This window comes from Polyodon spathula, chromosome 11 (assembly GCF_017654505.1).
Source record: "Polyodon spathula isolate WHYD16114869_AA chromosome 11, ASM1765450v1, whole genome shotgun sequence".
Classification (NCBI taxonomy): domain Eukaryota; kingdom Metazoa; phylum Chordata; class Actinopteri; order Acipenseriformes; family Polyodontidae; genus Polyodon; species Polyodon spathula.
This window is the reverse complement of record NC_054544.1, coordinates 42,154,341-42,641,019: the sequence shown is the minus strand read 5'-3', so window position 1 is coordinate 42,641,019 and position 486,679 is coordinate 42,154,341. Positions and strand designations below refer to the sequence as shown.

At 39.8% G+C, this 486,679-nt stretch overlaps 13 protein-coding genes across 24 annotated transcripts; 5 read left to right on the top strand and 8 right to left on the bottom strand.

Annotated features, from left to right (window-relative positions):
* Positions 1-11,978: 11,978 nt before the first annotated feature.
* hdlbpa (high density lipoprotein binding protein a) lies at positions 11,979-44,769 on the bottom strand. Its single transcript, XM_041263661.1, has 28 exons — positions 44,685-44,769; positions 41,669-41,738; positions 36,400-36,513; positions 35,301-35,461; positions 34,572-34,787; positions 34,144-34,350; positions 33,534-33,749; positions 33,055-33,261; positions 32,393-32,500; positions 32,064-32,168; positions 28,114-28,192; positions 27,659-27,798; positions 27,349-27,453; positions 26,094-26,207; positions 25,870-25,956; positions 25,556-25,687; positions 23,823-24,041; positions 23,038-23,259; positions 22,309-22,527; positions 21,123-21,261; positions 20,693-20,847; positions 20,331-20,435; positions 19,992-20,126; positions 18,524-18,667; positions 17,932-18,111; positions 15,824-15,940; positions 14,038-14,178; positions 11,979-13,503 (listed from the first exon to the last, which is right to left on the bottom strand). Exons 3-28 carry the CDS (start codon positions 36,473-36,475, stop codon positions 13,414-13,416), a joined length of 3,819 nt encoding a protein of 1,272 aa, XP_041119595.1. The 5' UTR covers positions 36,476-36,513; positions 41,669-41,738; positions 44,685-44,769; the 3' UTR covers positions 11,979-13,413.
* Positions 44,770-48,964: 4,195 nt separating this feature from the next.
* Positions 48,965-71,650, top strand: LOC121323224 (septin-2-like). Of its 2 annotated transcripts, none has more exons than XM_041264142.1 (13): positions 48,965-49,116; positions 51,379-51,425; positions 52,961-53,075; positions 53,274-53,360; positions 53,780-53,903; positions 58,234-58,368; positions 59,419-59,536; positions 60,127-60,228; positions 61,088-61,233; positions 62,935-63,057; positions 67,940-68,000; positions 68,516-68,598; positions 70,928-71,650. In XM_041264142.1, the coding sequence occupies exons 2-12, from the start codon at positions 51,402-51,404 to the stop codon at positions 68,594-68,596; spliced, it is 1,116 nt and encodes a 371-aa protein (XP_041120076.1). In that variant the 5' UTR covers positions 48,965-49,116; positions 51,379-51,401; the 3' UTR covers positions 68,597-68,598; positions 70,928-71,650. The 2 variants fall into 2 exon arrangements, with proteins under 2 accessions (XP_041120076.1, XP_041120077.1); XM_041264143.1 differs by having other exon boundaries at positions 48,966-49,116; positions 62,935-63,018.
* Positions 71,651-77,056: 5,406 nt separating this feature from the next.
* Positions 77,057-103,457, top strand: LOC121322681. Of its 2 annotated transcripts, none has more exons than XM_041262882.1 (15): positions 77,057-77,178; positions 79,558-80,071; positions 81,992-82,390; positions 84,543-84,662; positions 89,734-90,617; positions 92,208-92,368; positions 93,144-93,293; positions 93,485-93,614; positions 95,046-95,120; positions 95,751-95,840; positions 97,141-97,292; positions 99,685-99,849; positions 100,374-100,447; positions 100,926-101,030; positions 102,072-103,457. In XM_041262882.1, exons 2-15 carry the CDS (start codon positions 79,585-79,587, stop codon positions 102,263-102,265), a joined length of 3,186 nt encoding a protein of 1,061 aa, XP_041118816.1. In that variant the 5' UTR covers positions 77,057-77,178; positions 79,558-79,584; the 3' UTR covers positions 102,266-103,457. The 2 variants fall into 2 exon arrangements, with proteins under 2 accessions (XP_041118816.1, XP_041118815.1); XM_041262881.1 differs by having other exon boundaries at positions 81,989-82,390.
* A 2,823-nt stretch (positions 103,458-106,280) lies between these two features.
* farp2 (FERM, RhoGEF and pleckstrin domain protein 2) lies at positions 106,281-192,716 on the top strand. Of its 3 annotated transcripts, none has more exons than XM_041263655.1 (27): positions 106,281-106,356; positions 107,681-107,912; positions 132,162-132,266; positions 137,246-137,288; positions 137,626-137,704; positions 139,477-139,574; positions 140,809-140,923; positions 144,801-144,948; positions 145,438-145,533; positions 150,034-150,197; positions 150,896-150,964; positions 151,280-151,337; positions 152,558-152,729; positions 162,892-163,073; positions 165,306-165,395; positions 165,862-165,995; positions 166,075-166,156; positions 166,656-166,893; positions 166,966-167,096; positions 167,895-167,963; positions 173,184-173,273; positions 178,497-178,579; positions 178,766-178,884; positions 182,105-182,268; positions 187,977-188,084; positions 189,338-189,489; positions 190,668-192,716. In XM_041263655.1, the coding sequence occupies exons 2-27, from the start codon at positions 107,706-107,708 to the stop codon at positions 190,756-190,758; spliced, it is 3,087 nt and encodes a 1,028-aa protein (XP_041119589.1). In that variant the 5' UTR covers positions 106,281-106,356; positions 107,681-107,705; the 3' UTR covers positions 190,759-192,716. The 3 variants fall into 3 exon arrangements, with proteins under 3 accessions (XP_041119589.1, XP_041119590.1, XP_041119588.1); XM_041263656.1 differs by lacking the exon at positions 182,105-182,268 and adding an exon at positions 185,989-186,128 and having other exon boundaries at positions 106,295-106,467; XM_041263654.1 differs by having other exon boundaries at positions 106,295-106,467.
* Positions 192,717-198,597: 5,881 nt separating this feature from the next.
* Positions 198,598-217,017, bottom strand: stk25a (serine/threonine kinase 25a). Its single transcript, XM_041264138.1, has 11 exons — positions 216,668-217,017; positions 208,542-208,772; positions 204,759-204,815; positions 204,262-204,370; positions 203,516-203,673; positions 202,967-203,152; positions 201,590-201,735; positions 200,453-200,564; positions 200,205-200,276; positions 199,651-199,787; positions 198,598-199,015 (listed from the first exon to the last, which is right to left on the bottom strand). The coding sequence occupies exons 1-11, from the start codon at positions 216,689-216,691 to the stop codon at positions 198,976-198,978; spliced, it is 1,272 nt and encodes a 423-aa protein (XP_041120072.1). The 5' UTR covers positions 216,692-217,017; the 3' UTR covers positions 198,598-198,975.
* An 11,044-nt stretch (positions 217,018-228,061) lies between these two features.
* boka (BCL2 family apoptosis regulator BOK a) lies at positions 228,062-244,696 on the top strand. Of its 4 annotated transcripts, none has more exons than XM_041264071.1 (5): positions 228,062-228,442; positions 231,240-231,496; positions 234,335-234,463; positions 240,422-240,585; positions 242,989-244,696. In XM_041264071.1, exons 2-5 carry the CDS (start codon positions 231,274-231,276, stop codon positions 243,112-243,114), a joined length of 642 nt encoding a protein of 213 aa, XP_041120005.1. In that variant the 5' UTR covers positions 228,062-228,442; positions 231,240-231,273; the 3' UTR covers positions 243,115-244,696. The 4 variants fall into 4 exon arrangements, with proteins under 4 accessions (XP_041120005.1, XP_041120004.1, XP_041120002.1 ...); XM_041264070.1 differs by having other exon boundaries at positions 228,063-228,442; positions 231,075-231,496; XM_041264068.1 differs by having other exon boundaries at positions 228,063-228,514.
* Positions 244,697-252,169: 7,473 nt separating this feature from the next.
* LOC121323486 (peroxynitrite isomerase THAP4-like) lies at positions 252,170-263,397 on the bottom strand. The gene is made up of 5 exons (XM_041264571.1): positions 263,387-263,397; positions 263,182-263,206; positions 261,801-261,924; positions 254,206-254,309; positions 252,170-253,682 (listed from the first exon to the last, which is right to left on the bottom strand). The coding sequence occupies exons 1-5, from the start codon at positions 263,395-263,397 to the stop codon at positions 253,563-253,565; spliced, it is 384 nt and encodes a 127-aa protein (XP_041120505.1). The 3' UTR covers positions 252,170-253,562.
* Positions 263,398-263,540: 143 nt separating this feature from the next.
* On the top strand, positions 263,541-282,456 carry atg4b (autophagy related 4B, cysteine peptidase). Of its 2 annotated transcripts, XM_041264139.1 has the most exons (13): positions 263,541-263,621; positions 265,321-265,422; positions 266,697-266,768; positions 267,434-267,532; positions 267,826-267,927; positions 268,202-268,274; positions 273,759-273,838; positions 275,792-275,988; positions 276,819-276,897; positions 277,711-277,856; positions 280,856-280,912; positions 281,045-281,138; positions 282,137-282,456. In XM_041264139.1, the coding sequence occupies exons 1-13, from the start codon at positions 263,612-263,614 to the stop codon at positions 282,208-282,210; spliced, it is 1,185 nt and encodes a 394-aa protein (XP_041120073.1). In that variant the 5' UTR covers positions 263,541-263,611; the 3' UTR covers positions 282,211-282,456. The 2 variants fall into 2 exon arrangements, with proteins under 2 accessions (XP_041120073.1, XP_041120074.1); XM_041264140.1 differs by lacking the exon at positions 263,541-263,621 and having other exon boundaries at positions 265,416-265,504.
* Positions 282,457-283,263: 807 nt separating this feature from the next.
* On the bottom strand, positions 283,264-294,234 carry dtymk (deoxythymidylate kinase (thymidylate kinase)). Its single transcript, XM_041264141.1, has 5 exons — positions 293,784-294,234; positions 292,793-292,901; positions 286,924-287,014; positions 286,141-286,338; positions 283,264-285,822 (listed from the first exon to the last, which is right to left on the bottom strand). The coding sequence occupies exons 1-5, from the start codon at positions 293,911-293,913 to the stop codon at positions 285,712-285,714; spliced, it is 639 nt and encodes a 212-aa protein (XP_041120075.1). The 5' UTR covers positions 293,914-294,234; the 3' UTR covers positions 283,264-285,711.
* Positions 294,235-307,391: 13,157 nt separating this feature from the next.
* im:7152348 (uncharacterized protein LOC559250 homolog) lies at positions 307,392-311,342 on the bottom strand. Its single transcript, XM_041264867.1, has 4 exons — positions 311,253-311,342; positions 309,647-309,981; positions 308,608-308,709; positions 307,392-308,214 (listed from the first exon to the last, which is right to left on the bottom strand). Exons 2-4 carry the CDS (start codon positions 309,967-309,969, stop codon positions 308,175-308,177), a joined length of 465 nt encoding a protein of 154 aa, XP_041120801.1. The 5' UTR covers positions 309,970-309,981; positions 311,253-311,342; the 3' UTR covers positions 307,392-308,174.
* Positions 311,343-320,334: 8,992 nt separating this feature from the next.
* sned1 (sushi, nidogen and EGF-like domains 1) lies at positions 320,335-400,754 on the bottom strand. Of its 3 annotated transcripts, none has more exons than XM_041264648.1 (34): positions 400,464-400,754; positions 377,915-378,202; positions 371,422-371,562; positions 369,735-369,897; positions 368,806-368,931; positions 368,373-368,486; positions 367,779-367,892; positions 367,240-367,353; positions 366,803-366,916; positions 366,032-366,145; positions 365,325-365,441; positions 357,306-357,422; positions 355,298-355,411; positions 354,268-354,384; positions 353,203-353,319; positions 351,476-351,592; positions 350,517-350,633; positions 345,684-345,857; positions 344,872-344,985; positions 343,534-343,647; positions 342,695-342,808; positions 342,080-342,196; positions 340,575-340,862; positions 339,843-340,026; positions 337,296-337,408; positions 334,753-335,031; positions 332,139-332,280; positions 330,552-330,634; positions 327,304-327,399; positions 325,848-325,964; positions 325,379-325,466; positions 323,851-323,930; positions 322,685-322,720; positions 320,335-322,206 (listed from the first exon to the last, which is right to left on the bottom strand). In XM_041264648.1, the coding sequence occupies exons 1-33, from the start codon at positions 400,674-400,676 to the stop codon at positions 322,692-322,694; spliced, it is 4,449 nt and encodes a 1,482-aa protein (XP_041120582.1). In that variant the 5' UTR covers positions 400,677-400,754; the 3' UTR covers positions 320,335-322,206; positions 322,685-322,691. The 3 variants fall into 3 exon arrangements, with proteins under 3 accessions (XP_041120582.1, XP_041120583.1, XP_041120584.1); XM_041264649.1 differs by lacking the exon at positions 366,803-366,916 and adding an exon at positions 356,210-356,302; XM_041264650.1 differs by lacking the exon at positions 367,779-367,892 and adding an exon at positions 356,210-356,302.
* A 5,467-nt stretch (positions 400,755-406,221) lies between these two features.
* crocc2 (ciliary rootlet coiled-coil, rootletin family member 2) lies at positions 406,222-470,679 on the bottom strand. Its single transcript, XM_041264751.1, has 36 exons — positions 470,328-470,679; positions 466,635-466,785; positions 464,565-464,710; positions 450,255-450,422; positions 449,566-449,649; positions 447,304-447,410; positions 443,740-443,884; positions 443,055-443,161; positions 440,033-440,239; positions 439,307-439,403; positions 438,929-439,018; positions 437,243-437,440; positions 436,073-436,272; positions 435,459-435,641; positions 434,721-434,865; positions 434,396-434,542; positions 433,355-433,585; positions 432,492-432,685; positions 431,621-431,748; positions 430,090-430,259; positions 429,406-429,585; positions 428,726-428,860; positions 426,721-426,864; positions 419,868-420,106; positions 419,591-419,750; positions 418,232-418,399; positions 417,035-417,419; positions 416,456-416,628; positions 415,416-415,536; positions 414,684-414,847; positions 413,744-414,184; positions 413,282-413,431; positions 412,253-412,453; positions 409,394-409,525; positions 408,508-408,687; positions 406,222-408,008 (listed from the first exon to the last, which is right to left on the bottom strand). The coding sequence occupies exons 1-36, from the start codon at positions 470,388-470,390 to the stop codon at positions 407,925-407,927; spliced, it is 6,018 nt and encodes a 2,005-aa protein (XP_041120685.1). The 5' UTR covers positions 470,391-470,679; the 3' UTR covers positions 406,222-407,924.
* Positions 470,680-476,477: 5,798 nt separating this feature from the next.
* On the bottom strand, positions 476,478-485,806 carry klhl30 (kelch-like family member 30). Of its 2 annotated transcripts, none has more exons than XM_041262658.1 (8): positions 485,645-485,806; positions 482,661-483,495; positions 481,576-481,762; positions 480,450-480,536; positions 478,998-479,153; positions 478,551-478,739; positions 477,717-477,862; positions 476,478-477,157 (listed from the first exon to the last, which is right to left on the bottom strand). In XM_041262658.1, the coding sequence occupies exons 2-8, from the start codon at positions 483,432-483,434 to the stop codon at positions 476,909-476,911; spliced, it is 1,788 nt and encodes a 595-aa protein (XP_041118592.1). In that variant the 5' UTR covers positions 483,435-483,495; positions 485,645-485,806; the 3' UTR covers positions 476,478-476,908. The 2 variants fall into 2 exon arrangements, with proteins under 2 accessions (XP_041118592.1, XP_041118591.1); XM_041262657.1 differs by having other exon boundaries at positions 485,641-485,804.
* Between the last annotated feature and the right edge of the window lie 873 nt (positions 485,807-486,679).

Below are 486,679 nucleotides of genomic sequence, written 5' to 3'. Positions count from 1 at the left end.
AGATCGATTCCCCTAAAAAATGTTGAATACTAAGACCTACTTCATATCCTTAAGCTGTCAGGTTCAGTTTCTAACAAATTTGAAAGATTAAATCCAATATCTCTGGTGTTGGCATAAGAATTCACTCAAAACTGCTGCAATTTAAAAACAATTATTTTATTAATGAAAAAACCTGCTAGCATGCAGAACAGCATACAGCATAGACTTGCTTGCTCTTGGAGCTTGGCCTCTCCTTTTGGGGCATTTGGTTGATTGACATCTCTCAGAAGGGGCTGGGAAATAGACAGGGAATAGTTTGAATGCCAACCCCCCAAAAGTACACAACCTTGTTTCATCTAGGTAAAGGGATCCTGCAATCCTGAAGCATGCAGTACCACTTAAGAGATTGAACACTGATCCCAACTTGACTATTTTCTTACTTTTTATCTTGTAATAAGTTGAAGATTACATGATTGTAGTGTGTAGTAGTGATGCTCCAGTTCTTCTAAGATCAAGACCATGTCCAACACCAGGTAATAGAGACTTGAACTGCCTAACCACAAACAAGTATCTGTAACAATTATTAACAATTATTTTGTAACGATTAATACAAAAATGAAACATTAAATTGCTCCGAGCTGCTTTTCCATGCTTTTCGAGAGAGAGAGAGAGAGAGAGAGAGAGAGAGAGAGAGAGAGAGAGAGAGAGAGAGAGAGAGAGAGAGAGAGAGAGAGAGAGAGGGGGGGTTACGGACACTGGGGGTTACGGTTAGAAATGTTTTCCATAGTAAAGTGTAATAAAGCACAGTGAAATCATACTGTAGTTAACCGATGTAAATCCCAGAAAGGTAAGGTAAACCATATTAATTAACAAGGCAAACCATGGTAAATGCAGAGCATTACTGTGGAAAACTGCAAAATTGCAATGCAAAAATACTGTGGGAAACTTTTATAAGGGTAGTGTCTAGTGTTTTCGACTGTCCACAGCAAGGGAAGCTTAAGAAATAGTTGGAGGTGAGTGATACACACTGAGTAAACCCAGTATTACACTACAATTGAAGAGTGGCTTACAAAACACAAGTCCATTCCTGATAACAAATTAGATAAGGCTTGATCATGTACAGAATATACTCTATTAGAAAACGATTGATTGGGAACAGCCAATCAGCTTCCAGATCTAGCAGGCTTCTGTTTTGCATAGATGCCTGCTGGAATGTTGACGTGCTTAACTGTGAATTACATTTTAAAATCAATCCGCGTATAAATACCGGCTTTTTCCCTTAAGATTCTAATCTACAACTAATCTGATAACATAAAAATATATTTAAACACACTTTCTGACACTGGTCTAGAGACAAGGGAAATATCTGTGACAGGACACAATAATGAAGGCTCAATTCACAGCTACTGGACAGCAAATCAACACGGAAAACACTGTTGGTCCCCAACAGATCCAAACAACAACCTCCCTCAAAACCAGCCAGTCAAACTGCCAACCCTGTTTCAGTTCTTTCCGCACCAGCCAATCCACTCCCTGCCTGCTTGAATGAAGCCCCGCCTCCAACAACAAGTTTCCAGTCAGACTCAATACTACCCGGACTATTCAACAATTGCACATGTGCAGATAAATTATAATAAGAAAGAGCAAGATGTTAGCAATAATAATAATAATAATAATAATAATAATAATAATGGTTTTGTTGTTTAGTGTCATGTTACAGCAATGGTTCTGAACTGCTATCACTTTGAGAACTGTAGCAATGGATATCATAAACAGACGCGAGGGTTTTACGACAGTCATCAATGAGTGAACAGACATGTTGGTCTGAGTGTTAACAATAATAGAGTTCAGTCTTGAGTTACTTAATCTTGAACTGTGAGTATACTACAGTTTTCTCTATGTGTATGCCGTTTTTCTATTCTAATTATGTTAGGGACTATTTTCCTCAGGGGAATGTTAACTGCCAAACTATCAGAAGTTCAAGGTTTTAAAGTTTTTTTTTAAAGCACAAATAAAGAAATACATCGTTTTCTAATAGCGATAGAGCTCTCTCGGTGCAGGGTCTACCTTGTGGTAGATGACCTTGACTTTCATTAGCACCCTCACCTACTGCTCAGGACGCATAACTCCAGTTGCGTTCATCTACCACACGGTAGAGCCCACATTGACTGGCTCTATCGCTTAATTATAAAATGGGTCTTTTAGAGACTCATTTCTGATTGGTCAGAACAGGTCACATGGGGATGTGAATATTATAGAATGTTGCCATGGGTTGAACCTTTTTTTCAAAAAGTGGCGAATCACTTGCAGATATCCATATGCCACTAGAATTAAAAAAAAAAAAAAAAAAAAAAAGTAGCCATATTTAAATTTATATTACAGTTTTTCCCAATTGTTTACACACTAAAATTGGAACTTGAAACACAATCACCGAAACCTGAAACTCATGTACCAAATCCCTAAACCAAGTCTGCAAAATTGCAAGCACAATTCCTGCATTACACTCAGTTTCCAATTCTATATCACACTTTTTGCAAAACACTACACACAGTTCTCTACATTAGGCATAACATTCAAAATTAAAGTCTCTGTAGTCCCTTTGGAAAGCAACGCCAATCACAATGCCAAGCTCTATACACCAATTGGCAACACCCACTCACAGGTGTAAACACTAGTTGCTGAATTGTTCACTTAGAAATCAGAGCCCTAGCACTAGAAAAGGCCACAGATGAGCTCTCCTGTTTTGGAGGAAAATGGAAGTCAATGCTGAAGCAAGAGCTAGAGGTCAAGGAGTGAGAGGAAGAGAAGGACGAGGACGAGGAAGGACAGGTCTCAGATGAGATCAGGGCCATATTAGTTGACCATGTGCTCAACCATGGATTGATTATGAGGGAGGCTGGGCAGAGAGTTCAGCCCAACCTGAGCCGCTACATGGTTGCATCTATCATCCGTACATTCAGAAATGAGAACCGGTAAGTTACCTACCATCTACACTATGCTCTTTATGTATGTATACTGTAGTATACTGCAGTCCGACATATCAGTAGGCCTATGTTACTCAGTGATTGTTGGTCAATGTTACAGTAATATCATTTCATATTGAAAGAAAATAGATTATTTTAGCTTACTGTAACCAATCATATCATATTTGTGGATCTTCTGCAGAACTGAGAGACGGCCAGGCCATGGTGGCCAGGAGACCGCTATTGTGAACATGGTGAACATGGTGGTGGCAAACAATACCATTAGACTACGAGAAATCCAGAACCACATAATTGCAGACAACACAATATTCAATAACATTAATCAGGTGGGCTTGTCTACATTGGACCGTGTATTACAGCGCAACCAAATCCAGATGAAACAGGTCTACAGGGTGCCATTTGAGCGAAACTAAGAGAGGGTTAAAGAACAGCGCTATGAATATGTGCAAGTAAGTACTATACTGTGAATTTACTATCATTTCAGCACTGTATAGACACATTACAGTACTGTAATCCAGTGTATTGTGCCTCACCATATTGACTGCTCTAGGTCTATTTCATATATTGTCTTGTTGTCTTTCAGAGAGTCTTGGAGCTGGATGCCGCTGCAATTCAGCACGTTCATATTTACATTGATGAGGCTAGCGTCAACCTAGCCAAAAGAAGGGGACGGGGAATATTACCATGTGCGCAGCCGTTAGCCAGTAAGGCGTCCTCCATCACCATGCCAGCCTTGGTCCCTACAACACCGCCCTTCTCATCACATTCCTGGACACACTACATGGCATCTTCATTCCAGCCGAGCAGAGGGGTGGACCAGAGCAGCCCAGGTATGTTGTCATCTGGGACAACGTGAGTTTCCACCGGGCTGCTCTGGTCCGCAACTGGTTCACTGACCACCCACAATTTATTGTTCTATACCTCCCACCATATTCCCCATTCCTAAACCCAATTCAAGAGTTTTTTTCGGCAAGTGCTTCTTGTTTTTGTTGTTTATTAAAATATTTATTAAATGTTTATTAAAATAATAATTATTATATTATTATTTTTTAGACAGAAGGATATTTAATAAAATTAACTTTTTTTGTTAATTAAAATATGGTTTTACGTTTTTTAAAGCCTCGTGACTTATAACGCACCTGGGGGCGTGTGGATATTATATCCCACACCCTATCATGCCTTATTGCTTACTAATGTCACTCAAAAGGGTTCTGTGTGGTTCCAGGGAATTGTATAAAATTCATAGTGAGTAGGCCCATACAGTCCCTTAATTCTTAAGCCTGATGATCTCCTCTAACAAAAAAATAATTAAGTTATGTACTTTTGAGCAAACACTGTTTAAGTTAAAGCAATGGTAATTAATATGGAAAGATATATGTGTTTCAGGGCACCAAGCCTGTGTAGATATTTGAATGGAATTATACTTGTCAGATTGTTATATTGCACAAGTTCATATACACTGTCTGGTTTGCCTGTAATAGCAATAAAGCCAGCATGAAAAAAATGGCACTTTTCATTCAATTAATCTTATGATACATGAAATCTAAATAAAATTCTATTCAGAGATGTTGCTGCTTTGCCTTGTAACGTTGTTCATCACTGACTTGCAGTTCACCCCACACCTGAAATGATACCCGGCAACACCATCAGAAGGTTATAGATTTGGATGGCTAGTGGCTGGAGAAATACAACGTTGACCCTGAAACAGAATAAGGGCCCCCATAATTGTTCAAAATGCAGGCCAGTTTCTTGATGCAGTGCGATAGCAAGATTCTTTTTTTTTTTTTTTAAAGGGTGTGAAACAGGTACAATAGCCAAGGTGCACTGCATGCTGTGAGTCTCGCAAGCCCCAGGACTGCAGCAGCCCGGATCACTACTGCCCCAAGCAAGCCTCAAGCAACTGGGAGTACCCCCCACAGTTTTCAGCACATGCTCTCTGAATAAAAATATGCTTGATATTCACTCCTTTTTAAATATTAGCTTGCAGAATTATGTTCCCCCTGACATTATGTTCCCTAACCACATCAATTCCCCACACAGCTCAGGAGAATTGAAGGTTCAATGGGCATTCTCCAATCCAAAGACCTTTTATACTCAGGAACGCAAGAGCAGATGTTAGTGAGCTAGTGGACCGTGGAGGATAAAGGCCAGCCCTGCAGGTGTCTGCTTAAACTCACCAGTCACCTGGCCAGTAACGTCTGCTGTTGAACTGTGAGCAATGCACCATTGTGATTAATTGCATTAGTCACAATGCAATCAGCTCACTATTTAAATATGCTCTGTGCAACACATGGAAATAGAGGTATGAAAATAAGGATGAGTTTTTATCTCCATCTCACAGCTGTTAGTAAATCATTCGATCTTCAAATGATAGTTTAAATTTCCCTACATATTTAAATGCCTTTATACAGGTACAGTATATAAAGAAGCTCTTCTCTCACTCCACTCCAGACAGCGTTGGAAACAGGGACCATGGAGAGACTCTGGGGTTTTTTCTGGGCGAATCGCCGAGATCATTTTTAAATGTCAGTTATTAACATAACAAGCAATACTAGGGATCTTCAAGCAGCAAAAATATAGCTTCAAGGATAAATTGCCCTACACAATCTTTAAGTACTATCAAACTTTATTCAATAAACCACAACATTCTTAATTTTTTAAAAAGCAAACTTTATTAATTCCTGATTTAAAGAAATAATACAAAACAGCTTGCAAAGTGTCCCACAGAGAAAGGAAATATATTTGTAACATGTAAAACATTCAGTATAAGGACCATTAATAAATGAGCTGGCCATATATTGCCGTATAACTTATATAATAAAATAAACATTTTAAAATGTTTATTTTGAAAGCATTACTGGTGTATTTCATTTAAATTACTTTCTTAAAATGTACTTCCCTTATATCAATTTTGTAGAAGATGCATCAGCAAGCATATGTAACTATTGCTGCAACTTTCAAATAGTAAAATAATCTATCAATTAATACTTAATTCAAAATTAAGAACCTTACCAATACAATAATTCCAGTAATTTTGAGGTGCATTTCTTTCTTTTTATATTTTATTTTTAATGAAGAGTGTGCCAATAAGACTGAAAACTTGAATGAAAACTTGAAAGGTTGAAAAGAAGTCAGGCTGTAAAGGTATGTGAATGTGATTGAGATGCCATACAGTGGACAAAGAAGGTATTAAGAGGTGGAATTGTTACATATAATAATAATAATAATAATAATGTGTTGTTTTATGTTTTTTCTATTTTATATGTTGCTATGCTTTGTCTGTATTTCCATAATTGCAATGTTATAGCAAGCAGGTGGAACGTTACTGATAAAGACACATCAATTATTCAGGTATGGAGGTTGCTGATGTCTGGTACTCTTCTGTTGTAATCTGATGTAGTGAAATATCTTATTGCAGTGTGTGTGTGTGTGTCAAACACATGCATTGTGAATGTGTTGACATAAATGTGACTGATTGTAGTAAAATCCCAAAAGGAATTGGAGGGGTTGAATGTTGAGTTGTCTTGATGGTTATCTTAAGGAAGGATTGAAGTAGGAAACTAATATACACAAGGTTTTTCAGTTTTTGATCAATCTGTTTCCTAAAATAATTCAAATGGACCCATTTAACTTAATTCTACATATCATGACGTTATGATTCAAATATATGTCTAAATAGAGACACTGTTACCCTAAAATGGTGGAGATGTGCACCACTAAATTCTGCTATTAGATAAATATGCTTGACTTGTTTTTACTTCTTTGCCATAACTGGAAATACTAAAAACTGAATGTTTTCCAGACAGTAGGAAACAGCTTGAAGCTTCCCTATTGCCCCATTGATGAGACCAGTGGCAATGTCAATGTTCTTGCGAAGCACCAGTTTGCAGCCTATTTTGACTCGTATGTTAGTTTCCAGTCCAGCTGCAGTCAACCTTGTAGGCGTTCATTTTTTTCAGCACATTTCTCTGGAAGTTACAAGGGCAGTCCACAGCCCATAAGATGAATGTCCTCTCCAGGCATACGATCAAGCACGACAATTTGGATCTGGTTACAGGCATCTACAGTAGGCATGATGCAGGTTGAGCCCTCAGGATAAAATAGCTTTTTTTTTTTTTTTAAGCAGACACACTTAAAAAAACTCACAACCCTCCAGTCAGGAGCACAGAGCACTAACCACTACTCTACAGATGGTGCAAGCAAAGGATCACTAGTGTCTCATTGTATGTATGTAAAGCATGAGAAACTACAGTCTCTCTCTCGCTCTCTCTCTCTCTCTCTCATAGAAATGTCAAGAAGGAGACAAAACAAAGCTTCTTGAAGTACAACACCTGGCTTTATTTCATACTCAAAACACTCACTAAAATAACAAGTTTAATCAATTTCCAGGTCTCAGTCCCTTTTCTCCAGGCTAACCCTGATGTCCAGCTCCCAGCTCCTTTTCTAGGGGAAACTCCCCAGCCCAGGGATCCGGGAAAGTCCCTGCCTGGCAGCTGTGGGGAAACTCTCCAGCCCAGGGATCTGGGAAAGTCCCTGCCTGGCAGCTGTAGGGGGGAATTGCCCCAGTCAAGGGATCCGGGGAAAGCCTGGCAGCTGTGGCACCCACGTTATACCCTCGTCCTGAGAGGTTCTTCTATCCAGGAAACGGCAGGGCCTTAGTGCAACAGCTCCTTGCGGGATGGCTGTTGAGCTGGGAGGGTCCGCTGGTGTGGTGGTTCTGGCAGGGGGTCCACCAGGCTGTCCAGCAGGTGCATTCACAGTTCTCTGCATGTTGCCGACTAGTCTGCTGTAGGGAGCGAGCTGGTCACGATGGTGCACCACCCTTCAGCCATTGTGGAGAATCTGGACCCGGTACATCACCTCTCCCAGAGGCTCCAACACCCGACAGGGCCCCATCCAGGCACTGTCCGGTTTCACTCAATGGCCCCGCTTTCATTGAGGCTGGAACACCCAAACTAGCTTCCCTGCCCAAAATGGCCTCCTCTTCTCCCCAGTGTCATAGTTCCGCTTCTGGCAGCAGCCTACCACCTGGAGTTGCACCCGGGCAAAGTTGTGGGCAGTGTCCATCTGGTCCTGGAGCCTCCGGGCATACTCAAGTCCAGAAGGAAGTACCTCAGCGTCGGGTGGCCGAATGAACACCAGCGTAGCCGGGATCCACAGCTCCCTACCCATCAGCAAGGCCAGGGTGCAGTTGGTGGACTCCTGCACCACGGAGCGGCACACCAGAAGGACCAGGGGTAGCTGCGAGTCTCAATCCAGCTGGTGCTTGGCAGTGATGATGGCCAACTGGGTCACCAACTGCTCCACCAATCCATTGCTTTGGGGGTGTAGTGGAGTGGTCCAGATTTTGTGGCTTCCCAGCCATAGGCACAGCTCTGCCATGACCTGGGTCTCAAAGTTCCGCCCCTGGTCCGAAGAACCCCAAACTGGCAGATGAACCCCTCCAGTAGTGCCTCTGCTACCATCACTGCCTCCTGGTTCGGCAGGGCGTACGCCCAGAACCTGCCTGGTGGAAAAGGCAGTCTTCGGCCGGGCTTCAAGAGCAAGAGATACCTGCCGGTAACCATTTCACGATCCAGCCACCAGGTCCAGGGATTCGTCAATGTGCGGAAGGGGGTAAGAGTCCTTCCTAGCGACCCAGTCAGCCGCCGGTAGTCAACATAGAACCTCCACTCGCCGTTCTTTTTACTACCGGGCCATCCAAGGGCTTTCAGAAGGCTCCATCAAGTCAGTGACCACCAATCCCCGCAGAATCTTTTCTGCCTCTGGCTGGACAGCTAGTGGCACACGGCGAGGTCGCAGTTTTCTCAGCATGGCGTCCCCCGTGTCGATTTTGTGCTGGACCAGGTGTGTCCGCTCTGCTTGCTCAGCTTTTGTGGCGAAAGTGCATCAACAACTCCCTCAGCTCGCTTCATTGCTTCAGGCATAGCCCCTCACAATTTTGCTGCCATACTGCGGTTGCTGTCTTGTGCGCCACTTCCTCCATACTTCAGAGCCGATTACCAGATGGCGTCTGCCAGCTGGACCCAGTGGTGGTGACGACCGGTGGCAGGAGTTCGGCAAGAGGCTGCTCCTGGCGAGGTGGGGAAATTGGAGAACCCTTCCCCCGGGATGATCGCAGGGACGGCCGCTTTGTCTTATTGTGTGCCGCCGGAGCTGGAACAGGGACCAGCCGCAGTTGACAAGTTGGTGAGGGGCGTTTTGGTGGCTGCACTCCGTTGGCCGATGGGCCTGATGTTCTGGGTCCAGCCAGGGTAAGGGCTGGCACTCCAGGAAGATGCAACACCCTCTCGCAGGTCCCTGCTGCTCCTTGGCCCAGACCACCTCCTTCTCCTATGACAATTCCAGCGCTTCTTGAAGGCTTTGGGGTTAGCAGAGTCTCACTTGCACCCGTAGTTCTCCGGTCCTGATTGCCTCCACAAATTAGTCCCTGGCCAGCTCTTCCTGCACCGCAGGGAGTATGTGTGCAAAGGCGCGATGCATCAAGACCTCTATCACTGCGGCTAGCTCACAGAGGGTCTCCCCCCTGCTTCCGAGTCCATCCCCGGAGCTTGTTACACAGCAGCCCTGGCTGTTGTCTGCTGCCAAACCGGTTCCGGAGTGCTTCACTCAGTGCCCCAAAGTCCGCCTGTTGCTCCAGGGCCATCCTCCACCAAACACCTGGCGAGTTGGAGAGCCTTCTTGTCCTCGGTACATCTTTCCAGGTGGGCCACCAGATTGAACTGGGCATGGAACGCGTCCCAGTCCACCTTTCCATTGAACTGGGAGGTCTTTATATCACTCTGCCAGTGTTGGGATCACTGGCGCCAGTCCTCCTTTGGATGTGCTCCCGGGGTCTGATGGCTCACATCCCTCTGGCCGTTCAACCAGTGATCCCCATCTTTCCAGTGGGGTCAGCTACAACTCCAGGTTCCTCTTGACTGGTCGCCACATCCCACTGCTAACACCGATGTTAAGAAGGAGACAAAACAGAGCTTTTCAAACTACAACACTTGGCTTTATTTCACACACAAAACACTGACCAAAATAACAAGTTTAAACAATTTCCAAGTCTAAGTCCCTTTTCTCCAGGCTAGCCCCAATGTCCAGCTCCCAGCCCCTTTTATAGGGGAGCCGGAGAGAGGCAATGTCCGCTTCAGCCAATCCAGAGCGGACACTTCACCAGCCGGAAAAGTTGTGGCACTTGCTGTTACTCTCTCTCTCATATATATATATATATATATATATATATATATATATATATATATATATATATATATACATGAAACTTGTACTTTTTATATATGTATATAAATGTCAATTGCTGTAGATAAACACATCAGCAAAATCAATTAATGACATGTATTTTTCTAGCTTGCTATTTATTTAGAGATTTAAGCTATTAAGCATGTATTAATTTCTACATTTAAAAAAATATTTCTAAATGTAGTTATTCCTCCATGCATTTGTTTAAATCATTTATTTCTACCAAATAAATTATTTCTTTCTTTATTTTTAATTAAACGAACAACTGCATTCTACCAAACAGGAAACCAGACATTTTAAAATATTTTCAAAAAGAGCGTTTCTAGAATCGAGCAGAACCTTCAGAGTTTCAGCAAAAGCTGATCAGGCATGGATGTAAGCTTAAAAAATTAAAGCATTTCAACAACAGCCCAGTGATGCAGCAGGCTATGGCTGTGTGCTCTTCATGTTGCAACAATGGTATTTTTTATTATTATTTTTTGTGCGATATGTGCTGTTTTAAAACAAATACATTGTTTAATATAAATGGTGTGGATATCAAACTGCTTGGGATCTCTGGTTTATTTTGACGTTGACCAACATGTAGAATCACATGACTGGTAAATGTCCAGATCTTTAGCTTTTCTGTTTGAAAAGTTGCTACACTCTTAAAAGTAAACTGAAGACTAAAAAAAAAAAATCATCTTAGTTTGACGACTTATATCTCATTGTGTATAAGAGGTATTTATGCTTTTTTTTCTACATTTGATGCAAGAAAGTTTCAGACTTTTGGTACTGGTACAGATTGTAATTCTAAGTGATTTAGTTTTGCCGCTACAACATGGTGAAAACGGCAAACTCTTGGAGCTGTATAGGGACTCGGTAATTTCAAACAAGTTTTTCTAACTTGTACAAGGAATTACCGTTCTTCTCAATTATATATTTATTTTTATCTAAAAAGCCAACCATTGACACCTGGCAAAGTATGTTTATGTTGGGTATGAATAAAAATGTGCTAATTATGTAAATGGGAAGAAATATGCATCTGTAAAGGGTAACCTTGAGAAGGCCTCAGTGTGTCAACCAGAGGTTGAAGCCTGAGAAGGGATCAGTGTGTCAGAGGCTGAGCAGTGTAACTTCAACAGCAATCTGTGGATTTGTTTCCTGTTCCAGTTTGTTGTGCAGCTTCAAGATCATAAATAAAATAATCTTGTTCCTCCAAATTAAAGAACCAGACTAATCCCAAAAGCACTTGGATCCATTAAGACAAAGTTTGAGATTAGTGAGCTAGTAGGAACTAGACTAGTTTAGAGAAGGGGGGAGGGGGGCTCCACTTATCCACTCATTTTATATCCCGATTTTATATTAATATATATAATATATTCTATATATACCTTATAATAGATGATATATATTATTTTTTATATATATATATATATATATATATATATATATATATATATATATATATATATATATATATACACACACACACATATACATATACATAATACACACACACACACTTGTCCCTTAAGATACAGCAATATTGCCCTCTGAATATTGCAGTATGACTGCAAAAGTGTGTTACTAGTTATTACGAATAAGGTGCCAAATTCTGTACAGGGGGTGTGTTGTCAGCTGCCCGGTTCATTGTTAGACTATTCCAAAGATGACAAAAAAAAAAAACACCAAACAACTCAGCTTGGAGCAGGTGCAACACATCTAAATTGTTAATGACAATTCATTAGACAACACATCCACCAAAACAATAACAATAAGAGACAAGACTACTTTACATTTTTGCTTTATTTTTGGACATTTCAATTCCAGTGTTATCCATATGTTTTGCGCTTTTGTTTTTTTTTTTGCATAATATTCATTTCTGAAATCAAAGCCAATAAAAAAAAAAAGAAAAAGGGTTGTTGCCATGGGAACAGATTACTTTGTTTGGCAACTGGAAGACAAGATAGTGACTGGACGCCGACCCGCTGGCCAAGACAAAACTAGACTGAACTTCCCAGTTCAATACTGGAATATAACCCAGGAAGAGCAAGTATGATTTTTAAACATTAAAACAAAAACAAAGACCATTTTGTACAGGAAAACAAGTAGTGTTTTAACCCTTTATTATGATTGACAGTTTCTCTCTTCTATTATGGTCACTGTCCCAAAGATGCCTTAAAAGGCTAGGACCACCCCAAAAAAGGGCAAACTGTTCCTGGCAGCTAAATAGTGAAGTATGGTTCTAGAATTTTTTTGGTTCAGTTTGTTCTAAATATAAAACACAGCACATTAGGTAGCAGCTTTGTTCCCTTCCATGTGGTATGGAATGGATTTACTGGATGCCAGAGAATTTTAAAACACTAAAAATCAGAAAAGAACTGGTTAAACCTCATTTGCAGTAGAAACCTTTTTATACTTCACCTTTAGTGGGGGCGGGAGGGGTAAACTCAGGTGATCATCAAATATGAAGAAGCACATGTAGAGTTTCATGAATTTACTTCACTAAATCTCTTAAATGGCACCATTCCACTTAGCAAAGCAGCTGCAGAATTTGATCCCTATTCTAAAAACTAGGCAAGTCTCTGCCTTGACTCATGAACCTTTAGCGGGGCAAATTTAAAACCAGGTTGCTAGCAATAGCCAGATCTTCTGTGGGTCATTAAAAATGAAGTAGCTTTGAGCTGCTTTTGAATATTTATCATAATCTAGGCTGCTGCAAATCATTCAGAAGGTTCTGTTTATCCAATAGGGATCATTTCTCTTTAAAAATCTGCTTTACCAGGATGACAACTAGTAGCTACACAGGACATATTGTCACATGACATTTCAATGGAATGAGTAGGTCTATGCATTATCCAGTGTAGCTCGAAGACGACTCAATGCAGTGTAAAGATGGTTTAAATAAAATAAAAATAAAAAAAAACAGCCACACCTCTTAACTCAAACAAATAGAAACAGGGTAAGAATGGATATAGCAAGGGGTTGCCAGTTAACAGATCCTGGTTAAGACAAGTTAACCAAATTAAAAAAAAAAAAAAAATTCTACTTTGGGCTTCTGATCAAGAGGTAAGGCAGTCCATTTATGAGGGGGTTTATGGCCTAGTTGCCCAGTCTCTTCAGAAGCGCTGCCCACAGTTCAGGGGCAGGGGCAGTGTCCAGGAGGTCAGCAGTTTGGGAAAGGGGGCGGGGGAGGCGGGGACGGCGAGCTTTCACTTCCAGGTCAGAAACGTTTGGGTCCCCAGGGAGAGGACTTGGGAGCAACAGGAGTGCCAAAGCTGGGGAACTCCTCCGAACTGCTCATGTCTGGGGCCTGAAAAAAAAAAAAAAGATGGTCACAAAGATTTTATACTGTCGAACTACTAAGCAACATGAAGGAAGCCATGATTCTCAGAACAGTTAATTATGTAAAACTAGACAGAGCATATGTACAAGGAAAGCTGAAATTTAATAGGCTACATACCAAACACTAGTAGTTGTGGAACAATAGAACTCTATGACAAGCTTTCCACTTGACAGCAGAATACTGGTTTAATTATGGCCTTAGTTCTAGTAGCATGACAGTTCAGGAAAGTGTAGCCCATATTGTATTGTACTGCTGCACAAAAACAAATAGAAAAGGCCATTTTTATGCAAGAACTGTTTTCAAACTCATTAACTCGTTAAGGCATCTGTTCAAAATGACAGATTAAGATTGTGATAGGTGATTTGATGAATAAATACAGAAAGTTACTTTTCAAATGACATCTCTACAGTACATGTTAGAGGGTAGTATACGATTACAGTAGATGAGTTTAAGCAGGACTCCTGCTTTTTCGTTTAAACCGTATGTAGGTTAAACACTTACCTGGTCGCTGGGTCCAGCGGTCCATGGAGCATCCCTCACCACAAACCCTTTGGATGGACCCCTGGGCTCATCAGCAGCAGAAGCTCCACCTAGGGGCTTCATGTATGTCTGCATAGACTCGCTGTCACCCACATCTCCCATCTGGGGAACAAAAACAATTATCTATTGTGTGTAGATGGCAATCTTAGTCAAAAGTTCACATACCCCCAGTGAAAACACTTTTTTTTTTTTTGTTCCTGGGTAGTAAGTTGTTATTTCCCAATTGCTTATGCCTCAAAAGTATAGAAAATGGCTATTATTCCCCACAAACTTTGCTTTTGTGACCAGGACAGTGATTTCAAAATATCACTATTTCCAAAGAGAAAAAGTCAGAAAAAAACAATATGAATCCAAATTAACATGTATTTATACTAAAGTAATACAAAAATGACTACAAAAGATTTAGAAGCAAGTAGTTTTTCGCAATTTATTATACTGTAAATTTACAGTATAACTAAATCTCAAAAAACTACTGCGGCATAAGCAATTAGGAAATAACACTTCGTGAAATACATAACTTCTAGTAATCTCAAAAACAAAGAATTTAATAAACAATTTTTTTGTATTCAAAAAGTAAACAGACATACTCTTTGAAGCTATGACAGTATTGTCTACAAAGTGTTAGAAATTTCAATATAAAGCAGAGCCTAATTCTAGAAAATGCTGGTGAACATTCAGAGTATAAAAAGGGTTAGGCATAAGATAATTGCTGTCATTACCAGTAAGTCAATATGGGAAAGTAAAAGAACTATTGAAATACCTCAGGCAAAAAATTATTCATGGTCAAAAGCTGGAGAAGGATACAAAGATTCCCAAGCATACGAGTATTCCAATTTCAAATGTTGTTTCTATTAAGTACAAGACTCCTGGTACTCAACACCCCCTCAGAATGGAAGGAAGGTTTTCACCAACAAGTAAAAGAATTGTGAGGAAGGGTAATAACAATCCGAGACTGACTGGCAAAGATATTCAAAGCGATCTGGCTGCAAGTGGGACCGGGGTTTCCATTTCAACCATAGGTTGAGTATTGCATTGTGAGGGTCTCAGTGGTCACAGGCCAAGGAAAAAAAGCCACTTAGGAAAATGGCACAAGGACAAAAATAGCTCAATTTGCAAAATGGCATTTGAATGATGGATAGGAGTTCTGGGCAAAGGTTTTGTGGAGTGACGGGGGGGAAAAAAAAAAACGCCTCTCGTCACACTGACAGTTATTCCATTTGGACAAAGTCTGGCAAGGCTTTTGTGGGGGGGGGGGGGGGAGAGAACGCACTAAAGAATCATGCCATATGAATTAAAATATCCTAATCCTCTAAAAGGGGTGGTTATTGGTAAATAACAAAACTAGCTATCAATTTAATTTTCCTTGTCAGGATAGGAATACTTTTGAATTAGCATTTAAGTTTTGCAAAAAAATAAAAAAAAATTGCAGAAATAACTTTCCTCATCCACAAAAGCAAAACATTTTTGCTACAAAAGATTTCCTACAATTAATTCTTGAGAAATTTCTATTATAAAATTTCCACTGGGGTATGTAAACTCTTGACTACAACTATTATATAAAATAAACCAGAGGTGGAACAAGATGATTGTGCTATGGGTTGCAGTGAATTTGCTACTTCATGCGATCATTGTAAAATAGTTTCCAGCCTGTCTACAACATAAAAATGTAATATGCATGCATGTTTTCTGTGGTTAAATCTTTAAAAAAGTAATTCTTGATGCCAACGCCACTTGGCCCACAACGTACATATTCTTCCTCCAGGTTGAGCAGGTGGTCAATGGCCTCGTCCACGTTTTCGGGGCGCCCGGTGACAGTCACACAGTTGGGGTCGGCCGCTCCACTTTGGGGGAACTTCAGGTCCACCTGAAAGAGTTGGTGATCCAAATGGTGAAACAATGCAAGTGCAGGTCACGGAATTACATGCTTTGAACTTAAGGTTTGTGGCCAATTACTTATTGTGAATGTCAAAATTCCAATGGCATTTTATATTCCTACTACAAAACTACAGGATGTATTTTATTGGGTTTAATTAACACTAGAACCGCCATGCGGGTCATTGTGACCCATTTTGCACTTAATGTTACTCTTCCATTGCAAGTCTTGCGTATGTCCGTTTGACATTCCTAAATATGTGAATTAAATATCCTGATGGCCTTTGAGAGAGTCAGAATTGCAAAAATGAAAAAGGTTATAAACAGTTCTACCTAGAACCGCCATGTGGGTCAATGCGACCAAAGCATTACAATACCTGTCTTCTATAAAACGCAAGATATTCTATTATTTTTGTAAATGCAGCAAACAAGACACGCCCCCTTCTCCCAGCACACTTGAAAGCCTTTGTTGTTTGTAGTCATACAATTTATGTAGTATTAGAAACAATTTTTGTTTTATAGTTGTGTGTACATACACCCATTTACAGTTACACGGGTATATGTTCATAAGTTTCTTTTGAAACATGTATATTTTTTCCCCTGTTGGTAGTCATGCTGTATATGTGCTCATCTTAAATAAAACATATTATATTATATTTAATTTTCCATTTAAATACGGTGTTTCTGCAATGCAAAATGTTAGATATGATGTTCATGAATATAAGTTTTCAGTTGTATCCAATAATATACCTTTCATTTTCATCACGAAGCAGCTTAAAAACGTATGGGTCAAAGTGACCCACGTGGCGGCTCTAGGTAGTTCGAAAATCCAGCGGTTCTAGTGTAACACACATATACCGGTCCCTTTATGAAATTATTTTGACTCTAGATGGAGAAAATTACTAACCAAGTCACCTCAAGGGCATGCAAATAAATGGTTTTAAAGCCAACAAGCAATTAGATTCTAGAAGTTGTTGTTAGAATCCAGGTTAAGCTTTAAAAGGACAGCCCTGGTTCAGCATTTCAAAAGACAAGGCTATAAAATTAAGCTACTGCTTCCTCGTATGAATCACTTAAATAGCACCGCCATAGCCGCTTTTTGAATGGCTTTTGCAATTCAAATTTAAATATCTCCGCGCATGTGAATATCTTGTGCATGTCCGTTCTTAAGTGTTACTAAATATTTGAATTAAATACCCATACAGTGTTTCAGCTGCAGAATCGTAAAGATGAATAAGTTATAAGCACTCGCTTCTTCAACCACCAGAAATCAATACAATAAAGTCAACAACTTGGTCTGGGCTTTGTAATAAAAATAAATTATATACTCCTGTCGAGTGCTTAAAACACTAATGAGAGTCATTCTACATATCCTATATTTATTTTATTAGCAGCTGTCACAAGATACACATTGAATCACAATACAGTGTGGTATAGCCAAGGTACTTCTCATCCTGAGTGTGTACAGGTGTAAAATAAAAAATAAACTAAGCTCTCTGCACAAATCAGTGCCCATCAGTTTTGTACAAGGAGTGCACCGGCAATACAATCACTGATGGACTGCAGCTAGCCCTGGAGCTACGGCAGAAACATTTTGTTAAGACATGAAAGCCGGCTGGCAAATGGCCCTCAACCTTCAGCCAGCACTGCGTCCACTGGCACATGGAATAAGACAATGCCAGGTTGTTAAATGCAATAGAAGAACTTTTGATGTCTGTGCCTGTTGTGAAACTCTGCGGCTATATTTTTATAACACGTTATTTATGTGCATACAGCTTTCTACACTGAAGTTTATTGCATAAAGTTGTGTCTGATTATTTTTCATATCGAAGCCGCACATTTTGAGGGTGCGATGGTTCTACTGTTAACGTATTGCATTTCAAAACTGAAGAAGAAGAATGCCAGGATGCATGAATGAATCTGAAATAATTAGGTGCTGCAAAGCAACAGCACTGTGTTAATGATCTAGATGAAGGGCTTCACCTTGAACTCATCCATGATCTTGCGGATGCCTTTGCCACGGCCTCCGATAACCCGGGCGTGAATGCGGTGGTCCAGGGTGATGTCCTCGGAGACCATCTCCTCCAGCTCTCCCACGATCTGCATGATGCCGTCTCGAGCAGCCTCTGCGTTGCGTTCGTACCCTGTGATGGTGATCTGGTCCTGCACAGCAAACCCACAACATGACCCTTCACACAAACCAGGTGTGTGACTAATACTGCTTTAGCTTGGGTCTATTACAGAGCAGGGAGTCATATAAAAGATAGAGAACTAGTGGTCTATCAGAAACATACAAATACATTAAAAACGGGGGGGGGGGGGCAGGCCAATGTTACTGTGGATATGTTTAGGAGGACCAAAATACTTTGGACAAGCGTTACATATTTATTTTTAACAGTGGTTCCCAAACCGGTCCTGGGGACCCACTGTACTGGTTTTTATTCCAAAGAGAAAGCTCAGCTGGAATGAAAACCAGACAGTGGGTCCCCAAGACCAAGACTGGGAACTACTGCTCTAATACATTTTGCTAGCCTCCCTTAATTTCTCCAAGTCCCCATGAGGGGGCAGTCCTTACCTGGTTGTCATCATTCTTGTCTGGGAACTGGATGTTAACATCGTGCTCTGTGCGGATTTGGGTGATGACTGCCCCCTTTCTCCCAATGATCTTGGGGTGATACTTGGGGTCCACAGAGATGGTCAGTTTGAAACTTCTCAGAGCCTGGGCAAGGGAGAAGTGAAACTGATGTCAGGGAGGGTAAGAGACACTGGTAAAGACTGCATTCTTGACTAAATGCAATATTCTAATGTAAATTGTTTTTTCTTCCTTGTTTATATCAAGTGAATGTGTGCAATCTTTTTTTTTCTTTTTTTTTTTTTTTTTTTTTTAAAGTTACCTAAAACAGCTCCCTTAAAGCTTTATAGGTATACTGTATATGTATTTATTTTTTTAATTGTCTATCGATTTTAGAATGCCTATAACTTACAGAAAAGTGTTTACTCATACAGAAAATTAATTAACCCTTTGCAGTCCATTTATTCAGCCCCTGTCAGGCGCATCAGGTCCAATTTATTTTCACACAAGCAGTTTATTTTACATGCCATTTAAAAGCAATTTTATTCACAGTAAGACAGGTTTAACCCTTTGCAGTCCTATGTCGGACCAGGTCCAACATTACAATTTCTCCAGTATTTAATTCTGTTGTCTGTGTGGCATTCTGTGGGGGTTGTGTTATCACAAATGTCTGCGATATTCTTTGAGCACTGGATGCGGAAGCAGCTATCTTGTTTGTTTGTCAGTGTGATGTATGTGGTGAAGGGACTATGTGTGTTGCTCAGATCTGCCTCTGGCGTTAAGGTGTTCATTTTTTTGTTTTTGGCTTCTATCTGTCTCATTCAGCCATTGAAAGCTTCTTTGCTTTTTCTGGAGAAAAAAACGACTAGGAACCTGTGCTTGACGTCTTTTTGATGATGTCGGACAGGGCCCAACATTGGACCGGAAAGGAAAAATTAGTAATGTCAGACATGGTTCGACACAGGCCTGGAAAGGGTTAAATCATAAAGCCAGGAATGATTGCCATCTGTGTTTGATTTCCCAAATTGATAAGACTCATGTAAGATTTTAAATGCATCTTAAGACTTGAATTGCACCAAACAATTCCACAAACCTCAAGCAATTTGCACCATCAAAAAGGGGCAAATATTCAGTTTTTAAATGACACTGTACTTTCATTTAAGAAAAACAGACACTACACTAAGTTAAAGCAGCTACGCTGTTTACTTGTCTTGCCTTCCAGGAAGTCTGTTACTCCATTTCACACCAGCAGTGTCTTCTGGGTTTATAGTCACTACTCAAAATGAATGTTTACTAAAAGCACGCATTTAAAGAACTGCACATCCGAGACCTTATGAAAAGATGTGCACGGCGGAGAAAACATTGAATGCCTTTGTTAGCTGCAATCACTTTGACAATTTTACCTCAAAACAATGCATATACATTTTAAAAAGACAATATTGACAGCTATGGTAGTGAAGCCCCTTCTTACCCGATCCTCTTGATCAGCCTGCAGCTCCTTGACCCGCTCCAGGAGGCCTGCTTTGGCACGGTCCAGGTTAGAAGCCAGCCCTGTTATGGAGATGGTGTCTGACTGCAGCTCAGGGGCAGGCACTTGGATATTTACCTGTGCAGGAAATGAATCACATTCAGTATTGCATGAACAAACCCATTTAACTGCAGTGCAGACACATTTATATCTGAGCAAGAATCACATGCGTTCATCTTTATAATTGTAGCAATAAAATCAGGATCTGAAGCACATGGGTTCATGTCAAATGAAATGCAGGTATTTAATAAAACTACAGACTGCTGCTTAAATGAAACCTACTTCATAATCATCCATCATCTTGCGGATTCCACTCCCTTTCTGGCCGATGATGTAGCGGTGAAGGTCATAGGACACATCCACTGTGATGGAGACAGGAACCAGAGCCTGTAGACAAATCCCAGTTAATACACACTGCTCTGTTTGACTGTCAAAACTGGCATTTCTGAAAGTTGCATTACAGAATAACTTTTGCGGTCTCACTTGATCCCCCATAAATAAAACACACCACACAGAATGTGTACAGTGATTAATAAACAGAAGAAACAATATCCCCCAAAATCTTAAACTGAGAAACTTGTGTAGGTAGGACTACAGTTAAATGTTTCTATATGTATATACAAATAAATAAAAATAGGATGTACCTTGAGCGCTTCCACAGCTGCCTCACACCTGTCCTTGCGCCCAGAGAGGACTATGACATCACACTTTTTGGGAGCTGCTGGGTCTGCCAAGTCTTTGGATTCCCCATTGACCTCTCCATTTTCATGCACTGCTGGCTCTGGAGAGACTGGAGTAGCTGCAGCACAATTGAGACCCAGATGTACAGATTAGCTGGTGTAGTATACAAGCATTCTGTACATTACAATAGTGATAAAGACTTCATTGTTAATGGCAAGCTTCTCTGGTCCCCCTCACTATTGTGATAAACATGCAGCTTTCTTCATCACCCAAAGGTCAGTCAGTATCTTAAAGCTACGATAAGCATAAACTAGAGAGTATCTTGACAGTTAACATAGAAGTTTTTCAAAAAAGCTTAGTTTGATTTCTATGCAGGGAGAGAATTAAATTTACCTTGGGGGTCCTCACGCTCTGGGAACTTGATCTGCACATTGTGGTCACGAGTGATCTGCTGTATGCGGGAGCCTTTCGGGCCCATGATGGAGCGATGGAACTTCTGAGGAATCACACACTCTATGGTCACCTGCGCATCCTGGGAAGGAAACCACAATACATCACTACACAGGCTACCAGACCAGAATCTCTATGAAGACACTTCACATTCTTGTTCCATTCCTTCAGCTTTTCATTGCCCAGCACGTGTCAATTATGTTTTTTCGGTTTAAAATGGGTTTGTTTAAAACACTTAACTCTGGAAAAAGTTTAAACACAGCAAGGTTCATACCCATACCAACCCTAGACTGACACTCTTTGCAGTCCTATGTCAGACCAGGTCCGACATTACAATTTTCCCTTTCCAGTCCGACGTCGGACCGTCTGACATCAAGACGACGTAAAGCACAGGTCTCTAGTCGTATTTTCTCCAGAAAAGAGAAAAAGAGAGCCTTTCAAAATGGCCAAATGAAACCAGAGAAAAAAAAAAGGGGCGTATCTCATACATACCCCATCCGCTACAGAGATAACACGGACATAAAGGTGGTAGCTGCTTCTGCATCCAGCGTTCAAAGAATAGACATTTGCAGAGCTTTTTGGAAATGTTATAGTAATAAAGTAATGACTGATCGCATTATTGAGAAGTTTGGTGATAAAACAAGTGATCAGGACAGCATTTATCAGTATGCTAGTCTAGAGAGGTACGTGAAATATAGCGAACGAAGGGTGGGCCTTGTCTGGAGATGCAGTACTGATGTAATTTTGCCATGCAATGCGTTTCTTTACTCTGAAAAAAATTAAAACCACGTGTGTAAAATACTGTACCTGATGCGCCTGACAAGCGTTGAACAAATGACTGCAAAGGGTTAATACACTGTTCAGAACTGAACTACCATTTGAGCCAAGTGCTACTGTTAAATTAGATAATTAAGACAGCAACCATCAGAATGCATTTCACGATCAACGACAGAGTCCTACTGGAGGGTGTACTGCACTAGTGACATCTTAAAATGTTCTTGTCATTAACCTTTTGGACCTTAAGTTTCAAAAAAGTTAAATAAAAATACAAGAAACATTGAATGAATGGATTTAATTCTCAAAAGGACTCTGACCAGCCATACAGACATCCCTGGGCTCTAGCACTAACCAGATCCTCGATAATCTCAGCCATGCGTTTCTTGGCTGCCTCCACACAGTCCTTAGCGCCCTTCAGGGTGACCTTGTCGCTTTGGGTGCCAGTACGTGGAAAGCTGACCATCACACCTCCGAACTCCTCAGCAATCTCTCTCAAAACCTGCCCGCGTCGAGAGACAAAGTACCGGTGATGCTTCGAGTCCACGATCATAAAATCCTCCACTATGTTCTCCTGCAAATCCAGGGGAGAAGAAAACGGACATCACAATTAAACTATACTGGATGACCAGCAACACTTTAGATCAGTATTTGTCCAAGTTTAAATGAATTCCCTGTCATTTAGTGTTGATTCGTGAAGAATAAAAAAAAAAAAAAAAAAACACATTAAAATATGCATATATTGGAGCAAAACTAGTTTGCTCCCTCTAGTTGCTCATTTGATCAGAGTCAAGACAATAATACTTAAACACATGGTGAAGAAACCACTTTTGCTTTATATTAACTAGACTCTAAATCAGGATAACTACATTTGAAGCCTGTGTAATTTTATGTACTAAAAATTGTGCTTTAAACATTGATCGGCTGCCAGCTTTCATGCTTGTATACTACACCAACTAATCATGTGATCTGCTGCCGAAAGAACAGTGCTTGCAGAATATTTATAAGAACTCCAAACCTCTGAAAACTCCCTCTACACCTCACAGGGAAATAGTGTGGCCGGGTATTCAGGTCAGATCCTTACCAAGCTCTTGATGAGGCCCTCCAGCTCCTTTTGTGCATCCCGGACAGCGTCCTCCGTCCCCACCACAGTGATGAGCTCCTGGTCCTTGTCCTCAGCTGTGGGGAAGATGATGCGGGCGCCTGTGTTGTCGCGCACCTTGCGGATGTTTGCACCTCCCTTCCCAATCAGGAACTTGTGGTACTCTGGCTTGGCATGCAACTCCACAGTGTGACTCCTCGTTTGCTAAGGGGAGAAGGAGAATTAAAACAAACATTTCAAGAAAAACAGAAGGCCTCCAGTCGGTTTTCTGTAGCATGGCCATTAAACATTTAGTGTGGTTAAGATATTACAATAAAGAAAATTGTTTTGTTACTACTAGAATACTATACAAGCTAAACAAAGGATGAAAAATGAGTTTGAAGTCCTGTTAAATCCTGCTGTAATTAGCATTTCGTTGCCATTTGTGGCTTGCACGTAGTTTGAAGTAGAAACCCATTTCAATGCAGACAGCCAAAACCTGTGTGAATGGAAACAAACCTCTGGTAAGACTGAGGCTGCTTAACTGTGTATTCGTGCTGATCTAGCACTTAAAGGAGTCATTACAGCTGCACCCAAAGTTTTCAAAGTTAATTAAAAAACACATATCATGGCTCTGAAAACTACACCAGGTAATACCAAAAACATTCACCTGGGGGCTGTACATCTTCTATAGCCAGTGGAAACGTTCAGGAAGTTGGCTTAAATTCAAACAAAGTGCATGTGGAACAAGAAACTACACTCTCTCAGGAAGAGTTCCAAGGCCATACCTTCTCCTCAGCCAAGGACAGCAGCTGCTGCTTGGCCTTGTCTACATCCTCCGCTGGCCCCCGGATAGTCACTGTGTCAATGCCAGAGCCCTCTGTAGGGAAATGGATGTGGACGCCACCACACTCCTCCATGATAGAACGCACAAAGCGCCCTTTGGAGCCAATCAGGGAGTTGTGCAGCTTGGAGGGGATGGAGACCTCCATCTCAATGATGTTTGCCTGCAAAACAAGGGAATAGGGGAACAGGTCAAGCACATACAGGCTCAGACAGGAAACAGATTGAGAATACGGCACTAAGAATCAGGTCTGAACACTGGCAATATCTGGACCAGTAATAAGAATGACAATAGAGGCAGATGTTTAACCCTTTGCTGCCGACGTGCTCCAATTTCGATACTACGATGTCTATTACAAAGTGCATCTCAGCCGTCCAACCAGCAATCTTGTTCCCCCTCCCCATCTATTCATAGCCAAGACTACGGTGAATGCCTCCATGTAATTGGTTTAGAGCAGGGGTGGGTTGGACTATTTTTTTTTTTTTTTTTTTTTTTTTAAACTACAAGAATGATTGGATGATTAACTTGCGTCCGCCACTACAGCCAAGTTCAACGAGGTACTAATTTAACACATCCGAATCTCCCCTTCTACACTCCCTAAAGTAGAAGATCCATAACATCTAAAAGCTAAGAATTGGGAATAACTAACAATTGCTTTATTTAGGTTTTATTAAAAAAAAAAAAAAAAAAAAAAAAAAAAACACCTTCCAAACAATGCTGTGTGTTTGACTGATTGCGTGAGGGGCAGGATATCGCGACAGACAATAAATAAATAAAAATGAAGTTACTTGTTTGTGTGGTTTTGAAAATGTTTCTCCAGATGGAGGCAGAACTAATGTAAACGAGTTGCACACATCCAATGCAAACTTAGGTGTAACTTCAATAGTTTATATTATTCGTGTTCTTTCCCTATGTTTTCTTCATTTCTCTGCGTGTAAAATGATGGATAATTTAGATGTAGTTACTACTTATCACTTAGCTATTTTTCATTGGAAGCATGTTGTCATTTGTTTTGTCTTTACCAGTAATGTATTTCACAAGTTTTTCTTTTTGAATAAATAGATAACATCTATTTTGCTACCTCTATACACAAATATTTCTCACAAACAAGAGATTAGGTTTTCAGTTTAATTTCACAGCTGACCTGCATTCGCCATTTCAGCTCTTTTTTGTAAAATACACGCATTACAAAACCCTGTATAGCTCTGCAACTATCCAAGCAATTTCAATTTCTGATTTGAAATCCTTGTAAAAAAATAGTACATTGAAGGTTTTACAAATATTTATTATACAATTTCATATTTTGTGAGGCGTGGCTTGTGAAAAAATATAACATCCTATAACCAAACATTATATCATTGGAAATGTCTACTTAATGCCTTTCTGTTGATTATTGGGTTTTAATTTCTGATTTATGGTTACCAAACTACAAGCGCTAACACAAAGTTCTCACATATTCACACGCCTAAATAAGGTCATTCCCCAGAGGCGGCACAGGGTATTGTTACACATTCAAGAACGCCATTTAATACATGAGGCATAAAAGAATAAAAGTATAGTTCAAGTTGCTCAAATTTGACTTCTCTAATTTCATAAGAGTCGCTGCCAGTTTTGTTTGTGGAACAGGTCTACTTCGTGACTAAATATTCCCATTCTCTAAATAGCCTGTTAACCTACCAATTCTTTCTGAATGGCCAAGATGCGGCTTCGCGCAGCCTCACAGTTTGCCTTCTTCCCAGTGATAACAATTACTTCAGAGTTGCTGTTCTCAGCTGGAAGGTCAATCTTAGTGTTGGTCTCTTCACGAATCTGGAGTGGCACAAGAAAGGCATGGTGATTAAACAAGGGACAAATAGCAGGCTAAATGACATGTGCTTCAGGCAAACTGTTCCCCTGCCAACCTCCCAAATCTTGTTTGTTTAGCAGAGTATCCTGCATGTGCTCAAAGCACAAACACCCTCCCCCTTCCTTCAAGGGTTTGTGCCTCCTACCTTTTTAATGTTGGCTCCTCCTTTCCCAATGATGTTCTTGTGGAACTGTTTGAAAATTGGAACCGAAATAGAGAAGCTGTTCTCCATCTACAAATAGAAAAATAAATAAAAGTACATTTTGGTACTAGAACCTGCATTTGCCCAAGCTCGTATGAAACGATTTAGACAAAAACAAAAGTATACATTTTCTGTATTCAAAAGGAAAAAGCAATATGTTAACTTACCATTTCAGCCACCATCTTCTGCATGAATTTGGTACATTTCTCCACTTCAGTTCTGGGTCCCCTGAATTGGACAATGTCACTTTTTTGTGTAGGGTCAGGGAAATTGATGATGACCTTTAAAAAGTGAGAAATAAAACAACTCTAAACCATGACCCACATTTAAAAAAGGGCAACTGAGCAGTTTAGGTCATCATAACATCCAAATATTCCCAGACCACAGCTCACTGTAAAATTTTTACTAAAAGCACACCTTAATGTCAAGCAGTATACATTCAATATACTGCATTGCAGGTTTTATTACCAACACATGGTGGGTGAAAGATATCCCTGTCATAATCGGAGCGGATTACCACATCCTACACCCACATACAAATTTGACAAAGACGAGGGGTGTGTCCACACTGGGTCTGTGTCTTATAGCAGAAAAATGTATTATGTTGCGATGGCATCATTCAAAACTAAAACAAATATGGATTATTTGATTACTCATTCCGATTGTGTGTTTAAATTGCAACAGCAGATCATTTTTTTTAAATCTGGCTGTAAATTTAACATGTATTGACTAGATGACAATATAAAAAAAAGGTGTTATTTACAATAAATTCACTCTGTTTAGTTTCTAAACTATTGTGTTATTATATTTTAATGGCTTAAGTTTCTACAGCATCAGTGAATTGACAAACAAAAACAACCCAGTTTTCCCCCACTGGAAATCAAAACAGTGGGAGAAACGGAAGCAGACAGAAATGTTGTCATATACCAAAAAAACAAGCCGAACTGGACAAAACTCAAATAGTAAAATATATTCAGTCTTTTCTTCAATTACTTTGTCATTCAGACAGTAGGAGAACAGTGCAAAATTGCATAAAGATTGTTCTCCTACTGTAGGTACTCAAATCATGTATTCATTAGCACAGTGCTCCCTCAGTGCTCTTCCTCAGCAATATGTACGAATCTACAACATGCTATTTTAAAAGCCAAAAGCAGCACATCAATAGCTGCCATCTTTCAATATGCCTTGCAGGATATTGTAAGCTTCCGGTTCACAGACCAAACATACCGTGTACATTTGCAAACTGCATTGTGAACACAAGGGCCTGAAAATTGAAAGAGGACAAAAAAAAAAAAAAAAAAAAAAAATGATAGCACACACAGCAAGCACATGGACACATTGTTTCAAATTAAATGAACCAGGCAGAGTCCGTTTGAAAACAAACCCAGTGTGAATGCAGACTTAGAATCACTCACAACCTACCTCGGGGAATTTATCACGGACTTCCTTGATTTTCTCTCCCTTCTGGCCGATGATGGTTCGATGCAAACGGTGTTCAATAATCATGTCCTTTGTACGCTCGTTCTCCTGTATGATTAAAACAAAAATCAGTTTTGCTCTAAACTATTCCAGATACTAACAGCTCTGATGCACATGCAGACAACTGAAAACTACAATGTTCCCAGATACACCAGGCTCAAATTTAGCAGTTGTCCAGATTCTTTAACTATTGAGGCCACTGTATAACTCTACCATAGAACAAGCAGCAGGAGAAAGGGGCCGGGAAACTCACCATGCGGGATGCCAGCTCCAGCAGCTCCTTCTTGGCCTCGATCACACCTTGGGGGTCGCCCTCGATCCGGATCAGGTTGCTCTTCTCATTGTCCGGAGGAATACGAACAGACACCTTGTACTGATCCTTGATCCGGTTGACTAGGGAGAAGAAAAAAAAAAAAAGAATTGAGCAAGAGCGTACAACTGAGACAATCCAAAAGGAGTGTGAAGTATTGCCACTCGCTTTTGTTTAACCCTTTCAGTCCTGAATTGTCAAGCTAAAGAACAAACTCCTTTATTGACTAGTCACAATAGGACTGGGAGCTAGGAGTCCCGTGAGGTTCCAACATATCCTGTCAAAAATCACATACTGCACCAAGACAATGTGGGACCCTGAGGTGCCATCAGGACTGAAAGGGTTAAATGACCTTACGAATAAATCTCCAGATCCACTAGACTGAAGGACAGACTTACTGTTAGCTCCGCTCTTCCCAATAAGGTGACGATGGAACTTTGGATCCACAGTGATTTCAGTGTAGTCCATGCGGCTCACCTGAACAGGGGAGAGGGTGGAAAATGAGGCAAGACAGATAGCGTCAATTCACATCACAATTCGATTAGAAACACTAATCATCTCAAGAATAAGAAAGGTTCTTACTGGTGTTTAAGAACGAACATGCAAGTCACGTAGTAGTTGTCACAAGAAAACCTAACTATCTGGGGAGGTGGTGGTAGATACCCAAAGTAGGGATGGGAATTTTAAATGTATAAACTAAAGTAGTGGTAAAACATTTAATATGCTAGACATAACTGGTCATGTGAAATGTCACAAATGCTTTTTTTTTTTTTTAATGCATTCATTTTAGCAATTTATCAGTAGTCCATTGCGTATGAGACTGCTCTAGTGCCACAGTAACGACGGATATTATAAAAAGGAAGGGGTTTGGCAACTGCCTACAAGCAGCTTTTCTAAATGGTGCAATAAAGATTTGACACTAGGGCAGGTTTTACTCTCGGTCGATCTCGCACTTCATTGGTGCACCGTTTATTGGTTGTACGTGTGGTATGGGTAGCTATTCCATATCGGGGTTAAGTAACACTAGAGTTGCTAGCAACTACAAAGGATTCCAAAGAAAACATGGTTTAATCATCACAAAATCACCGATACAGCTCACTGCAATTCCTAGAATTACTTAATGGGCTACTTAAGTTGTATCGTATACAGAGCATAATCTTATGCTGCACTTTCAGTGCACTGATCTGTGTTAGATAAGGCTGAGGAGCTATAGGCCAATGTATGGGTTCTGAACCTTGGCAGAGGTCAAAGGTTTTTGGTGATGAGTTTTTATAGCACACGTATGATTTCCAATACGTGTTCAATATAAACGATTGCTGTATCTGTGCTCATGAAGGTCTTTTTTTTTTTTTTTTTTTTTTTTTTTTTTAACCAGAAATGTTCATGTTTGACCCTTTGCACAGGTCAAAGGTCATGGGCAATAACTTTTTTATAGAGCACATATGACTTCCTATATGTATTCCATTATAAAACTTTGACCATATCAGCATGCCCTAGGAGAGAACACTTAAACGTTAATTCCAATATGACCACCAAACCATGTGTCACCAGCGTACTGCAATATGGATTTACACATTAGTATATGTAAATATAGCACCCGAAATTGTTGTTTTGCTCGCTGCATCCATGTTTAACGAAAAAGCAGGGTTTTTACAAAACTAAGAAAAGGACCTCGTCATAAGCAAACGTGACAATTTTGGTGCCGATCAATATTGTGGTTTCAGACAAGATCTTTGAATATTTTGTGCAAATCCAACGCAGCGGTCAAACCAACCGTCCAGTTGATTTGGTTTCAACGTTTTGTTTTTATAGGCCATTCGTGCACCATTTGCTGACACTGTCAGATCTCCATCTTAAGTCATTTTTGTCGACAAGAAAATTGTCCAATATTTTCAGGACATCTAGCCATGTGGCCAAACTGTAAACTTTTTCACCAAAGGACCACCAGTCTGGTACTCTGCCCATAGGCATCTACCTACATATGCGTTTTCATAACTCTGCGACAAACTTTTGGCAAATAATGTAATACAGCAATAACAATAGGTTTCCCCAGCCTTTGGCTTGGAAGCCTAATTAAATGCCAAGCATCCCCCCCCCCCCCCCCCCCCCCCCCCCCCCCCAACCCCCACCCCCCCACCCCCCCCCCCCCCCCTATATTTAAAATGGCATCTCTAAACAAAGGAAGCCACGTTTGGAAGTATTTTGTGGAACTGGACAAGAAACAGAGGTATGTAAATAATGGTCAAACAAAATTATCATACCACAAAAACACAATTTCAATGCTTCAGTTTGAAATGAAAACATCCAGAATAACTGTGGATGGAGTTACTGATGGCAATAAAAAGCAAACATCCATTTCACTTGATATTGTTCTGTAAGCTTTTTGACTGAACAGCCTTTTATGTTTAGTCTAGTTTTTATTTGTATGTTGGAACTATAGCACTAATGTTCAATATGTATATAGTTATATCTATCTTCACTAGCAACTTTAATTCCAACCATAAACATTCATTTCAATATATACTTTGAGTGCATGTTTATTTTTTCACTTTAAGTCTTCGCGATGTTAACATCTGCTTAGAAAATACTAGCCAGGGCTGTCGGTTTCAGAATGTAATCTAAAAAGAGTGTGTGTATGTAGATTTGGTTTAACTTTTAAAATGCTGACATTGCAAAGAGTTCATAAAAAAATGTTTGCCAAAAGCACAACCCTAATCCAAAGTCAAAAGTAGTATTGGATTGCACAGCAACAAGAATAAATTACTTTTTACAAATAGAAGAGCACGGATTTGAAAAGTTGTTTTGGTGTCAATACTGGTCAACAGAAAGGATTATAGCCAGTTTCTACAGGTAAATCCCTGGGCCTACATAAGAGCCATGGGATTGTGAGAATATTGTTTAGGTATACCATCAGGATTGCTTTCCACATAGCTACAATTGTCATCATTTGAGGAAATACCCAGTGCACAGAAAATAAACCCATCATAAAACCTCCATTTCATTATTTTCACTAAAGCTTTGAAGTTCTGTCATGCAGTGAGTGATTCCAGACTCTGGCAGACTGGTATGCAGCACAGGTTAAGTGCTGGGCAAGGGGAAGAATGTCAGAAGTCAAGAAAATGACAACGGTAGTGTGAGGAAGCCAATTTGCTTGAAAAAATTAAAAGCAGACCGAACATTTCCATCAATGGATTTAGAAACCTGGAATTTATGATTGCGATCAGGAACTCTGAGGTAGTGTAAACCGCACCTGTTACCTGTGCGACTGCTCTTATGTTAAGCAGTTGTGTCTCCCCCCACCCCCTTACAAGGGGTTAAAGTACTCTAAACAGACAAAATAGTTTATTCCAGACTTGTTAGAAAGTCTTTAACAAAAGCAAATTTGCTTTGGACCGTTATTGTCTATTCATTGTAGATGCTACTAGTAAAAAAAAATTAAAAAAAAAAAAAAATAGACACCCACCGTGCAGGTATCACAACATGTTAAAATAAATTGGTTCTGCACCGTATAAAAATAAGTTGATTTTGCCAGTGCTTGCTAGTCTATTAACTGGTTTTAAAAATGTAAAGCATTTTTGTTAATGTTTTCACGCGTGCAATACTTTCCCAGCATTACTACATGATGCTGGGATCATTCCACTGTATTGTTAGTGCACCAGAGCTACATCTTAAAACAGAGTTAAAAAATTCCTATCGTTAATGTACTGCAACTAATAATCCTTTCCAATTACTGGCATCTTAATTAAGGACTACATAACGATAACGTTGCAACTCATTTTTAGAAGGCCTTTGTTCTTATCTAAGTTGCTGCTGTGACACTTTTAGGAGACAGACTTCATTAAGTAACCTTGTGTGTGTGTGTGTGTGTGTGTGTGTGTGTATGTATATATATATATATATATATATATATATATATATATATATATATATATATATATATATAGACACACACACACATATATACACACACACACACACACACACACACACAAAAACCATGGCATTTCTTTGTGAATTTGCAAAGTGAAACACCAATTCAAAAACCGTCAAAATCTACCAAGGTAGCAAATCTGCCGAATTTAATAACAGCCAAGATTTCCTGTTATATGGTATTATATCAAAAAAGCAGTATTTTATGTGAGCACAGTATTATATCCAGTACCATTATGTAAAAGTGTACTACACACAAGAAGTCTGTTTCAACACTTTTGCTCATTCCTGCCATGCTTTTGGTGCCATACCAGACCTGCCCCACACAACCAGTTTGCACACTGGAAAAAGAAACAGGCAAGCACCACTTTATGTGCCATCAAATAGTCAGAAGGGATGTGAAGACTCAGTCACTCACCAGGTCAACCACGATTGCTTCCATCTGACTCTGGACTTGCTGCATGTCCTTGGTTGGGCCCTCCAGGGTGATCTTATCCTCGCCCTCTGTGAATTCAATGTGAACCTGGCAAAGGAGGGCAGGGTGTAGGAAACAGCTGGAGCAAGTACTATCAAAAAATACTTCCATTTCTCAGCAAGTGTACTAAACAGAATGCAACATTTGAAATGCCTATAAAAGTTAACTAGAACAGTTTTACTTTGAGGATTACAATATCAAAGCTTCTCCTTGTGTCACACCTTCTGGTCAAGCCCACTCAAAGGTCTCACTTTCTATAAAAATGAACTTACCTTTGGCATCTGCTGTGTGATTTTGGCAAGATTCTGCCCCTTCTTGCCAATGATGAAGCGGTGCAGCCAGGATGGAGCCGAGACAGAGGCCACAGTGTAGCTGTTTGCCTAAGAGAAATATGCAAGACCATGTCCCTTATCAAAACTGAAATTAGAAAGCTAGAACAGACTAGGTCCCTTCTCAAAGTCCATAAATATAGACAACCTACAAAAAAATTAAAAAAAAAAAAAAAAAAAAAGAATTTTCTGGAAAGTATAAGAACTTTAGGTGTAATCCGTATTTAAATCCTTGGACAGCAGTAGGATAAATAAAATGTTAAAATAGTTTAGTTAAAAGGAATAAGTGCCAACAATAATTCAGTCCCCTCGTGGGAGATTGGGAGCTTTGTCACATGACTTCACTATAGCCATGTTGATACCAAATTATTGGGATCTTTTAAGAACTGGTTTGGCAAAGTTTGGAGATCAACCAGTTAATAGGAGCACTAATGGCCCAAAAGGCCTAGTCTTGTTTGAAAATTATCTTATTGTGGCATTTACCGACTGCCGTTGTCAGTAAATGGTCATCTACCCAATTACAAATAAAATGTTTAAAAGGCAAGGTGTGGCCAGTTTATTGTTGTAGTCGTCGTCCCCCCCCACCCCCCCCAAAAGCCTCCTACCTTAGCATAGACCTCCGTCAAAGCCTGTCCAAGGCGGTCCGGCTCTCCTCGCAAGATGACCGTTTCAGAGCTGCTGTCGGTGGGTGGGATCTCGACCGAGACACCCGTCTTCTCCAGGATCTCATGCAGGGAGTTCCCCTTGGGTCCAATCACGTACTTGTGCTGAGACTTCTTCACCTCCACTGCAATTGTGGTCACGTTCTTTTTCTGCAATGAGGAAAAACACAAGTGAACAGCCTGGCAGCTTTTATAGGACACACTCTGGTTTCTCCTACATCTAGAACACTGCCACAAGCCTGTGGGTCAAAAAGAATATGCTTTGGCTTTGCTGCATGTAAAAGTTAACCAGAAAAAGTGTGTGTGTGTGGGGGGGGGGGGGGGGTTGTATATCAAAAATCAGATCTGGCCAGTGGTTAAAAGAATGTGGCTGCCAACCGCCCCTCCCCCTCCCCTCCCCTCCATTCCACCTTGCCAGTTACCTTCTCCTCATAGATCTTCTTTATGAGCATCACAGCCTGAGCAACCTGCTCCTTCTCCCCGGTGATGACTATCTCAGTCTTGTTGACGCTGGGTGGTGGAATGTTGATTCTCGCTCCAGTCTCCTGCATCATCTCACTCACAACCTTGTTGAATGGTCCAGTAATGAAGGGATGGTAGACCTTCTCTACAGTGACACGCTCCACTGCACGCTTGTCCTGCAAATACAAAATCTACCAGTTCAGTTGAAAAACAAGATGAATCATTTGCATGCCCGCTACATTCCCAGAGTCACCAAGAAAGACATTCAGAAGAGTTTCTGAAAAGCTGGCATTTCAAAATGTCTAAAAAGACATGGAGATACAATGCTTGCTGGTTGAAAGCACGAACGAAAAAATACATGTGGGTGCACAAAGTTCCAGCAATTAGATATTAAAATCCACCAAGAGTATGAGGGAAATAAAAAGAAAAAAAAAGAAATTAAACCCAATTAAGCCAGCAAAACTACCAAATGTCTATTATATTGGGCACAATGCAAATCAGGGTTAAAGCACCCACTCTACCAGTCAGCAACTGCCCACAGATTAGCTAGAATCCTGGTCTGCTTGTTACCTGTTCAGCAGAGATTAGGAGAATCTCATGCTTGGCCTTCTCAATGCCCTCCTTGGTGCCAGAGATCTTGATCTGGTTGCTGGTGTCGTCAGGCCGCGGGATCTGGATCTTTGTGGCAGTCTTCAGCTCCAGTTCCTGCAGCTTCTCACCGTTCTTACCAATCACAAAGCGATGATGTTCTTTCGGGATCGCCACAGTCGCAGAGGCCTACAAGTCAAAGGGATCAATTTAGTGCACCAGGGGGAGGGATAACTAGTGGTGATAAATTTAAACTTATAAAATTAAACCAATTGAAAACATTTGCATATTGGCCACGATACGACAGCCTTATTGGTTCACAACACTAAAATAGAAGGAATATGAAGCGTTACTCAACTTCTAGTAAATGTATGACCTGCTACTTGGTAGAGGAACAAATAAATGCTCACCTGAGTCTGGAGTCGGGAAACAATCTCCTTCCTAGCCCTCATGACCTCATCCAGCTTCCCAGAGACCATGATGGAGAGACCTTGGTCCTTGGCCATGGAAAGCTCCAGATGGGCCCCAGTCTTGTACATGATGTCCACACAGATCTTAGCCTGGTCACCTTCCCCAAACTGGTTCATGTCCTTGTATTTGCGCTCTTCCAGGGGAACATGGAACACCTGCAGGGCCAGGAAGGAAGAGCGTACAATCACACTGAAACCCTTTTCAGATTTTGTTTTATGGGCATTATGTAAAACACTGATGGCAACAAATTGGTCAAGGGTCCTTACACAGTGCTTGTACAATTTACAACGAGTTGACCATTATTAAACAAAGATAAACTGCGGAGTACTTTGGTGCCCAACTTTTTTTCTTTTTGCATGACAAGGGTTAAACCCAAGACTGAAAAGTTCCACAGCCATAATTGTCCATTTCATGTTCTCAATCTGGATTCGGACCAATAGCTTGGAGTATTGTCTGACTTGGACTGAATTCTGAAATAGTGAAGTCCCTGCATCACATTGGTTTTGTCAGACTTGGTGTCCTAATGTCACCAGATTTTGGCTGTTTGAATCTGGCAATGAACCTCAACCAGCAGGGATGTAGGATAACTCTACATACTTTTACTGGATTTAAAAGGACATACTTTTGTTGCAATTTCTCTCGGTCCTGCCGAGTTCTGCCTACTCTACCTGGGTAATCATGGATGATTTAATTGGTCGAATCTTAGTCCAGGCATTGGCAGGTTCCTGGGTGCCATCAGGAGAGGCAGCTTTCTCAGGTAGAGGTGGAAAGGCGTCTCTGTATGTTGGGAGGGCCCCTTCATCCTCAGAGCTGAGTGGCATGTCCTTAGCTGAAAGATAACCATTGCAGGAAGGAATGTCACATCAAGCAGGCACAAAGATGACACTGGGTGGGCCTAGATTCCTACACATCAGCTTAGTTCCATGTAGAGGATCTTGGATGCTCGCTGCATGATATCACATAAGTGTTAAAACTGTGAAGACCCTCTAAAGTAACCAGTAACAAATGCTGTTACCTTGTCAAAGTAGAAATACATCAGAGTTACTCATTTTTCCAGAAGATACTGCTAACTTCTCTGAATCATGTTAACCAACAATTATATATTCTAAAGTTGTAGCTGTTTTGTGTTCATTTATTATTTTCCTAAACTATCCAAGGAACTGTAGCGTATGTAGTTTTAATGGGAAGGGTCTTTTTACATGAATTATCGTAAATACATTTAGTTTATTCCCTTATTACAATTCTCCCCAAATGTGACCATTTGGATAAGTGTGTTGGCACTTACTGGTTGACAAAAGCAAGCAATATCACCTACTAAACCAAGCTAAAAAGCAGTACAAAAGCGCATGGATATTTCCTGGAGCAAATGTAATCGTCAATAGAGTTGTTCTTGCATCTGCAATGGTGTATCGTGTAGAAGATCAACGGAAGTAGTAAACAGCTGAACTTGACCCCAGTCTGAGATTAATCATCTCATGGTGGATCCCACCAACTGTGGATACAGGCTTGTAACAGCAGGGATGGAAAGAAGACTCCCACTGCACGGCAGTTTGACCCACTCCTGGTTTCTCTAAGAGCTTAGGACGACACACCTGAGTTTGTTACCTATACACCGACCAATCAAGCGTGTACAGTATTACAACCTGGAATGTGTGAAAGTGCTATGCAGTAAGTCTTATTTCTACCCCTGCAAATCGCTCCCCATCCAGAGGATGAAGGACACAGTATAAACAGCACAATGAATAGCAGTGGCAGGGGAGGACTTGCCTCCAAGCTGCTCTGGCAGGAGGCCGCTGCGATGCTCATTGAAGCTCTCCTGCGTAAGTACGGCGACGGAGCTCATGGTCGAAATCCCACTTCACACGGAGTCCAAGTGTGCCACTAAGAGGAAGACGTACAAAATGCATTAGGATACATACTGGAGTGCCCAACAGGGAAAATGAACCATTATCTATTAACATGAAAGCATTCCAGCTGGTTTTGTCAGTCCTGACATTGCTGCTAGCATACACTAAAAAAAAAAACAAAAAAAAAAAAAAAAAACCCAAAACATTACTAATGTTGCTGCTTCGCAATGGAGGGGTTACATCTACAACGTAACTGCAAGCAACTTTGAGAACAAAGGCAGCCTTCTAATCAGTTACAGTATTTATCGTTTTTATATGGCCTTTAAACTTAAGAACCAGTAAACTTTTATGATAAGCATTTGCCGCCTCAGTTCATTCACAACATAACAGTGGAGCAATCATAGTACTACCATTAGGGCTGGGGCGATAGTGTTTTGTTTAACTATCTATGCATTGCTTTCAAAAAGACCTGATGCATCGTTTTTTCAAAACGCAAAAGAAAACGTGTAAATAAGTACATACACCCATCTCTCGTTATATCGCCCCTTGCTATACTGTGGATTCGGATCGGACCTGGAGTTAGCTCCCCATTTTTACTGCATCTGCATATGCCTTAACTGCAATATACATAGGCACTTGCAATTACTGTTTGTTTTATTTTGTACTGCACAACACAAAAAAAAAAAATACACAATTAAATAAAGCATTGTTATCGTACCATTATCATACACACACATATTGCACAGTAAAGGCCCGCACACACCAGACACGACACAATTCTTACTGGGGCGACACAGCAAACCTGCTGCAAAAACAGGAAGTTTGCCAGATCTTTCAGAAAGTATAATTACTAACAAACGCAACAGAAAATGGCTTATAATAATTATTAGTCAGGGAAATTAGGTACTGCAAGTATGATCTTTACCTCCATTTTCAGTGAAAGTGTGTTACAGGGTGGCCACCCCTTGTGTATTTTATTATTTATGTAGGTATTCATTTGTTATTAGTAGCCATAGTAGTAGCAGTCGTAGTAGTAGTTTTGTTTATTTAAAAACTTTGTCCAGAAGGTGACCATCTCCCGAGTTAATTCATTGATTAATTGTTGCTAATTGGGAGATGTTCACCTGTATAAAAAGGGGCACTCTGGCCAAAGTGAAACAAACGCTAACAGTTCTAAACAAGTATATTTACGATACAGCAATTGTTTTTCTTAAATTTAGACTCGCGTTTCTTCTCCTAGAGCGCAGGAAGCTGCAGGTTTTTATACAGGATGACCATCTCTGGTCACCTTCTGCACAAGCTTTTTAAATGAACAAAAAGAGAAAATGGACAGCTTTTCGCCCGTCATCTTAAATAATCCATCCATCCGCACATAAACACTATACTTGCATCATAATAAATAACAAAACAAATGAATACCTACAAAAAAACACACCCAAGGGGTGGGGCACCCCATCACTAAGTGAAACAGTGCTTGATTTCAAACCACATGACATGAAGCCATTCTCTGATTGCTCAGTTGTGTAGCTATCACTCGACAAATTCGCAAAAATAGGATCAGTTCCTATCATCCCCCCGCCCCGCCCCCCCCGCCCTGAAGATGAGATGAGATGCAATTACCCTCCACTGTACGAATTAAAACTGTGTGCTGCTTTTTATAAGAAAAATGAGAAAGCAGGGTTGCATAGAGGATTTATACTGTACCCCGACAAAACGAGGGAGTGGTTGTACAGTATTTGTTGGCCTATTTGTTTTTCTATCGGTTACTCTATACTACGGCCCTCAATATATAGCAGATTTATTTTGGACCCAGACACCCGCAATATTGAATGGGTGTTGTATTTTCATCAAATCTAATCACGAAAAGTAAATGTTTCTCCAGTTAAAACTTAAAACTACACACTTCTAATTATTTATGCCTAGTCACACTGTCCACAAGGTTAATAAAACATAACAAATATTACTCTCTTGCCTCAATATATCTTGACAGCAACTGGATTAGAGAAGGGGAAAAAAAAAAAAAAAAAAAAAACACTCCACCGGGGAACACAAGAATAACTATTTGCAAGTCCAACGTAACAAAGTCTGTGCTCTCTCCAGAGCATATTTTCTGTTTTTATTCAGAAATATTATGGCATCCACATTCTCCGGTTTCAAAGAATAGGGGTTTGGGAGCGATGTTCCAGGGATACTGAATATGCTCTTTGCCAAGGCTGCTAGGTTGGGAAAACGTGTCTGGTTATTTTTCTACCAAATCAACAACTGGTCATTTTAATTCAAGGCGACGTTCAAACATATAATAAACTGTGTTCCACCTTGTTTGTATGTCCTGTATTAACTTGAGTGGTGCTTTGTCTGTGTTCAGCATTTCTGTTTGTTTCCTATTTAAAGCACTTGTTGCCATCCCACTCTTTTTAAAATGTGCAGCCAGTCTCCTTGCTGCTGCCACTAACGTATGGACGTGTCACACATCCTCAAAGCTTTTCTGAATGCAGAGATTAATACTGTGCCCTGCACAGCTCACACTTACCACGCTACCAAAAAAGTAACACAGCACGCTTGCTTGCAGAAAGCAAAGACATTGCCACGTTGTCATAAAACACAAGCAATTACTTTTGTAGCCAATTCAAACTGTGTGTATTCGACTGATCGCTTCTGCTGAATTCACAGCTGTGTGTCATGTAATAATCATGTTGCAGTACTTTTGACTCGAGTTCCCAGTTTTGCTTAATGTAATGGCAGGTGACTGTTAAAAACCCTTCTTGTGCCATGCTTGTCCATACATCGGTAGTGATGGACATTGAATTACACTCCTGACTTAAATCCTGTCAAAGATTTTCTATGTACGTTCGTGGTGCAGAGTAATGAATTTGGAGATTGTCTTTCGACAGGGCATTTCATAGCCCTGAGCAAGATTAGCAAACTGATTTTTAAACGCAACTCCCTCTACTATACTAACAGATCGGACATCTTGTGTGACAAAATCCACTGTCAGGTCTGTTATTCTTTTGCTCAGACGCTTTTTGGATCAACTTTCTTTCCAAAATAAGTTGTCACTGAAGGTGTTGCTTCCTTTAGTCCCCGTCCCCCGTCCCCCCATTTTACCTTTCCATTTAGTTATTTTGTTTAAAAAAAAAAAAAAAAAAAAAAACTTCCAAATGTCTGACGGCATTATTTAAATTAAAATCAACAATTTAACTTGCAAAATCAGATCCTGAAATGCAGCCTACCTCTAGTCTCTTCTCTAAGGTTTTATTTATTTATTTAATTTGTCACGCTTGCTCTGAAAACGTACGTGCTGCATAGTGGACGCGGAGGTTTTTATTGTTATTTAAAGGAACCAAAGGAAAGGCAAGGAATAGGACTGGCAAAATTTAAATCTACCCCCCTAAAGTCCCCCCCCCCCCCCCCCCCCCCCCCCCCCCCCCCCCCGCACCCCCCCCCCCCCCCCCCCCCCCCCACCCCCCCCCCCCCCCCCCCCCCCCCCCCCCCCCCCCCCCCCCCCCCCCCCCCCCCCCCCCCCCCCCCCCCCACTCCCCCCCCCCCCCCCCCCCCCCCCCCCCCCCCCCCCCCCCCCCCCCCCCCCCCCCCCCCCCCCCCCCCCCCCCCCCCCCCCCCCCCCCCCCCCCCCCCCCCCCCCCCCCCCCCCCCCCGCCCCCCCCCCCCCCCCCCCCCCCCCCCTCCCCACCCCCCCCCCCCCCCCCCCCCCACCCCCCCCCCCCCCCCCCCCCCCCCCCCCCCCCCCCCCCCCCCCCCCCCCCCCCCCCCCGCCCCCCCCCCCCCCTCCCCCCCCCCCCCCCCCCCCCCCCCCCCCCCCACACCCCCCCCCCCCCCCCCCCCCCCCCCCCCCCCGCCCCCACCCCCCCCCCCCCCCCCCCCCCCCCCCCTATTAATAAACCCCCCCCCCCCCCCCCCCCCCCCACAAACAACCATCGATGGTTGTTGCAACAATTCAATGCACTGTCCCAGCCCCAACTACCATACAGTAGCTGTCAGGCACATGTGAAATCTAACAATAAAGCTAAAAAGAAAATGCTTTTTAAAATGTTTTAATGTTTTGTTTCTTGACACTGCGATACCTGCATATCGTATCGACAATAAAACTATTTTGGCTGTTAAAACCTTCTAAAAGCTTAAAAAAAAAAAAAAAAAAAAAAAAAAAAAAAAAAAGCAGTCCTACTACAGCAGCAAGCAGTTTACACTGCCTCTGGGTTTCTGATCGCATCAACACCACTTTTTTTTTTTTTTTTTTTAATCCATTGATGGAAATGTCTGGTCTACTTTTAATGTTTTCAACCAAATTGGCTTTGTCACTGCCACTCTCATATCCACTTTGATACCTGACTTCTCTTGTCCAGCGTTTCTTTAATCTGTTATACCAGTCTGACAGAGGGCGGGATCGCTAGGAGTACTGTATGCAACCCTCTGATTGGTGGAATTATTATTGTCGATCCAATCAAAAAGCCTAAAAAAAGTATCCGCCCGTTATACAGTATAGTCTAGGTTAAGATGTGTGCTGCAATTAAAAAAAAAAAAAAAAAAAACACTGAACCTTCTAACGCCGCCGCGCCCCCCCCACCCCCAACTTGAGAACCACCGTCCTAATGCCAACAATATTCTAAAAGCAAATTTATGTCAGAATCGTCTGCATTTTAACAGATCAGGTTACTACAGCAGGTTTGTTCAGATAAAACTAGAAATGACAAGTACATTAAGTAAATGTAAATAAAATAACTCGTTACAGATGACAAAGCAACACTGAACAAAAACAAGAGCTGGATTCTAAAGATGACCTCAGCAGGATAACTGCCTTGGAAAGCCAAGAGGATTTCTCTGCTAACCCCAATACCTTGTGCAGCTGTTCTACTGCGTGTAGGCCTCAGCACACAGGGGACTCTACTACACAGCGGGCATGCAAACCAGGCTCCCTCACTGGGCCTCTGCGCCACCTTTCTCTCATTCAGAAACACACTGCTCCAGCAACAGACTACAACCAGGATGGCATAGGCAGCATTAGGCTTAGATTAATGGTTCTCAGGCAATATGAACAATGTATCCTCCTGACAAGATACAGGAGTGTCACCTGCTGATGGGTTTACTGGAAGAAAACACAGCCAAAAAAACAACAGACTGCATCTCAAACAGTTCAGATGGCAAACTGCTTTTAATTGCAGCGTTTCATTTCTTACCAGCTAAATGGTCAGTTACCAGATAATCCGTCCCGATAAGCTTTCCGCTTGTCAGCCTGCCAGCTTTTGCCTGCAAAATGCAATAAGAGATTGATGGATTGGAAACATTCAAACACACGGGAAAAGCCACTGTAAATCTATAGAACCAGGTACCAACATGTAATTGTACAACATTGACAATCATACAATTTAAATCCCTCCTTCCGTATTTTGCTTTGCCAGTATTTCATCACGATGCCATATTGCAAGTTGTCAGTGAAGTAACTTACAAAAAATGATTGTGATTAAGCAGATTCAATAAAATGCACAGAGTCCTTTTCTTCAATCAGTTGTTAGGTTTATTGAAATATGCAGGGAGTCTGGTCCCAGGTACAGGACAAACAGAATACTCTTCATTACAATGTTTGCATGACATTAAATGCCCTTCTGTATAGATGGTCCACCTCATCTTTCTCTGACATTAACCAATTGCAAAGTTAATTTAATTTATTGTGTGTGTGTGTCTGTGTGTGTAGTCTAGTGTGACAACCTCTGAACTCAGTGCATTCTTCACACTCCTGGAGACAAAAGGTCCATAAATCTGCCTTTTGTTATCTTGTTATCTTATCTTGTTAGCTTGCAGTCAACGTTGGGCAAGAAGCTTGTAGACGCAACGTCTATCAACTGTTAGCAGTACATGCAATTTGAACCCAACAGTCTGCTATCTGCAATATTAGTTTCCTTTCAGAAAAGAACACCAGTATAGCTCTGCCAGTCCACATGCGTAGCAAACTGCTAATCAATTCTCGATCCATGTTTTCCAACAGTCAGTATTTTAATGCTGTTCTGTATGCGTACTGGTTTTCATAGTTTTAGTTTACAATTTGAGTTTACCCAAATCACTTCACTGGTTTTGAGTGGCAATGAAATTACTCTCGCTTACCATAATTCCAGAAGGGTCATAAATTTGAAAAGTGTAAATAATGTGAAGCTATAATAGGGTGTGTCAACAGGGGTGGGCAATTGAGAAGTAATAACATAAAACAAATAAATACAAGGCTTATTCTGGTCCCACTGCAGTTGGATATGCAATGGACTACTGTAATAGCAGGATACTAAACCAGAGCCTTGGTACAAAGTGCCACATTAAGTGGGTTAATTTAGTCCTGTGAAGTTACCATATTAGCCAGTTTGCTCTGTGAAGGTTCCTCTCTCAATATGGGTTCAGTAGACTTGTACATGAAAAATATGTTCCTTCTGTTTATCACAGACAGAACATATCACACTGTAGTGTGTGTTTTAATAAGCATTTTAAACTTCTAATACAACACTGCAACCTGTAAAAAGTTTACTGTGCAATTTTGGCTTACTGGTGCTTTACCATGCTTTCACTACGCAATTATACTGGGCTATCTCACCTAGTGTAACCTATTAAACTGTTTGCTTATTCAAATATTATGAATAGAAAAACAGCCTTACCACAAACACAACATGTATTTTCTTACGCTGTAAGCCTTGGACCGAATATGCAGAGTACATACACTTTACTACTCAAGTTGATTTTAAAATGGAAAGCAATAGAGAATTCTATAGTGTATAAAACACTGGGGAAATAACCTGGTCTAATTATGTGCACTTCTGGTCACAAAATGTTTAACTATTAACAGAAAAAAAAGAATCAACGCACATACCAACAAGTGTTCTAGAAAAGTATGCAATACCTGCATGCCAACATAGAACTTTAAAAACTACACGGAGCATTTCAGACCTTTTATCGTGAAACTAGCAGTGCAACAAAACTAGCAAGAACACAAGACCAGTGTCTAAACTACAGGTTTCTCTCTTCAACCATAGCAAGTCTGCATGTCATCTTTTGCAAAACAATCGTTTCATTCATAATTCGCCAATTTCAACACACAGGCATAAACTCAGTTTGAATCCACATTTCTAACAGAAGGATTTGCTAGACAAAGAACACTTGAAGGTATTGAGGAGCCTAAAAGTTAGTTAAATGAGAAAGTGGATGACCCAGAAATTGAGTTTTTCAAACCGAGATTGATAAAGAAAGCTATCGACAGTCTGATTTTTTTTTTCTCTTTTTTTTTTTGTTTTTTTTTTTTTAATATTCCGCTTGCCGCTTTAAATATGCAGACTGCCAGCTCAGCACGTCTACGGCGTTCTTTAAATAAAACTTAAAACTTCACACGGGACTGTCGCCGACACACACACACACACACACACACAGTACAAACTTGTACAGTACCCTAAGCTTACAGTCGTGGACGTGTGTTGAATTTATATTTGAATATTAAATTATTTAAATACTGGCATTCCATCTACCACCGCTATTTGGTTACCCAACCCCACCGTTTTCTCCAAGTTACAAAACAGCACACGACATAGCTGTAATTAATTATTCAAGCTAATTTTTCCATGCAATATAGTTTTTAGCTCTTCTTGTCAAGGCTAAAGAAAACTAAAACAAGAATAATACTCTTGCACGAAAGAATTGTATAAACAAAAATATTCCCAGATAAATCATAAACCTTGTGAAAAAATGTTTTTTTTTTTTTTTTATTTAAAACCTATCAATTTGGACAACTTTTATAAAGTTAACGAAACTTGCGAAATATGCGCATGCGCAGTGGTGACACGTAACGACCTGCTTAGAAGAGACTCCATTAGGAAACTTATTTTTTTTAAAAGATACATTAAAACACAATCCTATCCGATTTAAAACGATAACCATCGATTAAAATCACCCCAGATCAAAACTGTAAACAATATTTATTTTTCAAAGAGCAAGGTTAATTACACGTATTACCCAACACAAAGTCCACGTAGGCAGTAAGGCAGATGGCTGGCTGTACAGTCTGGAGAAATTGACATGGAGTCGACATGGACATTTTACTGAAAAACAAAAACACACCTACAAACACCTCCCCCCTCGCTTTTCACATTCTCTGATATCAGCATTGAACGTTTAAGGTAGCTATGTAGTCCCCTGGATTATATTGTGCAAATATGTCTTACTTACTTTGTGTTTGTGTTCCTGTCAGACCTCTCCGGTGGAGAAGCTTTGAAACTCCAATTGAAAAGGCTGGCCGTGGAGCCTGCTTGATTTATACAGGGGCTATGCCTCCAATCACAAAGAGACACGTCAGAGCATTGCGTTGTAAACCGCATACATGTATCTTTGAAATAAGTACACACGAAACACATACAGGTAATTCGTACAGTAGGATACAATGGGAAACACAAGCACACGGTTTGTTTTGAAAACGGATCTGGGTCTTAGTCGCTTTTGTTTTTTTTTTTTTTGTTTTTTTTTTTTTTTTTTAAAGCGACATGCATTTTACAGACCAGGTGATTTTTCAGACGGAAAGACAGTATTATTTATTTATTTATTTATCTGTAGCTCTGTTCACAGGGTGCACAATCAGTGGCATCTAATAAATGCATAAATGTCAATAAAGTTGTTCATATCTGCTTCTTTATCTAGTTTACAGTTTTACCGATGGATACACTGCTGCCATGAAGGGATGCACCTGATTGGCAATAATGATCAGATATCCTGTGGCATTCAAACGTTGTTCCACTTTTATGAAAGGACCCAATATGTGCCATGAAAACACACCCCACACCATCACACCACCAGCCTGCAACGTTGACACGCAGCATGATGGTTGCATGTACTCGTGTGGTTTTCTCCATACCCTAGTCCTCCCATCAGCGTGAAACAGTAGGAACCAGGACTCATCAGACCAGGCAATGTTTTTCCAATCCAATGTCCAGTGTTTTCGTAACTTAGTCAACTGCAACCGCAGTTTCTTGTGTTTTGATGAAAGAAGTGGAACTCTGTTAGGTCGTTGGCTGCTATACCACATTTGTGTCGAGGTACAATGAGTTGTGCATTCTTTTATGGGTCTTTTGCACCAATATTGTACTGGACTGTCAGTTGACTAACTGCAGCCCGTCTGTTGCTCTGCACAATTCGTGTCAGCCTCCTTTGGCCTCTTTCATCAATGAGCTGTTTTCGACCACTGGCCTGCCATTGGCTGGATGTCCTTTGGTTGGTGGACCATCGTTGATACACATGGGAAACTGTTGAGTGTGAAAAACCAAACAGCGATTCACTTCTTGACACACTCAAACCGGCACGCCTGGCACCTACTACCATACCCCGTTCAATATTTTATCTTGCTCATTTACCCTCTGAATGGCACACATACACAAGCTATGTCTCAATTGTGTCAAGGCTTACAAATCTTTCTTTAACCGGTCTACCTGTCATCTACACTGACTGAAGCAGATTTAACAGGTTACATCAATAAAAAAGGGATCATAGCTTTCACCTGGATTCACCCTGTCAGTCTATTTCATGGAAAGAGCTGGTGCGCCTAATGTTTTGTACACTCAGTGTATATGCCTAATGACCTCCTCTCGGTCATAACTTTTATTATATAAGTGCTGGTTAAGGTGGTACAAAACATAGTAATTGTAAAAAGTCCCTTTACTGTACATTTCTAAAGTCATGATTCTTATAGCTGTAAACCTGGGCATATTTTTATATACCTGCAATAGAATAAGATGGTAATTTTGCCTACAAGTGACAGCTAAAAATGAAACATGTAATACTATGGAAATTGTTTCACCTTTAATGGAACTGGGTATATTTGCAGAATGTATCTATTGCTACATTATTATTTTATGTAGACCCACTTGTGCCATCTTGCTCATTTTAATGTTAAACAAAATACTGAAGTTGTTCAAACACAGATATATGCTTTAATTCTCTTGGTCAAGATTCTCTAGCTCGTGAGTATTGTCCAAGAAAAAAATAACCAGTTCTTGCCAGTAATTTTACACAGCTGCTGCTGCAAGTGGTTACTTCATATTTGCAGTTATATAACACAGCATGTTAAATTAGTTGGCATTGACCTCTGACCCAACATGACTGCCATATTGACACATTGCTTTTTAAGTTTCAGGGGTAGAGACAACACTCTCTGAGTTATTGTCTTAATATTTGAAACACAGCTTTATTCTATGATTGTTTTTGTTTTTTTTAGGCGAGTTCCATTACAGGAGTTGGCCAGTAAAAATGTATTGTTTCACAACCCAGATATGATACAGAACATACACTATTACATAGTGAAGTCTATTTTAATTATCTAAGCACTGGTTGATCATAATACCACTGCCCTAATAATTTTAAACCAGATATTTTGCAGACCTCTTTCCTCCTAATTTTTGTGTTAATTAATGTTAAAAAGGTCAATAAATCACCATACGTATTAATACAGAATAAAGGGGGTGGTATTGTTATTGTTATGATGATTAAAATAGACTCATCATCTAAAGATTTCTTATGTCAAGGCCCCTTTCCCAGTGTTGCCCATTAAAAATAAACTTATGGTTTCACATTGTTTTGTCATATCATTGATACAGACCATCTTTACAAACCTCTTCAGATGTTTTCTGTTTGGTCACAAAAACTCCTATTCTACTTTGTTTTCTTTTAAGACAAATGTACTGAATTTGCTTTAGCAGAAGTGACACTGTGTTATGTTTATGTTATGTCAGTTATGTTTAGTTAACATAATATGCCAATTCTTAAGCCTTGTGCCATACTTGCAGCATTGACAATGCTGTTTGTAAAAAAAAAAAAATTATAATAATAAGAAAAAAACTTAGCTTGCTCCAATCACTGCTATGGAAAATACTGGACCAGTTTATCAAGATTAATTGACAACTTGCTGTTTAGACTCCAAACCCACACATAGCCTCCATGCTCATGCATGACAGTTCAATTGCTTTATCTTTTGACCACTTGAACATAAAATTGTAGACTCAGCACACGATGGCAGTGTTACACTATTTTTAATTAGCTTGTTTTTACTGAGTATCACAAACAGGGAACTCTTCAACTAATTAGTAAACACTGCAGGCAGTGCTAATTGGGGACTGTGTGATAGCATTTGTGCATTACAGAATTATTGGTATTTGTGATAGAAAGTTCAGCTGGTTTCCTGAAGTGAAAGGTCACAGCCTGTTGAATTTGTTTATTTCTACATTGATCAATACATGTAATTATTTACATTTACAAAGGGACATTGCAGGATGCATACAACACTGAAAATATCATAGAAAGGATGAATGTTATCAAAAACATTCACACAAACTTTAAAAACCTTGATGTCCCTTTATAGTTATTCTATTTCTGATAGTATATTGATGTGAGAGAGACTATGACTTCAGTTGAGTTTCTTGGTTTATTTGTCTAGTCCTTGAAGTTGCTGTAAAAAATAACATCAGTCTAGCTGTTGCGAATGTAATTCATGAAGTTCTAGTCTGTTCTTAGCAGTTACATGCTTTTAGTACACAACTGTTTTGAATAAGTGGAAAAATAAATTAAGAAAGTGATCAAAAACACAATTAAAAAGAATAAATAGCAAAAGTGCTCGGTCTCTGTATACAACTAGGATCTGATATCTGAGCTGACGTTTTTTTTTTTTTTATTAATTTCCTTGTGACTAGGTTATTCTGCACAATCCTCTCAAATAACGTTACAAAGACAAGGTGCTGTCAAAATAATCTGGGACCACATCTCAGAATGTTTCTTTTGTTTTATACACTCATGACAAAACACGAGATCTTGCCATATCCTAGATATCATAAAATTACTGTTTGCATTTCAAAGAAATGGTCAGAAATACTGTTTATGGTGTATAACACCTTATTTTCGTATCGTCTGCACTTCTCACCCAACACGTTGGGCCTTATTACAATCAGGTTTTGCAAAAGTAAAATGCGCCATGCTTTTCATCTGCTTTACAAACAAATCGTTCTTGTTTCTTGGGTGTGTTGGAACCCTAACGACATGTAAAAAAACGTGTTTTTGACGATGGGATCTAGGTTACTTTTAAGATTTCGGTACTTAATTGGGTAATTAAATAAGTACAGTTATAATTTACAATAATTATATATTTGTAAGGTACCACGGACACTGGTACTGACATTATTATTATCTTGCTGTATATCATATTTGTGTGTATTATCAATAATATATATATATATACACACACACACACACACGTACAGGACCGTGTATTGTATTCCAAATAACTACGATTTTCTAAATACATTATTCATGCTATACAATGAACAACAAGGGTACAGATAAGCCTTGAAGACAAAAAGTAAAAAGTTGACGGCACGTAAGACCATAAATCTATGTATCCTACAGCAGCTCTCTCTCCTTAGTGGCTGGCGGTGCTGCTGCATTGTGGGCCAATGGAGGAGCTGCCCTCGGTGCATTCTGGGTTCTGGGTGAGTGAAGCTGACTACTGTTTGCTTTCCGGAATCAGAGAAATTTGGGGGTTATATTTTACAAACAGAAGACCTCTTACTCCTCTTTTTACTAGTGCACGGGGTTCCTACAGAGTTGACAGTAAGATTCTGATAAGGTGAGTTTTTTAGAGTAACTGTAATTTGTATTCACAAAGAAACACATTTTAATGTTTTAATATGGCTTTTCCTGTCACTTGCACATAGCCGTCATCGCACAGCTGGTTTTGTCGTGTCAGACTAAGAGGACCGTCTATCTTCAAACATCGTCATCATGAAGTAACGGAATTCGACAGTTTCACATATTTAAACACTTAAATAATTGTTTGATTGGTATTTTAGTAATACTTGTAGCTAAGAGAACATCCTTTTTGAACTGCAGTTAAAGTCGGATATATAGAAAGAAAGATGTATTACTTCATATTTAAATAACGGATTTTAAATTTATTGTTAGCATTATGAGCTCACTGATCAATCATACACCAGATGCCGGATATGAAATGCTACATTAAAGATATGTATTTGTTGATATTAAACATTTTTAAATAATAAAACCAATTGTGTTCATTTCTTTACAGTATTACACTACAAATATCATTGTGCATTAAAATTAGAATATGGACACGAGGCTTTGTATTTAAGGGGTTAAGTCACAGTGGGCAGATCATTTTTCTGTGGTTATTTATAGAGGGGCAGCTCCTGAACAATATTCATTTCTTTTTTCTTCAGCCCAACACTGATTTCAGGGTCAAAACAGCTGGCATACATGCCAGTGTATTTTAGTTGAGTAAGTAACATTGTATTTAAGGGGTTTAAAATCACGTTGGGCTGAATTTCTCTGTGGATATTTATAGAGGGGTTACCCCTCTGTGAGAATCAACTTTGCAGTCAGTGGCCCAGAGCGATTTAACCCAAAACACCCCAGTTACAATTTGTGTTCCATTTGCTGTATGCGAATAAGAAGCTGAAATCCGCTGTATGTGCCATGTTTGCCCACTGTTTTCATATCAAAATCGGTGTTGGGCCGGAATAAATACCCATGGATGACATAGAGAAGTTCCCCCTCTGTGAGAGTCAACATTGAAACAAGTGGCCCAAAGCAATTTCACCCTTGAACTACCGCGTGTTCAATTTGTGTTACATTTCTATGCGAATAAGAAGCTGGAATGCGCTGTCTCTGTCAAAATCAGTTTTGGGCTGGAATAAATACTGTAGCGATCCTGGTTCCCGCAGGCAGGCGCATCACACAGGGCGAGGCAATCCACACACAGGTGGAGGGCGGGCGCGAACCCGGGACCTCTCGCACTAAAGCATTGCGCCGATAGACGCTCCTTTCCAAGGAACCAGTTCTTTTGTACAGTGGTATATCGGGCTTATGTCTTTGTATGTGATTACATCACCTACCTGCTGCTGCCTTCCCCCGTGCACGCTACACTCTTCTCTGCAAGCCTCACGTCCGCCCTGGACTTGCTCACCAGGCTACAGTCTGACGAGTGCGTGCAGGGGTACGTGCATCCCAATTCTAAAACCAATATAACGATCCCGGGTTCTCGCTTGCCCTCCGCCTGTGTGTGGATTGCCTCGTCCTGTGTGAGGCACCTGCCTGCGGGAACTGAGGTTCGCCACAATACATATGTGGGACGTAGAGTGGTTCCACCTTTTGTGAGAATCAACTTTGAAACAAGTGGCCCAAAACGATTTATCGACTGAAATACCTTTTGGTGCTTGGTGAAGCCAACTGTCGTTAAACAGCCTGGCCCTGCAGATTTTGTATATTTGAACACTGTTGAGTGTTATTGCGCTAATAAATGGCACCCCCAACTATCCCAAAGTTAATTAGTTATTCCTGAGATAATTTTAAGAGTTCCTGGCTGTGCTAGTATGGTGACATATAAGCACAGGTTGGAACACGTGTTAGCCAATGAGATTGCTCCCTCTATTGTTTGCCATTTTATAATGTTACATTTTTGCACTTTTTTTTTTTTTTTTTTTTTTGCTTTATTTTCTTTCACATACTCGGAGTGGGAAGTTATTCATGTTACTGGGGAAGTCTGGGCAACCCCGTGAGGGATAGCAAGGAAACAGGAGAGCGTCACCGGATAGCAGAGGGTGTGGGATGCTGCAAGAGGCAGCACCTTTTATTTGTAGTTTGAAATACACTCTCCCACAAGTAAACGATTTTTAAATGTATACTGTAGGCTGTAGATATTGGAGAATTCATGACTCAGTGCACATCTGTTTAACAATGGGTGTAGTCTATAGCACATCTACTTTTTAAACCAGTACAAAAATAAATAGCGTACATTTCAAGCTGATGCATGTGTAATATCAAGCACTGATACTACAGTACGTTGTTGTTTTTTTTTTTTTATCATCTTTAGGTTGAAACTCTACCCGGTTTATAATGTCTCAAGCTGACAAACTGAAGGTAAGCATGATTTGTCCTGTCTAACTTTAAACCCATTCAATACAAAGGGCCAGATTTAACAAGGCATGGCATTCTTTTCAACTAGTTAAGAATATTGACACTCATTCCTGCATCTGTTTCTTTCATTTATTTATTAAGCACCTGAGACACAATTAAGTTAGTGATAACCTGAGCATGAGAGAAACTCTTAACAATGTGGTGCAGGTTTGAAATATCTTAATTTATCTTAATTATGGATTCTTCTTGTTCTTCTTTAGATTGTCTTTGTAGATCATTTTCTGCTTCAGTTATCACATCCTGGTGACTTTAAAACTCCTTTAGCCTCAAACCAGCTTTTAAACAGATCTCCAGTTTGAGCTGGTACACTAGAGTGTAACCATTAACATGTTCCCCTGCAAGTCCCCAGTGGATGAAAGAAGTGCCACATTTATTCTGTGTGATATTTCTCCCATCAAGCAGTGGCAGAGCGTTGCATGGTTACACTGGTGTTTGAGAGGCCACAAGGTGCTTTTTCAAGTTCTGAGTTTTTTTTTTTTTTTTTCTGAAACAAACTGATACAAAGTTCAAAACAAAAAGAATACATTCAGTAAGATAACTCTGATATTTCATACCAAGTTGCTCTTTAAATTAATTGTAGCTAGCACAATATTTCCACATACTTTATATGTGCAGTTTGTAAAAAAACACACATGTTGCAAATGTATTTTCATTTTAAAACAGATCTGGTACTACACAGTGAAGGGGTGGGGCCAATTTCACCCTGCAAACAGAGATCTCTTTAACCTAGTGTAATACCAGATATGCTGTTTTCTTTCAAAACAGCACATTTGCACACACATATATATATATAGTGAATGTTGTCTGCAGTCCAGTAACTTTAAGGTTTGATGTTGATTTTTTGATGGAGAATGTTTGCTGTGCTGTCAGCTGTCCAGCTGCTTGCCTTCCTGTATCAACAATCCCAGAGTGACCTGGAGCCGACCACACTCTGTCTTTCGACTTGACAGTCTGAAGTTGGATTTCCTTTATTTTGCCAGTCATTCGTATATAAAGCAAATAACTGAATATTTTAACAGTCACTCGCATTGTAATAACCAGGGCCCAGTGCACTTCTAGAACTCAGCAGGCTGCTAGCTAGCAAAATATCTTAGCTGTCTTCTCTGCTTGTTTTACAGAACAGTATATTTTGCAATAATCTGTTAGGTCTGATTGTACAATTTATATGCAGTCAATAATTATTAAGGGTCATTCTGACTAAGATCACATATAATGGCATCATGGAGAGACATTTTAAAGTGTGTTACCCCATCTGTTCCCAAGATCTCTGTAGATGAGAATGTGATTGGATCAGATATTACTAACATTTAAAAAATGTTTTACACCAATATTGCAATAAATTAATCGCTGTATTGTGGCACTGGCCTGGATTAAGGTGAAATTTGGGACTATATGATTAAAATGTACTGTATTAGTGAGGTCAGCTCCTATATATTTTGGTGTCGGTGGTTCCTTATCTCTACCCCTGTCGTATACAGCAGGGCCAGTTCACAAACCCAGAAACCCCCGGGTATGTGGGATTCGCCAACCTGCCCAACCAGGTCCACCGCAAATCTGTTAAGAAGGGCTTTGAGTTTACCCTCATGGTCGTAGGTAAGTATGTTTCTCTCCCATATATTTTCATCAAGTGGATTATACTGACCCATATGGAATTTAATGGTCAAAACTTACAAAATGCATGTTATGATTTTCTTTTCAATTAATAATGACAGCATTTTACAGAAATACAAAGGCCAATATGCTTTTGTTCGGGCAGGAGCAGATCAAGCAAATCAGTTTTGTGTCTTTCAGGGGAGTCTGGTTTGGGAAAGTCAACCCTAATAAACAGCCTGTTTCTGACAGACCTGTACCCAGAGAGAGTCATCCCAGGAGCTGCAGGTAAGGGGGATATTATGAATCCCAGTGAAGGGGGTTATACTCTATGTATCATACTGTATTTGTAAATCCACCAGAAATTCCATTACAGAAGTTAACCATTTCACTGCCATTGTTTCAACAACTATGTAAAACAGCATTCCATCTCAAATGACATTCCCCCTTTTGATTATGACCCTGGGATTCTTTGCTTTTGTTCCCAAAAACTACAATTACTACCACTTGCAAATTTCATGGTGTAATTGGTGAATTTATTTAGTGGTATTAGTTAAATAGCTAGTTACTATATTACCCTGTCACTGTAAAACAACCCTCAGTTACAACTGATTTGAAGCCATATTTTAGTGCATCTTGAAGTTCAGCAGATCTTGGTTTACCAGACTCTCTTATACTAACCTGCTGCTCTCCTCTGCTTCTGCCAGAGAAAATCGAGAGGACCGTTCAGATTGAGGCATCAACAGTGGAGATTGAGGAGCGTGGAGTGAAACTGAGGCTAACTGTTGTGGATACACCAGGATATGGAGATGCCATCAACAGTCAGGACTGGTATGTGATCCTTAAGGAGCAGGTAGACTGAGCCCTGGAGGCAGACCTGAAAGAAGAGAGTCCTCTGGGGACATTTTGTACTGGTGTTAGTCTGTTTTAATTAATTGTGGTTTGATATATACTGTGGCATTTTTTGTATACTAATAACATTATAGAAAAGTTGAGTAAATGTCAAATCTTCATGCCCATGGTATCTAGTTAATCTACTGTTGAAGCTACTTTCCCTATATGCCCGTATTGCTCATATTTCTAGGATAATTTGTTTCCACTTAGCTTTAAATAGTATGGATATAACATAGTAAAAAGAATGCCAGTACAACTAGTACCATTATCTATCGTCCAATAGATGGGAGTCAATTTACTCCAAATTGACTTGTCTCTTGGCCATCAGGTAAGTCAAAAGGAGCTACTATTCCTTTTTGCAACACAAGCTAGACAGAAAGAAAATGAAATTATACTTTTCCAACTGCTGAAGCAGGTGAAAAGCAGAATACTTTAAAGAATAAATGTGTTAAATACAGTGCTGGAAACAAATGTGTTATACACACATATTGAAACTCACTGCATAGGACTAAAAATGAATATGTAGGGCTAAGTCAATGTTTTTGAAAGCAATAAATCTTTTGTACATTTCTCACTGCTGCTCTGTGTGCTTCTGCAATCTGTTCCACTGGTATACAGAAGCTGTTCTTTAGTGATAACCTGCAGACTTGTCTTTTTTGCAACCCAGGAAAGATGGAAAAAATAAGACTGATATGTTTGAATACTGTACCATAGCAAGTAACAAAAGCAGTATACTGTAAAGAATGCAGTGAGGTGATTCCAGGGATTCAGTGTGTTTTGCACCTCATTGCTGCTGACTTAAATTGCAAAATGCAAGTAATATCGTTTTTTATAATGGTGAATTTTAAGTGATTATTTAAATTAGTATTAATGTAAAGTTAAAAAAAAAGACTATTTGTTTTAGCTCTGCATAAATGTGACTAAGAGCCCTAAACAACACTTGAACCAGCCCTACCCCTTTTTAACAAATTCTGTTGTGTTTTGTTTAACCATGTCTAAAATGTAGAACAGATTTAAGCATATCAACATGCTTTATGAATAAGAGACCAAAAATAACCTCAGGATTTAAGTGCAGCAACATGTTTTCCTCATATCTTGGAGATAAACATGCTTTATGAATATAGCCCATAATGGTTTAGTTTCTCGCGGTACTTTATGAATATTGTCTGTTTGAGACAGTGGTGTCTGTCATTCACAAAGGGCTGTTCATTATATACCTACTGGGTTCTACCAAAATTTTAAAGACAAAATCTCCTGGGTGTCCCAGCTTGAACCACGTACTCTTCCACATGGGCTCCTTGTTGTGTGAACCTCCTTTCAGCCTCTGTTCGTTGGTTATTTTGTTTTCCTTTATAGGAACAGTGTTCTGGCTTGAATATTCCCCTCTTAAGCCCTGTGAACGAGTGGTTTTCAGAGTACAGGTGATGCAGGTGCTCCAACAACAACAGACACAAAGTTCATGGTTCAAAGTAGTTATTTATTTTTGTTTCCCCGTTTGCAACTGGTTAAATAATAACACTGGCTCCACATAACAATGTGTATAGCCAGCATATAAACCACGGGGTTCAGTCCTGAAAGAACACACAACACAACACAACACAGACTCTTCTCCTGACAGTGAGTGCTCTTAGTGCAGGTGTGGTGCAGGGCAAGTATAGTGACAGTAGTGAAGTGTAGCCCAGGCTTGATGCTGGCCTGTAGCGACGGCTCCCGGGTCGTGTTAGCTGTCTGACAATGACAAACAAACAAAACACTCGCGATACACTTTTCACAATCTGTTTCCTTTCTCTGTCTTTAGCATAACCACATCAAAGGAACAGATTACATCGTCACATCCCCAATTATAACCTTAGTCACGCCCCCTGCGATAGCTAGTTCAGTCGCGTCTCCTCCAATCCATGACTGACACATTGCGTACCGCATTAGGGCGAAGACTTTGGGCATTCCTGGGTAGCTGGCTTCTGACTGACCCTGGAATGAACTGCCAGACCATCCAGTACGAGGTACTGTGTTCCTGTTATACAGCGCCCTCACAGATCGGGCGGGAGATTGTTGACTAGGATTAATTTGCTCTCTGTCACAAGCACTTTTCCTTTTTTTTTTAATACCAACCAGATCACCCATTCTTAGGCCTCTTTACACAAGTGCTTTGTTGCTGGCCTTTCACCTAAATAAAATTGGTATTAATGTTGAAGAACTGTTCTTGTTAGTTTTATAACAAGCTAACGCTGGGACCAGTTCATGGTTTCTTCATTTCATATTCTCCTTAGCTGCCTCACATATCAATATCATTGTTCTTTTGACTTCTGCAAAAAAGTTGCTGGCTTATTCCAGCATGCTATGGTTTCTTCAAGCCGTCTATAGATAGCAAACCACTTCTTGTTTAGCAGCCTCTTTTTCTGCAGTCAGGGCCTTCCTGCGTGGTCACCACAAACACAGCCATTGCAGATTGTAAGAGAGGTATTGCCTAACCGTGTCTGGGCTTGCACAGGTTTCAGTTTAACTAAGCAGTGAACTTTGAAATAAGTCTAAAATCACCAAGATGTATGGTTTGGACATTTATGTCAATATTTATACCTTTTGAGTATAACAAGATGTATTCTGCTATATGTATTTTAAAAAAGAAATACAATTATAACAAATACAGCCCTACGGTATGAGAGATGTGTTTGAGTAAGTTACTTAAATGTTTGAGTAAACCAGCTGCCCCCCCCTCATAGCCCATTTCATATGGAGACTTCATTGTTTTACTGTGGTGGAAGATCCTTGGGCAAAACTATACCTTTCATGGATGATGAAGGTGCTTTGAGACTGTTCAGTATCGTATGATTCTCTTGGTCAAGGTCAATCGTTGGTGTCATACAAGAAAGGTAAACCTTTTTTTGGCAGTAATTTGACAAAGATCTGGCCGCTGCAGTGTCAAAACTCAGAGATCTTTATGTAGTTGCTTCGTATTTGCTGAGTTTTGTATACAGTGCATACTAAGTGTGTTGTTGATCACTACAGTTCAGTAAAGGAATGACAAAGAATAAAGTGAAAATAGTTTTTCATGGCAAACACTGATGTGATCCTAGCAGTGGCAGATCTTTCTGAAGGATTTTGTTTAACTGTCTCCTACCTGAATCTCCAGTTATTGTATGTATGTACTGTGTGGGCGAGGAACAGCACAGAACTGCAGGAAGCTGGTGAGATCTGTGCAGCAATGCTTTCGTCCAGAGAGGAAGTGGGCCTTATCAGCCATCTGGGAAGCGTTTTCTTTCACCCCTAGATGTTCGGCTGCTCTCAGTCATGTGTTATGACTCTGGTATCCTGTGAAGCGTCACAGCCCCATGACAAAGGAAGCATTTCAGTTTTTGTAAACATTTAAAGTTTACTTTAAAGTTGGAGTCAGCATGGTTCATTGCAATATGTTCTCTAATGCAGACCATTAAAACATGGTTCTAGGTCGTTTCTCACAAGGGCCTTTTTAGTCATCAATGTGAGACTAAAGGTAAGAGATGGAGACTAATTTGAGTGTGTCTCACATTCTACACCTGTGTGAGCTTCACTGCTGACAGTTGTGTTGTGATGGGCTAGTTGAGTTGGTTGCTGTTGCTGCAATGAGTCTGGTGGGGATTTTTTTTATTACAGGGAAGCTATGGAAGGCGAGACTAATAGTAATCAAATTATCCTTACTCATCTTTCTAGTCTCACATTGATGGTGCAAAAAGTTTTTTGGAGAATAAACTAATAAACTAGAAGCATGTTTTAATTGTGTATAGTAGAGAAACTAGCATCTTCTTTTTTTAATCAGTTTCAAGAATGTAACAAAAAAAAGAAAAAATGTAAAAATAGCTAAAAACTTGGCTATTAAGACAAAACTGTCAGCAGTAAACATGAAATTTTATTTAAAAACCTTTTTTCTGAATAAAACAGTAAATGAGACAGTAAAATCACTAGAGACCTCAGTTACAATAGCTAGTTGAATTTAAGTTGTGTTTTATTCCTCTTTTATTACTGCATGAGGCAAAATGTAATTACTGTTTCCTGCCTGTATCACTTAAGATTGATGGAGCCCTGAAAGTCTTTCTGGAAATTCAGAAGAGCATCATCACAGCTGACGTACTAAACCATGAGTTTCAGCGTTATGTCCACCTTCTTATACATTTCTGTTTTGAAAGGATGCATGGTTGTTTGTTTAGTATGGTCTTCTACATGATGAGGCGATACTAGCACCTGCAGGTTGTTATTTATATCAGTATGAATGTTTTCTTGTTCTCTATTTCAGTTTCAGCACAATTATTGCCTACATTGATGATCAGTTTGAGCGGTACCTTCATGATGAGAGTGGACTAAATCGCAGGCACATAGTGGATAATCGAGTGCACTGCTGTTTCTACTTCATCTCTCCGCTGGGACATGGGTGGGTACCTCACTGCCTCCAGTGCAGTTTGCAGTGTCTCTGATCCAGGCTTTTAGAGTATAATGTCATAACACATAGAAAGGAAGATTGTAAAAATACATAATGGTAGGTGTAAGCAAATATGCAGGTTTATAGTATTAGCTTGACCAATAGCTGGCTGCGCTTGGGAACAAAGAAAGTTGCCAACTGCGAAATGTGTGCGTTGGAGCTGCTGTGTGGATCTGACAGGCTATATTTTAGGATTGAACCAAGATCTCCATTAGCATGGCTTTCCCCTGATTTTTCTAAGTATTTCATTCATGACAGTTATGTATATTTTACTTCTCCTTGTGCTTATTTTTTTAATTTGGTTTTTACACAACTATTAAATAATGTGATTGTCTTTTATTATTTTTAGAATTGTCTAGCTTTTAGAAGGTTTCTTTAAAGAGTAAATAGCTTCAAATATAATTTTAATGTCTGTTTTTAAATTTCCTATGTTGTGGTGTTTTCAGTTGAGTTTTTCTAGATTATGTTGCTTCAGTATTGAGTTATAATCTAAGTCTGCCTTTACCTGGCATTGGAGAGTGCTGTGGTGTATTGTCACATGATTTGAATGGACTGAGAAAGTCTGTTCAATCCTGGTACTTGGCATTTTTCAGACTAACTCCAAGCAAGTGGAAAGCAATGTAAAGGCAGATTCAGAGAATGTGAAAACAATGTTTTGAGCAACAGAACACAAAACCAATTGTAATGGCTGAAAACACTATTAAATAGAAAGGGGACTTTACATTTAAATGCTATTTGAAGCTACTTGCTCTTGGTGAATTGCAAAAAGCATGAAGTTAGTTTATTTGTTGTTTAGTTTGCATTATGGGTAGAGGGGAATGCCTTGTGTGTGTATGAGAGAGAGTGACTCCATATTTTCTATAGTCACTAGTGTTTTCCAAAAATAACATTGTTTAAGAAAGATTACAAAATGACATCAAAATGTGTCTGTCTGGAATAGCCCAGGGTTTCTGTTTTGATTGCTATATAAACCCTCAATATTCCTGCCTGTGCCCTCTTCAGAATGAAACCTCTGGATGTCCAGTTCATGAAGGCAATCCACAACAAAGTGAATGTTGTCCCTGTCATCGCCAAAGCAGACACCCTGACACTGAAGGAGAGGGAGAGACTAAAGCGCAGAGTAAGTGACCACCTGAACTCCAACTACAGCCAGCTTCTATTGATGACTACAGTACAATCAGCTTTCAAGATGGAACTTGCACATGCTAAGTCATGGCTTTTATCCCTAAGATGAATCATTAAACATAAAAAGGTTTTCTGATTAAGTGCCAGTTTTGAAGCAGGGAGTGTTACAAGTTGATTAGACAGCTATGTGTGATATAATTATAATCATCTGTCATAATTTTTCAAAAAAACTCTGGGACGATCAGGTACTCAACAACAATGAGATCCACATTCAAGTTTTAGACTTTCTACACTTACCTTTGTTCTAAGGGTTAGCTGAGGTTTACACTGATTTAACATCAGAGCTGAGGAGAAAAACATAATGTTTTCTATACATAAAAAAAAAAAAAAAAAGTTGTGTGGTACCAATCTGAAACAAATGTGGGAGCCAGACAGGATGGTGCTACTTGGCATTTCGCAATCCTGTATGGAAAACAGGGAGCCTACAGGATGAACCCTGCTAATTTTAAACTCAGCTTTTATATTATTTAAAAGAAATGTAAGCAGTTGCTGCAGTATCTGGTCTAAATGCTTTTTCTGTTTCAGATCCTAGATGAGATTGATGAGCACGGCATTAAGATCTATCACCTCCCTGATGCTGAATCTGATGAAGATGAGGATTTCAAAGAACAGACCCGTATTCTTAAGGTACAAGAGCAGGAAGTAAATGAGGCCTGAGCAGTGGAAGTTTTTGTTGTTTAGAGGTGCTGTTCCAAAACACCCAGTCTCACTGAGGGGCCCATAACACTCCGGGGCACCATTTAACAGTTATAGCAGTGCCTGTGCCTGGAAAATGTTTTGGGTATAGTGCAAACTCTTTGGGTTTATAAATCTTAAACAACATGTCCAATTGTGTTTGAATGTGCTGTAAACATCCACACCTAACTTCTCTAGAACCCAGCTAGCATTTTAAAGTTCTGGATGCATAAGGGTATGAAAAACGCTGGAGTTCTTACAATGTACTCTGTTAAAGATGTGTTTTTTTTATTTGTGAGAGAAACACATGTTGAACATGTTGCTGTCTTAGCATGGGAACATTAAAGTGATTTATCAAACGTATTTTTGTTTTAAAACATGATGTCTAATGCACCACTTTCATAGTCATTTCAGGGCCTTTTTTACTTCCCAAAGGCTGACGTGTTTTGCAGCTTGTAAGTTGCTTGATCCCAAAACGCTGCTGAGGTGAAATGATCTAAGAAGTACAAGTGTAACAAATTAAATAATAAAACAACAAACAAAACACAGGAACATAGTAACAGGTACGGAGGCCAAAACAAACAGATTAAACAAAACAATGTAAACACTTTCAATACCCTGTGTGTTTAAAGCTGAGGTGCTGCTTTCTTGTAAACACACCACACAAAACCCAATGTTCCCAAAACACATCTGTGCGCCAGGAGGGCTTTCATCCTGCCACACAAGTGTGGTTTATTTCAGTATTTTGATAGCTACAACCACTTTAAATAGAATATCTGTTCTTCTTAACTAGTAATATGTCCTGTTGCAGGCTAGTGTCCCGTTTGCGGTGGTGGGATCGAACCAGCAGATCGAGGCGAAAGGGAAGAAGGTACGAGGTCGTCTGTACCCCTGGGGTGTGGTGGAGGTGGAGAATCCCGAGCACAACGACTTCCTGAAGCTTCGCACCATGCTTATGTGAGTCCTGGAAGGGTCAGAAGAGTAGTGTTAGGAGAGGGAGTTTAAAAAGAATGACGTTCCAAAGGACAGTCCTGGTTAGATTTCCATCTAGAGTTCCAGTTTGTACAGTAATCCCTGTAATGTTGCTGCTCTATACCACATCAATTATAGCTAGGGCTTCTGATTTTCGGTTTTAACCGACAAAAACCCGATAACACCCATGACACAAAAAAACAAAAAATGGAATCGGCGGATAGCCAATAAATACCAGAAAAAATTGTGGAAATGGTTAATCAATTCACGTTGACTGTACCCTTTAACCATTAAATAAAACCTACTACAAAAATAATAATAAATACGGTTCCCAGTGCTGCTGGGCAGTGTCCCGCCTTCCTGACTTGTATCTACCATTGGTTCGTTCTGAATACTTTAAACCCTCCCCAGAGGGCTCCCAAGTGGTGCATCCAGTAAAGGCGCTCCGCGCAGATGTGCCCTATAGCCTGGAGATCGCAAGTTCAAAGCCAGGCTATGTAACAGCCGACCATGACTGGGAGTTCCTAGGGGGTGGCGCACAATTGGTCGAGCGCCTATAAGCTGCCCAGAGCTACAGCATCGGAGGACAACGCAGCAGTGGCTGCATGGCAAGTCTGCAGTGTGTAAAGTTGCGGGCGGCTGACGGCACATGCTTCGGAGGACAGTGTGTGTTCGTCTTCGCCCCTCTCGAGTCAGCGCAGGGGTGGTAGTGGTGAGCTGAGCCTAAAAATAATTGGACATGATTTAATTGGGGAGAAAATAATAAAGAATAATTGCGACGACTAAATTTGTATTTAAAAAAAAAAAAAATTAAAAAACCTGCCCCAACTACTGAGTAACCACACATTCCTACATTTCTGTGGGAGACTCCACTTGCGAGATATAAAACAAGAGTACAATCAGGATGGATGCTTGTTAGTGGGATTTAAAGCTGTATTACAGTTAAGATATAGAGGACTTAAAATAAAATTGTGGGGAAATGTACAAAAATGTCTACATACAAAAACCCCAGAAGAATGTGCCCGTGACCATAGGGATTTCGTTGTGGAAGACAGCAAAGGAAAGAAGGTACAATTTAAGTGTGCAAGTACTATTGAGTTACCACTGTACATATTTTGACAGAAAAAAAAACTCAAGCATTTTGAAAAGTAACCGAAAACACTAATTTCATACAGTATATCAAAAACGAAAACCCTGAAAAAAAAAAAATTCAAATATAGCTAAAAATAAGCACCAAAAAATTGCTAATAAAACCTGAAAAGAAGCAGCCCTAATTTTAGAATATTTGTTATTTATTTCTTTACATTCATTAGGAATCATTAAGCAACTTATAGATTGTTTTAATACTTTAATACATATATTCCCAGATTTTGATATGATACATTTTCACTAACTTTATCAAACTGTTTCAGGAATTCATGTCATGATGGAAAATATTTCAAATTGGTTGCTCAGTATTTCACAGTGAGTGATGTTAAATGCACAGGTTTTGTTAGATGTGGTTGGAGGTGTAAAGCAATGTACATGCAGTGTAAAGTATAATCTTCTGCTTGGCGGCTGAACGTTGCCTGATTGTATTCACCAAGCTGCAATGAACTTCAGCATTCCCCTGTAAGATGACATATTGATTAATGCCTGAATTGGCTTGGGTTTGGCCAGGATCTAACTTATCTGCCTCTCTTTCAGAACCCACATGCAGGACCTTCAGGAGGTGACCCAGGACCTTCACTACGAGAGCTTCCGCTCCGAGCGTCTCAAGAAAGGCGGCAGGTTGTCTTCCCGTGGTTTCGTTCTGCCTCTGTCTCCTGTGTACGTAGCTGTCTTTCTGTCTGCTTGTCTGTTTCTCTGCGTCTCCACTCCCTCTCTGAGCACCAATGTAGTATGGAACACTAGAGGGGGTAGATGAAAGCAACATGCACACCAGCAGCTGGGTTAATCACTTTGCTTGAGAACAGACAATCGATTCATTGATTAGATTTACTTCATAGATGTCATTGTATTAATTATTAAATACCTGGTCATTAAAAAAAAAAAAAAAAAAAAAAAACTATGAAACATCAACTTTGGAACTGATCAATTTATGCCACAGTCAATATCACAATCTTAAGTGCTTAACAGCCACAGAAAGAAATTAAATTGTGAGGAGTAGCCTATTGTACATATATGATGGTACATTTGCAAGGAAAAGATAATAAGGTATCCATGATGGTAAAGCATTTGCAACCAGCATACATTATTTTCTTATGCTCAAATCTTTTAAATGCAAGACTTTCTAAAGATGTTTGTCCAAAAATCCTTAGAGCTAGACCACCAACTTCTTACCATGCAAAAAAGTAATATCCATGAACCAAGTTGTAACCTGGCTGTTACACAAAAAAGCAAAGATGTGCTCCTGTTCTAGTCTAGTGTTAAGTATAACCTCAGGTTGTCAGCCTCTAGAGTTACTACTGTAAGCTCTTGCAGCCCCTCATTACACCCCACCCCCCATGCACACACAGTGGAACACATCACTCACACAGATGTGAGTTCGTTCTCATACCCAACATACTTGCACAAACAAACACTTGCACACAGTCTCCAGAAATAAACTCCATTTCCTGTCTAACTTCAACAGCTGTGGCAAAAGAACAAAAAAAGCATCAGAACTCAATTGTATTTCAGAAGAAATGGTCTGACTACCTTGCTCTGCAACCATATGTCATCCGCTCTTATGAGTGTATCATTTGCTATCAGTTATAATGGCAAACTAAACTTAAGTTATTTCTAAGTTGAATCGGAGTACATTCAATACAAAAACATATAGAAAATAATAAAAGTGGTACATTGGAAGCTGGTTTAATCAAACATTTTAATTCCATATTTATTTACAATTCCAGTACAGGAATAATCAAATTTGTGATACGGCCCCATATCTCTTCTCCTTCCCAATACATAAACACATATTGAAAGTGTAAAAGTGCAAGTTATACACTGTGAAATAGTGAATAAAACCTACTCTGTTACATAAAGTTTTTTTTTTTTTTTGTTTTTTTTTTTTTTTTTTATTTATATTCATTGTTTTTTTTATTTTTATTTTTTTTTTTTTTTTTTTATTTTTTTTTTTTTTTATTTTTTTTTATTTTTTTTTTTTTTTTTTTTATCTACGTTTTTTTTTTTTTTTTTTTTTTTTTTTTTTTTTTTTTTTTTTTTTTTTTTTTTTTTTTTTTTTGTTTTTTTATTTTTATTTTATTTTGTTTTTTTTTTTTTTTTTTTTTTTTTTTGTTTTTTTTTTTTTATTATTTTTTTTTTTATTTTTTTTAAAAAAATTTTTTTTTTTTTTTTCTGTCCAATCTAGATGCTGTATTTGTGTTTTTCAACCAGGCTTTGTTTTGGCTTCTAAGATTTAAAAAAAAAAAAAAAACCCTCCCTTACACTTCAGTACACTGGAGCTATTGCACAAAAGATAAAACCTCTCAAACTTAAACAGGATTCACAAGCACAGTCTGTGGTGCAGGCCTGCCTCTTGATACAGAAGTATCCTCCCCTCCCTTGTGATTGTCAGTTCAGAGAGGAGCTGACGCTGCTGCAGAGCGCTGTGTGCTCAACAGGGTTCCTAGTCTTTGTGATTTTCATGCTGTGAAATTTTCTACTGCCTCATCTTTTTGCTTTGTCTTTTTCGTGGCTTCCACTGTACTTTTTTCCATTTCACTCATCCCTCTTTTTTTGTGTGTTTCCTATTTTTGATAGGACCGTCATTTCAGGGTTAACAAGGGATATTAGACACCACACAAATGGGGATGTGTTTGGCAGTAAAAAAGGACCTGAAAGGAAGTGATTCTTTAAGATACTGTTGCATGTTAATCTTGGTTAAGAAAGAATAGTTGGCAGAAGCATTGTGGTGACATGTGGCATCTGTCAGAGAAGGCTGTTAAATAAATGTTTTATGTAAATGCCTCATTGTCCTGGGTACAAAACTGTACTCTCGACCCAGTCTACAGTGACATCACATTATCCCCTTCATATTAACTTGCATATGATGTATAGAAACAAGTACTTCCTGCAAGCTGCATGAATCACAAACAGTGCCTGAAGCAAAAAACATCCCTTATCGGAGTCCTGTAGTAAAAGCATAGCAAAGTGTGATAAAGCATAGGCAAGCAATGTAAAGCCCAGAGTAGTATGGTAAATCATATTAAAAAAAAAAAAAAAAAAAAACATGGCAATCTATGGCAAATGAAGACTATAACCAGGGAAAACTGCTAAATATTTATAAAGGGTAGCCTATATAGTCGGCATATAGAACTCTGTTTTTCTCAGATTTACTGGTACAGAGCTTAGTGTTGATCGTGGAGTGAGTTGATTAAATTACTAAATGCACTAATTGCTTCTACTGTATATATAATTTCCCACTGTTTCTAATAATGTGTATACTGGACAGTACATTTCAGAGCTATGTTAGCTGATTTCAAATACAATAACTACTATAAATGTAATTTCCCATATCTGTGTGTGATTCTCCCTATCATTTTATATACCATACTGTAGCACGAGTGACTTGTATAGAATACAGTAGTGATTCATTGATATATCCTGGTTTTGGGGGCTGTTATGCCCACTGCTGAATTCTGCAATTGGTGAGGTATATAAAATGTATGCTATGGGTGTGAGTTATCTGCTGAGAGACAGGGAGAGGCATGGAGGTGATGACGACAAATGTACAAAAAGCAAAATAAAACACTGAAAATAAAAGTTGATTTGAATGCTGCAGGCGTTACTCTGCTAATCAGTGGAGGCTCTGCTTGCACACATTGGTGCTATACTTTTATATAGGAGTCTCTGAACTAATCTCTGTTCCTTGCACAATTAAAAACCTGACCCCAGTTGCACGCACTCATCTGCGGTTTCGGCGTCTTCTTTTGGAGCTCCGATCCCAGTTAGACACAAGGTGGTCGAGGATTTTGTTTTTCACAATTTGTTGTGCAGGTAGCGTGGACCTTCTTAGTCCTGGGCCTTGCAGCAGCCCCGGAGTGTGTTAGTAGAATTTTCCAATCATGACACACCCATCTGATGGTTACCCTGCTGGCGACTAGCCAATCGCAAGCCGCTTTTCCCTGCAAGTAAACACAGCAGGTAGGATGTCCCAGACAGAGCGTCAAACGTTAAACCTCACAAACGAAAATAAACAAAGCAAAAACACTCTTTCTCATTTGCAGGGTATCAGCCCTGCCACAGTATGTTTGTATCGGGTTAAATCTTGCCATACTAAAGGTGGGTTGGTGCCATTGCATAATATATTGCTAGGCTGTTTTGTTTTGGGCCTATTGCAGCCAGGGACCTCATCATTGCAAACCTTGTAGAATTTACTGTGAAGTTGACCTTCCCAGGTTGTAGGAGCTAAACATGCTGTGTCAACGTTTGGTCCTTCACAGCAAGGAAAGCCTTAAAAAAATAAGATTTACATTTTCCAAACAAAATAAGAGTTTAAATGAAGTACCTGTCATTTATTTTTATTGTGAACACCCTGACAACTGTTTACACTTATAACTTTAAAATCTGTTTCAGCGCTGTTTTCAAAATGTTTGCTCTAGTGCACTGGTGTTTGAGATCTGTCCTCTAAATCAATGCAGGAAAAAAAAACAAAAAAACATGTGCTCTGGCTTTTCTTTTCCATACCACATCATGGATCGTTATTGCTGTGTTACCTGTTTGACAATGCGGGCAATGATCCTTGCACTATCGACACTAGAACGGACATTTTAAAAAGGGATTTGAAAGAAAAATTCCAGGTACGTTATTTAAACAGTTGTAACAACACGTGATGACGTGTCACGCTATATTCGAAACCCTGCTACTTACTCATTAAATGGGATGTGTTTGTTTTTATTGGTTTGCCTGTTAATGCAGTCAAAACTCCTTTTAGTTGAGGATATATTTTTGATGCTATTATTAATATGTATTCCAGCTCACCCCCCTCCTTTACTGAAGAGTATTTTTATTTGGTAATGACTGACTCATTCATTCTAATGTAGTTACAGTGTGTGCTAGGCTCCATTCCTTTGTACTACAAGTTAATTGTTATGCAGCATAATCCATTGTCTTTTAATACTTTTCCTGATGGTTAGAAAAAGCTTGAACTTGGTACCAATTAGGCTTTTATAGGTCATCTATTATCAAATTGGTTTCAACATCTATGAAAGTTTCCTGGATGATACCAAGAGGTCGCAGTTTGTGTCCGTTGTCAAGGGTAGGTTGGTTGGCTGTACGACAAGAACTGTGTGTGTCTGCTGCATGTCAGCAGTACTCTTGTCTTGTAACTGTTTAAATAAAGACGTGCGAACAGAAGGTTAATCTCTGGAGGAGAGGGTGTTTGAGGGGCAGTTACATCAGTATTGTGCAATCTCAGGACGTTTTAGGTGTTTTATTGTGATGATTTGCTATGCAAACAGAAGAGGGCACTATTGTGTTATAATCTTGTAATACCACAAAGCCTCAACCACGGAATCTGAAACAATAGTTTGCACAGTAAGAAGCTGAGTCACTGCCACAGCAGTATCAAGGGAACACCAAGTGGCTTTGAGAACACATTAAGGTTCACGGAAGATACTTGGTTTGTGGTTGCCGATCCCTATCCCTCAGATTTGGGAAGATGCTGACGTAGGTGGGTAAAACAATAGGCGTGCTTCTAACTGGCACTTTTTTTTGTGTTTTACAGGAAGGGTGCGGAGACTGTGGAAGTGGACAAGGACATGATCCTGATGGAGAAGGAAGCTGAGGTATCATTTCAGAATGGTGTTCCTCTACAGAACCATAGCTTGGAATTGAGCACAATTAAATTGAACTTTGAAGTCCAGTTAGTTTAACAAACTGATGTTCGCCAACAATGGCCCAGATTTGGCTGACCATAATCACGCATGGTAGTCTAAACACTGAATGCAAGTAGTGAGAAAGTTGTATGAACCTGTCCTTGTATTCCTATAGCAAAAAAACACTATAGCATTCAGTTATAGTGGACAAAACAATGAGTTCTTTAGTTATTTATGCAGGATGGATTTTCAACCTTTAAACTGCGTATAACAAGAAATATTAATGCTGCTTTATTTCCTGTCTGAAAATATGTTTAGTGTATTTTTCAGTGTTTTCAAAAGTTTTTCAGTTGCACTCCAATTGTGATAAGGGGGTTAAGTTTCTATGAAATTGTTGGCTTTCATGATCCCAGTGTTTCCTCGCTAGAGTTGCAGGTGCTAGCAGCGTGCCTCTTGCTGACCTCTAGTTTGTGTTTGTGTTCCAGCTGCGGCGAATGCAGCAGATGATTGCGAAGATGCAGGCCCAGATGCAGAAGCAGGGAGATGGGGACACAGACAGTTTGTAAAGGTAAAGGAAAATGTTGCTGTGTTTTATAATGTTACACACAGGGCTTTCTCATACCTTCTACCAATACCACAACAGTAAAAGAACAGAAAGAAAGAAGTCAGGAGCCAAAGGGACAGCTGGGGAATCGACGCAGAGCCAGGAAATCTGATCCAGCAGCCTTACTAACACTATACTGTATGTGACATCACAAAGGGTTGCGTGCATGGAATGGTTTATCAAGCCACACTGTTCCTGCTTAAAGAGTTGGGATATCTTAAGAACTGACTAGATAAAGTCTGCTACTAGGAACCAAGCTTTTATGAAATTTTAGAGTAGGGCTGGGACGATGCATCGAATCGTTGGAACAACCATCAATGGTTGGAAAAAAAAATGCATCTATCGGTTCATTAATAGGACCGTTTTTTATTAGGACCGACAAAATTTAAATCGACACTCTTATTCCTTGCCTTTCCTTTTGGTTCCTTTAACACTAGAAGTCCCGCGGCAGACATTTTGGCGGTTTTTGGTTTTAAAATGTAATTTTCTCCAGTCGTGTAACACGTATGGGGCTGCGCGTTCATGTACCTTTCTGTCCGTATGTATTCAATATTCTCACAAAGCATGAAACGTGGGAGTGCAGAAATAAAGGAGATATATTACATTATACCTAAAAGCCCCGGGAGCAGTCACATTGACGGCCACACAGAAAACAATTGTATTTTGATTATACAGAACGGTATTCTACTTTATTATTTTTATTTACCAGTCCGCAATGTGTTTAACTGTAATCAGATCAGTGTCTACTCTCTGCCTGAGTAAATAACTGACAGTATTGTTTTCAATCAGCCTTTTGAAGGCTGGCGCCTGCTGTTTTGGTCAGTCAATTAGCATCAGAACTAGTTAAAATAAATACCAGAGACCTTGGAGTTTTACAACGCATCAAAATATAGAGTTGATGTTTTGGATCAGATGGCACGGAAGTGTTCATGTGTTTTACAATGTATTGGACCTAGCAACCATCAACTCCTGAGTCCTTTACAAAGAATGAACGGAGAAGAATTTACCATGGAGAGAATACATTTTATAGTTAGCACAGGAACTTCGCAAGAAGCATTTGGAACAGAGGGAGACTGCCAAGCGTGTACCCACAGCTGAAGCTGGCAACCCCGCTGAGAGCCGCAAGAGACGCCAATGCCAGGTTGGCAAGTGCAATAAAAATAAAACTTTGGACAGCTGTGTCCTGTGCAGAATTAGTGGCATGGAGAAGCTCATTATCAAACATATCTGTGTTGATTGATTGTGAACAGCCTTAGACTCAATGTAAAGGAATACCCTTTTGTTGAAAAAAAAAAAAAGAAAACAGAAATAAATTTGGCTTTTTTTTTTTTATAGCTTTTTGTGCTGTGCGCTTATGTAAAATGTTTATTTCTAAGTTTATTTATCTACGTGCTTGCTTGTGAGCAAACTCTGTACTTTGAAACCAGAGATTGTGGATGCCATAATATTTCTGAATAAAAACAGAAAATAAGCTCTGGAGAGAGCGCAGACTTTCTAACGTTGGACTTGCAAATAGTTAAAAAAAACTCCCGGTGGAGTTTTTTTTTTTTTTAATATAATCCAGTTGCTGTCAAGACATCTTAAGGTAAGTCAGTAATATTTTTAAATGTTTTATTTTGTTTGGAGCCTCACCGACAGTGTGATTAGGCATAAATAATTAGAAATATGTAGTTTTAAGTTCAGCTGGAGAAAAGTTTACTTTTTGTGATTAGATTTGATGAAATATATGTACTTATTATTTACACGTTTCTTTTGCGTTATGAAAAAAAATGCATCAATAGTTTTTTTTTTTTTATTATCGTCCCAGCCCTATTTTAGAGCACTGTTAATTACTGACAAAGCAAACAGGCTAATTGATATTTATTTTCTTAATAATATGTCTCATTTAGTTATTAGAATATTACTTTGTTTGGCACTTTACGACTTTGAAATTTGGATAACATCTTTGAGGAAGCATTGCAAAAACAGCAGAGGATTTCTCTTCAGCGTGCTACAGTGGACTCTACTGGCCAGTTGCCTGGCGAGCTCGGGCAGATACTGCAGGGCTGGCCTTGTCTGCTGATCACTCTCGTGTTCCTGGGTGTAAAGAGGCAATTGGCTTGGTTGAGGGGGTCAGAGAATAGCCACAGACCTTCAGTTCTTCTGAGCAGTGTGGGGAATTGCTACGGTAAGGGAACATGATTGGAAATTCTAAATTGGAGAGATCAGGGGTAAAAAGATTGGACACTCTTAAAAATAAATAAATAAATAAATATGAATACATAAATAAGTATGTTGCATGCTTTTTCACCAGATGCAGACCAGTCCGCTCAGTACTGAGGAGAAGGTGTTTCAAGGAAGCCAAGACCCTCTTCAGACTGAGGATCTGCTATACGGTGTTGACTGTATTCAACCCACTCACTGCTTTCTTAGTGTGTTAGTGCTTTGTATTCATTTTTATAAGCAATGTCGTGTCTTGTGTTTTTGTGTTTCCACATTTTTATTTTATTATGTTTTATTATTATTATTTGCTGAACAGTATGGAGAGTTATTCAACAGAAGCCAAAACTTTTAAAAAAAGAAGTCAAATGCTGCTATATTTAAAGCTGCCTTTGCTATCTACCTGTTTTCTGGCCTCTACAGTTCAGCTAACCAGCTCATTAGGAATAGAAGATCCTGATCAAAGTGTGTGATTGGATTCCAAGTTGACCTAGTTGGTTACACTTTGCTCAGTTAAGTATTATGTCAGCTGGTCAGTGATTTGAGGTTTTCTTAAACCAAAGTTCATTTCAAGCCAGTAAGAGTTATGGTCAGTGCATTATCATTGTCAGTATGAGTTTTCATAGGGAGTACAATTAAAATAGAGGGGTGCACAAACATGGAACTAGTTACCCAACCTAAATTCCCCATTACCCCTTTTGCATAATTTCAAAATCTGGTAGCCACCTACCACATTGTACGTAAAAAAAAAAGTTTTCCTGACAATATTTAAAACTAAAGACGACTAATGATGTCACCGTGTAACAATTTATTTTTTTTTGTTCCTGGGTAGTAAGTGTTATTTCCTAATTGCTTATGCCTCAAAAGTATATAAAATGGCTATTATTCCCCACAAACTTTGCTTTTGTGACCAGGACAGTGATATTTAGAAATGTACCTATTTCCAATGAGAATAGATCTTTTCGTTCACGTAAAGTCAGAAAAAAACAACATATGAATCCAAATTAACATGTATTTATTTTTTACAGTATAATCGTAAATCTCGAAAAACTACTCGCTTCTAAATCTTGTTGTTTTTTTCTGACTTTATGTGAACGAAAAGATCTATTCTCATTGGAAATAGGTACATTGCTAAATATCACTGTCCTGGTCACAAAAGCAAAGTTTGTGGGGAATAATAGCCATTTTATATACTTTTGAGGCATAAGCAATTAGGAAATAACACTTACTACCCAGGAACAAAAATTGTGTTATATAGTGTATTCATCGCTTAGGCATATATTTAAAGGCAACAGGGTAATAGATAAACTAGCTGTTTAAAAAGCTAATGATGTCAGGGCAGGTTTGCGTACCTCGAGTTTTCATATCCATCTACACAGGAATACAGAACTCATTTTGATAGGCTTAGGAATTGAATTACTGTATATAAGGAAATACAACATTTTCTAAATAAATTGTGGTGTTCGTTAATGTTTCTAATTTAGTCCACTCCTGAGGAATTCTGTATTCGGTGCTATAAGGGATTGTGTGCTGTAAGAACAGTTCTCAGCAGCACAGGAAGTCCGGTTTGCTTGAAGAAAAGGCTGGACTTGGTTCAGTGGATGTGGCTGAGGGCCTGCCCGAGCCAGAGCACACATTTGATGGTTCAAGATGAAAATCCTGATTTGTTCCTTCTCCCACAATTGTACATTCCTTATTCGTTTTTATGATGTATTTTTCTGTCTCAACTGTTCCTCCTACTGCACCTTTAATGTGACCAAAATTGTGGCACACAAACTTTGAAAATGAAGTCAGTTTTTATAATGGTAATTAATGTCATATCAATAGTGTAACTGGGAGAACCTTAAGTCTATCCAGATCTAGAAAAAGCTCTTGATTAATGATGGATTTCATTCCTGTCCGATAAATAAACGTGGTCCCTGGAAGGAAAACTATTGTTCAATGTATTATGTTAGAAGCTAGCAGTTTGTGCAGGTGAGTTTGCCCTTACCCACATGTAGAAAATGGCCTTTGGGAGGATATTGTCTGGAGACATGCAGTATTTCTTTATTCCTTTGTGGATTCTGGATTGCCCATCTGCCCCCTAATCTAGAGCCTTCTTGCCTGTGCAGTGAACATTCCACTCTATCTTGTTTTATTAATGATGTACTCAACAAGTACTTAACGAGTACCTTTGTCTTGTAATAAAGTTTATATTAAACCTATTGCAGTCGTTGTACAGGATTTTTTATAATTCATACTAAAACATGACAAATGGTCTCAAACATAATTAAGCATTGTCTCACAGTTTATATTAAGCAGCTGCTGCAACTTTAACTGCCAATATATCCGCAGAAACCATTTGAGATGCCAGTATTTTCAGTGTTCTGGAAACTAGCTTGGGAAGGTAGGATCTAAATATAAACACTGTATGCTGAATGTGTTGGAGACCATGTTGTTGACTTCTGACCTAATACTGAGGTTGACTGACGTTCTGTGGTAAACAGACCACATACTGTTTTGTCAGGTAAGTTCCTGCCAGTGTTGTCTTGTAAACATTTCACTGCCTCATTGTTTTATCCTCTATTCATATCAATGGTGCAGACCACAGTTGACATGTATTACACCACTAGCTGATCTCTAATTGTGCATGTCTTGTTCTATTACCAGTAAACAGACTCCAGTAACCACCGTTAACTTGCATTTATTTGCTTAGAAGCTTTTGCCTTTACTGTTCTACTGTGTGCTTTTGTTTTTGTTCTCAGCAAACCCATTCCTTGTTTAACATTGATTTATAAAGGGCATCCCTTATAAGTGTACCACAGTAAATTTGCATGCTATATTTGTAGTTTTACCACACTTTTATGTCATGTATTTACCATAGTTTATGGTTTGCCATGTTTTTTAAAAAGCTTTACCATACCTTGCTGGGCTTTACAATGATTACCTATGCTTCACCATGCTTTCATTGCTTTAACACACTTTGTTGTGCTTTTACTATAGGAAGTTGTTTAAAGGATATGTCCCTCCACACCCACTGAGCTATATAAACCAGTTTTGGCAGGAATGCAGACAATGCCTCGTTCGCAGCAGGTCCAATCTCAAACCCTGTCAGAAAGGAGGATGATTTCTGTTACTGTTACTTAAAAGCTCACAGAACAGTGTGTCCCTGGAGCTTTACGTGGGTCTTAAAAACCAGCGTGTCTAGATAATTATTACCTTTTTGGTATGAATTTTGTCCTTGGATTGATTGGGAAATTGTCTTTGAATAGTGCCAACATATTAAAGATCCTCCCAATGGTTTTATATACAGTTGCCTCATTAATACAAATTCAAAGGGAACAGCAAAAAAAAAATAATCTTGATCAGTCATTCTCATTATCAGGAGTCTAAGCGAAATAGCACAGAAGTGCAGAGACGCTAATCTGAATGCAAGGTAATACATTTCCAAATCTTGTTATTTGTGTGATGTGATTTTGCATCATAAGAAGGCATTTACACTAAGCAACTGCTAAATTTAGAAGGGAGTGAAATTCTTTTAATCCAAGAGAATTTACTACAGTATTTTTAAAGATACAAATGCAAATAGCATGCAGATATTAAATTCTTCAGACCGGTTAATCTGAATTTACAATAGATATTTTTCTGTCTTGGGAAGCAGCTGTACTGTAATGTATTATTTTTATCCTCAGTAGGAGATATCTGTGGATGGACAGTTCCTATGAGCTCTCTGTGTTTCCCCGCTGTGAACTGCACAATCTGCCACGATATATAGTTCCTGGGTTATTACTGGGTTTTCAAAAACATGTCTGGAGGTGAAATCATGATTCACATAACAAACATGAGCAGTTAGAAGTCAGGCTTTTTTTATTACTACTGTAATGTTCACTATTTAGTTGGTCAAGCTATTGTACTGTAGTGAAAGTTATAGCTCCATAATATAGTCTGAGTAAACAGCAGCTGAGGTCAGGATCCAGGAGTTTAAAAGCTGGGATACTGATTCATTGTCTCTCTGGCAGGCTATCATCTTACTATAAACAAGATTGAAATCTCTATTGTGATACAGAACTGATAGAGAGTTTCAATATCTACTGAGATACAGCACTGATAAACAGTCTATCTATGCTGTGATACAGCACTGATACACAGTTTCAATCTGTATGCTGTGATACAGCACTGATTGACAAGGAACAACAGGTTACTTTTTGAGTTCAAGTTCTTTGTATCCAGCCTTCAGGTAAAAAACATTAGTGTATAAACTTAATTGTCAGGCCAGTTTAATGACACTTGGGAGCGAGATTTTGTGTTCCACTGAAGAGAGCTCAGAGTACTGTGTCCAATTCTAGTCACTGCAGCAGCAAAGGGACATTATGGCCCTGAAGGAAGTCCAAAGAAGAGTAACCAGATTAACCCTAGGTCTTAAAGGACTGACCTACAAAGATAAGATGAAAGAACTGAATCTATTTAGCCTAGAACACGGAAGAATTAAGGGGGTCATGATTGAAGTTTAAAATCTTAAAAGGAGTTGCTATAATTATTAACCCTAACCAATTCTTTAAGTGCAGCACAGAAACCTGGACTAGAGGGCACAGATGTGAGGGAGGGGGGACACTGTTGTAAATTAAGTGGAGACAGACTTGGGACAGGGAGGAGACACTGTTTTTCATGTTAAATCACTTAAATCCTTGAAGACCCAATGTGGCAGAGCAAAGCTCTGCCCTTTATAAATTGGCAGGGATGGGGTTAAATTCCCCCTACCTGCCTGGGTTTATTGTGTTCAGGTGGCTGGGGTTGATTCGTTGATTAGCATAATTAACGATCAATCAGCGCCCAGCCACCTGACATAAAAGGAGGCCTCTGCTTCCCAGTGGGAGGAGGGAGCTGAGGAAGCAGGTTGGTGTTTGTGATTTTTGAATTTTCTAAATCCAGTGAAGGCATTGCCCAGCCTGGAAATTTTTTATTTTTGTAAGTTTTGCTTTTTGTTTGGTTATTTGTGTTTTAATATCTTTATTTTGCCCTTGTGCCCTTTTATTTTGTGTTTATTTATAATTAAAGTATTATTTTTTTGAACTGCAGTCTGTCTCTGGGCCTCTATCCACTCGCCAGCCTGTCACACCCAACTTGACAAAGATTTAAGATCAATCAGCTCCTAGGAACCGGAAAAGCTCATATGGGCTGAATGAGCTGTTGTTCGTACATTTTCTTATGTTACTTACATTCAGACTTTAGAAGGTATTAAACTAAATTAGTGGGTAGTTGTTAACCCCTTTTAAATACATCAACCATCACCTGAAATCGAATCCTCCTTGGCAGCTTGAGACACAGTAAACACCTATTCCAATTATCATTGCACTCCTTCCTGCAAGTCATGGGTGGAGTTGAGAGAGACCAGTCCAGGCCTGCATCATCTATCTGGTTCAAATATAGTGTCGAGGTGTATTTAGAGGCTGTATGGCAAATGTAGCTTCTATCCCAAGGCAAAACTGTCATCCTGAAATGAAAATATCTTTATACTTGAGGGAGGAGTGACAAGGGTTGGACAAAAATGAGGAACATTATGGCTTGTGTGCATCTATTATACTGATTATTGTATTTTGTAAATGTATCCCTGACATGTGTTCTGTTATATATAAAAGCTGCATCTCCCTGTTAAATGACTGTACGTTTCAGTCTGTATGGGAGATCTCCACCTCCTAAATTCCCTGAAGGAATTAGAGGCGTAAATAACTGAGGCATAGTCCCACATCCCTCTGAATTGTTGAAGTGATTGTAGCTAATGAAATCCTAGAACTTCCGGTCAACATATCGATCTCAAATGTGCAATTTCGAACAAAACATTCGTATTTCATTTTAAAACACGATGTCTGGTATTGAATTAGGTAAAATAAACCTAGTAGTAATTTGTAGTATCAAATCTCACTTCCTGAAAAATACAGGTTTGTTAAAAAATAGATTTCTTTGAAAATTACATATTTCAGACCCATATAGTAAAAGGGTGTGCATAATGGAATTATTTTGTTATCTGGATTTACTTTAAGTCCATTTGTTTTGAACTTAGATTGAAATTCTAAATTGAAAGAGATTGCAGACAGGTGTGAAGTCTGAGGGGTGCTTTTATTGTTCTGCTTCAGTCCCAGCGGCATGCCTGTCTTTGTTAGCTGGCAGAGAGTCAGCAGTACAGGCAGGGGCAGATCTCTGTGTCTCTTTCTTATAAGGATCACTTTTCTTTGTTTCTGTATTTTTTGTGACTGATCCAGACTCACCAGGGTAGACCTCTGTGAATCTCCTCTGTACCTGTCTGAAAACGGGTTTCTTCCACAAGGTTCTAACAAAGACAGAGTTTTCAGGACTGGGAGAAAGTTTCAGGTGAGTTCAGCACCTCCACACTTGAGGAGATATCTTTCAGTATTTATATGTATCACTAGTCAGGCATATTAACAGATAAGATTGATAGTAAAACTGTTTTACATCATGCTTGCTATAGAAATGAATTTCAAGGTTATTAAACAACTACAGCTGAATTTCTGTATTGTGACCTCCCAAAGGAAGTAAGAGAAATGTATGTGTGTGTGTGTGTTTTATTTTTAAACTGAGAGACTGACAATCTGGTCTAATTGTGAGCTGGACCCAAAATATTTTATAATCCTTTTTTTTTTAAAACTTTAAACTTTTAAACTCTGTTTTTTAGAAAATGTGGTTACTAGATCAGATTTAGCAAGGTAGCATAACAAATCTGTTTTTAAAGTATGAGCTTATAATTGTATATGCATTATGTTCAGATACGATATGGGATAGACATAGATGGGTTAATTATAGATTAAATACATTGCATAATGCAAGAGAAAAATAGGGCCTTATGCAATGAATGTAAATGGTGGGAAATACACAGCAACATTAACATTGCAGTCTAAATATCAAATAGTGGTCTTTAGTCTGTGCCATTTAATGTGTTCTAACTGAGAGGTTAACTGTGGCACCTCAGCACCATTAATTATATCAAATATATATTTTTAATCACAGTGTGCATGAAGTTGTTTTCTTTGGAAATAAACAGTAATAATTACACATTCTGATGCGTACTGTACCTTCAGTACCATTACAAAATAGCACAAGTTTAGCTGAAAGTGGATGGATTGACAAGATTGAAAAAGCATTAAATTACTAAGAACTATCCATTTACAACCATTTGGGGATTTTGCTAGGTTTGAAATACTGTACCACACTGTTGGTTAAGACTTCCCACACTGGGATGTTCTGCATTGCCAGCTGTAACCATGATATTTTCTATAGCTTGAGCTAACACTTGCACACAGCATGGTTACACTGAGCCCCATCAACTACACTGCTACCCATCAACTAGACATGATTTTTGGGACATTTCTATATGCTGTAGTATACAGGGTATCCTGACCAGTAGATATTGTTGTGGGCGTATTCTGGAGCTGAAGTAGAGTTTGCATTTTATTTAATTTACTGTGTTCTGATATAATCTATGTAATTGTGACCACATGTGACCACATGTAATTTTGTGACCACCTTTTGATCATTTTCATGTTTGTAAGATATGTGGGCTTGGTGGTCACTGAATGTTTTTAGAAATTGTATGAAAAATGCCTTTTTTATGACAATAATTGACATTACACTAGGTTAAAGAAGGCTCTAGTTTTGCTTGCCTTGGTTTCCAGGAAGTCTGTTACTGTTTTACATTCTTTGGCTCAAAGCATGCTGCTGGCTGAAAGAATGTCAGTCAATAGGGTTGATTGGTTATTGACAGAAAAGAAACCAATAAGAGGTGGGGACAATATTATCCCCCTAGGTAAAAAGACCCAGAAAGTCCAAGATAGACTAAAAACATGGCTTGCAAAGAGCGATTTATTTAACCTAGTGTAGTACAGATATCATGTTCTAAAACACATGTTTCAAAACTGCACATTTGAGGCCTATATAATGAATGGATGTGCCTGGCAGAGAACATTTACGGAACTATTTTGTTAGCTACAATTACTTTAAGCTTTGATGGGGGTTGAGATCCATTGTGTGACCTAGATGGCTAAACATTAGGTCAAGTTCTGCAAACCACTGTAACAAGTTTTTCGTTGTGTTTGGGTGCATGGTCAACATAGAATGTATACACCCTGGGCAGAAACACATTATCCAGAATCCTCAGTGAGCAGAATTCACCTTCAGACTGTGATATTTACAAAGAAGGAGTGCTAAGTTCCCCACCCACATAGATTTGTTGCTTGCATACTTAGCAGAGATTATTGATTAGCATCTAACATGATGTCTCTTTTCCCCCATATTGGTTGACTACATCTTGAGATCTGCTTCTCCAAAAGGTCAGGCAGCTCCACAACATCACTGTTGCTAGGGTATGAATTACCAGTGGGGAACTGCAGTTTTTCAAACTTACAAAAACTTTCCATAAATGATTTCACAGAATCATTAAGAGTGCCTTGAAGGCAATACCTGGCAGAATATTTTTTCAGTGACATAAGTTTTCAACAAGCAGCAACTCGATGAAGACCACAGCTAAATAGTTTGTGGCTGGATTAGCTAAAGGATTCCTTCACAGGAAGGATGTATGATGGCTCTAGCTGTGCCAGTACAAAGAGTCTCTGGCTGTTTGCCTCTCCACGACCCAGAGACAGGGTCTCCCTGTCTTCACCCCCTCCACCAGGCTCTCTTATTTATTTATTTTATTTTATTATTCCAGAAAGTAAAATTAATTATGTTGTGTTCAAGGTGTCTCGACAGGTGAAGACAGGAACCATGGAGGTGAATGCTGCCACTTCTCGCTCTAGCCAGCCCCCCTCTCTGCCATCCAAACCCAAGCCTCAGCCTCCCCCCAAACCACAACTCCGAGGGACCATGGTACGCAGGATCACTGAGGTCCTCTGGAAGGGCTGCATGGTTGACCAGGAGCATCAAACACACTCTCTCCCAGGGGAGGATAGAGGTGACTCACACAGGCAGAGTGAAGTGCATAGGACCAAACATCTGTCTGTACCCACTCCATATGGGCAGCTTCTCACTGTGGCTAAGAACCGTTTTAGTACTGGAGTTACTGGGTCTCCCCACGCAGAGGATGCTGGGATTTCTGGAGGCCAGAGGAAGCGTCTCCCGGTCCCCAAACCCAGACTGAGAAAGAGACCCCAGCAATCAGAGAGCAGTGAGCCTCAAAACACTGTCAATGAGAATAGAGATTCAGCCAGAATGGCTTCTTCAAGCTACAAAACTGTGGAATCCACTTCTCCAGGTACAGATCTCAGACTTCGGCTGACTGTAGTGTTTGAATGATGGACATGTGGCTGAGTGGCTATGGCAAAGTGATAATTAGTGTGCAGGTGTAGAGCAGGTGCAGTACAGTAGTCCAACAATGAAAAGACAGACAACAAAGTACAGGTGAAATAGGTTCTGTTTATTTTAATCCAGGGGTCTGATGACCAAACAGAAAACAAGCATGAGGACTGGCAATACACAACAATGTGTATTGCACAGGAAATTATGAAGGGTTGCAGTTCTGTAAACAATAATCCAAATGAACACCAAACACAAACACGGTCACCTCTCCCAGTGAGTGCTGTCCGGGCTTAGTACTGGCCGTGGGCGACAGCTCTGGATTGTGTTAGCCATCTAGTCTAACAAAAAAGGCAAACCATTTTAGACAGACAGACAAATCAAACAAAACGATCACGGTTAGTTTCACAAGACAGGTCCTTTCAGTCTTAGCGTAACCATCGCAAGGAACAGATCACATCACTATTACGTTTATATATCGTCAACCATGACCCCTTGGTTAATAAATGCAACCGCTCCTCCAATCCGCGGATGCCACACCGTTTCCCTTCCGGGTCATTGATTTAGTGTAATGTAGCTCCGCTCCTTTCTAGATGGCCGACTTCCGCCAAACCCCGGGAATGAATTGTTGTTCCCTTTACACAGCGCTCTGGCAGGTCAGGAAGGAGATCTAACACCAAGAATCGTTTGATCTCTGTCACATAGGCATAATGGTTTAATGAGGCCTTTCACCTATGGAAGCCTGGCATTAAATCCAGTTTAGTGAAGTGACATTGATACACGTTTTCCGCTTCTACAAGTTCCTGTGGGGTACATTTGCACAGGTCTTTTTCCGAGCCTTTTCAGACAGTGAAACTTCGGCCTCAGAACATATCTGAATATGGCTGTGGCTCTGCAATAGGTTAGCCAGACTTCTCTGGTGTTGTACAAGGCCTGTTCTGTGCTACCACATCGATTGCATAATGGAAAAGTATAATAGTCTCAATTTAGCCCTCACTTGACATGAAATCACAAAGCCGTCACACATTTTTGACACAATGAGCTGCCAAAAGAGGCCCAAAATGCCTGAATGTTTGCCATTACTTTTCGATCACTCAGCCAATAATAATTCAGACCAAATCAGCATTCAATTTCTGAACTGTTTCCTTCACTCGTCTGTGTACTATGTCATTTTAGTTTTTGTGAATGTTTGTACTGTAATGCCTCATGGCTGTAAGCTGTACCCCGATGTATTGCTCTGTTGGGGGGGGTCAGAGGGTTCTGTCTATATACCAGTCAAATCCATGGCATTTCAGAGGGACCACCAATCATGCAAAATTTTGTTTTTTGTGATTTAGACACCTGTCTACTGGAGGTTATGAACACCTTCAAACCACGAACCACCAAATTAAAATCACTTTTGAGAACCCTGAATGTCTCGTGGTAAAAGCATAGCCGAGCAGGGGGGGGGGGGTGGGGGGGTGGGGGTGGGTGTATACAGTGGGGAGTCCGACCAGACACACTCAACGGCCAGTCTTTCCTGGACCCCTAAGGAAGCGTTGCACGTAACCGAGACCGCGAGGACTCAATCCCTCCGTTTGGGCTGTCCCTGACAAAGTTTCTAGTAACTCGAGTTCCAGCAAAGAGGCAATTGGCTTGGTTGTGGGATTGTAGGACGTAATTGAATATTCTAAGTTGGGGAGAAAATTGGGAGGAAAATAATTGGCATTTCACCAAATTAAAAAAAAAAAAAGGTAACCACTCTAAATAAAAAAAATATATATATAAACCTTTGATCACTGCCAACCTGGATTGGAGTTAAAAGGCTTATTCTCCCATTGCCAAGCCATTGATCCACCCAATGATTTTGTGCTGATGTGTCCTTATTGTGTGCCAGTAGCTTCAGCCAGGAACTCCAGGGATGTGAAGGACCATCGGAAAGACAGCAGACTGAAGGAGGAGGATGAAGTCCAGGCAGAGTGCCCGCCGTGCTGCCCGTGTCTGTGCCACCTTCGGAGGTGCTCGGGAGGTCATGAGGAGGCGAGTCAAACTATAAACCTCAGAGAGGGAGATGGGGACCATGCCTCCTCCAAAGAGTTAGAGACTCCAGGGTTTGGCAGCGCTACTCTGGACCCCAAAGTGAACTCCAGTGAACGCTTCTCGACTCCTCAGGCCAGCCCCTCTGAGTGGCTCTTCCACACAGATAAGAAGGCTGCAGGTGCAATGGAGTATGAGTCTGTATTGCTTCCTCACAGCCGTCCCCTTCCCAAGAAACCACTCTGGCTCCCCGCTAGCCCAAGTAAGGAAAGTTTTCTACTGCAACTACAAGGTGGTGGGGAGTAACGTATTACAAGTCATGCATCACTGTAATCTGATTACATTTTTCAATAATGTGTAACTATGGCTTCTTTTTCAGACAGGTAATGAAGTGTGGTAATGGATTATATTTTATGTGAAAAAATTGCATATTTACTGTTAGTTACATTTAATAAATTGATCTGAATCTTCAAGGAACATTTTGAGCTGCCGGCTGATCAAACCAGAAAAAATATCTCTGTAAAATGTGAACCGTGCATGACTCTAACTAGGTACATTTTTTTCAAAGTAATAAGTTACATTAACTTTGGTTCAAGTAAATATAATGGATTACATTTTAAAAGTAACTTCACCAACACTGCAACTACACTGCTCCCTTGTTTTTTCACCATTCGAGAATTCATGACTTTGGTTAATTCATGATTAGGTCATGTCTGGAATACATTTTACACAAACTTTAACAGTAAATTGTGCATGTACTGTACTTTGCTGTATAAGGGTCCTTCATTATCTCACTGTTTCATTATCTCACTATTCTTATGTGAAAGACAGATAGCCAAATACTGAGGTAGCAGTGTATAAGAAAATAGGGTTTACACATTTAGACAAACACAAAATCGAAATCATCTCAAACAAAGTGCAATTAAAATATAATTTATAAAACATCAACACATCTCAAAATAACCTAATGACAGCCTGTGTCACGGTAAGTTTCTTTTGAACTGTTATACCTAATACTGTGTTATACCACATGATCTCATTCCTAACCAGCGAGGACATGACTAGATATCATTTCCACAGCTGTTAAAAATACAGACACCCCAAAGCTTTGAAAAACTACAGACTGTGGGTTACCTAGCAACAAATAGCAGTCTGCTTAGAAAAAATTGCAGAGGTAAACTACAAAAGGCTGGGAAGCCAAACTAAAGGTATGTTTGCAAATAAATATTAAACATGTATATTCCTAAATGAATGCCTATCACACATATGGTAAGCAACAAGCAGAGAAGCAACTTTTAAAATGGCTCAGGTACTTTAAATATCATTTTGATATAATTGGCCAGAAAGCATCTCAAATACTGTAGATCCTTGAGACGCTAAAGACCCAACTTGAAATCAATCAGCAGCCAGGACAAGGACGATCTGAGAGGGGTCTTCCTCTCCTTCATAGATGTCCTTATGTTCTTATGGTACCACCGAGGGAAACAAGCTACTATATGGGCCGGTCAACTTCATTATTGCAGTTAATCCTAATCAGTGTAGCCTAACTAGCCTGGGGCTGAGTGAATTACTCTTATAACTAATATTAGCTCCCTCACATCCATCAGAATGAGCTCTGAAGGAATTCACTGCATAGCTCACTACTGTGTTCACTGACAAGCCAAAGCATGATTTCCAGACAAGACAGGAAAGACAAGCCAGTGCAGCAGCTTTCTGTGGGGCTTGTTTTGTTGCTGTGGTTTCCTATAGGGTTGGCATGACTTCTTGGGATTGGTTTGAGTGCTAACTGCTCTTTAGAATTAAGGATAAATAATAATAACCTCTAAAAAAAGTGGTGTATGTCACAATATTCAATGTTTGTTCACAACCACAGTAAAAAGAATCTAGAATCTTCAGTACAGTGCTCTGTAAGCAGTTTGTAGATATACTGTACAGCATATGGCTTAGTTTGAGATTACAAGTTTTATCACACAAGGACGGCCTTATAACACAGTTATTACTGTTACTTTATATTATCCTCATGTATGTGTTCAAAGTATCATTAAGATATGTCCCATCCACAGTCTTATGCATTATGTATTTCATTTGTACTGTATCATGTAAAACCTTCCATGGTATTGACATATTTTCTTTTAGAAATGCATTTATACATGTAGGGCATTTCCAGAACCACAAATAACGCAAGAGAAGAAAATAAATATTTTTAATATTATGGAAACTCCTCAGTCAAAATTAAACATGACTCAAGCTGGCTGCCATATTGTGGTCAGTAATGTTTGTTTTTTGTTTGTTGTGATGTGTTATGATTCTCAGCATTTCTTGCAGTGATAGTGACCTACTGGGGAGCCATTCATGTTTCTGACAGACTGTACCTTGTTGCTGCATCTCTAATATGTGTCTGTGCCGATTTGTAGGAGGAGAGAAGGAGCCCAGTAGCTCTGAGGGAGTGTACATGGAGATAGATGAGACCTCATTTGACAATGGGCTACAAACTCCAGCTACCTTGACTACGGCACAGCCAATCAATAACAAAGGTGGGAGCCTCCAATCAAATTGTGACAAAATATGGTAGGAGTGTTCTTTTACACAAGTTATTAAGACTATGGGAATATAATGATGTATACCAGAAATAATAAATGCCAAATGGTCCTTTATCAAAAATATCAATGTTGCTGTAAAAGAAGCACTCAGAAAGGATAAAATTATTATGGTGCTGACAGTTTCAGAATCTCACAGAGCTTTATTTAACGTAAATTGTAGCAAATAAAATAATTCCATGAATCTCACCTGCTTTGCACTTCTATCAGCTACATAGGTCTCACATGTGCAGAAGGTTATTACCATAACCCTGGTTCCCTGAAAAGAATGACAGCCATTACTGAATGGGAAGAGCCTCTCTGACCCATCAATCACTGAGCATATATTAAAAAGCTGCCCTATCAGGGCCCTGCTGTGAGGAGGAAGTCCCTCACACCTCCTGCTGAAGAGGGTCGTTCTCACAGTAGCATATCTCCATTTTCGAAATCGAAGGTCAGCTGGGGACATGACCTCGAAGGGTAACGGTTGTTATTCTTTTCAGGGAACCAGGGTTATGGTAACAACCTAACATTCCCTTTCGAGTGGAATGACAACCATTACCAAAGTTGTCGTGGCTCCAGATTGTTGACAGTACAGCCTCACGGCGATAGCCTCAGAGCCCACATGATGCCTAAGGACATGCTGCCTGCAATACCCTAGAGAGCCCATGAAGTCGCTTGGCCCCTGGTAGAATGGGCCGTAATGTCCCCCGGCATAGGGAAGTCCGTCTGTTCATACGTCAAGCGTATGGCATCTGACACCCAGTACGCTAGATGTTGCTTCGACAGGACTTGACTTCTAGAGCGGGACCCATAGCAGACAGACTGTCTCCAGGATGCTGTCCTATCCAGATAACAGCGCAGATCCTGGACCGGGCAAAGTGTGTGCTGTCTATGGTCCTTTTCCCTGACTCATGCGGGGGAGGTCTGAAAGCTTCCAAAACCACTGGTTGGTTGATATGAAATTAGTTCTTAATGTTGCGCTCGAGTCATTACCAGTGAAAGCCATACATGTGTCATCGATGGACAGTGCATGAAGCTCACTTACTCTTCTGGCAGACGTAATGGCTAATAAAAATGCCACTTTGAGGGAAACAAGGACTAGCTCTGCTGAGGCCATGGGCTCAAATGGGGGACCCATAAGAACCCCCAGCACCAGCTCCAGGTCCCACTTAGGGACCATGCTTTTCATTGGAGGACGGAGCCTCTGAGCCCCTTTAAGAAATTGCAGTGCCAGGAAGTGTGCCCCAGGGGAGTCAATTTTATCGTGGCACACCGATATTGCTGCCAAGTAGACCTTCAGAGTGGATGCAGATTTTCCCGCATCAAACAGGTGTTGTAAGAAGGTTAAAATTGTCTCAGTAGGGCAGGTCACAGGATCATGACCCTTAGAAATGCACCAGTCTTGGAAAACCTTCCATTTATATGAGTACTGGGCTCTAGTGCTCGGCGCTCTAGCAGACTGTAGTGTCTCTACCATTGCATCTGGCAAACTTCGTCTGGATAGACGGCTCCGTTCAACGGCCAGACCCAGAGTTGGAGCTGGGCTGGGTCTCATGCCATAATAACCCCTCCGCTTGGCTCAGGAGGTCCTTGAGGAGCGGGAGTTGCCGTGGTTGACCCGACAACATGTCAGAGAGAACAAACCAGGGGCGCCTCAGCCATCTGGGTGCAACCAACAAAACCTGTGCTCTCTCCACCCTGATCCGCTCTAGTGTCAGGGGTAATAACGGTAGTGGAGGGAACACATATAAGAGTCCTTGTGGCCAGCTTGTCTACTCCCAGGGGGGCGCCGTCTCTCTCCATAGAGAACCATAAGGGGCAATGAGTGGACTTGGCTGTGGCGAAGAGGTCGACTTGTGCAGTACGAAACCTCTCCCAAATCTGTTTCACAACCTGAGGGTGCAGTCTCCACTCCGAGCTGTCTGGAGCTCCTCTGGACAGGAGGACTGCTGCCCTTTTGTCCTTACCGGGGAGATGAACCGCCCTGATGGAACGCAAGTTTCTGTGCATCCAAGACAGGAGTCTGGAGCTGCGTGTTGAAGGCCCAGCGAGCGCAGGCTGTCTTGGTGGTTTATATAGGCTACCACTGTCGTGGAACACTGTGGACTGAGACGGTATGAAGTTGCTCTTCCATTGATGCATGGAGAGCCTTAACTTCCTAACATGATCTATGACCTGCCTGGTTTGCACCTCGTCACCTGCTTTGGAACACGCACAAACTAATCAATCGTCCAGGTAGTTCAAGATCCGAATACCCCGCAGCCTGAGTGGAGCCTGTGCTGCATCCATGCACTTGGAAAAGGTGCGGGGCGCCAGCGAGAGGCCAGACGGGAACACGTAGAATTCATACGTGTTGCCTTGAAAGGAGAAGCGTAGATATTTTCTGTGCATGGGACGGATCGGGACACCGAAGTAGGCATCTTGCAGGTTGATCGATGTGAACCAGTCGCCCGGCTGGACGGACTGGAGGATACGCTGTGCTGTCAACATGTTGAACTTCCTTTGTTTGCGGAACATGTTGAGGACCCTGAGGTCCAGAATAGGTTGGAAACCGCCGTCCCTCTTGGGCTCCAGGAATTACCTGGAGTAGAAGCCGCTGAGTGCATCGCTTGGGTTTACCAAGCGGACAGCGTACTTCTGTTGAAGATTGGCAATCTCCTGTTGAAGGAGAATCGTGCATGCCGGTTCGACAGGATAAAGAGCACACCCTTGAAGGGTGGAGGGCCTAAGTGGGATTGTAGTGTGTAACCGTGTGTCACATTCGTTAGCACTCAGGAGTCCTTACTGCAGCATTGCCATGGGTCGTGTCCAGCGGTCAGTCCGGTTGTGAGGGGGGAAGCTGGCAGCTGGAGCCCTCAGAGATGGCCTCCCTTGGGCTTGGGAGGGGGCACATCTTTTTTAGGCCCCGTCCTCGGTCTCCAGCTGGAGAACCGGTTACCCCTGGCTGATTGTTTGTTTGGACTGAGGTGGAGGGCGGCGTTCAGGCCCAGTTGCCCCAGCAGGCTGGGAAGGCCACCTAGGGTGCTGGCGATAGGCAGGAAGGCGCAAAAACTTTGAAACGACCTCCGTGGCCTTGTGGGACCTCTCAAGGTTCACATCAATGTTCGCTCTGAATGTCTACCCCGTTGTTATAGATGCATCCAGCAATGTAACCTTTTCTGTCTACGTCCTTGGCTTGGGTCAGCCAAAGATGTCGGCGAGCGGCCACCAGCGCTAGCTGTGACTTGGTAGTGCACCAATATGGACCTGGCGTTTGGTGCTCTTACTGACAACACTGCTGAAGCATATGCCTTCTTAAACATGGTGTCTGTTGTCCTACATGGCTTAGACGGGCAGGTAGGGTCTTTATCTCTCTGGTGAAGGTGGACCCTTGCACCATTACCGTGACCATGTCCCCAGTGGGAGGGAACATTCCCAGGCCAGCTTCTTGGGCTCCGGTGGTGTGCAGCAGGGACTCTGTTGTTCTGGAGCCAGAGGGAGCAAGGTGGCTCCATGAAGAGCAAACCAGCTCCAGAAAGTCCTAACAAAGAGGATGGGCATGTTGTGGGTGCCCTTTTTGTTCTCCTTTCCCTCCTGTTCCGCAGGCCAGGGAACACCAGTGGCAGCAGCTGTGCGCTGCATCAGGGCCTGGAACTCCTACCTCTGAGATGTATCCATTTGGTGTGGTATGGAGACCACCGCTGTGGCCTGCCCGACCAAAGTGGCGGGGTCGGACATGTCCGACCTCAAAGCCATAAAAGACAGCTCACCAGGGCTTGGGGGTCTATGTGGGGCCGGGGACGGAGAGCGGGAGTGGGGATGCTGGGGCTGCCCAGTAGCAAGGGGCAGTCTACCCTAAGCCTGTAACAGGGTCTCCAGCATGGTCTGCTGGGCTCTCACTGTCTGAGCCAGCTGCTCATAGTGTCACTTCGCAGAGCTTTGGCATTTCTCCGGCTACTCAGAATGGGAGCATCTGCGCCGACGAGGGGAAGGGGAGCGGTATCTCCACGGCGATCGCCTACCTCCTGGTGAGCGCCCACTTGAGCGGTGCCGCCTGGGGGTAGGGGAAGGTGAACCAGAGGTATGGAGGAGCTCTCTACTCACAGTGGTAGCAGGGTTCCATAAGCCCTTTGGGAAGGACCCTGGACCATGGATCTCATTCTTGCCTGCCCTAAGGAATGGGAATCCGCTGGGGAGAGGGCTGTCCTCCTGCGTTTGGTTCTCCTAGAGAACCGTTGACAGGGAGAGCAGTCCATGTCTCCTGCCCGTGCCCTGGCCGCGTGATCTGGCCCGAGGCACCGAACACAAATGGTGTGCCCATCCTGCTTCGGGAGCTTGGCTGCACACTGGTCACACTGGTGAAAACCAGCGGAGGACACTGCCAAGCTCGCTGACGTGGTGCAGGGTTGTCGGTGCCGAGCAATATGCTTTGGTGCCGAGCTGTCAGCATCGTTGACCGTAGTCAGGCACCGAGTAATCGGTGTTGGTGTCGGAGCCGAGGTGGACGCACTAATCAGTTGTTCTAGCCAAGTCAATTGGGTCAGAGAGGCTCTTCCCATTCGGTAATGGTTGTCATTCCACTTGAAAGGGAACACAATTTATCACAAGCAAGTATTTTTCATTTGAAACCATGATAGCTGGTTTTCAGTTGCCATGCCTTTTTATCAGTGTATCTGTTATACTTGCACTTCCTGGGTCCACAGCAGGGTCTTCTGGGTCAAAGTATGTTACTGGTTAAATGCATGTCAGTCAATAGGGAAAGCAACTGATTGGTTAATGACAGGAAAGAAACCTTTAAACGGGAGCAAATGCAACACTAACTGCAAGCATGGCTTGCAAGCAGAGATTTATTTTAACGAGTATAGTACCGTATATGTTTTAAAATAAAATGTGTTTCTTTCAAAATGTGTGAGACCTATATAATGAATGAAAAAGCACAACCCGTACAATTTATGGAACTATTTTGTTAACGATAATCAATGTAAGGAGGAGGAAAGCACAGAGCGCAGATCACTTCTAAATGTAAATGTGCTCTGGCTCTCTTCAGGGTATCAGAACTCCGTCAAGAACTCCTTGCAAACCAAAAAGCAACCACCCACAGCCAGTGGCTCTAAAAGAAAAGAGCTGAAACCTCCCTCATCAGCTCCTGAGGACCCTCTAAAATACCTGCCTCATTGGGACAAGAACAAATCACAGAGTAGAGGAAAAGGTGTCCCATCACGGTGTGCCTCTAGCAGTCAGTTGAAGGACAAAGTTGTAGCCGAACTGAGGGAGAGGTTCCCTGGGGGAGACTCGGGGGAGGTGGGGGGCGAAGTCAGGAAGATGAAAAAAAACTGGAAGCCTTCTTTGCTCTCTTATGAGGCGCTGGTGGGTTTCATTGGTTGGAAACGATCATCCACAGAGGATGGCACAAGGATATCACCCATACAGAACAGGAAAACGCAGCCTCCCGCTGACAACTTTATGGAAATCCATTTCCGGGATTCCAGAAAGCAGGAATGTGCCGAGGAAGGAAGCGTCATGGAGGGGGAGGAGGCGCCCTCAACTGATGTCATCATGACATCACCCAACAAGGTGAAGAAGACCAAGCTGCAGAACCTGAGTTCAGAGGAAAACCAGGCACAGAGTTATGACTCAAGACCTCGGGCAAATAGAGCGACGCGAGAGTGCCTCCCAGAACATGCAGGGATGACTACACAAGAGAAGAGAGAAAGGGCCTCACAGGATGAGCTTGATGAAACAGACCACTGTCCTTCAGGGAAACCCAATCCGGGCCAGAAGAATGAGGAAACAGGGTCCTCTCTTGATCAGGTCAGCAGGAGAATCCCCAACAGTCACAGGTCCTTGAAGCCGTATTGGCAGGAGCTCAGTGTGGTCCAAGAGAGTGGCATTCTGCCCCAGCTCAAGAAACAGGAGGTTCTGCTGCAAGAGGTATGGGAGAACAGACAAGACTAACCATTTATAGTTTTTTTTTCAGCAATTAACCCCTACACTTGGTGTGCCAAACCCAATTAAAGTTGGGAAGGGTGGTGAAGATTTGCTATATATTTATTTAGTTGATTTTAAGATCATCTTATATTGGTTTTGTATAAAGCATATCGTCACTGCAAACACCTAGAAATCTATAATCTTTTTTTTTTCATACCATGAGGTGCAGCATGCTTAGTTTAATATAAATCTGAGTTGCTTTGTTTTCTTCTGCTGTTTTATTCTCTGCCGGAGATAAAACCCCTGCAAAGGGGAGATAGTGGAGGCAGTCGTACGTATGTTACACTGTTCATCAAATATAGTAAAACCTGTCTAATCCAGCCCCTCTGCTTTCTGTAGAATTTGGCACAATTTTTGGGTCCTGACCAAATCCCTATTGAAATGAATGGTGATCCCCTCTAAAATCCCGAACCTATCTATTCTGGCATCGGGCATTTTGTAGGTCTTGTCTGCCTAAAATCAATGTAAATCCGACTGTGCCGTCCAGCACACGGTTATGTGATTTTTTTTATAAAGTTTAAAACCAGTGTAAAAAAAATTCAAACAAAAGGAAGACCTTGCGTATTTATACTCGCATGTCCCCCAGCGCCGTGCTAAATTACACCGTTAATGTCTAAACTTCCACACAGCAAGCTCTCTACATTGTGCTTATCAAAAAAGCTGAAAGTTTACCAAAACAAAAAGAGCCAAGTGAAAAAACCCAAATCGCAAGGCAAACCGTTTCCGACATTCTGAAAAGAAAAGATGCCGAATTGAAAGCAACATGGAGTAAATCCGAATCCCAGCAGAAAGAGCCGGAATCCTGCCTGAATTTTATCTTTGTTAGATATTAGATTTCTATAGTAACTCTGTAATCCAGCACACTGTCTAGTCCTCTCCCAATTGACGTTGGTTTTACTGTATCTGCAGAACCGCTTACCCAGTAATTATGAAACTTGGTATTACCATTATTTACTTCAAGCTATTGAGAACAGCAAATTGTAGAGATATTCAGGGATGTCTGTTTTTACATGTGTCTATCTGTATGCCACACTTACATTCTGGTAGTAACATTATTAGCTGAAGTTATTGAGAATATTGGATTTTGGGAATGTAGGGGGTGGGGGGGGGGCAATGTTAGTATCATCAATCTGTCTGTATATCACACTTACATGTTTGCGTTAATCTAGAGAATTGTGATGGAATATTGCATTGCTAATTCCTATTCTGTAATACTGTTGATGTACAACCAAGGTCTTTTTTTGTTGTTGTTTTAAATTGTAAAGAAAAATGAGCCACCTAGAGGTTCTTCATGGGATTTTTTCCAAATATAGTTGACGTGATTTTTTTAGAAAAAAGTTTCCCTGGCAATTGACCAGTAACCAGCAGTACTGTAGAAGGTTTCCATTGAAACCACTGATGTCATGGTCATCAATTCTTTCATCACAGCCATGGCGGGGGATGTATGTTATTGACATGCTTCTTTTAGTAATGTTTTCTTTAAAGCTGTGTGAGGGATGGTTCTGTTTCATGTCTGCCTGTTCTCTGCCTCAGAGTATGTACGAGGTTGTGACCACAGAGCACTCTTACCTCAGCAGCCTAACAGTGGCTGTGGTTCACTTCATGGACTCCCCAGAGCTCAGCAGCGCCCTTGGCCCTCGTGACAAGAAATCACTTTTCTCTAGCATTGGAAAGATCAAGGAAATCAGCAAAAAGTAAGACTTACAACACTCCGTATTAGATCATTAATTTGAGATTACCTGAAATAGATTACACTAAAATTAAAAATTAAGCAGAATCAAGCAGATTATAGATATATTAATTTAAGCTTACTGAAAAAGAATGGTCCCGGTACTGTGAATAACAACTTGTGATATGATTGCTTAAAACAATCTATTTGATTCAGGCTCTGGAAACTACCTACCAGGAGCATCAGTTTCATTTTCAAACTTTCTCTGTTCAAGTTCAGTTTTCCAGACCTCTTGTCAAAATCGCTGGCAGTATGTTTTAGAACTAAAGTAGATACTACACACCGAGAAGCAGCTTTGTCTGGGAATTCTCATTGCTTTACATGTGTGGATGATATTTTAGTCTCATGGTTTCAGATTTTACTGTTTCTTTATACAATGTGAAACTGAAACCTTCTATTTATCTGTAGGGCAGGTACAGCACAGTAAGGTGAGAACACAATCTTCTAAAAATATTTGAAGAACTGGAGACTGACACCTCGTCTGTATATATTGGGCACCTCTGTCATTAAGACTTTTACACTCTGAAATGAGTAAGACTTACTGTAATGGAGAATTATTATGAGGTATAATAACACAGTTCTTTAGGATACTGACAAAACACTTCTAGGATGTTTTGGTTGTGCTGCAAGCACCGAATTGCAAGTCCTCCAGTGGTCTGTAGAGAAGGTGGATATCATCGCCGCCTTCTTGTCTGGTAGTCTAGTTCAGGAGGTTAAAATATATCATCTCTTCTTTCTAGCTTCTTGGAGGACCTGAAGGAGAAGATGTATGGTAACCTCTTCTATGACATCTGTAATGTCATTTACTACCATTCCAAGAACCACTTCTCAGCCTACATAGATTACATCCGCAATATGCCATACCAGGAGCTGACCCTGCACAATCTCGGGTAGGACAACTTCACTGAAGACATGATTTGTTAGCAAAGGAGCTCTAGTTCCCAATGTCTAAAGCATGGAAAACCAACTTTCCAAACCTATGAAAAAGGGAGGGACACACAGAACATAGCATTCCTCCTGGCCCGCGAGGGACACAGAGATTGTATCTCTCACTCGCCTGTATTTGTTTCCCTCATATCAGAAAGGAGAAAGGCCAGGTTGTTGAGATACTGTCCCGGCTGCAGGAGGACCCCAGGTGTAACCGTTTGCCTCTGAAATCCTTCCTGGTCCTGCCCTTTCAGAGGATCACACGTCTCAAGATCCTGGTGGAGGTACGTCTGGACCTGACTCTTACAGAACTCCGATTTAGTTATCCTTTCAGAAGCCTGGGCCTGGCCTTTGACGAAAAATACATCTATGCTTTCACAGTTCACGTGTCACTGCTGTGTGATATGTGATACACAGGGCCTCATTCCCAGTTTCACATCACTGTCGTGTTTTTTGGTTGGATTACTCATGGGCTTCGCATCATTGTGATTCAATTAGCTGTCAGTATTCATTTCTATTCAGAAAACAGAAAAACAGATGGAATTATGTCACATTCTCCTTGCCTGTTTTTCACTTGTTTTGAGGAGCTTTTAGCAGGACTGTAGGCTAGCCTATATAGGAGCAGGTGGCTTTTTATGGATTCTGTAATTTAAAGTGTACTGTGGCAAAGTGGTTGATAGTGTGCAGGTGCAGGTGATTAAAGAACAGACAGACAATTGTAATCCAGGTGCAAAGGTTTGTTTTTATTTATTTTATGTCCAGTGCCTTACGGTGAAACAAACAGTAAATAATAATGCAGGCAAGTAATAGAGCGGCGAGTATTACTTACGTTATAATCCCCTGGTTGGTCCCAAAATAACAGTCCTGTTATTTTATCCCCACATTAAACACAAAACACATACACAGTTTGTTGTGATACAAGTGCAGTGCTGTTCCGGGTTTGTGCTGGCCTCAGCTCTGGAACATGTTAGCTGTCTAGTGAATACAAACAAACAAGTAGATAGAACAAAACACAGGTCCTTCTGGGTCACTTATTAATAACCAAAACGAAGGAACAGACAACATTGCTTCGACTTCTATTTATACCGTCACTCATGACCCCTTGGTAAACGACTGGAGCCGCTCCTCCAATTCGCGGCTGCCGCATCATTTCCCTTCTGGAAAGTGTATCGAAGTTCTATCTCTTTTTACATGACCGACTTCCTTTTAACCCTCGGAACGAAGTATCAGGCCAAGTAGTCCAGAGTACTCTGTCCCCATTACTTAGCGCCCTCACAGGTTGAGAGGGAGATTTACCTCCAGAATCATTATCTTTCTGTTACATATACCCATAAATGTTCACTGCACGTTGACTTGGCGCAGAGACGACTATACAAGCTTATCTACTTGACTTTGTAGATCAGTGTACAGCCTGATAGCCTACATCACATAGTTTTGGGAATGCACTTGACAATTCATCTCATTGTTAGGGCTGTTCCATTTCATATGAGCATACTTTTTCATTCTAAAAAAAAGGAAAGTGTATAGTGAATTAAGCGAATTAACTAATGGGAGAAACAGAATAATTATTTGTTTTATTTTATCCAAGCGAATTGAAATATACAGTAGTGTCTCCTACATCTGCTGTGTTTATTTCCTCTTAACTTCCATTTTCCTGGTTTCTGTGATTGAAATTGGAACAAATATAAATAAATAGTTATTTTCTTAAATTCCAGACCATTTTGAAAAGAACAGAGCAGGGGTCTGAAGGAGAGAAATCTGCAGAGAGAGCAATGAAGGCGATATCAAAGGTACGGTAGGGTTGGGGCTGGGGCTGGGGCTGGGCTGGGCTGGGCTGGGGTACCTAGGGCTTTAGCTCAGGATTGGTGAGCAGACACAAAACTGGGCACTACTCTCAAAGCTTTGAATCATGCATTATTTAAAGAAATTAAGTGTGACATTAATACAACTGTTGTTAAATTAACCAACAACATTCTAATGAATAAAACACTTAATTTAATCCAATAAAAATGCTTTAAATCCAGTTTAATTAATTATTCATTTAAAAATCTATATTTTTGTGGTGGATATCTAAAATTGTATTTCGAATTTCCAATTGAAAATATAATGGCACCTAGAGATATCAAAATACAATACACATGACCACAATGCCAGAAGCAGCTACACTACACCGGGGAAAAGGGTTAAGGAAAACAACGGAAGTTTTGAAATATCACAGGTGTGTTTTCTTTAATAAAGCTTTGATTAACTGGGGACAGTTCATAATTTGATCATTTACTTTTACTTTCTTTGGTTGTTTTTTTATTGATTACCTGTGTTTGATTGGTATTTATATCATGGTATAATGTCAAGCTTTAGTCTAGAATTTGATGTCCTGTATTAGGGGGGGTCTGTGCTGGCTAACAGAGGTGTTGTTGCAGGTTGTTGAAGACTGTAACAGGGAGGTGGGGAATATGAAACAGATGGAGGAACTGGTCCACATTGCAAACAAAACTGAGTTTGAGTGCAAGGTTAGTTTTTATTTTCGTTCATATTTGTGTCACGGTAAAATATATATAGATATATGCATATCTCTTTACAGAATGAACAAACTGCACAGGGGTTAATGATTATAATGGGGTATATTCATGTTATCTAAAATCTAACTGCAATATAATGTATATGTAATTTAAAACATTCAAATATTGACTAGTGTAACTGTATTCCACTCTGTGTACTGTACTTAAATGTATTCCACTCTGTGTAGAGTATTAACTGTATTCCACTCTGTGTAGAGTATTAACTGTATTCCACACTGTGTAGAGTATTAACTGTATTCCACTCTGTATAGAGTATTAACTGTATTCCACTCTGTGTGCTGTACTTAAATGTATTCCACTCTGTGTAGAGTATTAACTGTATTCCACTCTGTGTAGAGTATTAACTGTATTCCACTCTGTGTAGAGTATTAACTGTATTCCACTCTGTGTACTGTATTAACTGTATTCCACTCTGTGTACTGTATTAACTGTATTCCACTCTGTGTACTGTATTAACTGTATTCCTCTGTGTACTGTATTAACTGTATTCCACTCTGTGTACTGTACTTAAATGTATTCCACTCTGTGTAGAGTATTAATTGTATTCCACTCTGTGTAGAGTATTAACTGTATTCCTCTCTGTACTGTATTAACTGTATTCCACTCTGTGTACTGTACTTAAATGTATTCTACTCTGTGTACTGTATTAACTGTATTCCACTCTGTGTGGAGTATTAACTGTATTCCACTCTGTGTACTGTACTTAAATGTATTCCACTCTGTGTAGAGTATTAATTGTATTCCACTCTGTGTAGAGTATTAACTGTATTCCACTCTGTGTAGAGTATTAACTGTATTCCACTCTGTGTACAGTACTTAAATGTATTCTACTCTGTGTACTGTATTAACTGTATTCCACTCTGTGTAGAGTATTAACAGTATTCCTCTGTGTACTGTACTTAACTGTATTCCACTCTGTGTAGTGTATTAACTGTATTCCACTCTGTGTAGAGTATTAACTGTATTCCACTCTGTGTACTGTATTAAATGTATTCCACTCTGTGTAGAGTATTAACTGTATTCCACTCTGTGTAGAGTATTAACTGTATTCCACTCTGTGTACTGTATTAACTGTATTCCACTCTGTGTAGAGTATTAACTGTATTCCACTCTGTGTACTGTATTAACTGTATTCCACTCTGTGTAGTGTATTAACTGTATTCCACTCTGTGTACTGTATTAACTGTATTCCACTCTGTGTACTGTATTAACTGTATTCCACTCTGTGTAGAGTATTGCTCTGGTCTCATCTTCCCGCTGGCTAGTGAAACAGGGGGACCTGACCGAGCGCACTGACAAGGAGAACATCTTTGGCCAGAAGAAGAGCTCCCCTGTCTATCTGTTTCTCTTCAATGATCTGCTGCTGATCACCGCCAGGAAGGGGTCAGTGCCTTTGTTAAACTAAAGCTAGTGCAGTACTACGAGTGTGTGTGATTAGGGTTCTCAGTGCTTATTGAGAACCCTGGGCTGTGATGTGGAGGTCAGTGGGGCTGAGTAACTCATTAGAGTATTTTATCTTGTCTTCGTTTGTTTATTGCTTTTTGTAAGGACAAGCTTCTGGTTATGAGGATAAAAACAAGAAACTAAGGGCTGTATTCTGATTACAGAGCAACGCCGCTCGCCCCCGATTCTGTGGCGCAGAAATGGAGCAGAGATGTAAAAAAAAAAACAAACCCACTGCGCTTAAATGGTATTTTGAAGACATGTCCTGCGCCGTTATATAGCGCCTGCCCTATTGCCACGGGTCGGGATAAATTTCGGGGTCTGTTATCATTAACATAGTCGCCAATCAGGAACTTTAAGAACTGAACACACTATAAAAAGCAAAGCAGTCTTAACTAACAACTGCGTTCGCTTGGACTGTCTGACATAGAAAGAGGAAATCAAAGAAAGATAAAAAGAACCTACGATGAAAGAAATTAACAATATTATTTGTAAATTAGTAATAAACAAATATATGAATAAAAAAAAATACTATTTTGCAGTTCAATGGAGTACTACGTGTATTTTCACGAGGACTGTAGCAATTTATTTTCATGGCAATTATTACAAGTGAAAATATTTACGTACAGTATATGGAGAGCAGCACAACTGGAGTGTCACTTCTGTATGTGTTTGTCTGTCCTTTCTTTCCCTGTTTGTTGCTAGTGGTGTGTGTCATGTGCAACTTTAAACGAGCTAACTGCTATGTAAACTTAACACAGTGTTTTTGCTTTGTTTCTGTGATTGAAATAAGTCAGTACTATCGGCTGACGTGAAACAAGATATCGGTTTCGCTACCTGATAATGTATGAGCTTAACTAGTTTGAAACATTATACCGAATTAGAAAATGAACCGGAGATTTCCTTTAAACTGAATGGTCAAGGAACTCTAATGTTTTCAAACTATATTTAATCACTGTTCCAAATCAACCCTCGTGTATTTTACCTTTCGCCAGCTTGTTGAAAGAAAGTCTCTGTTCTTGTAGTGCACACGCCCTCTGAAATTTGACTGTCAATGGAAAATATTCTGCTTCCTTGGTGTCCTATCTATTTATTTAAATTTAGTACAGCAAATAACGATAAAAACATAATAATAATAATCGAGAAAGTGGTTTCTGTCAGTGGCAATACAATAACAACAAGTATAGCAACTAGTCTCCGTTTTGAACGTCGAGTTGAAATCAAACAGCTGCACGCAGTCCGATTAGTTTCAGCAACTTTATTTAAGCATCACAGTAACAATTTAAATACTTCGCATCTCTTGTAAAGCCAGGAGGAGGCTTTCACTTTATGAACACACACTGTGAACAAGTAACTGAACAAACAGCGCGGTCAGGATTAACACACACTGCAGATAACTAGATTATTTTTAATTACTAAAACTTTTTTATTTAATTTGTTTTGCTAATAAATGTTGGGACCTATCGGTATCTTAAATACTGAAACATACACAAAAGTACGAACATGCACTCAAATGCAAATTATAATAATACAGAAAGTTAGCTGTACTTGTATTCTTTACCGAGGGGACGGTGGCGTTTCGGCTCTGGGAAACATTCCATGAGAATTCAAGCCCTGGTTATATTGAAACTAGATGTAATGCATTACCATCTCAGAGGGAACGTGATGCGGCACTGCAGGTCTCGCTAGAAAATGAATCAGGGGCTGCTACTGGTAGACAGATCAGGGAGGGTAGTCAGTATTTTACATGTAGCAATGTCGATGGCATAACATAGTGTAGCTTGTATAATTATTACACATGATAAATGATTGCCCTACGTGCCTCTACCTCTTCTATTAATATAGCAACCTCTTGTGTCGTGAAGCATGGTTTATCTCTCGGTGAATTATCTACTTGGTATTAGCTGTTTTTTTTCTTGATCTATGCTACTGCCGCTCAACATGATCACCAATTACATTCAAAACGCATTATGTCTCTTAAAGGACTGTGGTGTGGCCCTGATTGGATAGCAGATTCCCCAACCGATTCAGCAGCATCGATTGGCTGGGCGTTGTCACTGTGCCACTAAACGCGCTTGCGCTGTGTTTTTACTTTGATCAGAATCGTACTTTTGAAGACGCCTTACTGGGAAGATGCGTTTGACTTTAACCACTGCGTCTCATGCTATTATCTGAGGTTAAGGGCATTTTTCTTGTTAATCAAGTCTTTGTAGCATTGACTTGAATTGTTTTTAAACAATGTATACTCTGAGTAACTAGAACATGCTTGTAGCAGTGAGGTGTTTCCTGTGGACTGACAGGTTTACTGTCAGTGGCCTGTTCTCCCTCTCAGATTGGATCGATTTGTGGTCCAGGACCATGCCCACCGCTCCCTCATTGAGATCAGCGACGGGGCAGAGGAAGACCTGGATACAGAGACGGAGAACACCTTCCTCTTGGTGCTACTGAAGAACCACCGCAGCACCACTTCACAGCGCCTGCTCAAGGCTGCCACAGAGTGAGCACACGAGAACATAAGAAATAGAAATGTGTGAACACCAGGGACTGCCCCCTCCTAGTGCTCTGTGATCCTCAGGGCAGGCCGCTATATAATGTCTGCAGTACGTTGCACTGATTCAATTGAACAGTACAGCGTTTGTAGATCATTGGTTTTGAATGACACAGTTATATTCTATGCATTTATTATGAGTTTCTCTACATTTAAGAATGGATCTCTTGTCTCCAATTAGGAAAGCATTATTACATATCAAAACATTCCCCCCTTTTCTGCTGGGGACAGTTGATTCCACTCAGTGCTTAACAGTGGGATGAATCCATTCAGGTGTCCTAATGGGTGTGCCTGACATGTATGAGGTTAATTAGGCTCATACAAAATCTGGAAATCTGTGGGTCTCTAGGTCACTGAGGTTCCAATGTATTACCTTGTGAAAATGTGGGTTAGCATGCAAATTGCAGTTTATAAAAGGATTATCCAAGTGCAATGCGCTCCTGGCACTAACCCTGCCTGCTTTCTTGTTTCAGAGCTGAGAAGAACAGCTGGATTGAAGCCTTGACCCCCAAGAAGGGCGATGGTGTTGAGGTTTATGAAGAATGGGGTTAGTTCATTGAGATGTCTGTTGGATTGGGGGTGGTTGGAATAATTGTTTCTGGGATGTGGGGATTAGTTAGTTGACTTTGTTTGCCCTGGACTTCACATTAAGGAAGTTCTGCTTGTTGTTTTATTACAGCCCTGTACCAGATTGAAAGTCAGATTATTTCTGTGTTCTCCATGTCAGCGCGGTTGACATCACCTAATTTAAAAAATCATACCTGAGGCCCCTCTTAGAATTCCATTCAACTGCAAAGTCTATTCAGAACTGTGACATCACAATTGGCCTCATACCTCAGAATCTCTGGTATTCTCTTCATCAGCCTTTGACAATGGTCTAAATAAAGGTTTGACTTTTGAATTGCAGATTAAGGTAACACAATGTGGCTATCTGAATGAATAAACAATAAAAAGGTAACTAACCAGCAATGCTTTTAGATACTGAAGTAGTAAGTCTGTAATAATGTGCCTGTATTCTCTCTCAGACTGTCCGCAGGTGGAGTGCACAGTTGGCTACACAGCACAGCAGCCTGGCGAGTTGAGTTTGGAACCTGATGATGTCATTAATGTGATCCAGAAAACTCCTGATGGTAAGAAGAACTACATGTGCCTTAAAGCGTTTTATTTATAGTTTGTATTTATTGTTGGCTTCCGATATAATGTTTTTCTAAACAGTATCGTTGGAGGCGACTAAAACAGGGTTTTGATTGGTTGATTACCATTACCTGACTTTATTGCTTCAGCAGTACCAGTGCCACTATGGTAAAATGGTTAGCGCTGGTTAGAACTGAGAGCCAGGGTCAAAGCTGGACTGGTACAGCACCAGAGAAGCGGTGTTAAATCTCCACTGCAGCGCCACTGACGTCATGTTTATAGATTCACACATATGTACTGGTAGCATTTTACAAACTAAAATGTCCTAGTTTATGAGAGAAACATGTCACTGTCACATAGGGTTACCACCTGCCCCTGCTTTCCCTGAATAATCCTGGTTTGAGGAAGGTGCCCCAGGATTTCAATATGCCTTCCCGGGACACTAAAACATCCTGGGTTGTAATATTACAATATTCACATCCATGTAGATTACTAGAGAAATACGACAATGCCAGTACCTTAAATTGAGTACAAGGTAGATAAATTGCAATAGATGCACAATATTGGCTGTCAATACTATAGTAGTAATATTATCAATGTTACCTATTGGATGACTGTAGAATTTCTACAGAGTTTAAACTTTTAACAACCACCATTCTGTTCAGATCTCCTGTTTTTTTTTTGTACCTCTGAGGTGGTAACCCTACTGTCATATCTTCAGCTTCTTATATGCCCAGGCCTACCAAAAAATGTAAAGTTTCTGCTGGGTTGTGGTGCAGGGGTGGGGCATTTATCTGTGTACCCCTGAATTGACAGTCACCAGTTTTCAAAATAGGCAAGCAAGTTTACTGAGCAAGATTGCCAAATGTGCAGTGATGCGCTGAATGTAATCAATTTATTATGAATCTGTAACAATGGTGTGGATATTTTCTTAATTTGTTCTTTGCTAGATTTGTAAAAAAAACATAATTTAAAGGTAACCATTATAACACCTTGTCAGAGTTTTTGTCTTACCTGTGCGTGTTGTCTACCTGTAGGCTGGCTGGAAGGGCGGAGGCTGGGGGATGGAGAGAGGGGCTGGTTTCCACGGTGCTTCGTCAAGGAGATCAGCAATGAACATGTGCAACGGAGGAACCTGCGGCAGAGACACAGAGTCCTGCAGACCGCCAATAAACTAGTGAGCCGCCGCACCTCCTCCCGGGACTGCCGAGTCTCCACCTGCTTCAGATAGAGCACTGCCCCCTTACACCTTGGGGAGGCTAAGTGTAATGAGGTCAGGATCTACAGCGCAAGGAACACAAATACTGGATGTGACTAATACATGTTTGGGATTACTCTAGGTGATGGAACTGAACTGTTTAAATACCCTTGAAATAATTTAAGATGAGTGCTGCTGAACAGTAGGTGAAAACAATATTTCCAATGCTACAATGATCTTAATTCTTAAAACGCCTAATCTATTTTCTGACCTTTTTCCAGTAATGTTAAGGTCATGGGAGGCACGATTCAGCATGGTTTAGATAATTAAAACAGACCCAGCAATTTCTAGTTTAGGACATTCCTTTTCCTAAAAAAGCTCACAAAAATGAATTTTGTAAAACTTTCCTTGCAGTGCTGCAATTAGTCTCAAATTCTAGTTTTAAAGAACCACCATTCATTTCTATCAACTGGGATTTAAAAGAAAATGTTTTAGTGCTCTGATCTGATTTAGTGTTTGAATCACAAGAATAATTTATTAGAGCCAGATCTGTGGTATGAAATAGAGCTTAATGCAAGTTTTCTTTATATAGAAACTTGTGTTTGAGTCAAGGGTATACTATTGTGTGGGTGTTCCAAAGTGTATTTGTTTTTCATATTTCAATTTGTAGCAGGGAAGTCTTGCGACTCACATAGCTTTGAATTCAGAACTTCCCACATCGACATTAATCTTTAATCTGTTAAACAACAATGAATTACTAAGTAAAACCTACATCATAAGTAAATGGTTAATTTTACAGTATCTGTATAAACATGATTGCCTTGTGCAATCTCTATAGCATAGACGGAAAAGGATGTTTGATAGGATGTTTTCTATTTTTGTATCCTTACTGAGTTGCTGGTCGTCTCAGTGTCTTAATACTACAATGCATAAGATTTCTTACTGTTTGTCATTTTTGTATTTTGACGTTTTGCTTAAAATCATGTTTTGCTGTTTATCGCCCAGCACAAAAATGACAGTGCTCCTTTACAAACCTGCAGATGGCAGGCAGAGTTAAGAGGTCATGCTTTTTGTGCTCTGCCTGCGGATACACTTCTATGCAATTTCAGTGTGATCGACTGCTTGGCGTGAACTGCAGCAGAAAAAACAACGATTCTGCAGACATCAGTGGAATTGCTCTTGCATTTACACATACACACACACACACACACACACACACACACACACACACGTATATATATATATATATATATATATATATATATATATATATATATATATATATATCTCCAATCACTGCTTCTGCTGGGTTTTGTAGGTTTTTGGAGATGTTTTTTTAATTGATTTTTTATTTTATTTTTATTGATCAATAGACACATACTGCTAAATATTTTTACATTTTCATAAACAAAAAACCTATGATACTTATCACTTGACTAATTTATCACATGAAATAAAATTTGCTTAAAGTTTCTAGGCTTTTAAGGGGCAAATCGTAGGCATTATAAGCAGACCCACATCAATAAGGGATGCCTTACAATAAAGGAGTGCTGTCATTGTTACATACATAGCTGTTCACAAATTATTGTTCAAGGATGAAATTTGGCCCTAATATTAACCTTACTGGTCAGAATTGCAGGGGTCACCCAAGATGGCAGCCAGTCTGTTTAAATAGAGAATAGAAAAATGTGATTGAACAAAATATGAGGGACAGACATAAAGAAGGGAAAGAGAGGATGTGACAGGATTTTTGTCAGTGGAGTATAAATGTAATATTTTCCAGTTTAAAGAGGCTATATCTAATTGACAAGGTGGAAATCAAAAAGCACTTCAACAGTGCAAGTTAAACCCTACATGTCACGTGCACACTTTTTTCATATAATTTTACTAGAAAACGGCATCAGAGGAGAGAGTGAATGGGTTTGATAACTGAACCTTCAAAGAATATTTCTATCTGCAGCCTGACCAAACTCTATGTGAATTGTGCCTGATAAACTATTTGTACTGTAACTAGTTCAAAAAATAGTAAGTTACTTTAATTAGCTACAATGCTGCAGAAAACAGCTGTAAGCATCATTTATCATTTTGTATCAAGTTATCATTTTGTATGAAGGGCAGTGTGAATTTACAGATTTCTGGTATTTTTAATTTTTTAGGCCACTCATTGTCACTCATCCTTTTCTCACTGAACGATAATCAGATGAGGAAAACCTTTGTGCTGGGTGGGTTCTTCATTGTCTATTAGGAAGGATTTCAGAGAGATCACTGCTGAGATTACACACTGTAAAAAGAACCTTGAATATTTTAAAATAATGTCTTTGTTCTCAGGTGCTTCTACTGTATTTCAGTATTCTGAGTGGTTCTGAGCAGTAAGGACTGCATTCCTTCTGTATTCTGTAAGTAAGATGTATGAGGACATCAATATAAAATAAACCCTTGTGAAAACCACGTAACTAATTGTCATGTTTGTTTTTGTTTTTTAGCAGAATTATCAACAGGTTTCAAAGTAATTGTAGCTAACAAAATATGTCGATGTAGATCCATTCATTTTATGCAAAGGTCTCAAATGTGAATTTTTGAAAGAAACACATGTTTTTTAAAATTTATTTTTATTTTAAGACATGATATCTGGTACTACTCTAGGTTAAATAAATATCTGTTTGTAAGCCATGCTCTTAGACTGTCTTGTACTTCCTGGGTCATTTCACCTAGAAGATTGTCTCCACCTTCTCTAGCTTCTTTCCTATCAATGTTGCTGCTTACTGTTGACAGCTATGCTTTCAGCTGTGTCTTACTTTGGCACAGAAGACATTGGGGTGGTGGAAGGAAGTTACACAGTAACAGATTTCCTGGAAGGCAAGCAAGAGTTTTGAAATGAAAATACATTTGCTGTAACACACAAAAATATATATTTATACAAATTGCAGCAAATGAAAGTGTAAAATTGTTAAGGTTTATGGCATTATGGCAAACTCTCTAATAATTATCTCTGTTTCTAGGAACTAACTTCAGCACAGTGGAATTCCATGCATTGGCTTCGATAGGCTTCTATGCAGGGAAATATTCCTGAGAACTGTTTTATTGTGCTTTGTTCTTAATCCAGGAAAGAATTTAGTATGCTGTTCTTTATCATTGTTATTTATTCTAGATGTATTAGAGGGGCAGGGTAAACCTTGTCATAACTCAGGACATATGTTACACTTCAACTTCCTGGGTCATTTTACCTCTGCAGTGTTTTCAGTGTCAAGCATCTTACTGGCTGCAAAGCGTGTCAATCATAGAGGAAGCAACTGGTTGACTAATCACTGGAAATAAGCCATTGAAGGGGTGGGGGCAGTTTTACCTCCAGGTGAAAATGACCATGAGGGCAAGACATGCAGAGACTTCTTTAGCCTGGTGTATTTTAATAATATATATACATCTTTCTACAGAAGCTGGCAGCAATCCTATATTTTAATGTTTTTATTTGTTGTGAACTTTGATGCCAGTTGCAGGTTTTCATTTTGGGCAAGACATATTTTCTCAGTTGATAGTACAAACAGTTAGCTGGTGCAATGCTATGCTACATGGGTGTTTTAAATGTATATATGCATCGAGCAGGCCTTTTAGCCCAGTGGTCGACAGGTTCCTTAGTAGCTGCTTGAACTTTGTCTAGGCGGCCCTAAATGATCCCAATGATTCAGCATCAACTGCATGTTATTGTATCCCATTCCATACGCTCACTACTCTGTGTAATAGGGTTGTAAATCATTTCGAATATCATCATGACAAAGTAAATTTTGTACGCTCACATGTAAAAACGTGAATACGTTGCAACTTTAAAGTCAGCCTGCACCAATCCAAAGAAACGCACTTGTCTGCAGTCATCATAAATCTAACAAATCGAAATTTCAGAGACTCTCAGCATCTACCAATCAGAGATAATTATTGTGCCACACAGTTACAACCAACGAAAGTCGTGTACAGGTAAAGCGATGGCCAAACCGGTTCTGTTATTTGACGAATAGGAGATGGCGAGGGTGTTAGTTCCGGCCAATGAGAGTGTGATGTGGCTTGGGGTGGGTTCGCGATGGCCGTCTGAGTATCTTGCGGAGGCGTTCCAGGCAAAAGCAACAGGAATTCAGGTAAAAAGTAATTCAAATGCATTTTAAAATTGTACATAATGCATTTCTCAACGGAGCTTTATAGTCTTTGTTCTTGGTGCTTAATGCGTTGTCTGGAGGTTTGAAGGAGAGGTTTGTAAAAAAAAAAAAAAATCCGCAACTTTGTAAAAAAAAAAAAAAAAAAAAAAAAAAAACGTTTTTTTTTTTTTTTAAATGATCAATTCTGTATTTATTTTTATTTTTTTGTCTTTGGAGGGGCACTTTTATGTTGTTTAAATCAAATGTTTTTGCTGAATTGTACGATATATTTTTGTTTTTAAAGCGTAGGATTAGATTAGCGTCTCACTGCGGTATGCTACCGCCCGGTAAGCGTTGTCCATCACGGGGCAACAAAAGTTCTAAAAACAAGTTTGTTTGTTTTTTTAAATCGTTAAGTATTGTTTTTGTAAATTACATTTTGTGTTTATCATGTTGTCGAAGTTTGAGGTCGACAATAGTAAAACGTCAATGACGGGAATAATTTTATAAAAATGTAATTATTTAGGTAAGTCTTTGGTTGTGTGTGGTGTTTTTTTTAAATATTTTCCGAACTAGTCTGTTTGTCTTGGTGTTATATAAACACAGAAGAAAGCACCTCGCCAGCTGGTTTGAAGGCGCATGCAGTTCAGGTTCTTAATCGTTTACCACTTTTGTACTAAATCATGAATCTTTATTACCCAAAGCTATGCCTTCCGTTTAACTTCTAGGATCAGAAGACCTTAGCATAGTTTTATACTACAAAATAAACCTTGTGAAGATGTGTAGTGAATTTACAGCATGCAGAATTCCCCAGGTTCAGAAGAAACCCTCGGTCTGTCCGTGCTTTTTTAATTTTGTGAAGTTCCAGGTTTCTTATATTGAGAACTCAGGCTTGAATACTAGGGTTGTGTAGACCTACTAGGCCTGTATTTAGGAATCAAGAAATGTTAGGAAAAACGCATAGCTGATAACTAACAAGAGGTGTAAAAAAAAAAAAAAAAAAAAAAAAAAAAAAAAGTTGCAACTTTACTGTCATAGGGCCATTTGTTAGGTTGTTTTATGAGAAGTTGGTTTCATTTTTTTCATACTAATATGATTTACATTTGGCCTTGTCAAACTTTCCTTTCAGCTGCCTCATACCAGCCAAGGCAGGCGTGAGGCATGTGAAAAAGCTTCTGTTTATCATGCTTGTCATATTCTGACTCTGGATAAATAGACATAATTTAACGTGAAAAATAGTGGTATTTATGACATATTTATAACATTATCAAGTTAGTATTGGATAACTATGTAGGCACTGATGATCATGTCTCTTCTTGCTTGGCAGGGTTTCTGTTACTCTTGGGTGAGTGATGGGTGAGATTGAGGGCTCCTACCGTCCCCTGCAGACCCCAGGAACACGACTTGGGGTCAATTCCAATGTGGCAGTCAGTACCCTAGAGCCTGGCCAAAGTCTGTACACTGCTATGCCCAGCTCTGCCAGGAACTCAAAACCCAGGAATATGCTACAGATCAGAGTGGAGGCGCTGGATGAAACTCAGGAGGTCTATGAGATGGAGGTGATTGCTTGTTGCTTTTGTTTGCAAGATCTACAACATTCATTCAGATGAGTCTGAGACTAGGAATAATATTTATAGAAGGAACAACTTGCTAGCAGGGGGAAAAAGTGCAATATAAAATATATAGGGTTATCTCTGCTGTTGTAACTGTCTTCTTGTAGTGTCCCAGTTACACCAACCTGACATTAAGGCATTTAAAACTAAAATGGCTTAATTCCTCTTGCTTATTCTTATGGAGTTGATTCTCAAATTAAACTTGAACTATGCAAATAATCCAGCTCATTTAAATGTAATCTTCCCCATATTCTGAACTGATGCACACATTTAGAGTATAAAGACCCTATTACACTAACTTTTGTTGGCATCTACAAGCCTGTGGCTTAAACGGTGTTGACTTACACTGGTCACAGAAGAAACAGGCCTATAATTCAAAAGCTAGCAATGTTCTGGAAACAAAATGATTTCAACTAATCCTGTTCAGTTTGTCATGTGATTACAAGTAGGTGTGTCATGATATGAACATTTTCTCATACGATTGTATGTGTTATTAGCACAATAATTGTGATAAACACGATAATTTACTAAACTACTAAAAAAAATCCTTACAGATTTATAAGGTTTACTATTTATTAAGTTATGATAGGTATGAAGTCAGTATAGCCTAAACTTTAACTAAAAAAATATGGTGTTAACTTATAATACAATAGATATTTATACAATACTCATTATTTGAAATGCAGAACAGTGGCTCTCAAAAGTATTCACCCCCCCCTTGGACTTCTCCACATTTTATTGTTACAACATGGAAAAACAATGGGTTTAATTAGGAGTTTTTGCAACTGATCAACACAAAAGTCCATAATGTCGAAGTCAAAAATAAAATCTACAAATTGTTTTAAATTAGTTACAAATGCAAAACAGAAAATAATTCATTTCATAAGTATTCACCCCCTTGAGTCAATGTTTGGTAGAGGCACCTTTGGCAGCAATTACAGCCATGAGTCTATTTGGATAAGTCGGTACCAGATTTGCACATTCTTCTTAGGAAAATTGCTCAAGCTCCGTCAAGTTGAATGGGGACCTTTTGGTGAATAGCAATTTTCATCTCTTTCCACATTTAATTGGATTGAGATCCGGGCTTTGACTGGGCCACTCCAGGACACTGACTTTTTTTTGTTTTTAAGCCACTCTAGTGTGGCTTTGACTGTATGTTTGGGGTCATTGCCCTGCTGGAAGGTGAATCTTCTCCCAAGTCCCTGGTCTCTTGCAGACGTCAGCAGGTTTTCCTCCAGGATTTCTGTATATTTTGCTGCATCCATTTTGCCCTCTATCTTCACAAGCTTTCCAGGCCCTGACGCAGAGAAGCATCCCCATAGCATGATGCTGCCACCACCATGCTTCACGGTAGGGATGGTGTTCTCGGGGATGATGTGCGGTGTTAGGCTTGCGTCAAACGTAGTGCTTAGCATTGAGGCCAAAACATTTTGGTCCCATCAGACCATAGAATCTTCTTCCACGTGGTCTCAGTCTCCCACATGCCTTCTGGCAAACTCTAGCCAAGATTTGATGCAAGTTTTTTTCAACAATGGCTTTCTTTTTACCTCTTTCCCATAAAGGCCAGTTTTGTGAAGCACCCGGGCTATTGTTGCCATATGCACAGTGTCTCCCAGCTCAGCCGTGGAAGACTGTAGCTCTTGTAGAGTTGCCATAGGCCGCTTGGTGGCCTCCCTGATTAATGCCCTTCTCGCCCGGATACTCAGATTTTGAGGACGGCCTGTTATAGACAGATTCACAGTTGTGCCATATTCTCTCCATTTCTTAATAATGGACTTTACTTTGGGGGATATTCAGTGTCTTGGAAATGTTCTTATATCCTACCCCTGATTGGTGCATTTGAAGAACCGTATTCTGTATTTGCTTTGAATGTTCCTTTGTTTTCATGATGTAGTTTGTTAGGAAATGTACTAACCAACTGTGGGACCTCCCAGAGACAGGTGTATTTAATCTGAAATCATGTGAAACATCTTCATTGCACACAGGTGGACTCCATTCAACTAATTATGTGACTTCTAAAAACAATTGGTTGCACCAGAGCTAATTTAGGTGTGTCATAGCAAAGGGGGTGAATACTTATGCAATCAATTATTTTCTGTGTTATATTTTTGTAGATTTTATTTTTCACTTAGACATTATGGACTTTTTTTGTGTTGATCAGTGGCAAAAGCTCCTAATTAAATCCATTTTGATTCCATGTTGTAACACAATAAAATGTGGAAAAGTCCAAAGGGGGTGAATACTTTTGAGAGCCAGTGTTTGTGTGTGTGTGTGTGTGTGTCTATATATATATATATATATATATATATATATATATATATATATATATAATTTAATGCTTGTTGTTCAGATGGTTGTTCACAATTTTGTGTGTAGTCAGTATAAAAAAAAAAATAATTGCATCCGACTGTTTCTCCTTTCGTTAGTGTTTTGAATACAGCAGTCAAAAAGACTACTGCAGTGCTTCTAGGTATGAGTATATTTCCGGTCCTTCTAGTGTTAAGCAATCTGAAAGTTGATGCTGCAGAATATCTTGATTTTTGATCAGCAGAAATTATTTGCTTTATTTGTTTAGTGAGAACTCTGTCCGCATCCTTCTGAGTCAGCAGGTCACTGTGGAGGTGATGTAGAACTGGTTGTAAGGCAGATATGGCAACATGGGATTCTGCAGTTGGTGCATCTGTAAATATGTGTAATGGGCTCAGGACTTGACAGTCATTTTCAAAAACCTGCGTGTTACTATCTGTTGGCTTTAAATGCCATATATTGCGGTCAGAAGGAAGTACTGCACAAACTGCTTGTTGTTGCTCAATGGACCTGGAAAGCATCAAGTATGTTGACCCCCATCTTGTGACCACGTCAAGGAGCAGTGAGTGCCAAGGAACATATAGTTGAACTTGCTTTTTAGTCAACTATCTCTTTTCTCCAGCTGCGATTGAACCCTTTAACAAGACTCCTGCAAGACCTCAAAGCTGTTTCAACTTGGGTCAATTTCAGGGCTTTACTGATAGCTGGATTGAGGTTATGGCCAAAGCAATTTAGCCATGGCACATCCATGAGGTCATTAAATGCTTCCTTTACATTTGAGCCATTGTCTGTTGTACAGCAGCCACATTTTTTTGCATGCAGCCTCCACTGTTCCAGTATGTAATTGGAAGCTTCCACAATGTTTTCTACAGTGTGCTTCTCTGGTAGGAACAATGTCTCCAAACAATGTGCATGCAGCTTCCAATCATTTGATATGTAATGGGCAGTTACTGAGATATAAGGCTCTCCAGAGCCACCCTGGCTTGTTCACATATGTTGTTGCTGCAACCCACTGTGCCTCAGTCATAAGGACTTCACAATTTCTTTTTTTTTTTTTTTTTTTTTTTACTGTACATCTTTAGGATCTAGTTAGATGAAAAATAACCTCCTTTTGGCATCTCATATTGGGGGTTTAGTTTAGCAATAAGTTGCCTGAATGCTGCTTTGTCGACTAATTGAAAAGGCATAATTTCCCTGGCTAAAAAGTTAGCTACAGCTTCATTTAACTCTTGGGCCTCTTTGGAACTGGCTTCATACTTCTTCCCTCTCAAAGGCTGCCGTAAGTGACATCTGAGTGCTTCCTGTTGCTAAGCCTTTGCTTCCTGCAATGACCCCTGGCCCTGACTTCTGCAAATGAAAGAAATTCTTACGTTCAGCCCATCTAAATATTTTCTAATTTATTTTGTTTTTACCTGATTAGTTTTGATGTTCTCATATTTGTCTGATTACATCTTATTCATAAATAAAACAGCTACTTGTTAATGTATGTATTATTATTATACCACCAGCATAGTTCAACAAATGTCATCACATTTTCTCTAAATTGCAGTTTTTAAATGTATTTTTGCTTTTACTTTTTAAATTTGAAATGTAAATTAAATAACTCATTGATGTTTTAAAATTATGAATGGTCCTCAATTCCCTTTCCTATGTAAAAAATACTTAACTACTTGTATAATATACACCTTGTATAATAATACACCAATATGATTTATTACCAGCAGGTACAACTCAGGAGGACATAATTTTCCTGTCTTGTCAGTTGACTGTCATTTAAAAAATATACTATGTAAAGCAGCTAAACATAACTTGTTAGCAAAATAAAAAGCAGGAGACCTGTTTTATTCAACAGAGCGAATTAAAAAGTAGTTAATGTGGCCAAGGTTTTATCAGTGCTTGTGTTTGCATTATTTATTTTTAAACAGGGAGTCCAAAATGCAAACTGTTCAGTAGCTACTGATCAAATACACGTTAAACTAAGATGTTTGAAAACGCTAATATTTAGTTGAAACAAAACAAAAAACTGGTTCAAGCATATACTGCAAGTAACATATTAATTTAAATATATGGTAATCGGTTATGTTCAAGTACAGTGCACAGAAAGATCATGTTGAAATAATTACAGCAGCTAAAACATAACATAATTAAACACATTTCAGCTGTTAATTCCTTTAACTTTTAACTGTTCATACTTTGTTCCTTACCAGTGTTGCTTCTTTATAAAGCGTTCGGTGGTGATCTCTTAAATGTGTGAACATATTTGCTATGTTGCTGCTCTTGCAGAGACACTAACGTTGCATACTTTACAAACTGGACCCCCTCTTCAACAATCTGATCGCTGTCATTTTTTTAAAACCGAAATCATCACATTGATTTAGTTTTTTTGGGGTGTGCAGTTGGTTTCCCTCTTCAAGACCGTGTAAGAGAAGTACTATGGTAGAGTATGTTTGAAACATACAAAATATACGCTAACACTACATTTTAATTTCAAAAAAACTGAGCACTGTCCGCCCCTCCCCTCTCCAGCTCGAGTTAACCAGAGGCAAATTTCTTCATTCGCCACCTCGAAAGCAAACGCTGTGCAGAGTAAGCTCTATTGAAAGAAATGTCTCAACCCCTCTGCTGTTTGGGATTTTTTTAGTTAAATACCCAGATGACTAGAAGAAAAGTTGAATGCACACTGTGCAAGCAACTATTGTATCATGCAACATCCAAACTCTGCGGTCACTTTACAATCGAAAGCTGCTTCTTCTTCGTAAATTGTGACTGCAACCTGCTCGGAACTGTGACTGTTAAATTAAGTTTGTTTTGCCTGAGCCTGCTGCAGTGCTAGCGTACACACATGCACCATCAATTGTGTAAATGAACAATGTGTATTCATTTTAATTTAAATTATAAAAACATGATTACTGTTCTATATAATGTATTTTTACACTACATATGAATGTGTCTTATTCAACTCTCGATTTTCTGTGGGCGGATTTTCCGGTTTGCGAATCATCCGTGCTAGCAGAAAAATATAATGCATGCTCTATAGGTACATTATAATAACTCAGTGCTGTTGTAAATGCAAAACAGGTTTTGCTTAGGATATACAGTTGGTTTATGATGGGGTCATAAAATCTAAGCGCCTTTTTAGGGGGTTCTGGACAGGGCCAGATACTTCAGGCTGATGAGAGATTTGTATAACTAACTAAGAAACTTGTTTTCTTCTGATTGGGTTAAAGGAAAAAAAAGTGATGCCATAAGGTTAAGTCTATATTAACTGCAACATTGTATTGTCTTATTGATTCTGTTATGACATGTGCTTAGGGAAAATGGAATACCCAACTGTTCGACTGTATAGAATAAAACATCTTTGTTGAACTCCATTGTAGATTTCAGAATCGCAATAATTATTTATACTGACGGATGCATGAAGAAGAAAAGAGCACAAACTCCTAACTAACCTTTTATTTTTAAAACATCAGCCTGAAGTTGACACATGACACAAATAAGATGTTTATTTTATGTTGCTATTTACAAAAATGCTGGCTGGCTATGAATTACTATTTACAATAATGAATGCACTCGCATACACATGCGGTCTCCACTAAATTCCCAATTTAAAGATGGTATGTTTCACTGTAGCCCTCGGGGTGAAATTGTTAGCTAGGTGGCTATTTTTATTTTTTAATTAGCAGTGGGAGAAAACCGCTTCAGCAAGTACTGTAGAATCTGACGAACGCTGAATCAGCTATGTTTAAATACTAATGCGAGCATAACAAATACAAAATAAAAACAAGGGAAACGCAAATCTTTAAGAAAGCTGCGAGACTTTGTATAAATAGATTTTATATTTTTAATCACTGCTTGTGAGTCATCCACACTATACTATGACAGAACAGGTGATTTATTTATGTACTGTATGGGACCTTATTTTGCCCCATTGGTGCTTGAGCCCCGCAGCGCTCGGAGTCACCGCCTGTGCACCTATTACCAGTGATTTAAAGCCTGGTTTTCAAACAAACAGATTATTGCTCACCAATACTGCATTGGTGTGAGGAAGGTGTTTTTAAAAAAGAAATTTCAGTTTCCAGTCTCTAAGATATGCTGACGATAATGTAAATAACACTGTGGCAGAGCACAGCTCTGCTCTTTAGAAATTGGCAGGGATGGGGTTAAATTCCCCTACCTGCCTTGGTTCATTGTGTTCAGGTGGCTGGGGTTGATTAGATGATTGGTTTAATTAACGATCAATCAGCGCCCAGCCACCTGACATAAAAGGAGGCCTCTGCTTTTCATTTGAGAGGAGGGAGCTGAGGAAGCAGGTTGGTGTTTTGGTGTTTGTGATTTTTGAATGTTTTGAATCCAGTGAAGGCATTGCCCAGCCTGGAAACCTTTATTTTTGTGAGTGTATTTTTGCTTTATTTTGTTTATTTTTGTGTTTAAACTGCTTTGTTTTGGCCCTTGTGCCCTTTCATTTTTGTGTTTATAATAAAATTGTTGTTTTTTTGAACTCCAGACTGTCTCTGGGCCTCTATCCACTCGCCAGCCTGCCACAAACACCAAGCTACAGACAGTCCCTAGCTTTAAACGTGTTACTGTTTATAGATAAGAACTCAACTTTATTATGAATATAGTTATGTTTTAAGCAACACACTACGATAATGTTCATTATGTTGATTGTTTATTAGCTTTGTGACCTATTGTTTTGACCTCATTAGTAATGACACCCCTTTGCTAATAACATCTTAAGTCAGGGTCGTAACACGGTATAAATCTCCATGTTTTTGTAAAATGACTTTACGCTTTCTTCAAAAGATGCGGCGTGTTTCAGTAAATTAAAACAATAATCTTCGCATTCCACTCTGAGGGAGAACACAAACGTAAGCCATTTCCAGTTGACCGTTTTCTAAGCATTATTTGTAAATGCTTATTCACACTGCTACACCCCGTTAGAAAATTGACTTCCCAGCATTTAACGCCAGACTATACGTGAGAGTATATGTGTACATTTGTTAGTACTCGCCCAGAGCACTGCTGAGACAGAGGTCAGCTACTCCAAATCCGATTTAATTTGCCGCGAGCGTGACTTTGTAACCCTAGTTTTTGCTGCTTTTTTCTGTTTCTTGTTCAAAGGCAGTTTGGTAATCGATTCCGGAGTCCTTTATGCATAACCTGAAATTGTTCTGCAGTCAGGAGATAGTGTGTTAATGTAATCCAGATGTCATGTGTAGTAACAATTTAATGTTCTTTAAGGCAGTTCCTCAATATTTGTTAAATCTAAGTACTGTACTTTATTTGTGCAGTGCTGCAAACTACTGAAGTACAGTTGCTGTTTTGTAGGGGAAAATTACAGTATGTGTGTATATATATGTATGTATATAAGATATATAAAATGGTTTATTTTGAATAGGTTTTCAACAATCTGAGAATACAAATGTACATAAAATACAGTATATTGAACAATAAAACCATGATAATAATACTTTACAACTTCAGGTGAACATGGGCATTTTTAAACTAACTAAAAACTACATTTTAAAATACTATTTTATACAAACTATTTTCAAATTCGTAGTGGTTCACTATTTCCAATTATTTGGGACTTGCTTGATTAAATCGGCTGTTTTAGACAAGATTTGGTGGTTGCACTCCATAAATGGGTGTTGGAAATTTTGCTGCTTAGGATCATTGCCATGCAGGGCTGGCAAGAAGTGCATGTGGAAACCACTTTGTCTCCTCTCAGTCTGTTCCTGCCCTGTCATTGGCTTTGTGGTGAAAAATACAGCTGACTGCACCCAGAATTCTTGAGCTGAATTTCCCTACAGCCCTTGGGTTTTATCCCTCATCGTCTAAAATAACTCCACCATAGGTCTGATGACGAAGTAGCATCTATCTGGTTTCCTCTGAATCTGTCTTTTCTGTGCACCACTAACTTATGTAACATGAAAGGTTTAAACCACCTCAATGTCTTGACAATTTAAGTTGGTCAATTTTTTTTTTTTTTTTAAATGTGTTTGTTGGCTGCAGTGTCTGTAGATGGCATATGTATAGCAGTGTTTTGCACAATGAACAGCAAGGTAATTTTTTGCAATTTTAATTTTTAAAAAATTTCCTCATGACAGTCTAGGAGATGATGCAGGGTTTGTCACACTGTGGAAAGTGCCTGTGTTCACCCATATTTTCTTATTTCGTGAATGGTGAATAGGGAACCCACCTTCTATTTAAATTTGGGGGGGGGGGGTGTTGAATATTGTTGTAGAGTTTCAGCCATTTTCTCAAGTGCAGTATACTGTTAGCACAACAGAACCCTTCAAGATGGTATGTATTGCTGGTATACTGAATACCGTTATTTCCCTAGATCGAACATGGATGTTTTTTGTTTATAGAAGTGTTTCTAAACAATGCAAATAATATTGGAGAAGGTTAAAGATGCTTCTTAGTACCGTGGCCTGTTGCACAAACATTTGATTGTGCTTAGTTTGTAGGCGGTATGTTCGTATTATATTTTTTCTCCTAAATTAATTTTGTACAATAAGTGTGCTAATAGTGATTTTCCATGCCAAATGAACAAACTTCTTGCAGTTTTGCTTCACCTTTTGAATCCCCTCTTTCCTCATAGCTATTTATATTGGTAAGGATTCGCTAATGCAGGACATTTCCTTCTTTGCCTAAAAAATATATAATTGAATTTCTAAAACACAAACTGGCTTTCACGCATAAAGCATAATACAACACAGGCTTTTCGGTTCAATCAATCTTGTTTATTAGTATTCACATCAAACATTGAAAAATGTTCTTGGTTCCACATTGCATTAAATACAGTTAAATTGCTGTAGTGCAAATAGAAGTCCAATTGCTAGTGGCCCCTATTCAAGATAAATATTACCACGGTTTTCCCTAGTAGTCTTCAGCATTAAGCATAAAATGGCATTTTTAAGAAACGCCCCAAAAGAAGAAAAATCTGTTCTAATGTGGTAGAATATCATTGACCCAGAAAAAGAATGACTTGATGAGCAGTATATCTACAGCCCTATAGGAAGTAATAAGGAAACTGCTACAGCAGCGAGGATTTCCTGCTGTTTACAATGAGTCATTGTGGCTCGGAGAGTGTGAATAATTTTTTTGGTTTAACATTTTAATATGCAAGTTAATAAATGTAATCTAGCCCCCCCATGTCATATAATTCATTAAACGTTTAAACTGTTAAATATATAGTTTAAACATTAAAATAAAGAAATTGAGTGTTATTGCTTATTTTAAAATATCTTCTGTAAATTACTGCATATGTGTATAAATCGGTCTTCAGATTTTCTGTGTTTTATTTCTGTTTTTCTACACTCATTAAATGCTGTTGATACCTGTTAAGCCATCTGTGTATCTCAATCACAACTGAAATGCGTTTCTAGTAAAATTGATTTAATTTACATTTTTTTGTGAAACAATTAAATGGGCTTTAAAATTGTAAGTCTTTTTCATTTACAATTAGAAGCGACTCCTCTATTAATCGTTATAAGTAACTGTTACATTAATGGTGTGTTCAGTTATTTTTCATTGTAGCTTTAAAGATTAGTCGCTTATTAATAACATGTTGCAGTCTTGTTTGTTTGTGAACTATTGAGAACAATGCTCCTTTTTTCTGGTTTGTTTTACACATCATTCTTGTGGGGGAAGCTTATTTCTCTTTGTAAATATGCTGCTGCACATCAGTGGCAGACAATGTTGAGTAGTTAAGTCATGGTCTTTGATCACTTGTTTGTTAAAGTTTAAACCTTTTCAGTCTTGGTCTGAAGGTTTTTTAGCATGTAACCTTGACTTTGAGCATGTAACTAGTTTGTGAGAAGGGGTGTTTGCTTTTTGTTCAGCCTTATTAGAAGCAGGTCCCTCCCTAAGTTTGAAAAAAACCCTGACTCCTGCGCTCCCTGGCAGGGAGACAGGATTGAAACACAGGATCTTTTATCAAGGATTTGCAACAGTGCTATGGCCAATCCTGCATTTTACTGTTCTGAAATTAAAAGGGAATGTGCGGGCGGGGGCTTCTGAACTCCTGGAGGTAGTGGGAGGAGCTGGGGGATAGGGTGGGAATAAGGATGTATTTTGGGTTCATAAACAAACGGCATAGCTGGTTGACTCGAGGGACCTAAAATACAGGTTTTTGTTTTAAGAGCTGGTGTATTGGGCAGTGTCAGCTGGTTGTTAAATTGTATTTTTTTGGCCTAATTTTGGTAAGCTTGCAAATAAAGCTATTTTGCATGTATTGAGGTTGCTGTACAGTGTACAAATATATAGGTTATTTTGACTAATCTGTACTATCCTAAATATCTTGCATTCAAGGTGTCATTGAATGCAGATGTGTCGTGTCCCCCCCCCAACAGCCACGTTTTAACTTTCAAATTGCAGTTATTTTGATGAACACAATCTCTCCAGAAATGTTGTGGTGTCTGCTCAAGTTTGTGCTCTGGCTCTGATGGGTTTGACAATTCTATAGCTGAAAATGCATCCTAAACTCATTCACTCTGGTTTATGTGGACTGGCTCGGTTATACATAAGTTGCCTAACTCTGTATTTTAGGCTGACCACTGTTAGATGAATGGTCATTCTTGGTATATGGTTTTTATTCACAGCATGAGGATGTTCCAGTAAACCACAATCCCTTACAGGGGAAAATAGTTTTATGTAAGGACATCCTCCTAATCCGATTTTAAGGAAACGTATAGAGTAGTCTCTGCATGTAGAAGCCTCCTAAGAGAACACTTTACCTCAGAGAATACCCTTGTGGTTAAACTGATTTTTTTCCTGTTGTAAATGCTCCGCCTAAAGGAACACCTTTTTGGCACCAATATTAATTCACAACTGATACAGTACTGTTTTGGAACCTGGTAACTCGTCAGCAAACTTAAATTGAAATGGAGTATTCAGTCTTTTGAAAAGTAACTGACTTGTCATCTTGAGGCACTCCTGATTGGTTTATTCACCCTTCCAAGAACCGCCATCATATCATTGACTCGTTTTGTGTGCTGATTTCCACGAGTGCACCTCATCGCTACAAAATGGCATGTAAACAAATGACAGTGCCGCAGTTTCTCAATACAAAATGTTTGACATTTTTCGAGCTCACCCAATTTGTTTCCTGTTCTGATGGGATGCTTCACCATTCTGATAAATGTTGTGTATGTCTGGAATATTGCTTCTGTACATGTATTCCTATTTAATCTGGAGCGGCTGCTGCATTTAACATGCGTAGGGGTGCTGTGTTAATTTAGTTTGACAGTTTACTATTATAGTTTATTAATATAACTTGCCTATTGCTTTTCTCTTATTCATTCAGTTAATTTCATATGTTGATGCATGTGCATCATGACGATAAATATTTATTTATTCATTGATTCATATTGTCTGGTTGTCGGATCGGCCTTAGAGAGGGGTGTTCTCTGAGCTGGAGACTGGACACGAATGGTCATTCAGTATTTTGTCGTTTTTTTTTTATTTTTTTGGAAATGATAGTTAGGCTGTAATGATTTTTACATGTCCTGCAGCATGTACATAACGGAGAAATATTTTCAAATACCATTATTTGTGTGAAGCACTAAGCACAATGCAGCTTAATGTACATGGAAAAAAAGGGAATCAGAAATCCTGTGAATGGGTCACGTGGTATGCCTTGCAGCGAAAGGAGCTGGTAAGATCGGCTCCGTCACTGTCTCCTTCTCCCTTTTTTTTTCTCTTCCTGCAAGTCTTTATTTTAACATTTAAACAATGGCATCGAAGGGACAATGTCGGATTTGTAACAAAAGATTCATCAAAATTCTGAGAACGACTGATACCTCAGTCCCAGGCACAGTCTCCCGAGTCTCATCTCGCGTTGATAACGAACTGAAAACGTTCTTATGAGACACTTAAACAGGAAATGCAGAGTGACATGAAAGGGTTTGTGGATGAAAGAAGAAATGGATTGAAAGAAGTACACATCCTCTCAATGAAAGATATAGAACACGAGCAACGGATGAAAGAGATTGAAAGTAAACTAGTACAGTGCACTGGTACAACTGGTAAACTCCAAAACATTGAAAAAAAGTTAAATGACTTGGAACAATGTAGCAGGAGAAATACTCATTTTTTTGGCCTTCGAGAGGGAGCTGAAGGTGACCGGCCGGTGGTTACCCGAATTTCTTTGCCTTAAATTTGACTTGCTTTTGAGATTGAGAGAGCACACCGTACCCCTAATCCCCGGCCTGCACTCGGAGACAAACCAAGAGCTGTAATGATCAAGATCCTACAGTTTCAGCAAAAGGATGGACAACTCTTTTGAGTTTGATGGAAGATTTAGCATTAACTGACATGGACAACGTTACATCCAAGCAGTAGAGAGTATACTTTCTATTCTCCTGTGCATAGCACATACTCTAGGGTCCAAGTTCTCGGTTTTTCTCTTTTAAAAAAAATTCCGGGAATTTTTCAGAGTTTATTTTTCATATTTAAATGGGGGTAAAAACGGTACATAATTAGATAAGTGAAACATGTGTAAATGGGGGGGGGGGGGGGGTGACGACACTACATGTGGAATATGATGAGGAGCAGTTCTGGTTTCTGATTAGGTTTAATGTCCCTGGCATGTGTGATGAAGCAGAATCTGTGCAAGTGGAAGCCACATTTTCCCAAGTTAGCTGGTACTTTGTGAATGTTTGGGCAATCGCTGTGCTGACGGAAATAGTATCTACAGAAAGTATGAACATGACATCAGCACAGAACAAGCCAGGTTTATTCACCTTCAAATCCATAAAAGAAAATTGACAACTACAGCATCACCATTTTGTCAGATATTTAAGATTGTCGGCGTTAGGCAGTGTTTTACTGCAGACAGTCCTGTCGCACAAAGTCACCAATACATACCTCTCTGTAATAAACAGTGGCTGTCCAGCAAAGCACAGTGCTCTGACAAACTCATTAACAGTCATTCTGCGGTCTCTCTTTATTAAAGCGTGTGTAAAAGCAGCATAAACGGATTGTTTTTCTCTCAGTTCACTTTCTTGTTTTAGTTTGTCGCTTATTTTTCAGTATGTACTTTTATCAGCGCAAACATGCACCTCCAATGCAGTAGTATTTGCAGTGCTATGCATCCTCTGCCTCACCTGACCCTCTTCTGCTATTTTTGCTTTTTGCATACTTGGAAACCATTTGTTTTCTTTTGGATATTCATAAACTGATTTACATTTTCCCTCCATTCCTCATCCACTAAAAATATAATATTTGTGTCAGTATTTCAGTTTAGTTTTTGATCAAGCTAGTAGTTACTACGGCCAGCAATTGCCACAATAATCTGACTGATTGGCCAACAAATCGGGTGATATTAATGTATTGGTGACGTGACGGAGAACCACGTTTTGAATGTTATTTGATACTCTGACATCTAAACGTCTGCTGTATCCACCTAGGATGAAGAGTAGGGCTGTTTATTACAATGTCGGAATCAAAATAAAACAGCATTTTAATCAAAATATTGTGCATTTCCTAGAAAGTAGTACCTGGAAAATATTGAATAATAGACAAAAATCAGGTATAAATCAGTAAAAGCCCGACGTCCAGTAAAAAAAAAAAAAAAAAACAATCCTGTAATTTTTTGGTAAAATTCAGAATAAACTGGAAATGCGGAACACTGCATATATTCTGGACTAGTCTACTTTTTACTATCTAAAACTGTTCTTACCAACATAATCTGTGAAATAGATGATATTATTATTTCAGACCATGCCCCAATAAAACTCCAAATAAATATAGATGTAACTACACATAGGAATCTTAGGTGGAGGATTGATCCAATGCTTTTGAATGATTTTTGATTTTAAAACCATTTCTTGACAAATAAATTAAGGAATATATGGAAATAAATAAAAAAATCAGTTGATTGATTTCTATTACATGAGAGAAGATGTTGAACTTCATGGTGATTTGAACTTTGCTCTCGCCAAGATAAGCACCAACTAAGACATAGCTTTGCAGTAAACTAATGTGATCCATTTGCATTGTTTTCCATCTGATAATGTAGATATCCTTCTGTCTGGTGTTGATTGCTGGAGTGTAGTGCTGGCTCCAGGGATCAGCTCATTTTGCCTCCCCAGCGCATCAGCACCCACAACCGGGATCAACCCAATGCGGTCTCCCCAGCGCATCAGCATGACAGCCTTCTGCATTAAGCTAAGTAGGGTACATCTCTGGGGTCTTCAAGTGGGCACCTTCCATCCTCTGTTTCAAGAGGGCTCAACTGTGATTCTGGCGTCCCTCCATCCCCCACTCAGCTCAGCCCAGTTGTATTACTTTATGGGATTCCCTTAAGGCTTTTATAAGAGGCAGAATTAATTGATATGCTGCAGGGAAAAGAAACAAAAAATGGAAAAACTATAAAGTTTTTATATATAAAAACTGATCTGAAAGAAATTAATCAAGAATTTAAAACTATTACCGACAGTGTATTCTTCGGAAACTCCTACGATACAAAATTGTAATAGTTTTTTTGAAAAGCCAAGACTGTCAATGAAAAAGACAGCTATCGGATGAACCAATAACCATAGTGGAAATGGGGGAGGCTCCTTTCCTGTTAAAGGTATATAAAATATAATAAATATATAATTCTTTGAGAAGGGGTGTTTGAGCGGAACTATGTCTGAAACATTGATAATGCTGATTCCAAAACAGGGCAAAGATGAAACACTATGTTCCATATTATCATCCTATCGCACTACTCTATGTGGACCTTTTGTTATTTGTCCTGGCTCTTGAACCCTTAGCAGAAGCAATCAGGTTACACCCTGTAATTACAGGTCTAACCTTTCAAAGTCAACATCCATAAACTTGCAATGTATGCAGATTATATGCTTTTCCTAAATAACCCTCACCAGTCAATAACCCCCCATATTGAATCTAATTAATAAATATGCTGGGCTCTCGAGTGGCGCATCCAGTAAAGGCGCTCCGTGCGGCGTGCAGGATGTGCCCTATAGCCTGGAGATTGCAAGTTCGAATCCAGGCTATGTCACGGCTGACCGTTACCGGGAGTTCCTAGGAAGCCGCGCACAATTGCACGAGCGCTGCTCTGATAGGGAGGGCTTTACTTGGGCTAGTAAGGGTTTTTAATATTTGGGATTTTTATTTTCATCTGACTTGGATTTTATGATTCACTGAAATATGTCTTGTATTATAGTCAGTCCAAAATGATTTTATTCGTAGGTCACCCCTCTCTCACATACAGGGCAAGAATAGAAGTTAGTAAAATGACAGTAGCTCCCAAAAGTAATTGTTAAGTATGTTGCCAGTTAAAATACCACTGTCTCTTTTTAAGCAACTAAGGTGGTTATTCGCTACATTTATTTGGAATTCCAAATAATCTAGAATTGCACTGCATAGATTGATGCCTAGAGATAAGGGAGGAATGGCCCTACCTAATATCTTGATATATCGTACATCTTGTATAACCAGGCAGACGATCTACTGGTTTCATACTCCCAGTATCCCTCCAGCTTGGCTTCAGATGGAGACTGAATTAGTTAAACCAATACATTTACTCCCATTTTGTGTGCTTCCATCTCACTTAACCCTTTCCAGTCCAATGTCGGACCCTGTCCGACATAATCAAAAAGACAAAGTACAGGTCTAGTCTTTTTTTCTCCGGAAAAAGCAGAGAAAACCTTTTAATGGCCGAGTGAGACCAGTAGGAGTCTAATGAAACTGAAAAAAGGGGGGCATTACAGAGATCACACGGACATAACAATGGAGGCAGCTGCTTCTGCATCCAGGGCTCAGAGAATATCACAGATATTTGCAGCGCTTTTTGAGATGTTATAGTAATAAAATAATAACTTGGATCGCATTATTGAGGAGTTTGGTAATAAAACGAGTGATCAAGAGAGGATTTATCAGTATGCACATCTATAAAGAAGCATGTGAAAAATACAGTGAACAAGGGGTGGGCTAGGCTGTAGATAATGCAGAGAAAACCTTTCAATGGCCAACTGAGACAAATAGGAGCCGAATGAAACCTGTTTTACTCAGAAAAAAATATTTTAAACCCGCGCGTGTGAAAATAAATTGGACCTGACGTGCCTGACGAGCGCTGAATAAATGGACCGCTAAGGGTTAAAGGACCACCTTACAATATCGGCTTCCTGGAGTTCATTCAAATACATTGAAAATAAATGCAAAATATCATTGTATAACTAGTTACAAGCATCTCTCTAGAATAATCCATTAGTCTTTATTAGGGGGAAAAAAAAAAAACTATTGTGGAAAGACTGGATCGAAGCAGAAATATGCAAACAACAAATATAAATTGATTTCTGTTTCCTCCAGTTTGTAAGATTTTATTAATGAGAATTAAAACAAAACATCTGGAATCCCAGATTTATAGATACTTGAGTAAAGGGCCACAACATCTAGATGTGCAGTGTCCATTTTAGGACATTCTCGGACCTCACTCCTCATGCAATCGTCAGACCGCTCCAAGCCATGCTATCCCCTCCCTTTTTTATGCTTATACTGGAATAGCTGGACATAAATTTAACAGTACAGTTACTTGCTAGAGAGACCAATGAGTACTACAATTTGAAAAAAAAAAAAAAAATAAATTTAAATAAAAATACATAAATAGGTATTAATGTGTTATGCGTTAATTTGAGAGTATGTTAAAGAAACTACGTAATATGTTTTCACTTTTGTTAATATAGGTTGCTTGTTTTGCAATGTTGAAAATTAGACTATGAAAACATACACTAATAATTCATATTTTTCTAAACATACATACTTTCTGTTATGTATTGCTTTATTTTAATTAAGTTGTTTGAGTTAATGTAAATATTTGTGAAAATAATGTATTAATAAGTAGGCTAAAGATAATTGAAGGTCTAAAGCAACAAGTTACTAGCTAGCTACCTATAAAGTAATATAATAAAATATAATAAAAACATTAGATTTGGTTGTAATTAAATTTACATTGACCTCATAAAAGGTAAAATATATTCGATTTGTTTGTTAAGGAAATCTTTCTCTATTACCGTACTTCAGATCAACTAATCCTGAAATGTAATTACTCATTTCAACATTGCAAAACACAAACAACCTATATTAAAAGTCATAAAAAAAAAAAAAAAAAAAAGTGAAAACATATTGTAACAAAAATAATAATGATCCTTCAGTTGATTTCAGGTCCAAACTCGATCTTTATTTATTACAATAATAAATGATCAAAGACAATTTAACAGGTTGCTGTGGGCCACGACTTATGCCGCTAAAACAAAACAATAAACAAATAAAATACACATTTCAAAAGAAACCGGTATGTACATATACCCTTGTACACACAGCTATAAAACTGGAATAATTGTTTCTAATACTATATCTGTATAGAAATCCTGAGCTATATTTGTTTCACCTTGTCCACAGACACTTTGTATATCGCCAAGCAGATGTGATATAGATCTTACGACATATCAAGGTCTTTATCACATCTGCGTGGTGTTTACAGCTGACTCCTCTCTAATCGCCTCCTACTTTAGTGCAGGAAATACCGATACATTTACCTTCATATACGCTGAAAGGACAGAGAACGTTTTTAGTGATTTAAAATTCAGACCTGAAATTTATTTTATTTTTGTATCCGCACCAGAACCGTGAAAAAGTTCCTCAATTAATTCTGTTCTGGGGGCAGAACTGCCCCGCAGGCAGAATAACATCTCCAATCTGATTGGTTTACTATGGAAAGGAGGCAGGGTTTTGTTTCAATGACATTTCTCCAATTGATTAGTTTACATTTGGAGGCGGGGTTATTTTTTATTTGAAATAAGCCACTGATTTGGAGAGAGTTCATTAACTTACAAACTTTTCGATTTTAGAAAGCTTTGTAAAAGGTGTCCCTTTAAAAAAAAAAAAAAAAAAAAAAAAAAAAAAAAAGGGGTATTCTGTACTTGTTTAAACTTGTAAAGTTTTACTTGCTATTTTAACCAAACGTGCATGCATACTTTTACAGTATTAAGTAATCTTATTTGTAAACTTTATTTAACATCTCAGTTTTCAGAGCTTTTCCTATATTTAATTTAAAGCATGTATATATTTCTTACCTTGTCTGAACTAACTTCCCAGTCTCCATGTCAGAAGAGCTTGGGTCAGCAGATATCTTTCTCAGAGATCCTTTTTATAATTCTCATTGGCGCTAATTGCATGCTCCTCTTCCATAAAACCCCCACCAGTAACTCTTCCCATAAAACCCCCACCTCATTGCCACATCAGGTTGTCTAAAAAAAAAAAAAATTATATATATATATATATATATATATATATATATATATATATATATATATATATATACGGGTTTATTTTCTCTTTCTGATTCTATGCCTTCCATCTGTTTTAAGTGTGGTTCCCCCCTTTCTCCTTTTGTCTAACACATTTGTTTAATGTGTCTAGACATGTCAGTTACTCCTACTCTCAAGGAAGTTCCTTCCCCTTTGGTGGCCCACCGTTCTGGTAAAGGTCGTTCTACACCCTCTACCTCTAAAAGAGCAGGGAGCCTCAGAGAACGGGGTCCTGGAGTTTCTCCTCCCAGGAAAAGAATGAGAAAATCAACTCTTTCCCGCAGCAGAGAGAGAGACGTATCTGCGAAACCAGCTACTGCCATTACAGAAGCTCCAGCAGACAAGGCTCAACCACCCCCTTCACAGCTTCCTATGCCTTTTTTAAATGGTTAAAGGAATATGAGCAGTCAAAGCAGGCCCAGCTTTTACAGCCTGTAACTCATACAGCAACTGATACTGTTGCATCTGGAAGTACACGGGAACAATACTTTCCAGGTGCCCCTACCAAGGAGAGGATGAAGTCATTGACCCCTCTCCTATATACACAAATGCCGTTGTGAGAAAAGATCTCAAGGTACAAACCCAGACCTGTGCAAATCAGGATGACTTCCTTAATCTTGAATGCAAGGGATAAAAAAGCCTTTGAAGGGTTCCCCTTCCATGAGGCAGTCATGAGGCCTGTTGAGGCTATTTGGCAAAGCCCTGATGCTTCTGCACCATGCCTACCCAGAGTCAATAAATTTCTACATTGTACCAGTGGATCATAAAAACCATCTTGTCAAACAACCTAAGTTGAATAACATCATGGCTACACCAACGGATCAACAACTGTCAGATCCATGCAGCTAAATACCGGCATACGCTGTGGAACCAGCTTTCTACAATTTTACAGTTGCCTATGCCTGAAAATCTAGAGGTTGCTATGCAGCTGGCAGAAGGTAGGAACAACGCTAAACTTCAACTGCAAGCAGCATGTGATGCCATTGATACTAGTGCCAGAGCTGTGGCTAATGTCATCTCTGCAAGGTGGTGCGTCCAAATGAAGGCATCTTCCCTGTCAGCAGACACCCAGACAAAAATATTGGAGATACACTTTCGGGGTTTTATTTGGCACCAGCCTTGAGGATTCACTGTCTGACGTGAAAGAGGCTAGACAAGTGATTAGATCTTACTCTGCTACAGGGAGAGGTGCACCATGCAGCAGGGTTTTTTTTCAGTGGGCATGGGTCATTCAGAAACCAGCCACCTCAACCAGGGTTCAACAGGCAGGGCCACTTTCAACGTGGCCAGGAAATTGGACCATGTCGAACAGGACGTGGCTATTACAAAGAGAGAGGTACAGTGGCTCTCAAGTATTCACCCCCCTTGGAATTTTCCACATTTTATTGTTACAACATGGAATCAAAATTGATTTAATTAGGAGTTTTTGCCACTGATCAACACAAAAAAAGGTCCATAATGTCAAAGTGAAAAATAATCTGCAAATTGCTCTAAAATTAATTAAATACAAAACAGAAAATAACTAATTGCATAAGTATTCTCCCCCTTGAGTCAATATTTGGTTGGCAACTTTGGCAGCAATTACAGCCATGAGTCTATTTGGATAAGTCTCTACCAGCTTTGCACACTGGACACTGCAGTTTTTGCCCATTCTTCTTTGCAAAATTTCTCAAGCTCTGTCAAGTTGAATCTTCCACTTGGTCTCAGTTTCCCACATGCCTTCTGGCAAACTCTAGCTCAGGTTTGATGTGAGTTGTTGTGTTTTTTTTTTTTTTTTAAATCATCAATGGCTTTCTTTTTGCCACTCTCCCATAAAGGCCAGTTTTGTAAAGCACCCGGGCTATTGTTGCCATATGCACAGTGTCTCGCAGCTGAGTCGTGGAAGACCAACTCCTTTTAGAGTTGCCATAGGCCTCTTGGTGGCCTCCCTGACTAGTGCCCTTCTCGTCCGGATACTCAGTTTTTGAGGACGGCCTTTTCTAAACAGATTCACAGTTGTCATATTCTCTCCATTTCTTAATAATGGACTTTTCTGTGCTCCGGGGGATATTCAATGCCTTGGAAATGTTCTTATATCCTACCCTCTTAGGTTATTCAAAAGCACCATATTCCGGATTTGCTTTGAATGTTCCTTCATCTTCATGATGTAGTTTTTGTTAGGAGATGTACTAACCAACTGTGGGACCTCCCAGAGACAGGTGTATTTAACCTGAAATCACGTGAAACATCTTCGTTGCACACAGGTGGTCTCCGTTCAACTGATTGTGACTTCTAAAGACAATTGGTTGTACCAGAGCTTATTTAGGTGTGTCATTGGAAAGAGGGTGAATACTTACGCAATCAATTATTTTTTGTTTTACACTGAACAAAAATATAAACGCAACATGCAACAATTTCAAAGATTTTACTGAGTTAGTTCATATAAGGACATCAGTCAATTGAAATAAATTGTTCCGATTATACATGGTTGTTGCACCATTAAAAGATGTAAGTTACACTTGATCACATGTGTTCTTGAAAGAATAAGTGGAAAATTCGTTTCACTGTTCCATAGTTAAGGAATATACAACATAAATGTTTTTTTTTTTTCACTTTTCACAAGAAAACCTGGACATTTACTGTGTCCCACATACAAAATATAAATACTATATGAAAATCTTTCTGTGGGAATCTGAAGTCATCCAACTTTTGAATTTTTTCTAAAGACCTTAAAATAAAAAGATTGAATATGTCAAAACTGTTTGTAATACACATTACTGTTCTTCGTCTGAACGATTTATTTATTTAACCCAGCTTGTTATACTACATTCCCGCTAGCTGCTCGCCATGTCGCCACAAGCGAAACGTTTTCCCTTGTGTCTCAAATATTTTTCCTGAAGTTGGCTGTGGTGGTGAAGGCTTTGAAAAATTTACTTGTAAGACTGCTAGGACATTCAAGTGCTGATAGATGAGTCAATACAGACTCTTTTTAGTTTGGTTTCATTTTGCAAAATGCAAGCTCTCTAGCTTGATCACATAACATATGCATGCCACAAATGTTGTTTGGCGAGAGGACAGAGGCAATCAATAGCAATAGAAACAATCAGTGGACGACGCTGCTTGTAACAAAAACACATGGCATCCAAAACAAATTTGTACAGACCAATTACCAGAATCATGTTCCAGAAGATACAGCCCATGGAATACTAGTCACCCATGCACACACAACTAAAATATGACCGTAATACTAGACACAGGGAGGTGAAGCAGTCATGGTTTCAGACAGACCCTCTGGTCCCGAAAGAACAATTTCACAGACTCGTTAGGTCTTTGTGCGTTAGAACGATCACGCAGCTACCAATCACAGCCCCCCCCCCCCCCCCCTTCAAAGGAGGAAGAATTTAATGTCAGAATTGGTGCAGTATTTTACTGTCCGTAGTCACAGGTGAAAACACATTTTTACAATCTTGGGTAACAAGAGCTGCGGTTGATCAAAGAGGCATTAATATTAACATACACCAATAGCACTGTGTCTACTGGCACAGTTTTGCTTTACTGTTCTGTAGTGGAAAGAAAACCGCTTCGCAGTCAAAATAATGTGAAGGATTATGCAGTACATGAATATCTCTGCAACCCTATTCAGAATTTTGGAAATCTAATGTTTTTTCACGTGGGACTAATTTTGGCATTTATTAAATGGGAATCGGATTTATAATGCAAATTAAATATAATATATGTGTATTGTAAGCGGTAGGATCTGGCATTATATGACACATCTACGTGTTTTCAAATAAAATACATTTTGCCTTGCTGAAACAGTATGTTTATAATTTGTTTTTAGTATTAAGTGGCTAAAGTTTTTCCAGTGTGGTTAAATGCTAAGTTGCTTTAGCCACAGTGTCTAACTAAATTAAAGTCTTAGAGGGAATGTAGTTATGGTATTATTATAATAATAATGAAGATCTGCAACAGTGTTGCTTGTTACAGAGCTGTGTATCAGGGGCGCACCCAGAATCTATCGCATCTGTCAACGGGGCAATATGCTAATAAAGTTCAGTGAAGTTCAACCTCGTCTCCGAGCGTATACATTACTCGCACCAAACTAAAGAACATGCTGTCACAACCAACCCATTGAAGAATATTGCAAGCTGAAACAAGTATTTTAAGCAAAACAGTTTCTCACATAAAGGAATAATCAACAATGTTTCACAGGATTATTATTATTTTTGGGCCGTTGCACAAACTGAAGACACAGCGTAGCGGCTTGATTACAGCGTCATTTATCCAGGTAACATTGTAACGGCCCGTTACGCTCAACAGCGCTGGCGAGAACCCTGCATTGTGAAAGTTTAGGATGACATTTGGAAACAATACTCTCTAGAAAACCCTGACATACTCTCTTCCTAGCCTAAATTGAGTAAAATATTAAAACAGTACCTTTTTTATTAATAGAATTGGGACTGCATGTTGGAAAATGTTGAGTAATTAATGATAGAAGCTTACATAAATAAATGCTTTATTAAAGAAAAGCTCTGAAAACTGATAAATAGCTTACAAACAAGAATACTTAATACATGTTTTGTTAAAATAGCAAGTAAAACAAGTTAAAGAAGCACTGAATACCCCAAAGTGTGTACTGTAAGTTGGCTTTTTTTTTTTTTAACAGAACACCTTGTAAAGCTTTCTAAATTGAAAAGTTTGTAAGTTAATATAAATGAACAACTCCCTCCAAATGAGTGGCTTTCAACAGTCAAAAATAACTCCTACGCCTTCTATTGATCTAATACAACAGGAGTATTTCTTTGTTCCTCATCACTGTCCCTCATCTTTTAAATAAAAGTAGGCATGTACTAAAAAGTTGATTGGCATTTGCTGTACAATATATCTGAGCTCTTTTTCATTCTGGTGTAACCGCTGCATAAACTATTTGTGGTTATCGTTCCAGGTGTGACCGGGGCGTATGTTTGAGTGTACTGTTTATAGCTATTTAAATATTGCATCATCAGTAAATATGGGGGGGAAAAAAAAATCTGCTGACACAGTTGAGTATCTAGTAGATGATTTCATGTTATTTATTATAAAGATTTTTAGTACTTTATTTGCTGGACTGGTTTGTGAGTGTGCTTTAAATAAGTGGAAACCAGACTTTAATCTGGAGGTTGAAGGAAATACCAGGTAGAAACAATTAAGGATACTGGCTATTTACACAAAATTTGGGGGTGGGTGAGAAAACATACAAGCATATTTACTGTGTCATTGAACTTCACTTTCGTACCCGAAAAAATGCAATTAAATTCATAGTTACAAAAATGCATGTTTTGTAAATGGCTCTGAAGTGCTTCTATTTTAGATTGTAGGACTGTGCTCTCCAACTTGTTTCCATGTTCAACTTAGTGGATATAACACACAAGAATAAACATCGTAAAAATACTAGAAACTGGTGAGCGTTGTTTGTTTTTTTTGGTTTAAAGGTGCTGTGGCTGGGAGTGCTGGCTCCAAGATTAAGCTGTGTATTTTCCTCAAGTGTTTGAAGTGTGCTGTATAAAATATCTAGGCCTAATTTGGTTCTTTTTCATTTCTTTCCCAGTCCAAGTCTGATGGCCAGGAGTTGATGACGAAGGTGTTTCAACGGTTCAATCTGATTGAAAATGATTACTTTGGCCTGGAATTCCAAAACCTGCAGATGAACTGGGTATGTGCTTTACAAAACTTCACTATTGATAAAGTAGATGGCAAAAATCATGGCTTAAATTGCAGTAAACAAGGTTGCTGTTTTACCTGTACAAGTGAATTGAAAAACTTTTTGTAAGTGCTTTTTTCTTTACAGAGTCCAAGCAGAACAATGTTCTCATCTGAGCTTTTTGGTCAAGATTATAATTCTGTAGAGCCACTACTTGTGAATTTACAGAGCAGTGTCTAAAACCAAGGAGGAAGTGGTAGCACTGGTAAAAAGGTTTTGTTTGCCCTTGAAGTTTTATGCTGTCTTTAGCTTTACCATGTTTAGAAGTTTAACTGCCTTGAATGACTTTTAAATGTTATTTCTAGTAGTTAATCTTTAATTTTCACTGCTCTTGGTGCATATTCTGTATTTTGAAGGTTTGAGAGGGAAACGCATCTTCACTTCTCCATTGCCCCGAAATCAGGGCTCTACATTTAGATTTTTTACTACTGGCCCCTTGGGCGACTGAGGTAGTGTTTTTACTGGCCCAATAAGAAGTTCAAAACTGGGTGCATTGTTTTATTCAGTGCTGCAAATGTATTGGTGAGCCTGAAGTACATCCAGTGACTGGATTAAAACAACCGTTTGGTGACGTTATGTATGGCAGCTAGTATTAGAATTGTTCAAACAACGTGTCGGCCAGGGTGTCCTCGGCTCACCACGCACCCCTGTAGTCTGGCCGGGTGCTTGCAGGCTTGCTGCCCAGAGCTGCATTGTCCTCTGACACTGTAGCTCCTGAGGTGGCTGCATGGTGGGCCTGCAGAGTGAAAAGAAGCTGATGGTTGATGGACAGCTTGTGTTCGTCTTCGTCACTACAGAGTCAGCGTGGGTAAAAATAATTGCCTAAAAATTGGTGCTTCCAAATTGGGAGAAAAAAATTGTAAAATCATTTGGCGACCACTAAATAAAATTTTAAATTAAAATAAAAAAATACTGCATCAACTTAATTTTTGCTTTATAATTTTGAATACTTAATTTAAAGGTTGAAAAGTTCCTAAATTAATGGGATTTGGTAGGACTTGTATTGCTTCACAATTTACAGTATTCTTGTCCACTATATATTTAATTTAGTCTGCCCACAGTCCACATTGACAGATTCCATGGGGGACTAAAGTTTTCTGACGTTAGAAGTTTGTCAGGAGATCGCAGAAGCTATTAACAGGGCATCGTACCCTCTCACACTTAGACTGTTTTGTCCCAGACAATCTCATTTTGCCCCAGATTAAGAAATTCGTCACAGACTCATCAGCGATCGTCAAAAATCGTGCAGTTTAAGCCTGGCATTGCTATTATAGCAACAAGAGTCTGATTGGGGAAAAAAAAAGAATTGTAATATTTATGAAATTTACTTGTTAACTAGCAACTTTATATTTGTTCAAATCCAGTATTTAATTATTAATATGTTGATAGCAAGTGGGAATAAATGGAATTGGCCATTTTTTTGAAAAAACGGAATTTGGTATTCCCAAGAATGGAACAATTAGTAGCCCTAAAGGTGGTTACAATTGAAGGCAGTGCAGATGCCAGTGTTTTATGCAATAGTATACAGCAATTTTATGCAGGCCACCAGTTAAGCATGCAGTCTGTATCTGTGATAACAACCGATAGCGCTGCATAGGATCAGAGGATGATCCAAAATCAGAGGCAGAGCCACAATAAATGTCTTGTTTAAATTTAAAGTAAATTATAAAATTGTTGAGATACTTGTGTTGGAATATGGTTTCAAAATTGTATAATGCAACAAAAATATATTTAAGGGTTAATGCATGGCCGAAGGATTCTCACTGATAATTTACCCTTTCTCAGTCAAAACGGTAAGTTTATCAGTATTTGAAAAGCTTAAACGCTGCTGTGTTTTTCAATGAATAGGATATAGCCAGAATACTGGATGCAGCATTCCACAAATAGGATTATACTATCCTATTTTGGCACAAGTATACTTGCAGTATACAACTTTATATATTATTTTTGTAAATAGTGCAACATAGTTCTCAAATACTGGACATTTCTTGGATTGTATCTTACTTTTGCATACCTGCATTGTCTCTTGCTAGATATGCACCTCCAGATTCTGACACATACTTTCATAAAACCAGGAGCAACTTCTGCTCTGGATCAAAAATCTATAATGCTCTGCGGCTGCCCGCCTATGTGGATAACTATCAAAAAACTAGTAGAAACTAACTAAAACACAAGTCTGGGCAAAACAAATGGAAGTTTGGAAAAAGTATGGAATTTTGATGTTTTAAAAAGTATATGAATCGTCAATGCACTCCCTTTTGATCAGCTTCTAGCGCATTCCTGTTTTATATGTTTTCTGTGACATTTAAATTTTTTATAAGTAATGTAATTCACTTAAACGAAAAGAATGGGAGAAACTAAAGTCAAAGTAAAGTTTAGCAAAGAGATCAAGGTGGCGATCTGAAAGATATTTCATTAAATTGGTGGCATTTCCTCCATTTTTGTTTTTCACGTCTTTAAAACACGTTCGATATTTTGACTGTCCACCTTCAACCAGATTGCTGTTGTCGTCATCCTGTCTGAAATCCAAAATAGTTCCACATCAAGCTTCTCCTGCATTCTCTGTGACTGCTGCAATAATTAAATTTTCCCAGAGCGCACAGGGTAGTTGATCACTTCCGCTAAGCGGAAATGAGTAGGTTTAGTTCATAGTGTTTATAAAGTACACAATTAGCTTGGTTTTAAAAGCAAAAAAAAAAAACCCACAGTATCGAAAAACTGCGATACTTCGATTTTTATTTTACCCCGATATTAGGCATTGTAGGATTTTGGTATCGTGATATACCATAGGTGTCGATATACCACGGAACACTACTAGTGATTTATGCAGTATTTCTACAGTAAATACAGTACCTGTGTTCAAACTTTAGCCAACTTCTCAGTTTAACTTCCGTTTCTGTTTTTCCCTTTGATACAGTATCTGATCTGTTGAAAATATGCACTGGCACTTTATAACACAGACATCTTATTCAGCATTTGTTTTATAACTGAATTAGCCATATTATATGGTTCTATTTCATAATATATTTCTTTTTTTGCTGTGAGAGCAGCTACAGCTTTTTCTGGGAGACGAGACGGTTCAGCCCCATTCCGGCAGCCGAACCCGGTTGTTGATTACATGGTGCTTTTACGCATGGTTAATTTACGGATGGTTCATTTTTGCTTCATTACATGTGTGTTTTATAGAGAGGGAGTTATTTTATTTTGTATTTGTCCGATGTGCGTTGTGTCCTGTGGCGCACCCCCACCCCTTCCCCCGTTTATTACGCTCATGTTGTGTCGTGTTGTCATCGTCATCGTATTACCCCCCCCCCCCCCCCCCCCCCCCCCCCCCCCCCCGAGACCCACGTTATAGCAAGGAAGCGCGCACACACACATACAGATGCGTGATAGTGCTCCATCTGTAGGCGGAATTCTGTGAAAATGTGCTCTTCCAGGTCCATTCCTGTGATTTGTGTAGAAATGACACAAATCTCATATCAAAATAAAATAAATTGTACCTGATGTGCCCGACAAGTGCTGAATAAATGGACTGCAAAGAGTTAACTGTTTCACAATAAAAATTCTCTTGCCTCAAGTGTTGAGTAGGTTGTGTAAATCAAAGGTAAAAAAAATCCCATTAAATGCATCAAGATGTTAGGTTGTAACACAACTGTGAAAATGTCCAAGGTGGGTGAATACTTACTATAGTGTATATTGTGTGTGTGTGTGTGTGTATATATATAATATATATATGTGTATATATACATATATCTCAAAAATATGTATTTCACTTTTACCACTTGCTTTTTACATTTCACTCTGTCCATGTACATTTCATCGACGACATTCCCTTTTCTGCTTTTGCTATTTCTTTTTACGTTTCACTGTGCCAAAACTATTTCTGTCAATCGCAGCTAGTGGGCAGTGGCAGCGACTCCATTGACTGGCAGAGATGGTTCCACCCCCCCCTAATCCGTGCATGCAAAATCAGTGTTGATCTGACAAGTTTTTGTAGTTATACTGCGAGTTAGATATTCTATGCAATATTTTATTGAGCTGGTAAGAAGACTTTTTTTAAACTTATGTCGTACATTACCAAAACACGATACACACACACACAATGCCCCCTTGCACCACTAAAATGGGGTTGAACATTATAATTATGATTTTACATGGCAAAAAATATGTATGTGTATTTTGTAGTTCCGAGAGAGAGTTTGCATCGATTTTGCTGCAAGTTATTTTAAATTTAGTACTGACACTACAAACGTGTGTGTTTCTCAACCGAAAAAATGACACAACAGGCTCTTTTGATAAACTAACAAGTCGAATTTCACTGCCAACAATCAATTATTGGGTTACCCAGTGGAGTTGTCGATACCGCCCACAGTAGTAGTTTTGGCCTTTTTTGTTTTGTGTGGTTTTGTTTAATCTTTTATTTAATAAAGAAACAAGTGCATTTGCGTCTCGCCCTGCAATACTTGCCTTTTGTGTTTTGCTACTTCTGGGTCTGACGTCACTACACAAGCTAGCCTGCCACAGTAACATGATCATCCTGTTCTGTTATGTCAAAGTTCAGAGATCTAATGCTTGCATTCAATTTATATTTTCTAGTTTTGAATTTAATTAGTACCTATTGTACCAGTATATGTATTATTAACATGAATGCCAATACATAACAGTATGCTGCCATTTGAACAATATTTAACAGGGAGCAGTAGACTGGGACAAGTTCAGTGATAAACGCAGGTGGTTAAAATATGGTATTTAGCTGTTTGTTTGAGATTTCATTATACAGTACTAAAGATTTAAAAACTAAGTAGGAAATACATTTGGGACAAACATGTGTCAAATGGGTGCACAATTTTGCAGAACAGTCATTTATAGTTTTAATTAAACTCTTTCTTCATCTTTTGTTTACCACTTTCTCTCTTTCCCCCCTGTTTTAGATGTGGCTGGAACCAATAAAACCCATTGTAAAACAAGTGCGAAGTAAGTGATTTTAAAAGTAAATAAATACAGCGGAGTAGAAACGGTGTATCTAAACTGCTTTGGAACATAAAGATCACGGAGAGGCCAGTTTGAATTAAAGTTGTTGATTCTAATGTGAGTTTTACTTGTGGCTTTTAATATTAATTTTTATATTTATTTATTTTTACTTAAACTCCTATTGCTAAGTTGTAAACTATCAAGATTTTGGTACACCACTGTTTTCCTACACATTTTTGTAGCGCAGACCGTTTCATTTAGGACAAAACTATTTTTGGTAACACTATTCCAGGAGACCAAAGTACATTTGCTGTTTGGAATAATAATCTTTTTGTTTCAGGGCCTAAGAACACACTCTTGAGGCTTTCAGTGAAGTTTTTCCCACCTGATCCTGGCCAGCTTCAGGAGGAGTACACAAGGTAACGCACAAACACATCTTCTAGTGATGTTGATTTGTACAGATCAGAAGTGTACTTTTTAAATCTATTATAAATTTGACAGTATTGACAATATTAAGTACTTTAACTATCAGTGTGTTGCACCTAGTTCATTCAATAAAAAAGGAACATTTTAATATGAGACAATCTGAGTAAAACCCCTGCAAGCATATGCAAAAGGTCCCCGTAAACAAATGTGTATAAAATAGTGTTTGTTTGGATTCAAGTCAATTGTCAAGAAAAACGAAACAAAACGACTGCACTGAAAGTTGGTAGCTACAGCCACGTTCTTGTTTCATAACCCAAGAGAAAAGGACTGATCAGGTCTGATTGCTATGTTTTTGCTGCTTTAAAAATAAAATACATTTTTGGTTGAAAATACCAATCTATTCACACAAATAGACTCCCTTGTCACATAAATGTTTGCAGTACTTACCAGAGCCATGATTTAATCCAACTTTAAGAAATAACCCACTTCAGGGTGTGCGGTAAGACAATTCTTACCGCACTCCCTGGATGCCAGTAGCCTCGTGCCTTCCACCGCCCAGGAAGTGCGATAACAATAGTCTTGCTGCACACCCTAGAGTGAGTTATTTAGCTTATAAAATGGCAAAAAAAAAAAAAAAAAAAAAAAAAATTGAAAATAATTACACAAACTGGCTTTTTTTAAGTAATATATTATGTATCCTTCCACTGAGAAAAAAATAGTCCCTTGAGGTATTTGTATATATATTGTACTTTTTTTTATTTGCCATAAACATAACATTGAACATTGCCATTTATAGTAACATTTTTCAAGATGAAATGACATTTGAATTGAAAGCAGACTGATTTCCTGCTTTTGAGGGAGGATTCAGCCAAACACCAGCATAATTTCCCAAGTTTGTAAACCTGCATTGGATGATATGTGGACTAAATGACTTCTGTGTCAGTTTGTGCAGTGCTGCAGTCCTTCCCTTCCACGGCGAGCACAAGAGAATTCTTTGCCGAACCCGACCTTGTTTAAAAGCCCAACGGTTCAGCAGAGAGCAGGAGAGATTTTAATTTAGTTTTAAATATGTTTCCGAAATCGGAGGGTAGTGGTTTAGATGTATCTGTTGTGTCGAGTTTAAGTATCGCATACTCGCTAGTCAGCTTTATAAGGCACTATTTAGTTTAGTAAGTAGATGCAGCTGCTGCATATACAGTATATTGCATGCTCAGTGATTTTGCATGGTGATTTCTCAGATGGCTTTTGAATAGTGTTACTGCTTGCCTCTGAGTTTTCTTTGTTCTGTTCTCTGTCTAAATAATCACCACAGTATATTTGCCAATTTTTCTGTAGTTCTTAGTAACAATGATGAAAAAAACAGATTGCTCAGTCATTTTAAATGCTGTTTCAGTTGTCTGTCATTTTTACCTACAGAAACCCTATTTAGATAATTGTTACTATTAAGGTGAAGTAATATTAATAGATCAGGTAAGTTGGTCTTTATCATAGCCGTGCGGAAAGAATTATTACCAAACAGTCATGTGATCTTGTTCAGCCAATCACAGCACTTAATTTATCCAAGCCATTTTATAAACAAATATACACAAACACATCTCTAGCTTTTTTGTTTATTTTTTTAATGAAAAAATACACGTTCTACTTGTCATTCCAGTTTTAGATTCTGCTTACAATTATATTAAAAATGTCAAAGTATTGTATGAAATTTGTGTGGTGTCAGTCTGAGTTCTGCCTTTTATAAACTGTAAATCTGCTTATCATTTAGATACCTGTTTGCCCTGCAGATGAAGAGAGATCTGCTGGAGGGCAAATTGACCTGCAGTGAGAACACGGCTTCCCTCCTTGCCTCCCATCTGCTGCAGTGTGAGTGTAGTACCAGGGTTTTCTTGATGCACTGCCATTTAATGAGACAGGCTTACTGGTTCTGACAACCCCAGCTGCTTTATCTGGCATGTGCTGTGCTGCTGGATAAAGATGCTTGTGGTGGTGTGACTAAGGATATAAAGCAGATTCATGCCTGCTTTAAGAATGCTGTGGAATATGTTTTGGTAGACAGTCAAGGATGGAAAATTCTTCATAATTTATATTGATTACCGGGAGGGGGGGAAGGATTGCATGGTTTGGAATGCAAAACCTGTTCTAAACACAGTGCAAGGTCCTTTTAACAGCTTTCAGTCTCAAACAACCTGTTCTATCACAACTTAACACCTGGCTGCACGAGAAGTATTCGTTATTGACCAAAAAAATTGAAACGCATCCATAAAACTTAGATAAATTTTACTTCACTAATATTGACTTTGTACTCCTCTTTTTAATATAGCAATGATCATTTTTTCATGCATAAATATGCTCCATGTAATCTAAATTACAAGCAAATTAGGCATCTTTCACAAAGCAAGATGTCAGAGCCCTGGGGAGCAGTGTATTTGCTTGCAATTATATATTCAATATTAAATCATTTCAAGCAGTCAGAGCACAGATGGCTGTTAAATTATTACCCAGCACAAATTTCGCGCAAACCACATTAGTATACTCTCAACCATGCAGTTATACTCCTAAATGTGTTATGCCCATGTAGAACATAAGAACATAAGAAAGTTTACAAACGAGAGGAGGCCATTCGGCCCATCTTGCTCGTTTGGTTGTTAGTAGCTTATTGATCCCAAAATCTCATCAAGCAGCTTCTTGAAGGATCCCAGGGTGTCAGCTTCAACAACATTACTGGGGAGTTGATTCCAGACCCTCACAATTCTCTGTGTAAAAAAGTGTCTCCTATTTTCTGTTCTGAATGCCCCTTTTTCTAAACTATAGACCCAGGTGAAACTTCAGTTATAATTGAATTAGACAGATTTCTGTGCCATGGTCTAATTTAAACCCATATCGGTTTCTTTGCTAAATCCATACAAAGATAGAAGGAACCATAACATTTTATATCCAAAGCGTGGCAGAAAATGTGCAATAAACAGAAGCAAGATCGAATTGCGGGCTAGCAACCATGAATTACATGTGGATAAGAGAACTAAAATTTTGTAAGCCCTTGAAGTCTGACCTTGTTAATTGAAATCTTTTTTTCTACATTTTGTAATTTTTCTTCCAGCTGAGATTGGAGACTTTGACGAAACTGCAGACAGAGAGCACCTAAAACGGAACAAACTGCTTCCAAACCAGGAGAGACTGCAGGAGAAGATCATGGAATTCCACCGGAGACACATGTAAGGGCCCATCTCATGCGTTTTCATTAGGTCAATCTTTTTTCCGACCTTTCCTATCTTTTACCTCCCTTTGCGTTTTAGTTTGTAAAGTGAAATGGAAATGCTGAAAAAATTAAGCCAGATCTGCTTAGATAAGCAAAAAGATATACCAGTAGATTTTTATTTACATTTTCTTTCTTAATCCAACAACATTCAGACCATTTAATATGCAGCTAATCGGTGGCAGAGAAACAAATACTGGTTTATCAGGACCTTCCTCCCTGTCAGCTGTGAGCAGTGGGGGAAGGAAAAATAAAGTCCAAGCGGAAGAATTAATCTGTATTTCTTTACAGTAGCTTGTGTAGCAAAAAAGAAGCATATTTAGGTAAACTGAGTTGTAATTTTTTATTTTATTTAAGAAATGCAATTAAAGGATCCTGGATGTATATTTGATATAGTACATTTATAAACTGTATCTCTTATGTAGTCTAGTATTGGTAACAATTGTGTGTGGTATTTATTTATTTATTTATTGTATAATCCCCCCCCCCCCCCCCCCCCCCCCCACTTCCTTCCAAAATGAGGTTTATAAAATGTCTGTTTTCGAATTTGTAGTTAGCTGGCTTGCAGTCTTTCAGTTGGGTCTTCAACGCTCTTCTATAATCTGTTGTGCAAGCTGCTTTTGTTGGCCATACGGCCTGCAGTGCTGGGGAGGGTGATAAGGAGATTGTTCTGCTTTAAAGGATGAGTAAAATTAGAACGCATCAATGCTCTTGTAAGCATCCAGAGTGCTGGGATTAGTTTTGATGAGACAAACGTTGGAAAAGTTTGTTTGTGTATGTAAATCCGCTGTAATCATTATTTGTAGTTATTTTATTGACAAAACTGTGTGGGTCATTTTTCAGTTTAGCCATATTTTACATGGTTGTTTAAATGCTCATCCAATTCCTAGTAGCTGATTGATCCATATTGCTGATATTATCGGATCCTAATAATTCAGCAGCAATAACTCTCCACTTTAGTGTAATAAATGAATGCATTTACTACCTGTAGTTCTAAGGTTGTCCATTGAAATTCTTGTCCTGTCCCTTTTTTATTTATTTTTATTTTTTTAAGGATTTGGTGAACTTCATATTTCTTTCCGTAATGCTTATTTGTGCTAGGCTTAAAAAATAAAAAAACTACGAACTATAACTACATAACTATAAACATAACTACTTTCCTGCTGCACAACATATTTGTTGTACAGTCACATTCTGCGTACCGAAGTGCTGTGTTGATGGTACTCGTTCTCGCGACATGGCAAATCTTTTACAAATCTGGTTTTCTACAACTAAGCAACCAATAAGCCAAAAGGAAAGCACTGAAATCAATAAATCATAAAGAAAGTTAATTATGGAAAAAAAAATTAAGATGAACATTGAGTGGAGACTTCATCTGGGTTCATTACGACAGTAAGATGTCCTGGTGGATACCCAGATACGTAATTGAATTGTGTTGAATTGAATTGACTTGACAACGCTCTGAGGATAGTTATGTTGTATTATGAATATTGTTTTAATAGTGTTTATTAGGATTAGGGATGGGAGTTTCAAATAGTTTCCTATTTGAATACACATGGTGCAACATTTACGCTACCAAGAATAAAAGGCAAATGTGTGTGCATGAGCAGACAGTATAACAATGTAAGTTGGGAAAGTTTAGCCGGGTCTACAAGTAATATCCAAGACGAGATTTCTTTGTTCAGTACCCTATTTCCTTAGGCACAGGTTTTTCCGTTATTTACTGAATTAAAATACATAACTCCTCAATGAACAGCAACGTCACAGCGTGGATCTCCTGCAATTAAAGCAACAGTAGCATAATATTGCGCAAACCACCAAATAATAATTTTTGCTGTAGTGTATTCAGAATAAAGTAACACATCATACAGCACCCTAAATATTCTACATCTGTTTAATTCTAACAAATATTTATAAAATAATCTTAAGTGTAAATATTGTAATCTGACCAAAACAATAGAAAATACATTGCAGCATTACAGTAGTTTTAACTGAACATTACTAATTACAACTAGCCATCAAGTACTGCCATCAGATGAATCGAAGTCAAGTTACTTTGTTTATTCAGTAACCTGTAATAATTCAAAACAAGGATACCTGTTTGTACTTTTAATGCTCAGTGCAAATGTTGCCGTTACTCCATCCATTCACAGAAAGTCAACAGTAGATGATTTACACTGAACTGCAGACCAGAGTTAAATAACTCCTTTCCTACTAGTATCTTGCTTTTTCTTAGTCGCTGCGTTGTTCTGCTTAACATTTAGTATGTCTTTTATATTCATCATAATGTTAAATTACCTTTCTATTTTCAATGTTACCCAAGTTTGGATTACTTTAGCACTTTACTGGATGCATTATTTTATTTCAGTTCACAATTTCAAAGTTTGCTGGTGCCATGCTACCAGAAGCTGTTTCACGACTGGCTAGCAACAACTGCAGAAGCTGCTATGTACAGTCATTACAGCGGAAATCGTGCAGCGATCTTAACAGCTTGGTTGCGGGTTTGCTTGTGAAAAAATGTACTGTATTCAAGATTAGAAAATGCATTTTCATTTTCCGACAAGCGCACAAATATGTGCATGTTTAGTGGCTGAAGTAACATATTGAAAGGCTTTGTTTAGCCACTTTCTTTTGAGACGTGAGCTCAATGATCAATTTTCAGTTTATTTACATGAATTAAGATTTGTGTGTTGAAGTGTCAATGTAAGGCAAATCAAAATTGTTAAATATCAAAGGTGTGAGTGTTTGAAACAGCCTGGAGGTTCACTGACTTCAGGTTTCCGAGTATGATTCAGAAGGACGTGGCTGTTTTTTTTTTTTTCTCCAAGCTACGAAAAATAAGAGCTGCACAGACGACTCCTGCACTTTGTGCAAAAAACAACAACAAACTTGCAACTTGCACCGCCCCCCCCCCCCCCCCCCACCAAGGCCCCCCCCCATGGTGGTGGTGGTACCACCACCACCAGGCCTGTGTAATTGTAAAAGATCCCCTGGTTTTACCGTACAAAAATAAACATCAGGTTCCAAACCAACCAAAACTTTGGTTGGGATCAGATACAAACGAGTGCTACATCACGTTAAATATATTAACGTGACACCTGGGCCACCCGGTTGGATAAACAACAGCGGCATCCGTAGGGTAGGGTAGGGAAATGGGGGGGGGGGGGGGGGGGGGGGGGTGTTCAGAGTTACTGATATCTGGTTAGTGGTACTGTATATCTAGGGAATCGCTAATCCAGTTGTGATTAAAACTTGCTTTTTACGTTCTTTAGCAGTAGTTATTGAGAGTGTCAGAATCTGGGGTATGTAAGGTGGAGCCTGTTAGTCTTTTTGTACTTATCCAATTAAAACTTGATTAGTACCTTCATCAGAACAAGTTATTTAAATTAATGGAGATTTGACAGGTTGAACTGAGATTGTTGGGGTTAAAGATTTGACATTTTCTTGTAGGAAAGAATAAAACACCAGTTACAAATAGAAGGGGTTGAAATGTTCTTTCACTACATGGCACTGTAGAACAATATGCAAACAGCATTTGCATTTGCTGTTTTCAACTCGCAAGGATTGCTTTAACTGCTTATTTAGACTAAATAGCATAAATTCTGTATTGTCAAAAAAGAGCACACTTATCTAGTCCTGTTTATTTGATATATAAATTATTGAATCCTACATTTGGAGCTGAGCAAAATTCATTAGCATTTTTTATATGTATTGATTATTTGTTTAAAGATAGCACTAGCTAGGAGCTGTTTAGCTTAAGTTGTGTTTTTTTTTTTTTTTGTAGTTTAGTTGGGTTTGCTCTTTTTGATTGGCCTTTTCTCGCTTTGTTCTGACAGGGGGCAGACACCAGCAGAGTCAGATTTCCAGGTGCTAGAGATATCCCGCAAGCTTGAAATGTATGGAATTCGCTTTCATTCTGCTGCAGACCGCGAAGGAACCAAAATTAACCTGGCAGTTTCCCATATGGGTCTCCAGGTCTTCCAGGTACAGTACACATGCTTGATTGTATCATAATCTTCAGGGTATATGGATGCCTATCTGTCGCATGTATCAAGAGAATTTCTTTTTCATTTAGGATGGGGGGGGGGAATGTGCATCCTAATAAGATCATCCGAATCTGGGGGTATAGGAAGACATCTGACAATTTTAGATGTGCATAAAGTGAATACAATTCACAGAGATACTTGTTTGTTGCTGAGAGGCCATTGAAGTAAAAGCTGTGGTTTGTGGTGAATGCCAGTCTTGTGTAAAAAACAATAGCCCACATTTAACATCTGTAGTTAGCCATATTTACCACCTATAGTATCCATTTATTGCTTTCTGTCTATTTTAAAATGTAATGTAATACACTTGCTGATTTTGTATTTGTTGAGGAGGTAAATTTCTTGCAGCACTAATATGATCCACAAATGTCAATTTATAGATGGAAATGGGCAGGACAGAAATCTAACCTGGGATTGTTGTGTCCAACAGGGTCACACCAAGATAAACACGTTCAACTGGTCCAAGATTCGTAAGCTGAGCTTCAAGAGGAAGAGGTTTCTGATCAAGCTGCACCCTGAGGTCCATGTAGGTTTTGTGGGGTTAATGTGCTCTTGCAAATTATTTTGCTCTTAGATCTGTTAGTAGCCAGTTGGAGGTGTTTTGAGGAATGAAAGCTGATTATAGATGACTTTTAAAAACGTATCAAGACATCACCGCGAATTCAAGACCACCCATAACAGCGCTACGACATTACAGAGAAAACCATTACAGCGACTACACAGAACAGCGCTATGTGTGTATGTTTTCTCTTTGTTTATTACCAGCCCCCCATCCCATTTCTAAGAGCCTCCATTTCTCAAGGAAGAAATTAACAGTGGTTGTTGTTACCGTTGTTCTTTTGTCTGCCGCCACCAAAATAAGTACAAATGTTCATTTGCCTGTTTGGCAGGGCACCTAAAAATGTAATCCTGTAAGCTGCTAGGGAATACATTTATGTACTCTGTTTGTGTATACAGTGGTTGTCCAACGTTTACAAACCCTAATTTTATAGAAGTGTAACACCCTAAAAATGTTAAACATGTATATAGTACATTCCTATTAATACCCCTATTTATTTATGGTAACTATATGTAATGGTACATTCCTAAAATCGTGTTGTATATCCTGGCAGTACAACACAGCATCGCCACAATGTATTCAGTACTGAGTGGGCTTCGCAAGTGTCGACCTGTAATTGAGTACTGAACTGCATCATGGGATTGACTGGCTTGTTCTTCTTTATATAGTCCTACATACAGTGCCGTGAAAAAGTATTTGCCCCCAATCTGATTTTCTGCATTTTTGCTTATTTGACACAATGTTGTCAGATCTTCAGCCAAAATCTAATAGTAGATAAAAGGGACCCTGAGTGAACAAATAACACAAACTTGATACTTATTTCATTTATTTAATAAAGTTATGCAACACCCAATGCACCTGCGTGAAAAAGTAATCTCCCCCTTAGACTCAATAACTGGTTACGCCACCTTTTAGTAGCAATAACTGCGACCAAATGTTTCCTATAGCTATTGATCAGCCTCTCACAGCGCCGTGGAGGAATTTTGGTCCACTCCTTCATGCAGAACTGCTTCAACTGACATTTGTGGGTTTTTGAGCATAAACTGCTAGTTTCAGGTCCTGCCACAACATCTCAATGGGGTTTAGGTCTGGACTTTGACTAGGCCATTCCAAAACTTATTTAAATTTTTTTGTTATTCAACCGTTCTGATGTAGACTTGCTTGTGTGTTTCGATCATTGTCTTGCTACATGACCCAGCTGTGCTTCAGCTTCTGCTCACGGACGGATGGCCTGATTTTCTCCCTTAGAATTCTCTGATAGAGAGCAGAATTCGTGATTCCTTCAATGATGGTAAGTCGTCCATGGCCTGATGCAGCAAAGCATTCCCAAATCATGACACTACCTCCACCATGCTTGACTGTTGGTATGAGGTTCTTACTGTGGAATGCAGTGTTTGGTTTTCGCTAGACATAACTGGGCCCACGTTGGCCAAAAAATTCTGATTAATCTGTCCATAAAACATTGTTCCAGAACTCTTGAGGATCATCCAGGTGCTTTTTGGCAAACTTGAGAGAAGCATTAATGTTCTTGGTGAGCAGTGGTTTCTGTTTTGCTACTCTGCCATAAAACCCATTTTTGCCCGTTGTCTTTCTGATGGTGGGGTCGTGAACACTGACCTTCGCCGAGGCGAGAGAGGCCTGCAGATCCCTGGATGTTGTTCTAGGGTTCTTTGTGACTTCATGGACGATTTTACGCCTTGCTCTTGGAGAGATTTTGGCAGGACGGCCACTCCTGGGAAGATTCACTACTGTCCCAAACTTTCTCCGTTTGGACAGTATGGCTCTAACTGTGGTATGGTGGGGCCCCGAGGCCTTAGAAATGGCTTTGTAACCCTTTCCAGACTGATAATCATCAACAACTTTTTGCAGAGATCTTCAGGAATTTCTTTTGATCGTGGTATGATGTGCTTCTAGAACCTGTGTGTTGATAACTTCACAAATTTTGTCAGATTTATATTAAGCAGAGCTGGCCCAAATCAGGCCTAATTCTTAACCAAAATATTCAAACAGCTGACCCTAATTATCCCTTTAATCGGGTTGAGTTAACTAGGGGAGGGGGTGGGGCTATAACTTTCACACCTGAAGATTGTGTGCATATATATATATATATATATATATATATATATAAATATATTGCACACACACACAGTGGCTCTCAAATGTATTCACCACCCTTGGACCTTTCCACATTTTTCCACATGGTGTTAACTTGCAATACAATAGATATTTATACAATACTCAGTATTTGAAATGCAGAACTCTGAGATACATTGGCTCTCAAAAGTATTCACCCCCCTTGGACTTTCACATTTTATTGTTACACATGGAGTCAAAATGGATTTAATTAGGAGTTTTTGCCACTGATCAACACAAAAAAAGTCCATAATGTCAAAGTGAAAAATACAAACTAAAAATTGTTCTAAATTAATTACAGATACAAAACATAAAATAATTGATTGCATAAGTATTCACCCCCATGAGTCAATATTTGGTAGGGGCACCTTTGGCAGCAATTACAGCCATGAGTCTATTTGGATAAGTCACATCTGGTCACTACAATTTTTGCCCATTCTTTGCAAAATTGCTCAAGCTCCTGTCAAGTTGGATTGGGACCTTTGGTGAACAGCAATTTTCAACTCTTTCCTCTTTCCACATATTCTCAAATGGGTTGAGGTCCGAGCTTTGACTGGGCCACTCCAGGACATTGATCTTTTTGTTTTTAAGCCACTCCTGTGGCTTTGGCTGTATGTTTGGGGTCATTGTCCAGCTGGAAGATGAATCTTCTCCCGTCCCAGGTCTCTTGCAGACTTCAGCAGGTTTTCCTCCAGAATTTCTGTGCTTTGCTGCATCCATTTTGCCCTCTCTCTTCACGAGATTTCCAGGCCCTGACACAGAGAAACATCCCCATAGCATGATTCTGCCACCATAATGCTTCACGGTATGGATGTTCTCTGGATGATGTACGGTGTTAGGTTTGCTCCAAACATAGCGCTTAGCATTGAAAACCAAAAAGCTCTATTTTGGTCTCATCAGACCATAGAATTATCTTCCACTTGGTCTCGGAGTCTCCCACATGCCTTCTGGCAAACTACCTGAAATTTGATGCGATTTCGCCCCCCACCCCAAACAATGGATTTCTCTTTGCCACTTTCCCATCAAGGCCAGTTTTGTGAAGCACCCGGGCTATTGTTCCATATGCAGTGTCTCCCAGCTCAGCCGTGGAAGACTTTAACTCCTGTAGAGTTGCCATAGGCCTCTTGGTGGCCTCCCTGACTCTGCCCTTCTCGCCCTGATGCTCGGTTTTTCAGGACGGCCTGTTCTCGACAGATTCACAGTTGTGCCCTCTTCTCTCCATGTTTTAATAATGGACTTTACTGTGCTCAGGGCGATATTCAGTGCCTTGGAAATTTTCTTATATCATACCCCTGATTGGTGCTTTTGAAGAACCTTATTCCGGATTAGCTTTGAATGTTCCTTCATCTTCATGATGTACATTTGGTTAGGAAATGTACTAACCAACTGTAGGACTGCGCAGAGACAGGTGTATTTAACCTGAAAACACCTTAATTGCTCACAGGTGGACTCCTGCATAGAGGTTTTACTTAACATAAATTTACCAATCTAGTTATGATGCAGCTCTATGAGAACAGTGGGGGGGGGAGAAGTCTTCTGCAATCAGAAAATCCTGTGGTGAACCCTGCTGTGATTTGTTACATTGGTCAGTTCCTGGTAAGTGATGTTTTTGTGAACTTCGCAGTCTTATGGGAATTGTATTTCAACGCGGTGATGTCGTAGCGCAGTTTTGGGCAGTCACTGTAGTGGTCGGCGCTAGGATGTCCTTCGCGTTGATGTTGGCGCTGTTTTGGACTCGCTGTTATGTCTTGTAACCCTTGGTGGTCCATTTATTCAGCGCCTGTCAGGTGCTTCAGGTCCAATTTTATTTTCACATGCACTGTTTATTTTACATGCACTGTTTTACAAGGTCCCCCCCCCCACAGTAAAACCGGTTTAAAAGGCACTGCATATATATAGGACTCTCAGTACTGCATGTTCAGCCAAGCCCCACCACTTGTTAGATGCATTTATCACGTACCTCTTCACAGTCGTGCATAGTAATAAATCATCTCCTGGTCACTCGTTTTATCACCGAATCTCAATTGTGATCCGTCATTATTTTATTAATGTAACATCTCAAAGCTCTGCAAACGTCCATGATATTCTTTGAGCACTGGACAGAAGAAGCTATCATCTTTGTTTATGTCCGTGTTATCTCTGTGGTGCAGGGCAATGTGGACTGATCTTACTTTAAGACTGAACATACTTTAAAGGGATTATTAAAACTTTAAACAAAACAAGAAATCTACTCATTGATAAAGAAAGTTTTCTGAAGATCTTGATAGGCAAATAGAGTAAACAAACCTTTTGGAGTACTTTTGCCTTTCTGATTTCAAGTGTTTGTGCTTCCAGGGACCTCACCAGGACACTCTAGAATTCCTCATGGCGAGTCGCGATCAGTGCAAGGTGTTCTGGAAGAATTGCGTTGAATACCACACTTTCTTCCGCCTGATGGACCAGCCAGAACCCAAGTCAAAACCCATTCTCTTCAGTAGAGGCTCATCTTTCAGATACAGGTATTCGGTTTCACTCACTGCATGCTTCTCTCCATTCTAGTTTGTCACTATAAATCTACATCATTTCACTTCAGCAGAGTCAAAACATGTTCCTGGCTGCAAAACCTGAGGAAGCAGGTGGTTGGTGAATAACAGAAAATAAGGAGTTGTAGGGATGGGGACATTTTTTTTTTTTAATATAAAGTAGTTGGATTGGTAAATTTCTAAATGGGTTACATTTTCTGTAAAATGATCTGACCTGTTTGCAAATAGTGAAGATGGCTAAAAAAAAAAACTACCTAGTGTTAAACAAAAAATTGTATCTGTCTTAGGAATAGCTTATGTACACATTTGCTTATTTCATATTCATTAGGCTTTCTGTGTTGGGTCAGAAACTAAGGGGTTGATTTTGATCTATACCCTGCTGAGAGAAGGCACAGCTAGATTTTACAGCACTGGGAAATCCCTCTGGATTGCATCAGCCCCCTATCTGTGGTTATCCATGAAGAAAATACTTCAATAAAATCCAGCTGTGGCTTATCCTGGTGTGGTATTGGTTGATAAAATTGACATTTGTGAGAGTTGGTGCCTTTTATCAGAGTATTTGTCTACTTGGCTTGTTTTTTTTTACATTTTGACGCTTTATAATGTGTTTTGCAACATTTGTTGGTACAACAAAAGCATTTTAGCCCATACCTGACTGCTCTGATTTATTGCAGCGGGAGAACACAGAAGCAGCTGGTGGACTATGTGAGAGACAGTGGTGCTCGAAGAACGCCGTACCAGAGGTAAGGCCTGCTAATGGTAATGGAAGTTTGCTTTTTACCTGTTTTGTGATGAAATGTGGGAATACGTTTTTTTTTTGCTGAGGTGAATGCTTCCTGTATAAATAGAGCGATGGTTTTGGGAGTAAATGTCGCAACATGTTGGATGTGATTTTATAATCAGAAATAAGAATTAAGAGTTGTACCTCAAACACAATTAGTTAAAAAAAAAATTCTATTAAACTATTCCAGTCCCACACTCGTATTTTGATAGAAGTCAAATTGGTCATACTGATGTGTCTCTTTTTTTTTTAATTTTTACTGTCTCTCCCTCTCTAGGAGACACAGCAGAGCTCGAATCTCTACTCGCATTTTGGGTGCAGACTTGCCAAAACAGGTTAGTGCTGCGGACTTTAACCAGCACGGTCAGTAACTGTACAGCCATCAGCAGGACCTCATATTTCACCTCCTCTCTTACTGATGTATGCCTGATGCCCTTTACCTTTTCCCACTTATTTGTATTTCCTATCTATATGTAGTAAACCCATGTGACACTTGCTTTCCATCGTCATTCTAAAATAGCAGCTTCACTTGACAGCTGTAATTCGTGCACATTTTTAATAAAGGTAACGATCTTATAGCTGCTGTCCTGTGTAGCGTAGTAATACTGAAAAATCAATAGAATCTTAAAAAAAAAAAAAAAAAAAAAAAAAAAAAAAAACTGAAGTGGGAATTTCGGCTTTTTTAAAAGCATTTTTATTTTAGTAAATATAACAAATATTCACAGAATGATGCCTCAGGACAGCTCTGAAGTATTAAGTACAATGTAATGTTGAATTTTGCATTATTTTGAGGTGTTTTCTCATTTATAAAACAAAGTTCACATTTAAAAAAATATATATTTAATAGCGTAAGTAATAACATGGATAAAATGTAATGAATCTTGGACACATGCATTTCTCAAAATAATGCAAAACGCATGGCCAGTTGTGCTTAATGCATCATGCAAATAGCATTTGGTGCCTAAACACCAGTCAGTGTAATAAAATGGTTAAATAATACTTGTGTGTAGTGTTTGCCTACAAGTCTGACAGTGATTGGTATGCATAGGATTAGTTGTTTCTTAATATAAAATAAATTTGATTATACTGCGTTTTGAGTTTTTTTTTTTCTGTGCCTTTTTTATTGTTGATGTGCATCCTGTATCTGCCAGTTTTCTGTTTCGTGCTATAATCTTCAATACAGTTGATGAGAATCAATAAAGCAGCAGCATCTTAGGTCATATCATGTTGAATGAATATTAAATGTTGCCATTGAAAATTCCCTGCAATTTTATTGTATTACTGCCTAGTGTAAACCTGGCCCGTAATTGTAACAATAAAGGGCTAGTAATTGCGGCGTTCAGTCACATACCATTTCTATTTCACTCCATTCCATCAGAGATGCCGCTTCTGTTAAATTCCTTTTGGTATGCTTTATTTGTTCTTGTTCACAAATTAAATATTGGTCTTTTTTTTTTTTTTAAAGGCAATTTTTTTTATCAAAATAAAAGGTTTGTTTAATCTTTATCTAGTTTCTCTTCCCATTTTTTCTTTTTTTCCTTCCTTTCTTTTGCAGAGTCTGTCATACGAGGGTCTGAAGGTCCCAGGTTCCCCATCTTCCGCCACTATCTCCTTCCACTCCCTGCATGCCTCCAGCACACCACCCTGCCCTGAGCCTGCCCTACCACCCACCCCCCTACAAGAGGACCCTGGGAAGGGCACCCCCCAGCCTCTGCACTCCTTCCAAGGTGCCACTTCTTACCGGGCAGCAGGACACTGCAGTCCCTCTTCTATGTGTGTAGAGAGTAGTGCTTTGAACTCAGAGCCAGGGATGGGAGGCTGTTTGATCCAACCCCATCCCCAGCACCCCCAAAATGGCAATGATGATAATGAGCAGGAGGAGGATAATGCTGCTGGGGGGATTTTCCTCACCAGTGGACAGTTTGATGCATGCAGGCTGCTTACCAGGCAGGCACCAATTTATACACTCACTAATGTACAACTTCAGGTGACAGAGGAGTTTATAGATGATGACCCCACTGAAATATCATTTTTCGGTGGGGGTTCAGAGGCTTTTGCATACGCGTATGACTGCGAGCTTCGCCGTGAATTCAGTTATGAGGATCATGAAGGGAGCCCTGGGACCACCAAGGTCCCACATGGCAAGAGGCCTTATTGTGGCATAAAGGGGCAGGGGTATGAAAGCCAGTATTACGACACGGGTTCATCAGAATGCAGATTTGAGTATAGGGATGGTCGAGACTTAAATGACAATTCAGAGCGTGACCTCTTTTCTGTGAACATGCATGGGGTCCGCAGCAGCCAATCAGAAACTAGCTCTCTGGTTAACAACCGCTCGCAGTACAGCTCACTTGATAACCTTAGGTTTAATGGCAATTCTGACTCTGTATCCCTGAACCTGCCTCTCAATGGCATGTCTGACTCGACCTCGCTGAAACTACCCAGTTCCAGTAACCAATCTGTGGCAAGCTCCATGGTGAACTTCCCAGCCTGCTCCATTCGCTCGGAATCCAGCTCAGCCTTCCAGTTCACTGACATTGTGGAGCAGTTAGGGCAGCTGAGCTGCCCTCCCACTGCCACAGAAGGCTCCAGCTCCAGCAGTGGCAGTGACTCAGACTCTGAATGGGGCTCTGAGAGTGCCCTGCCCCCCGAGCACAACCTCTTCTACAACAACCCACTGGCCAGCGAGCCTGGTGACAACTTTGTTCTCGAGTGCCACAGCCTTAAGACACTGGGGCTCAGGGATGCGGTTGGGAAGCCCCACATAAACCTGTAATTTATAACTCCTTTTGTGTTCTTTATAGACATAGATTTGGAGGATGTTCAGAATTTATTGGGGAGGTCTTAAGGGGTCATTGTAATATCTTATGGCAGTTGTAAAGATACCTATAGATTTGTATTGAGGGGCAAGTATATAAAATTGAGATAGAAAATAAGCACTTTCTATATTGACTGGAGATAGACAAGAAGCAGATTCAATACAAACCAGGAATTAACTGGGCCTTTTTTTAATCTGGGAAATGTTAAATTGTAACGAACGTGCCAATAAATACTGTGGTCTTAATCACTAACGTGCCATATTATGAATGTCAGTGCAAAATTCTGACCTTTTATTACTAAGCCATGATTAGGCAATGTGTTTTTATATAGAGCAAGGGATCTTTTTTTAATTTTTTATATTGTGACCCACAGATGTTTGTATTCCAAGAATAAAATATTTTCCAAATTCAAAGTATTTGTATAAGGTTAGAACTACTGAAGTTCTTGAAGCCATAAACATTCAGGATACAAGCTGGATTGTAGGAAAGCATGCAATTGCCTTTTGGCTTGCTGATATTGTAAATGTGCAGCGAACAAAATGTCAGAGTATCAGTAACTTTTCAGTATAGGTATCTATATTAATATATATATATATATATATATATAATATATATATAGATATATATATATATATATATATATATATATATATTAGATTTATTTATATAGTATATATAATGAATATAATAAAAATATATATATATATATATATTATATATATATATATATATATATATATATATATATATATATATATATACATAGATATCTATTTTATTTATTAAATTCAAAAATCATTTTTATTTATTAATTCAAACACAATTTCATGTCTAGGGATGTATGCTGCGTTAAATGTGAGTCACTTTTGTTAGTACAGCAGTTGTGTGGCATCGATACAGAAACATACCACACATTTTTCCAATTTTTTGATACTTTGCACTTATGCAAAAGCATTAAAACGGTACCTTGCCTCCTGATACTTCCATACCTGTATTACATTTTACCAATCCACATGTGTGTCTCTCTCTTTTTTTTTTTTTTTTTTTTTTTTTTTTTAAAAACTGATAAAAAACTTGATAAATTCTTACATGAGTACTGTGGGGGGGGGGGGGGTGGGGGGGTGTTATTTGTAATCGTTGTTGTTCGTGTCCAAGAAAGTAACTTTTAGGTCCCTGAATCGGTTCTTCTGCTTTTTGTGACCTTCCGCATGATTTATAACACGAGCAGAAATTTAGATTTAGTATCACGTACTAAGGATGTCTCGTGTGTCACCAGTGGTTAGTATTATAGAAACACAAACTTAAGTCTTTTCAGCATGATTGATAAACAGCATTGTTCATCACAATCAATTACACGTATGCATGAACTACTATAGTACTCTCTCCAAACACGTGGGCACCGTGTCCCTTATTTATAAAGTATTTGCATGTCTTTTGTATTTGTTATACCTGTGCTTCTCATCTGATTTCTGAATACAGCCTGATTGTCAGCATCCAATTCTAAAAAGAGAATAATGCAATAGCAGGTTTGTTGCGTGGGTGCTGTTTGAGTGATCATTACACTGTGTCCTGTGCTGTGGATGGTGGTATATCTGTTTATAATTAATTGCTGTGTATTATATATTTTCAAGAAATAAGTTTTATATACGTTTTGTAATTGAAAATGTAACTGTTTTGTTATGTCATTTCTGTCTAGGTGATATGAATGTGATGGGTAGAAAAGTACGATTTTAATTTTGAATGTTTTTAAAGCAAACGAAGGAAAATCACTAATCTTAACGTTTGTTTTTATGTAGTTTTTTTTCTTTAACTTTGGTGAATAAGGTGCAGTTTAGCCATTCTCATTATTGTCATTTTGCAAAAAAAAAGGGGTTTCAGGTTCCTTAGCCACTCTTCTTCGATGCACCTCTCTACCCCTAAAACCTCTCGCAGCAGTGGAATGTAAGGCACTGCAGTGTCCACTTTGTTCTGGGGGGGAAATCGGTATGAAGAAACCTATGTTCAGTTTTGCTGTCTTCTCTTATGCTTGAAGTCCAAATTAAAGCCCATGTCCAGCTTTACAAGTAAAGTCCACACCCGTATTAAAAACCCAATTGTTGCTCCTATGAATGTGCCGAATCTGAAGACTGGGACTTGTAGTACACTAGCATTTTGTAGGGTATTCCAGTCTGCTCAAAGCGAGATATTCAAATGAATATCTCTGCTTGTGTCAGATAAGGTGATCAGTTTACCAAATTAAGCTAAATTTGTTTTCACTGGCTACTCTGGAGTGTATTTAAAATAAATAAACATCTCCTTTATTAAGTAGTATCTCTTTACCCCTTGAGTAATCCCTGTGGAGCAAGTGAAAATTTAACTCCAATCCTAGAATATCAGCAATGCATTACAGTACATAATACCAGTATAGTATTGTACACCGAGATGCATCTTCTGTGTTATGCCTTGGTTTGTATAGATTTCATTGAAGATGGCTAGAGGAATGGTACAATCCTATCCAAAATGTGATTTTTAAATATGTATAATTATTTTTAACCTCGCCTGTGTAACTGGTTTCACAAGTAAGGTAGTTGAAGAATCTGGCAAAGATAAAGCAGTCCAAGTTGGTGCAAATTGTGGTCTGTGAATCTAGACAGAAGTTATTTGCTTATTGATGACCATTGAAAGTGGATACTGCAATGCTTTGAATATTCAAATTAGAAATGAAACAATTGAAAGTTATTTTGTAGATCAGAACAAAATAAGGTTGTCAATGCATGCTGAATGGAAAATGTAGGAAGTTGGAAACAAAAGATAAGCATGTTTATGTGACACTCGGATACATCAAATCCAAAAACCCTTTATTATGTTGTAAAGAGGTGTTTTTGTTTTTTTGTAGTTCAAATGTCTGCATATCTTCTGATGCCAGTGGATTATGTTATTACATGTTCTAGCTCCTGATTTAAATATTCCTTTCCATATTCGAAACATGCCTTTTTCAATTATCTTGTTTCCGTTCTTGACTTATACTCGCTGTCACTTGCTGTCCTTTCATCTTTCCATATTGTAGAAATATCCAGGTACACCTTTAAATAGTAATATGATATACAGTATAAAAAAGATTTGTTACCTAGAAAAATTATTTTGATTTCACTTTTTATATTTTGTAAAGTACTGGTGTTAAACAAATTTGTATTCATTGTAATTTTTACTATACTAAAAAAATAAAATAATCCAATTTTGTGTAACTGGAGAAACAGACTTGTTAAATTCCTTTATTAGGTTGTTAAGCTCTTGTGAATTCACAGGGTGCAATCATTTAAAATAGTAAAAGTCTGACCATTTCAAAATTTTTTGTATGTTTTGTCATTGTAGTTTCAGTGCAGTGGATATGTTATTGAGGTTCTGATTTTCAAGTTTTATTTGTACTGGTTTTTTTTAGAAAAAGATTTAATTAGGTATGATTTTAAAGTGGCGATTCTTGGCTGTATTTTTCATATTCCTAACATAACATCATGTATACTATACGTGACTGCCAAAAATGAAATATGAACTACTAATGGGTATATTTGCAGAAACTGACCTATTCAATCCTATGTAGTCCACATGTGCAACTTTGCATTAATTTAATGCCATCAACCTTCATACATACATACATACATACAGACACTAAACAATATAAAGGCAACACTTGGATATAATGGATTTAGTCAAACATTGTAAACATAGGTATCTAACATCGCAGCAAATGTGAGAAAGTTTAGTATGAAATGTGACACACTGTCAAAATGAAAACATTACAAAGTTAGTATTGGGTATGATTTCCCTGAGCATTAACACAATCCTGGCAGCGTTGATGCATAGACCTGGTCAGCGTCTGGATAGACTGCTGTGGGATGTTCCGCCACTCGTGCAGTTGGTGAAGGTTGGCTGGCCCCGGTTGTCTCCTGTGGATGGCACTGGCGATTTTGGTCCCACAGATGTTCTTTTGGACTCGGATCAGGAGAAAAAGCTTTCCATGGCAAGACCTCAACATTGTTTTCTTGAAGTCGTGCAGTTGTAATCCTAGCACTGTGTGGTCTTGCATTATCCTGCTGGAAAATCGACACTTCAGGATTGGCTTGCAGGAATGGTAAAACTGTTGCCTCAAAGACTTCGTCAATTTATCACTGAGCAATAAGGTTGCCCTCAATCTGCACCAGAGGAGTTCTTGTGTTAAAGGACATTACTCAAGTGGGACATGGTTGTATCTTTCGGTGTTCTTGCGTTAATTAAACTCATGTTTTTTCAAATGGCTATTTTAACAGATTCTTAATCAACTGATTTTGGCAATTTTAACTCGACTCAAATAACAAACACAGAGTACCTGGTGTTTTTATGAAATTGCATGTGTTGAGTTCAATATTTTGTTATCCCAAGGAATAATACTCAAACAATCAACAAACCTATCTACTCACTATTTAAAATGTAAATAACTATGTGCCCAATGAGCTATTAATGTAAAACTTAGACTCTTGCGTTTTCAGTGTGTGTATGTATATGTGTGTGTATATTAATTATACAGTAGATACCGATTATTAGCAACCTCTTTGCTCCCAGCAAAAAGATATTAAGTCTCATTTTCAAGTGTATCTATGGAAAAATGATGTATACTATAGTTGTAGAAACAGCGCACTGAAATACACGTCTTGGTTCATTAGTTTTAAAAAATAAACACTAAAAACACCAAGTATCAGAACAAACTCTTTACTAATACTACACAGATGTGTATTGTGCAGATAGTACCGAGTATACATTAAAATAAGTAGTTGTCTACTGTTTGGTTTTTTTACAATTCACCTCCTCCAGCTGTAAATCACTCAGTTTTGTGTGCAGCTCCATAGCTAATTTCAAAATGCAGGATACAACAGATTCCTAACTTTTCTGCTACCCGCAATTGTTTAGTACTGGGTTCACAATAGTGCCTCCAGAATCTGAACTATCGGCTATAGAAAGGTCTCCTCGTTTTGAAGCCATGATGACAGACAACAATCGGACTCAATAAATGTACAGCAGCGTTATGAAAACTGATATAGATGCTGCTGTGTGTGCAATGTATTTGCATGCATGTCGTAGCATAGAAATTGTAAAAGAAAAATAATAATTTTCATTAAGCGGCAAACAGTTATTAATATCTGAAATCCATTAACATTAAAGTCAATTTAAAGATTGGTTCCTGTGAAAATGGTGTTAATAACCAAAAGTTGTCTATCAGGGTTGCTAATAACTGGCATCTACTGTGTTTGGAACTTCATGCAAAATCCACGACAGTTAACATGCATTTTCAGAAAACCAACAGTATTTTTAAATAGTATGCAAGTACTTTATATAGTTGTGCAATGGGAGCAATCTGAGGAAAAACAGAACATACAATTGCCTTATTATTGATGGGCCCTTCAAACTTCACATCAGACACCAGTGAATTTTGCAGCAGGTGCTGTCTTGAATAAACGTAGCAATTAGTTCTTGACAGCACTTTCCTTTTGTCAACATGAGTCTTTAAGGCATATAGTTACAAAATGCCTGTCCTCAGAAAACTCATTCCATTTTTTTTTTATTGGATTGATCATGATGAAGCACAAGGCAGAAATGGATGAGATGTATTTTATGTTGATGGCTTCAATTGCCAAGATATTTTATACAATTAAAAATGTGTAAAATACCCTAACTATATACAGTTTAGAACTCTGCTATGTAATAGATTCTTTCATGTCATTAGCAAAAAACTTCAAATGAATACTTGGGTGAAGCCAGTTCATCTAACCACCACACTATAAACTGACACCACAATGTCTTGGGCTGAGTGAGACACTCGGGTCTCCATATATGTGCTGTACACAAAAAGAAACAATATTGTGCAAGGGTTACTGTAACTGGCTGCTTCCAAGTCCAGTGAAAATAAAGTTTAGTAACCTTGTGAGCATGTTTGATTTCATGCTAATGGAATTTTAGGAGTGTATTACCTTGATGACATTTAACTTGTGGTCACTGGCTAGTAGAGTGCAAGTCCCCTATGGGATAGCCAAGAGACTTTTCTATAAATACTTATATTCTACTACTAATTCTATAAAGTCCAAGCATATTTCACATCCCCTATCTGAAAAGTAAGTCTGCATTTTGTTTGCGTTGTATGGATCACTTTCCATCCTTTCTGAAGCCTGTATATCTTTAGTTTCCTTTTCTACTTAGCACACACTGCTCCCCTGAGTCACTTTCCTATCGCTGGATTTGGTTATTGTTTTGCTTCATTAAATATATCTTGCTAATCTAAATAGCCTTGCTATTTCACTTGAAATAAACAACTTTTTCTCTTCTGTAAATAAATATTTTACAGATACAGTACAACAGTAGTTGTACTATATCTAGACCTACAGTATGACTTTAATTCACTACCCCCTCAATTGTTAATGCTTTTATGGTATGTGTGTTTGTGTGCTGGTGCCAGGTTTCACAGGCCCCTTCTAACTAAGACTCCATGTTTATTTTGGAACATGGCCAATGCAATACAGTACTTTTCTTTACCTTTGCCCTGTCTGCTTTAGTTTTCTGCTGCAGGGTTTATTTTAAAGCACGGGGTTGTGTAAAATGCTGGCAACATTCTTGATAAACAATTGCCACAAATTAGTTCCAGGTCACAGATCATCCTCTGGAGCTCTGTTTTACTTCTGGGTAAGGAAAACTGCTCCTTATCTGTTAAGGCTGTACACTATGAAAGTGTGCTTTCAAGGACGATTTCATATATATTTAAACAGTTTGATATCTTTGATCCCACGTTTTGGAAGCGTCTGAGCTGGAAATCATGTCAAAGTAAGAAATAGATACTGTATTTTGGTCTTCTAATTTTTCCGGTCTTAGATTCTACAACTACAATGTGCAGAAAAATGTTTGCCTTTGGAAACTGGCACATCTGTTTGGAACTGTGTTGCTCAGTTACAGCCTACAGCTCAAGAATCTTGTTAACATGGTTGCCAAAGGTTGTTTGATATACAGTCAGAAATAGAAGTTTGATATATAAGGCCAAATCTTTTTTTTTTTTTTTTCATTTTTTATTTATTTTTTTTACTTTGGCTGGTTTTGTACATGTAAAATGTTTTGGTCAGATATCTGTTGTGCTTCTTGGACTAGCATACAACTCCCTCAGTAATGTACTAAATATGCTGAAGCCACTACATTATGTAGTTTTACTCATTGTGCCCGTAGTAGCCATGGGGATAATTAAACAATTAAAAAAAAAAAAAAAAGCATTTATAGTAAAAAAAAAAAAAAAATATTCGTGTGATCAATTGCATTTAGTAGCACATATCAGTGTTAAGTTTCATAAAATTTCTACTTTAAAGCTGTGCTCCCTTGTACTGCAGGCTGCAATTGCATTGCTTAAATGTGTTTTATTTGCTATTTTTTGTAAAATTTGTGGGAAATTCAGTCTGCTTAGTGAAAATGTGTGTAGAAATGTCTATATTGACTCTGGAAGAGATGTAGTTTAAGGTGGTATCAGGAGCATGTTTTGAATGGTTACTACACTGTATGTGATAGTAAGCCATGGCATTGAGTGGAAAACAGTTTTTTACAGAACACACATCAAGAGTTTCATACCCATGCTTTCTTACTATAACACATTTAAACATCTTTGGAAGAGGAATAAAAAGGTATGTATTATAACGATGGTTATGTTTTGTTTCAGGAGATGCTAAATGTGCATGTGATCATGGTAGCAATCCTTATTCCAATTTTTTAGATGAACTCGCTAATGTTACTAGAAGGAAGAGAAAGCATTTTGCCATGAAAAGGGGCTGATTTTTAATTCTTTATGATCCTCCTCTCATTAACATTATCTGCCTGGTAATTATGTGGTTTAATTTGTGCCTGTTTTTTGCTATATGTATTTTTGTCATTTCCCTCTCCCTGTGTAAGCTTATTTTTTGTTTCTTTAAAAGAAAAAAAGTGTTGTTTACTTAATTATGCATGTTGAGTCATGTGCTCTCAATGGAGGATATGTAAGAGCCTGCGCTGTTAGCTAACATGTATAGGTGTTTAAGAATAAGAAGCAGTCGCACAACTCTGTTTGACTGATGCCAGGATTTAGAATATGCAAGCAGTTACAGGAAGATCTGGTCAGGCTTCTGTCCATGATCCTACTTTTAGCAGGAAGCCCAAGCATACAAGCTCATCATATCCAATCTGGTGCATACTATAATCCATTTTACCCTGTGGGCGAGGTGTATGTCATGATGCCAGAGCGACACTTCACTGTGATTGTTTCGATCGATCTGAAGAACAGATTTGAATTGGCTCACTGCACTGATAATGATTCGATCGATTTGAAGAAGACAGTTGGAGCTCATGGCTCACTGCACTGATAATCAAATGGAATCGGCTTACTACATTGCTGTCTTATTCAAGTACAATCAGGTGAATATGGTGACAATACCCTGCAAATCGTGGTGTGAATATAGTAAATGCAGTGATTTGATTTACCATAACCTGCAGGTTTGAAATGAGTAGGATTCAAGTTATAGTGGTAGATATTCCACAGCAGTCAGGGCAGAAAAAAATGAATAGACAAAATATTAATACAATTAGCATTGATGTGTCATTTCCCACATTTTTTTGAAATTTACAAACCACTGCCTTTCAAGAGATGCCATGCTGCCAGAGCTCTGTGCTGGTGTTAAGTGGATGCTTAAAACAAACAAGTCAGTATTATGTGATTTGATATATAAGGCTTTATGCGATATGTGATACAGATAAGTTGCTGTGTATAGACTGCGTGAGTTCTCCTGGAAGCAATACTGGAATTTACACCTTTGAAGATTAGCTGCTGTTTAAAGCAGAGAGAACTGTGGAACGAGGTTACAGAACGATCAAGCATTCATTCAAGATTTTTTAATTCAAACAGAATTCCAAATACCTTGTCTACAAATGAACTAAATGTTATGCTCATTTTAATTTATCTTTTGCATTATTTTTGATTAGGTAAGAGGTTCACAAGTACAAATGTTCCAGAGGCCACATGTCTCAGTAAGTGCTGAGAGCTCTTTGTTTTTTCTCCTGGCAGGGATATCGATGGACAACCCTCAGCTCTCTCCCTTTGCCCTGAAGAGCCATTTGACCCTGTCTCCCTCCTTCCAGATGTCAACGCTCAGCCTGCCAGGCCAGGTGCCTTCACCCCTGCAGAGCCCCGTCCTGAGTGAAGTGGGCACTGCCAGGCTGGATGAGGAGGAGGAGGGCAGGAAGAAGGTACACTGTCCATATCCCAGCCTAACTGAGCCAGTTCGCCACCGCACACCCTCTGGATCTACCAAGTACCCTGTTTTTACTAAACTTCTACCACCCAGTAAACCCCTGCATTCAATTGAACTTGGCTACACTGTTCCCCATCCACTGGGCCACACATACCCCTTCTCCACTGGCACTTCTGACCCATGAGGGCTCGGTATGGTACGGGTATGGGTGGTTCTCCATTGGCTATTTGTCAAGCCGGGCGAGAATCAAACCATAAAACTTGAACCTCACAAGACAATAGAGTCCAGCTGCGAGACAAGCCAGGGGCTGGGGTTAAGGATTTGTCATTATCATTACTTTGCATTAGTCAGTACACTTCAGAAAGAAAAAAAACAAACATGGGAGGCAGCGAGTGTGATGAGAGAAGTACAGCTTTGGGATGCTGAGGAAGTGCAGGCTCTAGTTTCTCTTTGGGCAGTTAGAAGTATTCAGGAAGATCGGGAGTCGTGAATCAGAAATGAGAAAGTTTATGCCCGAATTTCTGACTGTTTGAAGCTGAATACTGTACAGCTGTACTATACATACAACTAGGGCTCCCGTTGTGCTTTTTTTTTTTTTTTTTAAGCACCCAAACAAAAAAAAAACACACTAGAAAAAGCTATGTTTAAACGGAACGTCTTCTGCAGAACTAATTGAACTTTTAGTCGATTTATAATCATTAAAATTTGCGGATTATGAAGACATTCCTAAATATACTTACAAAATATAGCAATACAACTGTACCATTGGTCTGTTAATTTTTTTTAACTTCACTTGCACATCTTTTGGCAATCCTGTTGCGTGTGACGTCAGTAGCACGGCTCGGCTCTGCAGTTGAAAAACAACCCAGGCTTCTGCAGTGTGAGGGCTGGGGGGGAGTATTTTGGCAATGGAGTTGTTAATATGAATTTTGAGAAGAAATTTATACAATAAACCCAATAGCTAGTTACTTTACACCTATTATAAATGATGTGATATGTGAGACATTCAAGCATGTTTCCCCTTTGCGCAAAGGGTGAATAGGTTGTATCCATAGATAGTGACACACCTGAAATTGTAGAATAGTACAATATAGAATAATTCATAATTACAAAATAATTGGTTGTGTTTCAGTGCCCATTCCTTCTTGTAATTGGTTAACTACTGCTGTCTGGCTATGTTGGAAAGTGAAAAACGAAGATCTTGAGAGGAGTGTGGGCAGCAGGGAAAAAGAAACCTGTGTGTAGATAGATAGATATACACACACAGAGGTAGTGGACAAAAAAATGGAAATGCCAAATGTAAAGTCACTTTTGGCCACCACGTGCAGCCAGTATGCACCGTGGCATAGTCTACCAGCCTCTGGAATTCTGCAGGAGGGATGCGGCACTATTCTTCTAACGAGAAAGTCAATCAACTCATGCTTGGCTGATGGAGGTGAAAAATGCTGTCTCAGGCGTCGTTCCAGAATATCCCATAAATGCTCGATTGGGTTCAGATCTGGTGACTGAGAAGGCCATGACATGTGGATAACATCAGTGTCATGCTCATCAAACCATTGGACGACCACACGTGCTCTGGATGGGGGCATTGTCATCCTGGAAGCCCCCCCCCCGGCAAGAAAGAAATGCTGCAACATGGGATGAAGATCACTCAGTACCATTAAGTAGCGATTAGCATTGACCTTGCCTTCTAAGGGAAGGAGTGCACCCAAACCATGCCAGGAAAATGCACCCCACAACACTACAGAACCACCAGAACCCTTCGGGGCTGTAGAGTTCTTTAGGTTGGCGCCACACGTGCACGTATCCATTTGTCGAGAAAATGGTGAAGTATGATTCATCTGACCATATCGCATTTTTCCACTGCTCGGTAGTCCATTGCCTGTGATAAGAGGTTTGTACATTGCAACCCGACTATGGTATCCCACTCTGTGGAGTTCTCGGCGCATTATTTTTGATGAAACTGGCTGCCGCGCCCCAGGTTGAAATTTGCAGTCAATTGATCTGCAGTTGCTTGCCTGTTTTGCCTTGCACTTCGAATTAATGCTGCTGATTAACGCATGAGCCACACCTGTGTGGAAGCCCTTGCCTTCAATATACTTGGTGTCCCTCATTAAACTCCCTTAACCTAATGAGTTTAAAATCCCCTTAAACTCAATTTGAAGAGAAAGGAAACATGCTGTTGGATACGAGTGGAAATTATTTTGTGTTTTGTTTTTTTTCTCAGAGGTATCCGGCAGACAAAGCCTACTTCATTGCCAAAGAGATTCTGACAACGGAGAGAACTTACCTGAAGGATTTGGAGGTTATCACAGTGGTGAGCATCTCTCTGCCTTATTCTTTCCCTATAGGTTGCATTACTTTTGTACTTTGAAGGAGGTTTAAATATACCTGTTTTGTCCTGTAGCATCTAATTTGGGTTTCATGAAAAACGAGGCAATAGATATAAAAGGGTTTAGTCTGAGTTAAGTCTATAGGATATTTATTCAGCAGTCTTGCTTGCATTGTTGCATGCAGATATAAGCTTAGGGCACTCCTGCAGAACAGAGTACCTGACATTTTTTGCCCATAGATCAGGCTATGAGGTTTAATTCAAAGCCATGTGGTTATTTCTTCTTGGAGAAGAGAAACGCCCTCATACAAGTGTTTCTTTGTAAGCATGGTTCCATGCTGGAATAACACTATACATATTGTGTGTGTCATTCAACCCTTTCTTAATGGTATCAAAGATTAGTGCTTTCAGGCTGTAGCTGATGTGTAACAGCAATGCTTTTACTCTGTAGTGGTTCCGCAGTGCAGTGATAAAGGAAAACGCCATGCCTGAAGGCCTGATGACCTTGCTGTTCTCCAACATTGACCCCATTTACGAATTTCACCGTGGATTCTTGAAAGAGATTGACCAGAGGCTGGCACTCTGGTGAGTCTGTGATCTAAAGTTGTAACGCACTTTTCCTGAACACTCAGGCATATCACTAACCGGTTTTCGATTCTTCCAGGGAGGGACGCTCCAATGCTCATGTGAAGGGGAATTACCAGAGGATTGGTGATGTGATGCTGAGGAACATGTGCTCTCTCAAGGTAGGGTTGTGCTCTGTCTCCGTACTGGTTCAATAGGTGTAGTCAAGGCAAGGCTGTGGTGGCTGCTGTTGTAGCATGTTTCAGGTACAGTAGGTTCCACAAATATTAGTCACCCAGTTTATTTGAATGTCTTTCTTATACAGGGGTGTGTCTCTCTCTCACATACATACACACACACATAATAATGTGAATTACAAAATACATATCTATATATATTTTGTGATTCACACTATTGGCAGTTAATACGTTTTAAAGAATAAAGCATCTAATGACATTGACACGGTTTACTGGCAACTTTTTACAATTTCCGTTCACATTATTAATTGTTGTTTTTCGTAAAACAAGTATATTTACAGAAATCCACAAAAATGCTCTGGCAGAAGAAGATAGAAATCCACCTTAACTGTGTTAAGAAGTGCATTATGTTACTAAGAGACTGGTTTCACTGTACATTGAACATGTGATTGTTTGCCAAGCTGTTGTGTGCATTCCCTCACAGGAGTTTACCAGCTACCTGCAGAAGCATGATGAGGTGCTGACAGAGCTAGAGAAGGCCACCAAGCGGCTGAAGAAGCTGGAGACTGTGTACAAAGACTTTGAGCTGCAGAAGGTCTGCTACCTGCCCCTCAACACCTTCCTTCTGAAGCCCATCCAGAGACTCATGCACTACAAGCTCATCCTGGAGAGACTGTGCAAGCACTACACTCCCGACCACCAGGACTACAGTGACTGCAAAGGTGAGTTTACAGAAAGCTGCAGCCATTCCAGGCTGGTTAGAGCCCTGTCCCAACACTTCCCTCTTCTTCTAGATGCCCTGAAGGAGGTGGCAGAGATGGCTGCCCAGCTGCAGAGCAGCCTGATCCGGCTGGAGAATTTCCAGAAGCTCACAGAGCTGCAGAGAGACTTGATTGGGATCGAGAGCCTCACCGCCTCTGGCAGGGTGGGTACGGCTGGGCATCTGGAAGCCCTTCTTTCAGTGGAGGAGTGCGTCTGCATTTTCCACAGGGGGAAGGGGGTGCAGACACATTACTGTGTTCTCTTATTGGAGTAATACTTCATGCAGATTTTGGCAGAAAGGACATGGGGAGTCCAACAAACTAGACTGTTCAAAATGTTGCCCTCAATCTAAATAGGGCCTTAATGAACATATGGTGATGTTGAACCTAATTCTGCGTTTGCTGACTAATAAGACAATATCTACTGTAGGCTTCATTCCTGGTACCATATTTAGATAGTAAGTGACTGCTTTAAAACTGACTAATATTAAAATGGCAACAGATCTTTAAAAACATGGTTTTTGTTCAAACACAGTATGCCTCTTAGTCCCATTAAATAAAACATTATTAATGTATGGTACAATGTTATCATTTCAAATTATTGTGTACCTGTCCCTTTTAATAGTTCTGCACACACAGATGTTATTTTAAGTGAATCCATGAAGCCTGGACCCCAAGGGACTTGACTGAAGTTTAAAAATCCTAAAAGAAAATGAGCCAGTATTTAACACAAGACACATTTTGAAATTTTAGTGGTGACACTTAGGCATAGAATAGAATGCACTCTTGAATGGGTTAAATCACTGATGCTGACTCACTGGCAAGCATGTCGTTGATGCTGAATCATTGGGATCCATGTTGGGAGAACTCCCTACCTTTTAGGCAAAACCTTAAGTGTAGATTTTTTTCTTGTTTTTATACATCACTGTTTTTCTCTTTTTTATTGTATTTCTTTTCCCCAGGAGTTTATCCGGGAGGGCTGTCTTTTTAAACTGACGAAAAAGGGGCTGCAGCAGAGAATGTTCTTCCTGGTGAGTACGTCCCTACCAAGATTTTACACATTTCAAGAATTAAGCTGTATCTTGGAAACCTGCTTCTAAATTTGAAATAAATTAATTCACTTTTGTAAAGCGAATTGTCACGTGTTGTAGTTATTTGTGCTGCTGTAATTCCACTACGTTTTCAATACAGTTGATAATGTGTGTGTGGTTGGGGGGTTGGGGGGGGGGGGTACAAAAAGTACAAGGTTTCTTTGCATTGTTTTTCTTTTTGAATTATTGGAACGTTGAGTTATTATCGTAACCCTGGTTCCCTGAAATAGAAATGTATCCATTACACAGTGGGTTAACTTATTATGCACGATTAAACTGAACACTCTACCAAAGCTCAGTGCCATAAATTTTCTTCAGCCTACTGCATAGAATGTATGCAGCGACCAAAAAATTGTAATGGATACATTTCTATTTTAGGGAACCAGGATTATGATAATGACCTAACGTTCCCTTTCAAGTACGAAATGTATTCCATTACGTAGTGGGTAAGTATACCAAAGCTGTCGCAAGACATGACTTGCAGAACAGCCAATTTAGCGAGACTGATGGCTTGCCATACTTATAAAGCATGGTGAAGTGCACAGAATGCATAATGACCTCATGCATGTACTTCTGAATCAGCTGTCAGCACTCTGGTTCCAAAGGCTGGGTTCTGAGGATCCAAAAACCTTTGTAAAACCTTGTGAAGGTGTGAAGAGTGGCCCCACACCGCTGCATCGCAAATGTCAGAGCGATGACCCCTGAAACAAAGCCCAAGAGGTAGCAAAACCCCTGGTGGAATGACTTATGACCTTCTCTGGAGGGGGCAAGTTGGCTTGCTTGTAATCTTGACACTCTCCACGATCCAATTGGATAGTTTCTGTTTTGATAGAGCTTGACCTTGGTTTTTAGCTCCAAAACATATAAACAGTTCCTCAGATTGCTTCCAACTTTTTGTCCTGTCAACGTAATACGCTAGTGGCCTAACTGGATAAAGCATATGGAGCCGACGCTCCTCATCTGACTGGAATGGTGGAGGATGAAAAGCCTCCAATTCCACAGCCTGATTGACATGGAAGGTCAATAGGCATTTGGGCACAAAGGCCAGATTCGTACAGTGTGACCTTAGTCCTAGACTCCATAAAAAACAAACAAGCTTTTGCCAGTGAAAAAGCCTGCACCTCACCTGCACGTCTAGCATAGGTGATGGCAAGTAAAAATGCTGCCTTTACAGACAGGTATGTAAGAGCTGTAAAATGCAAAGTTTCAAAGGGTGGTTTTGTGACTGCATGCAGCACCACACTTCAAAGGAGGCCAAAGCCTCCGCGTCCCTTTCAAGAACTGGCCAGCCAAAAAATGAGCCCCTGGGGGCACAGTCAGTTTTAACATGGCAAGTCAAAATGGCTGCCAAGTAAACCTTCAGAGTTGAGGGGGTTGTGCCCATATCAAAGATGTCCTGCAAAAACTGCAGAATGACTGGCATTGGACAAGTCATGTGATTAACCTGACGCGTCAGAAACCAAATTTAGAACACACCCCACTTGTATCAATACTGAGAGCGCGTTGAAGCAGCTCTCACATTCTTGAGAGTCAGAGGCAGGATACAGTACGGAAGCATGGTGCGGTGCGAAAGCACGATATCTACGGTGTGGTACGTTGCACAGTACAGTGCAAAATGTGGTATGGTGCATGGAGGCACGGTGTAGTGCGTGGGTGGTATTGGCAGGGCCTAAGCAAACTGTGCGACCAAGAGAACCTGAGAGTGCCTGCTTACTATTATATAATATATATATATATATATATATTATCTAAATATAAATATATATAAAATATATATATATATTGAACCGGTCAGTGAGTAATCAGTAAGTAAACGGGCCCCATTTAAAATGGGCCGTGTGTCTTACCTAAAAATTTTACGAATGCGATAAAATTTTTAATACACAAAAATAAACCAATGAAATAAACACCTAGCTCATTTCGAGCACTAACTAAACTTTAACCAGGTCCCTGACTAAGACACAGGACGGCTAAGCAGTTTACCTGTCAAAACAAACATTTTCACACAGCACTTACTGTTGTACTGACTGCTCGGAAGCAGAGCACACCTTCTGCCTCCTACTCAACAGTCACGAGCAGGCTGACTGTTCTCCTTAAATACCCTGCACCTAGCTCTAATTTACAATGATAGCCAAGTACAGGGGATAATTAACAATGAAATAATTAAACAAGACATTTGCATGTGTTTTCTGCAGGATATTAATCCCCTCTGCTGTGTTACACTATATATACAGCTCTGGAAAATTTCTCTGGTTTTACTATTTATAGATATGTGTTTGGGTAACATGAACATTTTTGTTTTATTCTATAAACTACTGACAACATTTCTCCCAAAGTCCAAATAAAAATATTGTCATTTAGAGCATTTATTTGCAGAAAATGACAACTGGTCAAAATAACAAAAAAGATGCAGTGTTGTCAGACCTCGAATAATGCAAAGAAAATAAGTACAATACTAATGTTTTAACTTTGGAAGAGTTCAGAAATGAATATTTGGTGGAATAACCCTGATTTTCAAGCACAGCTTTCATGCGTCTTGGCATGCTCTCCACCAGTCTTTTACATTGATGTTGGGTGACTTTATGCCACTCCTGGCGCAAAAATTCAAGCAGCTCTGCTTTGTTTGATGGCTTGTGACCATCCATCTTCCTCTTGATCACATTCCAGAGGTTTTCAATGTGGTTCAGGTCTGGAGATTGGGCTGGCAATGACAGGGTCTTGATCTGGTGGTCCTCCATCCACACCTTGATTGACCTGGCTGTGTGGCATGGAGCATTGTCCTGCTGGAAAAACCAATCCTCAGAGTTGGGGAACATTGTCAGAGCAGAAGGAAGCAAGTTTTCTTCCAGGACAACCTTATACTTGGCTTGATTCATGCGCCTTTCACAGACAAATCTGCCCGATTCCAGCCTTGCTGAAGCACCCCCAGATTAGTCCAATTTTCAGCTTTGCTGAGCACCTGTCATCTAACGGTTAGACGGAGAACTGGAGAGGACTACAAGCCACAGTGCCTCGCACCCACTGTGAAATGTGGTGGAGGATCGATGATGATCTGGGGGTGCTTCAGCGAGCCTGGAATCGGGCAGCTTTGGCATGAATCAAGCCAAGTACAAGGTTGTCCTGGAAGAAAACTTGCTTCCTTCTGCTCTGACACTGTTCCCCAACTCTGAGGATTGTTTTTTCCAGCAGGACAATGCTCCATGCCACACAGCCAGGTCAATCAAGGTGTGGATGGAGGACCACCAGATCAAGACCCTGTCATTGCCAGCCCAATCTCCAGACCTGAACCACATTGAAAACCTCTGGAATGTGATCAAGAGGAAGATGGATGGTCACAAGCCATCAAACAAAGCAGAGCTGCTTGAATTTTTGCACCAGGAGTGGCATAAAGTCACCCAACATCAATGTGAAAGACTGGTGGAGAGCATGCCAAGATGCATGAAAGCTGTGCTTGAAAATCAGGGTAATTCCACCAAATATTGATTTCTGAACTCTTCCTAAGTTAAAACATTAGTATTGTGGTGTTTAAAAATGAATCTGAACTTACTTTCTTTGCATTATTCGAGGTCTGACAACACTGCATCTTTTTTGTTATTTTGACCAGTTGTCATTTTCTGCAAATAAATGCTCTAAATGACAATATTTTTATTTGGAATTTGGGAAAAATGTTGTCAGTAGTTTCTAGAATAAAACAAAAATGTTAATTTTACCCAAACACACATCTATAAATAGTAAAACCAGAGAAACTGATAATTTTGCAGTGGTCTCTTAATTTTTTCCAGAGCTGTGTGTGTGTGTGTGTGATTATATATATATATATATATATATATATATATATATATATATATATATATAAATAAATAAATAAATAAATATATATTACACCCCCTTTCAAGTTTTTCACCTTTTTGTTGCCTTATAGCCTGTCATTAAAATAGTGTTTTTTTTTTTTTCATTTATCTACACATCCTACCCCACAACTTCCAAGTGAAAAAATATTCTAGAAATTTGTAGAAAATCTCCTTCAAAATCACAAACCAAGTTAAGTGGCCTCCATCTGTGTTTAAATTGTAGTGATTCAGATGATTTCAGGATAAATTCTGCAGTTCCTGTAGGTTCCCTCTGTGCATTTCAAAGCAAAGACTCAACCATGAGCACCAAGGTGCTTTCAAAAGAACTCTGGGACAAAGTTGTTGAAAGGCACAGATCAGGGGATGGGTATAAAAAAATTTCAAAGGTCTTGAATATACCTTGGATCACAGTCAAGACGATTATTAAGAAGTGGAAGGTGTATGGCACCACCAAGACCCTGCTTAGATCAGGCTGTCCCGCCAAACTGGATGACCGAGCATGAAGGAGACTGATGAGAATACATTATACTGTATTTACAGTATAATCGTAAATCTTGAAAAACTACTCACTTCTAAATCTTTTGTTGTCATTTTTGTATTACTTTAGCATAAATGTTAATTTGGATTCATATGTTGTTTTTTTCTGACTTTATGTGAACGAAAAGACACATTTGCCCGTTTTCCCATTGGAAATAGTGACATTTTGAAATATCACTGCCCTGGTCACAAAAGCAAAGTTTGTGGGGAATAATATCCATTTTCTATACTTTTGAGGCATAAGCAATTAGGAAATAACACTTACTACCCAGGAACAAAAAAAAAAAAAATAATTGTTACAGTGTTATGTGTTAAAGCTTATACAAAACTAAATCTTGCTTCACCTGTGATACTGATATGGATTGAGATTTTTTTCCTTTTTAGTGAAATGTTTATAATGGATAAGGATATTACTTTGCTCAGACACAGAGCAATGCTTGAACGGTGTGGTGCTGTAAGCCTACATTTAAGGTGACTGACAATGCAAATGAACCATAGAGTGTTATGGCAATCATTAAAATAGAACAGCATCTGACCAACAGAGCTTTCCTGATGACACGTTCTGTGTAATGTGTAAAGGTACATTTCTCACTGAAACTCATTTAAATGCATCGGCGGAATTATTTTACACTTGAACTTTAAAAATGTGTTTGTATTTGCTTAAACAATGTATTAATTATTACTGCAGACAGTGTGCCCTGCAAGTGCTTTGCTGCTTGGCATACAGAGATAGTTTGCAGTCTGGGTCCCATGCTGATTATGTGTGTCTTAGTTTTCAGACATGCTCCTGTACACGAGTAAGGGTGTCACAGCCAGCAACCAGTTTAAAGTGCATGGGCAGCTTCCTCTACACGGCATGATTGTGAGTATCTCTGATCTATTGAATCAGTCTTTAAGGTTCTATAAGCATTACAGGTATCCAGTAAAATGCAACCTTTTCACATTGTTTCAACCTCTGGCCATATCAGTAATTATATGTTACTTTGTATTTACGGATCACGTAATTGCAGTTACCAGTCCCCTTACTTTATGCCTCTGGGAATACTACTCGCACAAATCTCAAATGTATGTAAACTTCAACTCTAAATAGAACTAAAAGAAAATGTAGCTAGTGGTATGTGTGTCTTAAAAGCCACGTAGTTGTGTTTGAGTTTGAAGTCTGGGGCTATTGGATCCTTGGTAACCGTCCATATGCTGCAGCACCTTGCGAGTATCAAGATGTAACAAGCGACTGTATTTCACTCCCCTTCTGCAGCTCATTGTTCTGGATGCGCCGGTAAGTAACCTGAGGGGTTCAGCCCCAAACCCAGTAGCACCAACCAACCTCCGCAAGGGTCACCAATAGAGCTGTGTGTAGCTTCTCACTGTAGCAACTGTAGAACATCCATTTGCCCCTTAGAAACTGCTCTGGAACTCACCTGTAAACAATGTGTGCTGTAATTCTCCTCAGATGCTGCTGCAGTAACAGAATGGTATTTGGCAGTGTTGTGACCTTTCTGCTTATGCCTAAGGAGAGAAGAGGAAGTGCAAACTTTATTTATAATAGACATGCAAATATAGCCACAGGCTTAAATCTATTTCCCTGGACACTTTTCCCTTGTTTTATATTTAGCAAAAAAAGAAAAGGACTAGTGCTACAGAACCCCCTACAGTTTTTTCAAGAAATGCATTATTTGTTTATTTTTTTATTTACACATCATGGGAATTGCTTTTTCACGTTTTTACTCAAGAACAGTCATGTTTCCTCTAAACATAGCAGTGTAGCCACTTCATGCTCCCTACTGCATCAATGCTTTGATTTTGAAATGAGTGGCATGTGGGAACAGAAAACCATGATGTGTTTAAAAATATACGTATACACTGACATGTATGGAGCATTATAAGAGTCGGAATTAAATCTTTATAAATTAGTCAATTCATAAATCAATTTCAAAATCTATTAATTAGTTGCATAAGTCATTTATTGTTTGCCAATTGATCGTTTAGTTTAATTTGGTAAATGCTCTTTCAATTTCATTTGGCAAACGAAGACTTCTTTTAAAGGTTGTCAATCACTTGAGGGGGAGGGTTTTGTCCCCACGAAGTGACCAATCCATCGTACGAAGGGTAGGTTCAATGAACTGTGCTGCAATTGTGAAGCAGAACTCATTGTGGGGACGATTAGCCAACAGAGGAGGAGGCGGGGAGGTTCATTCGGACTAATCAATTTTTTTTCCATTTCCACTTTTCATGACGAACATTGAAAAACAATTATTTTTCAAATAATTATAAAGACCTTTGGGAGGGAAGTGTTGATTCTCATTGGGTTTATCCTTCTGGTGCTATGATGATCCAATGATATTCATGCCTGCTCAGATTCTTTTTCAAGTGTGCTTGTTATGTGGATGAGGTCTGTCTCTTCTCAAACAATATTATTTGTATGTATTTGGCAGATGCTCTTATCCAGCACGGTTTACAGGTGTTAAAGTACAATACAATACACTACCCAACCCCCAGTCACAAGACTATGTATAGACATATATATATATATATATATATATATATACACACACACACACACACACACACACACACACACACACACGTATTATAAACTTAGACCTAATATCTCAGAGTTTTCAAAAAGTGGGGGGGGGGTGGACCACTGAAAAGCGTGTAAAATACACTTACATGTGTACCTAGGTTTACTAAATTAATTGCAAAAAAACGGTGACGAAAAAAGTCCATAATATCAAAGTGAAAAATAAAATCTACAAATTTGTTCTAAATTACAAACATAAAACAGAAAATAATTGATTGCATAAGTATTCACCCCCTTTGCTATGACACACCTAAATAAGCTCTGGTGCAACCAATTGTCTTTAGAAGTCACATAATTAGTTGAGTGGAGTCCACCTGTGTGCAATTAAGGTGTTTCACATGATTTCAGGTTAAATACACCTGTCTCTTGGAGGTCCCACAGTTGGTTAGTACATTTCCTAGTAAAAACTACATCATGAAGACAAAGGAATATTCAAAGCAAATCCGGAATAAGGTTCTTCAAATGCACCAATCGGGTAGGATATAAGAACATTTCTAAGGCATTGAATATCTAAAGTCCATTATTAAGAAATGGAGAGAATATGGCACAACCGTGAATCTGTCTAGAACAGGCCGTCCTCAAAAACTGAGTATCCGGGCGAGAAGGGCACTAGTCAGGGAGGCCACCAAGAGGGTGGGAGAGTGGCAAAAAGAAAGCCATTGTTGCAAAAACTCTCATCAAATCTCGGCCAGAAGGCATGTGGGAGACTCTGAGACTGAGAGTGGAAGAAGATTCTATGGTCTGATGAGACCAAAATAGAGCTTTTTGACCTCCACGCTAAGCGCTATGTTTGGCGCAAGCCTAACACTGCACATCATCCTGAGAACACCATCCCTACCGTGAAGCATGGTGGTGGCAGCATCATGCTGTGGGGATGCTTCTCTGCGTCAGGGCGTGGAAAGCTTGTGAAGATAGAGGGCAAAATGGATGCAGCAAAGTACAGAGAAATCCTGAAGGAAAACCTGCTGAAGTCTGCAAGAGACCTGGGACTTGGGAGAAGATTCATCTTCCAGCAGGACAATGACCCCAAACATACAGCCAAAGCCACACTGGAGTGACTTAAAAACAAAAAGGTCAATGTCCTGGAGTGGCCCAGTCAAAGTCCGGACCTCAATCAAATTGAGAATATGTGGAAAGATTTGAAAATTGCTGTTCACCAAAGGTCCCCATTTAACTAGACGAGCTTGAACAATTTTGCAAAGAAGAATGGGCAAAAATTGCAGTGTCCAATGTGCAAAGCTGGTAGAGACTTATCCAAATAGACTCATGGTTGTAATTGCTGCCAAAGGTGACTCTACCAAATATTGACTCAAGGGGGTGAATACTTATGCAATCAATTATTTTCTGTTTTGTATTTGTAATTAATTTAGAACAATTTGTAGATTTTATTTTTCACCTTGACTTTTTTTTTTTGTGTTGATCAGTGGCAAAAACTCCTAATTAAATCAATTTTTTGATTCCATGTTGTAACACAATAAAATGTGGAAAAGTCCAAGGGGGGTGGGGGGGGTGAATACTTGAGAGCCACTGTATCTACCTATACAATTAGTTTGATGTAATTGATTTTATTGTAATATTATATATCCCTTATTGAGTTAGTACATTGTTTAAATACTTGATGTTGTTCATTTCCGCTAACAAGGTGGCAGCAGTTGTAGTTATTTGCATTATGATTAGCAGGTCACTCGTGATCTCTTTGATTCATAGCAGCAACCAGTTCCGCAGCAACTTCTCAAAGCTGCGCTGGTCTGTGCAGGATCTACACAGATTTCTGTGGGTGCAACTGAGTGACGTCACGCTGCAGCCCTTGAATAACGTGCATCTACGTGATTCTGTCGAACTCTGCAAATCTGTGCAGAACTGCGGAGATCTGCCCTATGTGAAAAACACCACCACTGTACTACTTCAGGACGAGAGAAGCGTGGTGTATTGAGCTGCATGTGACTTATGTTATGATCAGGGTTGTAAACTGGCTTCAGCATTTATGGACACTAAGCCAGGTCAAGTTTTTTACCTCGCCAATAAACCACAAATTAATTGATGTTAAATCAACAAGTGGGTGTGAACTGCTTGAGCGTTTTCAATAAATGTGTTCAGTTGTTTAATTGAGGTGGCATTTCTATCCAGAGAGCATCATAACATGCATTAAAATCATACTGCTTTAAATGTTATATGATAAACAATTTGTATCAAAATAGTGCAATCCCGTGGTTTATAGAGAATTCTGCACTCACCCACACTCTTTCTTGTTTAACCTTGGGGTTAAGTTTCTATTAATGAAGTACGTATTTCTGCTTCGCATAGTCCCGCCTCAATCGGACAAATACAGCAAATCAGCAAGCTGTTTTGGTCTGATTGATGGAAACGATCCTCACAATTCCTGCCCCCAGGCATTTGTGTGCTTTTAGTAATAGTTAGCAAAACAATTACATTCCTTTAGCGACAACTCATGCAATTTACACTAATGTTACATGCTCAATAAAATCAATTAATTTCTGGTTAGAGAGGCGAGTTAAAAGACCTGACCTGGCTTAATGTGTCTGTAAATTCTGGTATCAGTTTGCAACTCTGGTTGAGATGTTACAATTTGGCGACTTCTTTCTCTGAAAATCCCTGTCGTTGGCAGTTAAACTCTGTAGGTTTGTCGCTAGTCGCTTTGACAATGTTTTTGTCGCTAGGGAAACCCAAAAGTCGCTGTATCTAGTGACAAAATCGCTAAGTTGGTTACACTGCACACCCCTGGTTTCCCCAGAGTACTGATTTTAGAATGCAATAGTAATTTGGACGGAGTGAACCACCCCTTCTCCCCTATTGGCCAATTGTCCCCACAACGTCTTGCTTCACAATTACAGCACAGTCGATTGAACACGCCCCTCATATGATTGATTGGTCACTTTGTGAGGACAAAGCCAGCCCCCTCAAGTGATTGACAACCTTTAAAGTCTTTGTTTGCCAAATGAAATTGAAAGATCAATTGGCAAACAGTAAATGACTTATGCAACTAATTGATTTTGAAATTAACTGAGTAATTTAATGACAAATTAATTTATGAATTGACTAATTAATTTGTGAATTGAAAAAAAAAGATTTAATTTTGACTCAATGCTCCATAGATATGAAAAACACGGGACATAGCAACGGTAACGTGGTCTTGTAAAACTATTCTGTAGTGCTCTAATATTCCTAACATTCATTTACAGAAGGCTAGTGTTTAGTGCTTCGATTGAGAAAACATCTTTGAAAATGATTGTAAAGTTTGCTTTTTGTGGATCTGATTTTCTGTTAAATGGCTTAGCATCACTACATTAACTGGTACGGCCCGTTCATTTAGTTTCCCAGTCTTCACTTTTGGATTGGGCAAAGTCTATTTATCCTACCACAACCTCGGTTGTGCGCACCATCCCATGCTTTGTGCACTGGTCATAGTCTCCTGTGCAATGCAAGGGTCTTCATTCTGTGTAGAAGTCTGTTCTTGGCTCTAATTGGTTTTTCAATTGCTTTCAGATTGAGGAGAATGAGAACGAGTTGTCTGTCCCTCACTGTTTTACCATCTACTCTGCCCAAAGGACAATCGTTGTAGCTGCAAGGTAAGGCACAAGCCACCTGGCAGGTCAGATAAATTTAAAGTACCTTTGGAAATATTGTAGGTGCCAATTTGTTGAGATTCCTAAATTTAATCTTCTTGTAATTTTAGTTTCAAGGTGAACTCCTTCACTGTTAGTTACTGGCCAGTCGACGATTGTAACCCTGTTTTGTTTCCTTGCTCCCTACAGTTCCAAGGTGGAGATGGGGAAGTGGATTGAAGACCTGAATCTGGCAATCGAGATGGCAAAGATGTCCCAAGAGGTGTCGAATTTGTTTCTGGACAACAGTGTCTGCGATCAATCCAACAGTAAGTGTAACATCTGTGTAGACCTAGGCCAAGGTAATTCACTATGACTACTTACAACTGAAATTACGATTGTGCTGGATATGAAAGGAAGTCAATTACAAAAAAAAAATGCAAAACATTTAATCATAAAGGCAAAACTATAAGAATCCAAGTAAAGTAAACAAACATTTAGGCCAGTGCCACCTCCAGTGTGCTAAAAGCAGAAGTAAGGTTGGTATATCTAACGAGCAACACATTTTAATCTGAACGGGGGGTTTGGCTTTCTTTTTCATTGACATTTAATTAGTAGTTTTTTTGTTTTGTATGTTTTAGTGCTGGGACAAATCAGAATATTGACATGTATTTGGATACAAAAATCAGGTGTTCATATTCACTGCAAAGTACAAATGACAAAAATACCTTGCATTTATCATTCTTAGAATTTGCGCAACCATTTCAAAAATCGGCAAATGAAAGAGGTTCACCCAAACAGCATGAGACTCGTTTACTTTAATAGATTGCCCCCCAAAGAAATAGAAAGAAAGTCTCACTGGGTATATATAGATAAATCACATATATATATATATATATTATAAGTTTTTCACAAATAAAAAAATAAAAGCCCAGAATCAACACAGCAGCTGTTGAGCCGCTATTTTAAAAGTTTTAGACGGCAGAAAGTAAACAAACCAGATTATGCGCACGCATGCATAGTGATCTCTATGGAAAGCCATCTGCGATAAAAATGTGTTTTGCTGCTTTAGCGACCCAGAATCTCAGGACAGGAAAAAAGGCAAGCATGTCATTCTAAAATGCCTCGTTTACACAGTACCCAACTTCCTGAAAATGTTGTGTAGTGGTTTTTATATGGACTGTATATTATGCCTGGCGGTTGCACAGACATAATTAAGGTTTGAACGAAGGTCCTGTTTTAAAGTCAGTTTTACAACCAGCTCAAAAGGGGGGTAAAGCACCGCCAGTATGCATGAAAATGTGTATGTGTGGTCAGATTGGCAGACTCGGCAAATTCTGTGAAATGGAAAGCATTTAGACTAAGGACACTTTGTTTGAGTGGAAAGCATAAAACCTCAACTAACCACGTAATATATTATCTATATATATATATATATATAGATAATATAATATATTTTTTTTTTTTTTTTTTTTTTTAAATTAAGACACTTTTTTTTATACATCTCAAAGTATAGCAAATTAAGGAACCATGCTCAGCATATATATATAGTCCCGGGGATGTAGATGTGTAACAGAGTATTTATATATTTTGGGGGGTACTAGTTTTACAGAAATTGAACCCCAAAGATAAGTCTGACGTCACTGCTGCCTGATGTCGTTGCTAGGCAGTGACTTGCAACCATTCCATTGCACTAAATAGGGAGACATAGAATATGTAGTTCAGCGCACACTGGGCACATCTGTGTTTCTGTCCTGGATTAAAGTTGGTAATCGGCGATAAGATTTTCATTTTCCACCTCTTTTGTTATGGTACGGTCAGGAGATATACCGTTCATTTCCATAAACAAATCTATTGCTGTCCGTATTAAAACTGTTAACTTCTCTGTGCTTTTAAATAATAAAACATGAAAAATGAAAGTAACCCTGTGTATAGTGTTACTTATTATACAATTAAGACTTAAATTAAACTGTTAGGTATGAAACCTCTAGCATGTAGCTAGTACAGCAATTGCAAGCAACGACACTTACAGTACAGATTTCTTTCAGAGGGAAGTACTGAGGTCCACATTTAGCAAAGTATAATAAAATGTTGGTTGACAAGACAAATGATAACATGCTCCTGTTTAAAAGAAGATTCTGAAATGAAAAGGATTTTGTAGACAAAATAGTTTCTTCCTACCAAAAATTACTTATTTGGAATGTTACTTGTGCTGAGTTAGTGTAAAAAAATAAAAAAAATAAAAAAATTGTGCTGTATCACCAGATTTATATAGCACCATCTTAAAATTCAAACACAGAATTCTCCCCCATATTGTTTATTAAAATATGATATTGTAATTAATCCAACACTTGCCAGTTTAAAGCATGACAGAGTTGTAATTGATAGAAAAACTTTGGCAGTTGTGTTCCACAAAGGGAAAACCATCAGTCATGGTCATTATGTTGCCTGGGTGCAAAAAGATGAGCAATGATTTCAGTGTAATGATACGCAATGCAGGGATTAACATTTTTCACATTTGATTTGGCTTCAATAAATCTGGCTTTTAAAAAAAAAAAAAAAATAAATAAAAAAAATTAAATAACAAGAAAATTGCAAGTTAAGGTAGCCACGCAATGCTAATGCAGTTACTGAACATGTTACCAATCACAAGGACTATAATTCCCCAGTGTTATGTCCATATGGCCAGACTTTGGGGAGAATTTATCATGTGCTTAGTGATGTCATTGATGTCATATGTGATGTCAAGGGTGATGAGAAACACGTAAGGGTGCACAGTCAAGGTTGTGTTATATTTGTTATGTGGAATGTAATAAACGAGAACCAAAACAGTAAGTTTTTTTTTTTTTCCCCTTCACTTTACAACACCATTTCCACATTTTTGTTTTATTTGAAGTGTTAGGTCAATTTCAATTTTCTTTGATTTTTGATTTAATTTTTAATTTAAATTTACTTTATGAAAATGTGTTGATGACCACTGTTTACTGTGAAGAAATGATAATGGCAATAAATAAATTAAATACAATTTGTTGTCAACTTTTATGCACTATTTATTTCGGGAATAAACAAAACAAAGTTTAGCTTAAACTGCTATTTGGCATTCTTTCTTTTGTAGTTAGTTCACTGTGGTAAAGCAAGTCCTACACAACTTACTCTTTACTCCTGGGATATTTTTCTATTTTAATGTCTTACACATTGTAAGGGCTTGCTATAAAATAAAGGTGCACTCACAGCCCTTCTGCTGTACTCTGTCTGCCTGCGTTCAGAGCAATGCAATGGCTTTTATTACTTTTTGGAAAACAAACAAATATTTAAATTATGAGCAAATATCCTAACATGAAAATCCTGTGTTTGTCCCAGCATTGAATATCTAGATAGTTCGGGTTATGTCTTTTTGCATTTGTTCTGTCATGGTAGACTCTTTGTTTAGAGTAGCATCTTAGTAGAATAGAGTGTATGTTAAATGTGCTGCATCTGTTTCAATAGATAAATTAAAACTACCAAGTATACAAACGCTTCTGCTCCCCTCCCCCCAACCCCTCCCCGCAGGGTCCTCAGATGAGGTGTCTTTAGAGCAAGAGTCTGAAGATGACACTCACTCCTCCCACAGCTCCTTGGACAAGCAGACGCACCACCGTGCCAACACCACTATGCATGTGTGCTGGCACCGCAACACCAGTGTGTCCATGTCTGACCACAGCCTGGCCGTGGAGGTACCCCTCTCTCCCTCCCTCCCTTTCCTCTCCTCTCCTCTCCTCTCCCTGAGAACCCAGGGACACCATCAGCCAAATTTTAGGGTGTAGGGTAGAGGCTTCTGATTCCACAGGTCCACACCAGTGAGACACCTTGATAACTAAGTAGGTCCTGCTGCTGCATCTGCTGTGGCTGTAGTTCATGGTGAACTACTTTTTCATGGCTAACAATTTGCAGGGGATATTTGTTGCTGACATGCATTGTTTGAATCTCCTTTGGTAAATAAAGGGATCCTTAGACTCGTGTCATTGATAGGGGTGAAAGGATACAAAACGCATCACAATATGCAAATCCCGATACCAGTGATGGTCCTGATGAGCTACTAGTATGATGCATAATAAGATCAAATGACAAAATGGTCCATCGTTAAATGAAGACAAAAATGAAATGAGAGGGAGAATGTCTCTTCATGCCAACTATAGAACACATGTATTCTTAAAGGAACCGCTCTGTGAACTTCAGAGCGATATTGTGCTTTTAGTCTTGTGTCACAATACACATAATACAGACCCCTTGTGATACAAATTATAATGTTAATAAAGAATCACCATTCATCAATACACAGTCAGAAAGGTATTGTTTCAAAACATGAAACCAATAGGAGAAAAGGTATCCCGTCTATTGGAGTCCCACAAGGTTAGAGTAAGAGGCCCTTTTTGGACAACAGATAATCTAACCGGAGGGATTTAGCTATCAAGCTGCCTCTTTGATGGTTTAGTGTCAAAGTGGTGCTCTGTTTCCCTGGGTTACTCACTGGCCACACTCACTCACTAACACTGCTATTCGCTTTCCCACAGGTCTGTAGCCCGTTCCAGATGCTCTGTTCTCATTTTCTTTCAGCACGCTCTGGCATCAGTTTTTCTCTTGTTTCAGCACTGCTCATTCGTCTCTCTTTCCTCTTCTCTGCCTGTCTCTGTAGGGGAAACAACAAAAACCTGTTGTCTCTGGCTCTTTGTGGGATGTCAGACACAGTTCAGAGAGGTTTGCTTAGTACTTATGAGTTCTCAGTGAGAAGCTGAGGCAGGATGAAGTGAAATTCTGCTTGTCCGTGTCCTTGCCTTTCAAGAAACTGTACCAGAACACCTCAATAACCTAGCTTCTGCCATGCAGACCTTGGCAGAGACTGGTAATTGATCCAAATCATGCTGATTTAGTGATGGAGTTCAAGGCAGTTTTAATAAAACAACTCTCAAGACCTACCCCTCCATTATTGTGGAAAATAATTTGGTCAATGTAAAAGTACTGCTTATTGAAATGGTTACCTGCAGACTCATGCCGTGTCACCTTTTGATATTTTAATTTGATCATTTCTCAGGAGTCGATGCTTTTGAATCTAAAATGTCAAGTTAGAAACTTGCAATTATACAAAACAAAAGCAGTCTTATTTTAGTAGGACCTTAAAATGCCTTATGCACACGCTAGTTTCCACACTTAGGGCCTCATGTGCTAAACAGCGGTAACGTGTGTTGCATGCAGAAAGCCCCTTTTATTGCGTGCTTTGTGCACTAACCAACCAACCAGTGGCAGGCAACCTAGCGCGTGAAAAAAAGCATGTGGAAAAAGAACCACGTTCGAGTCTTTAAATATAATAAATAATGTTAATGTGTGGAAATGTATACAAATCACGCAATAAAATACCGCAAGGGAGGTATTTGATATGCAAACCGTATTCACTTAAGGGTGCTCACTTTAGTAGATGCCTCAGCATGTGTTAAAAGTACTGCTTATTGAAAGCAGGCGATGTTACAGAAGCAGCAGAAGAGCTGCACAGGAGAGCAAGAAGTCAGGGAGCGAGTATTTTGGATCAATCAGGCTTGGGCTGTGTGAAGGGGAGGTAATAACTAGATACAGACTGAGCACAGATCATACCTACTAGCCTTTTATTATGAATTTCACAAAAAAATATGCCTATCATCTAAAAGGTACTATTGATAAGCATCTTTGACCACGCAGTACACAAAAACAAGAAAATCATAGTTCAGGTTAAACAGTTACCAAACAAGCTGGTCACAATCACAAGGTTGTTTAAAAAAGCACAAAGTGGGGAAACACACAATGCCAAGGCATTTGAATTAGTGCGACTTTGTGCAACCTAAAAAAAACCCTAATTGTGCAGCTGAGCTGGGATTGTTAAAGGCAGCAAAATAGTCAATGGGAATTACACGGTCATTGTAATTAATGCGTAAACATACGTTTTTAAAGGTTTAGAAAACTCAAATGTTGCTGAATACGTCATTCAAGGTTGTTTTTAAAAAATCGATTTTGTCTGATTGTTAGCCTTTTTTTTTTTTACAACCAACACAGATCATTTTAAACTGCTGTTTCCAGCAAAAGTTTGTTTCATTTTTAAGGATTGTTTCAATAGTGGCTCAAGTTCCAGTGTTACAATGTACTCGTACACCCCCAGACAGTCCGGGATATATGAAAATTTAGGCAGGCTGTGTTAATATATTTATGGAGTCACCAAGTACTTGTGATAGGCTGTTTAAGCAGGCTATGTTTAAAATCTAACTGTCCAATAGAATCTAACTGTCCAATGAATGAATGTACACAGAATGCGAGTTGAGGCAAAGTCATAAATACAAGCAATCAAACGGCATCTAATATTAGTGATGTTTTGCCGAACACCTTTTGAAATATAAATAGTTGACTATTGACTGAGCGAGTGCTTTGCTGACTTTGGATTAATATTTCAAAATAAATCAGACGGAGATCAAGTTGAACATATGTTTTTGATGTGTATAAATGTTCCATTACCTTCTCTGCTTTGACTGGACCCCTGCCCTCCTATGGAGTCAATTTATTTTGTCCTTAATGTTTCATTTGAAGTTAATGTTCTCACTGATTCAGCGCCAAAAAGCCTTTCATAATTCCACACCACTACTTCTGCTAATACATTTAGCTCCTGGTCTGTAAACTTTAGATTCCTCACTCTGCCCTTTGTCACAATCATTGTGACAAACTCAGAACCATGCTTAAATTTTCTTTTGAGTGTATATGTGTGTGTGTGTGTGTGTGTGTATGTGTATATTATATATATATATATATATATATATATATATATATATATATATATATATATATATATATATATATATATATATATATATATATATATATACACACACACACACTATAATAGTGTGTGGTAACCTAATGCATAATTCTGTCTGTTTGAATTCTGAGTGCTGAATTCTGTGTGTTGACAGCTTGCAAATGAATCATTAGAGCGCTTTATTTGTGCATATAGTTAGCTTAGTGAATAGAGCGGTCACGCCTTCCTTTTTGCGTGCAGTATGGGTTTCCCTTGCCATGCAGTATTTCAGGTAACTTACTGCCGTTTAGTGCATGAGGCCCTTAGTCTGTCTGACACATCTAACCAAATCAATTTGGAAATCTGATTTCATGTTGGAGTTTTCCTGTAGATTCAAATCGAATGTTGAGAATTTATCCTAGTTGCAGCAGTTATTTTAGAAATAGACTGAGACACACATCAACAAAAGTCTTTCAATCCTCTCAATGACCTTCAGCATCTTTTGAATTCGTGCTTCTGACATTTCATGTAGACTTGGGTAGAGACTTCATTGCTCTCCTGTCACTAACTTCTGTGTTTGCTATTCTCACTGTACTAATCACCCTTTCCTTTGTCTTCTCTTCTCCCCGTTCACTTGGGATCTCAGTCTTCTGCTCTCCTGTTGTCTCCCCGGAGCTCCCCCCTCGCTATCTCCTGGGTCAGGGCCAGAGACCCAACACCATCACTCATGTGTGCTGGTACCGTAACCAGAACCTCTCTCTGTCTGATTACCAGCGCATGAACCAGGTACAGCTGGAGCCTGCTAGACAGATTCTAGACAGATTCTTTTAAATAATGTCACCTGTTCTGCCCAGCTCATCTAATCCACTGTTCTCTTAGCTACTCGGAGAGGGGTGTATCAGACCTTGTAGTCGGGTGTCAGTTATTTACAAGGTATAAGAACACTAAATCGGCATTGAATGTTTGCAGGATAGTTGTTGATGTAATTTCGTGTACTTTTTCTGTGGAGCAGTGCATAAGTGATTTAATCAATCAATGAATCTTTTTTATGTAGCGCCTTTCATAGTGGACCACCATCACAAAGCGCTTTACAAAATGCAGGAACAAGAAAATCCTTTAATTACAGAGAAATGCATAGTACATCATATACAGTAAAAGACAATGCATAAAACATTAAATACAATGGAAAGTGCATAATACATTATAGTAGCATAATACATTAAATAATAGCAGCAACACAACAGCTAATAGCAGATATCGGGCTTAAAGAGCATGGAAAGCAACAGAGAACAGGTGTATCTTGAGTTGATTTAAAACAAGTGATGGTGGGACCATCACGCACCAAAGCTGGGAGAGAGTTCCAAAGAGTCGGAGCCATGAAGCTAAACGAGCGTTCTCCAAGTGTGGTGCACTTTTGCTTGGGGGGATGACAACCAGACCAGAGTCAGAGGACCTCCGCTTGCGGTCAGGGACTTAGCGGGTCAGCAGGTTGAGGAGGTACTCGGGACCTGTGTGATAAAGGACATTGTAGTTTACAGTTAGCCAGTGTAGCTGGATAAGACGGGCGGGGTGGGGGAGCTTAAGGGCTGCAGGAATCAAGCCAGAGTCTAGGGACAGGTTGAGAGTGTGCATAGTGGAGGGAGCAAGATCAGAAGCAGGTTAGTTGGCCAGGGGTCCAGGGGATCGTATGGCAGTAGTTTATTAAAACAGTAAGCTGGAAACATCAGCAATGGAGAGAGGAGGGGAGGAGGAGGAGCGTCAAGGTGGTCAGTAGTAGAGTGGGTTTGTGGTGGGATAGCGTAGAATAGAAGTTGTCCGATTTTGTTCCGAAAGAAAGAGGAGAAATCATGACAGGTAAGAGAGGAGGATGAACGGGAGTTGGATCTGTCTGTGGCTGGAGATAGGATTTGGTTAATGGTCTTTAAAAAGAAAATTGGGTTTACCAAGTCCCATAGTTATGGTTTCAGAGAAATATTTCACCCTGGCCACGGCAAGCACATGCCTGTAGCTCACAAGATGATCGGACCGGATTGACGGTCTTGGCTTGGTATCGCAAGGGCAGCCTTCCGGTGGCCCTGATGCTTCCAAAGGTTTGATAGTCAAAATAGACAGAGACTCGCCTCACAGGACTAGTTTTTCTCCTCCAGGGTTTGAATCTGCTGTGGAGCTGCTAGGTGTAGGAAGCATTTGGCTTGCAGGTGGGATCCAAGGAGTGTTGCTGTGGTTTAAAAATAAAAAAAAAAAATAGTGACTTGCAGTTTGTGTGGATTTTTCAGGTAAAAATAAATTCAAAGGTGAATTTTTGTTTTGTAAATTTACATATAGGCCAAGGTGTGGTAAAACACATGTTTCAGAACAGTTAGCCCCCTCAGGAATCTCAGACAAATAGATTGAATCAAATTAGTTTAGTAATGAAAGCAGTAAGAACCTACACATCACTAAGCTTTTGGAAAAACAGGCTTTACCAGTAAGACATTAGTCAGAAAATAAATGCTGGGAACAAAGTGAGATGGTTCGGTCCATGAAGGCTTGTACCTTGCTTCAGTCTCTGTGCTAGCAGTTTAGAAACAGCAGTGCTAATTTCGTTAGGTTGTGTCATTCCTCTTGACAGCTAGTCTTGCTCCCCTGTTTCAGAACCAGCTCTCCGGATACCTGCTGAGAAAATTTAAAAACAGCAATGGCTGGCAGAAACTGTGGGTCGTCTTCACCAACTTCTGTCTCTTCTTCTACAAAACACACCAGGTATCTAGAAGAATCTTTTAATATTGAGACCCTGGCTTTACAAGTGGAAGGTGGACGTTATTCATACAACTTGTTTGTTTTCTGGAAAATGTATAGAATTGAATGAGTGAGCACGTAGCTAAAGCGCCTCAAATCTCTAATAAATATACAGCAGAATTGCAAATCACAGTGCCGTTTTTGAAATTCGGTCCGAAACTGTGGCCTTGTGGTTTTATATATTTTTGGTTTATATTGCCCCCTGCTGGATTTTTTTTTCTTTTTTTTTTTTTTTTTTAATAAAAACAAGAACATTCCGCTTTAGAAGGTGATTCACAAGAAGACAACTGCGTGCAGTATAAAAATACAAATAGGTGCAATTCAAAACTACAAAAGCGACAAACGATATCAAATTTAAAAATAAACTAAAAAAAAATCCTTAATGTTAGCAGTAAAGGGAGTAATGCTCAGTTGGGATGTACTGCTTTTGTATCAGCATAAGGTTCTTCCATTACATGTAGCAATAGTAAGATAATGTAATGCATTCAATGACAAACATTTAGATGTTAACACTATTGAGAGTTTTAGTACTTTAGTTATATAATATAGATGATACTTCCATTACATAACACAAACAAAAAATCCTTAAGTATTACCTGTAGTTTGTGGTTGCATACATAGGAATTCAAATGGTATTGGTGCATTTCAAATTTGAATAGTCTGCTGACAAAAGATTAAAGTGTTGCATAAAGCAGGAAAGCTATTGTAGCAAACAGATTAGACTGCATTCCAAACCTACATAAGCCAGCATGCTGTACTTCAAAGCCACTGCTTAGTGTCCCAGTTGTCACTTTCATAAAATTTATACGGAGATATCCTACAGGGTTTAGGGACTGTCAGTATCCCAATGCATCTACCCTAGTTAATCAGTGAGATCAGGGTCAAGTAGTGGCAATGTGTATCCCCCAAGTGCCTAAAGCTGGAAATCGCTCAAGCCCGTATAGCCTAGGGCTTCCTGACATCCTTATGAAGCAAAGTGCTGTATATGACATTTTTAAGCAATTTCGACCATTTAAATGGTTCAAGCCACAATCTAAATCTTGATTTGAGGAACTTTGCTTGAAAATGTCCCAGTTTTTGAAAAGTTGCTTGGTCTTGCATGTGCTTTGGAAGTGAGGGAGCCATTCAGATCTGTGGTTGTTTGCTAGCCACCAAGTCTAGTGATAGCCCCCTCCAACACCTTTTTATAAATGTAACTGTGTTCACTCTTTTGGCAGGATGACTTCCCGTTGGCAAGTCTCCCGTTACTAGGTTATACAGTCAGCACCCCGGCTGAGGCAGACAGCATTCACAAAGATTACGTCTTCAAACTGCAGTTCAAATCGCACGTGTACTACTTCAGAGCTGAGAGTGAATACACCTTTGAAAGGTATACAACACTTCCTTTTAATCTTTCTACTGTGAAGGCCATTCTGGCCTGGTGGCTTTTCAAACCTTAGTCTGTTTTCATTGTCAAAGAAATTGGATCCAACCAGCCAAGTAAATGAAATTAATTTTGAAGAAGTTTGAACATGCTCCCAACTCATTTCAATTTGAATAAACATCAATGAATGTTAGAAAATGTGCAAAGAGGAGGCCAATCGGTCTGGTTACTGGTGCTAATTTGATCTCCAGAACTTTGTCAAGTTGAGTCTTAAAGGATGTAAGTGATTCTGTCTCAACAAATGACCAGGTAGCCCATTCCATACCCTAACAACTCTGTAGTGAAGATGTGTCTCCTTTCCTCTGTTCCAAGTCTCCACTTCATTTCCAGCTGTGTCCTCAGGTCCTGGTTTCTGTGTTGCTCTTAAAGTATTGGTTCGGTGAACATTGTTGATTCATTTCAAGAGTAAGACTTCAGTTATGTCCCCTTAGTTATTTGTTCCAGGCTAAATAGATTGAGTTCTTTCAGCCTATATCCATTCCCCAGTTCCCTCTGATTTAGTTGACAGGCTTGCAGTGACAGCTTGTTGTTGACTTAGCTGGTGCCATTTTAATGTTTTGCTCATCAAATAAATCTGCTCTAACCTTGATCCAATTTCTCTGACAAAAAAAAAAAAAAAAGTGCTTCCAGTAATTTGATCAACATTGATACAATTTCTTAGGCTGTAAAGACACACCTAGGTTCAGAAATCCACAGCATTCCACACAACAGCCCAATGCTTTGCCTAACCACGAGCTTCTCAAACCCAGTACCTTAACAGCATAACTAAACAAGCCCACTACCTTCTGTGCTATAGCCCAAACAATGCAAAAGGAACTGTTAACATTGTCAAAGTTCTGTTTAATTACGCATCTCAACTATTTAAACTATTAACAGAGGGGTAAATTCAGTTGCTCTCAATATTGACAGATCAAATACAGCCAGTGGTTCTGTTTAAATAACTATTAAGGGTCCCAAGCATTACAACTTAGTTTTTTAGTATTTCTAGTGGTAAACATAGCTAAGTGAGATAACTGGTGGTATTTGTAGCTGTTAAGATACATTGAATCAAACTCAGAATGTTTAAGGGTGTCAGTATATTTGTGTCTCTGTGTTTAACTGACCTGCTGTTTACTGGTTGGCAGGTGGATGGAGGTGATTAAGAGTGCTGCCAGCGCCACCGGGAGAATGAGCCTTCTGATACCAAAGAAAACCAAGGAAATGAACGGGAACTGAGCAGTGCTGGGGTGTGTGGACTGGACAGGGCCTGCAGAGTCTGTGGGCAGGGCCTTTCAGACTCTGGAACAGGCTTCTCTTCAGGCATTAAAAACACTAACTGCTGTACATTGGCACACCCAGTGCAAAAAGATTGCTACTATTTGTTCCTGTCAACAGGTGTGATTCAGAAATATCTACCCCCACTAGGACATGGGACATCGACTCACTTTATTGTAGCACACTTTTATAACCCAGCCTAATTACTGTAGTTAGCAAGTCACCAAACTCTGACCAGGGGGTGGAGCAATTGGGACAACACTAGGTGTGGGTGATGCTGCCTGCAAGATCATGTTAAAACAATAAGTACATAAAATTAAAAAAAAAAAAAAACTTAATCTTGTGAAGGTGACAGTAAGTGGTGAGGGGTGGGGGGAAGGTTAGAGGTGGATTATAGAAAGAAAGTGAACTCATTGGTAATACATCTATTTTATATAGCTTTCCAGCCACAACTAGAAAATCAAAATAAATCCTGGCTGGACTTGAGCACTAAAATTCTATATGAAGTTCACTCAAATGGAGCGAGTCATAAAAGGGAGAGGCATGTCTGAATTTCAGTAGGTTGTTGCTACCCTGAAATATACCATAGAGTGCAGATGAGGAGGAATATACTAGATTGAAGACAACATGTTGTCCTGTGTTCTTGCCAATTTTGCAAATGTGTGATTTGTTTGAACCAGGTGCTAGAACCGATTTCTTAGCTGGATTGCAGCTGTACACAAGTACGTGGGAACAGGTTCCCTTTGGAAGGAACAGGCCATTACATGCAAGGAGTTTGAACTGGGAAATATGCAGAAGTACAACACCCCTGCAACATTTTAACTCTTACATAGATTTACCTAGAGAAAGGTTAAGCATGCCGTGGCGTTTATATAAAAGGCCTGTCTTTTACTGGATTTAGTTATAAATAATGTTTGTTTAGGATGGTCATTTTAACATGAGTCTTGGTAGCACTGATTCAGTTTAGTATAAAGCTGCTGCTCAGCTGATGAATTTCACTCGGATTTTATTTTTTATTTTGTGGGGGGTACAATTTCAAATATAATTAACATTAAACAGACTAAGTCACAGAAGTGTTAGGGCTAGTGTGCCATGCAAAGTTCACCATATGGCATGCTTCCCCACTTCAAGATGTGTGTTTTTTGGCTACTAAAAATGGTACAGCTTCAATAAGCAGTGAAGTATCCCTGCTGTTTTTGGTTGTTTTGTCCATTTCTGTGACACCTTCGGGTTTAGAATATCATTGTGAATTTACTTGTTAACCAATCTTGGTTACCAATGGGCATCTTCACAAAGAATGATGGTTACAGGTTGTTCATATTGTTGGGCTTTATGGTCAGTAGTGAAGGATTTGATCTTTTACATTTTACAGTTTTTTAAATTGAGTTTTGTTTTATAACAGAGAGCACTATTGTGAACAGTCCTTATTTCAAAATCCAGTTTTTTTTTTGTAATAGTTTAGTTTATTTTGTTGTTTCTTGGACAATTTTTCACTGCAGTTGTGGGGCGCATATCTGTCACTAAAAACTGCAAAATGTGGCATTTGCACTGGAATAGCCCACCACCTGTTGATGACTGAAATGTTTTTTCCAGCGCAGTCTTTTATAATAATGGGTATTTTAAGATGTAAAAGCCTCAATGTGTTTAATTTATGTGTGAACTATTTTCTGGTGCCTGTTAGATCCAGTTTTCCATGTCCCTTTGTGAAGAGATGATTGCTCAACGTTTGCGTGTGTGTGTATATAAACAGTACAGTGAAAAAGTATTTGCTCCCTGTCTGATTTTCTGCATTTTTGCACATTTTTCACATTGAATTTTTGGTCAGATCATCTTGTGGGTTGTCGTAGTATATAGAGGGAGTCTGAGAGAAAAAATGACAGTTTGGTGCTTCTTTCATTTGTTTAGTGTGCAAGGTAATCAAACATGCAATCTTCAGGTGTGAAAAAGTTATACCCCCCCCCCAGTTAACTTAACCCAATTAAAGGGATAATTAGGGTCAGCTGTTTGAATATTTCGGTTAACAATCAAGCTTGATTTTTGGGCCAGCCCTGCCCAATATAAATCTGACTAACTTTAGCCTTTACCATCAGAGTGAAGTTGTCAGCACACAGGTTCTAGAGGCACGTCATGCCATGATCAAAAGAAATTTCTGAAGACCTCCGGAAAAACAGTTGTTGATGCCTATCAGCCTGGAAAGGGTTACAAAGCCATTTCTAAGGCTCTGGGGCTCCACCATACCACAGTTAGAGCCATATTGTCCAAATGGTGAAAGTATAGGACAGTAGTGAATCTTCCCAGGAGTGGCCATCCTGCCAAAATCTATTCAAGAGCAAGGAATCGTCCAGGAAGTTACAAAGAACCCGAGAACAACATTCAGGGATCTGCAGGCCTCTCTCACCTTTGCTAAGTTCAGTGTTCATGACTCCACCATCAGAAAGACACTGGGCAAAAATGGGATTAAGAACATAAGAAAGTTTACAAACGAGAGGAGGCCATTCGGCCCATCTTGCTCGTTTGGTTGTTAGTAGCTTATTGATCCCAGAATCTCATCAAGCAGCTTCTTGAAGGATCCCAGGGTGTCAGCTTCAACAACATTACTGGGGAGTTGATTCCAGACCCTCACAATTCTCTGTGTAAAAAAGTGCCTCCTATTTTCTGTTCTGAATGCCCCTTTGTCTAATCTCCATTTGTGACCCCTGGTCCTTGTTTCTTTTTTCAGGCTGAAAAAGTCCCTTGGGTCGGCACTGTCAATACCTTTTAGAATTTTGAATGCTTGAATTAGGTCGCCACGCAGTCTTCTTTGTTCAAGACTGAACAGATTCAATTCTTTTAGCCTGTCTGCATATGATATGCCTTTTAAGCCCGGAATAATTCTGGTCGCTCTTCTTTGCACTCTTTCTAGAGCAGCAATATCTTTTTTTATAGCGAGGTGACCAGAACTGCACACAATATTCAAGATGAGGTCTTACTAGTGCATTGTACAGTTTTAACATTACTTCCCTTGATTTAAATTCAACACTTTTCACAATGTATCCGAGCATCTTGTTAGCCTTTTTTATAGCTTCCCCACATTGTCTAGATGAAGACGTTTCTGAGTCAACAAAAACTCCTAGGTCTTTTTCATAGATTCCTTCTCCAATTTCAGTATCTCCCATATGATATTTATAATGTACATTTTTATTTCCTGCGTGCAGTACCTTACACTTTTCTCTATTAAATGTCATTTGCCATATGTCTGCCCAGTTCTGAATCTTGTCTAGATCATTTTGAATGACCTTTGCTGCTGCAACAGTGTTTGCCACTCCTCCTACTTTTGTGTCGTCTGCAAATTTAACAAGTTTGCTTACTATACCAGAATCTAAATCATTAATGTAGATTAGGAATAGCAGAGGACCTAATACTGATCCCTGTGGTACACCGCTGGTTACCACACTCCATTCTGAGGTTTTTCCTCTAATCAGTACTTTCTGTTTTCTACATGTTAACCACTCCCTAATCCATGTACATGTGTTTCCTTGAATCCCAACTGCGTTCAGTTTGAGAATTAATCTTTTGTGCGGGACTTTGTCAAAAGCTTTCTGGAAATCTAAATAAACCATGTCATATGCTTTGCAATTATCCATTATCGATGTTGCATCCTCAAAAAAATCAAGCAAGTTAGTTAGGCACGATCTCCCTTTCCTAAAACCATGTTGACTGTCTCCCAGGACCCTGTTACCATATAGGTAATTTTCCATTTTGGATCTTATTATAGTTTCCATAAGTTTGCATATAATAGAAGTCAGGCTTACTGGTCTGTAGTTACCTGGTTCAGTTTTGTTTCCCTTTTTGTGGATCGGTATTACGTTTGCAATTTTCCAGTCTGTCGGTACCACCCCTGTGTCAAGAGACTGCTGCATGATCTTGGTTAGCGGTTTGTAAATTACTTCTTTCATTTCTTTGAGTACTACTGGGAGGATCTCATCCGGCCCAGGGGATTTGTTTATTTTAAAAGCTCCTAGTCCCTTTAACACTTCTGCCTCAGTTATGCTAAAGTTATTTAAAACTGGATAGGAACTGGATGACATGTGGGGCATGGTGTCAGTATCTTCCTTTGTAAAAACTTGTGAAAAGTAATCATTTAATATATTTGCTATTTTTTTTTCTTCATCTACGATTTTGCCATTTGTATCTCTTAAACATTTAATCTCCTCTTTGAATGTTCTCTTGCTGTTGTAATATTGGAAAAACATTTTGGGATTGGTTTTAGCTCCCTTAGCAGTGTTCATTTCTGTTTCTCTCTTGGCCTTTCTAACTTCCTTTTTGACTTGCGTTTGCAGTTCTGTGTACTCTTTCTGCGTACTTTCTTTTTGGTCCTTGCTCTGTAAAGTGCCTTTTTTCGCTGAATATTTTTTTTAATTGATCTATTAAACCATTTTGGCAATTTAGTTTTACATTTAGATTTGTCTACTTTAGGGATGTAATTGTTTTGTGCCTCTAGTACTACATATTTGAAGAACAACCATCCTTCTTCTGTGGGTGTTTTCTCTATTTTACTCCAATCTACTTCTGTTAGTCTCTGTTTCATACCTTCATAGTTTGCTTTTCTAAAATTGTAAACCTTAGCTTTAGTCATTACTTTTGGGGTTTTAAAAAACACTTCAAATGAGACCATGTTATGGTCTGAGTTTGCCAGTGGTTCTCTGACTACTACCGGGTCGTCTCCTGTTCGTTCTAGGAGCCTGTCCACGTTCTCAGTGATGTGCTTGACCGAGGCTCCTGGAAGGCAGAACACTGTTGTAGTAAGGGGGTCCAAACTGCAAATTGAACTTGCTGTGTTTCTCAATATGGAGTCCCCAACAATCATGATCTCCTTTCTTTTTGCTGTCTGGTCACCACTGTCAGTGGGGTCCTGGATGTTGTTCCTTTCATTCTCTTGTTGTTGGCTCTGCTCATCAAAATTCTGAAGTGACTCAAATTTGTTGGTTGTTTTGATTTCTGGTGGTTGTGTTTGACGAAGTTTCTTTTTTTCCCTGCTTCTGCCTACCTGAACCCAGCTGTTCTGACCTTCTATCTCCCTGGTGACTTTGTCTGTTAGGGGTGATGCAGACTTCCATGAATTGTGGGTGTGCCAGTTCCTCAAGATCCTGTTGCTGTCGTACTTCTTCCAACTCCATTTCTAGCATACTTACTAGTTTATGCAAATCCTGGATCGCGCGGCACTTTACACACACTTGGTTTAGCTCCGCTGGGTTTTCTCAGATTTCCCACATCAAGCAGGTGTCACAGATTACTGGCTTGAAGACCATGTTGAGGTTTTTTTTTTTTTTTTTTTTTTTTTTTGAAGTTTAGTTTCTTCTGCAGCTGTCAAACTGCTTCTAAACTGCTCTGTACTTTTCCACACCTGTACTTCTCCCACTCGCTGTCGCTGGGAAGACTGCCTCATTTAACTGTGTTGTTCTGCTGTGCTGTTGGCTCCTCCCCTCGCCCGTGTCTCAGAACGGCGCTCAATTTGAATTAGCTGCTCCCCGAGTTTCAGCTTGTTTGTTATCAGAAAAACACACGCGGCTGTTTGACTTTGAGCTGCTGCTGTGTTTCCCCAATGTCCTCTGTTTTCTGATTAAAGCAATTCAAGATGCAATTTCTCCTTACTGCTTCTAAACTGCTCTGTACTTTTCCACGCCTGTACTTCTCCCACTTGCTGCCTTGCTACTCTGATTCATGGCAGAGTAGCAAGGCAGAAACCACTAAGAACATTAATGCTTGTCTAAAGTTTGTCAAAAAGGACTTGGATGATCCTCAAGAGTTCTTTAACAATGTTTTATGGACAGATGAGTCAAAAGTGAAACTTTTTGGCCAACACGGGCCCCGTTATGTCTGGCGAAAACCAAACCCCAGTAAGAACCTCATACCAGCGGTCAAGCATGGTGGTGGTAGTGTCATGATTTGGGGATGCTTTGCTGCATCAGGACCTGGAAGACTTGTCATCATTGAAGGAACTATGAATTCTGCTCTATCATACAGGAGAATGTCAGGCCATCCGTCCGTGAGCTGAAGCTGAAGCGCAGCTGGTTCAGGCAGCAAGACAATGATGAAGAACAAGAAACTTTAAGTTTTGGAATGGCCAATCAAAGTCCAGATTTAAACCCCATTGAGATGTTGTGGCAGGACCTGAAATGAGCAGTTTATGCTCAAAAACCCACAAATGTCACCGAGTTGAAGCAGTTCTGCATGAAGAAGTGGGCCAAAATTCCTCCACGGTGCTGTGAGACTGATCAATAACTACAGGAAGTGTCTGGTTGCAGTTATTGCTGCTGAAGGTGGCGTAACCAGTTATTGAGTCTAAGGGGGAGATTACTTTTTCACGCAGGTGCATTGGGTGTTGCATAACTTTAATAAATAAATTTAGTAAGTATCAATGTTGTGTTATTTGTTCACTCAGGGTCCCTTTTATCTAATAGATTTTGGTTGAAGATCTGATAACATTGTGTCACAAATCAGATGGGGTAAATACTTTTTTTCACGGTACTGTATACATATTTTGGTTAATTGTATTTGATTTTTGTGGGTTGTTTTAGGAGTGGGGCATTCAGTTATCAAATACCATTATTTCAAATACCATAGAATTTACACTTCCAGGGACCTGTTTTAACATGCTTCATAGTTTTTTAGTATTGGATGTCAAGTGTAGCTAATAAACATTTCAGCAAAACTCAATTGTATTACTTTTTTAAAGATACCATTGAAACCTTCAAATAGACTAATACAGCATCACCAACCAGGTGCAGTATCATTTAAGAGGACTGGAATCCTTGGCTCCCTGTCTCAATCTGGACAGCTGTGCATTTTCACTGAACTGTTAGATCCAACAAACACAATTCCAGGATGTTTTACTACTGAACTAGGCTGTTTTGTAGATCAGGTTGTGTGGCTCTGCATTGACCTCTAAACTCTCTCTGGTTAGTTTGTCTGGGTATTTTGTATTGTTTTAGAGAGAAACATTAACCAGGTTTTAAACAGCCTCCTCCATTACAACTTTTTAATAACTATTTCTATTTATTGCATAGCATGCTGTTGGAATAGCTTTTCCGTAACTGAAACTGCATGTAGTGTTTAGATTCTTGCCATGTAATTATAGAAAATGTTAACAAATAAAATGTAACTGGTTTAAACAGTAACAAGTGTTTAGTTTCTTGTCTTAAGCATTTAGTTTGTTTTTGACTGTCATGGTACCTGACAGTCAATTTGATAAAACATCAGACATTACACTAAGTTTACTAGGTCACAGTAACACAGTGCAGCAATCTGGAGGCGGTACACATTACAGGCACAAAGTTTAACTTGGCTTTTTTCTAGGAATAAGCTTTTAAATTGCACACTCTCAGAAGTGAAATTAATATTGAGCAAACAAATTACATTTTCAAGATATTTAATCAGAGATGCCAGGTAAGTGTCAGATTTTATGTAGGTCTTTTCTAATAAAAACATTCTGGAATCTATAGTGGGTCCTGTCTCAACTGCACTTGGCTTGTTTACTCAAACCTGCTAGCAGTCAAAAACTATTTCTAGGCTTATGCTGCTGAGGTTACTGTGACCCAGTATTCCTAGCTATCACCTACAAATACAATTGTTTTATCTCTGAAAATATGCATTAATGCAAAATATATACATACTGCCAGTCAGAGGTGAATATTCCAGATAGCCTGATTTTCAAGTCCAAAGCCCTCTTACTTAACCAACCCCCACATTCACCCAGGAGCACTTCATGGGAAGCGCTGCAACGCATTAACACACACAAAAAAAATTAAACCAGCAATCAAATAAAGTTTTAAAACATAGATTCGGCTTTATGTGCAAAACATTTAACACTTCCAATAAATTTTATTGTACATGACATCCAATACAGCTTAACACATAGCACTCTGGTGTGTGTGGTTTTTTTTTTTTTTAAACATTGTTAAAGAACTGTAAAAAATATCTTAATTATAACCTTTAATTAAAAGATCAAAGGGATCTTGACCCTCTTTCCCGGGGAGTGGCATCTGCTGCGCTGCGCTGCTCTAATGGGGGGGGGGGTTTGGGGGTTGGTCAGGTACAGGTCTGGGCAGGGCACAGAGATTGGATATAGGGGCAGGAGGGGTTTGTCCAGATGGCTCTCCCTGGAAGGGACCGAAAACTTCAGTAGAAACCAACACAGCTTCACCGCGAGGAAGGGGTGCTGTTCCCATTTAGTGAAAACCTGAGGAGTGAGCGAGAAAAGGTAGGTTACTGTCGAACAAGCAAATGATCAGCAATACATGTTTAGACTCTGGTCTTAAAAGTCGGACTACAAGAATAGCATTACAAGTTGCCTTTATTGTTCATTTCCATGGCCTCTAGGGCACATGTGTCTGTGGCAATGTAAGCATTTACCCTATTCTATTTGCAGTCTATTCTACAACACTGCTGACACTTTAACATAGCTCATCCCTCAAATCACATTTCCAGTACTCCAGGCTGGGTTGGGTTTAGTTTTCTGTGCTGGAGAGGTGGTACTTTTGTTTCTATTTTTACCCTATGATATCTACTCTTCAGGCCCTGGGACCGCATTAATCTGCTGGCAGAGGGCTGGGTATAGCAATCCCTTGGAACAATGTGCTCAAAGAATGATCATGTCAGACCGGTTTCAGTAAAGACATGCTCACCCTGCAGATCAGGTAACAGGCCACTTTGTAGATTGGTTTGATATATTAGTCAGATTTTCAGATTAATCTGCCAGGGCAAGAAGTCAAACCATTTTGGTTGTGTCAAGATTAAAAAATGAAATTCCCCATAAGAGAAGTCTCCTCTTCAAATAAATGTAAACTAGGGTAAGATTCCCCTCCAGTTGCTCACCTCCGCACCCTCTCCAACATGTGTGTGACCAGGCGGTCTGAGATTCCTGGGCAAGATTCCTCTGCCAGGTTAAAGGCATTCTCAAGCTCCTCTATCGCTCCTAGACTCCTACCACTTGCTCGTCTCTTCTCTTTCAACTGCAGAAAGCAAACAAAATACCACTGCAAAATTGGGACATTTAAAGATTCTTACACAGCAATCATATGTGAGCCTGTGTGCAGTTATTTTCTAATTATTTTCGTCAAGGTTCAGCTCACAGAAATAAAGTTTTGAAACTCACCATGCTGTGAAATGCTGACAGGCAGCAGGACTGGGCTTTCCTTCTCCGAGAGGTTCTCTAGTACCTTTTCTATGTATCTTTTTTTTTTTTTTTTTTTTGTAATATAAGCTAATTTTAAAGCCTTTAAATTGAATTTTGTAATATGACCTTTTAGGTCAACTTCGATTGTCACAAATGACATTTTACCACCACCTTGAGAAACATCTTAAATTAGTGATGTTTTCAGTTGCATGATACGCATTTAAACAGATGCATGGAATTGCTCGAAGTCTACCTCTCTGAAGATGGGTGTCACCAGTGCAGAAAGACACTGTGATTTGGGCTGTCTCTTCACTGCATCTGCGTTCTGCAACAGGGGAAATAAAACAATGTATCAAAGGAGGAAACTAAAAAAAAAAAAAAAAAAAAAAGTGCAATACTAATGTATTTGTGTCCAACAATATTTGTGCTTGTTTTAACACAAGTGCATAGAACATGGATCCCTACATACTGATGCTGAGTCGAATTAACCCCCAGGCTCACCTTCTGCGAGTGTGGAAGGGATATTCCGTTCTGGAGTTTGTTTAGAGAGCTTGGCCGGACAGTGGGAAATGTCCAGACTGGACACTGGTCTCTGTCATCTGCATCCCCATCCCTGTGAAAAAAAGACCGTCAGTGTCTGATCAAGAGGTGACCTGTACACGAGGCTATCAATGTTAAGTGCTTGGAAAAATATCTGAAACCAAAAATGAGCACATTTTCCTTTGCCAGAAGTGTCAAATGTAATTAGTTACACTAGTATGCCAAAATTATCATTAAGAAAACCGCATTCCAGGCTTTGTATGTGAAGTATAAACTGATAGATATCTGTTGTTTTGAACACCAGGACAAACTGAAATTTCTGTTTACACTTTTACTTAACATTTTGTTAATGTCCAGTTACCTTATTTTGCAATCAGGTTGACTGCTTTCGCTCAATTAAGTTCCTGTCTGAAATCTAGTTTTTATTTTCAGTCTTCAAAAGGGATTTATTTTAGATGAGATCATTATTAAATGATTGTGTGCCATTGCATTGGGACTGGGAAACACTGAAAACAACTTAACACCTTTAAATGAAGATCCCAACCTAGTTACACAGGCATCACATGAGCATTTCATTAGTAAGCTAAACTTAAGATTTTTTTGAGATCAGCAACTGGACATGGAATCTCCAAACACATGTTTATGTACTTCAATCCTAAATACGCTATGTGCATCCATTAATCCAAATCTATTTAAATTATAAAGAGGATGTCTTTACACTTTATATATTTGCAAAATGCATATTACATAAGAAAATCTACAAATGAGAAGAGACTGTTCAGCCCATCTAAGCTTGTCCAGTTCCTAGTTGCTGACTTTGACTTTGTCAAGTTGGGGATTAAACCTGCCTCAACATGACTAGGTAGCCCATTCCATACATACGCCTGTGTCTCCTTCCCTCTGTTGTAAGTCTAACTCCACTTCATTTACAACTGTGTCCTCTGGTTTGTGTGCTGCACTTATTGATTAGGGTGTGTGGTAAAGTGTTGTAATTGCTATAATGAACAAACTAGCCTTTACACTATGTGGCGTATCCTAAGAGTAGTTCATTTTTTCCCCCCCAAGTCACTGTTAGGAGTATGGAACATGGACACTCACATGTCTGAATCATCTGAGCTGGATTCCTCCCCATGCCCCTCAGATTTCCAGCGTCGGTACCTGTCGATGAGCTCTGCCAAGTAGGACGTTTTCTTGGTGTAGCGCGTTATGAACTTGTGCTTGAGCAGCTCTTTGGCTGTGGGCCTCTGCCAGAGAAAGAGAGACAATCAGAAGAGGGTACGGTGCCCAAGCTTATTTTATTTATTTATTTATTTTTTAAAGTGCCCCTGTCTCCATTAACGATGGCCTCTAGGTTTTGTACTGATCATTCGATAGATGGGTTTTCTGGGGGTGGACTCATTTGTCCAAGAATTTCAATTAAATGTCTGTACTTTAATCATCATCTGCTTTAATTCTCAGAAAGCAATAAGATTCTATAATAAACTTTGTCATCTCCAATTTTTTACCCTGGTTTTTCTCCCATATTTAGTGTGACCAATTATTATCTGTATCCTTGGCTCACCGCTAGCAACCCCCCCACCGACTCGGGGAACAGAGGCTGGAGCACACGTCCTCAAAACATGCACCTGCCAAGCCATCATTTTTCGCACTGCGGATCCACAGAGAGACCTACCGTGTCGGAGGACAATACAGATCTGGAGACTCCACTGCAGAACCACAGGTGCCCTACTGGCCACAGGGGTCGCTGGTGCGCGCTGAGCTGTGGATTCTCCTGCCAACCTAGGCCCTCCCCACCCTTGCAGCGCACGGCCAATTGTGCGCCGCCCCCCTAGGAACTCTCGGTCACAGTCGGCTGTGACATAGCCTGTACTTGAACCTGCAATCTCCAGGGTACAGGGCACAGGGCACATCCACATGGAGCACCTTTGCCCCCCGTCTATTTATTTTTTAACCTTTACAAAGAGATGAAAGTGCAGATAGCAGTTGTGGATTCTATTCCCTGATCTGACTAAAACAAGATATTTGCCAGCAAGTTAAAGTAACATTTATAAAGAAGAAAAAAAACAATTTACAGATATAAAAGTGCTGGCTCTTTTGTTGGCCTCAATACACAAAGATGCTTGACTACAGTGATCCTGCAGCATATGCAAACACGTATTTTTGGTTTGGTAACTGTGTCTTACAAAGGGCAGTAATGCCTTACATAATCTAGGCTCCATCCTCCTTTCAGATGCAGTGATGTGTTAGTCTATTTTTTTGATTAGCCAGCCATCTATTTTTTAGGGATTATCAAGATGGCTAAGCCTTTGAATGGTAGCTTTACCTCTACTGTCCCTGGATAATCACTTCACATAAAATAACAATGACATCACAGCACAAATTCCTGGAAAAAAAGGTGACCAGATCATCCTTTCTAAACTGCAGCAAGGACGGGGGTTGGAGCTGTAGAGAGTGAACAGGGACTCGAATACTCACGAATCGTGGGTCCTTGTTGAGACAGGCCTCCACAAACTCTTTAAAGGGTTTGCTGTAAGTTCCCTCTAGGGTGGGAGGGTTGTTTTTGGGGATGAGGAACAGTACTCTCATGGGGTGCAGGTCTGAGTTTGGGGGTTCGCCCTTCGCCAGCTCGATAGCTGTGATCCCCAGGGACCAGATATCTGCCTGCAATGGTAACACAGGGATTAGCTTCACTCTACAATGAAATACTAAAGCAGCACATCGCTAGAGTCAGGATAAGGGTTACACCTTTAAAAAGAAGAGAGATGAAAAATATTGTGCCTTTTGTTTTGTTATAGCTGCAGAAATATTTTTGTTGCTTGCACACTAGCATGACTTCTTTTCACTGTGTGAATTTACAAATGGCTATATTTTATTCTATAAAAAAGACACATGGCTAGTTTCACAGACCTGGATTAGCACTGATCGGTCTACTTTATCTAAGGTAACATGAGTTGGTCAAGTATTACAGGTAATCAGGGTCTGTGAGGTGTATCTCGAGTCTCTGAAAAGTGTTCAGAGGCTCACCTTGAAATCGTAGGCCGACTGTTTTATAACCTCAGGGGCCATCCAGAAGGGTGTCCCCACAAATGTGTTCCTCTTGATTTGGGTGTCCGTCAGCTGTCCTGCCACCCCGAAGTCCGCCAGCTTCACGTCACCCTGTTCAGACAACAGGACGTTGGCAGCTGCCAGGAGAAAAGATATAAGTGAATCCAGCTGAGGATATTAATAAAAGGATAGCTCTGTCGACATGCTTGACAGTTCAAGGGAACTGAAGTCCTCTATGGAACACTGTTAGACTAATTTAATGTGGGAGTGGTTAGGGGATTTCAGTTTGTCACAATGACTATTCAATCACAAATGGAAAAGAAGTAACCTCATTCACTGGACAAATCCTAGAAATGACAATGGCTTACACAACAGGATTAAGATAAATAAATAAAAAATTGTTACTATAGAAACCTTTCACATTGAATGGAACTACCATAGGTTAATTCCATTCAACTTCTACAACTTGTCTACTGCCACATTCTTATCTTTTTGACATGTGCTCTGAATCCTATGTAGCCCCACTTCTGCAACTTCTTTCAAGATTGCGCTCATATTAAAAAAAGGGAGAGGGAGAGCAATCTAGTCCACTACAATTTGTCAAGCACTGTAGATTCATGCAGTGAAAATCAATATGGCTGTTCTGGGCAGAACTGAGATAGGACCCGCTTGCAGGCTGAGCTGGGAAGGGATACTGAGTGAATGCTGTCCCTGAGTGCCGGTACCTTTGATGTCCCGATGGATCTTCCTCTCCGAGTGCAGGTAGTCCAGACCCTTCAGAATTTCCCGCAGGATGGTGGCAATGTAGGTCTCCTCCAGGGGTCCAGGCCTCAGCTAGGAGACAAGAACAAGGGGGTCAGGACAGTGTGATAGGAACCTATTTCAGTGGTATTTACAGTGTCTGAGCCTCTATTTCAGCGATATGTACACTGTGTCCGAGCCACTATTTCAGTGCTATTTACACTGTACTTCAGCCTCTATTTTAGTGTTATTTACACTGTATCTAATCCTTTTTCAGTGTGATTTGCTAGGTAAACGAGTCTGCATCGGCGTACAGCCCAGTGAGTATGACACTGGTGCCACAGACTTCCTTCATCAAAGCAGATAGTATGATTAACAGTGTTACTCCTTAAAATAATAAGCATGCACGCAGGCTTTTTGACTGAAGCCATTTCTCTTAGTCCAGCAGCTGAGTTGGGAGGCACGGGGAGGGAGAACTTACCAGGTCCAGGGCTGAACCACCACCCAGGTACTCCATAATGATCCAGAGCTTGGTCCCCTGCAAAGACAAGGCAACACAGCAAGGCTAATAAACAAAAAGAAAAGTACACCTTCACCCAAGACTTCTAAAACTATTACTAAAGAGCAGGCTTCCCAAATCAATGCTGTGAAGTGGCAAATGATTTGACAATCTAGGCTCTATATTAAACTCTCGTTCTCACTCACGTAATCAGATGTTTTAAAAAGTGTTCGGCGAGGGATACATTGATGCTCTTAGTCTGAGTTATACCAGTAACCGCACTCTAGGGAATTCTGTGTTCCTTCCAGGTCAGCATGTTATTATTTACTGGAGCAAATTTGTAAGAAAGAAGCTGTACATATTAACACAATTGTACATCCAACATTAAAGTTCATTAAATGTCACTCAGATATAGTTTTTATTTTTGTTGTTGCAGGACCCTTTTCTCTGGTCAAACCGCTCTGGGTGATGCAGGGCTCTGACGAGAAGTTGATCAAGTTTAAATAGTAGTTACCGAGTCAGTTTAAAAACTTTACAAAAAAATGCACACATTTTGTAGCCTTCTTAATTTGCAGATTGCCATGGCATGGAAGAACAGGATTCAAATGTTACATATTAAACAAACTGAAGACCTCATTTATTATAATACTGTACTTCAACTATATGTCTTATTAGGTCTAGCCTTTACTGTACAATGATATCACACTCAAGTGTATCATATAAAGTTTACTTTTATTATTTAAAAAGCAGTGCATTTTGCAACTTTATGATTTGATAAATAGAAGTAAATCAGTGATAATTAATGTTATAATACATACTGTACTTTTTATGCAATACAGAACCCCCTGCAATGGTTACAAGCAACACATGACTTTGCTGTATTAGCTGTTGTCCATATCTCAACAATGTTTTTCAGCATATTCCTGCTATTTTTAATATTTGTTCTTATTACATCACAGGTAACACAATAAGGAGCAGATATGAATTACACAATGATTCAAACAAACACAGAAAACCTCACAAATAAGCATATTCGTGCCTTAATCTATTCTAATTCATCCTGGAATATCTTGACAACACCACTTGTAACGAAAAACAATTTGCATAGAATTTCACATGAATTTATATAGAGCGTTCCAAAAAATGAATAGTGCTTATTAAGTTGGCACAGAACAGTCTGTGGGATTCAAGATGACTAAACGGTAATGCAGGTTTAATTACGATTGTTTTATTATTTGTTTAATTTTACTGTACATGTAAAAAGCAGACACCAGACATAATATTTGTGTTGCATTGTAGAAGGCAGACATGACTGACTGAGGGTTCAATTGATCTGGTAAATGTACACAACAATATTTACATAAAAAAAAAAGAATGCAGGACATCCCTTTAGTGTGTTCATGTGTACATTTTTAATCAGTGTGAGCCAAAGGCTGTCTCCTGTATTACATACACTACTTTATAACAATTCATGCCTTCAATAAAAAGGTTTATTTTCTTATCTTAATTTTCTGCTAAATACTGTGTTTGAAATTCACCTTTTTTGTTTGTCATTTAGATAAAGTCATGCTAGAATCAAATAAGAAACTGCTTGAAGCTCTTAGCAAGCTTGGGCTTATAAATGCAGTTCTGTGCTTGACTGAACCATGTTCCATGGAATTTTCTGTAATATTAATTGTATATTAATGTTGGAACAGAGACATTTTTATGACCAGTTACATCTATTCTATTGCACAAGTGTAAGAGGAGAGTAGAGCCCATTATTTCATTCTTCTTGCAGCAAGTGGAGTCACCATTGTGAAAACTTAGTCAAAATTTCCATTGGTTTGGTTTTAGTAAATCTATCTGGCTGTGCTGCAAGCTGTCCCCAGTTTATCAAAACTTCACTGTGTGCGTTATCACAGGATAACACAATCTGGAATCTCAATGCAACTAGATGGAGCAGTGAGTTCTACTTATTAACATATAAACACAGTATAAGAGGCTTGGGGAGGCTAAGCCTCCCCGAAATAAATTGCCCAAACCCTCACAAGAAATTGTTCTGACCTACATGAAAAAAATATTTGTGAGAAGATAGATTTTATGCTTTTCTTACTGCACAATCGCCAGACCACTAGGGCAGCTGGGATATCAAAACCAACACTGTAGTAAAGATACAGGATTTAGTTGGCATGTCAATGTCATTCGAGGAGACAATGATTGGCTGGTTTAACGTCCATTCTTCCTGCCGATCTGAGCCCCTCACACCACTGCAGGAGGCAGCCGAAGAAAACAATCAATTTTGCTAATCATCTAAACATCCTCTTCACAATTTCTACACTGATTCAAATTGTTGTTATCTACACAAACAGCTTGATCTGAATCCGATTTTACAGAAATTTCGTACATGCACAATGTTTTATTTGTGTCCGTCCGATTATTTTCAAACAAAACAATGAATATTCAGACTCACTAGTAACAGAGTAATAAAAAAAAATATTAATTCAAGTACATTATATATATATATATATATATATATATATATATATATATATATATATATATATATATATATATAGATATATATATGTGTATCTTACTGTACATTGTTTGGTTCAATAAATTGAAGGGGAAAGTGTGGAATAGCCTCCCCAAATGAAAAAACTCAAGCGCAGCCTATGCATATAACTAAGCAATAATGGTTAGCAGATCAAACATTGCCATGGGACAAAGGGTTGACTCAGGGTTAACAAAACCCAAGGTGACAAGTCAAGGTTAGTATCTTCAATTTTAACACATGCACAAATTTAACGGGACATTAAACTTTGAAATTTCACCTCCTTTGGATTATCAGTACGAAGCGTAACTGAATGATACATACTTTGCCACCACTGTGCTCTGCCAAAAAACATGACTGATTTGTATTTATTAATTTTTTTAATTGATCAGTACAGAACGAAAAGTGCTGCTGTATATTATACTTTAGTATACTTCTCAAAATCAACATAGTGTAGCACATTGTTACACATCAATGCCATGTTTGTGGGGCTGCGTTAGCTGTGGATTAGCAGTGAAGGTGTTTTGACATTCGCTCCCGAGGAGTTTCACTGCCTCCTATGAAGATAGCATAATGGAAACAGCTGTTGAGGAAGTGAAATTAATCAGACTACTGACAAGTTTTGCATAGTGTAAGAAATACAAAAACAGACATCTGCCAAAACCTAGCCTTGTAGCATGTTGACCATTTAAAATGTGTTTCACAAGGAGGCTTTCACCTGTGGGACGGTACACATATTTGTTTTGAAGTAGGTTTTTAATTTAGTTAATACATGATGTTTATCAAGAGCTTACAAAATACAGTAATAAATCACTCACCTTTTAAGTACGTATTTGACTGGGATTATTCATTCAAACACCATGTTAGTTACACAACAGGTTTTACCACCTTCAGTTTGAGTCACTTGTGACCAGCTGAGCTGATGACACACTGTGACTGATGGGACAGATATTCTGTTATCCAAAGTCAACACTAGGAACACGTCAGGTATGAGTGACACTGGTTTCACTTGACTTTCCTTAGCTTGGATAACTCCGCCCGACCGCACGGTCAGCTGCTGGTCAGACCCCTGCAACCCGTTTCATGTGCTTTTCAAAAAAGATTTTTGAAAGCAGTATTTTGTGAGCCTCCTGAACAATAAATGTGAAGAGTGATAAGCCTATGTGAAATTGCATACCAGCGGCATGTTGAGTGGAATGCAGACAGTATGATGCAGTGCTGAACTGTACCTTGAGGTAGGAGCCATAGTACTTGGTGACAAAGGGGCTGTCGCACTGGCTCAGCACCGTGATTTCCTGCTGGATGTCCTCGATCTCATCCTCTGCCTCCTCCAGGTCGATGATTTTGATGGCCACCACCTCCTTGGTGCGGTTATCGATCCCTTTGTACACCTCCCCGAAAGAGCCCTTGCCTATCCGGTCCAACTTAGTGAAGTACTCCTCTGGGTCCAGCCGCGAGTTCTGCACAGAAACACAGCATTTCATGTCAATGACAGTTCGAATATAGATGATTATCTTTTTTACTTTGTTTTCTTGACCCTTCCAATATATTAGGCCCCTTTCACACTTGGCTGATATTCAGTTTCCCAGTATGGTTTGTTTGAGTTTGGAACGTTTGCCCTTAAGTGTGAAAGCTCCAAACGTTCCCGGGAACGATTAAAACAAACTGTCCCGAGACCCCATGAAAGAGGTGGTCTCAGTACGGCTGCATCCAATCTGGGGGCAGTTCGCTTATTTTCGCTTCAGTGTGAAAGAAAAATGTTCTCAGTTCTGCTGCGAACGTCAAGTGTACCAAAGTGTCAATTATATCTAGTTCAGTAACTGATGTAACTCAGTTGGAACTAAAACCAGAAGAATCTTGTATACAATAGTATTATTGCCATCATTGTAGCATACCCTGAAATTGAAGACGTCACTTCATGGAGATGAAGAAATGCATTCCGTTGCCTCTTCTGCAGCTGTAGAAATATTGTACTTACACTTCAGCTAACTGCAATATGGGATGGTAAACTTTAAAAGCTTTTTTTTTTTTTTTAAAGAATTTTTTTCTTTTTTTTTAAACCGCCACATTTAAAACAATTGAGAATTAAGAATATTTAACTATGTCATATGTTATGTTAGGCGGGCCTATATAATAAACAAATGATAACTTTGAGATTTGTTTTCGTAGTCGTGCCAGTAGCTGAAAGACTACAAACTCCAGGTGAGATTTTGTGCAAACAGCAGATCCCAAAAGAACACAAAGTTATTATAATAATAATACAGGGTTTTATTTCATTCACGCTTCTCTCATGCAGTGGTTTCATTTGAATGGTAGTTTTACTTTAATTTGTAAATTCTGTGACGTGAATACATTTTAATTAAGATGCGTATTTGTCCCAGTGCTATGAAAAAAACAATTGAGTTGTGTTCGGTTTTGCCAAGAACGTAATATTGCTACAGCATCATATAGATCAGCTGCACAAGGACCTTTCTACCACAGAATAGAATATGTCAGATTATATTATATTAATATAAGGCTGCCAAATGTTAAATTCATATGTTTTTACGTATCATGTATCAAACTGTAGAGTTTTGTTTTAGTTGCTATTAGCTGTTTTTTTTTTTTTTACAGTACAATTGCAGATGTGTAATGTGAAAGGGAAGTGTTCTTGGTACACTTGAAAAGATGGAAGTGAACTTAGCACACATCCAGTGTGAAAGAGAAAAGATCAGAGGAGGTTTCCACTGAAAAGCGCAGAGCACACTTGGTAAGTGTACCGTACTCTGTACACTTACAAGTGTTCCCAGTGTGAAAAGGGGGTTATTTTTTATGTTCCTCGTTATAAAATCTTTGTAATTTACATTTGTATCTGGCATCAGAGGTTCATTCATTACCTCATTTGCCACATGCACGAGCTGGGTGCAAAGTTCACGGATTCTTCAAACAAAATAGACCTCTGCCCTATTAAAACAAATCCAGTCATACAATCTGAAAGTGCATCTAAAACAACTCAGGGAAAATCATGAAGGTATTTATTTTACTCACAAAAACACAGAAGGAAGTGTATGTTAACACACCAACAACAAAATAATACTGTACACACATACACAAAAATGTCCCAGCCCCCAGGTCTCACTGTACTAGAAGTCAGTAGCTGAGTTTAGATTTATCTCCTGGCCTCCAAATTCTAAAAAAGACAGAGACTTAGAGCAGGGGTTCTCAAACTGTGTCATAGTGAGCCTCAATGAGCTTTAAAAAAAATAAAGACTGTGCCTCCCCAGTTTACTAAAACAAAACAGCAAACTGGAAATCCTATGCTGCAAAATAATTAATAAAAAGTAGAAGGGATTTGATCAATATAGATCAGTAGGAGTTTTAGAAGTATTAATCAAATTAAAAAACAATAAAAATGGAAGCAGCTGAAAGCTTTTAAGAAACATGACTCCAAACAATGATAGATTAATTCAGTATAACATCCATCATTCCAACCTTATCGGGGTATGTTTGTTTCTACAAAGTAGTAAAATTCAGGGTTGCAGTGTAGAAAGGAACAGACGCAAGTCATCTTCAACAGAAAGACCAGAGTGATACTTTGTTCTGAATGCAGTTAATGCTGAGAATTCAGACTCGCACAGGTAGTGGATGAAAATGGAATGAGGGCTTTCAAGGCCAAGTCTGTAACTCGCGAAACTCAGATCCCACTGATAACCAAAAGTCTGTGACTGGCATTTGTGAAAATCTCTGCTACAGTCGCTTGACGAGTCGATAAGGCTTTCCTCTTCTTTCGAAGACGGCATATCTGTGGGTTTCAGCGTAAAGGTTCCTGATCCACCGACTACATTTGTCTTTTCCCACTTGAGGAAAGTATTCACGAAACTGCTCCTGCAGGCCCCCCAAGTGCTGAACAATTACGTCCTTGATACTGTCAACTGACAGATCAGCGCTCTGTTCCACAACGTCCTCCAGTGTTGAAAACATGCACACAGATCCCTGCTGTACACGTGAAGACCACAAGTTTCTTAATGAATGCTGCTATCCAGTCATTAGCAGTGAAAACATTTTCACCTCGTCCCTGAAGTGACACATTGAGAGAATTCAGTCGCTCGAGAATGTCAGCCAGATATGACAAGGACAACAAACTAGTGTCATTGACATGCTGTACAGGTGGAAATTTATTTTCTGCAAGAAAAATCCAGACTTCCTCACGCAGTTCAGTCTTATCAGCATCTTGCCCTGGACAGCCAACAGACTTCTGCGTGTAACAACAAGTGAAGTTTGCCCATATGTCTTCGCATAAAATTGCAAAAATCCTTGAATTAACCTGGTGCGACTTTATAAAGTTTACGATTTTCACTGCAACAGAAAGAACATTGCTAAGCTTCTCTGGCATCTTCTAGCAGCCAATGCCTGTCTGTGGATCATACAATGATTCCAGGTTGCTGTGGGGGCCACTTCTTGTACCCTTGTCACAAGCCCGCTATGTCAACCTGTCAACCTGCTTCTGCGTTTTGCAGGAACCTCCGCTGCTGCCCTCACTTCGGCTTGTATTGTACGTTTTTCTCACTTTGTCACACAATAATCCATTTCTCACTTAAACCGTTTCTCTCTAAGCGCGCTACTGATAACAGTTTACTTGACAGAAAAACCATGTCACAGTTGCTAAGGAACATTAGCATGTTAAATAAAATATTGTTGTGTTATTTTGTTAGTTATCTTTAAATTTATAATACATTTTAAAATATATAATAATTTTTTTTCAACCTCACCAAAAAGACGCACCTCACGCCTCTCTTGACACATTCCTGCGCCTGCCTTGGGAGGCGCGTCCCATAGTTTGAGACCCACTGACTTACAGCAATTTGCATTGATACACTATGTAGACCTTTTTTTATCCGGTTGAAAAAAAACTGTTGGGCTCACCGTAAAACACATCAGTTTAACAAAAACACAAATTTGGAAAAGGTCACACCGTTCAAAATGTGTTTGATTCGAGCTGTAATAGCATAACAACCCACTGCTGCAGGTAACAGTACGCATATTTGGCTGACTTTGTACCATCGCAAAACGGGTGGTGCTTGCATTCCCATATACAGACTACTTGGAGTGTAAACCAACAACACAGTATTCTTTCTGACCGAGTGTATACAGATAATGTACAGATGAGATAGCAAGGTATTATATTTTCGTGGATTATGGAGCAAATAAGAGTGTGTGGTCTTCTTTAATTTATACGTTGTTAACTTTAACACAATTTACAACACTGTGGCTTCAAGTTCTGATTAAAAAATGGCAAATGCAGGCTAGTTGTCCCCTTGCGTATTGTATAGCTGCTCCAAAAGAGAAGTGGGCCATATTATTTATAACTACTCAAAGTGTTAAAACTAGTCTGCCACCCAAATGCGTCATGCTTGTTTTGGTTAGCCACTCTACACTGCTGTACACTTATGTATCTTGCACAAGAGGGGCAGTTTACAAGGCAAGTAAAATAATAAGCTAGGCATTCACATAATACATCATTATTAAAAAAGAAAAAAGAATTGTTCCAATTCCCACATCTACAAATACCCACACATTACCCAATCAGAAAAGAGATACCGATGTCCAATATTGCATTCACTGAACAATACATTCAATGTAATCAGGAATATTCGTTATCATATCTTCAGCATCAATATTATTGCATTTAAGGAGCATTCCAATATTGTGTAGCCATTAGGGATTAGCTGTAGTTTTGGATAAATCTGATATCTAACATGTTCTGAAACTTTATATCTAAAGAGAATATTGGATGTTGCATGCCAAGACTGATTTTTTGCAGACCTGTCAAAAGATCGGTCACATTTCAAATAATATCTGCAACAGTCACACTCAGAGCTATCCCTTGAGAACGAAACAATACAATCCCTGAAAACTGGACTGACAATATCCAACGCACTGTGTCATTGTGAAAATGAATAGACCACAGGATTCGCCCCTCTCATGGGACTGAAAGACCCCTCTATTATTACCTTGTTTTGGTCTCAGATCTACGTAGGACTCAGGTAGACTGGTTGCCAGGGGGTGACCAGCTTGCTCACTCACGTTGACAGTGTGAGCTCTGCAGGGAAAGTCAGGGGCAGGGAAGAGAATGCAAACTTTCTTGTTGATTTAACAGGTTTTGCTAGCACTATTTTGAACAACAAAAAAACCCTATTTCAATATTGTCGTTTTGTTGAATGACAGATTAAATATTTAATATTCAGTACACTCACATGTGACCTTTCATTCAGAATATCAGCTCAAAAGGTCAATGATTTCTTCCCCGAATTTACAACGTTTTATTTTCATTGTAACATGGCCCAGAGAGAAAACTGTCAAGACCCACTCTCACTGGGCCTCATTAGACAAGCCCACTAACTTTCTGGATTTTGCGCTACGATTCAAACTCAATTTCAATACTAGCAGTTTGTTATTGGCTGTTTTGGTCTAGACATCTGTGGATTTTGGTCTTGGCACGGAATTCCAGCTCGGGGGGGGACCAAATTCCTCCAGCTGTGGTCAATGATACATGTGCTTGAGAAAAGGGTTCTGCGGGGAGCATGAAAAAGCTGGGCAAATTAAGCTTCACACGGTGAGAACATGTCTGAAGACTTTGTACCTCACTGATCTCCATTACAGTGCTGACCTAGACAAAAAAGTGTGTACCTTATTTAAAAACTTCAATATCCAGTTTGCGATACGATACATGTGATGGTCCTGATGGGTTACTTGTATGATGCTTTATAAGATCAAATAATTTGTTGACAAAAATGAAATGAGACAGGATGAGTATTTATTCATAACACACACTTTCTTCCATTCATGAACCATTTGGTGAACTATATGAGCTATACTTTGGTTCTTGTATCATGATACAACTGATAAATACTTCTGTTATGATACGATATGTCATGTAAAGAAAGCATCACGATTCACTGATACAATATGAATCATTACACCCCTAATCGTCACCACTATTTAGAACAAACCAACTACAAGAGTTTACTATTTTCAGAATAATGAAATTCTTCCTCATCTTCAGGACTAGCTAGGTTTCTGCAATTCCAAACACCCTACTTTTCAGTTGACATGTGCTTCTAGTTCCAACAATGTTATTGTTATGCAGTGGCAATTAAACACAGGCACTTTACTTTGATTCTATGCGAATAATACTTTTCAGCCCTGAATAAAATACCACTGGCATGTCTGGAGTTTGCCAGAAAGCATGAGAGTGACCCAGCTGCGATGTGGGAAAAGGTTTTGTGGTCAGATGAGACCAAGATAGAGCTTTTTGGCCAAAACTCAAAGCGCTATGTGTGGCACAAACCTAACACTGCCCATGCTTCAAGACACACCATCCCTACAGTGAAGTATGGTGGTGGCAGCATCATGCTGTGGGGATACTTCTCATCAGCAGGGACTGGGCATCTTGCTACAACTGAAGGAAGAATGGATGGAGCAAAATACAGGAAAATACTGCAAAAGAATCTGCTTCAGTCTGCTAAAAAACTGAAGCTTGGGAGGAAATTCACCTTTCAGCAGGACAATGATCCCAAGCACAAGGCCAAAGCAACATTGGAGTGGTCCAAGAACAAAAAAGGTGAATGTCCTACAGTGGCCCAGTCAAAGTCCTGATCTCAATCCCATTGAGAATCTGTGGCACTATTTGAAAATTGCGGTCCACAAGCGTCATCCAACCAACCTGAACAACCTGGAGCAAAGCTGCCAAGAAGAATGGGCCAAAATCACTCCGACACTGTGTGCAAAGCTGGTACATACTTACCCCAAAAGACTTAAAGCTGTTATTGCAGCGAAAGGTCGCTCTACCAAATATTAACGTGTGGGGGTTGAATACTTATGCAAGCAAGATATTTTAGTTTTTTATTTTTCTTAAAAATATTTCCCAACATAAAACCAATGTCACCTTACAATAATTGATTCTGAGTTTCAGTGTTTTAAAATAAAATATCTAACAGAACGAAATTTCAAGGTACCATTTGTAATTCAGTAATATTAGAGAATTGGTCAAGGGTCTGAATACTTTTGCAAGGCACTGTAATGTAACCCAATTATTGTTAAATCTTTGTCTGGCAGCGATTTCAGTTATGCTGTCTTTCAGTACCTCTGACCTCTTTATACAAATGTTATTTGTCCCTGCATGTTTGTGATACGATCTACTCTGTTGAGCCCATCTCCAACACTCCTGTTTACTGGGTCCCTGCTGCAAAACCTCCTGTCTGCATGGCTTACAACTGAATTCCCCGGTATGACTGTGTTTTGGTCTGTCCACACTCTGCTGATCAGCAGGCTTGCTAGTAGCACCAACACTATCCTCCACTGTATTACTGACCTGTTCTGTAGCCTGCTGCAACTCTTCACTTTTCTCCCCCTGGTCGATATCCGACTCCTGTTCTTGTGACCCGAGCTGGAAATACGTTTGCAGGTTCTGGACTCTCCTCTCCTGCTGTCCTACCCTATTCCTTTTCCCTCCTTACTGTCCACTCCCTCTGGTCCACCCACCTCCCTCTGTGTACCTAGTGGGGCCACATGCAACTCCACCAGGGAGTCTACAAACTGCTCTAACTCCTTGATTCTTGCTGCTGGTCAATCTGTGTCAGACTCACTATCAGATCTTTGTACTTGCTTTAAGCTCTGCAGCTAGTGCAAAAGGTACAGTACAAAGACCTAACTCTCCCATCACTCACCACAACTCTTTAGCCAGGATCACCATCTTTATTATGTTTTCTGCTAGTGGTGTAATAAGAACTTTTATCTGGTTTTAGATATTAATTGATATGTTATTGATAGTTTTTTCAACACTTTGATTTATATAAATAGTTTAGCTGGCTAAACAGTAATATTACGAAACAAGATTACTGAGGCCAAAAAGAAAGCGCATAAATAACACAAATACATTATTTAAATAAAACTGAAATTGACCGTCGGACGTTTTTCAAACCTTATTAACAGTTTTAGGCGTCGTAAAGACAAACGCGTTTAAAAATACATTTATTTAACACAGCACTGGCAAAAGCTACAGGTACAGGCAGTCGTGTACAACAGCACATCCGACCACTTGAATTAACTGGAGGAATTCGCGATTACATGCAGTGCTTAAACTGCTTACCTGCATTACCAATCTTCTAAAATGTATTTTGAGGAATTGTATTCTGCCAATAAATTGGCCGTAGAATTTAAGACAGCACGACGGTTTTTTTTTTTTTTGTATTGGCGGCGATATAATGATTTAGTCTGTGTTTTCTCACCCCGCTGAGTCGAGACCGAACAGACTCGCACTCCCTGTTTCTTGGTTAGGATTTGACTGAAAAGTGCTGCCCTCACCCACCGGCCTTACCTGGTTCCTCAGGAGGTGAGCCATTCTGCAGGCGGGCTGGTCTGATACAGGGCAGCCGCAGCCCTTTCCGCCTGGAACGAGGAAGACTTAATTTATTTTTCTTTCTTTCTTTCTTTTTTTTCCCTGTTCTTGGGTTCTTCTATCCGAGATAGCCTCCCCTTCTGCTCGCGGTCTATTTGGCTTTAGTTGGCCCAGCTAAAGGTCTCACAGCCCCGCAGGTATTCTTTTCGTACCTCCATCGATAAGAAAGCTAACTTAAAAAAACGAGTATAAATATTTAATTTGTATTTGAAGAGGCTCTCCCAGCTTCACTCTTACAGCTTGAGAGGAACAGGTACGTACTGCGCATGCGCGGGTCACTCCTGTTTACGCCATTGCATAATGGAAGTTGTAATTTTTTTTTTTTTTTTTTTTTTTTTTTTTTGGCGCTGTGAACTACAAATCCCAAGGTACTATCCTCTCCCTGTGTTACTTATTACTTTGATGTGGTGCTATTAAATATATTGAATACATATATTTGGTTCTATGGTTGCTTGCTTCTCTATTATTATTATTATTATTATTAATAGTAGTAGTAGTAGTAGTAGTAGTTAGAGATGCCACAAAGTAAACAAGCAGGAACTACATTATGTGAGCTTTCCACATATCTGTTAAAATTCAAGCAGACCACTTTAGTATACTGTAGTAAATGTATAGTATAAGTGGGGAAAGCACGGGGAAACTACTGCACACATTTACCGTGGTCAACTTTTATTAGGAAAATATTACATACCGTACATAAATGCAAATTGAATAGGTTTACTTTTTTTAATAGATGTATTATTAAAATCCTTGAAATTGTTTAAATAAATAATAATTAAAAAACAAAACAAACAAAAAAAAAAAAAAACAGTAGTAGATTGTATTTAATTTACAACTGTAAAAAAATGAATACAGGAAGGAATACAATTTTAATTAGGCCAGCAGATGTCGCCAGAGTACAATTGTGCTTGGGAATGTTTCAGAAAAGCGATGAACTGCAGGAGAACGGTAATAACTGCACATAGCTTCAGTGGGCAGGCATATTCACATTTTATGTCTGTCTGTTTCTTGTATTATTTGTATTCGCCTTTGAGTAAAGCCATATGCAGCCCTTAAAATGATTGCCTTATAAAAGTTTCCCATAGTGAAAGCGTAGCACATTATAATAAAGCACAGGGAAAGCATGGGTCAGCATTGTAAAACACATAGAGGTAAGGTAAAACCAATTAAACAAAAAACATTGCAAACCATGGTAACCTGTGATAAATGCATAGTATAGCCATGGGAAAAGTACAGTAGAAATACTGTGGTAAACTTTAATAAGGATGCAGCAAACATAATATTTAAATACTTCCAAATGTTCTTTATTTCAAGTTAAACGTCGTTAACGCAATCACTGGTTCTTGTATTGTGAAGAGAACATTTTCACAATAACGACACCTGGTCTTTTATAAATGATTTTAGTTTTGAGAGCATAATCTGCAAACACGTGTGGTATCTCTTCTTCCCCTGTCTGGAATTCACGTTGTTGTTTGAATCGGCATTGAAATAGGTAAGTGGATTGTAGTTTATTTGTTAGAATCGTTGCTTATTTAGGTAAGTAGCCTGCACTTAAATAAAAAAATAATAATTAAAAGTAATTAAGTGTGAGTCTGAGTTGTGGCAGTCTAAGGGCCACAAGTCCAGAGGCAGTCTGAGATGTGGCAGTCCAAGCAAGGACCTTTTCCAAATTCCCTCTTTGACAAACCTCACCTCACTGGTTAAGGCAGGGGCACTGCTATTATTTGCAAATTCTGTGCTTGCTTCCTCAGTTCTTCCTTTGCCTGCCTTTTCTTCATTTGAGCATCTCGCCATTAAGCTCCCATCTCCCCTTGTTGTTATCTACTGTCCACCTAAGAACAACTCTGCTTATATTGCTTTTAGTTTTCAGAATTCCTCTCCCTTGTCTGCACTTCTACTGACAAAGTCCTACCCCTAGGTGCCTTCAGTATTAATGTTGACTTGCCTTCCTCCCCCTAGTGACTGACTTTAACAAGATTCTAGACTTGGACTCTCTCAATCTGTCAACGGGCTAATATTAATCTCCCTTCTACTTCCTCCGCTACTGATAATGTTATCTCCTTCCATCTCAAGAATATGCTGAATCCTCTGAAACTCTCAGAATGTGTCTCTGCATCCCCTTTAACTGGTACTCTCCCGTCCTCGGTTGATGATGCAGTGACCCTCTACAACGCCACCCTTACTCTTACTCATATCATCGACACTGTTGCCCCGCTTACTACTCAAGAAAGATTGAAACTGCCCATGGTACACCCTCAAACTTCGATTGCTTAAGTCTTCCTGCCCCAAGCTTGAGCACAAGTGGAGGTCGTCTGGACTAACGGTTCACAGAGAGGTCTGGTCCGAAACATCTCACGAGCTACAGGCGTGCGCTTGCCGCGGCCAGGGTGAAATACTTCTCTGAAATCATAGCTATGGGATACGGTAACCCCAGTGTTCTCTATAAGACCATTGACCAAATCCTACATCCAGCCACTGACAGATCCAACTCCCATTCATCCTCCTCTCTTACCTATCATGATTTCTCCTCTATTCGACAACCTCTGTTCTATACTCTCCCACCACAAACCCAGTTTACTACTTGACCACCTTGACACTCTTCTTGTTGACCCTCCTGCCCTCTCCTCCTTCTTCCCTCTCTCCATTGCTTATGTCCAGCTTACTGTTGAAATCAACTACTGCCTCATGCCCCCTGGACCCCTGGCCGACTAACCTTGTCCATCTCTGTGCTTCTGATCTTGCTCCCTCTATTATGCACACTCTCAACCTTTCCCTGGACTCTGGCTCTGTTCCTGTTGCCCTTAAGCTTGCCCGAGTTACGTCGGTACTCAAAAAACCCTCCCTTGACCCGGCTGACCTATCTAATTTCCATCCCATCTCCAATCTCCCTTTTCTCTCAAAAACTCTTGAAAGGGCTGTAGGCAGTGGGCTGATGAAACAGCTCACGGACAACAATCTGCTTGAATCTCTAGTCTGCTTTCTGGCCGCATCACAGTACTGAAACTGCTGTGCTTCAGATTGTAAATCATTTCCTGCTCAATACTAATGCTGGTACTCCCTCTGTGCTTGTCCACCTTGACTTAACAGCTGCTTTTGACACCATAGATCATGGCATTCTTTTTGACTGCCTTCAGAAGTATGCTGGAATCTCAGGAACCTGTCTCTCCTGGATATCCTCTTACCTAACCTAGTCATTTGTGGTGTCCCCCAAGGATCTGTTCTTGGGCCTCTTCTCTTCAATATCTACATGCTTTCCTTGGGTCACCTCATTCACTAACACAACCTCATGTTTCACTCCTGTGCTGACGACACCCAGCTCTATTTAAAACTCTGGTAGCCCCTCTTCCATGTCCGGCTCTCGGCTTGCATTCAAGACATCGAGGCCTGGATGTCTGCCAGTTTTCTTCAGCTGAACACTAGCAAAGCTGGACTCATTCTAGTAAGATCTAAAACTCAACTTAAGAATTTAAATATAGCTGCCCTGAACCTTGGAAACTGTCTGCTGCTGCCATCCCCCACAGTACGAAGCCTTGGTGTACTTCTTGTCAGCAACCTCTCCTTTGATGCCCACATATCGTCCGTGGTCAAATCTTCCTTCTACCATCTCGAAAAATCTCAAAAGTCAATCCCTCTCTCCCGGATGCGGAAATACTTTGTCATGCATTTGTCTTCTCTTGATCGATTACTGCAACTCTCTATACGGTGGTCCCCGGCACACACCAAAACCGACTGCAACTATTTCAGAATATCGTGATCGATATCGTGACCTACCTGTTCTCTCTTGCTTTCCATGCTCTTTAAGCCTCATATCTGCTATTAGCTGCTGTGTTGCTGCTACTATTTCATATTATGCACTTTCCACTGTATTTAATGTATTATGCATTGCTTTTTATTGTATGTCATGTATTATGCATTTCTCTGTATTTAAAGTATTATTGATTTTCTTCTTGTTACTGCATCTTTTAAAGCACTTGGTGATGGTGGTCCACTATGACAGGTGCTATATAGAATAGATTGATTGATTGATAAGAAAGAGAGCATGATGAGGCAACACTCAGAGGTTAGGTACAAACAGAGCAGAAACCTTAGAGAATTAGTTCTGTATGTCATGGGGGTGATACCAGGGTTGGTTTGTAGATGGCAGTAAAGCGCACCTCTCCCCAGCAAACTGGAGCTCATTAATCTGAAGCACTAATGACCGTAGGCACTAGAAAAATATAAGCCTTGCTGACATGTAGTTCATCAGTTTGAGCTTGCATAAGAGACTGTAAACAGAGAGTTGGTAGGGAAACTGCCAACTGGAGAGACAGTACTCTACAGCAAGCAACTGTTTAGTTTAATGAGAGGCTTTTATATTGGGCAGGAGGTTAATCAAAGGAAGCAATTAGGCATTTATGCAGCATTTTTCTGTCTCTGGAACAGTCTTGCCTTATCTGATACAAGTATTTTGTTGCTGTCGTCCTGCAGCCTGAATGAACAGTGAAACATTGTGAGCTCTCAGCCTGACTTTAACAATGAAAGCACTTCATTCTCAGCTTTCAGCCTGATTAATAATGAAAACACTCCATTCTCAGCTCTCAGACTGACTTTAGTAATGAAAACACTCCATTCTCAGCTCTCAGCCTGACTTCAGTAATGAATACACTCAATTCTCAGCTCTCAGCCTTACTTCAGTAATGAAAACACTCCATTCTCAGCTCTGAGCCTGACTTTAACAATGAAAGCACTTCATTCTCAGCTCACCGGTCCTGAAAGGGTAAAGCGAATGAATAACAAGAAGCCATTTGTCACTTTGCCTGCAGCTTTATTTTCAGTTAGATGAAGCCAATGTATTCTATCAAAACCTTCTAAAAGTTTACCGCAGTAATCTAGCAGTTTTCCCATGCTTTTATACTTTGAATTTACCAGTTTACCATTATTTACCATGTGTTTTAAAAGTATACCTCGCTGTGCTTTTCAGTGCTTGCCCATGTTTTACCATGCTTTTACTCTACATTATTACAGTTGTCTGTACTCTGACTATGGGAAACTTTTGTAAGGGCAACTATAGGCTCTGTTTTCAATCAAAGGCACATTTTCTGAGGAGAAAAAAACTATTGTAACAATATCGAGAAAGAACACCAAAAACCACTCTTTATTGCAACTGAGAGTGACTTGTTTGTTAAAACCACTATCCCTTGTCTTTGTCTTTTATTTTATTGCAGTCATTTTCTGTGGGAGGAGTGATCCACATTGTTCTGCTCAGTGGAGGGAACAAGAGGGTTCGATAGAAAGATCTTCAAAATAATATTTCGAGCTGCAGCCTGATCAAACCGTGAAAAAAAAGCACTGTAATATGTACACTGTGGCTAAGGAGTAACATTTTGTAAATGCAACTGTATCTAGTTACATTTTTTTTCAAGGTAATAAGTTACTCTAACTTCTAACTGTAACGGATTACTTTTTAAAAGTAACTTAGCCAACACGGATTACAATTCAAACCCACCAGATCCAAAGCTGCACATTGTTCACCCTTAACAGCAAGTCAGAGTGCAGGATTTCTCCCTGCTGAGATTTAATATGATGTCTGTGCCAGCGGGGTTAGTCAAAGAGAGAAAGAGGAGGCGGGATGCAGACAGGAGTGTGAGAGAAGCTAAACACCATGCATTCCTTCAGCAAGCCCAGGCAAAGTGCTCTCCCCAGGCAAAGGCATGTCTGCCTCAGTGGTGGGGGTTCTTAGGAAACTGGCTAGATATGGAGGATCTGCTACACTGAACAATTAGAATGGCTTCAGGCACCAAAACCGGAGCCTCTCCCAAGAAAAGCCTGCACACAGCACTGCCGAGACAAAAACAACCAAGCCTGACTGCACAGATAAAGCTCTGAAGTCATATTAAAGTGAAAACTCAGTTGACGCAAAGTAATAACAAGTATGTTAGTAACATCCCCTGCCACGACTGTAAGTTCAAACTTAGGGCTGACGGTATTGTGAAAAAGTTGATGACCACGATATGCTGTACTGTGTCAACAGTATGAACAGAATATGAATTAAATGTTTCATCACAATGTTAGGTTTTCCCCATTGACGCAATGTACTACACTGTTCCCTGTGGAACCAATCTATAATTGTGCTATACATGAGGTCTAAAGTTGTTCAAATAGAAAACAATGTAAAACATGGGGAACAAGTAGCATTTTTTGACACCAGTTATTAAACTTGACTGCTGTGGGGAGCCAAACATTTCAATGCCGTAATGGCTCTTTACCATAATTTTGCTTGTTATCTGTTTCCAATGTTATAGACACCCATTCTTTTTTTAACATCAACATCCTATACTGTATTGCATATACAGTATATATATATATATATATATATATATATATATATATATATATATATATATATATATATATATGTATATGCATATGCAACCACAATTATCCCAGGACACATGAAGATAGGTTGAATGAACTGGGTCTATGTATTCGTATTGCATTATCTTACCAGAGTGCATTGCTAGTATTCAAAGTCACTTTTGGCCCATTTTGTTGGCTTGAACAACATATTATAAACACGCCGACTATGTAGTAACAGTTACAGAAAGCTGTCTGCTGTTGCACTGTGGTTAGAAGTGCATTCCAACACTACCAAGTGGGTGTGAAGGCTTAAATATCTTCTTGCAGTACATTGCTCTTTCAGAACAGAAAGCCAAGTGGGGCTAAATTTAAACGAGCGTGATGTAAATGTGATGGAAACTACCTTCAGTCTTCTAGCCAGGAAACCGCGTCCCTAATCTGATGTGCACGATTTGACAACAAAACCAATGAATTTTCCATTGCTATGACTCTAGCAGAGATACAGGCAAAGAGAGGAACGTTTGTAACCACAGAATGAGGTGGGAGTGCGCTGCAGGTGCAGCGAAACTGCTCTTGTGCTGTTTGCTGCTTTCTATCTCGTGTTTTTGTCACTCTCTGGCTACTAGTAGAAAATACAGGACAAAATCTCTTCAGCAGTGAAAACAGAGCATTTATAATGCAGGCATTGATAACAACAGGTAGGAATGGATTTGAAATCTGTAGTTTTCATTTCTTTAGTATTTATGATGTGGTTAAGGTTAAGGGTCAGGGCGGTTTTGTTGGGAATATTTGATTAAACTGAAACCCCAGTTTGTTCACAGCACAGTAGTAGTTCAGCCCCTCTTGGACTACATCATGCTTTTAGTTAACCCTCTATTGCCCACATTGTGAAACATTTGTTGAAAAAAATGTTTCATTTGTTTTTAGCACTTAAAATGGTCCAACTTAGCCTTACCAAAACTTAACTCCCCCCCCCCCCCCAGAAAAAGTTTTTTACTTTGGGGTTTGTTATCTTGAGGCAGCATTGAACCACTGTAGAACAAATGAAAGTAACACAGTCTTTTTGAAAATCAAACTTTTTTTATTTTAATTTCATGCATGACATTACATGTTCTTCTTGGAACAAAATGATCATTTTGACTCACATTTAAAAACAATTAATCATAATGCAACATTTTGAGTTAAAAACAAATTAAAAACAAACAAAAACTACATTTGTCCAGTGATCCTCCTCAAATGTGTTCTGAACAACTCATTGCTTGTGAAAATCCACAAAGCCGTTCTTAGCAGTGAAACAAAGGAAAACATCACACTTCACACATTGTAACTTGATGATCCCTTTGCAGCCTGGGTATTTACATCTACCTCTGGTTTCTGCCCAAACAGGCCAGTGGTCTGTGTTGTCCTGGCGGACAGGTGTCGGTGGCACTGGACCCACACACCCTCTCTTCCTTTTCTCAGCCAGACAGTGGGATGGTCTTCCCTTCCACTTCAGGTTGATTTTGCTCTGCTTGCAGACAGCTTGCTACCTTGGTTTTAAACTCCAATAAACTGAGCTGCTCTTTCTTTTGGATGCCACAAACTCTGCAGTCTCTCTGGTACAGGAGCCAAGCCTGCACAAGTGTGAAATCCATCATGTGGAAAACAATGCAATGGTACAACTTCTTGGATCTTATCTTGGGTCGGTACAGTAAGATGAGCGAATCCAGGAGGTCCACCCCATCCATGCTCTGGTTGTACAATTTGACAATACTGGGGCATGTCACTTGAACAGCTTCCTTTCTCTTCTTGTCTCATCTCTCCACTGTGGAAGTTGGGTTGGCCGCTGCATAGGTACTCAGGAGAGTCACCGGACGGTTGTCAAACCATTTGACTTCCCTGAGGTAAACACCATTGTGTTTTGCCTCTGTCTCTTCAAAGGTTCCCCTTCCTTTCTTTTTCATTTCCTTGTCATTCATGAAGGTGCATCCAGCCAGATGATTTTGTCTAACTATCCCCACACTGTGGATCTTTTTTTTTTTGTAGAGACACTTGCAGGTCAACGATACAGAACCAATTGTCAAAGAATATTTTGTAGGAGAGGTTGTCTGGGATGATGCTTGCAAGTTGCAAAACTACATTCCCACTTGTACCAATATCTGGCATCCCATCAACTGGGAAAATGGATCCTGTGTAGATATCAAAATTGTACAGATCCCATTGCTGTCCCTCACTTTGTATCCCCAGCGTTTGGGCTTTTTTGGGTTGTACTGCTTCATTGCACTTTTGCCTTTAAATGGCACAATTTGCTCATCTACACAGAGCATCTCATCCATTGAGGTTGCTTTGAAGCTCTTCAGAAGAGATGTTAGCAGTGGTCGCATTTTGAAAAGCCTATCATGCCCAGGCTGTCCAGCAGGAACTTGATCATCATTGTTTGCAAAGTGAAGGAAATGCTTGATAGTCTCCCAGCGATGTCTTCCCATTGTGTTTGCCACACAATCAACTCGAGTGGAGGTACACCAGAACATGCGGGATCCTGGCAGACCATACATTGACACATAAAAACATATGCCGATAAATTGTTCCATCTCTTCATTGGTGACATTTAGTGGCCTGTTTGGATCTGATTGTATTGCATAAAGCTTGGTTTGCTCAACCATAAATTCAACGGTGGCTGGCTTCAGGAGGTGTCTAAAGTAGTCAATTGGCTGTTTAACTGCAAAAGCTTCAGGCAGCCTGCACTTCCACATGGGAACAGGAGGAATGCTCCTCCTGCTTTGCCAATCCAGGCCTCTTGCCCTTACTTCAGCTGGTAGAGCAGATTCAAAAGGGGCAACACTTTCCTCCCGCATCATTTGCTCTGCAAAGGCAAGAAACAATGAATGGAAAAAAATAATAAAATGTTATAGAAATTGTAAATGTATTGTAAATGCATACCCATACATGTAGACATGAACACAAAGCCTAAGCAGTAGCTGTACTGAATTATTCTCTCAAAATACCTGTATCTGTACTGTGATCTGACTCATCCTCACTATCACCACTTCTATCCATGGTTCTTTTCATTTCCTCATCCTCATTGCTAAACCCTAGTTCATCCTCACTATCATCAAGGGGGAAAGCCAACTCTGCCTTTTCCTTTTTCCTTTGCCATAAAACATAGTTGTATTCATTTTCTAAACATAGAAAATATAAAATAGCATTGTAATACTGAACTGTACGACACGGCATGGATGATGTGATAATGCAGTGCTGAAAAGCTTTGATATAATATTCAATATTACAGTATAATACAATATATGGTAGAACAATATGATATTACAGTAATAATGATGATAATCATAATAATGAGGGTAATAATAGACTGTTTGCTTTAGAATATGACCATATGTAAACAAAAACAAGTTGTAATTGAGATTCCATTGTGGTTCAATGTTGCTTATTGAGATTCCATTGTTCAATGTTGCTTTGAGGCAACATACTTAATTCATTAATTTGCATAATATATATTTTGTAAAAATGAGGTAAAGTGATGAAAAATAATTTTTAACTTACCCAAGATTGTGAATCCATTTTTTATTGAAGAAAAAGCTGTAAAAATTGTTATTTTAGAGCAATTTTTAAGAGCACTCTAATGGCCATCGCACATGTGCTATGTTGTGATTTTAAAAGGTGTTGAAGAAAGGAAATACTAGTCATGTGACCAAATGTAAGTCGACATTGGTTTATTTAACTTCCTCCCTTAAAGACAAAGAATTGCATTATGGTTGATGTTTTTGTGTGTGTAAAGGAGGAAAAACGGGTATGTTACTTTGAGGTAACATTAGGCCATAGAGGGTTAAATATCCTGCATGCAGGTCTGCTTGCACCAGTTCAGTTTAGGAAAAAAAAAAAAAAAAACTAATTTTGAAAAGGGGGTTGCAATGTTACAAGAAATACCTGTAGAATTAATATTTCATGGTTTATAAAGTAACAACCCTTTCAAATATTGTGTGGGATGGAGAGTTGGGGGTGAGATGGGGGTAAGAGATGCAGGGAGTGTAGGTACGAGACTGACCCCTGTGGTGTAAATGGGGTAGTGCACTAGAAAGCAGTCTTTAACTGCTCACCTACAGAGCCTGGCTCTTTTGTGCATTAGCCCCTAGTCGGCATTAAGAACACTGGTCCCTGTATGTTTAAAACTGTATGTGTCACTACACCTGCAAAATCACTCTATAGCGTGTTAACATACTAATGTAATAATGTGTAAAGCTCCAATGGCACATATATGAATAATTATTAGTTCTGATGTATTAACCCTTATAAAAGTTTCCCACAGTAAAAGCATTGGAACCGGTAATGAAGCATAGCGAAAGCATGGTAAAGCACAAGTAAGCATTGTAAAGCTCAGAGAAGTATGGCAAAGCATACTAAAAACATGGCAAACCATGATTACTATATAACAAGTAAAACAAAACAACAACAAAAAAGAAACACTGAAAAACTGCACAATTACTGTGCAGGTTTCTACAGAAGCGTCCTAGTAGGGAAAAGTCCTATGTAGGAGATATAAAGTGTGAAGTCATCATGCATTTCAATCTTACATATGTAAAAACTAAAAGCTTTTTTTATCCGCCTCCATATGAGGTAGCCAGGCATGAAAGAGTTAACCCCTTCGGGCACCCTTGAGTTATAAATACTTCAGACAAACACCCCAAAAATCAGCACCTGGTGCCCACAGCTGAATACATCAATACACACAATCCTTCTGTAAAAACGCGCTCTGTGCAGTAGCCAGTGAACTAACTGACAACTTTACAGTTTGCAATAAATTGCAATTGTGGTTAAGAAATTGTCAAATAACTGATTTTGCAGGTGCAACAAAAGCGCTGTCTGACAATTCGAGACAGATGAGCCAGTGGTATTGTGATGGTTGTAATGATAACGGAGGCGGAGCTAGAAAAAACGCGTGGGCTTTCCTCGCCCCGCCCGCCCTGCTGCGGTTTGAATCATATTCCTTAGAAGGAAACTTCAGTTTTAAGCAAGTTTACTCAAGAGCTTTGAGGTCTGCTGGTGGCTGGCAACGTGATCGCACTTACATGAAACTACAGTGATAATAAACAACTCGAGGAGCGATGTGCCAGCGGACTCAGAAGAGAGCGGGGGCATCACGGTTATTGCAATTTGATTTGCCCTAAACAGACTATAATTAAAAATACATTGCGGGCTTTTTTTTTTTCAACAGAGTTGCACCGTGGTTTTTTCTTCTTTCAGAGCAGTAAAGAAAAGTAATCGGTAGTGCTGAACAGAAAGAGAGTACTTAATTTGCAAAGTTCCACAGAAATAAAATTTAAAGCTCTGTATTTCTGCACAAACAAGCTCCGGCTGGAAACGAAGGTAGGCACCTTAGCCTGGAGCTGGTGATTACCTTGTGTCGTTGAAATATTCTTGGATTGGACTGTAACACAGGTAAAGAACTATTGTGGTTTATACTTATAGTATCACTCCAACACCATTAATGGGCGATATGTATTATTGAAATACAGGGTCCTGTATTGTGTTTCTCGCTTCTAGGTTGTGATCCCGTTGAACACAGACCTTGGCGGAGTTTGCGGTGTTAAACGTTAGGGTGATACAGTCGTACTTGAACTTGCTTTGGGGTTGCGGTTTTACACTGGATTAGGGTTTTGGTATTGTGTTATAATTACAAGCCTGGTATTCATATCATAATTATAATCAATGATTTGGTAGCAAAGTTATATTATCTGGGGTAAAGTCCATTTATCACACTTACATTTTACATACAGTATTCAATTGTGATGAAACTTGGAAAGGGAAGTCTTTAGCGCAAGCAACTGAAGGAATGGCTGGTATATATACATTGGTCTCTCACAGCTTTATTATTCTTTCCTGGATGGTAGGGGTTTTTATTTATGTGTCTGGCATCTGATATTGATATATTTGATATTTGATATATATTAGTGGTAGTTTATTGTAATGAGTCTAATTTATGCTAACTTGTGTTTTTATTCAAATCAACATTGTTTTTAATATTGCATTTATATCTTCTATTTAGTCTGAAAGAAAAAAAAAAACTAAATCATAATATTTTACCAAACATTGTAAACTGACTGTTTCATTTGAGTCATATTATTAACAACACTGTAATTGAATCTAGCTTGTGAAAAACAATATACAATCTTAAATAAATACACAAGTAAAATGTAAACACTAAAGGAAGTTGTTTCACAGAAAAAGTGTATGACAGTGTAAAGGTTTTAAAAACCTTGTAAACATATTTTAACAGCCTTATATACATATATATATATATATATATATATATATATATATATATATATATATATATATATATATATATATATATATATATACACACACACACACACACACAGTGCCTTGCAAAAGTATTCAGACCCCTGACCAATTCTCTCATATTACTGAATTACAAATGGTACATTGAAATTTCGTTCTGTTCGATATTTTTTTTTAAAACACTGAAACTCAAAATCAATTATTGTAAGGTGACATTGGTTTTATGTTGGGAAATATTTTTAAGAAAAATAAAAAACTGAAATATCTTGCTTGCATAAGTATTCAACCCCCACACATTAATATGTGGTAGAGCCACCTTTCGCTGCAATAACAGCTTTAAGTCTTTTGGGGTAAGTATGTACCAGCTTTGCACACAGTGTCGGAGTGATTTTGGCCCATTCTTCTTGGCAGATTTGCTCCAGGTTGTTCAGGTTGGTTGGACGACGCTTGTGGACCGCAATTTTCAAATAGTGCCACAGATTCTCAATGGGATTGAGATCAGGACTTTGACTGGGCCACTGTATGACATTCACCTTTTTGTTCTTGAGCCATTCCAGTGTTGCTTTGGCCTTGTGCTTGGGATCATTGTCCTGCTGAAAGGTGAATTTCCTCCCAAGCTTCAGTTTTTTAGCAGACTGAAGCAGATTCTTTTGCAGTATTTTCCTGTATTTTGCTCCATCCATTCTTCCTTCAATTGTAACAAGATGCCCAGTCTCTGCTGATGAGAAGCATCCCCAAAGTATGATGCTGCCAGCACCATACTTCACTGTAGGGATGGTGTGTCTTGAGGCATGGGCTGTGTTAGATTTGCGCTACACATACTGCTTTGAGTTTTGGCCAGAAAGCTCTATCTTGGTCTCATCTGACTACGAAACCTTTTCCAACATAGCAGCTGGGTCACTCTCATGCTTTCTGGCAAACTCCAGACATGCTTTCAGATGGTACTTTTTGAGTAACGGCTTCTTTGTTGCCACCCTCCCATACAGGCCAGTGTTATGCAGAGCTCTTGATATGGTTGACTGGTGCACCATTACTCCACTCCTAGCCACTGAACTCTGTAGCTCCTTCAAAGTAATTGTTGGCCTCTCTGTGGCTTCTCTCACAAGTCTCCTTCTTGTTTGAGCGCTGAGTTTTGAGGGAAGGCCTTTTCTTGGCACTGCCTGGGTGGTGTGATGCAGCTTCCATATCCAAACACTTGGATATTATTTTGTACCCTTTCCCTAATCTATGCATTTGTATTACTTTATCTCTAACTTCTGTAGAATGCTCTTTGGTCTTCATTTTCCTTCAGATTCACAGCCTTACCAATGATCCTTCAACAGTGGGGTTTGTATCCAGCAACTTTAGTGGGTCACAGGTGGAGGCCAATGGTAAGGTAATTGTTTCCTCGTTAGGGCAATTTCTTTCATCGGTGCAAACTGGGAGCTTCCACAACGCAGGGGTTGAATACTTATGCAAGCAAGATATTTCAGTTTTTTATTTTTCTTAAAAATATTTTCCAACATAAAACCAATGTCACCTTACAATAATCGATTCTGAGTTTCAGTGTTTAAAAATAAAATATCAAACAGAACAAAATTTCAATGTACCATTTGTAATACAGTAATATGAGAGAATTGGTCAGGGGTCTGAATACTTTTGCAAGGCACTGTATGTATATATATATATATAAAAAACTGTATTTTTTGTTTTACAGAAATTACAGGCAAAAAAGATTTTCCACAAGCATGTGATTTTTTAAGCTATGGTAATCTAAAACATTAACAAACAACCACAGAGAAGCAGCTTGGTTCTCAGGAGTGAGGTCTGGATGACCAGGCACTGGAGACACTACCAACAAGCATATCCATCATCCTCTCAGGCTCTCTGTTGGAGACACTGAAGCTGGGCCAGGCATGGAGGTGTTACGAAGGTCTTCTATTTTCGCGGCAGAGGTCATGGAGGCGTTTGACCGCTCCCCCACAGACAAGGAGCTGGTGGCCCAGTCCAAGGCTCTGTGCCGAAACTTCATCCATTCCAGGCTGAACAGAGCAGGGATCGGCTGGTCCAGACCAGAGCATGGGCTCCTTGCCTCAGCAGGGACCCTAGGAGAGGTGTCTACTGTGCTGCTGCTGCTGGGTAAGTGAGCAGGTAGCTGGAGAGGACAATAAATGGTGCTACACTCTTAGAACTGAAGGATTTCTTTTTAAATTATTATGCTTGATGATGATTATTTTGGAAGGAACTCTCTCTTAGGGGGAATGGATGTATCACTAAGTTAATGTCACAACGTGTATCATGATATACAGTCAGTGATACGATGTGTATCGCGATACCTGGGATGGTTCTGATGGGCTACTTGTAGGATGCATAGTAAGATCAAATGATCATTTAAAGACAAAAGTCTCCAAAAGTCTGAAGTGTTGACTTTAGTCGTGACAGATCACTATTTGGACTATTTACTTCTTGCTGCCAAAACCTTTTTATTTTGGAGATTAATAGCAGCTGTGTTCACTTTAGTTTTTTTTATTGTTCCTACACGTCAGACTGAGCTGTTTTTCACTTTCTGTCACACAACTGTCACTCAGGGTCTGGCAAGATGGTAAATCAGGGCAAGGCAAAACACATTGTGATACGTATTTCTAATGCAATATGTAATTTCTGGGGCACACAAACATGGATTTTTGATGGAGTAAGGTTTGTTCGAATATTCGGATATTTGTCCCAGCACTAACAGTAACTAATTTCACTTGAAACTGAAGCAGAATTCCAAACCAGTAATCCACTTTTAGCGGGTAAAAAGCATTTTAGGAAGATCTGTATTTATACAACAAACAAAGACAATAAGGATTTTTTTGGTATTTTAAATTATAGAACTCTACCAGTTTTGAATGAAAATAAATAAAACTAGATCCTCATGCCTTCAGTTTATTTTCTGAATTTCTATTTGTTTTGTAATTCAGTGGATAACCAGACACCAGCGGATTTAAAGTGTTACAGAACCCTTGCAAAGTGTACAGAAAAGCATTATGTTACACTTGCTGAGTCCTGTGTTGTCTGTATTGCAGCGTTATATCTTTTAACTCTTGATTTTTTTTTTGATCATGGGTCAAGACTCAACTAGCCAATACATTTCTTACCATTTAATCAAGATCGTTCAACAGGGGAAAAAACATTAACTTAACCAGCAATGCTGGTTTTCTGTTCCCACAATACACTACTCATTTCAATCAGAGAAGCAGCATTGTTGCAGGAGGGAGTGTGAAGCGGAGGCATTGCAATGTTTAGAAGAAAACATATCTTCCTCCTGGTTTATATATTTTTGAGTAAAAGCTAAAAAAAACCAACCAAACCAAAAAAAAAACCACCTAGTTGATTTCCCTATTATGTAGGAATAGAAATATAAGAAAATTAGGATACACCCAGGTAAAGTAATGTGTTTCTTGTAAACTCTGCAGGGGCTTCTGGAACACTAAGTTTATTACACCAGCAGATTGCACTCATACTTCCCATAAAAGTTATTTCTGAAAATATCCGAATGAAGTAGAATCCGAGGACATGGATTATTTTGCTCATCTATTCACAGCTCATTTTAATATATTTAAATATATTTAAATATTTGATTGTATATTGTAATCCATCTTTACCCTGCATTTCCATGAGCTCAGGAAATATGACTGTCCATGGAAGACACTGCAGGGGTCACCTGCATGTCTCAAGTGGCTGTTTAGCAGTTGAGCTTGGTTACACCTTTGCTTTTAATGTAAATTTTCTTCTTTGGTTTTTTAATCTCTGTTCCTCATTTCATTTTCTCTTCTTGTTTGTACCCTACAAGGAAGTTCAGCGTTATGTGAAAGAACCAAATCAAAAAGTAAAGAACATTTCCCTGCAGAAATCAATGTGCATGATTTCAAACACCTTGAAAACTTATCTGTGCTAATATTGGCAACCACAGACAGCAATTACTTTTAAACAAAGAGTACATGCAGGCGTTTGTAGTTAGCCTAGATAATGAATTAGGTAGACTATACACTGTAGTTACACCCATAATTACTTATCTGGTTGTAAAACAAACATTTATGGTCTGCTGTTGAGAAAGCCCAGCCGCCAGCAGGTCAAGAGGTCAGCGGTGATAATCTGTCAGTGGCTGCTTACTTCTCTAAACAGATGTCATCTCACTCAGGCCACTTATGTGAGCTGTTCTGTTTTAGATATGAGCTCATATTTACTGAACCACAATATTGTATAATGTTTTCCTTTTCCAAAAACAAAAAAGCTATTCAAAGTTCACACATTTATAAAATCTAAAATCCAGGGACAGAGAGACAATGGGGGTGAAGAGCATTTTGAATCCCCTGAGTTCATGTTTGGCTTACACCCCAGTGGACATGGATTGGATTAATAATAGAGATCCAGAGATCTAAATACAGGGAGAACATTTGGTAAAATGGAAAGAATTTGAGCTAAGCCTTTCGAAACACACATATATGGGCAAGAAACTACTTCTGAGGAGAATTAGGGTGATTAGAGATCTCTTTTGTAGCATAACTCCTGAAATGAGATTAACTACTGCTGCAGTAAGAGACCTTTACAGTGAGCTCACACTTCTAGTGGGCTTTTGTACAGTGTATTGCTCCACAAGTACTTTTACTGCACTAATGCAACACACATAGCTATATTAAACTTTACTATAGCATTCAGTGCCATCTATACAGAATTTTAAATACTCCAGATTTTGTTTATTTTGCAAATGACTCTCAGTTGAGGAACAATTAATTTGACAAGTGTGGTCCTTTAAAGGTATTCCTGAATAAATTCTAAAACAGTTGTTTATTTCTGTACTTTAGATAATCATCAATAAAACATTTCAAATGTTCGTGTTGTGGGATTTGCAGCAAGATTCGAAATGGGCATTTCAAATTGGTTAGAGTAATTTGATTTCTATCCCTGTCGCTGCCCTCTGTCTCCTTGGCACAGGGGACGAGCTGGAGAACCTTCGGCCGAACGTGTACCACAACGTGGCACAGCAGCTCAACATCTCGGTCAGCTCGGAGGACGTGGTTTCAGAAGCATTCCTAGCTGTGTCTGCGGAGATGTTCTCCACAGGTAAATCAAATCTGTCAATCTGTCTGTAGATCGAATGAAAAAGTGAGCTTTGAGAGGCCAGGGGTTGAGAGTGTGGAGAAGAACAGCTGTTTTATAGGTAAATCCTGTAATTGCACTGGACTGTAACTAGATGTGCTGGTGGGTGAGGCAAAGCCTACTGTTGTCACCATAATCTGCAGGGCTAGGCTGTATGATGACACTTGGGTTTGCCAAAAAACATGCAGATATTGGACCGTATGTGAACATCCTGTTATGTGTTGCTTTTTTGCCATATGCTTCTTAAAAATTATGTCTGTAAGGAGGTTATTCCCACTGAAGAGGATGCACTGCAAAGGTAATAAAACAGCGACCTTGAATAACTCTGATGAACCAACGCTTGTCATAAAAGGGAATAGTTAGCCCCGGGTATGTGCTCAGGAGTCTGCTGGAATGTCGAGGGAGTGGTCAGAGAACTGGCAGCAGGGGAATCTGTGCCAAGGAGCAAATATCAAAACCTCTCCCTTCAAACTATCATCAGCTTATCTGTGGGGTCCCTGGGGTCAAGAGAACAGAACTGCACAACACATGGCTAGGAAACTCATTCCATCCCCTCACCGCTCTGTGTCTCGTGCCCTCTGTCTATCTTCTCTTTATTACCAACTGTGTGCTTTGGTCCTGGTTTCTGTGCTGGTTTGGGTTAACTTTGTTAAGTCGCTTTAAGATTTTAAAGACTTCAGTCATGTCCCCGAAATTCTATTTTGTTCAGTCAGTGTATTTTAATTTAGCGGGAAGAATGTATTTTGATCAACAAACACAGAATACAAGTTTTAACAAAGACAAGAGACTTCAGCGGGATAGCCTACTTATTCTCAAAGTGGTTTTGTTTTGCTTCAACAAGTTATTTACAGTTTTCGTAAGACATTTCGTAAGACATTTTTTTTGGTACAAACTCTGTAATAATCATTTGCAACCACATTGAAAGATTACTTTTGCGATTTCCTGTGAACTGTAAACATTAATCCAATAATGTAAGTCTTAGTGTTAATAATTTACATTTATGGTTTTGCTGTAGGTTCTTGTGCCTTGTGCCAAAAATAAATAATTGGATAAAGACGGCGTGTTTGTACGGGTTGCTCCAAGGTATAGTGCCCAGTCTCATATAAAAGGCGTCTGTTTGGCTTTTTGATTCCTTTTTGACTATTTGGCTACTGTTAGCAAGGTGTTTATTACAACTCCAAGGGCTTTCTCTTGTTGAGCCTGTTCTAGTTCTGTTTGGTATTTCGATTTTACATGAGCTGACTGGAGAAGTGGGTGTATGGAAATTCAAAGCATCTGTTGTGACATGATTAAAACACATTCTATAGAGTGTTTTCTATTGTAATGTGTTGGGTTTACTGTGTATTATAAAGCTAAGTAAAGTAAGAATATTTGAATATTCAAATACAGCGGTAACTGACTATGCCATTTCCAAGACTGAACTGTTAGGGTAATATTCAGTCAGCTTACTTTCCACCTCTGTATCAGGGTTTACTTCCTGGACTCTAGCCAGCCCATCTCTGTGGATCTTTAGCTGCCTCTGTCTCGCTCTTTGTCTCTATCTCTCGCTCACTCTCTCTCGTTCACTGTCTCTCTCTTGCTCTCACTTTCTTTCGCTCTCACACTCTCTTGCTCTCTCTATAGCTCTCTCTCTATCTCTGTCTCTTTCTGTTTATCTCTCACTCTATCTCGGACTCTTTTTCTGATCTCAGCCTGCTTTACTCTGGCTCAGACATGCATGAGTGAACTGATGAGCTTAACCAGATAAGTTGTAAAACATTGCTGGACCTCAGGGCAAATGCTTTGAGGAACCTGTACAGTATCTTGGTTATTAAACAAAATAAAATGTCAAAACCCCTTCCTGGGAACATTTTTCAAAGCGAGGCATGCGAGTGCCTGTTTTTTCTTGCAGGTTGGGTTAAGCCGTATCCACACTGGATGCGAGTGAATAATTCACTGCAGTCAAATTGGAGTATCCACACCAGCAGCAAGCGACGTCGCTTTGAGAGAATTTTGCGTTGCTAAAATATAACCTGTTTCTATTTTTGTGTTTTTGTTGTGCGAGTGGAATGAAAATGACCGATCGGAAGCAAGGTTAACACCCTTGACACATTTCAGACATATGCCTCAGAACATGCCACAACTCAAAATGAGTTAATCATGGATGGCGAAAAGTTAATTTGTGACACATCCCAGTATTACCAAGCTCACACATAGTTCTGACTATATATTTATAAAGCATGTCCTGTCATGTTCACCAGACTGTTTTTAAAAGGAAAAACTAAATGAAAGTAAATAATAATACAAGGTAAGTGATGACCTGCGCAAAACAACACAGATGATAATAATAATAATAATAATAATAATAATAATAATAATAATAATAATAATAATAAATATGGTGATTATGTAGTGCATAACAACAATGTAATAATAATAATAATAATAATAATAATAATAATAATAATAATAATAATAACTAGAACTGCCAGGCAGTTTTGTGGCTTCCAAACTCAGTACCAGTTAGAAGTTTTGACAAGCTGTAGTATTGCAACACAAGTGTCAGCAACAGTTGAGGCAGTTTCAATTCAGAATACTGCATTAGTTCATTATCTGACGATGCTTTACAACTTTAAACACCATAGTAACCATGACCCTATCTACACACTGTAAGGTGTTATAAGCTAATTATACATTAACCTTAAGGAGAGGTCAAAAGTCACGATCAGGGTATTTTTTTAATAGAGCGTATGTGGGTTCCAAAATGTGTTGTGTAGTAACCATAACCCTATGTGCACTGTAAGGAGTTATAAGCTAGTTTTACATTTGACCTTAGAGAGGTCAGAGGTCACAGGCATGGTGGTTATTGGTTAGAGCATATATGGTTTCCTGTCTTTGTTGTATAGTAAGCATTAAGGTTCACCGGTTCCCAAGAAGAATATTTTGAAAGGTTTTTCCATTTGCACCTGAACTGTAATCTACACGGGATGAAACCTATCAAGTTTCATATTGATTGGTTTACACTGCATGCAAACTAGAGCAGTTAAAGGTTTTGGGAGGAAAAACAACAATAATAATAAATAAATAAATAAACAATAACAATAGGCTTCCCAAATCCAGCTGGAATAATAATAATAATAATAATAATAATAATAATAATAATAATAATAATAATAATAATAATAATAATAATTGCACTTTAAAATACTTTAAAAAAGGATCAAAGAAGGAATTTGTAAAGAAACACAATTGAGATTGCAGTAAGCTGTATATATAAATAAATGTATAACAATAAAATAATTTTGTTGAAAATATCAGTTCAACTATACTAGTATTGTGTACCGGGCTTCAAATCAGACGACTACTACAACTACTGATACCACAAAAAAAAAAAGAAATACCATGACTACAACTGTACAATTACTACTAATATATGATAACAATAAAACTGTTGAATATATGTTCAATAACTCTGATCTGTAGATCTTTATTTTACAACGGAGTTGCTGAGGGTCAAGGTGGTAACCTTTTATCAAAACAAGACCTGTTTTGTAATTGGACAGCCCATCTTTAGTATGTCCAATGGAAATTCATGGATGGGATTCATGTATTTCTTTCCAGTCTTTTGGACTGTTTCCAAGTCGCGTCTGGTGTGGATTGACATTCAGCGACTTCACTCACATCACTCTGTCCAGGGTGGATGAATTGTGTTGAAGGAAATGCCAAATGGGGTGCAATACAAACAACAAGAAGGATGCTTGCCTCACTGGTGAATCAGGCCAGTATGTGCTCACAACTGGTGGTCTGTTAAGATCCACGTGGAATCTGGAGGGTTTTGAAGAAATGCTTTGTTATGCCGAGCTGTAATAGTGCATGTTTTATCCCCCCCACAGAGTGTAAGGTGGGTATTTTGATTAGAGAGATGTTTCACTCTTTCTATCCCAAGTCCAACAAAGAGCAGCCAAACTAATCCCAGGGCTTCAAGGAAAAAGCTATGAAAATAGGCTAAAAGAACTGAATCTATTCAGCCTAGAACAAAAGTATTAGGGGAGGCTTGATTTGAAGTCTTTAAAATCTTAAAAGGAATTGACATCTTTAACCTTAACCCATACTTTAATCGCAACAAAGGAACCAGGGCCTGAGAAAACAGTGTGAATTTAAGAGGAGATAGACTTAGGACAGAGGGTATCTTCTTCACACAGAGATAAAACACTTGAGACAACTTGACCGTTGGAAATTAGCTTCATGAAATATGTATGAGATGCTTGGAAACTTGCTGGGAGTAATACAAAAAAACCCCCAAAAAAACACAGGCACAAATGCTGTGCACTTGGCTTAGCATTGCTCCAATTTGGGGCTACAGAATTTGTTTCCAGCATTTTAAGGGTTAGGATAAGCCTCCAGTAAGTATTGCTGCGTCATGCTTCTGCTGTATTTCATTCTTATCACATTTCTCCAGGGACCAGTAATTTCCTGTAATTCGGAAAGGGAGATATGCTGGCTTTTCCAATATTGACTAAAATACTTTAGGTCTTCAGCGAGTGCAGTCCAGATGGAAGGTACTAACAGCTATCAGATTTTCTCTCTCCCAATCCACTCACAAGCTGGCTGCCTGCTGAGACCTTTTGTCACGCAAAGATAAAGCAACAGATCTAAAGAACTTTCTGTGGAATTTTACCTGGTGGCTTATTGTGATTACGATTTCAAAAGCAATTCCTCTCAATTGATTTTATTGTTTTGTTAGGGTGGTGTGTATATACAGTAACAGACTTTGCCTTTTTAAAAATAAATGTATTAGGCCTAATAATCCATTATGTTTTGTGTACAGTTTATTTTTATTTATGTTTTTCCATCTAAATATAGTTGGAACTGTCAGGAAAATCCCTACTACAGTAACAGAGACTACCAGCATCAATATGAAAATAATTCAAATCAATGTAATCAGTAATCTGTTCTTTGATTAGTTCAGTCTTGCATATTGCTGCTATTGGTTTTAATCACTATATCTGTGTAATGAGCATTTGTGATAGTTATATCTATCGTTGACTGGTAGCTGTGACCAGCCAAGGGAGTGTTCAGTTATGTTTTACCCTCAGACTGGGGTGTCTGAATAACAGTTCCAGTTGCACTGTGTTGTGGTTAGATGTGTAACAATAGACAAGTAAAGACAAGATGCAATGCATCCCAATATGATGTGTATAAACAATATGTATAAGGGTGTAGCTTTTGCACTACACAATGGTTTGATCTGTACCTTGCCCAAAATGTGTATACATTTATTTACTTTCTAATGTCTTGTTATGCACATTTGTATTATTCTAGCTTCCCACACAGAGAAATATTTGTGCATATTTTCAAAGTGTTTAACGCCAGTTTTTTCACTAGTAATATCACTATCATTAAAGGAGTTCACAAAGTTAACCCTCACCCATACTTTGACACAAAAAATAAACAAGGACTAGAGGAATCAGTGGGAGAGTGGAGATAGACTTGTGACAGGGTAGCAGACACTTCTTTTTGGTGAAGATATGGAACGGGCTACCTAAGCATGCTTTTGAGGCAGGATCCTTTCGGAACCAGCTTGACAAAGTTCTGAGAACAGTCAGCTACTTGGTTTAGATGGACCTCGAAGCTTCTTCTCGTTCATACATTTTCTTATGTTCTGTTGTTATTAACATGAATACAGCCTCACACACAGTGGTTCCCAAACAGCATTCATGGGGCCTCCGCACATACCAAGCAATTGTCTGACAAAGCAGTGTCCCCCATTTACTGTTACTGTAGGTCACTTGAAATAGACTCTATTGTACATTGCTAATCTCAATATCCAGTACCATAATAAAAGACAAGTGTGATTAGAACATTTCACATTACCAAATGTCAGGGGAGTTTTGAGCCAAGCAAGTCTGTGAACCCCGGTCTGTACCTATGATTCCCCTGCAGGGATTACGTGGGGGAAGGTGGTCTCTCTGTACACTGTGGCCGGGGGGCTGGCGGTGGACTGCGTGCGCCAGGGTCAGCCGGCAATGGTTCACATCATCGTGGACTGCCTAGGGGAGTTCATCAGCAACAGCCTGGTGACCTGGATCAAGAGACGGGGCGGATGGGTAAGAGCACATCCGTTTCATGTGCTGCTGGACTTGCTAGATCTCACTGTTGTATATGAAAGAAGCACACATTATGTTAAACGTCTGTGTGATTTTTAATGGCATTTTCTTTCAGAGCGGTTATAAATAATGACATTGACGAAGGTGTTTTTCACTGTTTCACATTTACTGGGATTATTTCATTAGCACCGTGTAAAATACTTCAAGGTTACTGTAATTCTTTTTATCACCTTTCCAAGCCACTGTAGGCGTGAAACATTAGACTTTAACCTTCTTCTCTCTGAAATGAATGCCATATAGCCTGTCCTACTGAAACAGTACCAGCCCAATTGTGAAACAGCAAAAAGAGTTGTAGCGTGAAGGCATTAACCTTTTCAGTGCTGTTGTCTTCTGTGTGTCAGGAACAGAGATCTCAACAAAGTCTGAAAAGGTTGTAACAGTGCTTAAAAAAACAAAAAACATGGGCATGTCTATAAACAAAGGAGATTGTAACTAAGTGCAAAACATGGAAGATTTATAGGACTATTTTGTTAGCTACAGTTACTTTAAGGTGTAGTGCAGCAGAGCCGGAGAGCTCAGTGGTTTTTTAGGTGCTTGTTGGCAATGGGAATGAATGTTTACTGGAATAGGGTTCTGGGTGCATTTTTTAGTATGCGGGAAACTATGTGGTTTTGTGGCGGTTTGCAGAATCAGTATGAGACAGAGCACTTGGGGAATTGCTTGCTTTGGCTATCGGCCTATGTGAGAAACTTGGTTCTCTGTCAAAATTAAATTTAACATTTGTGTTCTTCTGATACATATTCCAGATTGTCTTGTTCCTGGAGCTCAGTCCCTACTGCTGTTTAGTCAGTGCTGTGTGGGCTGATGCACCAGAATGTGCTGGTTAATAAGAAGAAACATACTGGTTTTACTGAGGGTTATGTTGTAGGTACCATACTGTGGGTGTGTGGCAAAGTGCCTGCCCCTGTGTGTATTTTGTGTTGTATGTTGTGTGTTAATGTTGGTGTATAGTCATTGGTACACAGGATATAAACAGGTCTGTGTAACATGAGTGTTTAAAACGTATATTTGTATTTAGGCACGAGGATTGCACAGCACTTCACGTGCAAGTAAAAAGTAATAATATATGAGCACGGGGACTTGCACTTTATTAATTCACGTGCAGTTGTACCTAGACTCCAACTGAATGATTGATTAGCAATCGAGTCTCGGTACAGCTGCATAAAAGCTGCATGTTTTCACTCACTCGGGGTTGTGTGTTCGGTGAGTGGAGAACGGGATTGGAGACGGAGGTAATAATATTAATACTAATAGTAATAATAAGTAAAATAGAAGCTCACCGTGTTTGTTGTGTAGTCTGTTTTGTTTGTCTCTTTTGTTTTGGCGAATGTGCTGTGTCCTGTGTTTTTGTTTACTGTTCTGTTAATTCATTAAATGCTGAGCGCAAGCTGTAATCTTTGCACTGGAGCATCAGTGTTTCCTTCAGCCATTTTTACTGATATTTGAAGTATTTTACAGGTGTGCAGTTTTCAAATTAAATAGATAAATATAACCACCATCCAATCTGAACTTCCATGAGAATGTCTGGCTGTCATGTTTTGGCAAAAATGGGTTGGCACATGGAACAGACCTGTGATCTCCCTTTAATTGTGAATGTCATGTCCTTCAGACCCTTATAAAAGTACCTAGTAAGATAGTTCACATAGTAAAGTTTAATAAAGCATAGTGAAAGCATAGGAAAGTACTATAAATCTCAGAGGTATGGTACATTTATATTAAAAAACATGGCAACACATGTTAAACTAATGCATAGTATAACCATGGTGTCCTGTAGCCCTTTAGTGTTATATGAAAAAGGCAATCAATTCTGTTCACTCTTGAAAGAAAAGTACAAATGGACATTGGTAATCCTGCACACTCCCCTTGACCATAGTTAATCTAATACACCACCATTGCGCCTGCAGAATTCACATTCCTGCTCCACAGAATCAAGAATATACCTTTCATGTGTTTGTAGGACTACTGGGGTCAAAGCACAAGTATAATATATGCGCAGCATCCATCTGTCCGGCAGTGCCAGCCAGTGAACAGTACTGCTTGTGTCTGTGCAATAGGTAACCCGCATGGAGTAATCCTTGTGCCGTTGTGGATAGTGGAGATGTGGAGTCCAGCTTTATTTTGAGTCCAGTATTTTTTACTTTTTGAAAGCGTCAGGCTTATACAAACTTATAGCTGTGATCACAAGACCCTAATTTACCAATCTAGTTTTATATACTTTCTGAGGCATACATGTTTTGGGTGTATTTCGTCTCCAGACACTTTGCACTGAACAGGAAGAATGAATGAACACAAGCTTGGTCTTGTAATCTTTTATTTCTTTTCTCCTTCTCTGTCCCTCTCCAGGCTGATATAAACAAGTGTGTAGAGAACAACGACTCCAGTTTCCAGAAAAACTGGTTCGTCAGAGCTGTCTGCACCGGTGGCCACTTCCTAAAAGCTTTTTTCTTCTACCTGCTGCGGGAGCGCTGAGATCCTGGGTTTGAGTGCCAGCCTGGGAGCCCACCCACAGAGACTGCATCCGCACTGCCAGAGAGAGACACAATGCCAGAGAGGGCTGACAACCCAGGCTCAATCCACACCCTGTTTGAGATCAGATCTCACCAGCGCAAAACATTTTTATAAGCCTATATTCTGGTCTGCCTTAAACCCCGGCATGGAAAGTTTTAGGTCTGTACAGAACAAAACAACAAAGCACAAGCACAGACCATTTCAACAGAGGCATGACCTTTTTAAATCATGAGACATTGTTATTGGACTCTACAGATCAATGATGTTCATTATTTTCAACTGTAATGTTTTACATACAACTACCACAAAATGTGTTCAGAACGATTTATGTCTTTTATTACTTGTGGCAACAGGGGCATGCTTGATAGTTTTCTAACCACAATGTGGCTATGAAAGGTTAAAGGTTATCTTTTAGTTTACTCTGGAAGGTGAGTGAATATTGTAATTTACTTAAGCGTCTTTGATCAGGTCCATCCAACAGAGCTGCAATTGTACCCTGGTGCCGATGGCTACTTTCAAGATGATAATGCACCCATCCACAGTGCCAGAATTGTGCTGGAATGGTTTGAGGATCAGAATTTGTCATCATGATCCTTTCTCTAAAATATTAATGACTGAATGGATTAACATATTTTGAGATACATTCTGGCATCTTGTGGAGTCGATGCCATGTTGTGTCCAGGCTGTGATCAGGGCAAACGGTGGCCCAATCTGGTATAGATACAGGTTCTTATAATGTGTCCAGGCAGTGTATTTCTCACCTGTAGTACTCGCTGGAGACAAGAAAGGGGTTCTTTAAAGAGAGCCGAGACTGGATCACTGAAGAACAAAGATATAACAAAATAATTGCAATGCATCATACCATTTCACAGGTATCACATTTTCCTTTATAAAAGACGCACAATATGTGGTAAACACATATGTTTTTCAAAGCTAAATTCACTGCTCACTCCATCCAGATACTTTAAAGCTACACTTTCACTTGCAAATGACACCATGTAGCAGTGACACTGGAACAATTTTTAAAGTGGGGGTGCTGAAAGCCACTGAACAAAACTGAACCCCTGTATATGACGGAAGCCATGCTAAGCCAGGGGGTGCTACCCCCAGTACCCCTAGTTCCAGTGCCCTTGCCATGTAGGATGAATCTGTTGATCATTTTGCTGCATGTAGAGTACCACTGCCACCCTGAGGTGAAGTGGAAAATGACACCCTATAAAAATTGAACAGCAGGCATGACACAGTAGTCCTCAGAGATGTGTCTGCCACATTGGGCCTGCAGGAATGTTGTGTCCATGACTTGTGAAGCAACTGTATTTATTTGTTCGTTATATAGGCCTAGGTAAAGGACAGCACTTCTATACATGCCCACAATTGTGTATTGAACTGTATGTAAAGTACGCTACGCTGCTGTATGTGTCCAAGAATTGCAGTACAAGTGCTGTCAGCTACTAGTCACACAAATGCACCTTGAAACGCTGAATATTCAATTACAGGGCTTTTGGTTTGTAAGAAGTGTTATTAAAACACGTTTTGAATACTATGTTGTTTTTCAAAGTGCCTTTCGGTGAGGAAAACAAGCAATTGACTATTATAGATTGGGTGACTGAGGAATCCCCTTTTCTTTGACATATCCAGTTTCCCGATGAATCCATGGTTCCCGTTCAAGTGGAATGACAACCATTACCGAATGGGAAGAGCCCTCTCTGACCGTCAGTCACTGAGCATATATAAAAAAGCTGCCCTGTCAGGGCCCTGCTGTGAGGAAGAAGTCCCTCCCACCTCCTGTTGAAGAGGATCGTCTTCACAGTAGCATATCACCATTTTCTCTCTCATTCCACTGAGACTGGTGATAGACTGCATCGTGCTTTCATTGTTCTGGAAATTGGCTGATTTTGTACGGTTTCGACCTACAAAATTCATATACACGGTAAGCTACACTTTCGAGTGTTTTGAGATTGCTCATTGCCTAGCAATAGATAGTCTCATGTCAGTAGTCGCCACTGATTAGAGTTGGTTTCGACCCCTCTATTGAGATTGGCAAGCAGCCATTGTTCTCTTTCACTACCTCGTGTAGTTTAAATCACTGTTGACACAGCTGTTGTAGTGCTGTAAGGTGACCCCGCAGGCTCGCGGCGCCGTCCTCTATGCCGATTTAATCGGCCTCAGCTATCTTCCAGCTCGGGCCTACGTCACAAAGTTTGAGTTTTTGCTTTATTATGTTACCTTTGGAATAATCACAGGTACAAAAACTCTTTACAAATCAATTACACTGTGAACTGTGCGAGTGGTGTGATGAATAAAACAATGTCCAAACAGTCTTTTCCCCAAAAATGTCTGTTTTTAATAATAATAAAACAGGAAAAGAACCACCCCTCTACCAGCAATGGTATAACTACTTACACCAAGCGAGGTTTGCAAACAAAAAGGCATTTACTTACAGAAATTTTCTGTTTGTGTCCATGTTGTGGTATCTTTCAAAACAGTCACCTGGGTGTAACCCTGGCTGCCTTGAGCACCTTTTGCAGAACCATACAGTGTCTCTCCTCCCCCCTTTTGTCTTTCTGTCACTGTACACTGCACAGTCTTTGGTGCTCTTTGATATATTTTTAAATGAAACATGGCTTTCTATTCAGCCTTTCTTCTCTGTCTGTTAATGATGGACGACCACGTTTTCTTGAGCTAGGGTTGCGCACATCTCCCACCAGTTGTATCAGTAAGGCTTTCCAGGTAGCTGTCTTGATTCCACCTTCATCAAATTGAACAGGATAGCACAGTTCACAATTGCTACTTCCAGCAGCCAAAAGAACATCTTCCTCCACCACTTCAGAGACTTTCTTTTGAAAGCATAGCTGGCACAGTAGTGATCCGCCCACTCCACTGCACCCATCTTGCTGGTGTAATAACAGGTAGCTGAAGGCTTGTCCAGCTCTTCAATGGCTCCTCTCTTGATGGTGCGCTGTGCCTTCTCACAGTCACTGCCATGGAAGGTGCTTATCATGAGCACTAGTCTTTTGTTCTTCCATCCTAGCACCATGACCTTGTTGTCCTTGCTAAATAATTTTTTAGCTTGAGGCATTGCTTCACTGGTACTGGCAATTCTCTTCTGTTTGCCATTACTGCTCCAGTAACGTGGATTTTTATTTTTAGCAGTTCCAAGGCCAGGTCGTAACCTGTGTAAAATCTGTCTGTAAACAAGTGAAAGCCATGTCCATTTGTTGTCTGCAGCAGTGCTTCACACAGGTGAAGAACAGTTCTTGATGAAAATGGCATGTCAAGTCTCAACATGGAGTCTGTGGTTGGGCTACCAAAGTAAGGAACAATAGCAGAGACATAACCAGTTTCACAGTCAGCTAAAACCCACACATGCATCACCCACTTAGTAGGCTTCTGAGGATTGTAGCACTTGAAGATAATCCTTCCTTTGAAGCCAACGGTGCTCTCATCAATACAAAGGTCTCTACCTGGGATAAAAAGCTTACAGCATTTTGTGTCTATGTAGCTGACCACATTCCTGACCTTTTGTCCTCTGCTAACAAAAGCAGCCTGAGGCACCTGGGTGGGGAGGGCAAAGGTGTAGAATCCAAAAGATCTGCAAGAAACGTGATCTCTTGAATACATCTTTGAAAAACTGCATTCTGTCGGCCCATTCCTCTGAGAAATATTCTTTTATGTCCTTTTAACATTGTCCCATATTCAGCAGAACACCAAAAAATGCCTTCATTTCTGGTAACGTAACAGGTTTCCAGAAGTTCCAAATAGAATTATGACGCAATGGTCCCATTAGTTTTACACTCACATATCTATTGGTTTCATTTACAATTTCAATAAACAAAGTGTTTGTGAAAAACAGTTGAAAAAACTCCAGTGCAGTCCTCAAAGTAGTACTCCCTTGATATCCCCTATTTACCACAGTAAATGGGAGTTTTGTGAAAGCATCTGCACTTACCGATGAGCGTCTCCATTCGCCCTCCGGCTGCGCGTCTGGTTCGTGGTCACTTTCCTCAGATTCCTCAGTAAGAGAAATATTTACTTCCTCATCACTAGATTGATCAAAATCATCATCCAAACTGCTTTCGTTTGTACTTTCTGCCTCATCCATCATCTATGCAAGTTCATCAAGGTGCCTTGATTTTCTGCCTTCTCTGCGCCATTCTCACTCTTTGTGTCTCAGTCTCCGTCTGTTCAATTCAGCTTTGCTCAGCCTGTATATGGTCTATTTGGTTGTCTCCACCTTCTTTCCGATCAGAGACGATTAGGGAACACCTCGCCTTGGCTTTTTTCGGCTTAAATGCAACACATGCTGTGGTTTTCGGCAATGTCGGACAGAATCTGACAATGGACCGGAAAGGGATTTTCACGATGTTGGACCAGGTCCAACATAGGACCGCAAAGGGTTAAACTCAGCACTGGTCAGAACAGCTTGGCACTGACCTCGGCACTGACTGCTTGGCACCGATTAGACTCTGCACCGACCGCGCTTCCTCAGCCCTCTCCCCAGCGGAGTCTCTACGTAGACGCGGAATGGCCGATGCTTAGGTGACACCGCTGGACGGGTACCGCTCTCCTTCCCCACTTAGGCACAGGCGCTCTCCATCTGAGTCGCTACAGATATTCCAAAGCTCGGCTGAGTGGCGCTTCCAGGAGCTCGCGGAGATGGTGAGGGCCCAGCAGACCATGTTAGAGACCCTCCTGAAGTCTCAGGGTGGACTGCCCCCTACCACCAGACAGCCCCAGCTTCTTCATTCCCGCTCTCCATCCCTGGCCCCACCGAGACCCCGAGCCCAGGCGAGCTGTCATTCACAGCGTCAAGGTCGGAATTGTCTGACCCCGCCACTTCAGTTGGGCAAGCCACAGCAGGGGGCTCCATACCGCCCCTTCCGCATGCATTGCAGAAGGAGGAGTTCCGGGTTTTGATGCAGCATGCAGCTACTGCCACGGACGTTCCCTGGCCGGCAGAACAGGAGGGGAAGGGGAACCGTTTTCTAAAACAAAAAGGGTCCTACCCTTGTGCCAGGACTTCCTGGAGATGGTTTGCTCAACTTGGGGCAAACCGGCGTCCGCTCCCTCAGGCTCCAGAACAGCAGAGTCACTGCTACACACTGCAGGAGCCCAAGAAGCTGGCCTAGGCACGTGTCCTACCATCGGGGACATGGTCACGGTGCTGGTGCAAGGATCCACCTTCACCAGAGGGGACAAAGACCCCACTTGCCCGTCCAAGCCTTGCAGGACTACTGATCCCATGCTCAAGAAAGCATATGCGTCAAAGGCGTTATCAGCCCGGGCAACGAATGCAATGGCCATACTGGTGCTTTACCAGTCACAGCTGGCGGAGAGGCTGCAGGAACGGGCAAATGAGGCAGACGCGGGAGCTCTCCAGGCGGTGACAAGGGCAATGGCTGACGTAATGGGGGAGTTAGGTAAGGCATCAGGCAGGTCTCTAGCGGTGCTGGTAGCCACTTGTCGACACCTCTGGCTAAACCAGACCAAGTTCGTGGAGACCGAGAAGGTGGAGCTGTTAGATGCCCCTATAACACCAGGGCAAATGTTTGGAGTGACCATTGATGTGAGCCTTGAGAGGTCCCACAAGTTCACGGAGGTTGCTTTGAAATTCTTCCTGCCTACCGCCAGCGCCCTAGGTAGCCTTCACAGCCTGCAGGGGCAACAGGGCCTGAACGCCTCCCTCCACCCCAGACCAAGCAAGCAGGCAGAGGAAGAGCCGGCAGTAAGGGACCACCGCCAGCCAGGGGTAACCGGTTCTCCAGCTGGAGACCGAGGCCAGGGCTCGGCTGACACCTCCCCCCTCACAACTGGACTCACCATTGGACACGACCCATGGCAACGCTGAACCCAGGAAACCTGGGTGCTATCGACAGTGAGACGCTGTTATGCTCTGCAAATCTGCTGCAATTCTGCTTAGGCCCGCCACCCTTCAAGGGTGTGCTCCTTACCACCATTGAACCAGCGTGCATGATTCTCCTTCAACAGGAGATCACCAATCTTCAACAGAACTAAGCTGTGCACTTGGTAAACCCAAGCGATGCCCTCAGCGGCTTCTACTCCAGGTACTTCCTGGTGCCCAAGAGGGACGGCGGTTTCAGACCTATTCTGGACCTCAGGGTCCTCAACATGTTTCTCAAACAAAGGAAGTTCAACATGTTGACCGCACAGCGTATCCTCCAGTCTGTCCAGCCGGGCAACTGGTTCACATCGATCGATCTGCAAGACGCCTACTTCCATGTCCCAGTCCGTCCCACGCACAGAAAATATCTGCGCTTTGCCTTTCAAGGCAACTCATACAAATTCTACGTGCTGCTGTTTCACCTCTCGCTGGTGCCCCGCACATTTTCCAAGTGCATGGATGCAGCGCTGGCTCCACTCAGGCTGCGGGGTATTTGGATCTTGAACTACCTGGATGACTGACTAGTTTGCGCACGTTCCAAAGCGTGCACGAGGCGCACAGCAGATAGGTCATAGATCATGAGACGAAGTTAAGGCTCTCCATACATCAACAGAAGAGTCTCAGTCCACAGTATTCCTGGGGATCAAACTGAACTCTGTGAGCATGCTTGCCTCACTGTTGGAAGACAGAATTCGTTCGTTGGAAGTCACGCTCTCCCAATTCAGAGAGGATGCTCTTCTACAGGTTAGAATATTTCAAAGGTTGTTGGGGCTGATGGCAGCCAACTCGAGAATCCTTCCCCTAGGGCTGCTGTGAATGCGCCCGCTTCAAGCGTGGGTAATTACGCTCAAGGTGCACCCGGTCTGCGATCGATACCGGCTGATGCGAGTGTCCACACAATGCCGGAAGACACTGGAGTGGTGGCTCCGTCCCAGCAATCTGTGCCTCGCATCTCCCCTCGGCTCCCCTCACAGAACGGAAGTTGACACTATGGACGCCTCCAGCCTGGGCTGGGGAGCAGTCTGGAATGGGAGGGGAATAAGAGGTCACTGGAAGGGACATTGGAAGCAAGCGCATATAAATGCCCAACAGCTGCAAGCAGTAGCCCTGGCGCTTTCTCATTTTCGCCAGCAGTTAGTGCACAAACATATGCTGGTCCTGACTAACAACACTACAGTGGTAGCCTACGCTTGCCAGGCCTTCACCACGCAGCGCACAGACTCCTGTCCTGGGCGCACAGAAACTTGCTTTCCATCAGGGCGGTTCATCTACCCGGTGTGGACAACAGGGCAGCAGACCTCCTGTCCAGAGGAGCTCCAGACAGCTCGGAGTGGAATGCACCCTCAGGTGGTGAAACAGATTTGGGAGAGGTTTCGTACTGCACAAGTCGACCTCTTCGCCACAGCCGAGTCCACTCATTGCCCCCTATGGTTCTCTATGGAGAGAGACGAGGGGCCCCCTGGGAGTAGACGTGCTAGCTCACAGGGGCTCTTGTATACGTTCTCTCTGCTACCACTATAGCCCTTGATACTAGAGAGGATCAGGGTGGAGAGAGCACAGGTTTTGCTGGTTGCACCCAGATGGCCGAGGCTCCCCTGGTTTGCTCTCCTCTCCAACATATTGTTTGGCCAACCGTGGCAGACTTCCTGAGCAAAGTGGAGGGGTTATTACGGCACCCGAACCCAGCCCAGCTCCAACACTGGGTCTGGCTGTTGAACGGAGCCGTCTATCCAGACAAGGTTTGCCAGACGCAGTGGTAGAGACACTGGCTGGCTGTAGTCTGTGATATCAGACCAGAAACAGGAACCAGGAAATAAACAATAGAGAGGTGGAGTTGGGTGGAGCTGAGCGATTGGTTTCGCTCAGCATTTAATGAATGAACAGAACAGTAAATAAAAAGGTTGTAACAAACAAACACAGGACACGGCACTTTCACCAAATTAAAGAGACAAACAAAATGTAATACACAGACAAATACGGTGAGCTGATATTTTAACTATTAACTATTATTATTATTATTATAACCTCTAATCCTGTTCTCCACTCACCGAACACACAACCCCGAGTGAGTGAAAACATGCTGCTTTTATGCAGCTGTACCTAGACTTGACTGCTAATCAATCATTCAATTGGAGTCGCGGTACAACTGCACGTAAATTAATAAAGTGCAATTCCCCGTGCTCACATATTATTACATTTTACTTGCACGTGAAGTGCTGTGCAATCCTCGTGTCTAAATACAAATATACATTTTAAAACACTAATGTTACACAGACCAGTTTATATCCCGTGTACCAATGACTATACACCAACATACAACACAAAATACACACAGGGGTGAAAAGCAGTAACCCAATGCAACAAGCTGCACATGTGAAGCTGACAGGCAGTCTCTAGTCAAGGCCCTGACCTGTGTCTTATTAATCTCCTCACCTCATTTACTACAATACATGGCAACAGTGTGTTAATACAAATTTAAATAAAATACACTAGAATTTATATCTCTACAAATAATTATACTTTTAGTATTATAACAAGTACTGGGACATGTTGGAGGTATGTATGTCTGTCCTCATCATTGATTTTAACATTTGATACCCCGATGTACACTGAACAAAAATATAAACGCAACATGTAAAGTGTTGGTTCCATGTTTCATGAGCTGAAATAAAAGATCCCAGAAATTTTCCATACGCACAAAAAGCTTATTTCTCTCAAATTTTGTGCAGATTTGTTTACATCTCTGTTAGTGAGCATTTCTCCTTTGCCAAGATCCTGAGGCCCATTGTCGTGCCATTCATCCGCCGCGATCACCTCATGTTTCAGCATGATAATGCATGGCCCCATGTCGCAAGGATCTGTACACAATTCCTGGAAGCTGAAAATGTCACAATCAACAGCCTGATCAACTCTATGCGAAGGAGATGTGTCGCGCTGCATGAGGCAAATGGTGGTCACACCAGATACTGACTGGTTTTCTGATCCATGCCCCCACCTTTTTTTTTTTTTTAAGGTATCTGTGACAAACAGATGCATATCTGTATTCCCAGTCATGTGAAATCCATAGATTAGGGCCTAATGAATTTATTTCAATTGACTGATTTCCTTATATGAACTGTAACTCAGTAAAATCTTTAAAATTGTTCCATGTTGTGTTTATATTTTTGTTCAGTGTAAATACAGCGATACGTTACTACATCACTATAACTACAGCTACACGTAAACATAACTATGAATAATAGCAACACATTTAATTCGGCCAGAGGTAGGCGACAAGCGGTCAATTTTGTATTGCTCAGCTTTAGTAGGTAAATTATGCCTTTATGTTTTAAGATTCACAGAAGACAATTCAAACTAATTTTGGACTGCCTAAAGTTATCTTAGTGCTTAGCTTAGTGCCAATTGTGGCCTGTCAAAGTGCACAAAGGACTGATAAGTGGTGGAAAGGGGTTCCAGAAAATGACAAACACACCCTTGACTGGAATTCTGCAGTATAACCTGTCTGCTAGGTTCAGATTTATGGGAATGGTTACTTCAAAACAGTTTGTGACAGTTCGACAAACAAGGATTTTTAACAGTTAACGTGGGGTGGAAGACTTGCATGATACTTAGTGGTTACAGCTAACAAAATACTTTCTTAAACCTTATCTCTTATGCACGTCACTATAGGAGGTGTCAAATGTGCAGTTTTGAGATTAGCATATTGCACACATGTATTCCCATTGTGAAACCGGATATTATCAGTTACTAAACTACGTTGTCAGTTTGCTTGTCTTGCATTACAGGAAATAGATACACTTGCACTTCCTAGGATTTCTCACCTATCTTCAGGGTCAAGCATCTTACTGGCTGCAAAGCATATCAGTCATTATGTGAAGCAACAGTTTGGTTACTGAAGACAAAGGGTTGTTGACAATTATCCAGTGAAATGATCATGCAAGTGCAAGACTGAAAGCTGATCAAGTGCAACTGATCAGAAAGCCTGCAATCAAATATTTATTTAACCTAGTATAGTTCCAGATATCATGGTTTAAAATGAAAACACATACTTGCTGAAACAGATTTCTTTCAAAACTATATATTTGAAACATTTATAGTGAGATGGGCGTAGCATGGAAAGTTTATGGGTTCTTTAAATTAGCAACAATCACCTTATATATATTGCTTTCTAACATGGTATCTGAAAACATTTCTATACATTATGTACGTTATTATTGTTGCTGTAAATTTTACTCAATTGTAAATCTAGGCTAGTCCAGAGTACACTCTCTTGCATTCTGCTGTAAAGTAAGTTAAACTTACTTAACTTAGGTCATTTACAACTGTTTAATAGCACCTCTTAGACCGAATATGCAGTTAAATAGGTATTCAATTTGCCTTGTATATCAGTCCGTGAAACAGAAAGCCTTAACACTCAACAGCAGAGCTGCAGGAGACATGTTACCTTCATTATTTGTTATCATGTGGTTTGTGTTGGATACTCCCTCAGCAAGCCTCTCCATTCCCTTCAGGGTGCTGTCTTCCTGTAGGTGATGTGCAGGTGCTCTGAGAGAGGCTGGCTTTCAGTCGCCATGCACACCATCTGCTCCAGCCTGCCATCTTCCTTGAGTCGGAAAGTCCGGGAGATCTAAAGACATTAACAAAGGGAATGACATGCCCTGCAATACGACACACAACAATAAGAGATGTACAAGCATTTCAAAACTTTTAGATAGCTGAAAACATATATTTCAAACTTGATTTTTTTACCAAACACAAAACAGCTTTACACACTGCAATGAACGGATAAATTGCGGTTTCATGATTCACTAATGTATAAATTTGGTTAGTTGTCAGCAAATTATACATTTTGGAAAATGAAATCGAACTGTTTTTGTTACTTGTAACAAAAAGCTTAGCACTTTTGGAACCTTTGCTTTTTTTATAAATATAAAAATATGTTTATTTACCTTTAACAAAAATATGTGGTCCTATAATTCCCTGAAGTAAACATAAAAAAAAAATTCTAGCTACTAAAATACATACAATTCAAGGTGTTAGCAAAAGGACTAAAACAACGTTAGTGTTTTATTTGGTTTATATGGTTTGATTTCCTATTGCACTGGTTTATTAGCTTGACCAGCAAGTCTATTGTTTATTGATTTCTATACCTGCTGGACGTGTGGCTGTTTAGCAAAGGAGATACGGGACACAGACTGGGACTGCAGGGTCAACTCCTGACCGCTCAGCTTCCCCTCCTCTATCTCAACCAGGCCTGGACATGCAGAGAAACACACAGACACCGCGTTACCACTCGCAGAGAGCTCTAGTGAGGCCACACAATTTACACTGTGACAGAAGTAGATTGGAGTAAAATAGAGAAAACACCCACAGAAAAAGGATGGTTGGTCTTCAAAAATGTAGTACTAGAGGCGCAAAACAATTACATCCCTAAAGTAGACAAATCTAAATGTAAAACTAAATGGCCAAAATGGTTTAATAGATCAATTAAAATTCAGCGAAAAAAGGCACTTTACAGAGCATTAAAAAAGGACCAAAAAGAAAGTACACAGAAAGAGTACACGGAACTGCAAAGGCAAGTCAAAAAGGAAGTTAGAAAGGCCAAGAGAGAAACAGAAATGAACATTGCTAAGGGGGCTAAAACCAATTCCAAAATGTTTTTCCAATATTACAACAGCAAGAGAACATTCAAAGAGGAGGTTAAATGTTTAAGAGATACAAATGGCAAAATCGTAGAGGAAGAAAAAAAATAGCAAATATGTTAAATGATTACTTTTCACAAGTTTTTACAAAGGAAGATACTGACAACATGCCCCACATGTCATCCAGTTCCTATCCAGTTTTAAATAACTTTAGCATAACCAAGGCAGAAGTGTTAAAGGGACTAGGAGCTCTTAAAATAAACAAATCCCCTGGGCCGGATGAGATCCTCCCAATAGTACTCAAAGAAATGAATGAAGTTATTTACAAACCGCTAACCAAGATCATGCAGCAGTCTCTTGACACAGGGGTGGTACCGACAGACTGGAAAATTGCAAACGTAATACCGATCCACAAAAAGGGAAACAAAACTGAACCAGGTAACTACAGACCAGTAAGCCTGACTTCTATTATATGCAAACTTATGGAAACTATAATAAGATCCAAAATGGAAAATTACCTATATGGTAACAGGGTCCTGGGAGACAGTCAACATGGTTTGAGGAAAGGGAGATCATGTCTAACTAACTTGCTTGATTTTTTTGAGGATGCAACATCGATAATGGATAATTGCAAAGCATATGACATGGTTTATTTAGATTTCCAGAAAGCTTTTGACAAAGTCCTGCACAAAAGATTAATTCTCAAACTGAACGCAGTTGGGATTCAAGGAAACGCATGCACATGGATTAGGGAGTGGTTAACATGTAGAAAACAGAAAGTACTGATTAGAGGAAAAACCTCAGAATGGAGTGTGGTAACCAGTGGTGTACCACAGGGATCAGTATTAGGTCCTCTGCTATTCCTAATCTACATTAATGATTTAGATTCTGGTATAGTAAGCAAACTTGTTAAATTTGCAGACGACACAAAAGTAGGAGGAGTGGCAAACACTGTTGCAGCAGCAAAGGTCATTCAAAATGATCTAGACAAGATTCAGAACTGGGCAGACACATGGCAAATGACATTTAATAGAGAAAAGTGTAAGGTACTGCACGCAGGAAATAAAAATGTACATTATAAATATCATATGGGAGATACTGAAATTGGAGAAGGAATCTAAGAAAAAGACCTAGGAGTTTTTGTTGACTCAGAAATGTCTTCATCTAGACAATGTGGGGAAGCTATATAAAAGGCTAACAAGATGCTCGGATACATTGTGAAAAGTATTGAATTTAAATCAAGGGAAGTAATGTTACAACTGTACAATGCACTAGTAAGACCTCATCTTGAATATTGTGTTCAGTTCTGGTCACCTCGCTATAAAAAAGATATTGCTGCTCTAGAAAGAGTGCAAAGAAGAGCGACCAGAATTATTCCGGGCTTAAAAGGCATATCATATGCAGACAGGCTAAAAGAATTGAATCTGTTCAGTCTTGAACAAAGAAGACTACGCGGCGACCTAATTCAAACACTCAAAATTCTAAAAGGTATTGACAATGTCGACCCAAGGGACTTTTTTGACCTGAAAAATGAAACAAGGACCAGGGGTCACAAATGGAGATTAGACAAAGGGGCATTCAGAACAGAAAATAGGAGGCACTTTTTTACACAGAGAATTGTGAGGGTCTGGAATCAACTCCCCAGTAATGTTGTTGAAGCTGACACCCTGGGATCCTTCAAGAAGCTGCTTGATGAGATTCTGGGATCAATAAGCTACTAACAACCAAACGAGCAAGATGGGCCGAATGGCCTCCTCTCGTTTGTAAACTTTCTTATGTTCTTATGTTCTTATTTCATTCAAACCCAGAGCTTGAAATGCACTTACTCTGGATCCAGTCCTGGGTTTCAGAATTTCCCTTTTGTAGATATATTCTTGAAATGACCAGTTCCTAGGAGTCTAAACTATTAGGTCTCTGGTAAACCTGCTCTGAACTAACTGATTTCCCTAATCATTACAATGTGATTTCACATCTGAGTCTGCACATTTATTATGGGAGTTGTTCATGCGCTATAGGCGAAGTACAGTTTAATTAAAACTCCTAGCTCCTGATAATTTCAATAACATATGAAAGTAGTTGTGAAACCCAAGACTGGGTGCAGGGATAGTGTGAGTTTCAAGCCATTTAGACCCATACCATGGTGCACTATGTTAGAAGGATGTTTGAGTGGGTGACCACTGGCTTTTCACCTCTGCAGACCAGAGTTTAAATTCAGTTCAGATTACAAGTTAAATGAGTGTGCTTAGTAAAGGGCAAGGTGGACAGATGGAAATCATCTTCCTTGAACACAGAAGAGGTGAGTTTAGAGAGGAAATGCCCTGCCCTGCTTGGGTACCTGTGTTCTGGGCGATGATAAAAGCCACTTTGTCCTTGCCAGGTTCCACACGGATGAAGCCACATTCTCTGTGCAGCGGTTTCTTCGTCTCAGAGTGGAAGGCATTGAACCTGTAGGTCACTGTGACAAAGTGCCCGCCCCTGTGTATGTTATCTGTTATGTGTTGCGTGTGGTGTGTTTAAATGTTGGTGTATAGACACTGGTACGCGGGATATAAACGGGTCTGTGTAACACAAGTGTTTAAAAATGTATATGTGTATTTAGGCACGAGGATTGCACAGCATTTCACGTGCAAGTAAAATGTAGTAATATGTGAGCACGGGGAATTGCACTTTATTAATTCACGTGCTGGGATTCAAGTGAATAATTAATTGGTAATTGAATCCCAGCACAACAGTATATATAGATGCAGGTTGTCACATACTGGCGGTTGGGTGTTCGGTGAGTGGAGAATGGGAGAGAGAGTAGGAGAGTGATAATTTCAATTACAATTGCTACCAGCACGATACTTGTGTGTTCAAAACTCACCGTGTTTGTCAGTGTCTGTCCGTGCACCGTTTTGTTAAGTTTAGTCCGTTTTTGTTTCTGTTTATTTTGGCTACCAGTGCCGTGTCCTGTTTTTGTATTATTGCAACCTTTTATTTTCTGCCTGTTTCATTATTAAACTGCGCAGCAGCGCCTTCACCATTTCAAAGCCTGTGTTCACAGTCAGTTCCTGTTTTTGGTCTATCGCCACCCACCGGCCATCCTTGTGACACGTGGTGTCCTACGTGGGATTAACAACGCCTCCTAGACTAAGACCAGGGCAGGGACTGTAGTTTTGGAAAAAAAAAAAAAAAAAATAATATATATATATATATATATATATATATATATATATATATATATATATATATATATATTTTTTTTTTTTTCCAAAACTACAGTCCCTGCCCTGGTCTTAGTCTAGGAGGTGTTGTTAATCCCACGTAATAAAATAAAACATGGAAGGCTGGGACAGGAGAGATGGCTGCCAGGACCTGGAGGAGTTCCTCGGTGGTCTGGAGCACCAGGGCTGGTGCCTTGCCTGTGGGGAGTTTGGGCACCCGGTGGTGCGCTGCCCCTACCAGGAAGGAGAGGAGGAGCTGCCTCTGCCTCCCTCTGCCACCTCCATCGGCAGGAGCAGAGCAGCAGGAGCTGCCTCTGCCTCCTCCACCAGCAGAGGGTGAATGCCTGCTGGGTCCCTGTCCACCAGCAGAGGGTGAATGCCTGCTGGGTCCCTGTCCACCAGCAGAGGGTGAATGCCTGCTGGGTCCCTGTCCACCAGCAGAGGGTGAATGCCTGCTGGGTCCCTGTCCACCAGCAGAGGGTGAATGCCTGCTGGTATCACTTCCCCCACCAGCAGAGGGTGAATGCCTGCTGGTATCACTTCCCCCACCATCACGAGGAGAGGAACTAGAGCTTCCTCTGCCTCCACCTCCATCAGGGGGAGAGGAGCAGGAGCTGCCTCTCCCTGCACCAGAAGGACCAGGACTAGATGCTGGCAGTCCTCAGCAGCCCTTGCATAGGCTGCTGAGGGAAGCACGGGGAAGAACCTCCCGGCCGCAGTGGCCGAAAAGAGGGCCAACACCCGCACCCCAGCATGTCCTGACTGCCAGCCTCGCTTCGCCCAAGGATGCCAGCCTCGCTTCGCCCAGGGATGCCAGCCTTGCTTCGCCCAGGGATTCCAGCCTCACTTCGCCCAAGGATGCCAGCCTCGCTTTGCCCAAGGATGCCTCTGCATCGCCTGGGGTTGCCTGTCCACAATCTGCATCGACCTGGGGTTGGCCGTCCTGGGGTTGTGACCGCCGCCTCTTGCATCGCCTGGGTGTTTAGCACGCTCGCGCCGTTAAGTCACAGCGACGCTCTGCATCGCCTGGGGTTGCCCGCCACTCTGCATCACCTGGGGTTGGCCGCCTGGGGTTGCCCGCCGCTCTGCATCGCCTGGGGTTGCCCGCCGCTCCGTATCACAGCCGGAAGTACTGTGGCCGGAACACCACCAAGGGGAGCTGCCAGCGCCGAAGAAAGGAGAAGGTCAGGAGACCACACCCCAAGCAGCCTTTCCGCTGCCAGGACTACCCTGGCAGGAGAATGCTACCCCGCTGTCAGCATTGACCTGTGGGCCCCTGTGGGCCCCTGGAAGCCTCCGGTCCTGGCCAAGGACTATGGGCGGGACTTTTGGGCTTTTAAGGGGGGAGGTGGCCATTGAGGCCATGTGTGCTTTGCACAGGGGGGGTATATGTGACAAAGTTCCCGCCCCTGTGTATATTATCTGTTATGTGTTGCGTGTGGTGTGTTTTAAATGTTGGTGTATAGACACTGGTACGCGGGATATAAACGGGTCTGTGTAACACAAGTGTTTAAAAATGTATATGTGTATTTAGGCACGAGGATTGCACAGCACCTCACGTGCAAGTAAAATGTAGTAATATGTGAGCACGGGGAATTGCACTTTATTAATTCACGTGCTGGGATTCAAGTGAATAATTAATTGGTAATTGAATCCCAGCACAACAGTATATATAGATGCACGTTGTCACATACTCGCGGTTGGGTGTTCGGTGAGTGGAGAATGGGAGAGAGAGTAGGAGAGTGATAATTTCAATTACAATTGCTATTGCGTGCTGGTGGGACCAGCACGATACTTGTGTGTTCAAAACTCACCGTGTTTGTCAGTGTCTGTCCATGCACCGTTTTGTTAAGTTTAGTCCGTTTTTGTTTCTGTTTATTTTGGCTACCAGTGCCGTGTCCTGTTTTTGTATTATTGCAAACCTTTTATTTTCTGCCTGTTTCATTATTAAACTGCGCAGCAGCGCCTTCACCATTTCAAAGCCTGTGTTCAGAGTCAGTTCCTGTTTTTGGTCTGTCGCCACCCACTCCAGCAGTCCTTGTGACAGTCACACAGTACTGATTTAAACATTGAGTGGAATTCTTTTTGAGTCCACTGTCATTCTACTGCCAACAGACCCTAGAGTCAGCCTTATCCCTGTTCTGGTTCAGCTCTCAAGATTGAAAGGGGCAGTCTTCTTAAATCCATCATGTTTCAGTCTCAATAGATCAGCTAAGTTGTTGTGGTGGTGCTTGTGCCTAGTCTGTGCCTAACTTCAGTTAGAAACTGTTGAGGGCTAATCAAGAACCCATCTTAGCACAGCAGCACTGGGCAGGGGAAACAGCTGCATTTATTGGCGGGTGTGAAAGCTATATCATACTTTGCTCCATAAAATTGGTCTAATTCAGATTCAAATCAGTGGCGGCTCCTTTGGGTAGGCAAGGGAGGCACTGCCGCTTCGAAGATTTAAGAACAAAATAAATAAAAAAAATCACAAACTGAGTGATCACATACACTTACTTTTATTTGCATAAATATTACTTAATTGACGGAAAACCTCGCTTCTCCGTGCTGTACTTCTTCCCGTACAGTCACTGGAGGAGTGGAGGACAAGGGAGATTCTGACCACTTCTGCAGTGTGATTAGCCAATCATATTCCTCGTACTTTCATCTTACAACGTCACACACACTTAAAAAAAACACAGCAGAGGAGGCAGGAGGCGGGTCTCCTTCCACTGTGTCTGCCAATCATGGGTCTTGCTCTGCCTGAACTCTAGCGTGCGTTGATTTGTGTGGAAGGCGGCAGTAGAGAGAACGAGAAGTGAATAACGATACCGTAGTCTTATTTTCATTTTTTTTTTAATTTAACAAAAAACATAACCAAACCTACAAATGCAAGAAGTGCTTTATTTTAAATGTTCAACACTTGGTTTTCTGCCATAATTTAAAGTCTGATAGATATTGCCATGGTGTTACTGAGGAGTTGGCAGTGAATTAGACAGATTTATTATTATTATTATCATAATCATCCTATTGGGGATTTTTTTTATAATAAGCATAGTACAGTCTGCTTATTATTATTATTATTGGTATTATTGTCTGGTTTCACGGTTGCATATTCAGTTATTAGCGCTTTGCTTTGTTGGTCTCTTGTACAGTAAACAAACAGAAGTGTTTAGGTAAATTAAAGCATTTGTATTGAATAACATCTTTTCAAATGTAATAGTGAAAAAGTCAGACCAGCTGCCAATGTTTTATGCCTCCCCAATTTTTGGGCCCACCAGCCGCTACTGGCAATTTTATTAGGGTTTTTTTTTTGGTTTTTCATTCTCATTGCTATCTTACGGAGTTTTCAATCATTCCGAGTGTCTGTTTCTGGGTACTGTTACTCCAATATAAAGTTCTAATCAGAGTTAAACGATCTTCTTGTCTTGTGACTTGAATGGAATATTTACTTTATTTAATTTTACTCCAAAATTTACAATGTCCAACTATGTTCCCTCACTGCAGCAATTCCCCACACAGCTCAGGAGAACTGAAGGTTCAGTGGGGTTCTCCGATCCCACGACCAAGCCAGCTTCCTCTTTTTACACCCAGGAACTCAAGAGCAGATGACAAAGGCCAGCCCTGCAGATAACCACCTGAGCTCTCCAGGCAACTGGCCAGTAGGGTCTGCTGTAGCAAGATGAGGAGAAACAGTCCCTGCCAGTTTTGCCTCCCTAACAGAAGTGTGTGCCAGAGCCAATGCAACAGTCCCTCCGGAATCCCCTGCAAAGACCGAAGACTTCACAGGACACAAAACTGCTCTCCCCTGACTGTATGACTAACCTTGCACACTACAGCTCTGTTTTTACCAGGAGAGTCAGCAAAAGATAACTGAACCCAGAAGCACTCGGAAGGATTGGTTTCTCGGTTACTCACATGAAGTTAAGCATGGGCTGTCCCACGTGGAAGATGTGAAGCATCTCAGTGTATCGGAAGGGCTGGATGGTGGGGAAGGTCCCCTCTCCTGGCTCGTCACACTCCCAGGACCCCAGCATCCACTCTAGGGGCTTTACTATCGGGTTCAATGGGGCGTCTGCTAACAAGAAAAAACAGTAGCAGCAGGTTCAGAGGGTAGCAGCTTACTATGTGGATAATATTACCAAGTGGATAATACCACAACAGGTGTTGCACTGCTCTGAAGTCAATTCAAGACCAAAATGATAATTAATATGCTCCAAAGCATTTCTATATATTCTATATTTTATCTATAGTTATCCAAGGTTAGAGAAAAAACATATCAAATAAAAAAGCTTGTTTATTACTTTAAGGAGACAACTTTTTGTTTACTACAGCATTATCAAATCTGTACCACCTGAGTTACTAAAGGACATTCATTTGTCAGTGAATACATTTTGATACCACATACATAAATTCTAATTTATCAAATATCAAATTTCCAGATGTCCTTGTAAGAGGTGGTTGATGTACTGTTTGAGGTCGTATATAATTGCAATTTAATGGTACAAGTCTACACTTCTGTATAAAAAGTAATAGCTAAAAGATACAAGTGAATGAGAAGGGAGTTTGTAGCATTCCTATACCCAATAACTAAAATATAGGGAATATCAAAGACCCATGGCGCAAAAATGAAAATCGAGACGTTACATGTAAAGATAGCTAGCAGTCGGATTTCACTTTTCTGCATGGACAGTGAGAGGAATTGATATTCATGTTACATCACTTCTGTAAGTACCGTATAGTTATTAACTGAAAGAAAGTGACTGCTAAGGTCACACAATAAGCTTAAAAACAAAGCAGTGAATTAAACATATTGTGACGACCCGAGCTCTCAACAGGACAGATGACAATAGAGACAAGGTATTCAGGGCTAAGTGACAGTAATTTATTTACGAACAGAACTCACTTCTGTCCAGAGTCCCTGGTCTCCGCGTTCTTCACACGCTCTCCATATAACACAGACTACCAATCTCACACTCTCTCTCCTATCAGTCACACCGCAGGTTAGGTAACCTCAGTTTCGCGTTCTGTTGCTCTGTCAGTCGATGTCATTATCTGTCTCTCACACTGTCTTGCCCACTCTCCCTCTGTTTCGCGTGTCCCAGGTATTTATACACCTGCTGCTCCCGCGTCCTTGTCCCGTATGGGCAATCGCAGCTCCCTCCTTACACACACTAGGTGGCGTGGTCTGACCCTAACAACAGACAAAACACCAAAGCACAGGACACACAAATAGGACAAACAACCAGGACAGCACAAAAGTCCAACAAGGTCCCCTTCAGTTGGCCGGGTCGCTCACCTGTTTGAACAACGGGGCACGACATCTTGTAGGTTCAGAAAACAAAAACACAACTGCTCAACAATCCCCTTTCATCAAAAACAATGCGACAAATCTTGTTCTAAACCTTTAAACGAGTTTTGTTTACAGAGATGAGATTGACACCGGAAGTTGTTACTGTTACCATAGTCACATTATGTTTTGTATAATTTCCTCTTGCACAGACCGATGCGTCATCTCGCTATGATTGGCGGGTTTGTTCCAAACTCCACGATTTTGATTGGATCCCTAATTACAGGAAGACGTGAGAGTGCTGCTCAAAATAAGTCTATGATTGGTGAAAATAATCTTAGCCCCTCCTCATGATTGCTAAGTCACCAGAAAGTTCAAATTTCAATTGGCTGACTGACGTCAGTCATCAGCCAACTATTTAGGGTGAGAAGCTAACGGTATGGATGCAGGTAAGAGAGACTGTAAATAATAACATACATTTAAACGATTAATTTAAGAAAACAAGCCCAGTAATATCGAAAACTGAAATACATTTTCTTAAACTGTAGCTAATTCTGTTACTCAGCCCTACGACCGTTTCTAAAGCTCTGTATGCTTCAGCTGTTTTGCGGTCGCTAACACGCAGGTGTATATGTGTGTAGTTCAGTCTGTAGGAACTTGCTTGCATTTGTAATGTGATAAAGATATATTTTATTTTTTACCGGAGGCTGTGCAGGTGACTGCAGCTGCCCTTGACACGCACAGGTGTGTCTGCCGATTTATCCTCCAATCACAACCGATCACAGTAGGGTATCATCATTGCCTGACGGTGCCATTACAGGACTTGTATTTTTTACACCCTGTGCCTTTGTGACCATTTTGAACCTATGATGTCACATTTGTATGTGGCAGATTTGTTTATATATAACAATGAGTACAAAATGAACACCCCCATTGCAGTTTCACTATGAGTTGGTGATAGGATTGCCACCTGGCCTCATAATTCCGGAACACTCCAGGACGGGAAAAGGTTTTTAAGTTGCCCTTGAACTGAAAGAAATAAACACGTCAATTGAGCGCTAAACACTTGCTTAATTTATACTGCTTCTTAATTATCGGAATCATTGTCGTAATACAAAAAAATATATAAAATAAAGAATGATCTTGAATAAACATCTGTGTAGGTCTTCTTTTTTTATTTTGTAAAATTAGTGTTTCATTTCTCAATATTTAAGTCTATATTTATATCATGTTAATTAGTAATCCTATAGCCCTAATTTACACCGACTCTCCCAATTAAATAATAACACTGATCAGGTGTTCAAGCTGTCTGGTGTCAGGAATAGTGAACAAAGCTAGTCAGTATTAATGATTTGAGCAGGAGAAGGCGATGTACTATTCGAAACTATAAAGACATTTTAAAATATTTATAAAACTTAATAAAATAAATAAATATTGATGATGGTATTTATGTATTGAATTTGTTAAAAGCTATTATTGTATTGTCATGTTGCCTCGAGATAATTAATCAACAGAATCAATTTAGCAAAGGTTTAGCGCTCAATTAACCTGTCAGTTTCCTTCAGTTTTAAAGGCAACTTGAAAATCCTGTTCTGTCTCAGTGTTCCACAATTATGAGGCCAGGTGGCAACCCTAGCCAGTAACCACCATGGTTTGGTTTGTCTAAGAACAGGTGACACTTAAAACCTAAAATGTCCTTGGTTACTATTCACAGGGAGCTTGTAGTCTAATTGCCACTGTCACTTTGTCTGAAGAGTAATATGGGTTTCCACAGCCTGCAAAGCTAATTTATCTCTTTGGTGTTCAGCCCTGTTCTCATGGATACCAAAATTAAAATAAACAGTTCCTGTCTCCATAATACACACCTGCATTGAATTCCATACCCATATTCTGGAAAATGGTTTGTTTGTTTTGTATAGTCGCATCCTCGCTGCCCAGCTTTTGACTGGCCCTGCCCTCTTGTGCGGTCGTGCTTTGACTGAGGGAGCAACTGAATGTGCATCCTTGTATTGGGATGTTTAAAAAGAAACGGCAACTTTAGATGGCACTGCAAAAGTGCTGTTTATTCTCATTACTGGTAATGAAATGCAGCTGCAAATATGAGCGGCTCTTTCTCTGTCTCACTCTCTCTGTCGTTTATCCTTTCAGCTACCCTCACCTACGACACATTGAGGTTTGCAGAGTTGGAGGAGTTCCCACAGACCGAGGAACCTGTGTGGATTCTGGGACGGGAGTCCAGCGCTCTCACAGGTATGCACATCCTGCCTTTCTCCTCCAGGGTGCAGCACTGTGTGCCAGAGAGATCAGCACAGAGGAGAATAGGGACTGTGAGGTAAGTTGAGGGGAGCTGTTCCCAGCTCTGCTTCTCTACACAAAGACAGTAATGCTGAGTAGGTTTTGTTTGGGTGAAATTAACTGTATGTTAACATTAGTAACAGCTGCAGAAATGGTGTAGTAAAGCTGACTACACTTTTAAATAGACGCTTTACTCGTTAACCGCAAATGGAAGTTCGAAATAGGTAATCAGGGATGGAAAAGTCTCCCATTGCATAGCAGTTTGATCCATTCCTGGTTTTACTATGAGTTTAATAAGACGCACCTGAGCTTGTTACCTATACCCTGGGGTTAATTAAGCTTGTAGTAAAAGTTGGAATGGGTGAGACTGCTTACTTTCAATGGCTCTGGTTGCATCGGTAGTCTTATTTTCTTATTGTCATCCATGCTTTAAGAAGACATTCGGTTTCAGTGCAAACCTCTAGAAAAAAGGCCATTTCAACTGTTAAAAGCCATGAATTCACGAAACATTGCTGTCCTCTGTGAAGCTGGGAGGAAGGGTTGGGGTTGAGGGCTTAGTGCTGACTAAATAGCATGAAATCCCTGAATAGATAATTGCCCACTCTTGAAATATATACACTGATTTTAATGTGCAAGCCTTCTCATGTTCTATTTCATATAGTACTCCAGCGTTGTATCCATTTACTCGGAATGACGAGTGACTGGGAGTTTGACATCTGTTGCCAATTACCCTATTTTGGCTGCTTATTTACTAAATATCTTGTATCCCTCAGTAGATGATCACCCCCCTCTTTAACATAGGCAAAAAGATAGATGCCCCACACATGCAGTGGCATATGTTATCCTTTTTCAACTAATACAGAATGACTGAGTGGGATGTGTGTTACTCATTTCTTCAGTGGAAACTGACAAGACACATTGAATGTTGTAGTTGTCTCTGCCATTACAGCAAGCTATATACAGGGTCAAAATAAGAAATAAGTCTACAGTTCTTTTAAAAATATGTGCAACAGGTGTTCTCTGGTGGAATACAAGTGTGAAAGCTAGCAGCAGCACACAAACTACCCTTTTTACTTCCATCTGACATTCTGCAAATCTACAGGTAATTTATAAAAGAGAAAACAACACAAACACTAAAAACAACTACTAGACAGGATTGTTTAAATCCATAATAGATCCTACTTTCCTTTAAACTCGTTTTTGCTGAATTTTGTTTTCCTCCTTTTTAGAGAAGGATGACATTCTGTGTGATATTTCATCTCGCCTCTGGTTCACTTACAGAAAGAATTTTCCACCTATCGGTAAGTGGGTTGGCATGTGAATGTTACATTTTGCCTCCCTCAACACTGCTTTGGACAATGCAAAGCTTCTTTTTAGTGTCAGTAATATGGTCTATTCACACGTCAGGAAAACATGCTATGCATAAAAACAGGAGCTGAAAAGATTTTTGGGTGACAAGGCTCTTGTACTCTGTTTGAGAGAAGAATAGGCACAGAAACCAGGCAGTCAGAGCAAGCTTGATGTGAAGTGATTGCAGTTACAGATCACACCACAGAGAAGTCAATTCTGTAGTTTGCATTATTTGCATGGGATGTATTTAATGACTGTTTTTAACACACTGTCTTTGAAGAGCTATAAAAAGTTATTTGAGACAGTAGACTGAAAAAAATAAAATAAAAATAAGATCACAAAATGTACAGAGGTTTTTTTCATTTTTTTTGTTTCATTACGTTTAACCTTTAGGAGGATTTTTTAACAATAGAATAAAACTAAAATTAAAAAAAAAAAAAAAAAAGTTACCTTTGGTACCCTGGGCTAAACTAAAGGGATTTTTTTCTCAATTTATCATTAACTGTGGTATTTGGTGTTGTATATGTTATGGATGGTAATTAAAGGGTAATGTGATTTGTTTGTTGTAAACACTACATGATAAGTGCTGCCCTTGTCTCTGTGTTCTGTGCGGTAGGAGGGACAGGCCCCACCTCTGATACTGGCTGGGGTTGCATGCTGCGATGTGGGCAGATGATCCTGGGAGAAGCCCTGGTCTTAAGGCATCTGGGCCGAGGTATTTATTTATTAACCCTTTCGGTAAGCGTCGTAAACATATGCCGTCGGAAATCACGTTGGAACCTCACAAGCCTACTAGGCCTCAGTCTGAGGCAGTGTAGAAATATATGTAAACATGTATATTCAATAAAGGAGTTTATTCAACTCGACAACAATAATTCCAGGCTGAAGTAATTAAGTATGTTTTTAAATAAGATTTCAGTTTCTAATAAGTTTTAGAACATGCTTATTACATATACAGGCGTGTTTGGGTACTTTTTTTGAGAAGCGCACACTCTTCTGTCTCTGCAGACTGGAGGTGGGTGAAAGGAAAGAGGCAGAGAGAGGAGTATTACAGCATTCTTAATGCCTTCATTGACAAGAAGGACAGCTACTACTCTATACACCAGATAGGTAAGCCCTGCCTAATCCATGAATGATGACTGGGAGACGGACAAGAATTGACATTGAGACTGATAAGGAAACTGTGCCAAAGGCTAGGGAGAGAATAGGTAATACTGTATTTACTGAAGATGAACATGACTGCATATCTATATCTAGATGCTTTTTATTATCAGTATGTCAAGCATCCTAAAAAGGCCCAGTGAGTTACTGATGAAAATCAATAAACGCTGTGATAAAGTAATTGCACCCGGTAAATCCCTCTTGCTGTCTGTCCTCTCTCTAGCTCAGATGGGAGTAGGGGAGGGGAAATCCATCGGACAGTGGTATGGACCAAACACAGTTGCACAGGTGCTAAAGTAAGTGTTTCCCTTTGCTATTTGCATTTTCACCCTAAACCTTGCTGTTGCTTGTCAATAACAGTAATGTGATGTTTCTGCTTGAATTCTCTTTTCAAACAAAGGAAACTGCCACTTTGCAAACCCAAACAGAGGTGTGTGTGTGTGTGTGTGTGTGTGTGTGTGTGTGTATATATATATATATATATATATATATATATATAAGCAAATTAATAAACAGGAGAGAACACTGTACCCTAAGTGGCTATCACAGTTTTACCAAGGTGCAGGGAGAATGCAGCTTGAGCACAGTAGAAAGTTAGTAAAGATGCGTTTATTTTTTTATTTTTATTTCCAGCTGAACAATTAGCTAACGGTATTGTGTGGGAGCCCTCTCACATGGTAATGTCTTTATAAAGCGTGCAATGCATTTGTACTATTTACATGTATACCCTGACGTTACTGTTTTTATTGTGAGCAGAAAGCCGTGCTCATTTTGTGTGCACACGTTTAGGCCACCAAGTTTATTTGTACAGTACTACTGTATATTGATTGTATAATAATAAATAAGTCTTGAAAACAAATGCAACACTTGCAGAGTTTCATTACTGATAATGCGCAGCGGATACTGTGAGTGCACAGGGTAAAGAAAAAAAAACTATTCCTTTTTATGTTTTTGTGCTTTATAGATATTTGTATGAATATTTAAAAATATAGAAGTAAATGGTGGGGCTAGGTTCTAAATGGCACAGATGCATAATAATGCCCAGAGTCCATTTAGGACCCAGAACATGATTGTTTTAATTTGTTACGCGGTGAATATTTTAACACTAATGATGAGATATTGGCAGGGCATCCACTTATTTAGGGCGGGCTCATTTTGCAAAAGACAAATCAATTAGCTCCTGTTCTCTATTTTACTTCACTGATGTCAATAAACAAATACATAAATCAATCATATGACAGTGCAATATTATGAACTATCCACACAGCACGAATTAGCACAGCTCTTTCCAGTTTTTTTTTTTTTTCCATTCAAATTAAGGATGCACAGTGATATGAAAATTGTACATCAATATTTTGATATTGATAATATCGAAGTCTTCCAAAAACACAGAAATAGAATATAACGCAATTGCAATATGAAACCTATATAGACGTTAACAGGTATTTACATATGAAAAGCAATAACTTACCTTTAACGTCGTGGTGCTTTTGCTTCACAATATCCATAGAGAAAAAACAAGGTCTTGTTATTGTTTTACTATTCCCATCCTCAGCCAGGATTATTGATGTTTGAAATACATTTGCTAATTGGGTTCTTAGAAAAAAAAATGCCAATCAGTGGAATAAAATGGTTATATAGTACCTGCATGTGTGGTGTTTGCCTATGAGACTAACAAGGTATGCAAAGGGTTTGTTGTATCTTAATACAAAATAAACTTTATTATATCTACTTTGTCTGCCAGCGTATGTGCATTTTTTTAAATCTCAAGATATCGACAGTTTGAAAATAGCTATTGATACAGAACAATCTCGATATTTTGATATCTGTTTTGTTTGATGTCGATAATAATGCTCACTCCTGTTAAGTTATTACCGCATTAGTAACAATGTGGTGTCTGAGCAACATTACTTGAAACAAATACAATCGTACAGTGAGCAAGCCCTCTACAGAGATTGCAATAAACGGATTCCCACACACACCAAATTACTGTAAAGTAACGAACGTACATAATGCATACTTTCAACAGACTATTCAATACTGAATAGAAAAAGAATACGCTCATGTAAACAACCTGATAAGGCGACCCTAGAAGCAACTAGACATTTTTAAATTATTACTATTGTGGTTTACTTTAAATTTATTTAATTTAATAATTTCTCAGATTTATTTATTTATTTTTTTCAATCAATTTAGAATCTGAAACGGGGGCACTAAACTCTAACACCGGGCCTGGATAAAGTCTGGGAAAAGGATGCTGTCAAACATAATTCCCTACATTGTATATATAAGGAAACTTATTAGCTTGTTATTGTTTTGTAGAAATATTAACAGAAACTAGGTTGTTAGCAAACTTGGCAGTGTCTGGTTATGTATGGTAAAAAAAGAACAAAATCTGTTTAGTGGCCCTCAGAAGTGATGTCGGATTTATTTTTTGAACCTCACAATTTGTATCTGTCTGCATTTTTTTTAACGGTGCATAGCGTTAAATGGAAATGTTTATCTACATGGGCTACTGAAATGTGTGGTGGGCTACCAGAGTTTACCTTTTGGCAGCCCATCGGTCTACTACTCATAATAGTGATTTGTCCACCACTGTAAATTGTTACTGAATACATCTGAAGAGCACAATTGAAAGCTGAAATTTGGATTCTGTTGAGGTGTAGGTACTTGATGTGTAATGGGTAGTGTTGTGTGATGCTCTGCCATTACGGACTATTTACCCTGTCGGTGAGATGAGATGGGGTTAAAATCTCTACAACCACAAATAGAGTAGCCTGGCTCTTTGAATCGTGGTTAAGATGCATGCGTGCCATGTGTGAGGTCTCCTGTTTGCGCCCAGCCTCTGATGCAACTTAAAAGAAGGACATTTGTATTTAAGCATGCCTGCAATCTCATAAAAACATTTCTTGCAACTTAATATTTTCGCTGATCTCAAAATGCTTGGGGGAAAAATCTAATGGCACCCTTCACTTTGATATGGTTGTGGATGAGAGAGACCTACCTCTTCAATACTGGCTTCATGCTCTGTATGCATCTGTATTGTGTGATTCCTTCAGTCATGTTTTGATCATGGGTATTGTATAACATTTATTAGCCCTTTGCGTGCCAATTATGTTACAAAGCTGCTGTTGCCACTATCATATCTCAAAAAACATTTCATGTAGTGATTTATTTGCAGGGATATATAAACCCTGCATGCTAAATGTGTTTACCTCTGATGTAATGTGGCTGCCACTCTGCTGTTTAGAGACGGTGCATTTTGAGTTGATGTCTTTATAAGCTGTATTCTATGATTCTCATATTAAGGTTCCATTGCAGTAGATTGTCACTGCCACATTGTGTTTAACCTCTGGAAATAAAAAATAAAAAAAACTAATAATGCTTAATTATAATGTATAGCTGCTTCAGTGTGTCTTTAAAAATGAAATAAACACTAAATTACACAATATACAGTAATAGTTTTTGCAAAAGGATACAAAACTGTTAATAACACTGGTAAGAAGCAACTCTGACTGTTTAATAGAAGGACTCAATTGTTTAAAAATGGTGCAAATAGCATTTGGGGTCAATTTAATAAATCAGACACGTGAATGTTACTTTAATGATCTAAGCAGTGGAGACTTCAAACTGGGTTCTAATTTGATGCATCGATTCAGCAATATGTAATCGAAGCTTGGGAAATGTAAGGTCAGATGATCAATAATCAATGCATTGATTAATTATTGCACCCCTATTTGTGTTTGGTGGCTAAGCTGAGTGTATTTTATTGCACACTCTTTGGTTTGTCATACAAAGTGTGCAAGAGAAAGTACGCTCTAACTTGATTGGATGTAGTCATCAAACGAAAACCAGACTAACATATCTATTTATGTAGAACCTGATGTCTTTTTAAATGTTCGAATGCTTTTTCATTGACATTCTGATTGTGAGAGCTACACAGTGAAATTCTAAGTGTAGCTGCTGCTAACAGGTTCCAATGGGGATGTGATTTAAAATGTAAAGTTCCTGCTGTGTGAAAGTAGAGTTAAGCAGCAGTATTTCTGTCTACCTCTGTTTTAGTTCATGAAAATACTTGTTTTTCTTAAGAGGAGCGTGCATTACTTGCATACAGTAGCTCTCAAAAGTATTCACCCCCTTGGACTTTCCACATTTTATTGTGTTACAACATGGAATCAGAATGGATTTAATTAGGAGTCTTTGCCACTGATCAACAACAAAAAAAGTCCATAATGTCAAAGTGAAAAATCTACAAATTTTTCTACATTAATTACAAATACAAAACAGAAAATAATTGATTGCGTAAGTATTCACCCCCTTGAGTCAATATTTGGTAGAGACACCTTTACAGCCATAAGCCTATTTGGATAAGTCTCTACCAGCTTTGCACATTCTTCTTTGCAAAATTGTTAGATTTGTGAGCAATTTTCAACTCTTTCCATATATTCTCAATTGGATTTAGGTCCGGGCTTTGACTGGGACATTCCAGGACATTGACCTTTTTGTTTTTAAGCCACTCCAGTGTGGCTTTGGCTGTATGTTTGGGGTCATTATCCTGCTGGAAGATGAATCTTCTCCCAAGTCCCAGGTGTCTTGCAGACTTCAGCAGGTTTTCCTCCAGGATTTCTCTGTACTTTGCTGCATCCATTTTGCCCTCTATCTTCACGAGCTTTCCAGGCCCTGACGCAGAGAAGCATCCCCATAGCATGATGCTGCCACCACCATGCTTCACAGTAGGGATGGTGTTCTCAGGATGATGTGCGGTGTTAAGCTTGCACCAAACATAGCGCTTGGCATTGAGGCCTAAAAGCTCTATTTTGGTCTCATTAGACCATAGAATCTTCTTCCACGTGGTCTCAGAGTCTTCCACATGCCTTCTTGTAAACTCTAGCCAAGATTTGAGGTGAGTTTTTTTCAACAATGGCTTTCTTTTTTCCACTCTCCCATAAAGGCCAGTTTTATGAAGTACCCGGGCTATTGTCTCCCAGCTCAGCCGTGGAAGACTATAACTCCTTTAGAGTTGCCATAGACCTTGTGGTGGCCTCCCTGACTAGTGCCCTTCTCTCCCGGATATGGATGAGGACGGCCTGTTCTAGACAGATTCACAATTGTGCCATATTCTCTCCATTTCTTAATAATGGACTTTATTGTGCTCCGGGGGATATTCAATCCTACCCCTGATTGGTGCTTTTGAAGAACCTCATTCCAGATTTGCTTTGAACGTTCCTACGTCTTCATGATGTAGTTTTTGTTAGGAAATTTACCAACCAACTGTGGGACCTCCCAGACACGGGTGTATTTAACCTGAAATCATGTGAAACACCTTAATTGCACACAGGTGGACTCCATTCAACTAATTATGTGACTTCTAAAGACAATTGGTTGTACCAGAGCTTATTTAGGTGTGTCATAGCAAACGGGGTGAATACTTATGCAATCAGTTATTTTCTGTTTTATGTTTGTTATGTTTATGTTTTTATGTTTATGTTTTAGAACAATTTGTAGATTTTTATATTTTTTTTCACTTTGACATTATGGAATTTGTGTTGACCAGTGGTAAAAAGTCCTATTTAAAGCCATTTTGATTCCATGTTGTAACACAATAAAATGTGGAAAAGTCCAAGGAGGGTGAATATTTTTGAGAGCCACTGTATCCAAGTGCAGTAGACCTCTTTTTTTGGCTAATATCATCGTCCGTGTTGCATGCCTACATTCATCCTATTTAAAAGTTTTGTAGTTCACAATGAGTAGAGTTTCTCTGTCTTTGTGTCTCTCCACAGGAAACTTTCAGTGTTTGACTCCTGGAGCCGTCTTGCTGTTCATGTAGCCATGGACAACACAGTGGTCATTGAGGAGATCAGTGAGTGCAGATTTTATATTGCAGGGAAACAGGCTGCTGTTGTGGGTTATAGATAGGGCCCTGCAAAATTCACAGGAGAATTAAAACGGGACTAAACTGCAATTAAGTCCTAAACCTCCAGCTGTCCATTTTTAGCCTCTTCAGCTAAAGTGATCTAAAGAATAATTAAGGAATCCACACATTACATTGTGGATAATTAGAAAATGCTCCCTATTTATGGCCATTCTAGAAATTGATGCATTCAAAGAAAAAGCTTACCTCGAGACTTGCTGTTTTAGAAAAAATAGGTGCACCAACAAAGTCAAAAAGCATTTCTTTGAGAGGTCGCACGCAGCAATATCCACCTGGTGTCTCAACTCTCCCTGATTGAAATGCATGGTAAGGGACTAGTGGTTCTGACGCAGTGGTTTGAAAGCTGTAACATTAGAGCATCAACTGTATAATAAAGTTGCAGTGTTAATAAGTACATACCGAGCACAGATGCCAGTATAAACAATGTGTTAAAACTTTCCACAAAATTTATGAAAAATTGATGACCTACTACAACCCTGATCAATGCAGAATAAAACCTTGTTTTATTCAATCTGCTCACAAGTTTCTGAAGGCAGAAAGGATTTGTGACCCACAAGAAATTTGTTTTGGATAAAGTAACCCTCCCATTGGATTCTATTCCAGGATTTGATTTAATGTTAATCAGAAATGGAGAGATATCTGCTATAGCCAAAGGAAACGTTAGTGGAATTTGGTGGACTATTTCCCAATTTAGCAAGAAAGGCTGAAAAGTCGTTGCCAGTTACCAGTTCTGTGGATGCTGAAAAGTGTTTCTTCTTACACTATATTCAAAGAACAAAACCAAATAAAAAAAAATAAAAAAACACACACACACAGCTTTGTGTTACTTAATCTATCAAATACCCAGATTCAAATATATTTTGTTAACTATACTGTTCAGGGATCTGTGTCAAACGGGAAATCCATTGAAAAAGTCTCCCCTTCTGTTGACGAGTTGCATATTTGTGCCTGGCGAGATCCAGATGTCAAGGAACTGTAATGCTTTTTTTTAACAAATGATTTGCGTAAAAGTGTAATGGTAAATTAACTTTATTTATACTTGTATTCTCTGAGGTGATTAATATTGAAAGAAAAACTTTCTAAAGTAAGGGTTAAATAAATGTCAGTAGCCATCTACAACGTTCTGTGTATTAATCTGCTAATACATGCTTTGTAGTAATGGGATGAGCAATCCAAATGGTTAATGCAATGGGCTTTGTTTAGTGATTGCTCATTACAGGGCTTATTATGGAGGCTATATTGACATCATGTGGCTAGAGGACTAAATTACAGGTTAAAAAAAAAAAAACAAGTGAAAAGGGCCCTAGTTTTAGAGTCAGATTGACTTAAGGGTTTTGTGCTCAGATGGTCTCAAGCTTTTTTGGTTTAGGGGAACCCTTTTTAAAACTGATTTTGAATAGGGAACCCCAATTAAACTGAAGAAAAGGCAAACCACAAAGAAAGAAAAACATTAGAAGTAAAAGCTTCATGCATGTTGCCCGAGTATCACAAGGTTTGTCTTGAAGACCACTTTTTTGCTTTACAAATTTTTTTTTTTTTTTTCTGGGGAACTTTGTACCCGTATTTGGGAGTGTAGTTCAAATCCCACTTCTGACAAACATTGCTGTGCATGTAAATAAATAAATAAATAAATAAAATTAAATAGTGATATCTGACCAAAACATTTTATAAGGAATAAACTAACCATCTAAATATGTAATATCAACCAAAGGGCCAAGTTAAACAAGACAAAGTTGCTGCTAACTTGGTCATTGTTTCTATGTCAGTAAAGACATTTTGAAGACCAGGGGAAAGGCTATCCCTAGTTGAAAGGCTTTCTATCTGATTGCTGGTGCATGTGTGAGATGGGGCTGTGCTGACTTGTGTCTTGTGTGCGTCCAGGGAGGCTGTGCATGCCATGGCTGGACTATGCCGGAGCTGCTGCCTTCATGGACCCCGACCTGGAGCGGGAGCACAATGGCTTCACAGAGGGAGCCTGTGCGCTGGACCAGTCTGCAGTGTGGAAACCGCTGGTGCTGCTGATCCCACTGCGGCTGGGGCTGAGCGAAATCAACGAGGCCTACATCGAAACACTCAAGGTCAGCTTCTCTGTCTTACTGAGACCATGTAAATATACCCTCAGCCATCTAGCTGTACTACAGCCCAGGGTGAAACTTGCATCACTACTGAATTTGACACGTTCATCTACCATGGTGTAATTTAAACACTGCACATCTTGGTTTTGTTACCAATTCCATACCCGCTGCCTCCGACTGTGCTCCACTAGCTGCTGCTGAGCTCACAGCTGTCCTTTCTAATGCACAAATAGAAGGAATTGTAAACTTTCATATGCAATGGTTTGGAATAATAAAGTAGCAGCATCTTGTTACCTGGGGAACAAGTACAGTTTGCCAGCCTGCTGCTTGTATTTATTAATTATGGCTGTATGTAAATATTTACTTGGTAACAATACAATGCAACTTGAGGCTCTTGTATTGATTTGGAAAATTAGTAAAAAGTCAGTGAAAACATTGATAAAATTGTATGTTTTTGTTTTGCATGTGTTATGTTGTTAAGCTTTTAAAGCAAAGAAATTGAAGGCAATATTATGAAAATTATTCCATATCCCTGTTCTGACCAGTATAGTCAAATGATTCTCTAATTCAGGGTTAAAGTATGTGAGTTTCCCCACAAAGACCCTCGGTGAACCTCCGTAATCTTGTCCTAACAAACGCCCCTATAATTCAGACTCCTGAACATGGAACATTGTGCCAAATTGTATGGAACTGTTGAGTGCTTTATTTTGTGGACTGTTCACCACTGGGAGCTAAGTTGAGAATGAGAAGTTGACTGTGGTCTCTTTTGTCTCTCAGATTTGTTGGGAACGTGCAGTTCATGTCTGTGTCAGTGTGTGTCTTTGTCCCCACAGAAGTGCTTCATGCTGCCCCAGTCACTAGGAGTGATTGGGGGGAAACCCAACAGTGCCCACTATTTCATCGGCTATGTAGGTGAGTGCAGGAGAGGGACTAGCCTTCTGTACGGAAGGTAATGCATCTCCCATTGCATAGCAGATTCAGCCATTTCAGAGATTACTGTGAACTCTTAACATGGCACTAACAGACTAATTCCACTCAACCTAATATGTATTGCCATTATTTCCTAAGTCTACTGAGAGTTTGCGTTCCTAAAAATAATTTGCAAGTATTTGGAATGTGGTTTTTGGTTGTTTTTTTTTCTTTGTTCTCCCAGAAGCGTCTCACTTGTGTCATTTGAGTTCCTTCAATGGGAAGTGTAGCTTTTTGTTTGCTTGTTTTTAAATGCTATGAAAAAAATACCATTAAAAAATCAAGTGCACGTTTGACATAAGGTATGCATCTTTCATATAGGAAAATATAAGATCTATGATTACATATGGATAGAATTTTCTTTGTTTGCACTGTGTGCTTTAAATACACACGCGAGTTTGAAAGCTTGTTAATTGCAGATGTTACGAATCACAATTATCCTATACTGACTCAAAGTACTACGCATCTCATAATGTTAACCTGTTTCTATTTTGAATCTTTTTCTTCTCCCTCTAATGTCAATTTTGAAAATTTGGTTTGTGTGCTTTTAAACCACCCACCTATTCCCATTGTATCCCATGTATTTTACATTTAGGATACCTTTTTGTATTCCTTTTTGGTTGTAGCATTGGTATGAGCAGATTATGTCCTGCAGTAAGTTCTTGTGATGACAAACGTTTTGACTGTTTCGATGGCTAGTATTTCCGAAAGCACTGTGATGCACAAGGGCGCTTGTGTCTGTGTTTCCCTCTGCAGGAGAGGAGCTGATCTATCTGGACCCCCACACCACGCAGCCCTCTGTGGAGCCCTGCGATGATGGGCTGGTTCCTGATGACAGCTACCACTGCGAGCACCCGCCCTGCCGCATGCACATCCGTGAGCTCGACCCCTCCATCGCTGTGGTAGGGAGGGACACTGCTGCACTGCCTGCATGTCTCTTAACACCCATTTCACAATGGGCTGGCACTGCTGGGGCCGCTTTGAGTCAATATTCTGCTCCCAGCGGGTGTAAGAAATACCACTGCTCTATGTTGTGTTTCTGACATCCACTAGGGGCAAGATCGTGTCTGTACTCTGAGAATATAAATGTTTGAGAGCTCTCTTGAGGACAGTGGCGCTAGAAACTTCAGAGTTTTAAAAGGTAACCAGGATGCAATGACTGAAACAAAAAAATAAAAAATAAGTGAATCAAACAAGAACACCACTTAGTTAGGAAAAGTGAGATGTTATATACCGATACCAAGTAGTCTTTAATAGGAATAGTAAAGGATACATAGTGGTTTGCAAAGTATTCACCCCCCTGCAAAGTTTTCACATTTTGCTGGCACCTGAGCTTACTCCACGACTCTTTCAAATTAGACGTTGCATGTAGAATCTACACAAACTACTACACATTGATAAAGTTACAAAATGCATATAGAATATAAATGAGTAAGATTTATAGAGAAAAACAGATTCATCTGAGTTGCATAAGTATTCAACCCCTTTGCTACAGCAGCCCTAAATCTGCTCAGGTGCAAATGATTCATTTAAAAGGTCACAAAGTTAGTGAAATGGTTTCAGCCTTTGTGTACTCAAAGTGGTTTAACTTGTAGATAATTTACCTCAGTTATATAACGACTTTCAAGCTGCAACTCTCATTGTGATCCAACCAAGCAACCATGAAGACCAAGGAGCTTTCAAAACAAGTCAGGGATAAAGTAGTAGAGAGGCACAGAGCAGAAGAAGGGTACAAGAACATTTCAAAGGCGCTGATTATCCCTCCTGGCACAGTGAAGTCCATCATTAAGAAATGGAAGATGCATCATACCACCCAGACTACCCAGATCAGGTTGCCCTCCCAAACTGAGCAGGCGGTCAAGCAGGAAACTGGTTTGGCTTTGATGTCACTCTGAAGACAACAATGACCTTGAGAGATCTGCAAAGTTCTGTGTCTGAGGTCTGAGTCAGTGTTCACACATCAACAATAAGCCGGTCCCTACACAAAGCTGGCCTGTGTGGACGGGTAGCAAGAAAGAAGCCATTGCTCAAAAAGCCGCCTTAAAGCACGTACGGAGTTTGCGGAAAAGCATGTAGATGATACTGCAGACATGCAGAAAAAGGTTTTGTGGTCAGACTAGACAAAAATTGAACTTTTTGGTTTAAATTCCAAGTGTTGCGTCTATCGCAAGCCCTGCACATTGCCCAGTCAACACCATCCCAACTGTCAAGCATGGTGATGGCAGCATCATGTTATTGGGATGCTTCTCCTTAGCAGGGAATGGGAAGCTTGTCAGGATAGAGGGGAGAATGGATGGTGCAAAGTACAGGTGAATCCTTGAGGAGAACCTGTTTGAGTCAGCCAAGACACTGAAACTGGGGAGGAAATTCACATTTCAGCAGGACAACTGACCCAAAGCACAAAACCAAAGCCACACTGGAGTGGTTGAACAAGAAGAGAATTAATGTTGAGTGGCCCAGTTTAAGTCCCGACCATGAATCCAATCAAATTTATGGCGAGACTTTAAGATTGCAGTCCATCATCGATCCCCAACAAACTTATCAGAACTGGAGCAATTTTCCCGTGAAAAATGGGGAAAAAATGTCACCATCCTACTGTGCAAAGCTAGTAGAGACCTATCCAAAAAGACTGATAGCAGTAATTGCTGCAAAAGGTGCTTCTACCAAGTACTGACTTAACCCTTAGTGGTCCGTTTATTCAGTGCTTGTTGGGTCAAATTTTCATACGTGCTGTTTAAAATTTTTTTTTTTCAGCGTAAAACAGGTTTAAAAGGTATCGAAGTGCAAAAGGACAAAGAGTACTGCATCTCCAGCCAAACCCCACCCCTTGTTCACTGTATTTTTCACATACCTCTTTATAGACGTGCATACTGATAAATCCTCGCGTGATCACCTGTTTTATCAAGAAACGCCTCAATGTGATCCAAGTCATTATTATTTTATTACTAGAACATCAAAAAGCTCTGAAAATGTCTGTGATATTCTTTGAGCGCTGGATGCAGAAGCAGCTACCTCCTTTTGTTTATGTCTGTTATCTCTGTGGTGCATGGGGCTATCAGATACGCCCTTTTTTTCAACTTCATTCGGCCATTGAAAGGTTTTTTCTGCTTTTTCCGGAGAAAAAAACGACTAGGGACCTGTGCTTTACGTCTTTTTGATGTCGGACATGGTCCGACATTGGACTGGAAAAGGGAAATTGTAATGTTGGACCTGGTCCGACATAGGGCCTCAAAGGGCTAAGGAGATGAATGCTTATGCAACCAATAAATTTGATTTTGTACATTTTCTCATATAACAGTGTTCAGTTTAACCACTACATCTTTGAATAAAGTTCATTTGAAAAACTGCATACATTATTTGTAATTCAACAAAATGTGAAAACTTTGCAGGGGGTGAATACTTCTGCAAAGCACTGTATATCTATTAAATATTAATTTAATTAAATATTAACTTTGTCTGCATAAAACCTAAAATACATGTAAAAGCTATGCAGTAGTGTGCTGGAAAAGTGTCTGACCGCCCCCAGTATGGAACATCTTATCTACTCTACCAAATCAGAAGTTGCTGATTTGCACATTTTCTGATGGTAGCAGGTTTAAAAAAAAAAAAAGGCAAGCCACAGTTAATGCAGCCCAGTCTGACACCATGTCTCGAGGGGAGAGCAGTCTGGCTTAACAAGGTATGGAAGAGCCAACCAGACATGCTGTGGAAGGACAAGGAGGAAACATCCTTGCAATGTTTTAGAGAGACTACCCCACTGGCTTTCCAGTGAATGTGTATAGTTAGATGAGAGGTCAACACTTTTTCCAGGATGCTGTACCTATTGCACCGTAACATTTAGGATTTGCCCTGTGAAAATGACATGCTGTTTATTTCTTTTTGTTTATGTTGCTTTTGCTAGGGTTTCTTCTGTAGTACGGAGGAGGATTTTGATGACTGGTGTTTGCGCATTCAAAAGGTGGGCCACTCTCTTCAAATCTTTACTACAAACACTGCTCTTCAAAATGTAATCATGTATTCTGAACCACCTTGCCTAATCATTCCGATTTCACATGTTTTCTGTAATGAAAGTGTGGTCTCTGCTCTCCAGATGTCTGAGAGAAGAGAAGCATTGCCAATGTTTGAGCTGGTGGACAGACAGCCTTCTCACTTCATGAGCTCAGACATACTTAACCTCACCTCAGGTGAGTGGCACACCGGCACCCTCACTCCACTCTCAAACTTCGTGTTGTGCTGTATCATTAGACTTGTGTTTTTATTTATTTATTTATTTAAACCAAAAAAATAAAAATAAAAACCTAATTCTGTTATCACACTGTGAAACAAACTAAAGCAATTTACTTTCAATAGTACTTTAAGTGAACTGCATTTTGAATCTAGGTGCGAAAGAGCCCAGTGTCTCGTAGGTGTTATTTTGTAGAGTTCCAGCTGGTAGCCGAGTAAAAACTGAAGTGATCATTTGTCATGTGCTTTGCTAATAACCCTATCCATTCACAGGAGTGGAAATAAGGAAAACATTCAGGTTGTTAATCCAGTCAGTCTTTATTTGATTGCAGATCTGGAAAACAAAAGCAGTGGTATGACACAAGTGTAGTTTCATTTCTAAATGGGCAGGTCTTTATTACAGCCACCCTAAAAATGATAAACCTGATTTCATGGACCGTCTAATAATTTGTATTTACTAATGTTATTAGGTGGATCAATAAATCAATCCTGGGGGGGAAACACCAGCATGATTGACAGAGGTAGAGCAACAATGTCATTCATTCAGTGGGAAAGAAACTAAACATAACTATCAATATTATACATGGATACCTCACATTACATTTATAATACTATTTAAAAAAAATAAAAAAATAAAAAAAAGTATCTTTCCTGTAGTTATTTTTTTTATTTCCACTTCCAGGTGAATATTTTGTATAAAACTAGGCTTGTCCCAGAAGGTATACTTACCTAGTCTTCCCTTTTATAAGGCGGCCCTTTGTACTGCAGAAAAAGTTAAGGTGGCATAAATGCCATTTCACTAACACATTCATTCTAGCTAGAAGGCAGAATACAAATATACAGTGGCTCGCAGCTATAGTGTTGGAAATGGGGAGCGATGTGCTTGACGGGGTTATATAAATGGATATTCTTTACTTGAATGCTTAGATAGACTCATTTCAATTCGTCCTTTTGGCAGATTTCTCTGACTCTGATCGACTGGAGAGGTTCTTTGACTCGGAGGACGAGGAGTTTGAGATCCTGTCTCTTTGAGGAGGACTGTGGTCCAGACCAGGAGAGGTCTGTCGAGGAAGAGAGGGCTGGGGAAAGGACTAATTTTGCATTGGCTTGATTCCAGCATTCAACCCATAGTGTAATCCAGACCCACCCCGAAGCAAAGCTTCCTGTCTGATCAACTACAAACTGCTGCAAACTTTACTTTCACTACAAAGACTTGTGTAAGGGGTGGGGATAGATTATTATTGTTTTAAGTTTACAATGTGCTTTTTTTTTTTTTTTTTTTTTTTTAGAAAGAAAGAAAGAAATGTTGTGTTTTGTTGGTAAAACCCAACAGCATTGCATCCCAATAAAACCACCTGTTGTAAACGCAGATGCCATGTTGGGGAAATGATACTGCAATGACAGACAGTACATTCCAGGAAAAGCAATTTTAAAGCACAAGAGTCTCTGGGTTGGGATTTGTGCCAGAAATGTGCTGTTTCACCTTTCGTGGAATTTTGCCTTAAAACAGCCTCTTCACAAATGCTTTTTTTAAATCGCATAAATATGTATTTGAAATCTGACCAGGGTTGTAAATACTGGCTATTTTGCCCCAGTGGCTTGAATGTTAAGAGATAAAGTGTTACAGATTCAGACATCTCTGCACAGCTGCTCATACGTTGTTACGGTTGATAGCTTCATAATACAGACCGTGTTGCTTGGTGTCTCGCTGCAACCGGCTGCCCCCAATTTCAGATTATTTTAGAAATTGTGGTTAATCAGTTTTAGGTGCCAGTGAGAAAACATTTGAGAAATGTTAATTCCAATTGGAAATTAAAGCATGGGACTTTGTTCTGGTACTGGGGAATGGTTTAATGTGGTTTCCAATCAAGAACGTGTGATTGCTAACAAACCGCTCCAGTTGCATATTTAAGTTTCTTAAGGTTAGACCCACTTTAGGGTAAACTGCTACACACATTAGACTAATTCATATTCATTCTACCCTTGGTGTTTGTAAATGAAAAAAAAAAAAAAATGCTCATTTAAGAAATAAAGTACTATATAAAATATACATGAGGAACGGCTCTTGTTGTGGTAGCGTTAGCCGAACTGCATTTAAGGATTGTCTTCCCATAAAGTAACAAAATAGCTCCATAAATCTTACCCATTTTGCATTTTCATTACTTACATGGTCTTAAACGAGCTGTTATGAAAGAAACACGTGTTCTAGCAAACTAAAAACAGCATTACAACAGGTTATAGAGAGTTTGCTTGCCTTTCAGGAAGCCTTAAGTTACTGCTCAACCTCCTTGGATTTTTTCACCCAGCAGTGACATCTGTGTCAGACCATGTTGCTAGTGGATTTAATAGTGGAAGCAATGGATTGGTTATCGACAGGAATTAAGCCAGTGATGGGGTGGGAACATTTCACGCTCCAGGAACTGCAAGACTGAAAGCTTAGTTGCAAACAGATTTATTTAACCTACTGTAGAACCAGATATCCTGTTTTAAAATCAAAATACATATTTGCTAAAAATGTATTGCTTTCAAAAATGCATTTCTGAGACCTTTATAATTAATTGATATGCATAGCAAACTATAAGGAACTATTTTGTTAGCTACAATTAAACTTTAAATAACACAACATGAGCAAGCCGTCTACCAGTAACCCACATTGTATCAATTGTCTTGGAATATCCAACGACAAGAGATGTGGCATTCATTACTGTGTTTATAAATATGTTGGCAACCCTGTAGATATAATTATTCCATTGTTGCGGTAAAATGATGAACAGATATCCCACCCAGTCATTCTGTCATTAATAAATGGTTTGCACTTGGGGTACATACTGCTTTTTAAAATCTTTTGCCTTTTGAAGATGTTAGAAATACCAAAATAAACACAAAATTCACTGTCAAACATTTTGACTAAAGTCTTTTTCAACGCCTTCATTAAAGACAGAATGCTGTGGTCATGGATACCAATACACAGTATTAGTGAACAATAAATGACTTGTTCCCAGTAGTTTGTCTTTCCTAGAAAATGTGTTTTGAGCTACCACTGCACTTAGTGAATCAGCTCACTCACTAATACACATCTGAAGAACAAACATTTTTCTCAGAGATAGAAAACCATTTTAGAAGACAATAAGTGGAGATAGACTTGAGACAGAGGAAAGGAGACACGTCTTCACACAGAATAGTGAAGGTATGGAATGGGTTACCCAGTCATGTTGTTGAGGCAGAATCACTGGCTCCTCTGTAAGAACAGACTGGACAAGGTTTTGAGATCAATTAGCTTATAGGAACTGGACGAGCTTAGGACGGGCCAGATGGCCTCTTCTCGTTCGTAAGTTTTGTTCTCATGTTCATAGCAGTATCGATGTCTTCTCAAAACACAGTCTACATTATTACATTTCTAAGGTGTTCCATTTGCCCAAAGACAGTAGTAATGTTTATAGATTTTCACATTTCCAGTTCATCAGCTTCAGCAATCATATATTTTAATCCATAACATTTTCCATAACTAAGACGCAGATTACTGTTCAACCCATACAACTAAAGGATCCACTTTCAAAATACTGCACTAGTTAATAAAACCTAGTTCTCACATTATTTCAGTGGGCAAGCTCAAGAGATTAGCTGTAACAAAAGTAAGTAATCTTTACATAGCCAATAAAAAGTACAACACAAACTATAGGGGGGATAAGGGCTGTTGGACATTTTAAAAGGGGCCTCAGAGTAAAACTGGAAAGTATTGGTTGGGCTGCCACAAATGAACCTGAAGAAGAGACTGTGATGGGGTTAAAATAAACAAACCCGCGTTGAGAAGGTAAAAAAAAAAAACCCAGTGATAACATAACAAAGCATGTAAACAGCAACATGGAATGTACCAACCTAACAGATACCACATTGATTACTGTATGTGCTTCTGAACACATACTAAACATCTTATACTTAACTGTATTTGTTTTTTAGGAGTCTTCCCACCACCCCACCACACCCTGACGAGGGCCATTTCTTATACTCCACTCGGTCACCGCCACCCATTGTCCTCTACCCAGAATATGAGCCAAAGTTTGCACAGTAAAGATCCTGGAAACATCACATAACAGTGAATCAGACAAAGGTTACATTAAAGTCATTTAAAACAGACCAATATCCCTCTGCTCCAGGCAAATACTGCTGTCTGACAGTTTTTACAATATCCAACAAATTCCAGTTATCTTTTTTTATTGATACTGGTATAGCTAACCTAAAAATGTCCTCTGGGAAAGAACTTCTTTGTTGTCTGTGCAAGCTCCCTGCAAACCTGCTTAAGCAACCATGCCCTCCCTCCCACCTAGTTTGACATTCTCTTAAATGGAATTCCAAGCACTTTCTTGATCTCAGCAGCATCTGAATTGAGACTCACTGCTCTTAAGATCAACGAAAGACCTTGGGCGCTGTAAAATGACCTTTTAGTCAGAAGGCTACTGAAATTAATCCAAATGATTTTGAAACTTTAAAATGCTGCAGAGCTAAATTATTTCCAGGTCTGGGATTGGCTTAGCCTTATTTCCACAGCTCTCCGATAGGCTGGCATGCGGCAGTGTCCATGGCGGCTTTGCTGTGAGACTTGATCTCCTCATGCAAATCTTCTACACTCTTGCACGCGTCAATCACCTGCCGATAGACAGCACAATACAGCTGTTACCACACTTACTGGTTTTGATCAATTACAAACCCCTGTCATGAGAGAGGGGGGAATGATTTGCCCTTGGTATACCCAGCTGGAAAATTCTACCTAGCAGAGAGGAGGATTGGGTTTTTTTTTTTTTTTTTTAAACAATGCAATATACCAAACAGTGTTGTGTGATGCATTGCCGTTACGCATGATAACCAACCCATTGGCAAGGTTCTATAACCACTCCTGCTGAAGAGCCTGTCTTATCTATGCCCTTTAGTCATTGCCCCTCCAGATCTGTATGTGGCTCCTCTCACCTTCCAGTTGACGCTGCGGTCACTCATGAGCTGCTGAAAGTGCTCCTGCACTGCCTTCTGGAAGTCGGTGTTCTCATAGCGTTCAGCGCCAAACTGCCCGCGCCGCGCCGCATCTGTTGGGCTAAGCTGCAGGAAGAGAACCAGATCCGGCTTCGGGAGACCTACATCCGGGAACTTACACCAATCCAGACTGAACCCCTTCAGAGACACAGATCACATGACATGGAACTCTCTGGGAACTTACACCAGTCCAGACTGGAACCTCTTCACAACACACGCACGATCACACCACCCAGAACTCTTCTGCAGCACAGTAGTTCTCAATTACATTACATTGTGTAACAAATTATTATTTTTTTTTTTGTTCCTGGATAGTAAGTGTTATTTCCTAATTGCTTATGCCTCAAAAGTATAGAAAATGGCTATTATTCCCCACAAACTTTGCTTTTGTGACCAGGACAGTGATATTTCAAAATATCACTATTTCCAATGGGAAAACGGGCAAATGTGTGTCTTTTCGTTCACATAAAGTCAGAAAAAAACAACATATGAATCCAAATTAACATGTATTTATACTAAAGTAATACAAAAATGACTACAAAAGATTTAGAAGCGAGTAGTTTTTCGAGATTTACGATTATACTGTATTTACAGTATACTGTATACTTATTTACTGTAAATAACACTTACTACCCAGGAACAAAAATTGTGTTACATAGTGTTATGTAATATCTGTACAGAGTGGCAGCCACGTGTGTACCCAGCACTCCCCGATACACTTACCGGCTTGGCACTTGTGAAAGCCACCCCTGAAAATGCATATCTGTCCACTATGACATTCACGCCCTGCTCCAGTTTTTCTTTAATTAGAGGTCTAGAGAGAGAAGCACATGATGTCCAGGTTAAAGGCAGCTACAGTACTTTTATTACAAACTGCTGTCCACCTAATTCTTCATTTTCATGACTCAAGACAAGGCCTAGTGCATTATCAGTGTTATAATTCCAGGAAGAATTACTGTTAAACTCTTCATTACCTAAAGGTAGAGTAAAGAGAAAACCTTGTACTTTTTTTTTTTTGTGTGTCACACTACATATATTAAATAACATGAATACTTTTAATATACAGTAGTTTTGCCTAAACACTTTACCACAACTGTAATGCTGTGTCGTTTCCAGATCATGGGCATTGTATTGTACTCTTTTTGTCAATAAAGTTTTTCAAATGAGGGCAAGGCTTCAAGTCAGTGAACACCACAGACACAGGTAAAAAATGGCTTTATCTTATCTTATCTTATTTATTTATTTAAATATTTGTGTCAAACTTATAGTGCCACTTGGCACACCATTGTAGTGCATAACCAACACCAAAGGAAAAAACTGAAATCAAAATATTAAAACGAATATGGACATATTTAACAAAAAAAAATTACTTTGTTCTCACTGCTAATTTAGCTTGTACAAGAACAAAAATGGCTGCCATGTTTGTTAAAATAGACTCTCACAACTGATACCTTGCGATTGACCTCATAGCCAACACTTCGCAGCAAACAGAAAATATGTTGGTTATGAGAATTTGGTGTCGGTTATGATTTTATTGTGTAAATAACTATTTAAATCCTTAGTTCAGTTGTTTGCTATTCAATGTTTTTGTTTATCTTTTTTCTAAAACCAATTTTAATGTTCATTAGCATACGTTAGTGAACCAAGTTAAAATTAGTAATAAAATCTGATAATTACAGAATGGTAGAGGTTATGTGTAATTCAAGGGGCAGCATGTTGCTATTAGGTAGATTTATAATCTATTATCATTTTACAGGCCATGAAAACTAAAGATAATGCAGATAAGTGTAGAAGGTACAGAGAGAAAAGATGACACTGAGGAATACAGTGCACACTTAGCAAAATAAAGAAATAAAGGCAAGTATGTGCCAGTGAGTGAAGTGTCAGATAGAGAACAGAAGCGTAGCAGAAAGAACTGGAAAATGGCTTCTGCCAAAAAACAAAAGAGCAGCTAAAGAAATCAGCCACATTCGCTCACCCGACACACCTAACACACCTCAGTCAGCACCTCCAGAGCCCGCAAGACAGGATTACGCTAGTGTAGAAAGGCCATCAGTATCTAACAAAAGAAAGGGCTTAATCTGCAAAAGAAACAGAACTGCTAAAAGAAAAGATAAGACAGCTGGAAAGGGAGATGTCAAAATACAACAAAAGATTATACAGGATAAATGCAACAAAAAAAAAAAAAAGAATTCCCCTGGCAGAGACTCCTGAAAAACAGCAAAGTGGGCAAAAATGTGAGGAAGATACTTCTCTTTCACCACATGCTCAAATTTAAAAGCACAAAAGCAAAAAAAAAAAAAAAAAAAAAAGTGCTATATACACAGTGGATTACTTTCTGAAAGACCACAGGTCTCTTACTAGCACCAACACTTCAAAACTAAAAACAGAAGTTATCTGCTCCCCTGAAACAGAAGCTGCTCATTAAATTTCTTTCCTGTGATGACGCAAGTCGGGTGTTGTCTGGTAAGAGAGATACTATCACCTTGTGAAAAGAAAGAAAGAAAGCAGAAAGCAACTCCTTTCTGCTCCATTGAGAGTTGCTCCTGCAGTTCAAACATGAAAATTCCAGTGTCAGAATGTCATACGGTCGGTTCACACGCTACAGACCATTATGGCAAGAAAACTGAAACAAGTCCTAGCAATGAAGACCTCACAATGACAGAAATAAACTGTAAAGAATGGACTACACAGGAGGAGATCAAAGAAACTAAAAATGGAGAAAGCAAATCTGTGACTACAACATTCAAGTGTACAGTACGAGGAAAGCTGGAAGAACTAATATGCGCTACAATCAGTTCAAAATGAGGAAAACCTCACAGAAAATGATCTGGAATTCTGCAACTCTAATAGTCAGATTCAGGGTGCTCAAAAACAGGAGTAATGTCATACAGTGGTAATCTATGTAGAAGATAAGCTGTTTAAGAAATGCTTTTGCACAGTGTCTGAAGATCTTCATCACTGTGAAGTGGCCATCTGAGCTCATAGGACACCAGTCTTAAAACGGTTGAAGAAAGACTTCCCTAAGGTGAAAACTTTTACATTTCTGGAGTGATGGACCAACTACCCAGGACTGGAACACAGGCTGAGTGTCATGTGGAAAATGAAGAGGAAGCAGGTATAAACACACCCATTCAAGAGCGAGCTGATTATCTTGTAGGCCAATGGTGTGTTGTGAGCTATGATGGAGATGTGCATTACGGAACCATTACACAAATGGCAACAACTGAAATGGTTGATTGCATCAGTCAAATGTATGAACAAATTAGACAAAGACAGATTCTACTGGCCAACAGTTGAAGATCAGGATAATTACACACTGAAAGATGTCTAATCAAAGCATATTTTGTGCTACTAGCCCAAAACATTGCCCGCCATTCAAAACTTGACCAAAAACTGTGAAAAAATAAAAGGAAATGTTAGTAAAGTAATTACTAGGAAAGCGAGTTATCCTCGATTCACGGCATTCTAATAATTGCTACCAATGTAAATAAAATGAAAAGGCATTAACACTAGAACCGCCGCCTGGTTATTTACTTCATATATTTAGGAAAAAGTCAAAAATGGACAACTGCACGGCATTCACCAACACAGAGTAATTTAAATTTTAAATCCTAAAACATCAAATTGACACACATGGCGATTCTAGATTCTAAATAATTGGCCAAGACCACTTTAAATAGGTTAACACTCCCATGTTTCCTGTGGGTTCTTAAACAAAAATAACCACATCATCTTTGCTCAGTTTTACTTTTTTGATGGCATTACATTTATAAATGTAGGATGTACAGTTATTTTCTATTACTTCATTTTCTGTAGGATTTCTATCTCTTGAGTGATCCTTACTGTCAATCAGCTTACAGAAATGAACTTTTCTTTAAGCTAATTCTGAGCTATTAAGCAACAGACAATTTAACTTAGGTCAGCAAAACTTCATTACTTGTTGTAACATGTTTAAATTACCTACATGCAACATTTTGTTATTTCAAGAATTTAAAAAAATAAATGTTTGTTTCAGAAGTAATGACTCATTTTGTTTTTTTTTCTGATATACTGTTTTTCATTGAAAGTGTAAAATCTGTATCTTATTATCTCACACAGAATGATAATGGTCAAAATGTATGTCTTTCCCTCTTCCCAGTTCTTTTCTGAAACAATCTTAAAGCATAGCCAGGAGGCTGGTTTGTGAAGTTTCTTAGACTTCCCTTTCCAACTTTGGTTATGCCCTATATATAATCAAATAGAGAAGCATATAAGATGCCCATTCCATAAGTAGTTTGATCAATTTCAAGTTTTATGAGATGCAGACTCTTCTGCAAATTGTAATGATGAAGCTGGAAAAGCAGTTTATTTAAGGTAAGTTTAAGTAAGTCTGTGTATGCAAATGGATTATACAAGAGCTCGCAGGGCGTAAACCTGAAATAGTAGCGAAATAACTACTATGTAAAGAGTCTTCATTATATGAATGACCTATTTACTATTACCTGGTACAATATGCTTTACTTAATTTAACTTGGTTATTTTATTTGCAAGATATATCACCAAAAAAAAACAAAAAAAACTTTTATTTTTATTTTTTTTTATTTAGTTGTCGTCAATTCTTTTTTTTTAATGTATTCTCCCAATTTAGAATATCCAATTATTATTTAAGCTTGGCTCACCACTACCATCCCCGGCGAAGACGAACACACGCTTCCCTCCGAAGTGTGCTCCGTCAGCCAGCCACTTCTTTTCACACTGCAGTCTCACTATGCAGCCACTTCGAAGCTACAGCATCGGAGGACAACACAGCTCTGGGCAGCTTACAGGAAAGCCCGCAGGCGCCCGGCTAGACTACAGGTGTTGCGGTGACGCGGAACTCGACTGGATTTGGGGGGGCCCATCGCGCAAAAGCCAATTGTGCGCCACCCCCTAGGAAACTCCCATCCATGGTTGGCAATGGAATAGCCTCGAACCAGTGACGTCCAGGGCGCATATAGGGCGCATCCTGCACAAAATAAATTATAACCAACACCAAGATGCCATAACCAGCACCAGGCATTCATAACCGACATTCATATGAAAGACAATTTATGGAAAACATAGTTTACATTAAAATTTTGAACATCAGAGACTAAAGAAAAGTATTTCAGAACAAAACTTTTTTTTGCAGCAGCATCAGATTTAATAGATTTTTACATTAAGTGCCGGTTATGCGATTTTAGGGGGTTTATTCCTAAAAAAGAAATAATAAATATAATATATATATATATATATATATATATATATACACACACACAAACACACACACACACACACACACACACACACACACACACACACACAGCTCTGGAAAAAATTAAGAGACCACTGCAAAATTCTCAGTTTCTCTGGTTTTACTATTTATAGGTATGTGTTTGGGTAAAATTAACATTTTTGTTTTATTCTATAAACTACTGACAACATTTCTCCCAAATTCCAAATAAAAATATTGTCATTTAGAGCATTTATTTGCAGAAAATGACAACTGGTCAAAATAACAAAAAAGATGCAGTGTTGTCAGACCTCGAATAATGCAAAGAAAATAAGTTCAGATTCATTTTTAAACAACACAATACTAATGTTTTAACTTAGGAAGAGTTCAGAAATCAATATTTGGTGGAATTACCCTGATTTTCAAGCACAGCTTTCATGCGTCTTGGCATGCTCTCCACCAGTCTTTCCCATTGATGCTGGGTGACTTTATGCCACTCCTGGTGCAAAAATTCAAGCAGCTCGGCTTTGTTTGATGGCTTGTGACCATCCATCTTCCTCTTGATCACATTCCAGAGGTTTTCAATGGGGTTCAGTTCTGGAGATTGGGCTGGCCATGACAGGGTCTTGATCTGGTGGTCCTCCATCCACACCTTGATTGACCTGGCTGTGTGGCATGGAGCATTGTCCTGCTGGAAAAACTAATCCTCAGAGTTGGGGAACATTGTCAGAGCAGAAGGAAGCAAGTTTTCTTCCAGGACAACTTTGTACTTGTAATATTTTCTTTGCATTATTCGAGGTCTGACAACACTGCATCTTTTTTGTTATTTTGACCAGTTGTCATTTTCTGCAAATAAATGCTCTAAATGACAATATTTTTATTTGTAATTTGGGAGAAATGTTGTCAGTAGTTTATAGAATAAAACAAAAATGTTCATTTTACCCAAACACATACCTATAAATAGCAAAACCAGAGAAACTGATAATTTTGCAGTGGTAGGTATAGAGCTGTATATATAAAAAATAATAATAAATTTGTGTGTCAATATTTGGATGCAAAACTTAAGCCTGCTGAACAGGGGAATGCTTAAAAAAATAAATGAACTTTTTTTAGATTTTGTTTTTAAACCCAATCTACATAGTTATTTGAAAATTGTCCACAGCTCAAATTCCTTCCTTTCATCTAATAAATTACATGGAAGATTCTTCTAGCACTCATTCTCATATTTCGTACCTATGGCTCCCAACTACGGCACAATAAAGGTGTAGCACTGTATATATCTTTATTTTACAACAAGACAAAAATGCTGCACAGTATTGGGATTGCCCTTCAAGAAGCAAAGACAGAGAGGGCTCTTACACTTGCTCCCAGCGGTTTGCAGAAAAGAGAAGGTGGATGGCGTGGTCTTCCAGGTTGCTCTTTTTCTCCAAGTAGGAGTTAATCAGCTGCCCAATTTCTGTGGTCCTGTCTGAACAAACAAGGATTTGCCGTCATGATCCTAAATCCAGCGCCAGTCTGTCAGACTGGAACACTGCCTCTGAAGGGCAGGACGTGAAACCAGCCCTTCCTACTATGCAGAACTTCAGGATGGTAGTTAACAATGTCTCAGCTTAAAACCATGTGTTTCTGTTATATATATTATTCTGTAGGAAACGTGTTTGGTAGGATCGATATGGGCTTATAATATATAACATATATATATATATATATATATATATATATATATATATATATATATATATATATATATATATATATATATATATATAGAATATAGCACATACACCTTTAAATTGACATGTCTTTACAGGATTAATGGATGTAACTATGAAGTGGTAAAAAAAAAAAAAAAAAACACACACACACAGTACAAATAAATATACCAAGCAAAAATGCAGTTAGCCTGTAATAGCCTATACAGTTATATATTTATTTGTTTAACATATTTCATATTGCAGTGAGGGGGGGCATTTTAAAAAAATATTTACTCCAACATTACTAGTTTTTCTGAAAGTTAACAATCAGTAATGTGTCCAGTATGCAAGGCGAGTAATTTGATTTCGAATCACGGCCAGTTTTTGAAGCGCGCATTTAAAAAAAAAAAAAAAAAAAAAACAACAACAACAGCCAACGTGTCTTATCAGTGCAGTAGCTGTCGCTATATAGAGTCTACTGGTGTAACTTCAACTGTATACCTGGTTACAAATATAGCAGAATTCGCTTATCTGTGCATTAATGACGTGACTAGTGATTATTTTCGATCGCATGCACAGCAATTTACGTTTCTATACGTTTCAAGACAAAGAGAGTAAACAAGACAAGCATAAGAAGCACCAGAATTAACACCCACCCGGGAACCTGAGCATTTCAGCCCGCTGTCCGCACTGTTGCAGTGCCTGCACAAGCTTCTTGCATTGTGTGGTTTTCCCTGCACGATCAACGCCTTCCAGAACTATCAACGCTCCTCTCCGGCACGCCATTCTGCGGGAAAATAAATGTTAACACTGGAGCTAACTGCACACAAGTACAAATGTCTGTCAATCCGGGGTTGACAGCAGCTCCCGCGCTATATATATAGGGTCCTAGTTTTCGTGGAAACCAACAGAATCAACCAGGAACACAGGTGGACTGGGGGCGGTATGTGGGTCCTGTTTTTTGCACAGCAGTTATTCAGCTCTTTAACTTTACACAGAATGACATCATAAGTACGGTGATTTATTACGTAATACGTTATCGTGTACTACGGTGACCCTCAGAAGTGCAAAACACAAACAATTAAAAAATGACTTGCAAATAACAAGTTAACGACACCATAAACACAAGTTAGCGACAAGTAAACAAAGTAGACATCATGATGTTTGACGTACATAAGCATTTTACTCGCTGATTCCTGAGTACCGGTTACAGCAGTAAAACCAGTCTGAAGAATGTATTGTGATGTCCTTACAAAGGTAACACGAAATTCTCCTGTCAGCATACTGCACTCTGATTGGCTATCATATTAGTGTTAATAAAACGATGACTAATACTCTCTCTACACCAGAACCCTAACCTTAAGGTCCTATACTGCAGTCATTACATATCTTAAGTAGTTCATGTTTGGCAGTGAATAAGCGTTTTTGTTACTTTAAAAAACAAGTGACCAGAGGTGCTGACTTCCACAGTTGTCCTTACAGGAACATTTCGTGGTACCTTTGTAAACACTGCATGTATTGTAGCGTGCACAGATGTAAGAGTAGGGGTACTGTTGGGGTTAGGGTCGAGGTCGGGGTCGGGGTTGGGGTCAGGGGTTGGTATCCGCGCTATGCTTTAGTGCGGGAGGTCCTGGGTTTGTTAATGGTTAGGGATAGGTTTTAGGGCAGGGGCTCTTTAAGGTTAGGGTTGGGTTTGGGTTAGGGACAGGGTGGCTTGATTTCATAGAGTTGCCAAGCTCTGGAAGTGAAAGGTGGGGGTACATGGAAAATGCCCTCAAATCATCTGATGCCCTCAGGACTCTTTCTAGGGGATATTCCTTTACCCTGTCCTCTGCCTGCAGGAACCGAGATTGTTACAGTATTTTGGCCCTCATTTTGAGAGATAGTAGCTTCATGTCTCCTGTATCTTTACTTATTTCAAAGTGGTACATTTGAGTCTGGACCCCCATAAATCAAACGTTTCTAAAATGACCATTCTGAAAGTTTTACCAACATAAATTTACATGGTCATTTTGTAGTTTTCCAGATTCCCATATACTATGCATTTGCCATAGTTTACTCTTTTGTTAATTTAAATACCTGTCAATCCAAACCAAAATAAATATTGCTCATCACAATGCTAAGTCAACTTTACTTAAAGTGCATCTATGTTTGAGCCAGCATCAGGTAGGCTTTTTACCATCACCATCACAGCCAAGCCTACACTGGAAGAGAACAGAAACAATGGGCAATTTTTTTAAAAGTGCAGTAACACACTCCAAGTATTCAAATGAATCTCTCTCTCTCTCTCTCTCTCTCTCTCTCTCTCTCTCTCTCTCTCTCTCTCTCTCTCTCTTGCACCACAGAGCGGTCAGGGGAGCCTGACCTGTGCACTGCTTAGAATGTCATGCACTGAGATCGCCATGGTGACAGACAACCCGTTCCCACTGTTCTACAGCCTCACTGACCATGACGTCATCACAGACCAGCTCTTCTAGGTACTGCCGCACTCAACAGAGGCAGCTTTAAATCTATGTGTTACACAGTATAAAAACAAGTCATCTGTAGAAAGAAAAAGGCCTATATTTTCATTGGAAAGCAATGAGGCAGGCATCCCAAGAGAAGCAAACTTGTGAGGTTCTATAAAATGCTGTTGACAATCTTACAAGAGGAATGTTACTTTACACAGGCCATTGTGTCCACAAATATTAAAACATTTATTAAAAACAGTGGAACAGAGGCCACTATTTTAAACACAATCTGTCAGAAATATCAACAGTGCAATACAAACAATGGGTTTGTTGAAATATTCATTTTATAATAGCCTGTGATATTTTTTTAAATATGAAATATCAGTAACATTGCCACATTATTCACCAATCTTTAATTGAAGGTTTTGGTTCTGTAAAAATAGCACCTCTCTTCCTCTATCAGTCACTTTGAATCACAAATAGACTGTCTGACTCTATAGTTGTTTCTTGAAGATGACCCTTGATTCCTCAATTAGTTCCACTTGTAAGGTTGGGATACAGTTGCTGTGACTCAGACTAGTTTTATTATTCTGCTTTCAGAATCTGATAGACAAGCTGCTAGCTATTTACTGTCTGTCTGCCATGTTCTCTAGGAGATTGGATTATAAGAAGTGGGAGGGGATCCACAAAGCTGTCTACTTGGTGTTCACATGGCTGCTGGGAAAGGAATTTCTCACCATCCAGGACTTCTGAGGGACCTTGTTTAAGGAGTACAAGAGTGATACCTCAAACTGCAGAGTATCCAAGCCAGCTTCCCCAAAGGTAGTGCAGCCTGAGGGACCTGGTTATTGAGCCTGGGCTTGGTTAACTGGACTGGAGAGGGGCTGCTAAAGGGGATTGGGAGGCATGGTGTCTAGGGATCTCAGCTCAGTTCCTAGTGGACAGGTGTCCCATCACAAAACTCCTGTGGATACATGGAGAGTTTCTAGTGTCCTGAAAATGATCTAATTAAAATACCCCAAAGCACTGACAATGATCTATTTAAATGAAAGAATCAAGAAAAAAAGAGTAATAATAAAACAACAAGAAAAATGACATCATCAAAAATGCTCTCCAGTGGCAGGGTTATAATGTCACTTGCATGCTTGTTGGATACATGGTTTTGTAGACATATGCAAATAGACAACCAGCTTCTACATACAGAATATCTTTGGCAAGTTTCATGACAGTTGGACAATTAGACCCACCAAATTATGATACTTTCAATAACTTGTAAATTAGTAAATTTTACCACAATAGTGAAGTAGAAAAATGTTTCAGCTAGTGCCTTCATTGGTGTCTTGTCTTCAAAATTCTCTTATGGTTCTAACATCTATCATGAGACATTTTATGATCTACTTGAATTTATTAGTACTTATTTTAACTTGATCCTAGTTGAACAATTTCCCCCACTGGGCTTCAGTCCTCTCATAGCTGTAACATTGGCATAAATATACTGTGTCACTCCTGGTGTTTCAGCTAAGAGGAGACCCATGGAGGAGGTGGAGCCAGCCCTGACCATTGGCCAATCCAAGAGTACCACCAATCCAGGTCATGATAATTTAAAAATATAAATCCTGCTCAACCATAACCTGGACCATTCTTTAGTCTTACCAGTGTCTTTGGAATATATATATATATATTGTTAAAATAGCATCTTTATGCTATTTCTGTAACTAATAAAATGGTTACATGTCCGTCCAAAGAAGAGCAACCAGACTAATTCCAGGGCTTGAAGGATATAGCGACAAAGATAATTTAAAAGAATCAATCTGTTGAACCTAGAACAAAGAAGAATTGGAGGGGACATTATTGAAGTCTTTACATTCTTAAAAGGAGTTGACATAGTTAACCAGAACCAATATTGTAAGTGCAGTAGAGAAACCAGGACCAATGGACACAGTTGTATATTAAGTGAGAGATAGACTTAGGACAAAGGGAAGGAGACACTTCTTCGCACAAAGATTGGTGAGGGAATGGGATGGGTTACCTAGTCATGTTGTGGAGGGAAAATCACTGGGGTCCTTTAAGACCTTATTTGACAACGTTCTGAAATCAATCAGCTACAAGGAACCGGATGAGCTTATATGGGCTGAATACCTCTTCTTTTTGGTACATTTTCTTATGTTCTTATGTTACATGCTGAACATTCATTTTACGCTGCTCCTAGTGCACTGATGCTACGACATGCTGTTTGGGTAGTGTTGATTGAAGCTTTTGATAATCACAGTTCTTTGCAGCTGTTATGGTCTTATTGAAATATTAGAATATTAAAAGTCATGATTCATAAATCGGAACTCTAACAAAGACAACATAAGTTTGCATGAACTAGAGGGCACTGAATTAATAATTAATAATAGATGATCTTTAAGAACATGAGAAAATGTACAAACGAGAGCAGGCTATTTGGCTATCTAAGCTCATCTGGTTTCTGGTGGTTGATTGATCTGAGAACTTTGTCAAGTTGGGTCTATCTTTGTTTACATATTAAAACATAACTAGGTAGCCCATTCTGTAGCCTCTTTGTACTTCTGTTCTTTAAGTCCTGGTGGCTCTTCTTTGGTCTCTCTCCAGGGACATAACGCCTCTTTGGTGCTGTGATGACTTGCAACTGAAAGGTTGTGAAAGTGTCAGGTGGTCCTTTAACAGGGCAGAGACTGGCATTGAACTGGCCACCACGCACAATGCATCCACAATGCAAAAGAGCCATACTCCTCTGCATGTGTGTTTATAGAACTTTTTACCTCACGACAGGGGTCAGGATCCATACCACACAGTTACAGTTACACCTTTCCTGCAAGGCATATTAAAACAGCAAGCCTCATGATTTTGCACTGAAAAGGGACGCAAAAACAAAGCTCTTTATACTATTAGTTTGTTAACATATTATACATGTTCCGAAAATATTTGATGACTGTTGTAGCTCTCTTGTTATTATGCTGCTGAAATGATGCTGCAACTACAAAAGTGTTAGAAGCATCAGCATAATGAACACAGCAGATGCCACGTGTTAAGCTGATGGCATCAGTCTACATAGAAACAGTTGTTATAGCAGACATGTATTTATATTTGAAACATACATGAGGTGCTACTAGGTTAGAAAGTTTCCATTTTGTTTTCTTTGCCTTCCAGGAAGTCTATTACTGCTTTACTTCCTTTTCGATTTTACATTTTAATTTTGGGTCAAAGCATGTTACTGGTTGAAAAGCAGATCAGTCAATAGAAGGATATTGACAGAAAAGAAGCTAGTTAAGGGGTGGGGATAATTTCACCCTCCAGGAAGTGAAATATAGTCTAAAGTATGGCTTGCAAACAGAGATTCCTTAAACCTAGAGTAGTACCAGATATCATTTATAAAATGAAATACATGCTTTTCATTGAATCTGTTCTTACAGCCCTCCGCCTCCTGCCTTTAAACCCCACTTGGTTCATTTAAATCAATTCGAACACAAATCAGGCCCCACAGTTTCCTCAATTCCAGACACATTCTCAAATGGCTGAAATGGAGGGAGACAGGAACCAATTTACATGCAACGAGAGGGATTTTGGACCCATCCCAGCTAAACTACAAGAAACAATAGTAACAATATGACAGGTCCACCTTACCTTGCCACACAGCCACCAGTGCTTCTGATGACTTACTACAGGGGTGTCCAGTCACAGTGCTGGAGGGCCATTCCACCCCAGGTCAAATTAGATAATTAATAACTTCAGGGTCTGGATGGAGATCTTAGAACAGGGTTGGAAACAGACCAAGAGTGGAAGACTGCTGGGTTACACTCTCCTCCGCAGAGATCCAGGGTGTTACCACTTCCATCTCCACCTCCTCCACCTCCATCTCCACCTCCTCCACCTTCACTTCACCTTCACCTTCACCTTCTCCACCTCCACCTTCATCTACATGCAGAAAGCTGTCACCCTGTTATTAGTTCTAGTTGAAGTTACAGTTTCGTTCTAGTTGAAGTTCACTTCCAGATAACAGGCTATTGAACCTTCAGTGTACTTGTTTCAGTAGCTGTCACCTAACCAGGCTTTGCTCCTAAAGGGAACTCCAAGAGGAGCTTTCAAGTTGGCAGCGAGTTTTACTTCCCAAGCAAGTTTCAGTACCTGACTGGGAGGAAACAGACCAAGACTGCAAAGACGCATATTCGCCAAAAGGGGGCGCCATCTGCCAGGACAACTGAGGTAAGTCTGCAAGGATAAACAAGCCTACTCTGAATGTTGTATTTGAAGTCACCAGGAAATCAGATTTACTCACATTACATGGGTTTAACAAACTCATAACATTTTAACAATAGAAAAGCTCATTTAAAAGCTGCAGTGCCTGACAATTATGTCCAAATTGATATTAAATTATACAACCGGATACTGCTCTCTCATTGTTTTCTATAATCAGCCATTCTGTAATTGCTCAATAACGGAACAGCATTGCTGAGAGATGACACTAATTAATGACACCTGTTCTAAAACCACTGCTTCGAGCCCTGTTTTCAAAAAATAACTCTTCAGTGGACTACAATCATTATTAATTAATAAAGGTAAATTAATAAATAATTTTAGTAATAAAGGAACTCCGTTGTTCAAATAATTCCCTCAACCTTCTTTGGCTTTTGACTCAGTAGTTCCACTATTAACTCGTAACATGCCACAGCAATGCCATTATGCCTTATATATAAATCCTTGTGTCTGTTTGATCATCCTTTAACAGTAAACCTTTGTGTGCCTTTCTAATTTAATACTGATTGTGTGGATTTGCATTTTGTTATGTAGTTTCAGGTGAAGGGAACACAGACTTTCTCCTTGTTTGAAGTTGTGTGAATACTTTGTCATTCTCTTACCTAAACAGATTTGTTCCTGCATCATGCTGTCAGCAGTAAGGTGTTATATACAATATGTTACCTGCAAGATCATTTGTAGCACATGGAAGTAAAACAAAAATGTAAAGAAATCTGACTCTTCTTGCAACTTAAATAGTATCTAAACAACATCATAAACTAAAATAGCCTGAGAGGGGTTCCTGCTTAGTGGAGTATAAGCTTTTGACCAGGAATGAGCTACTTTATGGGGAACAGGGAACGATGCTATCCGCTGTCTCCCGTTGTTTGCTCAGGTTTTTGCACCTTAGCAGAATTGGGTTTTGAAGCCCAATAGTTCTCTCTCCAACATCATCCACTATGCAAACCTTATTTACTTCATATTCTTTCTCTGAATAGGATCCTGTGGCAGAGCAAAGCTCTGCCCTTTAAATTGGCAGGGATGGGGTTAACTTCCCCTACCTGCCTGGGTTTATTATGTTCAGGTGGCTGGGGTTGATTAGTTGATTAGGTTGATTAACGATCAATCAGCGCCCAGCCACCTGATATAAAAGGAGGCCTCTGCTTCTCATTTGGGGAGAGGGAGCTGAGGAAGCAGGTTGGGGGTTTTTTTGGTTGCTTGGAAAGTTTGAATCCAGTGAAGGCATTGCCCAGCCTGGAAATTGTTATTTTTGTAAGTTTTGCTTTTTGTCTTTCTTTGTGTTGAAATTGCTTTGTTTTGGCCCTTGTGCCCTTTCATTTTTGTGTTTATTAATAATAAAATAGTTATTTTTTTTGAACTGCAGTCTGTCTCTGGGCCTCTTTCCACTCGCCAACCTGCCACAGATCCATTCACGACTTCAAAAAGAAACAAAGGGGTTAATTTAATCAATACTCTGTCAGCATAACAGCTATCTTCGGTTATCCTGTACGGTGTAGACATTGCAAGGATAGTTCTCAGATGCCAGCCCCAGTGCTTGGTGTGGCAGATCCTAAAGAACGATAATCAATGTGCTGTGCATAAGGAGAGCTCATCTACTGTGACGGCTGTCCCAGAGCCTTCCACCTGTACTGTCTGGTGCCTCTGCTCACAGTCATCCCCAGGTGGGTAGGGGGGTACTCAGGGAACACTCGTTATTGCTGTCCAGTGCTATAATCCTGGGTTAGAAAATGTTCAACAAATAAGGGTTTACTGGAAGGCTACTGGAATAATAATGGATTATCTAAAGTGTTGGGGAAGTTACTTTATAGCTAATCTATTACAGTTGCAAGTTTCTTGAAGAAAACTGTAACTAACTACAGTTACAGGTACACAGTGTTACTTCTCAGGGATCATTTTTTTGGTTTGGTCAAGCTGCTGCTCAAAATATTATTTGTAGATTCAACAATTGAACCCACTCATCTCCTCTGATGCTATTTTCTGTCAAGATGATACTAGAAGCGTGTTCATGTGAGGTGTAAGGTTTGACTTGCACCCTTTGAAATGTTTTTTGATTTCTACAGCTATGGCTAAAAGCTTTGCATCACCCTATTTAAGTCATTTTGGTTCATGAAACCTTCTGAATAATGTTATGTTAACAAATTGAATTACATTTGTAGTTTTCCATCTACGTAACAAAAACTGAAAAAAAAAAAAAAAAATAGGGAAATTACATAGGGAATGTTACATTCAAAATCTAACCTAAAATACTGTACTGTTATTATGGCTTTTAGTATCATTTTGTAGTTTCTTTGATTGTTTGATTACTTAAAATCGAAAGGAGAGCTTTTACAATGAGGTGACAACTTTGTGAAGAAAGACAACAGAATGGATTCTGTTTACAAATATTCAGATGGCTTCCACTTTTTGGTTTTCATAAGTATTGTAACATCAAGAATTGGCAGTCTTAGTTTAATTAAAGCTGATTAGTTGACATATTTTCTACTTTACCCACAATTGTGTAAGGTTTTATGTTCCCCTATCGGTCAAATATGGACCAATCTAGTACCTCATTTTTACTACCCTTCACTTTTTGACATATTTTAAACATACCCACACCCCTCCCCCCAAACGTTATATGACATTAAATGACAAGCCGAGGAGTTTAAAAAGATGTATCCGATCACAGCAGTCCCTCAGTTGAAACCATGCCTCCATCCCTCCGCTATGTGTTTTCTTATGGGAACTAGCCTTGACCATATTGATACACTTCCTCTGGCACACCACTGACAAAATCATAACAACCTTCTTGAAAAGTGTTTAATACTTGGTGTTACATCTTAAAGGAAGGGGAGTATTGTTTTCTGGCATGTCTGACTGACCTAGTTGTTTCAGCGGTGCCCCAATATTTGCTTATTAGACTGCTGTATGGACTATGAAAACCTCTGTCCTACCCATTTGGTTGTTGTTTCAGTGGGACGTGGCGCTGCCAGTCCTGCAGTGAGAAGAGAGTCGAGAGCCCTCTGGCACAGACAGGACCTTTACTCCAGGCCCAGGATATTTTTAAACAATAAAATGTATGTCTTGTGTAGAATGTTGAATTGTGCTGCGGCAGGTAGCAGATAAAGATAACACTATGTAACACAATTTTTGTTCCTGGGTAGTAAGTGTTATTTCCTAATTACTTATGCCTCAAAAGTATGGCTATTATTCCCCACAAACTTTGCAGCATAATCGTAAATCTCAAAAAACTACTCGCTTCTAAATCTTTTGTAGTCATTTTTGTATTACTTTAGTATAAATACATGTTAATTTGGATTCATATGTTGTTTTTTTCTGACTTTATGTGAACGAAAAGACACACATTTGCCCGTTTTCCCATTGGAAATAGTGATATTTTGAAATATCACTGTCCTGGTCACAAAAGCAAAGTTTGTGGTGAATAATAACAATTTTCTATACTTTTGAGGCATAAGCAATTAGGAAATAACACTTACTACCCAGGAACCAAAAAAAAAAAAAAAAAAAAAAAAAAAAAAAAATTTGTTACACGGTGTAATCAGTATAAATGATGTTGAATAAAGCACTTTTTTTTTTTTTTTTTTTTTTTTTTTTTTTTTTTTTTTTTTTTTTTTTTTTTTTTCTTTTTTTGTTTTTTTTTTTTTTTTTTTTTTTTTTTTTTTTTTTTTTTTTTTTAACAAGAACTAATTCCATAAATCTTACCTGTGTTGCGTTTCCATTAAGGTAATTCAGCGACAAATCACCCAACAAGCAACAGCTTACCTCAACCTGATTGGGTCAAGGTGTCAAGTGAAATAGAGGGGTCACCATTAGATTAATTGATTACATATTTGCTATACCTCGTGTTTCTTTCAACCCTGCATGTGTGAAGCCTACATGGAAGGGCATTACAGGTAGGATTTATGGAGACTTCATTATCTTGAACCCATTTGAGCATCAGCTTTGTGTATAAAAAAATGTACAAACAAGAGAATGACATTTAGCCCATCAAGGCTTGTCTGGTTCCAAGTAACAGGTTGATCCCAACACTTCTTAAAGTCACCCAACAAATGAAAAACGTATCTTTATGAAAGCCATTCCATAACCTCATCACTCTCTTATTTCATTTAACTCTGATTTGATTAATCAAACTTTAACAGATTAAAAGCCCTTATAACCCTATAATGTTTTTTTATTTTGTTTCTTTTTTCGTTCACCAGGGTCCATTCATTGCTATTTTATTTGGGACCTGACTGTTTTGAATTGTAAACATTTTAAACCTGACATCTGTGCTGTGCACCGAACTCTATTTGCCTTGCACAGCTGGGGGTTAATAAAACAAGCGATTTGTTCTGGTAATTAAGAGTCGCCTGTTGCAGAGCAGAGAGCCAGCTGCTTCCAAACTACACTCACACTCAAGGTTTGGTGCTATGTAGCTGGTTAAATGATATAGTGCCTTAAAAATGACATTTTTTAAACTGTTTGTGAATTATGTTAAAATATGGTGCCGTTTAGTCCAGACATTGTTGGGAATCCAGTGTAAGAACAGTCTGTTCTGGGAGTGTATATGTTTAATGGTTTATACAAGTGACTCATTTATTAATTATTATCAGTGTTGGAAACTGTTATTGTTACAAATTATTTGAACAAAATGTTATCTAGTTATTACTTTGAACAAATGTAACCAGTGACAGTACAAATAGTTACTTCTCAGGCACAGTTCACATAGAGTTTGGTCAGGCTGCAGCCTTAAAATATTCTTTGAAGATCCAACTATCAAACCCACTCGCTCCCTCCTCGGAAGCTATTTTCCAGCATGATGATATGAAAAGCGTGTTCATGTGACATGTAAGGTTTGACTCCAAGTGTTAAATTGATTTCTGATTTCCACGTTATGCATTAGCCGTAGTCCTTTTCTTATGTAACTAAAAGTACGTACAGTGCATCATTTTTTTTACATAGTGTAATTGTGTGGTTAGCGCTGCTGCCTCACAGCGCCAGGGTCGTGGGTTCGATTCTAGCCCTGGGGTCTGTCTGTGTGGAGTTTGCATGTTCTCCCCGTGTTCGCGTGGATTTTCTCTGGGTACTCCGGTTTCCTCCAACAGTCGAAAGACATGTGTCACTCTAAATTACCCTGTGTGTGTGTGGTGCCCTGCGATGGACTGGCGTCCTGTCCAGGGTGTAGTCCTGCCTTGCTCACTGTGTCTGTCGGGTTAGACTTTGGCTCACCGCGACCCTTATAGGATTAAGAGGTTAATGTGAACGGATGGATGGATTATTACCTGTCTGAAAAAGGAACCATTATAGTGATTAAAAAATGTAATCAAATTACAGTAAAGTTTTGCTCCCCAACATTGCTTATTATGAATATGAGCACAGAATTTAGTAGCTGTTAATGTGGTCGTATCTATTTTGTATTATAACCAGTGTTTCTGTTTTTAGGTTTTAAATAATAAACACAGACAAAATGAAAAAAACTCCTGAAACCAAAAAAACAAAACAAAACAAAAAAACAGTGTTTTTATCCTACACTACATCAGAACAGCAGAGATGACTTTTTCCCATACCATACAATTTCTTTTAAAATCATCTTCACTTGATTAAGGAATATTTTGGGTCTCATCTTTTTTTTTCGTTCTCTCTATAAAATGTTTAAGATGTATTGATTATATAATACATAAAGAGCCGTATGGAATAAAAGACAGAAGACTTTACATTCAAGCAGATGTCTCATATCCTATATGTGCATTTCATTGTGGTTCTTTGTATTAATCCCTTTAATGTGATCAGGAAAAACATTAAGAAATTGATAGTTCACTACAATTAGAAAATAAAATACCTACTTTTGCCACCGGTACCTAGATAGAAATAAACCTCCAATTTAGACAAGTCCATTGTGTTAACATCCTGCTGTTAAATGGTTTACAAAGAAATCTTTGTCTCTGGTATCTGAATCTGAAAGACTTTTCCTACTTAGATTAAAAATTCATGGGTGATATACCGTTTATGATGAATAAATATTTGTAACTAAGATAAACAGGCTCTCAAATATAATCTCAGATTGAAAGTCTTTTAAAGAACTGCAGTTGTTGACTTCAGATAAAGCATAGTGAAAGGTAACGCACTCTCTCCCTGCCCCGTCTCCTTGCAGCGCTGCATTGACGGGATCCTAAGATGGGTCTTTCAGAACATCTCCCCCTTGTTGCAGGGATGTCCTCTTTTACACCCAGGAGTTCAAAAGCGGATGTCAGCAAGCTACAGACCTCTGGAGGACATGTGCCAACACTACATGTGTCCACTTGAGCTCATTAGGTGACTGCCTGGTAGGGTCCATTTTACACGAAGGATAGAAACAGTCCCTGTCGGTTTAAACCCATGGAAGCATTCGAGCCAATGCGATGCTCCCTCTGGAATCCCCAGCAAAGACCACTGACTTTGCACAGCCAGGATGCAAACCTGCACTCCCCTGACTGTATGACTCACCCTGCACACCACACAGCTGGGCTTTTACCAGACATGCCTCTGTGAGACCCCTGGATTAAACACTGATAAACATTTAAGAATATTGGCCATTTTTTATAGCCTGTAGTGTTGTTACTTTTTTATGATGCACGGCAACATTAATGTGGATGAGACTACATGTGTACATAAATAATAATTGAATTCATAAGCTTAATAAATATTGAATACATAATTTGTACTGAACATGCTCTGTATAAACACATCTATATTTGACATGCATAGCTTTGACAACTATTAAACGTTTTTAAAAAATTTGAAACATTTAACACTTGGAAAATGTAAAAACTTTAAACTATGAACAGTTCAGGTGCATATCCAAATTACTGGATGAAAACTTTCATTAATCATTATTTCCATGTGATTCATGGGAGATGAATAAATCAAACACAAGATCTGTAAAGCGGTAGTGGGTCAGAGATTCTGAATGTGACGCTGCAACTAGAAATCAAATAAGGGAAGACAATGGCTGTAGAGTATTATTGGGTGTTTTACACATAATATACCACTGATTGTAGGTAGTTAGCAAACTATACTGACCAAAACAATGTGCAGAGAGTTACAATGCAGTTTAAATAGTGGGATTTTAGCTGCACAGGAAAAATCAAATGCTTGTTCTTGATTTGTAGAACTCTTTAATTGAAATGTGATATAGAGTTATTTTCAGTGATTGTTTCAATTCTTATAAAAGCCATCATGTTGGTGTAATGGTCAGGTCAGATGCATGGGAGGAGAGGAGGGCTGGGGGAGGAGTTTGCACGCCAAGTTTAAATCTGCTAGCTTACTGAACACCTGTTTAGTTTCTACTAGCTTGATTAGCTTGTCCTTGAAAGTCTTGTGTCAGCAGAATCTGCTTAGCCCTGTCTTACAGTCTTGGCAGGACCTTCAGAGGATGGATGCCTCGTTAATGAGAACTCTGCAAACAACTTTTAAATGCACAATACATGTCTCATTCAAAGCTGAAGGATTTTCATTAAATCCATGTTTATTAAACATTAAATACAAAAGAAAATATTAAAAGTGTACAAAGCAAGTAATAAATAAAATGGGTTGACAATTAAATATCATGTTGCAATCTGAAAATCCCTGGAAAGGGTGGCTGAGTGTAATTCACAGAAAGATAGCTGTCATTCCAGGTTACTGATTACTTTAACAGGAGAGGGGGTCAGAGCACTTTCACTGTGTCAGGTGTTAATGGTATGGGTTCCTGAAACTTTCAATGAATCAAAAATGAATAGCCTGTTTTTTTTATTAAGAAATATTACCTACTAGGGAAATATGATTATGTATAGACCTTTTTTTCATCAAAACTGCTCTGCAATTCTTTCTCTTGGTCTTAATCTTCTTCTGTTTCCAGTTTCTTGTGGGGAGGTCTTAGGCAAGTTAGCAGTCCATTTTTAGTCCTTCTTGTTACCAGCTTTTATCCCATTTATATACAGGGTGATTCAGAATTCTGTCAACATTGTTGTTTTCTATTGTTTTCAATTCTACATACATGTTGACATTATTGAGCAACCCTCTGGGGAAACTATCACAGAGTGTCTATATCATAGACTTTGCATATCTTCCTTCACGTACCCTCAAGTGAAGTATGAATCATCCTGTATAACTGTGTGTGTACTGCAATGACAAGTCTCATCACTGTGGTAATTAGGTATTCCCGGGGCAGCATCTGAACTGGGGTGACTTCAATTTGTTGTTTTCCTGAGCAGTGGTTCCGTGCCTGGCTGTGCAGCTGTTTGCCAAACAGGCTTGTTCGGTTTCAGACCTTTGACTCCACCCTGTTCTCGTCTCTCTATGTGGAGACAGGGGTACTGGCAATCCCTCTCATGTTTCACTGGACCTCCTGCGCCAGGCTCTTATTTCACTGTGTAAACAGAGATGACAGCCATGAGTTCACCACATGAGTGCATTAGGAAATGCATTCTCATTTTCTTTTGAGAAAATAAAATATTGCAAAATATTGCAAACTTCCTAAGGTTAAGAGAGTGTATTAACATTAAACACTCAATTGAAACGCTTACTGAAGGTAAACATTCAATTGATCCGAAGAAAGATCACACTTCCATGCAGTTCACAATGGTGAAAGATCACACTTCCATGCAGTTCACATTGTTGATTAAAAGAAAGATCACACTTCCATGCAGTTCACAGTGTTGATTAAAAGAAAGATCACACTTCCATGCAGTTCACAATGGTGAAAGATCACACTTCCATGCAGTTCACAACGTTGATTAAAAAAAAAAAAAATCACACTTACATGTTACATCTTTCTTCGGTGCTCCTCCTGTACCTCAGGAAATTGAGTTTTTTCAGGAATGAAGGGATCTTGAGCTTTGGCCTCAAGCGAAGTGGGGCTGAGCTGCAAAGGGAGAGACAGAAAGTGAGAGTGATAAGAAGTCCAGATTTGTCTCTTTTTCCAGAGACTGTTCATATCCTGAGATAGATGGATATCTAAGGACAAACCGTTCAAAAAACAGCATATGTATTGTTACTTCCAATATGTAATAACTTGTAAATGACTATCTTCTATAGAGTGCTGTATGGGAGATGTATGCACATTGTATTACATGTGTTATACAGTGCTAAACCATGGTTATCCCAAACCCCAATCCCAGAGTTGGCTGGCCTCCTTTCCATGTTCATAATGAATGTATTGTATAATCATGGTGAGGTCAGGATTGAAAATGATGACGCAAAATTTGAACATTAGGTGGTAATGATGTGGATGTTGATGTTGAATGTGACCACTGCCAAATAATGGATGTTTATTATGATGTTTTCAGTATTTAGAAATCATGACCTAGTGAAGTTTTAAAAATGGTCTTTCCACTTGTGTATCATGTCTTCATTGTGGTCATGGTAGGAAGTGTAACATTGATCACAATGAAAAATGCTACTGGCATTTCTCTAGCCCTTTTCAACAGGTTCTTCTGTCATAGCATATACCAGCCATAATCTGAACAATTTATAGATTTCCAGTTTCTTAACTGCAAAAAGGGTTTAGTAGACATTCCACCTAAAACTCAGTCAGCATGAGATGTAATCAGAATGAACCTAGCTTCCCTGATCCTGACCCCTATCCCTGGTGTTCCATCAACTTATAGGTTGAAATTGTGTAGTTGCTGATACTGAGCATGCATGATGATTAACTAGCGATATTCTAGCTTGAAGAAGGGGTAATACCTATAAGTCAGCTAGAAAAGTGACAGTCGACTAATTGCACCCTTCAAACTAACTACTATATTTCATATCCTGACTCCGGATTCTGAAATAAATGCAAAAAACACTGGGCTTACCATTCAGGCTGCCCCTCAGTGAGCACTTTGATCTGGTCCTCCTGCTCCTCTTCCTCCTCCTCCTCCTCCTCGTTCTCTGGTATCTGGTTCCACACCACAGTGTCCACCCACAGCACCTCCTGCAGTCTGAGCCCTCGTCCCACACTGGTTGTCTGCCGACACAGCGGGCAGCAGAGTGTGAGCATGCCTACCCTCTCCCGCGCCACGCAGACCAGGCACTCCATGCAGAACGCGTGGCCGCAGTGCAGCAGGCGAGGCTCGCGGCCGCAGCGGGAGTAGGGCAGGTAGCACACCCCGCACTCCATCTCCTCGGATGGCACCATTGCTAACTGGATCTGGGTTTGGGTAGATGACAGGTTAACTAGGTTAACGGACAAAGAACTGACTGTCAGATCTCCAAATGTTGGACTGTAAATCCGTCAAATCTCCATTTCTTTTGTATACCTGGGAAATGCTATCGCAACTGTTTAAATAATGTACCTGTAATTTTTCTTTTCATTGTTAACATCCTGACTACTTTTTACACTTATAATGTTAAGGTCTGTTTCAAAACTCTTTTCAAAATGGCCGCTCTAGTGCACTGATAGTGCAAGGATCATTGCCCACATTGTCAAACAGGTAACACAGCAATAATGGTCCATGAGGTGGTACGGAACAGAAAAGCCAGAGAACTTGTTATGTTTATTTTAAAAATTTTAAAAATTGGAAAATGTGACCTTTCAAAATCCAATATGAAATACTGTACCACTAATTTGGCTTCCGGGTTGACTTTTGCAATACCATTTTGTGGTATCAAGTAACTGGTCTAAATACCGACAAATACAGGCATCTTATAAATATTAAATCAGGACCACAAGAAGTTTATGACTTCTAACACTGAGCATAAACTTTGAGGTCTAAATTGAAATCAACATTTCAACTAATGTCTGCATCAGTGTCATGGTTTTACTATATATGTAGTATATACTGGTAGATTTAGGATCAGTTGATCAATCACTGGTCAATTCTTTTACGCAAAGAAACAAGCTAATCGTGGAGGAATGTAACTCTTCTTGTTTTGGTCTTTTGTTACTCAGATCAGCTGTGCTTACAATGACAACATGTGTGTTATTGGGACTCAATGTCAATGCACAGATTAAAGTCAAAATAAAATACAAAAATTCTGGTGAGTTAAATGTCTAAAACATTTTTTGGCCAGCAAGAGAAGTTGTGGAAGTGGTTAGGTTTCTGGGAGTCCCACCTGGTAATTATTGGTCCTTCCTTCACATGTTGAAAGATCTGCAATCTCATTGAGTCCATCATGCATTCCCAGTATATTCTATGCTACAGATATCATGGATATGTATAATATATAATATATATGTTTCTATAATGTAATCAATATCAATGCCTTGTCAGCCTATTTCTTACATATTTATTTTTCATACAGTACACAAATAAAAAACAATCAGCATAATTGAAATTGGTGAGGGCATTTTACTTCTAGTTTCAGTCTTAGAAAACAATTGCAAATTCATATGAAATGTTACTATTTTCATGTAATCTTTTATCAAAAAAAATCACTTTATCAGTAAAGAAAACGCCCCAACCAAACAAAAAAGAATACCTCAGAATCTGAGTTCAGTTCCAGCCAATAAATCCTCACAGCTCCCAAAAGTGTCTCTTTGGGGTCCTCCAGGACAGACAGGCAGGCAGGCACTCGGGCAGGCAGGCAGGCAGGCTGAGTTTTGGGAGCCTAGATGACTTGAAGGGAGTTTAAAAACAATCTGGGGTGAAAGGGGTGGGCTCATAATGTGTTTATGCAGATGGACTATTGTTTGGTAACAGTTGGCTTGTGGCAGGTGGAGGAGCCATTAAACACTTACCCAGTCATGGCCTGGAGGCTAAGTTGCTAAGGCAACAAGGAGGCCACAACCAAGCTGATAACCCACCCTCTGAAGTAAAAAACAAATACAAATTTGCAAAGATATTTTGAGTTTGATATGAGCTCCCTGAAATATGCTCCCTTGTAAAAACCCTACATTTGTTTAAAACTATAAATATTCAAGGACCTACTAAAACAAACCTGATAATCATTCTAATGGGATAGGGGTTCTCATGTACAGACAAGTTCAAATAACAACGCACTGGCCAGCAGATGTGCCTCTGAAAACTCAAGTAAAAAAAGTACCTTTCAAAAACAAGAAAAGGAGACCGTCAAGTGATCTAGAAAAACAATACATATGACAATGTCATTTCATTGCCTCAGTCGTCAACCATGTCTCCATTCAGCAGCACAGCTGACACCCCCAAGAAAAAGACAATCCTTTTCTATCCTGACTTTGTGGATGCCATTGTGTAGTTTGCCATGCTTCCGCCAAACAGATTTTGCATGTGTATTGGTAGAGAGGAACGAGAGTCTGAGGGTCTATTGTGACATGGCACTGTGCTAGTCACACTCCTAAGAGCTGCTCAGTAAGGGGTGCAGCAGATGAATTGCAGGAGATGGGATCAGAAACACCAGAACTTTATGTGGGGTGAGGTGGTATCATAATAAAGGGCTCTAGTCAAAGTTAAAATGAAGTCTAGAAAATTAAACAAAGTTTTAATGCTAATGAGAGGCAAGCCTGTTAAAGGGACTAGGCAGAAATATTTGTTTTGTAATGCAATGTCCCTTTTATACATTTCAATATGGTTTTACAGTCCCTTTTTTAATGCTGATGTTTTTTTCAGATAGATTTTCTTAATTTTATAAGTATTTGGTGCATTGCTCTCTCCTCCAGGCTTTCGCTGCTGAACAGTTAGATTTAACATATGTTCTGCTATCCTGCTTTAATCAAAGTGGACAAATATTTTCTCTTAAAGGGGCCCTATTCAGCCTTTCTCAGTGCAATAGAATGTGTTTAAAAACAAAATAAAGAAATGGATGGGAATCAGAGACAAGCAGTGAAGAGGAAACTCATTAATGGTTTGGAGATCGATGTTAAAACCGGAAATGAAAGAATGTATCACATTTTATTTACTAAAGCTATATTGTAAAGATTAGTGATTTAATACTATAGAACAGTCATGTTGAAAGCTATAATTATTGGGTTTTACCCCCTGTGCCTAATTTAGTGATCGCAGCTGGGCCTCTTTTTGTCAGCTAATCCTGGCCCGCAGTTACTTAACAATGTGCATCACCCAGAATCGCATTAGGCAAGAATACTGTTATTAGATTAAACCGTCCCTTTGACATTTAGCTCCCTGAGGTAATCTGTGTAAAGAGTTGCTGTGTGTTTGCATAACAAAGGAACTGCAATGTGATGAGTCCAATCCTGCTTTGATTGCCAGAGCTCAACATCCAGGTGCTTCTGAATTTTCAATATAAGAACCTAATTCTTTAGACATTTAACTATAAAGCTTTACTTTTCGACTTCATTTTTGATGATTCTGGATGTCCTTTCAGTTCAAATACAGTTTGGTAGTTTTAAATACTGTAGGAGGTTTGTTATAAATCTTTGGTTAAAAAAAAAAAAAAAAAAATCAAGATGAAAAATCTATAAAATGTTTAGTACAAAACACCACGCCTTTTAAAACTTTGCCACCAAGAAACATTTATATTGTGTATTTCAATCAATCAATCAATCAATCTTTATTTTTGTATAGTGCTTTTACCGGGATGCGCCAAAAAGCGCTTTACATGATAAAAAAACACATACAAATATATATATATATATATATATATATATATATATATATATATATATATATATATATATATATATATATATAATCAGCAATAAAACACACATACTAAATAAATAAATTAAATAAAATTAAATTGGTGTGTTGTATTAAAATTGTGAAGCAGTTACATTGAAAATGTACACATATTGAAGTTATGTGTACATGGTCTATTATTAAAAGTACAATGCAATAGTTTAGTGTTTTTTTTTCACTTATATTTTAGCAATCTGTATAGTCTAGTCAAATGCCCAAAATGTGCAATATGTAATGAACAATGTACAAAAAGTATTTGCACCCCCCCTCAGAACACTTGCCAACTAAATATCTTGGTATTCCTGAATAGACAATTGTCAGCCTATTTAATGCACGAAAAAGATGAGTGAGCTGATTTTCTATCAATAACCGTGGGTAGACAGTGGCTCATTAACCTCATTTATTAACTGGAATAGCTCTGCAGAGATGTAAAACCTCATTGACAAACATACCAGCATTCCATTTAAATGAACAGACATTTAAGACCCTAAGCTGAAGGTAGCTGAAGCCAAGATTTGACCTTGCTTTTCAAACCTCCATTTGTACAGTAACAGAAAGCTTCCAGTATCTTTTTTTTTTTTTTTTTTTAATCATAAGACATTTGAAAGTGAAGGTATAACAGCGCAGACACTTTCCAGACAAGATCAGTCAGAAACATATAAGTCAAAGTGTACTAGAGAGTCGTGTCTTCGATCCAGTTCTATCATAAAGTGATGAGTAAACAGTTTATCTGAATAAAAAATGATTTTTGGTATAGTATATCTGTTTTGTGCTAGGTTGTGTCATATCATAACTGTCAATCACATTGCCATACCAACTGACAGCAATCTTTATTTCCTCTGGTATAGAATGTGGGTCCTGTGTCAAACAGCCTTCAACTCTGTAGAACCCTGTACATTTTTAATGATGGCTTCAATGTGATATTCGAATGAAAAAGTAAGACCTAACCACAGCCCTCAAAGTTTACTCCAATCTTTAATTACTCCTGTTTTTAAAGTAGAAAAACACCTACAGTGTTGACTTTATAAAACTATCATCAAACATCTAAGTGATATAATTCTTAAGCGCTCTAAAGTAGAATTGTTCCTCAGTTTTGCATATTAATGTTGAATTTTCATATTTCAGAAAATCTGAGTTTATTAAAGACTGCAGTGATGCTTTGAAAATATGGTCCACTGACTGTTTCCATTATCAATCCAGAATCCCATTTTCACTCTCAGTCTACCTTTAGGGCCATGCAAATGTCATCTTTTTATTATTCATTAACAGCATTCATTAACAGCCTATTCTTTATAAATCACTCTTTAATACAATCAAATTAATCCTGTAGGGTTTCTGTCATTCAATTAATCAATCAATCAATCAATAATCACACTTAAGATTTATAGAGCGCCCCCTGTTCATCGGGGCCCATGTCTCTCATATTTTTAATGCATAATAAATAATATAATAATCCCGATACACAACAGTTTATAAAAGTTTACCATCATTAAGAATATTTATGAAATGAGAGGAAGCTGTCATCTGGTTCTGAGTAGCTGATTGATCTCAGATCTTTTTCAGTTCGGTTCGGATCCAAGTGATTATGCCTCAACAACATGAATTCCATACCCTCACCACTCTCTGTCCTCCGGTCCTGGTTTCTGTGGTTCTGTGGTTCTCTTTCAAGGTATTCTGGAATACCATCTGAATGAGATGGACAGGTTCTGATAAACAAGATTGTCACATTGTAGAATTTTCATAGTATTTTTACATCCGCCCTTATTTTCCGATTCTTTCTATCATGGTTTTTAAAATTAGGCTCTATACTGTAGCTTGAAAAAAAATCTGGTGCCTGCAGGCGCTATAGTGTTACAGGGAAGTGGCCTGTGTCATGGAATTCAAAAAGCCTTTTTACTGGAAGTAAAGTTTACCAATTTCAGAATTTCTGACAGGAGCCGATGGCTACTTTTTTTAAAATGTATGTGTATGTTGTAATGTACTGGATGAACGTCATTCATACTTTATATGAGAAAATGAAAAAGTACAACATTAAACCTTATTAATTTATAGTTGCATATTACATATTGTCTGTTGAAGCATAGTATAGGTGGTGCTTTAATGAATGCCGCATTGCACAAAATCCTCAGTATACTGTATGGCAGATTGTTTTAAAGCAGATCATCCTGTAGTATAATTTAAGAACAATGCAGCTCTCCAGGAACTATATTAACACAAAGTAAGGGTTATGTGAGTATGATGAGGGGCAGTGAGATCCTTATAAACGTTTCTAGTGAAAGCATTGCAAAGTGTAATAAAGCACAGTGAATGCGTAATGGAGCACAGTGAAAGCATTGTAAAGTGGAATAAAGCACAGTGAAAGCATAATGGAGCACAGTGAAGACATTGTAAAGTGGAATAAAGCACAGTGAAAGCATGGTAAAGCATAGGCAGATCTACTCTGAATATCAGGTTAAGAAATTTCAGAAAGAGAGGAGGCCATTTGGCTCGTCAGTGATCATCCGGTTCCCAGAAGCTGTTTGATCTCTTTGTAAAGTCAGCTCTTAAAGGGTCCCAGTGATTCAGCACCAACAGCATGGTTCATAAACCATTCCATACCCTCACCACTCTCTGTGTGAATAAGTGTCTCCTTCTCCTGTCATAAGTCCACTTAAATTCCATCTGTGTTCTCTGGCCCTGGTTTCATCACTATGCTTAAAGTATTAGTTAGAGTTTTAGAAGTAATAGATCAAATAGATAAAAAATAATATCTATTTGAGATATTAAATAGATGTGGAAAAATTACCTTTAGGATATTAGCAGTGGACAATCCAAAAAAAATAAATAAATGTATAGTAACATAAACACCAGTGCAGGCTTTTCCTGGAACAACCCTTTCTTATATGAGGGGGTATTAGAAAAAAGTTTGTCATTAATAACACAGAAATCCCCAGTGGAGCAAAGCTTGCTGATAAGGTTGATTGGATCTGCTCTGTTGTACTTGGAGGCCTCAGTCAGCTCCTGGGAGAATCCTTACTGACAGGAAGGGAGCCTTGCACAGCTCACACTCTGACACTCACAGCTGGACTCAAATGTCCTGCTAGTCACAGCTTCTCAACAGAAATTCGGGGGAAACTACCAGTGCTAATAATGGCCTAGTGTGACTATAAAAGTTTCCCATGGTACTGTAACAGTGCAGTGTAATTAAGCACACTGAAACCATGGTAAAGCACAGGTAAAAATTGTAGAGCCCAAGAAGTTATCATAAAGCATATTAAAAAAGAAACATAGCAAATCACGGTAATCTATAGTAAACTGTGGTAAATGCGTAGTATTTGAAAACTACAACATTTATAAGGGTCCTCTGCCAACAAAACTTTCAACAAAATGAGTTGGTAAAAATATGTTATTGCATGTTGTACATACTTAAATATGTTTCCCATAATTGTATTGTGACATCATTAAAACTGCAATATAATATATTGTACTGAATATATTCTATAAGCATATGTATAAAATATTTAAGTCATAGTAAATGTTCAGTGTGTATTTAAAATATGTGACTGTTACATATCTGCCTGGTAAATGCAGTGGCACCAATGAGTATAAAGACAAAATACATTTCAGTATCTATAATTTCTAGTTTTGAAGTTGAATTCCCAATCGTAACTAGAACTGAAAAAGACAAGTAAACTTAATAACTAAAACATTTAATACAGAAAGTTACAGCTTTATAATAATATACTGTTTGAAAATATGAATATATGAATGGGTCACGTTTTATTTTAGGGACACAAGAGCTTACTAACATGTTAGGACAGTAGTAACCTGTTTTTTAGGGTCAGATAAAACTGTTCAGCAAGTATCAGATCCCTATTTAGGGGATTATCATATGATTGAAATGGGGGTACGTTTGTTTAAAAATTGGGATCTGAATATAGTTCAAATATATCAAAGTGATCGACTGTTACAGCGTCACTACCATTCCTTTTTCCTGAGTGAGCCAGGCGTGTCTCACTTCACAGCCTCACAGATCCTGCAGCCAGAGGGACAGCAGCTTGTGTTTGTGGTTCATTAGTTAATAGGTTTATATCTGACCCCAGTTTTTCAACTCTGACCTGATGATGTCTATCTGGGGATCTGTTTTATCATTTAAGTACATAGGCAGTGCAAGCATGGAATACACTACACTAATCAAGCACTGGAGAGTAACAGCTTGGGTTCCAATAGGGGTACAATGTCTACTTACAGTCAAGGTAAAAATTGACTAGTTGCCACTTACAAAAATATATATTATTAAATCATTTATTTGATTGTGTCTGGAAGAACAGCTTTATAATGTGCTGCTGTTTGTGCGCTATATTTTAAAACTGCTTAGAACTATTTATATATTTTAAAATGTCATTTATATAAGATGGATTGGAACCAGTACCATTGTTCCATCCCTCTGAAAACACGCTTCACAATTTCTTTCCGTTTCAATTCAAACAGCTCAATACAATCACAATGTTGAAATTGCTATTTTGCGATAGTATACATTTTAAACACATAAAAACATAACTATATTGCTGCTTCTGCTTTGAAATTGAATCATGCCATCAGACTACCAATTGCTGAGGTTGACTGTCACTTTTCTAGTCGACCAGTTGGTGCTACCCCTAGGTTCCAATACTGGAGGGTAGATTATATTCTGAGAGCTCTTCTTCATTTTATTAACATACATATACAAAACTATTTGATCAGTACAATATAGTATGATTTTGTAAATGTACAGCCATGAGGAGTTGCTAGCCATATTTCCAGGGTCACACATCTTTCTGGGAATTGAATTTGCCTACAAGTTAGATTGGTCCTGCAGGTACAGTATAAAGTTCTGGCTTATCTTTACACAGATTAACTGTGCTATTCTTAGATCCTCTCTCTGCACAAGAACCGATATACGATTCTGTGAATGCCCCAGGTAAAGCACAGCTGGCTGGAGCTTTAATCCAGTCCAATCCTAGGGTGCTGTGGCAGGGCGGAAGGCCTGCTGCTATAATGTGTGGGTGTGTGTGGGGAATATTGGGTTGGCAGGGAGGGGGTTACATTCCTCCCACCCAGAACACACACCCAAACATTAAACCGGCAGAGCTTCCACAGTTGCCCAGAGGGTTCCCAGGAGATTTGTAAAACCGCGTACCAGAACATTTTAATAACCCCATTGTTTTATTTAAATCTTTTAAGCATTGTGCTACAAAATACTGAAGTAATGATTATTTTGTGATTTGCAATACTGTAATGTAAATAGAAATATGCAATATAGGAAGGCTAGCTTATGTGATGAAAAGGTGAGCCCCATTTTTACCTTGAGGTCCCTGATCAGACAAGGGGTCTTGTAGCAGGACATCAGCACTGGTTGGCTAGTTTGGAGGGATCTCTAATAAAACGTCACAAGATTCTGAAGATAGGATTCCTACAAGGACCAACCACTTCAACAGAAAAGGGGTTTAGACACAAGGGATAAAGAATGTGGGTGACAGGAGATGGAGGATAGAAAAAATGTTTTTAATTCCATCCTTAACTGCAGTTACTACCAATTATTTGTGTATTATCAAGGACAAGCAACACATTCTATGTGGAACCTGCCATTGATTTTCATGAGAAATATTCCCTCCTGCAGAACAACTGGACATTTGTTCTTCAGTTTATCCTAACAAACGTGTTTCTGCACTGGTGCTACTGGACATGAAACTCACAGATCTCTGTGGGGGTGTAAGGTGTGTAGCATTATGTTTTATCTGGCTTTTTAAAATGTAATTAGGCACATGCAGAGGTTTGCAAGTGCCATGCAATAGATTTAGGAAGTTTAAATGGGTGCTTCTTGGTACATTTCCCTTCTCAGCTACTTGGTCTGCCCTCACAAAACATGTCTTTTGCTAATTCTGTGAGAGAGAGAGAGAGAAAGAGAGAGAGAGAGAGAGAGAGAGAGAGAGAGAGAGAGAGAGAGAGAGAGAGAGAGAGAGAAATACACACCAGACATGTTTACACCATTCTGTACATTTATTTCTCATTAAAATCACATTTCCAAGTAACAATTTACAGGTTCATTCATCCTTCAGTCCCTTGCAGGTGGTGCAGTTGGGTTGTGGAAGGAATGCAGACTGATAGCTCTAATGACTTTGAATCCAGTCCAGTTTGCTTTCCCAATGTATCTCTAACTTGAGAAGCTGGAGGACCACTGCTGGTTGAAGACAGTGGAAAGCAGTCTCTAGTGGATTGGCTTTGCTTCTCTCCATGCACTAGTCCTGCACTAACAAAGGAACGTCAAGCTTTTTGGTCCAAAAAAAGAAAAAATATATTTCTGGAAGACTCTTTGAATTTTAAATCAACTGATACTGTAGTTGACAATATGCCCTTCCTAGGAAATCATGGTACAGTGGTTGCCCTGCTCTGTTATGTAGAACTGTACTTGAAAGTTGGTTTGAACATCGGGACAAAATGACATGAGAGCTGGGATTGGAAGATGTCTTCTATTGAGAGCACAAATGCATTGGGATCTTCACGTTGTCCATGGAGAACATCTTCTAATCTATTGACTCAGCTCTTTTTTCTACTTTAAAAGCAGGGAATCAACTTGCTTTTTAAAAAGAGCTCTCTGACTTTCTCCTGCAACTGTGGAGTTCTCAAGACATAGCACTGCTTTACGACCTTGTGGCAGGGCAGAGCTCTGCCCTGTATATATTGGCAGGGGTGGGGTTAAATTCCCCTACCTGGCTGGGGTTGATTGGAGTAATTAACAATCAATCAGCACCCAGTCACTGGACATAAAAGGAGGACTCAGCTTCCCATTAGAAAAAGGAGGGAGCTGAGGAAGCAAGCACAACCGTTGGCTTGCTTCCTCAGCTCCCTCCTCTCTCTAATGGGAAGCTGAGGCCTCCTTTTATGTCAGGTGGCTGGGTGCTGATTGAATGTTAATTACTCCAATCAACCCCAGCCACCTGAACACAATAAATCCAGGCAGGTAGGGGAATTTAACCCCATCCCTGCCAATCTTTACAGGGCAGCGCTCTGCTTTGCCACAGACCTGTATGGGCAATCTCGAGTCTGGTTCTAAATTCAATCGCATCAGTTAGTACGGTTTGTCAGAAGTGTGGATGCTGTAATACTGAACTACATTTTTTTTTTGTATCCTTCAATATCACAAAATGCTTTCTGATGTTTTGGCTCATGGGCATTACAAAGACAGTCCTAAGAACAGGTGCCTGAATTTGAGAACAACTATCAATACTGCTGTACCGTATACAATTTCTGAGGTTTGTTGTACGGTACTTTAATGTGGACACTTTGAGCTGGATTCATTAAAACGTTTTGAGTACAGTTCTCAAGATTGGTTATGTAGTGTGGACAGGGCCTTAGTTAGTTTTATTTTTACAGAGTTCTACCACTGTTTAGATTTTTGCTGAAAAAGTCAGAAAAGAGCCACGTGGCACTTCTCTGAAGCTCTCTTTTCATCAATCTTATGTTGTCATGACAGGAAAACTAAGGAAGCTGGTTTCCATAGATACAGAAAGGTGACACCCAGTAGGCGACTTGTGGAGACCTGTACCCATCACTCCATTTGTCTAGACATATCTACAGGAAAACTGATTTCCAATTTGGAAATAAAATAATGTGATATACCAAAAAAAAAAAAAAAATCCTTCAGTCCTCCAACTTGCACTTTAGATATTTCCTGATTAAAATATGAATACAGAAAAAAGAAATAAAAATGACTATTTTTAATTAAAATATTCACCTACAAAAAAAAAAAAAAAAAAAGCACCCTATACACAGTATTTACAAAGTCGCTAGCAGAGAAAGATTAGCTCAGGGATCTGGTTAAGTTCAACTGAGATATACAAACACAAATATACCTTTCATCTAATCAAAATGGGCCCTACTGACTGTTTTGGGGGGAGTTACTGGGATTGAAGCACAGAGGTTAAGTGACTTGGGCCCAGGGTGACACAATGGCTAAGCAGGGGTCTGAATCCAAGATAGCCTGGCATCCAGTCCATGGCTCCAACCAATGGAATTGCACTGCTGGAGCCACTCTTTAAAGAGTAAGCAACTATATGGTTCTGGTCAAAAAACACATATTGTGACTTCTATATTGTAAAGGCCACCCCTGCAATAATGAAAAAAAATGAACGGATTGTGTTTAATAAACTGCAATGGTGGTAAAGGGTAGAGGGTACCAGTAGACTACTTGGATATGTCTATAATTTACTGGTGAATTGGTAAAGGGGTGTGTTGAGCAATGTCACCTTACCCAGAACTAAAGCTTAAAAACTCCCATTCAATATCAGACAACAACAACATGCCTTCTCGCAGTAATTCTGGATTTGAGACACTGTTGGCCATGATAAATCAGTAGCAATGACAGATGGTTATTTATGAAGTATTCTTCTGAGCCTCCACTTCAAGCGACTGAATGTCCCAATCTACTAATTTTGTTTGAGAAAGCTGAAAATCTCAGGTAAAAAAAAAGCTGGTAAGGAAAGCAAGGCAATGACATGAAAGGAGGTGAAATTAGACCTCCAGAGGTTCTGGAGAAATAACCTGCAGTGTGAAAGAACAGCAGGTTGCGAGTTTGTGGGTTATTGGAGGCTGTCGTTATAGTTTGCCTCTTGAAGCTGGTAGATGTGTAAGGGGTGTACAGATGATAGCTGAGCCTCTCCTATGGAAATGATTTTGTGTTGGAACTTCTGATTCCAGTTGAATAGCTTGGAGAGATTACAGTGAACGTAATTGGGAGGGGAAAGGTTGCTAGGGAAACGGAACCGGTTGCCAAGGAATCCCAGACCCCATCTTGCTCCTTACTGAAAAACAAAACAAAAAATGTCACTCTGGATATTCTGAAATTATGGACTAGATTTTCAGACTCTATACCAATTCAGCATTTGTACCAGAAAGGAAAAAATGACCACAGTCGAAATAAATTTAAAAAATCCATTCTGAGCATGTATCTCCCAGACAAAAAGGTGGGAATTGGAATATTGTTTTCAGAATATGTCCCTATGAGTCTCAGACACCTTTACAGTAATATAGAGCACATTTCTAATATGTACATAAAAGAACATATTAATTATAGAACATTATATATGTATTGTTTCTAAATATGGTTTATTTCTAGATTTTTCTGAAAAACACACAAATAGTGTAAACGTTACACTGGGGCCCAAGCTTAGTAAATCTGGCCAGTCACTTATATTGTATTTCATTATTTGCTATAGCAAGAACTAGGTTGAAAACAATAATACAGCACATACAGTAAATAAAACATTATCAAATACTTACCAACAACTCACTGGTGCCTATACAACCGTCTGTCTCCTGATTGAAAGAGAGAACCAATTAAAATTGAGGAGGAATTCAATTCCATGTTGATGTGTTGAACCTGTTCTGAGATATTCAATAAAACACCTTAATCCTAGCACTTACAGGAAAGGTGAAACTAGGGGTGTGCCCTAGTCAAGACAGCTTTCTGCAATAATTCTCGACAAGTGGTTCTCGACATTGACACAGTAACACCAGCTGTGGCAATGATGCGTATTCTCTCCTAAAACAGGTAATATCTGGGATATAATGTTGCTACACTACTGTAGATGGTTGCTAGCAAAAAACAAACTGGCTACTGTACTTAATTTAAGAAAACTGTAGCAGCACAATGGAAGGACTGCAGAACAGAACAGTACTGTTTGGTAGTGATTAGTGTCAATTTTGCATCAACCAAAAAAGGACATTCAGAAATACAATCTTAAAAGGATCTTTGCGATAAATTTGTCTTAGAGATGTTGAATGATTTTCAGTGAATGAAGGACATCCCTTATAAAAGTTGACTGCCATTATATAAGTATTGCAAAGTGTAAGGCACAGGCAAGCATATTAAGCCACTACAAAAACCCTCAATAGCCATGGTAAAGCCAGCCAGACACAGTAGATAGCATAACAAGGGGAATGCAGAGAAAAGTGCAATACTATTACTGTACTATCATGGTAAACTTTAATAAAGAGCAAGACTTAATGTACTGGTTGATGATAGACAAGGTATTTATTGTGGAGATTATATAACCGACAAAAATAATGGAAACAACAAATTATTTAGAGAGCGATTGGGAGTGGGGAGTTTATTACCCTGACGTACTGAATAATTTGGTAACCCTGAAAAGATAATCATCTCTTTAAAAATGCAGCATATTTTAATAATCTAGACATCTCACAAGTAGAATGGTTCCCCTGAAATTTTCTCCTGTTTCTAGGAAGGCAGTGCAACTCAGGATGAGGAGTTTGTTGCCAGATAACCTCATTTAGACTACTTGCTCACTAAATATTCTCTTATCCCTGACAAGATAATTGTCTCCTCTAAAAAAAAAAAATTGTGAGCAATCCATCTCAAAAGTTCAGTGGTACCCTAAATATGGGACTGAATGCAATTAGCCTCCCCGAGAAGGTAAGGCACTTACTTGGAGGTTTCTTCTGTAAAAGCGGCTCACAGATTTCCCTGTAACAAATGTCCTGATGAACCTTATAGGTCCGTTTATACCTTTAGGGAGAAAATAACACGTCACAGGCTAATAAGTACCTAGAACACATTAATGCAATGCACTTCACTATTAAGTACCTAGAAATGCAATGCACTTCAGTAGATTGGCAGGAGACCAAACAAAGCATGAGAGTTTCAATTTGCCTGGTAAAGCGCTGCTGTCTATGCTCAACCCTTCCACTGCTTGTTATCTAACTTCTACCACACGGTGTCCTCTTTATCCCCGTCGTACCATCTCCCAAGACACTTCACTGGCTTCCTGGACACTGTTGGTATCACCATTAATGTAGCACCTTGTATCTACTTTACCTTTTAATTATAGAGATGCTCCTTGATTTAGTGGGCTTGAATTGCAATGTTGCCCATTCAATGTTATTGGTTAATTTGCCCAATAATCGATTAGTGCAGGCTACTGTTGGAGTCATGGTTGTATGTCATCCATGTATGCTCGAATTGGTGGTAGTCGCATTCCAGAAGCTGAGCGCTCTCCTCCCACTACCTATTTTGATGCCCTAATAATTACTTCCATTGCCATGGTAAAAGCCAGTGGAGAAATGGTACATCCTGCCATTATTCCAACTTCTTGGCATTGCCATGGTAAAAGCCAGTGGAGAAATGGTACATCCTGCCATATTCCAACTTCTTGGCATTGCCATGTAGTGCTGAATTCAGAAGTTGAAAAACTAAATTGCAAGATCTCCTAAATATGGAAATAGGGTGAAACTGACCGATGCTTGTAGAATCTTTTTCTTTTGGTATAAAGACTCCACCTTCTTGGAGCCATGCTCTTGGTACAACCCGTTTTTCCTATGCCACTTTCATCAATTTCCACAGGATTCGTAGAACTCCTGAAACACTCTTGTATACTCTGTATAGAACTCCATTAGGCCCTGGAGATGATGATGCCCTTGCTTTTTTCACAGCTTGCTCTACTTCTTTCCATTTAGGTGGACAGTCCTCCATTTGGTATTCTGGTGGATTGATAGGTGGGATGTCTGAAGGAATTGACATAGGCTCCTGCCTTTTTGAATATGTATGTGTTTCCTCCAAATAACTCTCTAGCTCAAACTTAGATGACTTTAGTGTGCTCCTTTTTGTAGCATTTCTGTAGGTGCTCAGCTCTGCGTAATGTTACATTATATTCTGAATAAAATATTCTTAGGGCTAAATTCTCAAAGCAATTTACATTAAAATCATTATAGACACCAATTGTAATTCTTAGATGAAAAATTAACAACTTAAGACAACTTTCAATTCAACCTCTTAGAAGAAATTGTTGTTTATGACACTTGTTTATTTCTGTTTTGTAACTTAATCAGGTGCCTTTTGAAAAACATTTGTTAATGTCTATTTGGAGTAAATATCTGTAACAACTGAGACAAGCCTCTTGTCCTCCATTCAATAATAGATAAAAACATAAAGATATAAAAACAATAATTTGTACTCACAAGTAATGGCAAACCCCCCCTTCCCAGACCGGGATGGTCTTTGTTTCGGAGTAGAGTCGTGTACAAGGGTGGGGAACTCTCTGACAGACTGCAAATACAAACATCAGTTAGGGCCCTGGACTCTTCAGTCATACAAGCACAATAAGGTCATGTTACGATGAGGTCAGCTCTTAATGAGGGCAACGTCTATGACTGCATGACTTGAACTAGAGTTTAATGGACAGCCCAAAGTTTAGGACTTGAAGAAAGTGGGTGACAGAAACAGAGTAAGGACAGGAGAACTGGGCCTGCTTTATCAAGATCTTCACGTAAAAATGAGCACCATATTAACCGTTACATTACAAAACTAGTAACTAAAAAGGTTTTGATACTCACGCTACAAATATCCATTCAATATTCACTCTAGTAAAAGCAGCCAATGCTTTGCAGGTTGCTGTTCATTTTATAAGTACTCATACTACATACTCACAGAGCTCACAGCGCTTTCCTTTAAAGCCCACAGTGCATTCACACAGGTAGGAGTCCGGTCCTTTAACACATGTCCCTCCGTTTCGACACAGGTTTGACTTGCAGCCCGCCTGCTCCTCTGAAACACACCATGCACACAGGCTTACTGGACGTCCCGGGAAAACATCCCCTTTTTCAGTCGGACAAAGTGGAAATTGTTTGCCATTTTATTCAAATCTTTAATGACAAGGATGCAGCTGTGTGTTCAGTAATTTATTAGGTTGCGTCAGTAAAAAAAATTAAGTAAACAATCTTATTGATTATTTTTTAAACACCTGTCTCGAATAGAATGAAGGACACCAGTCTGTAGTTAGGCAGGCAGATGTATAAAATAAGGGCTGTGTCAGCTGTCTGTGAAGGTCTGTGAAGGCACCTGAAGAAAGGTACTGTGAATATTATGTGCACTATGTGTAACTTGTTTTTGTAACAGGTGGTTTGGTAACCGGTAAACGACTTGGCTGTCCTGTTTTCTTAGCTAGGACTTGTGAAAAGTTTAGTTAGCACTACAAGGAAATAGTTTTCATCCTTTTGGATCACAAAAGATATTTTTTGTTAGTTGTTGGACACCCTTGCATCCTGGTCATGCCAGGTTAAGTTGATGATCAAACCAGACTTTACGCACCAATCCGACCGCGGTGTTAGGGGACAGTACCTCAGTTTCCCGCAGATGCTTAAAATCCAGGCTGGTAATTCGGGGGGTCGTGTCTGGCCTTGCCTTTTTACCTGCTTTTCTAAGAGTTTTCCTGACTGACAGGAATACATTATTGCTTGTTTTAAACTCACGTCAGCAGAGATGTTAAAACTTCTACTGTTAAATATGTATTTACTCCAGCTTAGCATTATACAACTGGAGACTGAATACTGGTCCCCAGTTGAGATGTTTTGGACTTATTTCCAAAAAATGAATGTCCATATTTTTTCTTTAAGTACATTAAACAGCCCATGCTGTAGTTTTTTTTGTATGTGTTTCTTCAGTCTTTGTTTTCTTCTATTTCATTTAGCTGTTCCTCATCTACTGTTACATGTCTACTCTTGCTGGTGCTCTAACTATTATTTTTATCGTTCAGAACTCAGAAAGTTGGTGTTGTACCAGTCATGTGGAGTTTTATCCCCAAATATATTAAAATAAACAGATAAAATGCCACTTATCTTTGGCTTCCGATGATATATACCACTTCTGGGGTGGTTAATACAGGCATGGTATATATCATGGGAACTGCACGGTCTGTTGTGGTTTATACCTTACATATACAGTAGAGTATATATTTATATTTATATATTTATACAGTATATGCCAGTATTGTGCTTGGAATAGCCCCACATGCAAAGACATGAACAGTGTGCAGTGCAGCTGTGCTACACAGACCCGCTGGGTGTAGCTATCACTGTATTTCATACAGGCCCAGCGTAGGACCCACCTGTCTTCCTGTTCTCCGCCTCTGGGATCTCGAGGGCCAGGCTGATTTTATTGGTTGTCTCCTCTATGTTCTCTAACTTGATTGGAGACTCGGGTCCTTGAACAGAATATGCAATACAGTAAATACATAATCAATTATGAACAAAAATGTACAATTTACTTTGGTGTATAGATTTCTAATTGATATACATTTTACTGTACTATTGGAGCAAAATGATTGACATTAGAGAGTAACTAACTTCAGATTATATTAATTTTTCTTTGCGTGTTTATGATGTTTGCAGTCATTTTGAGTGTGATTACTCAAACGCTGTGTTTATTTAAAAACAAACAGCTAAGTTTGTGCTAAGGGGCTTTCATTTGAGTCTTGGAGATTTTCAGTTCTAGCTGCTTGCTATAGACAAATGTATTAGAATAGATCAGTTCTAATACAATCCAGACATATCTAATGATCTGCCACTATAGATCAGGGCTCCTTTTGTTTTGCTGCTGTGCACTGGACTGAGCTGGCTCTAACTAATATAAACACACTTTGGGGGATCCAGCTTACATCACATACAGTGCCTATAGAAAGTCTACACCCCCTTTAAAATTTTTCACCTTTTGTTGCTATATAGCCTGGAATTAAAATGCATTAAAATAGTTTTTTTTTTTCATTTCACATCCTACCCCACAAAAAATATTCTAGAAATCTGTAGAAAATAAATTACAAAAAAAAACTGAAACAGCTTGGTTGGATAAGTGTCCACCCCCCTTGTAATAGTAATCCTAAATTAGCTCAGGTGTAACCAATAGCCTTCAAAATCACACACCAAGTTAAGTGGCCTCCACCTGTGTTAAATTGTAGTGATTCACATGATTTCAGGATAAATTCAGCCGTTCCTGTAGGTTCCCTCTGCTGGGTAGTGCATTTCAAAGTAAAGACTCAACTATGAGCACCAAGGCCCCTGCAAAAGAACTCTGGGACAAAGGTGTTGAAAGGCACAGATCAGGGGATGGGTATAAAAAAATATATCAAAGGCCTTGAATATCCCTTGCAGCATGATCAAGACGATTATTAAGAAGTAGAAGGTGTATGGCACCACCAAGACCCTGCCTAGATCAGGCCGTCCCTCCAAACTGGATGACCGAGCAAGAAGGAGACTTATGAGAGAGGCTACCAAGAGGCCAATGGCAACTTTGCAAGAGTTACAGGCTTTTATGGCCAAGACTGATCAAAGTGTGCATATGACAACAATATCCCAAGCATTCCACAAATCTCGCTTGTACGGTAGGGTGGTAAGAAGGAAGCCATTACTCAAGAAAGCCCATCTTGAATCCCGTTTGAAGTATGGAAAAAAACAAAACTCAAAAAAAACAAATTCTGTAGCCATGTGGCAAAAAGTTTTGTTGTTTGGCGAAACTAAAATCGACCTTTTTGGCCTAAATGCAAAGCTATATAAGCATTGTATGTCTACGACAGACTAGAACTGAAGAACAGCTTCTGAACTCATAGTGCTTTAACAGACTTATTGGAAGAAAAAAAAATACAACATTTGAGTAATCGGACAGAGCACCATTCATCTAAAAAGTACACATACCACATAAACCTGGGAGGGTTCACAGAATGATCTGAATTTGTTTTTTTCAGAACCAGCCCCACCACACAGGACCAGAACGATGAAAAGAATAATAAAGATGCAGCAATGGTTAAAAGCAGCCCTGGTGAATTCTGTGGTGATGGTTAAACACAGCCCTGGTGAATTCTGTGGTGATGTTAAACGCAGCCCTGGTGAATTCTGTGGTGATGTTAAACGCAGCCCTGGTGAATTCTGTGATGATGTTAAACGCAGTCCTGGTGAATTCTGTGGTGATGGTTATACGCAGCCCTGGTGAATTCTGTGGTGATGGTTAAACGCAGCCCTGGTGAATTCTGTGGTGATGGTTAAACGCAGCCCTGGTGAATTCTGTGGTGATGTTAAACGCAGCCCTGGTGAATTCTGTGGTGATGGTTAAACGCAGTCCTGGTGAATTCTGTGGTGATGGTTAAACGCAGTCCTGGTGAATTCTGTGGTGATGTTAAATGCAGCCCTGGTGAATTCTGTGGTGATGGTTAAACGCAGCCCTGGTGAATTCTGTGGTGATGTTAAACGCAGTCCTGGTGAATTCTGTGGTGATGTTAAACGCAGTCCTGGTGAATTCTGTGGTGATGTTAAACGCAGTCCTGGTGAATTCTGTGGTGATGTTAAACGCAGTCCTGGTGAATTCTGTGGTTGTGGTGATGGTTAAACGCAGTCCTGGTGAATTCTGTGGTGATGGTTAAACGCAGCCCTGGTGAATTCTGTGGTGATGTTAAACGCAGCCCTGGTGAATTCTGTGGTGATGGTTAAACGCAGCCCTGGTGAATTCTGTGGTGATGGTTAAACGCAGCCCTGGTGAATTCTGTGATGATGTTAAACGCAGTCCTGGTGAATTCTGTGGTGATGTTAAACGCAGCCCTGGTGAATTCTGTGGTGATGTTAAACGCAGTCCTGGTGAATTCTGTGGTGATGGTTAAACGCAGCCCTGGTGAATTCTGTGGTGATGGTTAAACGCAGCCCTGGTGAATTCTGTGGTGATGTTAAACGCAGCCCTGGTGAATTCTGTGGTGATGGTTAAACACAGCCCTGGTGAATTCTGTGGTGATGGTTATACGCAGCCCTGGTGAATTCTGTGGTGATGGTTATACGCAGCCCTGGTGAATTCTGTGGTGATGTTAAATGCAGTCCTGGTGAATTCTGTGGTGATGTTAAACGCAGTCCTGGTGAATTCTGTGGTGATGATTAAACGTAGCCCTGGTGAATTCTGTGGTGATGGTTATACACAGTCCTGGTGAATTCTGTGGTGATGTTAAACGCAGCCCTGGTGAATTCTGTGGTGATGTTAAACGCAGTCCTGGTGAATTCTGTGGTGATGGTTATACGCAGCCCTGGTGAATTCTGTGGTGATGTTAAACGCAGTCCTGGTGAATTCTGTGGTGATGTTAAACGCAGTCCTGGTGAATTCTGTGGTGATGATTAAACGCAGCCCTGGTGAATTCTGTGGTGATGGTTATACACAGTCCTGGTGAATTCTGTGGTGCTGGTAAAACATAGCCCTGGTGAATTCTGTGGTGATGGTTAAACGCAGTCCTGGTGAATTCTGTGGTGATGGTTATATGCAGCCCTGGTGAATTCTGTGGTGATGGTTAAACACAGCCCTGGTGAATTCTGCGGTGATGGTTATACGTACGTGCACGGTGTGTGATGGCCTTGTTCTGTAGGTTGCTAAACTTGGCAGTGATTCTTCCCCGGCCGTCAATCAGCTCAGTGTATCTGCAAGTCAAGTGCAAAGAGTTAGAAATTCACCCATTTCTAATTACTCTGAGCATTCAAAGTGTGCAGTGCTATAGCACGAAAGGTGTCTGAACACCACTTGTGAAAAGTACCCCAGTAATTTGCAGCTTCTCCTATAGTTATACTGTTCACTTACCACATGCTACTGCTACACTTGCTACTGCAGATATTTGCAGCTTCCTTGTGTGTCCCTGTAAAAACACAGCTTTTCAGCTCCTCATTGATTGAGCATAACATTTATTGGGGCTGTGTTACTCTAAGCAACCTGTGGAGTTTGTCCCAGAATCTTGCTACCCATTGTTTGGGACCAAGTTTTAGGATGTTGAGGTAAAAGACACAGTAACGAGTCAGTATGGGACTGGCCCCTGTGGGGCTAAGGAGGTAATAGCACTTAATAAATTATTTCACCCTCTGTAACACCCAGCCTTCACATCAGCATCTAATTGGTCTGCCCTTGATCACCATGTATGCTGGACTACTTCAATATTCAGATTTAAAAAGCCCTACAAAAGGCTGTTGTTTGTGATTTTTGTGGGATGATATTCTAAAAATCGACAGCTAGAGGTCACTATTGCTTTCCAGGAAGATGCAGAAGTTAATGGTTGCTCTGTCATCCTTGTCCATTATTTTTCATTAATACATTATTTATGGTTTAAAAGGTCATAGGCCAGCTGGGATATTTTGTCAGAGATGACCAGGGGTTGAGGTTAGGTCTGGGGAGCAAGATTTTCAGGTGTGTGGACAGGTGTATTAATATGTTTTGTTTCAGCATCTTAGAATGTAAAATGATGCATGATTCTAAACTGCACTGACAATCAAAGTGAGATTTCTTCACATGGATACAAATACCAAAACAATAAATGCCTCAAAGCAAAACTAATCTACCTATTCAACACTAAAAAAAGGCAGTGGAAAAGAAGACACTTTTAGTAGTTTTTTTCATTATTCCAATAAAATTACACTTTAAAACCAGAATTGGTTTTGTTGGACAAGGGTAGGATATGAATCTACACAATGTACAGATTCTAGACAGCTCGGCTGGTCTGTAGATTTCAGTGCTCTTTTTGACACTGTACCTTCAATTTGACGAATAACCATATAGAACTACAACCCCTGTTCTAAATTACAGAATGGCAAGGACCGTCCTACTATTCATTCCAATGTGCTTTGTGATGTCATAACAATCACGACAGCATCACAGATTTCTTTAAACCTATTTTTGTCAGCTATTTTTTTATTTTTTTTTGTCTTCATAGTCACTGTATAACTGCAATATGGCAGCTGAAGCCACTTTGCCTTATGTCTCACACACACCCTGTTGTGATTTTAAAGGTATAATTCTGTCCATCAAGAACATTTTTTCCCCACTGTGCTCTTAACTCTGCCAACATCCCCTTCAGTAGAAGTGTTTTGAGTTTTATCTTGAAAAAAGCACTGGAATTGCTATGCTTTATTTTAAATAGCGTTTTGAAACATGACCCACCTGGGGAGCTCATCAAAGTTCTCCCTGTCGAGCTGGACTGTGGGAAGATGACGGCTGCTGGGGGCTCGGCCGCTCACCACCTGGGTGGCTCGACCCGCAGACCCAGCACTCTCTCTCCTGCCAGACCTTTCATCAGACAGCACTGCAGAAACAAGGGTAAGAAGACAGGAACATGAGACATGTGTACCATGGGAAAGTGTTGCTGTCACTTTCTCCCACCCAGTCTCATAATGATCACAGAGCCCTGAATACATGTGTCAGGTTTTAGTCTTTTTATTTTAAATTTAAAGTTATCATGATACAGGCTGGAACAAAGCACTGTATCATTTCAGGGTGGTATTATAGCACCAGCTAGATTAAAAAAAAATAAAGTACTTACCTGCAAGAATAATTTAATGCTTGCGAAATACCTGAGTAATGCATCTTTTTTGTGTATACTAAAATCCTGTAGTCTGAGAGGCAGCCTGTTGGTGGCGCCGTCTGTGATAGACAAATATAGACCGGTATTATTGCTTGCTCTTCAAAACTTCACTGATTACTGAAGTGAAAGCAGCAATACCAACTCTGTCTTTCTTAAATTATATCCAGGTTAGTAGTTTGAAGGTTTAAAACACTATTTATTAAGTAATAACTTTATATTATGTTGCTTCAAACACATAAAACTTCTGTTACTGCCTAATTGCTCCTAAGAAGCTTATAGAAATAAATATTAAGTACCACATAACCACATGGATACTTCTGAGGACTACAGGGCCACATGCTTAATGTATGGGTGAAAATAACTTGAATGTTATTGCATACATGGTTATTAAAATTGAAAGCCAAATGGTTACTTCTGAAATATATGCTAACCAAACACACTTCATCCTTTCTGTAATTGTGTGTAATTTTTTTAAAACTCTAAAATTAAATCAGAACTTCACTGACCACTGAGCCGAAATCAGCAATACTGACTCTCTTAACTTATATCCAGATAGAATGTGCCTACGTGAGGATCCGTAACACTACAGTTTACAAGAGGATCCGTAACACTACAGTCTACGTGAGGATCCGTAACACTACAGTCTACGTGAGGATCCGTAACACTACAGTCTACGAGAGGATCCGTAACACTACAGTCTACGAGGGGATCCGTAACACTACAGTCTACGAGAGGATCCGTAACACTACAGTCTACGAGAGGATCCGTAACACTACAGTCTACGAGAGGATCCGTAACACTACAGTCTACGAGAGGATCCGTAACACTACAGTCTACGAGAGGATCCGTAACACTACAGTCTACGAGAGGATCCGTAACACTACAGTCTACGTGAGGATCCGTAACACTACAGTCTACGAGAGGATCCGTAACACTACAGTCTACGAGAGGATCCGTAACACTACAGTCTACGTGAGGATCCGTAACACTGCAGTCTGCGTGAGGATCCATAACACTACAGTCTAAGAGAGGATCCATAACACTACAGTCTACGAGAGGATACGTAACACTACAGTCTACGAGAGGATCCGTAACACTACAGTCTACGAGAGGATCCGTAACACTACAGTCTACGAGAGGATCCGTAACACTACAGTCTACGAGAGGATCCGTAACACTACAGTCTACGAGAGGATCCGTAACACTACAGTCTACGTGAGGATCCGTAACACTACAGTCTACGTGAGGATCCGTAACACTACAGTCTACGAGAGGATCTGTAGCACTATGTTTAATTGTTTACCGAAATCCACCTATATCCTTCTGGACAGTGAGTTGAGTAGTTGTCAATATCTGCTAGGATTGTGTTTCAGTCACAATGCCAGCCAATTCCATTAAAACAAGTGCTGACCATGCTAAAACCCAAATGTTACCTCTTATAAGCATTAGCACTGAATTTTTTTTTCAGTTTAATTGTGACAGAATATTCAACATGTTTGTTCCAGCATCAGTTTATTTACAAGTCCTAGGTCATTATCAATAGTGCCAGAACTCATTCCACTACCCCACCATTCCTCCAGTTTTTGGTGTAGACACCAATTTTCACTTCATGCTCCTGTCCCATTGTGGTTGAAAAAAATCTTAACGTGGAAACTTTCTATCATGCTTTAAATTTAAACTTATGATGGCCAGCATAAGCTAACCTGTCAGAAACATTAAGTTATGAACCAGAGGAGGCCATTCAACCCATTAATGCTCATGAGGTTCCTAGTAGCTGATCTCAAAACCTCTTCAAGCCAGGTCTTAAAGGAATTCAGTAGTTGAGCATCAACAACATGACTAGGTAGCTCATTTCATACCTTCACCACTGTGTGAAGAAGTTTCTCCTCCCCTCTGTACTGTTTGTCTCCACTTAATTTCCAACTGTGGTTGGTTTCTGTGCTGTGCTTAAAGTATTGGTTAGTGTTAACTTTGTCAACTTGTAGGATTTTAAAGACACCAGTCAAGTCCCCCTAACTCTTGTTCTATAGTAAATAAGTTCACTTCCTTCAACCTTCACAGCTCATTCCATTAAGCCCTGGGTTAGTCTTCTTCAACTGAACAATACTTGGGAGAGGCGCAAACATGTTTTAAAATGTTTTAAACTGAAATTACCCAACGAGAGGCTGCCCCCTGCCTGCTGGTGGTACTCACTGGTGGTGATGTTGAGACGGAGCGGGTCGCTGTGCAGCTGCTCGCGGTCAGTACTGCGCACGGCAGTGAGGGACAGGCGGTACTGCAGGCCCGGGGACAGCTCTCGCACAGTGTAGGCACTCATCTTCCCGTTCGGCAGATAGCGGCTCTTCGTGGTGCGGCTGGACGTGACATTGATCACGTAGCCATCCAGGGAGCCAATCAGAGGCCGCTCCCAAGTTATCTGTGCCGTTGTCGCGGTAATGAAGGACAATGACATGTTCACAGGGGCGAGGGGCCCTAAGGTGGAAGCAGAAAGGATTTGACAGATACAATGGATCTAAAATGCACAGACTATATATACTGAACAAAGATATAAATGCAACATGCAACAATTTCAAAGATTTTACTGAGTTACAGTTCATATAAGGAAATCAGTCAATTAAAATAAAATCATTAGGCCCTAATCTATGGATTTAACATGACTGGGAATACAGATATGCATCTGTTGGTCACAGGTACCTTAAAAAAGGTAGGGGCATGGATCAGAAAACCAGTCAGTATCTGGTGTGACCACCATTTGCCTCATGCAGCGCGACACATCTCCTTCGCATAGAGTTGATCAGGCTGTTGATTGTGGCCTGTGGAATGTTGTCCCACTCCTCTTCAATGGCTGTGCAAAGTTGCTGTATATTGGCGGGAACTGGAACACGCTGTCGTACATGTTGATCCAGAGCATCCCAAACATGCTCAATGGGAGACATGTCTGGTGAGTATGCAGGCCATGGAAGAACTGGGACATTTTCAGCTTCCAGGAATTGTGTACAGATCCTTGCGACATGGGGCCGTGCATTATCATGCTGAAACATGAGGTGATGACGGCAGATGAATGGCACGACAATGGGCCTCAGGATCTCGTCATGGTATCTCTGTGCATTCAAATTGCCATAGATAAAATGCAATTGTGTTTGTTGTCCGTAGCTTATGCCTGCCCATACCATAACCCCACCAAGGGGCACAACGTTGACACCAGCAAACGACGCCATACACTCTGTCTGCCATCTGCCCGGTACAGTTGAAACCGGGATTCATCTGTGAAGAGCACATTTCTCCAGCATGCCAGTAGCCACTGAAGGTGAGCATTTGCCCACTGAAGTTGGTTACAACGCCGAACTTCTCAGGTCAAGACCCTGGTGAGGACGACGAGCATGCAGATGAGCTTCCCTGAGATGGTTTCTGACAGTTTGTGCAGAAATTCTTCAGTTGTGCAAACCCACAGTTTCATCAGCTGTCCTGGAGGCTGGTCTCAGACAATCCTGCAGGTGAAGAAGCCGGATGTGGAGGTCCTGGCCTAGTGTGGTTACACGTGGTCTGCGGTTGTGAGGCTGGTTGGACATACTGCCAAATTCTCTAAAACGATGTTGGAGGCGGCTTATGGTAGAGAAATGAACATTCAATTCTCTGGCAACAGCTCTGGTGGACATTCTTGCAGTCAGTATGCCAATTGCACGTTCCCTCAAAACTTGAGACATCTGTGGCATTGTGTTGTGTGTCAAAACTGCACATTTTAGAGTGGCCTTTTATTGTCCTCAGCACAAGGTGCACCTGTGTAATGATCATACTGTTTAATCAGCTTCTTGATATGCCACACCTGACAGGTGGATGGATTACCTTGGCAAAGGAGAAATGCTCATTAACCGGGATGTAAACAAATCTGTGCACAAAATCTGAGAGAAATAAGCTTTTTGTGCATATGGAAAATTTCTGGGATCTTTTATTTCAGCTCCTGAAACATGGCCCCAACACTTTACATGTTGCGTTTATATTTTTGTTCAGTGTATTTTGTTGTACACAAATACATTTTCAGGAATGTGCATCAAATGGGTTACAGCTCAGCAGAACTAAAGGTCAGTGGGTGTCCTCCCATCCTATGACTAAGCCAAAGGCCTCTTTACACCCAGGAACTTAAAAGGGGGTGTTGGCATACTACCGGCCTCTGGAGAACAAAGAACAGCCCTGCAGGCATCCGCTTGAGCTCATTAAGATGCCTGTATGGTCTGCTGTAGCATGCTGAGAAGACACAGTCCCTGCTTGTTTTGCCTCCCTAACCTGTGAGAGTGTCAGTCAACGCAATGTTCCTTTTGGAATCTCCAGCGCAGACCAACGACGCGACCCTGCGCTCCCCTGACTGTATGACTCATTCTGCACACCACGTGGTCACGATTTTTACCAGACAAGCCACTCGGGCACCCCAGTACTTTTAGGTTTAACTTGAAATTTCAGTGGTGCCCCAGACCTACAGAAATACAAGAACATTTTACAAAAGAAGGCCATCCGGCCCATCGATGCTTGTCAAGTTCCTAGTAGCTGATTGGTCACAAAACTTCAAGTCAGGTCTTCAAGGTCCCCAGTGATTCGGCTTCAACAACATGACTAGGTAACCCTGAGCATTCTCTGTGAAAGGTCTACACTTTCCATTTGTGCTCATATGGTTGTATTCTACTCTTGACAATTATTTGAAAATTAAGTCTGGCACGGACGAAGGCATCTGTGGGGTTACGTACGGGTCCACAGGCGAATCGGCCCTACTGATTGGCTCACAGTCGGCAGTTCCTCTGGCTTCAACCCGCTCTGAGTCACAATGTCCACAGTGTACATCTCCCCAGGAAGCAGGGATCTGGAAACACAAAACAACATGTTACTCTACTTATCCTCCCAGGAGACAACCCCATTCTGTATGACACTGAAAAGAGCATTTTCTGCCCTTCAGTTATTAAGGGGATATATCTAGGACTGTCTCTGTCTGCATGTCCCAACAAGTCTCTACATATATTTCGAGAAGTGCTTATTGAATTATGATAAAAGTTGGTCTTTGCATTGCTCAGCACAGGCTGTGAAGAGAATCCGAATCTGTGAGTACAGCAAGGCTGCTGCCAGTGGTGACTCTTTCATACTACGGATGGCTCTCATTTTGAATGTATTATTATTATACTGTAGAGACAGGTCATTGGCCACTGTTGTTCACTCACCAAACCCCAGACCTTCTGAGGTTTCTGGGTTATGAAAGGAGGTGGCAGCTTCATGCTCCCCTCCTCCCTTATGGGTAAGGTACTTTAAATGAAATTTATTGAAAAAAGATTTAATAATAATTCAGAGCTTATTGCTCTAAAACAGCCAATAACCAGTAAAGAAAGCAGACTGTTTGATCCATCAACGGTTTAAAATGAACATTCCCTGGACCCTACTGAAGTCTCTGAACAAGGCTGTTTACATTGTAAGTGATTCATTTATTTTGATGCTATACAGATCCCAGCTTGGCACAGTAAACAAGAGAAAAGTTGTTGCAATGTGCCTGGTATTTTGCACTAAAGTGTGGCTGGTGGGTAGAATAAAACTATTTGATGCTGGGTAATATATGTGCAACAACCAGTCACCAGGGCCGACAGCTAGATTTGACTGCTGACTGGCCCATTAAGAGTACTGGTGGCGGTTCTGGTGCCATGCGCCATAAAACAGGTATTTCAACCATAACTATGAAACACCCAATAGTACTGGTCCTACGAAATTAGAAGTAAAATAAACTAATTCAATGACAAAAATTTCGACTAGAAGACAATGAAAAATACTGTTTCTTTTAGTATTTCTTAATAAAACAGGTACGTTAACATCATTCCCAACAATTACCTTTATTTTCAAGGTAAAAGAAAAAAAAAAGAAAATGTAATTAGCTTTTTTAGTTGATTCTTTGGGAAGTGGACAATAAAACCCTGTGGCAGCATTTCAATTGGATTATTCTCTTGCTGGTATTTCCCAATTTCCTCTTTTTTCCCCAAAGTGTATTTTTATTAGCTAATTTTGTTTTTACAACTCCATCCTGCCCCTGAATTAGGCAGCAGACGTAACTTTTGAGCTTAGCTATATAAAAATATTTTCTTTTGTTACGAAGGCGGCTCTGTATATTATTACCTCGACTACAATTCCAAATGATTTCCCCAGATCACTTTGCTTTTTCTTACATATTATCTAGGAAACAAGTTTAGGAGCTTCACTTCTGGATACATTCATCTGCTGGTATGTTGTTTTTTCAGGTTCATGAAATAAATAAGCCTCAAGCCCAGTCCCTGCCCTTAAGGCCGTCTCAAGGACATTTGTCCAACACTACTTTCTCACAAAGCACAAAACCTAGCAAGATGGCGGGGCTTTGTCCTTCTCAGTCATTGTTCTTCTCAGAGTACCGGAAATTCTGCTCAGCTCTATGCTAGTGTTTTTAGATCAACAACCCAGACCTCCAGGAGTTGAAAAGTGCCTCTCTGTTGATGCTATAAAGGATAAGGATTGGCAGCACTATTACTGCATTTATCCACAGGGAAGAGATATAGTTGCAATGTGACCTTTCCACAGCTGCCCCTGCCATTCTCCATATTAATCCAATCCTTTCTAAGACTGCTGTTAAGCTGAACCATGTGTTGCTTTGTACTTGTGTAATACACTACGTCCCACTCCCACTATTGGGTTCAGTGGAGATTTAATTCATGTGTCACCCAACCAAGCCTGATTGAAACCCAGTCTTCAAAGGGCAGTAAGGTTTGCAATAAGGTTGTATGTGTAAACTGGCTCTTAGTGTATCAGATAATGCTATTGTCATTCTTGTGCTTCTGAAGAGCTCTCTATGCTGTTCATAGGCTCCCTCGGACCACGCTGTAAGAGAGCTTAGAACGCTGCTGCTCAGAATGCTCCCACTCAGAATGCAAGAAACATGAAAATACTGCCGAAAATTCGGGGTTTGTCCATGATAAATGATTAAAAAAGAAAAATCACTGATCTAGTTTCTAGTTTATTGTCACCTTAAAGTTATTTAGTACTTAATACCATGGTTGCGGAATAACCACTCAGCACTGTGTGACGAAAATGGTTGCCTGCAGTATACCTACGAATACAACAATCACTCCTGTATCATATTTCATGTGTCATCCGTAACTATACAATCAAATGTTTTGAATAAAAGTCTTTTTGGGTGGACAGTTGAAATTAGTTTTGATTCATATTCTTATTTCACTGATGGATCTCCAATGGTCCCATTAAGAATCATATGCAAACAAAGGCTGACTCACCCGAAGCTGTGCTCTGTGGTGTTGGTGTTGAGCAGCACTGTGATGTTCTCCGCACTCTGGGAGGAGCGCAGCGAGACACGGACCCTGTTGACTGTGGAGTGTCTGATATTGTGGAGGGCCCATTTCAGCCACACGCGGGATGTGGACACGTTGGCTACGTGGAAGTCCTCTACTTTGCGGGGCCCTGCAGAGATTCACATACACAGAACGTTGTATCAAAGAATGTGAAACCACATGGACAGAGAGCTGGATCCCAGCATTTAGGACACCACACACCCCCTTATACATAACATACATCCTCCTATGTGACTGTAAAAACAAAACAGTAACATGAACCAGGAGGTAGCCTTGATCCACTAGCACCATAATCCATAATGAAGGGTAAATTGGCAAAAACCAGTAGACTATAGATATGTGACTCTCTAGATATACTCTAAAGTGTGGCTGACCGGCCTCCACTATACCCCTGTTGCCGAGGATGGTTAAATATATGGCACATGACTAAACATAAGTAATTCACTTTGTAATTTTCTTAATTCAGATATCCTACCAGTAACAGTATGGGTTGGATAAAATGATCCCAGAAGAGTTTCAGATTGCCCCAAATTTATTCTGATCTGCATAAGCATGTGTTGGAGCTTCCTTGAGAAGGAGCACTAATTTCTTGTTTGTAAAACTGGTATCAAACAAGGTGATTGCAGATGTGTTCAGCACAGCAGTTCCAGTACTCACTGGTGCGTACGATGGTGAGCACGGGCTGGCTGATGTCGTTGTTGTTGGCGTTGCGCTTCACGGAGAAGGCTGTGATGTTGTAGAGACGCCCGGGCGCCAGCGAGCGCAGCAGGTGGGTCGAACGCTGCTTGTCCAGGTAGTCGGTCTTGCGATCGCCACCCCCAATGGGTGTGTAGGTGACAGCAAAGCCGTCAATCAGCTCCTGGGGGGCGTCCGGTGAGCGCCAGCTCACCTCCACCTCGCCCTCTTCCACCCTCACCACCTGCAGGGCTGCAGGGGGCATCAGCTCTGTGTACAAAGCAAGGCAGGTCAGCATTACTGTGCTACTGCACCAGACCACACCAGATAATATACAACATATCTGTCATGCTGTGTAAAAAATAACTTACTAGGGGCCCTGTGACAGAAATATAATGAGTTCTGGTTGGATAACTCCCTCCCTACCTGTGGGGGCGCTAAATAGCGAAAGGGGAAGTCTTTGGATGGGCTGGCATGACAGTTCATTCCCAGTGTCGGGAAGTCGGTCAGCCTGGAAGAAGGCGAGACTCTGTTGCAGCAACGTATTGACCCAGAAGGTAAATGAGGTAGCAGCTGCAAGCAACAGACACAGCTGCAATCACTTACCAAGGGGTCATGCGTGATAGCATAAAGGGGCCAGAGAATCGTGAATCTTTTCCTTCGCTTGGTTTGCTTTAAGGAACTGGAAGGACCATGAGAGACGCAGAGAAAGTATTCGTGAGTATTTGTTTGTTTTTAGTGTTATAAGTAATTGTCTTGTTTGTATCACTAGATGGCTAAATATGAATCTGGAGCTGTCGCCAAGGGCCAGCACAAAACTGGAATCAAACAAGATGGTGTGTATTGCTAAAGCTTTATTATTTACTGGCTGGACATCAGACCATTGGATTTAAAAACAAATAAAACAACCCATTTCACCCGAACTTTGTCGCCTGTTCGTTCTTTGGGATTACCGCACCAGCACCACACCTGCTATACACCTGCTACTAATTGCCACTTTGCCACAGGCCCATATTCACAAAGTTTCAAGGAATGTTTTAATTAATGTTTTTTTGATTAACTAAATGACTGTTAGAGTTCTTGATTTTGAAGAAACTGAAAAAGACTTGTCTAGTTGAACCATCTGTCATTGCATTTTTAAGTTTCTTTTAGTATTTCTAAACTTAGCACTATGGTTGAACCAAGTTTGTTTTAAGAAGGTTTATTATATGTTTGAAGAGAGGGTAAAACTAAGAGAATGTTATTTATAAAAACAGTTCACAAAACTTTGAGTAGGCCCAGGCAATGTTACTGTGTGCCCCTGAGCTCACTTGTCTGATTCTTCTTTCTTAAAATAATTATTGCTGGTATCACTATAAATCCTATTGTACAATGGATATCTAGTATATATATATGAAATGATTTTTCATATATAATGAAAAATGCTTATGAGTCCTTTAGGATTTTTGAATTGCTACAGTGTGTTTTTCACTCAGTTCTAGAGGTACCTTTTTCACAGTCCCTCCCAGTGTATCCTACTTTACAGGTGCAGATGTACTGCCCACTTTTGTCACTGCGGCAGTACCCTCGGCTTCCACAAGGCTGCAGTGAGCAGGGGTCTTCCGCTAGAGGGGGAGTCAGAAACAGATCAGCAACAGTAATACATACCTACTGGGAAAACAAGGCATCTTATAATGAAGTCATGAGTTCAGTAGTCTTTAGTTGTTAGCAGCCCTTTGGACAAATACATATGTGACACTTCCTTTTTATAATTAAAAATCCAAATTCATGTTATAAAATATGTATTTACACTATGCATGAACCTGGAGTTTCTTCATTAATATGTGTCATGCACCTGTAGTTTTAAATATCGGTTAGTTAAATAATACATTTTTTCTCCATACCAACCAAATGTTTGGGGGGTTCTATTTGTGGAATCTAGTCCATTAAAAGCTGCTCATGTTAAGTATTTGCTTTTCTGTGCTCCAGCAGTGCGTTTCCCTGCCTGGATGCAGAGTAGCAGAATGTGACAGAACTGTGGTAGACAATGGGAGGCTTCAGCAGCCTGGTCCCTGTGGTCAGAGGGTGATATACACAGGTTTAGTGAACTCTGATGCCCATACCTGTTTGGCAGGTCTCTCCCATGAAGCCCTCCTTGCAGACACACAGGTAGATCCCTCTATGCCCTTTGCAAACTCCACCATTTAAACAGGGGCTTGACCCACAGCCATCCAGTTCTGAAAGACACAGAGCAGCCACCCTGAACACAATATTGGAAATGATAGTGCAACCCCCTCAGCAGTGCTACTGTCTGATCAGACCCTGCTGCTTCTGACTGGACAAACAAGGGGTATGGACAGCAGATTGAGAGCATGCCCAGAAGAAGATAGCTGCTTAAATTAGGTGGAGACAGGAGACACTTTTCTTACAGTGTGGTCAATTTATGGAATGGGATACTAAACCATGTTGTTGATGCTGAATCACTGGGATCGCTTGTTTCGAGACCCATATAGGAACTATATCTTATCTTGTTAACTATTTTCCCCCCAAGACAAAAAGTACCAGAGCAAAGATGTGGAAAATACCTGGTGAAAATCGCTTCCCTTTTAAGGAGTTATTACCTAGAGTAACTTTCATTTTATTTGGAGTAATAGTCATAGAATATTATTAAATTTACAACCATTGTGACAGAAACTAATGAGCCTTATTGACAAAGCTTTAACCCATGACGGATAGTAATAATGCAGGCTTGCATGTACTCTACCAGTGAATCCAGGCTGGTGGACTGAGGGGTGAGACCTGAGCCATCCTGAATTTGCCAGTACAATACACTCTCAAGTACATTATTACTGTCTGATGATGTTGTCCATTAGTTTTAGGTTGACTTTCATCAGCTGTGATGGCATTCATACTGGAATGAGTTGCTGTCTGCGGCAGTGTGGGGGCTGTGGTGGTTGGGTACCTGTTTCACAGTCCTGGCCTGTAAACCCCTGTGGACACTGGCAGAAGTAGGACCCAGGCTGGTCCATGCAGCTTCCTCCGTGCTTACAGGGCTCAGAGAGGCACTCATCTAGCTCTGGAAGACACACAAACACACACAAAAAAAGTGTTAGGGACCAAACCTCCCAATAGAGAGATGAAACAAAATTCTAATTATATATACTATATATATATATATATATATATCCACTTTAAAATACATTAAGCTACAATGTTATTAAATGTGTATCTTCTATTTTTTTTTTTTTTTACCCATTTATGATGTTTGCAATAATTCTGATTGGTTCTGAATCCTGCACCAACCTCAGGTACCATCAAACCTCTCAATGGGTTTCTATCCATGTGTAACAACTCACAGACACTTTCCTATCAAGAATTAACCTGTTTTAATTCTGCACACCGGCGTGTGATCATATGGCAACAAAGTCAGTGACATAGCTCTATGTATTAAGTGAAGGTTTCGACAATATATATTTATATTCAGTAGTGTTAGTGACACTGAATGTGCATTATATCTTCAACAGTCAATTACAAGTTTTGAAGCAGTAGAAGCAAGAGAAGACGCAGTAGAAGCAGGCTGTATGTAAGTTGCAAACATACATATTGCCTATACAATTTGAAGGTATGTCTAAAAATGAACTGTTATCTCACTGACACCTACACCTGCAGTGGAAATACTGAGCAGTGATAAACAGCATGTTCCCATATCACAGCATGTTGTGATTCTTTTACAATGGTATAACCTCAATAAAATTTAACAAGGGTACAACTAATGAGAGGTAAGACAGATGAGGTAAGCAAGGATATCTGTAAATATTCTAAAAATATAGCAGTGTCAGATCCTGCCACCCTAAAAACCTAAAACCTCTGTGCAGATCTTTTTCATCACATTTGTATTGTTAATAAGAGGGACAATAAATCCCTTGTGAGATTGATATAGAGTTACAGTTTGGATCTGCCACAGTTTGGATAATTAACCCTTACCAATACTTTAGGCACAGTACAGAAATCAGGCCCAGAGGACACAACTGGAGATAGAGTTAGATTTAGGACAGAGGGAAGGAGACTCTTCTTCACACAGAGAGGGGTGGGGGTATGGAGTGGGTTACCTAGTCAAGTTGTTGAGGCAGAATCACTTGGATATTTTAAGACCCAACTTGACAAAGTTCTGAGATCAATCAGCAACTAGGAACTGGACGTGCTTACATTGGCTCAATAACTCTTCTTGTTTGTAAATGTTCTTACTAAGTGTTCCCCAGCTTGTCCTTGTGTATGCGCTGCAGGGATTCCTTTGTTTTACCTGTCTGACAGTTGGGTCCGGCAAATCCTTCCTCACAAGCACACAGGTAAGTGTTGACTCGATCTTTACACGTCCCGCCGTTCAAGCAGGGCTGGGAGAGACACTCGTTGATTTCTGAAAGTCAGGAAATAAAATCGGTCTCAAATTGTCAATGTTCAAAAGAGAGGGGTTTGTTCTTCATTTCCAAACAAATGTAACTGGGTTCATTTGGAAACACAATGCATGAGGACGATAAAGATTCAAGTTAATTTTACAAATAAAAGGGGAGTAAAGATATTTCCAAAACTGACTTTGGGTATAAAGGTAATTGAGTAGCTCTACTGACTTTAATACTAAAGTCTACTTTTAACCTGAATGTTCTGGCACCTATTTTATGATTGAACAGTAAAATTGGGCCTCCCAGTTTTACGCAATGTAACCGTGAATACATGTGAGTTACTTTAAAGACGTGTACCTTGCGCTTTGACTTTTCTAGGTCTGAGTAGTCACACTAGATATACAGTGCTCCCTCTTTATCACTGACAGACTTACATATTAAAAAACATGAACTATTGAACACAGTGAATTACTGCCTTTACATAGCTAAATATAGCACTTTTACAATTTACTGTTAACAAGGCCTAACTGTGAATTAACTGAATGTGTGAATTATTGAACGGTGAAATACCGAGGGAGCACTGTGTAATAAAGGTTAGAGCGACCAAAGTGACTACAGAACGGTCAGAGCCAGCGCCACCTAGTGCACCACCAGACCTTTGCAGCAGTAAACATTTCTGCCCTTCCTTCCGGTATGAACAGAGTGTGTGGATTACCTTCACACACGGGGGGCTGGCTCCAGGCTCCCTGGCCTCCGCAGATGCTGACTGTGGCTCCTGGGACAGGGGTGAATCCGGGGTGACAGGTATACAGGGCGCTGGAGCCGGGCAGGGAGGAGGTGTACTGGACCTGGGCGTGCTTCACCTGCACAGGGGCTCCACAGTCCATCTCTGAAACACACAGCACTGGCATAGCACACAAGCTTACAGCAATCAGAACAGCATGTGTCAAGTATTGAATAAGCTTAACATTCTGGAATATAAGGAACAATGTACACCCATCTGTACATAATAAAGTTCCTTCAAGGGCTTTGGGTGAATGCGCATAACCAGGGCTGAAATTCTGAACAAAGAAATGCAGGTACACATGCACAGCCGGGTGTAAACATTTAAAAAATACAGACAATTTGAGTGCCAATGAACAAATACCTTGGTACACGACACATTTATGAATAAAAAATAAGCTTTAAAAAATTATAACCAATTCACCATACACGAGGAAGCTGAAAATACTGAAAGCGTTGTACCCTCTGCATGTATCACTCAGTCATGCACTGTAATACAACACTGTAGTTAAACCTTAAATGACAAGCATTAAGAAATATTACACTGTGCCATAACTGCCGTAGAGAGGGAGTTTTGTTTCAAGCCTAAAAAGGGATGATGTTATAAAAAATGGTGTAAAAAAAAAACAACTGTTCTATGAAAAAATGATAAAATACCCCTCAATTTTTTTTATGTAACAGGTACTACTACTACTAATGAAGTACCTGACTTGGCCATTTTAATCTCCATAGTATTCTCAGCAATCATCCCCATACTTTCCAGACCCTGGTTACTCACCTACAGCAGGACCTGGCCATGTTACAATAATAGCCTTGGATTAGAACATATATGCCTATGTTTCTTTTATGTTTTTTTTTTACTTATTACTTATCCTACAATAATATATTCTGTGTGTTTCTGTGTAGATTAATTACCATGATTTATTCCATAAAAAAAGATTTTGCCAGGCAGAAACAGTATACAAGTAGGCTTTTAAAAAAAATGTATCCCTGGTATTATGGTTTCTGTACAACAAAATGGCAAAAGACACATTTTCATAAAGTAATATCATTACTGTGGTTTACTTCTGCCTTTTAGATGTACACGCAAGTGTAAACTTAAATAAACCCTCAAAATGTTTTGAAAAGGGGGCATTGTACAAAGAAAAAACACCTCACCGTTCTGGTTTTCATTTATTACAGTGCTCATAACAGACAATACTAGGATCACAACAAAACAAAATGATGATCACTGTGCTTACCATGTACCTTGCAAGTTTGGCCAGTGTTTGAAAAGCGTGAAGCACACCTCCATCTGTATCCTGATTGTGACTCGTTTACCAAATCTGAAGCAGCACTTTGATCCTGTTTTTTATTGTTAATCTCTACTGTCCCACACATCACTTGCCATTTTAGAAACTTTCATGCAAATTCTGGCAATGTGGTAAATCTGTGCAAGGTTAAATGCATTATGATAATTATTTGTAGTATTTATCAACTATGTAATTTATGGCGAACACTAATGTGGCTTTTTACCTTCAAATTCATGTGCAGCAAAGTTTGTTTTGAATATTTCAAATAGTTTCTCTGCCGCACTAAAGAAAATAATTATTACTTCTTATTAATGATAATTACTTCATACCACTGTTTTGACATTGCACTGCTACAGTCTTCTCTCGTTGAACAAGGAATGAGCACTGACACAAAGCGAAATGGGCGGAGATTCGTGACATGCCAAAAAAAAATCTGATCAGAGTGAAAGCACGGCCAATCAACATTCACTGATTATACTGACGCTAATGATGACCAATAGCAGTTAACAGACACAAGCAGTATGAGAAAACAGAATACAATCAGCACAAACTGTGCTGAATGAAAGCTCATTTGAGAAGCGTTGCGCCAGTGGACTGTGTGAGTGGATGAAAAGCAGATTAAATAAATCCCGGTACTATACCGTTAAGTACCGGCAGAATTTCACCCCTGCACATAACATATACAGTATGGCTTCAATTTTCCACATCCCGATTACATAGCAAGATGTATCATTTTCAGGTTATATAAACTGTTGCAGTTTTGCATTATGAAGTTCAGTGTTCTGATTTTAAATAATTCCACCTTTATTGCATACATTAATAAATATAAATTAACAGGACCGTATACAACTTTGATTCAGGGTAGTGAGTCGTTATAGCTTGAAGTATATAATATAAACACTGTATTGGCATTATAAATACATATTTATATTGATAAAAATGCTGCAGATCATATTCTTTAAAAAGCGCACTTTTTATACAGCCTGCTATATTGATTTTTGTATAACTATAACTCCTACCGTTTGAACGAGCGTGACTAATCAATTGACGTCAGAGCAGAACTCCAAACCATGTGCCGTTTAGCTGATCTCTGACAACTGGCACAATGGTCTTTAAAGCTAATCTTTAAAAACACAGCACTCCCTGCTGTTTTGTTTAATATATTTTCAGTTTTCTTTTGCCACCTATTGGCAGGACTAATGACGTGCAGCTGATTCAATGCTGATGGGGGGAAAAAGGGGGGCAGACGTGTGACAATTATATGCAGCTGCACTGTGACAGTCTGGCGATAGGTAAAGCGCTGGCTTGGCTACACAGTACGTCAACGTCACTAAAAACCTCAGATGGAATTACAATCTAATATTTGCACTCATAGTCTAGTCTTACTATCTTACAAGGGTCACTGGACAACTGTACATACTATGGGTACAAATCGCTGCAGTTTATACAGATGCAAAGGTTTACTACTAATTACAGTGCCTATAGAAAGTCTACACCCCCTTTCAAAATTTTCATTTTTTGTTGCCTTATAGCCTGGAATTAAAATGCATTAAAATATATATATTTTTCATTTATCTACACATCCTACCCCACAACTTCCAAGTGAAAAAAAATATTCTAGAAATTTGTAGAAAATTAATTAAAAATAAAAACTGAAATAGCTTGGTTGGATAACTGTCCATCCCCCTTGTAATAGCAATCCTAAATTAGCTCAGATGTAACCAAGGTTGGTCAAAGTGTGCATTTGCAACAACATCCCAAACACTCCACAAATTTGACCTGTATGTTAGGGTGGCAAGAAGGAAGCCATTACTCAAGAAAGCCCACCTTGAATCCCGTTTGAAGTAAGCAAAAAAATTTCAGATTCTGTAGCCATGTGGCAAAAAATGTTGTGGTCTGACGAAACTAAAATGGAACATTTTGGCCTAAATGCAAAGCGTTATGTTTGGGGCAAACCCAACACAGTGCATCACCCAAAGAACACCATCCCTACTGTGAAGAATGGTGGTGGCAGCATCATGTTATGGGGATTTTTCTCATTGGCAGGGACTGGGGATCTTGTCAGGATAGAAGGGAAAATGAATGGAGCAAAGTACAAAGAAGCCCTTGAGGAAATCCTGCTGCTCTCTGATAGAAAGCTGAAACTGGGACGGAATTCACCTTTCAGCATGACAACGACCCAAAGCACACAGCCAAAGCTACACTGGAGTGGCTATGGAGCAAAAAGTTGCCTATGAGTGGCCCAGTCAGAGCCTTGACCTAAATCCAATTGAAAAATTTGTGGCTTGAAGATTGCTGTCCATCAACGCTCCCCAAGGAACTTGACAGAGCTTAAACAGTTTTGTAAAGAAGAATGGTCAAATATTGCCAAATCTAGCTGTACAAAGTTGGTAGAGATCTGTCCCAACAGACTCACAGCTGTAATTGCTGCCAAAGGTGCTTCCACCAAGTATTAACTCAGGGGGGTGGAGACTTATCCAATTCTGATCTTTCAGTTTTGCATATTTAATATATATATTTTTTCTCAATAAAAACTTGTTTTCCTCTTAACAGTATGGTGTTTGGTGTGTAGATAGGTGGGAAAAAAAATCCTAACTTAAATGCATGAAACTCTGAGGCACTGACACAACAAAATATGACAAAAAGTTCAAGGGGTTGTAGACTTTCTATAGCCACTGTGTGTGTGTGTGTGTGTGTGTGTGTATGTATGTATATATATATATATATATATATATATATATATATATATATATATATATATATATATATATATATATATAAAACCTTTACAATACAAGTATTCTTGTTAGCACTCTGTTGGGCTACAGCTGAATAATTCTGCTAAAAAGATTTTACTATAGTTTACCACACTTGAACTAGTGAGTAATTGCCCAAATTGCACAAGTAAGGTTTTCTGATGCTTTGGTGCATAGCAAGGAAAAGCTCTTCTGACCATTGTTTTTATACTTGCACTTCCATTAGCTACATAGCACTCAAATGTGTATTTTTGAAAGAAACACAAGCTCTAGCAAACAAACACCTGGCACTACACTAGGGTTAAAGGAACTTTCCCAGTTTGCTTTCCAGGAAGTCTGTTACTGCTTTACTTCCTTAATCACTTCACCCCCAGCAGTGTCTTCTTGGTCAAAGCATATTACTGGCTGAAAGCATGTCAGTCAAAAGGGGATCCAGCTGATTGGTTAATGACAGAAATGAAGTCAGTGAAAGGGCTGGGGACAATTTTACAGTGAAGGTGAAATGACCCAGGATATAACAAAGTACCAGTCTCAGGTTTTAAAATGAAAATACATGTTTGCTAAAACAAGTGTTTCTTTCAAAACTGCACATTTAAGACCTATACAGTGAATGGATGTGCATGGAAATGTATGAAATTGCTTTGATAGCTACAGTGACTTTAAGAGGTGGATCACAGAGGCTTCCATAGAACACTAAGGTGTTGTAGCTGCAGTTACCCCTCTCGCAGTGTTCTCCATGGTAACCAGGCTGGCACAGGCACTGGTAAGTCCCTTTGATGTGCTCAGTGCAGTTCCCTCCATTCTTACAGGGAGCTGAGAGACAGGGGTCCAGAACTGAAGAGAGAGATAGAGAGAGAGCACAGGGACCCTTACTGACATAGTGGAATGGCCAAGAACACAGAGATCTATACTGAATATAGTATTGTCTTTTTAAAATTAATTTTTGCGATTTCACTGTCACCATTCCACGCATATTCATACTTCAATAAAGCACCACCATTACATTTTGCCATCAATCATTTGTGTACACGTTAAACCCAGGAGCACTATCACTATCAACAGCCATGCTACTTGGCAAGTTTTTGTACACTGGTTTATTATTGGATACATAGACATTAAAAAAATGCAAGATCTGTAAGCTCTATCATTCATCAATAAGTATTAAACACTCAATACTGCAGAATGTATAAACAGTAAAAGAAACTGAAGTTCAATGACAAACATTTCGACTAGAAATCTTTTCAATGTGTTCAATGTCTCTTCTAGTCGAAATGTTTGTCTTTGAATTTAAGTTTAACTTACTATTTCTAAAATAGGCTATGTCATTACTAATAGTAAATCACGCTGTACTGCTGTTGTAAATCCCTGAATGTATTACACTTAATAGGAACACCCAATTTGGAAATATGTTGTTTATACTGGTGGCATATAGTGTCTCGATCATGAATTGGTTTTGAACAATTCACAGGCCTGAGTGCCTCTGGAACTTCTATTTGTACTGGAAAGCATGTGTTAGATCATCTACTTAAATGGATTGATAAATAACACAATAAATTAAATAATAACATTACTAATTCATGCTGAAAGTATGCCAACCAATCTCAGCACAGCAGTTCTCCAAAGGAACAGCCATTACTATAGTGGAAGAAGCCTGTGCCATGCAGTGCGCCTCATACCGTTCTCACAGTGTCTCCCGGTGAATCCGCCAGCACACTCGCACTTGTACTTCCCGATGTAGTGGAAACATGTCCCTCCATTCCCACAGGGGCTGGACGAGCAGGGGTCAGGCTTCCCTGCAGCAGAGAGCAGGGAGAGGGGTTACTGAATACAAACACAGCAGAGAGCAGGTAAAGGGGTTACTGAATACAGGCACACCAGCTTCCCTGCAGCAGAGAGCAGGGATGAGGGGTTACTGAACACAAACACACCAGTTTCTCTACAGCAGAGAGCGGGGAGAGGGGTTACTCAGTACAAGCACAGCAGCTTCCCTACAGCGGAGAGCAGGGATGAGGGGTTACTGAACACAAACACACCAGTTTCTCTACAGCAGAGAGCGGGGAGAGGGGTTACTCAGTACAAGCACAGCAGCTTCCCTACAGCAGAGAGCTGGGAGAGGGGTTACTCAGAACAAGCACAGCAGCTTCCCTACAGCAGAGAGCGGGGAGAGGGGTTACTGAATACAAACACAGTATGCGCATATATATATATATATATATATATATATATATATATATATATATATATATATATATATATATATATATATATATAATTATATATATGATGTGGCTTTAATACGAGGGCGTCTTTAATTCGAGGGCGGCGCCAAATTGAATTGAAGAAATACGGCCGCAGTCATATATCAGCTTTATAATCGAGGCTGCCCTCGAATAAATGCCGCTATCAATAAAGAAACATTAAGGTATTTTTTTCTCCCCCTCTAAAAACACACACACAATAAACAAATAAACGCGCAACACTGACTATGTACATGTAACGCCCCGAAGAGACGGGAACCTCAATCTAGCATGTAAATTACAAACTAATGCACACACACATAGTAAGCACATTTTATTTTATGGTAGTACAGTTCTGAAAAAAAATGCAAGATAAACTACGTACAGAACAGCAGTCCTTCTGAAGTACATATAGGTAGTTTTATTGTTTTGTTTTTAGTTAAATTGTAATTCCCATACTCAATTTCGTACAAATAAAAACAATGTGCTTACTATCTATGAGAAGATTTAGTTTCGATTTCTCTTGCAGAGAAATTACAAACAAGCAAGTAGGATATATTTTAGTTTTTACAGAAATCAAGCTGATATTCTGAGGTAATTGGTGCAGAAAAACATTACGTCACTCTCTTGGACTTTACTGCCACACCATCATTGTCCCGCCCCTTAACAACCAATGCACACTCCTGATTCGCTGGTACAGTAGTCCCCTGACCTTCCAACCCCCACCGAATAGGCTCTCGGTAACTGTCATCGATAAATGTACTATAGTCAAAGTAGGTTAGCTACTCACACTGCTACATACAGGTAGGCTACCGTATTACAGAAAATAAGCAACCGCGATACTTCTAAAATGTTATAAATCATGTAATAAAATATTGCAGCGTTTGAAAATTGTAGTATTATTAATAACGGTCGCCCTTGGATAACGGCCTCCCTCTTTTAAGCGCCACAGTCATTTTGATCAATTTAAAATAAGCGCTGCCCCACCAAATTGAAGTGTGTGTGTGTGTGTGTATATATATATATATATATATATATATATATATATATATATATATATATATATATATATATTCCTAAGTTTGTAGTGTCTCACTGAGAACACTGCTTTAAGTAAAGGCATCGTTCCACTACCTCAGACCCTCAGTGTTGGGATTGAGGCCTACCGATTTCGCAGTGCCTCCCGGTGAACCTGTAGGGGCAGGAGCAGTGGTATCCTCCAGCCTCCTCGCGGCACGACCCTCCGTTTCGACACGGACTGGAAGCACAGATACTCAGCCTGACTGAGGGGACAAAGACACACAGCTTATTAGACAAACACATTGTCCTCTGAGGCACTTTGTGGGCGCCTCGCATGCCACCCAGCTGATAAGCCAATAGAGCTTTATTAAACAGTGCCACTGCTTATTGTAGATGCACAGTTAATTAGACTATTTGTTTAGTCAGCACTACCACATACAGTAATGGTGTGTATTGTCATAGAAAGCTAACAGCTCAATGCGGTTGGTCAGTTTCACAAATCTTGGATCCCCAGTTTGTGGATAGTCCCTGAAAACAACTGGGACCACTGCCCTGGTTTCTCCATCTAGGCTTATGATAATGACACCTTTTTCAGTCTTACTGTGTAATCCTTCATATCGTGCCTGTATTATAACAGCTAGTTTAATTTTATTTAATAGGCTTAGCCAGTGCTTGTTATGCTAAAGAGATAAGGAAGATGCACATATGTAACACTTGATAGCTTTCCCAATATATCTGAATATAATCATGAAACTTGGTATCAACTTTATTTAACGTAAATTATTGAGAATATCAAATTTTGGGGATATACAGTATAGGGCGGTGTTTCCTTTGATGCAACCTGTCTATGTCACTCATAACATTATTCAGAATATCAGATTCTGTACGCTGCTTCCTCAATCTACTGTATGCTATATGTGCAAATATATACACTTACATATGTGCATACATTTAGATAATTGATTAGCAAATTATCACAAAACTTGGTAATTATTGTTCTATACTATTCTGTAGATATTTCTGATGTATTATTAATTAATTAATTAATTAATTATTTGGCAGACACCTTTATCCAAGGTGACTTGCAGGTGGGGGCAGTAAAGGGTTACACTATATATCATGGTGATCAACCTTTTTATCCCTGTAGCTCTAATTTTGAATTTCAGTCGTGGCATTGGACATATGTAACCGAAAGAACTGAGCTTGCCTACCTTTCTCACAGTGCTTGCCCCTGTAGCCCAGCTTACAGTCACAGATATAGCCACCATCCCTCTCTGAACAGAAGCCACCGTTTAGACAGGGCCCGGAGTCACACACAGAGGGCTGTACTGAAAAACAAACAGCAAGTGCTTCTGACTATCAACAGCCTTGGGGTTTCTGATCAACTCAAAATGAACAGCCTTGAGGTTTTTGATTAACTCAAAATGAACAGCCTTGGGGTTTCTGTGCAAATCACTGCTGTTCATATGTTTCTATAGGTGTATAGAATATACGTGTATAGAATTCTATATGTTTCTATCTTCTATTTCATTTGACACTATAATCTTTTTCAATTAGACGTATACACTGATAAGCATGAAGCTGTCAGGATGCTCTTGGATAGAAATAATCTGAATATCAATAGTACCATTGCATTAATACTGTCATTTTTAATTTATAGGCCCATACAATAGTACACTTCATTGTAGTTACAATATGCCTCAGTACCAAATATGATTGCTTACTATGAGATTTGAAGGTATTTTACTGCAGTTTTTTTCAGTTTAAAGGAGTTTCAATTACATGTTTTTAAAAAAGATGTACTAACTAATTGATCTCAATGGCTTTCATTAAGGGTCTACATTTTGTTTTTCTTCTTGCTTTTGAATAATGACATGTTCTAAATGCATTATTACTGTTCATCATTACCTGCTGATTGCACTTCTAATAAATTATCATTTAAGCAAAATGTAAACTTACAAATCTCTGTTGTGGATTTCTACAGTCAAGGGAAACTGCAATGAACCCTGGACCCTCTCCCCCGAGGAACCCTTAGCAATCTCAGTATTAGTTTGAAGTGTCCTACATGTATAAAGCCCACTGTAAACAGACTGGATTTACGTGTGCCATACATCCAGTCTCCCCTTTTTAACTGCCATCTACACTGGAACACAGTCTGGAATGATTTAATGGAGTTTCTAACCATCTCTGTCCTCTCCCTCACACTGTTGGAGCCCTCCCATCTCCCTCCATCCCACTCACTGTCTCTCTCCACCACCTCAGTCTGGCAGGTGCACAGGTAGGTCCCCCCATACTCCATGCAGGGTCCTCCGTCCGGGCATGGCTTGTTGAAGCTGCAGGGGGTCTGAGTGATTTCTGGAAAATGAGTAAACGGGTTAATACCCTAGAACCCTTCTCACAGGAATGGAGGACTGCAGTGTTTATGACTAATGAAGGATCAATTTTTCATTAATAATGGTATTTAAAGTGACTAAAATTAAAGAATACTTTAAGTTTAAAATGGTAAAAAGTCTCAATTCTCATTTTATTCTGTTGTTCCAGTGGTGAATCCACCTGGCATTGTCTGATCCTCTAGAATCCTAGTTACCAGTTCCTTGATCTTTAACATTGCATACAACAAAGGATATTATGGTTCAAAGAAGATGTCAGAATATGCTGTGTCAGGAACAGGGCTGACAGATATGGACAAAGAATTGAGTTGAAGCTACAATGTAAACACAATATGGGCTGAAGAGTGTGTGGATGATGGGTCTGCCCATATTTTCCATTTGTATTGGTGTGGGCATCTCAAAGATGTCTCTTGTTTATAGTAGAGCGAATGCTACATGTCTATTATCTGAGTTGTTTGGCTACAATGGTACAGTAGCCAGCTGCATTGTCGAAAGAGTTGTTTGCCTCCACCTCCTCAATTAATAAAATATAAAGCCAGTTAGACCAACTGCCATGGCTTGGCCATTCACAATGGACCATTAAAACCTGGCAGGAGGAGGCATCATACAAGGTCCTTGAATGTAATACATTTTCTTGGGTTTGGATACCTTGTGTGGACCAAGGTGGATTGATCTCAGTGACTCGCATTGGCAATATTCAGAACATTTAATTCCCAGGGAACTAGATCTCAAACATAAACAGTGTACTGCAGTAAAAACTCACCAAATTGGCAGTACTCTCCAGTGAATCGTGAGGGACACTCACAGGTGGAGTTGATGCCTGTACAGGAGCCTCCGTTCTGGCACAGGCATCCCTCTGAAAAGCATTGCAGAACTGAATGAATGTGGCCAAGCATAGATACATGACAGTTAGAGTACTAGACAATGACAACCAGGACCAGGGGAAATTAAGTGAGATAGACTTAGGAAAGAGAGTAGAAGAGCTATGCAGTCTTTAACCCTAAACGCAGCACAGAGATCAGGACCCGAGGATGCAGTTATTAAGTGGAAATAGACTTAGGACAGAAGGTAGACAACACTTCTTCAGAAGAGCGGTGAGGGTATGGAATAGGGTGCCTAGTCATATTGTTAATGATGACTTGACAAAGTTTTGAGATCAATCAGCTACTAGGAACCACAACACACATGGACCAAATGAGCTTTGTTAATTTTCTCATGTTCTTATGTTCTTATATGATGGCATTGCATGCATCTACTCACTTAGAATTTTGAGGGCCAGATTTTTTTACACACAGTGTAAGGTCCTAAAGCAAGCGTAAGGGTTGTTAGTGCCTGATTATGGGAATGGATGCAACCAAACACAAGCACTGGGGCAGCTATGCTGATAAAAAGAGATGTAATTTGCTCCTGATTTGCTATCTTTTTGTCTTCTACTTTTCATGATTGGCCAGCGCTAACCAATCACACCGTTTAAAATCACTGGTTAGAGTTGCTTACCTCCAGATTGATTCCTGATAGATAAACTGTAGGCCCTACTTGTTGTATTATTTATTTACTTCATGTTAGGTTTCCGTCTGCATTGAACACATATTTAGTTGGCATCACTTTGTCTTTATACTTTATAAAGTAGGTAAAAATGACAGCATGTAGTGTATTTTACAAACATATGTGGTATGAAAAGTTTTAAAATGGGGCCAGCTTAAATTAGACATGTTCAGTTGTTCAAAGGTGTGTTTATTCAATAGAAAAGCAGTTGCAGTTGCAGGGTTGCTTTTTAATATAGACATATCCGTGCGTCAAAGAGATGACACTTCTGTCAGTGAGTGGTTGTAATAATGTAATCTGTGAAAGTGGCCTACCCTCTTCGCAGTAATCTCCACTGACTCCTGGTGGACAGATACAGACTGCAGTTCCGTTGGCTCTGGAACAGGACCCTCCATTTAGACAGGGCTTCAAGGGGCATGCTTCGAACTCCTCTGAAAAGAAACGTCTCAGCCACGTCACTATGGACTGTAAACAGGAGGACCTATAGCATTGAGTTCTGTTAAATTGTGCTTTTGTTACATATTTCCTCTTTTTTTAACGTGTACTTTTAACTGTCAGGAATTCCATTTTAATGGTAAAATGTGGTGGAGTTTTCTGTTGTTGTAATACTACATTGTATGTTTAGCAAAATGAGCTGCTTTTGCAACGCGTCCCAGAGTATTATCCTGCATATTAATTTTTTTCCGGGGGGAAAAAAAATTTTTTTTTAACTGACTTTAATGATTTTTTCATTTTTTTCATTTTTTTAATAAACATTGATGAAGTATCATGAAATTGTATATACAATAAAAAATCTGAAAGAAAGACTTAACTATACAGTACTTCTAATAGCCAAGTCACATTTGACCTTCATAACTAATATCAATTTAACACTTTACCCCTTTTTATGTGCCTTAAATTATTTATTTATTTATATTTCTTCACCTTTTTTAACTGCAGCTCTGGTCAGACTTGTTTGTAAAATGTAGACTTTGTTGCAACATAAGTCCCCTTTCAATTGAATGACAACCATTACCGAATGGGAAAGAGCCTCTCTGACCGTCAATCACTGAGCATATATAAAAAAAGCTGCCCTATCAGGGCCCTGGTGTGAGAGGGAAGTCCCTTCCACCTCCTGTTGAACAGGGACGTCATTACAGTAGCAAATCGCCATTTTCTCTGTCACTTCACTGAGACAGGTCACAGATTGCTTCATGCTTTCTTGTCAGAATTTGGCTGATTTGTTGGTTTTTACCTACAAATTTATTTACATCCACAGTAAAATCATGCTTTTGAGCTTTATTAAGAGTGCTCTTGCCTGATTCTCCCATCAGTTTACTGACTAGTGCTGGTTTCGACCCCTCTTGCAAGAATGGCGAGTGGCCATTATTCTTTTTCACTATCTGCGGTGCCACCTACAGCCCGGGACCATCCGGGCCTATCATCGGCACCGACCTTGGAATTTGTTTGGTACTGACAGCGCTCTCCTCGACACCGATCCCGGCACCGATTAACTCGGCATCGGTGACTATCTTCAGAGCTGTCTACAGACAGGCACCGATTGAGCTACACATCAGCACCAACCTCGGTACCAATTGACTCGGCATCGATGGTGCTCTCCTTGGTGCCGTTCCCGGCACTGATTGATTTGGCACTAGTGAACCTCTTCACAGCCGTCTACAGCCCGGCACCGACCGCGCTACACATCGGAACCGACCTGGTCACTGATTGACTCGGCACCGACCTCTCGGCACCGACCTCTCGGCACCGACCGCACTCTTCTCGACGCCGATCCCAGCACCAATTGATCCGGAACAGGTGAATAGCTTCGGGGCCGTCTACAGCCCAGCACCGAACACGCTACACTGTCTCTCGGCACTGACCTCGGCGCTAATTGACTGGGCATAGACCACTCGGCATCGACAGCGCTCTCCTTGGAGCTGATCCCGGCACGATTGATTCGGCACTGGTGAACCTCTTCGGAGCCGTCTACAGCCCAGAACCGACCGCGCTACACATCGGCACGACCTCGGCACCGATTGACTCGGCACCAACAGCGCTCTCCTCGATGCCGATCCTGGCACCAACTGATTCAGCACTGGCTAAAAGCGTCTACAGCCCGGTACCGAACGCACTACTATTGGCACCGAGTGCAGCAGCTTCGTCTATGACACCATGTTGGTACAATTGACTGGGTCCTCCGCTGGGTTCCACCAGTGCGAACAGTGCGCGACGAAGCTGCCCAGGCAGGACGAACACCGGTCCTGCGCCAGATGCTTAGGGCCAGAACATGCGGCCAAAGCACTGGAAGGTGAGCTGGACTGCTCTCCATGTAGGAAGTTCTCGAGAAGAACTAAGAGCCGGAGAGCAGCCCGATCCCCAGCAAGGCTCTCTCCCCGAGTCAAGGATGAATGAGATCAGTGGTTCAAGGCCCTCCGCAGAGGTCCTCTAGGACCCCCCTGCTACAGTGACCAGAAAGCTCTCTCACACTCCTGGGTCACCCTCCCCTTCCCCACCACTGGTACAGAGGCACAGACACCTCTCAGGGGAGGAAAGATGGTCATCACTGAGGTGGTACCGTTCGAGGGGACACTCACCAGGGTACAGGCGGTCACCGTGCAGGCACCGCTCCCCTTCCCCACACAGGTGCAGACGATCCCCGTCAGAGTCGCCTCGGAGGCACCCAAGCTCGGCACTTTGCGGAGCTGATGGAGACTGTAAGGGCTCCGCAGAACATGCTAGAACCTACTAAAATCACAGGGCGCACTGTCCCCTACCACCAGGCAGCCCCAGCCCCCACAATCTCGTTCCCCATTCCCACTGCCTAGACCTCCTAGCCCATGCGAGCTGTCCTTCACGGCGTCCAGATCGGACGTCTCGGACCCAGCCACTTCCATCTTGCAGGCCCCTGTGGGCGGCTCCTTACCGCCCTTACCTCATGTGTCGCAGAGGGTAGAGTTCCAGGCACTAATGCAGCTTGCAGCTACAGCCACGGACGTTTCCTGGCCAGCAGAACAGGAGGGAAAGGGGAACCGCTTCCTCCAGTAGAAAGAGCACCCACAGCATGCCCTCTCTTTATGCCAGGACTTCCTGGAACTGCACCCTCAGCCTCCAGAACAGCAGAGTCTCTGCTTCATACTGCAGGAGCCCAAGATGCAGGCCTAGGCACATTTCCCACTATTGGGAACATGGTCATAGAATTGGTGCAAGGTTCCACCTTCACCAAGGGGGAAAAGGACCCAACCTGTCCGTCCAAGCCTTGCAGGACAAAGGATGCAATGTTTAAAAAGGCGTACGCATCGGCAGCGCTGTCAGTCCGAGCAGCAAATGCCATGGCTATACTGGTGCTCTACCAGAACCAGTTAGCAGAGAGGCTGCAGGAAAGGGATACAGAAGCAGACACAGGGGAGCTCCAAGCGGTAGTAAAGGCGATGATTGACCTAATGGGGGAGTTAGGCCAGGCATCAGGGAGGTCACTGGCAGTGATGGTTTCCGCCCGCCGGCATTTGTGGCTGATGCAAGCCAAGGTCGTGGAGATGTGAGAGATGTGCAACCGTTGATGTGAGCCTTGAGAGGTCCCACAAGGCCAAGGCATCCAAGTTTTTGTTCTTTCCGGCTTACCGTCAGTGCGCAAGGTGGCATTCGCAGCCTGCTGGGGTAAAAGGGTCTGAACATCGCCCTCCACCCCAGAGTAGACAAGCAGGCAAAGGCAGAGCCAACGGCAAGGGACCACCGCAGGCCAGGGGTAACCGGTTCTCCGAATGGAGACCAAGGCCGGGCCTAAGAAAGACCCGCCTCCTCCCAAAGCCAAAGCCACCAACCATCCCCCCCCACAACCGGACTGACCAACGGCAATGACCCATGGCAAGGCTGTACTCAGGACTCCTGGGTGCTATCGACAATGAGACACGGATACACTCTATAATTCCACATAGGTCCGCCACCCTTCAAAGGTGTGCTTCTCACCACAGTCGCACCAGCGAGAGCGATACTCCTTCAACAGGAGATCGCAACCTTCAATCGAAGAATGCTGTATGCTTGGTAAGTCCAAGCGATGCCCTCAGTGGCTTTTACTTCCTGGTACCCAAAAGGGACGGCGGTTTTAGACCAATTATTGACTTCAGGGTCACTGGACAAGTGGTTCACATCGATTGACTTTCAAGACGCCTACTTTCACATCCCAGTCCGTCCCATGCACAGAAAATATCTGCGCTTCGCCTTTCAAGGCAACGCATATGAATTCTGCATGCTGCCATTTGGCCTCTCACTGGTGCCCTGCACATTTTCAAAGTGCATGGATGCAGCACTGGCTCCACTCAGGCTGCGGGGTATTAGGTATCTGGACGATTGGCTAGTTTGTGCGCATTCAAAAGCGCGCGCAGAGGAGCACACAAAACAGGTCATAGATGATGTGACAAAGTTAAGGCTCTCAATACATCAACAGAAGAGCAACTTCGTACTGTCTCAGTCCACAATGTTCCAGTGGATGAAACTGAACTCTGTGAGCATGCTTGCCTAACTGTCGGAAGACAAGATTCGGTCGTTAGAAACCACACTCTCACTATTCAGAGAGGACGGTCTCCTACAGGTCAGAGTATATCAAAGGTTGTTGGGGCTGATGGCAGCCACCTCGAGAATCCTTCCACTAGGGCTTCTGAGAATGCGCCCGCTTCAAGCCTGGGTAAATACATTCAGGGTGCACCCGGTCCGACATCGGTACCGGCTGGTGCGAGTGTCCAGACAATGCCGGAAGACACTGGAGTGGTGGCTCCGTCCTGGCAATCTTCACCTTGGATCGCCCCTCGGATCCCCTCACAGAAGGGAAGTGGTCACTACAGATGCCCCCAGCCTGGGCTGGGGAGCAGTCTGAAATGGGAGAGGAATAAGAGGTCAGTGGAAGGGAGCAAGCACACATAAATGCCCAAGAACTGCAAGCAGTGAACTTGGCGTTATCTCATTTTCGGCAGCAGTCAGCGCACAAACATGTGCTGGTCCAGACGGACAATACTACAGTGGTAGCCTACATAAACCACCAAGGCGGCCTGCGCTCGCCGGGCCTTCACCACACAGCGAACAGACTCCTGTCCTGGACACACAGAAACTTGCGTTCCATCAGGGCAGTTCACCTCTCCGATGTGGAGAACAATGCAGCAAACCTCCTGTCCCGAAGAGCTCTAGACAGCTCGGAATGGAGACTGCATCCTCAAGTGGTGCAACAGATTTGGGAGATGTTTTGACCTGCACGAGTCAACCTCTTTGCCACAGCCGAGTCCACTCATTTCCCCTTTTGGTTCCCCATGGAGAGAGACGGGGACCCCTGGGAGTAGATGTGCTAGCTCACCCCTGGCAACAGGGGCTATTGTATGCATTCCCTCCACTACCATTATTACCCCTGACACTAGAGAGGATCAGGGTGGAGAGAGCACAGGTTTTGCTGGTTGCACCCAGATGGCCGAGACGCCCCTGGTTTGCTCTCCTCTCCGACATGTTGTTGGATCAGCCGTGGCAGCTCCCGCTGCGCAAGGACCTCCTGAGCCAAGCAGAAGGGTTATTATGGCACCCGAACCCAGCCAAGCTCCAACTTTGGGTCTGGCCATTGAACGTAGCCATCTATTCAGATGAGGTTTGCCAGATGCTGTAGTAGAAACACTGCAGTCTGCTAGGGTGCCGAGCACTAGAGCCCAGTATTCATAGTTTTCCAAGACTGGTACCTTGCCGAAGGTCACGATCCTGTGACCTGCCCTATTGAGACGCTATTAACCTTCTTACAACACTTGTTTGACACAGGAAAATCAGCATCCACTTTGAAGGTATACCTGGCAGCAATATCAATGTGCCATGACAAGACTGACTCGGTGTCCCCGGGGCACATTTCCTGGCAGTGCAATTTCTTAAAGGGGCTCGGAGGCTTCGTTCTCCCATGAAAAGTGTGGTCCCCAAGTGGGATCTAGAACTGGTGCTGTGGGCCCTTATGGGTCCCCCATTCGAGCCCATGGCGTCAGCAGAACTGCGCCCAGTTTCATTGAAGGTGGCATTTTTAATAGCCATTACGTCTGGCAGACGAGTAAATAAGCTTCATGCGCTATTCATTGATAACACATGCATGGCTTTTACTGGAAATGACTTGCAGGTAACATTAAGATCAAATCCTTCCTTTTTGCTAAAGGTGGTATCCTCATTTCATGTTAACTAACTAGTGGTTTTGGAAACTTTCAGACCTCCCCCACACGAGTAAGAGGAGGACCGTAGACAACACACACTATGCCCAGTTCGGGCTCTGCACTGTTATCTGGATAGGACAGCCTCCTGGAGACAGTCCAACCAACTGTTTGTCTGCTATGGGTCCCACTCTAGAGGTCAGGCCTTGTCGAAGCAACAGAGTGACAGATGCGATACGCTTGGCGTATGAACAGACGGACTCCCTGTTACCGGGGGACATTACCGCCCATTCTACCAGGGGCCAGGAAACTACTTGGACTTTCCTTCATTGCTCCTCCTTAGATGAGTTATGCAATGCTGCTACATGGACAGGTAGTCAGACATTTGTGCAATTTCACCGCCTTGCAAACTGAGCAAGTTCGTCTCTGGGCTCTAGGGTGTTGCAGGCTGCATGCCCTTAGACGTCATGTGGGCTCTGAGCCTATCGCTGTGGAGCTGTACTGTCGGTAATCTGGAGCCACGACAGCTTTGGTACAGCTTTCCCAGAGAATGACAGCCATTACCCTTTGAGGTTGTGTCCCCAGCTGACCTGTTTTTGAAAGAAAATGGCGATGTGCTACTGTGAGGAGGTCCATCTTCAACACGAGGTGGGATGGACTCCCCCCTCACAGCAGCTTTTTTATATATGCTCAGTGATTGACAGTCAGAGAGGCTCTTTCCCATTCGGTAGTGGTTGTAATTCTCTTTCAGGGAACCAGGGTTATGGTAATAACCTAACGTTTTTTGTTGTTGAATAGGATCAAAAGTTTGAGATGGTTCCAACGAGTGACAAAGATATATGTCTATATTTATTACAATGGGCACTGTACACTTTGATAAAAGTAAATGGTTTGTGGCAATTAGTAGCTCTAATCCTCTGGATGTAATTGAATCTTTGTTGTGCAGGGTGTCTTTGATCTTGGACTGTTGTGTGACTCGATTGAATTAGAGCTAAACTCCTTTAGTCCCTGGAGTATTGAACAGGTTTTTCCATCACTGTTTCCAGCAGGGTATTATTTTCTCACAGCAATTAACAGAGGCCAGGGAGTCTGCATGAAACGAGAATACTTGCTCAGTTAAAATGGGAATATTTGCATATTTCTGTACTGTATTTTGTTTTTTTGTTTCAGGTCAAAAGGGATCTGCAGATTGCATTTGACACTGTGCAAAAAATATCTCATGTTACTTAATGCATCTAAGAAGCAAACCATGTATAAAAATCCATCTTGGACTATTGTTACACAGTTGAGGTAATAAAAAAAAAGTTCCTTATTATAAATGCTTAGGAATATGGGTTGATGAGCATCTTACATTTAACCATCATATTGACAAACTGATTTCAAAGGTAAGACCTAAATTAGGCTTCCTTTTTAGAAATAGGAAGATCTCTTCTCAGTCTAGCAGATCAAAATTGGTGACTACTACTATTCTCCCTATCCTCGATTAAGGTGATTACATTTACCAGTTCACTTATACTCAGTCTTTACCTAAACTAGATGTATTTTACAACTCGTGCTGCAGATTTGTGTTAGAATGTCCCATCTTGACTCATCATTGCGACATGTATGTAAAATTAGGCTGGCTTTCACTTACAGACTGAAGGCTTTATCATTGGTATTGTTCTGTGTTTAGGTCTCTTAATGGGCTGGTGTCATTATTTAACTTCTCTGGTTAATAGGTGTGATGCCAACTATAATCTGCATTTCGGTAATTCTACCAGCCTGGTAGAATCCTGATTAAGGATCTGTACACATTCGGGTGAATGTCCTTTTCTTATGACTCCTAAAATTATTAAGTCAGTACCACACATGATATTGTGTTATTTTATTGTATATGTTTGTTGATAGGACCCCCTTGTAAATGAGATCTAAGTCTCCCTGGGCTAAATTCCTGTATAAAGCTGTCCATCTGTGAACTCCACAGTTACTCAGGGAAGTAAAGAATGTGTAAACAAGGACAGAAATACTTACAAAAGCAATCCTTGCCATAATTTTATACATTTGTTACTTTATAAACTGATGGTTTTAAACTGGTAGCAAATATTTTGGGGAATATCCGGTCCCTTTTCCAGCTAGGTAGATGTTCAAAAAAAAAAAAAAAAAACAGAAAATAAAACTACTAGCAGGAAATCTCCCCTCACTAGCATGTCTCCTTACCGTATTGACAGTTGTTGCCATAGTATCCAGGTGAACATGTACAGACGTAACGCCCTGGTCGGATGTAGTTACAAGTGTGTCGATTCAGGCAAGCATCGCCTTTGCATGGGATCACCTCTGCAAAGATCAAAAGTCAGAATGGGATTCCTCCTGTTCAAAGGTGCCTGACACCAGAGCTGGCTGAGTCAACCAGACCCACAGCAAAGATATTTCCTAAACTCCCGGCTCAGCTTCCTTGGAAGCCTCTATGTAAAAGTACAGTGAGCTAATGAAAGGACTCACTTAATATGTATTGTCATCATAGGTATATCTTCCTATAAAAAGATGCACACATTATGGTAAAGGTAAATTATGATTTATTTGATGGTATTAAAATATATTTATCGATCAACAGTGAACTGTCAGGAGTGCTTGTAAGGAAATAAATGGCAGATATTTACTATTTCTCTAGATGAGTTCTCCATGCTGTATCAGCTTTCCCTATGACCTGTGTATTTTCAATAGTGACTGTTTCTTCTTTATAGCAAGTGTAGCACTGAAATATTCACAAAGGCGTTCTCCATTTTTTTGTTCACTAATTGAAGATGAAAAAAATACCAACAAAAAAATCAAATATCTTAACGTGTGCTTCTTTTTCTATATCCAAGTACAGTTATTACCCAACAGCAATAGAAAGTGAACACAAGTGACCAGGCATCCTATCATACCTGTCTCACAGTGCTGCCCAGTGAAGGAGTCGGGACACACGCAGGTGTAGTTGTTCACCCTGTCAATGCACTGGCCTCCATTTAAACACGGCTGCGAGTCACACTCCTTTATCTCTGAAACACAAAGAAGAAAATGTACCTAAAATCTGGGGCACAGAATGGTTAATTCACTGAAGCCCTTGTTGTATTTTAAACTGGACTCATACCCAGGCTACCATGCATTATCAGTTACAGACTAGAGATGCGTTCATTTCATCTTCACATGTTTTTCAATCAGTAGCCTTTATCCAAGTCACATGAAACACATTTATTATTTTTAAGTTTCCCATTTAGAACCATAATGCAATATGTTTATCTTACCAGAAAATGAATGCAGACTTTTTAAATTCATAAACTTTGCTGACAAGATATAATGTTTTGATTCAAATTGTCCATTGAAACAGATGAAGCTGTGCTCAGCTGATCGGTACTGTGAAATCAGGAGCAGCCATTGAAATATGGAAAATAGACAGCATGAAAAACCTGCATTGGCATAAAGTAAGTTTCAGGACACATCAAGACAGCAGGTTTGACAGACTTTAGTAAGTGCTGACAATAAGTGCTGGGCTGACAGGTGATACTTTTGTGTCCAAGGTAAAATTAATCACAGGGAACAGATTTCCAACCATAACTTCCCTGAAATGATGAGATGAATCAATACAAACCATTAGAACCAATAAACCTGTGCATCACCCTAACTGTCCAATAGTGAATGGTTCAGAGCGCACTCACCTGTTTCACAGGTCTCTCCAGTGTAGCCAGGTTCACACACGCAGGTGAAATGACCAACTCCGTCCACACACACCCCTCCGTTTCTACACAGACTCCCTTCGCATTCATCCATCTCTACAGAAAACAAACAGCCATTCACGTCACACTTACTTTTAAAGTTATATATTGAGAACCACTCAATCAATGGCAATAACGATAACACAGGCTATATTTTCAGAACCATTTTGCACAGACACTTGGCACAAGAAGTTATTTTCCATGGTAAACATGTAAATAAACACTCAATTATACTATAATATTGATATCTGAGCAAGAAACGTTTGACCAGAAACCTTTATCAAAGTCACAAGAAACAAATTTGAAACTGTATTATTAAAATGAAGACAACCTCTTATATCGGGGGTTAGTGTAAGAGAAAGTGTTCAGACTGACAGTACCTATTTCACAAACAGGTCCCTTATATCCTGACGGGCACAGGCAGGTGAAGCTGTTTTGTCCATCGATGCATGTTCCACCATTCTGACAGGGTTGCGAAGAGCATTCATTAACATCTAGGGATAAAAGAGAAGGTTCATTACTGAACACACCTCTCACAGTGTAAACCATTTTCTTGCTTTAGGTCTACAGACAATGCAGTGTTTGTTAATTAATGCTAAGCGTATCATGTACAGTTGATTCCTTCTAACCATAGCTAATACATTTTAGTCGCTCCTCCTTGATCTGTGGACATGCAGTATATGTGTTAACCAGATTGCACTGTAAAACTTGTTGAAGATGAGTTGAACAGAGGGATATACAGATCAATGGGCCAGGCCACTCAAACTTATTAGCATAGGTTAAGCAGTCTACTCAAGAATCTTCACAGGCGGTTCAAGTAATGTTTTACAGTCTACCTGTCACTGTAAAAAAGTTGCCCCCAAATGTTGATTGTAGCTAACTACACAGCATGACCAATGTGGCAATGCCCCTACAGTACCTATCTCACAAACAGGTCCCTTATACCCGGGCGGGCACAGGCAGGTAAAGCTATTTTGTCCGTCGATGCACGTTCCATCATTCTGACAGGGGTGCGAAGAGCATTCATTAACATCTAGAAGAAAAAAAAAAAGAGTTGGACTAAAAACAGCCCCAAATAGTCTAGAGGACAAAAGTTTTGATAAATGTCATTTTCAGAGTCTTAACTTTAAATGCAAGATGGCATCTGTAGAAACGTTTGTCTACTTTCTTATAGCTTTAACTACAAATGTATGATATTTAAAAGAAAAAGTGGTAGCATCAAGCTTGTGTACAATATCTGAGTTGTCACTTTAACTACAACCGGATAATCAGTACTGCATACAGAGAACATTGTAATATGATCTTGCCAGGTCACATGCTGATCAGATGGGTGACTGCCAAGGAAAGCTGATGGCTCAGTAGTGTGTACGTTTTCCATCTGGGCCAGATCTAACAGACAAGCATGAAGTTAGAAGGTGTGTGTTGTAGGAGGAGGTTTTGTTCTTTGTACTAGATCCTGGCTGAATTCAGTTCAGGCACTAGAAGTTAACTACATGCATGGAAGAGCCCATACCTATCTCACAAAGGGGTCCACTAAACCCAGGCAAGCACAGGCAGGTGAAGTTGTTTGGTCCATCGATACATGATCCACCATTCTGACAGGGGTATGCGGAGCATTCATTAACATCTAGGAATGAAATACAAGAGGTGAATATAAAAAAACAAATGTCTCCAGCATTTGAGTGGAGACCTGTCACAGATAATTCACAATGAGCAATAAGCTGGTTCCAGACTCATCCACACAGCTATGCCTTGGTGCACAATGGAGTTGGTTTTGGTTTATTCAGTTCATCTGTCTGTCATGTTTTCAGGAATCCTTGCAGTGCTTTACCATGGTGCAGTAATGATGGCAAGTACAGAATTAAAGATGTACTGAACCGCCTCAGTTTATGGATTTATTGGGATTTAGACTAATTACAGTATCAGAAGGTGGTCCAGTGTCTTACCGATCTGACACCTTTTGCCAGTGTAGCCAGAGGGACAGGAGCAGGTGTACGAGGGGTTTCCAGTGATACAGTCATCAATGCAGCGGCCTCTGTTCAGACAGGGGCGCAGGTTAAGGCAAACAGAGCCTGGCAGAGGAAGAAAGAAACAGCAAGGATGTATGATCAGAACTCTTTTATCATTCTTCCCATCTCACGCCATTGTATACTCCATTTTCACACTAAACAAAATAGCACCATATATACAGCTCCTCTTATCCTGTTTACAATTTTGAGCACAACACCAAGCTTTCTCAAAGACTTTCTAATACACACCATTGAGAATCCCTAATGGATATAAAGTACCATGTACTTATCATGAAATTAAAAGCCCTACCAGATCCTGGACCTTCTACTACTGAGAAAAACAAGTCTAGTGGTATAATGCTGGAATATGTTTCATCTCTGGGAGTTCATTTGAAAGTAGCTAGCAGAAACTATCTGAGTTTTCATCTTGGACCAGCTCTGAGCAGACATCACAAAATGAGAAAATTATGAAAACATATAAGCTTGTCCAGTTCCGTGTAGCTAATTGGTCTCAAAACTTTGTCAACTTGGGTTTTAAAATATCCCATTCCAAACCCTCACTTCCTGTTGCAAGTTATACCAGATCACACACCCAGATTGCCTCTTCCCACCCTTATCACTCAGTCCCATACAGTTTAACTCACACTGGAGCTTGCTAGTAAACCTTGCTGTAGATTAAAAACTTCTCATCCCATTGGGCAGCCCAACCAGGTACTGCTTGAACTGAGGGTTATAGGGAAACTGAAATACTGAGTTGCTGATATCAGGCTTTCACTAGATCTCACAGAAATTCAAATTATTTAGGTGTTCCTCCAATAACCCTTGGAGGTTGCCTGATCCCTGATGGATCTGTTGATGTCTCATACCCGAGTCGTTGCAGCCGCCCATCAGCACCAGGGCATCATCAATGCGGAAGACCCAGCGCCCTGGGATGCCCACGTTAGTGGTCTCCTCCACGTCCACGATGTCCTCGGTACGAGAGCCCGGGATGTTGAAATATCTCTTCCCATCTCCTGCGTTGAAGCCTGCCTGGGAGCAGAGCAGGGAGGACTTAATTTATGAACTGAAATATTTGTGACACATGACTACACAATGTCCAAATGTATGTCAAAGCATGTAGCATGAAATGCTCTTGTGGTCCTTGCTATGTTGGAAATCAGGGAACACAAGAGAAATAAGGACATAGAAATCACCAGTAGCAAGATACATTCATGAACAGCAACACCATGCTTGTACTCTGAAATCTATGAATGTTGAACTTGTGGATACCCCTTGCCCAGGGAGGTGAATATAAGACACACCTGTTACAAAGAGATGCTGCATGGGTACATATTATACAAACTGAATCGCCTAATGGGATGAATGTCATTTACTATTTTTCTATAATTGTGCATGTTTAATGAATTGTAACATTGTATGTTGTTAGCATGTTTGTATGCATGTGTATATGGTTTTGAAAACATTATGTCATATTTAAAAAAAAATGTAAATGTAAATACTTTTTCAACAGACATATTTAATAATGTCACTGAAATGTTTAACTGATTATGAATACATTATTTGATTTGTAGCAATATGTTGTCCAAATGGCTGTAATTAAATACTTTACTTAACGTGGTGATTATTATTAATGTTACTAATAGATCAATTAACATGAATAATAATATAATAATCTTTATTAATTGTATTTAATGCTCTAGGTATTGTGTTCTCACAGAGAATTGGTCTGTGGCACACTGATGAAGGCCTGTGGCTGCAATACGTTTGCTTTGCTTTGAAATTGTCTCTTTTATGTGTTAATCTCCTGTTTTGAATCTTCTAGCAAAATGCATTTTTGTAAACAAAAAAATGAAACTAACATTTGATACTGTTTGGTGAGTGCTTGACATTTTTCAACTTTTTTATGGACTTAATTTCTGAACTGAAATTGTTACTTCATATGACTAATGTACAGTGTGATTATAAAGTAAGTTTACCACATTAATAATATGGTGCGTTGATGTGGTAAACGTACTTTCTAATCACCGTGTACAATGTAAAAAGCATCTGAAAAAGTACAAAGGGAGTCCCTTATAGCCTGTGATTTTACATAAAACATTTATGTAAGTTGTGAAAAGCATTTCAAGACTTGGTACCTTTTCAACTTCTATTTTTCAGGGGATCACAAAATACTGTTACAAAACACTCACCTTTATTTTGAGCCCTCTCTTTATTGAAACTTCACAAATCCAGTAACACGGGTTGCAGGCTCTGTTACTTATTGTGAGCATTTTCAATGTATTCGTTGTTTCTGACAAGCAGCTGACAAATCGTGGTCAGGGTGGAAAATTCCATGCTAAGGAAAATCTCAGAATTCATAGTGTTCCGGTGAAGAACCCCAGTCAAATAGTTACTCCAAAAAGTGAGTGATTATTATAGCCCCCAAAAAATAAACATCAAAAAGGAGCCATAGAAATGCCACATTACATGGCAGATACCTCTCAAACAGCACAGAGTGTATAAGATAGAAAGTTGCTGGTGTTTTCAAACACACTGCTGGTGTTCAGATCCTACCTGTGCAGCGATCCCTCCCAGCCCAGCGAAGTCACCCCCGCTACTGGCATGCATCCCTGTGGTCCAGGTGATCTGCTCGTAGTGGAAAATAGTGAAGGAGAGTTCCCCATCCGTGATGAGCACCCCCTGGAACGTGTTCACCTGACAGAGGAGATGCACAGGAGCGGTCACACTTCTGCTGCTATGCACCTAAACTGTGGGGCTCTATTCCTTTTCACATTATTAATATTAGAGAAATCTTATATCCAAAGATGGAAAGGCATACTCAATTGATGGGTTCAGCTTGTTTAGGAGGGACAGCCTGGACAGAGGCTGGGTGTTTATAAGAGATACATTCTAAGTAAAATTAACCAGGTGAAACTCAATGAGAGTCAATTTGCAGTCAATTTGTATGTCAAGCTACAGACCCAGATATCAATGATAGCAATTTGTAAATAACAAATGAGAAATGCTTGCAAAGAAGGTGCTGTTATCAAGGCAGGCTGGTGATTCATCCTGTACTTTCAATAGCATCTGTAATATTGGGAATATTATTTCAATTCATATGCTAGGGGAATAAATAGCAATCTTGAGGGCCACCTGCACTCTTTGAATATCCACATCTAAATTAATATCAGTCATCTTATGGCAAGTCTGGCTGTGTGTGTATATATATCTTTGTCCGCACATATATTGCCAGTCAATTTCCCAAAGCACTCCCCAATGTCAGGGGAGGGGTATGGGTGACGTGATTAACCCTAGTCAACATTTTAGGTACAGCACAGAGACCAGGACTACAGGACACAGTTGGAAATGACTGTGTGTGAGGCGAGAGTGTATTAAATGGAATGTCCAGACAGTAATTTATGTGTACAGAAATAAAATAATTTATTTTTATTTTCTATACACCACAAAAAGGATTAAATAACAAACAAAAAAACAAAATGGTGTGAGGGAAGGAGTGCAGGGGTGAAATCCAACACAAACTGATGACACGTCTTTAATTTGTCTTCGTCGTGACCATAAACAAAAAAAAGACAAAAGAAATGTTAGTATTTCAAAAAAAACCCGCTGCACAAAACCAGTCTCTCCCTTCACCCGTGACTCCTCCTACTTTTTCTTTCGGACCAACCCCGAACACAGTAGTACGTTCCCTTTAGTATGTAATGTCCCGCCTCTGTAGTCAGTGGAACACCAATCCCCAGCTGACACGTGTCCTTTTCCTTCACTTGACTCCAGTGGCTGGAAGTTACATACTCGTACTTCCGCCCCTCACCAAGGTGCCGCCCCTCAAAAGATGACTTTTGCCATGGTCACGAGATCTTGGTAAGGGAAGTCCCGAGTTGGTTTGATGCCACCTACTGTCGGGAGGCTGAATCACAGACCGAAACCCCTTTGACTCATCACATATCCCACCCCTCAGAGTGGAGCCGAAGGAACACTCGGAAACCTCTAACCCTTCCCTTTTACCTCCCTCCCGGGAAAAAAAATCAGCATTTTGATGTAACTTACCCGCACGATACCTTATTTGAAAGGCGAAGGGTTGGAGCGCCAGGTACCACCGCGTAATCCTAGCGTTTGAATCCTTCATCGTGTCTAACCACTTTAAAGAAGCGTGATCTGTGATGAGTACAAAGGGTCGTCCCAGAAGATAGTATTTTAAAGATTCCACTGCCCATTTCACTGCCAGGCATTCTTTCTCCACTACCGAATACCTCTGTTCTCTGGGCAGTAACTTCCGACTGATGTATAGTATCGGGTGTTCTATACCATCTCTCTCCTGGGACAGAACCGCCCCCAGACCAGTCTGCGATGCATCTGTCTGCAGGACGAACTCTCGGCTGAAATCCGGGCTTATTAATGCTGGGGCCTGACTCAAATTAGTTTTAATAGATTCAAAGGCTGTCTGACACTCTGCACTCCACTTAACTTTATTTGGAGCGTTCTTTTTAGTGAGATCAGTGAGAGGGGCGGCTATAGTGGAAAAGTGTGGAATAAAGCGGCGGTAATAACCAGCCAACCCTAACAGTGATCTCACCTGGGTTTTCGTGGTAGGTACCGGTGAATCCAACAAAGCCTGGACTTTTGAAACCAACGGTTTCACTCTACCCTTACCCATTATGAAACCTAAATATTTAGTTTCTTCTTTTCCAATAGCGCACTTTGCCATGTTCGCTGTGAGCCCCGCCCTCCTCAGAGACTGTAAGACGGCTTCTAATCTAGTCAAATGTTCTCTCCAGGAAGAACTATAAATGACTACATCATCGATATACGCAGCTGCATACTCTCGATGAGGTTGTAAAACCCTGTCCATTAGTCTCTGAAAAGTAGCAGGCGCTCCATGAAGTCCGAACGGCATAGTACAAAATTGAAAAAGACCCTCTGGGGTTGAAAATGCCGTTTTCTCACGAGAGGCTTTCGTTAATGGAATTTGCCAATATCCTTTCGTCAGATCCAGAGTTGAAATAAACCGAGCTTGCCCCAGTTTGTCTAAGAGTTCATCTACTCGAGGCATGGGATATGCATCAAACTTGGAGATAGCATTCACCCTCCTAAAATCGATACATAATCGTAGTGACCCATCTGGCTTGTCTATTGGTACTATTGGGCTACACCACTCACTTCGGGAAGGTTCAATTACCCCAAGTTTCAACATACACTCCACCTCCCTTCGAACAGAATCTCTCCGACTCTCTGGAATGCGATACGGTCTCTGTCTAACTCTTAGACCTGGCGGAGTGATAATAGCATGTTCGATCAAATGCGTTCTTCCAGGCACGTTAGAAAACACATCACTGAACATTTTAATTAGATTGCTTACCTCTTCACGCTGATCAGGAGTTAATTGTTCCCCCATCGGGACCTCAATTGCTGACTCTGACTCAATTGAGGGTCCAAAATCCTCTCCCTCCTGTACAGGAGATATAAAATGGACTTCCCGTTCTTTCCACGGTTTCAGGAGATTAACATGATAAATTTGACTTTCTTTCCGACGCCCAGGCTGTCGGATCTCATAATTGACTTTACCAATTGCTCGAATAACCTGAAAGGGACCCTGCCATTTAGCAAACAACTTAGATTCCGATGAGGGCAACAATAACAACACTTTATCTCCAGGTCGAAAGTTCCGAATTCTTGCATTTTTATTGTAGCTTTGTTGCTGCTTCTGCTGTGCCGCTTTGAGATTGTCATGTGCCAATCGACCGACTAATTCTAAGCGATCGCGTAACTGCAACACGTATTTTACTACATTTTTAGACTCCTTTGACTGTTCTTCCCAGCCTTCTCTTATGAGATCCAAGATACCCCGCGGCTGCCGACCGTACAAGAGCTCAAACGGGGAAAACCCCGTTGAGGATTGTGGTACCTCGCGAACTGCAAAGAGCAAGTAGGGAAGCAGTTTAGCCCAATTGCGTTTTTCTTGATCTACAAAGCGGCGCAACATATTTTTCAAAGTCTGATTAAATCGTTCAACAAGCCCATCCGTTTGTGGATGAAAAACTGAGGTTCTAATTGAACGAATTTTCAATAATTTATATAGTTGCTGAATACAGTCTGACATAAAATTAGTGCCCTGATCAGTGAGAATTTCTTTCGGGATTCCCACCCTAGAGAATATTTTTACCAATTCATTCGCTACAGCTATTGCATTCATAGAGCGTAAGGGAACAGCTTCTGGATATCTCGTTGCGTAGTCCACTACTACTAAAATATACCGATATCCTGACTCTGTTCCCTCCAGAGGGCCTACTAAATCTACACCAATCCTTTCAAACGGAACCCCAATAATTGGAAGTGGAACCAGAGGTGCGGGGCGAACTGACTTAGGGGCAGCTAATTGACATTCAGGACACTCCGATACATACTTCCGCACCAGACCATAAACCCCAGGCCAAAAAAACCGGGCCAGAATTCGTTCCTGAGTCTTTTCAGTTCCCAAATGACCTGAAAATGGAATGTCATGCGCCAATCTCATGACTTCTGACTGAAAAGGCCTAGGAACCAATAACTGTTTTACGAGCTGTCCCGTCCCGGGAGCCCGGGTTATTCTATATAATAAGTGCCCAGATACAGAAAAATGCGGAAATACCACCGGTTGTCCTTCCTGCATATCCTTCCCCTCGATATATCTAACCCGTTTCCAAGCATACTGTAACGTGGGATCATTTTGTTGTTCATATCCCAAGTCAATATCTCGGTCCCAATGGTTAGGTACACAGAGAGGAGTGTCTTTTATTACATGACCTTCCACCTCAGTAACCTCGCAGCCCCGGTTACACTGAATACCTACTCCCTTTCCTTGCCGTTTCAGCGATTGGTTTACTTTTGTGTCAGACCCCTCCCCTTGTCGTCTCAGAGTTCCCTCATATTTTTCCACCCGACGCTCTCTTTTTGTTTTTCTTGGGCGGATTTTAGGGTTAAACAGGTCGGATTGCAACGGAAAAATCTCGCCAATTGTTTTCTCCTGTTGCTTTAATTGTCCCCTGGTAGAAACTAAGACCATTTCCCGACCTAAAATACGATCAAAAAACGGCCAGTCTCTTCCCAGGAGAACAGGGTATGGTAAACATTGCGCTACAGCCACTTTAACGCAAGCTGAATAATCACCTACAATAAGTCTAACTTTAGTGGTGGGATAAACCCGAGTTTCTCCATGAATACAGGAGATAGCCACTTTACCCTGTGGCTCCCAGGCTACCCCATCCAAGAGAGCTTGCCGAATCAATGTTTGTGCACACCCAGAGTCCGCAAATGCGTAAGTACTCTTTCCCCCGACCTGTACTCTTAACTGATAAGGGCCCTCCCGACATTCCCCAGTGTTCCTACCTGTTACTGCTGACCAGGATCTTGTCGCCAGGTCCACCTTTCTTACTGGACAATTCCTGGCAATGTGTCCAGGCTCATTACATTGGTAGCACACTTGGTTAGGAGGCATCAACGGAGTTAATCTGTCCTGCGAGTCCGCGACCGGCAGGTTAGGGGGATTCTCTCTCGCCCAGGATGGGGCTAACCTCGACCTCCATGGTCTGAAGGTCCGGTTACCCCCTCTGGGCTTCATTGGTTGGTTGGTCCGAGTTAGTTTAGGGGCAGGAGTGGGGTCTGACCCGGCACCTTCGTTTGCGTCTTCGTAGGCCTCCGCCAGGAGGAGGGCATCCTCGAGAGTGGTAGGTCTATTCCTCTTAATCCACTCTCGATTCCCTGGCGGTAGTATAGACGCAAACTGTTCTATAACTATTTTCTGCACCAGTTCTTGGGGTGTATGTTCTTCTGGCCGCAGCCACCGGGTGCACTGATCTAAAAGATATTGTCCCGCAACCCGGGGCCGCATCCCCTTGGACAGCTGGTATTCCCGAAAACGGCGCCGGTATGTTTCCTCCGTGATCCCGAGGCGTGAGAGAATGGCTTCTTTAACTTTAACATAGTCCCCTGCATTCGTGGCCGTCAGGGCTCGATACGCTGCCTGAGCTTCCCCTGTCAGGCAGGGTGCCAATTTCATGGCCCAGTGTTCCCTAGGCCACTCTGCAGCCTCTGCCACTCTCTCAAACGTAATCAAGAAAGCCTCGGGATCATCTTCCGAGGTCATCTTCTGAAGATTAGGCTGAGCTGCAAACATCCGGGCAACCGCTCTCTCTGATGTTGATATTGATAGTTTTTCTACCAGCTGTCCCAAGAACTGGGCGAGCTGTTCCAGGTGCCGTGTCTCTCTCTCCTCTCGCTTCTCCTCCTGCTCCCTAAACATTGTCAAAACTGTAGCTGGATCCATTTTCACTTCTGACACCACGTGTGAGGCGAGAGTGTATTAAATGGAATGTCCAGACAGTAATTTATGTGTACAGAAATAAAATAATTTATTTTTATTTTCTATACACCACAAAAAGGATTAAATAACAAACAAAAAAACAAAATGGTGTGAGGGAAGGAGTGCAGGGGTGAAATCCAAAACAAACTGATGACACGTCTTTAATTTGTCTTCGTCGTGACCATAAACAAAAAAAAGACAAAAGAAATGTTAGTATTTCAAAAAAAACCCGCTGCACAAAACCAGTCTCTCCCTTCACCCGTGACTCCTCCTACTTTTTCTTTCGGACCAACCCCGAACACAGTAGTACGTTCCCTTTAGTATGTAATGTCCCGCCTCTGTAGTCAGTGGAACACCAATCCCCAGCTGACACGTGTCCTTTTCCTTCACTTGACTCCAGTGGCTGGAAGTTACATACTCGTACTTCCGCCCCTCACCAAGGTGCCGCCCCTCAAAAGATGACTTTTGCCATGGTCACGAGATCTTGGTAAGGGAAGTCCCGAGTTGGTTTGATGCCACCTACTGTCGGGAGGCTGAATCACAGACCGAAACCCCTTTGACTCATCACACTGTGGTTATCCAAATTTGAAAGCTGTGAAATAAAAATGTTAAACACGACAGAAGTGGTTGGCCTCCCATTTCAATATGTGTTCACAAACGGCCACATTCTTTCCAATTGAGTCTGGTCTGCACATATGAATGGTCTTCCCTTACCGGTGAGAAGGAGCTGCCCCCAAAGAAGGTGACTTTGTGCCAGGTGGCAATCAGAACCCAGGTAGCGGTGAACTCAGGGAACTCTGGGAAGTAGCGCTGGATGTCCTCTGTCGCCCTCTGCAGGATGGCGGGGTCCTTACTCTCGCGGTAGTACACCTCCCCGGCACGCCTGTTATCCACGTCAGACCAGAAAGGTGCTAGGACTCGCCGGTCTCCTGCAATGGGGAACGCCACTGGCGTGAACTGGGACACCTCGCGAAGGAACGACACCAGACCATTGTTGTTCACCTGTGCCACACAAATACAAAGCATAATGAAGTTTACCAGAAGGCTTTTACACATAAGTGTTTCATAAGATTTGTGGATAAATTTAATACACCTAGAGCTCACCAAATATGCCAAAATATTAGCCATGTAGATATGAACTCTGTATTTAATATTTGGTTTAGATATGTGGTGTACAAAAGAAGAGTGAATACTCACTAATCAACTTAAGAAATTAATATGTTGTTCATATATATGTTTTTATATATATATATATATATATATATATATATATATATATATATATGCAAATATGCAATATATTTTAGTACTGAAAACTTTTTATACCTGGAATAGTCGCTATATATATATATATATATATATATATATATATATATATATATATATATATATATATATATGTGTGTGTGTGTGTGTGTGTGTGTGTGTGTGTGTGTGTGTATTTTATATATCCTAATATCGCATATATTTACCACGTGTGTGGTGTGTGTATATATAATATATACTATAGATATATATATATATATATATATATATATATATATATATATATATATATATATATATATATAGAAAAAAAAATTAATCCACACATCACTGTTTATTAAATTACATGTGTTTGACTAAAACTTCTCACAAATGCAAATATGAAAATGTAATTTACGGAGATAATTTACACATAAATGTATCATCAATGTATCAAATGTGTATCATTTTGTATAATTTTACGATAATACGTATCAATGTTACATGAATTACACATGTAAAAAAAACGTGTATCACATTTATGTGTTAACTAGTTGTTTCCCAAAGGGTTCTCATCACGTCAGTAATTTTGAGAGAAAGTAATTTTGGCACGGGCATAATTTGATCATAATTGGCTGTTTGCAGGCACACTGCCTATTGCATAGGTTCTTATCTTACACACTGCCTTCTCGCGACATATATATATATATATATATATATATATATATATATATATATATATATATATATGTTTACACAGATAACCATGAAAAAAAGAGTAGATAGCGTCTCGCTTTGTTTCAATTTGACAAATTTGTCAACACTAATGATTGGACAGCTGTCAGATCTTTCACTTTCCCTTTGGCGACTCACTCGCCTTCAATTTTAATGCAGAATACCGTGAACAGCCTCTGCTTGCTTATGACTGGACAGCTGCATAAAACATGGCAGATATTTGACTCTCCTATTGGTTACAGTCAGTACCTGCACCTGAAACAGACACAGTTTATGTCCCACCCATCTAACTTATGATTGGGCTACCGCAGAGACAATGCTGATATTTAATTGGTTGATCGTATTGCAAAAGCTATTCAGGAAAAGAAAAAAATGTTGCCTACAAACAAGCACAGCATAAGCGAGCAACACTGTCAACAGACTGCTGTGGCGTTTTTGTTAGAAAACGTGTTTAAAGCTTTCTTTATTTTCACACGCTACGACCCGCCAGAAATTTGTTGATGACCCATAATTTAAGAACAGCTGCCGCGGGCACGATGGCCTGGCTTCGCGGGCACCACTTTGAGGACCACTGGGTTAGTGTTAGTGCTAGATTTAGAGTTAGGGATAGGATTAGGATTATGATTAGGTTTATATTATGCAAGTACATTGCATAGCATAATAACATTGTAATTTTGTGTAAGTACACATGTATTTACTAAGTAACTGCTATGTAAATACACATTAATTAGAGATGTGTAGTGTTACATAATGGTCTTTATTTGGACAACAATTACAGCATTTTTTTCCCCCTTAAATAATCATTTAAAAAACAACAACAGCTGACTTAGTCTTGTTAGCAATGCAATTCTCAGCAGGTAAATCAAGATAGTCTCGCTCCATAACCTTTAGTCTCACATTCTGGAATACTGGACTAAGTCTAACATGGTCTTCAGCAGATATAGTCTTGTGGCTATGAACCTTGCTGATCTTAAACTTTTTCATTTTCAAAGATATGATGAAAAACAAAAATAAGACAGGAATGGAAACCCTATAACATGAATGACACCGGGGTAAAAGAGTCATTTTTAAAACCTTTCCATTCTACCTTTAAGATCTATGTAATCTTTGTTCTATAGTTGTTTTATATAATCCAACAGAATTGTATGCTATAACAAATTATATATATATTATATATATATATATATATATATATATATATATATATATATATATATATATATATATATATATATATATCATATACCAGCATTGAATAACTCCAGCTAAACTGCACAGCTGAGCAAACACATTACTGTGGTCAACATGCATTTCGGCAAACTGCTCAATTAATTCTGTGGATAAAACACATTTCCCTAAATGTATTACTTCCTTTTGTGGGTGAACTGCAGGATTCTGCCAAGGGAATGTAGAACTGAGAACATTATTCTCTTGACTTGAAAGAAACTGAGGGAAATCTTTTTTTTTTTTATTCACAGATGGCAGTTAGTCTATACTCTTTTATGGATGTCATTCATCACTTGTAACATTTTTTTTTAAATGCAATGGAAATCAGGGATATATGCATGAGGGGACGATGACTGTTGTTTCACAGAACAGGGTAAATAATTAACGACACCCATGCAAAGATGCAGCACCTCCAGTCACTCACTCTATCAATAGAATGAAAGCCAGGGCCAGGGTTTTTATTGTTGTAAGTTTGAATGGCCATACCTAAGAAAAAATTATTGGTATTTTTGGATAGAGAAGCAATAAAAAACAAGAAAGGTGATTTTCACCAGAAAATCACGTGTTTCGATGATACAACTCAGTGAGAAGAGTATCTATTAAAAAAATAATGCATTTATTTGATCAAGAAACAGGTTTAACACTTCAGCTAATCCTTTTTTTGTTTAATGTGATCTTTGCCTATATCCCAACCCCCTTCCACCTGCTTCCTGTCCTCTAGTGCCTCAGCATCACAAGGATAGCGAGGATACGCAATGATTCTAAGCATGTAACGCTAAAACAAACGAGCAAACATGTAAACACAGAAGTTTGAAAGCGATTCTTTTTGAGGAACGATTGTGTTTTCTGTTTATCCCATGCTAAATGATATATTTATTTTGTTTCGTTTAATGAATTAAACTTTTCTGTTGCTATGGGGAGCTACAAACTTGGCAAAGATGTTTTTGTCGCTACTGTAACAGTAATCATTGTAACAAACACCATTGAAACAGCCCATTAAAACCGATGAAACTGCTCTCCTCTGGCGTTTACTTTTTTTTTTAACACAAGCTGACCATTGAAATATGAAAAATAAATACACTTTGGGAGAGTCAGTTGTGTAGTATATAGATCAGCCTACCAGGGAAAGAGAAACAAGGCCAAAGCATGTGTGGTATGCGCACTTCTTACACCAACCTGATATACTTATTTTATTTTCCATTTAAATAGTCTGTATTTAATAGTGCCTATTAAAAAAAACAGTTTGTCCCTGTGCCTTCTTGACACTTCATTAACACCAACGTAGTGTTTATGATGAATGAATCCTTCCATTATTAACGTTGCAGCACTTACCACTATGGCAGCAGACCACTTCTGACCACTGGGCCTCACTGCATCCCAGTTCTTCACTACTGAGACCCTAGTGTCCTTAACCAGTAATATACACTTTAAAGATGCAGTATACAACAAATTGAAATCCTGAAACTGCTGATGCAGGAAATAAAATATTTTTATAATCCAAAAAAAAAAAGGATCTAATTGGTGAGCAGGCTTATCCTGTGTGTGTGTGTGTGTGAGCTCTGGCCCGTGTTGTGTTTAGTTGGAGAGAGCGGAAGGCTGACAGGCTGAGCACGGCAGGGAGGAATGGGGAGAGACCACATGAAAACGGGCATGCTGTTTTTACAAGCTGCTCCGTGCCAGCCTGCAGTCGGTGACAGGGTCATTTACATTCCCCTCCGACTGGGCGCTCGGCAAGAGTAAGGGCTGCAGGTCCCGGGGGGAGAGAGAGAGAGAAAGACGTGTGTGTTTGTTCAGAAAGAAAGCTGTGCAACCAAACGAGTGGGGCTGGATGCTCTTCAAGCACACACCTGCTGAGCCTGTTTCTTGTATTTGACCATCTGTCTAAGAGGGGATGTGTTGGCAAGACCGTCATTACATTCTGAATGAACTATACCGGCCGTGCCCAGAAGGGTAAATATTAGCATAGAGCTTTTTATCATGACCAGTGGGTGTGGAAACATTGGTAACACTTCACAAAACATTCTTTAAGAATGTGAATATGTTTTTCTTAAATCATAGGGGCGTGCCAATGGTTGTATTTTCTGCGTAATCCCCTATTAAATTAAACGTATTAATAACTGGGCTAATTTCAGAACATAAAAAGCTATCTTTCCTTCACCGAAAAATTGAGTACCAATCCATGGCAATTAACTTCAGAACTGAGTGATTATAAATTGACTGGAAGCAAAATTTCCTTTCATACTGCCAATGAAAATATGTCACAAAACTAGAAACCTATTTTCTATTTTAAATAGATTTGGCAGCCACTATTTTCTATTTTCTATTTAAATAGTTGACTCTTTTGCCCCCCTGTGGTTTTAGTTAGTTTAATCACGACAGGTTCCATATTAAATCACTCAGATCGATGTTTAGAATGCTAACCGATATTTTAAGTGCAGCTCAGAAACCAGGACCAGAGGACAGTGTAAGAGGAGATAGACTCAGGACAGAGTGGTGAAAGTATGGAATGGGCTACCTATACATGTTGCTGAGGCAGAATCACTGGGATCCTTTAACACCCAACTTGAAAATGTTTGGAGATCAATCAGCTACTGGAAATCGGAAAGCGTAGATGGGCCGAATGGGCTCCTCTCATATTGGAAGTCAATAATTGTATAAACAAGGGCAACCGAGGGAATGTTTTGTTTTGTGTTGAGCAATTTACACGTTTATTCCATTTAATTAATATCGAAAAACGTTCTGAAATTACACTTCCCCGGTGACTATTTCCATCGTTATCAAAACTCCTCGGCAAATGCTTATGGTATCCTTCATTTTGACCTGTGACCTGTGACCTGTGACAGCCACAGCGTGGTCTATGTGATTTCTGGATGATAACACTTGAGATATTGCACAAATGTTTGTACAAATGTATGTAAGCGTGTAGGTGGGCTTGTACTGGCTGTATACTGTAGTCACCAGTCTTGTGATTTATCTAATAACAAACTCTCTCACTGAACAATGGTGCCATTCTTGTATACACACACATACTGAACTCTGCAATAATAGCACCATCTAGTGTATTGCTCTATAAATCATAACAGGACATCCAGAATAGGTGAAATAAGTCAATTACCCATGTCCAGTTGTTAATAATATTATGTTACATAATAAGTGTTTTAAAGGGCATTGGGGGGTCACTAGTGTTTATTTTCCAATACAGATCACTGTATCACATTAAATATATCTCAGAAACCCACTGAAATAGAGAAGATGCCATTCAGCTCATCAGTGTTCATCTGGTTCATAATAGCCAACTGAACCTATAACTACATCTAGATGCATTTTGAATAGGGAATCAACAGCAACAACATGACTTGCAACCCATTCCATATATTGTGTGAATATATGCCTCCACCCTCTGTCCTGAATCTGTCTCAACTCAACTTCCTGCCCATTGGGCTGAGTTTGAAATTTTAGGAATTTTAAAACTCTCAAGTCTCGAAATCCTGCTGTTTTCTAGGTTGAGTGGACTCAGTTCCCTTCGTAACTCATATCTTTAGTTCATGGGATGGAGATTTAGGCAGAGTGAGAATGAGAGAGCGAGAGAGAGAGAGAGAGAGAGAGAGAGAGAGAGAGAGAGAGAGAGAGAGAGAGAGAGAGAGAGAGAGAGAGAATTATAACAAAGAAGAAGTATATACGAACAAAAGGACATTAGTACATTTATGGCCCATCAACGCTAGTGTGGTTCCTAGTAGCTGATAGATCTCAAAACATTGTCAAGTTGGGTCTTGAACGATTCCAGTGATTCAGTATCAACAATATCACTAGGTAACCCATTCCATACCTTCACCACTCTCTGTGTAAAGAAGTGTCTCCTTCCCTCTGTCCTGGTTTCTGTTTTGTGCTTAACGAAGTGGTTAGGGTTAACTACTTCAGTGATGTCCCTACTAATTATTTTGGTCTTTGTTGAACTCTCTCCAGGGTCCCAGGGTGACCAGAATTGGACACAGTAGTGGGACACAGTAGTATTGTGGTCTCACCAGTGCATTATACCACCTGAACGTGGTGAGTAAGAAAAGAGGGAAAGACAGAGAAAGTGGGCAAAATGCAGTAGAGGGAGAAAAAAGCTGCAGAGGTAGGCAGGAAAAAAAAACAGGATGGAGAAACACTGGAGAAAAAGTTTGCCGGAGAGCTGTTGACTTTCTCGAATGCTGCAGTGCAGGGCAGGGAGAGTGTAGCAGCGGATCTGTTCCTTATCCTGTCCCTCAAAACAAACACCCCCCTTCTTCTCACAGGCAGGCAGGCAGCAGCTGAGAAAACCTCCCCTCTCACGATATAACCCCTTACCCTGTCCCTATTCCTACCCCTATCCTTAAACCTAACCTTAACCCTAACTCTAATTCTAACTCTAACCTAACCCTAACCATATCCCTATCCCTAACCCTTTTCTGATACAATTGTGTACTTACATATATCGTGCAAAAAGATTTACACATTAAGTAGATTGTACCTATGCATAGTAACACTGTAATTATGTGTAAGTACACATGTATTTGCTAAGTAATTACTATGTAAATACACAGTAATTAGTGTCGCAATGTAAAGCATTACCAAAGAAACTAAAAGAAAGGCTTCTTGGTTTGTAATAATTTGGAGCGCTGGCCCCTTTGTCCATGTGCCCTTGAGGATTAGGAATGCCTCTACCTAGCAGAGCTAACTGGGTTTCCTGGGAGAAGACTTGGGTGTGGGCTGTAGTAATAATAAGATAATAGAATTATAGCCTAGTTAAAAAACAAAACAAAAACCGTATTCATTTACCTGACACATTTTTACGTGACACAATGTAAAGAGCAAGAAACATTGCATTAAGGAGGCATACAAGCATACCTGGCTAATATAGGTGTTCTCACTGGAGGAGGAACTAATCATAGCACCATGGGTTTCTAAACAAATCAGGTTGCCATGTCGCTGTTGGCAACCAAAAAATTGATAATGACAGTTCTGTTTCTACAGTAATGCACCCAACAACTCCTACAGCTACCCTACAGCTCATCTAGATGCATACAAATCAGAGACCACCCAAAGAAGTTTTTAATACACACTGAAGTGCGAGCGTTATGTACACAATGCACGATTGGTTACTAGCAATATTACACTGCTGAACCAGTACCACTGTACTATGTATGTTTTGCTCTGATATCAGTCATGCTAACTGACCCGATGGAAACAAAAGAAACTCTATATTAGGGTCCCTGGATTTCAGCCAACCTCTCTGAATTTTGTGTTTAAATTGGTGACATTTATGAGCCTGTCAGCATATCCTTGGTCCCGTCTCAAATTCCCCATTGCTTTCCAAACAGAACACAATATTACTAACATACAGTTTCCTTTGGGTTGTAGCTTACCAACAAGTAGTTCTGCAAATCTTACATGTCAATTTGCTACGTAAGTTGTATTCACTTTTAATCATTTTAATTCATGATATCTGGCAATGCCCTAGTTTGAAGAAAGTTCACTGAAATGGTTTGTAACATGTAAGATATGCTTCATACTTTTATTTTAGACAATACAATATACATGTCTGTTAATGCTATATTGGATGATGAAACATATGTGTGCTCTGTTACCATATATATATAATTTTTTATTCATTCATAATTCTTTAGCTTTTACTACTTTTCTAGTGATCCATCCTCTTAGATTTGTCCATCCTCTTAATACACATCAGTACCTAAGAACGTATTAAATAAATGTAACAGTTATCTGATAAATAGAAAATGAAAATGAACGGCAATAAATATAATTCATGGCACAATTCATTCACTTATCATTACACAAAAGCCAGTAAAGATGAATTATGCCTAAATCATCCTAACTTTTATACGTCCAACTTCTTCACAGCCACCACCCCCTGACCTCCGCCCCCCACTTCCCATTCTGGAGGCAGGGAGTTTAAGCATTTCTGAGCTGACTTGGCTGCACTCATGGATAAAGCCCCTCTTTGATCTTTGAGAGGTATTTTGTACGACGCAAGACCTTGTTAACAATAAGTGGACTGTGTGAGGATTGGATTGGAGCTGACGAGGCTTAAGGATGCAGGGAGGAGGAAGAGAGGAGAGCGGGGGAGAGCTGACTGATGGAAGAAAGAATGAGAGTGGGTTAAAAATGGAGAGAGCGAGGATGGGTGGAATACTTTTTTCAAAAGAATTTCATAAATCTTATCTGTTGTGTTATAGGGCATTGGAAGGAAAATGCCAAATGAGGTGGAGGGGGGGGAGAAGGGGAGAAAGAACATCAGGACATTGTGGGAGTAGGCAGGCACAGTAGTTTAGCCGATGATGGTAATGAATGATGATTGCAGCCTCGCCTTTAGAATCACAACATGCCTTCACTTAGCGTGCGTGTAATAACAGTTGGTTTTGCAAAAACAGTAAAATGACATTCCAGGTAGTTTGTAACATGGGGGAGATAATAAAGTGATACTTGTATTCTACCATTTTAATTATAACAACCACCTCATTCTAATAATTCCTAATCGTTAGCGGTATTCTCGTGTATAATTAATGATATAAAGCTAATTAAATAATCCAAGTTAAGCGTGCCAGATTTTTCCAACTCTTCTTTGTTCTGCATGAAAGATGCAGACATTTTGGTAAGTGAGTATTTCAGAGCATTTAGAGATTAATGAGTTATGATTAATGATTAATGAGTAAGCCAGGTGTTGCAAACTTGATCTCCTAGAGGCCATTGTTAATCTTCACACTTGCTCTTCCTCTTTGTTACTAATCACAATGGCTAAGTTCCTTCACAACACCTCGTGAAATAGAAAGTGTGAAACTAACTGAACATGGAAACGCACAAATGAACTATAAGTATCGAGCAGAGTTCAACTATTATTCACCAATTGCATGGGGGAAAAAAAATACATTTAAAGGTCAAATACTGCGCATGTTTGCTATCCTGTTCTTGACTTTCATTTAAGAAAATGTGAGACTATGAAGTGGTTGTAATACATATAGTATGAGGTAACATTTACTGGAAATGTTTCATAAGTTTTAGGTTCTTTAAAAGCTTAACTTTGTAAATCGAATGCATTAACACCACTGACCAGCTGGTTTTGTGATGCCTGGCATGTGGTAGCTGGAGACTGAAACCCTGTGTCTTTCTGCCTGTTACAGGGCACAGTTACACCACACTGATAAACAAATCACTTGCATCAGGTGCGGGGCTGATAGCCCTGGAAACTTTCTGTCTTTCCTTCCAAAGGAAGAAATAGTGCCTCTGAAAGACGAGCACACAATGTGGAGAGGCAAATTGGTTGGTCGACAGTGTTCAGGAGCTAAGCTCGGAGTTTTTGAGTTCCATTGATTGGGGTGCAGAGTGATAGTGCTGGAATGCTGAGAACAGAAGCTGGGTGCAAACCCACAAGTTTGCCAATGTAAGCGAGCACCTTGAACACTGTGGATTCATGGTTATAGAGCTTTTAATCTCTTCTCATCTCATGTCAGGGAACACAGCACTGTCCGGTACTCCCTTCCTACCTTTAACCTCAATGATAGAATGCAGTCAATCTATGAGATCTGAGTCACAGCATCGATGTAACAGGGCACAGGTTGGGCGTGAACTGACGACCTCGCACACCACAAGCAAGCGTCTAAGCCACTATTACCCAGGAAGCGCAGGTGTAACAGATATCCTGAGAATAAGGCATAGAAACTGGGAACTTACCCTAAAACAGCACTAGATACCAGGTTTTAAAATAAAAGTGTTTGTTGCAACATGTGTTTCTCTCAAAACTCAAAATGCTCTTCTACATTTGCTGTTATAGAGCTTTTAACCTCACCTCACCGACATTACATAACAGCGCTGCCCATTAAACATGGTGACAGTGCTGGAGAGCTGTAGAATGGACAGTTTTAGTTCTTGTTATTAAGGTGCACTGTGGATGAAGCACGCCCAGCTGTGTATGCATGTGTACACTTTTCTATTGCATAATGAAACACTGGGGTAATAATCCTGGGGAAAGACAGATAGCTCTTTTGTGAAAGCTTGTCTGTGATGGGGGAAGCTCTGATGTTTTCCAAGACAGATTCTTGGGCACCTTGTTACCCTGGGTTTATTTTGGCCTGAGGTTTCCCAGATGATAGTTTATTTTAGTCTATAAATTGCTTGGCTCCAAACAAAACTGCCCAAAGCAAAACCCAGGATCTTTCCGGCAAGCTTTCCTAAAATAACACAAACTTACACAACGCTGAATTGGGGCTCAACTGTGACCAGCTGGGTTCCTCTTACCAGAGGGGGATCTCAGCAGAATTTAAGTGCTGTAGTTTAAGTAGAAGGGGTTCCATTTGAAAATGGAGGAATTTATAATACATAGTATAAAGAGGAACTGTGGAAAAATAACTCAATCGTGAAGATCATAGCCAACTTTGCACTAATTTAGAAAATACAATGTTTTTTTTTTTCAGTAAATTGTTTAGTTGTCTATTTAAAACAGTTAAAAGGGCTGATTAATAAAAAAGTGTGATCCACATTAAAGTAATAGTAGCTAACAAACTGATTCCATAATTACATGTTATGCACTTCCTTTAGCTACACTTCCTGGGTCATTTCATGTCAGCGGTGTCTTCTGGGTCAAAGCATGTTACTTGCTGAGAGCATATCAGTCAATAATGGAAGCAAAAGCCTGGTTAATGGCAAGAAAGAATCTCTCGAAGGTGTGAGGACAATTTTACTGTCCCTGTGAAATACCACAAAGTTGCAACACACTCTGAAAGCATGGTTTCCAAACAGAGATTTCATTAACCCACTGTAGTATCAGATATGCCTTAAAATAAAATGTTTACTTTCCAAACTGCACACCTGAGACCTCTATAAGAAAGAGAAGAGCAGAAACAGTCAGATTTATGGCTTTCTTTTGTTACAGCTCATAAGGAATCATGGGGTCTACTGCTGTCAGAAATGAGAGGCCATTGAATCCATAGAGACTTGCCCTTTTACACCATAAGCACAGGGTACCTCTTGTTACTTGAATAACCCCAGCAGACTCCCCCACACATGTATGATTCTCTAGATAGAAAGAGCTTCCTAACTTCTGTTTTTAATTATTTTTATGTTCGACTTGAATGTATACCCTATAGTCCTTTTCTATGATGAGTCTGAAATAGTAACTTGACCTACTCTGCACTGCCTGGGATTTGATAAATGTCATTTACTTTCCTCTCCCCAAACCCAACTGTATTTCCTCTAGATCAAAAACCTGTTGGATTCAGTGCTCAGCCCATATGCAATAATGTATTATGACCAGCGCTTGCTTGCATTGTATTTTAACACATTCTTAGCTCTCCAGCACTTACATCTGTTGTATTAATGTACAGGACTGCCTGGCGAGGGGTGTTCAGATCAGGGCTGACATGCTGTAAGCTGTATTTTTAGTGTGTGGAGGTGCAAGGTTAGGCTGTACAACAATCCACAGCATTAGCACTTCACTTCACACACAGTAACATTTAATTCACTGCATCTGAGCACAGTGCAGCATATTTACCAGTGCATAAACCTAAAGCTAACAAGACTTGTTACAGTACAGAGCTTGTTTTACCCTTCTTCACCTAACAGTGAGCCAGATTGCTGCAATGCAGCATTAAGTCAGGATATACAAGGCTGCCACAACAATCTAAAGAGGTGGGGCTCAATAAGGGACATTTATTAAAGGCGTATGCTCTAGACAGGTCTTAATGGAATCATTACAATGTGCTTGATTCAGATCGGCCAGGGGAAGCTCTCGTGGTGCCTGACTCTCACTTCTCCAGCCTCTAAACTCATTACATATGTTAAACATTTTTACATATGTCTAGCAAATGTCAAAATGAAAACAAACATTCTAAGGACCTTTATCATAATCTGGGGTGTATGGAGGCTGTCTGTCAGACTGCCTGTTTTCAATCTGTGTTGATGTGGATCTGTGTAGATGATATAGTGGAAGTTTAATATTTAGTGATGTTCTTCACCTATCGTTGATCTGAGAGCTACAATTTTTAATTTGGAACTGTGTTACTGTAACTTGTTATTGAGGCTTTTAACACTTTGTTATACTACCTACGGCAACTACATGGGGATTCGCTGATTTTAATGACCAATATACCTGGCTATTTTCACATGTTACCACTGCAGGGGCAATAGCCAGCTAGTTGAAAGAAAAGTGACAGACGACCTCAGAATCGACCAATCACACCCTTCATTTGCAAAGAATTTTGCCACCATCAAAATTACAAACTTAACACAAATAATAATATTTTTGTGTGTTTAAAGTGTAACATGAGTTACATAAAATGACATTTCTGAATAAATAGTTTAAAAATTCCATGCAGTTTTAAAATATAGAACACAAACAGCAGTGCTATAAAACAGTATGCTCACAAACAGAGCACCGACATTATCAAATACATGACTTAATATTTTTTTAAGTGCTGACTGGTTGACTGTTTTTATCTTGCTCAAAATAGTAGTTATTCCACCTCTGCAGTAAACTATAGGAGCTGAATTCGAATAAGAGATATCTAAATGAGACTTCCCCTTTAAAAACATATAAGGAAGTCCTCAGATTCAAGTTTTGTGCCTTGATTGACAGAGTGAGTGGAACAGCTGTGCATGCTGTTTGGTAAGAGTTTCAAACTGGCTGTAACGTGTGTTTGCACGGAAATCTGAACAATGTGTGAAGTGTAGCGTGGCACTGCTAGCTAACAGTGAGACTTGTGAGCATCAGTCGCTGCATGCTCTGCACGCCACTGCCAGGTCGACAGGCCAGCTCAGGCCCCCCTCAACAATGATTTCCATGAGCATCAGCTGGTTATAATAATCTACAAAGAAAGGGACTTTTAATTGTGTGCTGTTTCTTGAACCAGCATAACAAGCTACAGAACCAATCGCCTTAGGAACACCTGCACAGTTGTCAGCTTTGATTCATTAAACCATTACAGACGTTTCTAACAAGGTTTACATGCAGGGGGCAATATAGGTTAGGCAATGAAGGTACGGTCTGATGAGTTGCACATTTACAGTGGTGTTTAGAAGCATTGCCTTCATGAATAGTATGACCAAGTTACTCCATTTCTGAATTCAATCAGGAACTACTAGGGTTTTTGACAAAAACTACATATTAACCTCTTAATAGGGTTAACCATAAAAACAAGCAATGGTAGATGATCAAAAGATACAAAAAGAAACGTATTAAATTCAACGACAAACATCACACATGGCAATTACTTCCAGTGGAAAACAATTGTCATTTATTTTATTAGGTTTCTGTAGTATTTCTCTGAATTATTATTATTTTTTATTTTTTTTGCAAGTCATGCTTTTAGACTGTCTTGTACTTCCAGTGTCATTTCACCTGGAGAAAGAAATCGTCCCCGTCCCTTCAGGGCTCCTTCCTTTTAGCAACCAGCCAGTTGCTTCCCTGAAGATATTACTGGGGAGAAAAGACAAGAAATAAAAGCCAGCAATAGACGTCCTCAAGGCAAGGCAAGCAAACTGAGAAGGATCTTTTACTTAATGTAGCACCAGATGTTTAAGATGGAAACGTATGTTTGCTGTAACATGAGGTTTCTTTTCCAAAGCTGCACATTTAAGGCCTGTATGATGAATGAAAGTTCATGACAGATAAGATGTATGAAATTATTTTGGTCTCTACAATGAATTTAGTTTAGCACTACTGAGTAATGGATGAATTATGGATGAACGACATATCCCACAGAATACTTGCTATAAACTATAAAATAATCAGTGTATTGCACTTATTTGTCCACTGCTAGTCTGTAATTCAGCTTTCACCAAAAAGGCTAATATTGACTCGATACGAGAGACTTTTTCTGAAACAGATTTAAAAAAGTTTGGAGTATGAATATATCTCTGTGTCAGACAGGCTTGTTAAAGATGACATCCTTGTGACATCCTTTGTGGAACTACAGCAGTACTGCCAGAGAATGCATGTACAGTACATTAAAAAAAAATGTACAAGAAGAACAAATATACTTGTGAGTAATGTGGAGGGCAGCTAGGGTCAACTATGTGAATGCAGATTTTAAAGACTTCAATCAAGCACCCCACCCCCCGCACTCTTCTTTGTTTTCCACTAAATCAATGCAGTCGTGTGAGGGCTCATTCCTTTAAGCCCTGGTCTGCTTTGCTTTTTGTTGGACTCTTCTGGGAGCCAGAATTTGATTTTATTATTATCTTATTATTAAGTTATTATTTTGAAATTAAAAGGGTGCACAATTCCATGTACTGTCATGTACAGTTCACCTTTTGTTGTCTTATAGCCTAGAATTAAAATACATTAATTTTTTTTCCTTTATTTTTCCTTTATCTACACATCCTACCACACAACTTCCAAGTGAAAAAAAATTCTAAATTTGTAGAAAATTAATTAAAAATAAAAACTGAAATAGCTTGGTTGGATAAGTGCCCACCCCCCCTTGTAATAACAATCCTAAATTAGCTCAGGCGTAACCAATCGCCTTCAAACTCATTCACCAAGTTAAGTGGCCTCCACCTGTGTTCAATTGTAGTGATTCACATGATTTCAGGATAAATTCAGCAGTTCCTGTAGGTTCCCTCTGCTGAGTAGTGCATTTCAAAGCAAAGACTCAACCATGAGCACCAAGGCGCTTTCAAAAGAACTCTGGGACAAAGTTGTTGAAAGGCACAGATCAGGGGATAGGTATAAAAAAATATCAAAGGCCTTGAATACCCCTTGAAGCACGGTCAAGACGACTATTAAGAAGTGGAAGGTGTATGGCACCACCAAGACCCGCCTAGATCAGGCTGTCCCTCCAAACTGGATGACCGAGCAAGAAGGAGACTGATCAAAGAGGTTACCAAGAGGCCAATGGCAACTTTAAAAGAGCTATAGGCTTTTATGGCCAAGACTGGTCAAAGTGTGCATGTGACAAATATCCCAAGCACTCCACAAATCTGACCTGTATGGTAGGGTGGCAAGCCATTACTCAAGAAAGCCCATCTTGAATCCAGTTTGAAGTATGCAAAAAAAAAAAACACTCAGTAGATATTGTAGCCATGTGGCAAAAAAAAGTTTTGTGGTCTGAAGAAACTAAAATGAAACTTTTTGGTCTAAATGCAAAGCATTATGTTTGGCGCAAACCCAACACAGCGCATCACCCAAAGAACACCATCCTTACTGTGAAGCATGGTGGTGGCAGCGTCTTGTTATGGGGATGTTTCTTATCAGCAGGGACTGGGGCACTTGTCAAAATAGAAGGGAAAATGAATGGAGCAAAGTACAGAGAAGTGCTTGAGGGAAACCTGCTGCCCTCTACAAGAAAGCTGAAACTGGGATGGAAGTTCACCTTTCAGCATGACAACGACCCAAAGCACACAACAAAATCTACACTGGAGTGGCTAAGGAACAAAAAGGTAAATGTCCTTGAGTGGCCCAGTCAGAGCACCGACCTAAATCCAATCGAAAATTTGTGGCATGACTTGAAGATTGTTGTCCTTCAAGGCTCCCCAAGGAACTTGACAGATCTTGAACGGTTTTGTAAAGAAGAATGGGTCAAATATTGCCAAATCTAGGTGTGCAAAGTTGGTAGAGGCTTATCCCAACAGACTCACAGCTGTAATTGCTGCCAAAGGTGCTTCCACCAAGTATTAACTCAGGAGGGTGGAGACTTATCCAATTATGATTATGATATGATTATGATATATGTTTAATATATAATTTTTTTCTCAATAAAAACGTTTTTTCCCATTAACAGTGTGGAGCACGGTGTGTAGAGAAGTGGAAAAAAATCAACATTTAAACTTATGAGGCACTGACAAAACAAAATGTGAAAAAAGTTCAAGGGGGCTTTCTATAGGCACTGTATTTGTTTTTACAAAAACATCTGGATTTTTGCCTGTTGCAGATAATAAAGATAGAATAATACAATTATAAAAACATGGTATATAGATTTATCCTGTTCTAAAATACTTTTATTAGAGTCATGCTTTAAAGGGAGAGCTTGTCCGTGATTCATTTACCCTGAGTTCAAAGTACCAGTATGTCAGAGGCATTCATCCCCCACACAGCTGTAAATACAACATTTAAGCTGTCAGTGTCATAAGAAACTTTTGGGAACAAGAAGAGGCAGTTTAGCCCATCAATGCTTATCCCTGCTTAGCACACATGTTTCAGAAAGGATTATGAGTAAAAGAGTGAAAATACAACTAGAATGTCCAAGAGAAATAGCTGCATTTCAACAATGGGAGGGATATTTATTATTATATGCTCATGACCAAAAAAATCTAAACAAAACTTCAGTATAGATCTTTATCCTGCCCCTAGCTCTGACAAGTTCATTGTAATTGTGGTCAGTTATCTTACAAGTAATAACAGCTGTCAGGTTACGTGGGTACTAAGGTTTAATTCTACTTTGATGATTGTTGTATGTCATTGTAACTTGTTCAAAGCAGTGTATACACAAATTATACTGTAACCATTCAGTTTTATTGATGATATACAAAATGAGCATGGCAACAAAAGCTCAGACTTTAAAGTGAAAAAGAGGCTTCCAGTACTGTTGAAATTTGTGTTTAATTACAAAAGTAATTAACTCAGTTTTAAATCTCAAGCTTATTAATCCATTCACACAAGACATACTGTAGTGGTTTTAATCCAGTGGTGTAATACCGGTACTGTAATAACATTTTAGACCAGCACAGATATTACATAAGAACGTAACACAAGAACCTTTACGAACAAGAGGTGCCCATTTGGTCCATCTATACTCATCCAGTTCCTAGATGATTGATCTAAAAACTTTGTTTGCTGGGTCTTAAAGGCTCCAAGCGATTCAGCATCAGGTAACCCACTCCATACCCTCACCACTCCCTGTGTGAAGAAGTGTCTCCTACCCTCTGTCCTAAGTATATTTCCACTTACAACTGTGTCTTCTAGTCCTGGTCTTTGGGCTGCTCTTAAAGTATTGGCTAGGATTAACTTTGTCAAATTCTTTTAAGATTCTAAAGCTAAGTGAGGTTCCTCTTAATTGTTCTTTGTTCTAGGCTAAATAGATACTGTTTTTTCAGTCTATCTTCAGAGCTCATTCCTTTAAGCCCTGTGATGAGTCTTGTTCCTCTTCTCTCTCCAGCCACAATGTCCTTTCGGTACTGTGGTGATCAGAATTTGACGCAGTACTCTGGGTACAATCAAAATGATTGATCTACCGACTACAATTTTACCAACTACAAGTTTAAAGTATGTTGGTAGAATTCATCCCTCACCACAGTGTAAATAAAAAATGTAAACTGTCTGTGTCATAACAAAGTAGATCACTGAGACCTACACATTCACTATGCACGTATTAAAATCTAACTATGAACTTTATATCCCCAAATGTTGTTAATATAAGTAGATAACTTAAAGAGTGTCATTTACAACTTTAATCTGAATTGGATAAAACCAGCCTGACCTCCGTGCTATATACATACATACACCTGACCTCGGTGCTATATAGACAGATACACTTGAACTATGTACTATATAGACAGATATTTTTCAGTTATACCAGCAACTGCCAATGCAGCTAGCCAAGCAAATGTACACATATACATTGCAGTCTCCCTACCTTTACAAGCAGCTTGATAATCATAACCAATTATGATGCAGATAATTACTGCTTAATACATTACACATTATCTTGCACGTTGTTTACTGCACAGAACACACTATTGCCATTGTTGTTCTGAACAATAAAAGGTTTCGATTGCTGACATGCAGTTTTTGTAGTTTATTGGGTGTGTAATGCCTTTTGTGCAGCGCTGCATGAGACATACGAAAGTTTCAGATGGATTTATTACCAGTATCGTTCTGTTCTGTTGAATTGGTTGCAGTAGTGAAGATGTAGCTGTGATCCTGGCGTCAAGAAGTAAAATAAAGTAAACACCCTAGTCAGACATCCAAACATCCAGGGAGAGGATCTGGAGTAAACACTGGAGAACATCAGCCTGAGCAGACCACCGCAGAGAGCGGTAACAGGCCTTGATTTATTAAGCAACCGACAGCTGCCGGGTTTCATTATGGGACTGTGTTTAAAAGGGGACAGGGACATAATCTAGAATCAAAATGACCTATATTACCAAAATGTGTTTTTATATTATTTAAAAATAATACTTTTTGGTTGGGATGGAAGGTAGTTTTTTTTTTAGTTTGTAATTAACTGATTATCCAAAAATAATAAAAAGCTCATTTCACCGAGATACAGTGTGGTACTGACTCTGAATTGTTTTTCAACATAAAGAACTCTGCTATATCATAAAGCAGGGCTGAACGAACCTGAGCAAGCCAAAGTACCACACGTGTGTCACCCTTATAGGAAACTCTTCAATTTTGATTGTAAATTAGCTATTTTAGAAAATAAAACTGCCTGTTTTATGTTTTATTTATTTCAATGCAGTTGTTCTGACCTGATTTGCCCTCTTTTTCTCTTAATGTGAAACAAATTACACAACCTTTGCTTCCTTTCATTACCTAATTATCCATGTAGGGTGGGACAAGTTGACCTTTGGGGGGGTTTCGCAGGTGGTCCCAGGAGTAAAAACAGTTTATACATTGTACTATTTTACTTTAATGCTATATATCAGTTTTTGTTTCAATTGGTTGACTATTTAAGCAATAGTAAGGTAAGAGCTAATGTATAGACATGGTCACACATCAAGATCATAACCGATAATGTGGGTTTATAGCAATTAGGCAAACAGTGAATGTTATTTTAAATGTTTTAAATCTCTCATTTAAATATGTAATCACCTCTTCAATGTTTTGCTTTTCTAAAGCTGGATGTTCTATTTGAAAGTTCTGGTACCATGTGGTAGTCCCCCTTAATGGAGTTTCCTGATTGGTGGATGCAAGTTCTGAGGTTCTGAGGACCTGAATCATGGCAAATAAAATTCACATGTAAGGTAAAATGTCATATGTCTCTTATTGCATAACAGATGTGTCATCACAGTTTGAGCAAGAAGACTGAAAGGCAAAGCTGAGCCGTTCTGTCATAATGTGCAAAATGACACAAGATGCATTAAAGTTACATTACTTTTTGTTGTCACTTTGACCTGTTTGAACATACACTTCCACATACATGGAGGACCTTCAAATCTCAGCTTTAATTTCTTTTAAAACAGTGGGGTTTTTTTTATCTAGCTGTTTCTATGTTCAACTCATACTGTGGGCCAATAGAAAGACTTATTGATACTCATCCTTTGGTCGAGCAGTTCCAAAAACTCTTACAAAGCATAGTGAATTTTATTCTTTCTGAACAATAGCACAGAATGCCAGCCTTGAATCGCAATGCAAGTTTGAATTGAGCTACAGCTCCACAGCTATGGTATATATGACTACAAACAGTCTCCTCTATGTCTCAAAATGTATGTAACCAAGTCCAACCAGTGATTTTTATACCTCAGTGCTTTTAGGACACACACATTGATATCTTAAAGCCCACATACTCACAAAGAGCTATAGGAGCACATGTGATTAATTCCTGTATCTCACAGTTTATAGAGCTATGAGCAACAACCAGAGCTCCCCATCGAGTTCTGGAACACCAGCCACTAATCGCTTTACCTTAGAACTCTGAGCTAGCTAAACAGCACCTGTCTTTCATTCATATCCACTCTGGATCTGCCCTAATTCACTTAGCTCCAATATACAGTAGAACCAGACCCATTCAAGATCTCTAAGGAGGACTCAACATTGCCAGACTGAAGAAACCATGGGTCTGAATGCATCAAATTGCCATCAATAAAGTGTTTTTTCTTATTTTTTTAAATGTAGTAATGTAGCTAATCCTTTCTATTGCTTTGGATCAGAAATCAGAAATGTAACAGTTCTACCATATTTGAAGGGTCAAAAAAGCTGCAATTATTTTCATAAGCACAAGCCAGTTTTTTTCTAGAGCTTCCATTGAGTGACTTGCCATTTGTCTTTCACACCTACACCTCGAGAGTTTCAGTTGAGCTCTGGGCACCAACCCCTGGTCTCAGCATCTCACTGCATCTCTCAGCTTCCCCTGATCTACTGGATGAAGCATCAGAAATGTGTTCTCCATGTCTCATTGTATCTCTCAGCTTCCCCTGATCTACTGGATGAAGCATCAGAAATGTGTTCTCCATGTCTCACTGCGTCTCTCAGCTTCCCCTGATCTACTGGATGAAGCATCAGAAATGTGTTCTCCATGTCTCACAGCGTCTCTCAGCTTCCCCTGATCTACTGGATGAAGCATCAGAAATGTGTTCTTCATGTCTCACAGCATCTCTCAGCTTCCCCTGACCTACTGGATGAAGCATCAGAAATGTGTTCTCCATGTCTCACAGTGTCTCTCAGCTTCCCCTGATCTACTGGATGAAGCATCAGAAATGTGTTCTCCATGTCTCACAGCGTCTCTCCGCTTCCCCTAACCTACTGGATGAAGCATCAGAAATGTGTTCTCCACATCTCACAGCTCCTACACTCACCAGCATTTGAGGGATAATAACAATAACACACCCACACATACAGGCTTTATTCAGAAAGCAAACTCAGAGTTCCCATCAGGGATACTTAACCTCTGGTCCCACTGCTGTAATGTTGAGTAAATGATAAAGAATATGAACTGTGCACTAGTGTAATGGATCTCCTTCTAGTAGTTGATGAGTTAATACTGATATCAGCAGTAAGCTTGCTCTTGAATGGTAAGATGTTCGTCTTTGAACCGTATGGTTTGTGGTTCACATTCAGCCCCTTGCCTTTCCATTCAATTCAATAGCCTGAGATGCCAATTCATTATAATAGGATCCTTTATTAGCCTCTGTACATTAGAAACTGCCAAACTCTCTGTCGTTAAGCATTTCTCAAATAGTTTGATGCCAAGACAGATCAGAAAGAAACAGGTTCTCAGTTGTATGAAGGACACTTACAGTGTCAGAAAACATCTTGCACAGTTTAAAAGAAATACATTATGTTACCTCTGCTCTGTCCTGTTTTGTCTATATTGCACCATTATATTTTTAACCACACTGAAGATTTTTAATCACACATCATGAGTCATAAATGAACTGGGAGCATTCGCCAGGAGAAAGAAATGTATTTTAAGGATTGCAATGGAACCCACTTCACTGCTTACTTTAATCAGAGAACCAGCATTGCTGTAGGTGGGAGCATGAACTGGTGAACGTTATGGATACTATGGGATACAGCATAGGTAAAGTAATGTGTTTCGGGTAAACACATTTTAAATTAGGAAGGGAACATTCATTTTGAATGAGCTTGTACCCTTGTCTTAGAATGAGGGTGCTGAATTTGCACAATCCTTTGTTAGTCACCCTTGAAGGCACTAAATACTAGCATTAAAAACACCACATTTGAATCTGCATCCCAGAAGATTCATCTTGTAAGATCACATCTATGGGCTTTTCAAACAAACAAACAGAAACCCTTGAAAGATATGACCATCTCAGTTTTATAATACACTGTCGTTAAGTTACATTTTGCCCCGCTGGTTGAGTGTCAGCCCCAGTTTCCTGTTTTATAGGTGCACCATCAATTCAACAATTATGCTGGCCACGTCTTTATATCCCAGACCATCCATAGCACGGATGGAACAGGTTGGCCCTTCCAGTCTTGGTCTTTGTTCCATCCCTGTTCTAAATTGTTTATTTGAACCAATTAAACCTCCAGACCCTGAAGCAGTTAAGTGTTCCATTGTACCTATTAAACCTGAAGAGAAATCACCCTCCAGGACTGGGATTGGCCAATCCTGATCCATAGTTTCATCTCCTCATCTAATATCTTTAGCCCTTTGCTACTAAATATAACTTAGAGGCAGCCTACCAAGTGTACAAATAATCATATATCCATTAATTTGCCTCAGGATGCTCATAGATGCAACAGGTGAAACAAGCTCATCTATCCAGGTCCCTTCACTCTCTATGTCATCGATTCCACTGGGCTTCAAAGCACTAGCCACGTTATCTACACCCACAGCCCTGGACCACAATCGCAGGTGAAATACCCCAGAACTATGAATTCAAGGTGTGTACTCACATAGAGCCCTGAGTGCCTGTCCCCAAAGAAGGGGAAGCTGACAGAGATCTCCAGCAGACCAGAGCCCCCGTCATCCTGCTTTCCTGTGCTGGAGTCTCCATGCTCGACTCCAAAGGGGTAGAAGTCCTCCAGAGGCACAGTCCCCTCCACCAGAGCCAGCAATTCCAGGGAGATTAAAGTCCACAAGCAGGGCAGAGCGACTCCCAGCCCCATCTCCACACCTCCTGCAAAGAGTTTGTGGGGAGGGGGGGGGGGCTTCAACCTATAGCTCCTTTCCAGCTGGCTTTTCCAGAGACACCAGCACAGCGCTCCCCCTCTCACTGGGGCAGATTTTTGTTTTCCTGTACCGGCTGGGTCTTCAGAAACTATTTTTTGATAAACGTGAACATTTAAAAAAAACTGAAAGAAAGTAGAGTGATTCAGCTCTGAATTTTTTACAATCCAGCTTTAGTCCCTGATGGTTAGCTAAAAAATCTGCTCAATAAAAGCTCTATTCTGCCTGCCAAAAGAGACCTTTCAGTCCTGGCTCCGCCCCTCTGGGATTCATTAGGTTGCATAATTAGATCCCCTTGGCCTATCAAAAAAGGGAGGCTAGTAACTGGATAACCTCTGGGCGGGGCTATGATAATCAAAGAATCACTTTTAAAGGAAACCTGACAGGAGTTTTTCCCACTGCTTCTTAACCCTTTTTGTTGTAAGCAACCCAATTTTTTGTTCTAAATTAAATACTGGAGGCTACTTTGTAAGACTGTAGGAGTTTAATTTGCTGAATTGATACAATGGTTGTTTTAGAGCTTGGTGACATCAAAGTACAGAATCTGACCTGATTTTTTTTTTAATGCTAAATGTCTTTCTGGTCTAATTCTTCAATGATTATTTATTTTTATGTTTGTACATCAATTAAATGTTGCTAGAAACAGTAACTTTCTTGTGCTGAAACTAGCAATGACTGGCTTCACAGACCCCAGTTTAAGTGAAGAATTGAATGCTGCAAGTGTAGTACAAACAATTAGCATGCTCTTAATGTCCCAGAAGAGGTGTGCCAAAAACAGTTAAAGGGAATTCCCTAGTTTACCGCTATGGCCAAGAGTTTTGCATCACCAAGAATTTTAGGATTGAGAAATAATTAAACAATTTAAAAAAAAATAAAAATGATATGAACATAATTTAGATATTTTATTTACGTCATATAATAAAATAAACTACAAAATGATATTGCACATATTACTATATTACATAATAGCATGTTAGTTTTCAAAAATGTCTTTTTTTCAGTTTATCATTAAGTATATGGAAAACTATAAAGCACTTTGCAATTCAATATAGTAACATAACATTAGTCAGCAGGTTTTGTTCAAAGCAAAATTAGTTAGTTCTATAGGGTGAAGCAAAAACCTTTGGCCATAGCTCTAGATAGTACTGGCAGAGTTTTTGCCAGGAAGACAACTAGCATGCTTTTTTTATATCTTTAAAAACAGGGTGCACATTTGCTCCACAACTGCTTTAAAACACATGTTAATGTTTGTACTCACCCTGTTCTTATTACTCAGTCATTGCGTTTCATCAAAAAAGTTGTTCATATCATCTGTGCTAAGGTGCTTCTACCTAAGTACAAGAGTTGCCTCCCACAGACATATATAACATAGGGTAGATCAGCGACAGTGCCATATATACAGGCAAGTGCCAGCACTTGTTCAGTCACCATCTCAGAGAAAATAAAGCACACCAAGTTGCTATAATAAAGACACCATTTATTTTTCAGTCACAACTAAAACAGAAATACAACCTGTACTGAGCAGACATTTTTTACAATCTAGGTAACATAAACATGTCCCAAACGGCGAGGAGATGTACAGTGTATTAAAAGTTTTACAAGTTATTAAAAGTTGCTCACAAACACAAACAATACCATGTAAAGTATGGAATGAAAGGAATAGGCACATTTTAACATGAAATAAAACATCTGAGCATACAAGACTCCCCCAACTCCACCAATCTCATGTTAGTGGATTCATCCATTCCACCACCAAAATCCAGCCTGAATATGTGATTCTTCTGAGTTTCCAGACAGAGTTGAAAAAAAAAAAAAAAAAGTACTGAGGAACAGCCTCTCTTTAATATTGATGAGTGGTGTTTGCAGAACGGATGTGAGTGGAAGAAAAAGCCAGGGACGCAGTCTAATGAGCACGGTTTGAATGCTGTGAAAAGCACACCACTAATAGCTTCAAATTTAAGGGTTTGCTGTGTCTATTCAGAGTGGGGCCAGGGCAAGCACAAATTGGGAGCAGCCCTCTTCCCCTGGGAGCCACAGATAACCACTTCACAGAACCCTTGATCATGGTTAAGAGAAGCAGGTCATATTTATCATCTTTTAGTTGAGTCAAATAGGCACGTTCTTGCTATGCAACAGTAAGAAGTTATAAATGACTTCACCAAACGTTGTTACAGGTCTGGAACTGAGCAGGAGCGTGAAATAAATCCCTTTATTAGTCAGTAATGATACGAACTGTGTGTTGAAACAGTGAACACTGTTAAAATATCCGTCCAAATGTAGTGCAATTTACATATAAAGGTTAGACTTTAGGAAAAACTGTAACTTAGAGAAAATGCAACTGCCATTATAAAAGTTCCCCATAGCAAAAACATAGCAAAGTGTAATGAAGCAAAGTGAAAGTGGGGTAAAGCATAGCAGAATAAGCTTTGTAAAATAGAGAGAGGTAAGGTAAAGCATATAAAAACAATGTGGCAAACCATGGTAGATTATGATAAATGTATAACCCTGGGAATAGCATGGGGGAAATGACTGCAAATTTACTGTGGTAACCTTTTATAAGGGTGTGTACAGTAATTGGTCTAAGTAATACACTGTGCTCATGCTACAGAATACATTTGCTTCTGAGTAATATGAAAGTATTCCATAAAGTGGATCTAAAGTTTCAGCATGTCCGATTTTAATGTCACCGAAGATCAATGCTGTCAATGCAATTGCCTCTTTCACTCAATGAAGCTACGGAACCCTGGTCTCTGAATGTTGGCATCTGACCAGTAGGGGTCACTGTGGCATGGTGAGGTGAACTATCCACATTCAATTTTCCTCTCTAACCCATGGGAGCACAAATACAAGTGTATCTTGCTGTGCCTTGACTATGTGAGCCCTGTGGGTTGTTAAAAGTTACAGACTTAAAGTACATGGTGCTAACAAAATAATTTCAGCAGATCTTACTTAATATATAGTGATGTAATTTCTTTGGTCTCAGATTCTCCTATATGAAAAACAGACATTGTGTTAAAGGGGAATTTGATTGGTAATTTATGTGAAGCTGTTGGAGAACAATAGTTATTCCTGTGTTGCACTTTTGGTTATAGAGTGAGTGAATTAGGTTCACACTGCAAACACCCTAGTCATAGGAAAAGCAGGGACTGGCACTGAAATGCAAGAGAATGCGTCCACTCCCAGGGAGTGTAAGGCGTCTTTTCCTTGCGTGGAGGTGCAAGGGTAGACCTTACTGTACGTGACCCTCAGATTAAATACTCAGGCTTCACACCCAGGATTGCAAGGCTCCTCCATTCAAGTAACACTTGTTTCACTGCCCAGAGTCCAGGATATTTTGTGGTTTCATAAAATGTGTTCAGGAAGAAAGAGTCCTTCTCTAAAAAAACAAAATGTTCAGAATTGTTTTTCCTACAAGGACTCAAACTCACAGAAGCAACTCACCTGTGTTGGATGCATTCTTTCAGTGGGAAGTACAGCCTGGATAAGAGTGTAAGACAAGTTTGCCAATGTACTTCTTTGTAAATGCTGTGAAAAAAAATGCCATTAAAAATCAAATACACGTTTACCACAATGTGTGCCTTTCATATAGGAAAAAGTAGATCTATGAAGTGATGGTGATGCATATTCGATAAGATTTACTGGAATTTTTTTGGTTAGCTATATATGTACTTCAAATGTCATAATGGTGCCCGAATGAAATAAAATCAGCATAAATCTTTTAATCTTCTTTTTATTAAATCAAAAGTAGTTTATAAAATCAAAAGCATTACAAGTTTAATCACACAGGGTACAAAATCTATAAATACAGTGAAAGTTATAGTTGGTGAAGAAGTGAACAGTGACAACAAAAGCACCAGTATTGTTACACATTCATATGGCTTATCAGTTTTTAATAAATCTTATAAATAAGTTTGTATAACATTTTAAGTAAAACATATATATTTTAATGTTTACAATATTTCACTATGGACCAAACATTAAATAAAACACCTAGAATATTGCATACAATGTATAGTAATCTATATTTATACATAATTATTAAAATTAACAATAATACCGCTGGCCTGTGGAATCTCAGAGTATTACTGCATGGTAAGCAGACAGAAAAAGGTCTTCCAATACCACAACTGTAAAAGTACAGTAGAGGAAAAAGTCAAAAGGGGAAACGTAGTTGAGGATGATGAAGCAATAAAAGAAGTATTGAATGACTACTTTATACAGGCTCTGACAGTGAGGACATCTTCACATTATGCTGGATACATGTAATATAAATCAAACCAAAGTACTAACAGTTCTGGGGGCTCTCAAGACCAACACATCCCTCAAACCAGATGGCATTTACCCAAGAGTACTGGAAGAAACGGGATATTCTTTACAGCCCACTGACAAAGATGTTTGATAAACTGATAAAGGCAGGAGTCTCAGGCAAATGTGGTACCAATACTCAATGCCAAATCAGTGCTGATCAAAACTGAACAGTGTAACAATATGGTTTCAAAAGATATGGGTTGGACAGTAACATGAATCACACAAGTCTTTTGTAGATATTTCTGTATTACATGGTTTGTATACTGCACAACTGAAGTATGAAGCCGCTTTTAGACACAGGGTCTCAACCGGTGAGACAGGATAATTGAGCTAAAGTGAGGCATGATTAAAAAAACATTAAAAGTTCTGAACAGTTGCTATAAGGAGACAAAAATTCTGCTTTCCATAGTGAAAACATGCCATAGCATTCACGGTTTGCTATGTAATACCCGCAAGACAGGCCAGGGTTAACTGCTGCCACAGCCATTCTTCTATAAAGTGTATTTTTCATGTGGGTTGGAAACGCTGACTCCATGCCATGATCCTAGCCAGGTGTGAGGGGTGATGCTGCTGGAAAACAATCAGAATCTGCAAGGCAAGCCCTGGGGGCTTTAACAGAACTTGAAAGAAGAGAAGCACTTGAACCATCCTGTAACGATGACCCCAGCAGAACCATGGCCTGTTCTGGCTCACTGACATCACAGCAGGCCTTCCTGTGCTGGTGTCACAGCAGCTGTGAGCTGCACCAACTCACATTACAGCAGCTTGGAATGACCTCAGTCATTCTGCTTCCAATGTGTAATCAGTTAAGGTAATTCATAAACACAGTATTACAAAACAGGATAATAAAACAACAATAATCTAACAATTGCAGTCATTATATGAGGAATTAAATATTAGTTTATGGTGAACACTTTATTCGTAAGTAACACTTGAGCCTTTGTAAACTAAACCAACCTGAAATAATGATAGCACTTTAAAACTAGTCGTTAGCAGATGATCACAAGATGTGCTACGATAACCAGGCATTTAAACAATCGATCCAAAAGAAACGATTTGCAATTCTAATAAGAAGTTTCTTTGTGCTTCGTAATCTTAAAGAAAGTGTGCAGGTGAAAATCCATACAATGCATGGAAACCCTGATTCATATGATGTGGTTCTGAGAAAACAATGACTCACAGCATGCAACTCTTTATTGTGGTTCACTGTTTTACAGAAACTTGAACAAATACGATTTTTCAAAACATGGAACAGGTTGAAAGTTATTTTAACCTTTTCATGCATGGCAACCTCATATGGGAACAGAGACAAAAAACTCTCTAGTCTTTGTATGGAAGACACAAATGCATGATAGCCTCATATGAGGATGCCATTTCTTCTCATTAAAGCAGTGGAATTTAGAATAAAAAAACTTTTTCACTGAAAAATATAGTATTTATTATTTGTCCAAAACTACTTTCAGCTATTTCAGCGAATAACTCATGCATGAAACAGGGTTCATACACAAATTTAAAGCGCAATATGCATAGTTAAAAGAAAACTCCGAAGAGTAGAAGTCCAGTGCTCTTATAGATGATGCACAATATTGACACTGGTCCAGGAGTCTGACAGCATGCAGGAGGCTACAATAGTGAATTAATACAAGCTGGTAGCTGTGTTCCTGTGATATCAGTATCAGTGTGATTCTATATCAGGGTCACTGTGCAATATTTACTGCCTTGGTTGGTAAAGCTGCTAATAATGGTTCAGCTATTCAAAAACGAATTGGACCCTAAGTTTGCAACAGTATACACAGTTGTATACGGTGCAGTATACATTTTCATGGAAGTTACTTTAAAGGAATTTCTCAAATGTATTCCAAACACTTGACTGGTAAACCTGCTGGAGGGGTTACCACCACAAGGCTTGTTACCCACAGTGTGTTCAAAGTTAATGCCAAATTCCAGGAGGAGACACAGCACTGGTATTAATATTATGGGTAAAACCAGCATCACCCTTAGAAAAGAGAGTATTTCAATTTTACCATGCTGTTTTCATGGCTATACTATGCATTTACCATAGTTTGCTCTGGTTTGACATGTTTTTTTAATCTGCTTTACCATACCTCTCTGTGATTTACATATCTTAACTATGCTTTACCATGCCTTCACTAGGCTTTATTACACATGGCTAATCTTTTTTATGGTAAACGTTTATAAGAGCACTGGTTTCCCTGCCAGCCTACAGTGATTGATAAAGCCAGATTACTTATGGTTACTGAGGATACTGGGGTGCTAACCTTTGACACTGCTATACAGTCATGAAATAGGGGGAAACCTAGATGGAAACACATCTGTCTGATTTACACTGATGCAAAACTTTAGACTGTGAGGCTCTGTCTGTCATAAATACATGCCTATATAAAACATGAAATTGAAACATGATTGTTTATTGCTATCTGGTTATAATAATAATAATAATAATAATAATAATAATAATAATAGTTTGTTCTGAGGACCCAGCTTACCAATGTTTCAGTATGGTGTGTTTGAAATGCAATATTTAGAATTTGTATAGCATGGCATCTATAATGTGGCAACTCAGAATGCAATGTTGTTATGTGGCTCATTACCAATTATAATACTACTAATATTAATTGTAATATAATACTACTACTACTACTATTACTACAACAACAACTTATACTCCTACAAATATAAATAATGTAAATAAAATGAATCGTATTTCTTGTTAGTGGGACAGACTAGAGACAGAGTAACAAACTTCTTCTGAGCCAGTGATTAAATACAAGTTTAAACTGTAGCCCAAGTCTAAGGGCCTGCATATGGAGGTGGGGACTGGAGAGCAGGGCACTCCTAGTCTGTTGCTAGGTGACAGGTTACATTCCGGGTCGCAGAATCTGGTTGACGTAGGCCTGTCTGCGCCTCATCTCTTGGTCCAACTGCTCCTTCAGAGTGGCTACCTGTGAAAACAGAGTCATACTTAATAAAAGAGACCAGTACACAGAGAAAGGATCATTGTAACTGACAACAAAACCATGTCAGCCACTGACAGCAAAGCCTGAATAAACAGCAGCCTGCAGTGTATGCACTGGAGTTGAAGGGGCTAATATCCCCCTGGGACAGAACTTAAGCAACACTGGTGGCGGACATAGTGCTGGATAAGATATTAAACTGAAGTCCTCTCTACTTTGTTTTACAACATAATCATGCGATTGACTTTAAAAGTTTGTGTTTGCCTCCTGCCAATCCAGGACAATATTGGAAGAGGCTCTTCTTCCACATAGCAACACGCAGAATAGTAACACAGTCGTTGTTTCATATACTGAAGTACCATACTGAATCTTAACCTTCCCTGAACCTTACTCCTAAAAAGTGAATTTCAGGAGTAAGGTTCAGTGAAGGTGTATACGACAGCCATAAAACACTTAATTGTAGATGCTGTGAGCCCTGGGACCCCACCTGCTCCTCCAGCCCCTTGACCCGCTGCCGATGGGCTCTCTCCCGTGCCTCCAGGCTTCGCGCGGCCTGCTCCTGGGAGTCGTGCAGCCGCTCCGTCTCCAGATCCATCTCCTGACGGTGCCGCGCTGTCACCTCCAGGAGGCGCTGTGTATGTGCACGCTCCAGATCTGAGATCTGTGCCTGGGAGACACAGAGAAACACACACACAGTTACACCTCTATAAAGACATTCAGGGCTGAATTAAGAAAAATTTGCATGTGCAGGAGATTTTTTTTTATCCAAGTTGCTAAAATGTGCTTTCTGATAGGCAAGCATACTAGTCAGAAATAATGAGAAGGTGTAATTTTGTGGTGTACCCAGCAGGTGGATTTTGAAATGTCTTGTATTTTGTGAATGGTTTTGTAGGGTCTTCTATTATTACAGTGGGGAATTTAGAAGCCACAACCCTCAAAAGACAGATTTCACACTTGCACAAGAAATGTTTCATTGCCATGTTCAAATGGACAATTTGGGACAGTTTTGTTTAATTATATTGAAATACATTTGGGTACCTTTTGCTGGTCTCAGGTACCCTTTAGTATTTTACTCTCTTCTTTAAGACCAGAATGCATTGCAATGTGAGTTAAAAAGCTTGGATTGTCCCCAACATGGAGCCTAGTGTGGTCTTTGTGCAGATAAACTTAAGTAACAATGCAGTATCACCTGATACTTTTCAACAAGCCAGTTATAATAACAAGTCTGAGTGCAGGACATGGGGAAATCCTCTACCAAATACTGGCTGGCTTGCAAGTTCCTTTTTTTATAGTTAAACAATCCTCTGAAAGCAGTAAGCCAGCAGTTGTTTTTTATGTATCCACTGGCTTTACTGGATTGACCCAATCCTGACCTGCAGCTGCTGTACTTGGGCCTGCAGATCCACAACCTCCTGCTCCACGCTGCTCAGCGATTGGTCCAGCTGCCCCCTCTCCACTCCCAGGCGCATGGCTTGTTCCTCTTGCTTCATCTTCTCTCGCTCCACCTTCAATAAAAAAAAAAAAAAAAAAAACGCTGGATTTATTTCAGTTAAGGGGTTTGATTCATAAGCTGTAAGGAGCAATTTTTGGTGATACAGAAATTCCCTCTCCAAACTAAATCATTCTGCCTCCCAGTCTTTGTGCTCTTACTACAAGCCTACCGTCAGCACATAACTTTAATGATAACGCTTTAAAAATCATTGGCCACAAACTCTGGTTAAAATGTCACGTTAGGTTTCTTTAATTACTATGTATTTACATAGCAGTTAGTTAGTAAATGCATGTGTACTTACACATAATTACAATGTTATTATGCATAGTTACAATGTACTTAATGTGTACATCTTTTTACATGATATAACCCTAACGCTATTGCTATCCTCTAACCCTAACCCTTTTCTGATACAATTGTGTACTTACATGTCTTGTGCAAAAAGATGTACACATTAAGTACAGTGGAACTGTACATACTGGCATTGTATTTATGGGTAAGTAACCACTATGTAAATACACAGTAATTAGACATTTAATGTAAAGTGCAAAACAAATTCTTCTGAATTTCAGCCTCATTTCTGTTCTAGAAGGTCTGGCCTGAGCCGTACCTCTCCAGTAGCAATGCAGATGGTTTCATGTCATTCCTTCACAATCAAGCGTAAAGGATGTGCTTTACCACTACTGATAGTGGCTGACACAGATCCTACTCATTGCTCAGAACCAGCCTCCAGCATCTGGGAGAGGGAGAGAGAGCCCTCACCATTCCCTGGGTTTCAGCTTACTGTGGCCAGCATTTATACAATCGTGCGCCATTAAAGATTAATTAAATGTTTTACCAAGGTCTTTGAAAAAGAAACATTAACATATTTTATTAAAGCTGTTTCAGTTTGACAATGGTGAAAACTGAAAGACAGACAGCGCTGGAGGCTGAAACTCTGTCTTTCTGTCTCTAATTAATTTGATCTGGAATATCTTTGAGTTGTTGGAGGCTATGACAAAGCATTAAAAAGAGTGCATGTGATCACTGGTTTCACGATAATTGTTTTCCTGCCAACTGTTACAGCACTTCTCTTCAACTGGGTAATTAGTCTGCAGCATTCGACCTGTAACAATGCATTTTTAATAATGCCAAAATAATAAGAATATATTCATTAACAGTGAACCACTGCTTCAAGAAGGACAGCTGTGTTTGCGACCCTAACAACACCACTGTTGGAGACCAGACCTCTGTATGTCTGCCAATGGGAAAAGCACAAGATGAATTCAGGTTATAATAGAACATGAGACTGACCTTATAAATGTTTACCAATGTAAATCTGCATAGAAATGTTGCAGTTTTCCCACAATTTTCCTATGGTATACTATGCATTTCCACTAGTTTGCAATGTTTTTTTTTTAAATATTCTTTACCGTACTTCTCTAGGTTTTACATGCTAGGCATTTCCAGTAGTTTGCCATGTTTTTTTTTTAATACGCTTTACTGTACCTCTGTGGGCTGTACAATGCTTAGCTATGCTTTCACTTTCCCTTTGCTACACTTTGTTTTTATAATGGGAAACATTTAAAAATTATTTTCTCCTTTTTAAAGGATTCTTCTTTCTGACTTTAGGTAGAAAGAGTTAAAAGCACTGGGACTGAAGAACCCATTTCCAGGCGAAGTGCCCATAATCCTGCGATGCTACATGAGGGTTGGTGTCAGATGCTGAGCAAGGATTCAGTCAGTCCCAGCCAGGCAGGATAAAGGGGAACACATGTGCAGAAATTCAGTTTCTCATCACAATAATCCAAGTGATTAGGAGGACAAATTGATGTGGCTACAGTGGGATATCTTAAGTATAGGAGCTATTCAGAGGGCTGCATTGCTAAACCCTGTATACTGGGGCTAGCTAATAGGTACAACAACAAAAACCCTGTCAGTGAAGGTATTACAGTCTAACTTTGATTATATTAAAAATGAACAGGCAATTATATCTGTTATGTGTAGATTGCGCAGGATTCCTAGTTATCAGTGCTTGGTTCTAGTTCTGTTCACGGCACTTAAAAAAAATATACAGAAGTGAGCTATGGGGGCTGTTAAAAATAATTAAACATGTTCAGTCTAGAAAAAGACAAGTAAGGGAATTTTTCATTTAAGTTTATTTTATCAAAGACAGGTGTCAGTTTTCTTTCATTAAGAATAATGAGACGATTTTATCAGTAGATAACATTTTGTAACTATAAAACACTCAATGGTGCTCAATTTAGAAATGCTAAGAGAAACTAAATAAATTAAATGACAAAAGTATTTTTCAATGCTTTCAAATTTGTTTGTCACAGTTTATAAATGGGTTACATAAAAACAATCCTTGCGTGAGATGTAAACATCTGGGGAAGTTTGTTACCCATGAAGCAGCATTGTGTTTTCTGTTTATTTATGATAGATTTCATGAAGTCATTTTTTGTTTTATGGATTAAACATTGCCGTTGCTATGGGGAGCTCTGAGTTCAAAGCTTGGCAAAGACGTTATTGTGATGTCACAAGCTGGAACACCTGCACCCGCTCATAGCAGCTCAGTAAATGAACCCACTTAACGGCACGTTCAGGTCCACACCCTTTGAGCAGCTCAGAGCTCAACGGAGCACGTTTAATTGGTGATCTGGGTGAGCAGAAAAATTCTCGCTCTGAGCCGTTCACTTACTTAACGCACCCTAAGTATTTGTGGATTTTATTATTAGCAAGCCTGGCTGATGGAAGTTACCTTATCAAGAGTTTTTCTCAGAGCGGCCTTGTCCTTCTCCAGACGGACTCCTGCTCTCTCCATCTCGTGGCGCTCGCTCTCTAGCTGTGCGACGGTCCTCTGCAGCGTGTTCACTCGATCCTGCAGGGCCTGCCTGTCCTCTTCCAGCCGCCGTGAGCCCTCCAGAGCCTCCTGCTCGCTAGCCTGACGTTGCCGCAGCATCTGAGGAACAGAGGGGGAACATTCACACAGGCTTCTCCGTACAGCCATGTCTCACCACACAACATCCATGTCTCGATCACTCAGCATCCACTGGGGTAGAAAAGCAGTGCAGCACATTTGCACATCATCAGCTTTCATTTTTTTTGGCCCCAGATATTAGCGGCAGGACAGGACCCCTATTAAGCCTCATTTGAAAGACAACGCCTCCCACAGCATTCTGGGGCATTGGCATACTATATGGATACATATCAGAGTGCTCCCTGCAGAGCACTACATGTTACATATTTCATACACTTTTCATTGGAGGCATCCTATCAAACTACTGCCTAGGTAGAAGCTTGCTTAGCTTCTAAGATCGAATGAGATGCAAATTTGTATTCACTCACTGGCCCTTGTTAGGATTTTCAAAAGCACAATAATTGGTCTTCTTACACAAGCCAAACAAATCAGGATAACTACCGGACGCAAATCAATATTACAAGTTATCATTAGAACAACTAAGAGGGACATGATTAACATCTTTCAAATCTTAAAAGTAGTTGACAAAGTTAACTCTAAACAATACTTTAAGTGAAGCACAGGAACCTGGACAAGATCAGTTAGAAATGGAGTCTAGGACAGAGGGAAGGCTTTGAGAGCATTCAGCTACTAGGAACCAGACGAGCATAGATGGGCCGAAAAGGCTTCCGTTCATTTCCCTCTACTGTCCTTTATATATGTTTATCTATTGTTCTTCTCGTTCAACCCTTTCCTCCCCCATCTGACTCCACTGATGTTGCTGACTCTGTTCTCCTCTCACCCCCTGCTTTCACCCCTCTCTCCCCTGACCTCTTGAAGGTGCTTGCTCTGCCCCTCCAGCTCCAGGCATCGCAGCTCTGTGTCCTCCTGCTCTCCCTGCAGAGTCTGCAGCCTCTCCGTCAGGATGTGGTTCTGCTTCTTACACTCCGACAGAGACTCCCGAGCAGCGTCCAAGCGCTCCTGAACCAGAAACAACAAAATCAACAGGGCTACTGATAGAGAAAGGGTCTGGACACTTTAGTTGTATGGCTGTGCTCGCTGTACTGTTCTGTTGCTTCCCCACTGTAATAAAAATACAAGATCAATGGACCAAGTGCTACAAGGAATTAACTGTGGAAATATATAACAGAGTGCCAAAGTATGTATGACAGTCTGACCCTAACCCTAATGGCCATGTTGCCATATTATGTGAATGGCAGTCTGTGTCTGAGAGGAAATATGAGGCAGTAGGCACAATACAGGTTTAACAGGTATATATAGCTGGACACTTGCCTGTAACAGCCTGCGATCCTGTTCACTGGACGTCAGAGCTTTCTGCAGCTGGGAGAGGCGCTCCTGTAGGGCCCCGGCGTTGGCGCTAGTGTCACCAAGCGAGAGGGACAGGCTCTGCACCTTGTCCTTTAGCTGGCTCTCTCCGTCCTCAGTGCGGGCCAATGCCACGCTCAGCCTCTCCACAGAGACCTGCAGGGAGGCTGCCTTGTCCTCGCTATGCCTCAGCTCACTGCTCAGCATAGCCAGCCGCTCCTGCAGTGCCACCACCTCTGTGTCCCGCTCGCTCGCCGTCATCTGCAGCCGCTGCAGCTCCCCCTCCAGGGCACGCTGGGACAGCTCCAGCTTGGTCCCGCGACTTTCTGATGCATCCAGGGCCTCCTTAAGCTTCCTCCTCTCTGCCTCCAGCTTCCCCTCCTGCGTCCGCATCCAGCTCAGCTTCCCCTGCAAGACAAACACCTCCAGTGTTTAGATGCTATTCTAGAACCGTGCTGTCAAAATGCCATGCTGGTGTCAGCAAGTGCCTATGCTAAGTTCCATCAAAGGGAAACAACTGGAGGCCTAAGTCCTACCAAATGTTCAATGACACCTTCTTGTCTTCATTTTTCACCTATGTTTAAATTGACACTTTGTGCACTTCCCATACTCAACAATTACATTATTACAATTGCTACACCAACATGGAATATTTCTCAACAAAACCGGAATTAAAAGGGCATCGTGAATCCACAGCTTCTAGAATAGAAATATGACTGGGCAACCTATTGCTACTGCTCTAGGTGATTCTTTTGTTGTGTTATTAAAACAAACATATCATTATCTTATTAGTTGTTGGGCCTCCTGCTAATCAGCGGTTTCTTGAATAATGAGACATAGGGAAGAGTCTATATTTCAATGCTTCACTCCTTCGTGCTCCTCTCAGATAAGATTGCAGCGCACACACCTGCAGATCTCTCTTCTCTGCGTCTGCTGTCTGTACACTGCGCTCCAGGGAAGCCATCTGCTCCCCCAGTGCCTTCCTTTCGCTCTCCCCACGCCGAATCGCCTCCTCCTGCAGCATGAGGGCAGTCTGAGCACCGCTGAGCCGGCCGTCCGCACCCCGCTTCCCTGGAACACACAGCAGCTCAGAATCACTCCCTGCACCTCAGCAGGGTCATACCTTTGGATATCTTGGATTCTGAAGTATTTTACTTAAAAGGAGTAACACCTGATTGCTAGGTTTACATCCTAGGCTGGCACAGGTTTGGCTATGTAGCAGCAAAAAATACATGTTTTTTGTTATAAATCGATAGCTTTGGATTATGGGGTTTTGCATGAAAAGCACATTAAGAAATTACAACGCAGGTCTCCCCTTATTAAAGTTTTCTATAATAAAAGCATGGCAAGGTGTAATAAAGCAAAGTGAAAACATGCTAAAGCATATTTAAACATTGTAAAGCCCTGAGAGGTAGGATACAGCATTTTAAAACATGGCAAACCATGGTAAACTGATAAATGCATAGTTTCACAATGGGGAAAGCGGAAAACTGCAAAATGACCATGTGATATGACTTTTATAAGGGATCCTCCAAGGAGACATAATTATAATAAAATCAAAACAGCACCATCCCATTCCCACCACCTGTGAGACTGAGTGAGGAGCGGTGACACAGCGTACAGTACAGCAGACGCTCACCTTCCTCAGACTCGGACAGTGATTTCTGCAGCTGCTGGATGCGAGCGTTGGTGCGGTCTCGATCGCTCTCTAGCTCCCCCAACTGGCGGGTCAGGTTCAGCACCTGGATCTCAGCTTCATCCTGCACAGAGAGCCAAGAGACTTCAATTCCATGTACTGTATGTAAAAATGCATTTACTGTAGGACATACAATTTGCCTTGGATTACTAGAAGGATATTGATTCCCTTTTTGATATCGATAAGCTGGTTGGCTAGCTATTTACACAGGTATTTAAAGTGGCTAACAAAATAGTTTCACAAATCTCACCTGACACACAATTCCATTAACTATATACAGTAATCTCTGCGTATTCCTTGTGGGGAAACTGATTTTTCCTATTGTAAATGAGCCGGAGACGATTGTATGTCTCAAATGTGCAGTTTTGAAAAAAAAAAAAATTAGGTCGCAAAAATGTATTTTCATTTCAAGTTAGTTGAAAGAAAGTTCTCAGTCTGCTTGCCTCATCTTCCAGGAAACCTGTTACATTTGCACTTGCTGGGTCCTTTAACTTCTGCATTTTACTGGCTGCAAAGCATGTCAGTAATTAGATAAGCAGCTGGTTGGTTACTAACAGGAACATGAATGGGTGGGGACAATTTAATTCTCCACGTGAAAAGACCTTGAAAGAGCAAGACAATCAGTAAGCAAGGCCTGCAAACACTGTTTTTTTTTTTTTTTAACCAAGTGTAGCTATCACGTTTTAAAGTGTTGGCAAAAACAGATTTCTTTCAAAAGTACACATTCGTGACCTATATAGTACTGGAAATGGATGTGCATGACATGGAAAGTGTATGCCATTATTTTCTTAGCTACAACCACAATAACAAACTCCAGGATGTATGTTTGTTCTGTAATATATTAGATTAGTTTAGTTTAGTTTATTCACTTTGTGTCCCGCGGTCCAGCACAGGTACATTGTTGTAGACATTCATCTCATCTCCCCTCCACCGTGTGAACATATAGACCAGGGTGGTCGTGACGCAGCTCTGTACAGACTCACCCGGTCTCTCTGAGCCTCGCGCAGCTCCTGCAGGAAGTCTCTGAGGGCGGCCCGCACCACCTCGGGGTCCAGGTCCCCCTCCCCCCCACGCGAGGGGGACAGTGAGCGCAGGGGGGAGCTGCCGCGGCTGCCACAGGGGCTGGAGCTACACAGTCCATCCAGGCTGTCCATCCCTGCAGAGGAGAGACAACAGGGACAATGAGACACAAGCAGCACAGCATGCACAATAATTTAGTACGGCTCAATCAGTCAATACTTTAGTATTTCAGAGAATATCAAAATATCAAGGACCTTTTGTTTACCACATTGTTTCTCGCTGGTTTGCCGTTTTTTTTTTTTTTTTTTTAATATGCTTTACCATATCTCTCTGGGCTTTACAGTACTTACCTATGCTTTACCATCCTCTCACTATGCGTTTACGAAGGCAAACTTATAAGGGGAAATGGCTAGTTTGTAAGAAAAATCGTTACCAACGTTTATAAAATAGTTTATGCATATAACTACAGTGTACTGCCTGACTGCTGCTGCAATTACGGTCTATTACACACAGTAACTAATGCAGTGGGAGCTGTGCTTTACCCTTCAGTGGAGACGCCCCTCTCCTAGGTGAGGGGCTGCGGCCCCTTGCTCCTGGGCTCTGTGCCCTGCCTGTGCGGGTGATGCCCAGGGTGCGCCGTAGTGCGGAGTGCAGGGCCCCTAGTCTGAACTCCAGCTCTCGCCTGGTGGACTCTGCCTTGCCCAGCTCGACCTCCAGCCCATGTTCCCGAGCCTTGGAGGTGCTGAGCTGCAGGGCAAGGTCTCCGGCCTGGACTCCTGCTCGCTGCAGCACCCCCTGCAGCTCCCTCGTACTCTCCTGCAGCCGCCGCTCCCCCTCCTGCAGCTCCTCCACGCGGCCCTGCAGCTCCTTCTCACGCAGCCGCGCCTCGCACTCCACCTCCACTACCCGCTGCTGCAGCAGCGCCACCTGGGGGTGGGAGATAGAGGTGTACTGAAAAACTGTGCCTCTGTTAAAAAACACTGTGCTCTGTTATTAGGTTAGGTATTTTTCCGGTAGAGTCTGACAGGCCCAAAGATAACAATAAAGTAAATACTGCAGAGAGAAGGGCGTCCCAAAGTGAAAATACATTTTGCCAAACGTTCATTTGTTTTCAGTCTGGGAAACAACAATGACAATGCAGAGAACTTGACATGCTTCAGAAAAGCCACCCTGCATTCTAGGAACCCGGTTCGTAAGTGTTTCATGTATATTTGTTATGTTTTATCTCTCTCACTGTATATATTTTCTTATTGCTAGAAGTCGCTGCTGCCAGGATGGCCCAGCAGTTTAGAGGATCTCACTTTGTAAACACATTTAAAACAGGAGATGTAAATGAATATAAGGGTATAAAGAAAACCATTTAAAAATAATCAAACCTGGACACTTCTCCTATGGTGTGATCTACATGTATGGTGTGTTTAATAAGTTATTGTAATAAATGATAAGTTCCTAAGATATAGACTTAATTAGAGTAACCAATCTTAAACAAATTAGCCCAGAAAGAAATTGAGCTCATGTCTGTTCAAACCAGTTGAAAACAGGTTGTATATACATATGGTTTAGTGAAAAATACATTCCTTTAAAAGATGAAGGAATACCCTACATATATGAATTACAAATATAGAGATAAAGTACAGGCATTATAAACAAGGTAGATACCAAAGCACAGGAACAAGAAGAGAGATAAATAGATAGCAAGGGCAGCTGATAGCTAGACATACAGAATGGGGGAGCGGTACCTCTTTGAAGGCAGACTCCTTGCAGGCCTCTGTCTCGACTATCCTTTGTTTGAGGCTGAAGGTCTCCCGGCGGCTCTCCTCCTCTCTCTGCTCCTCCTGGGAGACCCGTGCCTGCAGCTCAGCCAGCTCTTTACTGCGCTTCGCATTCTCACTGTCCAGGAGCTTCACCTGCGAAAGAGGAGGGAGATGGGTCTGTGAGGAGGGGAAGATGTGTGAGAGGGGAGGATCAACAAGAGGGAAAGAGATGCTTCACATTCTCACTGTCCAGGATCTTCACTTGTGGGGAGAGGGGGGAGCAAGAGAGGGAAGAGAGAGGGCTGTCAGGGGGAGAAGGGGTTTAAGAGTGAAGGTATCTTTACCTGTGGGGAGAGGGTAGCTGTAAGTGAGAAGTAACAGCATGAGTGGGAGAGAGGGGAAGAGAATGGGAGGGGAAGTTGGGGAGAAAAGGAAGGGGTAAGAGGGTGTAGGGAGTAGTGAGAGCAAGAGAGATGAGAATAACAAGGAGAAAGGCTTGGCATGGCTTTCAGTGTTAATTACAACGTTTCAGATATGTTCTAACGCAGGCCAAAAACTGAAAAAAACAGCTGGGACAGCATATAAACAACCCACCAAGTAGGTTCTTCATAGCAGTGTTTGTGGTTTCCAAAAGCCAGGACCAGGACCCCGGGACTTGCACACAGACAAGCAGGCACACCGAACAAGAGCACAAAGAGCAGCATATGCTTTTCTTGGCTCGTCAGTTCCAGTGTATTTCCTTTGATGTGCTCTAGTTTGTTTCTTCTTGTACCAAAGTGAAATCAGTGATTGAGGCACACAATCAAGTTTACAAATACAAAAGCTAATCTAAGAGAAGTTGAAAGACAATAGAGCATGTGGAATAATCCTTGTGGGAATCTCACAATTTCACTGTGTTTAGTGAACTATTTGTAGTAGAAATAATTCACAGCTATTAGCTAGTAGTTTTTTTGTGATTTTTTTATATACAGCTTCCACTGTGAATATAATGGTAAATTATGTATGATCAGTAGTTTCATTCTGAACTATTAAACACTCAGTAATGCAACATTTAGAATTACTGAAAGAAATGTAATAAATTGACTAAAATCTTTGTCAGTCAATTTATTAAGTTTCTTTCAGTATTTCTAAAAATCGTCCACAGTAGTCGGTAGTGAACTCTCTCCGGCCACAAAGACACTTTGGTAATGTGATGCCCAGAATTGAACAGTGATCCAAGAGTGGTCTCCCCATTGCATTATACAACCTCATCATACCTCTTTTGGTTTGTACTCTACACTAATGACCATTTTATTAGAGGAGTATGAGATATATACCTTGCATATTACACAATGCCTCTCTGACCTGTCTGCGCAACTCCTGTAGCTCTCGTCTAGCCTCGAGCCGTGATTTCTCCACCTCTCTCAGGCTGCCTCTTAGCTCAGATGCCTCCTTCTGCAGGGAGGCCTTCGACTCCTCTAGGATCACCAGTCTCTGCTCTTTTTCCTCATTCGCTCTCTTCAGACTGTAGAAACACAAGCAGTGGGTCAGATACTGTGTAGTGTCTAAAATCTACACAGTATCTTCAATTCTTGCTTATAAAAGTGGAAGATCAATGGATACTTCAGCCTGATGCCCCTACCTGCTCCTGTCGCTCTCTGCTCGCTTCACGCTGCCCCTCAGCTCCTCGTTGGAGTGTAAGATGGCCTCCTTTTCACGGGCCTCGTCGCTCAGAGCCCGTCGCAGTTCCAGGACCTCCTTACGCTGAGTGTCCCGCGCCTCTGCACACTCCCGCACACGCCTGTGAGCCTCGATCAGGTCCCGGCGCACAGCGTCACGAGCATCCTCTGCCACGCGCAGCTGTGTCTTCAACTCCTCCATCTGAAAGGCAGCACACACAGTTCAGTCAATGCTCAAATACACCAAAGAATCCCAGCAATCTCAATCCAAGGTCACCTTCCGACCAAGAATAAAAACTGAAAAGGGCAAGCATGTCCATTCATATAAAAGCAACATATCACAGGAAAAAATGACTAGAGCCAACATGCCTACAGCCTTTTTGATATCTTTATAATCTTTATTTTTATATATTGCCTTTCATAGTGGACCACCATCACAAAGCACTTTACAGAGGTAGGCTGTGAACTGTGCATTATATGCAGAGTAACTTACAATAGGACATTGATTTAACATCTCATCTGCAGGATGGAGCCCAGGGAGGTTAAGTGACTTGCTCAGGGTCACACACTGAGTCAGTGGCAGAGGTGGGATTTGAATCAGTGACCTTCTAGTTACAAGCCCTGGGCTTAAACCACTGGACCACACTGCATAGCACAGCCATGGCAAAAATTGCAAAATCACTTTTGTAATTTCTTCACCTCTGCAACTGGTCATTTTGAGTCAGTTAATAGAAAATATGTATAGTATACAAAATCACAGTAGGGACAGATATCACAGCTGCACACCACTAGTGGGGAGAACCACCTCAAAAATACAGCTTTTAGGAGTCTTTTCAGAACTCAATGGTTGAAGAAGCATTTTAATGACCTAAACAACACACGTTAGGATATGAAACATGCAGAAATTGAAACCCGCTAAATGTTGGAGACAAGGCATCCCTTTAAGCCGCTAATAGACACTGAATGCGAGGCTGTTAACCCTCTGTGACTAAAAGCAGCCCAAGAAGAGAAGGAACAGAAGGCAAGAAGTTCAGACACAGTGGCAAAAGTTCATAGAAACTTTCCGCTGGTGACCAGGGGTAAATAAACACTGCAGCAAAAGTTTATTTTTTTTAATAGTAAACCTACATTTTGATTTAATGCAATAGATATGCTTTGTTTATAAATACAAACCTTGGCACGGTACCAAGTAGACTTTGGATTATCAAACTAGGAAAAGCAGGGCCTCCAAACTGCAAGCGCACAGCTATTTGATTGGTTATTTTTATCAAGACATGCTTTCTTTCTCAGGCATCTTTGGAACCATGGGCCCTAAAACTTGAACTCAGTTCATTAATGAATGCTTGTCCAAAGAAACCATTTAGACTGTCGAGAAAGTAGCAAACAACAGTTTAGACCAGTTTTGCAAATATTAACCTGTATTATTATTTCATGAAAAATAGACTTTGAATAAGCAGTCTTTTAAGTAACTTCCAGCTTTGTGAATAAGACCCACATACCTTAAAATGTGGAAAAATACAGAACGATGACAATGTACCAAAGATAAAACATAGAAGGGTCACAGCATTACCAGCAATGGCAAAACAATGGGTGTTTAGCCAATTCTGCACAGTAGTTCACATATGATGACACCATGGCACCACTTTACTAGTACAGAAGAGCCAACAACAGTTTCCTGAAAATAAACTGTATTTTATTCATAAAAACAGAACAAACAAAAACATTTAAATAACCCATAAATTGGGCCTGGGTTGTTGATATTTGAGGTCAACTTGGATAACATGGATACCACCCCAGCATTGTAATTTGCAGATGTATAAATGTTATTGTATTGTACAGTGAAGAAAGATGAGAGAGAGAATAGAGGAGAGAAGAGAGTATGACTAATCTGTTATCCTGGGGAGGAAACTTGAATCTCCACATGTGTGGTCTGCAGCTGGTGGCGTCCTGATGGGGTTAAAAGGGAAAGCCAGTGCCAATGTAAACACGGTGTCATGCTAAATTACTCTCTCCTGTACTGGTACTAATTGGTACAAACTGGTCTCGGACTGGCCCCGCACCGCTGTTAAAGCAGACTGTCCCTGCCAACGTAAACAACTTGTCAAGTGAAATTACTCGCTTCCCTGGTTACGCCGCTCTCCTCATCCATCTATCTTGCAACACCCTGTGCTTTCTCAGAGAACTCTCCCAGTGGGAAAAAACAACTGGGGCCAATAGGTCCTTCAAAGTGCTTTCTGGCAGCAGGAAGTGGGCAGTGAGACCTCCACTCGGCCCCACAATCTCTACCCTGGTCAGCTTCCCTGCGTGCTGCTCTCTGATTGCAAGTCACACTATCATGGAAACTTCTTCAATAATGGAAATACATGACTGAGATAATTCTCAAAGACCATTATCATGGTATCTAAGTCAGTATTGACTTCATTTTTTAATTTTTTTTTTGTTTTACCCTAAAAGAAAATAAGTTTTGTGAGGTCAACCTACATAAAAAAAATCTACCAATTTCATTCACTAGAAAAAAGAGTTAAATGAAACGTAAAATCATCAATCAACATGTAGTAATTCTAAAATAAACTTTTTAATTTAGTTCTACATATTTTTTCAATGCCTTCTTAGTTATGGTAAATACTTTAAGATAAATATTAACACTATCAGGGAAGATGGATTACAGCAATGCTGTATTTAGTCTTTGCAAACACTGCTGTCGTGGAATCTATTACAGTATTAACTTTTTTATGGTTTAGTGAGTTGAATCTAAGTCAATTTCATTCAACAGAAATAGTCATTCAGTTAATACAACAGCACATTACTGCTGAAGGGCTAAATGGAATGTGAAATCTTCATATAATATCAATACTATGTAGGAAAACAAAATGACAAACGTATTGACAAGAAGTCGTTCTCAATTTCTTTTTAGTTATGGATAATAATATCAACACTAAGGTTGGAAAACAATGACCTTGTGGCAGAGCAAAGCTCTGCCCTTTTTAAATTGGCAGGGATGGGGTTAATTTCCCCTACCTGCCTGGGTTTATTATGTTCAGGTGGCTGGGGTTGATTAGTTGATTAAATGATTAACTTAATTAACGATCAATCAGTGCCCAGCCACCTGACATAAAAGGAGGCCTCTGCCTCCTCATTTAGGAGGAGGGAGCTGAGGAAGCAGGTTGGTGTTTGTGGTGTTTGTGGTGTTTGTGGTGTTTGTGGTGTTTGTGGTGTTTGTGGTGTTTGTGGTGTTTGTGGTGTTTGTGGTGTTTGTATCCAGTGAAGGCATTGCCCAGCCTGGAAAGCTTTATTTTTGTAAGTGTGTTTTTTGTACTGTTTTTTTTTTTTTTTTTTTTGTGTTTAAATCCTTTTATTTTGCCCTTGTGCACTTTATTTTGTTTATTTATAATAAAAGTATATTTTTTTGAACTGCAGACTGTCTCTGGGCCTCTATCCACTCACCAGCCTGTCACAGACCTATTTAAAATAATTCACAATTGGTGGTTAAAATGGAACGAAAATGTAAAACCCTAATCAACTATGTGTCAATAACACATTGATATTCCCTGATTTCTTTATATTTTTATGCAATAAATGCTGATACACTCCTGGTAAACTTGTAGTTAATATAAAACCAAATGATGATTAAATCATGAAATATCTATTTTCAGACCATGATGTACTGTGAGCAAAATACAGCCCTACCAAAGTCTAAACAGATCTCTCAAACATATAGATAACCCTCAGTCTGTGCACTGGGGAGGTGTTGCTGAGGGATCCAGTGAAGCGCAGAGGTACAGCACAGTATTCTTGACAAATCAGGGTTTTTACAGCTTTATACCCCAAAGCAGATTTTAAAAATGTATTTGGAAACGGATGTTTTAGTGTTACGCTACATGACCTTTAATGGCTTGTGGAGGTTCAATGCACAACAGGAGGCTAAGTATAATAAAATGACCAGTTTCCTTTGCACATATATCTCCACGGGGCAGTATGATATAAATCAGCTTGTGTCCCGAGCAGCCTGAGCCCCTTAAATCGATGCTGAATAAAACGTACAGGAGTGGAATGGGGTGTATAATGCTGTCCTGTTGCTTCTGTTTCTGTTTTTTTTTTTTTTTTTTTTGTGCATTTCCTCACTGACATATTTTCAAATCTCCCTAAAAAATATCTTTAAATTCTTTTAATCACAGAGACATCTTGGCGGTTTGGATAATTTATATAACAACAACAACAACAGAAAAAACATGTATGTTAGTAGCCTACTGTACAGCTATCGGTATCGTGAAGAACTAACCTACGTCTGGGCTCACATACCCAGATTCTGGCACTTCCTTAATGTGTGTATGTAATTGTGTGTTTGTCGAGAACTTGGCAAAGCTAGCAAACACCTAATAGATCTGGCTAACTGGTCTGATTGAGATGGCAGAACTATCACACCACACTACAGATTTCAATTTTCTAGTCTTCTCTGAGTGAATACCCACAGCTATGGCCAAAAGTTTTGCATCATCTAGAATTTTATGATTGAACATAATTTAGGTATTTTATTTAACATCATGTAGTCAAAGAAACTACAAAATGGTATTAGCATTTCATGTTAGATTTTGAAATGTCACATTGTTCAGTTATTGGCATTTTTGTTAAGTATATGGAAACTACAAGCTGTATGTAATTCAATATCTTAACACATCATTATTCAGCAGAGTTAATTCTATAGGGTGATGCTAAACTTTTGGCCATAGCTGTACACAATTCAGTGTTTATTTGAAGACCAGTAGTTTGTTTAGATCCAGTGGAAGCCTTGCACGTGAGCCATACAGTCCCTACAGGAGGTATTCACCCCCCCTTGGACGTTTTCAGTTTGTTGTGTTACAACCTGAAATCTTGATGCATTTAAATGAGTTTTTTTCCCTTTGATTCACACAACCTACTCAACACTTTGAAGAGGCAAGATAATTTTTATTGTGAAACAACATTTAATGAAAAAAAAAACAAATACAAAAACTAAATTGTCTTGGTTAGATAAGTATTCACCACCCTGAGTCAATACTTGGTAGAACCACCTTTGTCAGCAATTACAGCTGTGAGTCTTTTGGGGTAAGTCTCTACCAGATTTACACATCTGGATCATGCAATATTCGCCCATTCTTCTTGGAAAAATTGTTCAAGCTCTGTCAAGTTGGATGGGGATCGTTGGTGGACAGCAATCTTCAAGTCTTGCCACAGATTCTCAATCAGATTCAAGCCCGGGCTTTGACTGGGCCACTCTAGGACATTCACTTTCTTGTTTTTAAGCTTGGGGTCATTGTCCTACTAAAAGGTGAATCTCCGTCCCAGTCTTAGGTCTTTTGCAGACTGAAGCAGGTTTTCCTCAAGGATTTGCCTGTATTTAGCTCTTTCCATTTTGCCCTCTACCCTGACAAGCTTCCCAGTCCCTGCCGATGAAAAGCATCCCCATAGCATGATGCCGCCACCACCATACTTCACAGTAGGGGTGGTGTTACCTAGATGATGTGCTGTGTTGGGTTTGCGCCAGACATAACGCTTTGCATTTAGGCCAAATAGTTCAATTTTATGTTTCATCGGACCACAGAATCTTTTGCCACATATTTTCAGAGTCTCCCACATGCCCTTTTGCAAATTCCAAGCAGAACTTTACATAGGTTTTTTTTCAGAAATGGATTCCTTCTCACCACTCTTCCATACAGGCCAGATTTGTGTAGTACCTGAGCTATTGTTGACACATGGACAGTTTCTCCCGTCTCAGCCATGGAATGCTGTAGGTCTTTCAGAGTTGTCATTGGCCTGTTGGTGGCTTCTCTGACCAATGCCCTTCTTACCCGGCTGCTCAGTTTGGGAGGATGGCCTGCTCTAAGCAGATTCTGGGTGGTGCCGTATACCTTCCACTTCTTAATGATCGACTCAATGGTGCTCCAAGGGATACTCAATGCCTTTGAAATCTTTTTATACCCTTCCCCTGACCTGTGCCTTTCCACAACTTTATCCCGGAGCTGTTTTGAAAGCTCCTTTGTCTTCATGGTAGTATCTTTGCTTTGAATGCACTACCCAACAGGTGGCTTTAATCTGAAATCATGTGAACCACTTTTATTGCACACAGATGGACTGCATTTAACTCATTGTGTGAATTCTGAAGGCAATTGGTTACACCTGAGCTTATTTAGGAGTGCCATAGCAAAGGGGGTGAATACTTATCTAATGAAGACTTTTCAGGTTTTTATTTTTAATTGATTTGTTTTTTCACCCCCCTATTTTTTTTAAACAAGTGTTGAGTAGGTTGTTTAAATCACAGGAAAAAAAATCCCATTTAAATGCATCAAGATTGCAGGTTGTAACACAACAAACTGTGAAAACGTCCAAGGGGTTGGTGAATACTTCCTATAGGCACTGTAATTAACCAATGCCATGTTGTTGGGATGCTTTAAAAATGACTGGGATCAATAAGCTACTAGGAACCCTTATATAAAGTTTCCTATAGTAAAAGCATAGAATAGTGAAGCATAGTTAAAGTATGGTATAGCATAGAAAGGCATTGTAAAGCTTAGAGAGAAATGGTAAACCATATTGAAAAACATGGCAAACCATGGTAAACTATGATAAATGCACAGTATACCCATGGGAAAAGCACAGGAAATATGCATTATTGCCAATCAAATGTACAGTTTTCCCATGCTTTTCCCATGAGTATTCTATGCATTTACCACAGTTCTACAGTTTGCCATGCTTTTTAACATGCCTTAACGTATCTGTATGGGCTTTTCTAATGGATCTTTCCTCCTGTTCCTCTGTTATGTGTGAAGTCAGTGTTCGTACCTCCCGCAGCGCCCCCTCTCTCTGCTGGGCCAGGTCCTTGATCTGCTCGCTCAGACTCCGCACCTCACGCTCATGGTCCGACACCGCATCCTCAAACTGAGTCCTCAGCGTCCTCATCTCTGACGTGATGCTGTTGATGGTGTCCTGGAGCATTGAGGGAATAATAATAAGATTGAACGAATACATAACCACTGTCAGACGCTGATGCACAGATATGATGATCTGCATTGCTTATGGGAAATATGCTGGTACTCATTTACAGTTTTTAGCGGTGTAGCTGAATTGTAGATTTTTTTAATATTTCTAAACAAAGAGGAGAAGCGATACCTTTTATTGGCCTAACTAAACAATATTTATACAAACACTGTTTGAAATGTATTTGGTGGCAAGTATCATCATGTTTGTATTGTTCATATAACAGAATTTATAAAAGACTATCAAAATGTGCAAAGGAAACCAACGAATAAAAGACAATAACAATTCCACTGTACAGAAGAGTGCTTCCCTTCTTTCACTTTGCTCCTAGGTAATTTAATGTGGTACCAGTTTATTTTACAAGCATTTTTTCTTTTTACTTTAATAGACAAATTTTACTTTTTTTATAGCTAATTCCAATTTTTTTTTTAATGAATATTTCAAAATGAAAAAGCCCATGAAATAAAACAGTTGAACTGTAAGTTGAATAAAAAGAATACTTTTAACAACACAGAGGCTGTCGTGAACCTGCAGCTTGGTACACTGCAAAGCAAGCATCTCAACCACAATGCAGAAGAGTCGGGCTCATCTGCATGTGCAGTTTAACCACGTTTAAGAGCTTTTAACCTCATCTCCTCTCACTAACAAGGCACACGCTCTGTAACAGCAATGTATCACACAACACTGAAGAAAGAAAGTAAAGTTTTGTTTTATTGCTTACTATCGTCCAATCACTGTACCTCAAACAGTACTTGATATAATCCAGTATTTGGTAACGCTGAGATTTACAAAGCTTACACATTATCTGTAGCCAAATACAACACTATGAGAATAAAGAAACTGCTGCTTCTTGATACAGTATGTTGTCCAACTGTAGCTAGGCTACTGGAGTGAGTTTAAATGACAGGAAACAGGAAACAGGCCAAACATTTCATTAAAGTCAACAAAGTGGTATTAACAATTTCTGCATATCCCAAATTAAAGTATAAAAAACAAGTGAAAAGGTGGGGCAGTACAAACACAATACATTGTACAAATAATTACAAAGTGGTTGTGTTCCCTGAAAGGAAAACGATGCCGCAATTATATTTAACACATAACTATAAGCCAGCGGCCTCTTTCTTCGTATTGTAAAGCAGCTGCCTGCTGGGAAGGAAAGCAAACTCTGCCCCCTGCCCTGTAAAACTATCAATAAATGGTTTCTCTGATCTCGTGCTTGAGAATGGTATTTATTATATATAACAGCAGCTGCCTTGTATCCAGTATTATAAACGGAAGTGATAAAAACTTGAGATAAATAAACATCTTGTAAACCCTGTTCCTTTTTTATGACTAATTTTTGTATTTTTTTTTTGTTATAAAAGTGTGTTTATGGGATAGTTATGTATATGGTATAAGTAATGATATTTGCTGAGTTTGCTGTGTCTTCTGACAGCTGGGAGACAATACAGGCTTTGAGGTCTGTTAAATGTATCTAAACTGGAACAAACCTGAATATTGCCATTGATTAAACTATTAAAAGAAGTGTGTAAGTCCCCTAAGTGTATTTTTGATTTTAAAGGTAAATAAATTACAGATTCAGTCTTAATTTAATATTTAAACAATGGTGTTTGACATGAGAAGGAACATATAATTATATTTAGCAAACCGATTTTTTTAATTGACATTTTCATTGCAATGTTATTCTTTCTAGAATAAAAAACAACCACGTAAAGTCACAGAGATTAATGTGCATGCTGCAAACAATACACAGTGTTCTGTAGTGTTCTGAGACCCTGTCCTCCCTCAGTCCCCTGGGACCTCAGCTCACCTTGTCCTGCTCGCGGCAGCTCAGCGCCTCTCTCCGCACACGCTCTATCTCCATAGTAACGCTGGCCAGATTCCGTTGAGCGTTCGCCAGCTTCTCCGCCAGCAACGTCTTCTCTGACTCCTTCAGGGACAGTGCCTGCAAGTTACGACAGTGTCTTCAAGACACAGCAGTGGATTCATATGCTATACACCAGAATGAGGGGATTTTCCTGTTTTATGACAGAGACTAGTATCAGTTTTAAGTATTGGCAGCATGGGCAGTTGCATTAGGCTCCAACCCAAATGGTCCCTCAAACTTCTGAACAATCGCTATTAAATGTGTGCCTTCAACAGCATTTTCACATTGTTACCACAGAGAATTACAAGAGTCTCCATCTGCTTTGTCTGGCACCACAAGGGGTCGCTGTGGCAATTTTCCAACTAGCCTGCAGGAGCACTAAGGCCAATGCAGCACTTCCATGTGGGTTACCTGCCAAGATCGGCAATTGAAAGTGACCAGGATTTGAACAAGCAAGTTCCTAATTGCCTAACTTACTCCACAAAGCAGTGACATTTATTACTATAATAGTAATTAGGTCACTATACAAATTAAAATAAATGTTCTTCTATAAAACCAAAATGCATCAACAAACAAATCCTTCAGCTGCAGTTTGTATGTGTATAGAGAACAAGAGAGGAGACCTGTTGTTTATCGTTCTCTGCCAGAATGAGGCTCTCGTCCCTGTCCTGCTGCAGGGCACTGATCTCCTCCTTCAGCACCTTCTTCTCTGCCTCGCAGTGCGCTGTGATGTCATCGCGCTCCTGCTGCAGCCTGCGCACCGCCTCCTCCCGTTCCGCTGTCAGCTCCAGACACAGGCTCTCCTGGGGGGGAGAGAGACAGCAGTGGGAGAGGGAAGAGAGAATCTGAGCCCTAAGAGTGACACACGTGCAAAATGCAATGCATTTCTTGCCAGTCACCACTGCAGAAACATGTTTTGGGGTCAAATGAGAAGTCCCACACATTCTGCAATAGTAGTAAACTGATAACATGTGGGGTACGACTGCACTTGAAGGACAGATTTTTAAGGAGGAGAGCATTGGGGCCCTGAGTGGGAAAACTGGGTTATAAAGCCCCACCCCAAGTCATTTGACATTCCTAAAAATTGATTACATTTTGGGGTACCGCTGCATTTGTGAGAAGGCTTAATTATTAAGGGGTCTGAGTGAGATAACAAGTAATAAATTTCTTACCCCGTCACTCAAGGCTGGTAACACAACCATTCTGACAGCTAGTGTATGTACAGGCACCCTTATATATCCCCATTGCCATGTATTTGCATCCCCAGGGAGGGTGATAAACCCAGTTCCTGATCACTGAATCCTCACCTTCTCTTTCCTGGCCCGATCCATCTCCTCACGGTGCGCACGCTCTGTGTTGCCCATGGTGATCTGTGCCTCTCTCTCAGTCTGTGCCAGCCTGGCCCCCAGCATCTCCCGGTCTCTCTCCAGCTTCATGACCTGCAGCTCAGCCTCGGCTCGCACGCGATCCACTTCCCCTGGACAAACCAACAGACCTTCGTTCATTGTATACATGGATTTTGATACTTCATTACACAATATACAAACTCGACTTGTGATGCAACTGCTGTTTATTTTTATGCCGTACCAAGAGCACACATAAAGGTTTCCCATAGTAAATGCAGAGCAAAGTGTAATAAAGTGTAGTGGAAGCACGGTAAAACATAGGCAACATTGTAAAGCCCAGCGAGGTAAAGCACATTAAAAGACATGGCAAACCATGGTAAACTATGGTAAATGTGTGGCATAACCATTGGAAAAGCATTAGAAAACCACAAAATTACTGTGCATATTTACAGCGATAAACTTTCATAAGGGCAGTTGACGACAACTATTGAAGGTTTCTCATATTGTCATTTATTGTTGATAAGAAGACACGATATCACGATACCATGTTGTTGATTTGGACATACATCTATTGTTTCATGAAATGATTATTCATTGATATATTTTCAGTGCCGTGAAAAAGTATTTGCCCACTGTCTGATTTTCTGCATTTTTGCACATTTTTGGTCACATTTTTGAATTTGGTCAGATCTTTTTGTGGGTTGTAGTAGTATATAGAGGGAGTCTGAGAGAAAAAAAATGACACCAAAAGTTGGTGCTTCTTTCATTTGTTTGGTGTGCAAGGTAATCAAACATGCAATCTTCAGGTGTGAAAAAGTTATTGCCCCGCTAGTTAACTCAACCCAATTAAAGGGATAATTGGGCCAGTTGTTTCAATACTTTGGTTAACAATCAGGCCTGATTTGGGTCAGCCCTGCAAATGTCACTGAGTTGAAGCAGTTCTGCATGAAGGAATGGGCCAAAATTCCTCCACGGCTCTATGAGAGACTGATCAATAACTACAGGAAGTGTTTGGTTGCAGTTATTGCTGCTAAAGGTGGCGTAACCAGTTATTGAGTCTAAGGGGGAGATTACTTTTTCACACGGGGGCATTGGGTGTTGCATAACTTTCTTTAATATATAAATGGAATAAGTATTAAAATTTTGTTTTATTTGTTCACTCAGGGTCCCTTTTATCTAATATTAGATTTTGGTTGAAGATCTGATAACATTCAGTGTCAGCAATATGCAAAAATGCATATATATATATATATATATATATATATATATATATATATATATATATATATATATATGCATTTTACTGCATAAGCCATTCACTAATTCACTGTCTTTAACATAATTCATGCTGTTTTAATGTAAAAAAGCACTGTAGTAGAATTCATGATCAGTAAAAACCCACTCATTTCAATGTGTACGAATATCATAAGGCCACAAACCAATCACAGCACAGCCTACGCGTGTGTCGGAGACGTGTCTAAATGGGCACTACCTGTGAGAGTCTCCCGAGTAACCAGCAGGGCCTGGTTCTCTCCCTCCAGCTGGCTCTTACGTCCCTCCAGTGCTGAGACCAGCTGCTGTGCCTCAAACAGAGCTGTCTCCAGTGTCTCCTTCTCTGCCCTGCAACACAGCCACAAGTACCCCAGCTCACTGCACATCCCTCCACTGCCTGGCTTTTTAAAGAATGTTACACATGCTGTCATTTTATATGTTGTGTGCTCACAGCCTGCCACTTATCATGCTGAGAGACATGTCCTGAGAGTGAAGCAAGCACTCCCAGTTCAACTCCTCCTGAGTATAATGCTAAGGCAATTACATTCATAAAACACATACTCAGCACATGACTATAGTAGAAGCGTGATATAGGTGCAAAATCTTTAGTCTGCTAGACCCCATGATTATGTGTGTGAAGACATTTAAATATTCGCCATATAAATATACTACATACTAGAATAGATATAGGTAAGCTTTTAGGATTTTCAGGGAATATCTCAGATATCATAAAAAATATATAATATTAAAAACTGAAACATATTTTTCTTTTGGAAAAAATTGCTTTGCAAGTTGAAATGGGATTTTCAGAGTTTCAAGATTCTAAAGCTATCATTGGACAGTGACCACTTTACTAGGAACCTGACAGGTCATTTGTGAGGTTTATGATCATATTAATAAGCAATGTATTAATCAATGCATAAATCCTCTACTTTGTAACAGTTCCTTATGATGTATGGACAATTGTTACCTATCTTAACCTAAAGTAAATTTATTTAAATGGAATTTAATTAAGGGTAAGGATGTAAATGTTTGAAGGTTTAACCAAAAATGCATGTAATGCTGAATTGAGTGTAGTGGGCAAGCTGTACCTCAGTGCTGCCACCTCTTCAGCCAGCCCCCGGCTCTCGCGCTCTGCCGCGGTCAGCTGGACGCTCAGGCCAGCCCTGTCCTTGGCCAGCTCTTCTTTCTCTTGGACAGCCCGCAGGAGCACTTCGGCCTGGCTCTCCATCTCCCTGCAGCTTTGGGTCAGCTGCTCGGACAGGCTCTGCCTCTGCCGGCTCACCTACATGGGACAAATACACAAGGGGCTGTTCATCAGCTCAGGGACCAGGTGTATGAGCTCCAAGGAGAATGATTGTGAAGATGCTTTAGTCTGACAGACCACTTGATAATGTGTGTGCAGACATTGAAAACACTGAGAATATAAATAACTTATTTTGAGTAAATACGGGGAGACACAGTAATCACTTCAGCCAAGTTAGAATAATGGAAACCATGACTACCTAAAGCTATGGCCAAACGTTTTGCATCACCCTATAGAATTAACTAATTTTGCTTCAAAAAGTCGAATGAAACCTGCTGAATAATGTTACGTTAACATATTGAATTACATACCGCTTTGTAGTTTTCCATATACTTAATGAAAAACTGACAAAAATAATAATAATTTACATTTCGAAATCTAACATAAAATACTGTACTATTATTAGGACTTTTACGCTATAATTTTGTAATTACATGATGTTAATATAGTCTCAATCCTAAAATTCTAAGTGATGCAAAACCTTTGGCCATTAGTTGTATACAGGACCGAACATTTGGGGTAAACTTGTTAGCTCTTTTTTTTTTTTTTTTTAAGCATGAAATCCCATTCAGATCTTTGGCCATATCTCAGATATATGTGAGAGGCCTGGGGTTGGGAGAATGGAAACGTCCCGGATCCTGCTCTAACCTGTGTGTGCTGCTCCTGGATCTGTGCTTTCTCTCTGCGAAGGAGGCCCAGCTCCTGCTCCAGTCTCTGGCGGCTCTCCTCCAGGCTGTGCCGTGTGTTCTCCAGAGCGTGCTTCTCCGTGCTCAGGTCCAGCAGCTCTTGCTGCAGCCGGGACACCTCCTCCCTGGCAGCCGCGCGCTCCTGCTCCACCTCCTGCCGCTGCTGCCCTAGATGGGCCTTCTCACCTTCCATCTGCACCAGCACAGGCCGCCAACACAATAAAATATGTTCATAGAACTGCTGTTCATGGTACCTAATCACTTCCTGTGTAACTGGTCATGTGATTGGATTGCAGCTAGATCACTGAATATGAGCAACAACACAGGAAACAATTAGGTGCCAGGAAGTAGCAAGTTTAAATCTGTAGGATTGCATTAAAATATTTGCATATCTCAAATTTAGTTTAAAAAAAACACTAAGGCAACGAGATAAAAGATTTTCAGTACAAGGGGGCCATGTTGCTAGTGCTACTAAGGGTGGTATTAAAGCCTTGGTTAGCATGTTATTAACAATTTCATTGCATTTATCTTGTACTTTGTAGCAGTTCTTTATAGCGTATGGTAAATTGTTAGCTATCTTAATTTATAGTAAATGCATATTCTAAAGAGTGCATTTATTTAAATGTTATTTTGTTATGGGTAAGGCTGTAATATACTAAATGGCATAGTAGATTACTAAAAGCTTAACCAAAAATGCACCAATACTGTTTCATAATGATTTTGCAATGACTGCCACACTTTTCATTATAGGTTTCATTATAGCTTCTTGCTGCATTTTAAACCATTGTAATGGAATACTGTGTGTGAAAATGTATGTAAAATTTGAAATAAAATAGAAACTTTACTATAATTGCTAAATCTATTTTTTTATAAAATCTTTTTTTTTTTTTTCTAAATGCATGCCACAGTTTAAATAGAAAAACACCATTTAAACATTGACTCTATTCAATATTAAGGGGTTTGCTCCAGTATTCAAATTTCCACACTGCTGTTTCAGACTGACCTGCAGGATGAGGCGGTTCAGCGCCACCTTGTCCTTGGCCAGGCCCTCGTTGAGAGCCCCCATCTTGGCCAGTGAATCTCGCAGCGTGGCCTCCTCGCTCTGCAGCTTGTTGTGGGTGAGCTCCAGCTCTCCACACTGTGACTCCGCCTGGGGAGACAAGGACACACAGCAGGGTTAGAGACAATTCTGCAGGGCTAGGTGCCCCTTAACGGCCCTTGTTCTGTTTCATCGCCATGTCTTGTTCCCACCTGTAGTAGATATTGAAATGTCCGTTCCTGTATGTTTAAGCACACAGCCATGCTCCCTCTCCATGTCTTGCCCTCACCTTGGCGAGTGCTGTGCTCAGGCCTGTCTTCTCATTCTCCAGCACCTCCTTGTGCAGGGTGACCTGGCTCAGGGATTCCTTCAGTGTCACCAGCTCTTTCCTCAGGCTCGAGTTCTTCTGCTCCAGTTGCTCCAGGCTCTTTTGGCTGAGAAACACACACAGACTTCTTCTGTTACTTTGTATTTCAAAAACACTTAAATATCACAACAAGATCTGTGGTAGAAAATGAGAACAGTGTATAGGGAAAAAACATGAGTGAACAAGATAATAAAAAATAACAGTATTATCAATTTCCCATAATAAACATGTCTAACAAAGAAAACAGAGGAGATTTTTTTCAAAAACATGTTTTTTCATGTTAAAATATTCTTTCAATCTGTAATAAACATTAGAATGTGCAATTTTGATTGTATATATAATGCATACCACATTACAGTACAAAAAAAAAATCTCAGGAGTAAAATAAACCAGGTGCCCCATAAAATTACCTATAAAAGAAAGAAACAGTCTTCTGTACAGCAGAATGTGTTATTTATTTCAGATGACATCTGCATTACATCTTTTGATACAGTCATTTAGAAATGATTTTATACGAACACATTTGAACATGGTCATTTTGTCAGCAAATACACTTCAAGCCATGTTTGTATTGTTCAAATTGTCAAATATTTGTCCCAGAATTAAGTGCATTAAAAAGATTATTTCCCGCTCCCCAACTGCACACACACACAGACTGACCCTCGTTCCACCTCCTTGCGGCTGCGCTCGCTCTCTCTCTCCAGGTCGTCTCTCTGATCCTCCAGGTGGTCTCGCTGGCGCTGAAGGTCAAGGTTCACACCCTTCAGCTTCTCCAGGTCACCCTGCAGGGAGTCGATCTGCTGATTCAGGCTGTGGATCAGCTTCTCCAGGTTGCCCTTCTCACTGTGAGGAGGACAGGGGGTTGGTGAGGTGGGGTTTCGATTCAAGGGAAGGCTTATTCTAAATTGACAAGATGTCTCAGTGCAGCTGCCATATCTGGCTATTTCTGTGGCTATAATATGTGGTCTAGCAATGCCAGGATAAACTGGTGTCATACAGCACTCACCTAAGTACAGTAGCATGAATCTTACAGCATCTATGGTAGAGTGGTACAAAGTGTACTGATTTTGGATAGTTTCGTTCCAGCAATTTCTGTTATTTTTACATTTGATAGTGCTCAGTTGTATCATGAACAGTGAATTAATGTATCAGGGTACATGTTCATGATTAAATAAACCACACTGAAAACAATTCAATATGATATTTAAAATAGATTTAAAAAATGATTTACAAATGCCATACCCGGGCTCCCTCTGGCCCCTGCCCCACCTCACCTCCCAATGATCTCCAGCGAGGAGCGGTAGCGCTGGCTGTCTCTCTTACTCTCCTCCATGGCTCGCTCAGCCTGCTGGCTCTCCTGCCTCAGCTGCTGGAGTCTCTGCTCCAGGGTCCTCCTCTCGGCATCCCCGTCTGTCAGCTGCCTGCGCAGGGCCCCCGTCTGCTCCTGGACGCCTTCTAGACGCACGCGCAGCTCCTGGGGTCACCCAGACAAACACAGTGCACACATTACACTGTTTTGTTTTTTGAGGATGGGCGGGGAGATTTTAATACTTACGAAAGGGACATGTGCTTCTTCACAACTCTCCAGTGTCAATGCACCTATATCATTCAGTCCTGGGCTTCCAGACTTGTGAAAATATTGTGTGGTGGTCATGTGAGGACTATACAATAATGATGAACATGTTAGGCAGAACTATTGCATACTTGACTTTCTTACAAGTATACCTTATTAGATTTTGTATAGAGATTTTCCATTCACTGCTAGTATTTTATACTTTAATTTGGAACAAGCAACTACTTCAAAGATAAAGCTATAGATGAAAGTTACTGCTGCTTCCTGGTACCTAATTGAAGTCTTTAAAATCTTAAAAGGATTTGACATAGTGAACCCTAACCAATACTGTAAGCAAAGCACAGAAACCTGGACCAGAGGACAATTAAGTCGAGATAGACTTAGGACAAATGGAAGGAGACATGGGCTACCTAGTCATGTGGAGCATGGTAAATCACTGGGATCCTTTAAGACACAACTTTTTTCTTCTGTGTTGCTATGTTGTAATCATTTCATGCTTTGAAGTTCAAACTCAATCCAATGATCTAGCAACAATCAGACCATGTGACTTACAACAAAGGTACCAGTATGCTGCAATGTATATATGTGCCCCATCTTTTGGGGGAGATGTTGTTGTAAGTGACTCTGCAACTGATGCATAGTTCACACACCCTAGTCTTGTATCTTGTAAAGATCTTAGTGATGGTGGTCCACTATGAAAGTCGCTATTTAAAAATTATTATTATCATATATAGTGTTGCATTATAAATATCTGTATATCTTAAATCACCTTTAAAAAAACAAGTGGGACCAGTAATAATATACAATATTGGAGCACGTAAAACTGATTTCAAAGCATTGGTTATCACTGAGGAGCAGAGCCCGGACTCACCTGCACTTGAAGCTGGCGCCGCTGCAGTGCGCTCTGGACCGCTACCAGGGCGGAGTCTCGGAAGGAGGGGGAGGAGCTACGCAGGGGCGAGCGAGTGCGGGTGGGAGAGGGGTGTCGCGAGGGAGCATGCAGCGGGGAGTCACAAGACTCAGCCGAGTTGTCCAAGGAGAATGCACTCTCTGAATCAGCTCGAGCCACCTGAGAAGGAAAAGGAGAAGGAGAGGAGGAGGGAGAGCAATGTAAAGCAGTCAATAGTCTACAGCCCTGATAGTAATAATGGTTTGACAGAATATTGAAATAATGTGATCTAAACATGTGAAATATATACATTAATAAGACATGTTAGAGCTTTACATAGAGTGCCTGGCAACTTTATTATGACATACTGTATACTGTAGCAAAACTGGGCAGTCACCTGATGGCAAATGACATTAATAGAGAAAAGTGTAAAGTACTGCATGCAGACTATAAAAATGTGCATATTAAACATCATATGGGAGATATTGAAATTTTACAAAGAATCTATGAAAAAGACTCAGAAATGTCTTCATCTAGACAATGTGGGGAAAGGCCAACAAGATGCTTGGATATATAGTGAAAAGTGTTGAATTTAAATCAAGGGAAGTAATGTTAAAACTTTACAATGCATTAGTAAGACCTCATAGAATATTGTGTTCAGTTCTGGTCACCTCGCTACAAAAAGGATATTGCTGCTCTAGAAAGAGTGCAAAGAAGAGCGACCAGAATTATTCCGGGTTTAAAAGGTATGTCATATGCAGGCAAGCTTAAAGAATTGAATCTATTCAGTCTTGAACAAAGAAGACTATGCGGCGATCTGATACAAACATTCAAAATTCTAAAAGGTATTGACAATGTCGACCCAAGGGACTTTTTCGACCTGAAAAAAGAAACAAGGACCAGGGGTCACAAATAGAGATTAGATAAAGGGACATTCAGAACAGAAAATAGGAGGCACTTTTTTACGCAGTAAATTGTGAGGGTCTGGAACCAACTCCCCAGTAATGTTGTTGAAGCTGACACCCTGAGATCCTTCAAGAAGCTGCTTCATGAGATTCTGGGGTCAATAATCTACAACCAAATGAGCAAGATGGGCCGAATGGCCTCCTCTCCTTTGTAAACTTTCTTATTTTTCTTAAATGTGGGGTTGTGCCACCGTTTCCGTTGATCACAGTCTTGATTTGACTTGGCATAAACTTCACAAGGTGCTGGAAGGTGTCTCGAGAGATTTTAAATCCATTTGCTCATTGAAACTTCACACCATTGGTGCAGCACGGTAGACAGAGGATCGAGATGAAGAATGTGTCGTTCAAGTTCATCCCTAAAATGCTCAATTGGATTGAGATCCAGGGATTCTGGTGGCCTGAAGTCTGTATCATGCTCCTTAAATCCTTCACACAGTTTGGTTATGCTAGATAGGTGTATTAACCCTAGTCTTGTATCAGTACAGTGCAGGCCAATGTTGGTGATACTTAAGTAGAATACAAAAAAACACTGAGAGTGGTTCTTTGAAGGAACCTATTGTTTAAAGACTATTGAAGGGTAAAGTCTGGGTTAATACTTCTGTAGGGGGATTCTTAGTTATTTCTATAAGGATCTGGAAAAGCTCCCGGTCCAGCCCCCCCCCCCCCCCCCCAACCCGAGAGGGATGGAACCCTAAAGTGCTACCTGAGTGATGCTGTGGAGGACTTGCTGTAGATTTTCAATCTCACATTTGAGAGCCTCGATCTCCGAGGAGTTTTCAGCCTGGCTCGCCTCCTGCAGGAAGAAAGTGGACCCATTTGAATTTTCAGGGGACCCCAGACAAGGAAGTCAGTGGTAACAAGGAAGCAACTGCTCTATCAAAGGTGCAGCCTGTGAAAGAAGTGAGTGGCACAGCCAGTAAAGGTGCTCAGTGTGGAGCGAAGGATTCGCCCTATAGCCTGGAGATCACAGGTTCAAATCCAGGCTATGTTGACCGTGACCGGGGGTTCCTATGGGACATTTAAGTTATAGTTTTGTAACAATTCCTTTCTCATTAATAAAAAGGGGCCAGCCATCATTCACCATTGTCTTCACGGTTGCCCGGAGCGTCATCACGTTTTTCTCCTTCTCAGATCCCTGAGATTTCAGGTGCTTCACCATCTCTGTCAGCTCCAGGATTCTGGAAGAAATGTAATATTTTAAGATGTGGATCAGTCTGTTTGGGATAGACAGGGAAGCAGGACTATACAGCTCTCTCAAGCTATTTCACAATTCCATAATTCATGAATTTTGTTCAATCACGGTTAGAAATTAGAAATTCTACTGTTCTTTACTAATTTACTGTTTTGAATATTATGGGTAAGAGAGGTATATTGAGTGTATTTTACAATATATGTAATTTGTTATATGTGTTTAACGTGTTTCAATGTAATTTGATGCCGGTAAACACTGCTGCAGGAAATATGAATGGATACAGTACAACAGAAAGGAAAAATAATTAGCATTAGAATAGAGTGAGAAAAACAAGAAGGTAAGCTGAGATAATTAAAAAGGATGAACAGTAAATTGATTCTAAAGTTAAAAAGAACAATAAGAAAATAAAAAGCATCAATTGAAAGAAAGGGTAAACAGACACAAAAGTTTAGCATAGTGAAAGCATTGCAAAGTCCAGAGAGGTATGGTAAAGTGTATTGAACAAATTATGATTAATGATACATAGTATAACCATGGCAAAAGCATGGGAGATACTGTGTAAATGTCCTGTTTTAAACGTCTATAAGGGTATAGACACAAGTAGAGAGAGTGCACCTGGAGTTGAGCTCCACCTTCTCTGTCTCCCAGCGACTTTGAAGCTGCATGGCCTCCTTTAGCTTGTTTCTCAGCTGCTGCTCCAGCTGTAGCACCTCCCGGCCTGCAGGGGAGCCCTTCTCAGACAGGTTGGACTCCAGGTTCAGACAGGCTGTCTGCAACCGACGAGCCACCCGGGTGGAATCCATCTGAATCTCTGAGAGGCTCCTGAAACACAAATATACACCAAGTGCTGGCTGAATGGGTGATCTATAAGCAGACACACCTTTACTGACAGGAATTATAGACATGTGCGGCATCAGAGGCACATAGGCCCAAACTGGTACATTTTTGCATTATTATGATTATTCTGGTCACCACGGGAAAGAGACATTGTGGCCCTGAAGATAGTGCAACAAACAGCAACCAGACCAACCTCAGGGTTTAAAGGAACAAACTATGAAGTTAGGCTGGAAGAACTGAATCTATTCAGCCTAGAACGAAGAAGAATTAGGAGACATGACTGAAGTTTAAGTATAGCACAGAAACCAGAAACAGAGGACACTGTTGCAAACAAAGAGGGAAGGAAACACTTCTGCACACAGGGAGTGGTGAGGGGATGGAATGGGTTACCTAGTCAGGTTGCTGAACCAGAATCACTTGGATATTTTCATACCCAACTTGACAATGTTGTGGGATCAATCAGCTACTAGATAGGCTGAATGACCCTCTGTTGTGCGTACATTTTTTTCAATCAGTTTACTACTGACAGTGAAGTGCAAAAAAATACCATTGGGTCGCACTGAAAATGAGATTGAATGGCCTTCCCGTTATAAAAAAAAAAAAAAAGAATACTGGATGCTAGTACTGCAACAGGATTAGGAAGACCATACCACGTTTAACTGTGTATTTAATTAGACAAATCATTGGTGTTCAGGGTATGCAGTTAAGCTGTTTATAAATGTTTAGCCTTGTACTCAAGGATCAAGTACATTTTTTAAGCTTTAATTACAATGCAGGCATTTACAATAACATTTGTATTTTCCGTACATAATAGAAGTAATCCACTCTAAAGCCTCTTTCAGTTTTTCTGCCACTGACAAAGAGGGTATTACCTACTGGGAATGGAACGCTTCCTCAGGGATTATTTGTAAACAGCCTTGGAGGGGAAAACTTTGCAGTGGTGTTCTCAGATTACGAGCATAGATATCAGGGAAGAGCAACAAGTGTTTTTTTAGTTTTAGTCAGCTTGTGAGAATTATATTCCTCAAATATTTTTTTTCTGTTTGACAGAGGAAATACATTTTTCTCTTGCTTAAAAATTAAGCTGAAATAATTGTTCCTTATTTCCCTCTAATGGGTGATTTTGCTGTCCACTCAAACCAAACGAAGGCCACTCAGCAGTAGCCATGCTGTCTTTCACCTGGCCTTCCCCCAAGAGAAGAATCCGGAGAATTTTACTATAGATGTGTGGCAGAGCAAAGCTCTGCCCTTTAAATTGGCAGAGATGGGGTTAACTTCCCCTACCTGCCTGGGTTTATTATGTTCAGGTGGCTGGGGTTGATTAGTTGATTAGGTTGATTAACAATCAATCAGCGCCCAGCCACCTGATATAAAAGGAGGCCTCTGCTTCTCATTTGGGGAGAGGGAGCTGAGGAAGCAGGTTGGTTTTTTTTGGGTTGTTTAGAAAGTTTAAATCCAGTGAAGGCATCGCCCAGTCTGGAAACTTATTTTTGTAAGTTTTGCTTTTTATCTTTTTTGTGTTTAAATTGCTTTGTTTTGGCCCTTGTGCCCTTTCATTTTGTGTTTATTTATAATAAAATAGTTATTTTTTTGAACTGCAGTCTGTCTCTGGGCCTCTATCCACTCTGACACCAAATGTGGCAGGCTGGCGAGTGGATAGAGGCCCAGAGACAGACTGCAGTTCAAAAAAATAACTATTTTATTATAAATAAACACAAAATGAAAGGGCACAAGGGCCAAAACAAAGCAATTTAAACACAAAAAAGATAAAAAGCAAAACTTACAAAAATAACAGTTTCCAGGCTGGGCGATGCCTTCACTGGATTCAAACTTTCTAAACAACCCAAAAAAAACCAACCTGCTTCCTCAGCTCCCTCTCCCCAAATGAGAAGCAGAGGCCTCCTTTTATATCAGGTGGCTGGGCGCTGATTGATTGTTAATCAACCTAATCAACTAATCAACCCCAGCCACCTGAACATAATAAACCCAGGCAGGTAGGGGAAGTTAACCCCATCTCTGCCAATTTAAAGGGCAGAGCTTTGCTCTGCCACAAGATGATTAACCTCACTGAACGCAGTCTGTTTTATTAAAAGTATCTGAAGATATTAGCATCAGATCCAAATAAGGTCGGGATTTCTTTCGAAGGCCTCCACTAAACCCTATTTCTTCAAAAATCTTACAAATAATTTCCAACCTGAATTTGCATCAGGGGGACACCGTAGTGAAATTCTACTTCAGCCTAAATTACAGAAAAACTTCTTGTATCAGTCTCACATGCATATAATATACAGCTCTGGCCAAAAGTTTTGCATCACCTAGAATTTTAGGATTGTGACATAATAATAATAAAAATTATTATGAACATAATTTATATATTTTATTTAACATCATGTAATCAAAGAAACTACAACATTAAATCACAAACATCTACAAGAATTCATAATTGTAGTACAGTATTTTATGTTAGATTTCAAAATGTTACATTTTTCAATATGGAAAACTACAAAGCTGTGTGTAATTCAATATGTTTACGTAACATTATTCAGCAGGTGTCATTCAACTTTATGAAGTTAATTCTATAGGATGATGCAAAACGTTTGGCCACAGCTATAGATAATGGTCTTCAACCATTGCATAGTAATCAACAACATAGATAATGGTCTTCAACCATTGCATAGTAATCAACAACACAGAAATCCATGCAATGAAAGCGCTACTATAAGAATGAAGACGTGTGTGGTCTTTCAAGATTAGGTTCGGGACAGAGTGGCTGGGTTTTGTCAGCGTGCCGGAGCCCTACCTGTCAGTGGAGGCGCGCAGTTCGATGAAGTCGTTCCGTAGAGAAGCAGCCTGACGCCACACGGCCAACACACGGCCGTGCTCCCTGGTGAGGCGTGAGGCAAACACCTGGGAGCGGGGCGAAAGGGGGCTAGTTATCCACCGGACACAGGATCAGAAATTACTTGTATACCCTCATGTATTCATGTAATTTTATGTGACTGCATTATTCACCATAATAAATGTGCTCAGTAATGCAGTTAACAATGGCTTTCCAATGGTTATACTGTTAATTTTCTTTGCTTAACCATGGTTAATCATTGTTTTTACAAAGCAGAACCATACTAGTCATGCTTGCCTTTGCTTTACTAGGCTATTAATATGTTTACAATTCGTCATGCTTTTCCAAGTGTGATGCTATATATCTGTCAAGGAAATGTTGTTGCTTTCAAAAATAATGTCATGAAGATTGAGCTCAAGATTTTTTGAGTTTATTTTAGATGTGTACATTTAATGAGACATATAACATTGTACTCATGAACAAATAAATGGTTACTTCTCAATATTAAAAAGAAATACATCTGAGAAGTAACAACGGTAACAGTTAAAGGGTACATGGATGATACCCTTGTTAAGGATGCTGCTAATATGCAAGATGGTGCAATGTTTTATCAGAACTGTGTATCTCCCTCTTTGCTGTTTCTCACCTCTTGTTCCCTGCGCAGTCTAGCCTCTCGGTCCTCCACTTCCTCCTTCGCTTTACGCACATTCTCTATCAGTCTCTGATTGGCTGTATTGGCTTGCTCCAGCTGCTCGCGTAGCAGAGTATTAACCTGGGCAAGACTGGAACACCTGTGGAAACCACTGAGAATTAATATCAATAAATAATCTTGATGTTAAAACAATAATAATATATCATATATATTTCCTTATTTTTAATTCTTTACCTCTCTATAGCTATGTTGGGATTACTATTTGCCATGCTTATTATATGGCTAAAAATCGTTATATACATACACAGTGGCTCTCAAAAATATTCACCCCCCTTAGACTTTTCCACATTTTATTGTGTTACAACATGGAATCAAAGTGGATTTAATTAGGAGTTTTTGCCACTGACCAACACAAAAAAAGTCCATAATGTCAAAGTGAAACATGAAATCTACACATTTTTGTAAATTAATTACAAATATAAAACAGAAAATAATTGATTGCATAAGTATGCACCCCCTTTGCTATGACACACCTAAATAAGCTCTAGTGCAACCAATTGTCTTTAGAAGTCACATAGTCGAATGGAGTCCACCTATATGCAGTTAAGGTGTTTCACATGATTTCAGGTTAAATACACCTGTCTCTGGGAGATCCCACAGTTGGTTAGTACATTTCCTAACAAAAACTACATCAGGAAGACGAAGGAACATTCAAAGCAAATCCAGAATAAGGTTCTTCAAAAGCACCAATCAGGGGTAGGATATAAGAACATTTCCAAGGCACTGAATATCCCCGGAAGCACAGTAAAGTCCATTATTAAGAAATTGATAGAATATGGCACAATTGTGAATCTGTCTAGAACAGGCCGTCCTCAAAAACTGAGTATCTGAGCGAGAAGGGCACTAGCAAGGTAGGCCACCAAGAGGCCTAAGGCAACTCTAAAAGAGTTACAGTCTTCCACGGCTGAGCTGGGAGACACTGTGCATACAGCAACAATAGTCCGGGTGCTTCACAAAACTGGCCTTTATGGGAGAGTGGCAAAAAGAAAGCCATTGTTGAAAAAAACTCATATCAAATCTAGGCTAGAATTTGCCAGAAGGCATGTGGGAGACTCTGAGACCAAGTGGAAGAAGATTCTATGGTCTGATGAGACCAAAATAGAGCTTTTCGGCCTCAACGCTAAGCACTATATTTGGCGCAAGCCTAACACCGCACATCATCCTGAGAACACCATCCCTACTGTGAAGCATGGTGGTGGCAGCATCATGCTATGGGGATGCTTCTCTGTGTCAGGGCCTAGACAGCTTGTGAAGATAGAGGGCAAAATGGATGCAGCAAAGTTCAGAAAAATCCTGGAGGAAAACCTGCTGAAGTCTGCAAGAGACTTGGGACTTGGGAGAAGATTCATCTTCCAGCAGGAAATATGACCCCAAACATACAGCCAAAGCCACACTGGAGTGGCTTAAAAACAAAAAGGTCAATGTCCTGGAGTGACCCAGTCAAAGCCCGGACCTCAATCCAATTGAGAATATGTGTAAAGAGTTGAAAATTGCTGTTCACCAAAGGTTCCCATCCAACTTGACGGAGCTTGAGCAATTTTGCAAAGAAGAATTGCAGTGTCCAGATGTGCAAAGCTGGTAGAGACTTATCCAAACAGACTCATGGCTGTAATTGCTGCCAAAGGTGCCTCTACCAAATATTAACTCAAGGGGGTGAACACTTATGCAATCAATTATTTTCTGTTTTGTATTTGTAATTAATTTAGAACAATTTGTAGATTTTATTTTTCACTTTGACATTATGGACTTTTTTGTGTTAATCAGTGGCAAAAACTCCTAATTAAATGCATTTTGATTCCATTTTGTAACACAATAAAATGTGGAAAAGTCCAAGGGGGGTGAATACTTTTGAGAGCCACTGTGTATGTGTGTATGTGTGTGTGTGTGTGTGTGTGTGTGTGTGTGTGTGTATATATATATATATATATATATATATATATATATATATATATATATATATATATATTATATATATATATATAATAATTGTAAACAGTAATAAATCAGTAATGTACACCATTCGGACTGTCAGCAAATTAAGTCACAAAAAACGTACATGTGAGGGGGTGTATCGTTTTCGTTATTATGCAACTATTTCATGTGCTCTAGAGCCTTAAATTAACTTTTGTGGTTTACTTCAGGTTGAGCAATAACAACATGTTGCAGTGGAGCTTTCATACAACTTGCACACCATGTTTGCAATTTACCATAAAGAGTTTCTTTCTTTAAAACAGCAGTCTGGCAACTAGTTGTCAGACCACATACCCATACAAAAAAAAATAAACTGTATTACTTGATAAGTAACTATTGTGTTATCATTACTATACGTTTTTATTTTTTTTATTATTATTTTGTACAGGGCTATTTGATACTGAGTCCTTCAATAATATTTTCATGAAGCTCAAAACTAATATTTAACTAGTTCTAAATAATACTGAATTAATAATCTGCTGCTGTAATGCAGAGCAGGTTTCCATTTCAGTTAGTACAGCATGGACTCCATAAACCTGCAGCCTGTAAATGCCAGGGCAGGGGGAAGCAGGGGGAGATCAGCCCCCCTCTCAGTTTGAGGGATCATTAAACTCCCCAGGAGGAAAAGCAGAGAGGGAGTCGGCTAATTAACTTCGACAAATTGCGACGTAAATCTTTTTTTATGGGCAGCTCACTTCCTTAGGTGTGTGTGTGTGTGTGTGTGTGTGTGTGTGTGTGTGTGTGTGTGTGTGTGTGTGTGTGTGTGTGTGTGTGTGTGTGTTGGAAAGAGAGAGTCGAGAGAGAGAGCTTGAGTCATTGGCTTTAGCACTGAACCTAAAACCCTTCTTTGCTTATTCAGTGCCTATTCAGTGCCTCCTTTGCTTATTCAGTGCCTATCATCTTCATTTGAAGACACTGAAAAAGACTTCTAGTGGGGTCTCCCGAGTGGCACATCCAGTAAAGGCACTCCACATGGAGTGTAGGGTGTGCCCTATAGTCTAGTTCCTAGGGGGTGGCGCACAATTGGTCGAGTGCTGCCCGGGTAGGGAGGGCTTAGATCGGTAGGGGAATCCACAGCTCACCACGCATCAGCGACCCCTGTGGCCGATAGGGTGCCTATGGTTCTGCAGTGGTGCCGCCAGATGTGTATTGTCCTCCGGCACTACAGGTCTGGTGGCATCGCTGTGGATCCGCAGTGCAAAAAATGACGGCTTGGCCGGAGCATGCTTCAGAGGACATGTGCTCCAGCCTCCGTTCCCCGAGTCGGCAGGGGGGGTTGTGAGCGGTGAGCCAAGGCTACAGATAATAATTGGGCACACTAAATTGGGGAGAAAACTGGGGTAAAAAAATTGGAGCTGACTAAATTAAAAAAAAAAAAAAAAAAACTTCAAGAAAGGTTTGCCATTAAATTGATTACATTGCTTTTGGCATTTCTAAAGACTACCGGAACATGCTGTAGTCTGACTTATAGTGCATGCAATCTAATGCACACCGTTGTAACGGTACTGTGCTAGAGCTTCGCCCCACCTCTGCTGCTCCTCTTCCAGCTGGATGAGTGAGCTCTCCAGGTCAGTGTTGTGCTCATGCTCCGTGCGGCGCAGGCGAGACTCGGCCGAGTCCAGACGGATCTGTATCTGTGAGGAACAGAAAACAAACAACCAGATAAGAGGACCCCTCTATACTGACCGCTGCAAAAACCTGTCCTGTCCTGAAACCACTCAGGCTGTTCAAAGGCACATGTTTCTTATTAAAACCAGGGTTAATAGATGCCTTTTCTACCTTCGATTAGCTTCTTTCCCAATATGTTTTTAAACATCTCTGAGTGGTCCAGCATTATAGAGCAGTTCTCCTTCATATTGGACCCTTGACAGATGTTTTCCCATTCTGCTTTTGTGTAACAGTAAGACAGGTGGATATCACAGCTCTACACATTTCCTTTGGAAGGGTCACTAACAGAGAGAGGATTGGGGCACTCAAACACTTAAGGAACAGCAAGCAGGAGAAGGCTGCACAGTGGACACATATTTGTGAAACAAAATAACGATATACATGTAATCGAAAAATGCCCAACTAGGACACCTACCAGTTGTGTAATGTACGAGTTGCAAGAAACAAACACAGGTTAAATAAGTTTCACTAGATGTTGGTTACCCTTTTAAAATGCTACCATAGTATAAGCACATCAAAGAGTAATTAAGCAAAACCAATGGAAAAGCATGGGCAAACTGCAAAATGACTGTGGTAAATTTTTATAAGTGTGCTTTAGAATGTTTTTCTCCATAGCAAGGGAAAGCTCAAAAGGTGAGATCTGAGTTATACACACTGATTAAACTGAGTATACACAGTGCAAGTAAAATGTAATGTTGCCCCTAAATAACACAACATGGATCCTGTCCGGCACAAAAAAGAAAAAAAGCCGCCTGCCCCTTTCCGAGCGTTCCCCGGTGACTGCGCTCTGCTTCTGATCTGCTTTCGTTGCCACACCTGTGACCCGTGCACTGGATGCTCTCTGTTTGCCGGATTTATTTCCAAACGAGAACTTTGATTCATCAGAAGTCATAACAGCCAGATTGCGAGGGGCTGGAATTCCATTGAGATCAAAGATGTGGATCTGCTATTAAACAGCCTGCTTCCAGACTTTAGCACCGATATCATTTTGCAATCTGTCCAGAATGCAGAGAATGATGGAATATGATCTTGGGTCTGCTTTGCATTGGAAACTGTGCTCTAATTAGTGATACAGTAAGTCAGGCACTCACTGCATAAATCAGGAGGGCAAACGTCTACTGTGCTTAAGGGTTAGATTTAAGCATTACAGTTCTTTATTCTAGCATGAAATTAAAAACATGATAGCTAATGCAAGGTAACTGGTGGACCCCAATACATTGTTTCCTCCTATAGGGCTGTGACTTCCCACCAGGGTTGTTACATTGTTGCTGGTAGAAAGGCATGGTAGTCAGCTTTGTTTCTTTGCTTAGAAACTCAGTAAGTTTATATGGCAACTGATAGTTGAGAATTTGCTTTTCACAGAAAACCATAATTTAAATATTGCCTACAGCTATTTCTGTACCATTGTACTTGAAACTTTACTTGTGAAGTTGAGAATTGTCCTCAACGGATAACACAGCTGATTCTTTCAGGTAAACTGCATGTGTGTAAGATCTCAAAACTGTTTACAAAGAACGTAAAGAACAGAACAAGTTACAATGACCACAAACTCAGAAGATGTTGTGCCTCCTTGCAAGTATGAAGTATATTGTATGTATGTGGTGCGTGGTATATGTGACATTTTGTCAAGAAAAAAGAAGAATTAGGGAGGGGGCTTTACAATTTTAAAAGGAGTTGACAAAGTACTTTAAGGGCAGGACAGAAACCAGGACCAGTTGACACAGTTGGGGACTAAGTGGATAAAATAATTTTACAGAGAGTTGTGAATGGCATTGAATGAGATACCTAGTCATGTTGCTGATGCTGAATCACTTGGATCTTTGAACCCAGCTTCACAGTTTTGAGATCAATCAGTTCCTAGGAACTGGACTAGCTTACTGTAGATGGTCCAAATGGCCTCCTCTCGTTCATAAATCTTCTAATGTTATTACATTCTGATTGGTCAGTTGTCCTATTACATTACTAAACATAGATGTTATCAAAATTAGGCTGTGAGAGATAGTAACTAAATTAAATTAAACTTATATTTGTTAAAGAGTTCCATCCTTTCCCAGTTAAACAGTGCTGCAGGAAGGAACCGAGACAAGACTCTAATGAGAAAGGGCATTGAGAGAGACTCACCGAGTGTTTCAGTTTTTCTGACTCAGAGGTTTTTTCCAGCACCAGCTGCTCCAATTCCCCACATCTTTTCTTATACTGGAGCACCTGGAACAAACCAAAAAGCCATCATCCGCGTGCTTTTACTACATTATCCCATTATTGAATCAGGGCTGCATTACAGTGGGGTATTGTTATAACTGACATAAATATAGTCTTAGAATAGTGTTGGTAATACTTTCAAATAACGTCTGCAAATTTGTATTCATTTCAATACAGTTTCAAGGGATTGCATAGGAGGTACATATGAATAACTAATGATTTTTATTAGTCCTGAAGAAACTCTTTTATCCCATCAAACCCACAGGGGTCAACATTATCATACCAGATATACAGTACGATTACTAACATGGGAATACAAAAGAACATTTTCATGCAAAGTTGAGCCAAATATTTCTCAACAGTATTTCTTTACAGTTATGCCAAACACAGTGCCTCAATTTCTCTGGGTTATTCATCATTCCTATAATTGTAAATACTGTAGGGACTCATTTTTATTCCCACTGGTGATTCAAATATAAATGGATTAAAAAGCACAGGAAAAGTGTAATCTTTCAGAACATGTAATTATGTGTTTATGTTTATTAATGGAATATACAGAAACGTATACTATCCCAGTATACCATAGAGCAGACACTGCTGCTGGCATGTACCTTGGTCTGCAGTTTTTGGACAAGCTGGGCTTGTCGCTGCTGCCCATCTTGGTAGGCCTGTAGCTTCTGCTTGTAGGCTCTCTCCTCCTCCTCAAACTTGCGCCTCAGTGACTGGACAGACGCCTCCTGCTCCTTCTCTCCAGTCTCCAGAGCCAAGGACCGCTCCAGCTGCACAAGAGAAGTCACATGCACTCAGTCACACGTGCTCGGTCACACGCGCTCGGTCACACGCGCTCGGTCACACGCGCTCAGTCACACACTACGCTTCTTACGTTTCAACATTCACAGTCCCCATTGAGATTAATGACTGAGACAGTGTAGTTTCAACTGGGGGAAGAGTTTGGCTTTTTTAGTGTTAGATGCTTACTGGGCCTGGAGTTAGGGTTGAAGGACTGGAAGGCATTGTGGTCTTAGCATCTGGAAAGAAATTGGACCTTGACAGAAAGCGAATTAATACTAATCAACAATCTCCCTCCCGACCTGTGAGCGAGCTATATAACAGGAACAGTGTGCCTCGTACTGGATGGTGCGGCAGTTCATTCCAGGATCAGTCGGAAGCCGGCCACCCAGGAAGGGGGCAGAGCCACAACAACAGGAGTCATCACCCTAGTACGGTAAGCGGTGTGTCACTCATGGATTGGAGGAGACATGATTGAACTAGCTATCGGAGGAAGCGTGACTAAGGGTATTTTAGGGGATATGACGATGCAGTCTGTTCCTCTGTTTTGGTTACTGCAAGGACCTGTAAAGGAAACCATGTAAAACGGAACTGTGAATGTAATTATATTGTTAACCACTGTTTATTTGTATTTAGTAGACAGCTAACAACTGGGACCTGTCGCTGTTCCAGCCAGCATTAAACCTGGATTCCAATACTGCACTAGTTACCAATATTTGTATATTCACGACCAGAACTGGAGCACCTTGAGAAACGACGTGTAGCCGTGTTTGTATTATTGTATTCTTATTTCAGGACTGAAACCCAGTTTTGGACTGTGAACACTGTGTTATAGTCGTTGTTTGAGCACTGCATCACTTAAACACCTGCGCACTACTAACCACTTTGCCAAAGACCTAGATTAAAAACTAACGGAGTAGGCTGGGTGAGGAGAGGAGATGAAGTGTGGAAAGAGAATTGTAAAAGGACAGGGAGAAAACATGAGAAACATGTCTTGCTGCTTCCACTCTATGGCTGTGCCTTAATTAAAACTTTACTTTTTGCCATAATCGCTTAATACGGAGAAGTGTACAATGAGTGCGTTGTTCCCTTAGCCATTAAAACAACAAGGCAGACGGTCATACAAGTACACTTCTCGTGTGGTAAACCATGGTAAATGCATAGTTAACCATGGGAAAAGCATGGGAAGACTGCAAAACTTGCTTTGCAAAAATACTGAGCAAAGGTCTAGTCTGTATCTCTCTAACAGCCCCCCTTGCACTATCCAGAATGTAAATATTCTTGTATATTCCTGTTTTTCTCCACATCTCCCTTCCCACTTTCTTCTTGCTCCTTGTTCCCCTTCTATCTCCCCTGCTCAGGTCTATCTTTCTAGCACTCCATCTCCCCAGTTCCCAGGACTCACTTCTATCTGGGTTTCTCTTTCCCTTCTCCCACTCTCTTGCCCCTTGCCCCCACTCTTTTCTGGTGCCAGACGCCCCTGTCCACAGTAACATGAACCACATGTTTGCAGTGCGGGGGCTGTAACAATATCAGCCTGTGAGAGTGGAGGCTGCCGTTCACCTCAGCGTCTCGAAAGCAAACACCGCCCCCCCCCCCCCCCCCCCCCCCCCCCCCCCCCCCCTCGGCTGCTTAATCTCTCCAGCAGTCCGGATAAGCTGCATGGACAATGGCAGCTCTGTTTCCCCGGCTAGAGCTCCTTATTAATGAAAACTTTTAGTGCTCATTAGTGACAGTATGTTTGAGAGCTGAGAATGGAGTGCTTTAGAATTCAGAAAAGGCATTATTGAACATCCTTTGATTTGTATCATATTCTTACAACTCACTATTTTGGGGAATAGCAATATTTGATGACAGCATATTTTAATACTCAAGCACGCTGGTTTTGATATTTTTATACAAATTATGTTTGAGGAGACCATCTGAACGTCATATTAAAGCACATTTGAAGCATGGCAACCATTATTTCACAGTTACACACTATTTTTAGATAGGAGCGCAAGTGTATATCTTTTTGCATGATGTAATCCTAATACTAACCCTAACCCTAACCCTAACCTTAACCCTAACCCTAACCCTAACCCTAACCCTTTTCTAATACAATTGTGTACTTACATATTTTGTGCAAAAAGATGTACACGTTAGTACATTGTAACTATGCATACTAACATTGCAATTGTGTGTAAGTATTTGTGTATTAACTAAGTAACTACTATGTAAATACACAGTAATTTGAAACACAGTGTAACACCTTACCCAGTGTGTCTATTTTTTACTTTAACAAAAACAGATCTTAATGCTGCAGCCATAACAATATACTGGTCTTATTCCATTGTATTTCAGATGTTTTGAAGGGGGTCCTGGTGGGAAACTCTAGCAGGATTAATGTAGTTAAATGGCAGGGGTGTTCACTTATGCACACAGTGCAATTTGTTCTCTATACATCTTTCATGGAAAGAAGTCTGCAGGGGACTGTTGAAATGCATCCTGAATTATTTTTAATGGCACATATTGCAGTTTATATAACTGCACATATGGTGTACAAACCTGATCCATTTGGTTGATTATTCATCAACTATTTAGTTTATGTCTTAATCTCATTGAAATTAGGCAACAAAGTAAGTTATTTTTATATATATATATATATATATATATATATATATATATATATATATATATATATATATATATATATATATATATACATATATTGGTATATATATATATTAAGTTTATCATGTTCGTCACAAATCAGTAATTTTAGTCCAAAAAATTCCTGATTTCAGAACCAAGGAATTAAAATGTCTGGCAATATTTGTGTGGGTAATAAAATGTGGCAACACATTATTTCTTTGTGAAAAAACAACTTAATTGCTTTTAGTTACATTTAAAAGAAGGACTATAGTTAATGCATAACATGAAAAGCAGAAAGCTCTTCAGTAGTACAGGTCTTACATGTCACATGAACAAACTGACCAAACTGAAAGAAATATCTCTGTTAAATTAAAGCTGTGCCTGAGAAGTAACATTATGTAACTGTAACTAGCTACATTTTTTGTCAAAGTAACAAGTTACTGTAACTAAAATAGTTATAATTTTGTTCAAGTAAATTTTAATGTTAATGGATTCTTTTTATAAAAAAGTAGCTTCCCCAAGACTGGCTTTAATGTACAGATTATTATGGAAGCACATTGTACTGTGGGTTTTGCACAAAATGTTTGTAGTGTTAGCGTGGTGGCCAGTTTCTTTGGGAGACTTTCTCACTTTATATAACAATACATACCCTTATACAAAGGATCTTAACAATGGATAAGAGATGGGACTTGAGCCTATGATGTTCTGACTGCTGCTAGTTCTAAATTGTTTCCATAACAAAACATAAACGTGGTGCTTTTTAAAAAGGGTCCCTGGTCTCCAGTAGACTGTAGATGCTCTGTTTGCTGGGACCCCTGAATGGAGTTGATTAACCACAGTCAGATCATGGAATCCCTGTGGGCATCCTGATGGAGTGTTCTGGGGCTTTTGGCATTCCAATTGTTATCATAAATCGGCCAGAACTTCAAACACTCAATCATAAAATCTATAAATAAACAGGCCTCTAAAAAAAAAAAAAAAAAAAAAAAAAAAAAAAAACTGGAAGACAGTTTTGTTGGACACAGACTTTCTTTTTACAGAAGATTCTTCTCACGTTGTATTATTTCCCTTTTGTCATTTCAAAAAACAAAACAAAACAAAAAAAAAAAAAAAACATTCTTAGTATGTTTTTTTTGTGTGTTTTATTTTTTAAGGGGTCACAGGCATTGCCCCTTTAAGTAATGATGGGTATTATACAGAGGGTAGCCAGCTATACCCAGATTAGAAGAAGTGGAGTTAATACCCTGTTTACGCTTATGTAATGGGCAGCGTTCTGTGCTGATGCTTCATGAAATAAACTTTTAAACGCATTAAGAAATTCTTAACTAGGTCTATAGCATTATATTATATTGTACAGAATGTGTCCCACTATATGTTTTCTCAGTATACAGTCAGTCTGCAGTTAATCACAAGGACAACAATCCTGTCATATATTTTGTTAGTGGCAAAAATAACCTTAACCATGAAATGGACAAGGAATGTTTGAATCGTTTGTAAACATAGAGATTATAAAAGAACTCCGCACACATCTCTTATTAACGTTACTTCCTGTGTATAGGGGGTCTCAATGGAGATATGATGCCCCTGGGAACGCACTTAGTTGAGAGGCTTTACAAGAGTATTTAGGACTAAAGCTGGCTTAGGGCTCAGGTGAGTTTAAACAGCAGATGAAACTGATAAGAATCTTAGTGGATTTATCTACTTATGAGAAATCTTTGATTATTACATAAAAACGCAATGTAAGAGACCAAATAATTCACACCTGAGCCTGCTCAGCTCTTGCAGTTTCACGCTTTAAAAACTAAATTAAATCCATGCAGTTACCTTCTTTACACATAAAACTGCTGCTTCAACTAAATCCGAAGTGAAACAAACCTTCACAACACTACATATTTGTGATTCGACCTATATGAAAATCAACATCACTAAAGCAGCATTGAATCACAGCAGTTAATGGCAGTCGAGAATCTAAATAACATTAAACCTGCAGTTAAGATCCATCTATTCAAGTGCATACTGTGCAAACTAATGTCACTTTTAAAGAGTTTTGCATATATAGAGAGAACTGTTTGTCCAGTTATAATGAAACTTGCTAAGGAGATTCTTTAGCACAGGTTATTGATATAGGGGTAAATAGAGGCGGTCTATCTGTGTGAATATCACACCTACCTTTTTTCTTTAGAACCGCTTATTTTAGTCAGTCTCTGTGGTGACGATGCACCCCTGTTCATTGCAATGTGTGGTTCAGTTTTCCCATGCTTTAAGTATGCTTTACTGTTCTTACTGTCTTAGTGCTTCCAAACGTCAATTGAGGCTGAGCAAAGTTGTAGTTTTTGTCGTTTTAAAATCTCCTTTTTTTGCTTCAAGGCCATTTTATCAGCTTCCCATACCATCTTATTCCTAATGTATTTTCTTTACTATCTAATGCATTTTCTGCATACACTCGGAAGGCACAACAGCATGGAGAGGACATGACGAACCGCAGCTAACACAGTAACCCAAGCCTGATTTCCTTGCAGAGAAAGTCCCATACCAGTCAAAACTGTACTTAAAACACAACGTGTCACCCTGCCTCATTGAAACTACAGGAATGCTGAAAGACAAAAAAATTATAAAGGGGACAGGGAAGCTCATAAAGAAAAGGATGATAAACTTTGTGACTAACCCTTTAAGGGTTTATTAGAAGTGTGTCTGTTAACACACAATAACACTGAAACAGCTGCTTTCTGAAAGGAGTTGAAAGGGTTAAGAAAACTCTAGCTTGGCTTTGGCCCAGAGGTTTAATAAAAGGAATTAGTGGAGTGTACTTTCGGTCAGATTCTCCACACAGCTGGTGCGGAAATGCGCCCCCCCCCCCCCCCCCCAAACAGTCCTCACCCACAGGACTGGCTATCCCACTGGAACAGTCACAGAATTCTCATAAAGACCACGCCAAGTAACCCTGCCCCCCACCCCTCTCTGAGATCAAACGAGTTACTCCAGTATTGGTGCCGACTGGATCCTACAGCATATGCAGTGGTGCTCATACGCACTGGCACCCTCAGGATAACAAAAATAAACCTGGTTTATTCCCTTTAAATGGTTATGCTAATACAAAACAAAACATTTGCGAAAAGCAGTCATGGCTTAAGGGAACTGTTTGAGGGCAAGTCAGTAAATACTGCACATAAAATTGTTATGTTAGACGTATTGATCCAGAAATGAAGACTACAAGCTTTCAAGACTATGTAGGTCCTTTCATCCACTTTTACCAGAGGAAAGGCTACGGTGCAAGTATGTGGTCCTGAAAGCCTGTATATTTTCAATCTTTTACAAAGTCAGCACCTGGATTGGTGTATGCTCTATATGCTTTAGTTTATACAGTAGCCTAAACAGCAGAAGGGGCTGAAATATTTATGTAAAACTAAACGTCATTTTAAAAGAGAAAAGGGCAAATTTCATAAATCCAAGAAGTTATTTCTTTTAAAGACTTTTTTTTTTTATTTTAAAATGTGCAACAATTTGTATGTCGAGTTTTGAGTACTTCTTGCACAAAACTCAAAACATAACGTTATATTTCATTATTAATATGATTATGATTACCAGTACAATTAATTGTGATATAACTGTATCTTTGTTAAATAAATTCCACAGTAAAGCCTACTACTTTATTGATTTAAGGTTTCTAATGCTGCATTCATTGTGTCAGCTAACATTATGATAACAAGAGTCTTGGTACAGCTTCTTTAAACCTGCTTTATTAATATATATTGATTAAAATTAATATATTAATATAATTATATATATATATTATATAATTATTAATATGTGAGACTGTTTTTAGTTGTTTGAACAAGGGCAAAGTTTTCCACACTCGTTTTCAACAAGGAAAACAAGTTGTCTGAAAAATATAAAACTACCAAGAATCAACTGGGGTTTAAGTAGAAACAGGTTAATTATAATTGCATGTGCTTGTTGCTTAGTTGTATAAAATTTACAAAAAAAGGGGCCCAGAATTCAGCTGCATGTGGCAGTAAAAATGTAAAAGTCCACTGCGCAACAATGGCAATGCTACATAATTGGGAAAAGCATAGAATACAGCTGTGTACCAATACCTACAAGTGTACTGTCTCTATACATCAGAAACTTACAAGTCATATGACTTCAATAAGACAGCCACATTAGGTGAGGCATCAATGTCATGGTTACTATTAGTGTTTATATCTAAATATGAAGTCACTACTCCAAATACCCCTGATTGCACTTGACAGAGAGAATCAGTAAATTCACCTATGTACCCCGAGTATGAAGCCAGTGTATGTTGCTCTTTAAAACTTTGCTTCTATTTAGAGAACTGCCTGCCCAATTGTCCAGAAAGTTAGACTGTACCATAATCTCGAGGTACAGTATATGGAGCCTGTCTGTCAGTCATGTACCTAAAAATGTTTAGCATTTCCTGGAGAGACTCAGATTCCTTTTTTAAATAAAATAATGGTTCATTTAAACAGACTCTGATGTTGTATTTAAACCCAAGTGCATCTCATTACCAGTAAGGTACACTCCCCAAATCGTTCTGATGAATGCTCAGTATGTTCTAGTAGGAAACTTAAGTTCAAACCCTTCACGCTGCTCCTCGTTTCAGTTAGCTCCCAGTCAAAAGCGAGAGATAGGGAGGGTAATTGGGAAGTTCAGGGATGTTTTGCTTTAATGATTTGCTAGGTAGGACAGGCATAATCGAAAATGCTGTTATTACTTCCCCAGGTGTAAGGGTGGGAGAGAGACCGTACTGCATCCCTGAAAGTCGGCGGGAGACGGTAAGCCGGGAGCGAACGCTGCAGCCCGATTCTCTTGGTTGGCAAGAAGGACGGCACCAACCGCTTTTGTGTGGATTTCTACAAAGTGAACGCAGTCTCTAAGTTCGATGCATACCTATCCCCTGGGTGGATGAGCTCTTGGACCAGACAGGAGGGACATGGTTTATCTCCACCCTCACATATCCACATCAGAAATATGTGGCCGCGTATACTGATTATGTGGTAGTGTTTAGTTCTTCCTGGAGAGAGCACATTGTTCGGTTGACAGTCATCCTTCATTCTCTAAGGGAAGCAGGGTTAACAGCCAACCTGAGGAAATGTGTGTTTGCCACCGCAGAAACACAATATTTCGGATATGTTATGGGTAATGGTCAGGTGAAGCCGATCGTCTCTAAAGTCCAGGCTTAAAGGACACTCCGAAGACCAAAACCCAGGTGAGATCACTATTGGGGCTAGCGGGTTATTACAGTAGGTTTATCCCTGAGTTCTCCACTATCGCTGTCCTCTGAATGGATCTGACTAGGAAGCGGGCTCTAAATTTGGTAAAGTGGTCAGTTGAGTGTCAGCGGGCTTTTGAGGTTATAAAGAGGCGACTGTGTCAAGCTCCTGCACTAGTATCTCCTGATTTCAGCAAATAATTAATCCTCTAGACTGATGCCTCTGACAAAGGTCTGGGGGCAGTCTTGTCCCAGGAGATGGATGGAGTAGAACACCCTGTGTTGTATATAAATAAGAAGATGCTCCTAAGGGAGCGTAACTACTCTGTTTCATCAAGAAGGTGTGCACAGCTATTAAATATGCTGTGCACTCCCTAAGTTATTAACTCCTGTTGCATTAGATGGCTGGCAGGTGTGCTGAGTCACGCTGATTATGTGGTGGAGCCTCCTAATATACAGTGCCTATAGAAAGTCTACACCCCCTTGAACTTTTTTCACATTTTGTTTTGTCAGTGTCTCAGAGTTTCATGCATTTAAATTAGGATTTTCTTTTCACTTATCTACACACTATACTCCACACTGTTAAGGGGAAAAAAGGTTTTATTGAGAAAAAAATTATATGTTGAAAATACAAAACTGAAAGATCATAATTGGATAAGTCTCCACCCCCCTCAGTTAATACTTGGTGGTAGCACCTTTGGCAGCAATTACAGCTGTGAGTCTGTTGGGATAGGTCTCTACCAACTTTGCACACCTCGATTTGGCAATATTTGACTATTCTTCTTTACAAAACTGTTCAAGCTCTGTCAAGTTCCTCGGGGAACGTTGATGGACAGCAATCTTCAAGACATGCCACGAATTTTTGATTGGATTTAGGTCAGGGCTCTGACTGGGCCACCCAAGGACATTTACTTTTTTGTTCCTTAGCCACTCCAGTGTAGCTTTGGCTGTGTGCTTTGGGTCGTTGTCATGCTGAAAGGTGAACTTCCGTCCAAGTTTCAGCTTTCTTGCAGAGGACAGCAGGTTTTCCTCAAGGATTTCTCTGTACTTGGCTTCATTCATTTTCCCTTCTATCCTGACAAGTGCCCCAGTCCCTGCTGATGAGAAACATCCCCATAACATGATGCTGCCACCATCAAGCTTCACACTACGGATGGTGTTCTTTGGGTGATGCGTTGCGTTGGGTTTGCACCAAACATAACGCTTCGCATTTAGGCCAAAATGTTCCATTTTAGTTTCGTCAGACCACAACATTTTTTGCCACATGGCGACAGAATTTTGCATACTTCAAATGGGATTCAAGGTGGGCTTTCTTGAGTAATGGCTTCCTTCTTGCCACCCTAACATACAGGTCAGATTTGTGGAGTGTTTGGGATATTGTTGTCACATGCACACTTTGACCAGTCTTGGCCATAAAAGATTGTAGCTCTTGCAAAGTTGCCATTGGCCTCTTGGTAGCCTTTCTGATCAGTCTCCTTCTTGCTTGGTCATCGAGTTTGGTGGGACGGCCTGATCTAGACAGGGTCTTGGTGGTGCCATACACCTTCCACTTATTAATAATCGTCTTGACCATGTTCCAAGGGATATTCAAGGCCTTTGATATTTTTTATACCCATCCCCCAAGGCCTTTGATATTTTTTATACCCATCCCCTGATCTGTGCCTTTCAACAACTTTGTCCCGGAGTTCTTTTGAATGCGCCTTGGTGCTCATGGTTAATCTTTTGCTTTGAAATGCACTACCCAGCAGAGGGAACCTGCAGGAACTGCTGAATTTATCCTGAAATCAAGTAAATCACACGATTTAACACAGGTGGAGGCCACTTAACTTGGTGTGTGATTTTGAAGGCGATTGGTTACACCTGAGCTAATTTAGGATTGCTATTACAAGGGGGGTGGACAGTTATCCAACCCGGCTATTTCAGTTTTTATTTTTAATTAATTTTCTACAAATTTCTACAATTTTTTTTTCACTTGTAAGTTGTGGGGTAGGATGTGTAGATAAATGAAAAAAAAAAAAACTATTCTATTGCATTTTAATTCCAGGCTATATGGCAACAAAAGGTGAACATTTTGAAAGGGGGTGTAGACTTTCCATGGGCACTGTATAATGGCTATCATTATGTGTGAAGGGGGCCCTGAAGGTATCCAACAAGTTGCTGTGCTGTCCGTGTTGTTTTTGTTTGTTACGTGTAGTCTATTTGTGTTACCAGCAACGGAGACTGTGGAGTAAGCCAAGGAGCTGCCACACTACAGTCAGCATCACCACTTGGGGTCACAAGCACTCTGCATGGAGCACCAGACACACTCCACTTCACTGTCTTTTTAAAGACAAGAGAGGGACTCACCAGTTGGGAATATTTTGAATTTCGTTTTTGTTTGTTTGGAATGAGGCCTTGTTCTAATAAAATACACCCTGCATACCATCAAAAGTACTGTGTTTGTGACGCCTGTTCCACCCCACACCCATAACACGTCACACTGTCACATAGAGATCCAAGTGAAAGATTTGGAGACTATTGCAGATCGTGCACTGGACTTGTTAGATTAGAGTTGGGCTTGTTATTGTAAATGACATGCCGCATATGACTAGGTTTGCTAACGTTTTCTTCCAATGCAAAATCTACTATCTTATCAGTATAATTACAATTAGAAATAAAAATGTAAAAAAACTAAAGTGCTCTTGCATAAATCTGACCATAATGGATTGAATTACCTACCTCAGTACTGGGCTGATAAATTAAACTAAAGACAACATTTTACTAATAATGGGTGCTATTATAAAGCAGAAAGTTGTAGAAGTCTTAAGTTTCTTCCTAGTTTTATTACATTACCATCAACGACAGAGTCCCTAGATTGATCTCAAGGTTCAATGCACTTCGTGGAGAATGTCGCTGTGTGCAATACAGCACATATACACACATTGCCTGTGGAAATTGCTAACTGGCAGTGTTCCAAAGTCAACAGAAAGGTCAAAGTTCCATCAGACTTATTCTGTAATCTCCAGGGACAATTCAGCTTCACAAAATGGGTCAAAGGCTGCCCAGGTTCATGTCGAATTTCCATGGGTCAGCAGAGATCACAGAGACTTGTGTTCACTCCGATAGTTGGAGCAAATTAATTTAAAACCGGGGTGCGGCTCCCATCAGACTAGCTGTCAGTTTTTCTGGGTCGATGTGTATCTACAGTAGCTTTACCAGACGCAACACATGCTGATTTCACCGTTAATTATAATTACCTGGAGTAGGATACCCTGTCCTGATACGATTAATAGACTTAATATCAGAACATTATATCTTTTTTTTCAATGAACACATAACACTACTCCTGTGTTATTATAGGTTGTGCTTGGCTGACATGTGTGTATTTTACTGTAGCTATGGCAGATTTTGCTAAAGATATCCTGTAGCTGCTCAGAAACTGAAGTGTACAGCTTTGTCAACATGTTGTAGTTGATGTATTAGCATAATCAAGTCCAGAATGCAAAACAGAAATATTCACCAGGCAAGAAACAACCTAATAAGAGGTTTTTTATAGCAGCCTTTAATCAGACTACAGAGAATGAACAAATCTTCATTTACTTCTATCAGCCAGCATGATGTATTTGGGAAACCTGTGTAACAGTCCTTGGCATGGACTATGTCTATATTCAAGATATCTTCATTATTGAAATTATATGTCATGCGTTTGATTCACTATGGGCAGGAGAAACAGTGTCCTTCCATGAAAAAAGTCGAAAATGCCTGTTTACAATTCCTAACTGGTAACTAACTTAAACCCCAAAGGAAAACATACTTTGAGTTAATAATTCTCCCAATACTTGTAGCCTAGCGACTTCAGTCACAAACAGCTATCTCTAATAAATGTAATTAAAAGCCAACCTGTAGCTCTTAAGCAGTTTGCTTTTAAAATTCTTCTGGTTTCAAAGAGTTTTTAAAAATGTTTCTTTCAAAACCTGTTGCAGCAGCCTATAATATCCTGAAGGGTGCTCCATGGTGGAGTGCAGGGTTAGTCAAGTGATCAGGAGATATCTGGATCGAATCCTAGTATTGCTGAGCTGTCAATCTTGGTTCTTGAAGGGAGGGCTTTGGACTTTGCTCTCCCCTGTGGTAAGGGAGGAAAATCAGCTGGGTTTAGTTCACACCATCTAGTGTCAAGAGTACTCAGAGTCCAAGCAGACACTTCGCATGCTCAGCAACATGAGAACATCCATTACCTATGTTTGGCAAGTGAAAGTGGCATTAAATGACAGCAGACATTGCCCATTGATATTCACTTCTCCAGATCAGTAAGTGGGTCACATTGGCGAGGATATATTTGAATTGTGCCTCTCAGATTGAGTAGAACAGCTTTTTATTAGTGCAGTCATCTTAAACCCAATGAATGCTTGAGACAGCATTCTTAGAATGAAAAGTAATTGCTCTGCACCCTTTTTAAAAATGTTTTTTTTTTTTTTACAGCCACACTTAATTCAAATGTATGAACAGTCACTGGAATGTTCTCCCTAGGCACCGAGACACCCCTACAAGTTGGTCTTTTTTTTCCTGAATGGCAGGATGCATTTTGTTTAAAAGTTCAGTTTTCATTTAGCTTTGGTACCTTTGTCACTGCTTCACTTAGAGAAATTGAACAAATTCCAGTTATGGAAATGGCTGAAGCGTAGGTATAGAACTGTTCTTATAATGGTAATGAGAGTTAGGGAAATGGAAAACCTTGGCAAGGGCTCCCAGAGCTGTATATATACTGGAACGATTTAATTTAAGTTGTTCAGGTTGGTAAAGGTGTCTCCTAAAGGGAGGGGGTGGTATTTACAAAATAAATACATCAGAACTAAATATGCCTGTGTGATTGCAATTTATTTATAGCCCTGATTTGAAATAACTTACATGGACAAACCAAACAGAGTCATTCATGAACTCACAGGCGTCTGGGTTATCACAGATGCCAACTTTGTATGGGGTGAAAAATGGGCCTTTTTTTCTGGATCCCCTGAGACTAGCAAGCTTTCCTACTAACTCCCCACCCCTTCCAACAGGAGCCACTCTGGTGGGGGAGGGACCCCATAAAGGGACTGGAGAGAGGGGAGTGATTTGGGAAACACGGTGCCATATTTTTTGGAACACAACCCCATTTGTTTCCTCTCTACACACAAGAGGGAATGCTGAGAAGTGCCTGACCGACTTTCCAGCAATTTACATCCTGGCTCACAATTGTGCTGAGTGTTTTCAAGGCAAGCAAGCAAAATACAATTTAAAATGCAGGCAGGTTTTTCCCATTTGACTCTCTTTTCATCTACATCTTTGGAAACATAGAAGAAAAACTGTCACATTGTGTTACATGACTGGGACTGAAAACAGTGGGCCTCTTGCACTTAGCCACAGTTGATTGGCAGATGCCATAAATTGTATTCCACGACTCTCACGGGTTGTGCACTTCCATTTGTTATGCAGGTCTCTAATGTCCAGTTTGGAAAGAAACACATGCTTAAAACATGATATCTGGTACTACACTTGATTAAAGAAATCTCTGTTTGCAAGTCTCGCGTTCAGTTAGCATTGCATTTGCTTGGTCATTTCACCATGAGGGTGAAATTGTCTCCACCATGTCAGTGGCTTCTTTTCTGTCATTTAACCAACCAGCTGCTTTCCATATTGACTGGCATGATTTCATTCAGTAACATGCTTTGACCCAGAAGTGAAATGACCCAGGACATGCAAGTGCAGATAAACTAAGGCATAGACACTGAGAGCTTTGTTTAGCCTGAAGTAGTACAAGGTATTTTAAATTGAAAATGCACGTTTGCTGAAACATGTGTTTCCGTCAAACCTGCAAATTTGAGACCCACAGCAGAACCTATTATATGTAAGATACCCTGTATTAACTGACGGAGCTCGGGAATGTGTCACTTACACATGCTGCTACCAGCTGAACGGTGCAGAAGGACACTGGTCAATGCACATTATAGTGTAAATATTGTAAGCAGTAAACCCAGCTCTTGACATATCCGATGGACCCCCAGAAACAATTAAATCGGGTTAGGCTGTATATAATGAATGGATGAGCATGGCAGATTTATGGAATTATTTTGCTTGCTACAATTACTTTCAACTTTATTTCAATCTCAATTCATTAACAACTCCAAAATGTGTAGAATCATCTTAATAAATTGTGCCCCATGAGTGGTTTATGTAAGGCATTTATGGCTACAGGATTTACAGGGAGTCCAATCCAGCACGTGGACTGATGTAATTGGCAGTGTACAGTACATACCCGGTCACTGACGGCTCGGTTCTTGATGAGCAGCTCATCTCGCTCGGCACGGGTTTGAGAGAGAAGGTCCTCGACGCGCCACAGCTCCTGCTGCAACAGCCGGTTCTCCTCTTGCAGTGAGCCGAGGGGAGGCATTTCCTGGGGGGCTGCAATGAGAGTTTTAAGGTTCAGAGGTCAAACAGCACCTTTACAGTGCATGTTCCTAAAGAAAATGTATTCCCAGTGAAACCATTTCAAAATGCGGTCCTACGTTTCCATGAACAACAGAAACAGTAGGCCCAGTTCACAAAGCTTTAACCCAGGAGTTATTTAAAGAATGTTTCATAAAATAAAGTTTAATATTCATTCCACAGTTCTATATTTCTGATGCCCTTTTTTACAACAGTTTTCAAACAACTATAATTAATTTGTTAAAGCTTTGTGACTAAGGCCCAATGCCTTGTCAAATGTGTATTTTGATTTGAAAAAGCAGTGTATGTTGTGTTATTAACATGAAGATATAGGTAGGGCGACCAAATTTTCAAAGCTCAAAAGCGGGACACATTGTTAAATAATTGATAAGAATAATTAAACCATTTAAATATAGGTTATGTTAATGGGTATTTAAACAGCCATCCTCTCACTCTTAGTATTATCTTTTTTTTTTTTTTTTTTTTTTTAAGCAGCCAGCTAATTTCAGTGCACTCCCAGTGTATAATTTGTGGTCAATTAATTTAAGTAGTCATATTGTGTTATTAGTATTGCATACTTTTATATGAAGTTCAATAATAATAATAATAATAATAATAATAATAATAATAATAATAATAATAATAATAAATCATTAAACATACATTTACATTTTGGCATTTCTTTCTTTCTTTTTTTATTCACTGTGTGAGGCTCTAGTTATTGACAATGGTGATGTTACCTGGTGGACTCGGATAATTGCAACCTCATGCTGCTTTGTCTGGGCTAAATCCCGCTGGAACTGAACAGCTACAAAATTACCACATTACACATAACTGTAGATCCATATTGAATATAAACTAAATGAAAATGCATGGTGCACTAAGGAATAAGCAGGTATGTGCGTGTTAATCACTTTATAAAATAATGTTCTTGATTACCCTAGTACCTTGTTTTTTATTATGTTTTGTTTTCACGGCACCATCTCATAACATAAAGCATAACATAAAGCGGGTGTTTATGATATTTTGACAAAAGGTATTTAGAGTGTGTCATGCTACAGGAAGTGGCTGAAAACCGGGACTTTTTAAAGTTTTTGAGCAAAATGTTTGGACAGCGGGACCTTTAATGGAAAACTGGGACATCTGGTTACCCTACATACAGGGACAGATTCACCAAGCTTTTACTTCAAAGTAAAAAGCTGCTTTCAGAATGTTTCAGAATTAGAAAATAACAGTGCAGGTGTGTGTAGGAGCCCTGGCATTAACATTCTGAACTCATATTTAGTTCTAAACCATTGTAGCACGTGTTTATTTCAATTAGAAAAATTGTAAGCAAACTTACAACAGGCATATGAAGGTTTGGCTTGGTCTTTGAGTTGTGATGCTCTCACACCCTCTGCTGGAGGCTGGAGAGGTGGGCTGTGTCTCTGTGGCTCTGTCTCATGGATATATGTGCAGTTCAATACACTGCCAGTGCCACAGGAAGCAGGCTAATTCATTTTTTAATAGGAAATATAACAAAGCCCCACTCATTCCCAGGGGCAGCTCTTTATCTGACAAACCTCAGTTGGCAAGGCACCATGCTGTCTGCGCTCTGAATAATACAGAAGGATATCATTTGCACTCCAGCTTTATCATAGGACCCTATACTCCCAAAACTGAATAGCATGTAAGCATGTTTATATCAAGCACCTTTGCTATCCAGTTTGACATGGAGGAAATGACCCGGGAAGTGCAAGTATAACATCCTTCCAGTTAAAAAAGAAAGAAAGCATGAAAACTTCCCTTGACCTATAGTAATAGTACAAGTTTTAAAATCCAACTTGTAAGAATAATTTTGTTAGCTGAAATTATTTAAAGTGCTCTATAGATAAACACGTGTGACAGGGGAGGTCCGTACCTTCGTGTTTTTCCTCTTTCAGGTTGCGGGTGACAATCTCGCGGATGCGTGCTGGGATGGGGGTGGCTGCACCGCCCTGCCCCTCTCCTTGAACTGTCAGAGTCTTCTCCTCCCCACTGGAGTCTGGGTTCAGCAGCGTGTCCTCCAGCTTCTACTCAAACACAAGAGGGGCAGGGTTAACAGGAAGTGCAGTCCTCAGTACCAGCATGGGCAATAACCCTCCTGAGATTCAAACAACATAACATACACCTCCTGCCACGGCTGGACATCCAAAATTAGAGCCCTTGGTATTATGAAAAACACTATATTAACAATATTACAGAATAGTATACAGTATAATACGAATTAGCAATGAGATCTTTAATCACAATTTCATTAACAATGACGGACGGACGAACAGGCATACAGCCTCCTCCTGTTTCCTATTTTCATGACAACTGGAAAGCAGATATATGTAAAAATGTGTGAAGTGTGATGTGTGTACAACGGCCTCCTCTATATCTACCCCTTCATCCCTGGTGAGGGCTATGAAGAGTGCCTAGGCTGTTTATCCATTTCTTAAACCACATGCAACAGAACTGGGTGAAAAAGCAGTCTAAAATCTTACAATCTTCAGGTGATAGCGATCTGTCCTGCAGACATGAATCTAAAAATATGCAACATGTTCCACTCTTGTATGGTGTAACTGTGACAAGGTATACACCTGTGAATTTATTTTTTGTGCTTTACTTTGTGTTTGTGTTGGTTTCACTTCCATATTCTACAGTATAAATGTGCAATAATTATTCCACCAACCACACCAATAACAGTATTATCTTTATTTTCATATTTGTTGATTTTTGGCATACATTTTTCAGTGTTTTTGTTAAATGTGTGATAAGCAACCCAGGAAATGGTTAAGTTAGAGCCTTTGATTGAAATGTCCATTTCCTGTGAGAGTGTGGATAGAATGGCAAAATCTGTGAGCCATGATCGGTGGTCCAATTAATGAATTATTCAATTTAGTTTAAATGAGGCAGGCATGTCTAAAACACTGCAACTAGCCACTTTGTTCAGTTTTACGGGGCTTAAGAAACAGCACCAGTGGCTTGCTGCCAAAAGCATCAGCGTGTGTGACTGTATATTATTGTTTAAAATCCTTTGTTTTCCTTTCATTTTTGTCAAATAAAAGTGGTTAGTAGCATTGCTATTTAAACGGCTGGGTAGTCAGTCCCAGGTGATAACCATAGACAGGTGTTTGATGCAATCATGTGTGATGCCCAGTGCTGCTAAAACATCAGTGTGCGACCCGGGTGGGTATAGGCAGGGGTCAATTTGTAAGCAACCAGGTACTGGATCTTCTCATTAGGGAAGAGGGATATCATTTTTGTTTCTAGACCTAATGTAATGACTTTAATTTACAGTTCCTCCCATTTCTGCCTTGTTGTTGGTGTCAGTAGCTGCATGCCCACCTTTGCCTAGATGATTTCTAACATAATCTTCAGGTTTGAACAATGTTAGCGGCTGGCCGACTAATCTGATGAACAGGAGCGACAACACTGTTTTTTGTTAAGTGCTAGTTTGTTTTTTTTTTTTTTTGCCATTTGGGGTAAAAACTAGTAATGTTCTTATTGTATAAAATATGGTGTTACAGCACACCTTTGTCATTTAATTCATATATATATATATATATATATATATATATATATATATATATATATATATATATATATATATATATATAATAATATATATATATATAGATATATAATTTATCTGGGTCATCATTTGCAAACTGTTTAATCCTCATGTGTTAGACACAAAGGTGCCGGATCTGGGATCCGCTATGATCCGGCACAAATGAACCCATGGGAATAGGCTGATCAGATCAACCCTTATAGTGTTTTGAAGATACGGGTGAATTATTTTTTAATTATGTTGCCTCTTCCTTACAGTGGCTTTTTAAACAGACATTAAAAAGTATGTTTTTTACTATTGTATGCAGTGTTATCAATAAATAATCTCACAGGTGTTATAGTTAAGATGTATTTGGTACTATTTAAAAGGAACAATAGCAGTGCTGTAATTAAAATGGTATCTTTGATTAGTTTCCTCCTAGTTTCATATTGTAAAAATGATGCTATTTGCCTTTACATCAGCACTTTGTTCACACCCTGAGAACACAGACAGCACTGCTTGTTTTACACCATTCACTCCTAACAGTGTGAACTAACAGTGAACTGGAAGAAACTGTTTATGCATAGCTATATATTAGACACACGCTACTGTATTTTCTTTCTTTTCTGTTTTTACATTTCGGTGCTAGGGCTATTCCGCGAAAATGCTATTGCATTGGACTAGTCAGTCATAGCACACTCATTTCAGGCTCAAGACTCTGGCAGATCCATCATCATAAAAAATCTTGAGCTTTACATTTGTTACATCACTGATCAGTGTGTCTGTAAAATAGTAAAAAAAAAAATAATAATAATAATAAAAAAAAAAAAAAAGACGTTAGTCTGATCTGCTTCGATTACCTGAATAGAGCCCCAATGACTGACAACAGCCATGCATGCTTTGCAATGGGCATCATGTGGGCTTCTCAAAAAGACCCCCAATGCTCCACAGTAAATCAAGCTGACAACCACTCTTGCCTTCTAAGGCTAATTGTCCAAAACTATTACAAATAGTATGTTTTCTGTGATGTAAACTACTGTCCACTAAGAGCTATCAAACCACCAAACTACTTTAGCAATTTCACTTCAAAATTGAAACCCATTCCTCTAGCTCTGTTATGGTGCTGTACAGAGCCCCGAACAAGAAAAATAACCACTAACATTGAAACTACCGCATGCAGTATAATTATATCAATTATGACAGTTACAGCTTGATATCTTTATCATACTGGAGTATGAAGGTTTGCAGTAAATTGTTTTAACAAGTTCGCCCCACAGTTGTAGATCTGCTGTGTTTCTTTCTTGCCAGTGTTTTTTTTTCTTTGCTTTACTACTACACTTTGCAGTTCTCACTGCAGTAATTTTTTTGAACGGATGCGCCAAAAGTTGGTGTAATTTCAAGGGCTGGACTGCAGCCAAAAGTGATCACCATTCTAGATTATTTATCGATTCCTGCGACTAACATTGGCTGGCAAAAAAAAACAAAACAGGAAGCTCGATAGGAGAGGTGGACAGTATTTTTGTTTGATGTACAAAACTATCAATTTTACTCGTATCAAAAAAATATTTACTCTTTTGAAATGTTGTGGTAAAAGTAGAGAAACAATTCACGAACTAAAAGTTTGCAGATTTACCCTGTACTCTAGAATCGGGGAATTAAAGGATCACCCAGTCAGAAAGTTAGTAGGAATTAGTGGATTTCCAATTAATAACTTCATATTAGCAGTAAGTGTGGATAGAAAGTCCCTACCTAGAAATTAACACACGTGATAAACAGATAGGAGTAATTACAAGCTAATCTTTAAATTGCAGACTGCAAACTTAAAATGTTATGAAGGTACTGAGATTTGCAGAACGTTTAACTTTAATTTGAAGTTTGTAATAAAACTGTTACAAAACGTGTTCCTAATTCCTACCGCTATGAGAAAAGTTAGAGCAAATTTGATACCCTCTGTGCCATCCTAGAACTGCTGTTTTGAAGCTTTACAAGACAAGTACGATGATCCTCACAAGACAAGAAAGAAATTTTGAATCCCACCTGAATGACCGCCTCCAGTCGCAGCCCCGGCGCCTGTTCGCTTCTGTCACCCTCCGAACTCATTCCGGAAAATAAACGGTAGTATTTTGTTTTTCTTTAAGGCGCTTGGTTTGTTGATGAAAGGCTCTCCAAAACGACCAAAGCCTACAGTGTCTACAAAATCCAGACGCAAATCCTTCTGCACTTAAAAAAAGTTTTGCATTTTATAAAGCTATTGCTTTTAAACAAATATTGTGTTGCCCAGGCATTTCCTGAACTGGCACAACTGAGACTGCATGGGTCAATTGCAACTTTGCAAAATAAGGTACTTTTTGTATTTTATTTATTTAGGTTTTACAGATTGCTTCTTGGGCTTTTACCTCTCTGACTTAAGTTTCAAACTAAGCGGCGCGTGAGGCGGGCCCCCAGCGCTGGTTGCTGAGGGAACATGACGCTCCCTTACCCGTTGTCATGGAAATAGAAAGCCGTTCCTGGCAGTTGCCACAATTGAAGGGACGCAGAAGGATCACTCGTTGACTAGGAAACTGGGAAAGGGACGCTTTGTGCACTGGAGTGTGTTGCAATCTATCTCAATGTAATTCGTGTTGCTGCGATGCGGGCGGGAAAGTTTGTGATTGCAGCGGGAAAGGTACGCACCTGTATCCATTATACAGAGCAAGTCTGCATGACAGTCCTTTAAAATAAAAATTAGATTGCAAACAAATGGTGCTGTATGGTGAGCATGTTTAACTGCTTATGATCTGGCAGCAGTTAAGCAAAATTCTCTCTCCAGGTGAGATGCCTGCGTCTTGATTACTGAAAGCAAGTCACATGACACTAAACAGTTGTCTTGGTAATTAAAAGGGAATGAAATTGAGTTAACACTTTTCAGTTAGAAATAAAAGCGAGCTCTAATAAATGAATGATAAAAAAATGGCCGCGGTTTGCACAGTAACTATGAATACTGTACACTTTTCATTGTGTATTTACTATGCTTTACCAAAAAAAAAAAAAAAAATCTTGCATGGTTATACTAATCTTAAAAACTCTTTGCTATGATTTTACCACTTGGTATTGCACAGAAAACTGGTAGAATGATTTATGTATGTATGTATGTATGTATGTATGTATGTATGTATATTTTATTCAAGTTTTAACAGAGGAAAGAAACAGTAGTTGGGACTTGAAATAGACAGTTACATGGTGGTCTGCAGGTATTACACAACTGCTTTCTGTGCTGGACAGAATGTCCCTTAAGGGAGTTTGCTAAACCTGCCGCACTGTTTTTCATAAAAAATAAGGAAGACCCTCATAGGTGCAGACTATCATGCTCCAAAGTGTTTTTCCAAATGAAATAATACATTTCACTATTACAATTGCAAGATGTGTCTGTTGAATTTTACACCAACCTAATTAATCATGGTAACATAGTGGTCTTCACATGGAAAATTACACCTTGATTCCAAAATCAGGATTTTAATTCTATTTAATGATACTCTTCAGCACTACAACAATGCCTGTCTGGCAGATCCCTATACCCCACTCCTAAATATAGAAGCATTACACAGACCCCACACAGGTGCTGTGTAAAAAACAGGACGACAGGTGATCGAGTCTGCTCTTACCTTCTGAGTCACTCACTACAGGAAGCCAATGAGCAACACTTCTCACAGTTACACTCCAAGTTTAGACAGAGGTAGTTCATTACAAGTAAAGAGATTACAATGAATGGCAGAATGCATGAGATCCCTTTAAGTCTTACAGAGAGTTAATTTTTAATCCGGTTTTGTTTTCTGCATTATCGCCATGGCATGACATGACTTGACTTGCCTCTGTTACAGAGTTAAGCCTTCAGCCTTTACTGCAAGATTAAGATTGATGGTAAGAAGGGAGTAGATGTATAAAGATAAGATCCCGATTCTCTTGGCTATAGAGCTCTTTATATTTATATTTTGCACACACAGCTTATGCATTAGTTATATTATACATACAAAACTCAACATTTACATTATAGTGTGTTTTGTCTTCAGTGACACCTGTGTTATCTTCTTAACAATTAGTCTCATAAACAGAAGGAAATTTTTGTTAAACAGTCACAACTATTTTTCTGCTTTGGATTAGAACCTCAGAATAATACTGTTTTTTTTTTTTTTTGGGGGGGGGGGGGGGGGGTTTGACGTGTGTCCCTCATTTCTTAATACCAATTAGCATGACCAAGCCCAATTATTTTACATGGCTTAACCTTGTCTGTGTGTGTGTGTGTGTGTGTGTGTGTGTGTGTGTGTGTGTGTGTGTGTGTGTGTGTGTGTGTGTGTGTGTGTGTGTGTGTGTGTGTGTGTGTGTGTGTGTGTGTGTGTGTGTGTGTGTGTGTGTGTGTGTGTGTGTGTGTGAATTACACTGTTTAATGGTTAAAGAATAAAAGGACAGCAACTAAGAATGTACTCAACTAAGAATACTATAGGCACATTTATGAACAAGAGGCAGCCCATCAATGCTACTGTGGCTCCTAGTAGCTGATTGATCTCAAAACGTTGCCAAGTTGGGTCTTAAAGGATCCCAGTGATTCTGTAATTAAGTATTGGTTAGGATTAACTTTGTCAGGATACATAGATTCAGTTCTTTCAGCCCACTTTCATATCTCATTCTTTTAGGTCTTGTGATTAGACTGGGTGCTCTTTGTTGGACTCTCTCCCAGGTCACAATGCCCCTTTATGTGTTCTGGTTACCAGAACTGGGCACAGCACGCTGAAGTGCAGTCTCACCATATATTACTTAGAAGTCACCATTCACTTACTTTTTATTTGAGTATTTTCAAGTTTTACAAAAAACTATGGCAATTTAGTGTCTGTGACAATGTTAGTGGGCTAGTGTTCCGCCTTATTAGCAGTTTGAAAGCTAGTGGAATGGAATTACAGGGCAGAGGGGCTGCACAACCCTGAAGATTTATAATTGGTTCCACGGCTGCCTTATAAAGGGAGAGGCCTGATCAGCATGATCAAAGAGTGAGGGAAGTTAAACATCTCAAGAAAGTCCCTATTTTAAAACTGAAAGCCTAACTTTATCTTTAAACACGTTGAGTGTACAATCTGTCCATTTGCAAAAAAAAAAAAAAAAAAACTAAAAGACAACACATCATAAAAGAAAATGACTACATCAAGATTACACAGTATTTCATTAATATACATTCCTCATTCAACTGTGTAATGCTAGCGTGGATTCTAAGTTTTCACATGTATTGAATGCCACAGTAAAAGTATGAAAACCTTTTAAAGCTTAGTTAAAAGCAGAGCCAAGCATGATAAAGCACAAAGTACAATGAAGTACAGAGGGGACAACATAGGATCAGCAGACTGATTCAGCTGATGTCAGAATTGGAATAGAAGCCACAATGAACTGTTTTTAAAACAAAGAAAGACCAAAGCACAAATCATATATAAGCTATAACTAGAGGACACATTCAGTGTCATTGACGATAACACTCACAGATATTATGCACTAGGAAGGATGGTGTTTGCTAAATAGTCAACCATTTTCCAAAGCAAGATATAGAAAAGGAAAACCTAAAACAATAACACATGAAGGCAGCGGCAGCAATCGTGTTTGCAAGTGCTCTTAACTATAGTTCATAGGGGTAGGCTGTTTTTAAGATTCTATCAAAAGCATTAAGGTCCTTTCACACTAAGCGTGTCGCGTCAAGGGGTCAAAGTCCAGCGAAATTTTTTGGTTATTTTTAGAATACAATACATCCTATGGAGGAATTCACACTGGACGCATCGCGTAAAACCGACATCATCAAAAATTGACCTTGTCTTATTTTTCTGTGTGCGTCGGGCGTAAATTTGTCTCTAACCAATCACACTCCAGCTCTCACCCCCTCGTCGGCATGACAACAAACATCAACAGGTAGCCCCTACTGTATTTCATTAACACAAGCAGAGATTGGCCTAACGAAAATGAGTGATTTAAAACAGTCGATATTATTGAAATGAAAAGTTCCCTTAAAGATAATGGAAACAAATCGAGCATCAGTAAAGAAAACAAGAAAACTCTTTCAAGGACTGTTAACAGCAACACAAAATGAGATCCAGCGTGTTAAAATACCTTCATCTGAATTAAATGAATACATGTATAAATATAATGTTTATAATCTTCATGTTTATGTATATTTTACATTATTTAATTTTAGGACAGACAGTAAATACTTAAATGTCCTTCCATCAAAATGCTTACTACTGTACTTATTTGTGGAGAATGGGAGCAAACACTGGGCTCTCATTCTCCACAAATAAATACAGTAAACTGAATAGTTGTACAAAGTTTTGTAAGATTAAGAACTTCAACCGCAGCCTACATATTAAAGATATGCAACACATCCATGGTTCTGTTTTGATTGAAGTGCTTTAGCGAACCACAAGTAAAGTACTGTACTGTTACTTGTTTTACTTATTTTGCACGTCTTGTGACTCAGATGCAGTTACAAACCTATGGAAGCGCTTGCAGGACCAGTGTTCTCAAAAAAGAGGATCAGAAAACGAAGAGTGGGCCGGCAGTAAGAAATATAAACCCATGGAAATCCAGGCTGCAAATGTAGTTTCTGGAGCAGCATTTGGAAATGAAAAGGTAGAGAAACGTAAACAGTCAGCAGTAGGGTATTATTATTATTATTATTATTATTATTATTATTATTATTATTATTATTAATATAATAATAATAATAATAATAATAATAATAATTATACAATATTTTTTTCTTTGCGCTGTGCTGTTTTATTTATTTGTTTTAACTATGGCTGTTTAGGTTTTTATTTTAAGGGGCAGTGCTTCATCACACAGTGGTGGAGCAATAGCTGGTGCAGCTATTGCTCGGGCCCATGCATTCAGAGGGGTTGGAAAGTTTTTATTTATTTATTTATTGAACAATGATAATATCCTTCGCATATATATTTGCAGATGCTACACATTTGTATTACTGAAGCTGCCGGTGTGCCATGCCAGGGATTCAGATTGTATCTGCCCTCATTTCATGTCTTAATTATCCTAACTGTTTCCCCGGAGGCTGGTACGAGGCGCTTCTGCATGGAAGGTTTTAGGGTTCTATTCAGCACAGACATTTGCAGTTATATTCTGTGTGCACAATTCATCCTGTAGCTTAGACGGAAGCTGTTGGGTGTTGCTGCGGGCACCAAAATAAACTACAGCAAATAAATAATAATAATAATAATAATAATAATAATAATAATAATAATAATAATGGTTTCCTATGCAAGACCATTTCTGAAAATGTCTGTGCAGAATTGTGCATTCTGTAATAATTTCTGTGATCGCAGAATTGGGGAATCCTGGTAGAGGTAGTGATTAAACCTGTTTGTTTATTATTAAAAATAGTGTAGTGTTGGATGTAAAGCTGTACGCAGAATAAAATAAAGTAGGCGAGTAGAACACGTTCTTATCACTTACTGTTTCATACATGCTAACATTCTGACAGTTAAATAGAGTTCAATATTGAACACTTGATTTGGTGTGTTTGATGTTTACAAATAAGGGTTAAATTAAGGTTTGGGGAGGAGGGCCCACAAAAAGGTCCTGCAGCGGGGCGCACTGCCATCATACACATTAACAAGTAGTAATTAAGAAGTATATTATTTAATAATAATAATAATAATAATAATAATAATAATAATAATAATAATAATAATACATCTCAACTTCTTGTGCATCACGTTTGCAGTTTCTTGCGTTCTAATTATTTGAACGCCTTTGGTGTGAAAGCAACTTGACGTCGTCAAAATACGCTGGATGCCGATGCTTTGAGGCGACGCGCTCAGTGTGAAAAGACCTTTAGAGACCAAAAAATGTAACAAGAAAAAATGTGATAGAATTTGTAAACATACTAATATAAAAAACCCTACATTACATTGGTTTTAGGGACTGCTAATCTCATTTCTATCTTCACTCTTTGGGTTCAGTTAACAATCCAACTACAGCAGTTTAGAATTCAGGTGTTAGTTCCATTATTGACTGCCTGATAGAATGTTTAAGCAAGGGTCTGTGATGACTTTACCCTACACATGTCCCTATACTGGTAAAGCACACTGACTTGGCAAAATTTATTAACAAGGAAACAAAACTGTATCACCTAATTGGGAGCAGGACATTCTGGAAAGAGGATGCTTCAAGATCTTCAAATATGTTTATATGGAGGTTATTAATACAGTTCATGTCTCTAGTAAGGTCTACAAAAAAGGACACATTAATTGTACTTGCACACAGATAATTTGCATGAAAACTACAGAACACTATGTTACACCCTATTATATGCATGCCATTAATTTGAGCTAATTACACCCTATGATCCCTAATGTAAATGGCTGCTAATTGTACTTTACATAGCAGTTCTGTTTGTCCTTGAGTGCTAGTACTCCCTAAAAAAAAGGCAGGCTGTGGTTATTAATTAAAAGCCCTCATTTAAAATGTTTCTAGTTTTGAAAATGCACCAGGAGATTGATGCCTTTCAGAAAAACAAATACAGTAGCTTTAAAAGAAGCCCTGTTGGTGTTGTTGAAGCAGTCTGGCAAGTGGAGCTCCTGTGCGGTCACGGCCCGCTAGGTCTGATCAACAGGGAACGGCTCCACCCACTGCGAAGCATCCAGGAAGATGGAGCAGGAGCCGCTGTAGAGCCAGAGCCGCGGCAGTGAGCTCTCCATGTGCCAGGCATTGCGGCCGCGGTCGTACACCTCCATCTCGACGCGGTACTCCCCCTCCAAGCCTTTCCAATGCCCGCCAGTCACAAACAACTTGCCGGCCAGGACAACCATCCCTCCGTTCTCATGGAGCATGTGGAGCAGCTGCACCTGAAACACGTAGTGGCACGAAGAGTCAAAGAATAATGTGTTCATTTAAAAAGCACACTGTTTTACTGTTGTTATAGTTTGACAGCCTTGATGGGGTTAAAATGCCACATCCAGCTAAAAGCTTTGGCTAAACAGGGAGAAAGAATGGGAGAGAAACAGAACTGAGAATTATAAAAGAAAACAATTGCTACTTGTGCTTGTTGCAGGTCTGTGCTTGTTTTGTTTGTTTTGTTTGGCCATTGTAGCTTTTGTTTTGTTCAGTGTTTTGTTTTGTTAAATCTTTTATTTTGCCAAGCCAATGTTAGCATTGTATATAATGTGTTTGAACCGAAAAACAATAACCAAAAAAAAAGATTTGAATGGGGAGAAGAAGACTGTTTAGTGCCGCCAGTTCAAATGTAGGTAAAGAGAGAAATAGGACAGCATGGGTTCCTTAAAGAGCAGCCACTGTAGCTTCATTGTAATTGACATGTTTGCCACTTTCACTTTTTATGGTGTTTGCATCATGCTTGCTTCTGTGTTCCGCCTCAATAATGGATTACTGTACAATGACACTCACCTTCTGCCACATGTTGGCATCTGGGTCGTACATGTAGACCTTCTTGGTGTTATCTCCGATCAGGTAGATGACCCCATCCAGCGAAACCGAGCACGGGCCAGAGAGGTACTTAGGGATGAAGGGGGAGGCAATGAGGCTCCATGCATCTGCACAGCAGGAGACAACCATATAATTGAGTGGGATGCTTATAGACAAAAAAAGATTTGTCAAAATGCTGCAAATTGGACGTTTACTCAGCTCAGCGTTGAACGTACAAGAGGCAGCACTCTTGAACAAAGCAATACGAATACATGAACACCAATGTTTTTGTAATTCCCCACTTATTTTTTATGTTTAGACATGCTTTTCTTATCTCCAGCCATTTGCTTTTTAGATTTCTAGATTACAGTAGCTTGGTACTGTATGGTTACACAGTAAATAAGAGGTAAAGCTTTCTTTATTGTAATATTTGGGTATTATGTACCAAACAAGAGTAAAGGGCATTATGAAGCAACTCAGGGGAGTTATTACCAATGCGCTACCAGCAAATAAACTGGAGAACTGCAACAATCATCTCCCACAGGCATGCTCAGGAGCATTTATTGGGGAGGAGATTTACAGCATTATTTACTAAAATACTAAAAAGCGCATGTGATAATTGCATGACTTTTTTTATAACTAAACAGAAATTATCTTTTTTCTTTTTAAATCCCCCTGAACAGAATGTGAATTCTAAACAGGTCTGAACACCCCTTCTAGAATGGTTCAAGTGTTCTGCACAGAATAGTAATGGGTCACACCCAAATGGGTTTGAGTCTGCATGCAATATACACTAAAATATATTGAGTCCCTTACCTATAACTGGGTTGTAGCACTGCATAGCAAGAACATTGTATTTGACCGCACAGGAGCCAATGACATAGAGCTTCCCCATGCAGCCTGTGGCAGTGAAATTACTGACATACTTCAAAGTGGGACTAGTAAGAGACCAGCTGTCATTGTATGGGTCGTAGTGTTCCACCTCCACAAAATCAAACGTTGTACCTGAAAACAACAATTACAAGGTTTACAATCTGTTCTCAATCCTGAGGATCCTGGACGAGACATTTCCTACTGTATCTCAATGAACAGGGTCCCGGAGTTGAGGTGTTTCAATTTCCCACACATTCAAGCCCAAAACACCCCATGTATGCACAGTTTCAGAGCCTCTCAAAATTAAAAGATCTCCATTCTCCTTCGCACACACACACACACACACTCTGTCTCACACACCACAGCTCCCATTCTCTACACCATCAGTACCCCCAATGGCGTAGATTTCTCCATTCAGCACGGCAGAGGCGTGGTTGGTCCGGGGCCTCAACATGGGGGCGACCGTCATCCACTTCCCCTGCTGCGAGTCGTACTTCCAGGTCTGTGTGGTTGACCAGGTGTTGGTTCTAGAGCCTCTGGAGCCCCCTGTTGGAATTAGAAGTTCAGTAACAGTTCCATTGTATTCACTTCCTGTTTTTTTCACTTCTCTGCCAAGAAGTCTACAAGCCCACTGGAAGATAATGACATCTTCAGGGAGAGGTGTTCTGGAGCTGCTTCAAGAAAACCCCCAACCACTGATGGCTGATGTTGCTGCTAGCAGATGAGAAACTTGTGTCACTGTATAGCTTTATGTCTATTTCAGTTTCCAAAAAAGCTATTAACTGGATGTTTCACAAAGTTATCAATTATAAGCTGGATCATGTGCAGAGTAAATAATGTCAGTGCTTTATGTCATGTGACAAACAAACCTGAAACTTCCATGTATATACAAAATGTACACATGGAGTCAACATATTGTATTATACAGAATGCTTAAAGATATTAACAAAGAGATAAAATTGAATGTTTAAATTTGACTGTATATATTCTTCTATTATCGATATATATATATATATATATATATATATATATATATATATATATATATATATATAAATTCCGATAAATTAAAGCCCAAACCAGTCAAGGAGAACATTCATGGAACACTGGGAAGAATTGTCCTATGGCAGGGGTAGCCAAAGTTGACCCTTCCAGTCTTCCTTCCAACTCTGTTCTAAATTATTTAATAGAACCAATTAAACCTCCAGACCCTGTACTACTTCATTACAGTAGATGCAGGTTATTAGCAACCCTGATAAAGACAACTTTCGGTTATTAACAACATTTTCACAGGAACCAGTCCTGTCCCATTGACTTTAATGTTAATAGATTTCAGATATTAACAACTGTCTGCCGCTTAGACAACTTTTTTTTACAGTTTCTATGGCTACGGCACCCACGCATCGCAGCATCTATTTATGTATCAATTTTCATAACACATCTGTACATTTATTGAGTCTGATTGTTGTCTGTCATCATGGCTTCAAAACGTGTAGACCTTTCAATAGCCGATAAAGTTCAGATTTTGGAGACACTATGTGAACCCGATGCTAAACAAGTATGGGTAGCAAAAAGGTTTGGCGTCTTAAAATCTGTTGTAGCATGCATTTTCAGATTGCCTAAGAAGCTGCACGCAAAATTGAGAGTGATTTACAGCTGGAGGTGGGGAATCGTAAAAACAAACAACATTGAAAAAACAACTACTTCTTTTAAAATGATGCTCCTGTATTAAATGTAAGTACGGTATACCAAGTGTGTTTACTGTTTGTGGGGACATTTTCTCAAATTTTGTCCCCACATTGATAGTAATACCTGCACACACACACCCTGTCTCTCACATACCTGTCACATACACGTTGTTGTTTAAAGACACCACAGAGAATCCCCACTTATTGTAGTCTGGAAAATCTGGGATCTTTTTCCACTCCCCTAGAAGAAAATGAAAAAAACAAATCAGCATTAACACTACACAGAGGTTTTAGTCTAATTGATATCATCTCAGAAATCACCAATACAAGAGTCATCACTATTAAAGAGCATGACAAGGGTTACAGATTTCTAGAACAACATCATGGTACCGCTAACCAGCAGGTAGGGGATCAAGGAATTGACTCTGCCACCTCAAGTGCAAAAATGATTGCGATTGTCCTTTGTCTTGTTTCTGTTCTCCTTAGATTTGAGTGTGTGTGAATTTAGCGCTTGTGAAATAGGCGGGACTCTGTGGACATACTAACGTATTAAATCCAGGACGCTGGCGTGTCAGGTGACAATAATGCTCAGTCTCCCATCTAATAAAGGCACTGCTATGTTGAATGCAGGGTGAGTCTTACACCAGGAGTTTGCAGGTTGTGCCTATTTGCCAATATTGACCCACAGGGAGCTCTACATTTGTCGTTGCACCCTGTGTGCTGGAGATGAGAATCATCTCGTCATTGTTCATCTCATTACACTTCAAAGACCCCTATTGGTCATGTGCCCCATGTGTGCAGGCAGAGACTTCCCAGGCTGGGGCTGAGACTCCATTGTTCAGGAGCTTATTAGCATCCATTCCCATGACGGAAATAGATGACTGGCTTGACAGTGGTAACTGTCCTCTTAACCTGGAAGTGGTGTGCAGTGGTGAGGGGACATTTGAGTTAAAAGAATTAAAAGAAAAATGGGTGTTAAGTTGAATAAACAAATTGATAGACAGGGGAAAAATGTCCTTCCCATAGGCTGCTGGCATCAATACAATAAATATTTAACAACAATTACTTTCCAACGCTTGTGTTTTTAAAATATTTTTTGAAGCTGGTGAAATCGATCTCAGGGTGAATTCCATGGCTGCCGTTGCCATCTTTGTGCATTGTGTTCTTGAGTTTACAAGTTATGAAGACTAACGGTACTGTCAAATTCAATTAGCTAGTATACTTTATAGACTATATACAACATACTAATCTCAACATGAGCTAAACTCTGCACAACTTACTTGTCTTGGTGTTGTAGAAGGCAGCGTTCCTGTGGCCTGACCTGGGCTGCCCCTCCTCCTCCTCCCCCTCCTCATCATCATCCGAGTCATCTGCAGAGCGCCCACCAATCACAAACAGCACCTCCTGCAGGCTGGGTTGAGGACAGCAGGCACCTCCCTGTGAAAGGGCTCCTGGCTCCACCTCTGTCTGAAAGGACCAGGAAAAACAATTTCTCACTGTTTCCAGCACGTTATCGAGCTGTCATTACAGAAAGTAGCATACACATGTTCACATTGCATGCTTTAAAACTTCTGGGATTTGCAGAAACAATAGGATTCAACATTACAGAAGGTTTATATAAGTAGCGAATTATGCTTATGTAATGTAAGCATTACCAGCAAAGCAAGACAAGTAGCCCCTGTGAAAGGATAATTAACTAGATGGGTGTTTGCCTATCTTGTGCAATAACAAATGAGATCTAGGTGTAGTGAAAACTATGTTATATAATTACATATACACATTTTCTACAAGTTAAAAGCAAACATACATGCATAAATACATATGCACATACAGTACAAGATAACCCACTAAACAGTAAACTCGCACTCATAATAAGGCTATTGGAAGATATATGTACAGACTAATTTTTTTCTTGCCAGGCCAATAATGCAGATTTTTCAGATTGTTGGAAGTGAACCATACTGGCTGCGGGTAGCAAATTACTCACACTTGAAATATAAGTTCACCACAAAAACCAACAACAACTTTCAATAACCTAAGCAGTTCAAAATGTATTTAACAGATTGTTTAGTGACATAAGTGGGGTAATTGTTCTCGGAAAGGACAGGGAAACAGAAGCCTTGACACAAAGTGTAAGTATCATCAATACTGTTTAGGGTCAGAATTGTTGCAGTGATGTCATGTTTTGATGTTTCACAAGGTTAGCACCAAAGGCAACAACATCCACGTGGTACATTGCAACTCCATTCTTTTGACACTGTTTTTGTTTCTTTTGGAGACTGTAGGAAAGTCTGCATAAATAAATGTGCCAGTGAAACTACTTTGTGAAGCACAACTTATTTACAGCCTGCTTAGATTAACTCACCCCTCTGCGGTTCCTCTCCACAGCCTCTCTGCAGGCGGGTGTCTCCAGGATCAGCCTGTCCTTTAGTAGGGTCTCTGTGATGTACTCCTGCGAGAGGAGGGAGAGACGCACCAGCCCCAGCAGCTTGGGCAGATGTGTGGCCCTGGTATCCTCGCTATGCCTCACCCAGCGGAGGGTTGCCTCTACCCGGGTCCTCTCCTCCCTCATCTGGAGCCTCTCCTCCTTGAGGTAGGCTGCCAGCCTCTCTTTCTCCAGCAGCAGGAACTCCTCGCCTTGAGACACAGCCTCAAAGTTCTCCAGAAGGAAGCCATGGGCCTTGGCTACCACCTCTGGACAGCCGTGCACCTCCCCGAATTTCAGGATTCCCAGGCAGTTGGTGGCATTAATCTGATGCTGCAAGTAGCGGCTGCAAGCTTTTCGGACCGTCACAAACTGCAGCTGGCTGGAGGTGCAGATAAGGCCCTCCACGTTGTCCTGGTTGATGGTTAGCTTGCCGGTGTAGGCGAAGTCAAGGATTCTATCCAGCACATCAGGGTCAACATCATGCAGCTCCACACGGGCTGCAATGCTCTCCACGAAGTTCCCTGAGAACATAGAATGGAAGTAGAGGCTGCAGAGCGCCAGCACGCTGCGGTGGCAGTGGAACTCACGGCTCGCTACAGTCAGCGTCACGTCGGAGAGCTTGGGCTGCGAGCGCAAGGAATTCAGCCCCTCCAGGATGCTCTGTGGGTGAGACTGCAGGCAGAAGTCCAGATCATCGACGTTGCGCACCATGGTTCTCTTCGAATGAGGGGGGTGCTCTATTTACTTTTAAAAACTCTTCAATATTCAGAACCTAGAATCATATAGAGTGAGATCGGAAATATATTTGATTTTTTTTATATGAACACATTCAGTCTGTGGTGTTGCTACTATACAGTATATCTGTCTTTGGAAGATTAAGTGTATCATCTTTCATAATGCTCAGCATCATAGGATTTATTGTCTATTATTGTGCAAATAATTCCAACTAGAAAATTCTTATACTGTACTACCACAGCCTTGCAGTAATTTATCCATGAAGATTAATCGAATGTATAAGACCATTGATCATCAAGTGACGATTACTTAATATTAAATTGTATTATAAGGTCTAAATAAATCTGCCCAAGAGAATATTATGTTTCAGATGGACTGATTACAGTGTGTGCCGCTGCTGAGTCTCAGAAATTTCAAACTGCATCTTTAATTGCAGGGCTTGCTAAAAATTACCACTGTCTGTAGGGCGGAACATCTAGCTCAGGTGTCAAAGAAATCTGTAACACTGAGCGCTTCAGAAATCCTTTACCTAGATTGGTAGTAAATGGATCATTTCTAGGGTACCACTGCACTTTTGGGACAGAATGCTCATTAAAATCGTTCACACATATTTATAGAGGAAATGTTTATCTATTCATGGATATAAAATATTTAGTGAGCATCTAGCCTAAGTGAGGTTATCAGGCAACAAACTCCCCATCCCCAGTTGTACTGCTTTCCTAGAAAAAAAAAAAAACATTTCCAGTTACCACTAGGCTTGCTCATTGAAACCTTTTGCACACTTTTTAAAGAGGAGGCAATTATCTACTCAAGGATATCTAGATATTTAGGTGGCTCCAGGACTAGCCTGTGAGGGGACGAAGTGAGGGAAAATGATCAATAAAATTGTAAAGTTGAGTCTCTCGTGCCTTGTCATGCTTATGTTTGGTGTTTACTGTGTGTACAGCCTTTTAGTTTTCACTAATCTGTGTTCTACCTTGTTTAAGAACATTTTGCTCTGCTTTTACACCAGGCTATTGCAGTGCGATGTGAGGATTTAAAATAATGGCTACAGTATGTGCACAACAAATAACCAATGTTTAACTAAAGAAACACTGTACACATATAATATATTTAGGTAATTAACTAAATATGTAGGTTCATGTTACAGCTAGTGAAGTTGCATTTCAAATGGATAACACAGGGAAAATATCAAATCCTTTGTAGCTTCCCAATTTCAAATGAAATGTGTATTTGTTTAGTGTAAAGCTGCTTTACAGTACAGTGTGCAGTAGGCTATAATTCAGTACAATATTTGCACTAAACATAACCTCTGATCCGTTTAAAATGACCATATAAAGGAATATTAAAATAAGCAGTAGTACTGCTAATGTACTTAAATACTGAAGCGTTTCTCTTTTTGTTTTGTTTAGTTTTTATCTGCTTTAATCAGGGTATACATTACCTCAACACTGAAATGTGCTGTTAGCAGAATAATTTATCAACTAAGGTATTTAGAGTATAGTAAAGTACAGTTTGGTATATTGCTATAGTTACTCTCCATGTAACATTTGCAGTGACATTACAATATCATTATCAAACAGAAATAGTAAAAAATAAATAATAAAGAATATAAATAAATATTGTTTAACTAGCTAATTCAAAGGTCAATGATTATCTACTGTATAATAAAAACATATCGACAATAAATACATTGCTTATGCCTACATTGAGAATATAGAGTATCCTTCTTGTTTTTTTTTTTTAAATACTTTGCAGCCCCAAGACCATCAGTAACATAACTTAAAAAATAAATAAATGAAAAAAACAATCAGAGACGTGTCTTCTTCCAAGCTCCACGTATCCTTGGGCACTGCCATTTAGGAATGATGAGTAAAAATGACATCACAGGCTGAAAAATTGCCGTCCTTATTGCTCCCGAGTCAGAGCCTCTCTTACGATTGCAAACAGTCTTGCTCACTATATTACAATGGGCAATTCAGTAGCAATTTGCCTAACCAGCAATAATTGCCTGCTGTAAACCCACTCTATGAGCTGAACTGACTGACTGCAGAGATTGTGAAGTTTGGTTAAGGTTTCCTAGTTGGAGAAGAGGCCCAGTGCTTGTTGAAGATTTATAACTTTTTTTTTTTTAAATGCTAACACACCATCACACAAGTAGGAAATATAATTCTGAGCTTACCTACAGAGTAAGGAATGTTTCAGCTTCACATCACGGGGTACGTTGAAATCCAGAGGCCAAGAGAGAGTTAGGAACTCGAAGTTTGTTGTTGACCGTTCCGGAGTGCACATGGACTGTTCGTACTTATGAGTCTGTGGCTTATGCCGAGTCATTTAGTCGCTGTCTGCCTGTCCTTCTCTTGGGCTATTTTTAGCCTTTCTGGGGACACTTGGAGCTTGACTCAACACCTGCTCTTAAAGCTGTAGAGCTGCTTTCTGCATGCCAGTGCTGGCTGAAGAACAGTAAGTCTTCTAGTTGTCCATAACATGGCTTTGAAGACTATCCCAAATATTATTTTTAATGTTCTGGTTTTTTTAAAATAAATACTAAGATCTATAAAGCCTTTTATGGCGTACCCCCAACAGTGCTGGGGAAGTTCATTTTTAAAAGTAAACCATTACATTTTTACAACACTGTTTACATTTTACAGAGTTTTTATTTATTTTTTTTCTGCTTGATCAGACTGCAGGTCGAAATTTTCTTTGAAGCTCCAGCTATCAAACCCACTTGTTTCCTCTGATGCAATTTTCCAGCTATGTGATATGAAAAGCATGTTCATGTGACATGTATGGTTTGATTTACACTGTTGACGTGCTTTCTAATTTCCATGTTATGCATATGCCTATTTTTAAAAAATGGAACTGAAATTTACTGTTATTTTTTCAGATAAAATGTTTCTGTCTAACAAAGCATTACAGTAATGTGTTACATGCAATGCATTACTCCCCAACACTGACCCCTAAATAACAAGTTCAGTTATAATACAGTACTATAAGACTTTGTGTTTGAATACTATTTATGAAGACCCACCTCTCAGAGTGCTTCTGAATCCCACTGCTCCCCTCAGACGCCTGCATACAGTCTATATAACAACATGTCAGCTTCAATAATCTGGTCGTCAATGATTAGCTTTTTAGAATCATTTGGAATTTCATCCAGTAGGTTTTGTGTTACTACCTCGGTTTTTCTATTATCCGGTAGACAGGAATTTCTGAGTTTT

Excerpts from the sequence above, each read along its gene's own strand:
- crocc2 (XM_041264751.1), bottom strand. The coding sequence starts at position 470,390 with ATGAGTTCGGAGGGTGACAGAAGCGAACAGGCGCCGGGGCTGCGACTG. Across the intron at positions 466,786-470,327 it reads GACTGGAGGCGGTCATTCAG|AAGCTGGAGGACACGCTGCT; the intron begins GTGGGATTCAAA and ends GTGTTTGAGTAG. Across the intron at positions 449,650-450,254 it reads TCCAAAAACTGCAGACCAAG|GTGCTCCAGTATAAGAAAAG; the intron begins GTACATGCCAGC and ends GGTTTGTTCCAG.
- LOC121322681 (XM_041262881.1), top strand. The coding sequence starts at position 79,585 with ATGGAGGTGAATGCTGCCACTTCTCGCTCTAGCCAGCCCCCCTCTCTG. Across the intron at positions 92,369-93,143 it reads ATCAAGGAAATCAGCAAAAA|CTTCTTGGAGGACCTGAAGG; the intron begins GTAAGACTTACA and ends TCTTCTTTCTAG. Across the intron at positions 93,294-93,484 it reads CTGACCCTGCACAATCTCGG|AAAGGAGAAAGGCCAGGTTG; the intron begins GTAGGACAACTT and ends CCCTCATATCAG.
- sned1 (XM_041264648.1), bottom strand. The coding sequence starts at position 400,676 with ATGGGGCTGGGAGTCGCTCTGCCCTGCTTGTGGACTTTAATCTCCCTG. Across the intron at positions 378,203-400,463 it reads ACAGGCACTCAGGGCTCTAT|GTGAACAACAATGGTCTGGT; the intron begins GTGAGTACACAC and ends TGTGTGGCACAG. Across the intron at positions 327,400-330,551 it reads GGCCATCACACACCGTGCAC|GACCCGAGTCTCCAATCAAG; the intron begins GTACGTATAACC and ends ATTCTGTTCAAG.
- LOC121323486 (XM_041264571.1), bottom strand. Across the intron at positions 254,310-261,800 it reads CAGCCCATGCTTAACTTCAT|GCCTGGTTGAGATAGAGGAG; the intron begins GTGAGTAACCGA and ends CTGCATGTCCAG. Across the intron at positions 253,683-254,205 it reads AACAGCCACACGTCCAGCAG|ATCTCCCGGACTTTCCGACT; the intron begins GTATAGAAATCA and ends TAATGTCTTTAG.
- im:7152348 (XM_041264867.1), bottom strand. The coding sequence starts at position 309,969 with ATGGTGCCATCCGAGGAGATGGAGTGCGGGGTGTGCTACCTGCCCTAC. Across the intron at positions 308,710-309,646 it reads ACTGAGGGGCAGCCTGAATG|CTCAGCCCCACTTCGCTTGA; the intron begins GTAAGCCCAGTG and ends CTCCCTTTGCAG. Across the intron at positions 308,215-308,607 it reads ACCGAAGAAAGATGTAACAT|TGAAATAAGAGCCTGGCGCA; the intron begins GTAAGTGTGATT and ends CTGTTTACACAG.
- boka (XM_041264071.1), top strand. The coding sequence starts at position 231,274 with ATGGAGGTGTTACGAAGGTCTTCTATTTTCGCGGCAGAGGTCATGGAG. Across the intron at positions 231,497-234,334 it reads TACTGTGCTGCTGCTGCTGG|GGGACGAGCTGGAGAACCTT; the intron begins GTAAGTGAGCAG and ends TCCTTGGCACAG. Across the intron at positions 234,464-240,421 it reads TGCGGAGATGTTCTCCACAG|GGATTACGTGGGGGAAGGTG; the intron begins GTAAATCAAATC and ends ATTCCCCTGCAG.
- klhl30 (XM_041262658.1), bottom strand. The coding sequence starts at position 483,434 with ATGGTGCGCAACGTCGATGATCTGGACTTCTGCCTGCAGTCTCACCCA. Across the intron at positions 479,154-480,449 it reads CAACAACGTGTATGTGACAG|GGGGCTCCAGAGGCTCTAGA; the intron begins GTATGTGAGAGA and ends TAATTCCAACAG. Across the intron at positions 478,740-478,997 it reads AGAAATCTACGCCATTGGGG|GTACAACGTTTGATTTTGTG; the intron begins GTACTGATGGTG and ends TGTTGTTTTCAG.
- farp2 (XM_041263655.1), top strand. The coding sequence starts at position 107,706 with ATGGGTGAGATTGAGGGCTCCTACCGTCCCCTGCAGACCCCAGGAACA. Across the intron at positions 151,338-152,557 it reads GTGCAGACTTGCCAAAACAG|AGTCTGTCATACGAGGGTCT; the intron begins GTTAGTGCTGCG and ends TTTCTTTTGCAG. Across the intron at positions 188,085-189,337 it reads TCTTCTACAAAACACACCAG|GATGACTTCCCGTTGGCAAG; the intron begins GTATCTAGAAGA and ends CTCTTTTGGCAG.
- LOC121323224 (XM_041264142.1), top strand. The coding sequence starts at position 51,402 with ATGTCTCAAGCTGACAAACTGAAG. Across the intron at positions 51,426-52,960 it reads CTCAAGCTGACAAACTGAAG|CAGGGCCAGTTCACAAACCC; the intron begins GTAAGCATGATT and ends TGTCGTATACAG. Across the intron at positions 61,234-62,934 it reads AAGCTTCGCACCATGCTTAT|AACCCACATGCAGGACCTTC; the intron begins GTGAGTCCTGGA and ends CCTCTCTTTCAG.
- hdlbpa (XM_041263661.1), bottom strand. The coding sequence starts at position 36,475 with ATGAGCTCCGTCGCCGTACTTACGCAGGAGAGCTTCAATGAGCATCGC. Across the intron at positions 21,262-22,308 it reads CTGAGATTATCGAGGATCTG|GATGCGCAGGTGACCATAGA; the intron begins GTTAGTGCTAGA and ends TTTCCTTCCCAG. Across the intron at positions 13,504-14,037 it reads CCGCTGGACCCAGCGACCAG|GCCCCAGACATGAGCAGTTC; the intron begins GTAAGTGTTTAA and ends TTTTTTTTTCAG.
- atg4b (XM_041264139.1), top strand. Across the intron at positions 267,533-267,825 it reads CTTAAGGCATCTGGGCCGAG|ACTGGAGGTGGGTGAAAGGA; the intron begins GTATTTATTTAT and ends CTGTCTCTGCAG. Across the intron at positions 268,275-273,758 it reads ACAGTTGCACAGGTGCTAAA|GAAACTTTCAGTGTTTGACT; the intron begins GTAAGTGTTTCC and ends GTCTCTCCACAG.
- dtymk (XM_041264141.1), bottom strand. The coding sequence starts at position 293,913 with ATGGCGTGCCGGAGAGGAGCGTTGATAGTTCTGGAAGGCGTTGATCGT. Across the intron at positions 287,015-292,792 it reads GCAAACCGCTGGGAGCAAGT|ACCTCTAATTAAAGAAAAAC; the intron begins GTAAGAGCCCTC and ends TTCTCTCTCTAG. Across the intron at positions 285,823-286,140 it reads ACCGCAGCGTCAACTGGAAG|GTGATTGACGCGTGCAAGAG; the intron begins GTGAGAGGAGCC and ends GTCTATCGGCAG.
- stk25a (XM_041264138.1), bottom strand. The coding sequence starts at position 216,691 with ATGGCTCACCTCCTGAGGAACCAG. Across the intron at positions 201,736-202,966 it reads TCAACAAGGACCCACGATTC|AGGCCCACAGCCAAAGAGCT; the intron begins GTGAGTATTCGA and ends TTTCTCTGGCAG. Across the intron at positions 200,277-200,452 it reads CCCTTCCACACTCGCAGAAG|AACGCAGATGCAGTGAAGAG; the intron begins GTGAGCCTGGGG and ends CCCCTGTTGCAG.